We start from the raw sequence: 576,716 nt of genomic DNA, 5'->3' as shown, positions 1-576,716 counted from the left end.
TTAATATTAGAAAAAATATAAACATAATAGAGCACCTTAATTTAAAAAATAAAATTACAGGGCGGAGCCAAGATGGCGGAGTAGAAAGATGCACATACACATAGCTCCGAACCCACAACTCACAGAACGGCTAGAGGGGACCAACTCACTGTGAATTCTGCACCCAGAGGCCACGGAATATTGGAGCGAGGGAGATTTCTGTTCCAGAGAGACCTGCAAACCTCTCGCAGGGGATCCTTCGCGCTGTGGACTGGGCGCCGGGACTGGGAGCTGAGTACAGCCCTGCAGCGGCCGCGACACCGTGAGGAAAAGATCCGAGAGGGCTACGGGGACGGGATCTCCAGCGGCGGCACAAGCCCCCCCACCCACAGGTGACGAGGGTCAGTGAGAGAGTCTCTTTGGCAGGTCGAGAGGGGAGTGGGGTGCCCCCATGGCTCGGGCCCCCCCGGGAGATAGAAGCTGAGAGGCAGCTGCAGACAGGGGCTCCCCAAGCAGGCGGGAGCCTGGATCCATTGTGGAAGGTCTGTGCATAAACCGCCTGAGGGAACAGAGCCTGAGAGGCGGCCCTGCCCCGACCTGACCATCTGAACTTAATTCTCACACTGAACAGCAGCCCTGCCCCCGCCAAAAGCCCTAAGGCGGGAAGCAGCATTTGAATCTCAGTCCCCAAACGCTGGCTGGGAGGATCAGGAGGTGAGGTGGGTGTGAGGAGAATATTCAGAGATCAAGCCATTGGCTGGGGAGAATGCCCAGAAAAGGGAAAAGAAATAAAACTATTGAAGGGTACTTTCTCGGAGAAAAGACACTTCCTCCCTTCCTTTCTGACGAGGAAGAACAATGCTTACCATCAGGCAAAGACACAGAAATCAAGGATTCTGTGTCCCAGCCCACCCAATGGGCTCAGGCAATGGAAGAACTCAAAAAGAATTTTGAAAATCAAGTTAGAGAGGTGGAGGAAAAACTGGGAAGAGAAATGAGAGGGATGAAAGAGAAGCATGAAAGGCAGATCAGCTCCCTGCTAAAGGAGAACCAAAAAAATGTTGAAGAAATTAACACCTTGAAAACTAGCCTAACTCAATTGGCAAAAGAGGTTCAAAAGGCCAATGAGGAGAAGAATGCTTTCAAAAGCAGAATTAGCCAAATGGAAAAGGAGATTCAAAAGCTCACTGAAGAAAATAGATCTTTCAAAACTGGAATGGCACAGATGGACGCTAAGGACTTTATGAGAAAGACAGATATCACAGAACATAGCGTGAAGATTCGAAAAATGGAAGATAATGTGAAATATCTTATTGGAAAAACAACTGACCTGGAAAATAGAATCAGGAGAGACAATGTAAAAATTCTGGTACTACCTGAAAACCATGATCAAAAGAAGAGCCTAGACATCATCTTCCATGAAATTATCAAGGAAAACTGCCCTGAGATTCTAGAACCAGAGGGCAAAATAAATATTCAAGGAATCCACAGAACACCACATGAAAGAGATCCAAAAAGAGAAACTCCTAGGAGCATTGTGGCCAAATTCCAGAATTCCCAGGTGAAAGAGAAAATATTGCAAGCAGCTAGAAAGAAACAATTCAAGTATTGTGGAAATACAATCAGGATAACACAAGATCTAGCACCCTCTACATTAAGGGATCGAAGGGAATGGAATAGGATATTCCAGAAGTCAAAGGAACTAGGACTAAAACCAAGAATCACCTACCCAGCAAAACTGAGTATAATACTTCAGGAGAAAAAATGGTCTTTCAATGAAATAGAGGATTTTCAAGCATTCTTGATGAAAAGACCAGAGCTGAAAAGAAAATTTGACTTTCTAACACAAGAATGAAGAGAACCATGAAAAGGTGAACAGCAAAGAGAAGTCATAAGGGACTTACTAAAGTTGAACTGTTTACATTGCTACATGGAAAGACAATATTTGTAACTCTTGAAACATTTCAGTATCTGGGTACTGGGTGGGAGTACACATACACACACATGCACACACGCACACATACATAGAGACAGAGTGCACAGAGGGAACTGAAGAGGATGGGATCATATCTTAAAAAAAAAAAATGAAATCAAGCAGTAAGAGAGAAATATTGGGAGGAGAAAGGGAGAAGTTGAATGGGGCAAATTATCTCTCATAAAAGAGGCAAGCAAAAGACTTATTAGTGGAGGGATAAAGAGGGGAGGCAAGAGAAAAACATGAGGTCTACTCTCCTCACATTCCACCAAAGGAAAGAATAAAATGCACACTCATTTTGATAGGAAAACCTATCTCATAATACAGGAGAGTGGGGGACAGGGGCACAAGCAGGGTGGGGGGGAGGATGGAGGGGAGGGCATGGGGAGGAGAATGCAATCCGAGGTCGACACTCATGGGGAGGGAAAGGATCATAAGAGAATAGAAGTAATGGGGGACAGGATAGGATGGAGGGAAATATAGTTAGTCCTATACAACACAACTAGTATGGAAATCATTTGCAAAACTACACAGATTTGGCCTATATTGAATTGCTTGTCTTCCAAAGGGAAGGGGTGGAGAGGGAGGGAGCTAAAGATGTTGGAACTCAAACTGTTAGGATCAAATGTAATGTTCTTACCACTGGGAAATAAGATATACAGGTTAAGGGGTCAAGAGAGCTATATGGCCCTACAGGACAAAAGAGAAGACGGAGACAAGGGCAGGGAGGGAGGATAGAGGGGAGAGCAGATTGGTCACAGGGGCAATTAGAATGCTTGGGTTTGGGGGGGGAGGGGAGAAAAGGGGAGAAAATTTGTAACCCAAAATTTTGTGAAAATAAATGTTAAAAGTTAAATAAATAAAAAAAAAAGAAAAAAGAAAATTACATATCAGCAGCTGCAAAAAAACTTTTAACAAAATACACCATTTTATTTAAAAGCATAGGTCATTCCATAATAAGGCAAATAGTATCTATTCAAGATTAAGTATTATCTATAATGAAGAACAAAAGGTCTTTCCAATAAGATCAGAAGCAAATGGAGTCTATCCATTGTTACCTCAATTATATGATATAGTTGCAGAAATACTAGCTGTAGCAATAAGACAAAAATAAGAAATTGAGGTAATAAGCATAGGAAAGGAGGGGAAAAAATCATCACTTTTTTGACGTAATGGTTTACTTAGAGAACCCTGAAAAGTCAACCAAAATATTAATTGAAGCAATAGCAAGAAAAAAATAAAATATAAAAGTCATAGTCATAAAATCATTAACCTTTGTATATGTTACCAACAAAACTAAGCAAGAAGAAGAAAATAAATTATATTTGAAATAATATAGAATGGATACAATATCTGGGAATCAACCTACCAAGACATATAAATATGACACATATATATACACATATATATGAATGAATAAGACATATTTATATGAATATAACTAAAAAACACTTTTTATAGATATAAAGACAAACCCAAGCAATTGGAGAGAAATTAATGACCTAATGCTGATCTATGATAGCCAATATAATAAAAACACTACCTCAACTACAGTAACTACAGTTTCTCTTCACCACTTGTGTTTAATTTCTTATCACCTCTCATCTACATAATAATCTTGTAATAACTGTTCTCTGTGGCTCAAGACTCTGCCTACTCCAGTACATAGTGCTGACAAAGTGATTTTCCTAAAGGGCAGATCTGACTATGTCACTTCTTTACTCAACAAACTCCAGTTTGCCTCTGGGATAAAATATAAAGTACTCTATTTCTTTTTTAAAACATTTCATTACTTTGTTACAAACTCTCTTTCCAGCCTCAGTGTATATAACTTCCCTTCCAGAGTTCTATAATCCAACACAACTGGACTTCTCATTATTCTTCACACAAGACATCTGACCTCTGGTCTCTGGGCTTTTGATCTGCCGTCCTACATGTCTAAGATGCACTCCTTTCACACCGCTATCACATAGAACTTTCTCTTCCCTTCAAGACTCAGCACAAACACTACCTTCTATTTGAAGCTAATGCTGATCCCTCTCAACTGCCCATGCCTTGTATCAGTAAGCATCCCAAAATACACAGGAGGGGGGGGGACTGCCATCACAGATTCTTAAAGGAAAGGCAACTTTTGAGGAGTTAACAATCACTTTAATCAAGCACATGTATCAATCCTTTAACCAAGCACATATATCATTCACCTATTTCAGGGGAGTTAGCACCCCAATCTTCAAAGAAAATACAGAGAAATTAAAGATCAATGGACATGGCTTCCTCTGCTTGAATTTAACAGATAGTTGGATCCCAGCTATCTGACTATAATTGCCAGAGAGGGAAGCACAACATCTGGGTTTTCAAAGCTGGGAGGCTCCTTAGTGGCTTCCCAGAGTCCTCATCTGGCCAAACAAACACTTCCAGTCAGTAAGCCCCAAAGTAATCAACAGACAAAGACTTGGCTTCCTCTGCCTGGCCATAATTCAACAGACAAGTACAGCTGTCTGACCATAATTACCAAAGAAGAAAGCATGACATCTGGGTTCTCAAAGCCGAGCTCCTTAGTGGCTTCCCAGAGTCCTCATCTGGCACTCAAATCTTATTACAAAAACTAAGCCCCAAAGTAAAACTTCACCATCAGAGTCTTTATATACTTTTTTAGAAACAGAGGGCATCACATCCCTTGAGAATCAATGCCTCATTAACAAAAGATGTGGACCTTCTTACAAATCTTCCCATGACTTGTCCTCTGTCCCTTAAAAACTTTTACATAACTACTTCATTTTTATTTTCTTTACACATACATATACACACACTCTTGCATGTACACGCACATGCACACAGAGTCTCCCATTAGAATATGAACTCATAAGAGTGTGGATTATTTCATTCTTTGAATCTGTATCCTTAGTACCTAAGAGCCTTTACAAATCACCTGGCACTGTTAGGTGTCAGGGGAAGCTCAGGTGACACAGTGAATAGAGTGAGCACCTGGAGTTACAAATCTGGTCTCAGACACTTCCTGGTTGTGTGACCCTGAACAAGTCACTTAACCCCATATGCTTTAGATCTTCATCTTTTTTCTATTCTTTACATAAAGAAATGTGCAAATTTGTTGATGCTTGTCAAAGTCATATTGATGTTAAGATCATTATTGATGTCTGTCAGTAATAAAAAGGAAATTTTTATTTTAAATAGCAATGTGGAGGAGGTGAGAGTTGCATGGTCTCCAGGCATGAATGAATAGGCAAAGGCATAGAGATGGCATAGAGATGGGAGATAATATGCCCTGTGGGGAACCTTAAAACATCAAAAAAACAAACTATTTTGAAGAGTATATGTGTAATATCTACTCCATAGTGTTAAGATGAGTTTCTATGACTCTCATACATGAAATGGAATAAAGTACAATAAGACCGCAAAGATGGGTAAGAATCAAATTTTAAAAGGCTCCCTCCCAGCCTGATGTAATTATTTTCCTTTGCCTCATTAAAGGGGCCATCCCCTGACTACTTCTTAAACAGGCCTATTCACTGAATAGGCATTACCTCACCCTAAGTGAGTACCTGAATAAAAACCTTGGTCTAAAGGGGCCAAGGTCTCCCATTGCATCCTGGGCCATCTTCAGTCATCCTGATGAATATCTGGTCACTGGATTCAGATGACTCTGGAAGAGAAGTGAGGCTGGTGACCTGCACAGCCCCCTCTCACTCAAAACAAAGTCAAGTGCAAGTTATGTCATCACTTCTCTGATGGCATGGTATTCTTCAGCAACAAAGGATGAACAAAACAACAAAGGGCTCTAAAGGACAACTGGAGGAGTATTGATTCTAGGAAGCCACTGGAGCTTTATCTGCACAGGAATGACAATCAGATTTTAGAAATACAACTTTGGCAATTGTATAAAGGATAGGTGGGCTAAGGAAAGGGGTTTCAGAAAAGTAGAACCATTAGGAAGCTAAAGAGGGCATGAACTAGGGTAGTGGCCATATAAGTAAAGTAAAGAAAGTCAGTGAGTCAGTCCATAAGCATTAAATAACACCTACTAAGTGACAGGCACTGTATGGTGGAGACAAAAATGCAAAAGAGAAAGATAGTCCTGGCTCTCAAAGAGTTAACAATCTAATGGAGAAAGATAACATACACCAAAAGAAACCTGAAAAGGGGTGGCAGGGGAGAAGGGAGGAAAAAGTATATGCCACCTCCTGACTGAGAGATTTAAATACAGAAAAAGACATACCTTTATGGACATAACCAATGGGGGAATTTATCTTGCTGGATAATGCAGCTATGTATTGAGTGCTTTATTTTTTAGGTGTTTTTTTTTTAATCTGGGAGCAGAGAAGAGGTAATGTAAGAAACAAATTTTTTTTAAAAAGCCACAATATATTTATGCTATGGTATGCAACATGGTATTTCAACATAATATATTGATGTGCAACAGCATTGCTCTGAATTAAAACTCAGGTATTGAGACCCCTCAAAGACCTGAGTACAGGGACAGATTGCCTGGAATGAATTCTCAGACTGAAGCATTCTTAAAGTCAAGGTGGTAAAGATTTATTATTACGTTTTTCAACAGGCAAGAGTTCTTAGGGAACCTGTGATTCGAAAGGGGTGCAGGTAAAGTTTATATAGAAAATTCTATATCAAAACATGTGCCAAATACACTAACTAGGTGATTTAGGGAGGGATTAGGGAGTGGTTAAGCAGTGGTCAGTTCTTAAAGGAACATGAACTCCTAATATCTACTGTGCAGGTATTTTACCCAGACTTCATCAGGGAAATAACCTAAGTGGGGCAGGGGTGCTGCATGGAGGTACTGTTTCAGGCCTAACCACTAACTCAAGTAATGGTCAGGGCTGACTGAGAAATATTCAGGCTGCCCGCATCAATGTCTTATTAGACAAGATAAACATAAGGGAGTTTTATATATATGTCTAGGATACATAGTATCACTGAGTAGTAAATATCTTTGTGACCCAATATACACAGCCATTTCAGCCAGTACATAGCTGGTTCAAATTAATAATTTCTATAGATACAGCTGGCTACTGTATCAGGAAGAGAGATAAAAGTTTTGCTAGGGCAGGCTATTCTTGGGCTGGGGAGAAACTGCCAGGGATGTGTTTTGAGGCTAGGGAGAAATGTGATTTTTAGTGAGAATTGTAATTTTAGAATTGGGGTCCAAGCACAGACACCCAAGCACCCCATCAAAAATACAATTATTAAGTATTATTAATTTAAAGTTTTAATGTTAAATTTTATTAACTTGTTAATAAATGCTATTAACTATTAGATTATTATCAATTTAGTAATTATTGTTAAAACACACTATATAATTTTCCTACTAAAAAGTATTTCAAAGCACTGCCTTAACAGAGTAAGACTGCTATTGAAATCAGTTATTGAGAATGCATGAGAAGTATTCATTGAAAAAAATAAGCGCACAAGACTTCAAGTGGACATCATTTGTATTTTTAAAATCACTGCATTGCTAATACACACGCGGTGCATAATAAAAAAAATTGAAGAAAAACACAAATAAATGCCCAATGGATGTTTATTGTTTACTGAAGCTCAAAATCCCCCATGATCCTTCCAGTTCAGACGTACTGGGATCTACCTTTCCAGCTTCGGAGCCTTCCAGGCTGCCAAAGCCCCTCAGAAAGCTTTTCATCTCCAGAGAACTCTAGCTCTGGGTCCATAGCCTGTGCTTCTTATCCATGGCCGCTAGGTGGCACACTGGATAGATTGCTGGATCTGGAGTCAGAAAGACGGGAACTAGTGGGGCAAATCACGTAAATTTTTCCCCTCGGTAAAATGGGGGTGCTCATAGCACCTTATTCCCAGGGTTGTTTTAGGGGTAAAATGAGAGACTGGTAAAGTGCGTGGCAAGCCTTACAGTACCATATAAATGCTAGACGTTATTACTATTGTTATTACCGGGCGATCCTGAGACAAAGCCCTAAATCTAGTTCTTCATCTGTAAAGTGAGAAGGACGCGCCGCTGCGCTAGACGGAGATCGGACCGGATCGACGATTCCACTGACCCGGGGAGCTCCCGCGTGAGGAACAGGTACAGACCTTCTCTGAAACGTCGAGGCTTGGAAAAGGCCTGGACACTTAGGCCCTAGAATCCAAATACGTGACCAGATCAGGATTCGCTTCCCGGTTTTTGAGTTCAGCGGCCACGTCAAACCTCCCGAGGGAGAAGCCTGACTCCGCCCAGGGCTTTCCCCGATAGGCGGGGCTCCAATAAACCGGAAAGCCAGCCAAGAGAAGGCTCGAGTCGACCCCGCCCCTGTCTCCCCAGTCGAAGCCGAACTTCCTCCTTCTCCTCCAATCAGACCCTAGATTCTCCGTCTTCTTTTTCCCGCCCAGGCATTTAGCCTCTGCGCCTGCGCGCAGCCTTCCAGCCTTCGGTCCCCACCGGGATGGCTCTTAGGGGCCTTCGCTCCAGGGAGGAGGAAGCATTTCCGCTTCCTGCGTCATGGCCGACTGCTGTCCGGGGGATGTTTCCGCTGCTAAAGGCGGAAAGAGAGTGCAGTTTGGCACTCGGTTCTTGAACGATCCGGCCCGTGTTTTCCACCATAATGCCTGGTAACAGCCTCTCCCGCATCCAGCCCGCCCCCTTGCCTTCTCCTCCCTTTCCTCAACCCCCGTCCCTCCCCTAGCATCGCCATGGAGACGTCCTACGGGCAGCGGCAGGTCCCCTCCTGGCCGGAGGTCACGTGCTGCCGTCGGGGAGATCTCTTTCTTTCCTAGGCGGTGCCGCCACCCTGCAGGATGGCGTGGGGAGGGTCTGGCCCGCGGAGCCCTGACACACCGTATGCTTTTCTCCGACAGGGACAACGTGGAGTGGTCCGAGGAGCAGGAGGCGGCGGCGGAAAGGAGAGTCCGGGAGAACAGCGCCCAGCGGGTGCCGCCGGAAAAGCAAGGTGCTGCCCGGACCCCCGAGGGCGCTGTAACCTGAAAGGGTGGGGCGAGGGCCGGCCCGTAGCGTACGTGGGTCACGTTGGTCTGTAGGTGGGTCCGTGCCCCACGTCTGGAAACGCGGGCGTAACTTCCTTCCTTGGTTAATTATCCACATTTGTTCCTGTTAGCTATTTTTTTACCTTTATTTGCATTGTTGTCTTATTCCACCCCATCCCCTTGAATTAAAGGTTAAGGATTTTGTCTTTACTTATTTTTGTAGAATCTTAGATTTAGAGGTGAAAGGGACGTAGCGGACATTGAAAAACACACACACCCATTTTACAGATAAGGAAACTTAGACTTTGAGAGATACCCACTATTTTACTGTATTTTTCTTTATTTTGTTAAGTATTTTCAAATTACATTTTAATCTGGTTCAGGAACACTTGGGAGTATTGCATTGCAGCGTTGGATGCTTTTTCACTAAATTTGATGTTTCAGCACTAAGCCACGTTCGCTCTTCAGACCTCTACTACAGGCAAATCATTTGCTATACAAAAGGAACTTCAGTCAGCTTGCCATGTATATGTTATTTATTGTGTTTGTACTAAAAAAAATCCTTGATATTCTGAGCATCACATTTTGAGCATTTATCCCAATTGAGATACCTCTGTCAACAAGCATTTATTAAGCACTGTGCTGAACCCTAGGGATACAAAGACAGCTGCCATCTATGGCCCTCTCCTTAACCTTGTTTGTAGTTGAAACTTAATGTGATTTGACCGACTTGGTCACTTGAACAATATACTTTTGAAAATACATTTTCTCTGTGTGCCTGCCTGGATTACAAAGTGGGAGGTTACTCATCAGGTATTTATTTATTTTTTAAGCCTTCAGATCCCAGCTAATTAAGGGGAACAGGGTACATTTTATGTTTTTACTAAGTACTAGTCAGAAGATGTAGCAGTGTTCAAGTGTGAAATATCCTTAAAAAATAGGTTAAGAACATTTATTTTCTCTCCTTCCCAATCCCCTTCCTCCATAGAGCAGGAAGGGAGAAAACCCCTCTTAACAAATATGCGTAATCAAATGTCCCTGTCCAAAAATATTTTTCTCATTCTGTATTTTGAGACTATCACTTCTCTGGTAGCAAGGGGGTACTGTGCTTAGTTTTTAGTCATGGTTCGTCAGTGCATAGATCAGAGTTCTACAGTCTTTCAGAGTTGTTGGAAAATAGAATGTTGTGTTAGAACTGGCATTTACCATCAAATACTGGAAGGAAGTTGGGTCTAATTGCTTTTACCCAGAAAAGTTCTTCCAGACAGGTAAAAAAAGAATTCCAGTTCTAATATGGAGGTGAAACTTAAGTAAAGAAAGGAAGAGGAGAGTCTGATAAAGTAAAAATAGAATGTCAGTGTAATACCCTTTGTATAATATATTGGGTAATAGGGCAGAAAATCAAATGCCTGGACTACCCTAAAGAAAAAGCATCTTTTCTGCAGTCTGTGCTGTTTTGATTCTCTTCTGTCCTTTCATTCAGTAACTTTTTTTATTTCTCACAAGAACATATTTCCCTTTAGCTAAAGTTTCACTGTCTCTGCTTTTTAAAAAATCTGAAGTAATTTGAGGACCTATTAATTTGAAATAGTGTTGGGAAAAGCTTTTTATATCCATAAACAAATTAGTTCAATTAGATATCAAATATTTGGAAGATGGATTTTTATGACAGGTTTTGATTTGTAAAAGGGCTTTGTAAACCTTAAAGCACAATATATGTGAGTAATAATTATCTTTTTCTCTTTACAGTTGAATATGAAGTCAATGCACATGAATACTGGAATAACTTCTACAAAATCCATGAAAATGGTTTTTTCAAAGATAGACACTGGCTTTTTACCGAATTTCCTGAACTAACTCCTCGCTACAACCAAAGTAACCTAAAGAGCTTGCTATTAAAAGACAATGGCCATGAAATAACTGAACACAGAGGCTGTGGAGATGGGCTTGGATTAATAGTATCTAATACTCAAGAGCAGCTCAAGGCTTCTTCACACAACCTTGACCATAAGGAGCAGAAGCACCCTGTAGATGAAGCAACTCAGAAACTCGGTCATCTGGATATAAATACTGATGGTTTTCCTGGTTCCTCAGCCACCTATCGCATACTAGAGGTAACTCTCATGCATCAAACTTTAAAGTTAAATTTTAAAATTTAAATAATGAATTTATTGTACTTGGTACACTACAAATAACAGCAGGCTGAAGACTGCTGCTATTTGATGATGGCAGTGACAAAAATTAACCAGGCTTTTGCCTCTGGGTTGACACTCATATTACTCTCTTGTGTTTGGGATCTTTTAAAAGAAAAGTGGTCCAGACAGGACCAGACCAAAATTTTAGAGGTAATTCCACTTTGGAGTGGACTACCTTAAAATATATAGGGTTTCCCAAAAGTCTTAATACAGTTTTAAGCTATTAAAGCTTTAATAGCATAACTTTAAAACTATTCAACTTAACAAATTTAAGATTAAAACTCGTAGCCATCTCTAGGGTCGGGGGGAGAAAAAAAAGAAATTTCCGTGGTAGCTTTAGTATATGTTTAAAAGAAATAGCAAGTTTTACATAATAGGCCATTTCATATGCAGTTATCCAGAAATTAAAAGTAAAATAATTTTTTTTTTAATTATAATAAGATTTTTGGGATACCCTATAACCACCAAATGTCATTAACTAAAGTGATACTACAAAAAGGTTGTATGTTGTGTTATCTCTGTCATGTAAATGGTCCTAAGACAAGTGCTGTCCTGTAATGTTAAATCCTAAGGAGGTTTTACAAGCCTTGAAGTAATTTCTGCTCTCTACTGTTTATCATTCTAAGAACTCAAAAGCTATTATTAGGGTTTCCCAGGCATAAATAAAATCTTTTCAGTCTAAAATTGAACAATGAGTGAAGGGAGAGCTAGAATTGAGAAAGTGTCTATGTAGTATAATTCCCAGTACCAAACACTTCATAGGGATGGCCAGAAATACTTAGCAAAAAAAATGTTAATCCATTGTATTAGGGATTTTTCTGTGAGATTGTATTTCTGATTGTATAATGAAAGTTATTAGAAAAATAGTATTTATTTTAGAGCCAATTTTGTGAAATTCTTATCTGTTCTGTAAAGTGAAAGATAATTTCACTCTATTCTGTACCAGCTCTTTTTATCTAGAGAGTGTGTATTGTTGTCTTTTAGCCCTACTTCTTCTCAATGCCTAAGGTCAACTATTGTTTAGCTTTCAGAAATGGTGATTATATCAGTCTGAAGTCAGAGGATAGTGGTGGTGGGAGAGGAGTGAGGGGAACAAAATCTGCTTATTGCAAGCACATTATAACTGTAGTGGGTAAATAGTGGAATAATTGGAAACTTATGAATACAATTCTTCCCTCCGCAGGTTGGCTGTGGTGTGGGAAACACAGTCTTTCCAATTTTACATACTAACAAGTAAGTATTGCAAAACTTAAACATAACAGCAGAGAGATAGAAAATGAGTTTATTTTCAGCACCCTAATGTAATTTTAGCAAATCCAGAAATGATTATTTTATGTATTATTTTAACATGTGATACCTCTTAAGGCAGAGGTTCTTAACCTTAACCTTTATTGTGTAATGAGCTTTTTTGGCACCCTGGTGGGACCAATGGACTCCTTTTCAGAATCACACTTTTAAATGTGTAAAATAAGGTATGTAAGATTACAAAAGAAATTAGTTATATTGAAATATACTTGTCAGTTTTTTAAAAACACCTCTTTTCTGTAGCTTCCCAAATTAAGGCCATTTCTTACCCTAGACAACTAGCCTAAGGGTCCTCTACCTTAAGTGGAGGTGATAAAGATTGTTCCTTAATTTCCCCCTTCCCTATTTGCCACAAAGAGTGAGGATTCACCCTCCTTTCCTCTAGTCTTTTGCTCTCCATCCATTCTGGGTCTCATATATCACCTATGCTCCAGCCCCTAGAAGTAATTCTCTCTTTGCTATAATACCAAACATGCCTACATTTTACTAGCTAGATCTTCCTGATGTTTTTTGGTTGTTTTTTAATCATATTCACTATATATACATAATATAAGGTGACTAGCTGAACAAACAAAATTATATTCACTGCCCTCCAAGACATTATGAGATCATCAGATTGATAAACTGAGTTATTGTCACATTTCTAGGATAGAAGTTGTCTATCACACTCATTGAAGTTTTTGCAGGAAAAAAAGAGGATCTAGGGATAAGTGAGGAACAGATTGCCACACTATGAATTTACTAGGGAATGACCAAATAAAAGAGCAAGGAATCGTAATTTAGTTATGATTTGTAACATTTAAATACGTGCAGATCCTACAACGTTTAATTTGCTCTGCCTTTTAAGCATGAAGAGTAAATTGACTTTAGCTTGAACAGTTAGTGTTTTATAAATTTGAGTAAAATGGATTTTTGTTAATTTGAATGGCAACTGTTGTGAAGTGATAAAAAGGTAAATACTGTTTTAGAATGAACAGTAAATTATAGATATTTAATACAACAAACACCCTAAAGAGAATTGCTCTGCTTGTATTTCTGCTATACAAGGTAACTTGATGCTACAAGACAAAAGACTTTAGAGATTGCAAAGAAAAGTTTTAATCAGAATAGAACATAATATCACTGACAGCAACTAGTTTGTATCTGCTGCTATCACATGTATCAGTTCTAAAAACCCAAGAAAGGGAGAAAGAGCAAATAGAAATGTTGACCAGTTTATCTGCTTTTATGTCACTTTCCCTTCTCTAACTAATAATTGTATATTGGATAGAAATATAGTATCTTGCAATTGATGATTTAAAAAATGTCATTTATATTTCTTTTGCTTATTTTAGTGACCCAGGACTCTTTGTATATTGCTGTGACTTTTCTACCACAGCTGTAGATCTTGTCCAGGTAAGTAGAATATAATCTACCAGCAACTTTCACCTGAAGGAACTGTTGAGTAAACAGATAAATCTGTTAAATATCTCTTCATTAATTACCATATTCTCTTCATATTAAGGTTTAAAAGTAAAAAGTTTTTTGTTCTTTCTAAAATACAGGTCTGCTTGACTTTTTGCGTAAAGAAGGCCATATGTGGCCTCAAAGCCACAGGTTTCCCATCCCTGGTAGGTTAGAACCCCCATTTGCTAAAGACCAGGATGGTGTGTTGCCATAGAAAGAACATGAGTCTGTCTCTGCTATAAACTCTCTGTGTAGCTTTGATCAATTAGCAAACATTTATTAAGCATCTACTTTGTGCCAGGTACTGTGCTGGCCTTTCTGGGTCTCAGTTTCCATCTCTTAAAAAGGAGGGTAGACCAAATGCTCTATAAATAGCCTTCTCTAAAATGTTGTGATTCAGTTTTATTTAAGTTAATAAAATTCCATTAGAGTGCCTATTATGTTCACAATTCTTGAGAGAGATCACAAAACTAAGATATGACCCCTGTATTCAAGAGTCTACAATTAAATATTACAGTATAGTAGCAAAAGATGTCATAGTTTCTTTGATAACTAAACTGTATGTTTACTGTGTAAAAGCTGGTAAGAAAGGTGTCTTAGTTTCTTTAATAACTAAATAACTATGTAGAAGTTGATTTTCTTAATGAATGTTAGGGTTTTCTCTAATATTTTGCAGGCAGAAACATTTAAAAGACTAAGGACAGATCAATCTTTTTTAGCTTTGAACATTTTCATGTGTATTTTTAGTATCCTAAAGAAGCAGGTGTCTTCTTCCTTTTACTGTGCTGTCATCTTTTTTCCAGATCTCACTTCCTGTTGCACCAAGTGCAGCATTGGTTTAAATGATCAGACTAGGGAAATTAGTTTTGTAATTACCAATCCACTTAATTAAAAATGTTTTCCTTTACCCTCTTACTTAGCCCATATACCACTAAGTTCCCTAAATTACAAGCAGAGCACTTCTTCTAAGCATTAATGAGAGATAGCATGGCACAGTAGAGAGCCATCCTTAAAATTAAGAAGACTTGGATTCAAGTCCTGTCTTGCAAATGTATTTGCTTTGTGACCCTGGGCAAGTCACTTAACTTCTCAGTGTTGTCTCTAATACTGTATTTTGCAGAGAAAATGCTGACCTGCCTTAGAAGACAGTCTCCTCACCAAGGAATTGCCTTTATTAATGAAATCACAGGTCTGCTCCCTATCCATATAAGCATTAGAGCAATCATTTAGTGAGTTACCATTGCATTTCCTGCAAGGCGTGTTTCTCAAGATTATTGTTAACATTTCTACCCTTTTTGTCCTTATTGAAAATGTTGCTACAGACAAATTCAGAGTATGATCCTTCTCGGTGTTTTGCCTTCGTTCACGATCTATGTGATGAAGATAAGAGTTATCCAATGCCCAGGGAGAGTCTTGATATCATTATTCTCATCTTTGTCCTTTCATCAATTATCCCAGACAAGTAAGTCTTAGATCTTTCTGAAATTGGTCACAAAGACAAAACTCTGCTTGGTGATCATGTCTTCTATATAAAACTTAGCATATATGGTATAGGGACTCTCAGTTGAAAATAAATCAGGCAATGAGTATTTCTATATCTATAGAGACAATGAATATGTCTTAGCAATTGTTATTTCCACCTTCTAGCTACCCCTGGAACCATGGAAGAAACAACAAAATCCCTAAAGTGTATCTTCTTTACAATTCGGTTATTAAAATTTTGCCCTGTGTCATCAGATTAAGCAAATGAATGAAGCAATTTGTGAACTATAACGTGCTATTTAAATAGCATCAATTATAATATACCTTTGGAGACAGTGTAGCATAGTGATTATGTAGCCAGCCTTGGGAAGATCTGGGATTGAGTCCTTCCTATTGATGCATGAGAGTTGTATGATACTCAGACTAGGCAAATTACTTAATCTATCAGTGATCCAAACAACTCTGTTAAACTACAAATTGCAGAGTAGTTACTAGTCTACTAGTCCACTGGAGTGGACAATAAGGGTAGGTACAAGAGATGAGGTAGTTACGATGATTTGGCACCTGAGTGAATATGAGGGCTGAGGAATAAGGAAGAGACAAAAATAGTTGTAAGTTTGCTGATTTAGAAGACTGCAAAGTGCCTTCAACAGAATTAGAAAAGTTTAGAGAAGGAACAAATTTAGGAGGAAGTTAATAAATCCATTTAGACATATTGAGTGAGCTCCTGTTGAAACATCCAGGTAGCACTAGATATGTAAATTTAAGAGTCATTGGTGTAAAAATGGTTGTGGAACCCCTAAGAGAAAGAATAGAGAAGAGGACCAAGGACAGAACAAGGGGACAGGAGATGGAGGAGTATCCTGCATGGATACTTAGAATGAGCAGTCAAGTAGAAGAATTCTGAGCAGTGTCCATACAAGCCAGGAGAGGAAAGAATATCCTGAAGAGGGTGTGGTCAGTAGTGTTAAGAGATTCTTGGTACCTTAATATGCTTTTAAAATATTACAGTTGGCCATTTGAAGAGCTTTGGCATTTTGTTTTTTCTCTCCACAGAATTAAAAAATAAAAAAGGAAAAAGAGGTCTAGGACACTAGCTGGCAGGCAAGGTAGAATGTAGTGAAGCTGGGTTTTTTGTTTGTTTTTTTTAAGAATAGGAGACATGGACGTGTTTGTAGGCAGCAAGTAAGGAGCCAGCATATAGAGAGATTAAAGTTCATAGAGGGTGAATTACGGGAGGAACAATCTTATGGTGAAGATGAAACATGATGGGGCCAGAGGAGCATGAAGAAGGGATGTCTTTGACAAATAGAAGGGTTGTCTCATTAAAGACCAAGAGGAGATAGGGACAGTATTATGGGAAAGGTGAAATGAGAAGGAATTAAACAGGGAGCTCTCCGTGAATTGTCTCAGTTTCTTTTGGTGAAGGGTATGATGTGAGGTCCTCAGCAGAGGGTGTAGAGGAAGGAGTAGCATGGTGCTTGAAAACAGGTATCATGTCTTCCTTGAGTCTTCTCTAGACCAGATAACACCAGTTTCTTCACCCAATTCAAGGCCTTTCAATGTTGTTCCTAAACTTTGACACCCAGAACTGACTACTATATTCCACATACAGACTTGCATTCCTAAATGTACAGGTTATTTTCATTGATTGCATCATATATTGGCTACTTTCCAAAGCATAATGCTAATCTCATTTACATGCTTCCAAACTTTGCTATTGGATGAGTGCCTTTGGAGAGAATTTCGTGTAGGTAGCTCATCACATCCATGCTTTATGGATCTTGTAAATTTTAACCGGAAGGGTGACATTTTTAAACTCTGTTTCTTATCCCATTCTCCATCTTGGGGATCCACCTTAGTTTAGACTTCTGGCTTTCTCAATATTGGCTACAATAGTCAGTATTTGACTTTTGTGTTGTTTTGGTATAGGTAATGCAAGTTACAACAGTGTATGAAAAGAAATTCCTACAGCTAATAAATTCAGCCTGTCTTTTATATAATTATCACTGCCTTTAGGTTATGTACAGTTAGTTTTAGGTCCTCTCCAGTTGAACTTTAGATATTTTAAATTAATTTTGCCTCCTTATCAAAGCATTAATTTTGAATTGAATAATTGCTTAGATGGCATTTAAATTTTTTCTTTTGATCTCTGGAAAACAACAGTAGAACTCTGTTATGGCAAAGTTAGTAATTTCATTCATATAATAGGACAGTTCATGTTCTCTGAAACATCAATATGTGCCTCATGTAACTGCATATTTATAAGGCAGATGTTGTTCCTGTTTCTGATTGGACATGAGCTATCTAGGTATGATACGTTTGGAGCTAAGCCAAGAGTTGAGGATATTGGCTGCCAGAAGTCAAGAGTAAGTCAGTGGTTTAGAAACCCTTAAAACAAGACAGAGGCCAAGGAATTTGTAGTTAATGATGGTCATATGTATACCATTAATCTGAATGCCAAGTAATATAGGGTAGGGAGATTTGTCATTTTCTGTTGTTGGTGGCTAGTCAAAAGCTTAGGAGCAAGAGAGTTAGTCAAGACTATTTAAAACGAAGAAGCCTCAGGGATCAAGTTAAGAAATCAACAATTAAGAAGGTCACATAGTTCAAGACAATGACTTAAATACTCAGAAACACCAAAGTGAGCCTGATCCTAAGGGAAGGATCCAGTTATCCTCTAACTTCTTTTTATGTTTCCTGCTGGGTAACCTTGGCGCAACAGGTATATTTGGGAAGCATTTGCAACCAGAGAAATGCCTGTGCACCCTGATTCTGACCAGATCAGAGACAAAAACTAGAGCTAAAAAAATGGTTCCTATCATAAATGGATTCTACTGTATTTTTAAAGCATTGAATGAAGAAAATGCCCTGTCATTAGGGAGAATTTAATTTTCTTGCTTTTTTTAAAATTAATTTATTTATTTTTAGTTTTCAACATTCATTTCCACAAGATTTTGAGTTCCAATTTTCTCCCTATCTCTCCCCCCGCCGCAAGATACCATGCATTCTGATTACTCCTTCTCCTAATCTGACCTTTCTTCTATCACACCCCTCCCTTCCCTTATCTTCATCTTCTCTCTTTTCTTGTAGGGCAAGATAGATTTCTGTACCCCATTACCTGTATTTCTTATCTCCCAGTTGCATGCAAAAACAATTCTCAACATTCGTTCCTAAATTTTTGAGTTCTAGCTTCTCTCCCTTCCTCCCTCCCCACACATCCCCACTGTGAAGGCAAACAATTCAATATAGACTGTACATGTGTAGTGCAGAAGACTTCCATAATAGTCATGTTGTGAAAGACTAACTATGTTTTCTTCCATCCTATCCTGTCCCCCATTTATTGTATTCTCTCTTTTGTCCTTGTCCCTCCCCAAAAGTGTTTACATCTAATTACACCTTCCTCCCATTTGCCCTTCCTTCTATCATCTCCCCCACAGCCCACTTATCCCCTTCTCCCCTGCTTTCTTGTAGTGTAAGATGGATTTTCATACCAAATTGAGTGTGCATGTTATTCCCTCTTTAAGCCAAATGTGATGAGAGTAAGCTTCACTTTTTCCCCTCTCACCTCTCCCCTTTTTCCCTCCATTGAAAAAGCTTTTTCTTGCCTCTTTTATGAGATAATTTGCCCCATTTCATTTCTCCCTTTCTCCTCCCAATATATTCCTCTCTTACCCCTTAATTTTATTTTGTTTAGATACTATCCCTTCCTATTCAGCTCACCCTGTGCCCTCTGTCTAGCCAAATACTGAGAAATGTGTCAAGAATTACAAATATTGTCTTTCCATGTAGGAATGTAAACAGTTCAACTTTAGTAAGTCCCTTTTAATTTCTCTTTTCTGTTTATCTTTTCATGGTTCTCTTGATTCTTGTGTTTGATAATCAGATTATCTGTTCAGCCCTGGTCTTGTCATCAAGAGTGCTTGAAAGTCCTCTATTTCATTGAATGACCATTTTTTCCCCTGAAGTATTAGGTGATTCTTGGTTTTAATCCTAGTTCCTTTGATTTCTGGAATATCATATTCCAAGCCCTTTGATCCCTTAATGTAGAAGCTACTAGATCTTGTATTATCCTGATTGCATTTCCAGAATACTTGAATTGTTTCTTTCTGGATGCTTGCAATATTTTCTCCTTGACCTCGGAACTCTGGAATCTGGCTAAAATATTCCTAGGAGTTTTTCTTTTCAGATCTCTTTCAGGAGGTGATCAGTGGATTCTTTTAATATTTATTTTACCCTCTGGTTCTAGAATATCAGAACAGTTTTCCTTGATAATTTCATGAAAGATGATGTCTAGGCTCTTTTTTCATCATGGCTTTCAGGTAGCCCCGTAATTTTTAAATTGTCCTTCCTGGATCTATTTTCCAGGTCAGTTGTTTTTCCAATGAGATATTTCACATTGTCTTCTAAAAATTCTTTTGGTTTTGTTTTGTAATTTGTTGGTTTCTCATAAATTCATTAACTTCCATCTGCTCCATTCTAATTTTTAAAGAACTGTTTCCTTCAGTGAGCTTTTGAACCTCCCTTTCCATTTGGCTAATTCTGCTCTTTAAAGCATTTTTCTCCTCATTGGCTTTTTGGACCTCTTTTGCCATTTGGGTTAGTCTTATTTTTAAAGGTGTTATTTTCTTCAGCATTTTTTTGAGTCTCCTTTAGCACACTGTTGACTTTTCATGATTTTCTTTTATCATTCATTTCTCTTCCCAATTTTTCCTCCACCTCTCTTACTTGATTTTCAAAATCTCTTTTGAGCTCTTCCATGGCCTGAGACCATTGCAAATCTATTTTGGAGGTTTTAGATGAAGAAACCATGACTTTGATGTCTTCCTCTAATGGTATGCTTTGTTCTTCCTCATCCAAAAGGATGAAAGAAAATACATGTTCACCAAGAAAGTAACCTTCTATAGTCTTATTTTTTTCCCCTTTTTTGGGCATTTTCCCAGCCAGTTACTTGATTCCTTTGTCAAGTGGAGGTTATAATCTAGGGACCTGTAAGTTCTCAGTTCCTCCAAGGTGGCACAATCAAGGGAGAGGAATTTACTCCTCTCCTGACCTGCACTCTGCTCTGGGAGCAATCACAAGCATTTCTGTTCAGTATCTGTGAGTAGGGTTCTCTTTCTACAGCCACCTCTAACTCTACTATACTAGTGCTCCTCCTCACCCCAGGGCCACCACTCAGAGCTGAGATCCAGATCAGCAGCTCTATTCCCCCAGGGTCTTTTGGGCATAGGGCTCCAAAAATGAATGCTGCTGCTGGGGGGGCGGGGGGGTTGCAGGACTGTCTTCCCTTCTCACCCAGGTGAAAGAGCTTTCCCACTGACCTTTGAAGCTGTCTCTGGCATTTGTGGGTTGAGGAATCTGGGAACCACAGCTGCTACCCGGGATTCCTCACCCTGAAGCCTGCTCCAGTCCTGTCCCTGCCATGCCACGTGACCAAGGCTGGGCTGCACTCTGCTCTGAGCCCAGAGCAGTAGACCTTTCCTATCAGCCTTCCAGGCTGTCTTGGTCTGGAAATCTCTTTCACTCTGTCATTTTGTGGCTTCTGCTGCTCTAGAATTTGTTTAGTCATTTTTTACAGGTTTTTTATGGGCTATGAGAGGAGAGCTAAAGCAGGTCCATCCTTCTACTCCCAAACTTAATTTTCTTTATGGTCTTTTCCCCTTTTCTTCTTTCCCTTCCCCTCAAATAGGATGCAGAATGCCATCAACCGACTGAGCTGTCTTCTGAAACCTGGAGGTATGATTCTCTTGCGAGATTATGGCCGTTATGACATGGCTCAACTCCGATTTAAAACAGGTATTTCTGGACACTTAAGTTTTTTAAATTACATCTACTGATCTGTTCTGTTCTAGAGCCTACCTTGTCCATTGTAGGGGAAAAGATAGCAGGGATTTCAGAATACCCTGTGTAACTAAGAAAGAATGGTGTTCTCTGCCTAGAAAAAATATCTTCTTGCACAGTTACTGGTAATTGAGTATTTTCATATAAAAGAGAAACCTTAACCACATGACCTTTGCAACCTGTCAATCTCTTCTCTAGGTCGATGTTTGTCTGAAAATTTTTACGTAAGAGGTGATGGTACCAGAGTTTACTTCTTCACACAAGGTATGATGTATCTTCAATTTACTCTGTTGTACTTAAGATCCTTTTACTCCCATGGTTTAAACAGACCACAGACGCTCTGCAAATGTTACCCAAAGGAACACCTTTACTGTTAGAATTGTTGACTGAGCCAGGACCTCCAGGCACAAGGTGCAAATGAACATGCTGGCAGTTCTTTCCTAGTAGAATAACAGTAGAGAGCTGAAGTGAAGCATTCTGCCATTGCTAGCAGTGAAAGCCATCTTAAGTAGCTGTTGGTGCTATTCCCATCAGCAGCAGCTTATTTTTTTCTCTCTCCTCTTCCTCAGACTCCTCTTGTCTTATTTTCTGGTCTCTTCCCTTTCCTCAGCCCCTTCCTCCTATTCATTCATTTCTTCCCTTTTCCCTTCATGTCTCCTTCTCCTGCTCCCCCACACGTGTACACTGTTTTACCTCCAGATATTTCTCAGTTCTGCATTGGGCCCTGAGGTTGCTGGCTTTTCTTAATTTTAAATGATTTGTGGATTCCCATTATATTGAATAATATGCTATTCTATGTCCATAGGCATCCATTTTCTTTAAGTTATTAGGTGAGCAATAGTGAAGTTTCTCTATTTCACGACTATAAATTGTTTTAGGTTGGCATATTTCATGTTCCCCAGAACTTGGTTATAGTCGTGTAATGGGACGTGGAAATTTAACACCACCACCATTCTGAGAAATTTTGTTTCTGTTTCAACTTTCCGTCCCAGCTCCCTTCAACCAAATGTTTGATCAGTGTTCTAGATGCTCAGGATGGAGGGGGATACAAACAGCAGCTACCTCCCTCCTTTACCAGCCTCCTCTTGATACAAAGCTTGATAGCTCCTTCATCTCTCCCTCTCTTTACTTGAAGCTGCAGAATAATTAAAGGGACAAAGGACATGCACAGATAGCCTGTCAAGAGACATAATATAGTTAGAAGCTCTGTCCTTCAAATGACCAGAAAAAAGCTTTCCTCCTTCCATCTGCATTGACCTGTGACAATTTACATATCTATAAAACAAGATCTCCAAGGTCTCTTCCAGCTATTAAAAATGTGATTCTTCACAGAGACTCTTCTTTGTACTTTGACCTATCAGATTCCGATGGCCTCATAAATCATACTCTGCCTTATCTTTTCCCTACTTAAAAATAGAGGTAAACTTTTATAGAGACAGGCACACACATGCACACATATGTATAGTGAAACCATTTAAAGTACTTCCACAATGTAACATCCTTAAACAGGGGGTTCTCTATGTTTGCCACTGGTCTCTTCTGCCACAACCAACCAAGGAAACACAGAGAATTTTCTAAAAAACTTAAACCTCGGGATCAAAACCCAACCTCACATCCCCATTCCATGTGCCAGGTCCTCTATAGTATGTCTCTAGCACATTATAGCCCTCTTTCAGCCTTTTTAGATGTAAAACCTACTTTTACTGTAATGTGAAGAATTACACAATTAAAGCAAGACGTGGTTTTGTAAGTTACAGTCACAGATTCTGCTCAGCACTACATCTCATGAATCATTTGCTCATGTGCCACCTTTTATGAAAAGTCTTTCCTGATCCCCCTACAGAGCTCTAATCTCATCCAAATTAGGGTATACTTAGAGCAGTGGTCTCCAAAGTAGGGGCTAGAAATTAAAGAGTGGGACAGTGAGTAGCATTCCACTTGCCTCATGATAACAGATCATGGAGCTTGTTTCTAAGCTACATCTACCGTTTTCTCCTAACACTTCCCCTCTTTTGCCCTCTTCTGCTACTGTGAAGATCTGCTTACTTTGTGCTAAGTGCTGGAAATACAAATAGAAACACCAGGACAATCTCCATCCTCAAGAAATTTGTGTTTTAGTGGGGGAGATAAAACATGTAAGAAAATTTAGCTTCAGGGCAGAGGAAGGTTCAGAAGTTCTAAAGGTCCAGTGGTAAGATACATGCTAAGATTTAGAGGTCCTTAAAGTGCCTCAGCCAGGCATATGGAAATGCCTGTGAGTCCAGAGGACATCCAGCAAATCAGATGATAAGGTTTGATGATCCTCTGTTTCAGCAAAAGAATTGTCACTGGTGACTCATCATTGTGATGTAAGCAGTCATATTGCTCTTCCTTCCCAGCAACCCAGTGGGGCTGGGTGAACTGAAGTTGTAGGAGGAGTGAAGGAAAGATAAGGGAAGGAAGAGGGCCTTATACTGTCTGTGCCTTATACGTTGCTCTTCAAAACTTTCCCTAATAGCTTGATCAAGGGCACCACTATCCTTTTAGTCTTCCAGGTTCACAACCTAGGTGACTTGTTAAACTCATGACTCTGATTGCGCATATCATCACCTTCCAAATGTCATTTCTAGCTCCACATAGGACTATAGATAGCTAGTAGGAACCTAATAAGGTCCAGTCCCCTAATGTAGATGAGGGCACTGAGGCACACAGAGAGGTTAAGAGACTTTTCTAGTCACACAACTAGCGTTTGAGACAGATTTGGACCCAGGTCTTCCTTACTTCCAAGTCTAGTGCTCTGTTTACTACTCTTCTCTCTCATCTGTCCCCTTCTTGCTGTTCACGTAACCATCGCCCTGGTTTGGCTCTTACTACCTATCACTTTATCCTTTGCAGTAGCTTCATAATCATTTTCCCTGCCTCTGGTCTCTCCCCTCTCCAATCGATTGTCCACACAGCTACCAAAGTGATTTTCCTAAAGGGTCAGTCTGGTCATGTCATTCCCCCACTCCACAATCTCTCTGTTGCCATTAAAATCAAGCTTTATGTCATGTTTATCTCATTTTTGAAATTTTAAACTATTGTACTGCAATAGCATTGTACTACATTTAATTTGTAAATAAATGGGGGTTCATGATCCAGACTTTTGGAGACCACTGACTCAGCATGTTCAGATTTGTGGAAGGAAGAGCAAGCATTTCATCATAGGAAAATTATAAGTTTATGTTCATATGTGCTATGATGAACTGAATGTTTTTCTGTTGGACAAATAATTTTGCCAATGTTATTTTTCCTAAACCAGATGAACTAGATACACTCTTCACTGCTGCTGGATTGGAAAAAGTTCAGAACATGGTGGATCATCGGCTCCAAGTAAACCGGGGGAAACAACTGACAATGTATCGAGTTTGGATCCAGTGCAAATACCGCAAACCCTTTTCCCCAAACACAAGCTGAGCGGAAACAACTAATTATCTTGTTAGACATTGGAATGAGTATTGCACTCATAAGTGATAATATTTCTGTGCCTTTTTATAAAGAATAGAGGATTTTTATGATCACAGTATTTTGTGTCAACTTCTTGTGGAATATTTTAAGAATCTATAGATCAGCAAGCTTTCAATTTGAAAAATTACTTTTTATCTACAATTTTTATTTGAGCACTTCTTTTGACTTTGTATGTTTGCAAAGTGCTTTAGGACTGATTTTATTCTTTTCCTGCTTTCTTGACCTGATGTCTTAACATGTGCTATCCCTTAACACCTGAAGAACACTTATCTGTGGGAATCTTGAAATGTGTAAACTCCAAGGCGTTAATTTACAACAAACTTTCAACTTAGCCCTTGGCACCATATTTATTGTACTGTGTACTAGAGTTAAGATACTGGGCCAGATTTCCTATCATTAGTTTTTCGTTTGGTTTTTTAATAAAAATGAATGCATCAGAGTACAAACATAGATCATCTTTGAAACATCTTCTTGGTCTTACAGTTCAAGTTTTGTTGATGACTTAGTTTGGAGAAAAGATAAGGAAAGATAGATGAGAAAAGTCATTCCAATCTTGAGATTAGTTGACCAAAGAAGTTTTTGTTCTTTCATCACTTTAAATTTATACTGCATTTATGAAAGTTGGAGCTTGATACAGTGGAAGATCTTTGTACTTAGAATTAGTGTAGAACTGATTTTGAATCCTTAATTAGCCTTGTGGCCATGAGTTATTTAACCCTTTTGAACCCCTTATCTCACCTGTAAAATGGGACAATGCTACTTGAGATCCAGACATAAATTTCCTCCATGTCCTTGTATTGTAGAGTACAAATCCATTGGGGGACTTAGTATAGTATAATTTTGAGGCACCTCACATTTGCAAGACCCCCTGAAAAGATTCTCCATCTAGTATTCTGATTCTTGAATATCCTAATTTTGCCTTCAGTAATTCCCTAATGCAGAAATGTTTAACATGGAATCTGCAAACTTCATTTGTTTAAAAATATTTTGAGAACTACTTCAATATCATTGGTTTCCTTCATAATCCTATTTTTTTTAATGCATTTTAAAACGTTAGTCTGAGAAGAGGTCAATTAGTTTCACAACTGCTACAAGAGTCCATGACACAAAAAAGATTAAAAATTCCTGCAGTAGAGAAAAAAATTTATATTATAATTGAGTAGTCCTTTTTTCTGATGTACACTCAGCTCAGTTACTTTTGAGGTAACATTTTTTGTTTGAATGTTTAAGAACTAATATCTGTTGTATTACTACACTCATTTGATCAAGATTATCCACCTAGTTTGTTTCTTAATGCAGCTACCCTGAAAATGCTGGTGCTTAGCATTTCACTGAGAACATATTTATATCTTATAAAATGTGTTGGGTTTTTTTTTTTTTAATCGACCTAGCCATTTCTTTTCATGACATGAGTATAAACAGTTTGTCTAACATCTTTGTGGACTGTTGGTCTATAGGAAGTTTTCCTGCTATCCTACATATCCTAAGTAATCTTCCACATGAATTCCAGTCTTGAAACCCTACAGCTCTTTGAGGACTTTTCTGAATTTGTTTTCTTTTCAAGTTAACTTTTCCTAGTGAGTGCTAAGTAAGAGCTTGTTTGGATTCTCCTAATGTATTGTCAGGGATCCTTTGGTGTAATTTCAGGTGCTCTGTGAAATAGGGACCTAAAGGAAATTTGTCTGCACCTCCATTGAGTTGTGCCTAACTCACAATATCCCCTACAGACCTCACTGTCAGTTATCAATCAAAAAGTATTTACTAATGCATAACTATTTGGCAGGCCCTTTGCTAATCTCTGAGGGATACAAGGAAAAGCAAAACCAATCTCTTGATCAAGGACCTCACATCTTAAGGGAGAAGCAACATATATGAATATAGATATGTTATCCATCATCTCCTACATGAGAAGACATTTGTGCTGAGTCTTGAAGAGGCAAAGAACATTCAAGGCCTGAAAGACAACCAGTGCAAAGTCAAGAGATGCAAGAGATGTACTGTCACATAAATAGAACAAGTAGACCAGTATATCTGGGTCATCATGTGCAGGGGAGTAAAATAAGACTAGAGATGGGAAGGGGTCAGGCTGTGAAGAAGTTTAAATGTCCAACAAAGTATTTTTTAAGGATGAGGTGTGTTTGTAGCAGGCAAAGAGCTAGTAGCAAGAAAAAATATAATGATTAGATTAAAAGTGGGAATGGATGGTGCTACAATATGGAAAAGATATCAAAGGGACTATCCCATCAAACATGAGTAAGAGATAGTGGGTAAAATGTTAGAGGTTTGGGAGAGAAGAGGAGAAAAAACTGGCCTCAATTTTAGAGAGTGAGACTAGGCCTTAAGTTGTGAGAGTCTGGGGAAAGAGTACTATGAAAACCTTGATTAGAGAAGAGAAACCTAAATCTTTTTTTATTTAATTAGTGAGATGGAGAATCAGGGAGGAAGAAGATTGCTGTAGTGAGGAGCCAGTTGAGGTTACAAAAAAAATCTGTGATGGACCCAATCATGATTTTGAGACTTCCAACTTGCATTCTTTCACATTTGAGTAGCAGCGAATGAGGCAGAAGGTGGGACCCAAAGATGGGATTTGGTAAGACAAAATGGATCATGAAACAAAAAGGAAAGGGATTCAAGATTAAAATATAGTGTAGAGTTAAATTAATTCACCAAAGGGTCAAGATAAGGATGAGGAAAGAGCTTAGTCCAGGGGTGATTTCCTGGGAAACAACTGAGGGGTGCAAGAATTGGACGTCATGGACTAGAACCAAGCACAGAGGAGTGTAAGGTATGAAGAAAAGACAAAAATTAAAGATATTTCGATCAGATCAAAGAATGAACATGAAAGTGGAAATTTGTGTTCAAGATAACTAGTCACCAGATCAGGAGTATAACCATCTCTTGCATGTAGCTGAGGTGGAGTGGAGAAGTAGTAGGTCCTGGGAATTGATTAGATTGAAGAACTATGAAGTTGGGGTACTGAGGCAACATTAATATATGTATTGAAATCCACCAATATGAAAGCAAGAGTTGGGGTTGAGAGTTTAACTGAGCCAGTCACAGTACTAGCATTCTTTTGTTAGTGACCCATTTCTAATGTAGGTAAATGAGATATGTAGGTAAAACATAGGTTAAAAACTAGGTTTCATGTTAGGAACAGAATTTTGGACTCATACTTTTACTGTGAGACCTCAGTGAAGTAAGTGCATCCTCATCATTATCAAAAACTTCCTTACTAGAGACAGAATTATGAGAAATACATTGTGGGACTTGAGACCGTGTATCTATTAATACCTTTATATGCTTATGAAAATTCAGCATGAATGGAAAATAGTATCACATTAAAACTGGAAGGGATGTTGAGGACCATCTATTTCAATTCCCTTCTTTTGGAAGTGAGTAAACAGAGGACAAAGAGTGAAAGTGTCTGACTGTAGCCTACACAGGTAGTAATCCTAGATTCAAACTCAGAATCTTCTGACTCCAAATCCATTGCTTTTACTATACTTGACCGTTTGAAAAAAATCAAAAGATGGAATTTTTTGTCTATAACAAAAATCTTGGGCTACATAAGGAAATTCCACACTCACTTTCCAGAGAAGCAAGTTATGTTTCTCAGTTGAAAATGGGGAAAAGCTAGACATTTCTCATTTTTTCTCTTGGAATGGATACAGGGATGCCATGTATTTTCCTCATCACTGAATGGCCTGATGAAATAAGTAACACATCTAAAGAAGTTTAAAATAATTTGGGCTATTTTGTTTTATTAGAACTGGCCGCATTCTAATTTCCCCTATGACCAATTGCCCCTATGACCAATTATAGGGGCAATTGGTCATAGGGGAAATTAGAATGCTTGGTGTTTGGGGGGGGAGGGGATAAAAGGGGAGAAAATTTGTAACCCAAAATTTTGTGAAAATGAATGTTAAAAGTTAAATAAAAAAAAAAAAAAAGAACTGGCTGTCACTGCTAGGATTGAAAGACTTTTACCTGCCTTCTCACTCATAGATTTAGACCTGGAAGGGACCCTAGAGGGTCATATAGTCCAACCTACTCTCTTTACAGTTTATTGAAATTAAATGGAATGGGCAGCTAGGAGGCTCAGTGGTTGAAATCAGGAAAACTCATCTTCCTGAATTCAAATCTAGCCTCCGACACTTAGTAGCTGTGTTTCCCTGGGTAAGCCACTGAACCTGTTTACCTCAGTTCCTCATAAGTAAAATGAGCTGGAGAAGAACATGGCAAGCTTCCAGAATCTTTTCCAAGAAAACTCTGAATGGAATCAAAGAGTTGGATGTAAACTGAGAAATTACTGAACAAAACAAATGGACTGACATGTCCAACTTCACAAAGTTGACCAATTTGAACCCAGGTCTTCTGACAGAATCCAACACATTTCTTTTTGTTCTCCATAATCACTTTTTGATTTTTACGGATGTATTTTTATATAGTATTTCCCATTATATCCCTTCCCCCTGCTGTGTCATCCTCTCTAACAAAGAAAAACCAGCTCAGCAAAACCAAACACATCAACCAAGTTCAACCTTCAGTGCAGTATTCTGCACCCATAGTTTCCTATCTATGCACATCTCTTTGGTCATAGTAATTTGACAGCATTCAGTTTCAGATATGTTATTCCAGACTTCACACTAGTTTATCGTTATACTTTTGGCCTTTTTGTTTTAGTGGCCTTTAATTATGGATGCACTGGACTCATACAAATATCATCCCAGGCATTGATATGGTAACTTAGAAGTTGACATTTTTATATAGGAGTTTCAGTTCCAACTAATTTGTTATATTTTTAGTCTTCATAATAAACTGAAAACATAGATTTAGGCCAATTTGTGAGCATAAATATCTAATGTTTTATGTAAGTGAAAAACAACATGGTCCAAGTACGTTCTCAGGATGACACATTCAAGAAGGAGACTACCATCTTATAAACCCTTTATATCACTGTCAAATACTATTATTATCGTTTCTTTGGACTCATTACAGGATATAGAAGCAGCTCTCTGGGAGAATGCTGTGAATGTTAATTCCATCTCCAAAATAGGATTTATACTTGAGATGTGGGAGCCATTTAATTTCTGAAAGTCACATGCACATCATCCTGAGTAGTGTCTGGCTGAGAAGATGGTTGCAATGATGAGTACTGAGGAGGAGATCAATTAGAGTAAGATTACTTAGCGGGTGAAAGAAAAGTAGAACCTGTGTCATTGAAGCCTGCTGATACTGAGATGTTAAATGCAAAAAAACATTAGCTAGAGGATCCGTGGTGCTCTCTGACTCATGAAGCATTTAAGTGATTTCCGTGTGCTTCCTTGAGAGCCTCCGCTGGTACCAATGCTGTCAGAGCTAATGCATCTATTTGCATAAATGTTCTCCATTTCTCTACAATTAAATGCATCCCCTTCCAGCCTTTTGCTGCGAGGTTATATCTTTGTAAATGTCACAGGAAAAGAAAAAAAAATCTCATACCAATTCTCATCCTGTTTTGGAAGCATGTAATTTGGAAGGATGTAATTCCTTTGCTTGTTTGAAGATGATTTTACTCGTGGTGCTTTTTATCTGTGACTAAAAAGACCAACTTGGGACAAACAGTCTCTGTCACATTTATACTTACAAAAGCCTTTTCTTTCACTTGTGGCTGCAGCTGCCATTTCCAGAATCTCTGCACCAATGCATTGTAGACTCTTGCATGGTTAATTTGGTCTGCATGTTGTGACTTAGGTCCCTCTTCTCAGGTTCAGTGTGGGGGGATTTAGCCTATTTTGATAGTTCAGACATTCAAATAATGTATTGCAGCTTTCTCTGTGTATATTCTGTTGTATCATTTAGAAATAGTGTCATTGGGATTATTCGAATGATTCAGCTTCTGATCCTAATTTTATTCCATACCATAGCAAAATGGACAGGGTTAAAATATAACCTTTTCTTGAGGATTTATAAACAGGTACAGCCCAGACTCTTAGGGAAATAAACCTGACATGGTCTATATATTACTAGTAGTTATTATTACTATAGCTGACATTTCTATATCACTTTAAGGTTTGCAAAACATGGTACAAATGTTATCTCATTTGATCTGGAACTAGAAGCCTTTCTAAAGTAGGGTGAGTTTTTATTCCTTCTCAACCAATTTTGTGGGTTCTTATTAAAATATAAATTCTCCAAGGAGGAGTTATAGCTATAGCTTTTAGTATGTTAATTCAAATTAACAGGAATGAGATTCTGATAAAGATATTCTGGAGTTGTTAAAAATGCTCTCTGCAATCTTTCGTATGCATGCCATAGGTCACCAGCTCCTGCTCTATGTGCTTTATATAGTATTTCATGCTTTATATAGATTTAGATAATATAGGTTCATATGTGCTTACAAGTACAAAGCAGATGGTGATAATTTAAGGCTTTGCATAATCTGTCTACCTGTCCAACCTTATATCCTATTACATGGAAAAAATCAAAGAAGTCAAGTCAACAATTATTTTCTGAACACCTCTGTGCCAAGCATTGTAGGAAGCTTTGGGGATACAAAGAAAGGCAAAAACATACCCTGTCCTAAGGAACTCACAATCTATTTATGAAGACAACTTGGAAATAATATTTACAAATTACATATATATATGCTTATATATATATATATATATATATATATATACACACATGTATATGGGATAAATTGGAGATAATCTCAGAAGAAAGGCATTAGATTAAGGAGAACTTGGAAAGGCTTCTCACAGAAGGTGGATTGCAGCTAGGACTTCTGGGAAACCAGGAGGCTAGGATGAGGAAGAAGAGAGTTCTGTGCCTGGGAAAATTCTCAGAGTTGGAAGGTTTTGATAAATATCTGTTGACTGAGAAGTCTGGAAAACATGCCTTTTCCCCATCCATTTCTTTCAGAACAGGAGAATATCCATTTTTATTATTTTTGATCTCACATTTTCCTTTTAACATTACAATATAGGCATCATTTACATCATGTAGTAAGAAGACAGTCATATACAGGTATGTCAGATCTATCCACTTATATTCACTTTGTCATGTGACAGGTAGCCAGACTGATAACTTGGCAGCTAAATGGATAGAACTGTGGACCTAGAGTCCAAAAGACCTGAGGTTCAGATCCAGTCTCAGATACTTACTGCGTGACTCTGGACAAGTCATTAAACACCAGCCAGCCTCTGTTTCCTTTTCAGTAAAATGGGGGTGACAGCACCCACCTCCCAAGAGTTATTGTGAGGATAAAAATAAGATAATATTTTCTAAAGCTTTATATAAATGTTAGCTGTTAGTACTATTATATATGTCTGCTCAGGCATTGATTAAGATAGTTTCTAGTCACTAAATTGCCTCCCTGCAGTGTGGTGGAACACAAGATCTTCTTGGGGGAGTTTGAAGCAATGACCCAAATCATTGGGTCATTGCAACTCCCATGTAAACATCCAATGAAGACAAAATTTAAGTCAAAATCAACAAAAACAAAATCACAGCTAATTTTCTGCAGCTACTGAGTGGGGGAAGATGGAAAGAGAAATGTCATCTGCCATGGGCACAGGCAGGAGTGGATGTTTTGCTACCCCTTTGTGTTCTAAATGGCTCTGCAAGGAGACCCAGGTACCTTTCTCCTGTTCTTTGCCCTGCTTCAGCAATAAAGGGATAGAACCCTTTGCCAGAGGGAACATATTATGCACTATCCACTCCTGTATCCTCTGGAGAATGTGAGGCTGGAGCCCATGACATAGATAAAGGGGCTTGTAGAGGATCCTTGGCAATCTGGTTTGTTGGTCCTAGGTCTACCATCTTCCCACCCTAGGGCAATTTAGGTTCCCATGATCTCACTGGGGTGCCAAATTGGAAGGGTCCTGATTGAGTCTAGCATGGGAATAAAATGACACCCACATGCCCTTTCCATACCCTAAGCACCAAGCCTATCTCAGCACTGAAGTTGTTTTTAGACTGAGGGAGCCTCTCACCACCCTCAAGTTTCCCCCTTCACCCTTGGAAGGCAACCTGTTGCAGCAGAAAGATTGGAATTGAAAATAGAGGAGCATGATAAATTTTACCTGCAAGAAGGGAAGAATTTATGACCAAACAACAAATAGAAAGGATTATAGGATGTAAAACAGATACATCAAATCCAAAAGGTACACAAACAAAATCAGTACAGTCAAGATTAGAAAGAAAGCAGGAAATGGGGATGGGGGTATGTGGGAATTTTACATTAAGTTTCTCTGATAAAGGCCTCATTTCTCAAATATATAGATAACTGAGTCAAATGTATATAAATAAGAGCCATTCCCCAACTGATAAATGGTCAAAAGATATGAACAAGCACTTTTCAGATGAAGAAATCAAAAGACTACATCTAGTCACATGAAAAAATGCTCTAAATCTCTATTTTTTAGTTTTTTTAATTTAATATTATATTTCTCAATTATATGCAAAAATAATTTTTAACATTTTTTTCCACATTTTTCAAATTTTTTCAATTTCTCTCCTTCCTCCTTTCCACACTGAGAAAGCAAGCAGTCTGACAGAGATTATACATGTAGTCATATAGAGCACATTTCCATGTAAATTATGCTGTGAAAGAAAACACACGTCCCTATAAAGAAAAAGTATTTTCTTTTTCTTTTAATTTTTTTAAGAAAATGTATTTTCAATTTGCATTTAAGCTCCACCAATTCTTTCTCTGGAGACAGCACCTTTTCTCATAAATTCTTCAGACTTATCTTAGACCATTGTATTGCTAAGAACAGCTAAGTTATTCATAGTAGATAATCATACAATATTGTTGTTACTGTGTACAATGTTTTCTTGGCTCCACTCATTTCATTTGGCTTCAATTCATATAAATTTTTCCAGGTTTTTCTGAGAGCATCCTGCTTGTTACTTCTTATAGCATAATAGTATTCCGTCACAATCATATACAACAATTTGTTCAGCCATTCCACAATTGATGGACATCCCTTCAGTTTGCAATTCTTTGCCACCACAAAAAGAGCTGCTATAAATATTTTTGTGCATATTTTTGTTTTTTATCTCTTTGGATTACAGACCTAGTAGTGGTATTGCTGGATCAAAGGGCATGCATGGTTTTATACTCCTTTGGGCCTAGTTCCAAATTGCTCTCCAGAATGATTAGATCAGTATACAACTTCATCAGAAGTGTATTAGTGCTTTTTTAAATTTTTTTAAAATCTTAAAAATTGCAAGAGTAATTTTTAAGTACTTTAATTTTCCCACAACCCCTCCAACATTTATCATTTTCCCTTTTCTGTCTTATTAGCCAATCTGATAGGTGTGTAGTGATGGTACATAGTTGTTTTAATTTGCATTTCTCTAATCAATAGTGATTTAGAGCATTTTTTCATATGACTATAGATAGTTTTGATTACTTTCTCTGAAAACTGACTTCATATTCTTTGACTATTTATCAATTGATATTGATTATTTCTATGTATTTGTCTTGGGTTTCTATATGTTTGAGAAATAAGGTCTTTATCAGAAAAACTTGCTATAAATTTTTTTCACAGTAATGATTACTAACCATGTATTTCCCTCCATCCTATTTTCTCCATTTATCCTACCGCCTCTCTCTCTCCTTTCTCTCTTCATTCTAAAAGGTGTTTCACTTTTGACTTTTACCTCCCCCAATCTGCCCTTCCTTCTTTCAGCCCTATCCCCTTCTCTTATCCCTTTCCCCTTCTACTTTTCTGTTTGGTAAGATGGATTTCTGCACCCAAATGAGAGGGTTTTATTCCCTCTTTGAATCAATTCCAATGAGAGTAAGGTTCACATGCTCCCCGCCTCACTTCTCTCATCTTCCCTTCTATTATAAAATCTCTCATCACTATTGATTAGAGAAATGCAAATTAAAACAACTAAGGTGCCACTTCACACCTATCAGATTGACTAATGTGATAGAAAAGGCAAATGACAAATGTTAGAGGGATTGTGGGAAAAAGAGGGGCACTATAATATATTGGTGATGAAGTTGTGAACTGATCCACCCATCCATTCTGGAGTGCAATTTGGAACTATGCCCAAAGGGTTATAGAACTGTGCATACTTTGACCCAGCAATACCACTACTGGGTCTGTACCCCAAAGAGATCAAAGAAAGGAGAAGGACCTATGTGCACAAAAATATTTATAACTACTGTTTTTGTGATGGCAAAGAATTGGAAGCTGAAGGGATGATCATCAATTGGGGAATGACTAAGCAAGTTGTGGTATGTGATTGTGATGTAAAACTGTTATGCTATAAGAAATAATGAGCAGAATGTTTGAAGAAAAACTGGGGAAGAGGGTGAAGCCAAAATGGCAGAGTAGAAAGACTGACCTGCCCTAGCTCTCCCTCATAGCCCTCAAAATACTTGTAAAAAATGACTCTAAACAAATGCTAGAGAAACAGAAGCCACAAAATGACAGAGTGAAAGAGATTTCTAGACCAAGATAACCTGGAAGGCCAACAGGAATGGTCTATCACACTGGACTCAGAGCAGAGCACAGCCCAGCCTTGGGGTGCAGTACAGCATGCATAGGACTGAAGCAGGCTTCAGCACACAGAATCAGGGCTAGTAGCTGTGGTTCCCAGATCCCTTAACCCACAAATGCCAGAGACTGCTTCAAAGGTCAGTAAGAAAGCTCTTTCACCTGGGTGAGAGGCAAGTACTGTCTGGGTCTGGCACTAGGGAGGGGGCAGCCCCTGTGGCAGCAGCATCCACTTTTGGAGCCCTCAGCCTAAAGACCCTGGGGGAATAGAGCCCCTGATCTGGGTCTCAGTTCTAAATGGCGGTCCTGGGATGAGGAGGTGGTGTGTGGTGGAGCTGGTGGTGACTGTGGAGAGGGAATCCTACTCTCAAATCCAAGAAAAGAGTGCTTGTGGTTGCTCACAAACCGGAGCACAGGCAAGGAGAGGAGTAAACTCCTCTTTCTTGACTATAATACCTTGGAGGAACTGAGAATTTACAGGTCCCCAGAGTATACCCTCCACTTGACAAAGGACTCAAAAGTCAAGTAACTGGTTAGAAAAATACCCAAAAAGGGGGGAAAAAATAAGACTATAGAAGGTTACTTTCTTGGTGAACATGTATTTTCTTCAATCTTTTTGGATGAGGAAAAACAATGCATAACATCAGAGGAAGACATCAAAGTCAAGGCTTCTGCATCCAAAACCTCCAAAATAAATGTGCAATGGTCTCAGGCCATGGAAGAGCTCAAAAAGGATTTTGAAAATCAAGTAAGAGAGGTGGAGGAAAAATTGGGAAGAGAAATGAGAGTGATGCAAGAAAATCAAGAAAAGTAAGTCAACAGCTTGCTAAAGAAGACACAAAAAAATGCTGAAAAAAATAACACTTTTAAAAAGAGATTAACCAAATGGCAAAAGAGGTCCAAAATGCTTTAAAAAGCAGAATTAACCAAATGGAAAAAGAAGTCCAAAAGCTCACTTAAAAAAATATTTCTTTAAAAATTAGAATGGAGCAGATGGAAGCTAATGACTTTATGAGAAACTAAGAAATTACAAAACCAAACCAAAAGAACGAAAAGATTGAAGACAATGTGAAATATCTCATTGGAAAAACAACTGACCTGGAAAAGAGATCCAGGAGAGATAATTTTAAAATTATGGGGCTACCTGAAAACCATGATCAAAAAAAGAGCCTAGACATCTTTCATGAAATTATCAAGGAAAACTGCCAGAGAGTAAAATAGAAATGGAAAGAATTCACTGATCACCTCCTGAAGAAAATCTCTGAAGGAAAACTTCTAGGAATATTGTAGCCAAATTCCAGAGTTCCCAGGTCAAGGAGAAAATATTCCAAGTAGCCAGAAAGAAACATTTTGAGTATTGTGAAAATACAATCAGGATAACACAGGATTTAGCAACTTCTACACTAAAGAATTGAAAGGCTTGGAATATGATATCAAAGGAGATAGGATTAAAACCAAGAATCACCTCCCCAGCAAAACTGAGTATAATACTTCAGGGGAAAAAATGGAATTTCAATGAAATAGAGGACTTCCAAGCATTCTTGTTGAAAAGACCAGAGCTGAATAGAAAATTTGACTTTCAAATACAAAAATTAAGAGAAACATGAAAAGGTAAGCAGGAAATAGAAGCCTTAAGGAACTCATTGAAGTTGAATTGTTTATGTTCCTAGATGGCAAGATGTTATTTGTAACTCATGAGACCTTTTTCAGTATTATGGTAGTTAGAGGGAATATATATATATATGTAGGTGTGTTTGGGTATTTAAGTATATGTATATGTATATTATATATGTGTAGGTATGTATATGTACATGGGTGTATGAGTGTATACATATTTATATATATACATAGAGGGCACAGGGTGAGCTGAATATGAAGGGAGAATACCTAAAAAAAATAAAATTTACTGTTGAATGGAATGTACTAGAAATAAGAGAAAGGGAGAGGTAGAATGTAGCAAATCATTTCACATAAAAGAGGGAAGAAAGAACTTTTACAATGGAGGGGAAGAAGGGGGAGAAGAAAGGAAATAATTGAGACTTACTCTCATGGGATTTGGCTTAAGGAAGGAATAACACACACTCAATTGAATATGAAAATCTATTTTATCCTGCAGGAGGCAAGGGGGAAGGGGATAGGAGAGGGAAGATAATAGAAGGGACAGCAAATTGGGGAAAGGGATAATCAGAAGCAAACACTATATGCGAAGACAGGTCAAGGGAGAGAATGGAATAAATGAAGGGCAGGATAGGACAGAAGAAAATATGGATAGTCTTTTACAACATAAGTATTATGGAAGTGCTTTTCATTGTTACACATGTATGACTTATACTGAATTGCTTGTTTTCTCAATGAGGGTGAGTGGTGAGAGAGGGAGAGAATATGGAACTCAAAGGTTTAAGAATGAATGTTAAAAATTGTTTTAGCATGCAACTGGAAATTAAGCTATACAGGCAAGGGAGAATAGAAATATATTTTGCCCTACAGGAAAATAGAGAGGAAGGGGAATGGAAGAAGGATGGGTAATAGAAGGGAGGATGGACTGGAGGAAGGGAAGGATAGGGTACATGCTGTCCTAAGGTAGGGGTGGAGTGAGATGGGGAGAAAATTTTGAATTCAAATTCTTATGGAAGTGAATGTTAAGAACTGAAAAATACATAAATTATATATATGCATATGTATGTATACATATGCATATATATTAAAAAAAAGAAAAACTTGAGATTTACATGAACTAATACAAAATGAAGTGAGACAAGCCAGAACACTATACACAGTGACAGCAATATTTTATGAAGATCATTTGTAAATAACTTAGCTATTCTTAGAAATACAATGATCCAAAACAATTCCAAAGCACTTAATGATGAAAAATGCTATCCACCTCCAGAGAAAGAACTGAAGGAATCTGAATGCAATAGACTCATAATTATTTTTAAATTATTTTTCTTGGGGTGGGATTAGTCTGTGTTTTCTTTTGTAACAAGGCTAATATGAAAATATGTTTTGAATGACTACACGTGTATAATTTATATCAAATTGCTTGCTTTCTCAGGTAGTGGAAAGTGAGAGAGAGGAGAGAGAGAGTTTGGAACTCAATTTTTTAAAATGAATATTAAAATTGTTTTTACATGCAATTGGAAAAAAGTTAAATATGTTTTGAAATGTTATAAGGGAAAAATGAAGAACAGGATGGTTTCAAAGTAATTGGAAAGATTTATATGAACTGATGCAAAGTGAGCAAAACCAGGAGAACATTGTACACAATAACAACAGTTTTGTACAGTGATTAATTGTGAATGATTTAAATATTCTAATCAATATAATGATCCAAGACAATTCTGAAGGACTTATGGTGCAAAATACTATCTACCTCCAGAGAAAGAATGAATGAACTCTGGGTACAGATTAAAGCATATTTTTTCACTTTATTTTTCTTTTGGAAACTTGGCTAATATTAGAGGTATACTTTGTATTCTTTCATATGTATAATTGATATCACATATCTTGACTTCACAACAGGTGGGGGAGAGGTAGGAGGGAGAGAATTCAGAACTCCAAACTTTTAAAAAATGAATGTTAAAAATAAAAAATGAAAAAAAAAGATTGGAATTGAAGTAAAAAGATTAAAATTCTTGTTCTTCCCCTTATTACCTGTGTGACCTTGAAGAAGTCAGTTATCCTTCTTGGGTATCAATTTCTTCATCTGTAAAGTAAAAAGGTAACACTAGATAGACTCTGAAGTCCCATGGTCTCACATCAATAAATATCCAACAGAGTTTGTGTATTTAAATATGTATATTATAAAAGTATGATAAGTTATTTCTTTTTATTTGAGATAGAAACCAAGGAAATTATTTGGGTAGATTATTTTGTTAAAAGGGGCTGTCTGTGATCATTTTTGTTAAATGGAGGAAGTGGGGAATTGATACATATATTTTGAAAACCATTGATTTAAGATGTTAAAGCGAAGTATGTAAGAGGCTTGTAAGCTAAGGGTAAGAAGTATAGGGAAGCTTTGGATCATCATCTCTCAATATGGGAGAGTCAGAATCTGAGACCACTGGACCTTTGATAGATTTATATAAACTGAGTTTAGGTGAGAGAATAGAGGTCTGTCTCCAACAATCACTGTTTCATCCCTGCCCTGGCCTCAGATCTAATTTTTTGATAATGAGAATAAAATTCTGGGACTGACCTTTTCCCTGGGCTTCTTTCACTTTGTCTTTCTCTTTTTTAGCTAAAGGACTTTATTGTGACTATTGTGAGGAATAAGAAAGAACTCAGTTTTCTGATCATATCTATATCTTCTTAATGGGCCTTGTTCTTTCCCAAGACTGTATGACAACTCCCATAAAAATCAAATACTGTTCCTCCCTCATCCCCTTCCTCTTTACCTAGAACTAGGTCCATGGGCCCTATGGGATTTTAGAAGACCTGATAACTTGTTTTATGTAGAGAGACAGAGATTAGATAGATAGAAAGATAAGTATTTCAAAATAGAGTCCCTTTGTACTTTACATAAATATATATACATAAGTATATACATATGTAGATATCCCAATATTCTGGGAAAGGATCCAGAGGCTTCACCAGCCTGTAGACAAAGGTGTCTGAGACACACAAAAAAGATATAGAAGCCCCATGTCTCAGAGGAAGATGTTCTCTTGCTCTAGGTTGTAGCTGATGGGGCAATTGGGGCCTACGATTAGGGCAGTGGGGAAACACTCTCTGTGAATATACTGCTTTTTCAAATAAAATAAAAAATAAAACAAAAAATAAAATCTGATTCTTGGACCAAAAACAAACGGAAAACTGTGTTCACTATTGTAGCACAAAGCCTTTGGTACTAGGTGTGATTAACATTGAAAATTCCATCTGTGTATGTCCAAATAAACTAAGTGGATACTGAAGTTTTTAATTAACTAGTAAGAGTAACCTCCTGCAAAGACATCTTCTGGCAGGCTGGTAGGCTAACTGTTATTTAAAGTTTCCATGGCATTTCTCGCCTGTGAAAATTGTCTTTGCAGGATTCTGCATTTATGATTCCTTCCAGCATCCCTCCAGGGTACATTATGCTAGCCCCCCCCCCACCCAGTTTGCAGAGGAATAAATCAAAAGATCAGACAGTGTGTTGATTCATCAGTCCCTAAGAATCCTCAGCTTTGGATCTGCTAGGCTTACTGAATAACCTGCAGCATTGCTAGCCTTCTACCTTGGGCTTGTTCACACATTCACCTTTTAGTTGATGACACATGCTATTGTTTTACTCAGTCATGATTACTCTTACATTACCTTGGAAGTTTATCCTCTTCTAACCCTTTACACTAACATTACCACAAGCTAGGGAAAGAAAAATAATAAAGCTACTATTTATAGGTTTGTGCGTTATGGCTATTGGCTCCTAGCCTCATCATCTGATGAGGAAATCGGAGGTAATTTTGAAAGACTGCTGTAGTACCCTTTTGGGAAAGATGCCAAGCATATAGAAGGTACTCACCTAATAGGCTATGTGAGTCACTGTTCTAATGTCTTTGAGTCAGTTGGTTAGTCAATGAATGTGAACCAGGCTCTGTGTTAAGCTACCAAGTTTTAAGGCTGCTTAGGTGGTATCATAAGAGTTTTGGACATGGTATCAAAAGGACCAGATTTCTAACTCTGACTCAGATACTTATGTGCGACCTTTAAAAAGTAAGATGCTTAACTTCTCTGTGCCTTAGTTTCCTCATCTGTAAAATGAAGATAATCATACTTGCAATACCCATGTCAGGATGAGGACGATGTGAGGATGAGGAAAATGTCACACACACACACACACACACACACACACACGCACACACCCATTCAATAAATTTCCCCCCTTAATCTCCAGAATAAAACATAAAATCCTCTGGCTTTTTTAAAAATTTAATTTGTATTTTACTTTTTTCTCTTGCGCGCAAAAATTTTTAATATTCTTTTTTTTTTTTAGTTCTATATTCTTTTCTACACCTACCCCCCTCCTTGAGAAGGCTAGCATTTGGTACAGATTGTACACATACAGTCATGCAAAACACTTCCATATCAGCCATGTTGCAACAACAACAACAAAAAAGCAGACAAAAAAAACCCCAAGACCAAAAATAATAAAGTTTTTTAAAGTATGCTTCAATCTGCATTCAGACTCTATAAGCTATTTCTCTGGAGGTAGATAGCATTTTTCCTCATAAGTCCTTTGGAATTGCCTTGGATCATTGTAATCCTGAGAACAGCTAAAGTCATTCACAGTTCACCATCATGCAATATGCCGTTACTGTGTACAGTGCTCTCCTGATTCTGTTTGTCTCACTTTGCATCAGTTCATGTATGTCTTCCCAGGTTTTTCTGAAATCATACGACTCATCATTTCTTAGTATTACATCACAATCATATATCACAACTTGTTCAGCCATCCCAAAATGATGGTCATCCCTCCAATTTCCAATTCTTCACCACTACAAAAATAGCTTCTATAAATATATTTGTTCATATGGGTCCTTTTCCTTGTTCTTTGATCTCTTTTGGGGTACAGACTCAGTACTGCTAAGCCACCTTCCTTAGCATTTTTTTCATTGATTCTCTTGATATTTTTGGCCTTTTGTCCTTCTAGATGCATTTTATTATTTTTCTTAATTCTACAAAATAATTTTTAGTAGTTTGATTTGGCATGACACTGAATTTGTAAATTAATTTTGATAGAATTGTCATTTTATTATATTGGCTCAGCCTACGCGTGAGCAATTAATATTTCTCCAGTTTAGATACGATTTTATTTTATGAAAATGTTTTGTAATTGCCTTCATTGAGTTCTTGAGTTTGTCTTGGCAGGTAGACTCCTAAATGTTTTATATTGTCTGCAGTCATTTTAAATGGAATTTCTCTCTCTTCCTGCTGGACTTTGTTGGTAATATATAGAATTGTTAATGATTTTTGTGAAATTTTTCATATCCTGTGACTTTGTTGAAGTTGTTCATTATTTCAACTGGTTTTTTAGTTGATACTCTAGGATTCTCTAAGTATATCATCATATCATCTGCAAAGAGAGACCGTTTTATTTACTTATTGCCTATTCTAATTCCTTCGATTTCTTTTTCTTGTCATTGCTATAGCTTGAATTTCTAAAACAATATTGAAAAATAGTGATGATAATAAGCATCTTTGCTTCACCCCTGATCTTACTGGGAAGGCTTCTATTTTATCCCCATTACAAATAATTCTTGCTGGTGGTTTTAGATAGATACTTTTTGACATTTTAAGGAAAACTCCATCTATTCCCTCTGTTTGACTTTTCACCACCTGGCCTCTTCCTACCTTTCCAATCTTCTTATATTTTACTCTCTTCCATATATTCTGCAATCCAGCAATGCTGACCTTCTTGCTGTTCCTCATATATGACACTCCATCTCCCAACTCTGCCTTTTCACTGGTTGACCCCTATGTCTGGAATGCTACCTCAGCTTCCTTCAAAACTCATATCAAATTCTACTTTCTTCAAAAGATCTTTCCTAATCCTCTCCCCCTCCCTCCATTGCTAGTTCCTTCTTTGCTGAAATTATCATCCATTTATATTGTATATAACTTGTATTTATGTACATGGTTGTTTGTATATGCAAACACCGGAATATGTGCTTCTTGAACTGTTTGAGAGAGACCATATTTTTGCCTTTTTTTTAATACCCAGCACTTAGCATAGTGCTTTGATAAATGCTCATTGACTGACTGATAATAAAGTGCCAAATAGCAATGTGAATTATTATCCGAAGTTATTCCAAGACTTTTACTTCTCATTAGCCTGAATATGCTGTGTCAAGCCTGATTAGAGTTCATATATGACATAGTCAGCTAAGATATGTGGAAGCATGCATAATTAAAGCCTCAGTTGTATAATAAAATGTTAAATAATATAGTGACATTATCTTGGTCTAAAGTTTTTGGTCTCACTTAAAGCAAAGACTTAAGCAGAAGTATTTCCAGTTAAGATAGCTCTGTGAGCAGTGGCAGAGCAGCCTAAATGTCACACACGTACTCCAGCAAAAAATTGAAAATAGCCTTAGATCTAATAATATTTTGGGGCAGCTAGGTGGTGCAGTGGATACAGCACCAGTGCAGGAGTCAGAAGGACCTGAGTTCAAATCTCACCTCAGACACTTGACACTCACTAGCTGTCTCACTAGACTTGGGCAAGTCACTTAACCCCAATTGCCTCATCCTGGGTCATCTCCAGTCATCTAGACGTATATCTGGTCACTGGATTCAGATGACTCTGGAGGAGAAATGAGGCTGGTGATCTGCACAGCTCTCCCTCACTCAAAACAAAGTCAAGTGCAAGTCATGTCATTATTTCTCTGATGGCATTGTCTTCTTTGGCAATGAAGGATGAATACACACAATAATAATTTAGGCCTGGAGTGAGGATGACCTCAGTTCAAATTCTGCCTGAGACACTTAGTAGCTGTGTGACCCTGGGCCAATTAACTTCTGTTTGCCTCAGTTTACTCAACTATAAAATTTGGGTGATAATAATAGCACCTATCTTCCAGGGTTGTTGTAAGGATCAGATGAGATATTTGTAAAAAACCTCTTATCACAGTGCTTGGCACACTCTAGGCATTGTATAAGTGCTTATTTTCTTTCCTCCCTGCTTCAAGAAAGAGAATGTCCTTATTACCGAAAGTCCTTATACAGGGTCCTTATACAAGAAAGAACAGCAAGTGTCCTTATACAGTCTAGAGCAGCCCAAGAAGACAACCAAGAACTTGTAAGCCATTAGAAAAGGATTCCACCAGAAAAGTCAGCTTCAGTCCAGGAAAATAATATGGAAGCCTACCTGCATAAAGCAGAAGTGTTCCAAGAGTACTGAAAGCTTGCATCCGTCTATGGAAAAGGGCAGAACTAGAAGAGTCAAATGAGGAAGCTGCAAGTGGTTGAACCTCAGGCAAAGGTTGAGAGCCAGTAGCCCCCAGACCAAGATGGCAGACTTCACAAGAAGATGCCCCGGGGGGTTCTGAAGTCTACAGCTGAGACACTCTCCAGGAGCCAACATGTGAACTCCAACAAATCAAGGGGGCCTGAAACCTACCAGGACGGTGGGCAGTCACATCATATCAGGGAAAGTGGAAGTCAGCATCAGGAAACCAGGTAATTGAGGTCAAACAAAACGTGACCCTGTTGAAGAGGCTGCAGGGTATGACCCTGAAACAAAATGTCATTTCAGGAGCTGAGACTGAAGATATGAGTGAAGAAAAGAAGACACCAAACTTTATAAAGAAATGTTATGGATTCATAAGTACTGAAATGTCCCACTCAGAAGAAGAAAATAAGTCCACAACAACCTCAAATAAAAATGCAAAGGAAAAAAAACCGTTTGGACACAAAGATGACAAAAGTACTTGGAAGGGAAGGGAAAGGGAAAGAAAATAGATTTTTGTTCACTAAAAAAAGTTTCAATTTTTTAAAAAGAATATCTGGAAGAAATGAAGCAAGAGATAAATAATTGTAAGTGAAATATAATGAAATATAAGTTGTAGAGGAAATAATTGGAAAAACAATGAATAGCTGAGAACAGAAGGTAGAAAGTAATGAACCCAAGTAATGAACTTCCTGAAAATTATAATGCACCCAAGAGAAATCAGCGATTCCTTGCAATAAGAAGTATAACAAAGTCAAAAGACTAAATTTAAAAAAATTGAAGAGGTAAACCTTGCTATTTCTCACATTCTTTGTCCTTCATTCTTGAAGAGGGCCGATGACACCAGGAGGGTGATGTCTTGAATTGTAAGTGAACTGAATTTGAGTGAGGCAGGGCTGTTATTCTCTCCTCCAGAGTGATTGGATTCCAGTGGCAAGACACAGTTCAGGAGGATTGGTAATGGTCCCTATTATTTCTCATAATCTGGGTATGAAGAAAGAAGAATATACAAACACAGGAGGAAAGGGTCTAAGAATGTGTATCAACTAAATCTCACTCATCTGAAATGGGCAAAGGAGGGTTGGATTCACACACACACACACACAATCAGTTTAGTGTAGGCATACATCAGACGTAACAGGGAAATAGGAGGGAAAGGTGTTGCAGAAGAATATGATGTTTCAAGGATATCAGGGACAGAATTATCACAAGCAAAACATACTTCCTGATCTCAAAGACTGGGGTAAAATGGGGGATGGGAGTGAGGGGAAAAGAACCAGAATCTAATCTAGATTGCTTGTTAGACAATTGAGAAATGACTAAACAAACTGTAACATATGAATGCAATGGAATATTATTGCACTGGATGAACCGATTAGATAATTTCAGAGAATTCTGAGAATTGATGTAGAGCATAGTGAACAGACCCAGGAGAATAACTTCTGTTCTTGTCAGTCCTCTCTGGAGTTTCTTCAGGATTTCTGGCTTCCAGCTTCAAGATGGAAGATGCTAACTTCACTTCAAGTTGTGGAAGGTGAAGATCTTGAGAAGAAGCCAACATGACAGGAGCCATAAATCCCCTTCTTGCTACACTAGGGATTTAGGGGAACTTCCTCTTGGGTGAGATCTAGGGCTCTCTTGGTTGAACTTGGTTATCTCACTCCAAATGGGAGAATTCTTTTACATAGTCTGGTATATATTCTTTTATATACACTTCCACTGATTTTTGGATGTTTTTGCTCTGAACTTGGATAAATGAATTTATTTGCTGCTTCCTATGCATGTTCATTGTGGAACTGATATTTGGTGGAAAGAGAGTGAAGCCTTGGGGTCCTACTGCCCAGAAGCCCAAATTACACTAGCACTGAACAAGAAATGAAATGAATTCACTTATAACACTGGTGGGTCTTAATCTAAAGTAGGGATGCTAGTATTCCCTGTTGGATAGCTAGATGAGGCACTGGGAGGTTGGGGGGCAGGGCAGAGTGGAGGTGAATCTAAATCACTCATAGGCCTTTCCTATTTTCTCCTTGGGAAATGGTTTATGGTATGATTTCCACCCCCAGTAATCACCCTTTTCTCACTACCCCCTTTCTCTCTGGAAATCTAATCATATTCAGCCTTGGGTCAAGGATACAGGCTGTTTGAAAGGCATTTTCTTCCTTTACCAGCAATAAGGGCAAAGGCACAGACTAGGTTATGTGCCAGTTGCTGGGAAATGTTTCTAATGTTTTTGCTACTACTAGTGAGGCTTAAATTTTGTCTAATATGGTATGAATGTAATAAAAGACCACAGTAAGGTTTTATATAAGCCAGATTTGAGGGCAATGTGGAAGAGTAGAGCATCAGGGAGACCTGAGTTCAAGTTCTGTTGTTGACAGTCTAGGCAAGTCCTTGACCTCTCAGCAATCTAAGTCAGAGGTGTCAGATTTGCAGCCACTGGTTTGGGGGCCAAAGTAAATTAAAATGTAATTAGGAAATGTGATTTTCTAGGTCCATATGGTGGTTTCTCTGAGTTTGACACCACTGCTTTGTGCAACTCTCTAAAACTAAATTGCAAAGAAGGTGCTGACCAGCATTAGTAGAGGAAGTTGTTCAATGGAAGCCCCCTATGTCATACTATTATGACTAATGAAGTCATAGGTCCAGTGTCTATCACTATCTCTCTATCACAGTAGACAAGGAATATCTAATTCTTGTCATGGTGGTCATATCAGAATCAGCTGTTCCTGTGCAGTCAGATCAGGGATGGGCTAGTAAATGTTTAACAATCAATCCTCCAAAAAAAAAAAAGGGAAAGAAATGCATGACACACTTTTAAGTTTAATCTGCATTATTAACACTTTCTCCCTCACTTTCTTAAGTCTAGACAATCAACAAAATAATAAATCCACCCCTGGTTTGTAACATTTGTTGATTTCCAAAGTGTAAATGCTTACATTGAAAATTTAACAATCAACTCGCAGGAGCCAGTTTGAAGTACCTCCAACACACTTCTGAGTCATACCAACAGTTCCTTATAGTGTATGGGGGAGGATTCCAATTTAGGTCTTCCATGTTTCAAATCTAGTACACTGAGCCACCTAACTGCCACTTTTCTACGGTGAAGATCCTGGTTGTTTGGTGCTATTTAATATGATTTGGATAAAATATAGATACCACGTCTATCCAATTTGCTAATGACACAAAACCGGAAGGGAGAGCTAATATTCCAGATGATAGGGTCAGAATTAAAAATGGCCTTAACCACCTAGAATATCAGAATGAATCAAATAAGATGAAATTTAATAAAGATGCATGTAAAGTCTTACCTTTGCATTTAAAAAACAACACAAGTACAAGATGGGGAGGTGGGGTAATGGTCATGCAGCAGTTTTTCCGAAAAAGAATTTTGGGCTAGGGATAGGGTGGAGGAAGTTATTGAACTTAAAGGCAATCAGTTGATCTGTTGGATAGTGTTCTGGATTTGAAGTTAAAAAAATTTGAATTCCAGTACTGCCTCTGATGTTTACTAACTGTGTAACCTGGGCAAGTTAGCCTTAGCCTCGGGTTCCTCATCTATAAAGTAGAGAGAATGCTAGCATAATCCAATGAGATAATATGGGAAAAGTGCTTTGCAAACCTTAAAGTGGTACAGAAAATGCTAGCTAATTTATTTTTGTTCAGTTTTATCTGACTCTTTGTTATCCCATTTGGGTTTTTCTTGACAAAAGATCCTGGAGTGGTTGGCATTTCCTTCTCTAGCTCATTGCATAGGAAACTGAGGAACAACATGAGGAAAATGAGGCAAACAGGGTTACGTGACTTGCCCAGAGTCACACAGCTAGTAAGTGTCTGAGGCCAGATTTGAACTCAGGTCATCCTGACTTCAGGCCTGGTCTTCTATCCACTAAACCACCTGGCTGCCCCAGCTATAATAATAATTATTATTGGTCAATATGAGTCAGCACTGTGATATGACAGCTAAGAAAGCTAATGTAACCTTAGGTAGCCTGAAGAGATGCACAATATTCCAAGAATAAAGAGGAACAGGGTTCTATTCTGCCCTGGTCAGGCCACATTTGACATATTGTGATCAATTTTAGGAACCAGTTTTTAGCATAGCAACCTCCCTCTTTCACACATACACTTTTCCCCCAAAGTTATCTCAGTTTTAAGATACTTTACAGTTTAAATCTGCTAAAAAATTCTAGCCCTTAGCAATGTGTTTACATCTCTTAGTCACAGAACCTCTTGGTAACCCCTAATCCCTAGAGATGGGGAGCATGGAGAGGCAATGGCAAAGCTTTCACAGCTGAGGGGTGGAATAGTGGAAGAGGGTTGATGTGCAGGATGAATCTCCAGGATGGAGGCAGGATCCCTCCAAGGATCCAAATCTGCTTTCTGTGTGTAACTGACAATTCTGTATTGCTTATATCTATAATAGCCTTGATCTAGTCAAATCATCCCTCTGCTCTAACTTCTCTGGAACTTCTCTAAAAAAGGATTTGGACACAGATCAAGGGGTGAGAGCTGTCAATGGACAGGCAGTCCCCCTTTCTGGCACCTTCTAAGCTCCAAGATTATACCTGAGGTTAAACTACCCAGAACGTTATCGTTTGACCTTGATCCTGAAGGAGGTTGAACTCAATGGCCTTTAGGGTCTCTTTCAGCTCTAAATCTCTGATTTAATCAATGAGTGACTACTTTGTTTCCAATTCTTTGTTACCACAAAAAAAATTGCTGCTATAAATATTTTGGTGATTAGGAGGTCTTTCTGTTTGTCACTGAAATTCTTGGGGTACATGCCAGAAGTGGGAATCTCTGGGCCAAAAGATATGGATATTTTAGTCACTTTCTTTACATAATTCCAAGTTGCTTCCCTGAATGGTTGGGACCAATTCACAGCTACATCAACAGTGATATAGTATGTCTATCTTTCCACAATCCCTCCAACATTGACTATAACCATCTTTGGTAATCCTTCCCAATTTACAGTGCCTATAAGGTGAAACCTCAGGATTGTTTAATTTACATTTTTATTATTATTAGTGATTTAAGGCATTCTTTCATAAATAGTTTACAATTCTTTTTTTGAAAACAGTTTGTTTATATCTTGAAACACTTGTTCATTTGTATATTGAGGAATGACTTTGGACCTTACATATTTCTGTTGTGTTGGATTCAGAGCCTTATCAGAAAGATTAAATTCAAAGATTTTTCCCAGTTTCCTACTTCCCTTTCTATCCTAGTGGCATTAATTTTGTTTTTGCAAAGGATTTTCAATTTCATGTGTAACCCAGGTCCCAAAGCCCATTGGGACAGGACTCTCTACTCCTTGGTGGAGATTAGTACCCCATACCTGTGTGAAGGGTGGGGAGGAGATAATAAGAATCCAAGAACGGACAACTCTGGTCTCTTTGGGTTCTGTAGTCACTTTAGGTAGTTTTGACTTCTAGCTTCAAAAGAATAAATGGATGATGCCAACCCCACTTCAGATTGCAGAAGGAAAATGAGATTCTGTGAAGAAGATGACAAAAGAGAAGAGTTGGCAGGCCCCATCGTGTCCCTGCCTTGTAACTGACTTGTTACACTAGAGATTTCAGAGAACTTTTCCTTTGGTGAAGTCTGGGACTTTCTCTTGTTTGGGCTGAGTTATCTCACTCTCAGTGGGAGAGCTCCTACATTATAGGTTGTCTGTTATATAGTCTCCTATGTATACTTTCTCTGATTTCTGTTTTGCTGTCAACTTGGATAAATGGATTTCTTTGTTACTTACATTGTATGTTCACATTGTGCAACTAGTATTTCATGGGAAATAAGTGAAGCTTGGATAAAAAACTTGGAATCTTCCTTCTCCACTAAAGAAATAGTGATCAGAAATTTAACCTTAACCTTAAAACACATCCTCTTGACTAACAAGAAGAAAAGATAGATATCATTCTAGCCTGGTACCCCCTCTCTCTGAGGAGAGCCAAGTGGCCAAGTTTCTGACCCCAACCTCCTGCTTCCCCTTTAATTCCCAGGAATTAGAACTTCCCTTGAGAAGAGTGGAGAGAGAAAAGAAGGGATGTCAATTCAGCCTGTCTTCAAGCTACACAACAGTAACAGTCCCCTCCCCCCCATGCTACATGTGAGAGGACAGTCTCACTCCACATGTACTCAAAATTATCTATGTTTATCTTGTTATTGACTCTGTTCCTTGTTTAAGAAGTCATTTCCTTCCATAGCTGTGAAAGGTATCAGATCTACTTCTCTAATTTTTAATGATATGATCTTTAATATTCAGGTTGTTTATCCATTTTGAATTTATTATGGAATAAGATATAAGATGTTGGTCTGAACCTAATTAGCTCCAGATTGTTTCCTGGTTTTCTTAACAGTTATTGTCAAGTCAGGGATTTTTTCCTAGGTAATATATGTTTTCAGGTTTGTCTTGAATTTAATTATTTTTGATTCTTTTCTAGTATGTTCCATTGATGTACTTTCCAATTTTCTTTTTAACAGGTTACAAGTACCATTCCCTCTCTCCACACACACAATCCTGCCCTTTTCAATATTTCAATATTTCCCTTGATGGTCTAGATCTTTTGATATGCCTGATGGATTCTGTTATTGTTTTGTCTAGATTCGCAAAGTATCACTTTCATAGTTTGAGTGATATAATACTAAATCAGTATGTTAATTTTGGTATTGTCATTTTTTTTATATTGGCATATTTATATTGGCATAACCTAGAACACTGAATACTATTCAAACTATTTAAATTGTCCTTAATTTCTTTAAGGAACATTTTGTAACTGTAACTATAAAATAATGGAGTGTGCTTTGACAGTTTGCCAGATATTTTGTGCATTTTGTAAGTATTTTGAATGGGATTTCTCTTTCTATTATTGTCTCCTGAATTTTATTATCAAATTGCAATTCTATTGGTTTTTCTAGGTTTATTTTGTAGCCTGAAACTCTATTGAAGCTGTTACTTATCTCATTTAATTTATTTGCTGATTCTCTAGGATTTTCTAACTAAACAATCATTATCATCAACAAATGGCATAGTTTTATCTCTATTTATCTTTATGCTTTTAGCATTTTTCTCTTGCTTTATTGCTATTGCTAAAATTTCTGGAACTGTGTCAAATAATTGTGGAGAAAGAATGTTTACAACTGCACAGATTGAAATATTTTCTGAGTGTGTGTGTGTATTAAAATGTGGTGGTCATTTAAACCTGTGACAGTTCTACTTATCTGAATGCTAGCAGTGAGACTGGGAATTGAGAGAAGACAAAACCCTGACTGAGATAGAAGCAAATTTAAGGTATTGGTATGTGTAACTATACAGCCCTAGTTAATCCCACCAAAGTGAGATTTCAAGGTAGGAGTTCAAAGAACCAAGCATTAAAGGAGATTATAGTTCATCTGAGGGAGAAAGGAAATAACCCCTTGGACCTGACACCTCCAGCACATAGAAATCCAGTAGCCATGGGGAATGCAGCCACCCTCTTGCTCTGAAAATCCACAATGAGCTTGACAAGAATCTGAAAGAGAGGTGGAGCAAATTGGCCAAACACACTCAGGGGTTCTGGCCAAACAGTAGTGCAGCTGACCTCGTTCTTTGCTTTTCTGTACCACCTGGTGCTCATATCTAAGAGACATAACTCTATCCCTCATCCTCAATGAAGTGTGAATAGGATATCCACACCATTCAGTTTCCTTAAGAGGCAGAACAAGGGCCTCACTATTTAACCTCATTAAAGTCAAATCAATAAGCACTTATTAAACATCATCTATATGCCAAGCACTGTGTTAAGCACAGAGAAATGCAAAAACAGTCCCTATTTTTAAGTTTATAATCAAATGAAGGAGACAGCATTTTACCAGTCAACGATGTTTTCATGATTTTCCCCAGCCTTGTTTAGCAGCACATCATGAGGAGCAAAGGCCATGAATGCTGGGAGTAATCTAAGGCTGGAGGTTGGCAAGGAAAGACTGGCCATAATCTAAGAGGGTTAGTACTCAAGAGAAGAGGATATGGTAGACATAGTACATGAAGAAATAGAGAGTTGAATTAAGCATCAAGATAGGGAAGGAGACTGTAGCCAGTGCAGGAGTGATAGCTTGGGAAAGAAATGAGGAATTGAGGAATGGAGGGATTGGAAGTCATTGTGAGGATAAAGAAGTTTAGGGGTTGTAAGGTAGAGGGGGAAAATGTAGTGATAAAAGATTATAATCAAAAAATAAATTTCAGAGTTCATGAACATGAAGAATGAAACACTTCAAGCGTAGGATCATTAAAATCTCTGAGATGAAGTTGAGAATTAAGTACTTACCAATGATCTCAATAAGGAGAATAGGAAGATATCTTGAGGCTAATCCTGATAGCACTCTATATTTCTGTCTCCAGATCATACAAAATTCCTTGATGAGTTATAATTAACATCATGCAATGTAAAAAACAAACCAAGCATGTCTAGGAGAAAATCCTACCAGAGTCTAAATTGAAGGGGTTTTCCTTTTGGATGGTGAGGTCCTCCAGACACACCTATTTGGGTTTGATACTATCCTGATTATACCAAGACTAAGAATATTTTAGGATTTCTTCAATGAGATCTATGATTACTCAAAAGAGATCTATTAGTAATCCATATAGGAAAAGCTAAATGGACAAAAAATGTCCATTGTTAATACATATGTCTGAAACAAACCCTACAGATGGATAATAAATTGGGCCCAGAATCAAGTAAGAGGAAGAGGGCTAGTCTGCTTTTGGGTAACTATGAGGTGCTTCTAATGATTCCAAATTGCTTCCCAGCACAAAAGGACAGGGTGTGTTTGTATGTTTGTTCCTTTTGTTTGCTTTGCTAACAAAAATGTCTTCTCACTGATACTAGACTCACAACAAATCTTGGAATTTCAAAATATCTGAAGAATCAGAGTTGTGGGTAAAGTCTGGGCCTAGATATCATAATTTCAGTGATTATCTACATGTAAGAAGCAGTGTAAGGAATATTATCCAGTAAATGACTGATGATAAAAAAGTCATGAGTCCATCATGTGGCAAGAAGGATGGATTTTTCAAAAGAAGAAATGCAAACCATCAACAATAATGTGAAAGTATACTCTAAATCATCAATAATTAGAGAAATGCAAATCAAAACAACTCTGAAGTTCCGCATTACAATCATCAGATTGATAACAATAATAAAAATAAGCAACATTTATTAAGCACCTACCAGGGGCCAGGCACTGTACTAAGGCACTTTACAAATATTATCTCATCAAATATTATCGATACTAGGAGGCAGGTGCTAGTATTACCTTCATTTTACAGTTGAGAAATCTGAGACAGACAAGTTAAGCAGCTTGCTCAAGGTCACACAGCTAGTAAGTGCCTGTGACTGGATTTGACTCTGCAAATGACTTTGGAACATTTCAAACAGTCAGGTTTTCCTGATTCTAGGCCCAGTGGTCTATCCACTGTACCACTGGTTTATGGCTGCCTGGTAAGATGGCAAAAGATGAAAACAGCAAATGTTAAAAGGGCTCTGAGAGAACTGTTACAATACTGCAAGCCTGGTGGAAATGTGAGTTGATCCAACCATTTTGGCAAGCAGTTTGGAATTCCATCCAAAAGTCATTAAATTATGCATACCCTTTAATCCTCTAATACCATTACTAGTCATATTATCAAAGGAGGTCAAGACAGAGAGAAAAGATGCAAGTACACAAAAATATTGAAAACAAAACTTTTGTTGAAACAACTACAAACAAAATGGATGCTCATCAACTGAAGAATAGTTGGCTAGATTATGGTAAATAAATGCAATGGAATATTTTCGTACTCTAAGAAATTATGAACATGGAAAATTCAGAGAAACTTGAGAAGATTTGTATGAACTGATGCAAAATGAAGAGCAGAAGCAGAACAATTTACATGATTGCTATAATAACATAAAGAACAACAATTTTTTTAAATTTAATTTTATTATTTTTTAATGTTTTACAATCACTGCCATAAAATTAAGATTTTATTCCCCCCCCCCACACCTACCCCCTCACTACCCTCTCCCTCCCCATGACAGCATACAATTCTGTATAGGTTCTACATATACTTTCCTATTGAGTATATTTTCACTATAGTCATGCTATGCAGACAAACTAAAATAAGTGGAAGAAATCATATAACAAATCAAAACATGATACACAAAAACACACACACACACAAACATGATCTGCTACATTCTGCGAATGACTTCCATATTTCTTTCTCTGAGTGTGGAAGGCATTTTGCCTTAGAAAGCCACCATTGGGATTTTTTTTTTTAATAAGTTCTTGCGTTATTACGAAATTCCAAGTGTACCAGAAAAAACTTTCGCACACTGTGGTCATTGCTGTGCACATAGTTCTCCTGGTTCTGCTCCTTTCACTCAGCATCAGATCATATAAGTCCTTCCAGGCCTCTCTGAAGTCGAGAACAACAATTTTGAAAGATTTCAGAACTCTGATCATTAAAGCAACTAGTCATGGCTTCAGCTAATTAATGGAGTAATACAATTATGTATTAATTAGGTTAATACATAATTAATACAAGAAGCATGTCTTTTGCTTCTTGGCAGAAAGATGATAGAACAGAGGTATAGAATGAGACATTTTCAGAATGGCCAGAGTGTTAAAATAATAAGAATGGCATAAATGTGATAAATATAATAATTTTATACATATAATATAATATAAATATATAAATATAGTACTTTCAGGTTTGCAAAGTACTTTACGTATGTTTTCACATTTGATTGTCACAACAACCCTGTGAAGTAGATGCTATTATCTCCAGTTTGTAGAAGAGGAAACTGAGACTGAGAGAGGTTAAGTGACTTTCTCAGAGTCACACAGCTAGTAAGTATCTAAGGCATGATTCAAAATTAATCTTCCTGGCTCCAAGACAACATTCGGTCCATGTGCCTCCTTGTTATAAGTAGGAGCTTCTATAAGGACTTCTTTTTTTTTCAGTTAGGCAGGGTTTCCAGTTTTATTCTGAAAATGAAGACTCAAAATCTCAATACGGAGAAGTTACTACCCTTCTGTAATCTCTCTTTTCCTTGCTCCTCCCTCCCTCCATCTTTTTTCTTTCTTTTTAATTTTTTTCCTTTTAAAATTCATTTTAAATAAATACAAAATGAGAAAAAAAAGAACACTTCCATATACACAGCAGAATATAGAGGATTCAATATAAAACAAATTTACATTTCAAACTGTTTACTTTTTTTTAACTCTGTAATAAATACTACACATTATTTTCAAAGCTACCCAGCTTCTCTTTGCTTCCCTCTAAGTTTTCTTTTGTTCTCTGCTGTGCTCTTTTTATTTTTTGCCCTTCTTCCCCACTCCACCCTAAAGAAGGCTACAATTAAACATGAATATATATACATACATATCTACATACATACACACATGTAGACACACATATAAATAGAGTAAGACTACACTATGCATATTTCTACTTATTGGTTTTTTCTCTGAAGATGGATAGCATCTTCCTTCATAGGTCCAAGCCTTTCCATGTTTTTCTAAAATCAAGTAGCTCATTATTTCTTACATCACATTAATATTTCATCACAATCCTATACCACAACTTTTTTAGTCATTCCTCAGTTGAAGGATGTCTATTGTTTTACCCAGTGTGATAGATGTAAGATGATATCTCAAAGTTGTTTTAATTTGCATTCATCAGTAATGATTTGGAGCTGTTTTTCACATGGCTAAATATAGTTTTACTTTCTTCATTGAAAAACTGCTCATAGCCTTTGACCATTTTTCAATAAAGGAATGTCTTATATTCTTACAAATTTGATAAAAAATTCTATTTTGGGAAATGAGACCTTTATATGAGAGACTATGAAAGTTCTGCCCCCCCCCCCAATTTTCTGCTTTTTTTCTAATCTTGGCTACATTGGTTTTATTTGTAAATTTTAAAATTTAATATAATCAAAATTATCTATTTTATACCTCACAATGTTCTCTGTCACTTCTTTCTTCATAAATTGTTCTACAATCCATAAATCGGATAGGTAATATGTTCCAGGTTCTTCTAATTAATATCTCCCTTATGGTATGTATCCATTTTGATCTTATCTTAGTACATAGTTTCAGTTATTGTTCTATGCCCAATTTCTGCCAGATTGATTTCTTGTTTTCCCAATAATTTTTTTTGCCAAATAATGAATTCTTATCACTAAAATTTAAATCTTTGTATTTGTCAAACACAAGGTCCTTTACTACTATATGTTCTGTGTCTACTCTGCTCCACTGATTTACCTTTCTATTTCTTACCCAGTACCAGGTAGTTTTGATATTTACTGCCTTATGATATAGTTTGAGGTCTGGTATTGCTGATACTCCTTCCTTTACATTTTTTTCATTAGTTCCTTGAAATCCTTGACCTTTTAGTCTTTCATATGAATTTTATTATTTTTTCTAACTCAGTAAAATAAAATTTTAGTCATTTAATTGGGATGGCATTGAATAAATAGATTAGTTAGGTAAAATTGTCATTTTTATTATATTGACTTTGTCCACCCATAGATAATTAATATTTCTCCAATTATTTAAATCTGACTGTGTATAAAGAGCATTTTATAATTATGTTCATGTAGTTCCTAGGTCTGTTTTGGCAGGTATAATCTCAAGTATTTTATACTGTCTACAATTATTTTAAATGGTCTAAAACAATATTGAACAATATTAGTAATATTGTGTAGTTTCCCTGTTTACCTCTTAATTAAATATAATTTAGCTTTAACTTTAAGATCATCATCTCTACCCCTCCTTTTTTTTTAATATTAGTGGAAGCATAATAAATTCTACCTTAACCTTTTATTTGAACTCTGTTTATTTCATTTTTATTGTGTTTCTTGTAAGTAACATATAGTCAAATTTATATTTTTAATCCCTTCTGCTATCTGTTTCCCTTTTATGGGCAAATTCATTCCATTCATACTCAAAATTATAATTCTGGTTATGTATTTTCCTCCATCCTATCTTTCCTCACTATCCTTCTCAGCCTATTCATCCTCTTCCTCCTCACAAGTGTAATTTCCTTCTAATCATTAGATTGTAGTCTGTAGTATTTAAATTGGTTTTTTGTTTGTTTGTTTTTTTTGCTTATGATATTTTCTCCTTGACCTGGGAATTTTGAAAATTTTGCTGTGATATTCCTGTAAGTTTTCCTTCTGGGGTCTCCTTCAGGTGGTGATCAGTGGATTTTTTTTCCTCTTTCTGCTTTACCTTTTTGTTCTAGAACTTCAGGACAATTTTTCTTAATAATTTCTTGTAATATTGTATCCAGATTCTTTTTTTGATTGAAACTTTTTGGTAGTCCAACAATTATATTGTCTCTCTATCTGATCTCCAGATCAGTTATTTTTCTAATGAGGTGTTTCACATTTTTTCCTATTTTGTCATTCTTTTTTTTTTTTTTATTTCTTGGTGTCTTATAACATTATTAGCTTTCCCTTGCCCAATTCTAGTTTTCAAGGAGTAATTTTCTTCCTTAAGTTTTTGAATCTCTTTTTCCAATTGGCTGACTTTCTTTTGATAACTTTCTTGGATTGCTCTTCTTTTTTTTCTTTATTTTTCAACAAAACTTAATTTTCCCCCAATCTCTCTTATTTGATTTTTAAGTTCATCTAAGAACTCTTTTTGGCCTTCTGACCATTTCTCTTTGAAAAAGGAGTGACTTTTTTTTTAAACTTTACTATCTTCCTCTGAGTATGAGCCCAGATCTTCTCTATCCCAATAGTAGCTGTCTATGGTTGTTGGGTTCTTTCTCCTTTGCTTACTCATTTTTATTTTTATTTTATTTTTAGTAGCTTATTATTGTAATCAGGTTCTAAGTCCCAAAATGTGGGAAATGGTGCCCCAGGCTTCAAGTCCTTCTAACTATTGTTTTCTGAGCTCTATAAACCAATCTTAGGCACTCATATCCACTCTTAAGCCATGTGTAGGGCCCCTAGCTATACTGTCCAGCAAATGTTCTTGCTCCCTGTGATTCCTCTAGGGGCTGCAAAATTTAGCTCTCCCCTCCGTTCTGTAACTGAAACCAAGGATTTCCAGTCTTCTGCAAGTGCCCCCAGCCAGTAGGGTCCTGCCCCTCTTCTACCACACTCAACTGGGCATGTGCTTACTCCTTCTTGCCCACAGCTACAGCTTGGACCCAGTATCTGATCAGCATAACTGGGCCTAGCAGTGCACGATAGTAGAGAGTCCTTCAATCTTCCCTGTGCTCAGCTGTCTTACCCTGACACTGTCCATGAGGTAAAAGTTCTTGAGCTGCTCCTATCCAGCTGCTCCAAGAACTTTGTTGATTCAGCACAGTCTGCCAGGGGTTTTTTGTACTTCAGTCAAACAAACTTCTGTCCCAGGAGGTCGAGTCTTTCCTGGGGTCTTCTAAAGTTGTTTTAGGAGGGCAACTGCTTTATCTCAACTTTTGTTTATTTCTTTTCCTCCACTTTCACTTTGAGGTAATGTTGTGTCTTTTTTGTGGAGGAAATTTGGAGAGCTTGGAATTTTCTGACCTACTCTGCCATCTTCCCAGAATCCCTTCCCTAAAGGCTTTTTTCAAAAGAAGAAATGCAAACCATCAACAGTCATATGAAAGAACACTCCAAATAGTGGGAAATGACAGATATGAAAAAAAAGCATCAGTAAAGATATACAGAAGAAAACAATAAGAAGTTCAGAAGAGTACCCAACAGGCCACTTTTGTTACTACTATGTAAAATTTAAAATATATTTTAAAAAACCCTAAAAACTAACTGTAAATAATAGAAGTTATGTACAATCCTCTTTTTTATCCTTTTTATATTAGAATATTTCGTTTGTTGGTGATTGAGTTCATAACAGAGAAAAATAAATTTAAGTGAGGGATAACAAATGAACTGCCTGACTGCTGCATTGATTTCCATGAAATATGCAAAGAAGGCCTCCAGCACCTTGGGTAGATCATAGGAAGGAAAATATGGACAAGATTTGTATAGGATAAGGAGGTGTGGATGCATTGGAATCAGCACTATTGAAGAGTGCCCACATTAATAAGATTGAAGATTCACTGATTTACATGATGCTGATGCTAGTGGTGGTACTGGTGGTGTTGTTCCCCCTCACTGCAGATTTTTATATAAAGGTTAGAAGCTAGATGACCACTGATCAGTGATGTCAGAAAAGATATTTTTAGTCAAGTTCAAGTTGGACTAATTGGGTTCTGAAAACCCTTCAGATTCTATGACATCATTTGTGACACGCTGTCCAACAGATTAGCACCATCCCTAACTCTCACCTCCCTCTACCATCATATATACACTTCCCTTTGTTACTTTTCTTTGTTCTAGCTGTCCAAAGGTCAAGGCTTTGAGGGGCATAGTCAAACCTGCCCTGACCTTAATTCTCCCTGTCTCTGTGTTATATGTTGACCCACTCACTTTTTTGTGCCTCCTCAATTCTGATGATCCTTACAATGCCATCCTTGGCAACCATCTCCTTTGCTTTAATGCTCACTAAACCTTTGCCAAACTGGAATCTAAGTATATGTTGACTGCTGGGAGATCCCTCTGTTACTTTTGGTTCTTTCTTTCCTTTCTCTCCTAATACCCTGAAAAAGTTCTGTATGTAGTCAATATTTGCTTAAGGAATGAATGAATGATTCCACAGGGGAGAAATGTGGATTAACGAAGAATGGGAATAAATAGGTTCCTCTCTAAATGGAAAAACATAAACAATGCAGTTTAGATTAGAACAACTTTAGGAACAATACATGTTCACCAAGGTTCACCAATTTCATATAACATTCTTATAAATATTTTGGAGGAAGGAGAGCCCAATGAAACCTCTGCATTTGCAAATGACAATTAACTCCTCCATGCAGTGAAAAGCCAAGTTAATAGAGACAAACTGAAGGAAAAGCTTTTAAAAGTGAATGGGTGGGCAGGTGGCTTTTAATGTGATCAAATTTAAATTAAGATACTGAGAGAAAAAAATACTCAAATTGTCCTTATAGGAGTTGAAGTTGTTAGTTATAACACAGGAAGAGAACCTAAAAGTCACTGTTAACTAAAGATAGTTTCCTCCTCTGCAAAATAAGTTTGGATTAAATTGTAGTATTAGAACTGGAACAGGCCTTAGTCACCATCTAATCCAATCCCTTATTTATGGAGGAGGAAATTGGGACACAAGAGACATTAAGTGACTTGACTAAGATCACAAAGGTAATAAGCAGCAGAACTGGGATATAAATTTAGGCATTTGACTCCAAATTCAGAGCTCTTTAACCCACACATTCTACCTTCAAAGTTCTATGGACCACTCCATCTAAATCCTATGACAGCAATCTAATGTGCTGCTGTGGTTAAAAAAGCCAACAAAATGTTGGGCAATATGAAGATGATGCACTCAGCTCTAATACTTACTGACCACATGGCAACTTAATCTCACTAAAGTTCAATTTCCTCATGTATAAAATGCCCTTGACTACTTCACAGAGTTTTCATGAGGATAAAATTAGATAATGCCTATCAAAGTTTGTTTTCTATTATTTCCCAACCTTTTCCTCTCAAACTTCACCAATGAAGCATGAGAACAAAATTTTATGAAGTTTCAGTAACTTCACAGGAAAAGAAAGGCAAAGGTGGACATTTGTGGGGCTATGATCATTTAATAAGAGCTGACATATAGTACTTTAAGATTAACAAAGTTCTTTGCATACATTATCTTATTTTATTCTCATATTACGTCTGTAGGGTATTATTATTGCAGGGTAATATTAATATTTCCATTCTACAGATAACAAAACTGAGGCTTAGATAGGTTAGGTGAGTTTTTCATGGCAATGAAATGACTAGCCATGATATAATTATGACTAATAATTCTTATCAGAACAAGAAGAATAGAAGTAACCAAGACAAATTTAGTGAAGGAGAATGGGAATTAAGTAGCTTCCTATTATAATTAATTATTCTTGCTTACTAGGTAGTAAGTTCAATTGTTTCTAAACTACTGAAAGGATTTATGCGGTGTCCAGGGAGAAGTAGCACCTTTGGTGTGAGGACTTGCCAAGCCCTTTTCAGGGTCACTCATTCACCTTTGGTGTCTACCTTTTATCTAACTCTCTCACCTGTGACTCCAAGAACTTGTAGTATTCACAGTGGCCACACCCTGGTAAAACTCTCTCAGCAGACAGGCTAAACCAGGTTGAGGGTGACCAACAAGCCTCAAACTTGTTGGTGAGTTAGGGGAACATCTACCCAAAGCATGTGAAGACTTCCCCTCAGCAAAATAGAGAGATGAGAATAATTTTTTCCAATGGCCATGAAAGTGGCTGAACTGGGCACTGTGGAGAATTTAGTGCATGGTCAGACATTGAAGATGCCAAAGCTATCCACTGTATCCCAGGCTATTGTCAGTTGTTTTAAACTTTGTTGTGCCACTGGACTTTGATGACTCTGGAAGCGAGAGTGAGGCTGAAAACTTTGTGCATCTACCTCACTTAAATCCAATCATACCCATTAAGATATCACTCTATGATGTCTCTGGTCGTCTTCAAAAACAAAGGACAACAATAACAACTGAAGGATTACTTGTGTTAAGTTTGTATACTCTCTAAATTTTGGTGCTCTAGGGAAAAGTTCCATTGCTCTATCCTTGTTGCAATTCTATCCATGATCAATAACTATAGGAAGCAAGATTTGAATCCAAGTTTCTCCTGATTCCAACTCTAGAATACTTATTCACTGTATGATTCATGAGAAAGAGTCCTGGATTAAAGTGTATGGGTGCCTATGTTCCATCAGTGAAGTTTTCCCCTTTGCTAGATATGAGTAGGTATAAAACAAGTTTGTCTTCCATATCTAGACACAAAATATGTAGCTTCATAATATCAAGAAAATATAATGAAAATTGAAAATCAATTGTGTTGAATTTTTGGAACGCATTCACTCTTTTGATTGGTTGTTTCAGCATCATAGAAAAGAATCTTAATCTGAGGGTCATTGATAAATGAGGAGAGGACAACTGTCCACTTGGAAGTAGAAAATGACCCAGTAACACCATCTAGATCAATGGTTCCAAACTTTGTGAAGGTAGAATTATAATCACTGACATAACTTCCTGGTCACTTGAGTACAAAAGAACCCAGTCCAAGAAGCTCCAGCTCCTCTGGAGGCTTCTGATTGGCAGACCAACATGACCAACACTAGCACAGGGAATCTATGTTCAGCTGAGTCAATGCTGTATCCTTGCTAAATATCCTTCTCTTGCTATAGGTAAATAAACTTCCTTTTGCTAACTATTAGATAGATTGTGAGTATCTCATTTCACCCCAACATCAGACCTGAAGTATGAGTCTGGCCTCAGTCAGACCTGGCCCACTCCAGGTATGAAGGCTTTAGCAAGAGAGATTAATAAACCTTCCTACTTCCTTCTATCCCCACCCCAAACAGCTGCCTTCTCATTGTTGCAGCAATACTCTGCTTTCATACCTCCTCAAATCTTCCCCTCAGAATTGCTCACTTCTTGTCCCTTTAGATATTTCACCTCTCTCCTTTCCTTTAGGATGGAAGGGAAGGGAACATTTCTTTCAAATATAATTATAGCCTGTACTATATTTGAATCACAGCACATTGAGTGTTTCTGTCCTGACCTATAAATGTCCATCGTCAGCCACATTCCAACTTCTTGTCCAAACAGGTGCCACAAATAAATTTTGTTTTCACTTATCTTTGCTTGTGTTTTTTCCTCCAGGAGAACGTAAGCTTAAGGGCAGAGATAGTTTCCTTTTTTGCGTTCATATCACACAACTTCCCCTTTTGTCTCTTTTACAGCTTTCATTTTTGCCTTTGTATCCCCATGCCTTGTACGCAATAGGCACTTCAAAAATAATTACTGAATTGAATTAAAATTGAAGAGATTTAATGATTTTAGGGTTTCTCCACAATCTTTTGCAACATTGGTACTTTCATTTAAAATGATAAATATTTTTCATCTTGCAAAAATAGCTATACTACTGCATAATTCCATATTGTGGTGTTTTGAAATAATATTTTATTTGTTCCAATTGTATGTAAAAACATTTTTTTACATTTTTTTTTGAGTTTCAAATTCTCTCCTTTCCCCTCCTCCTATGGTAAGTAATTTGATATAGGTTATACATGTGCAATCATGCAAAAATATTTCCATATTAGTGTTGTAAAAGAAAACACAGACAAAAAAATTTAAAAATAAAGTAAAAAATAGTATGTTTTGAACTGCATTCAGACTCCAATGGTTCTTTCTCTGAAGGTGGATAGCATTTTTCATCATGAGTCCTTTGAAATTGTCTTGGACCATTGTATTGCTGAGAAAAGTTTAATCATTCTCAGTTTATTATTGTACAATATTGCTGTTACTATGTACAGTGTTCTCCTGTTTCTGCTCACTTCACTTTTCATCTGTTAATGTAAGTCTCTACAGGCTTTTCTGAAATCATGCCACTTGTCACTTCTTATAGCACAATAGTATTTCATTACAATCATATACCACAACTTGTTCAGCCATTTTCTAACTGATGGACATACCCTCAATTTTCAATTCTTTGCTACCACAAAAAAGAGGTGCTATAAATATTTTTGTATAAATAGGTCCTTTCCCTTTTTTTTTTTTTTTTGGATCTCTTTTTGGATAAAGACTTAGTACTTAACTGTTGTGTTTGTTGACTTGGCACTGAATTAAACTACATGTTGTCAATTCAAACCTACAGTAAACATACAAATTCTCCAGTAACTTGCACAGAACTATGAAGTATTCATGTTTAAATTTATATAGGAGGAATGATGAGAAAGACTGAAAGATAAGATGATCAGGACAACATCCATTTGCTGAGACTTTACATTCCATGGCCTCTTTAATGATCATCATGCGGATAGTTTTTAAAAGACTCAATGATTAATATTAGATTATTATTAGTTTTGTAGTGGAAAGAGCTCTGAACGAGGAAGCAGAAAAACTGAGTTCTAGTCCTAATTCTTCCAGGCTAACTGTGTAGCTAATCTCATCTGAAAAAAAAGGACTTGTGATCTTAGGCAAATCACTTAATATCTCTGACCTTTAGTTTCTTCATCTGTACAAATGAAGGAATGCTCTTGATTACCTCTAAGGCTCCTTCTAGCTCTAAATATATGATCCTATGATTCAGTATTTCCCAGATACTGACCTGTGGAACTATATGGATCTGTAGTAAATACTGACTGGTCCACAAAACTTTTACTACCAAAGTTCATTCCTTCTTAAACCTTATAAAATTAAAAACAAAGACAAAAAAACCAGCCACCTTGTAGCACCTGTCACCCTTCTACTTTCACATGTGGGGCCCTCAGAACAAGTGCCTGAGGTTCAAGGTGCCACATCCACTCAAAACTATAATGAGTTCTTACTGATGCTTATTTTTTTCTCTAGTCAATCAGGGGGCGCAAATTGGAAGAAAGAAAAGGCATTTAATAAAAAAGCACAGTAAAAAATGTTGCAAGAGAATATTTCTCCCAGACTTAGGATGTATGCTCCCACAAATACACACACCATGAATGGGGAGAGTAGGCATACATAGGAATCATACATGAAGGAACATGTCTCCAGGACATGCTTGTCGAAAAACAATGCATACTTTCAATTCTACAGGCAAGGTAAGGCAAGAAGCATTTATTAAGCATCAATTATGTGTCCTATACAAGCAAAAATGATACTTCCTGCACTCAGGGAGCTTGCAAGCTAACAGCACACAGAAAGTAATTAGAAAGTAGAGGTGGGGTGGTAGTGGTGAAGGTACCAAGCATGGAGGGCTTGGGGAGGGTGGGGCAACAAGGTTGGAGGCAGATGAAGTATGTTCCATGGGAGCTGTTTTGCAATCTGGAAAGTCAGAAGCCTAGCCAGGTGGGGAATAAAGATTAACTAGCTTGTACTCCTGTCCAAAATGGAGACCCTAGGAAAAACTCACTAGAGAAGGCCCCTCAGAAGAGAAGAATGTTTCAGGGTGAGAAGGCCACAGCTCATGGGTGTTGTAGGGTCAGTCTACAGATTGAGGCATAGTGATGAAATCTGGAAAGGCAGAAGCACATCTAGAGGGGAGAGTAGCACCATCCACATCTTCCAAAGGTATCATCATTTCTCTCTGGTCCTGCTCTCTGCTGGGAATAGCATCTCCACTGGGAGAGTTATTTGGCTATTCCCATTGGTCTTTTGGTGGTTGCCTGTAACTTCTAGATATTGATTCTAGGTATTGATTAAAGACTGAATACATACTTAGTAAATTCTTATTTAGCCAAAGCATTTCTTTTTCTTGCAGCTGCAAGAGAAGAGTGAGACTATGAACATGCAAAGATTCTTCAAGTAGGGTAAAATCTGAACATTTTACAGCCTTTCATACTAGATTGAGAAAACAAAAAGACAAATGAGGGTTTATAGAAATGTGAATGGTTAGAATACTCTGGGGACAAGTAAAAGACTTATAGGATATGGTTACAACAGGTTGAGCAAGGGCTTTCTATTGTTTTGCCTACAGACAAAGTTTCCCCACAAGGAAAGACAGTTTTCCATAATCCCTCAGGGTAGTAGTATCTATTCTACTCATAGCTTTTTTCAGTAAAGTCGAACTCTACAAGTAGTAGGGTTGGCCTCTGGTCAACTGGATTCTTTTTCCTCTATAGGCATTGCTCCACTGCTCTCAGCTGCTCTAGCTGACTGGTATTTGTTGGGTGCTTAGTCCCTATGCCTTTCTAGCTTTTGGGCTCACCTTTCCCAAATCACTTCCTGCCTGTCTTAACTACAGTGTGAAAGGAAGTCTGACTATTCTTTAATCATAGCCACATATGTAACAAAAGTTAGGTAGAGTACTCCAGGTAATCCCTTTTCCTGGGATTACTGCCATGTTATAAATAACTGAACCATTTAGGTTTAAGTATTTCCAAGATCCTCTATGATTTACCATGCAAATAAATCAGAACTTGAACAAAGGGTAAACTAAGGAGTCAAGTTCATTGTTCTCCATCCTTCTAGACCTCAGTCCTACCTTTGTTATGTATATATCTATTAGAAACAAAACCCACTTGAATTGGTACTCTTTTTTGGCCAATGAAAAACCTTGTTGTCTTCTCACAAAATGATTCTTCTTTATCTTCCTTCATAAGACTTCTTTGCTTACTCCCCCCTCCCAGTTCGTAGTCCTTACCATCTAAAATTCTAAACTACTGAGAAATCCTTTAAGCTGAGGTTGGAGAGGAAAAGACAGAAATAAAGAATATATTTTACTGGTCAGTAGGATGTTTCGGTTTGGGAAGTATGAATTAGCTGAAATACCATAGTGGAAACAGTTCCAGTTTTGGAGTCAGGGGACCTGAGCACAAATTTGAGGTCCACTTCTAGCTACCTTTGTAAATTTGGGCATGCTTCTTGCTTCTCTGGGTCTCAGTTGCCCCATCTATAAAATAAGGTACTCGTTCTATATAAAAGGGTTCTTGAGCTTTATTTCCCCCTGTGAACCTCTTTGCCAGTCTGGTGAAGCTTATTGTCAGTTTCTTAGAATAATGTTTTTAAGTGGATAAAATAGAATACACGTGATTACAAAAGAAATCAATTATATTGAAATAGTTATAAAATTTTTAAAAAAGTAAATGGACTGCAGATTAAGAACTGCTATTCTAGAAGATCTTTAAAGTCTCTTTCAGTTCTAAGTCCTAAGTCTCTTTCAGTTCTAAGTCCTCTGATTCTTCCAGGTGTAAAAATCTATAGTTTTATGCAGAGGTCAGGATCAGATGATCTCTTAGAAGTTCTTTCCAGTTCAATACTTCACTGAGTTGGAAATCCTCTATTAATGCTATAGCCACATATTGATAACTAAAGTCTGGGCACTCTCAAGGCAAGCCATCTATTTGACTGACCTATTCCTTCAGGCCTGGGGCTGTTAAGGGGCTGAGTTTAAGAAGGAAATGCAGTTCAGTATGTAACACAGGAGAAAAGTGGCGCCTGGCAACATTGCCGTTTTAAGGTCAATATTATTTTAACAAACTGGTCCACATAGCCAATGTCAAACTGAGTTATGAGTAGGTAACCATATAATAGCAAAAATGTTTGCTTTGAAAATATCTGCCTTGCTCCAGGAAATGGTGTACAACATTTCCTACGTCCTTCCTACTGCTGACATTTGTTATTTTCATCTATAAGATACTTATCACCCCAGTACCTGAGTCCTTTCCCTAATACAGCCTATCAAATTCTTAGGTGTGATCTTAGCTAGGGACATGGCTGTGATAAGGAACACACTCTGTCAGAGTCAGAAGGAAACGTTGAGGTCATCTATCCCAGTCTCCTTATTTTACAGAAGAATAATCCCAGTCTCTGAAAGAGGCTAGGGAAAAAAGATCTCCATGTTCCAAATTATTCCTTCAAAACAAAACCCTAGATTTATTTCAAGCTAGATATTCATGAACTGGTTTAGCCCTGAGGTTGATAACCGGGATGCTAAAAAGTTCTGAAAACCATGATGAACTAGAGATGTTAGCCTGGAGAAGAAACTTAGAGGAGACATATGCGGACTGTTGGGTCCAGAGAAAGAGATGTTGACTCAAATCCTGACTTTGCCACTTTTACTATTGTGTGACTGGACAGACCACTTCAATTTTTCAGGCCTTTGTTTCTTTATAAAATGAAGATGTTGAATTAGATGACATCTGAGTATCAAATATAAAATACTCTGTTTGGCTTTTGCAGCCCTTCATAACCTGCTTCCTTCCTACCTGTCTAATCTTCTTACATTTTACTCTTCTCTTTCTACTCTACAATCCAGTGACATAGCCTCCTTGCTATTCCTTTACCATCCAGTGACACTGTGGTCTTTGCTATTTCTGGCACAAGACACTTCCCCCTCCTGACCGTATTTTCACTGGCTGTCTCCCATGCTTGGAATGCTCTTCACTTTACCTCCACCTCCTAGCTTCCAGCAAATCAACTAATCCTTTATTTTTCAAGAAACTTTTCCTAGTCCTTCTTAATGCTAGTGCTTTCCCTCTGAGATTATTTCAAATTTATCCTAGGTACATATATATAAATATTTGTACATAGTTGTTTGCATAAGTTGCTTCCCACCCATTAGAATATGAATGAGCTTCTTGAAGAGGCTATCTTTACTTTTCTTTGTATCCCCAGAGCTTAGCACAGTGCCTGGCACATAATAAGTGCTTAATAATTGCTTGTTGAATGATTGATTCATCTAAGTTCCTGGCTAGTTCTAAATCTATTATAGTATTAGTCTATTTCAAGTATTTGAAAGGTTGTCATAAGGAACAATTAGATTTATCCTTTGTAGCTGAAAATTACAGAAAGAATTGAGAAGGAAACTGATTTCTGCTCATTATTATAAAGAACTATCTAAGGATGAGTGGTCTCAAAAATGGATTGGGCTGCCTTGTAAGCAGTGGAAGTAAGTTCTGTGTTATGGGAAGTACCCAAGATAAGGCTAATTTACCACTTATCAAGTATATTACTGTAGACACTCCCACTTTGAGTGGTAAGTTGAACTGGATGACTTCTAAAGTTCCTTTTAACATTGGGTTAGAACATGATTTGGGGATGCATTTAGAAAGTTTAGTGTTTTTAATAGTGCCAAGAGCAAGGATCTATTGTATGGAAGAGTTTAAAGGTTATTACAATGTAATTTTAATATAGCTCTTTGGTAGTCAGAAAATATTTCATTTCTTGGTAGAAGGTATTGTGCCTCATGTTAGTATTAAGTTCCGTTTCAATTCCTACTTCAGAGCCTTTTCAAAGCTGATGTAACACTGTAGGAAAGTTTCTTGGTTTAATGGAGAGGTGGAGTGGTATAATTGAAACTACCAGATCTGAGTCTGAATCCTCCTCTGCTGCTTACTACATCAGTGAACTTGGGCAAGTCCATGCCAGCCTCTGGGCCTCAGTTTCCTCATAAGTATGCCAAACAATGAAAAAAACATTAAATTGTTACTATTTCCAAGGCACAGAGCTAAGGGGTGGAGATACAAAGACTAAACAAAAGGAAACAGTCCTTGCCCTAAAGGAACTTAAATTCGACTGGAGGATACAAGGTGTACAGAGATAAACAAATACAAAGTTACTTCAAGGGAGGCCAGGGTGAGTACTCACGCTTTCGGGATTAGGAAAGGCTTGTTTAGGTCAGTGTACTAGACTAGGCAGCATTCTATCAATAATTCACTGATATTGTGATGATTCCTCTCTCCCCCTCCCCCCACGAACATGCCCTCAGGTTATAGAAGGTAGGAGAAGGAAGTCAAACTAATAAGGAGCTCGCTTCCGTGGCTCGTTCCCGCAGCCTATTTAAACGTCAGGAGTAAATGGTATAGAAGCTCCATTCAGAACTTTTCCATCTCTTCCAAAGTTCAGGCAGAGAACCTTTGAGTCTTCCAAAGAATGTCTGAATTTTACTCTTGGGATCCTCCACTACAGCAATCTGATGGAGGAAGGTGCCGAGGAAGAACAACCAGGACATTTTTATGGACGCTACTCTCCCAGCCCTGATCAGAACGTCTTTCTTTCTTCGGTCCTCGGTGACAAGAATGCCTACTATTATCACCCCGGTTCCCGAGCCCCCATTTTAAGTGTGGCCTACGACTGGCAGGCCAACTCCTCCTCCTTTCAACTTTCTTATTACACAATGGGAGGGGAAAGCTTCTCCGGGATGGGGGCAGGCCTGTTTACCCCATTCCCCTCCCCCTCTCCCCAGGCCCTGGGGGGGCCCCGCACAGTTCAGTGTTTTTACTAAAGTTGAGATGTAAGCTCTTCGCGGCACCCTTGGGGGGAAGAGCCTTTGCAGCGCCTAATCCCTCCTCCTCCCCCCAGCTTTCAGACGGCTGCGTAATTGGGGGTATGGGGGCGCGTTTGGACCCCAGGGAACCCTTTGTCCCTCAAGTGGGCTCGCTCCGACAGCGTTCCACGTGGAATTCATGGTTGCCAACTTTCCAAAGAGGGAAAGGGGTCGCCAGGCGGGGAGGAGGCTCAGCTCGGGGCTGGCGGTGGGTGGGAGGCTCGTGAGCAAGGTAGGCCGGATCCGTTACTAGGAATAATAACAATTTTTGAAAAATCTGACTACCCGGGTGGGGAGAGTTGGGGGATGCTCCGAAACCCTAACCCCTCCTCCCCGCCCCCGGCCTAATGACTGCCACTCTAGAACCCTGCGCTCGGCGAAGCAGCCCTCGCTCCCTTGGGATTAGAACCTGCGGAGCCCGGGGATTCCAAGAGAGAGCCCGCTGGACCCCCGGGATGGGGAGGAGGGGGAGTAGGGTTCAGCCCCGCTCCCTTCCCCCACCAGTCACTCCCCAGCGGTTTACGCGAGGAGGCATTTGCCGGTGACACAAAGACTTCGTGGGGAGGGAGGGCGCCCAGGACCCCCTCCTGAGCCTCTGTCCCGCGTAGCCGCAGCCACTGCGGCCAGAGGGCGCGCTCCAGGGTCCGGAACCTGCTTCCAGACTGGGTGGGAGGCCGCCGGCCCGCCCGCCAATCCGCTGCCCGGCTAGCCCACCTCCCTCTCGCAGCTGCTGTGCGAGGCAGCGGCCACTATGGCCTCCTCCGCCGGGGCGCCGCGTTAACCCCAGCCCGCCGGCCCAACCGGACTGCTGATTGGCTGAGGCGCGGTCCGGGCAGCGGGACGCCCCCTCCCCCACCTTTTTCCCTCCCCCTCCCCCACCGGCGGCTCTGTCACCCCCCCCCACCCCCCCTCTTCCACAACCACCACCAGCACCACCACCACCACCGGCACCACTACTGTCTCCCCCCCAACCCCCACCCCCGCCTCTCCGCCGTGCAAATCTCGCGAGGGAACACGCGGTTTCACTAGTGTGTTTACACCTATCACTACTAATCCGGACCGAACCGATCCGGATTAAGGGGCCGGAGGCGGGTCCTAGGCATCTGCGGTTCCGACCCTCCTCAGCCCAGCCCCCCCTTCCCCGGCATAGCCTCACCCGGGCATCCCCCCCGCCCCACCTCCGGGCCTGGCACCCCCACCCCCCACCCCCCGCGCCTTCCCCGGCCTTTGTCCGGCGCCAGGAGGCCGGTTCCGCGGCCCCCCACGGCCTCCCCGGCCCCAGCCCCCTTCGGGCGGCCGGCTCGGTACGCGAGCCCGGGGATCTGCGGCCTCCCCGCCCCCTCCCCCTCCCCGTCTCCCTCCCTCCCTCCCTCCTTCCCTCCCCCGCCCGCCCGCCCTCGCGTGGAGCCCGGCGCCGGCGGCGGCTGCCCGGGCGGGGGGTTGCGGCGCTCAGGAGAGGCCCCGGCTCCGCCCCGGGCCTGCCCAGGGGAAGAGCGGAGCGGCCCGGAGCCGGGTCGGGTTGGGTCGGGGCCCCTCCAGGGAGGAGCGGCGGCGGCGGCGGCGGCAGGTGAGAGCTCGGCCGAGCCAAGCCCGGGGCGGGGGCAGGCGCCGGGCCGGGGCCGGGGCCAGGGTTGAGGCCGAGGCTGGGCCGGGCGGGCCCGGGGCTCTCGTAACCGTCTCCGGGCCCCCCTGGCGCACATGGATCCGGGAGCTCGGTCCGAGGCTTTCCGGGCCAAGGCCCCGCAGCGGCCCCGGGTGGGAGCTGCTGGGAGAGCCGGGGCATCCCCAGACCGAGGAGCGCACCTCGACCCCCGGGAGCCCGGCCGCTCGCCCGCTCGGCCTCCTGTCCTGCCCTGCCTTGCCTGACAGGTGGGGCCGAAGTTGGGGAAAGTTTGCAGGCGGCTGGCAGAGGGCTCCGCGAGCAGGCCCCAGCCGGCGGCTGTGCTACGAGGCCCCGGGCAGGCGGGCGGGCGAGCGGCTAGGTCCCTGGTCCGACCCCAGGCTTCACCCGTAGCACAGGCTGGAGAGGGATGAGGAGCTTTTTCTTTTTCAAACGTGATTTGACATTAAACGTAGCAACTGCCGAGGCGTTATTTTGTAGGCCTGGGCTGGGGATGGGAGTTGGAAGAGATCCGATGGATCTCGTGGTTTGAGAAGGATGCAGCCTTTGCGACACCGGCCTCGGTTAATGGGAAGGGCGAGACTTCGAAGAGGGCCGGTTACTTGAGGGAAGCCCAAAGTCTTTTGTGGTATTTACCTCCCCTCCCGCCTAGGAGAATTCCGCTACACTTTAATGTGTTTATGTACGTGGGTCATGGGGGTAGGGGGAAGGTGCGGTGAAACTTTAAAATAGCTGCCCTTTATCTCCTATGGCCTAGCAAGGGAAGGGAAATGAAACTGGAAGGATATACAGATAGGTTGTTACTGGAAATTGTGGCTGTGTTAGCTTGCCAAGGAGAGGTTTGAATCATGATGGGTCCAGTGAACTTTAAAATGACCCAGTCATTGCTCCCCTATTGGCGACCTCCTAACTGGTTAGCTGGGTTTTCGAAGGTGTCAGCTGCAATAGGGGTGCATCTCTTCTGCAGGCCCCCCAGTTTGGTGTCAGGGATTTCCAGTGGGTCTTTGCAAGGGTTAGTCCGTGCACATACATGAAGAGGTTTGCTGAAAGTAGCTTGTACGTTATTTAATAATAAGAGCAATTTTAAACATGGTGTATGTACTCTTGCCCCTCCCTGTTTGGAAGGAGTGTTAAAAGACAGATGTGTAGAGTCTAGGGAAATAGAGTGCTGCAGGGAGTGGTCAGAGCGAGGGAATTAGAAAAAGGATGGTTTTATGTATGGATGTGTACACTCTACTTTCACTGAAGGATGACTTTCCCATCAGGGCCCTATTACATTAAAAATGAGCAAGACCTTGTCTCCTGAGACCTCTTCAGAGAAATCATAGTGTGATTTAGAGTTGTCTGTGGTTCTGATTCATTCTATAGTCTTATGGCATTGTCATTAATGATTCACATCTTTATCTCTTAGGGAAAGAAAAATCTAAAACCATCTACCCAGATTCATAGGCTTAGTATATCTTTTCTTTCGAGTTGCAGGGGGCAAGTCCTTATTTTCCATACCCTTTGCCTCTGCTTTTCACAACTTCAGAGAAGTTTTAAGAAAGGATTAAGGTGTTTAACAGCTAAAGTTTCTCAGATTTATGGGTGAATGAGATTCTTAAAGTTATAAAAGATAGCTTCTAAATGCTGTTTGTAGCATAATAAAATGGCTTAATATAATACTCTATTACTTTGAGGAGGAGAATTCACTTGACCATCGAATGATAAAATCACCCTTGAATTTTGTGAGACATAAAAATTTTTGACCATTTTCAGGGTTTTATATTCTCACAACTTTTTTTCCTTTTCTACTAGAAATGATGGAAGAATTGCATAGCTTGGACCCAAGGCGGCAAGAACTGTTAGAGGCCAGGTTTACTGGAGTAGGTGTTAGTAAGGTGAGTAAAAGTGATGCTAATGAACACATTTCCTAGTTTACACTGTTATTTGTATATACTTATATAGATGTATGTGTGTGTCTGAGTGTGAGTGAATCAGAATGGTTCACCTACTTGAGAAGAGTTAGACCATATTTTTGGTTCTTTCTGTCTCTACTAGTCACTGACATACTTTCTGTAAATGAGATTTTTGCACCATTGATTTTCTTTTTAAAAATATACACGCTTGTTGTCAGGTTTAACTTCATGTTTGTCAAGCTTTTCTGTTTTTCTTGGGTAAAGCACTATGAATTATATAGTAGTATCATTAAACTTTCTAGTTTGAGGCTTTTTGAATACTTTTACAATATAGTATTGGAGTTCTGCATGTCATAAGTCTGTAAAATCCTTATTCCACAATACAGCAGATTCCACCTAGTTGCCCATTTAGCCTGCTTTCTCTGTGATGTTTAACTTTCTTTAGGGGAGGTTTGGAGAATGGAATGAGATTAAGGACTGGCAGGTGTATTATTTTGAGTAATATACATTGCAGTACATTTTCATAAATTTAAAAGCCGTTAACAATTCAAAGTCCCAGATAACTTAGGTTCAAGAAGCGTAGATTGAATTTTTAACAAAATTTTCATATGTGAATCACCATGTGGTGGACTATTCTTTGTTTTAGTAAATTAGCTTTTGCTTGGGGATAGTACCAAGGACGGCTGTCATTGGACATGTATCATATCTGGTTGGTGAATTGATCGTGCAAAACACACCTATTTAAGATTAAACTTTGTGAGTTCTTATTAAGGTGGAAGATGTTCTTTAGAGTGCTTCTCCATACTTTCATGTGCATGTCTCTGAATCTCTGTTTACAAGTTGGGTTGCTGGTGGTAATGGTAAATGCTGGTGGTAAATTTGTTGGACTTAGTGGAAGCTTTGTAGCTCTCGTTCTCTTTAGGGATTATGGACATTTAAATCTACTTTTCTTGATTGTTGTAACAATCTGAGGAAGTTATATATTTGGACATTGTGTGGTCAGGTTTCATGTACTGATTGTTATTAGTAAATTATTAGTTATTAGTAAATGTGATTAATGTGTACCCTGTACCTTCAGCTAAGATATTCCATGAGAGATTTTTCTATTGGGAAAATATTATACTTTGGTTCATTTGATTATTCAAGATTTAGAAAACCACATACATGAAATTTCTTGCTTTAATGTCCTCATGGAGAATAAGGTTCCTAGATATTGTCTAGTGTAAGTCTATAGCCAAGTTGTTTGGGGCTTAAATTTATTGAACTTTGTTGTTATTGGTGTGGCTTGGAGTTTTGCATACTTAGATTACTTTTGCTGTTGGAAAGAGCTTGTCAGTTGAATGTTGTATGGATGGAGTTATACCAGAACAGGCCAAAGTGCCCTCCCCGGTCACCCCTGTTCCAGGTGTGTGGTCTGCCCTCTCCTAGAATGGGATCTCTTTGTTGTTTGAGACTGTCGCAGTTTTTTGTTTTTGCTTCTTCAGGGCTTACCAAACATTGTGTCTGTCCCTTAGTAACTGCTTTTTCATTCACTGATTCATTCTTAGCTGTATTGCCTATTACCTGGGCAACATTTTATTTGTCATTTAATTTCTTTGTGTCTTTAAAATGAGAAGATTGAAATATTGTGTGGTAGAAAAAACGTGATAGAAAACTACAAGTTCTGTTCTGGAGAAATAGGGAAGGATAGATGATTTATTAAGAGTGAATGTTGAATTGTGAGAGAGAAATGTGAAGTAATTGATACTAAATATTGGTGTGCATATTTATGTATATTAAAGGCATATATATTTGAGGCATTAAATTAGATGTAAAGTGCTTTGTAACCAGGTGTTAAACTGTAAAGCACTATATATGAATAAGAACTATTGTTATTCTTAGGTATTCTATACTACATGTATTACCGTTGGTAAGTGACTTCACTTTCCTGGGCCTCAGTTTCCTCATTTGTAAAATGACAGGGGTGGGTGGGGAAAGAGAGGGTGGATTAGAGGGCCTCTGAGGTCTCTTTCAGCTCTAATCTATTATGTTATGACTAGATGATGTTTGAGATCCCATTCAATTTTAGATTCCATGAGCTGTCCCTCACTGTTTAAATTTTTAAGATTAAAAATGACTGTATCTGTGTGCATGAGGGAGTGTGAGGGAGGAGATGGAGGAGGAGGACAGTTTCAGTGCACAAATTAAGATTATGGCAAAGTTTAGCTAGTGGAAAGAAATCTTAATGTAGTAGTGGCCTTCTGACTGCAAAATGAGAAGTTCTGCTTTGGTATCTCTGTGCAAAAGGAAAAAACTGAACCTATTTTTATACCATTCATTGTGTATAAGTTTATTATTTCCCAATAAGAAAACTATATTGATTGAATGTTCCATAAGGAGCAGGTAGAAGGGTTTGTGATATCAGGGAAACTGTGAAAGAAACTTTGTAGTAAATTATACCACAAATAGAATTTGAGGAAAACACTTGCATTTTTTGGTGGCTTTCAGGTTGTTTTACCTGTCATTAATAAGTCATTGTAGCTCTCACATGCCTTTATTTGAGGGGAAGGAAGGGAACTGGAGAAGAAGATGCTTTTTAGGGAAAGTTTTTTCCCCACCTTGAATTCCCTTACTGGGGTTCAGGATGTTCATAATAATGCTTTTAAAGAACCCATGACAGATTTCAGTTTGCAAAGGCCTGAGAGGTTTTACTTGCATTTTCAGAAAACAGAGTTACTTCCCTCTCTTAGTGCCATCTAGTGGGATTGGCACAACCTTTTGGACTATTTGTGTTTTTCTTAACTGTTTATGACAATTTATTACTTTTTGATGTCCATAGAAGGAAGAAAGTAAAGGTTCATGTCATGGACTCTTAACCACTAGGTAAGTGGCTCAGTAGTAGGCACAGTTTTAAAAATTACTAGCCACCATATAACTCTTCAGTCTTGACACTTACTTCTTTTTTGGCAATTCAATTAGATAGGCATTATAAAAGTTAGGTCTAAAGAGAATGATCAAGCATGTGTGATAGTCCATTGCTCTTAGTTGAGTTTTTTCATGATTCCTTAATTTCCATGGATACTTGGAACAATTATTCAGTTATTTGTGCCACAGTGCCTCTCATTATCACAACTAGTCTAAAATCTTTTATACTTGGTTTTGGGATGTACTACATGTACACTTATATATAAGAATAGAGACTGGACCTGTGATTTCATTGGTACAAAGAACTCCCTGGTGAGGAAGCTTCCAATGCCTGTTGGGTACCTGCTGTGCAACTATTAGTTTTAGAGAGTTGCCTAGAACACTGGGAGGCTAAAGGATTTGCCCAGAGTCACAGTGTCAGTATGTGTCAGAGATGGGACTTAAATTCAGATCCTTCTGACTTTAAAACAGAACTCTATTCATTTTTCTGTGCTGCATCTCTCTAAAGTACAGTATTTAATATAAATTTTCTGAATGGGGACTAGTTGATGGCAGTAGTGTGGATACTTTCTGAGTGGTCCAGGAACAACTCTGGGATTAAAATTTTTTTTTGTTAATTCTAGAAATGGGATAAGATGGGGCGGAATTCTGTTCTGTTTTTTAAGAGGGCCTGAAACCACTATTTTGAAAAGTAAATCAATTAAATTGGTTGGTTGATAAACTTCACACATGAGATATCCTACTTTTTTGTTAAGTATTGACTATAGGTAACTCATGAAGTATGTAATCTCTGTATAGATGATAGGAAGAATTTTACATTTTTATAGTGCTTTTAGTGAAGGTTTATGCGTCATAAACACAGTTTTCTTTGTATCTCCTTTCTATAATGAAAAGTACAGATAGTCTCTATTTTTAATTTTTGTTTTTTGGTGGGGAAATACTCTACCAAGGTACGTTAGGAAATGCTGTGCAATTAATAGTCTTAGAGGTTTCCTAGGGGCACTGAGAGGTTAAGGGGCTGATTAGGGTCACATAGTAAAAAAAAAGAAATGTTGTAGACAACATTTAAAATACGGAGAAACGCTTTTCGGGGTGAGGGGGATCCATTTGTCATTCAGTGGTCCAGTTATTTCTTGACATTTGCTCTCTTAGTGCAGTAAGGCACTCTTTTAAATGCCACATAGAAAAATAAAAAGATGTTAATAGTGAATAAAAGTCTGCAATGTATGGGAGTTAGTCGCATTAATTATACAGCTATAACTGTTTAACATGGAAGTACCGGTTACAATTTATAATAAATTGAGATGTAAAGTATATTCCACTTCATAAGTGATTATACAACGTTTTGTAGGTAAAAATTCTAAGTGATAGGAATTTGAATGTATAATAGTCTGTTCTGGTTCCAGTGATTTTTTTTTTTTTTAAGGAATTGTGCTCCTTCTTACTCTTAAGGCTTTAGATTCGTACTTTTTCAATGTTTGTTGCTTTGCTTTGTTTCTTGCTATCAGGACTTCACCTTTAGGGAGATTTGGTAACTCTAGGCCCTTGCTCCCCTTTTGGGGATGAACACTCCCATTCATAAGGTACTATGTTCATCTCTTCCTCTCCCAGTCTAGGTGATAACAGAATCTCCAGGTGCCTAAGCAAAATCCACTTCTGTCACCTGTTACTTTGTCCTATTTTTTTTCCCCTCATTCACTTTAGCCCTATCCCTCCCAAGTCCTAATACGGCTCTGCCCATTTATTTCACTATGTTCTCTGGAACCTCCATGTTCTATCATTACCACACTTTCCTTCTTCTTAGGGCTTTTCTTCTCATGTACTTTTCATCTTCTGGTACTTGTGGAGATATGGCCTCCTCCAGAGGACCTGCAGAACCTCTGGCAGTCCTCTAGCATCTTTTTCATTTTCTCCCTCCTCCTTATTACTCTCTATCCCAGAAGGTGGAGAAGGCATTCTCCTTGCTTGCCACTGTTCAGCTAGATCTTCACTGCTTCTTTTACTTAGCACCTTGTCTTCCTTTAAGGTACATTCCTTCTGGATTTGTCACTTAAACCAGATCCTGGTTGTGGTTACCTTATTAGCCTTCAGGTCAGCTCATAAAATTCACCCCAACCCTTGCCTTGTCTAGGGGATTTCAATATACCTGTTAATGCTCCCTTAAACAGTGTGGCTTACCAATTCATCAATTCCTTCAGCTCCCATTACCTATACCTATCTTCTACCGCAGCTACACATAGATCTTACCATCATCTACCAGTGTTCTGATTTAGTGATTAAGAAGTCAGAATTTCCTCCGTGGGACCTTACCCATTTATTATTGTCTCTCTCGGTATCTTATTGGTCTTAAATCTCTTTGGCTTCCTAGTGGCCTCTGCAGTTCCTCCATTGTTCAGTACTTTACCAAGGCAACACCTCCCTCCCTCCCCCAATTCCTTTCATTTACTGCCCTTTCCAGTTTAAAGAAAATTGTTCACATTTTATAGACAGTTTCAGTTTTACATCACTTTACATATCCCTCCCTACCCCGTAAGCCATCTCTTGATTTAAAAAGGAGGAAAAAAAGTAGTTCAGTAGAGCTAACACTTCAACAGAGTTTGAGACTATATGCAAATTCAGACCCTGACCTCTTCAAATAAGGGAGGAGGGTATATTTTCTCAATTCTTTTTCAGGGTCAAACATGGTCATTATAATTTTATGTTTAGCTTTTTTGTTCTTTCCTTTTACATTGTGTATTCATTCAGTGTATTCATTGTGTATGTTATTTTCCTGGTTTTACTTACTTCATTATCAGTTCATATAAATCTTCCCATTCTTCAGAATTCTTCTATTTGTTGTTTATTATGGTTCATTAAGATAGGGTACCCTTTAAGGTACTGTCTGAGATGTAGGAATATTAGGGAAGTACCATAGTGAGTAGCCTGCCTTAGAATCAGAAATATTTGGTTTTAGGTCTTCCCTTTGCTACATGTGGACTCTTTAGCATAGTGGATAGAAAGCTGTAACATACCTGGGAAAGTCATGGAACCTCTCAGTGCTCGGCAGCTCTCTTAAGTTTGTAAGTTGCAGAACAAGTGCTGATCTGCACTGGCAGAGGTAAGTCCTCATGGGGAGTTCTTTATACTAGTTAAACTTAAATAGAAATGTATTCTAATGGTCACATATTGACTTAGAAAACCACCCATTAACATTATCTATGTTGTATCGTATTTTTATTTTGCTAAGCATTTCCCAACTACATTGTAATCAGGTTGGGTAAGTATCTTTTGACACCTGCCTCACACTGAATTACAGTTGTGGTGCAAAACAAAAACAATACACGCGCCACAACTTGTTTACCCATTTCACAATTGATGGGCACCTACTTTATTTCCAGTTCTTTCACAGAAAGTGCTGCTGTGAGTATTTTTGTGTATAGGTGAGATTGTTGAATCAAAAAGGATACGGGCATATTAGTCACTTTTTCAAAGCATAATTTCAGTTTGTTTTCCATAATGGTTAAATCAGATCCTAGCTTCATCAGCAGTGTACTTGTCCCAATACCTCAGTCTTATAATTTTTGCTAATTTGTTGAATGTGAGATAAAATCTCTGGCTTATTTTTACATTTTTCTTATTATTAAAAGTAATGTTTCAGTAGTTTATAGACATTCTCTTAAGAACCCTTTCCAGTGTCCTTGGTATTGTATATTTGTTTCTTGCCTTTATGCCTTAAGTATCAGATGTACTGAAGTATTTAATGCAAACATGGTTTTCCTTATCCTAGCTGAACTGATTTTGTTTATGTAAAAGCTTTTCAATATCATATAATGCAAATAATTTTATTTTATCTTTTGTTATCTGTGTCCCTAGTTGGGTAGAGAATTTTTCTATGGTCCTAGTTGTGAAAGGTAATTTATCTCATTCTCGTCTAATTATTTTTATGGTGTGACTTCTTAATTGACATCACTATTCTAGTAAAGCTGCCGAAAGCTTTCTCTAAGGCTTCCTAAACCCCCCATGATTCTCTTTTCCACTCCCCCATCTGTTAGCAAAGGACTTCACCTTTCATTTGACTGAGGAAAATAGAAGCCATTCACAATGAGTTCCCTCTTCCCACTTTGCATCCCCCATCCTCTCTATTAAAGAGTGGTATAAAGGATAAGTGCCCTTCTTACTAAGGACAACCCTTCTACTTGTACTTTTGATCTGATCTCTTTTAGGATCCCTGTGATCACCTCTGTCTGTTCAAATTTTTGTCTCCTTCTTAGGTACTACTTTTTTCCTTGCTGCTTGTAAACATACCTAGGTGTCCGCCTGATGTTAAAAACCTTCACTTGACCGTTTCTTCAAGCTGCTGTCTATATCTCTTCTTCCTTCTATGATCAAATTCCTAAAAAAAAAATTGTCTGCATGTTTGTTGCCTTTACTTCTGTTCCTCTCACTCACTTGGTAGTCTGGCTTTTAGCTTCATCACTCACTTAAAATTGCTCTTTCCAAGATTATTAATGATCTCTTAATTGTTCACATGTTGGGCTTTTCTCAGTGCTCATTTTTTAAAAATAAGTTTTTGTTGATATCTTTTGTTTAAAATTATTTTCCCCTTGAACTGTGCCTTTTATTAAAGATCCATTTCTTATATTAAAACATTTTAGAAGTTCAGCAAAACTAATATCTTGAAAAGGCTAATGTCATATGTAGTGTTCCACATGTAGGTTCCCCAAACTCTATAGAGAAGGGGAAGGGGAAACCTGCCTTCTCATATTTCCTCTTTGGAGCTATACTTGGTCTTTGTAATTTCAAAATATTTACTTTTGATTTTTTTTGTGATTCATTCCATTTACATTTTTTGGAATCATTGGGTATATTGTTTTCTTGACTCTGCTTAATTCATTTTGCATCAATTCACGTTAGCCCATGTTACTCAATTTTTCTTACATCATAGTAATATTCCATTACATTTTAGCTATCCCCTAATCAATGAACATTTACTTTGTTTCCATTTACTTGCTAACACAAAAAGTGTTACCATAAATATTTTGTTGTTATGTGGGATCTTTTTGTCATTGACCTTTGCAGTATATGCCTAGAAGTGGGATCTTAAGGTCTAAAGGTATGAACATTTTAGCCACTCTGCATAATTCCAAATTCCTTTCCAGAATGGTTAGATCAATTTATAGCTCTACCAAAAATTCATCTTTCAATATTGACTATTCTTATCTTTTGTCATCTTTGCCCACTAGTTAGATGTGAGATAAAACCTCAGGGTAGTTTTGATTTGCATTTCTCTTATTAGTGATTTAGAATATACTTTATGTTAGTAGGTTGCAGTTCTTTTTGAAGACTGTTTATATTCTTTAACCATTTATCTATTTGGAAAATATTTTTGGTTTTATATAGATAGAGCTTAGATATCAGATCTATATCTGAGAGATTTGATACAAAGGATTTGCCCCTCACCTAATTGGTTCTCTTGTCCTAATTGCATTGATTTCTTCTTTTCAAAAGTTTTACAGTTTCATGTAATTGGAAATTATTTTTTATCTTTAATTGGTTAAGAATTTGCCCCCTACCCTTGTTTATGAAAGGTATCTGATTGGTTTCTCTTCTAGCTTTAATGATATCACCTTTAATATATAGGTAATATATCCATTTTAATTTATTGTGACATATGGTGTAAGATATTTGTCTAAACCTAATTTTTGCCAGACTTTTCTGATTTCCCCCACAATTCTTGTCAAATAAGGATTTTTTTCCTTGGTAACTTATGTTTTCTTGTCCAACACTGAGATATTGAATTCAATTACTTCTGACGCTTCCTTGTCTAATCTGTTCCATTGATCTGCTTCTGTTTTTTTAATTAGTGTTACGGAGTTTTAATGATTACTGCTTTGTAATATAGTTTGATATCTGCTGTGCTACTTTCCCCCCCCATTTTTACCTAGATATTCTAGATCCTTTTTTTTACTCTAAATGTATTTAGTTATTATGTTGTTTAGTTTTGTGAAGTATCTTTTTGGTAGTTTGGTCATATAATGCTAAATCTGTAAATTAGCTTGAGTATTATTGTAATACTGCCATATCCTATTCAAGAACTCTGCAGTGTTTGGCACTTTGTTGACCATGTCTCTTTCTGTGTACCTTGTTTTCTGGGTTTTTATGATACTGCACTGTCTTAGTTTTCTGGCCTGCCATTCCTTCTCAGCCTCTTGTTGGAGCATCATGTTCATCACCCCAACTGGTATATCTCGACGGTCTCCTGGTTCCTGTTGTCTCCTCTCTGTCTGTCTCTCTCTCTCTCATATCCTTTCTCTTAGTGATCTTATTAGTTCCCATATAGTCATTTATTATCTCTAAGCAGATGACTCCTTTTTATATGTATTCTTTTCTCTTTTGAGCTCATTTCTGCATCACCAACTGCCAATTAGGCATTTCCCACTGGTAAGCATCTCAGGTTAACATGTCCAAAGCAATTCATTTCCTCCATCTCTCTCCCTCTCTCCCCATTCTATATTTCTTTTAAGGCACCCCCATTTTTCTAATCACCTAGATTTGTAAGCTCCAAGAATTTCTCTCATATCTGTCCTTGCCACTCATATGCTTTACACTTAGTTCAGGCCTAGTCACCTCTTACCTGGGCTGTTACAACACTCTCCTAATTGGTTTCATCTCTTTAGTTTTCTCCACTCCACTTCATCTCCTACAAAGCCGCCAAAGTGACCTTGTCATTTCTCTGCTCAAAAATTTCCAGGAGCTGCCTGTTGCCTCTAGGATCAGAAAGAGGTTCTTTTGAGATTTATACACAGTTAGGCTCTAGCCCACTGTTCTCCTTTAAACACTCTATGCTCCTCATCAACAACATTCTGTCTCCATTCTCTATGCTTTTGCACCCCTTCTCACCTTCTCACCTCTGCTTCATACAGTACCTTGATCCCTTCACTGAAATGACATTTGCTCTCACCATTGGTGCCCCCTTCTGACAATTACTTTGTGTTTTATTTGTATTTACTTGTACTTGTACATGTTTTTTCCTTAATAGGGTGTCAGTTCCATGAGGGCAGTGACTGTTTCATTTTTGTGCCCCTGGTTCCCAGCACATCATAAGTGCCTGTTGATTGATAAACCTGTCTTGGCATGTTATCTTCATTGACATTACTATCTTGAAGAATTGTGATGCAAGGGAAAGAGAACTGGATTTATAGTCAAAGGAACTGTTTTCAAATCCAGGCTGGTGCCTGTGTCAAGTCACTTAACTTCTTTGGACCTCAGCTTACTTGTCTGTTAGATCATGGGTTGGACTAGAATCAAGGTTGGGGAACCTGTGGCTTTGAGGCCACATGTGACCCTCTAGGTCCTCAAGTACAGCCTTTTGTCTGAATATAAACTTCTCTGCAGCCAAAGGGCTGTACTTGAGGAGCTAGAAGGCCACAGGTTCCCTACCCATGGCTAGATGAACAATTTCTAAGGGCCCTTCCAGACTTTGTCATTTTTGTTGCTTTATCCCCAGTGCCTAGCCTGGTACATATTAAACTAGTTCTACTTTCTTCCTAATCACTTGAGTATATCGCTGGGTAATCTTTTTCAGTTAAAGAAATGTGTTTGTCACCAGTTAAAATTCCTGGAACATTTGTAGGAGTTAAAGGTGTGTCAGATGTTCCATTAGTCCCCAATTTCCATCGCAGAGATTGTATTCTTAAGGAGTTACTGTGTCAGAGGAGTTTTCTTCAGGAAATTGATCTGTTATTTCCCGATCAGGGAGACCCTTAGTATCATGTCCCTTGTTGGATGCTAGGTTTTAAAAAGGAGTCACAGATTAGCCTTATGTTTAAAGATGCTTCCCATCCAACAGAAATAACAGGAACATAGTTGTGGCAAGAGGAAGGAGGCCATGGCTCTGACAAGGTGGAGGAAGAAAATAATTCTGGTGGTGTTTGAAGGGCATTGTTAGTAGCAGCAGGAAGCTACTTCTGAAGTAGCATGTTCTTCCCAAATTTTCATAAGTTTGGGATGCCTTTCTATAGAAGGGTGTGTGTGTATGTGTGTAATTGGAATTTAGGAGTTTGGGAGTTGCATATATTCATAATTGTAGTAAGTAATTTTCTGTAATTTCTGTACTGCTTTAGACTTTGAAAGATAGTGGAGGATAGATTAGTCAGATACTTTTATTGAAGTGCAGAAATTTCTATTCCTTTTTTTCTAGTAGGTATGGCCTAGTGCTAATTTCATTTTAGATCAGTGAATCCAAGGTAATATTTATTAAACTTCTATAGATCCTCAAACAAAGCACTGATCTTAGAACCACAGCTTAACTCTTTTTAGTTACCTGAAAGTATTTGTAACTAAATGATAGGATGTTGTGGAAAAGAAACAATTTATTTCCACTAGTGTTTTTGCATAACAAATACATGCAAAGAAACCTTTCAGACCAATTTATAAGTGTTTTAAGTTGTTTTTTTTTCTTTCCACTCCTTTTTTGTTTCTGATTTCTTCTGTATAATTAGGATTCAGCATGCTTAATTCTTGAAATGGATTTGGCCACTGATTCTTATAGTTTAGTTAGGTTGGCATGCTTATTAAATTGCTAGAAATCCAAGCTGAGGATGGAAACCTGAAGAATTATGTCTACTTTTGGAAAGTTGGTAGGAGGGAATGCAATAGATATATGACAACTTTCATTGAGCTACACTTCCTCACTTCTGTTCTCTACAGAATGACATACCTTGGAATTGTAGTTTTATACTTTGGTCATAATCTTTATATATGTTGTAATTCACTTAATTAAACAAATATGTATCAATCACATACTATGTGAAGGAAGAATAATGTGTAAAGTGCTTGGTGGGGAGAGTGGACAGTTAACTAAGACATGATTCTACCTTTTTGGTCATATTCTGTTAAGGGGCTAAGACATTCCCAGTCAAGTTAACAAGCATTTATTAAGTGCCTTCAGTGTTCCAGGAAGTGTGCTTAGAGTTGGGGGATACAAAGAAAGACAAACACAGTTGCTATCTTCAAGGAGCTAACAATTTCATGAAGGAGACACATGCAAACAACTGTACAAACTATGTCAGTTGTTGTTCTTGGAGATCATCGAAGGTTTCATAGAAGAGATAGTACTTCAACTGGGCTGTCAAGGAATGATAGGAATCCAACAATCAAAGACAAGAAGGGAAGATTTTCTAGGCATAGGGAACAGAATGAGCAGAGACATGGAGACAAGGAAATTATGGGTGTTATCTGGGGAAAAGAGTATAATTGAGTTTAACTGAAGTTAAGAGTAAGTGTTAAGGAAGAATGAGATAAGACTGGAAAGGCAGGATGGTGCCATATTGTGGTGCCTTTGAATGTCAGGCAAAGGAGTTTGAATTTTACTTTGGAAACAATAGGGAAGCAGCTATAGAAAGGATAAATTGGAGATAATCACAGAGGGAAAGCACTAGAAAACAGCAATTTACAGTAGTTCATAATACATGTATTAGAGAAACGAAAAATAAAGTGCTGTGTGAGGTCCTCTTGTACTCTGCCAGACCACATCTGGGGTATTGTGCTCAGTTTGGGGCACTATATTTTGCAAAGAATGTTGGCAAACTGGAGTACTTCCAGAGGAGGGTGATCAGAATAGCAAGTTGAGGGTATATTATATGAGGAGAGGTTGAAGGAACTGGGTTTTTCACCTTTAGGAGAAAAGACTTAAGGGGGACATAATTGCTATCTCTTAATTATTTTAAGGGCTCTTGTATGGAAGAGGGATTAGACTGAACTGAACTAAGAACAGTATTGTCTTGTGAGAATGATGTTACAAAGACTGATGAAGGCTTGATGTAAGAAAAAACAGAACTATCTAAAAGTAGAATGGGTTGCCTCAGGAGATTATAATTACCATTATTATTCACATTTATACATAAGGTTTGCTAAGTATTTTCCTCCTGTGAAGTATGGTAGATACTCTTGCAATTTATAGATGAGGAAACCCAGATTCTATGATGCCAAGTGACTAAGGTCACATAGCTAGTAAATGTGTAAGTCATGATTTGGACTCATTTAATAACAGTAACAATAACTATAATTTCTATAGCACCTACTATGTGCCAGGCACTGTGCTAAGTGGTTTACAAATATTATTGCATTTGAATCCTGAAGAGAACCCTGGGAGGTATATTTTCCTGATTTCAAGCACCATCAAGCTCTCCCTACCTGGAGTGCTTGAGGCTTAGGCTAAAAGACCTCTTGTTAACTCTTGTGGTTCCCATTCACGTTAGAGGTTGGACTAGATTTTCTACTGCTAGGGTTCCTTCCAACTTTTTGAGATTCTGCCATTTTTTTGTGGGATGATGGGGTGGGAGATCATGGAACGTTTCATAAGAAGAGAAAATACTTAAGTTGGACTGTCAAGAATGGATAGAAATCTAGGAGACAAGAAGGAATCACTAAAGGTTTTTGAAGAGAGGAGTGACGAGTAGATCTATGTGTGAGGAAGATCTGGCAGTGGTATGAAGAATGGATTAGAGTGGAGAATGGAAAGAGACCTTTGAAAAGTTAATGTACAAGTAGGTAGCAGTAGAGAAATGAGGACTAAGGGAGATGTTGTGAAAACAGAATCAACAGGATTTTTTAACTGTGAGGAGAAAACAGAAGAGCCAAAGGTACAATGATACCCAGCATTTCATACCTGGGGAACAGTTAATAGTAGTACCGCTGACATTAAGAGTAGGGTCTGTAAGTAGCTGTGCCTTTCAACTTCTCTCAGGTGGTATAAAGACTGGATTTGGAGTCAGAAAGACTTCTTTTGAAAGGTCCTCAGACCCTTACTGGTTGTATGACCCTGGATAAGTCATTTGACCTCCCTCAACAATAGTTTCTTCATCTGTAGAATAGGGATAATAACAGCACTTACCTCGGGTTGTTGTGAGGGTCAAATGAGATATTTTAAGTAATGTATAAATACTAGTTATTATTATAACTCCTTGTGTGATGAAGTAACAATCTTTCAGTTCTGAGTAGATAAGAAAGTGGATTCTATGTAATGAAGTAGCATAGACCAAACTTCATTAGATTTAGTTTGTGTTTAGGAACTTATTTCCTAATTTAGGAGCCTAAATGTCCTGCCCTAGGCAAGGAGAGAACTTTTTGGAGAAATTGGGGTGGAGATATTTAATTTAGAGAGGAAAAGGGCTGGGGAGACCAGATGGCTTCTCCAAGTACTTGAAATGGCTAGTTTGTGGAGTAGAGATTAGACTGGTTCTTTTTGGTACCTCGGGGCAAAATTAGGAACAATGGAAAAAAGTTGTAAGAGTTGTCTAAAAATGAATGACTTACTGAAGGAAGTTATCATCTTTCTCACAGGGCCTTTTAAACTAATGTTGAATGACTACTTGTTAAGGCTTTATAGTTAGGATTCTTTTTTGAATATTATTAGTTGGACTAGATAAGGAGTTGGCAAACTTTTTGTGTAAAGGTCCAGATAGTACATATTCTAGGTTTTATGGGCTGAGGCAAAAAATGGAAAATATTATGTAAGTACTTATATAAGAGAAAAAAAGCAAATTTCCACAGATTTTTTATTGATAAAATTCAAAATATGATAATGTATAATTTTTTGTAATAGAGGTCTACTTATGAGAATGGGATTCTATTTTGGGTGATAACATTTCTCTTAAATGGGATTCAAAGTTAGTGTCATAAAAATTGATTGCAAATATTCGTCTGTTAATGCTGATCTAGAATGAAATTTTATGTATTTCATCGTTAAAAATCTTTTCACACAGATAAGTACTCTAAAAAAGTGTTATCATTCCATTAGCATATGCTTTTAATAGAGCATATTAATTGCTTAGAACGCATTTATAAAATTCTTACAGATTCTTTCCTAGATATTTGCCTTTTATCATGTCATTGTATAACCTATTAATCATTTCCATTTGAAGGTTAAGTAGAAGCTACTTAATTGCACAGTTAAACGAATTTTGAAAGATGGAAATTTCTTTTGCACTTGCATCAAGGTCTTGAAATGCTTCTATAACTGTAGTTTGAGCTTGGAAAGTAGGTATGGTGCATTTTTGTGTGGGAATGGCAATCTCACTTCATGTTTTAACTTTTGACATCACAGAAAGTGTACAGAGCAGCTTGATATTATTTATGATTCAAATGTTAGTTGTCAAAATACCTTTACCACATCATAAGTTTTTCATATAAGTGCTATTTTGCTTCCTAATTTTAGTTTGAATTTGTTAAGAAATATTATCAATTCTCCAGCACAAGCTAATTTCCAAAGCCATTCTGTGTTTGATAATAGTGGTTGAGAGTGGTTCTTTTTCAGAAAAATTTCAGTTTTGGCCCTGAGCCCAAAAAAGTTGTAAAAACACTTTTAATCTTTTCTTTTCTTTTTTTTTTTTTTACATGATGGGTATGCACTGGCGATTAAAAAAATATCCTTGTACAGAGATTCTCATGGCATTTGAAATACCATATACTTGAGATTCCCACATTCTTGAGAGTAATTGCATCACTGCAATTTGTAGTGAGTTGAGCAGTAGTGCAAGGCAGTGAGGATACCACTACATATGGTCTTTCCAACTCTGCTGCTGTAGTGTGAAAGCAACCATAGACAATATGTAAACGAATGACTGTGATTGTATTCAAGTAAAACTTTATTTAAAATGTAAAATCTGTACAAAAACAGTCAGCAGGCTGGATTTGGCCCATGGGACATAGTTTGTTGACCTCAAACTAGGTAGTTAGCTATCTAGATCTATTTTAAATGTGAAGTTCTCTTGATCTCTAGTTTTATGGGGAAAATATAAATAAGCTTGGTTTTGGAAATTTTGTACTGGAAATGACAGTGAAACTGTCAGATAGAGATGACCAGTAAACAGTCAAATTTATGCAGTCTGGATCTCAAATGAGAGGACAAGACTGAAGATGAAGTTTTGGGTAACCTCTGCATAGAGATAGTGGCTGAATCTGGGGAAATGACAAGATTACTTAGTTTGTGCTGAGAAATCTAAATTCAGCCAAGGACTAAGTTTGTGGTTATCTAACTAGTTAAGAATAGATCTAAGAACCCAACAACTTTTACTTCTGGCTTAATTCAACCTCTAAATCATAGTCATAGTAAACATGTATCATTTGGGCCAAATTCCACTCTGAGCTGCTTGTGACAGCATTTTTTTTTCTGAAGTCTATGGGAGTGGCAGCGAAAGGGCAGATCTGAGCCTATTGGGAAGACTTGCTGACTCAATTTTGTCAGGGTGTAATTTGATTTTAAGAGATAAGAGAGAATGAAGGCAGGATAATTGATTGTTATCCAATTCAGGAGTTATCATTTCATGTAAGTTGATTTTATTGTCGTTAAAAACTGGATAATTAGCTTTCGGGAAGGAATAGTAATAGTTTTTAACATTGAGGTTAGCAACAGTAACCTTTTTTGCAGTAGCCCCTGAATTGGTCAGTTAAATTTTGGAAATTCGCAATTTGACATTTATAGAATTGAAATGTTGGGAAACTAGAATTCATTCTGTTCAATCTCTATTTCCAGTGACCTACAAGTGTCTTTTTTGCTTTATAATAAAACAATATCTTGGAAATACTTAAGTAAAATGCTAACCGATCTTCTACCTGTCCACCATTAAAATAAATCTGGTTTGTATAAAACTCAAGTGAAGTATATAATTGTTATTTTTCAGGGTATACATATTTTTTTTCTTTCAAAGAGATCCCATTGAAACAGCTCAAAGGAAACAGGATCTGCAGGTTTAAAGAATTCACCCAAAATGTTCACATGGATTATTTGTGCCCTACCTGTGGTAGAGCATTCTGAGCTCATATTATTCTGATCAGCCCCAGTTGGTGGACACATTGAAACTTGACTCTAGCATAGTGATGTCATGTTGATCCTCTTCGAGAATGAAGAACAGTATATCAGGGGGAGTCTTAAATTCTGATAAAGTATGGGTAATTTTTTTTTTTTGAACTGATCTTGGCCATCTTTTCTTTGACATTTCTTCTGCTTGCAATGCTTTAATTATCTTCTGAGAGATAACTTCTAAATCTGTAAGTTCAACCTAGACTTAACTTTTCCTTGATTTTCTGATCTTGCATCTCATATTTCCAACTGTCTGCTGGCCATCTCTCTGTTGGCATGTCAGACAGCATTTCTGCATTTCTGAGACTGAACTTGAGCCATCTTCTGCCCTAAACCTATTGCTACTTCTGACTTCTCTTAATTAGACTGATGGGTTGCTTATGCTTGGACCCTGAACCTTTCAAACCACAACAGGATCATCATCAACTCTGATCCACCACATCCTCACATCCAATCACGTATGAGATCCTATCAGTTCACCTTTCCTTACCCTTTTTTGTTTCCAGTGTAATTTCCCTTGTAATTTACCTTTGGTCCTTTCTACCTGTAGTCCTTTTTCTTTTCAGTCTGTCCTTCATATGACAGTCTGGTTTGAATTTAAGACATGATGCTTAAGGAAAAAAAAAAAAACTTTCATCTATCAAAATTTACATTCCTTTGGGCTGAGCACCCACAGATAAGGATATTGATACCCTGTGTGGACAGAGGGAAAGGAAAGAAAGAACGAAAGAAAAAGAAAGACAGCTGTGTTGCCCAACCGGCCAATTCCAGTTGGGTCCCCAGTGGTACAGATCCTATTTCTACTCACAGAAGTTGTTGTTTATCCTTTGTTCTTGAAGAGGACCATGACTTCAGGGAGGTAATGCCATGACATGCAGGAATGTCCTACGCAAAGCCCCACTTGATCATTGTTTGGCTTTGATTGGCCCTGATTGGCTCAGAGTTGATAAGTACCAGTTGTTTCTGTTTTGACCAGAAACCCAGAGGGTCTTCCCCTCCCAGATTGATATTTATTTGTTTTTGACTAGATAAAGAGACATTTCTCTGTCTCATTTTTTACTTAGCCTTAATCACTGAATGGGTGTGGCCTCAGACCAAGTGAGATCTTAGCTTAAAAAGGCCTACATCCCCCACTGTGTCCAAGGTCATCTCTAGTCTTCCTGATCCATAACTCACCACTGGACCAAGTGAGACTGGTGACTTTGCACAGCCCTTTCTCACTTAAATCCAATTTACTTGCATCACCTTCATGATAACCATAGTCCTCTTCAGGAATGAAGGACAAACAACAACGTATGACTGACTGCCCGGTTAATGTTTCTGATGCACAGCTGTTAGTCTACTCAAAAATCCTCATTAATTCACTATATCCTATTTATCAAATTACATGTAAATTCCATAGCCTGGCAAAGTCTTTCATAGTCTGGATGTAGTTTAACATTTTCGACTTTCTATCTTGCTCATCCCCTTCATATACTTTGTATGTCATCCAAGTTGGAGTTACCATTCTTTGATAATTATCTTCCCTTGCCGACTTATCTTTTATCAACACTGTCCTTCACAACTAGAATATTCTCTCTTCCAATCTTTGCTTGTTGAAGTTTTTTCCTTCAAAGTCACATGCAAACGTTCTCTGATACTGTTCCTCACCACCCAGGCCACTAGAACCAATCAATCAACAAATATTTTTTAAGTGCCTGCTACACTTTGACTTGCTCAGAGTCACACAGCTATGAAATGTGTCTGAGCCCAAATTTGAACTCAGGTGAGTCTTCCTGACTCCAGTTCCTGCACCCTATCCACTGTGCCAGCTGGTTGCCCCATAGTGGAGCATAGTAGGTGCTTAATAAATGTTGTTTGATTGACTCATCAGTTTAGTCATAGGATGTTATAGTAGGAAGGAACCTTAGAATCCAGGGATACAAATAAAAGGAATGAAACCATCTGTACTCACAAGGAGCTTGCATTCTAACATCTCTCCTCTTTTGGATCTCTTAACAATACTGTTAGTCATGTCATATGTTTATATTCTACTTTGCATTAGTTATTTTTGTGTATGTCTTACCTCCTATACTTTAGACTGTGAGCTTCCTCAAGTGATACTACTGTGTCTTCATCTTTATGTCTCTAGAACCTAGCATAATGCCTTGTTGAGTCAGTACTTAATGTTAGTTGAATTTGATCGCAAATAGGTGTATAATGCAATTTGATTTACTTGTTATAAATCAGGTAAGTGGAGGAACACTTGTTATCAAGGTAACCTTGTTTGAAACTTTATGCTTTTGTTCTTTGTCATTTTGGACTTTGATAGTCTAGTTGTCTATCTTGTACCTGATAAAAGATTTCCAGAGGCAGGTGGTGGCACAGAGGATAGGGAGCTAGGCCTGGAATCAGGAAGAGCTGAGTTTAAATGCAAACCCTTATGCTTGCTAGCTGTGTGACCCTGTGAAAGTCACTTAACATCTGTTTGCTTTAATTTCCTCAAATGTAAAATGGGGATAATAATAACATCGACTTCCCAGGGTTGTTGTGAGGATTAAATGAGATATCTGTATACATTTATATATTTTTCAAAGTGCTTAGCACAGTGCTTGACACATAGTAGGTGTTATATACTTATCTCCTCTCCCTCCCCTTTTGTCTCTGACATCTGAACATTTATTTGTTTTTGTGTCTTACTGACTGCCTTACCCATGAGGTTGGAATGGAGTTTCTTGGATCTATATAGTAATTGGAAAGATAAAGTCTTCCCTCAAACTTCCCTCAAATCATTTAAAGTCCTATCATTTGCTCTCCTGTAAAGGAAAGCCTTTCCCAGCCCCTCTTAATTCTAGTGCCTTCTTTCTGTTAATTTTTTTTCCATTTATCCTATATATAGCTTGTTTATATGTATTTGTTTGCATGTTGTCTCCCCCATTAGAGTGTGAGCTCCTGGAAGACAAAACTGTCGTTTTTCTCTTTTTTATCCCCAGCATTTAGCACAGTGTTTGGAACATAATTATTATTGTTCAGTTGTGTTAGTTTTGGCCGACTCTGTGGCCCCATTTGAGGTTTTCTTGGTAAAGTTACTGGAGTGGTTTGCTATTTCCTTCTCCAGCTCATTTTGTAGATGAGGAAACTGAGGCAAACAGGGTTAAGTGTCTTGCCTAGGGTCCCACAGCTAGTCAGTGTCTGAGTCTGAATTTGAATTCAGGTCTTCCTGGCTCCAGGCCTCACCCTCTACCCATTGAGCCATCTAGCTGCCCCCTAGTGGAGCAGAGTAGGTGCCTGATAAATGTTGCTTAATTGACTTGTTAGTCTAGTTAGAGGATGGAAGGAACTTTAGAGATCATTTAGTCCAAGTATAATTATCTTCTTAGCTGTGGAAGCTGGATCTACACAGATAAAATTTTGTGTTTGTATACTTAAGTCCTCTTCAGTGAATTTTGTATTAAGAATTATTACTAAAAGAAGAAAATTTTGGCAACACTGGTACTCTTAAAGATTTCCTGGTGCTCTTTATTTTTAGTGTTAGGAGAAATCTAATGTAGTATTTTTGAAAAATACCTGATTCCTTAGCTGTCTCATATAAAGTGCAAAAGTGATGTCAGTAAAGGTCACCAGTGGCAAAATGTAACATATCTTTATTTCTTCTTCTCCGAATAGTCAATATGCAGGTTTTCTTTTGTCTAATTTTGTCAGGCATTTATTAGTTTATTTTTTTAATAATATTTTCACCCAGTTATATGTCAAGACAATTTTTAACATTCATTTTTTACAAGATTTTGAGTTTTAAATTTTTTTCCCTCTCCTCTATTCTTTTTAAAATGGTAAGCAATTTGATGAGTTTTATATGTGTATGTGTATGTATGTGTGTATATGTATGTGTGTACACATATATATATACACGCAATTATTACATAAAACATTTCTATAGTAGTCACAATTGTGAAAGAAGAAGCAGAACAAAGGGAAAAAAACCAAAAAAAGTGGGAAAAAAAAGTATGCTTTGATCTTCATTCATAGTCCATCAGTTTGTTTATCTGGATGTGGAGCGATTTCCCATCACGAGCCTTTGTACTTGTCTTGGATCATTGTGTTCCTGAGAGGAGCTAAGTTGTTCATAGTTGATTATCACATATTGTTGCTGATACTGTGTACAATGTTTTCCTGGTTCATATGGGTCTTTCCAGGCTTTTCTGAATTCTGTCTGCTCATCATTTTTTATTGCCCAATAGTATTCCAGTACATTCATATACCACAACTTGATCAGCCATTCCCCAATTGATGGGCACCCCCTTAATTTTCAATATTTTGAAAAGGCAGTTATTAGTAAGCATAGATTTTTGAGCTTTAGCAATGCACTTAAAGAAATTTTTACTTAGGTTTAGTCTTACCTCTGGGGCAAATCTTTTTATATAGAATGCCAAAAGACTCAGAATTTCTTGTGTTGTTTTGGAATTTTGTTATATTTGATCAGTGGTTAATATATCAATTATTTATTGTATTGTCTATTGTATGTTTATTGTATAATTGTTTATCAAGAAAGAGCTACCACATGTACCAAAATATTCTCTTTTTGTGATTACAAAAAACTGGAAACAAAGTAGATGTTCCATTGATTTAGAATTTGTGGTGTATGAATCAACTTAATGTAAATGAAAATCAGAATATATTATAACATATGTATTACATTATAATAATATAAGAAAATATGAATGTCAAAAATCCAGAGCATTGGGGGGAGACTTTTAAAGAACTGATGCAGAGCCAGGAGAATAGTGTACACAATGATTTCAGGAATATAAATATAATTAACACTTAGGAGAGCCTGTAGAAAGATAGTTAAATGAATACACTTGTTGGAGTTGTGAAGTAAAAAGTGACTAAAGTGACCATGCCCAGTGATCTCACAACTAAGGAGGTCAGAGACAGGGGATAATAAAGGTCCCACATAGAACAAAATATTCATAGCATTACTTGTAGCTGAGAATTGAAAACAGTAAATTTCCATTGATTGAAGATTGCGAAAACAAATTTTGGCACCAAAATATAATGGAATATTACCATAAGAATACACCATAAGAGATAATTGATATAAAGAATTCAGAGAAGCATGAGAATACATATGAATTGGTACAAAATGAAGTAAGCAGAAACAAGAAAACCATACAATAATGACTACATCAGTGTAAATGGAAAGAACAAAGAAAAAATAAATTGAATGCTGTGTAATTATAATCAAGTGGATAGAGAAGAAAATTGCATTTGTCCTTCTTTGCAGAAATGGAAAGCTTTTGGGGTGGAATAATGCATGTATTCTTAGAATGTTGATTATTGATTAGTTTTGTGAAATTGCGTTTTTCCCTCTTTAATTTTTTTTTTTTACAAGGGTTGGTTTACTGATTTGGGGTAGAGAAAGAGATCCCCTCAGAAATGAAAGTACCATAAAACTAATGGCTCAATGCAGAATTCTATAAAAGAAAATAAAATCAGAAGACAACCAAATTCAGATTAGTTGTAATGTCCAGTGCTGATTCAGAAAAATAGATGGTGTATACCTCCCTTCTCTTTAGAGAAACATTTGTTGGTTTCATTGGATTTGCCCATTTTCTTCTTATAAAGGGGTATTCTTAGCAAGGGAAGAGGGGAAGAGGCTATTGGAAAATGACAGAACTTTAAAATGATGGATCATTGGTTGGGGCTAGGAAATCTTGGGTTTAGGATTTTTCATAGTTAATTGATTTCAACAATTTAACCTTTAATCCTGACTATTTAGGGAAATTGTTCAGCTTTACAAGAGTAATGTTCTTAGAGACAGATGTGTGTGAATTGAAAACCTGATCCTGGATGGGAATAAAAATGTCTTAAATATATACATTGTTCTTGAGACCATCTTCACTCTTGGATTTAAAAAAGAAAGCAACATTAAGGAATTCTAGTTCATGTCTGTGTTGGAGGATTTAGAATTTAATTTTACTCAGTGAAATCTGTCAGCTTGAATTGGCTAACTATAGGATCATAGATCTATGACTGTAAGAGACCTCAAGTTCAGCTTCCTCATATTACGGGTGAGGAAACTGAGACCCAGGATTAAATGACAAGGTCACAGAGGGAATAAGCATCAGAAATGGGATTTAAATCCGGATTGTCTGCCTTAGAGCCAGTGATTTTTCTACTGTACCATGATGTCAATTTCTATTTTCTGGATGGATATAATAAATACAGAAAATCTGTGTTCCATTGTGGAATAACGAAATTAGTCCTTTTTTGGTAGCCAGTAAAAATATGATAGATTCTGACTTTTTGTTAAAATGTTTAATTTGAGAGAGTAATATGGTGGAGTAGTGGCTAGAATGTTGGATTTGGATTTGGAGTCAGGAGACCTGAATTCATATTGTTGCTTAGATATTTATTAGCTAAGTGACATGAACAAGTCACTTAACTTTTTTTTCTCATTTGTAAAATGGGGATAATCTTACCTTACTTAATAATAATCCCTACCTTATAGGGGTATTTTGAGAAAAGCCTTTTCACAGACCATAAAGCATTGTAGGAATATGAGAAATTGTTGTGTTGAACACCATATTCTTCTATTTATGGATTTTATACTGATTAGATGACTGGAATGAAGCAAAAGTTCAGTTATGTAAATGAAATATATAAATATTGGAAAGAGTTTTATCCAGCTTCCACACAGGAAAAACTAATTGAGTGAAGAAGGCCCACTGTCCAGACTATGACATGTAATTAGATGGATAGCCAGTCAATTCTGATCATTCAGTATAGTCATCTTAGACATTACAAAAGGACAGTGAACTGGGTTTGTAATAAAGCAATAGATAGAGTGATATTGCATTTGGAAAATTGCAGAGTGCTTTCAGAAAGAACCCTGAGCTTCTTTCTGAAACAGTATGCCATCTTTTTTTGATATCAGTATTGCTCCAAATCATGGAATAACTGCAGTCTACAAGGCATCAAAATTGAAGGTAACCCAAAGGGCAGCAGAGAGATTCATGGTAATGATAAAGTGCAGTGTATTATTAATGATGAATTGTACATATGAAGTGTAGAAGACATTGTCTGAGAGATGTGTAACTGGAAAATGATATGGGCCAGATGGAGCATGAGTAAGAGATAACACCTGGACATCCCCTATGCTAGATTTGTATCCTTGCAGTATCAAGGATTAGAGAAAAACCTTCAGTATGGTTGCTCTCCTTTGAATACGTGCGAGAGGATATAGACAACAAGAGTTGCACAGAATAAGAAAGAATGGATTTGCTTGTACCTTTGTAGGGAGTGTCCATGTTGACCAAATCACAGGTCCATCATAAAATGTTATACTGGGATTCTGTTGCAAAACTGGCAGAATAGGAGATGTTTATCTAGATTTTCAGTTATTCAGAAACTCTGATGTGTGTTAAGAACAATAGCATTAAAAGCATTAGGCCTAAGAGCTAAAGTCCTGCTGATAGGGAAACACACAGTTTTTCCCTTATAACTTTTTGCCATAAAAGATAAGAGAGGTCAGTACAATACAACGTTGAATGTTCTGAAGAACAAGCAAGTATTGGTGTGGAAAACACTATCGGTTTCAAGGACCATGTACTAGCAATATGCTGTAGAAAACATCAGAAAGAAAATGAGAAGAAAGGTGGAACTCTCCCTCCCTCCCTTTCTTCTTTCCTTCCTTACTCTCTTTTTTCCTCCCTCTCATTATCCCTCTTTCCTTCCTTTCTCCATTCCTCCACTCTTTCTTTCCTCCTATCCTTTCTTCCTCCCTCCTTTCATCCTTCATTCCTTCTTCCTTACATTCCTCCTTCCTTGCCTGGATTCTTTCTCCTATTGGTTTTTGTGACACTATTTTCTTCTAGTTCTTGTATCTATCTGACCTTTTTTTCCTCAGTATTCTTTGTTGCTTCATCATACACTTCACACCCCCTAACTCTGAATGTACCCCAAAACTATATGTTCTGGACCCTCTCTTCACACTCTCACTTAGTGAGCTTATCAGTTTCAGTGGGTTTAATTATCACTTCTCAGTAGATGATGCCCAGATCTACATAAATTCTGAGTATTTCCTTAGTGTTTGGACTCCAAACACTCTCCAACTGCCTATGAATATTTCAAACTGGATGTTCTGTAGGCATTTCAAACTCAGTATGTGTAAAAGTGAGCTCATTATTTTTTCCCCCTAAGCCACTCCCCTTTCAGGCTTTCCTATTTCATTTGAGGATACCACCATCTTTTCTGTCACCCAGGCTCATGACCTTCATATTTGGCTGTTTCCTTTTACTTTCTCCATAAATTCAGTCAGTTACCAAATCTTGATGTTTCTGCTCCTCCTGTATCTATCTTTTCCCTTTACTTTCAAGACCACCACTAGTTCAGTCAAGTCAAATCAGCAAGCATTAATTTAGCACTTACTATGTGTCAGGCATTGTGTTAAGTCCTAGTAGGGTAAGACAGAACATAAGAGGAAGCTGGAAAGGGAGAAGTGGTAGAGTTGAAAATATCCATGTGGAGAGCTTGATGGAGAGTCTTGCCCTTGGAGTTAGGACTGCAGCCTGGAGAGAACATGAAGACCTGTTTGGCCTATATTTCTTCCTTAAAATAGAGGTTGTGGGAGGAACCAGGCAATCGGAGGAAGAGGCCATGGGGTAGAAGATGCTACCAAGTGAGTAGTTTACAGATGGAGTGAGCTTCCAGGGATATTTATCATTATCATCATTTTGTAAATGTACTTATATACATGTTTCCCACCATGGAATGTAGATTTCTTGAGATCAGGAACAGTGCCTAGCACAAAGTAGATGCTTATTAAATACTTACTGATTGATTGCTATTAATTTGTTGCTTGAGCTTAATTGGATAACATGATAGGTAGAGCCTTTGTTTTTTTGAACCAAAACAGATTAATTCCCATTATAATGAACCTTATGCCATAGAATTTTCTGTGAAATAAGTGGATATTTGTGTTTTGGGAATTTTTGTTAAATTGAGATATTTGTTATGCCAATATTTGTTATAGTGGGATTTGACTTATATGTTATTAGTAAAGTATGTTTCTACAAAGGATTGAATTGGATTCAACCAGTATGGTGCAGACTGCTGCCACAATTAGTATTACTTTAGTTCCATTTTTGGATGATTTCAGAGGGATACTGAGGATTAATTGTTAGAAATGGAAAATGAAGGGCCAGCTCATCTCAAGGGATTTTACTTCCATGTCATTTATAATTTAATTCCCTTTCTCAACGGGTGAAGAAACTGAGCTTTCGAGAAGTTTTTGTTTTGTATAAGGTCACACAGGGTGGTAGTAAGTAGCAAAGCCATTTCTTGAACCTAGATTCTTACACTCCTGATAGAGCATTCTTTTCTCTGTACAGGTAGGTTGGAACTGAATTGTGGAGGGCCTTGATTCCCAAGGTCAGGAGTTAAGTTCATTCTTTAGTAATTGGTAATCACTCAAAGGTCTTTGATTAGAAGAGAGACATGACCATAGTGGCACATTTAGGAAATAACTTGGGTAGGCAGTATAGGTTGGAGAAATAATGAACCGGAGCTCAAATATATCACAGGAACTACTTTGAAGCCATTTAGGATTGGCTTTTATAATAGGCTGGTTGAGAAAAGATGAGGACTTCAGTTAGAATTGGTTTTGTGGAAGAGTATCAGGTGTGAGTAGTATTTCATACGTATCAGTGAGAGGACTTAGAAACTGATAAGGGTCATGGGGTGAGAGAGAGGAAAGAGTTGAAGATGAAGACTCCAAGGTTACAAGTGTGGTGACTAGGTATCACTTATAAAGACAGAGAAGTTAGTGGGAGGAGCAAGTTTAAAGGAGAATATGAGGAATTCCGTTTCAGCCATGCTGAATTTGATATCCTGATGGGCTCTCTGGGAACAGGTATCCAGCAGGTAGATAACAATACAGGACTGGCATTCTAGAGAGAGGTCGCATAGATTTGAGAGTCTTCTTCCAGGGTGAGAACCAAAGCAGAGAGTAGAGAAAGAGATAACCTAGTAGAGAACCTTGGGAAATACCCAAGTTTAGGTGAAGGAAGATGATAAGGAGCTGGCAAAAGAGGCAGAGAAGGGGAGTTACGGGAAAGAGGTAAGAAGGGAGCTGAATCAATAGAGTACATGTCACTATAACCAAAAGAGAAAAGGACATCCAGAAGGAGAAGGTGGTGTACAGTGACAAATGCTTTAGGAAGGTCAAAGAGTATAAGTGAGAGGAGATCGACCGTAAGATTTGTCATTTTGGAGTTGTCAAAAGTCACCTTGTCAAAAGCTATGTAATAATAGGAATGGAAGCCATATGAGGTGAGTAGAAAGTGCATGGAAAATAGGAATGTAAAATTTTTAAAGAGTTTGGCAGTGAAAAGGAAAAGAGAATCAAGATAATAATTTGAGAGGTTGCAGGGCTTAAGGGGGGATAAGCTTTTTCTTTTTCTCTCTTTTTTTTTAAAGAATATGGGCACTTTGAGCTTATTTGTAGTCTGTTGGGAGAGCACTGGAAGAGAGGATAATCTGTTTAAACAGTCTCCAAAATGGTATAATTTTTAAAAAAAATCTAGGACTTTTTGCATCACCTATTTAATAAAGGATTTAAGAGTTAGAAACGAAGTTATGGGTTTTTCCTTGTTTGACACAAACCTCAAAATAATGAGACTATTACGTCCCATTCAGTGCTTATTTCAAACAGTATTCATTCCACCAAATTGTAGTACAATAAAAATTTGAAGTTTCTTTAGTGGAACTTGACATGTATTTCCATTTTTATAGATGATAAAACCTAGGCAGAAAAGATGAAGCTACTTTCCCAGACTTAGACTGTGAGTGGCAAAACCAAGAATAGAATGATAGTCAATAGACAGTTGCTAGGTTCTTCTCTAATACCTATCCAACTTCTGTTTTAATGAGGTATACCTACTAGGGCTGGAAGTGGGGAGAAAAATGGGCAACATTTTTTTATTGTCAGTTTGATCACCACAAGTATTTAATAATGTAAATTTTTGAGCGTTGAAAAAGATGTTTGACACTAAGTTTTCAGGTCTTGTTGGGAGTTTTGTTTATTTTTGAATGCTATTTATCTGTCTGATATTAGGGTGTAAACTTCTCTTTTTGGATAGATTCTTGATGTTGTGATTTGCTGAATTGTCCGGCATTGGTATTTGCCAAAGCAGTTGAGCAGTAACTGTATTGCTCTTGCTCACCAGGCAGCTTAGTGCTTGCACTTAACTACTTAGTTGGTTAGATTTTGATATTTAAGGTTCAATTTTTATTTAGACCAGTTGGATAACAAACTTTTTCATAACCATGCCGCAGAACTAGCCAGTTGCCTTCCAGGAGTAGACACACAAAAGGTGTACTGAGTGTTGGGCAGGCTTTGTTTGAACTTATCACTGATAATTGAAAAAAGGACACTTCCTTTTTACAGTAAATTAGTAGTAATATTTTCATATACAGGATATCTGACTCCCCTTCCCTTTGCCTCCTTTTCTTTTTCAAGTATGGTATCCAGCACCCATTTCCATAGGTACCTGGTAGCCATTCTGTCAGTTGTGCAGTTGCAAGCCAGTGCATTGTGTTTAAAATTTTTTCTTATTTTCTTAAAGTGAAATTTTTTGGTGTTTTGTTTTTAAATCAGATTTGTTTCTAAATATATCCTTATCTCCTCCTCTATCCAGCAAATCATCCCTTGTAACAAATAATTAAAAAAGAAAAAATGGTTCAGTAAAATTAATCAACACAACTGTTTCTAACAGTTTTGTGGTTTAGCCTTGATGGTAAAATAGGCCAAGGCAAAATTTAGGGAAAGACTGTGACCTTGTTATAAAATATATTTCAGATCCTCACCGTTAGTTCCTTTCTTCAGTGAGTAAATGCAGATTAGTCATGTGATGATGAGTCATGCCTTTTGGAATTTAGTTTGTTTTCATGATTTATCTAGTTTTATATAGTTAACTATTTTTAGCTGTAGAATATCCTTTTCTTATCTTTCTCCATTTCTAAGGTAATTTAAAATGAATTATTTTAAACTGACTGCTTTTTTCTTCTCTCTCCCCTCATTATTTTTCTATGAGTACATTGACAAATATGAAAAAACTCAAGGAAATTTATTGCTTGTTTAGAATCCACTGCCATGACTATTACTGAAATTTAAAGAAAAATCTTATTGATGCCTTTTGTTTTTCTACTCCAGTAATTTCCTATTATGAACCTCCTTTATAATAAACAATTCAGCAAAATAGATTGATACAATAATTTCTTCCAACAGCTTACGCAATATTACACACACGGTCCCCCACTTGTCTACTAAGAGGGAGAGAAATGTGTTTCATTTTTCTTTCAGGACCAAGTTTGGTCTTTGTATTTAATAAATACTTGTTTAATCGTCTTGATTTTATCTACCCTTAGATTTGTTTTCTTTTACATTACATTACATTACTACATTACTATAACAGTTGTATGTGTATTATTCTCCCAGTTCTGTTTTCTTCATTCTTTGTTCAGGTAGGTTTTCTCATAGTTCTGTCACTTATGTTTGCCATTTCTTCTGTTTCTCTGGTTTACTCTGCCTTAGCTGCCATTTCTTATGTTGCAATAGTGGTTTTAAATTACATTTTCTTTTTAATTAAAAATTATTTTCTCTCCTTTTTACCCAGTTGAGGGAAAAAAGAAAAACAAAACCTTTGTTAATAAATACGTGTAGTCAAGCAAAACAAGATACTGCATTGGTCATGTATTTAAAAATATGTATCTTATTCTGTATCCTAAATCCATTGCCTTTCTCTCAGGTAACATGCTTCATCATCACTTCTCTGGAATTGTGTTTGGCATAGTTGATCATGGTTGATCAGAGTTCTTAAAGCTTTCATAGTTGTTTGTCTTTATGCTGTTGATATTGTATACATTTTAGTTCTGCTCACTTTACTCTGCATCAGTTCATATAATTCCGTAGGATTTCACTAAGATCATTCCTCTCATTCTTTTTTATGGTACCATAATATTACATTACATTAATTTACCACAGCTTGTTTAGCCATTCTTCAATTTATAGGCACCCTTTAGTTTTCAATTCTTTGCTACTATCAGTTTTTTAATTTTTGAGTCATTTTCTTCTTTCTTTAATCTCTTTTAGGTATTGGCGTAGTAGTAGTATAGCTGGGTCAAAAGTTATGCACTGTTCAGTAGGATTTTGGGCATAGTTCCAAATTACTTTCCAGAATTTCCATACCAATTCATAACCCCACCAACAGTGCCAGTTTTTCCATAACCCCTCCAACATTTGTCATTTTCCTTTTTTGTCAGCTTTAGCACTTTCATGGGTATATACTGGAATCTCAGTTGTTTTAATTTGCATTTTGGCTTAGGCTTCTTCCTTAGAAAACTTCATCACTTTTGACCATTTATTGATTGGAACTGGTTCTTAATAATTTGAATCAGTTTCTTACCTGTCTTGGAAATGAGGCCTTATCAATAAGATTTGCTGCAAAGATTCGCATCTCCTCCCCAGTCCCCCCAGTTATGTGTATCTTTTCTCATTTTAGCTGCATTGGTTTTGTTTTGTTTTGTTTAAAACTTTTAAAATATTATGAGTCAAAGTTGTCTTTTATTTTCTGTGATCCTTTCAATCCTCTATTTAGTTATCAGCTCTTCCTCTTCTTCTTTAATTTGTTTGATATTGAACTTCAAGTCTAAGTCACATACTCATTTGAATCTTAGCATATGGTGTGAGATGTTGGTCTATGTGTAATTTTTGCCAGACCTGCTTTCAGTTTTCCCAACAGTTTTTGTGTAATGATTTATTCTTCACCTAGTAGCCAAGTCTTTGGGTTTATAACATGGTAGGCTCCTAAGTTTGTTTCTTTCAATGCGTATATGCCTAATCTTTTCCACTGATTAGCAATAATATTCCATTGCATTCATCTGCCATAATTTATCCAATCATTCTCCAACTGATAGGCACCTAATTATTTCCAATTTCTTGCTATCATAAAAAGTACTGATATATACAAATATATGAATATTTGGGGGACCTTTATATGTGGGACATTTCTGTCTTTGATATCTTTGAGCTGTCTGTGCAGTAATAGGGTCACTGGGTCAAATAGTTAATGGTTAGTAGGGATTCTATTAAGTTGTTTTTCAAATTTCCCTGACACTCATTATGTGGGTTGCAGTCCTTGGAGAGTGTTTATTTTCATAGCTTTATCTACCATATATATACGTGTGTGTGTGTGTGTGTGTATACATATATATACACACATATATGTATGTATATATAAATAACTCCCATCTAGATAGAGGTGGTAACCATTCCTATACTTTAGATTCCCATCTCCCAACTGTATCAGTACTATATTTTGATGTCCTGCTTATACTTTAAATTTCATGCCCAAAATTTAGCTTGTGTTTATGTGTGTGTGTATGTGTATATGATCTTTCACTACTTCTGTCTTTGGTACTACCATTCAGCTAGTGTGCCGCCGGCCCCCCCTCCCCCCCCCCCCCCCCCCCCGCCATATTTGAATTTCTGATTATCTTTGATTCTTTCTTCTCTTTCAACCCTTGTATCCAATTAGTTATCAAGTCCTATTGATTGAAGCACAGAAACATTTCCTGGGCATGTAACACCACCCAGCAGGCATTTTCTTTTTCTTTTTTTTAATAATTTATTTTTAGTTTTTAACATTCACTTTGATAAGATTTTGAATTTTAAGTTTTCTCCGCTTTTTTCTTCTCACCTCTCCTCAAGGTGTCTTGCAGTCTGATATAGGCTCTATATACATTCATATTAAACATTTTCACATTAGTCATGATGTAAAGAAGAATTAGACCACAAAAAAAGAAGAAACAAAACGACAAAAGACAAGTAGAGCAAATAGTATACTTCCATCTGCACTCAGATTTCAGAATTCTTTCTCTGGATGTGGATAGCATTTTCTGTCGTGAGTTTTTTGGAGTTGTCTTAGACCTAGCAGGCATTTTTTTAAAAATTGAATTATTTTATTTGTTTTCAGAGTTCAACAATCACTTCCATATATCTTAGATTTTTTTCCCACTCCCTTTACCTTATTCCTCCCTCCTTCCCCACTCCCTGCCAGAGACAGTGTACAATCTTATAGGTTCAACACATCCATTCCTATTAAATGCATGTTGCATAGAAGAATTAAAATGAATGGGGGAAATCATAAAACAAAATATAACATAATACAAAAGAAGATGGTCTGTTTCTGTCTGCGATCTAATTCCATAGTTCTTTCTCTGGATGTGGAAGATGTTTTGCCTCAAGAGTCCATTGGAAATTTTTTAAGTCCATGCATTTTTAAAAAAATTTTCCTCTACTTGCCCTTTAACTAACAATGTGGCTCCGTTTTGCCCTTCAACATATCCTTTCATTGAGTTAAATGCAGACTGCTCTCAGACAGAATATTGTCTACACACAATATGCTTTTTTGCCTCCCTACCTTTGCTTACCCTGTTCCTATGAGTAGAATTCAACAAAGATTTCGTAGTCCCTCTTAAGCCTTTTCTACCTGTTGAATTCTTCTGCATCATTGAAAGCAAAGTACAGAGCCAAGAAAACAATGAGACACTATAATTGATACTCGTTTTTTGCAACAACATCGCATAATGTTGGAAGTTTTGTACATCTTTTCTCGTTTAAACTGTCTTTATTATGAATTAGATGAACATTAACAGACACGAAAGATTACCTATGCAAAAAAAAATAGGACTGCAAATAAAACTGTGTACCTCCACTTTCGTAGCTTTTTGGGGGAGTACATTTCAAATATATCGTGTTGGTTCCAGTACTGCCGTACTTATCTATGTTTCCTTCTAAACTTCCTTCTGCTCTCTTTTGATTATTGTCTAGTGATTCGTTGACACTGTTGTGTTCCTTTTAAAAGTTTTTGTCTTACTATACCTTCACTTCCACCATAATTCCTTATTCCTCTAGCCTTTCCTTGTTGCAAATGAGCAAATCAAATCTACATGTTGGTCTTGTCTGAAACTGTATGTCTCATTTTGTACCTTTAGTATTAATCACTTGTCTTTCAGCAGTCTTCTGGAGTTGTGATTGGTATTGCATTCATCATAGATTTTAAATCTCTTAATTGTTCTTTACGTTGTTATAGTTGTCATGTATATTGCTGTTGAATTTTGCTCATTTCACTCCTCAGCTGAGGATACAAGTCCTCTTAGGTTTCTATCTCTTTTGCCATTTCTTACAATGCAGTAGTTCTGCATCACGTTCATATACTGTGATATGTTCAGGCCTTCCTGGTTTGATAGGTACCTACTTTGTTTCTGGTTCTTTGCTGCAACAAAAAATGTTATTACAAAAATTTTTGTACATGTAAATTCTTTATCTCTTTGAGATCTTTGGGATATAAGCCTAGTACTGACATTGCTGGTTCCAAAGGTTGTATATAATTCAGTGGCCTTTTGGATATAGTTCCAAATTGTTTTCTATTAGGATTAGACTATTTGACAGCTCCTGCAATAGTGTTAATTAGTGTGCCTGTCTTCTCATATAGTTCTTTCAGCTATTATCATGGTTTATCATCTTTGCCAATCTGATGGATGAGAGGTAGAAACTCAGAATTGTAATAATTTGCAGTTTTCTTGTTAGTGATTTGGAGCATTTCTTCAAATGATTGTTGATAGTTTGCATTGTTTCTTTTTTTGGAGGGGAGTGTCATTTATTTATTTACTCAATTTATTGTTTTTAAGCATTCACTTTTGTAAGATATTGAGTTCTAAATTTTCTCCCTCTTTCCCCTCCTCAAGGTGGCATGCAGTCTAATATAGGCTATACATGTATAGTCATATTAAACATATTTCCACATTAGTCATGTTGTGAAAGAAGAATCAGAACAAAAGGGAAAACCCACGAGAAAGGAAAAAAAACAAAACCAGAAAATAATAGACTTAGATCTGTATTCAGACTCTTTAGTTCTTTTTCTGAATGTGGATAGTATTTTACAATCATGAATCTTTTGGAATTGGCTTATTGTATTGCTAAGAAGAGCTAAGTCTAGCAAAGTTGGTCATTATACAATGTTGCTGTTACTGTGTACAATGTTGTGGTTCCCTGCTCATTTCACTTAGCATCAGTTAATTGCATTGTTTCTTTTGAGAAATGACTTGGGTTCTTTTATTTTTGATTCCTATAAATCTTGTACACAATACCTTTATCAGAGAAATTAAAGATGTTTTTCCTCACTTCAGCGTTTTGATTTTGCTTTTGCAACTACTTTTCAATTTTATGTAATCAGAATTACCTATTTTATCTCTTGTGATCTTCGCTACGCCTTTGTTAGGTAAAGAACTCTCCCTGGCCTTAGTTGTGAAAGGTATCTTGTTCCTTGTTCCTTTGGTGTATTTATCACATCACCTTTATATCTCCTTGTTTCAATTTAGTGCTGATTATGGTATGTGATAAGAAATGTTGGCCTAAGTCTGATTTTTGCCATATTGCTTTCTAGCTTTTCCAGCAGTTTTTATTGAATAGTGAGCCCTTTCCCCGTTTGTTGTAGTTCTTGGGTTGATTAAATGCTCTGCTATTACTTTTTGATTCCTTCTAGACCTGGTACGCCTAGTGAGTTTCACCAATCAGCTTTTCTGTTTTTTACCCGATACTAAATAGGTTTCTTCCCCCCAATTTTTAAACGTTTTTATTTAAAGTTTTGAGCTCCATGGTTCATAATGAGTCCTTTAGAATTGTCTTGGACCATTGTATTGCTGAATAGCGAGTTTATTCACAGTTCTTCATAGGAAAATATTACTGTTTCTGTGTACAGTGTTCTCCTGATTCTGTTCTCTTCACTTTGTATTAGTTCATATAAGTCTTTCCATGTTTTTCTGAAATCATCCTGCTTGTCATTTCTTATAGCCCAATAATATTCCGTTACATTCATATACCACAGATTGTTTAGCCATTCCCCAATTGATGGGCATCTGTTTGATTTGCAGTTCTTAGCCACCACAAAAAGAGCTTCCATAAACATTTTTGTAAAATATGTCATTTCCTCTTTTTTTTGGATGTCTTTGGGATATCGACCTACCAGTGAATGCTGGATCAAATGGTGTGCAGTTTTATAGCCCTTTGGACATAGTTCAGAATTGCTTTCTGGAATGGTTGAATCAATTCACAACTCCACCAACAGTGCATCAGGGTCTCAGTTTTCTCACATCCCCTCCAATATTCAACATTTTCCTTTTTTTTGTCATGTTAACTACTCTGATAGGTGTGAGGTGAAATCTCATACTAAATAATTTTGAGGATCATTGCTTTGTAGTATTAAGGTCTGCTAATGCTAGGTGTACTTCTTTTCTGCTTTTCTTCATTATATCCCTTGAAATTATTGACCCCTTTTTTTTTTATATAGTTCTATAAAGTAACCCTTTGGTAGTTTAGTAAGGCACCGAATCTTTAGTAGGGCACCTAATCTTTAAATTGATTTAGTTAGTAATGCCATTTTTATGATTTTCATATGGCTCAACCATGGCAATTAATATTTCTTCAGTTATTTAGGTCTGTATTTTTGTGAAGAATGTTTTGTAGTATAACTCATGTTATAATTCCTTTCTGTCTCAGTAGCTAGACCAAGGTGGGGAATCTGCAGCGTAACGACCACATATGACCCTCTAAGTCCTCAAGTGCAGCCCTTTCATTGAACCCAAAATTCACAGAACAAATCCCCTTCATAAAAGGATTTGTTCTGTAAAACTTGAACTTGGTCAAAAGGCTGTACCCAAGAACCTAAAAGGTCACATGTGGACTTGAGGTTACAGGTTCTCTACCCTTGAGCTAGACTTGCAGATATTTTATAAATTTTGAAAGGAATTTTTTTTCTATCCTTTTTACATATTGTTTGTAATACAGAGCATCCCAAAAGTTTTATTTTGGGATATTTGAGATAGTATTGTGAGCAATATAGGACATCCCAAAAATTAGGGATGTCCTATATTGCTCACAATATTAAAGCTATTAAAGCTTGAATTGCACTGAGATTTTTGGAACTTTCTGTATGCAGAAAGTCTTATAATTTTTGTGGGTTTCTTTTTATAATCAGCTATATTTTGAAATTATTATTTCAATTCTTAGTTGAACCTTTTGCATCATATCATCTGCAAGAAGTGGTTATTATGTTTCCTGTTTGCTTTTATTCCATCAGTTTGTTTCCTTGTCTTATTACTATAAGATAGCCTTTCTAGCACTATATCATGTAATAGGGGTAGTAGTGGACACCTTCACTTTGCTCATAAACTTAAGTGAAAAGCCCACACTGTTTCTCCTTTAATCATTCAGCGAGTGTTTTTTTCGGCAACTACCATGTGTTAGACACTGAGGGTACAGGTATAGAGAATAAAACAATCCTTAGTTACAAGGAGCTTATATTCTATTGAGGGAAACAAGTACATCTATAAATAGGTACAGCATAAATATGAAATGAATAAGTTAGGGCACTAACAAATGGGGGGCATTAAATAAAAGCCTAAATGCAGAAGATGGTGCTTAATTTGTGTCTTAAAGCAGAGATTCTTACACTTTTTCCATTCACAACCTGTTTTTGCCCTTGAAATTTTTACACAACCATGAGTAGATAGCTTTATGAAACAGGAATACAAATCAAACATTTACTGGTAATCATAAATTTATTTTAAAACAGTTCTTTGGTTTGCATATAATTTTACCATTTATTAAAGACGAAGATAAATTGCATACTGATGAGATAGATCTACTTGTTTATTTTTACATACAGAGCTAAATCTTGGTGGAGTATCTGACATACTGCGGGATGTAGAGCATCTTCAATGTTTTTCAGAGTTGATTGATATTTTGATTTCGTAATCGTCAATGCTGAGAATGCTACTTTGCTTAAATACGTAGCACAAAATGGCATAAGTATATTTTAGGACCATTGTTGGAAATTCTGACCTAATTCCAAGCCAAAATTCATTTAATCATTTTTAGGAAACTGAAGTTTTAAACCAATGTTGCTTGATAACTTGGCCAATTCTTCTTGAATTTTTAATGGCAGATGACTGATGTTTTTGGTTTCAATTGAGTGTGGTTTATGAACCCAACTTAGTTTTTTAGAATAAAAATTTGATGGGAAGCATTTCTGAAATTGTCTCTAGGCACTTCAGATGATCAGTTATAACTCTTGCAATTAAATATTTGGGAAGATTATTTTAAATTATAAAATCATCTGTTGCTGTGAACTTTTCTAAAGAACCATTTTCCACTCTATTCTTTTTTATGTTTAAATGTTACAATTTTTTCCTTGAGGCAGCATGTTTAAATCACTGAGTTTTTCAAAAATATCTGACAATACAGTTTAGAAAGCCATAATTTATTGTGAAAAAATTAATCAAATCAGACTTCTATTCAGTAAAAAATGTAACAACTTCATCTTTCATTTTCAGGATTCTCTTTAAATTTCACCCTCTTGAGAGCCACCTTACCTCTGCATGTAGTAATAAGCTTTTGTAATAGTGTAGTCCATACCTTTCTAAAGGTTTGAAAACAAATGACTGTTAAGGGCATAACTTTTAATGAAATTAATGATGTTGATAATATCATGAAATATAGCATCCAACTGGTGATTTTTTTTGACTATTCCTGTCTTCTGTAATGCAGTGAATAAAAGTGATATGTTCATTGCCACCAGCTTTAACTTTTGTTTCATATCCAACATTTATGCCCATCATTGTTCTGATACTGTCTGTACAGACTCCAATACAGTTTTTCCCACTGTAAACCTTCCTTTGTGAAAAATTCGTTGATTTTAAGATATATTTATCTTCCCTTTTTGTGTGTCCTTTCACAGGGCAACAAAACAATAATTCCTCATGTATACTTCCTTCATAAACATATTTACTTAAAGTAACAACTGCACCATGTTAGAAATATCATCTAATTGGATTACAAACTTTGGGCTGTCCTTAAGCCTGCTAATAAGCTGCTGAAATTGATCATTACTAATTTCAGAAATTCTTTTGGAAGCAGTATCATTTGATAAAGGAATTTTATGAATTTCATCCCCATACATTTTCCCATGAACTATTTCTGACATTTTAATAACAGGTAACCTGAGATCTGCTCATATTGTATTAGTAAGGCTTTTTAGTTTTTACAATTAAATAAGAAGCTTCATAAAGTGAAAATAAATATTTTTTGTTGATGGTAACAAATTTCTCAAAGCATTGTTTTTCTTTATTTGAAAATTTTAAAAGTTGTTCAAAATAATCCTTTGGTTTATTGCAGTACACTGTATGCTTGGTATTAAGATGTTGTTTTAGTTTGGCTGGTTTCATGCTCTCCACAGCCATAACTTCATTACAATTTAAGCAAAGAGATTTTCCACACCATGATCATTATTAGAAGTAAATCCATATTGCAGAAATGATTCATTATATTTTCTTTTTCTTGTCAAATTAAGTGTATTACAACCTAGTAACGAAGACTATACCACGTCATCAATATTTTTACCTCTTCTGCCTAAATTTAGGAGTAGCCAAAAAATACTTTTGTCCTAAAATATAAACAAATATTGCTAATGATTTCTTAAATAAATACTAGCTTTAGTTTGTGGAATTACATTTGTTTTTGCTTAATTTAACAAATTGATGTTCACACTTTCATACACATGCATCAGTGATGGTGGAGAAATACTGTTAAAGGGCTTTTGTCTTTACTTGCTGCGGTTAAACACTTTTAATATTTCTATAAAAGGAGATAACCAAAATTTAAAAACTCAAGCGTTATAATACAATCCAAAAATATGCTAATTTGATACTTAACATACTGAGGAATGACAGCATAAAAATATTAAAGTCTAGTATGTTTCTGTCAAAGCAGAAAACAGTATGTACAGTAAAAAGACTGCAATTCATAATATATGATAATCTCGAATCTGAGCTGAGATGTTTTTGGCTGTGTTGTTTGACGTTGTGTGGTATGATGGCATGTGCAGTGTAAAGTGCACATGTGTGGTCAAAACCAAGACTCCAGTGAAGTTATGCAGTGCATCATGGGTAAGTGCTGCCAGAAACACCTCAGATTCATTATGTGTTTGATTTTGAATTAATTTTTGGTTCTTGTGCATTTAGAAACCTTTTTACTGTTGCCAAATTTTTTGCAACCCCCCCCACATTAGACTCCATAGGGAGGTTGCGACCCACAGTTTATGTGCGAAGCTTGGTCTTAAAGGAAAATAGACTCTGAGGCAGAGGTGAGGAATGAGTGACTTTCGGGCATGTTGAGAGAACCAGTGCAAAGATACCAAGACTGGAAGTGTAGTGTTCTACATCACAGAGGTCTTGTCTAGCTGAATCGCATAGTATGGGAGCCAGAGTAATATTTATTGAAGCTGGAAAGATAGGTTTGGGTTAGGTAGTAGAGGGTGCTAAATTGAGGAACTTATATTTTGTCCTAGTGTCAGTAGGAATCTGCTGGATTTGACTGAGAGGAGGGTGACGTAGTCAGATCTGAGCTTAAGAAAAATTACTTAGGCAACATAAAGATGGTCCATACTGTGGAATAGATTAGAATGGTAAGGAATGTGAAGCAGGGAGACTAATTAGAAAGGTTTTAAAATAATCTAGTAAAGAGGTGATGGGGCTTGATCTGATAGTTTTCCTATTTTTTGAACAATCTCTGCATTCCTGACATGAATCTCCTGTTCATACTGTTCATATCTTTGTGATAAATTGCTGTAATTTACTTACTAATATTTTATTTAACATTTTTGCCTTGATATTCTCTAAGAATTTTTGGCTTTGAGTTTCTTTCTCTGTTTTTAGGTATTAGCACCATATCTGTGTCATAAAAAGAATTTGATAGGACTTCTTTACTTAATTTTTTCAAATACTTTATATAGCATTGAGATCAATTAAATATTCAGTAGAATTCACATGTAAATCCATCTGGTCTCATAGATTGTTTCTTAGGTAGCTCATTTCTGACCCGTTCAGCTTCTTTTTCCTAAAATAGGGTTATTTAAATATTCTCTTTCCTCTTCTGTTAATTTGGGCAATTTATATTCTTCTAAATATTTGTCTATTTCACTTAGATTGTCAGTTTTTCCTGGCATATAGTTGGGCTAAATAACTTCTAATAATTTCTTTAATTTCATCTTTACTGGTAGTACATTCTTACTTTTCATTTTTGATACTGGAAATTTGATTTTCTTCACGTTTGAAATAAAATTAACCAGTGACATCTATTATTGATTTTTTTCATAAAACTAGCTCTACTTTTATTCTATATGATGGTTTTATAGTTTATTTTATGTAATTTTTTTACTTTTAGGTTTACTAATCTTTTGATTTTGAGAATTTTCATTTTGGTGTTTAATTGGGAACATTTAATCTGTTTTTCTACTTTTTAAAAATTACATGCACAGCTCATTGATCTGCTCTTTCTTCTATTGATATATGCATTTAAAGATAAAAAATTGTCCCCTAAGTACTGCTTTGGCCACATCCAACAGTTTGGGATGCTTTCTCATTGCTATAATTCTCTTTAATGAAATTATTGATTCTCTCATTTGTTCTCTGACCCACTTATTCTTTAGGATTAGATTAATTTCCAATTAATTTTTAATCTATACTTCCACAAGGGCAACTGAGTGGTGTAGACGATAAAGCACTGGGCCTAGGATCAGCAAAACGAGAGTTCAAATGAGCAAGTCATTTAACCTTGTTTGCTGCAGTTTCCTCATCCATAAAAATGAACTGGGATTGTACCTAATACATTGTCATTATTTTGTGCTGGTGCCATGTACAGGTGAGAAAAAAAATTCTCTAGTGGTCTGCTATATCTTTTCTAAAATTCTATTTATTTCCTTAACGTCTTGTTTATTTTTTGGTTAAATTTATCTAGTTCTGGGAGGGGAAAGTTGAGGTGTCCCCCATTTGTATTGTTTTACTGTCTGTTTCCTCCTGTAATTCATTTAACTTTTTCTTTAAGAATTTGGATGCTGTATCATTTGGTGCAAATAGCTGTGTGACCTTGGGCAAGTCACTTATCCCCAATTGCCTCATCCTGGGTCATCTCCAGTCATCTTGATGAATATCTGGTCATTGGATTCAGATGGTTCTGGAGGAGAAGTGAGGCTGGTGACCTGCACAGCCCTTCCTCACTCAAAAAACAAAGTCAAGTGCAAGTCATGTCATTATTTCTCTAATGGCATGGTCTTCTTCCGTAATGAAGGATGAACACAAAATGTTTAGTATTGATGTTATTTTATTATCTGTTATGTCTCAGCATAATATAGTTTTCCTGCTTATCTGTTTTAATTAGATCTATTTTTGCTTTTGCTTTGTCTAAGATCATGATTGTCACCCCTGCTTTTTTTACTTCAGCTGAATCATAGTAGATTATGCTCTAACCCTTTATTTTAGCTCTGTGTGTCTGTTTCAAGTGTGTTTCTTGTAGTCAGCATATTGTTGGATTCTGGTTTCTAATCCATTCTGCTATCTGCTTCTGTTTCATGGGTGAATTCATCCCATTCATATTCACAGTTATGATTTTATTAACTGTGCATTTCCCTCCATCCTACTTTCTTCTATTTATCCTCCTCTCTTTTTATTCTGTCACTCTTCAAAAGTCTGTTTTGTTTCTAACCACAGCCTCCCTTAATCTGCTCTCCTTTTTATCACTCACTCCTTCTCTTAATCCCCTTCCACCATCACACACACACACATACACATACCCACACATGTATGGTGTATGCATGTGTATGTGTTTATATAGTCTATTTGTATGTATGTGTATATATGTGTATATATGTGCTTGTGTATGTATGTGTGTGTATATATATTTATCTGTAGATAGAATGTATATGTATTTATGGGTATGTACACACACATGCATATGCACTTACACGCACTCATGTACACACTTACACGCACTTGTGTACACACACACACACACACACACTCTTTCCTCCTTGAACCAATAAACATGAGAGTGAAGTTAGTGTTGCCTGACCCCTTCCAGACTATTTTCCTCTTTTGTGCTGAAGTAATTTATGCTGAAGTTCTTTTATGTGAAGTAATTTTCCCATTTTTCTCCCTTCCCTCTTCTCCCAGTTCATCCCTCTTTATTTTCCTTTTTTTTTTTTTTGAGATTGTTTCACAGATAACAAATAGGAGGTACTGGAGATTTTGATCTCCAGCCTCTAACGGGTTCACTCTTGATCTGGTCAGACAGGCAGACAGCTTCGGAGGAGTTAATAATCAGCTTTATTCTAGTCTAGTCTTCTCAAATGGTTGCTGGGAGAATCAGCTCCTACAGCATTCCGTAATGACCTTTCTCAAATGGGCTGGCACAAAGGGGGCCAACTACCCCTATGTCTCAGTGGGGTCAGTTGAGACCAGCACACTTGTGCACTTCCCTAAGTCCCCTCAACCTCGATGGGGACAAGTTAAGGCACATACAGATTCTCCTATGGGTTCCCTGTGGTTTTTCCCCACTCACTGACCAATGCCCACCTGCTTTATAGGACAGTCAGACAAAGGAGGCATTTTGCCAACATTAAGCTCACAAGTTAACTTTAGCAATATCATCATTCTACTCAAGCGTAGTAAATATTACATTATGTCTCCTCTTATCACACAGCACAACCTCAGTAGAACTGTCTGTCACTACAGTTCTGGGAACTACTATCTGGAATCCTTGGGACTATTCTCAGTTATTATCTAATACCTGGAAACTAGATATTCCCACAGCCATGGATCCTGAGAAACTAAACTAAATAAAAACAATGACAGAACCCTCTTTATGTACTACAGAGATCATCCCATGATAATTGACTCACACCTGTGGCTTTTGTCTATGTAGAGAGTCCTAACTGCCCTTATAAATGAAAAAGTTCTTAGGTGTTACATGTGTCATCTTCCCATATAGGAACATAAATAGTTTAATCTTACTCAATACATTATGATTTCTCTTTTATGTTTACTTTTTTATGCTTCTCTTAAGTCTTGTGTTTGACAGATTTTCTATTCATCTGTGATCTTTTCATTTAGGAATGTTTGAAAGTCCTTTATTTCATTAAATATCCATCTTTTTCCCTTGGAAGGACTATACTCACTTTTGCTGGATAGATTGTAACCCTAACTCCTTTGCCTTCCAGAATATCTTATTCTAAGTCTTTTGCTTCTTTAAAATAGAAGCTGATAAATATCATGTGATCTTGACTGTTATTTAGTTGTTTTTCCTTTTATGTTCATCTCTTTGTGATCCTTTTTTGGGGGTTTGCTTGGAAAAGATAGTGAAATGATTTGCCATTTCCTTCTTCATCTCATTTTACAGATGAAGAAACTGAGGCAAACAGGATTAAGTGACTTGCCCAGGTAAATGTCTGAGGCCAGATTTGGATTCAGGAAGATTAGTTTTTTCTTACTCCAGGCCTGGCATTCTATCCATTGTGTCATCTAGGTGTCAGATGATCTTGACTATGACTTCATGGTATTTGGTTGGTTTATTTTTCATTCCTTGAAGTATGTTTTCTTTATCTTCAGAACTCTGGAATTTGGCCATAATATTCCTGGGAATTTTTATTTTGGGATCTCTTTCAGGTGGTAATCTGTAGATTGTTTCAATTTCTGTTTTACTCTCAGGTTTTAGGATATCAGGGAAGTTTTCCTTGGTAATTTCTTCAGTTATGTTGTTTAGTTAGGCTCTTTATTTGTGGCTTTCAGGTAGTCCAACGATTCTTAAATTCTCTCTCCTCCATCCTTTTTTTAGGTCAATTCTTTTTTCTGATGAGATTTTTTTTTCTATTTTTTCATTCTTTTGACATTGCTTTATTGTTTCTTTGATCTTTCACAGTCATTAAGCTTCTAGTTCCCCAATTCTAATTTTTAAGAAATTATTTTTTTAAGTGAACTTTTGTACCTCTTTTTCCATTTGCCCAGTTATGTGTTTTTAAGGAATTATTTTCATCAGTGATGTTTTGTACCACTTACCATTTAGCCAATTTTTTTTGTTATTGTCTTCAGTTTTTTTGGTGCCACTTTTACCAACGTGTTGACTTTTCATCTTTTTCTTGCAGTGTTCTCATTTCTTTTATTTTTTGTACATTTTATTTTTTCCCCAATTACTTGTTAAAACATTTTTAAAAACATTTTTAAAAAACCAGTTTTGAGTTCTAAATTTTAACTTCTTCCTCTCTGTCCTTCCCAAGATGATAAGCAGCCTGATATAAGTTATCCATGTGCAATATGTAAAACATTTTCATTTTTTCATTTTATATAAGAAGACAAAAAAAATGAAAGAAAGTGAAAAATAGTATGCTTCAGTCTGTATTCAAACTCTGGGGGTAGATAGTATGCTTCATCATGAGTCCTTTGGGATTGTTCTGGATCATTGTATTGCTGAGAATAGCTGACATCCACAATTCTTCATCATATGATTGGTTGGTCGTTGTCCTTCATTCTCAGAGAGGACCAAAATGACATCACCATGATAAAGTGAAGTTTCAGTGTGTACAGCTGTGACTGATCAGATCAGTATGAGCTCAGAATGCTCTACCACAGGTTGGGCACAGATAATCCATATGAACATTTGGGGTGGTTACTTCAAATTTGCTCATCCTCTGTCTCCTTTGTGCTGTTTCAATTCTGTTTTGCTTATAGAGCACAGCACCTTTTCTGATGTGGGCACACCATGCTGAGTGGTCCTGTACTAGTGTCGCTCATGTCCCACAATCAAATCCAAAGTTCTTGAGAGAGTGTGCTTGTATCACTTCTTCTGACCACCATGTGGTCACCTGCCCCATATGTGTTCTCCATAAAATAGTCTTTTTGGCAAGCGTACATTTTGCATTTGAACAACATGGCCAGCCCATCAGAGTTGCACTCTCTGAAATTGAATGCTTCACAGTTCAGCTAGAGCAAGGACTTCAGTGTCTGGTACCTTATCCTGCCAGGTGATCCCCAGAATCTTCCTAAGACTGTTCAAGTGGAAGTGATTCAGTTTCCTGGCATGGCGCTGGTAGACTGTCTGTGTTCCAAAGGCATACAACAATGATGTCAGCTCAGCTGCTCTGTAGACCTTCAGTTTGGTAGTCAGTCTAATACCTCTTCTCTCCCAAACTTTTCTTCCGAGCCTCCCAAACACTGAGCTAGCTCTGGCAATGTGTGTGTGTCAACCTCATTGGCAATGGGTACATTCCTGGAAAGTACCCTACCAAGGTAAGTGAACTTATCCACAGCATTCAAAACTTCTCCATTTGTTGTAACTGATGGTTCCATGTATGGATAGTGTGATGGTGGCTGATGGAACACCTGTGTTTTCTTGGTGTTGATTATTAGGCCAAAATTAGCACAGGCAGCAGAGAATTGATTCATACTTTGTTGCATCTCAGCTTCAGAGGCTGCATCGAGGGCACAATCATCTGCAAACAGAAAATCATGCACCAACACTCCCTTCACTTTGGTCTTGGCTTGTAGCCTTTTCAAATTGAGGAACTTACCATCAGTATGATAGTTGACCTTGATGCTATGTTCATCTTCATTGTGAAAGCATTTGTCAACATAGCAGAAAACATCATGCTAAAAAGCATGGGAGCAAGCACACAGCCCTGTTTCACTCCATTGGTGACTGGGAAGGTACGAGAGCATTGTCCGTTATCCAGAACCCAGGTGAGCATGCCCTCATTAAACTGATGTACAGTGCTGATGAACTTCTCCAGGCAACTAAATTTTGACATAATTTTCCATAAGCCCTCACAACTAACAGTATCAAAGGCCTTGGTCAGATCTGCAAATGTTTTGTACAGACCTCTGTTTTACTCCTGGAGTTATCGGGTAGTAAACACCACATCAACTGTTCCTTGGCCCTTTCTGAAACCACACTGACTCCCAGGTAGATGACTATCTTCCAAGTGAAGGATCAGTCTATTAAGGAGGATTCTAGCAAGAATCTTGCCAGCAATGACTCAGAGAGAGACACTGCCCTCCCCCCCCCCCCCCCGTGATTGTCGCAGGACAATCTATTCCCTTTACCTTTATAGAGATGGACAATGGAGGCATCCTTGAACTTCTGGGGGATAACCTCCTCTTGCCATATAACCTGGAAAATTTCAGTCAGCTTTTGTATGAGCAATGGTCCCCCTACCTTGTAAATCTTAGCTGGAATAGGATCAGCACCAGGTGCTTTGCCACATGAAAGGAGCCTAATGGCCCTCAAAACCTCTTCTTCAGTTGGAAGTTCAGCTAAGGAGGGATTGACTTCAACGTGAGGTGGCCTCAGCATTGCTGCTTAGGGCCCCTGACTGCAGGTACTTATTTCTGCCCTGGAATTGTGACCTGGAAGTGGTTTAGACAGTGGAATTGCTGGGAACTGCCTATGGTGCCCTGTCCTGTGCTCATGGTTAGCACAGGGATCCTTTGTAGTCTCTTTCTGACCAGTTGTTTGATCCCCTTACTGTTACTAACTAATTTGAGAGCTCCTACTGTTGCTACCTTCAAAATTCAAACCTGCTACTTATCCTTTGAGCCAATCCATACCTCAATATCATAGACTTCTCCTTCTGACCTCCTAGTTTGTCTTGTCTTGTCTCATTTTTACTTTTTGTTGGCTCTGCCACTCCAGAATTTGATTTGAGAGGCATTATTTTAAAATTGTTTGGGGGTGTGCGTTGGTCATAGTGCTTTCCCTACTCCACCATTTTGTAAGCAAATCCTTAACGTAGCTTGGACACAAATTCAACTAGAATTCCTTGAAGAGATGAAGCATATGTTTATGTTTTATATGTTTTTAAAAAAGATTTCATTTTGCAAATGAAATCACAATGTTAGAGGAGAAAATTGGAACAGCAGTGAGAATTGGAAAGGAAATAATTGGAAAGGAAATTAGTAGCTTGGTACAAGAGATTTAAAGTCTTGGCCAAGTAATAAACTCTGAAAATTAGAGTAGACCAAAGAGAAGTTGCTGACTTGTTGAGAAAACAAAAATTATTGAAATAAAATTTAAAAGACTGAAAAAAAAATGGATGAAAACATAAGGTAGCTCATAGTAAAAACAATTGGCCTGGAAAACAGGTTGATAAAAGAAAATTTAAGAATCGTGCTACTGCCTGAAAGCCAGGAACAAAAAAGTGCCTAGATATTTTATTTCAAGAAATCTTAAAAAAAGAAAAGTTCCGAGATCTCTTTGAATCATTTTATTAGAAAGAATCTATGTGTTACCTCCTAAAAGAAAGGCCAAAATGAAAATTCTCAGAAACAGCATAGCTTCAAGATCAGTGAAGAAATACTGCAAGCAAACAGAACTAAAAATTAAAGTACCAAGGAGCCACAGTCAGGATTGTACAAGATTTAGCAGCTGCCACTGTGATAGAGAGCAGAGAGGTTGGAATATGGTATTCCAGAAAGCAAAGTATTGTGATTTTAAAAATTGTTTTATGGTTGTTGGTCTTTCTGTTCATATTTTTATAGTTGTTGTGCATATTTTTTGCTATTTATATTTCACTATTTATGTGAGTACATGTTTTTCTGTATTTGACATTTTCACAGTTTCTTACAGCAGAGTAATATTGCATTATATTCATGTAACATAATTTGTTTAGCCATTTCCCATTGGATGGGGAGGTAGTTCATTTTCAGTTCTTTGTTACCATGAAAAATGCTGCTATAAATATTTTGATGTTACATGGAACTTATAAAAAAATCTATGACTATTTGGAGATATATGCTTAGTATTTAGTCACTTTATCTGCTTATTTCCAAATTGTTTTCCAAAATGGTTGCACTAATTTGTAACTCCACCAACAATATAGCAGTGTGCTTATCTTTCCATACTTCTTCCAATATTGACTATTCCCATCTTTTCTCATTTTTACCAGTTTGCTAGGTTTCAATACTGAAACCTCAGTATTGTTTTGATTTGTATTATTCTCACTAGTAGCTAATTTTCTAGGAAAAGATGAAAGCTCAGAATTGTTCTGATTTGTATTTTTCTAATTTTTTAAAAAATTTATTTTTAGTTTACAACATTCAGTTCCACAAGTTTTTGAGTTCCAAATTTTCTTCCTCCCCTCTTCCCTTCTCCCTCCCCTCTCCCTTCCCCAAGACAATATGCAATCTGATCTAGGCTCTCTATATACATTCACAATAAACATATTTTCATATTAGTCATGTTGCAAAGAAGAATTAGAACCAATGGAATGAACTGCTAGAAAGAAGAAACAAGACAGTATCAAACGGTCGATTACTATAGTCATTGACTACTGTGTCTTGTGTACCTATTTCACTGATCTACCACGCTTGGCACGCTTAGTGCCAAGTAGTGTATTATTTGGAGTATTTTTTTCACGACAAACTTTCACTAGTTTGCATTTCTTCTTTTGAGAAACTGTTTCTTTATTCTTAGCCACTTTCCTATTGGGGTATGGCTTTTAGTATTATGTATTTCTGTTGTCTCTATATCCAAGAGGATGGTCAGCTTTTATCTGAGAAATTAGAAGTGTTTTTTCCCCTCACTTTCCTTTTTATCCTAGATGTCTTAATTTTATTTCTGCAGATTTAAGTTTAAAATAATCAGAATTATCTGTTTTATCTTTTGTATTGCTCCTATCTCTTGTTTGATTAAGAAATATGCCTGTCCATAGAGCTACATGTGATCTGCTTCTCTTCTAATTTTTTATTGGTATACGATCTGTAATATCCAAGTAGCATATCCATTTTGAATTTATCATGTAATATGGCCAAGACTTAGTCTGATTTCTGCTAAATGTATTTCCATTTTTTCTTGAATTTTTTAAAAAAATCTTAATTTATGTTTTCTGCTAAAAGTATTTTATGTTTTGGGGTTCATCTGACAATGAATTGAATTATTATTTTTGATTCTATTCTATTTAGTCTGTTTAATTGATATATATCTCTTTCTTAACCAATACCAAGTGAATACTGCTCTGTCATATGGTTTGAGGTCTGGAAATACTGTTTTCTCTTTTTGCAGTCAGTCAGTAAGGGAGTAAACATTGACTTCCAATCTACTATTTGCCAGGCACTATGCTAAGTAGTAGTGATACAAAGGAAGGCAAAAGACAGCCTCTGTCCTTATTAAGAGTTCATGATTTTACTCTTTTTCATTATTTTCCTTGACAATCAAGATCTTTTCTTCCTTCAAATGAATTATGTTAATGAGTTCTGTGAAGTGTTCCTTTGTTAATTTGATTGATATAGTATTAAGAGTATAAATTCACTTTTGAGGTATTGTTATTATTATGTTGGCCTGGCCTACTCAATGCTGAATATTTCTCCACCTATTTAAGTTCTTTATTTCTTTCAGGAGCAATTTGTAATTGGATTTATGCAAGTATTTAATAAACTTTGGTAAATTGACTCCCAGATAGTTTATGAATTTTGCAATTATTTGAAATAAGATTCCCCTTTCCCTTATTGCCTATTCTTTTTTTTTTCAACTATTTTGTTATTACATAAAAAACGTTTGTAATAGAAACTTAGAAAATTGTAGTGTATAAGCGAATAAACTAATTGAGACAGTTAATAATACTTTCAGCAAAGTTGTGGGCTACAAAATAGTTTTTTACTTTATTTTTTTTTGACAACTGAGGAAACATAACTAAATATGACATTCAAGTTATGACATATTTAACTGGGAAGATATTGGTTCGCTTGTCACAGTTTAAACTTCAAAAAAACTAGATTAAATTATAAGGGAACGCAACAGTGATCTATTTTTTGTGTTAATCATTTTTTATTTCATTTTATTTTTCAAGTACTGAGCACTTTTTGAAGTCCTCATTTGAAAGAAAAAAAGAAAAGCGCTTATAATATGCATACTTAAGTAATACAGTTTCCATACTGACCATGTCCAAAAATATATATCTCTTTTTGCTTTTTGTTACTGTCACCTCTTTAAAGGTCAGGAGGTGGGTAATATACATCATCATTAGTAGTCTGGCACCACATCCGGTCATTATGATCTGATCCTAAGTTTTTTTAAGTTGTTTGCCTTTTTACATTGTTGCTTAAATCTATCTATTCCAACCCATACCCAAAAGGAATTCCTACTGTTAAATTCCTGATAAATGATTACCTCACTTCTGCTTGAAATCCTCTGTTAAGTGATAATCATCTAATTGATTCTGGTTGCATGCTTAATTATTCATCCTTGCTAATAAAAAATGATAGTGCAATTCAGACCTTATGTCTACAACATCACTAATCTTTTTTTTTTTGAAAATGAAAGTGAGTACCCATTGACTCAGATATACTATTTAGGCTTATACCTCAGAGAGGTTAAAAAGAAGAAAAATAAATTCTTTGTTGAGAAATCTTTATAAAAGCTTTTAGTGGTAGCCAAAACTTGGAAAGTAAGGGCATGCCCTTCTATTAGCCTGGCTAAACAAATCATGACTATGTGAATGTAATGGACTATTATTATGCCTTAATAAACAACAAAATAAAGTGTTTCAGAAGAAACTGGAAAGAGTAGCAGAGTGAAGTGAGCAGAACTAGGGAAATAATTTATTCATTCAGAATAATATTAAAAAAGAATCTTGGAAGACTTTAAAATATTAATCTATTCACTGATAAACCATAAGTTCACACTGCTCCCCCCCTGCTGGAGAGGTGATGAACTTAAAATGAAGAGACAGATTTTTTTTTTCTGCCATGGCCAATGTAGAAATTTGTTTTGCTGGTCTATGAATATTTATGATGAAGGTTTGATTTTTTTTTTCACTTTTCTTTTTTGGTATTTTGGTTTGTTTAGTTGCAAGGGATAGATTACGTACTAATGCATGTAAATAAATTTATTTAGGAAAATAATATGAGGGTATCAGGATTTGCTTTGTTTTAAAGTCATTACTATGGGGAAAGATTATTTCTGATAACTTTAAATGTAATTAAAGGACGGTGAGACTCCTTGGTGTATGGGACGGCAAGACCCCCTACTCAAATTGACTGCTCAGAGGCATCTCAAAGTGTCAATAGAAAGTTCCTTTATTCGATTCTCCAGAAGCAGGGCAATCCCTTCACCAGGTAGTCTGCAGGGAAGCCGAAGACAAAGGCAGAGCAGTGATATATATATATATAGACCCTAACGCAAAAAACCCCTCCCACCACTGACCATTATTCTCATTGGCTGAGAAATATGGTCTTACATTCCAGACGCGAATTCTAGCCAATCCCTTTGAAATTTGGTCCAAATTCCCTCCACCCTGTCCCTTACAAAGCCCGCGAAAATATACTTCCGCCTATGCAAATGAAGCATTGAGAGTACACAATGAGGCAGACCTGTTTGAGGACCACCGATTGCTCAGGCACATGCAAATTAGGCATTGAAAAGTTAGCGATTTTTATCCAATCATTGAGATCCTAATACACTACATAGCCTATATCCTTATATGGGAATTGCTCAACTCTGAAGGCATTGTAACCTGAGCCTCTTGGGTCTCCTTTTACCTCCTGGGAGAGGAATTCACATTCTGAGAAGTCTTCACTGAATCTATTCCACTCGTTGGTAAATAATATCTTTGAGCTTCTATTTATAAAACCTTGATTTTAAGCTTTCATGCTGAGTTGCTTAAGTTAGGTTTAAACTAATCTTTGTGAGTGGCAGGATCATTCTTTCTTCAAGAAAGTATGTGTTATTTTATTGTTGTTGCTGTTAAAAGTCAGTGTCTCCGTCCCTCATGTTTTTAGTCAATGAAATCTACTTCAGATTTAGAACAAACCTTTTATTCCTGTAAGTCAATTGAAATAAATATGGGGGAGGAAAATGGTCCAGTCCTTCTTTCTGGTATAACCTGTGCTAATCCTGCATTTCATAATAGCCCCTGAAGTTTGGCAAAGTAAGTCAAATAGAAACTTTCCGTCAGGTTGAGATAACTATATGCCTTTCAATGTAGTACTTGAAAAATAATATCAAAGAAACACATGTATGTTTTGGTGGCCACTTTTAAGTGTGTTATTTATTTCTGAAGATGGGTTCAAACTGAAGTGCTGCAGTTAGTTGTTATTGTGTTTGCCCTCCATTGCTGAAGAAGATCATGCCACCAGAGAAATGATGACCTGACTTGCACTTGACTTTGTTTTGAGTGAGGGAGGGCTGTGCAGGTCACCAGCCTCACTTCTCCTCCAGAGCCACCTGAATCCAGTGACCTGATATTCATCAGGATGACTGGAGATGGCCCAGGATGCACTGGGAGACCTTGGCCCCATGAGACCAAGGCCTGTTCCGTTCTCCCTTAGGGTGAGGTAATACGCCCATTCAGTGAATAGGCCTGTTTAAGAGGTAGTTGGAGGATGGCCCCTTTAATGAGACTGGGAGGGAAACAGCAGCAGTTACTGTTGATAATCACTCTTAAGCCAGGAGGGTCCAGAAAACAACCATTAAGTGGAAGTTGGGCAGGAGTCTAGTGAGGTACAATCTGTGGACTTTAGAGTGCAATAGGTTTAAGGTTTTGAGAAAGGAAAGGGAAGGGAAGTTGGAATTAGTAAGATTTTCTTGAATGAATTGAATCTCATTCACTCCTAGGGAACCTTAATTTTTTTCTTTTTTTTTTCTAGTAAGTATTATAATGGATGGCCTTTTTGGAAGTTTTAATTTTTTTTTTATGCGTTGACATTGAAAAAAGCATTTCCCATAGTGGACCAGAATACTTCCTGGCCCCATATATTGCATGTGGGAAAGCCCCTAGTACTTTCTCACCCTATTGAGCTTATTGTTGTTTCTTTTTTCTTTCTTGGCTCTTTTTAATATGAATTTAACAAACATGAACATCTGAATATACGGTGAACAGAAAAAGAGGATTGTACATGATACTGTGACCTTTATGTACTTTTATTTTTTCAAAAGCATATTTAACATGACAGTAACAAGAGTGCCCTTCATTTGCATTTACCTCCCAAAACCTTTTGCTCTTTATTGTTTAAGAAATTGTTTCATTGATACTTTTTTTGCATCATTCTCTATCTATTGACTCTTCTACCTCTAAGGCCATCACTTCTTGTACCAAATAAGTATGGTCAAGCAAAACAAACCACCACACTTGCAGGGTCTAAAAATGTCTGCTGTGTTCGTTTTCCTCAACCTGGAAGTTTCTTTCAAGCTTATTTCTTCAAAGCATTGTCATGAAGATGAATATAACTATTACACTGGGAATTATTTATAGACAGAAAGCACTCTATTCTGTTAGAAAGTGTTTTTCTAGAAAGCGATTAATACGATGAGAAATTTAAATGCTTCCTAGTCAGTGAATTGTTCTCACAGTTGAAAAGACTTTAAAATAGACTTGTTTGACTTTATTGAGATGCCAAAATAAGCAGGTTTTTCTGTTTCATTTTAAGTTGCAGTTTGCATTTACTACTTTTTCTTTCTAGGGTCCACTTAATAGTGAGTCTTCCAACCAGAGTTTATGCAGCGTGGGGTCTTTGAGTGACAAAGAATTAGAGGTAAGAAGATAACATTTTAAGACTGTCTTGGGTGAAAAGGGATTAGAAGTTACCTGGGTGTTTACCACTGTTACTATGTATATTTTTCTGGTATTTGTACAATTGCAGTATTCATTGCTCTTAAGGAAGAGCTGCATTGCATCCATGTTGAGTAGCATCAGTGAGTGTAATCATGACTTGTGTAGGTCTTTATATAGATGTACAGCTTGCCTGATTTTTTTTTTTAATTTGAAGGTACATTTTATTTGTCACTAAAGTCAAGTTTCTTATAAAGCACACAACTTGGTAGGGTGACTCTAAATCTATAGGAGTAAACTTTGAATTTTTATCAAATCTAAGAATTTAGAACTAGTTCATTGATTATCCAGACCCATTCATTAGTTAATACAGTGTAGGTTTCTTCTTTTAAAAAAGCTTTAAGAACAAATGATATCTGATGGTCTCTTAAATTTCAGAGAAAACTAATAGTTTAGAGAAGTTCTTTTTTGTTTGCTTGTCTCCTCCCCCCTTAAAAAATAAAACAAATACGTTATTTGATCTTCCCAACAACCCTGTGAAGTAGTTGGTACTATTATCCTAATTTTAAAGTTGAAGAAAATGAGAGAAACACAGATTAAGTGATTTGCCCAGCATCACATTGCTAGTAAGAAATACTTGCTGTTCTTAAATGCTTATTTGATCCTAGGTCTTCCCAACTGCAGACTTAGCAATCTAGATGCCTCTGAGAAATCTTGTGAATGTATTTCTTTGTGTTCTTTATCTATGAAATGCATGAAATTGCTGAAAGTGGTAAATGAGATGGTAAATAAGTAAATAAGATATCATTTGATTTTCTAAATGGTATTGAAAGGTGTTTAGGCTTCCAGACCCATAGGTAGCTTTAAGTTCTATTCTTAGGACTATTTCAGACTCCTTTTGCTTACATGTAGAAGCTTCTGGAAGAACTTCTTTTCATAAATTTGAATTTTAGCTACTTTAATTTAGAAGAATTGGAAGATTCTGCTTTGTTAGCTTCCTGAAACATGATGAACAGTAAATGTTTGAGAGACAGTTATTTCTTTCTCTGGAAAAAAATATTGTCTTCATGTTATTACGAATTTTAAAGTAGGCATAGTAAGATAGAGGCTACTTATCCTTTTCTTATTACGCACTTTCTCTTAGAACAGGATACTAAAACTAATTTAGGGTTTGACCATGCAGGTAGAGAATTGTATCTTCTCATGCATTTAGTATTTTCCTCTGTCCTTTTCACATGCATAAGTACCAAAATGCTAATTGTCACATTTGGTATAAAACAGACCCCTGAGAAAAAACAAAATGACCAGCGGAACCGGAAAAGGAAAGCAGAACCATATGAAACTAGCCAAGGTAATAATACCATGCTACTTATAATAATAATAATAGCCAGTTTTCTTTTGTACTTACACAGGATTTCCTCACTGTGGGTAATTGGTTTGTATGCAGAAATTCCTAACGAAGGAGACCTATTGTGCATCTCAAGGGAACATCAGGCAGCTTATTACCAACTTGCCATTTGATACACACCTGAAAAAACAGTGTTGTTCTTCGGGTTGCTTGTTTTCCCTATTGTAAGAACACATAGGCCTTTTGCCACAGTTTTTCCCTTAGGCTGAATATATAGTATGTAGAAAAGAAGACTTGCTGGAGTGTTAAATGACTGTTTTATATACTTAGTGGCTTGTTTATAATAGGCCTCTGGAAATTCATCACAATGCTGGGAGCCTTTCTAACTACTATTCTTCCGTGACAATCATTGTTTGGTTGAATAGTGGAGCCTATTTGAATAGCACTCTAGGAAGATAGTTATAATGGCAAATGACTTTAAGCAACTGATGAAATAATAAAGTGGTTTTATTGCTTGCTTTTCCTGGTTTTAAGAAATGATGGCTACAGTAGTGTTTTTGCAGTCTTTGCCAAAATCTGATTCATTATGAATCTTAGAGGAACAAATAATCTGTATAAGTCTAATAAGTTTGTTTTGAATTATTGTCTCTTCAGTAGTACTTACTTGTAGGGAGGGAAATGATTATAGGTGAGGTAGAGTTGAATATGTAATAAAAAACCTCCACAAAACCTTTAATTGTCTAAGGCCCAAAGGAAAGCAAACTATTAGAATTTCTTCCTTCCCTTTATTCAGCCTGTCTTCCTAAATAGAGAAAAAATTTCATTTCATTTTATGGAATTTTTGATTCAGTTGGCCATTATAGTCATGGTAACATTAGGGAAAAATTTAAACTTTTGGGACAGTAGCAATTATGTACAGAAGCTACTGAATACATAATAACATTTTCTTCAGGATGGTAATTATCATTTTAAAAAATTTGACCTATTTTGGTTTAATTTTCAGGGAAAGGCACTCCTAGGGGACATAAAATTAGTGATTACTTCGAGGTAAGTAACTTGTTGAAAAATTCCTGACAAAAATTTCTTACCCAAATTCCTCTTGAGTTTTATGATCTAATTTTATGGAAAACTCTTAGTTCCTTTCCCAGAATCAACATTTTTATTTGTTTAGCTAAGGAGTTTGAGAATTTGCAAGATCTATATATCTCTATTTATATACTATCACCGCAGAAATTACTGTCCACCAAAAATTCAAACCTGTGTATTCAGTATGATTGTCCAGTTCGTCAGAACCCAAATGAGCGTCTTTCTCTAGAGTGGATTTATGTCAGTAGGTTTTTTTGGAAAGGTCTGTATTTGGATGTGATTATCAGTGTACTTAATAAGTCAGTAGAGTACATGATTTTATAGTAACTAGTGGTTAGTGAAGCTGATTGCTTGTTTTTATTTCCACTAAACTGTGTATAACTCTTATGGTATATTTTTCACATAAGATTATTTATTTAGAATTGTTTTTACCTTTATCTTCTTAACCATTTTATCTGTTTGCTTTAGCTCACATTGAAATTCCACACAAAAATGTATTGTTATTTTTCAATTTTTTCACAACATGACATTCTTTTTCTGAGAAGAGTTGATTGCCTTGGTCAGGGAGATAGTTTTTTTGGGGGGGAGGGCCCTTTAGTGAAATGTCAGAAGCTGGGGTCTATTTTGTGGCACTGATCTTGCCTACTTGCCCTATCTGAAATATAGCATTGTTGTGAATTATTTATATCTATTTTTCTCTGAACAGTTTGCTGGGGGAACTGGACCAGGGACTAGCCCTGGTAGAAGTGTTCCACCTGTTGCACGATCCTCACCACAACATTCCTTATCTAATCCCTTACCAGTAAGTATTCACCTGTTAAAGGATTAAAAAAAGAAAATCTTTCCTTAGATTCTAGCATTCTTTCCCTTGGATTAATAATGGATGGAGACCAAGGAGGAGGAGTAAATGGAAGGGGAGGGGGGAAGGTCATAGTTTGGAGTACCATGAGATACTCTTAGTTGTATTTGATGAATCTGGATTCATCAATTTTTCATATATAATGGGCTGATGTGATGGAGGGGGAATGGGGTGGCACAAACATTTACAAATTGATTTTGAATGCAGCAACACTAAGCTCCATCACAGAAATTTTTATTAATCCAGGTAGTCAAAATTAGTATTCTTGCAAAGCGTTTGGTGTTTATAGTATTTTTTCTGGCTTTAATCAACGTGAGACAACTTAAATGTCCTTGACATAATCAGGGCTTTGATAATTTATCAATTTAATCACTTGTTAAGTCTTTATAACATCTCTCAAATATATCCCCTTTTCTCTAGTCACATGTCCACCACCCTAATTTGAGACTTCATTACTTCTGATCTAGGCTACTGTAGTAGTTTCCTAATTGGTTTCCCTGCCTCAAGGCTCTTTTCCCTTTCTAATCTATCTTCTATAGTGTTGCCCAAATGATAGTCCTAAAGCACAGGGGTGACCATGTCACTTCTGTTTAGAAAGCTCCAGTGGCTTCCCATCATTTCTAGGATATAATATAAACTCTCCTGTGTGATCTTCAAGAAGCTCTTAACAAAATGATTCCAGCTTCTCTTTCCAGATTCTTCATTCACTCTGGTCCAGACAAGCTACTGAGCTAGTTTTCGTTGTATGCAGTATAACATTTCAAGTCTCCGTGCCTTTGAATGGTTTGACCTCTGTGCCTGGAATGCACTATTTCTCACCTCTACATTTTAGAATTCCTAGTTTCCTTCAAAGCTCAGTTCAAGTATCCTCTCCTAAATGGATCTTTTCTGAATCTCCTACTGGCTGTGACTCCCTTCTGAAATCATCATATATTTATTTTATATTTTCTTACATGTATTGCATGTTGTTTTTGTGTATAAGAATGTAAGCTTAATGAGGGCAGGACTATTTTTGTCTTTGTATCCCTAATGCCTAGCATAGTACTTGGTATGTAGTAGATGCTTAAAATGACTGACAGTTTTATATAAGCAATTGATACTTCTTAAGCAGTTTAGTTTTGAAATTCTGATCCTCATTTGTATCTGTGGCATTTTTCTTAAAATATTGGAGAGAAATTGGATTAATCATGCTTTATTCCTTTGAATTGTTAATTTTGTTGTTATTTCTGTTGTTCCAGAACTGGGGGTGGGGGAATGGAGAAGGAGGGAGAAGGGAATTCTCAACAAGGAATTTCCCTTACCAATGAAAATGAAAACCAACAACTGTTCTTTAACTTTGTTGTGTTAGAGAGTTACTGGGGACTCAAATCCCGTTTTCCCTGTCTTGGAGACTGACCCTCCTTTGTATTAATACGATGCCAAATTAAGGGAGAAGCTAGCAGTCTCAGCAGCTGCTAGGTGGCTCTTTAGGAGCTTGAAAGGACAAAGAACTAGGTAGGGAGTCAGGACACTCAAGTTCTAATTCCACTTCTGGTGCTGATTTTGGAGGGGTAGGGTTAGACTGGTTAATCTTAAAGAAGTTGCTTATTTTTCCTAAGTTTATTTTGTAAATTGAGTAATATTGTGTCCCTTCACACACAGAACAAATGCAGTACTTCTGAAATATAACCTTTCAGAAAGCTTAAAGACAGCTAGTCTTTAAGTTAGTGCCTCCTTTCTACCTTGTCTGCTCCAGGCTAAACAACTTTAGTTTTTTCCCTTCTTCTGCCTTTCTCACTAGGAAGTATTTTAGGAAGTAGCATGCTTTTACTTCTTTGGAGAAAGAGAAAAAACTGCAGAATAGTCTTATGTCTGTTGTATTTTTAAGTACCAGGTAATATATTATAAATTTCACATCCATGGAGGTATCTATGCTTGTTAAACCACTGAGACTTAAGCAGATAAAAAGATTTAGCCATTATTTCGTAATGGCCTTGACATCAACATTCCTGTATTTTAATATGTATAACTGTCTTGGAAATATTTTTTGTCGTTCAAGTCTACATATTTTGATATTCTGAATTAGGTAGTAAGACTTGTGTTTCTTTTTGTAAGCTCCTGGACATAGATTTTAAAGTTCTTTAGAGTTAAGAAAGCTATGTGAGATTACAGAGTGAGAAGTTTTGGAGAAATATATTTTGTAGGCTTTCTTAGTGAAAACGAATGGTTCTCAACCTGTAAGTCATGGATCCCTGTGGTTCCAAAATCCATTCAGAAACTATAAATTAGCAAGCACTATCTATTGACTCATGACTTGAACATGTGGTTTTTTCAAATGTTTGTAGATTCTCTTGTGACTAAGGAAATACATAATAATAGCTACTGTGTGACTAAATGAATTTGCATTTTATTAATTAATGTATACTAATAGTACAGGTATCCTTTGGGACTTTATGAACCTTTTTTTTGATAAGTGAAGTTTCTCTTACTCAGAAGTTGGATTCAGTGGATAGGGAGGTTCATCTTTCTGTGTTCAGATTAGACTCATCCTTCCCTCAGACAACTACACTTGATGTCGGAGAGAGTTTTGTGCCATGTACTGACAGATGTAGTAACAATTCTAAATGCACATGTAGACCCCCCCAAGGGGAAACAAACTTTGGATTCTTTAATAGCCATGAAAGATTAGGAAATTCTCTTTACCCCTTATGGATAAGGAAACAAGTTTTTAAAAATTCAACCATATGTATCTTCTTCTCAATTTTTCTTTTTTAATATGAGTATTTGGCTCATTTTGCAGAAACAATGTCTCCTAATGCTGTTATAAAACAAGCTTCTTGAAGGCAAGGCTAGTAAGTGGCATATTAGTGCCCTGGACCGGGGGTTGTCAAACTGTGACTAGCAGGTCACATTTGGATGGGGCATACTTTTTGTATCTCTCTTGAGCTAAGAATTATTAAATACAGCTTAAAATACAACATAGCTTTATTTACAAATGTTAAAAACTATTCTTACCTTGGGACCCTAAGGCTCTTCAAAAACTGATTCCTCTCCTTTAAAGTCTAAAGTATTAGATACACTAGAAGTAAATAAATGCTTGCTTGAACTGTCTTAGTAATCATCGGTCCTTTGGTATGCAAACCAATAAGATGAAGCAGTGTTGGACAGCTTTCCCCACATTATTTTCAAGATTTTGTTCCTGCAGAAAGGGTATCTGCAATTGATGAGAGTTCTTCATAGAATTCACTTAGCATTTTGGAGCCAGAGATCACTGAAGACAAGAAGTGAGAATGTTACAGTTAATGGGTATCACAAAGTACTTTGGAGCTAACGATAACACTGATCTCCTTTTGGGGTCTATTTTTATAACACTCACTTAATCTGGCTAAGTTTCATTTGAATGGATCTAAGATAAACTTGCCTCACTGCATCCTGTTCTGTAGCAAACATGGTGAAGTCCTAGTGTATTTAATAGTATTGTTATTATTTTTCTAAATTAAGTGGAAATAGCTAAAGAGTGACTAAGCTCAGTCTTGAAAGTCTTCGGACAAGTTTGTTAGGTAATTACTCCTGTGTAGAGTATTTTGTGATTAACTTTGGAATTTTCAAATTACATAGAATTACATAGTGGATTCAAAGGGCCATATTCATAAAGACAGTATGGCATAGTTGAATTAATACTGGCTAGCTCTGTCAGAAAGATATTTACTAACGGGATTGGATCTAGCATCCTCTCATTAATAATGCAGACTAGCATTTCTTGTACAGCATAACGTCTTAGAAAGTTGCCCCCAGTACTGAGAGTTTAAGTGACTTGCCTAGAGTCACACAGCCAGCATGGGTCAGAGGCTGGACTTGAAACTGGCTCATATTCCGCTGTGGTAGGCTGTTTCTTAGAGGATCTGGTTTAAATCATGCCTTTGTTACTTATTACTGGTGTGGCCTTGAGTAGTTTATTTAATCTCACTGGGCCTTGGTTTTCTCATCTTGTGAAATAGTGGCTGGAAGTCTAGATAGCCTCTGAGGTGTCTTGTTGGGATTGATGGAAATGTTTACTATGTTTAAACACAAGTAGTAAGAATGTGTGACGTTCAGAGTCATTGTGTGTCTTGTTTTTTTGTTCATGAATTTTGGCTTTGCCTTTGATAGCTGTGTGTTCTTGACCCGACACCGATGCATGTTTTGGCAGAACCTGAGTTGTTCTTCATGTCTAAGGTGTATGTTTGCTTTAATGTGTGTTCCAGCGGCGAGTGGAGCAGCCGCTGTATGGTCTAGATGGCAGTGCTGCAAAGGAGGCACAGGAAGAACACTCGGCTCTGCCAACCCTGATGTCGGTGATGTTGGCAAAACCTCGGCTTGACACTGAGCAGCTGGCACAGCGGGGAGCCGGCCTCTGCTTCACTTTTGTCTCGGTGAGCAGTAAACCTGAGCTCATGTCTGTCCTTACAAGTTATAGTCTGCAAATTTATATATAATATGATAATAATTTATATATGTAAATATGCTAAATATATTGCTGTTGTTTTCTGAAGGAGTATTATTCATTCCCACTGTTTAACTTGGTGCATTTGTTTCTTTCAAATTTTTAAATACTTCCAAATTAAGTCCTAGTACCTCCTGAGAAGGGGAATATATTAAATTTTATTTTATTTTTTTTGGTAGGGGACCCTCATAAAGTGAATCAGTCAGAATGTTCACTATTACAGTGGACAATTTTTTATGCTTTTAAATATTTCTAAATCTCAACCTACTATTTCAAGCATATTAGGCAGAACACATCAATATAGTACAAATTTTTCTCCATGTATCAGTGTTTATGCGTGTACTATTTGTTAAGTGAATGAGGTAGAACTTCATTTACTACTTCTGAAAGGTTACTGGCTAGGCATCTAGGTGACAGAGTCCCTAGAGTACTGGATGTGGGAGTTAGGAAGACCGAGGTTTCAATCCTGCCTCAGACATTTACTAGCTATCTAACCCTAAGCAAGTGATTTAAAATCTCTCATCCTCAGTTTTCTCATCTGTAAGATGGTGATAATAATAGCACCTACCTCATAGGGTTGTTGTGAAGATCAAATGAGGGAAAAAACCAAAACTCCAATTTGTCCAATGGACAACTTTTCCAGTAGTCATTTGGGTTCTTAATTGTTGATTGAACTTCTTTATTTATAATAGGATTTGACCAGCAACTCTAGCTTTTCTTTATCTGTATGCTTTGAATGAAATCATTATTTAAAATGTTTCTAAGTTGTTACTTTCATTATCTAAAGCAATAAACATGTCTTTGGCCACTATCTTACAGAATCTTAGGTTTTTGGATTTGAAAGATCTTCGTTATCCTTTAGTCTAACCCCCCTAAGTTAGTGATCTTTATGCCATGGGGGAGTAGGGCTGATACTTATGGCAGGTGAGCTTCAGAGATCCATTCTACTTCTCTTCCTTGTCTCTCTTCCCACCCTCAGTCCAAGTACCTTCTTTGCAGTTCATCCAGCCCCTTTTCTCTCCTTTTCCCTATAGCTGGAATCTGGTGAATTCTGAGTTTGTTTCCCTCTCTAGGGCTTTAGGGAGGTCAGAAATACAGTGTGTGATGTGCTGGATTTGAAGTCAGTGGACGTGAATTCAGATCCTGGCTCTGCCACCTGTGTGATCTTGGGCAAAGTCTCTTAACTAGCGCTTTAAATGGGGTTATACTAGGTTATCTGAAGACATTTTCTGTTCTAAATCTTTGATTGTGCAAATCTTTGATCAGAGATGTTTTATAATCCCATCTATTACCAAATTCCAACCCTCTAAAAGTTTACCCAGTAGGAAAGTCCCTTAATTTCATTTATTCATGCACATGTATTTTCTACTATTGTGATACCTCCACTACCACCCAACTCCCACTCCCTTCTCCTCACTCCCACCCATGGCCAGGGGCAGGGATTATTTCATATTTATCTTAATTACTTTAGCATCAAGTACAGTTCTTTGTACAGAGTAGGTACTTAGTTACATTTTTTAACTGCATTGTCCCCCATCATGAAAAACTTGCTTCTTTTATTTCTGTTCTTCTCCTCTTTGCCCTCTGACAGCTCATAGTCTATTATTTTGTAAAAATAGTATTTTTTTCCCTATGACCTCCCCTCTTCTGAAAATGATAGGCATTTTGATGTAGTTTGTATATAGTCACACTTATGAAAGAAGAAACAGATCCAAAGGGGGGAAAAACATGAAAAAGAGTAAAGTAAATGAAAAAAAAATATGCTTCAGTCTGCATTCAGAGTCCTTCACTTCTTTATCTGGATATTGATAGCATTTTCCTTCCTGAGTAATTTGTATTTGTCTTGGATCAGCTCATGCTCTTTTAAATAACTAAACCTAATATTAGAATGATTATAGAAAGGACCATAGAAAGTATTTATGTTTATAATTTTGTTAACAAACCAACAATTTAAAAGTTCTTTATAAAGGGTAATAACATTATATTATTTCATTTTATAGAAGTAAGTTTCCTGGAGGGTAACCCTAGATTTTGTTGTTTGGGGAAAACATTTCTTAGGATGCAGCGTAAGGACTTTTGCAGACAATTGGGGCTAACAATAAGATGCAAGAACAAGCCCAGAGATCTGGAGAAAGGTGTAGCATTGAAGAAGGAAGTAATAGAAGACCGAAAAATACAGTTCTTTGCTTTCCATTGCTTTGGCTCCTCAAATCTTCTACATTTCCTGTTTCCTTTCTCTGTAGTTTGGGAGATTAATTTAAGAGTCTAAAGATTTTTCTTGAATGGACCCATTTTGTTTTTTACATAATAGACATTTCCTTTTAATTTTAATTTTATTTTTTTCTCAATTAAATGTAAACAAAAATTTGTGACATGTCTTGTAAAATTTTGAGTTTCAGATTTTCTTCTTCCTCTTCCCCCTCCTTAACGAGACCAGTAATTTGATACAGATTATATATGTGCAACCGTGCAAAACAATAATAGACAGTTCCTAATACACTTAAAAGCTTCCTCCACCTTCTTCCACCCCCACTCTTCCATTATAGTTTCGGGGGAGAAAAAATAGCATGTATAACCTTGTAGCACAAGGAAACTGCCATTTTGCTTGTCTTTTCCTACTTTAAACCCTCAAGTCACACTTCCAGTTCCTGGCACAAATTTGTCTATACTCTGACAAAACAATGTGAAACTGTCATTGAACCAAGAGAAACTTAAGAATAAGTTTCAGACATAAGAACATACTGATGGGAGACCAGCTGCCCAGAGAAAGAAGGTTGTTGTGGAGCACATCACAGGTTTTACTTTTCCCTTAAAGAAACTAGGAGTAAACTATATATTTTTGAAGAGTTAAATATGTTTACCAAACAGGGAATAGTGAGTTACCCATTTTAATAGCTACAGAATTCAGATCTCTGGCAGTGAACACTTTCAGTGTGATATGTCCTAATGGCACAAAACAGCTACAACTTAAAAAAAAAAAAAAACTTTTTGAAAATGTTCTGTTTATACATCTGAAGATTTGAAACAAAAGTTAATAACATTTTTCTCTAGTTAAAAAAAAAGAACAAAGAGAGAACTCTTTGGGTATAAGGCTGAGTTATCTGATTGCCAGCCACTCCTTGCAACATATACCTGCCAGTTCTATTTAGTCTTGCTGAGAACTAGAACTGAAATGAGCTGCATGATTTTTAATGCTTTTAATTGTTTTATGCTTTTCAACATACTTTCACTTGGTATTTCTTGGGTGAGTTTTTGCTGGCCCAGAGTAGTTTCTTTTGACTCTAAGCATCATGAATAGAGCTTTGGACTTTGAAGTCTGGAAGACTTGGTTTGATTATTGCCTCAGGCATTGGTATTTTAACTGTGGATGAGTGCTTTTAACTTCTGAGCAGGTTTCCTTTTCTTTAAAATCACAATAATAATGTGTTGTACCTTGTGGAAATGTGGTGATCAGGTATATAAAATGTATATATAAAGAGATAGGTGTAGAAAATATTTTGCACACTTTAAGGAGGCAGAATATAGTGTCAGGTGACTATTTAATAATCTCACTTTTTAATTATTCTCACTCCTGCTTTCTACCTCCCATACCTGGAATTTTCTTAGAAATATTTTTCATTGATACAGTGAACATTTTTCAAATGTCAGCAATACTGAGGACTGGAAGAGGAGTAAAATTCTCTGAGACGTTGGAATAAATTTCACAAAATTCCATGTACTTAGAAAGTTTATTGACTTATTTTTTAACAGTCCTAAAACAGTTGTAAAATCCTGAGTTACCTTTTATCCTGAGTAGCTTTTTCAAACTACATTAGATTAGAGAGGAGAGAAATAAGGCATTTATTGATGGTAGACAAGACAGGTTAACAACAAGGGATAGAAAAACTAATATTATAGCAGAGTTGATATTCTTAGTTTTGACCCAGAGTCATCAAGAAAAAGTAAAGCTGTATTTATTATACTCTGTCACAGTATGTGTATGTTTTATTTAAAATACCTAAAATAGAAGAAGTTTTAATATTCCTTACCCCACATCTCTGATGGGTTTATGCTATGTATGTGTGTGTGTGGAGGATTTTTTTCTTTAAATTTATTTATTTTTAGTTTTCAGCATTCACTTTTATAAGATTTTGAGTTCTAATTTTCCCCCCCCACCTTCTTTCCCCCTCCCCAAGATGGCATGCAATCTGATATAGGCTATAGATGTATGATTATAGTAAATATATTTCCACATTAGTCATGTTGTGAAAGAAGAATCAGAACAAATGGAAAAAACCACGAGAAAGAAAAAAGAGAGAAAATAGTATGCTTCAGTCTGCATTCAGATTCCATATTCTTTCTCTGGATGTGGGTAGCATTTTCCATCATGAGTTTTTCGGGATTGCCTTAGATCATTGCGCCACTCAGAAGAGCCAATTCTAACAAAGTCAGTCATCGAACAGTGTTGCTGCTACTACGTACGATATTCTCCTGCTACTGTTCACTTCACTCAGCATCAATTCATGCAAGTCTTTCCAGGTTTTTCTGAAATGTGCCTGCTCACCATTTCTTAAGGAATGAAAGTATTCCATTATATTCATATACCATAGCATGTTCAGCCATTCCCCAATTGATGAGCATCCCCTCAATTTCCAATTCTTTGCTACCACAAAAAGAGCTGCTGTAAATATTTTTGTATATGTGGATCCTTTCCCCTTTTTTTATGATCTCTTTGGAATATAGATCTGATAGTAGTATTGCTGGATCAAAGGGTATGCATAGTTTTATAGTCTTTTGGGCATAGTTCCAAATTATTCTCCAGAATGGTTGGATCAGTTCACAGTTCCACCAACAATGCATTGGTGTTCCAATTTTTCCACATCTTTTGAGAGATTTTTAAAGGGCATGTTGGGAGTTAAATGGATTGTATTTGTGCTTTAGTGATGAAGTTTTAAAACTGTTTCTTAAAGTGCTTTCTAAATCTTAAAAAGCGCATTAAATTGCATTAAATTGTATTAGAAGTACATCTGAATTTTTTGACAGCTGAGTGTTCATGGGTGATATTTACCCACTTAATGTGTTGATGATTAAGTTAAATGCCTCAGATTTAATTCATAAGATTTAGAACTGGACCTTACAAATTACTTTGTCTAGTTAAGGTTTTTCCTATGATGAATTATTTTTGTGATGATGGGAGAAAACACTGGAATAATTAAAATCCCATTCTGGCAACATATGATATATATTGTGTATTGATAATGAGTAAGTCCCAATTTACATTTAAAAAGTGTCATTCTTATTAGTCTTTGGAGGAAAATTAGAAATCTTCTGGTGACTGCTCTTGTGTCTTATTACAGGCTCAGCAAGGCAGCCCTTCTTCTACTGGATCTGGCAACACAGAGCATTCCTGCAGTTCCCAAAAACAGGTTTCCATCCAGCACAAACAGACACAGGTATAATACGTGTGATAAAGAGTTCAAGAAACAACTAACTTAGGAATGTATCATACCACAGATAAAACATGCCATTTCTCAGTTTTTGATACAAGCACTTTGTTTTCTGAGGGAAAACATACTATATTGTTCAATTTTTTCCTGTGTTTATTAACTTCATATTTTGTTAAGGAAGAAAATTGAGAGATTTTACCTTGTGTGTGAATTAGGTACTTTGGGAGCTATTTTAACTCTGAGGGTATTTGTCATTTTAGTACTTTGGAATAGACAATTTTATGCTACTTAATACCCAATGCTAAAAAATAGCAGAAGCACATTTTTGTATTCAGAATTCTCATACTTACCTAGCAGGACCTTTCATTTTTTGTTTAAAATATCAGTGAACCACTGTATTTATATTGCTTATTTAAACATGCCATAAGGAATTTTAATTCGGGTAGCTTTATATCTACTTTAAGTCCGGAGTTGGAAGGGAATTTCATAGGATTTTAAAATTTAGATGCTAGAAGGTCATCTAGTTCCACTCCTACGTTTCATGGTCACCTACATACAAAACTCTGTTGGGTGTATTTACTCCATTTTTCCGTGTTCTCTTGGCAGGGCAAGTGCAAGATAAGTGATTCTTTCAGTCTAATTTAGTGATGTTATTTTTAGGACAATGTACTTGGCATACTGGGAGTGTATGTAACATTTCAGAAGCCATGTTCTCCATAGAAATAGATCTCCCCCGCCATTTCTTTGAATAATTGTATAGCCTGTGCTTTAGGTCTGTTCTTCTGCTTGCTTCTTTGTTCCCACTAGGTGGCATGTGTGCGCTTTATTTCTTAGATGAAGTCCAGTTCTGATCAAGCTGGCTCAGTCCTGGAGTGTTGTATTTCTATATTTTTCACATACTCCATTGTCACATCATCCCTTGTTTCTCAGATGCCAAATGGTTTGTAAATTGATATATTATGAATCTAGGATTATCATTTTTAAAAATGCAGATCTTGAGTCTTATTGACCATACTTATGAGAAATAGTTAAAGGTTAAAGAATGGGCTAGTTGAAAGGTATATTAATTTCCTTAAGGCATAGGATTATGGCTCATTTATATATATTAATGCTATAAAATCTTAGGTTGTAAAGGCAAAAGATTAAAGCTATGTTCTGTATAGATGTGACGTTTTTAGAGTATAACTTCTTTTTGTTTTGTTTTTTCTCACTACAGTCTGACCTCACGATAGAAAAAATATCTGCATTAGAAAACAGTAAGAATTCTGATCTGGAGAAGAAGGAGGGGAGGATAGACGATCTATTGAGAGTGAGTGTTGAATTACATTTGTTTAAGAGAAAAACACAAATTCATAATAAACGTAGATTATGATATTTGGAGCACCTGAAGCATAGCATCAAATTATATAAGGGCTTCTTGACCTGTTTTGTGTTATAAATCCTTCTGGCAGTCTTTGGTGAAGCCTATGGACTCTTCAGAATGAAATTTTAAAATTTGTAAATGTAAGATAAATAAGATCACAGTGGAAACCAATTATACTGAAATGCTTTTATCAAAATATTTTTTTAAAAAGCTCATAGATCATAGGTTAGGTAACTCTGAATTAAATAACATAAGTAATATACTATCTAACTTCTCTGTAAATTTTAAAGTGCTCTATAAATGAGAACCACTGATTATTCTTCACAACATTTACTACCTGTGTGATCTTGGGCAAGTCACTTAAACTCCCTCCACCTCAGTTGTGAAACTGAGGGGCAGTTGGACCAGATGACCAGTGAGCTCTTTTCCAGCTCTAGATCTATCATCCTGAAGTCCTGTTCTGATACCTCATCATGATGTGAAAGTGATCTTGGACCCTTGAAGGCTGTGCAAGTGGAGTAGAAGCTCTGCTAGAGTCTACCGCATTGGAAAGGATTAAGAGCATAGATGTAGCAGTGAACTCTGTCATCTGAGGATCAGCCTAAGTTTAACTAGGCTTATCGGTAGGGGTTTGGTCAGCCACCAGATGTTAATTTTTTTTGGCCACAGAAACTTGTGAAAACCTGTACTAAAGCATAGACGGATTGTGACCTACATGGGTGAAGGGAATAGCCACGCCAGTGAAGCCACAAATCTTTTGAAATACTGAAGAATTGTGTGAGTTATATAAAAGTGAGCTAAAAAAATGTTTCGAGGAGCCAAATGACAAGATTTCTTAAAGGTTCTTTCCAGCTTCTATGACATATAGAAAGGTAAATAATTTGTATTTGGGTATTCTGTATTAGTCTGCTGTTGAATTTTGGAAATAGACAATTTATACAGTAGCATAAGTACTTTCTTCAGTTGCAGTGCCTTATATTTAATTTGATTCAGCAATGCCTTTATTCATGTGGTGATTTACTTTGATAACCACAGTTCATCTATGATTTCTTGTACCATAAGACTCTTGTCCATATTTTTCTGTAAATCTCTAGTGTTGAGCCTGTCTATACCCACTATGCTGGGGGGAAGAAAAGAGTCTTCTTTTAGTTTTCTTTTTATTACATAGATGTCATGGGAACAATGGGACTGTCTCTTTGTTATCCCTTAACATTTGACTGATTTTCCTTCTTTTCTGGACCTACATCTATCTGGTGACATCATTTGTACCCCTTGTCTGGAATAATACTTTGTTGGTACTGTATTGCTGCCTACATACACTTAATATACACTTCCTTCTCTATTGTCTTTGGGTGATTCACAATTTTAATTCTTCATAAAACTAAGGTTTTCCAATGCAGTATCATGAAAAAAAATGTTTATGTTGAAAAAGTAAGCCTTTGTTGTAGGTAGAAATTTATGGCCATTAAAAAGCAGTATGGTTTTCTAAAGACATTTCTTTTTCTGTTCTTTTTGCACCACTACATTTTTCAAGTGTGGCCAAATTCCTGTGAGTGATTATCAGTCTCATTTAGGAAACTTTACAGTGGCTTTGTGTAGCCAGTTATCTGCAGACAAAAGCATCAGTATCAGGAAGTCTTGTGTTCTCTATTCCTTTTGGTGTGATGGCAAAGATACGTTCTATTATAGAATGTGTAGAACCTACCTATTCCCTTATACCATCATCAGCGTGTTTTGGGGTCATGTATAGGTTATGTTTGTAAAAACATTTTGTAGAGATGGGAAAAGTAGATATGTTAATCTTTGGATCACTACAGACACAGAAAAAAACCTTAGAACTTGTTACCACAAAAATTTATGGTGAAGAGTTTATTATAAAAAACCTGTACAGAGGTCCATTTTTTTTTTGTTGTTGTTCTTCTGTTTTCTTCCTTAAATACTCTTGGAATGCCTTGGTTAAATTGGATCTCTGTGCCAAGCTTTCTTTAAACTTGTTTTATTTCCTCTACTGTTTCTTGATAGTTTAAAGTAATAATAAAGCTCATCATCTTTCACAATTCTCATCTTTTTTCATTCTCTGAAATGTTGCCATTGGTTACCATATCTCTCTTTGTTTCTCAAGGAAATTAAGTATTTTTGTTGACTGAATAAGTTTCTAAGGTCTTTTGGTCTCCTTGTTGTGGTGATTATGTTAATTCAAACTTTCTTTGACATCAACACCTTGTTTCACTGGATCAGAGTGAAGTTTGCTTAATTTCATGGCCTGTCTTCATTATTTTTTTCTTATAGTTTGATATTGGTTTTGACTTTTAACAAATCTGGCTGTGTGTAGGTAATTGATTTGGAAATGACACATTGCTAACTAGTCATTTCCTGTCATAATCAACTTAAATTTTCATGGTATTTGGTCATTGCCATCATTTTGTTGTAGTTTCTGATTCTCTTCTCAGAAACAATAGTCATGATAATAGGTATGAGACTGCTGTGTGGTTGATAGACCTTTTGGTTTTTACTCTCCTGCACTGTGTTTTCCAACATAATTTGTACCACCTTGCTCTGTGCTAACATTTGCCATTGATGTTACTAAGAGTTTTGAATTCATCATAAAAATTAATCTATCTTCATATTCTCTGCAGTAGATATTGGTATATAAATCCAATAATTTTCATTTTGATCTTTTTTTGCAAATGCTAATCTGAAGTAAATGATAACCAAATATTCCATTAAATTATATTTCTTCTTGTGTTTGGACAAAATAAAGGCAACTCTCAGTCTGCCTGTCTAAGAAAAACCTGAGGACTTACTTCCTCCTAGCTGCAACTTCCTTTGTGGTCGTGTTTCATTTACAGCAAGAATGTCAAAATTGATTTGATTCACTTCTTCCAATAAAGTATCTGTTCATTGGTCATTAGACAAAGATTTCTCATTTAGAGTATGAAGAACTGAATTACTGCTTCTAGATGATCTAAAAGTCATGACTGCTAACACTGTTTGCTCACATTTCTGTCACAATCACCACAGAAGTGGAATGCCTAATACAATGAAATTTCTGTGTTCAGAGTAGTACCAGAAAAGAAAACTTTGAAGTATCATTATAGCAGTAATAATTGAGATTGCATATAAAATAAATTTTCCTTTTGTATTCAAAAGAACTTAATTGTTAATATTCCTGTATTTTTCTAACAGCTTTACTGGGACTCTTTCCAGACCCAACTCTGCATTTTGAGCAATTTTAAAACTTCCATGCCTGATATATGTAGGCTTGCTATCTCTCAAACAATGCCAGAGGGGAAAAAAAAGACACAAAAAACTAGAAAGCTAGGAACGAAAAAGACATGTACTGCTGTTTTTAAGATATTTTAGAACAAATCAGTTTGAGATAACTACTTTTTTTAAGGTTAAAAAAAATAATAGCCCTCAAAACAAAAATATTCTCTAGTTCATAACTGTACTATAAATGTCATAAGGAAAGATTTTAGATGGACATATTGACACAGACAAGTAAGCTAGAAATACATTTCTAAGCCAGACTGAGAACATAAGCCAAGGTCATAATATCTATCTAAAATGTGTTTCAGAGACATTTCGGAAATTTTTTTTTGTTGCTTATCTTTATGACCAGGCACTCTAAACAGTCTAGAGTTAGAAATCTTGTTTATAGGCTTTTAGCCCCCACTGCCAGTTGAGAAGGATTTTGTTTTCAAAAAAAAATTTAGGTTATGTTAGTATTTGTCTAGTTGAATTTTGTGAAAGAATGCACACTTTAACATGAATGCGTTTGGATTTGTATAACCGTTTTGATCATGGATTTATAGGTCAACCTTTTCATCTCTATCCTAAAAAGTTAGATGAAGTTATATATATTCCAAATTTTAACTAAATCAAGATATGGTAGTGTAAGGGAAAAATAATAGGATAGCTAAATTTTTGGGGGCTGACGGAAATCTCTTTCTTATAGAAATGGAAACCTCTTTACGTGGGATCATTTGAAAATTAAACCAGTGGAAGCTTAGGTTATTCTGATAAGACATGTAGTACTTCATATTTTTCAGAGGACATTTACTTATACTATCATTTGATTTAGAAGGCTACCAATTTTGATATAATCCTATGATTTTGATTGTGGTAAAAGTTAGTACCCAGAAAGATCTCACTGTCAGAATTTCTGGCATTGTAAAATACCAGAATTGCTTTAGGTTTTGCCGATTGCTTCCTTTCTCTCTAGCATTAGGAGGCTTGAATTTTTTGGAATATTTGCTTCATTGCACAAGTTTTTACTCAGACAGAATAAATGTATTCTACCATTCATTCCTGAAACAAAGACCAAGGAAGTTGTGTGAATGTTGTACATTGATCCTTTTTAGTGGGGATCTCATAGTAGTAGAATGATTTGCTCATAGATATGCCTTACTGTTGTTTTAGGGCAATTAATTTAAATTCCCGTTGTGTTTTTTTGGAAATGAAAATGAAAGATAGAAATTATCATTGTCACACATTCTAAGGAATAGCTTTTTGAATCAATTACCTACTTTTGCCATTTGACAACTCTTCTAAAAATCTATGTTTTTGATGGCTTTTTAGGCTGAATAAATTTTAAAATATAAACTACAAACAAGAATTTTTCTGTGTTTTTTTTTAAATATTTAGGCAAATGAGATGAAATAGAAATTTTAGAGGTCAGATAGTATGGGGAGAAACAGGATTTGTTCTAATGACAGTTCATATTTAACCTATTTTCTATCAGTTTGACCTAAAGAGGTAAGTAAACTTATTTTATCTCCCCCTTTCAGACTTGTTTTTGATTTAGATTTTGATTCACTTAAAAGAATTAACTTTTAACTAATTAACTACATTTATTTGTTTTTCTCATTGAAGGCAAACTGTGATTTAAGACGGCAGATTGATGAACAGCAAAAGATGCTAGAGAAATACAAGGAACGGTTGAATAGATGTGTGACAATGAGTAAGAAACTCCTTATAGAAAAGGTTAGTAACTGGAGTTTGTATTTGAAGCCATTTAATAGAAAGTAGGGGATGGGGTGAGGGGAGGGCTCTTTGGGATTTGAGTTAGAATTTGTTCTCTGAGTAATGAGCCAGTGTGTCAATATCTACCCAGGAGATATACTTGCATTGTGCAAAAGGGACAAACTGTTGTGGCTGAATTTTTTTATAAGAGATTTTTAGGCATGTTACTTGTATTTTTATTACCTGCATTTCCACTTATATCCCCACTCCTAGATAACCATCCCTTACGATAATGAATTTTTTTTGTAGTCCCAACTGAATCTTTACCATTTTGATATATGCTCTGTTATTTTATGTGTAATCATTGTACAAAAGTTTTTGTTGGCTACTTTGTTCTCTGTGGCATAAGGAATAGTTTTTACATAAGTAATTTGTAAATAAAGTGATGTGTGCTTGTTTTTAATTCTAGAATACCTGGAATAGCAAAAGAAATGAAGTCCAATTTATACTAGTAGCTTTGGAAATGTAAAGTTAATAGTCTTTAGTGTTAGTTACCTAAAAGTTTGTTTTCCCATGAAGCTGTTGCAAGTAAACTAAAGAAAGTTCTGAAATAAATAAAGTGTTGGCATTGTTACTGATGCTTAACTAAATGATTTTTTAAAAAAGCTACTGTCAGTTGAGGGGATACTGATAAAAAACCATAAAGATGATGATTTTACCAGGGGGGGTGGGGAGCTAGGAGTAGGGTTGTCCAAAACTATTTTAGCCTTTTGTTCTAGTAAGACGTATGCTTCTTAAGGTCTATTTTGTGTTTTAATCTTTTTTGTTTTTGAATCTCTAGTGTCTAGCACAGTGCCTTATATGTAGTAATAAATGCTTATTGAAGGAATAAATGAGTTATAATTAGTTTTAAAGGGTAAACATAATACCTTGTCCAGAGGTCATGCAGTTACTCATTTATTTAGCATCTTATTTTTATGTGAGGGTGAAAATTTCAAGAAATTAAAAAATGTATTCTATCATGTAGCCCAAAGCCAGTTGAGAATTAACCTCCTTTTGTAGCACCAATGAGATACAGCCACGATGGATATTCATGCATCCAGCGTAAATTCACAAAATATAAACTCCCTTCCTCAAAGATGAAACCAAGAATATTTTTTCAGATACCAAAAAGCCAGTTACATCATAGTAACAAAAAAATCTATACACATTATCAGTGCAGGAGGAGCATGACCATCCTCAAGCCTACCTTCCCTCAGGCCTCCCCACAAATAAGCTCCCTTAAGCAAAATCACTCCTGTCACTCACGCCAGCTGCTCTGCTCTCTCAGCTCTGCCTCACTGTCTCTTCCTGCTGCACCCTGCCTGCTCCACCCATTTGGCAAGCTCCTCCCACCATCAGCTCCTTGTGACTCAAGCTGTGGGCTGGACCAAAGTTCAAAGAAGGTCACATGGGCCTGTTAAGGATCAGGGAAGATTTTCAAATTCCCTTACCAATACACCTGTCTATAGTTATTAGTTATTAACTGTATTAACCTATAATGTCATGATGGCTGATCATCATAAAGTTCTCTAACAGATGGGTCAACTCTTATGGAGGCAGGGCAATTGATAATACTTGAAGCAAATTTAAAAACCATTTTCTGCTATTATATGTTTAAGGTACACTGAGTTGGTTCCTGATGATGTGAAGAGATGACATATATGTGACATTAGTTGAGAATAGTCCTATTCCAGGATTATCAGTAACATCATGGCAGCTGGTCATCATAGTGTTCAAAGAAAGGCCATATTTTTTTTTCTTACTGGAGACAAATTTCAAAGTTTAAGCAAGTATTCAAACATATTTATGGTATTTAGACTGAGGCTTAGGGATGTGAGAAGATATAATGCATATTGATACATATATATGTATATATATATATGTGATACATATAATGCATATTGATATATATATTGATATATAATGCATATTGATATATATACCTGATATATATATAATGCATATTGATATATAATGCATATTGATATATATACCTGATACATATAATACATATTGATATATATATACCTGACAAAAAATAATTAATGTTGATAGATGTTATTAAGATATTATTATGTCAGTATAAAATATCAGCACCCAGAGACTTAATAGGCTAGCTAAGAAAGTAGTATGTATATGTGTGTATAGGAATATATATATCCGTAGACGAGAGTTATTCAAAATGGTATTGCAGGAACATAAATCTGGCAACCATGTTTAGGTAGATTGAAATAAAAAGAACTGTGAGCAAAGTGACAAGTTTGGCAATTATTGTAGTAATTTGGGTATCTGGTGAAAAAGACTAAGACTCAATGGTGAAAGTGAAAATAGAAAGGGAAAGACTTCCATCCAACTTGGCTGCCTAAGTGGAGGTAGACTGCCAAACTCCTACATACTTATTATAGCAAAAAATTGGACATTTTACCTGACTGAATAATAATTAAGAAATGAAAGAGTACATTAAGTGATTACATCTGCCACAGAGCTGCACAAAAATTAAGCCAGAAGCTCACCAGAAATAGGAAAGGGAGCCACCAAGAAAGCCACTACCAACATGGGAAAACAAAAATGGCAGCTTCCATGTGTGATTAGAGACATATTTACTCTCCAAGGTGCTATGTTGGAGGCAGTGGGAGTTGGAAGCTTCCACTAGAAAGACCTAGAGTGGACCAGAACTCATAGTGTCAGTCTTGGAAGCACCTGTGAGGACATAGCACTCCTCACTTTGGGACATCCCAGGGACCTTAGCACTCTGAATCTCAGAGATCTAAGAGGCCCTAATTCTAGAATGTGGAGGTAAGTATCAGAATTTTTGTGACTCTGGTTGGAATTAGGCAGAATGAAGTCCTCCACAAGGGGCAAAAGTGGCCCTGTCACAGTTTAGAAACTGAGGCTGGAAAGATGAATAAATTGAAAAAACAGAACCCTGATTACTGTAAGAGTTATTTGTTTCAGAAATCACCAAAATCTGACCCAGAAGGAGAGAACATTATTATAACAACTGTAAATAGAGACTCAGAGGGAAAAAAATTGATGTTCCGCAAGGACTAACTAGAAGAAATGAACCATGAGTTTAAAAAACAAAACAAATTTTGGAGGAGTTGAAAGTAGAATAAACAGCTTAGAAAGGAAAATACTAAATCATATTCAAAAAGTAGATCCCCTGGAAAACAGAATAAACCAAGAAGAAATCATTAACTCTGTGAAATAGAGTATTAGACTAAATTCAAAAGATTTAAAAATTATAGTTATATAATTAATATTTTAAAAATTCACTTAGAAAACAGATAAATCACTGGACTTTTAAAAAATTTCATGTGTTTTTTAAAATATTAAAACATTTATAGATGTTTACTACTCTGTGGGAGATATCTTTTAACAAAGTAAAGCCCACAATATAGAGATATGATCTGAAAAATTATGCAGTTCCACATCTTTATCATTTCTGCCTTCTTATTTAGAAAAAAAAAGAAAGCAAAAGCCTCTATTTTTTTCTTCTTCCCAACTCCATTAAAAAAAAAAATTCCTCAGAGACTTATTAGCTGTATGACCTCAGCAAGTCACTTAACCTCTGTAAGTTTTCTCAACTGTGGAATGGGGATCTTAATAGCACCTACTTCCTGGGGTGATTGTGAAGATCACCTGAGGTAATTATTTTATAAAAGTGCCCATCACATAGTAAATGTTTAATAAATGCTTGTTTCTTTACTCCATTCTTTTTCCTTCTTTTCATTATTTATCATTAGATTGTTTTTTCTCCATATGAATTTCATTGGTATACCTGAAAATCATGATTTAAAAATAGAACTGGCTACTTTGTTTCAAGAAATAATAGGTGAATATTGTTAAATATATTAGAATTATAGGGAGAATTAAAAATGGAATCTTCTGAGAAGAAAAATTATATGGATGTCCGCCAAAATCCCGAGTTCCCATGTTGAAAAAGAGATAATGTACAAGCATCCTGAAAGAAGCATTTCAGGATCCAAGAAACTGCAGTGTTGATCATAGACGACTTGGTAGTTTCTACTAAAAATGAGAGGAGATCATAGAATTCAATATTTCAAAAAGCTAAAAATATAGGAATAGAGAACCAAGAATAACAATTTACTGGATATAATTCTACAATGAAAAAAATGGTCCTTTGGTGGAATAGAAGACTTTAAAGCATTTCTGATTTAAAGACCAGAACTGCAGAGGTACTTTGAAAATTTGGAAAAGTAAATTTATTTGAGCATTTTGTTAAGGTTATAAAACAATATCCTAATGGAGAGAAGAAATAAGTGTCTCTGCAGGATCTTAATGTCTTCAAAGATATTAAAGTGCTTAAATAAGAAAAATGGAGCACCTGGAAGTACATTGGTTTTGTTCCAAGGGTTTTGAGGGGAAAAAGAAGAGAGGGTAAAAGCAATACACTAGCATAGAAAGGAAGTAGAAGAGATAGAACTTGCTATTTCTCATAATGGTGGTACATGAGAAAAAGGAATATATAAACATGGAGGGAGGGGTGGGGTGACCATGAATCAAATAAACTTCACTCCTAGCTGAAATGGACAACGGAAGGTTGAATATATTTGGCACTCACACATGCATTGTACATAATGAGTTTATTAAAAAAATATATCCAACATAACTGATAAATTGTAGAAGTTGATAAGCAGAGGAAAGAGGATAGTCACAAGCAAAATAAGCTTCCTGATCCTGAAAAGGTGAAAGGAAAGGGAAAAAAAACCACCAAAGAAATGAATGAGAGGTTGTAGTGCATTATCAGTTGGAGATTACTGAACAAATTGTAGCATTTTAATGTAATGAGATATTAATATGCTGTAGAAAAGTCAAAAGATGATTTCAAAGCATCTAAGGTAGCATGAGTTTTTGATGCACTGTGTGAACTGAGAAAAACCAGGAGAACAATTTTTACATGGAGATCAAGATTGTAAAGAAGAACAATTTTGAATAGCTTATGAACTCTGATCAAGGCAATGACCAGACCCATTTCCTAACACAGAGGTGATGGATTCAAAGTACAGAAACAGGTATAGTGGTCATGTACATGACCACTGTGTGTGATGGATTTGGTTTGCATTTTTTTTTAATAAGAGTTTTCTCCTCCCTTTATTTTTAGTAAGAATGGGGAGAAAGAGCATTAGCATTAATGTTGCCAAAAAAGAGGGCCATTAAGTTTTTTCAAATGCATGGAAGAGAACAGAAGGAAGCCCCAGACAAGTGGTGAAGTTTGGAAGTAACATGAAACTTATACACTTGTAAAAAAAAAAAAATGCTATGAGATTTATAGTTTTGTTTGTTAAAAGCCTTTTAATGTTGTGTGTATTGGAGATTATTTTTAATGTTTGGAATAAAAATAATAATAAAAATCCCAGGGATTAGATAATAAAACCTTCTACCTCAGAAAAAGTGGGGGACTACTGAGGAAATATGCTAGTTTTATTGTCAAGTTCAATCATTGTTTTTTGTGTGCTTATTTTGCTTTGTGACAAGGGAAGGTTTGAAAAGAGCTTGATTTAAAGACATCAATAAAATACATTTCTTAAAGAAAAGGAAGGATAAACATTATAAAGAAGGAATTGATTCTAAAAGGTGTGACTTCCATTTAGAAAATCAAGTTATGTAGAATATTTCATTCTCCTAGAAAACTAGGTATTAGTGTATATAGTATTACTGTAATATTATTTGTTACCATTCTTGTTAAGTACTTATTGATGATGACTATTTAAGGTGTTAAATAAGTTTTTAGATGGGCAGGCCTTTCATTACCCTTGTGAACTACAGGAATTCTTGTGTTTGTAAGAATGAGTGACTGATGATGGTTCCATATCATGTTTCCTGTTCTTTCATTCCCATTTTATCTTTTTTCTTTAGTCAAAGCAAGAGAAGATGGCATGCAGGGATAAAAGCATGCAAGATCGCTTAAGACTAGGTCACTTCACTACTGTTCGACATGGAGCCTCTTTCACTGAACAGTGGACAGATGGTTATGCTTTCCAGAATCTTATCAAGTAAGTTTATTTTTCTGAATTAGTTGATGAAAAATTTCGTATTTGCTAATTAACATTTTGTATCCTTTGTGTTTAGTAAACATTTTTAAAAATACTTTTTATACCCATTGACTTTTCATTTAGTTATGGTCATTATAAGTGAAAAGACATTATAGAGAAATTAGGTTTAGAAAAGAGTACTTGAAACAATGTCAAAGGAAAAACTATAGGAAAAGTTTTATTTTGTCTTTTAATTGTTAACTCTTAATCCTAAATAAAAGAAGGTTGATGGCCTGGCTTTAATGTTTTCAAGTATGTGGGGTGTTTTTACAAAAGACTTGCTCACTTTTTCTGTGTCCAAAGAAACATAAGAAGTAAACTGAAATTTAAAGTGGAGACTTAGACATATGGAAGAATTTTTTTACTTTTAAGGTAGAAAGTAGGATGGGATATGGGAGAAATGTTAGCAATCTCTATCACTAGAGCTACACAAATATGCAGTCTATAATAAATTTAGTTATAATTCCACTTGAGGGCAAGTGCTACAAATGATTGGGGATTATTAGCAGTACCATTTGTGTCTTCTTGTACCCATCTTTTTTCTAAACTGCCTTTTGAAATGATATTGTACTGAAGTCATAGTCATTGTCTACAGAAGAGAAATAAGACTTAGGTTCTGTTTTTGTTTTTTGAAAGGAAAATCTAGCTAGTACTTTTCAAATATTTTGAGATTTTGGAACCTTCAGAATTGTTCTTTAGACGGATGGTATTCAAAATATTTTGTCTGTACCCTATTTGAATGCAAAAGAATTGCATCCCACTTCACGTCACTAAAAGAACATTCCCAATGGATAACCCACCAGGATTTATTGAAATGATTTCTTTTCAAATTTTTTTAAAGAAGTTTTATCTGTTTTGTTATTACAGTATGCACATTTGCAAATTACTCCTACTACATGAAAAGCATTTTTGTAAACAAAGTGAAACTAATAATAATAGTGACTTTGTCTGAAAATGCATGCAGTATTTCACTTCTATAGTAACTCTCCATACTTAGTATTAACATTAACAGAAATCTGTTTTCTCTCCCTTCTATTCCACCACCCATTAGGGAAAAAAAGAAAAGGAAAGAAAAAATTTATTTTCATAACAAATACGTAAAAGTTAAGCAAAACAAATTTTTTCAATGTCTGTATGCAACACACGTGTATGTATATCTCATTCTATAAACTAAATTCACCACTTCTCAGTAATGGATGTTCATATATATCATCAGTTGACCTCTGGAACCTTGAATGATCATTGTATTGACCTACAGTTTTTACATGTAGCTTTAAAAATTATTTGCTTTTACATTGTTGTTATTATTGTATGAATTGTTCTCTAGGTTCTGCTAATTCTTCACCACTTTATGAAAATCATGGTCTTGAAATTGTTAATAATTAAAACAGTAAGGTTATAGTAGAAATTATTTTTTTGGTTCTTTGCTTTGCATCAGTTTGTTTATGTCTGTTTCTCAGAAATCATCTATTTCTTCATTTCTTACAGTTCAGTAATACTCCATTAATTCATATACCACAACTTATTCAACCATTCCTCAATTAATAGGCATCCCTTTAGTTTCCAGAGGTTTTTTGAGGCATATAATCCCAAATTCCCTTTCAGAATGGTTTCATTATTTTATTTTTGGGTGGAATGTTAGAATTGCTTTAGTTGGCTTTTTTCTAATTAGTAGTGATTTGGAGGCAGTTTTCATATGGCAGGTTTTCTTCTCTTACACTTTAGACCAGTTATCAATTGAGGAATAATTTTTGTTCTTACAAAATTTGATTCAGTCCCTTATATACCTTATAAATTGTGAGACCTTTCTTAGCGAACCTTACTATAGTGATTTTATCCCACTTTGTTTCCCTTTTATTAGATTTGATTATGTAAAATCTTTTAATGTTGTAGCTTCAAAATTAACATTTATATCTTTTGAGATTATCTTAATACCTCAGACTAGCTTGTGGTTTGTTTTATTGCTTTTTAAAAAAAACAACTCCTAGTTTTATTTATTAATTCATGGTTTTTATTTTAATTTTTCTTGTTACTCTTTAATATTTTACTTCGTTTCTTAATTAATTTTTTGAGTAATTTTAGTTGCATTAAGAAATGATTGATCTATTACTTTTTTGTTTTTGTTTTTCCTTAATAAAAGTTTTTACTTGTACTTTTTTCCCTAAGAATTATTTTGGTGATATTACCAAAAATTTGGAACATTGTCTCATTGTTCTCATCATTTTAAATGAAATTATATTTCATTTCTATGATTTTTATTCTTTGACCCATTCGTTCTTTAGGGTTTAGTCTGCAATTGATTTTTTTTAATACCCAATTATAGAAAACTTCATTACTTTTTAAAAATTAAATTTATATTCATAGATCAGCCTTTCCTCCCTTCTTATCTGCTCTGCCCTCCATTGAGAAAGCTAGAAAAACAAACCCCCTTTTAAAAATATTTATAGTCATATACAACAAATTTTGCATTTGCCATATCTTAAAAAAAAAAAATCTGAATATATACTTTGAATCCATCTCGTCTTTGACAGGAGTTGGACAGCACATTATACCATGAGCCCTAAAAAATTGTGCTTGCTCATTGCTTTGACCAGCACTCCCAAGTCTTCCTTCCTTTTTTCCTTCCTTCCTTTGTTTAAAATGTGTTTCTTATAAACAACATATTGTATCATTTTGCTTTCTAATCTGTTGTTTGACTAGATGGTGCAGTGAATAGAGAGATGGGCCTGGTCAGAAAGACCTAAGCTGACCTCAGACGATTACTAGCAATGTGACCTGGGCCAAGTCACTTAACCTGTGTTACCTTCAGTATCCTCATTTGTAAAAATGGGGATAATGTTACTTTACCTTCCAAGGTTATTGTGAAGCTCAAATGAAACTATTTGTAAAGTGTGTAGCATGGTGCCTGATGCTTAGTAGGCACTATATCTACTGTTATTTTTTTTAACCTCTTCCATTTTATTGATGAGTTCATCCCCTTTACAGTTATAATGTTAATTGTATATTTTCCTAGATCCCATTCTCTTATATTTTTTACTCTCTATATATTCTCCACTCTTGGTTTATTTCAAGTTTTACCCTTTATTATTTTCTTTTTATTCGTTTCTTTACTATACTCTCTTTAAGCTTATGGTGTTTTTTTTTTTTAAAAAGTTATAACTTCCTGAATCTATTCTCCCTATTAATCTTCCCCTATTTCTGTTCCTGCCTATCCCTGTTAAATTGAATATATTTCTACATCAAACTCTTGTGTGTGCCTTCTTCCCTCTTTTTACTCAGTTTAGATTCTCCTTACTCCTTCCAGGTTTATATAGTTTTATTTTTACACAACTCAATTGTGTTAACAAGTTCTACTACTTTTTCTTTTCATTTAATGTATCTTTTCCTTCTACACTTTCTGTTTTTCTTATATCTTTAAAACTTAAAAATAATAGTTCTTTTTTCTTATTTGACTGTATCTGTTACTCCTTGTAACAAAAGGATGCTAAAAGAAATCTTATAACATCCCCTTTCTTCATTAGAATATAAACAGTTTGTCCTTCCAAAGTCCTTTCTGATTATTTACTTGTAGCTGCTTTTTTATTCTCTTGACTTCTTTTGACTTGTGGTAAATTTGTTATATTTCATAATTCCTAATTTATAGTGTTTTTTTCTCATCTGGAATATTAGAAAATCCTCCATTTCATATGTAGGATGATGCTTAGTTTAGCTGAATAAGTTATTGGTTATAGACCTTTGTCTTTTACCTTTAGGAATATCCCATTCTGTGTCCTTTGCTCCTCAAAAGCCATAGCTGCTAAATTTTTCTAAAGTATTTCTGACTGTTGTTGCTCATTACTTGAAATGTTTTTGAGTTCATCTTGTTTGGTCTTAATTGCTGTCATAAAAATCCTTGATTGATTATTGTTCATTTTTGTTTCTTAAGCCTCAGCAGTTAAATTCTAGGTCTCCCTTACTCTTGGGATCAAATCAAATTGAGAGCCTTTCCTTTGCCTGTGTTGTCTTTCTTTAGATCTTCTCCTTCACCACAGATACCTGATAGTCTTCTGCCCTTTCATTTGGATTAGGAGAGGGGAAGGAGAGGTATTTTTTTAAATTATTAGTTAAATCTGAGGATATGAGAGACCTAGTTTAGGCTTTTTCCTTGATACCTGGTATATTTCAGTTTCATCATAGTTCCTCAGAGGATTTCTTTCGGCTCAGGCAGTGAAAGACCTTTAAAAAAAAATCCTCTAGTTAACCTAAGCTAAGATTTCCTTCTCTTCACCTTGAGGTTTTACTTTTTCCCTATTACTTAGAGGTTTTGTTTTGTTTTAATTTAAAGTCTGTAGTTTCACCTGTGTCCTTAGGGACTTAATCGTAAGTTGAGTATTTTAAGTGTCTTTCTTTTGCTTTGACTTTCTTCCTACTGGGGATTTCTTTTTAATACCACTGAGGTCTGAAATTCTTTACCTTTGTCCCTAAGAGAATCTAGATCACATTTACTGCTGGTTTTGCAGGAATGACTTGTTTAGTAATCCAGTTGTTTAGTAGTGGGATACAGTTGTGCTTTACTATTTCCTTCTACTCTGCCATCTTGGTACAGAATTTGCATTCTAAATTATCTTACTTTTGAAGTTACATCTGTGAAAGATACAAGAAAATTATTAATTTATGCTACTTACCTAGATATTTTCATATTTTCAACATTATTACTTTTAGAACCATTGTTTTAGACCACCAAATGGACCCAAACTTTCTAGTTTTAGGTGAATTTTACTTCAACAGTGCAGTTGTAATTATTCTTTAAATAAATGGATTGTTATTGATATTTTATGTTTTTATATCACCTACATTTCTCTATGTGCCCTCTCCCACCAACGCCTCTCTACGCTGTTAAAAATAATTTTGTAAGTAAGGAAGAAGAGAAAAATGTTTCAGCAAAATTAATAAGCACCTTGAACAGATACGATATATGAAGTGTTGTATGCCACTTCTCTTGTAGATCCCCACTTCTGCTAAATACTAGGGGAAAGTATCTTTTGTGTTTTCTTTGTGGTAAGCTTGTTCTTTGCATTTTTTTGAACATAGTTTTAATTTTTTAGTAGTTCCTTCCATTTACATTATTATAGTCATTGCATATTTTTTTTCCTAACTGCTTACTTCACTTTGCATCAGGAGGGAAAACATCGACAAACGTTTACAAGTGAAGTCTAGCAAAAATCTAAGAGTAATTCATTCTAATGTTGCAAATTGTTTACAAACATGGAGGAGGGGAAGACATCCTGTCAAGCTATTTCAGGCAGAAAAATATGATTTTAATAAGCCAGGGAGAGAAAGCAGTGAGAGAAACTTATGTATCAGTATTTATAACGAATATTAATGTAGAAAGATTGAATAGAATAATGCAAAGAGACTATATATAGCAGCATATTGAAAATTACTGTGATGAGACTGAATTTCTACCGGGATTTCAGGGTTGGTTCTTTGTTGGAACTGTATAAACAGAACAGAGTATAACAGATACAAAGATGGTATATCAGTAATGGGAATGAATATATTTCTTGTCGATATTTAAACTAAGAGCCAGCAGTTGAGAAACTCTAGAAAAGAGGTAAAGAAAGGATGTTCATTGTATACATATTATTATTTGATATAATTTTTGAAATGTTATTTATAGAAATAAGACAAGAAAAAACTGAAGCATGGGAAAAGGAGAAACAAAATTACTTTTTGTGAATGTTATAGTGATATGTTTGAATAATCCAAGAGTTTCAATTAAAAAGTAATTGAAACAGTTTCAGTAAAGTAGCAGGAGATAAGATCAACTCACAGAATCATCAGCCTTTCTGTGAATTATCACCAAAATCAGCAGGAAGAAAATCCATTCACTGTCATCGCAGAATATGGAAAACTCTCTTGGAGTCTTCTTGTTAAAACATGGACACAAAGGAAAAGTAATTAGCAAACATTTAGTAAGCACTAGCAACATGTCAGGCACAGTCTCTGCCAAAGGCACAAGGGAAAACCAGAAATCATCCTTATGTTCAAGGAGCTTCTATTTTAATAGGGAATCATCTAAATAGACACACTGGAGATGCATGCAACGTAGAACATGAGATTGAAGACTGAAAAGAAAACAAGCATCTGGTGGTACTTGGGAAGTCCTACAGTCCAAGATGATGTTCGATCTAAGTGTGGAAGGAAATGAAGACTTCTGAGAGTTAATGCAGAGGAATAGAGGCAGATCAGGGAATGTTTGTTATGTATGAGGAACAGACAGGAAGCCACGATGGCTGCTGGACTGCAGAGTTTACGGAGGGGAATAATGGGATTAAAGAATTGGAAGCTAGAAACAGGCAAGATTATAAAGAACTATATTATATGTAATATATAAACATAAATATATTTATAATATATAAATTTATAATTTGATCCTAAAAGTAATGGAAAATTACTAGAGCATATTGTATAGTGAGATTATTCTGCCAGCCATGCACTTTTAAGAAAATCACTTTGTCAGCTCTCTGGCGCATAGACTGAAATGAAGGGATACCTCAGACTGGGAGGCCAATTAGAAGACTTATAAATAATGCAAGTGAGAAGCGATTCAAGCCTCAAATAGCATGATGACTGTGTGAGTGGAAAGAATGAGATGTATTCAAGAGATGTGACAGAAAAAACAAGATTTGCTATGTGATTAGATATGTGGAATGAGTAAGAAAGAGGAATGAAATATGGTATTGAAGTTGTAAACCTAACTAGAATGATGGTAATGCCCTCAATAATAATAGGGAATTTGAGAAAGTGGGTAGATTTGGGACAAAAGGTAATGAGTTTTGGATATATTGCATTTGAGATGTTTCTGTGACATGTAGCATGAAATGTCCAGTAGACAGTTAATAATGTAGGACTGAAGCTCAGGGAAGAGACTTGGGCTGGATTTATACTTCTTAGTTGCTGCATAGAGATGATAAATATATAGAGAAAAGAGAAGTACATCTAGGACAGATCCTTGAGGGATCATCTATACTTAAAATAATAGGTGTGGTGTTGTTGGAGAGCAAAGGAGACTTAAAAGTAAATGAGACTAAAGGGAACTTAAATAGAAGCATTCTAGCAGGTAGAGGAACTAAAAGAGAAGTATTATAACAAAAATCCAGAATAACCAAATGAAACATGGAATATGAATATAGTGGAATATTATTATGCTACAAAAAATGATGAAAGGAATGTCTTATTATTAAAGGAATTATTGTCTTATTATTAAAGGAATTACTTATTACCTAAGTAATAATAGAGAAAACCAGAAAATGACAGAATGCAGGATAAAATGAACAGATTGAGCATTTTTGTTGACTCTAGAGCAAGATCATGGATTCACTCTCTGAGCTTATGCCAGGGGTAGGTCAGCTGTTCTGTTGTTCTGACCTTGAAACTGCATTTAACACTCTTAACTAGGGGTTTGCGACCAGGGTAAGAGCTACATGACCAAAGGTCATCCTATAGAAGTTAATAATTTTGTCGCTTAAACCCACACTGAGTCCCCAAGCCTATAAAACTCATTCTAGAAGGACAGCAGTCCAACTGTGTATCCTCAGGTTATGGCTTAAAGGTGTGCTGACTGTTTGCAGCCCCTTGGTGTGAGCCTTGCCTGAGATCCTTGAAGAACTTAGTACCCTGACAATGAAGAAGCTGGACCTCAGGTATTATATACCAGGAACATACAATGGCCTGGTATTTCCTCAGTAAGTACACAAAGCCTGGTCGTAACACAAAATCACAACAACAATTAAAAAAAAAATCTCTTCCATCCATTCCTGGAATGTTCAAGACAAAAACCCCAAAGAAGAGAATAACTCCAAAACGTTTATAAGCAGAGCTAATGTTAATAATAAAATAATAAGAATGTTAATAATAAAAGCATAATGCAATTTGGAAATTGCATTATTAAAAATAATAATAAAAGCATTTATATAAGGATTTAATATTTATAAAGAGCTTTAAATCTGCTCTCTTCTTTACTCTTCACAACAACATTCATTTTAGAGATGGAACTGAGTCTAGGAAAGGTTAAATGACTTACTCAGTGTTACAGAAGTAACCTGAGTAAGAATTTGAATGTAGAATTTCCTTAGTCCAAGACCATTTCTCTGTCCACTATACCACAATAAAAACAGAATTTGGCCATAAGGTCAACTAGAATTTTTGGATGAAATGAAGCAAGAATTTTTTAAAAGAGTTTAAAAGGTAACAAAGCACATGAAAAAATGCTCAAATCACTAATAAGAAAAATGCAAATTAAAACAAGTCTGAAGCTCTACCTCACATTCATCAAGAGATGAGAAAAAGGAAATGGCAGTTATTAGAAGGACTGTAGTAACATTGATATACTAATGTGCTTTTCATAGAACTGTGAATTGGTCTACTATTCAGCAAAGAAATTTGGAATCATACCCAAAAAGCCATCGAACTTTTCATATTTTTGGACCCAGGGATACCTCTTCCAGTCATATATCCCAAGGAGGTCAGTGTGATAAAAATTTGTCACATTTTGGCTAATGTCAGCAAGGTTGATGAACCTCCATAAATTTGTTAGCAAGACTGGTCTTAGATAGCAGTTGTAATCTGGCATTGCACCCATGTTCTGATTCCTTTTCACGTTTCTGAGAGTGGCTAGAAGTAATGAAGTCAGCAATCAAAAATGAAATTAGAGTCCTAAAGAAAAATTTAAGAATATAAATAGCAGTATAAACAGAGTAAAGAGTATAATATAGAATAACATAATATTGCGCAATATAATATGATATCATATAAAGAGCAAAAACAAAAGGTGGAAAGCCTTACCTAGGTAGTAAATTCCCTGAAAAATCTTGTAGCACAGTGATAACTCAGTGGTTCTGTAAGACAAAAAGAAATACTTAAGAGCATGATCAAAAGATCAAAAAAATAGAAGACAACGTAGTTCTCTTACCACCAGAAAAAACTGGCCTGAGAAAAAAGTCCACATGTGAAAATTTGTAATTTAAATTTAATTTAAAGAAATTAATTGCCCAATCCAAAAAACAAACCTAAATAAGCTAAATACTGAAAATTATAAAACTGCCCAGATTTTACGTCTGGTGTGCAAAGAAATCCACCAGTCTTTCTGAAAGAAATTTCAAGCTTAGAAAAACCCACAAAACCCTCAAACCAAAGAATGTAGGAATCAAAATCCAGAGCTTGCAAGTCAAATTAAAAACATTGCTAGCAGCCTGAGAGATTGAGTTGAAAGATTGAGGAACCATAGTTAAGAAAAATCATGGAAAACTATGTAGCTACCATAAAGGAGAGAAAAATATTGAAATAAATATTTCAAAATGATTGCAACCAGGGAAGGCGGAAGTTTCCACAGTTTTTACTGTGGAAAACTGAGTATATTCATGTTGGGAGATTGAGGAGGAAAGAGAGGATATGCCTATAAGAGAAGAGAGAACTTTTCAAGGATTCCTAATGAAAATATCAGAGGTGCATATAAAAACTTTGAGTTGAAAATACTAGATTAAAGACAAACCTTCAAAGGAAAATAAATTTAAGTAATTAGTCATAGTTAAATTGCTTGCATTCCTAGTAGGGGAAAAAGAAAAAATGTCCTTTCAGAAATTTCCTTTCTTTGCAGAACACAGAAGATGTTAAGTAAGACAAACACACAAGGCCTAGGGGTTATTTAATACAAATTAAAAAAAATAAAGGTTATATTAATTTTTAAAAATAATATTTTATTTTTCCCCAGTTACATGTAAAGATGATTTTTGACATTCATTAAAAAAAAATTTGAATTGTAAATTTTCTCTCCTGCTCCTGAACATACCCCCTCCCTGAGACAGTAAGCAGTTTGATGAAGGTTATACATGTTCAATCATGCAAAACATGTTATAGTAATTTTAAGAAGAGGGAAAGGAGAGAAAAAGGAATGCATAAGGGATTCTTCATGAGGATGAATGGAGGAAGGACTTATTTATTTCACATACTTGAATAGATTATATAAAAACATGGGGATGCTGGCACGACATGAACCTCATTCTTAACCTAAACTGGACAAAGAAGGGTTTCACAAGTGCACATGCATATATACATGCACACACACACATGCACACAATTGTTGATAAAATATATTAAACTCTATAGGAGATAGGGAGAAGATTTGATTGGGAGTAGAAATAGTAACAATTAAAACAAATCAACTTTGGAAATTGCATTATAAAGGAAAATAGTTAAATAATAGTAAAAGAACCAGAGATTGGGGTCTGACTTAGTGGAGAGTAAGAAGCTAATTCATTCGCAGATTATTAGTGATGATGAAGTTCCTTCTCTTCACTCCCCCTTCCCCTTTTAACAATGGGAGCAGGAGAAATAGGGTTATACATACATATATATATATATATATATATATATATATGTATATATATATATATATATATATATATATATATAGTTATGATGGAGAGCTATACCAGATTAACCAAAATTATTATGAACATGAATAGGATAAACTTATCCACAAAATAAAAGGGTATCAGAATGGATTAAAAAGCAGATTGCAATAGTATGATTAAGAGAAGTGCACTTAATATTCACCGTTTGTGAGAAACTAAAGCTGTATTTATTATGCTTCAGGTGAACTTAAAGCAGTCATGATCAGAAACAAATAAACAGTACAAATGGGCATGATTAAAAATAAGGAAACTACATTTTGCTTAAAAGTATTATAGATAATGAAAAAACATCAGTTCTTAATACATATAATCACACACACACACACACACATATATATATACACAAGTAGCATAACATGGAAATCTTCAAAAGAAAAATTTAATTGTAGTGAGAGACAGCCAAACTATTAAGTAATTAAGTGCCCCTTTTATAATCATGACAAATCTAACAGCAACAAAAACCATAATAGAGAATAATCCTAAAGATTGCTGGTTAAAAAAACACATCATAGAAACGTCAGATAATTTCATTAAACAAAAGACTGCAATGTGTTACGGGGCAGCTAGGTAGTACAATGGATAGAATACTGGGTCTGGAGTCAAAAAAAAAACCAGTTTAAATGTGACCTCAGACACGTAATGTGTGACCTTGAACAAGTCACTTAACTTCTCCCTAAATTTAAAAAGAAAGCCGGAGAAAAAATGTCAAACTACTCTAGTTTATTTGTCAAGAAAACCCTATGGTACAGTATTAAAATGCTGAAAGACATGACATTGGAATATGAGACCCTAAGGTTTGAGAGGCCTGATGTGTACATGGTTTCATGAAGACTTAAATGACTGAACAACAACCTTAAAATTAAGGTAAACTGAAAGGCAGAATTCTGAGCATGATCAGTTTGTTAGGCTAGTAGTAACCAATAAATTGGGTCAGCAGCCTTTCTCAGTGACCAAAGATGATGAGGTAGGCTTACTAGCTTTCATATAGTTTTAGGCAGTATAGGAAAACAAAGAAGAGGGAACATCACAGATGGAAAACAATATAATTGGTCTGACATCATCATGGGGACAGGAACATTATGATTAGATTTTCTGAAGAATGTGGGCTACTACTCTTATAGGTCTAGTGACCACTTCCCTCTGTTATTAAAGAATGCTGATTGATTTATGGGATCCCTCTGTATCGTGTAGTCTTTGCTAGTGGATCAGAGTCAGCATCTAGAAAGGTTTGTTATTGAGGTAATGGCTTTCGTTAATGGTGTAAGGACAATTAAGGATCAGTATATCTTTTAGAGCTGGCTTCAGAACTTAAAGATAACACCAGATATCTTAATATTTCCCCAAGGGCTAATAGCATAGAAGATGACAGTCCTTTGCTTTTAATTATAGTGACTTATGGTCAGGCTGACCTTTAAACTAACTTAGGGAAATCTGAATTCCTGAACTGTTGCTAAAGGTAATAGAAATGGAACTTAAGCAGATCATTACCATATGAAATCAATACAATATAGAATCAACTGCAAAATATTTTATGTTGTCTGCAGTTATTTTAAATAGAATTTCTCTATCTCTTGCTGCTGGCATTTGTTGGTTAATATATAGAAATATTAGGGATTTATGTGGATTTATTTTTATATCTTGCAACTTTTATGAAGTCCTTGATTATTTCAGCTAGTGTTTTTTAGTAGGTTCTCTAGGTATACCATCGTGTTGTCTGCAAAGAATGATAGTTTTGTTTGTCTATTCTAATTCCTTTAATATCTTTTTCTTCTCTTACTGCTACAGCTAGCATTTCTAGTAGAATATTGAATAATAATGATAATAATGTGCATCCTTGTTTCATTCATCCCTGATCTTATGGGAAGGCTTCTAGTGTATCCACCCATTATAGATAATGCTTGCTGATGGTTTTAGATAGATAGTACTTAGCATTTTAAGGAAAGCTCCATTTGTTTAGGTGTGTTTTTAGTAAGAATGAGTGTTGTATTTTGTCAAAAGCTTTTTTTTGCATCTATAGTTGTAATCATGATTTTTTTGTTTTTGTTATTGATGTGATTAATTATGCTGATAGTTTTCCTTTGAACCAAACCTGCATTTCTGGCATAAATTCAACCTGGTCATGATCTGTTTGATATGTAGTATTGGTGGTATTTTATTTGAAATTTTTGCATCAATATTCATTAGGGAATTGGTCTATAGTTTTCTTTATTTGTTTTTGCTTTTCCTGATTTAGGCATCATCACCATGTATGTGGTGAAATGAATTTCACTGGACTCCTTTATTTTTCCATATAGAGTTTATATGATATTGGAATTAATTGTTCTTTAAATGTTTGGGAGAATTCACGTGTGATTCCTTCTAGTCTTAGAAATTAACTTAACTTGTACAATTTCTTTTTCTAAGATAGGATTATTTAAATATTCCACTTCCATTTCTGTTTATGGACATTCATTTCACTTAGATTGTTAATCATTAGTATACAATTGGGCAAAATAGCTTCTAGGAATTATTTTAATTTTCTCTTCGTTGGTGGTGAATTCACTGTTTTTATTTTTGATTGTGGTAATTTGGTTTTCTTTCCTATTTTTAATCAAATTAACCAGTGGTTTATTTTATTATTACTATTTTAAATAAAACCAGCCCCTTCTTTTATTTATTAGTTCATTGGTTTTTTAATTTTATTGATCTTTCTTTGAATTTTTCAAAATTTCTAGTTTGGTATTTAGCTGGGTGTTTTTAATTTATTCTCTTTCTAGTTTTTTTAGTTGCATGCCCAATTTATTGATCTGCTCTTTCTCTGTTTTATTCATGTAAGTATATTTAAGTCCTCTAACTACTGTTTGGGTTCCATCTCATAAAGGTTACTATGTCATCTCTTTGTTGGCATTATCTTTAATGAAGTTATTTATTGTTAATAAGTTTTGTTTTTTTGACCCAGTCATTTTTTTAGGATTAGATTATTTAGTTTCCACTTAGTTTTCACTATGTTTCCATGTCACTTTATTGACTGTAATTTTTTATTGCATCATGATCTAAAGAGGATTTATTTAATATTTGTTTTTCTTCATTTGGTTGTGAGATTTTTATACCCATGTATTATGTGGTCAGTTTTTATATACATCCCATAAATCACTGAGGATGGGATATATTTTTTTATCCTCTCAGTTTTTTTATGCAGTCTATCATATGTAACTTTTCTGAAATTCTATTCATCTCTTTAACATCTTTTTACTTTTTGAGGCTTTTTGGTTAGATTTATCTAGTTCTGTGAAGGGAAAGTTGAGAGGCCCCCCATTAGTATAGTATTTTTTTTTCTTTCTGTTACTCATTTAACTTTTCCTTTAAGAATTTGGGTGTTAAACCATTTGGTTCATATATGTTTAGTATTGCTGTTACTTCATTATTTATGGTAACTTTTAGTAAAATGTAATTTTCCTGTTTTTTTCTTTTAATTAGATCTATTTTTGCTTTTGCTTTGTCTGGAATCATGATTACTACGTGTGCTTTTTTTTTTACGTCAGCTGAAGCATACTAGATTCTACTTCATCCCTTTTACCTTTATTCTCTGTGTGTCTCTACTTCCAGAATGTTTCTTGTAAACAATATATTGTTAGATTCTAGTTTTTAGTCCACTCTAATATCTGCTTCCATTTTATGGGTGAGTTTATCCCACCCACTTTCACATTTGTGAATACTGTTTGTCTATTTTCCTCCATCCTATTTCCCACCACCCCCAATTTTTTTCGATTTTTTTATTTGGTTCAGTTATTTTTTGAGGTCTCTTTAGCTTCCACTTTCTTGATTCTAATTTTTAAGAAATTTTCTTCAGTGAACTTTTGTATCTTCTTTTTCATTTGGTCAATTCTGCGTTTTGAGGAGTTGTTTTTCTTCAGTGTATTTTTTGTGCCTGTTTTACTAAGCTATTCACTCTCTTTTCATGATTTTCTTGTTTCACTCTCATTTCTTTTCCCAGTGTTTCCTCTCCCTCTTTTACTTGATTTTCAAAATCACTTTTGAGGTCTTCCAGGAATGCTTTTTGGACCCATTACCAATTCACATTTTCCTTTGAGCATGTAGCTGTTTTGGTTTCATTGTCTTCTGGTTTGTGTCATTGGTATTTGTGTGTGTGTGTGTCTGTGTGTGTCTGTGTGTTACTATATGTTCATTTTTCCAGTTGGGCTGTGCTTCCTTATTGGAGGAAGATGTTGTCCCAAGTTTCAAATTTTTCTTGCTACTATTTTCAGAATTAGTTCTTGGGGTCTATAAGTTATCAGTTCTTTCAAGGTGGTATGATGTAAAGAGACGTACAGTCACTGTTCTTCTGTCTAGGAGTGGTCCCAAGCACTCTTTTCTGCCCTAGAACTGTGACTAGAGTCCCTGCATCCCTAGGACTGCCAGCACTGGTGTAGTAGTGATCCTCCTTCCCCAAGACTATGACCTGTAACCATATATGGGCAATACAACAGAGTCCTGCTCCCAGTGCCAGCAAAGTGTCCCTGTAATCTCCTTCTGACCACTTGTTCCACCCACATGCCATCTGTGAACTAAGAGGTCTGAAAGCCTTGCTGTCAATGCACACGTTCTTGAGGCTTGCTGCTGGCTTGCTGGGACAAGGCCTGTCCTATACTGTGCTTCACTTTCACCCCAGTAAGACAGACCTTTTCTTCCAACCTTCTAAGTTGTCTTGGATTGGAAAATTGTTTCACCTCAGCCTTTTGTTGCTTCTGTCACTCCAGAATTGGTTTTGAGGCATTATTTTAAAGTTGTTTGGAGAAAACTTTGTAAGAGCTCACAGCTTTACTCTTACTCTGCTTCTACCTCCAAAAGTAGAAATTCTTAAAATATCAAATAAACTTTGTAACAACATAATTAAAATTAGAAACTATTTCTTTTTTCTTTTGAAGAAAAACTAATAAAAATAGACACATTTTAGGTGTTCTGATTAAAAAAGAGGAAATCAAATGTCAAAAAATGGTAAAGGAACATTCACAACAAAGGAGAAACTAAAGAAAAGTATTATAAAGTATTTTATCCAGCTGTGTTAAATTAAATGCAGTGAATGTTTAGAAAAAAATATAAAATGCCTAGATTAACAGAATAAGTAATGGCAAATTTAAATAACACAACCTCAGTATAGTAGGGCCTGCCAAGGCTTATAGTCTGTTGACATAGTTTTTAGGAATCCAGCATCACCAACATGGTATGATGAAACACCTAGTGTTTTTCATTTCAATCTCTATGTAAATGAAGCCTGCTAATGATTTTAAAAAATTATCCTTGTTTAAAAAGTAGTGTTTTTATGCCCACTTTTGATATAAAGTTGCACCTGGATTTTTTTTTTTATGACTCCAGAGAGCTTTCAGAATATTATGGGTTTTAAAATGGTTTTAAGAAGCGTAATATTGATCAATTTATGCACCATTTATTTTCTACATTTAATTCTCTTACTGTTCATTTGTGTTGCTCAAGATTTCTCCAAGGATCTTTTGGCAACTCAGTGCCTCATATTTCTGTTGCATTAACATGATACATATAATGTTTATCTTCTTACCCACTGAGTCATTTGAAAGAATTAAATATTAAAATTCTCACTGAAAGCAACTTGAGTCTAGTATTTTTTTACTAAGAAATTAGCTTTAACTTCTTCTTACTGATTAGAAAGTTATTTCTAAATTTATTAGTTGTATAATCATAGGAATTTGAGTATTAGTCCAATTGACCTCTTAGTTTATGGCTAATAATTTCTGTAAAAACTTTGATTTTTTTCTTTACTTTTCAATTTATATTCTCCCCATAATCCCTTCACTAGTTGTCATTTTCCCTTTTTGTCATCTTTAATGATCTGGTGGGTGTGAGGAGATTGTTTTAATTTTCATTACTCTAATTATAACTGATTTAAAACATTTTTCATTATGATTATTGGTTTTTTTCTGCTTTATTACCTCTTCATATTCCATAACTATTTGTCTATTGGTTAATGGGTTTTGTTCTTTTATATTAGTAATTTATATATCTTGGACATAAGATCCTGAAAAGCTCATTGAAAAGCTTTTCCCCTAGTTAATTGTTTACTTTCAAATTTTAATTGCATTGATTAATTGCAGTGATTTTTGTGCGGAGTTTTCTGTTTAATGTATTAAAAAGTGTCCTTTTAAAAATTTTGTGTAGTCAAGACATCTTCCTGGAAGTCAGGACTACAATTGGAGCTTTTAGTGGTATTATTTTAGTGGGTTTTGTATTTTTTTGTCTTTTCCTAGCAATTTAGTCAGTCCTTTTCTCAGTAGCTAGTATCCTTCAGTTTAATTGAGCACAACATTGTTATTGTGTTTGTTTGCTTTGGGATCTTGTGTACCTAATTTGTTATATTTTTCTATTTTTTAAACATAAATATTTTTGATGAATACCATTTGTAGTTTAGTTTTGAGATATGATACAAGCATTATTTCTACTGCTATTTACCACCATTTTTTATGTTTTCTGTTGAGATTCTTTATCTTATTCCTCCAGATGAATTTTGTTATTGTCTACTTGGACAAACTCATCTTTCAATCATTTGCTATGATACTGATTATCTAAGTTAATTTAAACAGCATTACAATTTAATTTATTAGCCTGAACAAATCATGACCAATTAATTTCTTACCAGTTTTTTTCTTCTTTTTTTTTTTAACTGTAAAGAGAGTTGTGTAGCTGTGGTCATATAATTTCTGTGAATATCTTAGTAACTGTTTTTCCAGATAATGTATACTTTCTACAGTTATGCTCACCATAATTTCTTTTTCTATTTCTAACTGCATAGCTTTGTTACTAATATGTAGAAAGGCTAACTGATGATTTATTGGGTTTGTTTTACTACTTATTACTTGCTTGTTAAGAGTTTCAGTTAATTATTAATTACCATTCTAGGGTTCTCTAAATTTCATGGTTTCATCATGCCATTTGCAGAAAAGTAATAATAAAATTACTTCCATTTTCTTGTCTTTTTTATAGTGGTGATTAAATAGATATTGTTGCTTTATCCCTGACCATATTTGAAAGGTTTCTAGAGTTTCTTCAAATCTCATAATGCTCATTCTTGATGTTTTATATATTGCAGATGATTTGATGGGTGGATCCATTTATGCCTATATTACTTGGTTTTGTTTTTTTTACATGATTTTGCATTTTGTCAAAAGCTGCATCTGTTGAAAACAATCATAGTTTTTAAACCATTTCTCTTACTGCTATATGGTATAGTTTTCTTTATGTTGAATGAACCTTGCACTCATTGCATAAATTCAACCTGGTCATCTTTTAAATATGTTGCAATCATTTCTTTTGCAGTATTTAATTTAGTATTTTAAAATCAATATATATGGGAAAAATATTGGTCTATGATTTTCCTTTTTTCATGTGTCTTTTCCTGGTATAGACATCTCTTCTTGTTTTAAATATTGGGAACATATTTATGCCAGAAGGATTATTGTAGGATGCCATCTTTCCATGTTCTTCTAAACAGTTTGCTTAAAATTAGATTTAATTGTGCTTTTAAAATGTGATTCTTGGCTTCTTCCCTATCCTTCATTTATGACCCATTCAAGGTATTTTTCTGAGATTAAATTATTTGAATTCTCTTCATTTAACATATTTTTGTAGGTATTTGTCCATTTATGTTTTGAGTTTTCTTGGCATAAAATTCTGTGAAATTATAATAGTTTTTAAAAAAAATTTCCACTTTATTTGTTATGAATTATTTTTTCTAATTTGGTTTCCTTTCTTTTGAAAAATATATTACGTAATTGTTCTTTCATATGAGATTGTTTTTAAGATAATCAGTTCTTAATCTTCCTTATCAGTTCAGCTTCATTTAAAATTTTGTTCATCTCCTTTGGTTTTCAGAAACTTTATTTTTGTATATTTTTGGATTTGTGATTGAGTGTTTTTTGTTGTTGTGTTGTTTTGTTTGTTTTTTGACTTTTCCACATTAAAGTATTTTAAGGTATAACTATTTTTCTCTAAGGAATGCGTTGGTTGAATCTCAATGTTTTGGCGTATAGTATCTGTGTTGTCATTTTTTTAAATGAAATTATATGTCTATGTTTTTTTCTTTTTTTCTTTGACCCAGCAATTAATTGATACATCACATTAATTTTTAATCTTTTCTTCATTGGTCCTTTATTTAATGGAGTTTGTGACCATTTAAAGATGTATTTAATATTTCTGCATTTGTTCATTAGGCTTTTAATGCTTTAGCATATGATCAGCCTTTGTAATGATGCTTTGTATAGCCCAGAAACATGTATATTCATTACCATTCCTATTCATTAGTTATTATTGATCTATCATTTCCAAGTTTTTTTAAGAAAAAATTCTGGTCCATTTTTCCTTCCTTCCTTCCTCCTTCCCTCCCTGTTCTCCCTCCCTTCTTCCTTTTCTTCCTTTCTCAAAAAGATTTGTCTAGGTGTGGAAAGAATATAGTATGGTCCTCAACAATTATAGTTTTATTCTATTTCTCCTTGTAATTCAGTTAGTTTTTCCTCATAGTACTTATATATGTACCCTATATCAAACAATAACAGGGATAGTGGGCATCCTTTATTCCACTGGGAAGGCTTCTAGTTTATCCTTACTTCATATGAGGTCATACAATTTAGTACATGATTTTAAATATTGGTATTTGTTATTTATGGATACTTTGAGCAAAATGTAATTTTCCCACTTATATCTTTTAGCTATGTCAATTTTTCCTGTTGCCTGTACTCATATCTTTGTAATCCTCTGCTTTTTTTGTATTTGCTTGAGCCATAATAAATTTTGGTCAATTTTTCATTTTAATCCAGTGTAAATCTTTATTTTTCTTTAAAGAGCTTCTCTCCCACCCCCACCCCCCCAAATATAGTGTTGGCTAACCTATTCTACTCTTCTCCATTTCATAAGTGAATTCATCCCATTCATATTTACAACTAGGACTGATAATTGTGTTTTCTCTTTGCCATTTGTTGTTCAATTTTGTTTCAGTTGTGTCTGGGTCTTTGTGACCTAATTGCGGTTTTCTTGGCAAAGATACTAGAGTGGTTTGCCACTTCCTTCTCCAGTTCATTTTATAGATGAGGAAACTGAGGCAAATAGGATTAAGTGACTTGCCCATGGTCACATAGGTAGTAAATGTCTGAGGCCAGATTTGAAGTCATGAAGATGACTCTTTTCTCATTCCAAGCCCAGTGTTCTATCCATATACCATCCAGCTGCCCATTAAGACATTGAGGGATCTTTCAAAATATCTGTTTGAAAGCAAAAGGATTTATTATATGCAATGATTATACACATGAATGTTTTCCAATAAATGTAATAGCAAAACAAGATTTCATACTCCTCTCTGTTATTAGATATAGTTCCAGAAATGCTGTAAAATGAAACAAAATAATTAAAAGTATCAGATAAAAAAAAGAGATGAAATCATCACTATTTGCTAATGGTATGATCATTTACTTGGAATGTCCTAGGGAGTCAACAAAGATTTCCTAAATCTTTACTGATTACAATCTGTATCTCTTGTTTTTCTAGGTATTGTTATAGTCCTTGTGCCCAAGTAATTCTTTTCTCTGAAGCTCTTGTTTGGTATTTCTCTTTTAGGAGAGTCAGTCCATATTTCCTCATTGAGTTTAGCGTTTTCTTTTATCTAGTTATGTCTGTAGTCTGTTTCCGGATAAGGACTAATTTCTTGGGTCATTCTCCCTTCCTCCTAATATTATTGAATGGTGTAGCTTTGACCCTGCTTAGTCCTATAAAACAGTGGCTAAAACTAGGTCCCACTTCCCACAGAATGCCTTAGTTGTGGACTCAGTTTCCTTGTGGCTCCATTTAGGCATTGTCTTTAGCTCTTGCTTTGTTTCCTTCCGTTACCCAATTCCAAACTTAAGAGTTAACTCTATCCTTCCTAACACCCTAACTAGCCCCAATCAGATTTTATCATTGGTGTTAGTAATAAGTCTATTAAAGACAGTAGCTTCAGCAAAATTATATACTACAAAATAAATCTGCATACATCAATAGCATTTCTATATAATAGCAACTTCCAAAAGATAATAATAAAAAAGGCAAATTCCATTCAGATTGAATACAGAATACTTCAACTGTTAAGCACAGAAAATAACTTCATAGATTCAGTTACAAAATATATTTTAATGCAAGAAGGAACAACTTGAATAACTAGAGAAAACATTCAGTGCTTGTTGTTGGGCCATGCTAATATACTAAAAATGAAAATACTACCAAAGTTAACTTGCAATTTTAATATTCATAGTTTCTTTAAGTAGAATAATTACATTCATGTATTGTAGTTTATTTAGCTATTCCCTACTTTATGAACATTTACTTTTTTTAAATAGTTCTTTATTAAAGTGTTGGTATACATTTTTTGGTGTTTGTGAAGTCCTCTTGTCAGTGATCTACTTGAGCTATATGTCTAGCCAGGGAATCGCTGTGTTAAAAGGTTTGGATATTTTAACCTCCCTCACTGCTTATTTGAATCAGTTCCAGAAATCTTAGCTAAAGGAAGAGCTAAGAGAAAAACATTAAGGCTTTAAAGTTAGCCAAAGGAAAAATAAAACTATATTTGCTGGTGACATTATAATTTATTTACAAAATCCTAAGGAATCAACAAAAAAAGCTAATGAAGACCATGAATAGCTTTGACAAAGTTGTAGGTTACAAAACAAATCCTCAAAAATCAGTGGCATCTATATATTAAAAGATAAATCCAGGAGCCAGTTATTGAAAGGCAAATACCACTTAAAGTTACTACAAAATGCTTAAATTATTTGGAATTCTATCAGTCAAAGTATACTCAGTACTCATGTAAATTAAGTTACAAAATGTTCTGTAAAGACACAAGAACAACTTAAATAGTAGAAGAAATAGTCAATGCTTATTGTTGGTCTATGCCAATATAATAAAAATGACAATGCAAAGATAATTTTAATGCCATACCAAACAACCAAGGAGTTATTTTATAGAACTAGATACAATAATAAAATATATTTGGAGCAAAAACAAAATCTATGATATCGAAGAGAAATAATGAAAAAGAGTAGGAATGAGAAGGGAATGGCATTTTCAGACCTCAGACTTTACTATACAACAATAATCATCAAAACCATTTGGAACTGGCTAGTTAGTAAATAAAAAAGCATATTTTCAATGATTCAGACTAGACAAGGGATGATTCAAAGCAGTGAACTCAACCTGAAAACATAAATGACTTAGGAAATCACTCCCTCTCTCTTTGATAAGAATTGCTTTGAAAAGTGAAAAACAGACCCACCATCAATCAGTATCTTTGCCAATATTTGGTTTGAGCTTTTTTAGGGATTTAGGAAAGGATAAAGTGAATTCTAGGTTTGGGATTTTGTAAAGGAAGGAAACAGAGAAAGAGCTGAGGCCAAAGCTTAAATGGAGCCACAATGAAACTGAGCCCACAGACAAGAATTCTGTGGGAGGTGGGACTTAGTTTTAGCCACAACTTACTAAAGCAGGGTCACTCTACGCCACCCAAAAGTTTGAGGAGAGGGAGAGGATAGTCTGACCCAAGCATATAATCCTTATCTAGAAACAGGCCAGAGGTGTGACCAGACAGAAGAAATTGACAAACTCACCCAAAGGCTAAATCCAGAATAAGGAGAAAGTCCAACTAGAGCTTCAGAGAAAAGAATTACTTTGGCAGAAGTACTACAATAATACCTAGATGAACAAGAGCGACAAAATATGATTTTAAATGAAATTAGAGCTAAGATCAAACGACTGGAAAGGAGAGATCGCAGCTTATATCATAAGATGACAGAAGTTTACCCAAGAATTGTACTCCTTCAGAATTATAATGGGCCTCTCAGAAAGTATTGACTTCATGAGATGAAAGAAATATTAAAATAAAATCAAAAGATTGGAAAAAAAAACCGAAGACAATGGCAAGTGTTCTAGGAGAGATAGTCCAAGAGTCATCCTTCTACCTGAAAATCGTGATCAAAAACGACCCTTGAGAACATGCTTCATAGAAAACTGCCTAGATAGATCTCTTAGAACTAGTGGGCAAAGTGAAAATAGAAAAAGTCCACTATTTGCTTCCTGAAAGAAACCTCCAAGTGGGAACTCCTAGGAACATCTTGACCAAAATTGATACTTACAGGTCAAAAAATTAGTACTTCAAGTAGCCAGAAAGAAAGAAAAAAACCTAACATATCAAAAAATGAATATCAAGATCACACACAGTTTTAGATCTACCACCATAAAGGAATAGATAGCTTAGGATATGATATTGAAATAGACAATAAAAGCTTGTAACTAAAAAACAAATTAGCCTCCAATACTGAGTATAATCTTACTGTGAAAAAAAATGCAATTTTAATGAAATAGAGGACTTTAATGCATTTCTAATAAAAAGATTAGAGCAGCATAGAAATTTTGAAACACAGGTAGAGAATTCAGGAGAAAACTACAAAAAAACTGAGTACTGGAGAAGCTTATATTCAAATAGATTAGGAAAAAAAAAATCCAACTTCCCTTACATGTCTTCCAGCATTGTAAAGGGAATTAAATAAGAGTAACAGGGTCCTGGGCATGGTTTTGTTCTGTTTTCAGGATCTTAATATAAGAAAGGAAAGTAAGTATATTAGGGAGGGAAGTAAGAGGAAGGGGAAGAATATTACTTTCTCACATAATAGTGGTATACTAGATGGAAAAATGAAAAATATATTGTGGTGGGGTATTGAGAAGAAAAGGCACCATGTGAACCTCTTTCTTCTGAACTAAACTGAGATTCAACACAGTTTGGCATAGCAATGTGTGAAACTCAGTTGTGAAATAGACGGTGACACAGGGAGGCTGAGATTGCTGAGGGATTAGTCATATGAAAAACATACTCTAAGGGCAAAGGATAGAGACTGAGGAGGAAAAAGAACAAAATCCTGTCATATTGGGTGACACGAGGAAAAGTGAAGAGGGACAGCAGTGCAGAAAGAGATCACTTAAGTTATCTGTGTTAAGCAGAGTCCTTTTTCACCGCCACCTTTTCTATAAAGGTGACGATGGGGAAAAAAAGAGATAAAAGTACGTGAAGAAAGATTGGAGGAAAATACATAGTTAATTCTCATAACTGTGAACATGAATTTGATCAACTATGTATATGGAAGACAATTTCAGAATCTAACGAAACACTGGAAATCAAAGGTTTTGTACAGAGTTTAAAGAAGTGACTGGAATAAACTATTAAGCTTTAGAACTCTTGAGAACAGTGGTAACTATCATGGTCTCAGTCTGCTTCCTGTTTAAGGCTTCTTCAGACAGATTTCTTGACCAGAAATTACCTGAAATTTTTTTTTTTTTTTTTTAGAAAAGTTAGAAATAATATCTCATGATTACTAAATAGGAGCATAAAGGGTGTGTATTTTTCAATTGTACGTTTAGCATCTTGACAAAAATCGACCATAGATTAGGGCATAAAAACCTCATAAAAATGTGGAAAGGGAGAAATATTCAATATATTCTTATTGGTTGATACAATAAAAGTTTATTTAATAAAGGAATTTGCAGAAAAATTGAAAATTAATTGGGAGACTGTATACTTTGTTGCTAAGGAGTTGGTGGGTCAAAGACTGAATAATAGAAGCAATGTAATTTTTTTTTTTTTTTTTTTTTTAGAAAATTGCAAAAGTGAGACAGAGCATACCAAAACTTTTCAGATTTAGCTAAAGAATTTAGGGAGAAATATATGTCTTTAACCATTCTTATCACCCGAAGAGAGAAAGAAAATATGCATAAATTGGGTATGCAACTCAAAAAAAACCTGAAAAAAGCAACTAATAAAGTAGCAAAAGAAGAAAAACCCAATAAGCACTAAATTAGAAATTTTGAAAATCAGAGATTAACAAAATTACAAGCAAAAACTACTAATTGAGTTGATAAAGCTAGAATCAGATTTTGAGGTAATAAAATAAAATTGAATTGTCTAATAAAAAAAGAAGAAACCATCTTTAAAGCATCAAAAAAGAAAATTCATATCAATTGAATACAAAGGGAACAATTGATAGTTATTTTACCCAAATATGTGCCTATAAAATGAATCACTTAGATTAAATAGATTAAAACGTAAAATACCACAATTAAAGAACAAGAAGTAAATTTCTTTAGTAATTTTTTTTTTATCAGAAAAGTACCAGCCATAAATAATATTAATAATCGCTGTTCAGTCCTTTACGTTGTGTCTGACTCTTCGTGACCCCATTTGGGATTTTCTTGGCAAAGACACTGGAATGGTTTGCCATTTCCTTCAGCTCATTTTACAGATGAGGAAACTGACACAAACAGGGTTAAGTGACTTGCCCAGGGTAATGCAGCTAATAAGTGTCTGAGTCCAGATTTGTAACTCAGGAAGATGAGTCTTCTTGACTATAGGCCCAGTGCTCTATTCATTGAGCCACCTAGCTGTCCATTAATAATAACAGGTAAGTTTTATGCAGCGCTAGGTTTGGAAGGCATTTATATATGTGTAAAATGGAGTGTGTATGCTATTATTCTGTTTTGAACCCTGAAAGATATAAAGCCAGAACTAGTTGAATTAGCAAATTGATGTTATGAAACCTTCAAAGAACATTGGATTACATACAGTATTATGTAAACTATAGGAAAAATAGAAGTTATATTTTCTAAACTCATAATACAATTCTCTCCTTGTTCATCTCCCAATGAGAGACAAATCAGTAAAAAACAAAAAAACCCCAAACTCTGAACTAGTGTGTAACTAATGGTTATTGAATAAAAATATTAAAATACTGTGAAAGAGGTGCAAAATGTGTTTAAAAAATAGTATATACTATGGTCAAATAGAATTTACAGTAGGAATATAAAATTGATTCATTCTATAGAAACTAAACATAATAGTCTGTATTAAAACAAAAACTACATGATTATATCCTTAGATGTTTTAAAAGAACTTTTCACAATATGGTGTTTCTGTTTAAAAATGCTAAAGAAAAAAAGCATTGGGATAAATGAAATTTTCCCTGATTTGATAAATTGTAGCTATCAGAATTCAAAAGCTAATGTTACATTTGATGGAGAAAGTCTACATACATTTCCAGTAACATCAAGGGTAAAAAAAAAAATATGTCTTTCATAGCCATTATTATTTGATGTAGTGCTAGAAAGACTAGCTATACCAAAAAGACAAGAAAAAAATTGAGAGCATGAGCATGTTTATTGAGCGGAGAAAAACTATTGCTTTTTACCGATGAGGTGATGGTCAATCCAAAGAATCCTAGAGTCAGCCACAGTTCATTGAAGAAGCTAATTTTAGCACTGTTGCAGGAGATAAAATAAACCCACAGATATCTTTTTTTGGTATATGTTACTAACAAAACTCAGCAGGAGGAGAATGAGAAATTGCATTCAGAATATCCAATGTATAAAATACTGAGTTGTCTACTTAACATGCTATATCCAAGTACTCCATGAGTACAACTACAAAACATTCTTTTTTTAAACATTAATTTAGTCAACATTCATTTCCCACAAGATTTTGAATTCCAAATTTTCTACCTATCTCTCCCTTCCACCCCACCCCGAGAAGGCTTACATTCTGATTACACCTTTCCCAAGTCTGCCCTCCCCTCTATCACCTCACTTGTCTCCTATCTCTCTCTCCCTCACTTTCTTATAGGGCATGATAGATTTCTATACCCCATTTCCTGTACATCTTATTTTCTCACTTGCATGTCAGAACAATTTTTAACATTTGTTTTCAAAACTTTAGGTTCCAAATTCTCTCCCTTCCTTCCCCACCCACCCTAATTGAGAAGACAAGCAAATTCAATATAGGTTATTTATGTGTAGTCGTGCAAAGCACATAATAGTCGTGTTGTAAAAGACTAACTATATTTTTTTCCATTCTATCCCATCCCCTATTTATTCTTTTCTGTTCTTTGACCCTGTTCCTTTTCAAAAGTGTTTCCTTATAACTACCCCCTACCCCAGTATGTTCTCCCTTCTATCATCCCCCCTTGTCTCCTTCCCCTTACTTTCTTGTAAGATACTCAGTTGAGTGTGTATTTTATTCCTTCCTTAAGCCAAATCAGATGAGAATAAGGTTTACTCATTCTCTCGCAACTCCATTGTAAAAGCTTTTGCTTGCCTCTTTTATGTGAGATAATTTACCCCATTCTCTCTCCCTTTCTCTTTCTCCCAATATTTTCCTCTCTCACCCCTTAATTTTATTTTTTAGATGTCATCCCTTCATATTCAACTAACCCTGTGTTGTCTGTCTATATATGTGTCTGTGTCTATATATGCATATTTCCTTTAAGTACTCTTAATACTGAGAAAGGTCTCATGAGTATAAATAATCATTTTTCCTATGTGAAATGTGAACACTTCAACTTTAATAATGGTTTCTCTTTCCTGTTTACTTTTTCATGATTCTCTTGGTTCTTGGATTTGAAAGTCAGATTTTCTATTTGTAAAGCTCTGATCTTTCCAACAAGAATGCTTGGAAGTCCTCTATTTCATTGAATGTCCATTTTTTCTCTTGAAGGATTTTACTCAGTTTTGCTGGGTAGGTGATTCTTGGTTTTAATCCTAACTCCTTTTACCTCCAGAATATCATATTCCAAGTCATATGATCCTTTAATGTAGAAGGTACTAGACCTTGTGTTATCCTGATTGTGTTTCCACAGTGCTTGAATTGTTTCTTTCTGGCTACTTGTAATATTTTTTCCTTGACCTGGGAGCTCGTATTCCTATGAGTTTTCCTTTTGAGATCTCTTTCAGGAGACGATTGGTAGATTCTTTCAATTTCTATTTTACCCTCTGCTTCTGGAATATCAGGACAGTTTTCCTTGATAATTTCTTGAAAGATGGTGTGTAGGCTCTTTTTTTGATCATGGTTTTCAAGAAGATTAATAATTTCTATATTGTCTCTCCTGGACAATATTTACCAGGTCAGTTGTTTTTCCAATGAGATATTTGACACTGTCTTCTATTTTTCGTATTCTTTTGGTTCTGTTTTATACTTTCTTGATTTCTCATAAAGTCATTAGCTTCCGTTTATTCCATTCTAATTTTTAAAGAATTAAATGTCAGTGAACTTTTGGACTTTCTTATCCATATGGCCAGTTCTGCTTTTTAAGGTATCTTCTCCTCATTGGTTTTTTGCACCCCTTTTACTATTTGTGTTAGTCCATTTTTAAAGGTGTTATTTTCTTAAGTTTTTTTGTGTCTCCTTTAGCAAACCGTTGACTTATTTTTCATGATTTTCTTGCTTCACTCTCATTTCTCTTCCCAGTTTTTCCTCTACTTCTTTTACTTGATTTTTCAGTATTGTTTTGAGCACCTTTGTGGCCTGTAACTAATCCATGTGTTTCTTGGAGGCTTTAGATGTGGGAGCTTTGACTTTGTTGTTTTCTTTTGGTTGTATGTTTTGATCTTCTTTGTCACCAAAGTAAGATTCTATAGTCTGCGTTTTTTATGCTGTCTGCTCATGTTCCTAGCCAAATGCTTGACTTTCTAACTCTTTGTTAAGATAGGACTCTGCTTCCTTTGGGGAAGGTGTGGTGTACTGTACTGTCCCAAACTTCAGGGGTTTTGTGCAGCTGTTTTCACAGCTACTTCTAGGGGCCTGTAAATTTTCGGTTCTTCCAAGGTGGTATGATCAAAGGAGAGGTGTTTACTCCTTTTCTGGCCTGTGCTCTGGTCTATTAGTGACTATAAGCACTCTTTTCTGCCTTGGAACAATGTGGAGAATTCCCTCCCCACTGTACCACAAGGTCCACCACAGTAGCACTCCTCCTTTTCTTAGGACTGTGTCCTATTTGTCCCAGATCCAAGTAGGGCAAAGCTAGAGAATCCTGCCTCAGTGCCAGCAAAGAGATCCTTATAATTGGCCTTTGATCAGCAGTTCAATCACCACACTGTCTGTGGGCCAGAAGCTCCGGAGGCAGCTGTTGCTACCACGACCACCACCACCACCTCCATCAGTTGTGTAGCCAGACCGTGCGTCTCCCCCACTCAGGTCGAGCAGAGTTTTCCCACTGACCTTCTATGCTGTCTTTGGCATTTGTGGGCGGAAAAGTCTGGGAACTGCCACAGCTGCCAATCAATCATTCATGCCCTTGAAGCCTGCTCCATCCTGTCTGTGCCAGCATGGCCCATGCTAGACTGAACTCTGCTTCCAGCCGGGTGCAATAGAATCTTCCTGTTGACTTTCCAGGCTGTCTTGGGCTAGAGACTTTTTTCACTTCATCTTTTTGTGGGTTTTGCAGCTCTAGAATTTGTTTAGAGTCATTTTTTACAGGAATTTGGAGGGATTTGGGGGAGAGCTCAAGCAAGTCTATGCTTTTACTCTGCCATCTTGGCTCCTCCCCCAAAGCATTCTTTATTGAAGACAAAACTCAATAATTGAAGAAATATGAATTATTCATGGTTAAGCTTTGCCAGTTAAAATGATACTGCTACTTAATTTTTTTAGTGTTATACCATTCATATTACCAAAAGATTACTTTTTAAAGCTAGAAAAAAAAATAAAAATTTATTTGAAGGAAAATAATGAAAACAAAACAGAAAGGGGAAGCATGAGGACCTAACAATACCAGAACACAAATTATTGCAGAGCATTTTGTCTCTACTTTTGTCTTCAAGCTTAGTTTCTGGATTCCAGCTACATTAGGGAATTCCTTCCATAGTCTTAAATAGGGTGGTCAGGCCCTGTTTGGTTTTGTCCCTACTATAGTCAGGGTGCCATTTTCTTGCTGTTCTAAATATAATGGGTGAAACAAAGCCCTAGCCTCTATGGCTTGAGCAGTCCTGAAAATAGAATTTACCCTGTCCATTGCTGTGTTCCAGACAGGTTCCAACTAGAGGTAATCCCTTGAATTAATAGCAAGCATCCTGCAAGAGTCAAGGTTTTTTATTAACCCTTTCTCTTGGTCTTATTTCAACACTGGCTGCATGGACACTTGTCTCCTTCCTGTTATGGCGGGCTTTATTTTGTCTCTGACTCCTGCTGTGTCTCTGGCAGAGGGCTGTTAAGTTCTCCCTTTGATTGTCTCTACTCAGAGCATCCAAAGGCTTATATGTCAATCTTGTGCAATCCTGGAACAAACAGAGATACTTGGTACCATTCTACTTTGTGGTTTGTTTGTTTTTTAAATCACTGTTGCTTCTTGTGCATATTTGGAACTTTATTTGAATGTTTATGAAAGATCTGGTCTCTTTGGAGTTGTCAGTCAATGAACAATCACTTAATAAGTGCCTGCTGTGTGCCAGGCACTGACCTAAGCAGTGGGAAATTGAAGGAAAGCAAAAACATGGTCTGTGCCCTCAAGGAACTCACATTCTACTGGGAGAGATAGTATGCAAACAACTCCAGACATACAAGATATAGACAAAATAAATTGGACATAATTTCAGTAGATAGGCACTTAAGTTCAAAGGAATGGTGAAAGGTTTCCTGCAGAAAGTGGATTTGACCTAAGTCTTTAAGGAAACCAGGAAGAAGAAAAAAACCAGCCAGCTGTGGATTTGGGAGTTGTTTCCTATGTGAAGAACAGCAGGCATGTAGGCCAGTGCCCCCAGATGGATGGGTAGAGTACACAGAGGGGAGTATACTATAAGAAGAATAGAAAGTGGGAAAGCCCTAGGTTGTGAAGAGACTTAAAAGTTAGAAGACTTTATATTTTATCCTGAAGGTTATAGCCACTGGTTTTGATTGAGTAGAAGAGAGTGACATGGTCAGACCCATATTGACCATGATCATTTTGGCAGTTGGGTGAAATATGGACTGGAATAGGGAGAAACTTGAAGCAGAGTGACAAATCAGCAGGATATTGTAGTAGTCCAGGTATGAGGGGATGAAAGTCTGACCCAGAGTTGTGGTTGTGAGTAAAAAAAAAAAGTGATTCATATGAGAGATGTTGTAAAGGTAGGAGCTACATGACTTAGCATTGTATTGGATATATAAACCTGAGGGAAGAGGAGTTGACAGTGGGTAATGGAAGAGATTGTGGTACCTTTCAAAAATAATGGAGTAGTTAGAAAGGAGGATTTGGTTTAATGAATTCTGTTTTGGACAAATCGAGTTTGAGATGATTATGTTATAACCACTTTGAGATGTCCAAAGGGAAATTTTTGATGCAAAACTACAGCTCAGAAAAGAGATTATGAATAGATTTATAGAACTGGGAAGTATCTGTATAAAAAGAATAAGTGAATCACTATGAAGTGATGTGATCACTGAGCAAAATAGTATAGAGAGAAAAGAAAAGAGGGCCCATGACTGAACCTTGGGAGATACTCTTGGTTTGTGGATGTCACTTGCATGAAGAACAAGCAAAGGAAGATTTAGAAGAATCAGACAGGAAGGAGAAAAATTGAAAGATAGCCATTTTGTGAAAACTTGAAGAGAAAAGTAACCAGAAGAGATTGAATGACACTGTCAGTGGCTCTTCAAGGTAAAGAAGGATAAAAATTCCCAAAAGGCTATTAGATTTGGAGATTAAGAGATCAGTAGTGATACTGGATGAAACAGTTTCAGTTTAATGATGAGATTGGAAATCAGATTGTAATGAGTTTAGAATCAATGGACAGGAAACGACTTTTTCTCAGTCCTCATTGTCTTTGATCTTTCTGCAGCCTTTGACTCTATTGATCACTTTTTCTTGATTCATACTCTCTTCTCTCTTGGTATTCAAGACCCCAATTTTTCTTGATTCTTTTCATGCCTGTCCGATTGTTCTTTCCCAATCTCTTCTGCTAGATCTTCATGCAGATCCTGCCCTCTAACTGTAGGTGTCTTATAGAATTCTGTCCTCGACTCTTTTCCTCCAAAACTACTTCACTTAGTGATATCATTAGCTCCCATGGATATAATTACTGTCTCTATGTTGACTATTCTCAGATCTACTTATCCTGCCTTTACCTTTTCTGACCTTCAATCTTGAATCTCCAGCTACCTTTCAGACATCTCAAACTGGATGTTCAGTAGACATCTTTAACTAAACATGTCCAAAACAGAATTCATTTTCTTTCTTTCCTAAACTCTCTCCCCTTCTAACTTCCCTGTTATCATAGAGGGCAGCATCCTCTGTCTGTCATGCTCACAGCCTAGGAGTCATCTCACCCACCATATCTGATCTGTCCATTTCATTTTTGCAAATCTTTCAACTACACTCTTGTTTTTCCATTAACACTACCACCACTTTGGGCCTCCTCATCTCACTTCTGGACTATCTCAGCAATCTACTGGGTAGGTCAGCCTGCCTCAAGTCTCTTGCCACTGCAGTCCTTCTTCCAGTCAGCCACTAAAGTGTTTTCCTAAAGCATAGATCTGACCTTGTCAGCCCCTATTCGGTAAACTCTAGTGACTCCCTATTGCCTCCAGTTCAAATACAAAATCCTAAGTTTAGGATTCAAAACCCTTTATAACTTAGCTCCCTGCTGCTTACTGTACACTACAGGCTGTCTCCTTTCCATTGACACTTGACTCCTTGCTATTCCACAAACAAGATGCTCTTTCAACTCAGGGCATTTTGTCTGACTGTCCTCCATGCCTGGAAGGTTCTCACTCCTTGTCTCCACCAATGGGCTTCCTTTTCTTCTTTTAAGTTCCAACTAAAATCCCATCTTTTATAGAAGTTCTGTACAACTTGTGTCCTGCTAAAGGATTTCAGGTCATTTGCGAAAAATGTAAAGAAAAATATCCTCTACATCTTTCACAGACCTGAAATCCTTTGGCATACCTTTTCTATCTTCTCTTAATTTTTGTGCTTCCCTCCTTTTAATTTCTTGCTACTTATTCTATATATTGCTTGTTTGTATATATTTGCTTGTTATCTTATGAACTCTTTGAAGACAGAGACTATCTTTTGCTTCTTTTTGTGTCCCTATCACTTGGCACATTGCCTGGCACATAGAAAGCACTTAATAAATATTTATTGACTGAGTGACTGACTTACAGAAGAGGAAATAGAGTCACCAGTTGTAGATGGCTTTCTCAAGAAGTTTAGCTGAGAAGAGGAGGAAGAGATAAGATGATAGCTATCAGATACGATAAGATTAACTGTGATTTTTTTTTGAAGTATGGAAGATATTAGAGTGCTTGTAATCAACCAGTAGGTAGGGAGAAATGAAAGATTTAAGGAGTGTAACAGAGGAAGAAATCTGTTGTAGCAATGGTGAAAGCAAAGATTAATATTGAGGGATTTGTCTTGGCAAGAAAGGTCACCTCTTCATGAGGGACAGGGATGACAGAAGAGATAGTGAGGGAAGGTGTCTGAATGTTGTGACATGAAGAAGAAAGAAGAGGGGACTCTTGTTGAATGACCTCAGTTATTTTTGGTGAAATATGACAGGGTCATCAACTGAGAGACTAGGAGGAAGGAGGCTTTGGGACACTTGAGCAGAGATGAAAAGATTTGGAATATCCATTTTGATGAGTGGGAAATGAAAATACAAACATGTAAAAGGATTACCTTGCTCCAGTGAGAGCCTTGTTAAGATTATGTAATATAAATTTGTAGTGTACCCAGTTACGCAATGGTTCAATAACTTTAAAGTTCAGTAACTTTGTCCAGCTCTAGGCATGTAAATAGGGGAGTGAAGGTCATGGATGCTGGGAGTAATCCAAGGTTTGGGTTTGTTAAAGTACAATTGGTGATGGGTCATAGAGCAAGGAGTTTGAGTATAGATGATAGTATAGAATTGAACTGATTCACCAAAACAAGGTAGGGAAGGGAGAATACCATTACTTGCGGGAGTGATGGATAACCTTATAAAGAACTGGGAAGGTGGAGGAATTAGAGGTTACAGTGGAGGACAAAGAACAGTATTAAAGATGATAAGACACAGGTAAAGGTATAATGATGGACAATTATGATTATAGACAATTCTTGTTTTCCATAAATTCACATTGCACAGATTTTACTATGTAAAGAATCCCACGCTCTAAAAAGTCATGTGTGTTAAATTCATTGTACAGTGACATGTTAGTGATTTTGATTTGCACCACTCTTTTTACACAGTTGTTAATGGCTTGTGAATATTCTTTTGAGAATATTTGTTTGTTATGTTTGTTCATGTTCTTTGGTCATTTGGTAATCAGGCAATGGTTTTTGTTAAAAATGTTCATTTCGAAACAGTGTATTTCCTACATTTGACCACAAAAGCAATTTTTTATCCTGTTACAAAGTACTTAGAGTCTCATAATTATCTTGCCATTCAAATGAATTATTTCAAATAATTTGTACATTTTGATAAATATGGCAGAGTATTTTTTAGAAGTAGACCTTAATCCAAATTTACTGTATGATAACATGCTGCCTCTCGATGGGATCATTACCTCCTTAAATATATGCTTGCTAGAATTAATTTCTTACTTTGAATGTCATAAAGCAGGTCTCATTTTTTCTTTTAAATGCATTAAATCGTTGTTTTCACTATATTTGAACTAAAAGATTTTCTGCTGTAAGTGACTTAAGTTTTTAAAGAGATGTTAAACATCATATCTGTATTTTATTTATGAGTTTTCCCCCTTACAATCTAGAAGGAATATGATTTCTGGTTCATAGATTTGTCAGTGAAACTTAAACATTTTTATTTGTATTTCCAGGCAACAAGAAAGGATAAACTCGCAGAGGGAAGAGATAGAGAGACAGAGAAAAATGTTAGCAAAACGAAAACCTCCTGCAATGGGACAGACCCCTCCAGCAAATAATGAGCAAAAACAACGCAAAAGCAAGACCAATGGAGCTGAAAATGAAACGTATGTTGAATGTTTATGAATTGTGTGCCTTCAGAGCTAAAATACTTTAATTCATACTGTCTTTGGGGAAATTTTATAAATGATGAAACTTCATTACTAGCACAATGGAGAATTAGAATAGAAGCTTTTGGTTTTTTTTTAAATTTAATTTAAATTTAATTAAGTTAACCTGTTTTTAATTTTCTACAATCACTTCCATATATTTTAGATTTTTTTCCTTCCTCCCTCCCTCACCTTCCCCCTTCCCTCTCTGAGACAGCTTGCAATCTTATATAGGTCCTACACATACATTCTTATTAAATGCATTTTAAACTTAGTCATGTTGCATAGAAGAATTAAAATAAATGGGAGAAACCATGAAAACAAAACAACTCAAGAGAAAATGGTCTGCTTCATTGTGCGATCCAGTTCCATAGTTCTTTTTCTGGATGTGGAAGGCATTTTGCCTAAAGAGTCCATTGGGAATTTTTTAGGTTCTTGCATTGCTGTGAAGGGCTAAGTGTATGAGAAAAATTCCTCTTACACTGTGGTTGTTGCTGTGCACAAAGTTCTCCTGGTTCTGCTCCTTGCACTCAGCATCAATTCATATAAGTCCTTCCAGGCCTCTCTAAAGTCTTCCTGTTTCTTATAGTACAATAGTATCCTACATTCATATACCACAACTTCTTCGGCTGTTCCCCAATTGATGGGCATCCCCTTGATTTTCAGTTCTTGTTCACCACAAAGAGAGCTGCTATAAATATTTTTGTACATGTAGGATCCTTTCCCTTTTTATTATCTCTTTGGGATACAGTCCTAGAAGTGATATTGCTGGGTCAAAGGGCATGTACATTTTTGTAGCCCTTTGGGCATAGTTCCACATTGGTCTCCAGAATGGTTGGATCAGCTCACAGCCCCACCAACAATGAATTAGTGTTCCAACTCTCCTTTATCACAGACACTAGTTGCAAAAATTCTTTCCCAGTTTTCTGCTTCCCTCCTAATCTTGGTTGCATTGGGTTTGTTTGTGCAAAAACTTTTCAATTTAATGTAATTAAAATGATCCATTTTACACTTTGTAATGTTCTCTATCTCTTATTTAGTCAAAAATTTATCCATTCTCTATAAATCTGACAAATACACTATTCCTTGCTCCCATAAATTGTTTATAGTATCAACCTTTATACCTAGATCATGTATCCATTTGGACTTTATTCTTGTGTATGGTATCAGGCATTGTTCTATGCCCAATTTCCAGCACATTGTTATCCTGTTTTCCTAACAATTTTTGTCAGACAGTGAGTTCTTATCCGAGAAGCTGGGCTTCTTGGGTTTATCAAACAGTAGATTGGTATATTCATTGAATACTGTGTCTTGAGTACCTAACCTATTCCACTGGTCTACCCTTCTGTTTCTTAGTCAGTACCAAGTGGTTTTGGTGATTGCTGCTTTTTATAATACAATTTGAGATCTGTTAGGGCTAGGCCACCTTCCCTAGCATTTCTTTTCATTAGTTCTCTTGATATTCTGGACCTTTTGTTCTTCCAGATGAATTTTGTTATTTTTTCTAGTTCTAGAAAATAATTATCTGGTGGTTTGATTGGTATGGCACTGAATAAGTGAATTAATTTAGGTAGGATTTTCATTTTTATTATATTAGCTCAGCCTTCCCACAAGCAATTGATGTTTTTCCACTTACTTAGATCTGACTTTATTTGTGCAAAAAGTTTTTTGTAATTGTGTTCATATTGTCCCTAGGTTTGTTTTGGTAGACTTTCTTTTCTTCTTGATTGGCTGAACTAAATGTGAAAATTTACGTTCATTAAGATGGTTGTGTCAAAAGGTAATATGTATGTTTGTATCTTGTCAATGATTTTTTATCATGAGTGACTTGTCAGTCACTTTTATGAAGTATAGGTATATTACAAAATATATATGAATCAAATACAAAAAAAACATTGGAAGGGAAGGTATTCATCTTGAAGTTTTTGCAAGACAGATGGACATGGCGTGATCTAGAACTGAAGTTCAGAACTAAATTTGAAGTTGGGGGGGATACATAGGCTCTTTAAAGGAAAGATAGTGGAGGACTAAGGACTGAGCCTTGGGTTGGGGTACACTCATATTTAGGTGGTCAAGAGGAAGCAATAGAACCATAGAAACGGCAGCTCAAGAAATGGAAGGACAGTTAAAAGAATGGTTATTATTATGTCTTTCTTCTTAATAGGAAATTGGGAAATTGGATGTGACCAGTTATTTTATGATACAGAGAAATCAGTACTAGGACAGAGAAAATTTTTTATTGAATAAACAGTTGAAGTTATTGTTGGTCTTGAAGTAGAGTGAGCAGTGTATTTAGATTTCTAGAGGTTGAATCTTAATCCTTCCTCCTCTTTGTTACATTTGACATAGTTGATCATTCTCTCCTCTTAAGTTTTTGTGACCCTACTCTTTTCCTGATTCTCATACTGTTTACTATGTCTTTCTCCTTTGCTGTCTTGTCTTTCATATCTTATCTCCTACCTATGCTTGACCTCTTAAGTCTCTGACCTGGGTCTGTTTTTCTGTCTACACACTTTTTCAGCAACCTTATTAGCTCCTATCATCTCTGCATACAATTACCAGGTTTCTGTATCCATCCCCAGGCTCTCCAGTCTTGCATCACTAAGCTGCCTATTGGACAATTCAAACTGGACGTCCCAGAGACAGTTCAAATTCACTATGTCCAAAATAGATCTCATTGTCTTTACCTTCCAAACAATTTCCTCTGCAGAACTTCCCTTTTTCTGTTAAAGGCACCACCATTCTTCCCATCTCTCAGATTCATGACTTCTGTGTTCCTCAAGTACTTCTCTGCTCACATACCCCATCTGTTTTCACATCTTATTTCTACCTCCATATCGTCTCTCACATCTGGCTCCTTTCCTCTCTGCACATAACCATCACAGTAGTTCAGGTCTTGATCTCCTCTCTCCTGGATATTATAGTTGTTTCCTAAAGTTTCTCCCCTCCCCAGTCCATATCTCTTTGAGATACAGATGTATTATTGATAGAACTGAGTCAAAAGGTCTGCACAGGTTTTTAGCCCTTTGGGCATAGTTCCAAATTACTCTCCAGAGTGATTGGATTAGTATATACCTTCAAGCGTGTATTGGTGTACCTATTTTTCCATATCCCCTCCAGCATTTGTGTTTTTCCTTTGCTGTCATAATACCCAGTATGATAGTTGTTGGGTGGTACCTCAGAGTTTTTTAAATTTGCATTTCTCTAATCAATAGTGATTTAGGGCATTTTTATAAGATTATAAATAGCTTTGATACTTTATCTGATAATTGCCTGTCCTCATATCATTTTCCCATTTATGAAATTGAGGATTGGCTTTTTTTTTTAATAAAATTGATTCATATCTCCATGTTTTTAAAGAAATGAAGTCTTTATCAGAGAAAATTGTACTGTAAAGTTTTTTTCATAGTTATGATTATTAGCTGTGTGTCCCTCCATCCTGTCTCTCCCTCATTTCCATCCCCATCCCTGCCTCTCAACCCCACCCACCCCCCGGCCATTTATCCTTCTCTCTTCTTTCACCCTGCCCATCCTTGAAAGTGTTTTACTTCTCTCTTTTACCTACCCCAGTTTCAGGCTTGTTTCTATCATCACCCCCTTCTCTTTTCTCCTCCTACTTTCTTGTCAGGTAATACAGATTTCTATGCTCAACTGAGTGCGTATATTGTTCCTTCTTTGATGAGAGTAAGTTGCAAGTCCCCTTCTCACCCTTACCTCCCTCATCTTCCTGTTCACTGTAAAAGCTGCTCTGTATCTCTTTTATGTGAGATAATTTACCCTATTCTACTTTCCTTTTCCCCTTCTCCCAGTGCTTTCCTCTTTCTCATCCCTTAATTTTATTATTTTTTTTTAGATATTCATACCATCATATTAAACTAACACCTGTATCTTCTGTCTGTGTATTCTTCTTCTAACTACCCTGATAATGAGAAAGGTTTTAGAAGTTATACATATCATTTTCCTATGTAGAAATGCAAACAGTTTAAACATAATTGAAACCCTTATGATTTTATTTTCCTGTTTACCTTTTTATGCTTCTTTTCCTTGAGTCTTGTATTTGAAAGTCAGATTTTCCATTTACCTCTGGTCTTTTCACTAGGAATGCTTGAAAGTTTTCTGTTTCATTGAATATCCATTCTTCCCCTGAAGATTATCCTCAGTTTTTCTCGGTAGGTGATTCTTGGTTGTAATCTTAGCTCTTTTGCCTTCCAAAATATCATATTCAAAGCCCTCTGATCCTTTAATGTAGAAGCTGCTAAATCTGTGTTACCCAGACTGTGGCTCCATGACTTGTTTTTTTCTGGCCACTTGCAATATTTTCACTTTGATCTGGGAGCTCTGGAATTTGGCTCTAATAGTCCTGGGAGTTTTATTTTGAGATGTCTTTCAGGAGGTCATCAGTAAATTCTTTCAATTTCTGTTTTACCCTCTGGTTCTATAATATCTGGACAATTTTCCTTGATAATTTCTTGAAAGTGCTGTCTAGGTCATTTTTTTTGATCTTGGCTTTCAGGTAGTTCATTAATTTTACATCAACTCTCTTGGATCTATTTTTCATTTCAGTTGTTATTTCTCACAAGATATTTTCACATTTTCTTCTATTTTTTCATTTTTTCAAAATTTTGTTCAGTTATTTCTTGATGTCTCATGTTGATTCATATAACTTATTGAATTGACTCAATAAAGTCTCATAAAGTCGTTAGCTTCCACTTGTCTGATTCTAATTTTTAAATAGTTATTTTCTTCAGTGAGCTTTTCTGCCTCTTTCTCCATTTAGCCAATTCTACTTTTTAAGGAGTTCTTTTCTTCAGTGAATTTTTGTACCTTCCATTTGTCCACTTCTGCTTTTCAAGGCATTCTTTCTGTTGGATCTGTACCTGTTTTATCCTTTCGTGTGTTTGGTTTTCTTCACTGATTTTTTTGTGCCTCCTTTACCAAGCTGTTGACACTTTTTGCATGAATTTCTTGCATCACTGTCATTTCTCTTCCTAATTTTTCCTCTACCTCCAACTGAATTCCCATCATTGTTATCCTTCCCTTGTTTTTATACCTGTGGCGAAGAAATCCTTACTTATTTTTCAGTTTTGCCCTTTTACCAGCATAAACTTCACTTATAATTGTATATCTTATTAGCTTGATTGAAATTATTTGTGCTTTTTGTAGTCTCTTGTTATTTTTTTACATTGTAAATTATCATTAATTTATTTTTCTCTCCTTCCCATCTCCAACCTTCTCCACATTGAACAGAGCTAAAAAGGAAAGTAAGACTTTCATAACAAATATGTATAGTCTAGCAAAACAAATTCTCATATTGACCATGCCCAAAAATGTATGTCTTATTCTGTAATATTAGTTCACCAAACCTCTGTTAGGAGGTGAGTAGCGCCCTTTATCCTTGGTCCTCTGAAATCGTCATTTGTCAAGTGCATTGATTAGAGTTCTCACATCTTTCAGATTTGCTTTTCTGTACGATACTGTTATTCTGTACGATATTTATAGTTTTCCTAGTCCTCTTCACATACCCTTCATCACTTCATATTGGCCTTTCCAGTTTCCCCTCAAACCTTCTCATTTTTAATAGATGCAGTAAAAATATTCCATTAGATTCACGTGCTATAATTTATTTAACTTTCTGAACCAGGGGTCTCTGTTTGCCACATTGGTATTACTTTTTTCATTGGTGACTTCTCTGTTGTGTAAAGTAGAATCTCTCCCAAATATTTTATTTTCAGTATTTTACATTGTTAAATGTTGATTCATAGAACTTATTGAATTGCCTCAAGACTAGTACAGGAAACAAACTGTTTTCCTTGTTACAGGACATTAATTGAAATTCAGCTCATGCTGCCATTGTGAGGAATTTTGTTTCCTTTTGTTTCCAGTTGACAAAAAGAGCTGCTTTAAATATTTTTTTTTGCATATAAATCCTTTTCCTATTTCTTTTATTTCTTTGGGGGCATAGACCTAATACTGGTAGTATCTTAGACCAAAACATATCTAGAATTGACCAAATTGCTTTCCAGAGTAACTGGACCAACACACAGCTTCACCAACAGTGCATTAGTATTCCTTCTTTTTTCCTGACACCCCAACTGACATTTATCTTTTTTTTTTTTTTTTTGGCATTTTTGTTGGTTTGATATGTATGAGATAGATCTTCTTAGTTGATTTAATTTGCACTATCTTTTCAGGAAATATTTTTATAAATTTTAATAAATTACTTATATTTCTTGGACATGTGATTTTGATTAGAGAAACTTGCTATAAAAATTTTCCCCCAGTTACCTAATTCCTTTGTAACTTTGACTATATTGATTTTATTTGTGCAGATTTTTTTTTTAATATGTATAATTGGGGCAACTAGGTGACATAGTGACTAGAGCACTGGCCTTGGAGTCGGGAGAACCTGAGTTCAAATCTTGCCCCAGATACTTGACACTTACTGGATGTGTGACCTTGGGCAAGTCTCTTAAACCCAATTGCCTTGCCTTCTCCCCTCCCCCCTCAAAAAAAATTAAAATAAAGTGAATATAATCAAAGTTACTATTTTATTTTCTGTGATCCTTTCTTGGTTCATGATCAAAAATCTTTCCATAAATTTGATAGGGGATTTCTTTTTGTGTTCTAATTTGTTTGTGATGTTTCCCTTTATCTGAGTCACATGTCTGTTGATGCTTATCTTGTATGGTGTGATATGTTGTGATCTAAAACTGCCAAACTTCTTTACAGTTTTCTCAATAGTTTTTGCCTTACATGTTCTTCTATTTTTTAAAAAGTATTTGACATTTTAATATTACTGTTTGTCTCATGGAGTCATTGGTTTCTATTTTGTTCATTCTAATTTTTGGGAAGTTGATTGCTTGGATATAGTTTGTACCTCTTGTACTAAGAATGTTGATTGCTTTTTTAATTCTTCGATAGCTCTCATTTCTTTTACATTTTTTTCTATAAGCACTCATTTTATTTTCTTCTTCTGAGTTTGTGTCTTTTAGGTTTCCTGACATCATAATTGCTTTTTATAACGAAATTATTTTTATTTTTGCTCTTTCTTCCAGCCCATTTCCTAACTTTGGAATTGATATGTTAGGGTTAGTCCCTGATGTACTTTTTGGAGAGAGTGTCTGTTTTGGGTTGGTCCTGTTGCTACTTTTATGGAGCATTGAGTGTTGTGTTATTCCAGGATCTCAAGAACAGGTTGAGGACCTATAAGTTTTCAGTGCTTCTAGAGCAAAATAAAGGGCAGAATCTTAATTCATCCCTTTCCCTCTTCCCAATCAGGGATTTAGGTCTGAGCAACAGTGGAGTGCTGCTGATCTCATCTTGGTTCAGAGTGAAAGAATTGTGGACTCCCTTTTTGCCTGGTTATTCTTTTATTATCTGTGCCCCAGTTATTTCTTTGCAAGCTGAGCTTGATGCTGGGACTAAGACCTTGCTCTGCCCCTGGGAATGATCCATTTCACTACTACTTGCTTCTGAAGTTTCTCCTTTTTTGCTACACCTCCCTGTCCCAAGCTTCTCTATTTGGGAATGCCACCCCTGGGTGCAGGTCCCCTTCTTAGACTGCCCTTAATCTGTGACCTAGAACTTCCAGGTGGGTAACAAAGCTACTAGCTTCATTTCCTACCTAGTTGTAAACTTTGAATTCTTTTGGTTTTTGAACTTCTCCAGTCCCTGAGCTGGTTACCTTTCCTCCCCATTACCACTTTTCACCTTTTTGTGTATTGTCTTTCCCCATTAGATTCTAAGTTCTCCTCAAGGACAGAGACTGCCTTTCTTTTTCACCATATTTGCATTTGTATCCCCAGTGCTTAGCATAATGCCTAGCATATTATAGGTGCTTAATAAATGTTTAATGATTGACAGGTTGGCACCATTTTCTGAAATGCCATGGGTGTAGTGGTGTCTGGGTGCAGGGACCTCTTCTTCTTGCCTTAGTGCTTAGCCTCTCCCTGGGAATTCAGTGCTCTGAGCACAGCCTGCTCCTGACCTGACTTTATCTCCACTACCAGTATCTGTGCAGACTATGCTATCTCCTTCTGCTGACCTGGGCTGGATAAACGACACACTGTCTTTTTCTGAATTTCAACATCAAATTTTGGTCTGGTGCATTTTCTAGGTTTGTTTGGAGTTTTGTGGAGGGAAGTTCAGCTGTACTGTTTCCTGCTTCTCTGCTGTCTTGGCTCTGTCTCCTGCCCTGCATTACTTTAGGTTTTGTGTGAATGAATAGAGAAATGTTATTGTTGTCTTTTAATTTATTCACTCCTATAACATGAAAGTTTGCCATATGAGAGTATGACTAAAAAGTCAGGTGTGTACCACTTTGGTTTTCGGTGGGAGTATGTATTCCTAAAGCATAGAAAGTGAATTTAATGAGGAATTAGGTTTAATTCAGGTTAGGAGTGGTAATAATCCTTTAGGATATTTTATATGTAGTACCAAGGTAGAGAGTGGCTGAAGATCTTCAAAACTTTTGGAACATTATTGTTCATATTGAAAATTTTTTAGACTTTTAATATCTGAAAGTTGCATATTTGATATCTTTTCATAGGTTTAAAAAGTGGCATAAGAGACACAGGACTGATATTATAGAACTGTGATTCAAGATATCCAAGATAATCCAAGATTAAAAAATCCACATAATTTTCATATACAATAAAATTAGACTTTTTACTTGAAAATTAAACCTCCAGATTATAAATTTTCTTCCCTAGGCTATTTGAACTGCATAATAATTCTTCCTCTGATTATATTTTATTCACAACTGAGTATGTTTTGTCAGGTAAACAGGCACAATTTTTTATAATTATAAGCGACCAACTGACTTGAAACTTTTTTCTTATTTTCCTAGGTTAACATTAGCTGAATACCATGAACAAGAAGAAATCTTCAAACTCAGACTGGGACATCTTAAAAAGGTAAGGATTATCTTGTGCTTTGTGTTCATTAATAGTTTGACAGAACACTAAAGATATTATTTTTAGAAGCTTTAAAAATGCCTTCTCCACCTTTTGTCTTCTGATGAATTCATTTTAGTCTTTGAGTTTCCTAGCCTCAGTCCCATTTGAGAACTAATCTAAAGTTTAGTGGTTGTCAGGAAATGTGTTAATTTAATGAAAACTCTATCCATTGCCATTAGAGTTCCCTAAGATAAAAATCAAGTTATTCAGCAAAGCACATTGGTTTTAAAATTGTGTTAAAATTCTTTCATTGTTTCAAAAAATAGCAGCACTCATAGAGTTTTTTGAGCAAATAAGACTAGGAAATGGATTTCATATCATTCCCAGAATATGACAGGTTCTGTGTATTTATTCTACTGGTGACTTATGTGAGTGTTTAGAAAATACTAATAATTCATCTTTGTTATCTAGTAACTAGCTCTTCATAGAGTCTTTAAAATAGTGTGTTTTGTTGTCTGCTCTTGTTTATAATGAAAGTAAATTTCTAATTTAATATTTTGGTTTCCACTTTTTTTGTCATTGGACCTTTGATAGAAGTGACATCAAATAAGATCCTAACGTCTAACCCCATTGGCTGAATTTCTGTCTGTGGTGTTTATAAAAACCTCCTTTTTTTCCCTCATGGTTTAGTCTGGCTCATTAAATAATTCTTTTCTTTGTACCAACCAGATTGTTGTCTTATATAAATGAAATAAATTTCTGTGGCTGCTTATTTTAAAAGGCTGTGAAAACTAAAATACCTACAGTTCTAAGTTATCTTTCCTTTTAATTTAATTTCAGGAGGAAGCGGAAATCCAGGCAGAACTGGAAAGGCTAGAGAGAGTTAGAAATCTACATATCAGGGAATTAAAAAGGATACATAATGAAGATAATTCACAGTAAGCACTTTTTAGGAACATTTTTACACATGCTGGCATTGAGTTGACTTTTCTAAAATGTAACTGTCGGCTTTGACAACTTGATTAAAGAGCTACTGGTGGATAAGAAGTGGCCATATTTATATACTTACTTATGGGGTGAGGAGAGCATCTTTGCTAGTAAGCATAGAAAATTTACTTTGCACATAAGTGATTTTGAGAATAACCTGATCATGAGCAGCTTTTCAGACTCAGCTTACTCTAGCAGAAAGAGCACTCAACTCGCAATCAGGAGATCTGAGTATATGGACCAGGCTTTGCCCTTTACTTGAGTGCCTGGCCTCTGTTTTCCTTACTTGTAAAATGAAGTTCTTTAGCTATGATCATGGGATCTCAGAGACCGTCTAGTCCAATCTCATCATTTTATGAATGAGGAAATTGAGTGTCAAAGAAGTTCATGAGAAGTTATTGTTGTATTGGAGGTGGGATGCAGATCTTTTGACTCAAAAGCTAGTGGTACCATGCTGCATTCATAATGTGCTCAACTCTAAGTTTTTGTGGTTTTGTAAACAGAGTAAAAGTGTCCTTGAATACTCAGCACTCCAGTATCATTGTTGGCAAATACTTAACTTTCTTTTTAGAGAAATCCAAAGTCTGAAATTGTCAAGTAGTGTAGGTCTGATAGAATTAAATAGCTTCTACTTAAAATTTGTTCTTTTCTCTCATTTTTTTTCTAATTCTAAACCATGAGTTTTATGACAATTACTGGTTCATGCATCTCTGCTTTACCAGTAAATCAGATAATTTTTGAATAAGGAAGGCATTTGGGGCAATCCACTTTCCAAGTGTTCCAAGATAAAAAGTAGTAAGTAGAAGCTTTTCTTGTTTTTTCTTGGCCAGTGACTTGTTACTTTTTTTTAAAGACAGATTATTTTATTAAAGACACAGTTTTAATAGCATTCCATGTATAATGGAGAGTAACTGACATATATGACTTTAAGGTTCACAGAGTGCTCTTTTTAAAAATTTTAAAATATAATTTCATTGATACACTTTTTGTCATAGTAACTTCTGAAACGCTCTCAGTCAACTTAAAAGGATTACATGTAGGTATTTGCTAGTCCTTTGAATCTGTTTTAAAAAAATTGAGTTTTGTGCTAAATGTTAAGGTGCTTTCAAAAGATGCTTAATATTTACAACCCCTTCTATATTATATTTTTTGAGAGTTTTGCAAAGCATGGAGATTATGTAGTTCTTGCCCTCAAGAAGTAACAGTCTTTTTGTTTTTATAGATTTAAAGATCATCCAACGCTAAATGACAGATATTTGTTGTTACATCTATTGGGTAGAGGTGGTTTCAGTGAAGTTTACAAGGTAAGTGTCAGGAACTTGGCTACTGTAAATGATAGCTAAACTAAAATAAATGTCCTACCTACTTGGAGAATTTTTTAAATAGTTAAGTCTGACAGTTAATATAAGGTTTTTGATACAGAAACTTCAAGAATGCATCATAGGCAGTCCTGATCTAATAGCCAAGTTCTTTATTTTGACCATATCTTTCTGAATATATTTAATCTTTCCGAATCGCACTGCTCATTAAACCTCATATTTATTGTAAATGTCCGGATGTGAAGCAGTTCAACTGGGCTACTCTCGTCACAAGAGTGCCTATAGATAAATTATTAAATACTTGATTTGACCAAAGGTTCATAATGGGTCATTAGCCAAGCACTGTTCAAATTTCTTGAAGAATCAAAGCACCTGTGAGCATCATGCATACTACATAGATATTACTTAATAATGTATTAAAATGGTGTTTGACTCCAAAACAGACTGGCTAGCATTGAAAATAGGGAAATCTAAGAAAATCCTCAATCAGATAGTCTTTCCCCTCCAAGTCTTCACTAATAAATCTAGGTATTATAGAAGGAAAGGCATTATTAATATTTGATCTTACCAAATAATTGTGAAATTGGAACTAGTTCTTTGATTTTTTTCTTCTGCCTTTCAAGATCATCAAAGACAAATTTTCAGTGCTTCACAAATGCTTTCTAATAACTGTAGTTAATTTTTGTGTGTATGATGGTGTATATTCCTGATGCCTAGCTATATGGAAGGACTTGGTAGAGTATGGGAAGCATTCATACTAAAGAACTCATTGAACCTTAAAATGGTTAACTTTTGATATTTGCATTATCAATGGCCAGAACCAACATTTTAAGACAACTAATTGATGTTTTCTTGGTTTTAAATTGATCTGCAAATGGGCATTAATAAAGTCAGGTGACTAACTTATGAAGTCTCAAAAAAAAACCGACTTACTGCTATGTTACTTTATAACATTATATACATATATGTATATACATATATATAAAACTTTCTAGCATTAGTATTATAATGATAAAAATATATGTAACAGTATAATATAGGCATTATATAAGTTAGTGTGAAGGTTTCAAAGTAGGTTTTTTAAAAAAATTGATTTATCAAAAATTTTTTATTTACGGGTAGTATCTTCATTTTCCCCTTGTAAGACATTTGAAATGGATCAATATAAGGTGATAAGCATTTCACATTTGCAGTTTTCATCTATCTGGACATTGACAAGAGCCACTACATGGGCAGTTAAAAGATGGTGCTAATACTTGTATAGACCATTACTCACTAGGTAGTACAGAGTGCAAAGTACCAAAAAGCAAAGTGGCAGAAGGTAAGGATTGCTGGTATGCAGTTACTTACTACATATACAACACTTCTGAGAGTTTTACGTATGTCCTCTTTAGAGAAAACCCATTATGTTAAATCTGAATTTGCATAACAAACACTAATGAATTATTATTGATACTTCATAAGGATTATTGTAGGATTTCCTACTTGTAGGACAGAGAACTTCCCTTGTGCTGGTGACTTCAGATTTCTAAAGTGTTATTTCCAGGATCACATCTCTTAAGATAGTGAGAAGTTACATATACTTCTCACTTTATGATGTGTAAAACCTTCTTAATTTTAAGCTCATCAGTAGGGCTTTTTGTTGGTGGAAATAGGCTTTTCCTATCTTAGCAGTCCTAGAGAAGAGCCATAGTACTAATAGCTCCTAGACAATATTTGAGTCAAACTTCACTTGTAGTTTAAGGTTTTTAAAGAGGCTTCTTTAGTCTTTATGATGTGACCCAAGGGATAAGGTTGATTTCTGTCCTCTCTATTGCTTACCTCAATAACGGTTAACAAATTGTAGAATCATTTTCCAAATCTTACCTCAAGAAACTATGCTGAGAGAGGACTTTTAATGATTGAGTATTCTATTCTGTTTGTTGCCTAATGGGCAGTATTTTTCATTCCCCAGCTTCCTAAGAGTGATAAAGGAATAACTGTTTGAGCACTTGACATACCAGTTTTGGCTTTCTAATAAGAAAACCAAATGGTTATTTGACAATAACCATTTGATTATGAGTTGTCCATTCGTGGTTTATGTGATATTTGTGTTTTCTAGATGATTTGATGCCATTATGTTTGGATATTTCTGAATTATCAGATCATAAATTTCAAGTAGTTGGTAGCCCTTCTGAAATAAATGGATATTATAATGAGATGCCATCTGCTGCCAGAGTCATTTAAATATTTTGGACTTTTAATTATATTGAACTGAAAAACAGGAGCTTCATGTTAGTTGCCTATACCTGCAGTTTTGGTTGGAATTTCTCTTGAGTATGATCTAAATTTCCTTCTCTTTGTAGGCATTTGATTTAACAGAACAGAGATATGTAGCTGTGAAAATTCACCAGTTAAATAAAAACTGGAGAGATGAAAAAAAGGAGAATTACCACAAGTAAGTGAACTTTCTAGGGACAGATTTTTTTAAAGTCATTCAATGATCAGAAGCTCCAGTAAGTCAGCAAACATTGCCTAAGGTATGCTACCCAATGTACTTATAATAAGCATAGGAGGATATAAAGAAAGACAAAAAATAATCCTTGCTCTAAAGGATCTCACGTGCTAATGAAGGATACAGTGTATAAATAACTCTATACATTCAAAGTAGATGGGAGGTGCCACTCTGCTGTCCAAAAGCAAGTAAATGGGACCCGGAGGAAGCAGGGATATACAGAGAAGCTATCTGATAGGAGCTGTGCCTTTAATACCGTGAAAGTAATGAGTTTGAAGCAGCTACTTACCTTCATTGTCCATAATCCTGTGATTCTGTATAATGACACACTATGCAGTAGATTGAATGCTTTATGTTGGCCACTTAGTGAAAGTTTGTATCCTGTTCATCTTTATATTCTGCTCAGAAGGGAGTATACCACACTAAGATGGGGGCTTGGGGGAGTGGGGTTAGATTGATTTTTCAAGTTAGTTAGTCATATGACTAAATATATATTTATCAGTGGATACTAAGGATAAATCAGAGACTAGAACCATGTATTCTTCTGACCAGTTATGAGTGAGACCACATACCATTCTAAGATTCCACAGTGCCTGAGGGTATCAGAACAGATTTTCATTGGCATCTACTTTTGTGATCCATTTTCTTTTGTATTCTTTGGGTGATGATTTGTATCATTTACTTACGTTGGTCATTCTCAGTCAGTTGACTCTGGGGCCCAACACTCAGAAATTTAACACTTAAGAGTTTAGTCAAAGAAAGTCTCAGCATCTGTGGTATCTTGCAGGAGAAATAAGTGTAATTGTTACTCTTAGCTCCTGGATTTATGACGGGATGGAACAGCAGGCCCCTTGAATCAAGCTCTTCAAAGCAAAACTGCAAGCAGTTTTTCCATTCTTTTTGAGTAACTTTTCACTCCAGTTTGTAACTAAGATGAAAGAAGGAAAACATGCAAGCAGAAACACTCAGGTGTGCTCATTCCCAGTTAGTTAGACATAGCCAAAGAGTGAAGAGTCAGGAAAAACTAGGGTCTTGAGTAGCTGCTACATATTCCAGAGTGTTCTAATCCCTGTTATAACAGGAAACTTGAACAAACTTAGTGATTCTTCTAAAATCCTACTTTCCTGTCTCTCTCAGGAACATTGTTGTGCTTTGTTATAACATGCTAAGTGATATCCAGGTAATCTTCATGAAATCTTAAATTATAATGCCTTCCAAAATTCAGTTTTTCTTTACCAAAAGTCTCAGCAAAATAATAAAAGCTGCCTTGAACTCTGAAAGAGAGCCGTAGTAGACATTTTGCCATAGTCTCTATAGAATGCTTGTGAAAGACCTCTTAATAATTGTGTAAAGTATCTGTTATGATAGTGTTGTCATCATTTGATGATAATAAGAAAAATACTTTGAAAAATGATTCACATGTAATAGGACCATTATTGACTTACTTTGTAGGGCATGGGCTTTGAATTATTTTTCCCTAAATTCCTAAAATTCCCTAATTTATAAAATCAAGCTTTTTTCTAGTGCTGTTTGTACCAGTGTAACAAATTTGTCAGGCATCTGACCTAGATGGAGTAGCATTGAGCATAGAAATGTGAAGCCTGGGATTGGAGTAGAGAAGAGAGAACATTTGGGAAGGGTTAGAGTTTATCCTGAGAATGCTTTTTTAGAGAATTATTAAAATAAACTTAGAATTAGGAATACAGAAAAAAATTATTTATAGATTGGTACCCATTACATACCAAAAATAATTTTAAAAACCGTACAGTTAAGGAAGTTTGTTAATAAAAGCACAGTAATATCTTCTCAATTAAAGGTATGCCTTATCCAAAGACCCTGTTAAAAACAGTTCGTTTGGGTTTTTTTTTGAGACTCTAAATATATTTCCCCTTAGAAATAGAGAATAAAGCAAAAATTAAAAACAGGAAGAATGTTGTCAGCCAACTTATTTTTATACTCATCCTTGGGATCCAAGATTCAAAGTTAGAAATATGATTGAGAGTGGGAATGTTCTTAGATTTGACTGGCTTATAGACTAAGCAGTACAATTAGATTTGAAGTCTGAGGTTATTTTCAAATAATGCAAAGCATCTTCAAGTGGTGCTTCTAGAAATATAATTTGAGATGCTGCCAGACATTTCTCTCGTTTAACAAAGTAGCAAGGACTTTGTGTGACACAGCCTCTGAATCTTCTGCCCCTTGTCTGAACCATATGAAATTGGCTTATGTTTAGAAATATTTCTACCAAATCAAGGACTAAACTTACATGAAAAATGCCTCTTGTTAGCAAACTTCAGCTTTCAGTTCTTGAGGCTGACAAAATAAGACATAAGAAACTTTCCAAACTACTGGGAGTGGCATTTCAGAAAGTAAGCCTGATTTAGACAAAATTCCATATAGCATACATTCATCTTAAAGTCTCTTTGAAGAGAGTTTTCCCATTCTTCTCTGTGTCCATACTGCAAGAGCCAGATATATGAAGTCAGAGGATTAAAGGAGCAGGTGCAAACAGAGGGGGTAAATGAGTGATTTATTTTGGTTTTGGTTGATTAAGTGATATGCTTGGAAAATAGTCCTGAAATACAAGCAAAAAGACATAACGTGTCAATTCTCTGTTTCATTTGTAGGCATGCATGCAGGGAATACCGAATTCACAAAGAACTGGATCATCCTCGGATAGTTAAGCTATATGACTACTTTTCACTTGATACTGACTCGTAAGTACTATCCCAGATATCTAGACAGTCTCCATAATTTTCAGGGACTGTGCCATAAGCATTGCTAGAGTTGAGGTTCAGTCCTAGGAAGACCATTACAGCCCAGTAACCCTCAAAACTAAACCTATTAATATTATGGGGAAGTGATTCCATACTAAAATTCATTGCACACTTTGGGGTCAAGAAACCTATGTCAGTGAATATATTTGCTCATCTTGGACTCAGCCTTAAAAAACTCTGAATAAACTCTATTGCTTCTCAAGCCAATGAACTTGAATTCACTTCCTGGGGAAATTCTAGAATAGATCATTAAGCAGATCATTGGTGAATATGTAGAAAAGGAAGTAGTATTACAAAGAGCCATCATCAACTTCAAGAAGAACAGGTCATTCCAAACTAACCTTATTTCCTTTTTTGATAGGATTATTAAATTAGTAGATGAGAGGAATGCTGTGTATAATTTACCTAGATTTTATCAAAGCTTTTGATAATGTATTTCATATTATTTTTGTGGAGTGTATGGCAAGACATTCATTATATGATAATACAAATTAGATGGACTCAAAATTGATTGGATGACTAGATAGACTCAAAGTTATTCATGGTTTAGTGCTGATTTAGTTAGTTCTCCAGTGGAATGCCTCAGGGTTTTCTGCCTTGGCCTGTGTTCTTTAATATTTTTATTGGTGACTTGGATAAAGGCACAACTGGCACATCATATTTGAAAACAACACAGAACTGGGAGGAATAGTTAACAGATGGGATTACAGTCAGCTTCCAGAAAGAATCCAATAAGATAGAGTATCTAATACTTGGTTACCAAAAATCATCTTTACCATTACGATGGACTTAGGGAGCTGGGTTAGAGAACAAATTGTTTTGAAAAATTTCTAAGGGTTTTAGTAGACTGCAAGCTCAATGTTAGTCAATAGTATGATGTGACAGCCCAAAAAGTTAACATATTCTTGCACTACATTTAAGAGAAACAGCTTCTAGGTATAGAGAGGAAAGTCCCATTATATTCTGCCTTTGTCAGACTTCACCTGGAGTATTGTTTTCAGTTCTGCGCATCGTAGCCCAGACATTGATAGACTGGGGGATGTCTAGTTGAGTGGTAAGGGGCCTTGAATGTATGTGCAGCAGTTTAAGGAACTGGGGATGCTTAGCTCAGAGAGGAGAAACCTGAGGGGTAGAAGGGAAAGGGGAACAAATGATAACTTCCTTCATGTATTTGAAGGATTGTCATGTAGAACAGTAATTAAGAGTTGTTCTATTAGGTTCTAGAGAATAGAACCAGTATTAGTGGGTTAAAGTTCCAGAGAGGCAAATTTTGGCTCAGTATAAGGGAAAACTTCCTTACAATTGGAACTATGCAAAAATGGAACAGGTTACCTCAAGAGTTGGTGAGTTACCTCTCCCTAGAGATCTTTAAGTAGAGACTAGATATTGGGCATATTACAGTATTGCAAATATTGCAATTTTTTTTTTTTACTTGTGGGTTAGATGGTCATTGACATCCCTTACGACTTTGAAGTTCTGTAATTCTAGGACTATATCAGGGTGGGAGTTTGCACTTTGGCAGTGAACATCAGTATAGCACAAATGAAAAAGGCATGTCTGGTAATTGTCATGTCAGCGTTGTATATTGGTTTAGGGAATTTTCAAAAATCTTTGGACATTGCCGTGATAATTCTGACCTGGACCAGACTACTACATAATAGAGACCCTAGACCTGACAGGATCCTTACAAGTGATCCTTAAACTTTGAAAAAACCCCACCTGCTAAGGAATCTGCTTCTGTTCATGTACGCTGCCAAGGTCACACAATCACAGAGATTTGGAGTTGGAAAGGACCTAAAGGACACATTAATCCTGTATTTGAAGTCACCATCTTCCTAGCCTGATATTCACTTCACAAATCAGTTTTTCTTTTTTTTCCCCACAATCTTTGGCAATACATTTTGGTTCCTATCTGTGCTTCATGAATCACAAAAGAGGATAGTAGTTATCCATTTTAATGGGATTTAAAAGGTTCTGTTTTGTCTTAGGTACCTGCCCCACGAAAACAAGTAGACCTTTCTGTTGTTTTCATGTCAATACATACATTTCTTCAGTGTCCCTTAAATAGGAAATCACCAACCACCATCATCATCCTTTGCTTCCTCTTACACTTACTAGGTTATCTCTCACTATATGGCTCTGTAAGATTATTATATAATTCCTTAGAGGAGCACAGGCTGCTACATCTTCCTCAGAGCATTCAACTTCCTCCTTTTTAGGAATAACTTCAATTTTTTTTAGTTCTAAATGTACAACTCTCCTTTTCTTTCCCTTCATCATGTGACAGACAATTCCATTCTCTACATTCCATACAAGTCAAGTTTTCCCCTCTTCTACCTCTGACTTCTTTTTTTCTCCTCATTGAAGCCCTGTTTCTCTTTCCTTTGGAAATGCTTCATTACTCTTAACACACTGGAGTGTGCAGTGATGTTCCTAGAGTCCCTTCACCTCTTCTGGGATGCAGATGGATAACATTCAGTTGGTTGTGGCAGAAGCACAAACATTTAACACCCAGTGCAAGCTCTGTTGTCCATCTTGATTGAGATTTTCATTATTGGGTAGTTGTTGATGTTTTTGTGTTATTTGTGATTTTTATGTCTCACTCCTGGCTCAATCTTTTAAAGCCATTTTCCACTTCTTAATAGTTTAACAGTCTCAGCTGTTTTCCTTTTTTTTTTTTTAATATCAGCAACTCCAAAGCTACAACACCCCAACTCTCCCTGACTCACTACCAACCCCTTGTCTGTTTCACTAGTTTGCTCCAACTCTCATTCCACTCTGCTAATTTGCTTAACCCTCCAGTTTGTTCCATTTACATGTTCTTTTTACTTGTCTTGCCAATTACCTTCTTCTTTTTCTTTTCCTTCTTCTTGAGCCTTTGTCTTTAGGTCATTATTCCTTGATCCTACTATTCTTCCTTCAGCCTTCTTTTACTAAAGCCAGAGGTCATATCTGGACTTCAAGATTATTCATTTTCATGTTCTCAATTTTTCCATATGTTCTACCTTCCCAAATTCAGTTGTCTTTATTAGTCGAAACACCTTCAAGTCATATATGTAACTTTTTTCTTGTTATTCCTCTCAAGTCATTCTTCTCTGAGTCTCTCTGTAGAAACTGAAAGTAGTTTTCCCAAGGGGTCTTCAGGACTGTCCTGTGACTGTAAGGAACAAAACAGAATTATCCTGTGCCCTGCAACCCAGAATCCAGCTGTGTAGATAAGATACTCCACCATGTCTCCAGGAATGTTTGAGAGTAGTCATGTCTTAACCCTGTCACAGAGTAGTCTTCTCCCATCGTTAAATCAGTTGCAGAGAGATGTAGGGTTAGGAAGGTATAAATTTGTGGAACCTGAATTATATCCCCTTTCTTCTTCTGTAGAGTGTCTGTGGCACACTGTAACATATTTAAAGCAAAGCTCTAGAACATCAAGTTCTTCCACATTAAAATTTAAGTGAAAAATAAATTCCAGGGCCAGATGTAAATTTTGGATTATCACTTTTGGGGTATATGTATATATCTTTTCTCCTTTTAATGTAAAAAATTGAATTGATTCTCTGTGTCTGTGGGGTCATTTTGCTCCTGGATTGTGTTCATGAGAAATTTTCCCTTAGAAAAACAAACATGTAAGAACATAAATTTTAAAAAAATTTTGCATTTATAGAAATTAAAAGAGAATCTTTTTTTTGCAGCGTGTGTTTTAGGTCAGAATTGTGTTAAAATCTGAGTTTCTTATGTTTTGTTGAGTGATTATGTCAGTTATTGTTTATGAAAGTTTGAATGCCTGGCTTCCAATACGTACTGTACTTTTATAACCTAGCATAGAAAAAAATTGAGGACATCCATCTACAAGTTCCATCTTATCCCCAAGTCCACATTTGAAATCACCTCAGAAGAAAAGGGTAGTCCTCCTTGCTAACGCCAATTGCTTTACTGGCATCCTTGATCCTGTCTTCAGGTATCTGCCCCTTCAATTATCCCCTTTGTCCTTAAGTGTCAACTTCTTCCCTGATATCTTCAAACCTGCCTCATTCTTACCAATCCTTTTAAAACAACATCAGCCACGAAAACCTTCACTTGACCTACATGTCGTCTTCCTTTCACAGGCCAAACTCCTAGAAAAAGCTGTCTATGCTCTTTTCCTCCACTTTCTCACTTCCCACTCACTTTTCAACTCTTTACAGTCTCTCCTACACAACTGAAACTGCCTTCTACAACAATACCAGTGATTTCTTTATTGTTACATTCAGTAGCCTTTTCTCAGTTCATATTTTTTGTGACTTCAGTGTTTGACAATGTTAATCCTTTCTAAATATTCTTTCCAGTTATGAGCTTTCATGATACTGCTCTGCCATGGTGGGTTTTCCCCCGTACCTATCAAGTAAGGGTTAAATCTCCTTTGCAAGTTCTTCATCTATATCTTGCTCCATAAGTGTGTATTTACTTCTCTTGGTGGATTTTATCAGCTCCTGTGGTTCAAATATCATTTCTATTCAGATGACTCCCAAATCTACATATCCACTTTTCCCTCCTTGTCATTTCTACCAGGATGTGTTTTCATAGGTATCTCAAATTTAATATATACCAAACTCAAATCCATTATTTCCCTCTAAATCTTTTCTCCTGATTTCTCTTACATTTATCAAGTAGACCACCATTATTACATTTACTATGAATTCCAGACTAGCAACCTAGGTGTCATCCTCAAGTTTTCACTCTCTCCTACTCCCTGAATCCATTCAGTTGTTAGAGCTTCAACATCTCTCAGATCCACCATTCCCTTTTCTGTTCATACAGCTTCCCTAATATTGGCCTTTGCTCCCTGGACTATTAAAATTCTTTCCCTTTCCCCATCCCCCAAGTGGTCTCTGACTCCATTTTCTTCTTTTTCAAATTCATTTTTCACACAGTGACCACATTAATATTTCTCAAGAATAGGTCTGACTATGTCACTATTCAAGTAGCTTTTGTGGCTACCCATTCATTGCCCTCATAGTTAAAATATACCTTTTGGCACTGAACATCCTTCACATACTGACTTCATATTATTTATCTGCACTCTTCCACATTATTCCCCTTCATGCAGGGTACATTTGTACTGGCTTTTTCACCATGCCTGAAATGCTCTTCTTCCTCATATCTACTTAGATCCTTTCAAAGCTCAGCTCAGCTGCCACATTCTTCAAGAGGGCTTTCTTGGTTCTACCTTTGGTTAGTGACCACTTCCATCTACTTTTCCGTAATTGCCTGTCTCCCATATCCCTATATTTACTTGTCTTCTTCCCACTGAAGAATTTACTCTCCTTAAGGACAGAGATTGTCTCACTTTTTTATTTGTACCCTCATTGAATAATCCAGTGTCTAGCCTATAGTAGGTGTTTAATAAGTGTTTGATGGATAAGCTATGTGATAGGGAAATGAAGAGAATTATAGTAATAATAGATTTCAGGATAGATACTTTCAAGTTTATATACATCATCTCATTTGTAACAACCAAAGTGAGATACTTTTGAATACTTACATAATAAATCTTTAACTGATCATAGTCTTGCTCTAGTCATGTCCTGTGATTTTAAAAATAGCTCCTTAGGATATAGATTCATTTTAGATTGGTTTGTTGTAGATACTAGATACCCTTCATGTATTCCAGGAGTTTTCTGAAATAATACTACATTGTGTAAATTGTGAAGTGAAAAATGCCTAAGCTTTGATTATACCATGTTAGAAGTATCAATAAGATATGTCTTTTACTTATTATGCTGCAATCCTGTTACCTTTCTTTGTGGCTGTTGTTTTAGACATAGATTATTGGGACTGATAGAGATTTAAAGTTTATATACTCTAACTCCCCTCGACCCCTCATTTTATAAACAAGGAAACTGGGACCTGACATGACTTATTCAGTGTCACATAGTCATGTTATTGTCTGAATTAGGTACCTGGTTCCTAATCTAATACCTTTTCTGCTTAATCAAATTCACCATCAGTGTTATTTATTAAAGATAAAAATCAGGTTCTTCTAAACAGTGAGAGATGCATGTACTGCCATATTTATGCTCTGAAATTTCCTGTATCTGTGAAATAACCTCTTCCAAATAATGTCTTGTTCATAGGCATTAAAGTTCTTGAGTTCAGGGAATGTTAACATTCCTAAACTCTGTTCAGAAGAGGTAGGCCTAGGCAAAATTTCTTGCAAAGAAGTCCTCAGAGCAATATCAGAGTCCACTATCTTTGATTGTGGTCATTCTTGATCGGAGGATTCTATAAGTTGGTCTTCTTATAAATGAATAGGTGGCCTGTGGTTTGTGATGAGCAAATAAATGGCAAGGAAAGGGAGGAAGTGGAAAAAGGAGTGAGAAGCCATTTTTTTGAATTGTAGAGAAGTCTTAATAGATGATTTTACCTTGCTACTAATCATTTAATATTTGTTGTGTTGAATTAAAATGTTGAATATTTATAAATGTTTTCCTTTTATTTCTTTACCTTTTAGGTTTTGTACAGTATTAGAGTACTGTGAGGGAAATGATCTGGACTTCTACCTTAAACAGCACAAGTTAATGTCAGAAAAAGAGGCCCGATCCATTATTATGCAGATTGTGAATGCTTTAAAGTACCTAAATGAAATCAAACCTCCCATCATTCACTATGATCTCAAACCAGGTAGGTTTCACTACTAGATAGAAGAACTGTTGGATTTTCTTATTGTTCTTGGGATTATAATAAATTACCTGTGTTTTATATTTTGTCAAGAGCCAAAGAATCCTTTAAATTCCTGACTGGAGATGTAGCATTGGGAAAGAAGTCTATGTGTGCACTGCTAAGTATGAGTGATGCAAGTGTTCTTAGGTAATCTGAAACTAAGTACTTACATGTAGGGCCAGGGGAAGTTGAATATGGAAGTATACTTCAGGAACTTAGGCTGACTCCAATTTTTCTTCTTCCTGTTATTCTCTAGAAGGATTTTCTACCCATTTTAGATCTTCTTGGGGAATGTCCAAATGGTAGTGCTTTTTCTGAGCATTCCTAGTTTGATTCAGCTTAAAACACACTGACTTCAATAGTCATTACAAAAGGGCAGAGATGATTTGTTATACGATTTCTTTCATTTATCTTAGTCTGACTACACAGCATGACTATAGTGAAAATATACTCAATAGGAAAGTATATGTAAAATCTATACAGAATTGTATGCAGTCGTGGGGAGGGAGGGGGGGAGTGGGGGGTAGGTGAGGGGGATAAAATCACAATTGTATGGCAGTGATTGTTAAACATTACAAAATAAAAAGTTCATTGAAAAAAAAAAAAAGGGCAGAGACATTACATTAATCACCATAGAGAAATAGAATGCATGCATCTTAAATATATTTCCCTCTATCCTATGGTATACCTTTTTTTCCCTGTTCCTATTTCCTTTAGAAATCTTCATTTGGCTCCCTATATATCCCAATAGCTATTTTGTTTGGCTTTCATAGCACAGTTCCCATTCACCTCCTTTCCTGAGCCAAAACGACAACTTTTTCTTAATTTCTGGTCTTTTTCCTAATATCTTCATCCTTGATCACATACATCAGTGTCAGAACATGATATAGAGGACACAAGGTAGGATTGTAATTAAGTGACTTTTTCCTTTAGTTGTCCTAGGATTTTTTTTTCTAGCATCATATTCATCGTATTTCTCAAACTTCTCATAGGAGCTCTAGATGTCACTGTTGCACTAGCTTTGATTCCATTTTGTGTGTTTCCTTAATCTTCTTCCAAGCAATTGTTTGGTTTAAAGAGATTTGTTGAAAGTTCCTATTTTGATCACCTTCTGACCAAATTTATAATTTTACTTTGCTTTGGCAGGGAAATGATAAATCTATAGATAGATAGTTTGTTTATTCATTTACCTGGAAATTAAAAATCTGCCACCAGGCATTTAACTCTCTTAATAGCTTTGTTCAAGGGAGTCTCATTTTCACTTTTGTACGAATTTTGGTATAATTATCCCCTTGTCACTAGTGTGAACTTTTCTTTTAATCTGTGTCACTTCTTACTCATAATGTTTTTGTTCTATTTAGGTAATATTCTTCTAGTAAATGGTACAGCATGTGGAGAAATAAAAATCACAGATTTTGGTCTTTCTAAGATTATGGATGATGATAGTTACAATTCAGTTGATGGTATGGAGCTAACGTCACAGGGTGCTGGTACTTACTGGTAAGTATCATGCTTGTGCTGAAGTGGGCTTTAAAATACATGGGAGCATTAATTTGTTTAAAGCATTTGTAAATAGTAATTGGCAAAAGAAAAGCCCACGTCAAGCAAATGTCTTGTGTTCATATGTGTGTGTGTGTTTGTGTGTGTGTGTGTATGAAATATAATTTGATCTTTTTCTGCGTCTAGAAATTTGCCTTATTTTCTTCCCTACTTTAGTAGGTATTTTGATAAAATATGTTTTCTATAGTATCATGTCAGATAATTTACTTATGTCATATTTTTTGGGCTGGCATTAATTAAGTAGAAGAATTCTGTTGTTTATATGATGTAATTTGAGAGACACTAAGAGCACCATATAGACAAAAATATCTCCTTTACTCAGTTGTCACAGTGCTTGAAATTCTACCATTAGGGAGTTGTTCCTTTGGAGTAAATATTGCAGAGAAAGAGACAGAGCATCCGTTCCATTGTCGGGGCATTTATTTTAAAATTCAGTATAGTTCCCGACTCTGAACCTAAGAAACAGGAAGATAAGAAGTGAATTTCGGGCCCCATGTACCCTTGAGAAGGAGAGACAGTATAGTTGGATATAAAGTTAGAGATTGTATGCCTCTGCCTTTTCATGGGGTGCAAGGCACATTGATTGTTCTTTGGGCATAGGCTTTTGTCAGTCTCTTTTTTTCTTTTTTTACTTTAAAAAAATTTATTTCTCTTTTTAAAACTATCATCGTCTTTTCACAGTTACTTCTCTTACCTAACACCAATAGTCTTCCCTTGTAACAAATACAGTTAAGCAAAATAGACACATATTGTCATGTATGAAAAAATATAGCTCCTTCTGTACTTGTCCACCACCTTTCTGCCAAGATACAAGAGACATGAAGCAGTTAGGTGGCATAGTGGGTAGGGCACTGGCTTGCAGTCGGGAAGACCTGAGTTGAAATCTGGCCTCAGACACTTTATTAGCTGTGTGACTCTAGGCAAGTTACTCCATCCTATTTGCCTCAGTTTCCTCATCTGTAAAATGAGCTGGAGAAGAAAATGGCAAACCACTCTGATATCTTTGCCAAGAAAAACCCAAATGGGCTCATGTAGAGTCATATATGACTGAAACACCTGATCAAAAACAGCACGAGACATACTTAATCATCAGCCCATCATTGGTCAGAATCATGAAGACTTTTAGTATTTTCCCTGACAATATTTTGGTCATGATGTAAATTGTTTTCCTGGTTCTGTTTATTTCCCTTTGCATAAATTCTCCATATCAATTCATACAAATCTTGCCTTATTTTTCAGAATTACTTATATTCATCTTTTCTTATAACAGAGCCATTCTTATATGTGATTGTTACACATAAATCTAGGTTTTCAAAGAGGCTGTGAATATCTTGTCTTCCTCTTCCCTTCCCTTCCCCATCTCCCCCATTGCTGTGGTTTTCTAAAAATGTATTTATTTTGAACTTAATGAGCATAAACATATGGACATTTCATTCTACCAAAACAAACAAAACCCAAATCAGAAAAGAGGATTATATGTGAAATGTGAACAATTATGTAATTTTCTTAAAATGTATGTTATGTTAATATTATGGTGACAGACATCTCTCTGACCTTTTCTGAACTTCCTCTCTCTTCTGTGTATTTTTGTAATGTTCATTTGGCATGCTTTTCTTTTTTTCCTCTTTTATCACTGTCACTGCCAATCATCTCCTAAGCCCCCTAAATAGAAGCAGTTCCTTGGAACAAATAAATACAGTCAAGTAAAACAATTTAGTACATTAGACATCCCTGAAAATCTGTGCCTCACTGTGCACATAGTCAGTCACCTTTCTGTGAAGAGATGGGAAGCAAGTTTCATCAGTTTTCTGAAATCATTCAGTGAATAAGCATCAGGAGCCTTGTGTGTGCCAGGCACTGTGCTAGGCTTGAGGACACAAGGACAAAGGATGACAGTCTTTACTTGCCAGGTGCTTATGAACTAATGGAAGAAAGAACAAATACCTAAATATATATGGCACAAATACAAAGTGAATAATTACAAAGCAGTTATGTATAAAATAGTTTGTTAAGGAAGTTGCTACCATTATGGGGCATTAAGAATGGCTTCATGTATATTCTTACAGGGGTTTCCAAAGTGGGTGATACCGCCCCCTACGGGGCACTGGAATGCTCCAGGGAAGCACGAATAGCCTCCTGTGTGACTGGAGGTGGGCATTGAATAAAAATAAGGGGGCAGTAGAAGCATAAGGAAAGAAGAGAAGAAAATTTTGAAAAGCCGTTCATACGTTTCGTCTCTTATGTAACAGAATTAAAGTTATAGCAGCTAATTACATTATTTTCCAAATAAACACACAAAAAACCACACCATCAATGGTCGTTTGCCAAGCAGGTGTTGGCAGGTGAGCATGTCACACATGTCAGGAAGTTTAGCATGCATCTGCAGGAGTATATGCATGTAATAATGACTTGTTTACAATACAATACAGTATGCTTCCAGGATGCATTATTGCATCATCAAAATTTCAAATTTACAATAAATTATTAAATTTAAGATATGTATTTTATATTTTTTGAAATGATGCAGATTTCAAAAAAAGACATGAAAAGGGCTAAAGAAAGTAGATTTCCGGGGGGAGATGCTGAGCGTGTGTGTGTGTGTGTGTGTGTGTGTGTGTGTGTGTGTATGTATAATCTATTTGTTTAGTTATTTATTTTGGTAAAAGGAGACAGTAGGCTAAATAAGTTTGGGAATCTCTGATACAGAAGGATGGAACCTAAAATGAGTCTTCAAGGAGGAGAGGTACATTTTTGAGGCAAAGGTAAAGAGGAAGTGTTATGAATGAAGAACAAAGAGAGAATTCCAGTGTGGTTCCAGGTTACGTAGTACTTTAAAACTAGATAAAGGAGTCTCTATGTTATCGTAGAGGTAAATGGGTAGCCAGGAGAGTTGATCGAGTAGGAGAGTGACATAATAATTTGATTTTTTTTTCTCTAACAACGTTGAATTTTTAAAATAAAGCTATTATTAATTTTATGAATTCAGCTTTTTAAAAATCCTGGGTTTTTTTTTAGAATTTCTTTGTGTATGTTTGCGTTGGCTTTCTCTTTAAAAACCTTTTTAATTGCAGGCCCAATTTATTCATCTTTTTTTTTTTTTTTGCTTTTTGTAATTAGATTTTGGTTCTGCTTACATAGATTCATATAGATCTTGCCAGTTTTCTCTGAAACCATGTATTTCATTATTTCTTTTGGTTCTGTAATATTAATTTACATTCATATAGCATGATTTATTTAGTTATTTCCCAATAGATCAGCACCCCCTTAGTTTCTAGGTTTTTTGGTGCCGCAAAAGTAGCCGCTATAAATTTCTTTGTATATATGGGTGATTTTCCTATTTAATCTCTTTGGTCACCATTCTGAGTTCAAATCTGTTTTGCAAATTCCCTTTATTGATTAAAGTTTTTGTTGTGTTGTGGTCAGTAAAAGGTATGTTCAATATTTCTGCCTTTCTGAATTTGTTTATTAAGGTTTTTTTGCCCCAACATATGGTTAATTTTGTAAAAGTGTCATGCAGAGATAAATAATATGTGTAATCCTTGTGATTCTGATTCATTTAGCTAGAGCTCTGTCTTAGCTTAACTTTCCTTATCTAACAAAAAGGAATTCAGGTCGTAAGCTTTTTTAGAAAAATCTTTTCTTTGACCTGGAAGCTCTGAATTTGAGCTATATAATATTGTGTCTCTGGGTATATTCAGTTTAGGATTTCTAGTGGTTCTGTGTAGTTTTCTGAATGCCGAAAATATAGTGTCCATGCTTTTTACTTGGCCGTAGTTTTTAAAGAGTCCAATGATTGTTAAATTATCTTTCCTTGACCTCTTTTCTTACTTGTTTTTAGTGGCAGATAGATTAATTCACATGTTCTTCCATTTTTTCAGTAAACTTTTGGCTTTTAATATTTCTTGTCTCATGAAATCATTGATTTATATTTGCTCCTTTCCTTTTTTTTCAAGAAGTCTGCTGCTTAGGTCATATTTTCAGCATTCTGCTCTAAACTATTTATTCCATTTTTTTTTCCCCAAAAGAGCTTTAATTTCATTTTTTTATCTCTTGCTTCATTTCTTACATCCACTTTGGAGTCTTTGGGTAAGCCATTCTTTTTTTTTTCTGGAGAGTCTACTTATATTTCTTTTGCAATGTCTTATTGTTTTCTGCTTAGGATCTCCATTTCTTAGTGTCATCCAATTCTTATGTATTGGTATTTTGTTTCAAGGGCAGGTTTGGCCCTCTGTTAGACTCTGGTCCTATCCCTTCTGTTATATACTTGTCACTGCTGCCATTATACCATAGTTCCGTGTGGGGTTGCTGGTTTCTAGTCTTTCTTGCTTCCATTATCCACCACCCTGGCTTGTAACAGGGAGCTGGGATCAGTCTCTAGCTTCTACCTCACTCTGCTTTTTGCCTCCTTGTTAGAAGACCCAGTGGGGGTGCTAACCTTGGCCTTATCTCCGTTTCCTTTTTCTTGTTCATTCACTATTCAGGAGTTGACTTTCTTTCTGAACTATTACTCCAAACTAGGCTTTATTATTTTTTTTCATTAATTTGCTCAAGTGTGTATGGATAGAGAACCTACAGTAAAAATTTGTTATTAAATAAGATTGCAAAATGCCAGGTCAAAATTAGAAGCAGCATTTTAAATATGTTTATTCACTGTGGTGGTTTTTATGGGTGGTGTTTTTTGCCATTGTTAGTTGAGTTTGCTAAAAAATATCTTCTCAGTTAATTCTAGGCCTTGGATTGGAGTTTCTTTTGGAGTAATTTGAATTATGAGAAAAGACAATGAATGTTAATGCTTAGACCAGTAATTCTACAGATGTAATGCTATGTGAAGAGAGATAAATATTATTCAACCTTAATGATAATTTTTGTAAGGATTAAGAATTACAAGTATTAATAATTGCTTTGGATAGGTTATGACAGTGTCTTACTAGGTAGTCACTTAACTTTCCTATTTCTCAACTTCCTCTGTAAAGTGAGGGACTTGGACTTGAAGCCTGTAAATGAACATATGCTCCCATAAATATTATTTTAAGCTAGTAAGTTATGTGTCCACAACAAATAGTGGGAAGTCTTTTTGTTATCTGGAGTTAAATAGCTCACAATGTGCTACAATAGTCTAGAAAGTATTTTTGTTTTTAAGCAATAGCCTTGCAAGATTGTATTATTGATCATTTTTATTACCTTATTTTACATTTAAAGAAGTTGAAGCTCAGAATGGTTAAGTGACTTGTCCACTTCTGAAAACCAGTAGAACTGGGATGTAAACCCAGGACTTCTGACTCAAAGTCTAGTGTGCTTTCCACTGTAACAGCCAAGATATTTTTTTTAGAGTTTGTCAGTGTCTGTGGATTTGTATTTAAATAGATTCATTCTTCTTCTTCTCTTTTAGATACTTTGTAAGTTAAGTAAATTAGGTATTAGAAGATAAATTAAAGGTGAAATAGTACTTTAAAAAATATTTTATTTAGACTTTTCATTGATTCCATCTTGCTTTCCCTTCATCTTGAAATATATCCTTCCTCATTGTCCAACCAGCCAAGTGATATCTTGTAACAAAAAATAGCAGTGGGGACTGGAGAAGTAGTTCAGTAAAGCTAACACCAAATCTCACAAAAGCATTCCATACTGATAGACCCCTAGCGAAGAAGAAAAGGAGGTATATTTTCCTCTTTTTCAGGAATAGTCTTGGTCATTGGTACACATTTTTCTTCTTTTTTTAAGAGAACTATATTTCTGCTCTTTTCTGCTTTTTGTTTTCTGTTCTTTCTGCCTTTTTCCTCTTTTACTTCTTTCTATCTCTTAGATTCTACAGTGTTTGTTGTGAAATCATAAATATTGTAAGGTAATTAAAGGTCTTAGAGGGGAAAATTGATTTTAAGAAAGAAGATTCTCCTCCTGAATATCTGAAACTTACTTTTTTAATATAAGAAAAATCAAGCTAGACATTACAGATCTGGAAATGACTTTGTTTAGGATTTTACAGTAGTGCAATAGTTGGGAGTGTTGAGTGTCTCCAACTTAGTGTAGGAATTTTTGAAATTTGTTTAGATTTGTCCTTTATCTTCTAAATTCCAAATTCCAGCTGCAGTTTGGATCAAGCCTCTCAGAAATGAATGAACCTTTGTTTGTTTGGTCTTTGAATTGCCAATGAGCACTTACCTTCCACACCATATAATTTGGTGTGGTTAGCTGTCTAGTCTCTGTAGTGGCCAGTGTTAGGAATTGAAACCAAAGTTGAGTTGCATTGTACTACTTGTGGTGGCCTACATTTTATTGTTTGTCTCTAACTTACTTCACTGGCCTTCTGTTAAAGTGCCAGTTCACCTTAAAGTGGAAAAATGTAAGGCACTCTGTGACAGTGGGCTTTAGAAATCTTTGTGATTGTGGTTCCACTGTTTCAACCAAAGAAGCATGATTTGAAATGGCATCAGGTAAGAACACAAGGGATTACATTTAGGAGATACAGGTGAGAACTTAATATTTTCTCATTGCTTCACACTCTGTTGCCCTTGAGTTGGTAATCTTGGGTAGGTCACATCTCTTTTATGGGTCTTGGTTTCCTCATGAATAAAATAAGGACTTTGAATTAAACAGTTGAATCTGTTTCTAATTCAAACAGTTTGTGAATCTGTGAGTCATGATAGTAGACCTGAACAGAAGGTATGGATTGACCTCAGGGCTCAAACCTTTGAAATTCCAGAGGAAAAAGAGACAGTACAACCAAAGCTGAAGAATAGTGCTACAAATTAAGGCCATCCCAAAATTCCTTGAGGCTTTCTGCTCCCTGGATATTTGTTATTGATTAAAAATGTGGTAACCATTTCTTATCATGTGACTCCTAAAGTAAAATTTATCAAAGTTGGAGACAGTGAGTGAGAATACTAATGCAGCATGCATTTCCAGCAGCAATGGTGAGACGTGAGCCAGAAGGAGTTTAATAGGTGAGAGAAAAAGAGGTCTTGATTGCCTGGAATCTTCCAAATCTCTGGCTAGCTGACATACTATGTACCTTACAATTAGTAGACACGTAATACATGATGGTCATCTAAATGAATAAATAAGGTGACTGCTTGCAGTTTAGATGACTACATGAACAATGACAGAAGATCCTAGCTCTCACAAATGTCCTGGAAAAGATCTAAAAAGAGCACCAAGCTTAATAATCATCAAGAAATCCAAAAAGAAAGGTTCAGGAAGCACTTTTCCCACCCATTAGTGCAGAAAAAGACATCCAGAAACCTGTGGGAATTGGAAAAGATACTTCTAGAAAAGTCAGCATAGGCCCAGATAAAGAAAAGACAGAAAAGCCCACCCATGTTAACCAGAGACAGTCCCGGATAATTGAAATCTATGTTCTTCTCCACCTGGAACAGAAAAATTGGAGAGAATAGTCAAGGACACCCTAGTGAGGCTAGGGAAACCCTTAGTGCCCCTCCTACAGATACGGGGCTAGAGCATCTCAGGGATGACAAATGTTCACAGTACCAAACCCAGAGAGTCCAGAAGAAGTAGAAATCAGAATCCTGGATCCAGGACCGAACAAGGCTCCAACCACCCCAATCAAAAGTATGGAGAGGGCTGAACCTAACTTCGCTTCAAAGTCCCAAATCCATTATTTGAAGTTGGGTATAAGAGAAAACAAAAAACTCTGAAAATTTTGAAGAACTTTTTTGGGTCTATAGACACCCAGGAAACAGTTCCACAGTAGGTATACACAGAACCACAAAGGGGGTAAAAAAGGCTTGGCCATAAGGATTACAAGAGTACTTGGAAGAGAATGAAGTAGGAGATAAAGAGCAAAATTGTAAGTGAAATAGACAGCTGTCATGGAAGGAAAATAAATAGTTTAGAAGAAAAGGTAGAAAAACATCCTAGCAACATATTCTCTAAAAATTAGAATGAACAAAACAAAAATTAATGATGATGAAACAAGAAATCTAACAAGAAAATCCAAAGATTGAAATAAAAAAAAATATTTGCTAACAAAAGCACCTGGTTGTACTGTGGATAGAACACTGGTCCTGTAGACAGGAGTCCCTGAGTTCAAATCCAAATACTTAGTAGCTTTGCGACCCTGGGCAAGTCACATTGCCTTCTCTCCCCTATCTCCAGCACTTCCCCCAAAAGCAACTGATGGGAAAAGCAAGTCGGTCCAGGAAAGGGAACTGCCATCCTCCCAAGTGAGACACACAAAACACACACACACACACACACACAGACACACACACACACACACTCACTCACTCACTCACTCCCCAATCACTTGTTGTCTTGTTTTTTTCCACCTTTATATGTTTCTTCTGTATTACCCCTCTGCTCTCCTTTGATGTTGCATCTACTTTGATGAAGGCTCTCATCACCTCAATTGGATTTTTGTAATAGCTTGCTGGTTGGTCTACCAGCTTCAAGTGTCTTCTTCCAGTCCCATTCAGTCCCACCCACTCCGCTGTCAGATTGATCACGTGCAAATCCAACTGTGTTATCTCTCTATTCACTAAACCCCATGGCTCTTTAAGACCTCCAGAACCAAATATTAAAATTTTTATCTGTCTTTTAGTGCCTTTCTATCTTTTCAGCATTTTGATCCTTCTCTCTGCATACTCTGTAATCTGGGGATATTCATCTCCTTGCTGCTCTGTACCCAAATCACTCCATCTCCAAACTTTAGGCATTTTTACTGGCTATCTCCTATACCTTCAACATTGCCTTCTTATTTCTTCCTCTCTGGCTTCCTTCGAGTCTCAGCTAAAATCCCACCTTCTACAGGAAGCCATTTGCAGTCCCTCTTAATTCTAATGCCTTGTTTTTTTTAAGACTCAGGAATTGTTTCTTCACCCCAACATCAACTGCTAGTATTTTCCCTCTCAAATCACCTTCTACTTTGTACATATTTGTATTTATTAACTTTATATTTAGTCTGATTATCCGCCTTTAAAATGCAAGCTCATTGTGAGTAGGAATTTTCATTTTTTGTACTTGTGTCCCATGTCTGACACTTAGTAGGTGTTTGAATAAATATTTGTTGATTGATTGGTTGTTAATAGAGCATCCTAACTTCCCACCTTTTCTTAAAAAAATAAAAGGTGTCTTCTTGTTGAATGTCTTAGTTTGGCACAATTATTTTTTAAGCATTTCTCTTATTTTTTTCTTATCAGGTATTTGCCACCAGAGTGCTTTGTGGTTGGGAAGGAACCACCAAAGATCTCCAATAAAGTTGATGTCTGGTCAGTTGGGGTGATCTTCTACCAGTGTCTTTATGGAAGGAAGGTAAGGAACATGAATATTCATCTGCATTTGAGAGACATGTGCACAGTATGGACTTTAGTTGCTAGTACCATTCAGCCCTTATCTCTTGCCTGAATTCTCTGTAGCAGGATGATTTGAAGACCATCAGTTTTCACGAGGTAGAATCCATAGAAGAGAAAACTAGACTGTTTTAAAATTGCTTTCTGAATAATCAAGGAAAGGGCAGTGATCCTCTAGCTTAAGGTACCTGGTAAATATAATTGACCAGCCATTTTTGTATTTGTTTATTCACTTAATATTCCTGTTGTATATATTTATGTACTTATCTTCCCCATTCGACTTGTAAACTTCTTTAGAGAAGACATTGTTTAACTCTTTTTATTCATATCCTCAGAGTCTTCAGTGGTTGTCAGGTACATATTAAGTATGTACTTAATAAATAAAGGGTTTAATAAATACTTGTTGATTGATTAGTTGACTTTTAAGTCAGATGACAAGGTGACCCCAGTCTATTTCCCTAGCCTTATTTCACATGATTCTTAACCATCCTCCATCCTCAGGTGTTTTAGCATTCAGTCCCAGCTGAACTACTAGTTATTTCTCTGAAGTAGGCATTCCAGTCTCTATTGCTGAGCACATATTTGACACTTAATAAATGCTTGACTGACCAACTGCCTCTGAGCACTCACACAAGCTGTCCTCTATACCTAGAATTCCTTTCTTCCTCATCTCCTCCTTAGTCTTCCTTCAAGGCTTGTTTCTGGTTCATTTCAACCATGGATCCTTCCTTGATTATCCCCCATTGTTCATGTGCTTTCTCTCTTCAAATTATTTTATATTTATTTATATGTTGTATGCCTCCAGAAAAATGTAAATTTCTGGAGGGCAGGAACTATTTTGTTTGTATTCCTGTTGCTTTGTCCTGTGTCTTATTATCTCATTGGATAGGAGGCCCTTGATAAATGTAGTTTTCAGTTGAATTGAATTCTACATTTACAAATTGAGTTTGTATCCTAGGGTTTAGATTCCTCTCTGATTAGTCTGTACAATTTCCTAAATAGTTTCACATATTGTGTGCTGTTTTTAAGTTTAATTGATTCCTTCTTTAAAAAAGAGAGGTGATATGTAATTCTCCAAAATCAATAATTGCAGATTGATAGAATCTATATAAATCAGTCACAATGTACCTCAAAATTGAGGAAGAGAATATGCACACATTATACTTTTCTTCCCTTGTTTCCTCAAACCATGTCATCAAAAATTGGTTGTTTCCAAGTTGAGAGAGTAGACTGTGGACTTTTTAATTGCATGTGCTTCAGGTCACTAAATACTGGCAGCTCCTTCTACCTTCTGGTCCTAAGAAACTTCACTGAAGGAACTAGAACTCTTATATGTATTTCTGTAAATTTTATTTTATTTTAAAATTTTTTATTATTATCAACTTGTCAAACATTAATAAACACCGTCATTTCCATTTGCAAAGAAGAATAGAAAGGGCTGCTCATGAAAGATTGTTTTTTTCAAGTATATAATAAATTTAATATTATAGTTAGAGTGGGAGCTTTTTATATCCCCAGAGTTTACCCATGCCAAACCAGTAAAGACTATTTTCATGATTGAAAGCCATAATAAATAAATATATTACAAGTTTCCATAGCAGAGAACCTGACTCAGAACACACTTTCATCTTCATCATACCTCTGTGCCTTTGATCAAGGCAAAGAGCTCTAATTAAACCAGTAATTAACCTTGGGAATAGAAATACAAACAGAAATACAATCACTGTATTTGCTGACTGTTCTTCCCTGTTATAGATAACATTGATTTTTTAAGAAGACTTTTATGATGTAACACACACACGCACACACACACACATAGAGTCATAGAATGTCCCAATGAAAATGAGACACAAAAAGTTGAAGTGATTTGCTCAAGGTTCTAGATCTACTTAGCAGGACTTAGCAGGAAGCCAAGCTTTGTAGCTCCCACCCTGTTTGTTTGGTTCATTAGACCATGGCATCTTTTAGACTAGGAGCTGGAGAGCAGCAGCCTGTTTATGTAGTTCTTTTTTTATGACATATCCCATTAATCTCTTTATGCCTTTTTTTAATGATAATGATGAAATCCAGCACTTAATTAAGATTCTGTCATCCTCTTTAACTTCCAAACTTTCCTTTTATTTCTTTGTCCTTCTGTAAAATGGGAAGAATACCCAGGAACAGTGAGTCTTACTGTTTCCCTTCTCAAGAAACATAGCAGTGCTGCTGTTGGTGCAGGGCTTATAAGGAAAGAACCATTTGTTAATGTTTTGCTTTCACAGGAGGAATGCTATGAAGCTAAATTCAGGCTTACATTTATATTTTAGAATATTGTATAACAACTCAACAACCTGGTAGTACTGAAGATGTTGAGCAACACCTGGGGCCATTCATTTTTGAATGTTATTTCTTTAATTCCTCTTGCCTTCCTGCTCACTACTTCTGTTTTCTTTTTATCTTTCTATCTTTTTTCTGAACTCTTTGGGGTTTTGTTCAGGTCCATGTTTATTGCCCAGAACTAGAGAGTTTGCTAATACCCATTTTAAATCTTTGGATTTGTACTCCAGACTTTTGCCAGCCTCTGAGAAGCTCTTTTTTTCTTTTTCTTTTGAGCAGCTCTTTTTTAAAGAGGTTACTTTCCTCCTCTCTTCACTTGAACTTTTTCATTAAATGAATGGTCATGTTTTAAACTGATGATCTTAACAGTCATTCTTTTTTCTTTTTAAATAAATATAACAGCCTTTTGGCCATAACCAATCACAGCAAGACATTCTGCAAGAGAATACTATTCTTAAAGCTACTGAGGTGCAGTTCCCTCCAAAGCCAGTTGTGACACCTGAAGCAAAGGTAAGTTTGACATATCCTAAGAGTAGAATGTTCACTTTGCCCTCTGAGGCGCTCCTTCTGTGGCAGCAGATATATAAGTTGATTATTTTTCCATAAGTTATTTAAATATTAGGTCAGTAATGAATTATTATTGATGGCAACAGACACATGAATGTTACTACTATTCCTTCCCCACTCACTTTATTCCCATATGAGTAATGTTAAATCGGTCTGTGACTGGCTGACCAATCTGAAGGCCCCTCAGGGATGGAAAAGAAAGAAAAGTTTTGTTTTGTTTTGTTCATTCATTCAGCAGATGATTTCCTGCTGTTCTACTCAGGTGCTACCTTGAAAGGATCACAGTCAAATAGGAGAAACCAGAAAATGAAATCTGAAAAAGCCTGGACTTCAGTACTGGCTTTGGGGAAATCATTTCATCTCTTAGAACTTCCATTTTTCATCATCTGTAAAATAAGAAATACAATCACTGTATTTGTTGACTGTTCTTCCCTGCTGTACATTTTCAGATGTATACATAAAGCCTAGATGGCCTTTAAGGCAGATCTCAATCAAATAGTCCCAAGGTATGAGAAAAGTTAAATAACCATATTGGACACCTTAAATGACTAATGAGGAGTACAGAGTGCTTTAGGAGTTCAGAAGCATCATTGTGGGCTGGGGTAATGAGCAAAGACTCTGTAGAAGAAGCTGGAAGAACTAGACAGGACTTGGCTTAGTGATCTTGCCAATTTGTTTTGGTTGTTTTGCTATGACTATTTAAAACAGTAGTGTCAAACTCAGATATAAACAAGGGCCACTAAACTATACATAAGAATCCCTGTAGGCACATAGTGACCTACAAAAGCACATAGTAACATTATCTGTTTTGTTGTGTTTTTATTTATTTTGTTAAATAGTTTCTAGTTAAATTTTAATCTGGTTCGGGCCTCACTTGAGAATGTTGTGGGCCACGTGTGACCCACAAGCCATGTGCTTGACAGCTCTGGTTTAGAGTGAAGACTGTCTACTCCCCTTAGTCTTAATAGCAGTTGATTCAGTAGGCATATTTTCAAGTACATCTGAGAACTTGTGATATCCTACAAGTGCTATGGGACAAAAGGACTTACAAAATGACCTGGCAGGTATGGATGATACTATTGATCCCTTGATTATCCTCATGTGAATCATCTGCAGTGTATTTTTAATCTTTGCATATGAACTTATACTACCATACAGCTTCCCCTCATGCCTCCCAAACTGTTATGTATATCTTGAATGCATCAGCTAATTCTAGTCTAAGTCAAATGTAATTAATAAGGGATATCTGCAGGGAAGACACATGTTGTGCATTACACTTTGCTCCAAAGCCAAATGTAAAAGACAGATTCCATATTCCAGAGTTGACTGTATGCATTCCCTGTTCGCAAGATTCACTCAAGATTGACCACAGACAGACACTTTAACTCTCTTTATCTGACCAGACTTCCCAAGGTACTTCTTTTTGCCCATCTCTATTCCTTTTTGCCTGGTGTCTGTGTTGATAGAAATTGCCACACATAGTAAATAAAAGGTCTTCAGGTCTTCCTACAACCCATTCTTCTTGCCCACTCCTGCCAAGAATGAAAGATTATAGACAGTTTTTTAAAAAAATATGGCCAATATCCAACCAAGATTAAAGGACACGAGTAATCTCCTTAATTCAAGATAGCTCCCCAGGAAACTTGCATGCTAAATTCAGGGATAATTCTCTGTATTTAGTTTCCTAATGCATTCATCAAGTGGAAATAAAATTTTTAAAACTGAAATGGACATTTATAATTTTATTTTTTGAAAATGTTTATGAGCAATTAGAAAAATGAAGTTTGTTTTCATGTTCACTAATGTGGAGAGTAAATCTTTTATTAATAATTAAAAATCAATCACACTAAAAAGCTTTGGTTTAATAAAGTATTTCAATAATGCAAAGAAGAAAAATAAGGAAACATGAAAACTTACTTAGATTTTTTTCAAGTCTCAAAGTTGAGAACTGCTATAGTCTTTGAAACCTAATGTCAAGGAGATTTTTAATTCCAACATTGAATCCAGGTATTCTTCATCCCTCCCGTCCCATTTATTTATTCTGTAAATTCCCTTTACTTGGGGTACAATGTATCTACCTACCACTAAGATCTTTCATGCAATTAACAATAATAACTTTGTAAATTAATGACATCGCAATAGAAACAATTATATGCAAGAACTATAGTGTCATCATGCCTAAATTTTAGATGAGCAGATCCCATTTGCTCCACAGGTATAGTACAAAAGTCAGTATTGCCACTTCCTCCCTTCTCCTCTCCTGCCCCCTCCCCCCCTTCCCCCACTTAGGTAGGGGATGTGAACAGTGGTCCCCATCTGAATCTTTCTTATCTGTACCCTTTCTCCATCTGTGACACAGCAACCAAGATTGCTCATCAGGTTCCTTCCTAGACATGGTGAATTTCCCTCATTCCACATAAAAAACCTGTATCCAGACCCTCATTTTTTGTCTTCCCCAAAGATCTTTTATAACCTGTCTTTTTTTTAAATATTTTTTTCCAATTAAATGTAAAGACAATTTTCAGCATGAATTTTTTGAAAAATTTTGAGTTTCAAATTTTTCTCCCTCCCCTCCCCACTCCACAAGATGGCAGACAGTCTGATATAGGTTATGTATTACAATAAAATTCTTATTTTCCCATCTCTGTTCATGCTAATCTAAGTGCTTTTTCTAGTGCCCTTTCCTTTGTTATTTTGTCCCCTGGAAGCCCCACTTCTCATGCTTTTATTTAGGAGCTCTTTTAGTCAATCAAGCATTTATTAAGTGCTTACTTTACTGTGTGCCAGGTACTGTGCTAAGCTCTCAGCATAAAACAAGAAAGTAAATATGGTCCCTGCTCTCAAGAAGCTTGTATTCTAATGGAAAAAACAATATACCCATAAATCAGTACATGTCCTTTATGGTTTTGAGTTATTTCTCTGAAGTATCCTTTACCACTTCATCTTCTCCTGGAGGTTTGCCTGGTATTGGGTCTCTTGGAGGAAACTCCAAGGATGGCTCAAATTCTGCATTACTACATTTGTTATCAATTCCGTAGTGGGACTATCTATCCCCATCTGCAGTAGACACCCCAATATAAAGGGCCCAAAGTGGAGTAAGGCCATTTGTGACTATTTTAATGCAAGTTGATCAGGGTAGGGGTAGGGTGTAGGGAAGGGAGGAGGTGTATTGTTAACATTAGCTACATTTCTCCCTCTAGCCTCCTTTGTTCTGTGGAGGGAGAAAGAAGCAGGTAATGGCCTGTACCTTTTTCTGTATCTCAGCTTTAACATCTAGTGATTTTATTTGAAAAAAGATTTCTAGCCCCATTCTTTGAAGAATTTCCCCTTCTGACTACAAGTTGCTGCTCAACCTCAGACTAGTGATCTTGGGATCTCCTGTAGGAACAGGCTTCCTCAAAGCTGTTTTTCCTTTCTAGGCATTTATCCGGCGCTGCCTGGCTTACCGAAAAGAGGATCGCATTGATGTCCAGCAGCTGGCATGTGACCCCTATTTACTTCCTCACATCCGAAAATCAGTTTCCACAAGCAGCCCTGCTGGAGCTGCAATTGCATCAACTTCTGGGGCGTCCAATAACAGCTCTTCAAACTGAGACAGACTCCTAGGCCAAAGACTGTGCAACACAAGCAGACAAGTGGCATTCAGCAGTGGATTCGGAGAATAGCGAATCTGAATGGATTTCATGAAACCTGTACCAGGTGCTTTTGTTTTTCTTGCTTTTTTCCCATCCATAGAGCATGACAGCATCAGTTCTCATTGAGAAGAAACCTTGGGCAGTGCCAGCCAGGCCCTGCAGGAAAAAGCCCTGAGGTTCCCACGTCACTGGCCGCCGTGTGTGGCTGCTCTGAGTGAGGGGAAAAAACAAAAACTGACTGGATCCATGTACTGTGAACATGCAAACATGCAGACTCGGGGGGTCCCTGATGCAGCGCTTCTGATGAAGAATGTGGACTTTGAAAATACAGACTGGGCTAGTCCAGTGTCTATATTTAAACTTGTTCTTTTCTTTTAATAAAGTTTAGGTAACATCTCCTGAAAAGCTCACAGCACAAAGGCTCAGCTGGGGATGGTGTTTGACTTCAAAGGAAAAAAAAAGTTGCTATTGCCCATTGATGGCACTAGAGTTAGTGTTCTCTCCCTCCCCCCAAATAATTTCAGTTTTTAAAGACCTACAGCTTCCCTAGTCCCCTTTTTTATTTTTGGAAAAAAAAACAAACAACATTTGGTCACAAAGTGAAACCCGTATTAGCAGGTACGTGGAAATGTCCATTCCAATCAGATGCAGCTTTCTCCTCTTCCATCTGGCCTCCTGTTAACAATTGTTTTCCTCATCTCAGTAGGGAAACACTTGAATGGGAGAATAGAGTTGTGTGGCTTTTTGCCATTAGACAAGGAGTAAGGCTAGAAGACTGCAACTAGGAGTCTCTCTAGGTTTTTAGCTGTTTCTTCACAATTTAAACACTTGACGGTTGTCCCTTTTAATTTATTTGAAGTGCTATTTTTTTAAAATAAAGGTTTGTCTGCCCACGCGATCCTCTTGGATTCTCTGAATATAGTATCTGTTGAATCTGTTAAAAGAAAAAAAAAAGACAGAAAATAGTCTGGGAAGCCAAATGCAGCGACAGGGATCAGTAGCTTCCTTCACATGATCTTTGTGCTCACTAACAATTTTATGTTTCTGGTTAATTACATGAAAATTTAAACAGTATATAAGTTTTCCTCTACTAGACCATTTGGCAGAAAACTCCCCTATTCTTTTTCCATTATTGTCCCCTCCAAACTGGTGTGCATGCGTTCCAACACACTGCGGTTGTAGTTGACTTGTTTAGACTCATCAGATGGATTTTTGAGAGATCTCAAGGGGAATTAGAGATGTCAAATCTTAACATTCTTTTTGATCTGGCTTTTTAGTCGTGTTGTCACTGAGGTGTGTGTTCAACTGGAAAGGAAACTGAAATGGGAGCTGCGTGGCCCCTCTCTGCCCTCCAGACACCAGAGTGCTGAACCCAAAGAGGGGGAAGGAGGCCAGAGCCCAAACATGTGGCAGCCAGCTTGGAATGTTACTACCATGTGCCAGGAGGGCTCAGCCAGAAATATTTAAAGATGCAGCATTCAGGAGGGGGAGGGTCCCCAAGGCCAGAAGGGTGAGAAGAGAGTTGTAAGCACACTCAGATAACTCATCACCCCCATGTTTCTTTTATGTAGGGGTTGGGCAGGGGGAGAAATGGGAAGAGGCCACTTCTAACAGGTTCTCTAAGCTACAGGGCCCACTTTGTTTCCCTCACTGTGGAGGATCACCATGGGGTGATCACAGCCAGTCCTTGAGGTAGAACTGTTTTGTGAAGCCAGTGGGACTTTTAATGGGAGTCATTCTTAGAGGCTTCATTAGTGCCTGTCCCTACAGCTTTCCTTTTTTTTTCTAGCCTTGGTTTTTCAGCAGGTACCTGATAAACACTAAAAACCGTCAAGGAAGGAGGCCCTCCAGGGGTCTGAAAGACTGAGAGCACCCTGCTAAAAACCATTGGTAGCTACTTATGCACTGACATGGAAGAAACATCAATCTTTAAAAAAATTATTCCAATTATTGAATCCCACTTGATTGGATCCTGAATTCTACTTTAAAACATTTTAAATTTTGTTTTCATTTGGGGGAAAAATGCTGCATCTTTAAGTCTTCCTTCTAACTTCCTGCCCGCTTCAACCTCAGAGAAAATTAACTCCTTTCAGGACCAGTTAGTCTGCATATTCAGGCTCCTGGAATTGTTAGGTTTTCTTTGAAGTGAAACTACAGTAACTCCACTGTGACTATTGAGCTTTATCTTCTACCTTTTCTACCTCCACTCTGAAGGGAGGAGCAGAAAGATAGATTCCCCACCCTCAGCCTTATTGTATATCTGGGACAAAAATGGTGCTGGCTCAGGTCAGCTTGTATTGAGATGAGACCTTTGCCCTTGGATGAGCTTAACCCCACTCCAGAGACAAGCAGCCACCTCAGTCCTTTTCTGGTGTGGATCAGGTCATTAGTGAAGAACCCAGTGGGACTCTAGTTTTGACGTGCTTTGTTAATATGGGTTTCACTTTCTCCAAGGATGGCCCCTTATTGCCACAATGTTCATTTACTTTACCAAAAAAAAATTTTTTTTAAACAAATGTATTAATTTGTAACTTAAACCTGGCCAGACTGTTTTGGCTTTACCCAACAGATGAAAGACATGAATATTAAAATAAGTTTTAAGAAATGCATTTCCCAGACTCTTGATTTTACTCCAGTTGGGCAGCTGCAAAAAGAGTCACTTCTAGGCTGGGGATATTGAACTTGAGAACAATCCATTGATCACAGGTGGGAACTGCGAGCTGTGTAGCATGAATATGGAGGGCTGCTGAGGGGTCTAGAGTAGAAAAAAATCTCTGCCATAAATGAAACATGCTTCACTATGGTAGCAAGGTCTAGCATACTTTCTGTCCCTGACCTGGTCTATTATGGGATAAGAACACTTGCCTCCTATACTTATTCCCTCTCAGTTTAGCCCAGGAGCTATTGCAAATTCTGGGCCACACTCTTTGACCAAGGTTAATTAAAGCCCTGCTACACCGTAGTAGACTTCATGTTTTTCTGTAACTGAAAACATTAATTGCCCAGAGCTCAGCCTTCTCATGATGAGTGTTTCCAAGTTTAGCTAGGCAGGTACTAAGTTGACAGATAGTCATTTGCTTGGTAGGCTCTGCCAGAGCTTGTGCCCTTCTGGTATAATCTTGGAGAATCCAGGGGTCACCTTCATGACTCAAGACATCAAAGTATAGCACTTCTAAGTGGAGGAATTTCATAGATGTCTCTGTAGGTACTATATCACAGACAGGGGACATAGCCCTTTGGTCCAGATCCCTTCTTTCACATAGGAAAATATGAAAACCATGTTGGGCTAATGGTGGGTTATCTTCCTGAAGATAATCCAGGGGCAGATAACATCTGCTCATTCATTCTCATGTTTGATTGCCCTAATGGGGCTGGTATCTTCATGCTGCTATAGCTTATACACCACACTGTTTTCAGATGAAATATCTTTCCTGATCCATGACTAATAACACAGGCATCTAGGTCCAGTGAGCTCTCTTTGGTTTGGAATAAATGCCAAAGGTCAGCTGAGTAGGATCATTGGAAGAGGAGCATTAACATTTTTCCCGAAAGTGATTAGATAGTCAAGGGTTGATTGAGAACTCCAGCATCATTATGAAGGCCGATTGGGAATGATCTCTTCTCCTGGAGCCTTAAAAAGCATTTAAAGAAGTGGTGGAATCGAGAAAGGTGACCAGGAAGTAATCCAGCCCCGGGGTGAATAGTCATATGTTGGTAAGTCAAGGGTAGAGGGCAGGGAATGAGGGAGGTTCGGGTGGTGGGTGCTGTTGTCCTTTTCAACATTTATTCCATGACAAACCACCTGAGATCAGTGAGGTTCACTTCTACTCTCAATCAATTATTCTTTAGCAGGCTCAGGATGTGCAGAACACAGAAACCTCCACCAAAACCTCACAGCCTAAAAACAGCTACAAACAGAAGAGGCAGAATGTATAGCTATGTTGGCCACATAACCTATTTTCAACATGGGAAGCTTCTCTAGTCACTACACCATTGCTGCACCAACTAAGGATGTAGAGGCACTGGAGGGCTTCTTGCTGTGGCTTGAAATTCATGAGTTTTGCCATTGGCACACACAACTGCTCCACCTTGTCCCCAAAAAGGGAGACTTCCTGGGTCTGTCAGGGTGGAGCAACCTGTAGACTGCTTGCTTGTGGCTTGGATTGTAAGAAGTGTATTCTTAGATCTGGCCAAGCAGGCATCTTTATCTCAGCAAATAGTAGCTTTGTGACAGCTAGAAGCCCAAGGAGTTTACAGCATCCTCACATTTACTCTGTGAAAATGATCTAGCTGCCCTTTGTTCCCTCCAACAAATCATGAGATCTAATAGGGGTGGGGGCCATTAAGGGAACTGCTATCTTCTGAATTACACCGCCTTATTAATCCAATGTGATGGAAAATGTAGGGGAAACCTGGGTTTTAGTCTTGACTTTGCAAGTCTCTTCTCTGGATGTGGGTTTCCTGAGGTGGACCTTAGCTATGACAATAGCAATTCAGGAAGGAAAAAAGGGCATTTTGATCCTGTAGTAGCACAGACCTAGCCCCTTAGAAGCTCTATCAAGACGAGTGTGTCTGAACACCCCACCATTTTCCAGCCCTTCTTGCCTTGGGTCCCCATATCCCTCTTCTTTTTTCTCCCTGCCCCCTACCTCCAAGCTTTTGTAGAAGTCAGAAGAACAGAAAAGACTATAGCTTGTCCCAAAAGGCAGCTACCTAATTTTCTAAAATCACTGAACTGCTCCATATTGAACCAGCTCAGTTATCATTGCGCTTACAAAAGGATGGTCCCAGGAAACAACCTATCTCTAGCAAAGCATTAACGGGTCAGACCAGAGGAAACCTTGAAAGCCCCAAAGGGCTCACATGTAGCTACTCATCTTCAGACATCATACAAACCCTGTGAAGAAGATACCGGCAGTCCAAACATCCTTCCGTCTCAGGAGTATGATCCTGCCACAGAGAATCACTTTTTAGAAATGCCACTTGACTTTAACAAGGACTCAGGCTATTTTTCTCCTTTAGAAGTGGAAAGAGCCAACAGAACTGTGTGTTGCTTACAAGGCCCTAGGTGATGACAAAAATAATAGAATTTTAGGCAATAGAAGATTGAAGATTTGATTGAAAAGGTACTTAAAGTTTCTGATGGTTGGCAATGAAAGGTTGAGGAGAGAAAATAACTTGCAACTCCGCTGAACCAGAGTTGGATGTGCGCTTTATAGAAAAATTTGAATTAGGGAGCCCACTGCCACATTCAGAAAGTGTTCCAAACTCTCCTCCACTTGGCAGTCTTTTGCAGCAAATGTAAGGAAAGTCAAGGATATTCCTATACCCAGTCTTCCCTCCTTGGACTTTCCATCCCTCTATCTTCCTCTCGTGGAACTCTCCAAGGATATTCTGAAAGGACTTTAAATAGAAGGTGTTTGTTCTTTGTTTTTGAAGAGGATTATGACATCATAGGGTGATGTCTCGACTCATTCATGAATTGGATTTAAATGAGGTAAGGTTGCACAAAGTCGTCAGCCTCACTCTTCTAGTCATCAAAATCTAGTGGCAAGACAAAAGTCAAGATGACTCAGGATAAAGTAGATGACCTTGACATCTTTGATGTCTGACCAAACTGCATGCTCCACAGCACCGCTTTAGCTGCCTTTATGACCATCGGAACAAGTTGTTTTCATCTGCCCGTACCACCAGGGGATGTCTTTGCAGCCTTGGGGATAGACAGCCCCCTAACTCATTGACAGTTTTGAGGCCCATAAGTTTAGCCCATCTACCAAGACAGCTTACCACAGTTCCTTGGAGACACAGGTGGACACCAAAGGTGAATGAGCAGTTCTGAAAAAAGTTCATCAAGCCCTCACATCAGAGGTGCTAGTTTTCCTTGAACACTTTATACATCCCCAAAGTAGAGGATTAAGAGGATGACAGAAGAAATAATACATTTAATTCAGTAAAAAAGGGAAACTCACCATAGAAGGGACAGTCTGAGAGGAAATTCATCTGACAATATTATACAGGCAACTTGACCTTGAATTAAAATAGTCACCCTGAAACCTAAAGTTGAATGGTCAAATTAATTGGCTAGCAGGAAAGTGCTGAGTTATTATACTGACTCTAACTTTCAATACTAAACTCTTGGATATTCTATTTCTCCTCATTCAAGACAAGTGACTACCTGGAATAATTTTTTCCAGCAATAGTTGTTTTCCTTCTCTAACTCCAAGATTATGTAATTCATCAATACTGGCACAAAGGATAATGCAAAACTTAATTGAATTAATCTTAATTTAATTGTGGCTTGTGAGTAGCCTCAATATTGGAAAAATGCTTTCTGTTTTTCATGTATTGACTGAATTTTGTTATGCATAATATATTAATTTAAATAAGGTGTGTCTATTACACACCCCTCTAGATAATCTTGCATATCCCCACACTTGGCTAATCCTAACATGATGATAACCTCAAGATCTCAAGGAGAAATGTTTTAATTTGCACTTCATAAAGGAATCAAATGATTCCACTTTTTAAAAAAATGAACAGTTTATCTAATTAGGGTGCTTTGTAAATTGTAACTTTTTGTTTACTGGATAAAAATGTGTATCATTTTTAAAACAGCCTAGAAGTTAATATTTTATTTGAAGTGGTGCAAAAGTAATCCTAGTTGGCAGTATTTGTAAACATCAGCAAATTATATTTTTAAAAAATAAAATTAATAAACTGAAATTAATCATTTCCAAGTTCTCTTCAAGCTGTGACAACATGGGCTTTCAAGATTTAGATCTAGAAAGAACATTGAAGATCATATAATCCAAACTTGTCATTTTACAGATGAGAAAATTTTACAGTCAAAAGTCAGTTAATAAACATATTTTAAGCACTTGCTATGTTCCAGAATCCAGGCTAATAAGCACTGAGCCTACAAAGAAAGGTAAAAATATAGCCCATACCTCAAAGAGCTCACACTCTGTTGACTGGGAAGAGGGGCACAACATGAAAACAACAATGAACACAGGAAATATGTAGTGTGAATGGGAGTGTTACTCTTCCATTCTTGAGGAGGACCAATGCCATCATGAAGGGGTTGTCTTGACTTGCAAGTGAATTGGATTTAAGCAAGGCAGAGCTGTGCAAAATCATCCAGCCTCACTATCTCCTCCAGAGTCATTGGAGTCAAGTGGCAAGATGTAATAGGTCAAGACAACTGGTGATGGCTCCCAGATGCAGTGGGAGACCTTGACCTTTTTCCCCAGGTCTCAGTTTGTCTGAGGCAAAGCCATTCAGTAATTAAAGGCAAAGTAAGAATTGAGGCAAAAAATGGCCTACGCTGCCTCCATAAAAAGAATCAATCTAGGAGGGGAATCTCGGAGTTTCTCGCTGGAACAAAAATAATTGCTATGTACCATGGGAGGTAATTTCAGAGAGAAAGCACGAGGGTTATGAGGGAAACCAGGAAAGGGCATTTGCGGAAGGTGGGACTTGTACAGAGTCTCGATGGAAGTCAGGGAAACCTTCCCATCAGTATCCCAGCAGCATCCAACTGATCAGTTGTCAGCAGTGCCTGTATGGGGAGCCAAGAACAGACTGGATTCACGTCTCCACAAAGAGCCCAGCAAAAGAAGCAGTACCATGACTCAAGGAAGCACCTTGAGAATGCCATTAATGAAAAAAGCATCACAGCAACCAAGTGATGCGAGTTTCTCCCCTTTTGCCACATGTACTCTCTCTAATCTTGAACTCACTTTCTCCTGGAATCTGTGTACTTGTGGAGAGAGTGTGACATAGTTGGGGGGCGGAGGAAGAGGAGTAAGGCATGATATTTTGTACCAGTTCATATTGTAACTACCCCTTTTTGAAAACTTTAAAAATTTGCTTGTTTGTTTTTAAAAAAATAAATTAGGCATTATAGACATTGGCTAATTGCCTGGGAAAAGGCACTAAGTCAAGAGCTGAAATGTCATCTACAAGACCTGCAAGAAGACCAGTTATTGGATTGTAGCGTGCAGGGATGTAAAGTATAAGAAGCCTTGGCCACAAAGATGTTCTTTTAGAAGACAGCTGATAGGTGTACATGCTGTCATTCAAGAACCTTGCCCAAGAAAAAGAGAAGGTAAGAATCAGAGCCAGGATTTGAAAATGGGTCCTCTGGCTCCAATCTTGGCCTGCTTTCCACACTATTATACTGTCTTCCTTGTAAGGTATGCACTGCCAGGGAAGGACTCTACAAGAATTGGATGGTTGTGCCAGGTGAGGCAAGGGGAGCTCCATTAGATTATATCTTAGGTTTTCCTTGTGAGTAGGAAGGCATATATGGATTAGGATTTGGGCAGCAAAGTCCTCCCTCCCCCCTTATCTTCTTCATAAATCCTAAAACTCCATAGCTTAGAGCAGGGGCTCTTAACCTGGGGACTGTGAGCTTCTTAAGAATACCTTGATAATTATTTCACTATGTTTGTTTTCCTTTCTACTCCTGCATATTTGATTTTATGCATTTAAAAACATTTTCTGAGAGGAGGTTCATAGGATTCACCAGATTTTAAAAGGGGTCCATAAAGAGTAGATAAGGGAAAGAAATGAGCATTCATGAAGTGCCTCCTGTGTGTTAGGCACTGGGCTAAGTGCTTTGCAAATACTTGATTTGATTTTCACAACAACCCTGGGAAGTAGGTGCTATTACTATTCAATTTTACATTTGAGAAAACTGAGGCAGCCACTAGTCAAGTGACTTGCCCAAAGTCACACAGCTAAGGAAGTATTTAAGGCTGGCTTTGATTTCAGTGATTCCTGACTCCAAGCCCAGCAGTACATCCACTGTGTCACTCAGCTGAATCTGATTTTTGATTTTGGTTTTGTTTTTTTTTTGACACACAAAACAATAGAGATTCATTCATGTAGTGTGTAATGACACACATTCAATTTATTTCTATGCCATACATTCCAAAAATGCAAACAGCCCCTGGGAGGGTTAGCACATGTCGTTATTAACACCCTAATGATTAAAGAATTCTCTTCCTGGACAGAGCAGATCCAGAACAGCACTCCAGTACCAGTGGGGTTGGTGAGGAACCTGAAATTTCTTGCCCTGCTTTGAGATCTGGGTCTGCCTGTGAAATCAACCCAGTCTGGCAGTCGTCTTGAATTTAGGGCAATAGGAGTCCAGGGCTAAGGGGTGGATATGTAAGGGGGTGGGGATTAGGAAGTTGGGGTGAGGTCTCTTGTAACTTTTGAGCTGTGGGTGGGTTTGGGGCCATGAAAGGAGGCAGCCAGAAGCTGAGCAAACAAATAGGCCTGGGGAGCAGGTCTGGAGCCTGGTGAAGGAAGGGAACACAAGGGTCCTTTTGTTCTGGGGAGCTCCACAGGGAGTGGGGCCAGGCTGGAGTCAGAAGGGCTGTGCAATGGAAGTTATTGGGCAAGAGGACCCCTCTGGTGTGAAAGGTCAGAGAGCAGCCAACTCACTGATTCAGCCTCATCCTCACTACAGGATTAGATCTCTGAGGCAGTGAAGCACTGGGTATGGTCTGGCTAAGAGGGCTGTTGAGATAGCCCACCTTCAAAGGGGATGGGGAACGTCTCAGCCTGCTCCTGCTTGGAAGGAGAGAGCCTTGGGACTGCCATAGTCTTCATTGGTCCTGAACTCACCTTCCTAATGTGAGTTTAATTTTTATTGCAGTTTTCTATTCCTCCTCTTGGCCTTCTCTTTATCCCTACTGATTTTTCTTAGCCTTATACCTGGATGAGATATTTGTGTGTAGAAAGATTAAATCCTTTTATCTATATAGCTAAATGAAGCTATCTCTGTAGCTCTCTATCTCTCTGTTTCTCTCTGTCTCTGTCTGTCTGTCTCTCCCTATTCCTCCCCTCTCCCATCTCTATCTCTGTCTCTGCTTTACAAAGCACTTTTTGCAACTATTGTCTTTAAACAATAGCTCTATTTGGTATGTGTATTAATATTCCTATTTGATAGCTGAGGAAACTGAGACGCAGAGAAGTTTAACGAGATGCTCACAATGCTAATTAGTAGCAGAGATAGCGTCTTGAAACCAGGCTTCCTGCCTCACAATCTAGCGTTCTTTCCCCTATGTCATTGCTGTAGGGAACTTTTCGCAAGTATAATCTCTTTCAAGGGAGATATCTGTCTTATACATCCCCTGATCCCAGGCCACACACATGATGCAATAGAAAGATCCCTGGATTGGGAGTCAGGGGACATGGTTCTCAGTTCTACCAATAACCTTGGACCAGTTATTTACCTTCTTACTTTACTTATCAGGAAAATGAGGTCATTGGACCCTAAGATTCCTTGCGGTTCTGACGTACACTTCTGTCCTCTCCTCTGTCCAGGCCACTTTTCAAGTTGGCATGGGATAATCACAAGTAGTTGCTCAAAGCATGTAAGCTTCAGGAATGATGCATTCGTTCAATTGAATAAGCCTCCATTCAATGTCCATTATGTTCCATGTACTGCGCTAAGTGTTAGGAATAATTAAATATTGAAATGCATTTGTAATCTCACCATTTTTTCTCTCTGACATAGATCACAACCTATCCATCCCTGTGTATCCTGTGCAACTCCTATACAGGTCTTCCTATATGGGGTTTACCCAATGCTGGAGGCACTTCTTTTTCCTGGCATCTCAAGGATACTGCTAGAATTCTCAAGCTGTCTACCTTTCATTCCCTACCCTTGACATGAGTTTGGCCTGTTCTTTCTAGCATATATTTCCCTGATTACATCTTTTACTCCCGTTCCTGGGAGTTCTTCTTTGGTTAGATGTTACATCATGTGCATTACCATTGCCCTCTGTGTGACATTTATTTTCAGTTGTTTAGAGACTATAGCTGTCTGTCCTGCTCTCATAAAACAACACTGCTAGAATGTTGGTATTCAATATATGAGTCTTTTTATTGGAAGGGAAATGGGAGAAGAAATCTTGAGGTCATTAAAGATGCTTTTCAATTTCCCAAAGGTAGTCCAGCCCACTTTTCTGTTTAACTCTGAGTCCAACTTGTCCATCTGCACTATCTGTCCCAAATATGCATACTGATGGACAAATTCTATAAACATTTTTCATTACACTTTCCTGTGTGGTTAGTCAGACCAAACACTTTATCTCTTTCAAGAAATTTTGTAGTGCTCCAGGTCTTGATGAAACCAGCATAATATCTGCAAACAGGAGCCAGATAAGAAAATACAACTCATTTTAGAAATGAGTTTTTATTACAAACCAGGGTTGCTTTTGTTCATTATTTCTCCCTCATTGGCTGGTAAGCATTGAGAATGTAGACAGAAACAGAAATGGTCTCTTTCTTCAAGGCATTTACATTCATTTGGAGGGGGAAGCTAACGTGTGTATGTGTGTGTATATATATATATATATATGTAATACAAAGTCCATAGGAAGTAATTTCCCTAGGGTGAGGGCATTACGAATTATGATTATTGAATTATTTAATTGAAGAACTAATAGGGATGCCTCGAGTGAGTAGAATTGAGAGTGAAGCTTGATGTTAGACATCATCCAAATCAGACCTTTCCTCCTACGAGAGCCCAAAGAGGTTAAATAACTTGCCTATAAGTAATAGGTCGTAGGATCTCATGCCAGGTCACCAGGCGAGAAGAGCAGCATGGCCTCCGTGGGTGGGCTGGGATTCACTGTCTGTAATCCTTCCAGGAAGATTCCATGAAGGACCACCAGGCCTTACCAAACTCCCCTACTGCCATCTGAGGGTCCTTGTTTTGATTAAAGGGGCCATCTCTTGAGAAACTTCTTATAGAAGCCTATTCATTGAATGGATGTATCTCACTCAAAATAAAAATGTGATGAGACTTTAGCCTTAAAGGGCCAGGGTCTCCCATTGTATCCTGGGCCATCTCCAGTCATCCTGATGAATATCAGGCCACTGGCCCCAGATGTCTCAGGAGCAGAAAGTGAGGCTGGTGACCTTGCGCAGCCCTCCCTCCCTCAAAACAAAATCAGCTGTAAGTCATGTCATCATCTTGATGTCACAGTCCTCTTCAAGAACGAAGGACAAACACAACTGCCATCTGACCTAAGTGCCCCCTGGACTTTGTCATCTACCCCACCACTATATCTTTTTCAAGAACTTAAAAGCATCTCCATCTGCCCTGAGATTAAGTGACATGCCCAAGTTTACACAGCTATTAAATGTGTGTGGCTGACTTGGTAGACCCTAGAAAGACATAGAAAGTATCTTATATCTGATGTCTCCACCAATTACAGCATGAGCTCCTTGAGTGTATAAGCTGTGTCATTTTTTCTCATTGTATGCTCAGCACTTAGCTCTTGGCACATGGTAAGTACATAATAAATTTTTTTTATTTATCCATTCTCATTTGCTCCTTTCCCCTATTCTGAGCTTGTGAGTTTTTTTTGACAAAAATATAGAATTTTGTTTTCATTCCCCATTAAAAATTTATTCCTATTAAATATTCCAATATTTCTTATTTTTAGATTCACCTTATTGTGATAGGCTGTCAATGTTTTCAGTTTCAGATTCTGTCATCTAATATATTAACTATCCCTCCCAACCTTTTATTTCCTGAAAATGTGATTAGTATGCAATCTGGGCCTTTATTAAGGTAATCTCTTCTCAACTACTCGATGTGGATATTTCCTACATGATGCAAATTGCATCTCATCCATGTCAACCTGTACGGGGTTACTGTTGTTCATGTTTTCCCACAGTTTGTCACAGAAGGCCCCCCCAATGTGCTGAGGCTGCTGGGTGGGACACTGGGTAGAGTGCTGAGCCCAGAATCAGGAAGACTTGAGTTCAAAGCCAGCCACAGACACTCAATAGCTGTATGACCTTGGGCAAATCACTTGATCTTTGTCTACCTCAGTTTCCTCAACTGTAAAATAGGAGAAATAATAGCACTTCTCTCCCAGGACTGTTGTGAGGATCAAATTAGAGAATATTTGTAGAATGCTTAGATCAGTGCCTGGCAGATAGTTGTTCATTCTTCGTACTTGAAGAAGACCAATGACATCGCAACATTGGGGGTCAAGGCACAATGTGTTTGATTATGACCAATTCAGTCCAATACGAGCTTGGAAGGCTCTACCATAGAGGTTGGGCACCAGTTCTAACAGTAGAATATTTGGGATGGAGATGGGTCTGAATTTGTGTGTCTCACATTTCTCTTGTGCTTTGCTCATGGAGCACAGTGCCTTCTTTGATGTGGGTGGTGCTGACACATAGTAGGCACTTAACAAATGCTTATTCCCTTCCCCCTTATTCTTGCTCAGCATTGCAGAGACAGCAATGCAGCACCTGAATTTTCCATTGTTCGTTCCTCCCTCTTGCCATGTGACCAGTTTATCCTCTTCAGCCATACATCTTTTTGATAATATCTTTTACACCATTTCTCCTTCATAATTCCTTGCTTATAATGTGTGACAGACTGTTCATGACTACTCCGTGCATGTCTTCATTACCATTTGAGTAAAACCTCAATTCTGATTCTTCAGTCACTATAGTATTCCAAAATTTGAAGTTGTATAACACCACCAGAAGAATATTGGTATTAAAAAGATGGGTATTTTTTAAGGGAGAAGCTTGGGGATCATCCAATGATCTTAATAATTTTCCAAAATAAAGCTAAGCTGCTCTTCTTCTTCTTCAGTTTTTGAGCCTTATTCATTATCCATTTGCAATGTCTGTTCAAGATAACCATGTGTCTCTAAAGTCTAGTCAACCTAGCCTTCTTGGTGTTACTCAGTTACAGCATTTCATCTATCATCCCCTTGATTTGTAGAAGCTGTTCCCCCTACTTGAAATGTGTTCCCCCAATCCCTTTAGAAACACTATTTTCCTTTAAAGATCAACTTGATCACTACCTTTTACATCAGGCTTTTTCTGATCCCACCAACTACTAGCTCCTTCTCCTGAAATGAGATAATATTTGTAAAGCTATGTTCCTGGTATATAGTTGGCACTTAATAAATATAAATGCAATGTAGACTTTCAGGATGATTCTACATAACTCCCTCTTGAGAACTCCAATGTCTGCTAATCAATAATCAATCAGTAAACATTTATCAACTGCCTACCCTGTGCCAGGCACCATGCTAAATGTTAAGATACAAAAAGAGGCAAAAGACAACCCCTGCCTTCAAGGAACTTAAAAGCTAATGATTGCTAAGGTTTAGTTACACATATTTCTCTTATAGTACATGGAGTCTTTGCTGAATTAGGCAAAACAGTAATCTTCAGGAGCCAGGTCCTTGTAGATAGTACATTGGACTAGGGAAAGAGGAAGGATGTTGGGACTGTAACCTGTCTTTAGCCTGTGGCAGAATGGTTACGTATTCATGAAACCTGTCAGCATTCTACCAACTACCAAGATCCACAACCCTGCCCACCACTCTGCTGGTGCCGGCTGCACTGTCAAGCATCAGATGTAACTTGTTCTGGATGGCATCTGGAACAGCTTCTACAAATCAAGGGAATGATAGATGAAATGCTGTAACTGAGTAACACCAAGAAGGCTAGGTTGACTAGACTTTAGAGACACATGGTTATCTTGAACAGACATTGCAAATGGATAATGAATAAGGCTCAAAAACTGAAGAATGCCACTCTATTCTCCCAAACTTCACTAATCTGACTGGATCCTGGTTTTATTAGTGTTGATTTCCTATCCCTTGTCCACCATATGGATTACTATCTGAGCTGGGGCCTCTGCTACTAAGGCCTCATCTAGACTGGTTAAGGTACAACATCAATGTAGTAGTAGACATCAGTGCCCTAAGGAAGCAGGATCCTGTTCAAGTCTCAGCCCACCAGTCTATGGCAGTTATAGGGGGAGTTTAAGATCTTTTGAACTCCTTCCCAGTACAAGTGAATGGCTCCTGATTAGTCTCAGCCATAGGAATAAAGAGGCACTAATGAAGTGGACAAGCTCCTGTCACTTACCTGGTCCTCCAAATTGTTGAAGCCTGGACAAGCCTCGGGATTAGTATGGTCATTTTGTTCGTTGGCCTCCCTCACTTGCCCCTCCAGACGGAGGAAACCTGGGCTCCTTCAACTCACCATGGAGGAAATATTTTCTTTTTTCAAATAGCTATTCTGACTTGTATCTGTAACCCCAGTCCTTAGCAGTGTCTGGGATATTTAGGCACAAAATGCTTTTTGCATTCTTTGTTCATTCTAGTTGTCCCCAGTGCTCCTCTTCTCCCAAATTCCCCCTTCGGGGTTACAGAAGTAAAGAATACTTCTCACATGTTTGTGATGGTGAGTCTTTAATGAACACAGTCTGTTTCTGTATTATCTCCAGCCCTTTGTTTGAGGTACTAGTCTCTGACCTACAGCGAGCTGAATTGGCACCTACACCTCATTTTGGCAAACAGCTTCTAGAAACAAGAACCATTCTTCCAAGAGAAACAAAGGTCCTTCCCAGGACCCGGCTCAGCCCTACCTAATCAAATGCCTCATCAGAAGTTCTTACAACCTCACACATTGAAACTAAGCATCTCCATTCAGAGAGACACAGAGGACCTGGTTCAGTTCCAGTCTACTTTCACACTCCATCCTTGTGGAATAATGTTGTAGAACTGGGTCTTCAGTTCCCATGTAGGTCTTTGGCCCCAACATTTTTCTCACAAGTAACAGTCCCATTGAGACAAAGGGACAACCTTAGCTAGGTAGATAGAAGCTTCCTCTGGGAGTCTCTGGGAAAGGACACTGGGATGGTGGAAGGGAGAAATGCTTATACCTTTCAACCAGGAAAACAGTTCATGGTTTCTCTGCCTTCTCAATCCCCATGATACTTTTTTTTTCCAGTTCTCTGGTCCAAAGAAATGGCTTTTAAAAAGTCCTTTACTCTCTTAGGCTCTTGTCGCTGCTCCAGCAGTCTTGCTGTTTACTCAGGCACGATTCAGATGAGGCTAAATGATTGTCCTTAATGCCCCTTGCCTTCTAGGATGAGACCAGGCTCCAACACAGTCCTGTTCTCATTTCTCACCTCCATCTACATTTGTACATCAGGACTCAGTACCCTTCTTCTGGTCCTTGTCCTTGGGAAAATTATTGGCTTGTTCTTCAGGCATGAATCAAAACCCCCCTCAGTCTTTCAAGATTAAGAATGTGTATATACATATACCCTTTGAGGTTCCCGTTTTTCCACATTCTGTGTTTGTATACATTTGTTTTTGTTGTTCAATCTTTTCAGTCATGTTGAACTCTTTGTGACCCCATTTTGGGTTTTCTTGGCAAAGATATTGGAATGGTTTTCCATTTCCTTCTCCATATCCAGATGAGGAAACTGAGGTAAACAGGGTTATGTGACTTGCCCAGAGTCACACCTCTAGTAAGTATCTGAGACCACATTTGAACTTAGGAAGAGGAGTCATCCAACCTCCAGATTTGGTGCTCTGTCCACTGTGCTACCTAGTTCCACATCCCCCTCTGGTCTGGTAAATACTTTTTTTTAATGGACTGGAAGGAAATTGAGTTTGGGAATCATTATATCCCTTCTAGTGGAATCCTGTACTTCAATATAGAATAGGAGTGAGTACTAGCCATTGAAGTCAGGATATTAGCCCAGATGCCTCGTAGACATCTAGTGTCATTTGATTTCTCTGATCCCCAGATTCTTCATCTACAAAATAGGAATTATGTGTAAACTCTTATACATATGTGAACTATTATTCCTCAGAACTCTGCTGGCTGAACGACTTTCAGACCTTGGTATGCCCCTCTCTCTGCATCCTCCATCTGACTATGAGGCGACACACTCACTGGCATCCTATGTGAACTGTGACTCCTAGTTTCTGGCATTCTGCTGGCAACCCCTTCCTTTGGTTCCCCCAGCTAGTCTTTCCGGGCTAGGACATAGTTGTACTTCTCATCTGAAGTCCTCAGGTCTCCCAATTTCTTTACCTTCCCAGAAGACAATGAGTTCTTGCTAAGTTCCTTTTGATACCTCCCTCCCCCTGCCAATTCTTATGTTTCTTGAATAGTTTACCTGATATCAAGAGAATCATTGATCCCTTGAGAGAGGAGCACAAAAGTATGAGATGGGTCCTGAAAACCCATTGCTTCAGACTTTGTAGAAAAAAGAGGCATTGTAATGTGGGGTCCCAGGAGAGCATCCTCAATTGATTAGCCTTGTCTCTTCAATGCATCCTGATAAATGCACCCTTGTCTTATTACTTCAAAAAAGGCCTTACAAACCCTGAAGTGTGGAACTTCTGTTGTATTTCTCCTACTTCCCTTACCTTAATGGTAATAGAAGAAAAGACTTTATGCTTTTTAATTAAGTATGTTTTATTTTGAACTAATGTTTCTTCTGGTAAATCTGGCAAAAGAAAATATTGGTTGGGCCTTGGGCACTGTGATTTTTAAGTGGATGCTGACCCAAGTTGTGCCTTGAACCTAGAGGAACTTTTAGGGGAACCAGGCCACACATGTAGACATATTCTAACTATGTGAGACAATGATTAAGTGCGTGAATGGTCTTAGAGCAGAGGTGGGGAACCTGCGGTCTTGAGGCCACATGTGACCTTCTAGGGATATGTTCTGTGAAGTTTGGATTCACCACACTTGAAGACCTAGAGAGCAACATGTGGCCTTGAGGTCGCAGGTTCCCAACCCATGAATCAGAGGTTCAAGGAAGGTGAAATCACTTACTTCTGGAGTGTTAAGGGAAGATATCATGGAGACAGTGGAGGTATAACATCATTAATATAGCCTAACCAAACAGTGACTATTTGGCATTTCACCCAAGATGCAAGTAATAATGATAGACTTTAAGGTCTGCAGAGCATTTTACATTTGGTATTTAATTTGATCCTTATAATTTGATCCCTATGGTATAAGTGCCATTATTATCTTATGACAGATGAAGAAACAGGTTAAGTGATTTGGCCATGGTCTCATAGCTAGTAAATGTCTGAGCTGGGCATTTAAATCATCTGATTTTAAGTCCAACATTCTGCCACTGGGTCACAGTTACCTATTATATTATGGTTCCTTTGAAACACCTCCTGGGGAAAAAGCACTGGGACAGAGTGCTGGATTCTCATCTGTCTCTGTCAGTGACTAGTTGTGTGACTAAACACATTGCTTTCTCTCTCTGAGGCTCAGTTTTTGCTTCTATCAAATGAGAAGACTGAACTGGGTAATTCCAACCCTTCCAGCTCTTTGTCACTCCCTTCTAGGGGACAGGATTTAGAGACACAGGGCAAGTTGTTCATGGGTACAGTTATTGGCTATTAGGTATTTTTACTATCTCTTACTTGTGTTCCCCTATGGGAAGTCAGGCTAATCTGTGTTGAATTTGGGTTCTTTAAATGAAACATGGAAGGTCAGGTGGCCAGTAGTGGGTGTGCTGGTGGAAGGGAGGTAAGAAGGAATCCATGACTTAAGGGTTAAGAGGAAGGGTAGAATAAGGGAAGGGCTAGTAATAGAAAAGACAAACTCCATCTTTGGAGGATGGATCATGAATGTGGATTTAAAAGATAGAAAGGGTATAAACTTGTGTTTGAACTCTTGGTGAGGAGAAGAGAGGGGGCGACAAGAAGAAGCATTTAGTATCAAACACAATCTCTCTGCCTTCTTTTTCTTTGTAAAGATGGGGTTGGAGGTAAGGAGTTAAAAGGGTACATCAGGATGGACAGAGAGAAATTGAATTAACAATTACAATCATCAACATGAATGGCATGACCTTACCTATAAAATGGATGAGATAGTAGAATATCCAAGAAAACAGAATGTTGTTTAAAAGAAATATACTGAAACATAAAAATTCATGGAATTAAAAATGAATTAAAAAAAAAAGAGGTAGCAATCATGATGTCAGACAAAGCAGAAACAAAATACCCACTATTAAAAGAGACAAACGGGAACCATTTATTTAAAGGTACCATAGACAATGAATTAATATCAATACTTAATATATATGCACTGAATTACATATTACAAACAAGTACTTAAAAGAAAAGTTAAATGAAGTATAGAGAGAAATAGAAAACAAAACTATATTTTGGTGGCTCAATATACTTTATTGAAACATGGACAAATCTAACCAAAAGGTAACCAAGAAAGAAGTTAAAGACTTGAATAGGATTTTAGAAAAGTTAGATATGATAGATCTCTGACAATTATTGAATGATCTATTGAATAGATAGGGAATATAAATATACATATTCTCAGCTTTATATAGCAAGTTTACAAAAATTGACTTTGTACCAGGGCAATGTTTTGGTATTCTGTCTCATTGTCAAACTCAATTAGAAATGGAGGCATAAGTACATAAGAATCCCTGCAGGTCTGATATTTAGAAATTTGGATTTAGAAAACCCTATGTTAATATTATCTATATTTTATTGTATTTCTTATTTATTTTGTTAAATATTTCCCAATTATATTTTAATCTGGTTCAGACTATACTTGCGAATGTTGTGGGCAAGTCAACCTGAATTTACCTCATCTGTAAATTGGAGAGGGAGACACAGACAGAGGTTGTATACCTCTGTAATAGGGCATAAAAACCTCACAAATACAGAAAAATAGAAATGTTAAACATATCCTTTATTGACCACAACTCAGTAAAAATTATAGTCAATATATTCCTAGTCAATATAAAACCTTTAAAGAAATGGTTACAATGAATTTGAGACCAATTTAATCCCAAAGAATTGGTGAATTAAAGAACAGATAGAAATAATAGATGATTTTTTTCAAAGAAAATGACAACAATAAGACAACATATCAAAACTTTTGGGAGACAGTATTAGGGGAAAATTTGTATTACTAAGCTTCATCAATGAAAGAAAAACAGTGATGAATTGAGTATATAACTAAAAAAAATCTAGAAAAACAACTTTTCATAAAAAATTGCCAAATTAGAAATTATAAAAATCAAAGAAAAAATTTTAAAAACTGAAAGCAAAAAGTGTTATTGATTATGAATTGAGAAATAAGAGCAGTTTTTAAAAAATTAATAAAATGGTGAGCTAATCTTATTTTTAAAATAAAATGAAAAGCCAAAATGAAAGTACCAAAAATTAAAAAGGAAAAATAATAACAAATGTGAAGATGAAATAAAGGAAATTATCAGAAATTATTTTGTCTAATTGTAGGTCAATAAAATTAGAGGAAATGGATGAGTACTTACAAAAATAGAAAATATACAGATTAATGTAGCAGGAGAATTAAAATGACTTAATTTCAGGAAGACATAAAACAAACCTTAAATGAACTGACAAACAAAAAAGTCTCAGGATCAGTGAACAACCATTCAAAGAGTAATTAATTTTAATATTATATAAACTATTTGCAGAGAAGAAGAAAAGATCTTACCAAACTCCTTGTAGAATACAAATATAATTTTGATAGCTAAACCAAAGACAGACAAAACAGAGAAATAAAACTATAGACCAGTTTTGCTAATGGATACTGATGCAAAAGTATTAAACAAAATATTAGCATGGCAACTACAATAAAATATTAAAAATAATACATTATGACCAGCTTGAATTTATATCAGAAATGCAGGGGAAACATACAACAGCAATAAAAATCTCATGATTAAATGAAGTGTTGTTCAGTCATTTTCAGTTTTGTCTGACTCTTTGTGATCCCATTTTGGGGTTTTCTTGGCAAAGATACTGGAGTGGTTTGCCATTTCCTTCTCCAGTTTATTTGACAGAGAAGGAAACTGAGGCAAACAGGGTGAAGTGACTCGCCCAGGATCACACAGCTAGTAAGTGTCTGAGGTCGGATTTGAACTCAGGAAGATGTCTTCTTAACTCCAGACCAGTATTCTAACCACTACCCCAACTAGCTCACCTTATTTCTTCTTGCTGTCATCAGAAGAGAAAGATCACATTCTAATTAGGGAGACAGCATGTCAATAGCTAGATACATTTGAGATACATACATAGTAAATGTAAGTTAATCTCAGATAGAAAGGCACAGCTGGAGGAAAAGACCACAATCAATTTACCTGTGCTCCTTAAGTGGGATAGGACAGAGTACACAGGGTCACAAGATTCAGAGAGGGAAACTTCTTACCTACCTTGGGTGGAAAGTGTCAGGACCCTGGGATGGGGAGAGAGGCAAAGGGCAGCTTAATGTGAAATGGGGTCTCCAGATGGCAACTTGAAGAAGTAGGTTCCTGAAGGCTATTCAGGATAGAATCCATCCTCAGCTTCCTCATTCCCTGGCCTTCCAAGTTTGGGAGCAAACAAGGTCATGGGCTGGGACGATTGGCTGTAACTCAGCCACTGCAGTGCTTCCAGGCAAGACTGGGAGAGGCCCCAGTTGGCCAGCAGGTTGCTTCTGCTTATTAGGCTGCTCTGTGTGCCTGTGTGTGTGTGTGTGTGTGTGTGTGTGTGTGTGTGTGTGTGTGTGTGTGTGTGTGTGTGTGTGTGAAAGAGACGCACAGAGAGACAGAGAGAGACAGAGACATAGAGAGAGGCACAGAGAGGGAGACAGAGATGAGGTGGGAGCCAGACACTGGTAAACTAGAGTTCTTGGAATAGAAACAATGTCCTGAGCCCTGTACCCTAGTTCTGATGAAGGAAGGGGGTGGTTAAGGTGAAGATATAAAGTTAAAATTACTGAAGTCAAAGGCATTTCTGAGCCTCTTGAGATAGATCATGCAATGGATAGAGACTTAAGTCCAAATTCAGCCTCTGATACTTTGTGTCACCCTGGGCAAATCAACCTGTATTTGCCTCTGTAAACTGGAGATTATTATATAACAACTTATTTGTTAATATATGCGTGCTATATTATAAATGTGTTAATATATGTGTTCTACATTATCAATTATATAACATATATAATAGTTATGAGGATTCAATGAGATATTTGTAAAACCCCAGGCACATAGTAGACATTGCAAATGCTCATCTCCTCCTCCTTTTCTCAGATGTCTTCATTTAGGATAGTCAGTGTGTATAGGTTAGGGATATACATGGAGGTTCAAGGTCCCCATCCTGTTGTTCCCCTTTTTCCTTGGTAACTGGCTCTGCATCACTGAAGATCATAGGATTATAGGTTTAGAACTGTAAGGGACTTCACAGATCATCTGTCCCAGGGGTTTATAACCTTTTCTGGTTGATGGATCCCTTGGGCAGTCTGGGGAAGCCTATGGAGTCTTTCTCAGAATCATGTTTTTAGATGTATTAAAATAAAACACATAGGATGACTAAGGAAACCAATTATATTCCCAAACATCATAAATTTTTTAAATATATAAGTTCCTATAATATGGAAAGATGTTTTATACAATTTCACATGTACAACCTATATCAGATTCCTTATTGTCTCTGGGAGAGTTTGAAACTCAAAAAAAAAAAATGATAAAACTTGTTTTTACCTGTAATTGGAGGAAAAATAAAATATTATTTAAAAAATTTTTTAAAATACTACTTTATAAATTTTTATAGGCAGGTGACTTTTAAATTTTTCAGAGAAGAAAACTGAGGTCCAAGGTCATAGAAATAGGTTGCAAACTTGGACTTGAACCCAGGCCCTCTGCTCCCAAATGTAAGGCCCTTTCTACTAGGCCATTCTGAACCATGCTTTTCTCCTTCCTTCAACCCTTTTTTGTGGTTGCTCCATTGCTTCAGTTGTGTCTGACTCTTCATGACCCCATTTGGGAGTCAAATACTGTAGTGGTTTGCCATTTTTTCTCTAGTTCATTTTCCAGATGAGAAAATTGAGGCAAACAGGGTTAAGTGACTTGCCCAGGGTCACACTGCTAGTAAGTATCTGAGGCCAGATTTGAATTCAGTTTTTCCTGACTCCAAGTCCAGCACTCTATGCTCTGTGCCATCTAGCTACCCCTGGCACATAGTAGGTACTTAATAATACTTACTGATTGATTGATTGATCATGTCTCTGGTCACTCCCTACTCTCTGACCATCCTCTCTTTGGAATGCTGCAGCCCTGGGCCCCCTGTAGTCCTGATTGGTAATTGCTTTGACTTGTTCCACTATTTCAAGCAGACCCTACTCCCAATTCACATTACTCCATACTCCCCCGTATTCTTCTTGACTCACAATCAGTGACCATGCTTTGAACCAGACCTTTTCATCTCCCAGACCAAAGATATGCTCCTTCTCCCCACTCCATCCTCCTACTCTCCTTTCAGCTCAAATCAGATCAAATCAGCTTTTACTGTTGCTTTTGCCAAAGAGTATATCAGTCTATTCCCATTTACCATCCCTAAAACTTTCTGAACTAAAGTACTGCTACCTGGTTACTACTCTTCAATTCCCACCTTCTACGTGCCTTTGGATTCCCTCATGATGCCCAGGAATCTCATCATCCAGCAAGAGCACATCAGTCCTGGAACTCAACTCTCATCAGCACCATCTATATATTCCTGGGGTCTCCTGATTAGAGGGTAGATGGATTTAAATAGGGTGCCTAGATCCATCCTCACTTCATTTCCCACCCAGCAGCAAGCCTTTAGATTTCTCCATCATGGTACCTCCCTCCATCATTTTCAGCTTTCTTTTATGCATTGTCTTTCCCCCACTCAATTATAAACCTAAGAACAAGGACTATTGTTTTTTTCTCATTTGTATTTCCAGAACTTAAAACAGTACCTGGTACATAGTAAGTATTTGTCATTGCTGTTCAGTCATGTCTGCCTCTTTGTGACCCCATTTGAGGTTTTCTTGTCAGAGATACTGGAGGGGTTTGCCATTTCCTTCTCCAGTTCACTTAACAGATGAAGAAACTTGAGGCAAACAGCATGAAGTGACTTGCCCAGGGTCACTCAGCTAGTAAGTGTCTGAGACCAGATTTGAACACAGTAAGATGAGTCTTCTTGACTCCACCCTGGCGCTCTATCCACTGCAGGGCTACCTAGCAGCCCCATAGAAGGTATTTAATAAATGTTTATTGACTGACCCACTCTTCTATAAGTGTTGTCTTCCTCTATGAGAAGGTAAGCTCTTTGAAGGCAGAGACTGTCTTTGCTTTTGTATTTGTATCACCAGTGTCTTACACAGTGCTGGGCATTTGATAAATAAATATTTTTTTCACTTATTCATTCATTCACTCTGAAGGGGTCTCTATCTGTAGCAGGACCAGTACCAGTCAGGGATTCTGTTCTCTTAGCTAACCTAACCCACCTCCAGCACCTCATACTTTTCATTTTCTTTAATGTCTCTTCAATTTCCCTATATTAGTGTGTTACAAACCTGAGGAGGTTGTTGAGCCTTGGAGGAAGAGATGAGAAAAAAGAAGGATGATGGGAAGAAAGGCTAGGAAGAGAAAGAGAAAAGGAGAGAAAAGAGATAGAGAAGAAATGAGCTTATACACTGGGAGCTGGGGGAATGGGAGAAGATGTTTCCCAGGTTCATTGAAAACCCAGGTGCCATAAGTAGCCTACACTTCCTATTGCTAGGCAGAAGCAAAGGGATGAGATTAGGTATAGGTAAACTGGTTACATGGAATAATTTACAGGTAAATTATTTGACAAAAAAATGTAATATTAAGACAACTAAAGGTAAGATGAGTAGTGGTACTTAATACTGAGTCATATATGGCATTAATCAGACAGTACTGGGAAGGTGACTGTGATGCTGTCGATTAACAAAAGACAGTTAGATGCCAAACCTCTTCTAATCTGCAGGTTCCTGCAGATCTGTGGGCACTTAGAACCCTGGAGAAAAGGAAGAGGAATGGGGAGAAAAAAGGCAGATTCATAGAAACCAGGAGATAGAAATTCAAAGAAAGTGACCATCTGTAAAAGAAAAAATTGCTGGGTAATAAAAATTTGGTGAGACTTGGAGAGAGAGAGAGAGACAGAGGTGGAGCCAAGATGACAAAGTAGAAAGACACATGTACTCTAACGTTTCCCCTACAGCCCACAAAATACCTGTAAAAAATGACTCAACAAATTCTAGAGAAAGAGAGAGACAGAGAGACATTGAGAAGAAAGGAGAGTAGAAGAGGGAAAGAGGAGGGGAGAGGAAAAAGTGTGGAGGAGGGTGGAAGAAGTGAGGAGAGATTAATGGTGATGAACATGTAGATGGATGTCAATCCATTTCTTTCGATTTAATTCAACAAAATCTATTAACAACGACTGAAGGCAGACCATTGTTCTAAGCGCTGAGGGAGATATAAAGTTTAGATAATCAACCAACAAGTATTTATTAAGTGGCCTACTATGTGCCACACACTGGGGATACAAAAACAAAACCAAGCAGAAACCAGTTCTTACCCTCAAGGAACTTATACTCTGTCTGGAAAAAACAATATGCATACATATAAATACATGTAAATATTTATATACACACGACTATATATGTACATATATTCATATAGATGTTTTAAGCTACAGTGAGTCTCATTCTCTGTCTGTCCAAGTAGACATTTATTCTAGATTATATATACACTAATTCATGCTTCCAACACTGACCCAACTTGCTATTAAAAAAAATTTTTAAAGGTAGCTAAACACCTCAGTATTACCAGGGCAAGATTAACGTTTTTGATGAGATGAATAATGTCTGTTTTTAAACCATAAGTTTTATTGATATATCTTGTTCCCTTCTTTTAACCCCTCTCAGAAAGCCATTCCTTAGAATATAGATTTTTTTTGAAAGAGTAAAGAGAAAGCTTCTACAAGAATCAAAAAAGTTCAGTGTTATATGTGATGTTCAAAACTCATGGTCCCCAACTCTGCAAAGAAGTTGGAAGTGGGAGTAGGAGATATCTTCTCATAACTCTTCTTTCAGAGCAAAGCTTGGTCTTTATAATCTACAGCATTTAGGTTTGATAGTTTTTTTTTATTACTGTGGTTGTCTGCTTTCTATCACTGTAGTCATTGTGTACACTGTTTTCCTGTTTCTACATATTTAACTCTATATCTATTTATGTTGTCTTCCCATGTTTCTCTGTGTTCATTATGTTCATCATTTCTTACAGCACTATAATACTGCATTATGTTCACATACTACAACTTGTTCAGACATTCCACAATCTATGGGCATCTAATTATCAGTTTCCAGTTCTGTGTTACCACAGCAAAAACTATTTCCTTTTTACTTAGGGAAATACAAAACATTAATCACATTTAAATTAAGACAGGCACCCCTAAATGTATTCATTAAGGTCAGTAAATTCTGATGAGTGTGTTTCAATTCTGTATTGTGGCCAGGAAGGGGAGAAAAAGGTGGAGCAGAGGAAAAGGGAAAACTAGAAACAAAGAAGAGAGGAAGAGAGGATAAGAGTGTGGAGAGCCTGGGGAAAATATCAGATGGTTTTTGAGTTGTAAGAGGCTAAATGGAGGAGTTGAACTGGGGATGTGTCCTCTACATATCTATTGAAATCCAAGTTAGAGGATACATTCCTTGTCTGTCCGACACTGATTTCTTTAGAAGACTCCCCTTTTTCCTTATGATCAGAATTGTTTTTTAGTTTCTTCATAATTTCATTCTTAAAATTCAGCCCTCCTTGGTTGTCTTCCAACTATGTAGAATTTTAGACCATGAGATACTATCTTGCTTCTTTTTTTAAAAAAGAATTTATTTTGAAAGGGATCCAAGATGGCAGAGTTGAAGAAAGAAGTAGCGTGAGCTCCCACCTCATACCCCATCCCACAAACCCTTCCAAACAGATCTAGAAAACTCAATAGACCAAGATAAAATTCACAGTGAGTCTTTTTTCTTTTCAGTCCAGGTTAACAGAGGAACTCAGACAGAGTTCCTCTCTGTTGAGGACTGTCGACACAGGGAACAGGGTCTGGCTAGGAGTTTCTAGTGCATTCTAGTGCAGGGAGACTCTGTACATCAAGGGAAGAAGAAGTTCCAGATCTAGCACAGAGGGACCTAAATTTGTATGGGATGCAAGGAACAGCACTGTCACTCACTTCACAAGTTTAGGTCATAGATCTAGAATGTACAAAGGAGGGAGCTTGCACCCAAGGCATGATGTTCCAGATAAGGAATAGTTGCCAGCCATAGGCTATGTACTCTTCAAGGAACAAGTTCAGAAGCAAATGGAGTAGACTGTGGCCCAAAGAGGAGTTTGGAGTCTTATTTCCAGCTTCTAGCCCAGTATGATGCCTATAGTAAAATAACCAGGGAAGGAATCTCAGACCAAAGGGGAACCTGCTGTTCTGCCAAACTGAAACACCAGAGCTTTCTAACTGGTTAATAGCAGCTGTCAAGCAGCAGTCTATTGGAACTCCAAATACTATGACCCCACAGGTCTGTTGCTCAGACCCAGGTCAGGAATTTGCAGAATTGAGAACAGGGGGACAGTAATCAAATTTTGCCCTAGATCAGACCACTGTAGGAGCACTTGCAGGTCCACAGTTTGAGCTGCCCTAAAATCCTTGAATAATACAAAAATCAATACCTCCAAAAAGCAACAACAGGGTCAGGTCAGACTTTCTCTGCAGAATTGAGGTAAGCCCAGTCATAATATAAAGTCAGAAATCCAAAAATAGACTGGAATAATACACAAAAGAATGCTATTATAGTAACATAAAATGCTATTATAATAACAAGGACATTCAAGACACAAACCCAGAAAAGAATTACTCTAAAACATGTACAATCAAAGCCTTAAAGAAAACCACAGCTTGGGCACAACCTCAACTAGAAGTCTTCAGAAGATATGAATCAAGAGTTAAAAAAAAAAGTTTTTGTAAATGAAATGAAAGTGCTTGAGGAAAAAAATTGGAAAAGAGATGAGAGTTATTAAAGAAAGAATTGAAAAGAGAATTAACAGTTTGGCACAGGAGGCACAAAACCTTGCCCAACCAATAAACTCCATAAAAATCAGAGTAGATCAAATAGAAGCCATTGGTTCCACAAGACAACAAGAAAACTAAGTTAAAAGATTTTTTTAAAAAATAGAAAATGTAAGGTATCTCAGCAAAATCAACTGAGTTGGAAAACAGATCAAGAAAATGTAAGAATCATTGGACTACCTGAAAGCTATAACTAAAAAGAAAGAACAAGCCTAGACAACATATTTCAAGATATTTTGAAAGAAAATTGCCCAGATTTCTTAGGACTAGAAGGCAAAGTTGCAAAAGAAAGAATCCACTGGTCACTTCCTGAAAGGAAAGACAAAATGAAAACTCCTGGGAACATTATAGCTAAAATCCAGAGCTTCCAGGTCAGAGAAAAAATACTGCAAAAGCCAGAAAGAAAAATTAAACTACTAAGGAGCCATAGTCTGGATCACATGAGTTTAACCAGTCACTACAATGATAAAGGTGCCGAGGGCTTGGAATATGCTATTCCAGAAGACAAAGGCTTACAGCTAAGAACACTCAGAAAAGCTCAGTATAATCTTAAAGGGGAAAAGATAGATCTTTAATCAAACAGAGGACTTTTAACATTCCTGATAAAAAAAAAAAAACCAGAGCTGTATTCAAACACAAAAGTTAAGAGAAATATAAAAAAGTAAACAAATGAACAATTGTGAGGAACTAAACAAGGATAAACTGCTTACGTTATAATATGAGGAGATTGTCCATGCGTACTCTGGGATTCATATAATCATCCGAGGTCATAGAGGAAACCTACTTATATAGAAGGCCTGAGAGGGGTTCTGTTATGTCTTGATGATCTTAAAAGAATAGTGGAAAGAGAGGGAAATAGAAATATACTGGAGGGAGGGGAAGGGAAAAGTAGGTCAGGGAAAATTCTCCTGCATAATTAGGATGTGCAAGTAGAAGTCCATACAAACAAGGAGGACAGTTGACATTTAAACTTCACTCTCATCTGAACTGGTACACACACACACACATGCACACACACACGCACACGCACACACACATACAATTGGGTATAGAAATACACTTCAATCAATAGGGAAATGAGAAAGAAAGGAGAGAAGGAAAAAGTGGGAATTAAAGAGAGGGTAGATTAAGGCAGGGATTGTTGCTAAGCAAGACAAATTCTAAGGATATATGAAAAATAACTTTCTGATGTAGAGAAGAATGGGATTCTGAGGGAGTGTTCATCAGCTGGGGCACAGTTGAACAACTTACGATATATAAATATGATAGAATACTATTGTACTATGTACTATTTTAACACTATGGAATTGATCTATATCGATTAGAAATGCACATGAAAGAACCCTAAGTGTCTTAGTTAACAAATTCAGTATGTCTGTAGTGTGGTGAAAAAGATATGTAGTCATAGGCTGCATTATTAGAACGATGGTGTTTACAGAATGTTGGAACTCTAGGGAGCTTAGAGATCATTTTACAGATGAGCAAACAGAGGCCCAGAGAAGAATGGCTTGTTTCATGTCACACATCTAATGACTGGTAGGGTCAGAGCTCCTACCTAGCTCTTCTCATTATTCCAAGTTTGGCTTTCTTTTTTCTACATAAAACTCAGAACCCCATTGTATAGCTATTGTCCTACTTTTCTTCTTCCCTTCTCCTTTACATGTCTTGAAAAAAAAAATTCTGTCTGATGCCTCCACTTCTTTGCCCCATTCCTTACCCCTACATTCTAGTTTCTGCTTTAAGTACTATACTGAAACTGCTCTCTTAAAAATCACTAGTGATATCATAATTGGTAAATCTAATGGCCTTTCTTTAGTCATCATCATCATCATCATCATCCTTGACTTCTCTGCGATTTTTTAGACTGTTGCCCAACCCTTCCTACTAGACACCTCCTTCTACTTGAAATAGCACATTTGCCTCATTCTTTTTCTACCTCTCTAATTTCTCCCTTAGTATTTCACAAGGGAGGAATCTTTTCTTTATCTAAATTCTTATGGTTCTTTTTTTAAAGAGAATCTTTTAATACACAAAACATCCCACTAATCACACACATTGATCTGGCCCCTTACAACTAGATAAAATGGTTTTCCAGAAAAGGACAAATTTTCTTCAAAGGACACTCTTCATTATCTACCACAGGATTCATTGTACAGTAGACATTAAACAAATACTTCCAGAATGAATTATAAGCAGCTCTGGATAGACTACATTTAATGTGTGATCAGTTCTGAGTTGCACATTGGTGGGGGGGGGGGAATTTTTAAACTTGAGTACTTTTAGAAGGATGTGGTTGGGATGACAAGAAATCAGAAATCCTTATCAAATGAGTATTTGAAGGAATTAAAGATGTTTGAACCTGGAGAAGAGAAAACACTAGGGAATATGGTAACTATCTTTGAATATTTGAAGGGCTGTCATATAGAAAATGGTATTGTACTATAAGAATTAATGAAGGGGATAGTTTAAGAGAAACCTGAGAAGACTGGTATGAACCAATGCAGAGTAAAGTAAGGAGAACCAGAACAATTTATATAATGACAATAATGTTATAAAGATCAGCATAATGAACAACCATAATTCCAGAGAACTAATGATTACTCATTCTATTATGCTACTCACTCCCTGATAGAGAGGTGAAAGACTTAGAGTGTAGAATGAGACATATATATGTATATGTGTGTATGTGTATTACATAATATATATATATTGCCACATCATCAGTGCCTATGCTCTGATGAAGTCAAAGAAAAATTTTATGAAGACCTAGAGACCATTATCATCAATGTACCAAAAGAGGACAAGCTTATAATTCTGGGAGACTTTAATGCTAGAGTAGGTTCAGACTACCAGATTTGGCAGGGAGTCCTAGGGAGGAATGGAGTTGGACACAGCAACAGCAATGGTCATTTACTGCTGAAGACTTGCACATTGCATGGCCTTCTCATCACCAACATTGTTTTCTGCTTACCCAAATGCAATAAAACTTCCTGGATGTACTCTCACAGCAAACATTGGCATCTAATAGACTATGTGATTGTAAGGAGAAGAGACAGACAAGATGTGAGAGTGGCAAAGGCAATGTGTGGTGCAGAGTGCTGGACTGATCATAGACTTATCCTTTTCAAGCTAAATATTTGCATTCATCAAAAGTGCCGCCTCCAAGACAAAATGACTACCAGAAGAATTAATGTCAACAAATCAGAGCTCTTCTCTGAGCATGAACAGTTTTTTGCAGACTTGGAAGGAAAGTTGAGCCAACACACAGTTGGCAACAGTGGAGCAGAAAAGGAGAGGGCAGCTTTCAGAGACTTGGTATACAGCACTGCATTTGCTCATCTGGATCAGAACACTTGCAAACACCAAGACTGGTTTGATGAAAATGATGGGGAAATTCAGAAGCTGCCAAATGAAAAACAAGAACTCCAAAGGATTTACCAGCAGGATAGTTCATCCACCTCTAAGAAGGCAGCATTTAATTCTGTCAAAAGCAAAGTACAAGCAAAACTTAGAAAGATGCATGATTCCTGGCTCAGTAAAAGGCAGATGAAATTCAGTTTCATGCTGATAGTAGCAATCCAAAGCACTTTTATGATTCCCTGAAAGCTATTTATGGACCAAAAACCTAAGGTACATCACAACTCCTCAGTGCTGATGGAGCCACATTGCTTAGTGATAAGGACATGATCCTAGAGAGATGGGCTGAACACTTCCATAGTGTTCTCAACAGACCATCATCAATCAATGCTGAGGCCATTGACTGTTTACCTCAGGTTGAAGTCAATCCCTCCTTAGCTGAACTTCCAAATGAAGAAGAGATTTTGAGGGCCATAAGGCTCCTTTCATGTTGCAAAGCACCAGGTGCTGATCCTATTCTACCTGAGATTTACAAGGTAGGGGAACCATTGCTCATACAAAAGCTGACTGAAATTTTCCAGGTTATATGGCAAGAGGAGGTTATCCCCCAGAAGTTCAAGGATGCCTCCATTGTCCATCTCTATAAAGGTAAAGGGAATAGATTGTCCTGCGACAATCACGGGGGGGGGGGGAGAGGGCAGTGTCTCTCTCTGAGTCATTGCTGGCAAGATTCTTGCTAGAATCCTCCTTAATAGACTGATCCTTCACTTGGAAGATAGTCATCTACCTGGGAGTCAGTGTGGTTTCAGAAAGGGCCAAGGAACAGTTGATGTGGTGTTTACTACCCGATAACTCCAGGAGTAAAACAGAGGTCTGTACAAAACATTTGCAGATCTGACCAAGGCCTTTGATACTGTTAGTTCTGAGGGCTTATGGAAAATTATGTCAAAATTTAGTTGCCTGGAGAAGTTCATCAGCACTGTACATCAGTTTAATGAGGGCATGCTCACCTGGGTTCTGGATAACGGACAATGCTCTCGTACCTTCCCAGTCACCAATGGAGTGAAACAGGGCTGTGTGCTTGCTCCCATGCTTTTTCAACTATGTTGACAAATGCTTTCAATGAGGATGAACATGGCATCAAGAACAACTACCATACTGATGGTAAGTTCTTCAATTTGAAAAGGCTGATTGCCAAGGCCAAAGTGGAGGGAGTGTTGGTGCATGATTTTCTGTTTGCAGATGACTGTGCACTCAATGCAGCCTCTGAAGCTGATATGCAACAAAGTATGGATCAGTTGTCTGTTGCCTGTGCTCATTTTGGCCTAATAATTAACACCAAGAAAATACAGGTGCTCCATCAGCCACCACCACACCATCCACATGTGGAAGCATCGGTTACAACAAATGAAGAAGTTTTGAATGCTGTGGATAAATTCACTTACCTTGGTAGTGTACTTTCCAGGGACGTACACAATGACAATGAGGTTGACACACGCATTGCCAGAGTTAGCTCAGTGTTTGGGAGGCTTCGAAGAAAAGTTAGAGAGAGAAGAGGTATTAGACTGACTACCAAACTGAAGGTCTACAGAGCCATTGTGCTGACCTCATTGTTATATGCTTGCGAAACATGGGCAGTCTACCAGCACCATGCCAGGAAACTGAATCGCTTCCATTTGAACTATCTTAGGAAAATTCTAAAGATCACATGGCAGGATAAGGTACCAGACAGTGAGGTCCTTGCTTTATCTGAACTGCCAAGTATTCAAACTATGCTTCAGAGAGCGCAACTTTGATGTGCTGGCCATGTTGTTCTAATGCAAAATGTATGCTTGCCAAAAAGACTATTTTCTGGAGAACTTGTATGGGGCAGGCGATCACATGGTGGTTAGAAGAAACAATACAAGGACACTCTCTAGGTCTCTCTCAACAACTTTGGATTTGACTGTGCAACATGGGAGACAGTGGCATAGGACCACTCAGTATGGCATGCCCACATCAGAAAGGGTACTGCACTCTATGACAAAGCAGAATTGAGAAAGCACAAAGTAAACGCAGGACATGCAAATTTGAGATATCCACCCCAAATATTCACATGGACTCTCTGTGCCCAACCTGTGGTAGAGCATTCTGAGCTCATATTGGTCTGATCAGCCACAATTGGACACACTGAAATTTCACTTTATCATGGTGATGTCATTTTCCATAGTTCTTTCTCTGGATGTGGAAGGTGTTTTGCCTTGAGTCCACTGGAAATTTTCTGTGTCCATGCATTTCAATGAAGTACTGAGTCTACCAGAAAAATTCCTTGCACACTGTGGTTGTTGCTGTGTACAAAGTTCTCCTGGTTCTGCTCCTTTCACTCGGCATCAGTTCATATACATCTTTCCAGGCTTCTCTGAAGTCTTCCTGTTCATCGTTTCTCATAGCACAATAGTATTCCATTACATTCATATACCACAACTTGTTCAGCCATTCCCCAGTTGATGGGCATCCCCTTGATTTCCAGTTTTTGGCCACCACAAAGAGAGTTGTTGTAAATATTTTTGTACATGTGGGGCCCTATCCCATTTCTATGTTCTCTTTGGGATAGAGTCCCAGTAGTGATATTGCTGAGTCAAAGGGTATGCACATTTTTGTAGCCCTTTGGGCATAGTTCCAAAAGTTAGGTACATTCTTATACGTAACTCTTGATGTTGCATCAAACATTATAATCGTATACTAAGCTTGGATATAATCATTTCTCAGACCACCAATTTCCCTTGGCTAGTTGTACTTCATATATTAAATTTAATAGAATCTCTCTTAGTATGAAACACAAGGAGATGGACCTCAGCATCCAAAGTGGTTACATACTTTTTTTCAAATTCACCATTCAAAGGACAGTTTAGAAATATTTTTTCCCATACCTCCATCATACAAATTTGAAATGAATTTGGGATTTTCCTTGTGTAGTCATTATGATGACCCTTTCAGAATCATCTCCATCACCATCTGAATGTGTTACCATTTTTGCTGGCATATAATTGGTCAAAATAGTTTCCAATAAAATTTATTTATTTTCTCTTGTGGGTTCTTTTTCATTTTTGCTATTGGCAAATTGATTTTCATTTCTTATTATTCATCATCTATGGTAACTTTCAGCATAATAGTCTATTTGTTTATCTCTTTTAACATCTATTTTTACTGTTGCTTTGAATTAGGTCATGATCACTGCCCTTGTTTTTCTTTTGCTAATTTTCCTGAAGCATAATAAATTCTGCTCCAACACCTCATTTTAAGTATTTGTGAATCTTTATGTTTCAATGTATTCTTAGATAATGCTTTCTCATCCTCTCTGCTACTCTCCTCCACTTTATGAGTAAATTCATCCTCTTTACATGCATAGTCATGACTGGTAATTGTATGTTTTTTTCCATCATATCTTCTTATACCTAATTCTCTTATTCCTTCCTCACCACCTTTACATAGAAGAAATGGTGAAAGAAAGGGAATGTGGTCAACTGAGAAATCTATAAGGTGGTCTAGTCCCTTTCCTCTCTTCTTTGTTTCTTTGCCTATTTCCTGCACTTTATTTCTCTCCCTTTGATTCTTCTGTATGATACATCCTCTGAATTTGAAAGTTGTTTTACTTTTTACTATTTCTTTGCTGATTCTACCTTCCTTCTTAAATACACTAGCCTTCCCAATCACTGCATGGTACTGTCATCATCATTTAGCCCCTTCTATTCCTCAAGTGCACTTATCCTTCTCGGTTTCTCTTGTCTCCTATCTTGGCATTAAAAAGATTGTGCAAAGCTCTGGTCTTTTAAAAGTGCACTGTGCTGTTAAAGGTCCATTTTTGTTGCCCTATAGAACACTGTGCAGTTTTTCAGGGTAAGTTATTCATGATCATAAGCCTTTACCTTTTCCTTTTGGAATTGTTCATCTATCTTTGATAGTAGATACAAGTTGAGGTATATGATTGTAATGGAATACTACTGTGCTATGAGAAATAATGAGCTCAATGGTCTTAGAAAAATGTGGAAAGACTTGCATAAAATAATGAAGAGAAAAATGAACAGAAACAAGAGAATACTCTACACAGTAACAGCAATATTGTTTTAAGAATGACATTGAATAAGTCATTTTGACTATTATAAATATCCAATTAACTATAAAGGACATATGAAGAAAGATGTTGTCTGAATACAGAGAAAGAACTGATAAATACAGATTTGTATCGAATAATTTTATGTCTGTATATGTACGTATATGTGTGTAGATATATATGTATGTATGTATATTTATGTCTGATGGTAGCTACCTCTAGAATGAGAGGGGGGGGAAAGAAAGGAAGGGGAAAAAAGAAAAAGAGAAATTTACATAACCTTATTATATTTTTAAAAGAAATAGAAAATTATACATAATAAATTTATAGTTTCATGTGTAATCATGTTTTTTATTATACTATGTTATGGAAATGCTGTATTTATTCCATAAATTAAAAAAAAATAAATAAATGTGGTAGTAGATACTATATATTTTCTTTAATGTTTTCAGTCTTTTGACTTTGTTCAAATATTTCTTATCTCATAAAAATTAAGATCTGTTTGTTCCATTATGTTTTTTGAGGTAAGTCCCTTTTCTAAGAAATTTATTTTCTTTACGACTTTTTTCCCCTGAGGGGATCTAATTTAATTTATAATCCACTTTTTATATTTTGCTTTATTTCTTCTCAATACTCTCATAATTCTTGTGGACAAGCCATTCTTGGAGTCTCTGTTTGTATTTCCTGAAGAAGAGCTGTAGAAGAGAGTTATTCTTTTTTTTCTTGGATTTACCACATGGGTGTCTCTTAACCCACAGTATTTCTTCATTGTGTTTTATGTTTTTTTCTGTTTATCTGAGAGGAGACCAGATGTGAGAGATTCTGTGGAGGAAGAAATGGTAAGATTTGACAATTGAAAGCATGTGTGGAGTGAGGAAGAGAGAGAAATGAAGGTAACACTAAAGTTATGGAATTTGGGAGAATGGTAGAGCCCTTAAAGGAAATAGAGAAATTCAGGGATGGGGTGGGTTTTAGGGAAAATAAAATGAGCTCTGTTTTGACTACATTGAAGTTGAGATGTTTACTCATCATTTTGAAATATTCCAAAGGTGCCTGGGATATAGGACTGGAGGTCAAGTTTGCATCACCTCTCCATACCGCTCCCCACATCATTTACCTTCTTTCCTCCTATTAATGGCCACATCCAAAAATGACTCATTGAGCATCTTGAATCTCTCACTTCCTTTCAAGAGTTTGGTAGCATTCTTCAACCTTGGTCCTCTGCAATCTGTGCCAGTCAAGCTGTCAAGTCAACAAGCAGTTATTAAATTCTTATTATGTGCATGACATGGTGCTAAGCACTGGAAATACAAATAAAAGCAAAAAGAGCGATAGTGTCTGTCCAAAAGGGACTTTCATCCTAATAGGGGAAGACAAGACATAAAAGGAGGTGGAGAATGGGACCTGTAAGGGAGCTTGGCGGAGAAAGAATTCCAAAGAATCAGGAGCAGGACCCAGATGGAAATAAAGGAATAAACCTGTCTGTGCCTGGTGCTTCTTAAAATGGAGGTTCTGGGACTAACATTGAAAACCCTTATAACCCTTTTTGAGGGACCCTAGAAACAAGTCATTCTTAAGCTATATGTAATTTCCCTTGAATTTCCAGGATGAGGCATAAAAAGCTGGAGACTCTTCTTTGAGTCAGGCTCCCGTAGACCATGAACTGGCCATATATGAGATGAGAAATAGGGTCCCTTTGTGGAAGTGGGCCATATATTCTCTCTGAGCCATGATCACAGCTCTCTAATACGTTCCCCTCAGCACGGTATCGGACAACAAGCATTTATTAAGTACATATTGGACTGAGATAACTAGATGAGATAGTGGAGAGAGTACGGGGCTTAGAGTCAGGAAGACTCATCTTTGTGAGTTCAGATCTAATGCTCTGGGAAGTGACTTCCGCTGTTTGTCTCAGTTCCTCATCTGTAAAATGAGCTGAAGAAGGAAATGGCAAACCACTCCAGTCCCATTGCCAAGCAAATCCCCAATATGGTCACAGGGAGTCAAACATGACTGAAACAACTGAACAACAGACGTCTTAGACATTGATCTGGGGATACAGATAAAGGCAGAGATATGTAAGTAAATAGTTACAATATAAATAAATGGATACATATATGATACAAAGAACATGGAAGGTAACAGAGGGGGAGGACTCCTCCAAGCTGCTGGGATCAGGAAAGGCTTTCATGTACAAAGTAGTGTTTAAAATGAGTCTTGAAAAAAGCCAAGGATTCTAAGAGGTAGGGAGGAGGAGGAAGGGCATTTAAGGCATGGGAGATAGCACACGAGAAGACATATTGATGGGAAATCAAGTATTATATGCAGCAACTAGGACAATTTGGATGGGACATAGAGTGCATGGAGGGTAGAAAGGTATATGAAGACTGGAACTGTAAGAAATGAACCAGGTTGTGAAGAGCTTTAAATGCCTAACAAAATGCTTTATATTTGACCCTGGAGGTACTGGCATGACATTGGAGTCTAATGAGTGCATGCAGAAAGGTGTGGTGGGGAATAGGGGTTGGGAAGGGGGCAAGACAGGTCAGACCTGTGCTCAATTAGGTGATTATGTGGAGAAGAAATTGGAGTGGGGAGAAATGAGGTAGGAAGACCGATTAAAAGGCTCTGGCAATAGTCTAGGTGAAAATTAATGAAGCCCTGAACAAGGATTAAAACAGAGGAAAAGACACACATATGAAGCATGTTATCAAGGTGAATATGACCAAGACTTGACAACTGATTGTGGTATGAGGAAGGAGGGGAGAATGACAGTGAGGTTGCTAATTGGCATGACTGAGAGGATAGAGGTGCCCTTAATAGTAACAGAAAGTTTGGAGGAGGAGTAGGTTTGGGGGAAAAGATGAATAGCTCTATTTTGGATATGTTGAATTTGAGATGCCTATAGAGAAACCAGTTGGAAATATCCATTAGGTAATTGGGTAATACAAGACCAGAGCTCAGGGGAAAAACAAGCCACATACATGAAACATACACACATATACTTATATATGCACACACATACAAATTTGAATATATGTATATGTGTATGTGTATGTCTGTATCTATCACACACGTGTGTATATCTGCGCAAAGATGATAAGCCATACTGTATCTTCTCTCTTTTCAGCTTCCAACTCCTTCCCTCCCCTTAGTCCCCTATACTTCCCCCTAGCCCTCTGGAACTAGAGTCAACTTTACACCTCAGGGCCATTACAAAGGAAAGACTGAAGGGCAGAGATGAGCTTTTCAATATTTCCAGAGTTCTATCTCCCAACCAATTAAATGAGGGACTGGAGAAGAGAGAGACCGGAAGCAGGAAGACCAATTAGGAAGATATCACAGTAATCTAGGTAAGAGGTGAGCAGGAGCTTGAACTGAAATGGCATCATGGACTAGAAGCAGTAAGAAGATATCTGAGCATGCTCTGAAGTGAGGATTGGGGATGGCAGGGAAGGGCCTCTCTATATGAATTCCCAGTGGGATGCTACACTCAAACAACATCTATTTGTTTCCCTGCTCCCCTAAAGCTCTTGTTCTAAATTACATCTTCCTTTTATAGCCAAGCCCCAAAAGAATCATGTATTCTTACTGCTTCCATTTCCTTGCCACCTATCCACCATTCCACTTCTACAAAATGACTTCCAGTCCCATCACTTTTGCTGGAACTGTGCTCTAATAAATTAATAACAGCTGACATTTTTGTACCTTTAAGGTTTACAATGTGCTTTACAGATATAATCTTACTTTATCCTCATAATAACCTGGGAGATTCAATTATTACCCTTATTTTACAGATAAGGAAACTGAGGCTGAAGGAAATTGCATGATTTGCTCAGGGTCTCACAACTAGCCAGTGTATGAGGTTGGATTTGAACTCAGGTCTTCCTGACTAACTCCAATGCTTTATCAACTGGCTGCCTTTAGTTACTCAGAAATTATCCTTTAACCACTAAATCCAATAACTTTCTCAGTCTTTTTGTTCCTTGATTCTCTACAGTTTTTGACACCGTTGACCACCTCCCCATCTCCCCCAACCTCCAACAATCTTCTTTACTGGCTTTTCTGACCCAAATCACTCCTGATTCTTTCTACTGGTCTGACTGCTTCTTCCCATTTTCCTTTGTTATTGCCTTCCCCAAGGTTCTGTCCTGGATCTGTTTCTCTTTTCTCTCTCCGTTAGTGACTTTATTAATACATATAAGGTTCAATGATCATCTCTATATAGATGATTCCCAAATCCATGTATCTAGTCCTGAACTTGCCTGAATTTTAGCTCCACTTTACCAGCTGCCTGCTGGACACCTCTACCTGGATGGCCAGTCATTACCATGAACTCAGCATATCCAAAATAGAACTCAGGATTTTTTCCCCTAAACTCAATTTCCTTTCTGCTATGGAGGGCACTACCATCTTCTCAATCACCTAATTTCATAACCTTGGAGTAATACATTCCTCTTCCCTCTTCCTCTACATTAAGACTAATGACTAATTTTTGTCACTTCTCCCTGTACAGCATCTCTTGTACCCATCCCTTCTCTACTCATAGACATAATTCTAGTTCAAGCTCCCACTCATCTCTTACCTAGATTATTGCAATATCTTCCTAACTGGTTTTCCTGCTTCCCATCTTTTTCCTCTCCAACCCCTGATCTACATATTTGTGAAAATCATATTCCTAAGGAACATCAGTCTTTTTACTCAAAAACCTGCGGTGCCATAAGGGTAAAATAGAAACACAGACTGATTGGAGCCACAATCTAGCTCCAACCTGCATTTCTAGCTTTATTACATATCACTCTCTTTCAAGTACTCAACATTCCAATCAAACGGGACCATTAGCTGTTTTCCAAACTTGAACTTGCATCTCCCACCTTTGTTAATTCACACAGGCTGTTCATACCTCATATGCATTTCCAGTTCACCTTTGACTCTCAGAATCCACATCTTTCTCAAACTTGGTTCCTCTGTGAAGCCTTTCCCTGATCTATGAAATCATTACTGTTCTCTCCTCCCTCAAATTTCTTTGTATTTACTTATCTATTTATATGCTGTATTTCCCCCATTTCATGAGATCAGGGACTGCTTCAGATCACCAGGAACCCAAACTGCAGAGCTATTTGGTAATTTGAGGGAAATAACTATTATTTGGTTTACATTTTAGCTTTCAGAGATTAAAATGGGAAGGTATATGGAAGTTTGCTCACCATGAGCTATAGCGGGGTGATTTCATTGACTAAGAAGTTGACTTCAAAGAAAATACTAAGCCCTAGAACATAAGATAACTGAGAAAACCCTGTTCTTTGTGGGATCAAAAAAGAATTTTCTACTGGAGATTCTTTTCTTTGTGGAAAGAGCCCTGGCTCCAAACTCAGAGGTTGTTGTTGAGTTTTTTCAGTTGTGTCCCACTTTTTGTGACTCTACTTGGGGTTTTCTTGGCAAAGATACCGGAATGGTTTGTCATTTCCTTCTCTAGCTCATTTTGCAGATGAAGAAACTGAGGCAAATAGGGTTAAATTACTTGCCCAGAGTCATACAGTTAGTCAGCATCTAAGGCCGAATTTGAACTTGTGAAACTGACTTCCTGACTCCAAGCCCAGTGCTCTGTCACTGTACCATCTCTGTCACTACAGTCACTACATGCATGACTGTAAGCCAGTCACATGACCTCTCTGGATCTCAGTTTCCTTACCTATAAAAGGAGAGAGTTGAGCTACACGTTATCTAAGCTCCTATTCAGCTTTTACTCTATCATTCAATGGTTAAGAGGTAAAAGAGTTCCTAGCCAAAACACTGAGGAATAACACAAGAGAACCTGAGAAGAAGGATTTTGCTTGCTCTAGGCCAGGATTTCTGACTTTTGATTTTAAAAATAACTGTTGTTTTTTTCTCTCTCTCCCTGTCCTCCCCATCATATTCCTATCCTTTTTCCTACACAGTGAGCCATTCCCTATAACAAAGAGCACAAAATAATCTAGCTTTTTCCTAAAAAAACTGTAACAAGAAAAAGCCTACAAATGTTAAGCTAAAAGAACAAGGCATTACCCATTCTTCCCTTGAGGAAGAGCTGGCCAAAGGTTTTGGTTGAGTCAGAAGCTAGAGGTGGTAGAACAGCTTCTAACACAACAGTCTTCTGTGGAGTAACATCTGGCAGAGACCACAGCAGCTCAGTATCCACCACAGACCATGAAACCAGCAGGAAAAAGGTCCCACAAGATCTGGGCCATGACATCACTAGGAGACATCAGGGACCATCAGTGAAGCACCAGGGAGAGGATTTCCCCCTCTGTTATATCTGATTCTTCAAGACCCATTTGGGTTTTTCTTGGCAAAGATACTGGAGTGCTTTGCCATTTCCTTCTTCAGATCATTTTATAGATTAGGAAACTGAGGCAAATAGGGTGAAGTGACTTGCACAGGGTCACACAACTAGTAAGTATCTTAGGCTGGATTTGGAGTTAGGTCCTCCTGACTCCAGGGCTAGCATTCTATCCACTGCACCACCTAACCACTCTACTCCTCTATATATGTGCCTTGGCTACGTGTCCCTTACATATAAGTCCCTCCACATGTATCCACTTTTCCTCTTGATATGTGCATTTGTTGTGAGTGGTCCTCCAGCTTTATAAGGGGAATATTTTGTTGCTTCTTTTCTCATTCTGTCTGTTTTTCACTTAAAGTGTTTTTACCTTAACTTATTTGTGTCTTCTTGCTGACCATTAAAAGTAAACACATTGGTAGGATTTTGTGAGCTATGGTTTTGTGGGGGGATATGGACAGCTAAGCTACCTTAAATGGGGGCAGCCATTCTGGAGAGGTAGGTTGTGCCCTTTGAGTTGGAAGAGGTGTTGCATGCCACTCACTGTGTCCACTGTCTGGGTTTTGCATGAGTTGGAGTCCTAAGAAACTCCTTGTTTCTCTTTTAATAAAACTTTCCAAGTGTTCTTGTAAATATTACTCATATTTGTGACCAGAGTGCGTTCACCTGACCCAGGAAGGACCTGGGTATGAATATGGATGGAGGTGGAGGTTCTAAGAGTCTAGTAAGTACTCTGCAGTGAACACCTATAGGGGAGGCCACCCCCCAGGTTTCATCATTTTTTGGAGCCAGCTGCTTGCAAGGAGATGTTAGTAGCAGCCTAAGGGTGTCTGCTGCAGAGTTTTCCAGGTTTCTGGTTAGGAGAGGGACTCAATAGAAATCGATATCCCTGAGGGATATGGGAACACATTTGTGCCATCTTGGACCCAGTTTGTATAATAAGAGTTACAAAAATATCAAATCAAGACACAAATGGCCAACTGAAAAGGAGGGAAAAAAAGCCCAGTTTAGGGTCCCCTACTTTTTCTGCCTTCATGCTCAACAGGGGACAGGCACGGTGGCAGATCTGGAGTCAGGAAGACTTATCTACCTGAGTTCAAATGCTTCAGGCATTAGCTGTGTGACCCAGGATAAGTCACTTAACTCTGTTTGCCTCAGTTTCCTCATGGGTAAAACGAGCTAGAGAAGGAATGGCAAACCATTCCAGGATCTTTGCCAAGAAAACCCCAAAAGGGGTCATGAAGAGTCAGCCAGGATTGTAAAACAATTACACAACAAAAGATCCAACACCTTGGTCAGATCACTGGAGGAGAACCGTTAATGCCCCCTCGCCTTTTCCGCATTCCAAGAGATGGGGCGGTGGGCGGGCTAGAAGAGTGAATGAAGTCCACCTTGGAGAAAGAGATCTGGGGAGACGATTCCCGAGGACGTAGCAAGGAGGCTGGCTGTCCACGTGGGAATGGAGGAGTGAGCAAAGGCGGTTTTGGACACGACCAGCACCCGCGGTTCCCGGGAAGTCGTGCCTTTAGACTGCGCTTGACCGGGTCGCGTCAGTCCCAGTTTCCCTGCCGTCTGGGCCTCACTGCCCCGTCACCATCACCCGGTGAAGTGTGCACAAAGTTTTGCAGCCGTTTTCCCCGCCAGCGCCAGCCCAGCCGTCCGTGACGCAGTGTCTGGGGCTCCAGGCCCGGACTGCGAAGGAAGGAGGGAAGAGGGGGGAGAGGGAGGGAGGAAGGGAAGGGGGGAGAGAGGGAGAGAGGGAGAGAAGGAGGGAGAGAGGGAGAGAGGGAGAGAGAGAGAGAGAGAGAGAGGGAGGGAGGGAGAGAGAGAGAGAGAGAGAGAGGAGGGGGGAAAGGGGGGGAAGGCGGGAGAAAGAGGAGAGAGGCAGAGGGAGCTCATTGTCACCTCTCTACACACCCCTTCCCTGCTCTCCAGTGCCTAACACGCATACACCCCCATTGCGCTCTTCTCCCTTTCTACTTTTCACCATCACCCATACTTCTCCCTCGCCTCCTCCTCTTTCTCTGGCCCACTCCCTTCATCTCGCACTCTCTCCCTCTTTCCATCGGTTGCATTCTCCTCCTCTCCTCCTCTCTTCCACTTTCTCGATCTCTCTTTTCTTTGCTCCCCCTCCCACTTCCCCCTCGTTTCTTTGCTACCCCTCAAACCCTCCTCCCTGGATCCTCCCCTCCTCCTCCAACCCCTCCCAGCCTCCCTATCCCTCCTCTCCCCTTAATTCTCCTCCCTTCCCTTTCAATCCCCTCCCCTCCCTTCTCCTTCCCTTCCCTGGGAGGCATCACTCCGTCCTGGCCCGGGGAAGGACGCAAAGCATCTCCTACCCAGCTCCGGGGCCCTCAGTTCACGCTTTTCCAGCTCCTCGCCCTCAGTGCATCCATCCATCCCTTTCTTGTCTCAGTGCCCGGAACCTCGGCGGAGTCAACCCCCGGAATGTGGCTCCCCTGGCTGGCTCCTGCTCCCTGGCGTCACCTGCTGCGCTGTGCCCTGTTTCTCGGGAGTGTGGTGTTCAGCCCCTCGGGCTCCTGGATTAGCCCCGCGGGGGCAGCCACAGTCGCCACCCCTGCTGTGCCCACCGTCGCCCCCACCGGTAAGGCGCTGCCAGCCAGCATCGGGGGACTGCTGACTGCTCCTCCGGGATCTGGGAAAGGAGTTGGAGAAGGGTCGATGAAGAAAGAAAGGGTTTCTTTTTTTTTTAATCCCCTCTCATTCTTTAGCAGAGGTGCGTGCGTTAGGGGGTGAGGTGGGAGTGTTGAAACAAAATTGTCTCCATTTCTCGAGAGGAAGGAGGAGGAGGTAAGAAAGAGGAGATAAGTGAGGAAAGGAGGGAGAGAGAGAGAGAGAGAGAGAGAGAGAGAGAGAGAGAGAGAGAGAGAGAGAGAGAGAGAGAGAGAGAGAGAGAGAGAGAGAGAGGATGCAGAGGAGATTTGAGTGAAACCAGATGTGGTGGGTCGACTGGTGGAAGTAGGGGGAGGGGAAGGAAGGGGTCTGTACCAGACTAGGAAAAAGTTTGGAGAACTCCTTGAGAAAAGTTCTCCCAGCTTCCTGTCTAATCGGTCTTAAAGACCACCACCAAAGCCAGCTTTCCTTGAAGTTCCAGTGGTCTCTCTTCAAAAATTCTTCCAGTTGTAAAAGATCAAAGGAATCCAGAAATGTCCCCAGTGCAACTTTCTGACCCAAACTTTGCCTCAGGAGGAAGGATTTCTTCTCTTTCCTCACATCTTTGGTGTGTTTGTTGCTTCCTTTTCCTCATTTGTCTTTGAAGGGCAGAGTGTAGAACGTGGCATTCCCATTTCTGGAGTGGATAGCCTATCAGGGCTGTTTTGGACCACGAAGAATCAAAGTCAGATTTGGGGGGTGGGGGTTGGCAAATGGTATTTGTCCCCTCAGTCTGGAAATATTTTGGACTAATTCTAGATAGCACTGATCTTTCAGGAGAAACAAGGTATAGGGTAAGGATTAGGGGCCCTACCCTAAGAAAATTCAAAAGTTGGCTTTTGGTAGTCAAAGTGAAAAAGACAATGCTATGCCCACTGGTCACTCCCAAGTTATCAGTGTGATAAAAACAAGACTCTTTCATCAGTCAGAATGGCAGGAGGCTTAGATATTACTTCTCAGAATGAGGGGGTGGCCCCGAATGTGAGTTTAACTAGGGAGTGGACTTGACATGCAGACATCACCACTTGGCAGCTGGGAGCTGTCCTTGCCTTGTGTGTGACCCAGGCAGTTGGGACATGAATTTACCCCAGATTGTGCAATACTGGAGGGTTTGTTGGAGGAGGTAGGGATGAAAGTGTGGTGGTGAGGAGTGGGGGAGGTGGAGAGAGCGGGAGAACAAAATTGCTCACATTCACCCAAAGCAGTTCCAACTTTATCTCTGGTCCCGTTGAGCTGTAGTGTCGTCAGCCAATGCAAGCAGATTTTAGGATCTGGTTTGGGGGGGGGGGGCAGCCCTTTATCCCTCAAATAAGGGCAGAATGCAGGAGGAGAGGCTCCTTTTGCTACACACTTTGGGTGTGTGGTATCTTTTTTTCTTTTGGCAGCTTTGTGCTCTGACCTCTCTGAGGTAGGGGGAGTGAAGGGGAGGGGGGTGGTGGTGGGGGAAGATGGCCAATCCTAGAGGCCCTGGAGCAGCAGTTTAAAGCGCCAGTCCCTGGGAGGGGCCCATGGGCAAAATGCTGACTCTTGCTTTTTCCCATTGCAAGCATTTGCTGGATCTTCTGAGGAAGCAAAAAAAAAAAACAAAAAGAAAAAAAAGGGATATTTTGTCCTCCCTCTCCAGCAATGTTAGCTGATGGTTATGGAGCACTTTAACTAACTTTGGCAGAGTTTAACATTTTTAACATCTCCCAGGATCTGTCCATTCCCCCCTCTCCTTTTTATGTATATACATCATTTCAAGATACAGGGAGTACAGTAATGCCAGAGATGCCCACGGGAGCACAACCCTGCAAGAAAGGGAACCCAGCCTCTCCCAGCCCAGGTTTTTCATCATCCTTCACACTAGCCTCTCCATCTCCATCTAGGTCTGTGTGGTGATGCCCATATAAGAATTCCTCCCAGGAAGGGTTGGATAGTATCTTTTCTCCTGTGTTCTCTGAAATCCTCTTATCTAATAGAGTGATTTATGCAGAGAGGATGCTTGCATTCAGTCCAACTGGACCTAGGAAAACTTCTGGGGATAAAGGTGGTACAGTGGATGGAAGGAGCATTGAGACAGCTAAACACAAATGACCCCTTACCAGCTGTGTGACCCTGGTCAAGTTAATTCAACTGAGTTTCAGTTTCATCTCTGAATGACAACAGAAATACTCTAGAAGTATTAGAAATCATCTAGTCCAGCTTCCTGGGCAGCTAGGTGGCACAGTGGGCAGAGCGCTGAGCCTGAAGTGAAAGACACTCATCTTCTTGAGTTCAAATATGGCTTCAGAAACTGTGTGACCCTGGGAAAGTCACTTCACTCTGTTTGCCTCAGTTTCCTCATCTGTAAAATGAGCTGGAGAAGGAAATGACAACTGCCCCAGTATCTTTGCCAAGAAAACTCACAAAGAATCGAACATGACTGAAAAATGATTAAACAACAACAGTTTAGTATTCTAGTTTTACTAGATAGGGAAACCGAGACCCGGAGAGATGAGGTGACTTGATCAAGGTCAAACAAGTATTAAGTAGCCAAACTGGCATTTATTATAGATCACCGAATCACAGATCTACAGCTGCAGAGAACCTCAGTGGCCATCTGGTCTAGTCCCCTGGGAGCCAGGTATAATAGATAGAGTACTGGTCTTGGAATCAAAAAGTCTTGAGTTCAAATCTAGCCTCAGACACTAGCTGTGTGATCCTAAGCAACTCACTTAATCTCCTTCAGCCTCAGTTCCCTCAACTGTAAAATGGGGATAATAATAGCACCTTAGAGTTGTTTCAAAGATCAAGTGAAATATTTATAAAGTTGGTAACAAAGTGCCTGGCACATAGTAAGTGCTTAATAAATGCTTACCCCCTCTTCCATGAAGTGACTTGACCAAGTTTACATAGAAAGTAAACCCCAGAGTTAGTATTTAAATTCCAGCACCTAGTTTAAGCAATCTTGTAGTCTCTTTCCTTTGAATGTAAATTCCCTGAAGGCAGGGATGGGGTTTTTGCCTTTCTTGGTTTCTTCAATGCTTAGCACGGTACCTGCCACATAGTAGGTACTGCCACATAGTAGGTGTTTAATAAATACTTGTTAATTAGTGTAAGTGGTAGAACCAGATTCTAAGTCAGGTGTTTTGATTCCAAATCTAGTTTTCTTTCTTTTATTATTATTTATTATTGTTTCTTTGATTAACCAAAGACTCTGTACAACATAACAGCTGATTCTCCAATAGCATTTAAAGGTTCCCAAACCAGCCTATGGACATTATCTCATTTGTTCTTCCAACAGGGAAAGAGTTGCCTGTGGTTACTCAATTACCAAGAATTAAGGTGGGATGTAAAACCAGAACTCTAAGTCTCCAGTTTCTACTGCTGTGCACTAACTGATTACAGATCCCAACAAGGCAACAGTCAGAAAACTTAGGATGTGAACTTCAGCATAAGGGATCATTTTGTTATTGCTGGAAGTTGAGTCGTTTCAGTGGTGTCCGACTCTGTGAACCTTTTGGGGGTTTTCTTGGCAGAGATACTGGAGTGGTTTGAGATTTCTTTCTCCAGATCTTTTATGATGAGGAAACTGAGGCAAACAGAGTGAAGTGACTGACCCAGGTCACACAACTAGTACTTGTCTGAGGCCAGATTTGAGCTGAAGAAGGCGAGTCTTCTTGACTCCAGGCTGGGCACTCTATCCACTACAATACCTCAGTGCCCCTTAATGGATCACAGGAGCATAGATTCAGAGCTAAAAGTGACCATTCTGCCTCTGGGCCATCTAATTCAGCCTCTCCTTTTACAGATGCCAGAATCAGGGCTTAGAGAGTTTAAGTAATTGTGACTTGCCCAGATTTAAGGATAGAGACCTAAGGGTTGGGAGGTTCCCTAAGATCTGATGGTGGTAGGGGACTCAGTAGAGCTAAGGTCTACCTAACCTCCTGCCCCAAACTCCCAGCCCCCACCTCAGATATCCCTATGTTAACTCCTCCCTCCTCTCACCTCCTAACCTTCCCCATCTCATCTCTAAATCTAGTGAGCTCTTTCTATTGAGCCTCATGGATTCTGTGTTATAGGCTTTGAATTACAAGCAGTCAGCCTTGGTTCCGAAGGGGATGAGGGAGGTTCTAGCCCCCACCTCACTGGTAGCTGTCAAGTTATGTGTGACGCTAGTTTCAATAGGTGTGCCATGAAATGCTGGATGTTATTACTGCAGAGATTTGTGAATAATTTTATGTAATATAAATTCTAATTACACAGCACTTGTAGTATGGTAAACAACACTCAAAAACATAAATAGAGCTTGACTATTATTCATACACATGAGACTCAAAATATTTCAGACCTTGAACTTGCAAACAACTTAACAAAAAAAGGCTGCTCCTTTATGGAAGAGCAACTGCACATGTGTGAGTGTCTCCGCTCCGCCACTGTGCTGCCAGCTCATATGTTCAATATGTTGATGCCTTGCAGAATATAGTACGATGAGTTTGAGAACCACTGGTTCTCACTGAGTGACATCAGGGAGGGCCAAAGCAGTCTAGGTAGCTTCATGGAAGGGGTGGGTCGTTAGCTGAGCTGTAATAAGATTGAGAGTGAAGGAGGGGGAAATGGGAAGGCATTTTAAGTGGAGGAATCAGCATGGGCAAAGGCCTGGAAGCCAACATGAGTCCTATATTCTGGAGACCAGGACACCAGCACCATTGTAGTTCTAAAGGCCAGCACTTGTGAAGGAAAATGAGGTTGACTAGGTAGGGTACAGCTCAATTCGGGAGGCCCTTGAGGGCCAAGCTGGGGAGTTTCTTACTTAATCAATGTTGCTGACTGACAAGGACATATGGTAAGTTTTTACAGTGAGACTTGAGGGGGAGGGAGTCTCATTTTTTTTTCATAGTTTGGACAAGGGCAGATCTCAGAACTCCCACAGAGCACAGATTCCTAGCTGGGCTTCTGTCAGTTGGCAGAAGGCACTTGGGTGACTAAAAGTAGAGGGTGGGGGTGGTAAATTCTTTTTAAAAGGCATCAGGTATTTGCTGCTGCCAGAGCTAGCTGGGTCTTGTGTCTGGTTCAGGAGGGTTAATCCCATGCTTCCTCTCCTTGCTCCTTGTGAGTCATATGAGTTCAATGTCTACTTAATTTTTTTTTTATTTACAAAAATAGTCTTCTTTACCCTGGCCTGGCTAACAGGCTTGGTTCCAGTAACCGAGTGACCAGGCATTGTCCAGCTGAGGTATCCTTGTTTGTGGTAACTGTGGAGATTCACTACCTTTCTCTCCTCACTGGTATGTGGCGAGAAGAGGAAGAGGTAGGATTTTTCATCCATTAAGATGAAAAAGAACACATTTTATCTGTTATTTATTCATTTCAGAGCTATGACTGTTCAATCTCGCTTTTCAGATATCCATGGGGTAACTTCACCAAAAAATCATTCACCAATTATGCTACATGCTGAACATACAAAGACAAAAACAGAAGTCCAGGGAGTTTATAGTCTAATGGAAGGGATAGAACAAGTATTGCTTAAACTTCTACTAGGTGATTAAGGCCTGAAGTCAGAAAGATTCCAGTTCAAATCCACCCTCAGACACTTACTAGCTATGCAGCCCTGGGCAAGTCACTCCATCCTGTTTGCCTCCCTTTCCTCAATTGTAAAATGAGCTGGAGAAGGAAATGGCAAACCACTCCACTATCTTTGCCAAGAAAACCCCAAATGGGGTCATGAAGAGTTGGACACCACTGAAATGACTGAACAACAAAATGTGTTTTGTTAACAACAAAACATCCTAGGTATTGTGCTGAGAAGTGTTTAAGTATGATACAAAGTAAACTGGGAGAGCACTACCTTGGGGAAAATCAAGGAAAATTCACAAAAGAAGTGGTAACTGAGCTGAGAAGGAAGATAAGGATAAAATGAAATGGGAGTGAGGGAGTGCATTCCAGACATGGCTGATGGATAACTTACGAAATCTCAGAGAAACAGAAGGCAGAGTCTGGAGGAAAATGAGAAGGTTCAGGCTGGCTGGAATTCAATGGAATAGTTTGAAACAAGTTTGAGAAGGTAGACTAGAGCCAGATGGTGGAAGACTTTAAATGCCACATTAAGGAGTTGATACTTATTTCAATGGGGAGCCAATGGAAGTTTTTAAGTAGTGGAGTAATATGGTCACATCAGTGTCTTAGGAAGATGATTTTGGCAGCCATGTGGGGCATAGATAGAAGAAGCAGTCAAGTTTTTCAAAGAATAAGGACACTGGGCCCAGAGTGAGGAAAACCTGAGTTCAAATATGAATCCAGATACTTACTAGTTGCATGACCCTGGACAAAGCACTTAATACCTATCTCAGTTTCCTCAGCTGTAAAATGAGGGTAATAGCACCTACCTCCTTGGGTTGTTTTGAGAATTAAATCTAATTTGTAAATATTTTGCAAAACTTAAAGTGCTATATAAATGTTATAATTGCTATTATTAAGAGAAGAGATAGGGAGACATAAATAAGGAGACTGTGGTAGCAGTCTAAACAAGAAATGCGGATGGCCTCAGCAAGGGTCAAGAGAAAGGAATGAGTATGAGACAATCTAAAAGTCAGGAAATTCCCTCAATAAAGTTTCCCCTAAAAAGTTGGTTTTGAATTTTAAAATAGAAAGACTATCATGTTTTTAGGGAAACCCAACAAACTCCATTTGATAGTAGTTCCTCCCCACTAGAATCTCCATATAGCTTTCAATATATAGAAATTCTTCCAATCTTCCTATTTCCCCCTCATCCCTAGGTCCTCCTAGAAGGGCACAGAAGAAGAAAAGGAAAGTGAGATGTGTCCTATGCAGGTTTTATGTAAGAAATGAGATATTGGATCCGATGGTAAACCTAGGTTTAATCTGGGTCAGGAATCTCTGATTCATCTCTGCCTCCCTTGAAGCCTCAATACTCTACATGTCTTCCACATATGGTAGATACCAGATAGAGCTGTGTTGAGTGAATGCCTGAAAGGACAGAGCAAGTTGACATTAGACTCTCCTGAAATTAAGAAAGTTGGCCCCCTGCCTCATTCCATTTCTCCTTTCCATGCACAACACTCTAATGAGCCGAGGACTCACGAGGGCTCAGACTTTTTGTCCTTTCTATCTTCCCCTTAACACTCTGGGGGGTTTTCCTGGAAGGATGTGGTATGAAGGGACTTATCTCTGTCTAATGGAGACATCCTCTTGTTAAAACCCTAAACAGCTATTGTCTTCTAATGTGGTTACCATTCTTGACTTTGGAGGGGAGGTCTCTCTCTTTCTCTCTCTCTCTCTCTCTCTCTCTCTCTCCCTCCCTCCCTCCCTCTCTCTCTCTCTCTCTCTCTCTCTCTCTCTCTCTCTCTCTCTCTCTCTCTCTCTCTCTCTCTCTCTCTCTCTCTCCTTTTCTCTCTCCCTCTCTCTCTCCTTCTCTCTCTTTCCCTCTCCTTCTCTCCCTCTCTCTCTCTCCTGCCCTCTCTCTCCCGCCCTCTCCCTCCTGCCCTCTCCCTCCCTCTCTCTCCCTCTCTTTCTCCCTCTTCCTCTCTCTCTTCTTCTCTCTCTCTGTCTCTCCCTGCTCCCACCCTGTCAGCTTCTGACTCCCCAGTACCTGCTTTGAAGACCTCTTTGTCAATGTCCTGCTGCAGATGGCAAGGTGTTAGAGAGCAGGGACACAACTAGGCAGATTTTGAGGAAGGGAGGAGGGTAGACACCAGTGATTACAATGTAATCCCCAATTCAAACCCTCTCCTTTGCTGGAATGGCATCTCTTCATTTACTGTGGCTGTGATCATAGCTTCTTCCTAAAGGTGGGGATGCCATCTTCTGTTTATAGAATAAATATTTGGTGGGGAGCTTAGAAGCCATTTACTTCCACCTTCATCAGAACCAGGCAGGAGGTGCTTGATCAATGCTGTTGACTGATAGGAGTATGGTGATTTTTATTAGTCTCTTGTAGGTGGTGAGTTGTTATTTTCCCATGGTTTGGTTCTACGACCACCATCAAAGTCTTCCTTTTATGCCTCACTCATGCATAGAGTAGAACCTGGGTTCTCAAGGGCCTTGCCAGCAGAGGACAAGTTCTAGCAAGTCTTCCCAAGTTGGAAGGGATTTCAATCTGGGCCTGGTGTCAGCCAAAATGTTTGTCATGCAAGGAGATCAGGGATCAGGGTTCAGATCTGCTAAGTGCTGAGAGCCTCCTTACCAGGTTGGCAACAGATGTTGGATTTTTCTACCACAATTGACTCTTTAACACCTACCAAATTTTTAAAAAGAGTTTTTATCTGAATTTGGTAGAAGAAGCTCCCATGCTAATGACATTGAAGAAATATTGCTTTGGGGCAAGGGTAGGGAGATTGGAGCTAGGATTCAATTTGGCGAGCACTTAGAAGAGGTACTAGGGATACAAAGATCAAAACAAAACTGTCCCTTATGTACTGGACACTGAAATTCTTCCTTTCTTCTGGGGAATATATAAATATACATTGAGAAGTTGAATAATGGCCCCATAAATGTTGGTACTCATGGTCAAGAGGACCAGCTTGGAGATGATTTGTGTTAAAAAGGAGGGGAAAAAGAACACTGGGAAGAAAAACAGTCAAGTTGGCCACCGTTCTTGTAACCCCAGCTCTAGATCCTCCCAGGAAGTCAGAGGCCTGTGTGCAGCTGCTCTTTGGGTGTGTGGGGGTGGGGTGGGGCTAGTGCAGTCCTTTAAGGATAGGGAAGTCATCTTCTTTAACAATAGCTAATGTTCACTATTAGATAGTAGCTAACATTAGTGCTTTAGCATTTACAAAGCAACTTACATTTATTATCTCATTTGTTTCTCACAACAGTTCTGTGAGGCAGCTTTAGAGATATCTTGGAGAGTGTCGAGGGGTCTAATGCAGGGCTTTAGAACTTTTTGGTGTCATGGACCCCTTTGGCAATCTACTGACACTTATCAGTCCCCATTTCAAAATAATGTTTATTTTAAATGTATAAGATAAAATATGTGGGATCACAAAGGAAACCAAATATATATGCATATGTATTACATATACATGTGTGTATGTATTGTATATATACATATACTATACAGATATATACATATACATGCATGCATACATACGCACACACATACATGGCAACTGGGTGGTGTCATAGTGCACAGATTGCTGGTAATTGAATCAGGAAGACTAATTTTCCTGAGTTTAAATCTGGCCTCAGATACTTCCTAACTGTGTGACTCTGGTCAAGTTACTTCACACTGTTTACCTCAGTTTCTTCATCTGTAAAATGAACTGGAGAAGAAAATAGCAAACCACTCTAGTATCTCTACCAAGAAAACTCCAAATGGGGTAATGGAGAGTTAGACACAACTGAAAACTGACTTAATAACAACAACAAATATAGATAGTGCATAGGTATATATGTGTATATATACTTACACATACAGGTGTGTATATATACATACATATCTACATCTATATTTATATCTATATCTACTATATCTATTTCTATATTCAATGCACTCTCTGAAACCTTTCCACAGAAGTCTTGGAAGGGAGTCCATGGATCTCAGGTTAAGAAAATCTGGTTTAGAAAGTTAATCATTTGCTTAAAGTCAAAGGGATTATTTTTTCCCTTCCCTACCCTGAAGTTAGGATGACTATGTTAACTAATGAAGGAAAGAATGGCGTGAAGTTTCAGAGGTTTCCCTTGGAGACTGAAAGACCTGAGCCCAAGTTTTGTTTCTGTTGACACAAATTGTATGACTTAGCCTCAGGTCACTCTCTGTAAGTTACAGGTAGCTACTAATCTGCATCCTTGGAGAGAATTTAGGTACCAAGAGTTCTTACGAAATTACAAGTTTGGACAGCTCCCCTCAACCCCCATCCCTGGAAAATGTTATAGACAAATTTCATTCTTGTATCCTGGGAAACCAAGTCCTCCTTTGGCCCTATCTCCCTTACCTTCTCCTCTAACCTAGCATTGGAGATTGAGCAGACTCAATTTTAGGGAACATTGTAGGACACATTTGGGGACTGGAGATGGAGGAAGAAGATTTGGAGTCATGGTTAGGAGTAAGTGGAGGACCTGGAAGGCTTAGGGAGGGATTTACTGTCTGAGCCAGAGAAGAGATAGGTGAATTGAAAGAACTGAAGGACCAATAAAGAAGGCTACATGGTACCAGCTGCAAAACTCCTCTGGAAAGAGGACTTTGGTTTATGACAGTTACAAGAACTGTGGTTGATGATAAAAATATGGCTGTCATTGACTAAATATAGCTTCAGAGTCGGAAGGGACCATTGAGACCGTCTAACTCAACCCCTTCATTTTCTTGAAAGAAGGAAGGAAATATATATATATAGTTCTTTGTATATTGTTTCCCCCATCAGAATGTGAGTTACAAGGACTGTGTTTTTGCCTGGCACATAGTAAACACTTATAAAATATATGTTGACTCTGATTGAAGTCATTCTTGACTTCATGCAAGTCAAGACCTGCCCAACTTCATACAGTGAGTTAGTGATAGAGCTGGGTCTAGAATCTGGGGAAGAAGAGGTAGGAGGGAAGAAAAAAGTGAGAAGGTCTCAGGAAGGGTCAGTTAAGAACATTTTGTCTGGCATGCTGTCAGGAGGGACAGGAAGTTGACATCCAGGCCAGGCTGGCTGAATACCTTAACATTAACTAGTATAGGGTGACCTCACTATCCCAGCTGGAGGGGACAGGAGCCATTCCTTTCCATGTGACACTTTCCTTCCATTAAGCTGGAGGGAACAGGGATGTAGGGAAGCAAATGGGGACCAAGTCCAGTGGCATAAAGCACAATCTTGCCAGCATCAGACTTCCTCTTATATGGAGTATGATGGTGCTAGAAGCAGTTACCTTCCTTTCCTGCATTCTGGAGTCCTTATGGAAAAGATCTAGAGGATTCTGACCTCTTCCTTTTGTCTCAGTTCAAATCTGAATGTTGCTAAATCATCACCAGTCAGGGTCTGGTTACTTAAGAAATAATTTATATGTGTATCTCATTTTACGTAGCAGACATATTACATTTTTTAAAGAGGCACAGATCTAGAATTGTAAAGGACCTCTATCTGAAAATCACCTTGTCCAATGCCTTATTTTCCTCATGGAGACGAAGTAACTTGCCTAAGGTCACAGTAGGTAGCAAGTATCAGAGGTGAGATTTGAATTCAGATCTTCCCATTGTATCATACTCTCTCGGGAGGTTTATGGGGTGTTCAGGGAGGACTGGCGCCTCTGGTATGAGAACTGTTATCTATCTTTGGTGTCCACCTGGTTCATCCAGCTCTCACCTGTGGCTCTAAGAAGTTGTGGCATGTATAGTGGTCACATCCCTATAAAACCATCTCAGCAGAGAGGCCTCAAACCCATCAATGAGTTAAGGGGACATCTACCCTAAATGTGTGACGACTTTCCCTGGTGGAATGAGTAGATGAGAACAGTTTGTTCCAATGACCACAGCTGAAGCAGGTGCTGTGGAGCACTTAGAGCTTGGTCAGACATCATAGACACCAAGGTCACCACTGCATCCCGGGCTATCACTAGTTATCTTGACTTTTGTTCACCATTGGACTTTGATGACTCAGGAAGAGAGAGGGAGGCTAATGATTTTGTGCAGCTCTGCCTCACTTAAATCCAATTCACACACAAGTCAAGACTTCCCCCATGATATCATTAGTCCTCTCAAAGATGAATGACAAACAACAACTCCCTTCTGATGTGAATCTTCCATTTTTAAAAAATAGAATCCTTGTCTTTTGTTGACCTCTTATAATCTCAGAAATAAAGGATAAAGGAGATGAAGATTTAAGTCTAGTTACTCTGAACTCTATAGCATGTACTGAATTTAGAGTCTGAGGACCTGGGTTTGAATCATGGCTATGCCACTAATTAGTTAAGTGACTTTTTAGGGCCTCAATTTCCCCATGTGAAAAATGAGTGAGTTAGATTAGATGAAGGGTTCTGAAGTCCATGAACTTATTTTTAAAAAATATTTTAATGACTGCATTTCAATATGATTAATTTCCATTTTAATCCTTTGTGTTTCATTCTATTCATTTAAGAGCATTATTCTGATGGGTTTCACCAGGCTGTCAAAGAATCATTGGATTGGATGGTATAAAAATTATCTTCCAGTTCCAAATTTATGATCCTATGAATAAGGAAGATGTTTCTTCTTCCTTATTCTTTAACCTTTCCATCAATTTGCAAATGAACATTTAAATATAGCTTGGAATTCCTTTGTCAAATGAAGAAAAATTTCCTATAGAAGAGAACATTTTTTATATTTATTATATTTATGCAAACATATACTTTTTAAGGCGTGAGTATGAACTTGTTTCTGTATGCCATACATGTCAGTTTTTTTAATCCCTTGTCCACATCATAGGTTCAAAGATCCAAAATTAGAAAGGGTCTTGTTCCTGCTCCAAAATTCCAAAAACTTTATTATCAGAAACATTTTTTTCTGATAGCCATTATACATGGAGCCAGATATATAAATACCAATCCACAAAAATGGTCCATGTGCTACCTTTTAGAAAACAGCAGTATATAGAAATGCTACTCATGCCTTCCCATTCATAGAGGGGGTATTTCTCCAGAAATAGCAATGGCTTCGTGCTGATCTACTCACTCTTTTACCCAGGTACTCCTGTGAGCAGTGCCACAAATCTGTAAGACAACTGGATGAGGTTAGGGGTTGAGTCAAAGTTCAACGCTAAGAATTTGAGGCTTGTAAAATGTTTGGGAGTCAACTGGATCATTTTTAAACTGTGTTTCCTCCTCCAATGATACTAGTGTGCTTCCAGTGTTTTCTCTGGGGCCAGTAACTAGCTCTTCTTCCCCAAAGCCTTAGGACACATCCTCATTTGTGAAAAACAGTTGTGGCTTGAGATGTGGCCATCTTGAAATCAAGCCAGACTTCTTGGCTGTTAGGAGATCAAATGCTGAAATGAGTGTTTGGGGAGTGGGGATAGGGTGTAACATATGTAGCCCTGGAGAGTCAAGGAGAGAATATATGGCCATTTCTCTGATATAAACCATCAATTAATCAAGAAGCATTTATTAAACACCTACTACGTGCTAGGCACTATGACAGGCACTGAGGATACAAAAACAAAAAATGAGGTAAAATGCATATAAGGATCTTCAGAATAAATACCCAGAGATGATCTGAGATTTCCTTGGTATAGGGAACTAATGGAGGTCACCAGGAGCTCTGTAACTTACAGTATCTACAGTACTATATATGCCTAGAATACTAGAGTACCTAGAGTACTAGAAGGTTAAGTGACTTACCTAGAGTCACATAAGATGTTTCAGGGGCAGGGTTGTAACCCAAATCTTCATAGCCTTTAGGCCATCTCTCTATTCACCATGCCAAGGTAGTTACATTCAAGATGGTAAGTGAAGCAGGGGAATTGAGGGGATTAGAAAAGACTTCATGTAGAGGGATTCTTAAACCTCATGCTAAAGGAAAAGCAAAGCTCTATGAGGTAGAGATTAGAAGAGAGTGTATTCCAGGCATGAGGCACAATCAATGCAAGAACATTAAAATAGGAGGTGGAATTACCATTTTGAGGAAAAGAAAGAAAGCCAATTTGGTTAGATTGCAAAGTGTGAGAAGGGGAATATAATATAATGAAGTTAGAAAGATAGTTTCTGCAGGGCTTTAAAAAAATAAATATGAGTTCATATTTTATCCTAGAGACAAAAGGGAACCAATGAAATTTATTGGGTAGTGGCCGGACATGATCAGATCTTCACTTAAGGAAAATCACTCTGGCAACTATATGGAAGATGGATTGGTTTAGGAAGGAACTTGAGGCAGAGACCAATTAGGAAGCTTTTGCCATTACAAGATAAGAGCCTGAAACTAAGATGGTGGTCGTGTGAGTAGAGAGAAAGGATGGGATGTAAGAGATGTTTTGAAAGCAGAAATGGAAAGACTGGACAACTGATTGTATATATGGGATAAGAGAGAGTGATGAGTCAAAGATAATTCAGAGGTTATGACTCTGGGTGGTGCCTTTGACGGACATAAGAGATTTATTAGAGTGCTAGATTTTGGAAGAAATATGATAAATTTTATTTTGAGAACATTGTTGAGTTTGAGAAGTTTTTAAGATATTCAGTTTGAAATGTTCAATAGGCTTTTGGTGATGTAGTTTGGAAGCTCAGGGGAGAGATTAGAGATCATATCTAGATCTGGGATCATGTGCATAGAAATGATCATTAAACTCCTAGGAGTTGGTGAGGTTATCATAAGAAAATGTAGAAAGAACAGAGAAGGTCCAGGACAGAAGAATGTTGGTATATCCATCGTTGGATGTAATATGAATTATGAACTAGCAAGGGATCTTAGAAGGAGAGGTCAAAAGACAATTCCAAAAGATTCATGATAGAAAATGCCGTCCAGAGAAAGAACTGATGTGGAGTCTGAATGCAGATTGAAGCACACTATTTTCATTTTTTTGTGTATGTGTGGTTTTTTCCTTTTGTTTGCCTCTTCTTTCACAACATGACTAATGTGGAAATGTTTTACATTATTGCACATGAATAACATATCAGATGTCTTGGGGGGGGTTGGTGGGGAGGGAGGGTAAAAAAATGTGGAACTCAAAATCTTTCAAAACATGAATGTTGAAAATTGTCTTTACATGTAATTGAAAAAAATACTATTAGAAACAGGGGTCTCTCCCCTGTTATCTATCTATCTAGTTATCATCTATCTATCTATCTATCTGTCTGTCTGTCTGTCTGTCTGTCTGTCTGTCTATCTATCTATCTATCTATCTATCTATCTATCTATCTATCTATCTATCTCTCTATCTCTCTATCTATCATCTCTCTCTCTCTCTCTCTGTCTCTGTCTGCCTGACTATCTATCTGTCTATCTTTCTATCTAGTTACTGATGGACTTCACTTTTCTCTTCTTCCAGTGTTGATTTGTACTAACATTTACCTTTTCTTAACCTATTTTATAAGGTTAAAGGTTAGCATAGGGTCAAGTTTGAGAGCAGAAAAAAGTGAAGTCAATCAATTAACAAGCAATTCTTAAGCATTTATTTTATGCCAGATACTGGACTAAGTGTTAGGAATACCAAGAAAGGTAAACACAGTCCCTTTTCTTTTTCTTTTTTAAAAATGGAATTATTTTATTTGTTTTCAGTGTTCTACAATCACTTCCATATATCTTAGGTTTTTTTTTACCTCCCTCCCCCTCTCTCTCCCCTCTCTCCCCATTCCTTCCCTGAGAGGGCATACAGTTTTATATAGGTTCTACATATGCATTCTTATTAAATACATTTTCACCTTACAGATATTGCATAGAAGGATTAAAATGAATGGGAGAAATCATAAAACAAAACGTAATACAAAAGAAAGTGGTCTGCTTCATTCTGCATAGTTTCTTTTCTTAAAAAGCTTACATTTCATTTCAAAAACAAATATGTATTGTGGTCTTTTGTTTTCATATAGCCTAACTACCTCCCTCTATCCTTTCCTGTCCCTATCAGGGAGTGATCACGTCTAACAATTTTTTAAAAAAAATTTAAATTAATTTTTTTATTTAAAATTTAAAAAAAATTTCATTTAAAAAAATAGAAGAGAAAGAGAAAAAAATCAGCACAATTGATTAATACCTTGAAAAACATCTGAAAAAATCTATACGATTTTCCATATCCATGAATATCTACCTCTGTGGAATGGGAAGAGGTGTATTCTTAGATCTCTTCTTTGGGTTAAGCTTGTTCTTTGGAAGGACTTACATACAGTGACACAAAGTGAAGTAAGCAGAGCCAAGAAAGTACATGCAAAGACTACATCAGTGATGAAAATGGAAATAAGTGACCATGACACACTAACAAATGAATATTGCACAATTACAAAGAATCTTAGATTCTAGTGGGGGAGACAATATTCAGATAGATGGGTACATGCAAGATATACACAGAAAATATGAGAGGCAACCTGAGAGGAAAGAAATGGCCTGAGAAAGTACTGTGATCTTAAGGGATAGGAGGTCAAAGGACATTTGTGGGTAATGGTGGGATCCAGTGCGTGACCATTTCTGTCTGTGGCTGAGGTGGAATGAAGGAGTAGTTCATAGGATTTAAAGATAGTGAGACATCAGGAGGCCTGAAGGAGTGTCCACATGATGTTCAAAGTCTTCCAGGGACTTTAGGGTAAAGGCAGGAGTTGGGGCGAAGGGGAAGTCAATGAGCCAGGTGCCGCTATTCAACTTCAACAGGGCCTTCAATGCAAAAAAGCAGTAGATGGGTGGGTTGCATAAATTTTGAGACATTTAGAGATGGTTGAGTGACTTTTTCTAGCTTCATTCAACAGTTTGAAACTCTTCTATTCTTCCCTAACTGATTGATTCTGATCCTAACTGTGGAGGTTTCCCAAGGTTTCGTCCTAGGCTTTTTTCATTTCTTCTTTTATGTAATCTCTCAGTGACCTAGGTGGTACAGACCTAGAATCAGGAAGATTCATCTTCCTGAGTTCAAATCCATCCTCAGACACTTACTAGACACTTACTTACCCTTGTTTGCCTCAGTTTCCTCATCTGTAAGATGAGCTGGAGAAGGAAATGGCAAACCACTCCAGTATCTTTGCCAAGAACACTCTAAAATGGGGTCATGAAGAGTCAGACATGACCAAAACAACTGAAAAACAATAACCTCACTCCTAGATCTGTATGTTCACTCTCAGTTTCTCCCCTGAACTTCAGTCCTGCATCACCATTACCTTTTGCATATTTCAAACTAGATGTACCAGAGACATCTCAAATTCTGCATCACCCAAACTCAACTTGTTATTTTTCCCCATAAACCCTTCTCTCTTCCAAATATATTTTTGTCAAAGGCACTACCATTGCTTCTAGTCTCCCATTAGCCTAGACTCATCACTCTCCCTTGCCTCCTTTAGCCAATCAATTGCTGAATCTTGCTCTTTCTACCTCTACAGCATCTCTTAGATTTGACCCCTTCTCTTCATTCTTACAGTTACCAACTTCATTCTGGCATTCATCACCTTTTGACTTGATAATGGACACAACCTCCTAATCATTAACCCTGCCTCATTTCTTTCACCACTGCTGTCAGATAAATTTTCCTTAATTGCAAATCTGTCAGTGTGAGTCCCCTACTTACTCGACTCCAATTGGCGAGGCAATCTTAACGTCACCAGTTCCTGTTGCTTCTGGGATAAAACATCAGCCCCTTATTTTGGCTTTTAAAACTCTTTACAGCTTGGCCCCAACCTATCTTTCCATCCTCGCTGGACATTACTGCCCCTTCTGTACTCTGTGATCTATCCAAATTGGCCTAGTCTCCATTTCTCACACGTGATAAGGCATCTCTCACCTTGATGCCATTGGTCTGGTTATCCCACACACCTGTGAAATCCACTTCCTCCTTATCTCCACCACATATAATCCTTCTTTTACTTTAAGACAAAGCTCAAGCACTGGATCAAGTGAATGTTCTGGATCAAGTCTTTCCCGAACTCTCCAGCTGCTAGTGTTGGTCTTCCCAAATTATCTTATGTTGAAGCGCTTTGTATTTACTTGTATTTATTCACTTTACATGTATGCTATTTATAGTTATGTATGTGCTTGTTGTTATACTTGTAACATGTGCTCATTGTCTCCCTCATTAGAATGTAAGTGCCTTCCCTTATGAATTATTTCATTCTTGTATTCCTAGCTGTACTTGACACATAGTAGGTGCTTAATAAATGCTTGTTGATTGATTGATTGATTTGAAAAGTTGTTTAGATGAAACCAGGTATGAGAGCAAGTAGATGGAAAGAGTTTGAGAGGAAGAGGTCCTGATTGTCTTTATGGACTTGGGATTTCCAAAGAGCCCAGTGGAAGAAATGGGTAGCATTGGAGTGGTACATGGTAGGTGGGGTAGGGTTGAGGAAGATGAGAGAATAGAAGGTGAATTAGTGTTGGTGATGGTTTGCTCCTAGGTAATTAGTGATTGAAGGATACAGAGATAGGGAGAGTTACAGGTAGTGGGAGCTTGCTGACCATAGAGGTAATAGGGGCTTCTGAATTATATTGTTTTGTAGTCTTGAGTAGCACTAAAGAGAAATTCCAGTGAGAGTCACTGGGAAACAGAACAAAGGGAAAGTAAGTAGTTGACAGAACAAAGAGGGTAGGAAGGTGCAAAGATTGAAGAAGAGGTTTTATATAAAGGGATGACAGAGAATCTCTCTGGGACTTTTTATAGGAGGAAGAACATTCCTGAGTGGGCAACAGATGGTGGAGACGGAATGTCACTTTCAGGGAACTAATGGTCATCTAGTTTAGCTGGCATACAGGGTTCATGAAAGGAGGTAATGCTGAAATCAGACTAGAAAAGTAGGTGTAAGCCTAATTGTGGAGAACTTTAAGTGCCAGGCTACTAAGCTTGAGTTTTATCCAATCTGCCCCAATTGATAAATGGTCAAAGGATATGAACAGGTGGTTTTCAGAGAAAAAAATTAAAGATATCTATAGTCATATGAAAAAATGCTCTAAATCACTATTGATTAGAGAGATGAAAATCAAAACAACCCTGAGATACCAGATCACACCTATCAGATTGGCTAACACGACAAAACAGGAAGATGATAAATACTGGAGAAGATGTGAGAGAGTTGGAACACTAATTCATTGTTGGTGGAGCTGTGAGCTCATCCAACCATTCTGGAGAGCAATTCGGAACTATGCCCAAAGGGCAACAAAAATGTGCATACCCTTTGACCCAGCAATATCACTTCTAGGATTGTACCTAGAGATTATAAAAATGGGAAAGGGTCCCCCATGTACAAAAATATTTATAGCAGCTCTCTTTATGGTGGCCAAAAACTGGAAATCAAGGGGATTCTCATCAATTGGAGAATGGTTGAATAAATTATGGTACATGAATGTAATGGAATACTATTGTGCTGTAAGAAATGATGAACAGGAAGACTTCAGAGAGGCCTGGACTTATATGTTCTGAGGCTGAGTGAAAGGAGCAGAACCAGGAGAACTTTGTACACAGCAACAACCACAGTGTGAGAGGATTTTTTCTGATAGACTTAGAACTTCATTGCAATGCAAGGGCTTAAAACAGTCCCAATGGTCTTTTAAGGCAAAATACCTTTCATATGCAGTGAAAGAACTATGGAATTCAATTGCAGAATGTAGCAGATAATTTTCTTTTGTATTATGTTTTGGTTTGTTATATGATTTCTCCCATTCATTTTAATTCTTCTGTACAACATGACTGTGGTGAAAATGTATTTAATAGGAATGTATGTGTAGAACCTATATAAAATTGTATGCTGTCTTGGGGAGGCGGGGGAAGGAGGGTAAGGGAGGGAAAAAAATCTAAATTATAAGGTAGTGATTGTAGAACACTGAAAATAAATTTTAAAAAAAGAAAAAAAGAGGAACCAATGAAGGTTTTTCAGTGAGGAGACTTTATGAATCCTTTGAAGTGTCTAGTACAGAACCTTGTCCTCTGTGGGTACACAACAGAGTCACAATTAGGAATTTTTGCACCCAAGGCAAATACCACAAGGGCAAAAAGCAAGGGGAGTAGTGAGGAGGACATTAGAGAGAAAGGTGCCAGGACACCAGGCTGTTGCTGGAGAGGCTGCCATACACAATGGAAGAAGGAAAGTGTTCATTTCAGCCATCTGGTAGCTTCCCACTTTAAGTCATTATTTTTTAAAATCTTTTACTGATATTTTTTACACTGTTGCCCCTTCCTGATGAGTGGTGGGAGGCAGCCTTTGCCATCAGTTCTCTTATGTCATCACAGTGATCTACGTTGATTGGAGTCTTGAAGTATTTGAATTTTAATTCGCTATAATTTGTTAACTGGGTGCTCACCTCTATTACTCTAACCTGCTGTCAGCTGATCTCTGATTTCTCCACTCTGGGAGAAGTCCAGATTGCCCTGGCTCTGCTACTCAATAAGTCTGGTAGGTGTGTGGGAAGAAAACATCTATGAAACTGAAAGAAGAATGTGTTCTTTTTCCTTTCCTTTCCTTTCCTTTCCTTTCCTTTCCTTTCCTTTCCTTTCCTTTCCTTTCCTTTCCTTTCCTTTCCTTTCCTTTCCTTTCCTTTCCTTTCCTTTCCTTTCCTTTCCTTTCCTTTCCTTTCCTTTCCTTTCCTTTCCTTCCCTTCCCTTCCCTTCCCTTCCCTTCCCTTCCCTTCCCTTTCTTTTCTCTTTTCTTCTCTCTCTCTCTCTCTCTGTCTCTCTGTCTCTCTTGAATTGTTTCAGCATTTGACCCTTATAGACTGTGGTATTCTAGGCTATAGTATTGTATGTAGTCATATATTCAGTCCTTTTATTGTTCCCCAGATTGAAGGTTTCTGAGCAATCAGAAATCTTTATTACTGTCCCAGGAGCTGTGTGTCCTTGTTGTTTCTGCATTAGTTTGACTCCTTAGAGTACAGTGCTCATGGAAGCAAAGCCATGGGTTTAATGACTGAAATAACTTCACTCTCTTCTGTGACTACTGAGCAGATCCCTAACTCCAGCCAACAGGGCAATAGGGATCCTAAGTGGAAAAGTGGGAAGATGGTTTGGAACTTCCAAAGGGATAAAGCTGAGCTATGTAATTCATGTGCCCTGGTGAAGGGGCAGCAGCATCTAGTGCCAGCATGGAAAGTTTGAACAGAACTCCTTTTGCCCAGCCTAGCTCCCATCACACTGTGGTCCCCTGTAGAAGCTCTGTGGTTACAGACCCTTCTTCAAAACCCCCATGGCAGAGTTCTAGAATATTTTCTTTGTCCTCATAAACAGCTGAGTAGTTTGGTCATTTGGGGGACATTTAGCCAAGTGAAAGTGTCTTTGAATATTGTCTCACATCAGTATGTGGAGACAGGAGACTGAAATGGAAAAATAGGTGAAATGAGATAGCAGTGTCAGAACTGTAAAACATGCCTGAGTGCACTGGCCAGAATTCTAGTTTTTCATTTCATTCTATCTTGGGTGAGTTGGTAATGGTTGTGGGAGTGGTTTTCCTAGTAGGGGTGAGTGGGTGAAGTGAGGAGGGAAGCGGAAAGACGAGTGAGAGGGTGGGGTAGGGGTGGAGGCTGAAGAGTTGGCTTTTGGATCATGGCCCTGTGGACATAGCCAAATTTACCAACTGGATTGCACAATGTTTCCCATCATAAATTTAGAGCTTTAGGGATTTAGAGCAAAAATGGACCTTAGAACGTAGAATGTTGGAATATAGAATATTTGAGCTGGAGGGGGTCTTTAGAGGTCATTCAGTCTTGCCCTTTCATTTTATAGGTGGAGAAACTGAGGCATAGAAGTTAAGTGACTGGTCTATGGTCACACAAGTGGTAGAACTGGGATTTGAACCTAGTCCCCCAACTTCTAATTTAAAACTCTTTTTATTACATTGACTTATCTTTTGCTTCATGAATGATCTCTAAGCACTTTGGATGTATTTGATATTCCATCTTACTCTAGAAGTTGAGAGGATTAGCATTTTTACATTACTTTTATTAATAATGACATCATTATCATTATTAATATAGTGTTAGCTGGTACATCTGTACATAGATTTTGGACTCAGAACTGAACAGGAAGTGGTATACTCTTTGGGAAATTACAAAATTCAACTGGGTCTTGATAATGCAAATAATGCATTCTGTGAAGTCATAGCACATATTTAAATTTGCACTATTCAATCTTGTAATTGTACAAAATATGGTAATGTGCTCTAAACCAATATAAATATGCAGTGTTAATTCACATAATGTGACGATCTAGTGGAATTCATTATCTGCACCAAGTGGAACTTAGCTGTTTTTTAAATGATCCCAAAATCCTCTCTGAAAATAGGACCATTTTTAAACAACAACAAAAAAAATTCAGTAAAGCTATATGGTCACAGATCATGGAATATCACAGTGTCCAAAGAAATAGTTTGAGGGTTACCCAAAGAGCAGTAGAGATGCACTTGGTGGGTGTGAATAGACTGTAACATGTTACCAACGAAGAACTGGTCAAGAATGGTGACCTAAAGGATGTCCTTAGAAAAATATATGCCCAGAAAAGAAAATGTATGAGAACCTGAAAAAGGCCCCAAACATATTGGGTGCACCATCAATGGATGTTTTATGGGAAGGTAAGGGTAAGAGTTGTGCAGGATGAGAAGGTGTTGGATGGGTTGAGAGAACTGTTAGAGAGAATGCCCTTAATGAGATCACAGCTCCATCAAAGTGTTGAAATATTAATAATAATGCCATAATATGTATAATGCTTTATAATTTTCAAAGCCTAGGTAACTCTGGATTCGCAAAGATTCCACTAGTGGAGCAGAAACTTTTTTTTGTCAATTTTTTGTCCAGATCTACAATGTCATCAGAATAGAGGACTGCATAGGAAGCAGAGTAGGGCCAACTTGCATTCTATAGGCCACAAGAGGCATGGCCTATCCTCAGTGAACCAGCCACTAAGAGTTCCCTGTGTCCTTTCAGTTGCTTTCATCTCATGGCCAATGTCCCATAAATCTGATGAATTTCTTTAATTTGATCAGTGACCAATGATGATTCATGCCCTATTTTATTCTCTCATTGTCTAGTTGTTTTGTTGTTGTTCAGGTGTTTTCAGTTGTGTCCAACTCTTCATGACTCTATTTGGGGTTTTGTTGGCAAAGATACTGAAATGGTTTGACATTTCCTTCTCCAGTTCATTTTATAGATGAAGGAAACTGAGGCAAACAGGGTTAAGTGTCTTGCCCAGAGTCATACAGCCACTAAGTGTGTTGAGGTCACATGTGAACTCATTTCTTCCTGAGTCTAATCTCAGCATCCATTATATCACCTAGCTGCCTCACTACAACTTTTAGGGGAGTTAGGAATCTAGTGCCCCCAAAACTGGAAAATATGTGTAAAATTTTTTGGCTCTCCCTTTGTACCAGAAAAGAAGTCTGAATTATCATGGTATTAAAAGATAAAATATGTTGATATTATACAATTAAATATATACATATCTTATGCATTTCTTAGTTTCTAAACTTTTTCTACATTTTCTGCTGACTTCTGTGTCTTGTCTACAGATTCTGCAAAACTTCCCCAAAATTCTCATTTAATTGCTTATGCTGACCCACAATATATTGAAACTGAGATGGGGAAATCACAACGTGGAAGGGATAACTGTATTGGCCTTTTCTTTCCATCTTTGACTTCCTTGAGAGATAGGCCTATCTCTGGCTTAAAGGGTATGGACGTAATTCCAAACTATTTTCCAGAAGAGTTGGATCAATTCATAGGTCCACCAAGAGAGGAGAAGTGTTCCTGTCTTTCCATAGATCCTCCAATGTTTACTTCCCATATTTTGTCATATTAGTAATTTTCTCATCTTCAAAGACACTATAATTTGCATCTCTTATTTGTAATTTGGAGTAATTTTTCATATGGTTGTTTTTATTTTGCAATTATTTTTTTGAGAACTGTTTTGACATATCCTTTTATCAGTTATCCATTGGAGAACGAATGAGTTTTGATAAAAAGTTTACTTATAAATTGAATTTTTGTCATTTAAATTTTTTTATCCCCTTGTCTTACATTATCATCTCAGCAAGTTGAGTCTACATGTCTAATTGGTCTTTAAGAGAAGTTAATAACACCTGACACTTTGAAGTTTCCCTTTACACTGCTCTTCCACACACACTCCCTTAAGTGCTTAATGATCTGGAAGCAAGTAGCATACCAGGGGAACTCTCTGGGAAGATTCTTCTTGTCAACCTATCATAACCTAATTTATCTGTTTCCTAAGTCTGGATTTAAAAAATATCTCATTGATGCTTTTTGTTGGGTTTTTTTTTTACGTCATAATCATTTCTAATATGTCTTCTACCACACTGGACCCTCTCTTGTAACAGAAAAATGTACAATGAAATAGCAAATAAATCATTCTGGACCTGCATTTCTCCATTAGAATGTGAATTCCTTACAACAAGGATTATTATTTTTTTTTTTATAATTAAATTTATTTATTAAACTTTTAACATTCATTTTCACAAAATTTTGGGTTACAAATTTTCTCCCCTTTTATCCCCTCCCCCCCAAACACCAAGCATTCTAATTGCCCCTATGACCAATCTGCTCTCTCTTCTATCATCCCTCTCTGCCCTTGTCTCCGTCTTCTCTTTTGTCCTGTAGGGCCAGATAGCTTTCTATACCACTTTACCTGTATTTCTTATTTCCTAGTGGCAAGAACATTACAGTTGATCCTAACACTTTGAGTTCCAACTTCTTTACCACCCTCCCTCTCCACCCCTTCCCTTTGGAAGGCAAGCAATTCAATATAGGCCAAATCTGTGTAGTTTTGCAAATGACTTCCATAATAGTTGTGTTGTATAGGACTAACTATATTTCCCTCCATCCTATCCTGTCCCCCATGACTTCTATTCTCTTTTGATCCTATCCCTCCCCATGAGTGTCGACTTCGAATTGCACTCTCCTCCCCATGCCCTCCTTTCTATCATCCCCCCCACCCTGCTTGTCCCCTTATCCCCCACTTTCCTGTATTGTGAGATAGGTTTTCCTACCAAAATGAGTGTGCATTTTATTCTTTCCTTTAGTGGAATGTGATGAGAGTAGACTTCATGTTTTTCTCTCACCTCCCCTCTTTATCCCTCTACTAATGAGTCTTTTGCTTGCCTCTTTTATGGGAGATAATTTGCCCCATTCAATTTCTCCCTTTCTCCTCCCAATATCTTTCTTTCTCACTGCTTGATTTCATTTTTTTTTTTAAGATATGATCCCATCCTCTTCAATTCACTCTGTGTACTCTGTCTCTATGTATGTGTGCGTGTGTGCATGTGTGTGTGTGTAATCCCACCTAGTACCCAGATACTGAAATGTTTCAAGAGTTACAAATATTGTCTTTCCATGTAGGAATGTAAACAGTTCAACTTGAGTAAGTCCCTTATGACTTCTCTTTGCTGTTCACCTTTTCATGGTTCTCTTCATTCTTGTGTTTGAAAGTCAAATTTTCTTTTCAGCTCTGGTCTTTTCATCAAGAATGCTTGAAAATCCTCTATTTCATTGAAAGACCATTTTTTCCCCTGAAGTATTATACTCAGTTTTGCTGGGTAGGTGATTCTTGGTTTTAGTCCTAGTTCCTTTGACTTCTGGAATATCCTATTCCATGCCCTTCGATCCCTTAATGTAGAGGCTGCTAGATCTTGTGTTATCCTGATTGTATTTCCACAATACTTGAATTGTTTTTTTCTAGCTGCTTGCAATATTTTCTCCTTGACCTGGGAACTCTGGAATTTGGCCACAATGTTCCTAGGAGTTTCTCTTTTTGGATCTCTTTCAGGCGGTGATCTGTGGATTCCTTGAATATTTATTTTGCCCTCTGGTTCTAGAATCTCAGGGCAGTTTTCCTTGATAATTTCATGGAAGATGATGTCTAGGCTCTTCTTTTGATCATGGCTTTCAGGTAGTCCCAAAATTTTTAAATTGTCTCTCCTGGATCTATTTTCCAGGTCAGTTGTTTTTCCAATGAGATATTTCACATTATCTTCCATTTTTCCATTCTTCTGGCTTTGTTCTGTGATTTCTTGCTTTCTCATAAAGTCCTTAGCCTCCATCTGTGCCATTCTAATTTTGAAAGAACTATTTTCTTCAGTGAGCTTTTGAATCTCCTTTTCCATTTGGCTAATTCTGCTTTTGAAAGCATTCTTCTCCTCATTGGCTTTTTGAACCTCTTTTGCCAATTGAGTTAGGCTAGTTTTCAAGGTGTTATTTTCTTCAACATTTTTTTGGGTCTCCTTTAGCAAGGAGCTGATCTGCTGTTCATGCTTTGACTTCATGTCTCTCATTTCTCTTCCTAGCTTTTCCTCCACCTCTCTAACTTGATTTTCAAAATTCTTTTTGAGCTCTTCCATGGCCTGAGCCCATTGGGTGGGCTGGGACACAGAAGCCTTGATTTTTGTGTCTTTGCCTGATGGTAAGCATTGTTCTTCCTCCTCAGAAAGGAAGGGAGGAAATGCCTGTTCACCAAGAAAGTAGCCTTCTATAGTCTTATTTCTTTTCCCTTTTCTGGGCATTTTTCCAGCCAGTGACTTGACCTCTGAATATTCTCCTCACCCCCACCTCGCCTCCTGATCCTCCCAGCCAGTGTTTGGGGTCTGAGATTCAAATGCTGCTTCTAGCCTTAGGGCTTTTGGTGGGGGCAGGGCTGCTATTCAGTGTGAGATTAAGTTCAGGTGGTCAGGGCAGGGCTGCCTCTCAGGCTCAGTTCCCTCAGGGGGTTTATGCACAGATCTTCCACAAAGGATTCAGGCTCCCGCCCGCTTGGGGAGCCCTGGTCTGCAGCTGCCTCTCAGCTTCTACCTCCCGGGGGAGCCTGAATTATGGGGGCACCCCACTCCCCTCTCGACCCGCCAAAGAGACTCTCTCACCGACCCCCATCACCTGTCGGTGGAGGGACTTGTGTCGCCGCTGGAGATCCCGTCCCTGAAGCCCGCTCGGATCTTTTCCTCTTGGTGCCACGGCCGGGCTGCACTCAGGTCCCAGTCCCGGCGCCCAGTCTGCAGCGCGAAGGACCCCCTGCGAGAGGTTTGCAGGTCTCTCCGGAACAGAAATCTCCCTCGCTCCAATGTTCCGTGGCCTCTGGGTGCAGAATTCGCCGTGAGTTACTTCCCTGTAGCCATTCTATGGGTTGTGGGTTCGGAGCTATGTGTATGTGCGTCTTTCTACTTCGCCATCTTGGCTCCGCCAACAAGGATTATTTTATGTCTTTGTTTGTATCCCCAAAGCCTGGCACAGTGCTTGGCACATAGTAGGAGCTTTCTCATTTATTTAATTGAACAACAAGCATTTAGTAGGTATCTACTTTGTGCCAAGGACTGTACTAGGCAATGAAGCTATAAAAACAAACAAAATAGAATCTTCCCTCAAGGAGTTTACATTTTATCAAGGAAAAAAGTATGCTTTAAATAGATTCAAGCAGGGAAGCAGTTTTTGAGTGTTGGTCTCCATTAGAATTTTTGTGTTTGTTTTAATTTTTGATTTTTTGTTTTTACATAATGTTTATTTCTCTCTCTCTCTCTTCCCCTTCTCAGAGAGCCATGCTTTGTAACAAATAATAAAAAAAGAGAGGAAAAAAGCAAGTTACTGAAACTAAGCGACAAGCCAGTGAAGATTAATCTGGTCATCAGTGTCAGATACCTATCTAGTTTCTCATCTCTTAAAAAAAGGAAACTGTATTTTTTGACCTCTTCTTTAGGACTAAGCTTGATCAGTATAATTAATTACATAGCATCCAATTTAATTTCTTTTTGTTTTTTTAATTTACATTGTTGTAGTAATGTATGTGTTTTGCCCGGAACTGTTTTTTTTCACTTTGCATCACTTCATATGTCTTCTGATGCTTCTCTGAATCCTTTACATTGTTTCTTATGGTGCATAATATTGCTTAACTATGTTTACCACAGTTTACTTATCCATCCCTTAGTTGGTGAACATCTATTTATTTCTAAGGTTTTTTCTACTACAAAAGTGCTGCTATGAATATTTTTGCACACATAGATCTTATCTTTCTATTTTTCTTATCTTCTTGGGGTATGAGCCTGGCAGTAGAATCTCTGGACCAAAGGGTATAGATAATTTAATCCCCACCCTTTTTTAAAAAAGCATAATTCCAAATTGTTTTCCAGAATGGTGGGAATAATTCACAGAGTATTAATGTGTCTGACTTTCTATAATCTTTCTACTATCAACGTTTCCTATCTTTTGCCACTCTTGCCAATTTGCTGAGTTTGAAATGTATTTCTTATTTTTAGTAGTCTGGGGCTATTGTTTAAAAGGTTGTTTATGGTTTGTACTTCTTTAGAGAACTGGTTATTCATATCCTTGGACTACTTAGGTTTGGATTATAAGTTTAAAAATTTTCTTTTTTATTATTATGAACTTGATAAACATCAGCAAATATGAACATTTCCTTTTATGATGAACAGAAAAGAGGATTGTATATGTTTCTGTGAAATTTTATTAAAGAAGCATATATTTAATTTGACATGATAGTTTGAACACTGCTTGTCTGTATCCCCTTCTGAATGCCCTTCTGCTCACTTCTAAGCATTTTTAAAGGTTTCATTAATAACTCTGTTTTACTTTTTTTTTTTGGTATAAGTATCACTCCTTCTCACTCCCTTCTATAAATAACTATGAATGAAAACCCTCCCTTGTAACAAATTGTGTTGTCAAGCAAGACAAATCTATATGTTTGCTTTGAATTAGAGTGCACATTTCATTCACCTGTGGTCCATCACTTCTCTGCCAAGAGAATCTTTTAACGTTGTGATTAGTCATTTCATTGATCGCTAAGTCTTTCATAATTATTTTCCCTTACAATGTTGCAGTCTTTTTTCTTATAGTTCTCTGTTTACTTTGGATCAGTTCATTCACATTCTCTCAGATTTCTCTGAATCTGTCCTTTCATTTTTCAGGTACAATAATATTTCATTCTGTTCATATAACTAATATGTAATATAATTTGTTAAGCTATTCTGTAATTGACAGGTACCTATTTTGTATCCAGTTCATGCTAAAATAAAAAGTATTGTTATAAATATTTTTGTTCATATGGGTCTTTTGCCTCTTACTTTGCTCCCTTTGAGATATAAGCCTAGCTTTGGTATCCCTGTGTCAGAGATTTCATATATATGTATACACACGCACACACACACGCACACACACGCACACACACATGCGCACGCACACACACACACACACACACACACACTTCAGCAAGTTTGGGAATATAGTTCCAAATCACTTTCCAGAATTGTTAGACCACTTCAAAGCTTAATCAACAATGCTTTAGTGTGCATGTCTTCTTATAGCCCCTCCAACAACTGTTATTTTCCGTTTTTTGTCATTTTTTTCAATCTGATGGGTGTAAATTAGACCTTTAAAATTGTTTTAATTTGCATTTTCTTATTAAAGAATTGGAGCATTTTATTTTATTTTACTTTTTATTTAACTTTTAACATTCATTTTCACAAAATTTTGGGTTCCAAATTTTCTCCCCTTTTGTCCCCTCCCCCCACACAAAACACTGAGCATTCTAATTGCCCCTATCACCAATCTGCCCTCTCTTCCATCATCCCTCCCTGCCCTTGTCTCCATCTTCTCTTTTGTCCTGTAGGGCCAAATAACTTTCTTTACCCCTTTACCTGTATTTCTTACTTCCTAGTGGCAAGAACAGTACTCGACAGTTGTTCCTAAAACTTTGAATTCCAACTTCTCTTCATCCCTCCCTCCCCACCCCTTCCCTTTGGAAGGCAAGCAATTCAATGTAGGCCATATCTGTGTAGTTTTGCAAATGACTTTCATAATAGTTGTGTTGTATAAGGCTAACTATATTTCCCTTCATGCTATCCTGTCCCCCATTACTTCTATTCTCTCTTTTGATCCTGTCCCTCCCCATGAGTGTTGACCTCAAATTCTCCCTCCTCCCCATGCCCTCCCTTCCATCTTCCCCCCCACCCTGCTTATCCCCTTATCCCCCACTTTCCTGTATTGTAAGATAGGTTTTCATACCAAAATGAGTGTGCATTTTATTCCTTCCTTTAGTGGAATGTGATGAGAGTAAACTTCATGTTTTTCTCTCACCTCCCCTCTTTTTCCCTCCACTAAAAAGTCTTTTACTTGCCTCTTTTTTGAGAGATAATTTGCCCCATTCCATTTCTCCCTTTCTCCTCCCAATATATTTCTCTCTGCTTGATTTCATGTTTTTAAGATATGATCCCCTCCTCTTCAATTCACTCTGTACACTCTCTCTATGTGTGTGTACGTGTGTGCATGTGTGTGTGTGTAATCCCACCCAGTACCCAGATACTGAAAAGTTTCAAGAGTTACAAATATTGTCTTTCCATGAAGGAATGTAAACAGTTCAACGTTAGTAAGTCCCTTATGACTTCTCTTTGCTGTTTACCTTTTCATGGTTCTCTTCATTCTTGTGCTTGAAAGTCAAATTTTCTTTTCAGCTCTGGTCTTTTCATCAAGAATGCTTGAAAGTCCTCTATTTCATTGAAAGACCAATTTTTCCCCTGAAGTATTATACTCAGTTTTGCTGGGTAGGTGATTCTTGATTTTAGTCCTAGTTCCTTTGACTTCTGGAATATCATATTTCAAGCCCTTCAATCCGTTAATGTAGAAGCTGCTAGATCTTGTGTTATCCTGATTGTATTTCCATAATACTTGAATTGTTTCTTTCTAGCTGCCTGCAATATTTTCTCCTTGACCAGGGAACTCTGGAATTTGGCCACAATGTTCCTAGGAGTTTCTCTTTTTGGATCTCTTTCAGGCGGTGATCTGTGGATTCCTTGAATATTTATTTTGCCCTCTGGTTCTAGAATCTCAGGGCAGTTTTCCTTGATAATTTCATGAAAGATGATGTCTAGGCTCTTTTTTTTGATCATGGCTTTCAGGTAGTCCCATAATTTTTAAATTGTCTCTCCTGGATCTATTTTCCAGGTCAGTTGTTTTTCCAATGAGATATTTCACATTATCTTCCATTTTTTCATTCTTTTGGTTTTGTTTTGTGATTTCTTGCTTTCTCATAAAGTCATTGGCCTCCATCTGTTCCATTCTAATTTTGAAAGAACTATTTTCTTCAGTGAGCTTTTGAACCTCCTTTTCCATTTGGCTAATTCTGCTTTTGAAAGCATTCTTCTCCTCATTGGCTTTTTGAACCTCTTTTGCCAGTTGAGTTAGCCTATTTTTCAAGGTGTTATTTTCTTCAGCATTTTTTTGGGTCTCATTTAGCAGGGTGTTGACCTGCTTTTCGTGGTTTACTTGCATCTCTCTCATTTCTCTTCCCAGTTTTTCCTCCACCTCTCTAACTTGATTTTCAAAATCTTTTTTGAGCTCTTCCATGTCCTGAGCCCATTGGGTGGGCTGGGATACCGAAGCCTTGACTTCTGTGTCTTTCCCTGATGGTAAGCATTGTTCTTCCTCATCCGAAAGGAAGGGAGGAAATACCTGTTCACCAAGAAAGTAACCTTTTATAGTCTAATTTTTTTTCCCTTTTCTGGGCATTTTCCCAGCCAGTGACTTGACTTCTGAGTATTCTCTTTACACCCACTTCGCCTCCAGATCCTCCCAGCCAGTGCTTGGGGTCTGAGATTCAAATGCTGCTTCCCAGCCTCAGGGCTTTGGGTGGGGGCAGGGCTGCTATTCAGTGTGAGATTAAGTTCAGGTGCTCAGGTGGGGGCAGGGCCGCTTCACAGGCTCAGTTCCCTCAGGGGGTTTATGCAGAGACTTTCAACAATGGATCAGGGCTCCTGCCTGCTTTGGGAGCCCTGGTCTGCTCCCGCCTCCGCCGCTGCCTTCCCAGGGGGCTTGAGTTATGGGGGCACCCCACCCTCCTTTCGGCAAGCCGAGAAGACCCTCTCACCAACATTTGGGGCCTGTGGGTGGAGGGACCCATGCAGCCACTGGAGATTCTGTCCCTGAAGCCTGCTCGGATCTGCTTCTCTTGGTGCCACGCAGCCAAGGCAGGGCTAGGCTCTGCTTTGGGTCCAGGGCGTGATGGATCTTTTGCGAGAGGTTTTCAGGGCTCTCTGGAAGAGAAATCTCCTCTGCTCCATTTTTCTGTGGCTTCTGCTGCTCCAGAATTTGTTGGGAGTTCTTCTTTACAGATATTTTGTGGGCTGTGGTTTCAGAGCTAGTGTATGTGTGTCTTTCTACTCCACCATCTTGGCTCCCTCTGGAGCATTTTTAAAATATGATTGTTGATAACTTATCTTTCTTCTTTTGACAACTGCCTATTTATATATTATGATCACTTATCTATTGGGAATGACTCTGGTTCATATATATATTTGTGTCAGTTCCCTATATATCTTGGCTATCAGACCTTTATCAGGGAAATTTTCAATGAAGATTTTTTTTCTTGTTAATTTTTCCTTTTAATTATATAGTCATGTTGCTTTTGTTTGAACAAAACCAATTTGATTTTATGTGATCAAAACTTTCAATTTTATTTCTTTCAACACTCTCTAATCCTTGTTTGGTCAAGAATTCTTCCCTCATTTATAGAGTGAAAGTTATCTCTATCCTTGGCTTTCTAATTTGCTTATGATATAATTTTTACTATCTAGGTCATATATCTATTTGTAGCTTATTGTGATATTTGGTGAGATGCGGGGATGAACCTAATTTTTCTAAGACTACTTTCCAGCTTTCTCAGCAGTTTTTGTTAATTTGAGAGTTTTTGTCTCTGGAATAGAGAGTCGCTGGGTTTGTGGAACACTACTATACCATTGGTATTCCATGGCTTCTGGGTCTAGTGTACCTAATCTGTACCAGTGATTAGCCTTTCTGTTTTAAAATGATGCCAAAAAACTTAAATGGTTTTTGTTTGGTAATATACTTTGAGGTCTAATACTCTTAAGTCCTACTTCCTTCCTACTTTTTTTTCATTATTTCCCTTGAGATTTTTGACCTTTTCTTCCTCCTCTTGAATTTTATTACTTTTTAAAAAAACTTTATAAATGTTTTTCAGTTGTCAACATTTTTTTCCTCTTATTTTTCTTTCTCCCTACCACTTAAAAAATTAACCTTTCTATCATGTAAGCAGTCAAACAAAATAAATTCATATGTTTACCAAATGAAAAAATATGTTTCTCATTCTCCATATTGTCCATTACCTCTCTGTCATGACTTGGGCAACATTCTTCATCATTAGTTTTCTGGAGTCATGATCATTTATTACATTGATTAGAATTCTGAAATTTTCAGAATTGTTTGTTTTTAATAATGCTGATATTATAGCATAGAACAGAAGCTTCTCCTGTTTCTGTTTGCTTCATTTTGCATCGCTTCTTCTTAGGTATTTCTGAAAACATGTGTTTTCTCATTTCTAACAGTATAATAGTATTACAGTGCATTGACATATCATAATTTGTTTAGCTGTTCTCCAGTATGAGCACTTCCTTAATATCCAGTCCTTTACTGCTCCAACAAGAGCTGCTTTTAAAATTTTTTGTGCATCAACAACCTTTTCCTCTTTCTTTGATCTTTTTGGAGTATAGACCCAATAGTGTTATCACTGGGTCAAAGGATATGCCCAGTTTAGTAACTTTGGGACTGTAATCCCATATTGTTTTCCGGACTAACTTGAACAATTCACAACTCCACCAAAATATATCATTGTGCTTGTTTTCCCATGGTTCCTCCAACAGATGTCAATTTCTTTTTCTTTTTTGTCAGCTTTCCCAATCTGATGGATATGAAATGGAACCTAAGAGTTGCTTTAATTTGAATTTCTCTAATCAGTGATTTGAAGCATTTTTCCATATGGCAATAGATAACTTAGTTTCCTTCTTTTTTTCTTGTAATTTTATGTAATCAAAATAGTCCATTTTGTGATCTCCTATATCTCTCATTTGGCCATAAACTCTTCCTCTATCCATAACTCTGTATCCCAGAAAATTTGGCAAGCTGTTTCATCTTTACTTCTACATATTAATCATTTCTATGATTTGTCCCACTATTATTTAGCATTTCATTGTTATGGCTCCATGTAGGTCTTTATCATTTGTTTGTAGTTACTGAACCGATTTCTATTTTTTTTTTGCATTATGATCTATAAAGGATATATTAACTATTTCTGCCTGTTTTACATGTATTTGCAATATATCTGTACCCTCATACCTAGTCAATTTTTGTAAAAGTTCCATGTGGTGCTGAGAAATATGTACATTCTTTTGCTATCTCATTTAGAAGATGCCATAAATCTTTTAACCTCTAGTTTTTCCAGCAATTTGTTCATTCCATATTTTCCATTTTGTTTATCTTTCCTGTTGACTTATCCAGAACTGAGAGAGAGATCCTGAAATATGTTACTATTGTGTTACTCTCTGCATTTTCTTGTAGCTCTTATAATATTTCCTTTATGAATGTGCATACTAGGGAAATCTGTAGCATATAAGCTCATTAATATATTGGTTAATTATCTACATTTCCATTCAACATAATATAGTTTTCTTGTTTAATCGCTTTTTATTTGTTGAATGTTTGTTTTTGCTTTGTCAGATGGCATGATTGCTATTTCTGCTTCTTTGGATTTGCTTGATGTACAGTTAGTTTTTTCCATCCCCTCAGTTTTATTTTGTTTATGTATTTGTTTTCTAAGTGTGTTTCTTGTGAGCAATAGATTGTAGGGCTTTATTTTCTTATCCAATCTGTCACTCTTTTATATTTGATTGGATTGTTTAATGCCTTCATATTTAAAGTTATGAGACTAAAGTTTATATTTTCTTCTTTTATCTTTTTTTGGACTTTTTTCAAGTTATGGTCCTGTCACTCCCTTTTCGAGGTCCTATTCTCACTGATTATTTTCCCCTCATTCTTGATTTCTCCCTTTTTGTTTGTTATCTAGTTCCTTTTTCTCTCTCTCACTTTTATGTGGTTATATAATTATCCTTTTCCTTCCCCCACCTCAGTTAGTCAAGTAGTTTCCCCCTTTTTCTCCTCTCCTTCTACAAGTCCTATTCATTAGTTTTTAAAATTTCATATTTTTGCCCCTTTCGAAAAAAAACCAACTTTTTTCAGTCTCTTCATTATCTCTCCTCTCTTTCTGTCCATTTTAGACATTCAGTCTCTGATTTAACCATCATGTGTCTTGCAATTTTCAGCCTTGGGGTTTTTTTTCTTGGAGGCACTCTGAGAACTCTTTCAATTACTATTTCATTTTCCATGTTCAGAACTTCTGGGCAGTTCTTTTGTATTATTTTCTTCATCATGGTGTTAAGGATTTTGACTTGCCATGTTCTTAGTGATCTATGATCCTTAAGTTGCTTCTATGCATACTATCTTCAAGGTCAGTATATTTTATTTACATAGTAAGCATTTTCTTAAAAAATTTGTTTTTTTGCTTTTTCTTCTAGATTGTCCTTTATTTCTGTGTTTTTACATTCACAACCTATTGTTCTCTCATTTGTTTCTTTGGTGAGGTTTGTCGTTACAGATTTTAGTTTTCTGTTCTTTCTATTATTTTTGCCATGCAGGCCATAAATTTTGCTCTCCTAACTCTCATCTCTCTTTTGAACCATTCAGGAGCAGCATGTTGTGTTTCCATGTTCTCTTCACATTCCACAGGATCCTCTATTTCATCGAGTTGAATAATTTTCCTTTGTTTTGCAGTATTTATTCATAAATGCCTGAACTTCTTTACTAGTTCTGAAGGTCATTTTTTCCTTCTGTTATTTCTGGTTTTTTCCCTGTTAATTTAACTGTTTATGTTCAAGGTCTTTTCTTTGTCATGAAATTTTTGGTAATTTCAGTCTTTGTCCCCCTCTTTTCCCTACCATGTTACACCCTCTGCTCTGGTTGTGGTTTCCTTGGGGCTGAATCTCAAAGAGTCTCAACTTCCTCCCACACACAGCAATTCATAGTTCTCCAGCCTCGATCTTTGCCCCAAGTGACTTTCAGGTGGTCAGAACTAGTCCCAGCTGGATGCTGGATGCTCTTTCCCTCAGGCTTAGTGGAATGCTGCACAGCCCTGCTTCCCCTCCCTAAACCTCACCCCTATAACCCATACACATAGTGTCCTGTCCTGGCATCCTGGCTTGTTCCCTCTATTCCTTAGTTCTTTGGTGGGGCCCTTTGGTTCAGAGCTTTATAGAGCTGGTGCCATAGGGTTGTCCACCCTTGCGCTAACTTTGTTGGAGTTAAGAGTTGTCTGCCCTGGTACTAGCAGTTTAAAGCTTTGCAGTGTTAGGGTTTCAGAGTTATGGCCTCTGGTGGACTTTTGCTCCTGAGGAACTGTACCGCCCTGACTATGTGTGGAGACCAGAGCAAATTTCCACAGCCTGGAACTAGGATTTTCATGCAACTAGAAAGAGGGAGAGAGGACCAGAGTGTAGGGATAGGTTTTGTTGTAAGCCTGTGTTATATCCTCCAATTTGCTGATGTCTCACTGCTGTTAGTACAGGAGGTGGGAGAGGAGTACAGAGTGAGTTCATAGGGTTGGGGTTTTTTTTAACCTTTTTTTGGATTCTGGGTGTACAAAACCATGATGACAGGTGAAGTTGTTTTTTTCATTAGCACATAATTTCTGTGCTGGAGAGATTTGAGAGGTTCTGGAGTCAGACAAAATGTCTTGGCTTCCATCTTACTGCTCCTTCTTTCTCTCCTTGTCCCTCCCTTCCCCTCACGTCCTCTCCTTTCTTTTCTCCTCTTCCCCTTTCTCCTCTTCTCTCCTCTCCATCCACATGAGGTATCATGCCCTTACCTACAGATCTCTGTCCCTTCCAGGTTGGGTTTTTTTTTTTTTTTTGATTAGTTAAAGGGTTCATTCCTTCGTTCACTTCTTAACTAGCCTTAATCACCACATGGCATTGACTCAAAGTGAGAACTGGGAAAAACCTTAGCTTAAAAGAGCCAAGGTCTCCTACTGCATCCAGGGCCATCTCCAGTCATCCTGACTATATCTTGGCACTGGACCCAGATGGCTTGGGAGGATAAAGTGAGGCTGGTGACCTTGTGCAGCCCTCCCTCAGTTAAATCCACTTAACTTGCAAGTCATGGCATCATCATCCTGATGTCATGGTCCTCTTTGAGAACAAAGGACAAACAACATGAACGATCTTTGTTTGTATACTTCTAGAATATCCCAGTTTTGAGGAATAGTAAAGTTTCTCCCTCCATGTTCTTACTTCTCTTAATATCAACAGAGTCGAACAAAACCACACCCTGTTCTGGTATTTACATGTTACTTAATTCCCTTTGTGACCCTTGAAGATGGTAGGATTCTGAAGCTACACATTTCTTCTCTATTTAGAATATAAACACTTTATAATTGTTTGACCTCTTGTAATTGATGAAATGTAATTAACATTCTAGGTTTCTTCTGACTCCTGTATTTTCATTTTAAGTTTTTACTCAGCTCTGATTTTTTTCAAGAAATGCTTAAAAGTTCTCTACTCTGTTAAAGATAAATTTTCCCCCTATAAGATTACACTTGGGTTTTTTTTTTTTTAGTGGTAAGTTATTCTTGGTTGCAAGTCTTTATCTTTTGTCTTTTTGAATATCATTTTCTGAGGTTTTTCTTTCCTCTATTGTAGTTGCAGCATAGTCTTGTGTAATGCTGACTGGTTCCTTGGTATTGAATTTTTTTCTGTCTCCTTGCAATATTTTTCCTTTGACTTGGAAGTTCTAGAATTTGGCTATGAGTTTCCTAAGTATTTTGGATTGTTTTTCTTTTGGGCAGTGCATTTCTTCCTTCAGTGTTTCTTTCTCTTTTCCCTCTCTCCCTCCCTCCCTCCCTCCCTCCCTCCCTCCCTTCCTTCCTTCCTTCCTTCCTTCCTTCCTTCCTTCCTTCCTTCCTTCCTTCCTTCCTTCCTTCCTTCCTTCCTTCCTTCTTTCCTTCCTTCCTTCCTTCCCTTCCTCTCTTCCCTTTCTTTTCCTTTCTCTCTCTTTTTGCTTTGCTCTCTCATTCTATTAGATCCAGGCAGTTTTATTTTATGATCCATGTTTTTGTTTTGTCATGGTCTTTATAAAATCCAATGATTTCTAAATTCCTTTTCCTCAATCTGTTTCTCACATTAATTGTTTTTGAGAATAGATAACTTGCATAATCTTTTTTTCAGTTTTTTGCCTTTATTCTAATATTTCTTGTTTATTATAGTCTTTAAGAAAATAAAGTTTTATTAATATCTTTTGTTTTCACATTGCCAAAATTCTCCCCTGTATATCTCTTCCTCCTCTATTAAAAGCCATCCCATTTGGCAAAGTATATTGTCATTTAATTCTGATTGCTGCATTCTGTTTTTCAGGGAGTCCATTACTTGGATGAGGTTTTCTACTTTTTATTCTGGGTTGTTTATTCAGCTTTCTTTTTTTTCTTCATTCTGAAGTCTTATTTCAATTTTAATTTCATTTTAAAAAATCCCTTTAATTCATAAAAAAAAAATCAAAATTAAAAAAATCTCATTTTATTTTATTCCACCATTCTTGAGGTCTTCATGGTCAAACTATTCTTTCTCTCTAAGGTTCTATTTTTATCTTTTTTTATATTAGATTACCTTTTTGGTTTCTCTTAGTAGTTCTTCATTATGCTTGACATTTTCTTCCATTTACTAATATTTTCCTGGGTTTGATTCCTTTTCTAGAATTTGCAGGCTTTAGATCTGTTTTTTGGGACTTGCACTGGCTTCCCTAGTGGTAACCCTCTCCTAGCCTTTAGAAGTTTTGTTCACTTTTTGTATAGTTCTGTACTGCATAAGAAATCTTACTTTCACTGTTCTTTATTTTCCTTGTGCTATTGTGTTTATGGGAGAGAGTTGGGACTCTCTACATAGTGGGAGTGTAAGATGAATTGACTTGTTAACAATTTTCCCCAGAGAGTGTTTCAGAGCAAAGACCTGGGATGCTGGCTGAGTGATGGTTTTCTGAGTTTCCAAGCTGGGTGGTATCAGGGTAGGTTTTGTGTGTGTGTGTGTGTGTGTGTGTGTGTGTGTGTGTGTGTGTGTAGGACAACAGAAAAATGTAGGAAATCACAGTGCTTTGTTTGGTTTGTTGGTGATTGTTATGGATTGACTTAAGACTTAGTGAAAGCAGGAAATGGTCAGGCTTCCCTATAGATGTTTCTGGCCCTTGGGGATGGGCTGTCTAGTTGGGGACCCAAAGATACTTCTGGATGATGGGGGCAAGAACAGAAGGTGGGGAGCACTGGAATTACTTCTAGTTCCTAGGTGAACTTTGTATTATTTCTTAAATAATTCATCTATATTTGAGTATAATGAGATGACTCCTAAATATCCTTATTTCTCCTTTGAATCTATTCCTGTATCTTTCTTTTTTTTTTGGTTCCACAAACAAGACCACACTCTAGTTAGCAGTCAGGTTGTTCAAAGTTTATTTCTCACAATCCTACAGCGGAGGAAAATCAACTCTCTTTTCAGAACAATGGATTCCAAAATGCCACTGAACGTAGTGTTATACTGATATGATTTATATATAGAAATAAGAGAATTGCATTAGGTTCTGTAAGTGTGAACGGACTTCAGTGAGGTCAGGAGAAGGGCAAGGAGAGGGGTTTCAAAGACAATTGACAATCAAATCAGGGTGCATATTTCTGGGAAATTGGGGAAGAGGAGAGGGATTCAGGCAAGATAAGGAACTATCCTACCCATACAGGACTACTAGCACAGGGAACAGTTTGGGGAGACAGTTATTTCTTTCCAAAAAAGAGAGAGCCCTATCTCTTGGCAAAAACTTATTAGGAGGCTAAGGAAGAGATAGTCTTGGGTAGCTTACAAAACCAGTTCTTCAAGTTTTTCAAGTTTATGACTAACAATAGATTTCTTTTCCTTCAATATAAAACAAGTTAAATAGGTCCTTCTTGTTTTTATTAAAGGAAAGCATTTTTTAAGTATTAAGTTAGATAAGGGTCAATGTATAGAATTTTTGTTTTTGTTGTTGTGTCATTTCAGTTGCGTCTGACTCTCTGTAATCCCATTTAGGGTGTTCTTGGCCAAGATACTATTGGAGTGATTTGCCATTTTCTTCTCCAGCTCATTTTATAGATGAGGAACTGAGGCAAACAGGGTTAGGTGACTTGCCCAGGGTCATAGTTAATAAATGTCTGAGGCTGGATTTGAATTCAAGAAGATGAGTCTTCCTGATTCCAAGGGCAGTGCTCTGTCCATTGCATCATCTAGCTGCCACATAGAATATAGTGCAATACAATAAATGGGAAAGGAAGTAAAGCAGATTTAGGATATAAATAAATATATTTTTTTTCCAGTACAATCTCCAACTGCTATCCTACCAAGCCTTTAAACTTATGTCCAAAATTGAGTTTATTATCTTTCTTCCTAAATGTGCTCTTCCCTATTTCTCTCTATGGAATCAGTCTGCCACCTTGAAATCTCAAAGTGTTATGTGACCCTTTCCTCTCCTCTACTTCTCTTATCTAATCAACCCCCAAGGGCTATGGAATCTATCTCCAAAACCATGTATGTGTATAGAGTGTGGACAAAATGTACCGGCCCTCCTCTAATGCTGGGAGATTCCCAACATTAGGCTTACCACCAGTGTTTAACACAATGCCTGACACACAGAAGGTGATTAATAGATGCTTGTTGCCTTCCTTCTTATGATTAAAAGGCCTGAACTTAAAGCCAAGAGTTTTAATACTTGTTCTCCCACTTCTGCCAACAAGCTGCTATGTGATCCAGGGAAAGTTGCTTCCTTTCTCTAGGTCTCAGTTTCCTTGTCTGTCAGTTGAAAGGCCTGGGCTAGATGACCTCAAAGTTCCCTCCCAGGCTTAGCCACACCTTAAGCTAAGCCTTCAACACTGTCTGATTCTAAACTTAGTCACCCTTTCTTCATTGTTCGGAGGTCTAAAGCCTAGCTCGTGTCAGAATTATTATGAGCACTTCATTGGTGGAATACATATTAACATGTTCCTGCGACATTAGGTAAAGAAACAGTGTGTCTGTCTTCCTGGTCATCAACCTGAGAGTACCCTTCACAGGGATGGAAGTAGGCACCACCAGTATTTATTTTGGTTTCCACCTTCCTGACTATGTTGGGATGAGGAGGGTGAACATTTGTCATTTTAAGAGCTTGGAAAAAAAGGCAAGAACAGATTTTCTAGACCTTCAAGGATACTGAACTCAGTATCCTTGACCATTGTTTGTTAAGGGGCCAGCTGTTCTGATTGGGGCTACCCTTCATGATACTGGTTTCAGTGTTGGACCTGAAATATAGTTCTGCTACGGGGCTGGGGGTGGGAGAATCTTTGGGTTGGAATGTCAGCCTTCTAAAGGGGTATGCTATGTCTCTCAGCTTCTCTTCCACCTCTTTAGGCTTTGTGACAGTGAGGAAGTGCAGAGCTTCTGTAGAGGAAAAAAGGTCAGTTCTGGCTGTACTGAGCTTGGAGTAGCTGATGAGCATAGGGAGACTGATGAGCTGATGAAAGTGCAAAGAGCAACAAGGCCAATGTGGCTCTCACTGTGCAAGGAGATGGGGAAAAAGAGTGGTACAAAATGAGAGAGGATAAAGCAGGATTAAGGATGGGAACGAGATCCAGTGGAGAACAAAACAAGTCAGTGAGAAATGGTACAATATTAGATTTAGATCTGGAGGGACCTTAGAGACTATCTAGTCCCGTCCTTTCATTTTACAGAGCATGAACTCAGAGGCTCAGAGATGTTAAGGGACTTGCCCATAATAGCAATAAATAATATTGACCATACTTACTGTATGTCAGGCACTGGGTTGAGTGCTTTACAAACATTAGTTCACTTGATCTTTGCAACAACAACCCTGTAAGGTAGGTATTATCCCTCTTTTACAGTTGAGGAAATTGAGGCAAATAGTGGTTAAGTGATTTGCCCAATATTACATAGAGAGTATCTGAGGCTGGATTTGAACTCAGGTCTTTCTTCCTCCAAGTCCATGGCTCTTATTTACTGTGCTACCTAGTTGCCTAGGGAAGTGCCTTTCTAATAGGAAGGGAGGGAGGTGAATTTTCTTGCTTGCACCTCTTCTTTGGGGATAAGCGTATTGATTACCTTGATGCACATCACCATATTTATCCATTTTGAGGGGTTGTTGTTCTTAACATTTACGTTGTTGTAGCTATTTTTCCGGGTTCTGTTGACTTTACTCTGCAGCAGTTCATAGAAGTCATCTATTCCTGTCTGAATTCTTCATGCATCATTTCTTATGGCACAGGATTATTTCTCTATATTCATTTACTGCATTTTGTTCAACTATTGGCCAGTCTATTTTGTTTCCATTTCTTTGCTACTACAAAAAAGTGATGCCATGAATATTTTGTCAGAGGGATAAAATATTGGAGGGATTTGCCCTCTTGGGGGGAGGGTCATGCTTCCTTCTCAGGAGACTCCTCTGGCCTGATGTTCCCATTCCAGGTGATGCAATTGATTGTATAACAACCCTGCACCCTTCCTTGGTCTCTGGACACTTCCCTCTGGATAACCTAGCCATCACACTTCCACCTTCTTCCACTGTCCAATCCTGAGCTTCTACTTGCTGCCTCCCCCTCCCTTTCTTCCTTCTAAATAATTGACCATCAGAAGCCATCAGCTTTGCAGTGGGGCCGCAGATCATATTCTTTCTAGCTAGACAATGGGGAGAATAGGATCAAGGAATTTACACTCTAGTTGGGGACACTACATATATATGAAATGCCTAGAGAACACTTAAAAAAATTACCAGGTACATCTTTGGAGTAATTCAAGGTTTACATAGAATTTTCACCTACAACAATCTGTCATGAGTTTTATCATTGCCATTATACAGAGGAGAAAATTGAGGCCTGGAGATGTGAAGTCATTTGCACAAGGTTATCCAATTAATAAGGGACAGAGTAAAGACTCAAAGCAAGGTCTGTTGATTCTAAAATTGGTGTTCTTTCTACCATAGAAGAACCAAATCTCTCCAGTTTTGTTTTTGGTCCTGACCTGTAATTTCATCTCTATAAGGACCTTCTGACGATGGAAACTTTTTCCACCAATGCAGATTTTCAACTCATCTACAACTTACAGTCTTATGGCGTTGCTTTGGAAACTTGACAGTTACTACGTAATATATGAAGATGGACAAGATAATACACATATTTGGACAAATTTTATAGCATAAAATACACACATCAAGGATTAAAGGGACATGGTATATGAAAGAGATAAATGTAAGGTAGGATTAGTTGGGACTACTAGGGAGTAAGGTGGGTAAAGTGCTGAATTTAGAGAGACCAAAGTTCAAATCATGCCTCAGATACTCACTGTGTGACCCTGGACAAGTCACATAACTTCTCTCAGACTCATTAAGTGTTGCTTTGAGACTAAAATGAAATAATATATGTAAAATACTATGTAAATGCTAACTCTTAGTAATTAATATAGATCTGTTGAAGGTATAGTGGCAAGAGTGTTGGGACTGTAGTTTAGGACCTAGATTAAATCCCAGACTTCCAGTTGACTATCTGTGTGACTTTGGGACCATCCTTTCATCTTTGCCTCTGAGCCGATTTTGTTGTTGTTCAGTCATTTCAGTCATGTCTGATTCTTCGGACTCCATTTGGGTTTTTTTTAGCAAGATACTGGAGTGACTACCATTTCTTTCTCCAGTTCATTTTACAGATGAGGAAACTGAGGCAAATAGGATTAAGTGACTTTAACAGGGTCACACAGCTAGTAAGTGCCAGAGGCTAGATTTGAACTCAGGAAAATTAGTCTTTCTAACTCCAGGCCCAGCACTCTATGCAGTGTACCACCTAGCTGCCCTCTGGGCCAATACCTCATTCCTGTGTTTGTCCTTCATTCTCCAAGAGGACCATGGCATCAGGGAGATGATGACATGACTTGCAGTTGACTTTGATTTGAGTGGGGGAGAGCTGTCCAAGGTCACCAGTCTCACTTTCTTCTCCAGAGTCTTCTGGGTTCAGTGACCAGATATTCATCAAGATGACCAGAGATGGCCCAGGATGCAACAGGAGAGTTTGGTCCTTTTAGGCTAGGGTCTTTTCAAGTTCTCATTTTGAATGAAATAAGACCCATTTAGTGAACAGGTCTCTGTAAGTAGTTTCTCAAGGGATGGCCCCTTTAAAAAAAAAAATCAAAGTGGGAGGGTAAGACTCTCAGAGCTCCTGGCCAAAAGAGAAATAGTTAAGTGAGTTACAGGAAGAAATAGCTAAACTATACTATTGGGGGGACCTCAACTTCCCTTCTCAGAATTAGGTAAATCTAACCACAAAATAAACAAGAAGGAAGTTAAGGAAGTGGATAGAATTTTAAAAAAGTTAGATATGATAAATCTCTGGAGAAAACTGAATGGGGATTGAAAGGAATATATCTTTTTCTCAGTGGTACATGACACCTACACAAATATTGACCATGTATTAGAACATAAAAACCTCAATTCAAATGTAGAAAGGCAGAAAAATTAAATACATCCTTTTAAGATCATGATGCAATAAAAATTACATGTAATAAAGGGTCATGGAAAGAGAGATTAAAAATTAATTGGAAACTAAATAATCAAATCCTAAAAAATGAGTGGGTCAAAAACACATCATAGAAACAATCTATTTCATCAAAGAGAATGACAACCAACATACCAAAATTTATGCCAAAGCAGTATTTAGAGGAAATTTTATATCTCTAAATACTTACATGAATAAAATTCACATAATTGCCTCATATGTAAAATAGATTGGAAGATATGATCTCTGAGGTCTCTTCTAGCAGATGGCAATCAACTCTGATAGATTGGCAATTAATGAAAGGGGGACTTTACAAATAAAACTGAGCTCACTCCAATGAAGGGCTAAAGAGTAACGTCCCATCCCTCTTGGACAGAGAGACTAACCCTATACTCAGACAAGCCCCAGCCTTGGGCAATCAAGACAAAGGATATGTACCTCTACCCAAGCTTGATTGAGTACAATTCACCTTAGATTGGAGACTCCTTGTAAAGTTAGGTGCGCCGCCGCCGCCCCCCCCCCCCCCCCCCCCCCCCCCCCCCCCCCCCCCCCCCCGCCATGAGGCAGTAACTGTTGTTGTTTCCCACCCATCCTGATGTCTTTGGTTTTCTTGACCTCATTAAAAGGGCCGTACCCTGGTGACTTCTTAAACAGGCCTATTCAATGAATGGGTGTTGCCTCACCCTAAGTGAGTACCTGCAAAGACCTTGACCTAAAGGGCCCAAGGTCTCCCAGTGCAGTCAGAGTCATATCTAGTCATCCTGAGGAATATCAGGTCACTGGATTCAGATAACTCTGGAGGAGAAGTGATGCTGGTGACCTGCACAGCCCTCCCTCACTCAAAACAAAGTCAAGTGCAAGTCATGTCATCATTTCTCTGATGGCATGGTCTTCTTCGGCAATGAAGGATGAAGGTGGGATCTGATAGAAAAAAAGTTCAATCTTCAGAGGCTGAGTTTTTAAAATGAGGGCTTTAAAAAAAAGGGAACACTCTGGATCTTCCCAAATTATTACTTATTAATAATCATTTTTCTCAAGGGGTAGGAGTGCCCTGAGGATGGAGGAGAGCTATTCCTCAAGGGTGCCTCATTCAGAATTGATGCCTTTCAACAGGGTTGGGCCTGGCTGAGTTGTTTCTGCTGATTCAGAGCCATTTTCAAGAGTTGGCCCAGGGATAAGATTGTCTCATTGAAAGCAGCTGTTCCCCTTGGCTTTGGTCCCAGCTGGCGGGCCAGCCACCTCTCCCCAGAATGACCCCTCATATCTGCATGCCCCAAGAGACTCAGCTCCTCAAGGACTCACTCTTTCCCCTCCCAGATCAAACCACAGTCTAGTGTCTAAAGCTCTCCATCAATTGTTTCCCAGATCTCCAACTTTCCAGCCTTATCTTTCATATTTTTTTAAACATGGTCCCTCTCTCCTTCAACAAACCACTCTGCTTGCTGCCTCTCACATGTCTTTTCTCATAATCCAGTCTCTGTACCTTTACCCTTGCCATTTCTGCCCCCTCCTAACTGTTCTTCCCCCCTCTTTGATTCTCTGCCTGCTACTTCCTTCAAGGCTCAGCTCAAAATTCCTCTTCCTTGAGAAACTTTCTTGGATGCTTTCACTTGTATATTCTTTATTCCTTTAGTAATTATATTGTAGTACACTTAATATTCCTCTTATCCAGAAGTCTGACTTCCAGCAAACTCAATTATCTGGAACAGAGCCAGAAATCTGGAATCATACGATGAAGGCCTCTGAACCACAGATAGCAGCCACAAAACACAGACATTTTTTTCCATAGAACCTTGGCCTTCTTTCCCCAAGACAACTGTATGTATAAGTGAATATCCTTCATCTCTACTTCTCCATCTTCAAAGGACATGGTGACAGCAGAAGTGATACTTAACCAGGAGGCAAGAGACAAAAATATCTATAAACAGCAGACAAAAAATAGAGGAAGGCTATAATCAGGGACCACTTAGTGCAGCACCAGACAGTCCTACTTACTGTAGAGTAATTGATGTCCGGAAGTCAGTTGACAAATATTTATTAAATATCTGCTGTGTGTCAGGCACTGTTTGTCAATGATGATCTTCAGTAATCATTCAATCTATCTAGAAGGACTTATTAAGTGCTATGATATTCCAGACTAACTGGGCTAGACACTGGGGATACAAGTACATCAATGAAATAACTCCTATTTGGAAGGAACTTATGTTCTATTAGGAGACTCTACACGCACATAGATGCACATAAATATGTGTTTGTGTGTGTGTATACAAATACACACACACACACACACACACACACACACATATATGCACACACAAATCCATACTAACATTTGGGGGATCAGATCTCTTTCATTATATTCTAAATAAAAAGGCAAGAATATATGCCATTCATCTTAGAAAGATTTCTGTTCAAAATAGGTAAAATTTGTTGGCATTTAAAGGGATAAATTTCATCATCCTTAACTACATGTTGTATGTAATATTTCTCCAGTAGCTTCATGCTTGAGTTGTCAGTCTCTCCAACTAATAATAGCTGATATTTTGTAGATAGAGGTTCTCAACCTGGTTTCTATGAACTTTTATTTTTTGGGACTAGGACTCCCTATCTCACCCAGGGTGGAAGTACAATGGTCACTCACGGTCCTCTCTGATTACTGATTGGCACAGGAGATTTAATCTGCTCTGTTTTTCTGGCCTGGGCTGGGTTTTTAAGTCTTATTGATGTGGTTTTTTTTTACATTATAAACACTTATAGATTACTCCCACTCTTGTAAGAAAGTAAAACTAATAATGCAGTGACCTGATCTGAAAGAGCACACCACATTTCACATCTGTAGCACCATTCCCCCTCCCTGCTTCTCTATTTAAAAAAATTTAACAGAAATCTTATTTTTTCTGTTTCCCACTGGGACAAAAAAAAAGAAAAATAAATTTCTTGCAACAAATACACATAATCAAGCAAAACAAATTCTTTCAATGATTGCATATATAAATGTATAATTTCTTATTCCATACCTTAAATTCATCACTTTTATCTAATGGATAGCATATTTCACCATCTGTCCTCTGGAATTATGAATGGGCATTGTATGGATAACAGTTCTTACAGGTATTAAAATTGTGTGTTTTTTACAGTGTTGGTGTTATAGTAAAAATTGTTTTCCTGGTTTTGCTCATTTCATTCTTTATCAGTTTGTAGAAGTACTCAAAATTGCTGGGTTTTTTATAGTATTTTACAGTATTATTGTTATAGCTTAGGCTAGCTATTGTTATAGCCTGGGCACATAGGCTCTTAATAAATGTTTATCGATTGATTTGTTATTGATTGATAGTATAAATTGTTCTCCTGGTTCTGTTTGCTTCAGGTGATGGGCATTCTCTTAGTTTCCAGTTGTTTTTGCCACCACAAAAAGAATTGCTATAAATATTTTATACATATAGGACATTTTCTTCCTTTTCTCATCATTTCTGAGTAGAGACCTAACAGTAGTCTAGTTGGTTCAAAGAGCATTTGCCACTGAGTAACTTTTCTGTAGAATTCTAAATCACTTTGCAGAAGGGTCATAGCCGTTTATAGGTCTACCACCTACACATTAATGTGCCTGTTTTCCTATAGCCCTTCAACATTTAGCATTTTCCTTTTTTTTTTAAGTCATCTTTGCCATTCTGATGGATGTGAGATGGAATCTCAGGATTGGCTTAATTTGCATTTCTCCAATTAGTAGGGATTTGGAACATTTCTCATATGACTCTAGACAGCCAAAGTTTCTTCCCTGGAGAAGTGCCTGCTTATATCCTTCCTATGTTAGTTGGGGAATGACTTTTTTCTTATAAGTTTGAATCAGTTCCTTACATATCTTGGAAATGAAATCTTTTTCAGGGAAACGATGCAAAGATTTAGTCCCAGTTGTTTTCCATTAAATCTTAACTTTATTAGATTTTTTTGTGCAAAAACTTTTAAATTTCATATAATCAAAATTATTCATTTTATCCTTTGTGATCCTCTATTCCTTGTTTAGCCCTACTTAGGCAGCTTGGTGTTCCTTTGCCAAGGAATGGAGAGAAGGGCCCTCATTATCCTAGTGCTAAACTCAGTTTGACCACCCAACTGACTAACTTTATTGCAGCTCAGAACTCCTGAGTTCAAGAGATTCACAAGCCTCAGCTTCTCCCAATAGTAGCAGGGATTACAGGTATATGTCCTCATCCTTGGCTGCATACAGTATCATGAGATAGGATTCACCAGATTGCCATAAGTGTTTGTAACTCCCAGATAAGGTTAAGAATCCCTGCTGTAACCTCTTGAGGTTTTCTCAATGCTTTCTTCACAACAGCCCTTTGAGGTATGGATTGCAAATGTTATTAGCTATCCATTCCACATTGCAGGGGTTAGGGACATGGTACCCCTGTGATCTGGAAAATCCTTGTAAAAATTTTTGGCCTTCCCTTTGTACCAGAGAAGACGTCTACATTATGATATTAAAAGATAAAATATATTGATACCTACACTTGTCAAAAAGACCATTTTATGGAGGACTCATACAGGACAAACAGTCACATGGTCAGAAAAAAGAGACATAAGGACACTCTCAAGGTCTCTTTTTAGAACTTTGGAATTGATTCTGTGACATGGGAGACACTGGCACAGGACCACTCAGCATGGCACGCCTGTATCAGAGAAGGTACTGTGTTCTATGAGCAAAATAGAATTGAAGTAGCTCAAAAGAAATGTGAGATGTACAAATTTAGAGAACCCACTTTAAATGTTCACGTGGATTATTTGTACTCAACCCATGGTAGAGCACACTGAGCTCATATTGATCTGATCAGTATCAGATCGGTATCAGTTGGACACACTGCACCTTGACTCTAACATAGTAATGTCATTTTGGTCCTCTTCAAGAATGAAAGACAATAACCAACCAACCAATATTAACATTATACAGTACTATACATATATTTTATGTGTTTCTTAAGTTTCTAAATTTTTTTCATGTTGTCTGCTGGCCTTTGCGTGTCATTTGTTGCTTCTGCAAAAACTCAAAAAATTCCCCTTTAATTTATTTTGTTGATCCACAATACATCAAAACCACATTGTGGAAAGTCATGATGTAGAAAAGATAACTGTATTCCCATTTTGCAGATGGTGAAAAAGAGGCTGGGGATGGGAATGGTGAGTGACTTGCCCATGGTCACAAAGCTAGGAAGTGTCAGAGCTGGAATTAGAATCCAGGTCTCCCATTCTCTAACACCACATTCTCCAACCCCAGCACCACAGGAAATGCTTAGTAAATGTTCATGAACAAACTTGCTGCGATCTCGAGAGGAAATTCTGGAGCAGGAGGGTGAAGGGTTGTCCTCCTGGATCCTTCTTCTGAGACAATCTCTCTCTCTATGACCACTAAGCATCAGTCCCACGTACCTCAGTGCCTTTTCTCCCTAGGATTTAGCAGATTGTTGTGTAGAGTAAGAACTTAAATATTGTACCTCCGATTTAATCCTGTCCTAGTCCTGACTTTTCCTTATCGCAGTCTTTAGGGGAAGTCTTTGCGCTTGTGGTGGTTTCTTCTTCCTTAGATTACCTTGCACATGCTTATTTACATGTTGGTATCTTCCAACAGAATATTGGTTTCATGAGGGCAGGAACTGTTTCTCCTTTTGTCTTTGTATCCTACATGCTTAGCTCCATGCCGTGCACATTGTAGATATGTAATAAATGCTCATGTTTGTAATGTCCTTCTCATTAGTATGAATTTGACAAACATCAGCAAATGTGAACATTTCCCTCTACAAAGTACAGGAAAAAACCCTGAAACTTTAAATCTCTGATGTCATAACTTCGTCTTCTTCTTCTCCTCCTTCCTCTTCTTTCTTCTTCTTCCTCCTCATATTCTTTTCTTTGTTCTTCTTCTTGTTCTTGTTCTTCCTCTTCTTCTTCTTCTTGTTCTCATTTTTCTTATTGTTCTTCTTCCTCTTTTCTTCTTCTTGTTCTTTTTCTTCGTCTTCTTTTTCTTTTTCCTTTTCCTCCTCCTCTTCTTTTCCTCCTCCTTCTTCCTCTTCTTCTTTTTCTCCCCCTCCTTCTCCTTCCTCTTCTTTTCTTCTTCTTCTTCATCTCCTCCTCCTCCTCCTTTTCTTCAATATTCTCAATTTAGCATGGTAGTTCCAGTACTTTGATACTTTCTGGGTTCCTTTTTGATCTTTTTTCTCTCCTGTTTTTTTTTTAAAGTTATTTATTAATGTTCTTTTCTTCCCTTTTTAGTTTCCCTCTCATTTCCTCAATTTTCTCCACCCCAACATCCCCCTCAAAGCCCTCCCTTGGAACAAATAATCATAGACAAGAGAAGCAAACCCACACATTGACCAAGTCTGAAAATATACATTTCATTCTGTGCCTTTAAATCCACTGCCTCTCCACCAAGAGGTTAGCAGCATGTTCCAACATCAATTTTGTGGAGCTTTGACTGGTTGTTGTGTTGACCATAGATCTTAAGTCTCTCAAAATTGTTTTCCTTTACAGTGTAGTAATCTCATAAATTATTCTTATAAATTGTCTCTGCATCAGCTTATATAAATCCTCTCAGATTTTTCTACATCCTTCTCTTTCATAAATTTTTAGCACAATAATACCCCAGTACATTTACATATAAAAATTAGTTCAACCATCTAATTGATGGGGACCCATTTTGTTTTCAGTTTTTTGCTACAATAAAAAGTGGTGCTATAAATACATGTATGTCCAGCCTAATTGCCATGGGCTGCCTGGGTCCTCTTACCTATATCAGGTCTTTGGTGGCCAGCCAGATAAACATATGAGAGAAGAGACCTCCAGAGTCAAACAGAGGTGTAGGCTTTATTCCAGATACAAACTACATGTCAGCATGCAGGGCTAGTGCTCCCCGTGGGAGCCCCCTGCGGGAGCCCCCTTCTCCCTCCCAAGGAGCAAGGAAGAACCCAACCCCCTCTCAGGCTTTCCTGTCCCCCTTTAAGCTCTCCCCCTGCTAGTCCACTCGTGGACACCGTGCATGCTCTCAGCCCCTTAGCTAATTAACAACAGGTGTGCTCAGACCACGGACCAATGTCAAGGATGGGATGCTCTCCCCAGCAAGTTTCCACTGAGAAGAGGTGGAAAATGAGATAACTTGTGTCTCACTCCTCAATTCCCAGCTGTTCTCTGGGGGTCCTCGTATCTGACCTGAGACCATTCACGTGAGAACTGAGCTTACCTTAACACATGTATTCTTTCCCTCTTTCTTTGTATAAGCCTAGTAGTTGTATCTCTGGGTTGAAGGCTATGCACAGTATAGTCACCTTTGGGGTATTGTTCCAAATTGCTTTCTAGATTGGCTGTACCAATTCACAGCTCCACCAACAATGTGACAGTACACCTGTTGTCCCTGAAACACTTGTAATCTTCCCTTTTTGTCATCTTTACCAATCTGATGAGTGTTTAGTAAAACTTCAGAGCTGTTTTGTTTCCATTTCTCTTACTATTAAGTATTTGGAGCATTTTTTCATAATCTTATGAACTCGACAAACATCAGCAAACATGAACATTTATCATCTCTATGCTGATGATTCTTAAAGCTATCTAACTTGCTTTAACTTCTTTGCTGACTTCTAGTCTCACATCTCCAACAAGTCAAATGGTAGAGAGAGGTCAAGAAGTATGGAGATTGAGAATAGGTCAATGGATTTAGCAATTAAGAGATCACTGGTAACTTTGGTGAAAGCAATTTCAGTGGAGGAGAGAAAGTAGAGGCATCTGTTATTGATGACCTTTCCAAAGAATTTATCCACAAAGGACAGAAAAGATATAGGAAAGTAATTATCAAGATAGAAGAACAAGTGAGGATTTTTTTGAGACATGGGTATGGTCTGTAGGCAGCAAGGAAGTAGACAGGGAGAGATAGAGTAGGGATGTCAGAGGGTGCAATTTGTTGGAGGAAATGGGACGGAATGGTAAAGGTATAGGTGTAAACCTTAGTAAGGCTGCCTGTTTGTGTGAGATAGAGAAGAAGGAGGAGATAGTGGCAAAAAGTACAAAGATGTGCCGGGACTGTGCTAAGTGCTTTACAATCATTATCTCATAACAACTTTGAGAGAAAGGTGCTATTATTACCCCCAATTTACAGATGAAGAAACTGAGGCAAACAGAAGTTAAGTGACTTGGCCAGGGTCACGTAGCTAGTATGTGTCTGAGGTAAAATTTGAACTCAGGTCTTCCTGACTCCAAGCCTTGCACTCCATGCCACCTATCTACATCTGAGTGATGTGAAATGAGGAAGAGGGGAGAAGAGGGTGTTCATAGCAAATGGCCTTCATCTTTTTCTGTAAAATATGAGGCAAGATTTTCGTCTGAGAGGGTGGCAAATGGTGGGAGTGATCTACGGCTGAGCCTTGATGGGTGCAATTGGTGATGTGATAGCAGGGCAAGGGACTCAAGGTAATAAATAAGATAGCGTAAAGTTGAGCTGGTTCACCAAGGGATTAAGAAGGGGCAAAAGAGGAGAGTGGGCAGTGCAGGAAAGAAGGCCCTGAAGAGAATTGAGGGAATCAAGGGACTGGAGGTCATGGCGTAGATGAAGAATGAGGTTTGGTAAAGGAAGGCAGAGAGAGAGGTGGAGAGTCAATAGATTATGGTTAGATAAGGAGGTTTGGAAATTCTTGAACATGGAGGTGGTGCATCTGTGGATGATTGCAACATCAAACATATGATCCTCTTTGTGTGTGGCTGAGGTGGAGTGGAGGAATAAGCCATGGGAAGTAAGTAGACTGAAGAACTTGAATGATTAAAGTCTTTGAGGAAGAGTCACTACGTATGTTGAAATCCCCTAGTATTACAACAGGAGTTGGGGAGAAGAGAAAAACTGTGAGCCTAGAATCAAACTCATTGAGGAAGGAAGGGCACTAATTTAAAGAAAACAGCTACCAGATTTTCATTGGATGGTAGATAATGAATTTCAGGGCAACTAGGTCGCAGAGTGGATAGTGTAGACCCTTAAGTCAGGAAGACTCATCTTACTGAGTTCAAATCTGGCCTTAGACACTTACTAGCTGTGTGACCCTGGGCAAGTCCCTTAACCCTGTTTGTCTCAGTTTCTTCATCTGTATAATGAGCTGGAGAAAGAAATGCCAAACTATTCCAGTGCCTTTGATAAGAAAATCCCAAATCAGGTCATGAAGAGTTGGACATGACTGAAATAAGTGAACAACAACATTTAAGATGTGAATTTCATAAATGTAGAAGGAGGAGAAATTACAGAAGTGGGGGATGGGGAACTTGGAAGTGGCAGTGGGGAGCAAAGAATATTCCAACTCCCTTTCCTCAGCCAGGGAGCCCAGAAGAATGAGTGAAAGGTGCAGCAGGTACTGCAAAGAGTGTCCTGGGAGTCTCTGTCACTAGGGAGAAGCCAGGTTTCAGTGACTGCTAAACAATGGAAGGAGCGGGAGAGGAAAAGATTTAGAATGAAGGGAAGTTTGTTGCCTATGGAACAGGCATTCCAGATATATCTAGGTCAGGTATCTTTTTTGGAGTTTATTGTAGCATATGGTGTGAGATGTTGGACTAAACTTAATTTCTCCTAGACTGCTTTCCAAATTTCCCAGCTGTTTTTGTGGAATGGTTCTTGGATTTATTTAATACTATGCTTTTCTATTCAATTGCTTCTGGGTCTTGTGTCCCTAATCTGTTTCACGGATCAACATTTTTATTTTTTAACCAGTACCAAAGATTTATGATGATTACTGCTTTTTAGTATAGTTTGAAATCTTGGACTACTAGGTCTCTTCTGATTTTTTTCATTATTTTCCTTGAGACTTTTGAACCTTTGTTTCCAGTTTAATTTTATTATTTTTTCTGGTTCAACAAAGGAACCCTCTGGTAGTTTGATTGGTACGGAACTGAATATATAAGTTAATTTAGATAGTGTTTTCATTTTTATTATATCTGCATAGCCTAACCATGAGCAATTAAAATCTGTAATTATTTAAATCTCTATTTCTGTAATGAGTGCTCTGTAGTTGAATAGCTTGTATAATTCCCGAGTATGACTTGCTAGCTGGACTCCCAGATATTTTATACATTCTATAATGGAATAAATGAAATTTATTTCTTTATCTCTTTCTAAAGGGCTTTGTTGGTAATACACAAGAAACTTGATAATCACTACAAAAAGGTATTAGCAAAGATGCTGCGACTATTGTGAGATTGTATTTTTTTGCTGTTGTTTTTTGGTCATGTTTAATATTGGTTCTTTTTTAATTGGCCCTTTATTTGAGGAGGCTTTGCCTCCTTTTGTTTTTTCATTAGATTAGCAAATGGTCTGTCAGTTTTATTAGATTTTTTTCTTAAAAAAAAAAAATCCAGTTCTTGGTTTTATTTATAAATTCAGTGCTTTTTGTTTTAAATTTTGTTATCTCTTCTTTGATTTCAAAACTTTTGTTTTTATATTTTGGTTTTTTGATTTGTTGCTTTTCTAATTATCTTAATTTATGACCAATTCATTGATTTATATTTTTCTCTCTTCTGTTGATGAAAGTGTTTATAGATATGGAATTTTTCTGGCTGAAATACAAAAGTTTTAATATATTGTCTCATTGTTGTTTTCTTTGAGGAAATCAGATATTTTTGTGTGATTTATCCTTTCATTCACCAATTCTTTAGGATTAAATTGTCTCCATTTAAGTTTGAATCCTTTTTTCAGATGCTATTTACTGAGTATATATTTTTTGTATTGTGACTAGTAAAGGATTTGTTTAATATTTTCCCTTTTTTATACTGTTTATGAGGAGTTTTTGCCTCGGCACATGATCAATTGTGTAAAAATGTCATGCTTCTTATCTAGTTTTTTAAAAATCACCTAGTACATAAATTCTGCTCTCAGCCCTCAGTTTAACTCTATGTGAATCTTTGTGTTTCAAATGTGTTTCTTGCAAACAACATATTGTTGGGTTCTATTTCTAATCCATTTGCTACTACCATCTATTTTGTGGCTAAGTCTATCCCATTTAGCATCATTATTAGGAATATAAATTGTGCATTATCCTTTATCTTAAATCTTTTCTGCATTTGCTCCTGACCCCCCAACCCCTTAGAAGAAGGAGAAAGAGAATTTACTTGAGTGTATGTGTATGTGTGTGTGTGTGTATGCATGTGTGTACAACCTTCCTTTGTCTGGTTCAGATAACAGTGAAGGTCATTAGATGCCTTCTCCTCTCATTTTACCACTAATATTTGTATACTCTTTTAATGAACTCATTTTATATGCTTTTAAAAATCCTTTTCAGATATTTTATGGAGTTTATATGGGCAGTGGAGCTTCTTTATGACTTTTCTTGTTGCTATCTTAACCAGAAGTCAATTGTTTTCTCAGTTGAATATTGTCATACTCAAAATCTCACATTTATATTTTATCACATAGGGCGGTCAGATTGGAGTCATACATATTTTTGGGAGGAGGGGAGAAGTGGTTTTGATGCTGGCCTCTTTGGAGCCCCAGTCTAACATGTCCAGTTTTATTTCTGGGAAGGCTTTTTAGAAGCAGCTGGTATTTTTCCCTTTCTCTGGTCTCAGGCCCTTTCCCTACCCCCTGCAGAGGGACATTTTCCATTAACCCGTCACTGACCTTGAAGGAACTTTTGACTTCAAAACATTAAATCCCTGGAGGAGGCCTTGGGCAGCCCTGGTGAGTTCAGTTGTGGTATGTGGGATGAGACAAGAGAAGGAATGAGAGAAAAGAATAGATTGAGAGGTCAAAGTACAGCCAGGACAAGCCAGGCTGGCTACTGAGGTCACTCCCTTAAGTAGTCTGCTTTGTCCTGTCCAATGTATATTGCTTGGGGATTGAAGAAAAGGACACTAGAGTTATAGTCACCAACACCCTGACTTCCATACTGGTGCCAAAGACTCACAGGAGGGATGATCACATACCACAGAATATCAGAGCTGAAAGGGGCCTAGAGATCATCCAGGATAAACCATGTTCCCTTCCCTACCCCCACTCCCATTCAGTTCAATTTTTTCAACTGGTCAGTTTCTTGAACTGATCATCTCATCAATTACCTTCCTATATACCACCCTATTAAACAAAGAAACAAAAACATTTAAACAAAACTGACAGAGCAACCATTGTTGATCGTGTAAACAATATTCTGAATCTCTTTAGGGATATGTGTTTTGTCCTGTTTTCTAGGAGACTGTTCAATCTGAGTCCAGCTGCCTTCTTAGTTGTTTTCATGTATATTCTTGAAGTCATTGTATATATTGTTTTCTTCGTTCAGTATCACTTCATACAAGTCTTCTCATGCCTCTCTGAATTCTTCACGTTCTTCATCTCTTATGGTGCAGTAATATTCCATTATACGCAGAGGCTACACTTTGTTCAAACCCTCTCATCTTACAGATAAGGAAGATAAATGACTTTCCCAAAGTCACACTGTTTTGTGTACGGCACAACCACTATTTTTACTCAGGCCTCCTTACCCTGATTCTAGCTTTCTTCCAATGACATCACTGTGGGATTTGGAGCCAGAGAGTGTCTTGGTGAAAACAGTGAAAGCAGAAAAAGACTTTTGCATTATATCTGTTGACAATGTGTAAGGTGGGGTAGGGAAGGGAGAGGGAGAAGAGGCTGAGAGGTCAACTAAAGAGTTATTGTATAGATTAGAGATGAAGTCATAGAATGATGTCAGTGGGGATCAATGAACAGGAGAGACATTTTTAATGCCTCCTTACTTGCCTTCTTTTCCAGAGCCCAACGTTTTCCTGATCTTCGCTCATGGGCTACAAGGCTGTCTCGAGGCCCAAGAAGGACAGGTTAAGGCCACATCAGTCTGCAATACCAGCCTACCTGCCCAGCAATGGAAGTGGGTCTCCCGCAACCGGCTCTTCAACCTGGGCACTATGCAGTGTCTGGGCCTGGGCACAGCCTGGCCTGGTGCCAATGCAACCATGGTCCCATCCCTGGGCACCTATGAGTGTGACCGAGAGGCCCTGAGCCTGCGCTGGTACTGCCAGACCCTGGGGGACCAGCTGTCTTTGTATCTGGGGGGCCATACAGGGAACGCCTCAAAGACTGTCCTCTCTGATCGTGGAGACCAGACAAGGGGCAACCAATGGCGCATCTATGGAAGTGATGAGGATCTGTGCTCTGTACCTTACTATGGTGAGGGGGTCAGGGAAGGATAGCACTTCCCAAAGAGAGTATGGGGAGAAGTGAGAGTAGGGCCCCAGGGCAGGAGCTGGCCAAAAGTAGCCAATGTCAAGAGCCTTTGGAAGGAGAATTATTCCCTCTTGCTGTTCTGTCCCCTACCATTTCACTCTTCTAATAATAAAATTTTCCTAAGTAGCACTTTACAACCATTTCCCAAGTAATAATAGTTCACATTTATACAGCACTCTGTGGTTGGCAAAGCTTTTTCCATGTTATCTCATTTGATCCTCACAACAATCCTGTATTGTTTTTGATAGTCGTTTCAGTCACGTCCAACTCTTTGTGACCCATTTGGAGTTTTCTTGGCAAAGATACTGTAGTAGCTTGCCATTTCCTTTTCCAGCTCATTTTACAGATGAGGAAACTGAGGCAAACAGCATTAAGTGACTTGCCCAGGGTCACACAGCTAGTGTTGGAGGGTGGATCTGAACTCAGGTCCTCTGACTCCAGGTCTGGCGCTCCGTCCACTGACACTGTAGGTACTATTGCTGTCCCATTTTTTAGTTGAGGGAATCGAGGCTTAGAGAGGAAAAGCAATTAGCTCAGGATCACACAGATAATATCTTCAATTGGGAACTAATCCCAATTTCAGCATTATTCCTGCTGTACTATGCTGCTTTTCCAAAGTGTTTTTATATCTATGTCATTTTATTCTTTCCTATGAAGCTAAATAAAGCAAGTTTCATTTCCACTTTACAGATGAATAAATGGAGATCCAGGATTGTTAGGTAACACAGTGAGTTAGTGGCAGAGCTGAATCTGGACTTCCTGAGCACCAGAACTCTCCCCACTAGGCAATCCTCCTCCTCATTCCTTTCTTAGAAGGCTACCTGGGTTCTGAAATAGATGCCCTGCCTGGCAAAGCTGGGGGAAGAGTGTGGCAAAAGAAAATGTGCCCGCTGGGCAGCAAGGCTTGAAAGGGGTTACCTTTCCACCATCTCTCATCTTGACCCCTTCCTCATATCCACACCTGGCAGTCTGTATGTAGGAAGGGAGTCCCTATACACACTAGCTAGGTAGGAGCTGCTCTGGTTCTAGAGGGAACTGAACTTGTGAGTGGTGAGAATTCTTTGTTTCTGAAGGTTCCTGAGCTGGATCTATGGAATAAACAGGAAAGAGGGTGGGTTGGGCCTTAGAAACTCAGGGACCTCTAGCCACATAACCACATTTTCATAACCATAACTACATAGTAAGAAAGGTACAGGAAGCTAAATGTGGAAGCCCTCTGGGGAAAACAGGGTCAGATCCATTCTGTTCCTTCCCTGACTGCTATATCTGCAAAGACATAGAAAAAGAGGAGAAAAGACTGGTAAAAGCAGATCTTTCTTCCCTTCCTCCCCTCCCCCCCAAATTTCCTTCCCATCATCCTGTTGCTATCACATTTGTGATGTGATAGCAATCTAGGGGCAATGGGTTGGTCACTGATGCCCCTACTCCATTTGACTGTATAGGGAGCGTAGGAAATTATTTTGGTGCCGTAATAATGAGAGCTGTGGTCCTTCCCCACCTTCTCCCTTCCCCTACAGAGATTTACACAATACAAGGAAACTCTCACGGGAAGCCCTGTACCATCCCCTTCAAATATGACAATCAATGGTTCCATGGGTGCACCAGCACTGGCAGAGAAGATGGGCACCTCTGGTGCGCCACCACCCAGGATTATGGCAAGGATGAGCGATGGGGCTTTTGTCCCATTAAGAGTGAGTGTTTTCTCTGCCACCTCCACCCCTATCCCCAGTGTAAGGCACCAGGAAGTGGGGAAGGGACATGGGGGGTAGGAAAAGGAATGGAGGGAAGTGATTGATAAACTTGCAGATGAAGCCTGGAAAGGTTAGAAGGAGTCTGGGAGTATGTTAGGGAGTGGGGTGAAGTAAAAATGTTGAGGTTCCAGGAAACCAGTAATGGAGAAAGATTTATCTGGTGGAATTTGAGGGACCTGTATGAGATGTGACTCTGTCTCGTCAACTCCCATCCCTACCATCTATCCAGGCAGTACCTCTTGACTTTGGAGATAGAATACAACAGCGATTCTTAATTTCTTTTTTTTTGACCATGGACTCCTTTGACAATCTGATAAATTTATGGCCTCGAAGAGGAAGATAATGTCATGAACTCACTCAAAGTGAGAATGCAGAAGACCTTAGCTTAAAAAGGCTAAGGTCTCCCACTGCATCCTGGGCCATCTCCAGTCCTACTGATCTATGTCTGACCACTGGACTCAGATGACTCTGGAGGAGAAAGTGAGGCTGGTGACTTTACACAGCTTGTCCTTACTTAAATCCAATTCAATTGCAAGTCATGACATCATCTTCCTGATGTGTTGGTCCTCTTTGAGAACAAAGGACACACTACAAAGTCTATGGAGTAATTACTTTCAGAGTAATATTTTTAAATATGTAAAGTAAAATACATAGGCTTACAAAGCATAATAATTATATTGAATGAAATATGGTCATCAATATTTATCAACTTGGAAAAAAATGTTCAGAACTTCTAGAATAGGAGGTTGAAGGTTAATACATAGCACCAGGGGTATTCATAGCATGGTCACTTGTGGGGTCAGTCACTAGGCTGTGTCTACTTGGAGCTCCCTCCACTCTCTCCCTACTGCTATTCCAGGTAATGATTGTGAGACTTTTTGGGATAAGGACCAGCTGACGAACAGCTGCTACCAGTTTAACTTCCAGTCTACACTGTCCTGGAGGGAGGCCTGGGCCAGCTGTGAGCAACAGGGAGCTGACCTGCTGAGCATCACTGAGATCCATGAGCAAACGTACATCAATGGTGAGTGAAGCCAGGAGGGGGAAGCCTGGTGTTTCCAATCTAGTGAATCCAACTCTTGATAGGTCCTCCCCTTTCCTATAATCAACCTAGTACTGCATATGGGGTCAACAGCAAACAGGTATATCCAGGAGGACTTTTGGTGGGCAAGAACTAAACTATAGTGGGGAGAAGTGCATTTGGGGTCTTTCAAGAGCTCCAGACAAGGGCACACTGGCAAATGTTTGGCCACCAGCTCTCTAGCCTTCCATTACTTTTGTTTAATCTTCATTATTAACTTTTTCTCCATCACTTTCTGAAGTCTAGATAACCAACTAAACCATAATGTTTGCATATTTCTGGGGTGTAAATGCTCTTGCACAAAACTTATCAATGGGCTCTCTCAATCCAGTAAGAGATGGCTTGGAGCACACTTTCCTTTATTTGTGCATGTGTAGAAGGATAAAAGAACTCCTGGGCTGTTGAGGGCAAACTGGTAGAGGAGAGAAGGGTGAGGTCCTCAGAGCCAGGGCTACTGTCATGTATTTATTTTAAATAAATATTTTTAATTATACACTTCATGCATCAGGGGCTGTGATTTCAATGGTGTGTTAGCCCCTTCTATCAATCGCAAATTGTAACCTGTCTATAATAGTCATAACAGGGGATTGTACCTATGATTTCATTGGCATAGGGCAGTGGTTCTCACAGTTGTTTGGGGATTTCTGGGGTCTCCAAGATCCTTTCAGGGGGGTCTGTGAGGCCAATGCCATTTTCATAATATTATTAAGTTGTTCTAATTTCTAATATGGTAAAAATCAATAGGCATAACCCATATAAACAAAGGTTGTTTGGTGTAAGGGTATAAAGTGATCCTCAAAAAAAAGATGTTAAGAGTGTAAGGGAATCTTGAGACCAAAATATTTGAAAACTGCTATTAGAAAGAATGTGACAGCTAGGTGGCGTAGTGGATAGAGCACCTAGAGTCAGGAAGTTCATCTCCCTGAGTTCAAATCTGGCCTCAGGTACTTATTAGGCTGTGTGATCCTGGGCAAGTCATTTAACCCTGTTTGCCTCCATTTCCTCATTTGTAAAATGAGCTGGAGAAGGAAATGGCAGTGCTCCTATATCTTTGCCAAGAAAATTCCAAATAGGGTCATGAGGAGTTGGACATGATTGAAAAATGACTCAACCACAAGAAGTATAGGTAATTTCCACTTTGTGGTGTAGGTTAGTACCTTCTCTTCAGCTTATAGAGTTTTAGAGGGTTGCCTAGAACACTGAGGGTTGCCTAGTATCCTACAGCCATGTCAGAGACAAGACTTGAACCCAGGTCTTCTTGGCTCCAAGGTCAGTTCTCTATCCATTTACTTTGTGCCTCTCTAATAATTATGGCAGCCAGCATTTACATAGTGTTTTCAGGTTTGCAAAGTTCTTTGCCTATGTTATCTCATTTGATCCTTGAGGTTAGTATTTTAGCTTACTAGAGAAGTCGTAGGGAATCGTTTGAGGCTGAGAGGTTGTGCTCAAAGTCCAGTAAGTGTCAGAGGTGAGAATGGACCTCAGGCTTTCCTGATTCTAAGATGCAGCCTCACCCTCTTTACTGATAATCCACACAAAAAGAAACAATGAAATAAGCAGAAGAAAGAAGGAAATCAGAAAACTATAGCCCAAGTTTTGCAGTTTGCCAAAAGAAACGTGCCAGTAGGTTGGCAAGCTTTAGCAATCATGTGACAGTGTAGGTGTTAGTAGCAACAGTATGGAGAGGTAGCCTGACATAGTGGATAGGGTTGGCTGTGTGACCCTGGGTGAGTCACTTGGCCTCTCAATTCTCCCCAATAACTCTCTAAGGGCCTAAATGGAAGAACTGATACAGAATGATGCCTGTGGGCATCGGTAGGAGGAGTTGCCCACATCAATGAAATCATAAGCCTGGACCCACAAAGACCAGAAGTAATACTAACAATATACATGACGTTGGCGATGATAAAGGTGGTAATATTGCTTGGGATTCCTTTTGAATTTTTCTTCCACTTTTGAACTTGGATTTTTTTTTGGGGGGGTGCTCTTTCCTTCTCAAACGGATAAATCTTTTGTGTGATTCAAATAGTCTTTGAATTTGAGACTTGTACATAGTAGGAACCTTTGTTGACATTAATTCCTGTTTCTTTTCCCCTACCCTCCTTTTCTTCTCTCTTCCCACCTCCTTCTCCTTTTTTCTGGCCTTGTGCCCAGGGCTGCTCACTGGCTATAGCTCTACCCTCTGGATTGGACTCAATGACCTAGACACCAATGGCGGCTGGCAGTGGTCTGACAACTCTCCCCTCAAGTATCTTAACTGGGAAAGTGGTAAGGCTTCAGACTTCCACATCCATCAGGCATGTAGGGTCCCCTGAATACCAGAGAAAGTACCATCTCTTCCTTTCCTGTAAGGTAGAGTATTCTACCCTCTCTTCCATATAGTCAATAATCTAAGGGCATATAGGTATGGATGGGCACTTAGGTGGTATGGTGGATAGAGAGCTGGACCAGGAGTCAGGAAGAACTAAGTTCAGATCCAGACACCTTTTAACTGTGCGACCCTGGGACAAGTTACTTAAATGCTATCTGCCTTGGTATCCTCATCTGTAAAGTGGGAATTAGTAGCACCTGCTACACCAGATAAAATGAGGTAATATTTGTAAATTACTTTGCAAACCTTAAATCATTATATAAATATTAGCTATTATTGGGGCTGTCCAAGGAGAGGAGGTGAAACATGTGGTCCAGCCCTGTTATCAGAGGAGAAGAAATCGGGCAGGAGGACACCCCTTCCCCCCCGCCTTTCCCATCTCTTGCTCTCCCACCCCCAAATCTTTCCACTGTGGTTTCAGTCAGGTCTCCTGAATCTCAGCTCAGAGTTCTACCTTCTAGGTAACTCTTCTGACTCCTTTCCTGGGCACTTAGATGGGTAGCTGATTAGCAAAGAGAATGGGTTTTTGGAAAGCTTTGCCCCTACAGCCGTCTCTCTACCTGGTGCTTCTTTTTTTACTCGCCTGCCCACCTGTGATGTTCTGGGGTAGGGAGATACTGGTGAAGAGCCATAGCAAATGTTCTCCCCATAGTGCCAACTAAGACACGGACTCGTTTCTTCTCCTGCTATTCTAGTTCAGTTAACATCTGGACCTTGTTTGCTGGTGGCCACGTCTGCAGGCTGTCCCACCAAGCCTTCTCTAATCTCCAAAATGAAGTTCAGTGCCTCACCCTTCCTGTCGTATGTGACATGGTCTGACTCACGGGATCATAGTTTTAGAGCAGGAAAGGACAAGAGAGGTCATTGAGCCTAATTCCAAATGAATTTTGAGAAGATAACAATTTAACAATTTGTTTATATAGCCCCTTAAGGTCATGGGATCATAGAACTAGAGGTGGACAAGACCTTAGAGGTCATCCAGTCCAAAACCCTCATTTTAAAGAAGAGGAACCGAGACCATGAAAAGATCATGTAGGGAGTGTCAGAGACAGGTCTTGAATTTAGGTCCTTTAAATCCAAAGCTTCTTGACATGGGGCTCACTATACCCTTGGCCTGCTCATGCCCTCAGTCTCAACCTCCAACATGGGGCAAGGTCTGGGCAACCTTCAATCACCACCCTGGAGGAGGAGTTGGCAAGGGGAACAGTGTGGATTCTTTGGGGTTGGTTGAGGGTACAAGAGGATGCCCTGAGAGGCCACTGAATCTAGTAGCTGTACTCTCCAGAACTCAGGAGTAGGTGGGCACAAGTTGTCTTGGGGAGAATTATCACTCTCCCTTCTATTTCTTAATTTGGAGATATGGAGTTGGATGGTGATAGAATTGGTGGGGAGGTGGGTGAGAAGGGGAGGATCTTTTGGATTTAGGGCCCGAGATATGAGCTCTTCCCTTCCTGGGGATCTCTCTCTTCCTCCTTCTTCCTCCCCCTCTCTCTCCCTTTCTCCTCTTCTCTCCCTCCTTCTTTCTCTCCTCTCCTCTCCTGTCCTTTCCTCTCTCCTCTTCCCTATCCCCCTCCTTCCTTCCCTCCCTCTCCTCTCTGTCTCTGTCTCTTTGTGTCATTCTCTCTCTCTCACAGATCAGCCAGACAATCCCAGTGAGGAGAACTGTGGGGTGATCCGGACAGAATCATCTGGCGGCTGGCAGAATCGGGACTGCAGTATCGCTCTGCCCTATGTATGTAAAAAAAAGCCCAATGCTACAGTGGAGACCTCCCTTCAGCCTGGTGAGTAGGGACTTAAGAGGAAGGAAAGAGCTGGGGCAGCAATGGCACCTCCAGGGGATGGTCGAGGTGGTAATGGGCCAATGTCCACAGCTTATCTCTGCCTTCCCTAGACTCTGGGTCTATCTGTGCCCTTCCTTCTTGGGGCTCTGGAGCTTGGCCTATCATACTGACACTGACATACCCGGCCCCTATGGGCAGCACTGAATAAATGAATGAATTAAAAAGCATTCTGTGCATGTCTGAAGGGTGGAAAAATCCATTATTAACTTGGTTCAACTGGCAATGGAATTTTTCCAAAAGAACTTTCATACTAGAAAACAAAGGAGGAAAAATCCACACACACACACACACACACACACACACACACACACACACACACACACACACACACACACACAAGCAAAGAAGTTAGTATATTTTCTAAAGAACAGATTTCCCATCCTACATTAATCTACAAGTCTCATGTCTTTCTCCTGATCACTGTCCCATCATATCAGCCCTTAATGCCTGCTCTGAAACAGCAAGTACAGAGGTGGCAATATCAGCGTCCATATTCCTCTTGATCCTCTTTCCTATTCTCATTCAGTGCTTCTTGCTCCTTTCCCGTGACTGGAATTTCCCTCCTGTGATCTCCTATCTCCTTCCCCTCTCAGGCTCTTTCTCCCTAATTTAGTGGCTAGTCAAAGATTGAGTTGGCCAACACTGGGTAAGAGACTCCTGGTCCCTGGTTTCCTTTCTTCTCTCCCAACTCTCTTTGGGGGCAGACCTGAGATAGACTTGGGTTTTTTCCCATTCCTTCTCTTCTAAGAACACCCATCCTCTCAGTATGTGTTTCCAAATCTTGTTTCACTTGGCTTCTGCAGCTGTCCTTCCCTGGCTGCGTGGATGAGGAAGTTACTTCTCTGCGGGTATCTTAAGGACTCTTCCCCCACAGATGATGTAGGTGCCATCACTACTTCTCCAGGAACCCTGCAAGTCATGCCCTTATCCTTGTTCCATTCTCTCAGTTTTTTCCTTGTGTTCTAACCCAGTGTCTGGGACCCAGGAATTGCAGTTGTCATCATCATCTTCAGCACTGCTTACCTTTCTAGTGGAGGTTTTCAAAGCACTTTATGTACAGCATCTCATTCCTGCACCTCTCTCTCTCTTTCTCTTTTCATACACATACACAAACATACACACACACACACACACATACCACACATATATGTATATATACTTTAAGGTTTAGAAAGTGTTTTCCTTGAAATAGCCCTGGAAGGTCTGTAGTACAGTGGAAAGAGCACAGATACTAAAAGAAGAGGTCCTGGGTTCAAATCCCCTCTCCGTCTCTTACTACTACTGTGACACTGGGCAAGTCACTTATCTTGCCTGGGTCTGACTTTCCTTACCTGTAAAAAGAGGGAGCTGGACGAGATGTTTTCCGAAAGCGCTTCCAGCAATAGATTATGAGCTGTAAGTTACAGAGTCGGAAGCTGAGGCTTCGGGAAGGTGATTATCTGTTCATTGGCCTCAGTTTATCCCGTATATAGTTAGTTTGTTTATAGTTGTTTGCATGTGGTGTCCCTCATTAGACTGTGATTTCTCGGAGATCAGGGACTGTCTTTTGCCTTTCTTCGTATCCACAGCACTTAGGACAGGGCCTGGCACATAGTAGGCATTTAATAAAAGTTTAATGACTGTCTGTCTGGAAGTTAAATAATTTATCTGTAGTTGCAAGGTTAATCCTGTCAGAGCCAGGATTCAAATCCAGTTGTCAGTAGAAATAAGAAAAAATGCAAACAAACCAAGTTCTTAATAATTAGAGTTGTCTAAAATGTGGAATGGGATGCCTGGGGGTTGTTGTTGGGGTGGGGGTAATGAGTTACCCTTTATTGATACCAAAACTAGGGGCAACTAGGGGCATTGTGTATAGAGGGCCAGGCCTGGAGTCAGAAAGACTCATCTTCCTGAGTTCAAATCTGGCCTCAGACCCTTCCTAGCCATGTGACCTTGGGCAAGTCACTTAAGCTCAGTTTCCTTATCTGTAAAATGGGGCCAGAGAAGGAAATGGCAAACTACTTTTAGTGTCTTTGCCTAGAAAACTCCAAGTGGGGTTATGAAGAGAAGGACATCATTGAAAATGACTGAACGACAACGACAAAGAATCCTGACTCCATCTGGGCTCCCAGCCCTGCTGAATTTTGCCCCAGACAAATAGTGGAGGAGACTTTGTGAAATCCTATTTCCTCATCCTCCCTTCACATTCCGTCTTTCTTATCACTCTTTGCTATTCATTTGGCTTCTTCCTGCCTTCTCTCCTCCTTCTTTCTTTCAATCAAGGTGTCTTATGCTTCAGGAGACCTGCCTCCTTGTGAGTCCCTCACATCCCTGAGTCCTGCCCATTGAATTTTCAAACAGACTGAAAAGAAAAAAAATCAGGAGGAAGGAATGACCTAGTCAGGAATAAGTGTGTGTGTGTGTGTGTGTGTGTGTGTGTGTGTGTGTGTGTGTGTGTGTGTGTGTGTAGGAGGAGCCTGATTAAGGTGGAAAGATGACATCATAGCTGGCCAATCAGAAAATCTCCCCAGCCCCCAACCCCATATGACAAAGTTATTCTGTCAGGAGGATACACCCAGGATACAGGATACAGCCTGTACAATCTTGAGCTACCTTTTTTCTGTGCGTAGGGGGTGGGGTGGACTGGGAAAAGGGTAAAGTAGGGGGTTGCCTCTGTTTCTAGCTGGGACTGTGTTCTATCTTTCTCAATCTCCCTGCCTCACTATAACCAGGCCCATCCACTGCCTCCCTCCTTTCAACTTAAGCCTCATTAAAATTTATGCTCCTTTATCTTCCCACCCTGCTCTGACAGAGACCACTTAAAATCAATTTTAAATGTCTCAATTTCCCAATTTCAGTGAACCTTAAAGTCAGGAGAGGGGTGTGTGTGTGTGTGTGTGTGTGTGTGTGTGTGTGTGTGTGTGTGTGTGTGCGCGTTTGTGTGTATACACACATGCATATGCACACACACATTAGAAAGTAGAAGATATTATATTAAGCAATTAGAGTGGGTTGAAATTAATCTAGAATTTAGAATTAAGCTTCCTGGAGGGGGTGGGATTGGGGTTGGGGGAGGGGAGGGAATAACTTAACATGGTTCAAAGTACTGAGTAAATTCTCTACTTTGACCCTGGCAAGTCAAATAACATGTGTTTGCCTCAGTTTCCTCATCTGTAAAATAGGGCTAATAATAGCACCTACCTCCCAAGGTCATTGTGAAGATAAAATGAGATGATATTTGAAAGGGCTTAGCATAGTCCCTGGCACGTAATAAGGTGCTTAACAAAAATCCTTTCTCCCTCATTCTCCTGGGCCTTCTGCTTTCTTTTCACACTCATTCTTGACCATCTTACCAGCTGCATTGCATTCAGTTATCATCTCAATCAATCAACAAGCATTTATTAAGCTCTTCCTGTATGCCTGGCACCACAGGGACCAAGTGGTGGGGGCACAAAGAGAAGAGCCACATAGTCTCTGCCCTCAAGGAGATGACATTCTGATAGAAGAGGCTGAGATGAGAGAAGATATGCACATAGAGGCACATGCAAGACACATAGGAAGCAGACATAAGCTTTCCTTGAATGAGACTACTGAGTCTTGTTGATTCCACTTGTACACCATCTCTTGTGCCTTTTCCCTTCTTTCCACTCTCACAACCATCATCCCAGTCTGGGCTCTCACCACATCTTGTTTATACTTATTGCAGTAACCTTTGAATTGGTCTTCCCTAAGTCTCTTCCTTTTCCAATCCATCCTGTAGGTGGCTGTCAAAGTGAGAGTCCTGTAGCTCAAGTCTGACTGTATTACGCTTTTACTCATTAAACCCCAGTGACTCCTATTTACTTTGGATCAGATACATATTTCTGTTCAGCATTTGAAAGCCTTCACAATCTGTCTCCATCTTATCTTCTGAGTTTTATTAAACATTACTGCCCTTCATGCACCCTATTGTCCAGACCGCCAAAGGTGGTCCATGACACAAAAAAAAGGCTAAGAACCTTTGCTCTATGTAGAATATATATAAATACATACAAAGTAAATTTGGGGGGATGGGGAATAGGGCACTATCACTGGGGATTAGTAAAGGCTTCATGGAGAAGATATTCTTTGAGCATAGGTTTGAAGGGATTTTAGGAGGATTTTAGAAGGGATTTTTAGGAGACCTGGGGGCCAGTTAGTACAAAGCTATTATTTCCCCTATATTCTGCTGCCTACCATCCTTGGCTTTGAAGATTCATTCATTCATTTATCCAATAAACATTTATGAAGCATCTACCATGTGTCAGGCATTGTACTAAGAGCTGCCTTCAGGATAAGTTTCGGGTTTTCTTGATTAAGTGATAAGCAGATCTTGGCAATCCTTCTCCAGGAGTGGGATGAGGAGGGTTAGTACATGTGTATACATACATGCTTCCCTATCCTTTGTCCTTGCAGACTCCTGGACTGGTGTGAAGGTCGAGTGTGAGCCCAGTTGGCGGCCCTTCCAATCCCATTGCTACCGCCTGTTACAAGAGAAACGGAGCTGGCATGAGTCCAAGAAAGCATGTCTGAGGGGAGGAGGGGATCTGCTGAGTATCCACAGTCTGGCAGAGCTTGAGTTCATCACCAAGCAGATAAAACAAGGTGAGTAGCCTATCACCTTCCCCCTCCCTCCACCAGCCAACTTATCTCAAATAACCCAGAATTACTAAATACAACCTGCATCCTAATGCTTGCCCCTTTACCCACCAGTCCACTTATCCTGAATGTCCCAAGATTACTGAACACATCCTGGTCCCTGCCTCCCATACCCCCATCGGCCCACTTACCCTGAATTTATTATACACATTTTAGACCTACTTCTAACCTCCCTTCCCTTCTTTTGGCAAAGTGGGTCCTGGAGGGGAGTGAGAGACAGGAGATCTTACAGAACAGGTATTCTTAACCTTGTATTCATGGGATATCTAATAGATTTCATGGGGTCCGCAAATTTATTTTTAATTTTTAGTAACCATATTTCAATATAATTGATTTCCTTTATAATCTTATTTTTTTTTTTATGCATTTAAAAATGTTTCTGAGAAAGGGTCTGTAGGCTTCACCAGACTGCCACAGGGGCCCATGACAGAAAAAAGGTTGCAAATCTCTGCTGTAGTTACCAGATCTTCTGGCCCAACCCAGGAAGAACCACAGACTTGAAAAACCATAGAATGTCAGAGACGGATCTCAGACCAACTCTCTCTGAGTTATAGAAGAGGAGCCTGAAACTCAAGAGAGAGGATATAACATGCCAAAGGTCACATAGGTGGTCAGTAGCACAGCCAAGACTAGCATTCAAGTTTCCTGACTCTCAGGCCTGGGCCCATCCTTTATTCCATTGGCACTTACTTCAGATCAATTTCCACTGAGGTCCATGGGGGTCCTATTTGGCCTTTGCCTCTTCCACACTCTTTCAGAGTGACCTGTCCCTGAGAGGGCTAACCACTCTTCTCACCCTCTTTGTCCACCACCCATCCATCCCCCATTGCTCCTTTGTTCCTTCCCCGTCTCATTTCTTCCCATTGGAGCAGAGGTGGAAGAGCTATGGATTGGTCTGAATGACCTGAAGCTGCAGATGAACTTTGAGTGGTCAGATGGGAGTCTGGTACAGTTCACCCATTGGCACCCCTTTGAACCGAACAACTTCCGAGACAGCCTAGAGGACTGTGTCACCATCTGGGGACCGGTAAGACTTCTCCCATCCAACACGTATCTCTCTTAGAATTATGAACTGGGGCCACACCATAAGTGGCAGAGTCAGAATCAAACCCAGGTTTGATTTCTAGTTCTAAGCTCTTATATAAGTAGTGAAAAGAATACAGTGAGTTCTACTAATACTGACCACTGGGAAATGGCCTTTAGATATAGGAGGTGATAAAGGTATACACATAGTACTCTTAAATACAGTGGGATACACAGGTGAGTCAGTGGCAGTCAGGCCTAAACCAAGAGTCTCTCGGGGAATGTGAGAGCCTGGGTTGGGTTTATGGGGAATGATGGGTCATCATTTCGGGGCTTGCTCTTACCTTGGAGGAGGTGTGGAGGATTGGACTGAGCAGCTTGCTCTCTCCCACTATCTTCTAGGAGGGACGCTGGAATGATAGCCCCTGCAACCAATCATTGCCATCCATTTGCAAGAAGGCAGGCCAGGTTAGCTTGGGGACGGCAGAGGAAGATCATGGATGCCGCAAGGTGAGGATGGTACTGGAGTAGCCTCTGAGAACGAACCTAGGTCAGGAAAGATCTTTGAAGGGAGGGGCTTCAGGGGAAGGGGAAAAAAAGAATCTTGTAGCATTTCACTAGATTATCCCTACTTTCTGATCACCTCTAAGGCATAAGGGGTCATTATTACAAGGGTAAGAAGGGCAGAGGTTGTATCCCCTGGTGTTACAGGCTTTCCTTCATTTCTCTGTTTTCTTTCCAGACAGCACCCACTCAGGTGCAAGTCACTATCTCCAGGGGGACTGAAGGGTGATAGCCTAACTTCTGTGGACACCCTTTCTTCCTTTCACACTGGGGGAAGGCAGAGAGAATGAAGAAGGGGATGGGTGGAAGAACATGCAACTGAGGGGGCCAATACCCTCTCATTAGGGAGACACATAAAGGCCCTGCCAATGCCATCTGAATTCAGACTGATGATTTGGACTTTTCAGCACTTTTGCCCATCCCCAGTCTCTGCTCCTCCAGGCTCCTCCCTCCCCCACCACCATGGGTGGGTCCAGCCAAGCGGGGAGGAGTAAGGGAGGGTGGGATGTGGAGGGAGGGAGAGGCAGCCAAGGCTCTGGGGCCTCTTATAAAGAAAACTTTGTGGGGTTTTGGCCACAGGAGGCTCCATCTGCCGGAACTAGAGGCCACATTCCTCCCCAGCTGGCTCCCCAGTGCCAGCTTGGCTGCTTACTCTGTTTTTCTTTGCATTGAGAGAGAGAGAGAGAGACAGAGAGAGACAGAGACAGAGACAGAGACAGAGAGAGAGACAGAGAGACAGAGAGAGAGAGAGAAACAGAGAGAGAGAGACAGAGAGAGAGACAGAGAGAAAGAGACAGAGAGAGAGAGACAGAGAGAGAAAGAGACAGAGAGAGAGACAGAGAGAGAAAGAGACAGAGAGACAGAGAGAGAGAGAGACAGAGAGAGAGAAAGAGAGAGAGAGAGACAGAGAGAGAGAGACAGACAGAGACAGAGAGACAGAGACAGAGACAGACAGAGACAGAGACAGAGAAAGACAGAGAGAGAGAGAGAGAGAGAGAGAGAGAATTCCTTCCCCTATTCCAGGCTCTTCTACTTCACCCAAAATTATAGCCAAAGAACAGGTTCTGACTTGGTATAGTGAGAAGTGGAACAGAGGGGTATAGTGTTGGGGGTGTTAGGAATAAGGGGAAGTGGGCCACAGGAGTGAGGAGGAACACTCTAGCCATGGTCTCTCCCACCCACAGTCTAGCCCCAGTAGCCTTACTCCAGGGGTAGGGGTGGGGGGTTGGGGGTGAGATTTAACTCTCATCTTGCTAAACTTTTACAGCCAGATTGTCTTGGCCATAAAACAGTCCTGGAATTGGGGGTATAGACTCATTTTTCATGTCTGTGCAGTGAGGACATTAACCCTTCTCATTCAGGGTTCTTTAAGGCAGTAATAGGGAGTTGAGTGTTCTGATTCTACCCCTCACCTCAAAGAACTTAGCAGATACCCAGCTGGTCCACATAGCTTCCCCTCCCACCAGGGCACCCTGCAGCATCAGGTCCCCTCTTTCTTCACTCATACTCCATCATGTAACAGATCATCTATTAAGTTTTGTGATTTCCCTACTTGCCCTGGTCCCTCTCAAGGTCCCATAATAGCCCCCAGTGCTACCCCTGAAACAGCAAGGAGAGAGAAGGTAGTATTCCTGTTGTTGATCAGTCATGTCCAACTCTTCTATGACTCCATTTGGGGTTTTCTTGGCAAAGATCCTGGAGTGGTTTGCCATTTCCTTCTTCAGCTCATTTGATAGATGAGGAAATTGAGGCAAATAAGGTTAAGTGACTTTCCTAGGGTCACGCAGCTAGTAGGATCTACGAGGCTGGTTTTGAACTCAGGAAGAAGAGTCTTCCTGACTTCAGGCCTGGCAGTCTATGCACTGTGCCACCTTCCTATTCTCTTTTTTCCCTGTTTCTCACTCTTGCCTACTGATTGCCCTGTGGCCTCCCATCTCCTTCACCTCATGACCCTCTCTCCCTAGAATGTTTGTTTATCTAACATTTGGTTTTATTCAGAGTTCTGTTTTCCTTCTTCTGTTCTCCCTCATGGCAGTGTACTGGGCCAGGAGAAGATATTATGGGACCCAGACTCTCCTTCCCTGTACACTTGGGCCCCATAAATGGAAGGTACTTCCTTAGATCTAGTTTTCTTCCCTTTTCCCTCTTTCTCATTAGGGTTGGACCTGGCATAGCCCATCTTGCTATTGGCTGGGAGAAGATTATGTGACCTACAATGAAGCTCGCCGGATGTGCATGGACCAAGGTGCCACCTTGGTCACCATCACCAACAGGTGTGGGGCATAATGAGATGGAAGGAGAACTTTGGTACTTCCTTACTTGTTCAATCATTTCAGTTGTGTCTGACTCTTTGTGACCCCATCTGGGGTTTTCTTGCAGAGATACTGGAGTGGTTTGCCATTTCCTTCTCTAGCTCATTTTGCAGATGAGGAAACCAAGGCATACAGGGTTAAATGACTTGCCTAGGGTCACACAGCTAGGAAGTATCTGAGGCCAGATTTGAATTCACAAAGATGAGTCTTCCTGACTCCAGGCCTGGCATTCTATCCACTGTGCCACATCACTGTGCAATTTCTTACTGTCCTGTCCACAGCTCCTCCTAGACGTTCTCCTGGTGTCATTAAATAGGAACAGATCCCTGCCAAGACCCAGGCTTCTACTGAGTGGAAACAAAAGTAGAGGCATGTTTGGCCTCGGGCCCATCCCATGCCATTCCATCTCAGTGTCCTGGGAAGGGTGCATGCATTTCATGACACATAGGGTCACAAAATTGATGAAATGTTTATTTTAATAGCCTCCCTGCCTATGTTCCTTCCAGCTCATGTCTGAGGCTTCAAGGGGCTGTGCTTGGTTTCTCCATTACTGTCATAAATTTGAGAGCACGAAGAAACTTCAAGAGAGAATCTGAATATCTATCCCTTCCCACCCACTCCACCCCATCCCACCCCACTCCACCGCAAGGTGGATTGGCCCCCTTCAAGTCTGAGAAGATGAGGGAAACTGCCTAGGACAAAGAATGTGTTTTGAATTATTTTCCCTTCCTCTCAGCCTGGATGAGAGAAGATGTGGAATCATCTATTAATTCATTAATGATTATCATTCCTATTAATGTTAGAACCCAGAAACCTTTTTCTCTCTTCCTTTTTGAGGCAAGTGGGGTTAAGTGATTTGCCCAGGGTCACACAGCTAGTAGGTGTCTAAGGTCAGATTTGAACACAGGTCCTTCTGACTCCAGGGCCAGTGCTTTATCCACTGTGCCACCTAGCTGCCCCTCTCTTCCTTTTTTTCAATTCAGATGGAGTATACTTCTGGGGCTGGGGAGGAGAATTCTTTTTTTCTTCTTTTCTTTTTTTTTAAATTTATTTATTTAACTTTTAACATTCATTTTCAGAAAATTTTGGGTTCCAAATTTTCTCCCCATTTGTCCCCTCCCCCACCGAGCATTCTGATTGCCCCTATCACCAATCTGCCCTCTCTTCTATCATCCCTCCCTTCCCTTGTCCCCATCTTCTCTTTTGTCCTGTAGGGCCAGATAACTTTCTATACCCCATTACCTGTATTTCTTATTTCCTAGTAACAAGAACAGTACTTGACAGTTGTTCCTATAACTTTGAGTTCCAACTTCTTTTCATCCCTCCCTCCCCACCCATTCCCTTTGGAAGGCAAGCAATTCAATATAGGCCAAATCTGTGTAGTTTTGCAAATGACTTCCATAATAGTCGTGTTGTGTAAGACTAACTATATTTCCCTCCATCCTATCCTGTCCCCCATTGCTTCTGGGGAGGAGAATTCTGAACCGAGGGGACATAGGGAGGGGTCCCTGAGCTCTGAGTTTGATGAGAGGGGGCTTCTGAGTCTTTTATCATCTTCTTTTCTTGCCTCTGTGTTCTTTTTCCTCCCCAACACCCAGGTTTGAACAAGCCTATGTCAGCAGCCTTATTTACAGCTGGGATGGGAAATATTTCTGGACAGCCCTGCAGGACATCAATGGGACAGGCTCCTTTCACTGGCTTAGTGGGGATGAGGTCATGTATACCCACTGGAACCGGGACCAGCCCGGTAAGTTCCCTTTCTTTTCCTCCCACCTCTGTGCCTTACTCTGCCAGCCTTTCTTTGCTCTCCTAGGAACTGTAGGGAAGGAAGGTAGCCTTTTCCCTTGCAAGGTGGACACCTCCACTTGTTCCTGCATGTAGCATCACTGCAGCAGTGAGAGGACTGCCCATCCTTCAGCCCTGGGGACCTGGTGGGGAGGGAGGGGCAGTTAACCCTAGAAGGTTTTCTGTGTTTTCTCTCCTCCCCTTCCCAGGTTATAGTCGAGGAGGTTGTGTGGCCTTGGCCACTGGCAGCGCCGTGGGTCTGTGGGAGGTGAAGAATTGTACCACATTCCGGGCGCGGTACATCTGTCGCCAGAACCTGGGTACCCCAGTGACGCCTGAGCTGCCTGGCCCTGACCCCACACCGAGCCTCACTGGCTCCTGCCCCCAGGGCTGGGCCTCTGACCTCAAGCTCCGACACTGCTATAAGGTAGGGGAAGTTGAGGGAGGGTCGGTGAGGGGGAAATATGTCTAATGGACGATCTAGACCAGTGCCCCATAGTTGGGCAGAATCTTTCTACCCTACTCCCATCTCTGACATTCAATGAATACAGTCTGCATTGGTCATGTCTTTGGCAAAGATTTGATTTTGGTTAGTACTTTCATAAAGTCTGAAGTCAAAGAGAGACCAAGCTTAGTAGTTAAGGACGCTGGGTCAAAAAAGGATGGAAAGTTAAAACTTAGGACTGTCCAGTGCAATATTTCTTTGATGTTAGGGATAATGTAGTGAGAGTGATCCCATGGAACATATGTCCTGACTCCCTGGAGATGGACATGCTCTTGCCAAGACAGGTGTTTCCCTCTGCTGAGATGATAGTGCTTTCTAATTGGTCCTCATGTGTCTCTGCTTTAGCTTTCCCCTGCCTTGGACTCCTAGGGACCAAACTCAGTCCTGGGGACGCTGAACCTAAAGAGACAGGGATGATCACGCTCTTGCACCCTTACTGGTCATGCCTCTCCTTCCTCCTCAGCTCCCCTTTCCCTTCTTCAAATCACAAAGCAAATTTCTAAAACAAAGCTGAGGTATGACTCATTTCTAGGAGCTCTCCTAAAAGAGATGAATGAGTTCCACCTTCTATTTCTTAATATTTCATTTTTTCCCAATCATATGTAAAAATAATTTTTAACATTCAGTTCTAAAAAATTTTGAGTTGCAAATTCTCTTCTTTCCTCCTTCCCCTCCCTGCATATTAGAAGGCAAACAATTTGACACAGGTTACACATATGCATTCAAGCAAAACACATTTCCATATTAATCCCATTGTGAAAGAAAACAAAGAAAAAAACAAAACCAAGAGAAATAAAGAAAAAATTTAAAAGTATGCTTCAATCTGCATCCAGTTCTTTCTCTGGAGATGGACAGTACAAGTTCCCCCTTGTAGAAAATGTACTCAGTGCACAAAGTAGATATCAGGTATAGGACAGGTATTTATTTTTCTCATCATAAAAGAAATGATTGAGACACACAAGACTCATAACAACACCATTAACCAATGCTTAATACAAAAAACAACATCCATATTATCTTATCCTGGAAGATTAAGGCAACTCTGTGGAACTTCTGCACAGATATTTCACATTCACCTCATAACTGCTCTGTCCAAGCAACGCACAGGATCCAGGTCTTCCGGCTGGCAAGGCATGGCCATTCAGTCCCGTCAAGTTCAGGATGATGTCACCTATGCTTGTTTTCTCTCCTGAGAAGTGCTTCTTCTGAGCTGCCAACGTAGACTCAGGAACTCTTGACCTCTCAAACCCACAAAGTTACCACTGGGGCTGGAAACATCCATTTCTCTAGATGTTTGTTCAGTTACCTGAGAGGAGAGAAAGAAACACAAAATAGAAGAAGCTGCCAGGGACTTAAGGTCCAGGCTCAGACTCACCTAAGTAAACAAATGTTCTCACTAGCATGTACTTAAATTGTAGCAACTATTGCTCTGGGGGGAGAGTAGTGAAATACTCAACCCTTAATAGCTGAAAGTCTAAGGGAGAGCTGGTGCTGGACTTGACCCAAGAGAAGCTGGCCAAAGAGAGAGTGCGGAGCCTTTCTACAGCTCTTATAGCATACTGTCCCCCATGATGCTCAGTGGTCAATTGATACAACCTTCAGGAGGACCAATCAGTAGATGCTGTGTCCTCTTAACAAACTGTAGCACCTGTGATTTTTTTTTTGGAAAGAGGCCTATGGGCATGTCCATCCTCTCCTCCTGCCCTAATAAGTACTAATGATAACTGACATTTTAAAACAGCACCTGAGATTTACAAAACTCTTTATATACGCTAAAACATCAATCAACAAATATTTATTAAATACCTACTATGTGCCAACAACCAGTTAACAAGAATTTAAGTACCCACCATGTTCTAAGTGATGGGGATACAAAGAGAGCCTAAACAAACAAATCAGTTGTTGCTCTCAAATAACTCACTATGGAACAACTGTGTGCAAATAATCTACATGCAGGAATAATTAGAGATAATCAACCAAGCGAAATCACTAGTATTAAGGGGGATTAGGAAAAACTCCTATAAGATTTTAGCTAGGCATTGCAGAAAGCCAGGGAGGTCAGGAGATAACAGATCCAAGGAAGGAGAGGTTTTCAGACATGGTGGACAGCTGGTGAAAATGCTTGGAGGCAGGAAACAGAGCTTTACAAACAACCCTGTGAAAGAGGTGTTATTACTATTATCCCCATTTCATAGAAAAGGAAACTGAGTGTTAGAGAGGTTAAATGCCCATGGACCAAGGGCAGAGATAGCTCTCTTCTGGGGAATGGAAAAGTAGCTATCTAAGAAAGCATGTGGGGGTCATCACCAACCCCATACCTGGTTACTTTGCCAAAGACCCAATCTCTTTGGGTCTGAAGAATGAGAATGGCATAGAATTATAGAAGAGTTGAACAGCTAGTCTGCATTAAGTAAAGAGATGGGGACCGGACCTGTGATTATACTGGTATAGGGAGCTCTCAAATTAGGAAATGGTCTCTCCTAATGGCGCATTCTATGCAATTTATAATCTCCAGAGTCACCTAGATTTTAGGCAACTCTTTAAAGCTCTAGGCCCTAGAGCATTGAGGGAGAGAGAGAAGTGAAGTGAATTCCACAGAGTCACATAGGCTTAGAGGTGCCACCTCTCAAAGGAGAAAACTGAGGCTCAGAGAGGGAAGGGATTTCCTCAAGGTCAAATAGTTACTGGCAGAATCAGGACAGCAACCTAGTTCTCCCCAGTGGTCCACAGCAGCTAGGAGGTATTCTCATGGGATTCAGGGATCAGTCAGTCTGGGTGTCAGGTTCTACCTCTTCATATCCTTTTCCCCTGAGGGGAATGATCACACATCCCCACCCTTGACTTGGCCATAGTGTCCCATTGGTTCAGTTGGGATTTCAGGCAGTTAGTTGTCTTACCCTAGGAGTCAGGCCTGGGAATGAGGGAGAAATGAGACTAGTGGGATAGTTGGGTTATTGGAAGAGGTGAGAAGAGGCCCACCAAGCTTTCTCCCCTCCCCCCTCCACACACACCTTCTGTCTCCCCAACAAGGTATTCAGCTCAGAGAAAATACAAGATAAGAAGAATTGGCTCTTGGCCCAGAGCGCATGCCAGGAGATGGGAGCCCAGCTGCTCAGCCTGGCCAGCTATGAGGAGGAACACTTTGTATCCAACATGCTCAACAAAATCTTTGGGTATTGAACCTGGGGGCAGAGAGGAGATGCTTTGTGGGTCTGAGGGCATGTAGGCTTGGTTACATGCATGTCCATGCAAGAAGAATCCCTGGAAACTCTTTACCTCCCAGGGTAGCCCATTCCCCTCATGGATAGTTCAACTGCTAAAGTCCAGGTCTCACCCTGGTGCTCCCCTGCTCAGAAAGTACCAGTGGTTTCCCATTTCCTCTGAGGTCAAAAACAAATTTTTCTTTTTGGCTAGATATGGGCACCCTGGTTGACAGTTAAGGAGTGTGGTGGTGGTGCTAGTAAGGTATATGTGGAGTGTTGGAGGTGAAGAGGATATGGCAGGTGTATGTGACCTGAGTGGAGTGTGCTAATAAGGAACATGCCCACATGTATTTTACATGCTCATATACACATGCCTTTGTGAGGGTGAGCAGGGGATAGGGGAAAATGTTTGGGAATGAACAGGAACATCCCAAAGGGTTATCCTTTGGTTAGAGGGAAGGGGGTCTCCTGGGGTCCTTCACTCTCTCCCACCATATTTGACCTGGAGTCGGGGGGTGTCTGTGTGAGCAGTGAGTCAGAACCTGAGATACAGGAGCAGCACTGGTTTTGGATTGGTCTGAATCGACGAGACCCCCGAGCTGAACGAAGCTGGCGCTGGAGTGATGGCCTAGGGGTGAGTGAGGGGGGGAAGCAAAGAGTGAACAGGGGTGGAGGGATGTGAATAGATGAAAGTATAGGGCGAGGAGAATAGACAGGTGGTGGCATGCAGTGGGGTGCAGGGTACGTGGTATAAGACTAAGGAAGCATCGATAGGGTCCAAGGCTACCTGGAGAAAGAAAATTAAGAAGTCTACCAGTGGTGGGAATATGTTAGTATATATGCATATAAGTGTATATATGTATGTGCATATATATGTTTGTATGTGTATACATGTGTATTTGTATGTAGCATCAAGACCCTTTCTCCTTAGGAGACAAGGTTAAAGAAACCTGTAGCTAGAATGTTTCCTGATCTGTAAAGTGAAAGGTTTGAACTCTGAATCATAGAATCTTAGAATTTGAAGGGACCCCTACAGCCATCTAGCCAAACCTATAATCAAAAAAGGAATTCCCCCTACAATATATCCAACAAATTGTTGTCTAGCCTCTATCTGACTACCTGCAGACAGACCTCCAATAGGAAGGAATGCCCTGCCTTCCAGGGTTTCCTTCTACTTATGGAGATTTAAACTTCTGTTCCTGTACCCAGGTCTCACCATGCCCCTCCCTTGCTCAAAAGGTGTCAGTGGTTTCCTATTCCCCTTGGGAGAAAATACAAATTTTTGTTTGGTATTCAAAGTTCTTCATCACAGTCTGGCTGCAGCCTAAATCTTATCTTTCCAGGCTTATTATATGCTTTTTTATAACATACATAATATAATAAGTTATAATTATATATTTTATATAGTAGGTAACATATCATTATATGTAACACACATTATTATACGACTTATTATAACTCCCCCATATGCATTCTATATTCCAGTCAAACCATCTTTTTTTGCTATTTCTTGTACACAACATTCCATTTCTTGTCTCCAAGTCTTTGCAATGGCTGTTCCCCATGCCTGGGAGACCATCCCTTCATCTGCACCTCTTAAAATCCCTTTTGCCCCTCAGTTCAAGGGCCATCTGCTACATGAGGTGGTTCTGTCCCGTACTGCTTCCTTCCCAAATTACCTTGTATTTGCATGTTTATTAGTAATTATATATTTGGTATATTTTGGTATTTATAGAATTTTATATGTTTTATAAATTCTATATATAACCATATATTCTATATTATACATTTTATAGTTGTGTATTTATACACTTCTGTATTATAAATGACTTGACATGTGTTCATATCTGTTCCCTATAATGCATTTATATATTATAAGCAATATTTTATATATTTATTTCATATAGTATATGCTTTATATATTTATTACAAATAATATATAATACAAATAATTACAAACATTTACATATTACAAATAAGTTACAAATCATACAAATTATATATTTACTTTTACATAGTATATGTTTTAATATGTACATATGCACAGGGACCCTTCTGTGTGTACATGTTATTTCCCTCCCCTCTTTGAGGGCACAGACTATCTCCCCTTGCAAAGCACAGAGCTTGGACTCATGGTAGGCACTTAAAAAGGCTGATTGATTGATTGACCAAGGAGGTGTGTGTGTGTGTGTGTGTGTGTGTGTGTGTGTATAGGACAGGGGTCAGAGGGAGCATGGCAACCACATGATTACAAAGATTTCCCTGTCATCAAGTGTCAGTTTTTCCCTTTGCAGCTTACACCCCTTGCTTCTGATTTTGCAAGTCTAATGCTTCTCCCCCTAGAGAGCCTTTCCGATACCTAAGCACAGCTCTTCTCTTGTCCTTCTCCCCATCCCCTTCTTCTCTCCAGGCTAAACACCCCCAGTTCCTTCAAACAATTCTTAAGTGCTATGGATTGGAGACCTCTCAACCATCCTTGTTTCCCTGCTCTGAATGCCCTCTGTATAACCTCTAAGGTGCTTCCCAGCTCCTAATCCGTGATGCTGAGGGATTGATTCACTGGGAGAACACTTAATGAATCAGGTCTAAAACACAGGCATCCTTCACCTTAGTTTAAGCATTGCCCACCCAGAGAATTGTGTCAACAGAGAGCATCACAGAAGGGAGGAGGGAGACAGACCCAGGGTTGTCCCCTGGGTACTTCTCCTGTCAGACTTTTCCTCCCATCACTTTCCCCAGTACTCCTATCACAATTTTGACCGTAGTCGCCATGACGATGATGACATCCGGAGCTGTGCAGTGCTTGACCTGGCCTCCCTGCAGTGGGTGGCCATGCAGTGTGAGACACAGCTCGACTGGATCTGCAAGATTCCCAAAGGTTACCATTGGGAGGGGCCCTGGAAGGATGGCTGGGGAGCAGGGTGTTGACTGAAGGTGGGTTCCTGGAGGTCTCTCTCTCTCTCTCTCCTACTGCCCCTCTACAGCCTCTCCTTCTCTGTTCCAACAGGAGTCGATGTAAAGGAACCTGATGTCAGCCCACAAGGTAGACTCACCCCCTCACTACCAGCTAAAGATGGAAGATATAGAACAAGGGTGGGCGAGGGATTGAGGGTGACTGGGAAGATGGGATGGAGTGAGGAACCAAGGCTTGGGCAGGTGATAGAGGCAACAAGGGAAATTCAGGATACTTGGCTCAGTGGAGGGTGTAGCTCCCAAAATTCACTTCATGATGCTCTCCAGCTAGCCTAGTCTGTCCCTGACTTTGGTCTGTTCCCTTCTTCTGTCTCTCCATCATCTCCTTTTCTTCAACCCTGCCCCTGGGGGAACTGGAGGTCCTGCCAAAGGGATTGCTTAAGATACTGAAAACAAATAGGTTTTCATATACACATCTTTGCCCCACCTTGCAACAATTCACAGAACAGCCTGATACAGACATGCCCCATTCCTATACCCTTGCTCTGTCTGGCAAGCCTAAGCAGATTCCCTGGTACCCCACTATGCCCACTTTTTATAGCCCTGCCTGACCTGTCCTTCCCTGCCCCTCCCTACCTTCCTTAGTGCTCACTCTCCCCCACACACCCAGTACTTCCTTACAGGCCGGAAAGAGTGGATTCGCTTCCAGGAGGCTGAGTATAAATTCTTTGAGCATCATTCTACATGGGGGCAGGCCCAGCGTATTTGCACATGGTTCCAGGCTGAGTTGGTGTCGGTGCACAGCCAAGCAGAACTGGATTTCCTGGGACACAGCCTGCAGAAGGTGGTGGTCAAGTCTCTGAGAAGGGAAGGAAGGAGGGCAGAGGGAAGGCTTCTGGTTTCTTTTGATTTGCTGACCAAAGTCATGGAAAACCCCTGGTCTTGCAGACAAAAATCCTGAGTTCAAACCTCAGCTCCTGTACCTGCTGATTGTCTGATTTGGAACAGAGCCCTTAACCCCTCTGGGGCTCAGTTTCCTCATTAAAGATGTGGGGGTTGTGCCAGGAACAGAGCAGGTCCTTCTGGTCTGCAGTGACCTTCTGCCAAGGAGCCAGTTGACCCTCCAGACAGATAGGCTGCTTTGGGCACTTCATGTTGGCTGACTGAGCAGAGAACAGAGAATGGTCAGCCAGCTTCCTTCAAGGTCTCTGTAAACCTGAAGAAGCTGAAGTGGGATCCATAAGCCCTTCAGCCTCTGGTCCTCCCTGGTCTTGATGACAATGTCCCTGGGGGAGGGGATGACATGTAAAATGGAGGTCATGAGAGTTCTCCTTAGCCCCTTAAGTTATTGGGAGGAAAGGGATTTGTAAACCTTGAAGTGCTACAGACATGTCCTATATTGTTAATATTCCAGGGTAGGGAGAGGATAGGAAGGCAGACTTGGGGGAGACATCCCAACTTGCCCCCTTCCTTCTTTTCCTCCCTACCCTGATTTGCTGCCCTTTGCCTTGTTCAGTTCTCCCGAGGGCAGGAGCAGCACTGGTGGATTGGCCTGCACACTTCTGAGAATGACGGGAGATTCAGGTGGGAGTGCTGGCCCTAGAGGTGATTTGTATGGGTGCCCAAGGGGTAGCTAGGTGGCGCAGAAGACAGAGTGCCAGGCCTGAAGTCAGGAAGACCTGAGTTCAAATCTGTACTTAGATACTTAACCCTGTTTGCTTCAGTTTCCTCATCTATAAAATGAGCTGGAGAAGGAACTGGCAAACCACTCAGGATCTTTGCCAAGAGAACTCCAAGTCAGATAAAACTTAACAACAACACAAAATTGGTGTCTAAGTCTTGTGTGTCTTGGTATGTGTTGACCTGTGAGGTATGTGACTCTCGCATGCTCTAGGCCCTGTTCTCTAAGGGCTTATAGCCTAATGGGGCTTAAGACCACATTATCATACATTTAGAGCTAGAAGCAAATGTACAGATCATTTAGTACAACTCCCTGATTTTGCAGATATGGAAACGGAGGCTCAGAAAGTGTAAACTAAACTTACCTAAGTTTAGTATATAGTATATAGTATATATCCCTGGGTCTTTCACTCCAAAACAGCATGCTTTTTATAGCTCCATTCTGCTTCCAAGAAAAATGAGGTCGAGTGAATCATCCAGCTAACATCTTGAGGAGCATGAGGAAGAAATAATGGCATTATACAGATATCCTCTTGGCTCCCTTGGATGGCCTTTCCATTCGCCTCTCTAGCAATATTACCCTTCTTTTCCATTCAGAGAAATAAAGGTCCAGAGGACTAGTCAGTCTACTGTGCCTGGAGACATAGAGGACATTGATTGAGACTCTAGAGTTACTATCCCCTCCTCGTATCTGGCACTGGTTCCTCTCTCCATCATCCTGTCCCCTAATGATAGCACATAGGATAATTTATCTTGTTTTCTCTCTTCCTGGGAAGAGGAATGTGTCTCTTCTGAGGCCAGCTCTGACCTTCTGGTGCTGTTTCAGATGGACAGACAAATCCATTGTAAATTTCATCTCCTGGGCACCAGGGAAACCACGGCCCATTGGCAAAGACAAGAAATGTGTCTATGTAACAGCCAGTCGAGGTGAGAGCTGAAGGGGGTGGGGATGTTGAAATTTGAGGGAGGGATGGAAAAGGCTAGAGTTTAGGGGGTGGGTGGAAAGGAGGTAGCCAGCCACTTGGTTCTTATAGTTCTAGGGACAGAACAGGAAGGAACCTGCCCCACTGTCACAAAACAACTTAGAACTGAAAGCTCACAACTGAACACAGGAGACTGGATCCCCAGTGACAATCCTCATCTTACTCTGAGAAGGATACTAATTAGTTCTGGATTATTAATTTAGTTATTAGTTTAGTTACTATCTCTTCCTGAAGGTGACAACCCCTGCCCTCTCCACAGAGGACTGGGGAGACCAGAGGTGTCTGACAGCCTTGCCATACATCTGTAAGCGCAGCAATAATACCGATGGGAAGCCGCCCCTGGACCCGTCTCTGTCTCTCCTCCCTGGTGGCTGTCCTACTGGCTGGAGCCAGTTCATCAACATGGTAGGAAGAAAGCATGGGGATATGTGAGGGGTTGTGGGAGGGAGGAAAAGATGAAGGGAGTGGTGACTAATGAGATAAAATATGGAAGTGTATATGATCTACGTCTAGTGACAATGTTGTATCTCCAAGTCTCATTCTGTATTCTCCTTAACAGCTTAGCTGCTTGTCCTGAATATAGGTGTCTCCCTTCAAAGTCCCCACAGAGTAACACCTCATTTATTCTTGAGCATCAGGGCAAATCCACCTAAGCTTCATACAATGGATTTCTAGAGCTGGAAGAGACCATATGCTCCAGTCCTCTCATTTTGGCTACTACACAGATAGAAAAAGCATTTATCAATTGCTTACTTACTGAGGCCAGAGTGGGGAACCTGTGGCCTTGAGGCCACATGTGGTCCTCTAGGTCCTCAAGGATGGCCCTTTGATTGAATCCAAACTTCACAGAACAAATCCTTTTATTAAGGGAATTTGTGCCTAGAATCTAGTGCTGGAGACATAAGCAAGCAAGATAATGCTTGCTCTCCAAGAGCTTATACTCTAATGGGGGAAGATAACACAGAAGGGAAAGCTGGACAAAGTGGGGAATTGAAGTGTATACATGTGATGGCGCTGTTTGGGACTGGTGACCAGCAAAGTGGGAGAGAGTTTGAGTCTGGGCAAAAGAAAGCCAAAACTCACCTATCAGGGTCTGAGGTACATCCAGGGGCAGGGTCCGAGGTCCCTGTGATGTCCAGAACAGAGAGAACATGTTTTAGAGCTGGTGGCCAGAAAATGACTGAAGAAATTGAGGTTAAATCGGGAAATTAATTTGCTCAAAGGCACACAGTGAGCCATTGTCAAAGCTAGGATTTGAAGCTGTGCCTTCTGACTCTTAGAGATCCCACTGTATCTTGTGGTCCTCCCTTTAGTTTATAAGGAAAAAAAGACAGTTTCGATAAGTGTAAAAACGAAATATTTTAGTTGTCCTTTTGATGGTATCTTTCCAATATGTATTACATACTTCTTTGGGCTCTTAAACAGAATAATGAATATAATTCAACTTTTATTTACAGTCTTGGGGTGAGTAACATGAATTTCAGTCATGATTCACCTCCAGTAAGTTTTGAGGCCTGGAAGGCTGATTGCCCCCAAACTAAATGGCCCCATTCTCTTAAAATCTGACAGTTCTTGTTTCTCCCCCACCCTTCAGTCAGGATATCTGTGCCAATTTTCATCTATGGCTTTATTTTTCATACAAGTGGACTGAGTGAAAGTCTCAAGGTGGCTCCAGGCCTCTCATGCAGAGGAAAGTGTGCAAAGCCTTTTGAGACTTGAAAGATTCAGAGACTGCTTTCATTTTCTTCTGGGTTTACAGCTATTTTTTATATGTGACCTCTAGGTACATTTAGGCATATACAAATCTGAGGCTATGAAACAGATGATTTCAGGGGCAATCAGTCACTTTACAGAAGGGGTTCTCTGCTTTAGGAGAGAATGTTCCCTGTAGTTTTCCTTTAAATAGCAAGACCCTCTCTTCTCCTAGAATACTGAAGTATTTGTTTATAGATAGGACAGGTTTGTCTCCCTTCAAAATAACCTAACAGGACATTTCCCGTGAATAGAAAAGAATTTCAGAGCTGAAAGTAATCTCAGAGACCTTGACCAATTCCACCTAATGTTAGAGGGGAAGAAATTGAGACCAGAAAAGGGAAGTGACTTGCTCAAAGTCACATGGATAATCAATAGCAGATAGAGCTAGGATTTAAACCCAGGCCTTCTTTTTTCTAAATCCAGCGTTACGATGAAAATCCCCTGGGACATTAGGATTATAATGTATGGTTTCCCAAAGAAGCCTCAGAGATACATAATAAATGATAAAGAAATGATACCAACTCAACAAGTTATTAAGTGCCTACTATGTGCTAGGTGTGCAGCTAGGTGATGCATTAGATAGAGAGCCAGACCTGGGGTCTGGAATACCTGAATTCAAATCTGGTCTCAGACACTTACTAACTGTGTGACCCTGGGCAAGTCACTTAACCCTATTTCCCTCAGTGTCCTCATCAATAAAATGAGATGGAGAAGAAAATGACAAAACATTGCAGTATCTTTGCCAAGAAAACCCCAAATGGGATCATGAAGAGTCAAACATGACTGAAATGACTGAACAACAATATGTACTAGGTACTGTGCTAAGAGACAGGGTTCCTTGTAGAAAGGCAAAAATAGTTCCTTCCTTCAAGGAGGTCATAGTCTAGTGAGGGACACAATCTGAAAGCAACTATGTACAAATAAAAAAGAGAGAATAAATTGGAGATAATCTGAGGGGGGAGGCATTCGGGGGATCAACCCTGCAGAGGGTTGAGATTTGAAAGGAGCCAGGAAGTGTGTGCTTTTTAAAGTCACTCTCCATTTTATTTCCAGGTGAACTGGGCCAATTTCATTAGTGACTTTCCTTAAAAGAAATGACATGTAAGGTAGGATGCAGTTTTCCCTCAAGAAACAGAAAAGCAACAGAGAGACAATAGTGCCATGGAAATAGAGTGATCAGGAATGAACAGGGTTTCTCCATCTCCCATGCTCTGGTCCCTTACCTATACTCAGTACCAAACCCTCTGAACCACACTCATTTGCTGCTTGACAGATCTGGGTACAGGGATGGAGAGAGATAGATGAAAGGGTCAAGAACTGCCGCCTGCAGAAAACTCATCTGAAACAGACAGGATTGGATATCCTAAAGAAAAACACTAGTGGAAGTCTGAGGACCTATGTTCAAATTTCAGTTCTGTCCCTTACCTTAGAAAAGATAATAGCAATTAATAATAAACTTCCATTTCTATGATGATTTAAGGTTTGCAAACAATTTCCAAACAGTAGTCCTATGTGGAAGACAATGTAAGTGTGATTATACCCATTTTACAGATAAGAAAACTGAGCCTAGGAGAAGTTAAGCAACTAGTCCACGATCATACAGCTGGTCAGTATCTGAAGTGGGATTCCAACCTAGATCTCTATACTCCAGAGACCTTTGGGCTGCACTTTCTACTGTAGCTTATGTTTTGAAATAATACTTGTAAAGACTTAGCACAGTGCCAAGCACATAGTAGGTGCTATATGAATGTTTCCTCTCCCTTCTCTTCCCATCATTCACCCTTCTTGGCAAGCTGCTTCACAGAAGCCACATTCCTTCTCTTGGTCTCAGTTTTCTTGCATGTAAAATAAAGAGATTGGACTCTATCTCTAAGGTCTTCCTTCCAGCTCTATATGCTATGACTCATTGAACTTAGACATGATTTTTCTAGGAACACATTTGCTGTGGAAAAGGGGGCAGATATGTTCTTAGTTATCTAGTTCTTAGCCCTTCATGTAGGGGTAAAGATAGTCCATCTCCAACTCAGGCATTTTCACTGACCATCTCCCATGTCTGGAAATTATTTCCTTCTCATCACCACCTCCTAACTTTCTCAAATTTTCAGTTCCAGTCTCGACTTCTGCAAGACCCCAATCCTGGTCCTCCTTGATCTTAGTGCCTTCCCTCTGATATTGTCTATACACAGTTGTTTTCTTATTGCCTCTCCCATTAGCTTCTTGACTGCAGTGACTGTTTTTTGCCTTTCTTTATAGCTTGAGTTCTTAGCACATAGTAGGCACTTAATAAATGTGTGTTGACTTGACTTATAGAGGCCACTATAAGGGGCTTCCAGAAGTCATCAGGAGGTCCAAAGAAATCTTTAATCTCATTAAAAAAGCTATTGTGTGTGTGTCTATGTATGTGTGTCTGTGCATCTGTGTGTGTGTATTCTTCACAGCCTTCCAGTGGTAGGCAAAAGAGATTCATGTCTTAATTTCCAAGTGTTTCATTCCTTATCTAAGATACCTTTTTCCCTAGTTGTAAAAACAAAAGCAAAAAACTTGTCCTTTGATTCACAGCTGGATGATGGGCTGAGCCATTGCAGAATCTCAATAGGGTGGGGTAAATATATTTGTAGATTGGACTTTTATGTTGGAATTTAGAGCAGCAGTCTAAGACTTGACCATTCTGTCCCAAGTGCTTCCGAATCCAAGGCCATGACCCAGCAGAACGAGTGAAGTGGTCAGAGGCCCAGCATATGTGTGAACAACAGGGAGCCCAGCTGGCCACTATAGCTAATCCCCTGGAACAAGGTAAAGACTGGTTAAATACATCTGTCCATCCCACTGTATTCTAAAACAAACTGCTATTTTTTTTAACTAATAAATGTTTATTTTCTCTCAAAACCTTTGTAACATCATAATCAAGTAAAGCAAATTCCCATAATGGCTAGGTCCAAAAATGGATGTCTGGTTCTGCATGTTGAGTCTATTGCCTCTGTCTGTCAGTGGGAAGTGTTCTTCATTGGTTCTCTGAAATTGTGCTTGGTCATTGAGTTGATCAGAATTCTTTAGTCTTTCCTAAGTGTTCATTTTTACAAGTTTTTGGAATAAATTGTTCTACTGCTCCTACTCACTTTATTCTGTATCAAGTTTAATAGCATAGCCCCTTACAGGATAATACTATTTCATGACATTCATATATAATATTTTGTTCAGTCATTTCCTAGTTGATGAGCATCCTTTAGTTTCCAGTTCTTTGCCACTACAAAAAGAGTGACTATACATGTTTTTGTATATATGGGTCTTTTCCCTCATTTTAAAAAAATCTTTTGTATACTGGGTCAAAGGGTATAATAATTTCAAATTGATTTTTAGACTCATTCACAGCTCCACCAATAGTACCTCTTTTTCCATAGCCTTTCCAGCATTTGCCATTTTTCATTTTTGTGAACTTTGCCAACCTGATGGGTATGAGGTAGAACCTCGGAATTTCTTCAGTTTGCATTTCTCTAATTATTAGTGATTTGCAACATATTTTTTTCATATGGCTGTTGATTCCATACCACTGCAACTTCAGTGCCATTCCCTCCATCAGCCTTGGACACCACGTCTGTCATTGTTGCTGGCATCATCTCTCATGCTGCTTTTTTTCGTATTACTGTTAGATAATCCCTGGACTTCATAGCTGTATCATCTGCCCCTGTCTGGAAAGGGTGTGGGTATAGTGGTATTCATAATGGAATGGAAATGGTGGTGGTGGTGGGCCTTCCTATCTCCAGTAGGGGACCCATAGGGTCACATGGAGGAAGGCTGGAGATGACCAAGGAGGGGAAATCACTTCTGATTGCTTCCCGATTACTACTCCATGCCCATCTCTTCCATTCACTGCCTGTGCTCCTTGTTTCTGCAGCCTTCATCACTGCCAGCCTGCTCAATGTGACCTTCGATATCTGGATTGGCCTCCATGCTACCCAGAAAGAGTTTCAGTGGGTGGGGCAAGAACCTATGCTCTATGGGAACTGGGCACCTGGGGAGCCCTCAGGGCACAGCGACTCTACTAGTGGTGACAAACCAGTAAGAACTGCTTCACTTCCTGTCAAAAATACATTCATCAATGAGATTTCCTTTCCCTTCTCTTCTCCATGACCCTACTCCTACCCCACCTTCAGCTCTGATTGCAGCCTTTGGAAAAACATTGGCACAGGGATATAGAGGGGACCACTTTAGCCCGGGGCCATGGGTAGGGCACCTCCTGAGCTCCCTGACCTTCCTTTCCCCCCATGTCCAGACCAACTGTGTTGTCATCGGACACAGCTCCTCTCCCCACTTCACTGGCCGCTGGGATGATAGGAATTGCCTAGAGGAGACACATGGTTTCATCTGCCAGAGGGGCACAGGTAACTTTAGTCAATTTATTTTTTTAATGAAAAAAATTTTTTATTTTAAACTTAAAAAACATCAATGGAAAAAAGAGAGTTGTGCTTGAAACCTCCTATCTTTATTATGCATGACTGGTTTTACTTTTAAAGTACATAATAAATTAAACCTCTAGCTTTCAAAACTGCTGTGCTTTTTTAATGCTTTTTCCTGGACTTTTGTTTTCTGCATTTAAAAAAAAATGTGTCTCAATGACCTTCTTTTTTCTTTTCCTTCCCCTCTCTTCCTCTTCTTTCTCCTCTCCTTCCTTTCCCTTCCCCATATTCATATCTCCACTCACCGTTCCTCCTCTCCATTGAAAAAGGAAAAACCAAGCCTTTGTAACATATATGCTTAGTCAAGCAAAACAAATTCCCACGTTGCCTGCATCCAGAAATGTCTTATTCTGATCTTGAGTCCATCACCCCTCTGTCAAGAGGTGGGTGCCAGATTTCATTATCAGTCCTCTGGAATCATAGTTAGTCATTGCATTGAGGTCAAAATTCTCTTCTAATAACACAGAATTTTATAGGAAACCTGCTGAGTGTTCAGTACTGTGCAGTGATGTATCCTTGCCCTCACAGAACTTACTTAGTTGGAGAAGTAGGACACACACACACACTCACACACACACACACACACGTTCTTCTCCACCTTCTGAGCCATCAGACTGGTATCATCTGGATATCTGAGATTGTTGATATTTCTGCTGAGAAGCTTAATTATGGCTTTTGACTCATCCAGCCTGGCATTTTGCATGATGTACTCTGCATATAAGTTAAATAAATAAGGTGATAATTCACAGGTTTGTTGTACTTCTTTCCCAATCCTGAATCAATTAGTTGTTCCATATTTGGTTCTAATTATTGCTTCCTGACCCTCATGCAAGTTCCTCAGGAGACAAATAAGATGATCTGGTATTCTCATCTCTTTGAGGACTTGTCACAATTTGTTGTGATGCACACAAAGGCTTTAGTGTAGCCAGGGAAGCAGAAGTAGATGTTTTTCTGGAACTCCCTTGCTTTCTCCATATCCAGTTAATTTTGGCAATTTGGTCTTTTCAAAAACCCCCCTGCTCTTCTAGTAATTCTTGGGTCACATATTACTGAAGCCTACCTTGCAGAATCTTAAGCATAACCTTGTTGACATGTGAAATGAATGCAATTGCTTGGTCATTTGAATATTCCTAGGCATCATCCTTCTTTAGGATTGGGATGTAAACTGATCGTTTCCAATCCAGTAGCCACTGCTGAGTTCTCCAAATTTACTAGCATAGTGAGTGCAGCACTTTAACGGTGTCATCTTTTAGGATGTTAAATAGCTCAGCTGGAATTCTCTCATCACCTCCACTAGCATTATTGTTAGCTGGTTGACTTAATCCTCCAGGATGTCTGACTCTCGGTAGGTAATTGTGCCATGGTGGTTATCAGGGATGGTAAGATCTTTCCTGTGTAGTTCTTTTGTGTATTCTTGCCACCTATTCTTAATCTCTTCCACTTCTGTTAAGTTCCTACATTTTTGTCTTTTATATGATAAAAAATATAATGTTTCATTTTTGCATGAAACATTCCTTTGATATCTCTCATTTTCCTGAAGACGTCTCTTGTCTTTCCTGGTCTGTTGTTTTCTTCTATTTCCTTTCATTGTTCATTTAAGAAAACAGTAAACAATCAGTACCAGATGATGGAGACAGAAGCCCACTGGAGCTTAGGAGGAGAAAGAGATTGCCTTGTGGTCACAGGAGAAGGGGTTCTCCTGGACTACCTTTCCCAGTGTCTAACATAGTGCTTGCTTGATAAATGTTTATGGAATGAATGAATGAATGAAGATGAATATCTTCATGGAGGAGATGGAGTTTAAACTAATGCAAGGGTCCAGTGACTTTCCTTTGAAAAAAGTCAGTGGCTCTGTCTTGCCTATAGGGTTAAATACAAACTCTAGAGCCTGAAACTCAGGGTCCTCAATGATCTGACCCAGGATCACCTTTCTGGCTTCATATTTCTTCCCTTCAGACACATGCAACTACACTTCTCCCTTCACCCCCTTGAGAGTAGGGTCTATCTTATTTTTCAACTTCACATCCTCAAGTCTTAGCATTGTGCCTTGCATACAGTAGCCACTTAATGAATGTTTGCTGAATTCAGGTGAGTCTCAAAAAATGGGGAGGATTTAAAAGGGGGGAGAGGAAAGAGAATGTTTCAAGAGCAGGAATGATGTGCACCATTGATGTCAAACTCAAAAAGAAATGGTCCTATCTAAGGATCCCTGCAGGGGAAAACCACATATTAGCATTATCTATGTTTTGTTTCATTTTAATTTATTTTTATTACTTATTTTTAAATTACATTTTAATCTGGTTTGGGTAGCACTCAGGAGCGTTAGGTACCCCATACAGTGGGCTGTGTTTGACACCTCTGATGTGGACAAAAGTACAGAGGTAGGAGAACCCTTTAGTCAGACCTTTCCCACAGGGGATCGTTCTGTTCTGTCAAGGGGAGAACCTTCTCGCTGGGAATAGGGCTGCAGCCCGTGAGAATCCCTCTGACAGCACCCTCTGTAGCCCCAGCCCAGGATGGGCCTGGTTCACCTAGAGCAGACTATACTGAGCCTCTTTCTTCTTGCAGATTCTTCACTGACCCCCTCTCCAGATGCCTTACCCCCTGCTCCAGGCACTGAGATCTCCTACCACAACAGTGTCTTCCGGATACTGCAGAAGCCTCTTCGCTGGCATGATGCCCTCCTGCTCTGTGAGAGCCTAAACACCAGCCTAGCTGAAGTGGACAACCCCTACACCCAGGCCTTCTTGACCCAGGCTGCCCGTAGCCTGCACACTCCACTCTGGATTGGGCTGTCAGATGAGGAGGTAGGGGATTCCTATGTCCCCCATCCTAAAGGGGACATAGTAATTCCTGATCTACGACCTACTTCACCATCCCCTTCCTTTGCCTCTTTGTCATCTCTCTCTCTGCATTGCTCTATGTAGGGCTCCCGACGTTACTCATGGGTGCTGGATGAGCTCAGCTATGCAAATTGGAAGGATGGAGAGCCCCAGCTGCCTGGGGGTTGTGGCTACTTGGATGTGGATGGGACCTGGAGAACAACCAGCTGTGACACCAAACTTCAAGGGGCTGTGTGTGGGGTCAGGCAAGGTCTGTATAAGGACAGGACAAAGGAGGGGAGAGGCCAGGGGGAGGGCAGAAGAGAAAAATAGACATATCCCTAGGCAAGGTATTCCCTGGGCAATAGGGTATCCTTGCGACCCACAGACACTTTGAAACTCAGACCCTCTTTACTCTCTTTCTCCCAACTCCCATCTGTGTCCCCATGGGCAGAATTCCAACTCCCTCGAAGGGTGAGCCACTGTCCCCATGCCCTGGCTGACTCGGCATGGATTCCCTTTCGGGAACACTGCTACTCTTTCCACATGGAGCTGATGTTGGGCCACAAGGAGGCGCTTCAGCGCTGTCAGAAAGGTGAGTCAGCTCCACCTCCCTATGGAAACTCAAAGTCAGAAATGTCACCATTTTCCTCAGCCTCACTCCATCTAAGAATCCCCTCCACAGTCACCTAGCCTTTATCTGAAGACTTCCAATGATGGAAACTCACCACACCTCCTCAGGATGTCTGTTTCATTGGAAATGGATCCAACTGATGATCCCCAAACCTTCTATTTTTCAAGATAAATAACCCCAGTTCCCTCAGCTGTTACTTGTATGATCTTGTTTCAAGATCCCACACCATCTTCTGGACACTGTAGCCTGTCAGACAGAGAACCCAGGACTCAGTCCTCCATATGTTGTCTGATGAGGGGAGGACTTCCCTTCCTCCGGGTACTACATTTATTAATAATGCAGCCAACAATACTTACATTTTTAGTAGCCACATCAAACCATTAGCTTATATTGATTGAATTGTGGTCCACTAAGGCCCTTTAGTCTTAATGTCAATCATCTGATTTGGTTCTCTTCACACACCTGGGAGGAAGGCAAAACAAATCAGACAAGTGATTCAGTAGAAAAGCAGAGAAAGGTTCTGGGGTAGAGGACAAGGGAAGCTTCACTTGAATTCCAAGGAATTGAGATCAAATCTCAGCTCCTCTGCTTACTTCCTATGTGACCTTCTATAGCTATCTCTTTCACTGGGCTCCATTTAGCTCATCCTACTGAGAAGGTGCTTTAGGTGAAGGGCTCTTAACTTGGAGTCAATGAATTCGTTCATTTTGATAACTATTTCAATACAACTGGTTTCCTTTGTAATTCTATGTATTTTATTTTACGCACAACCAGGCCCCTATTAGGGCAAATAAAGAATCCAAGGGAATTAGAACTGCATATTTCCACAGGGCCAGAACCAATCACCACAGTTTACAAAATTATAACTTTCAAAGTGTGAATTCATATACATGCAACCACTTCGCAGCCATGTTTGCACTAATTGCAACTTATAAAACATTTTTCTAAGGAGCTGTCCATAGGCTTCACCAGACTGCCTTGTAAAATGAGTCAATGACATTGAAAAAATGGTTAAGAATCTTGGGACTAGCTGGTCTCTAAGATTTCTTCTAGTTCTTTAATATACTGTGATTCTGATTAGGACCCATGTCTCCTATCTCTCAGTCCAATGCTATGTACCATACCCACATACCCACATCACACTGCCTGCCTCCTCCTCCTCCTTTCTCAGCCCTAAACCTTCAAACAGCCACTGGAAATCTTTCTCATCTTTCACTGGTAATCCCCCAGTGACCTTAGCCAAAATGACCACCCTTCTCAAGTCAGTCTTCATCTGAGGACGAGACTTTGGGGTTGGGGTTGGGGATACAGGAAGCCCTTGGTGGGTACTAGAAGTTTGCTTAGTAGAGATGTCATGTAGTAACTGCCTTCATGTACTTCCCCAGTGGGTGGGACCATCTTGTCGATCATGGATGAGATGGAGAATGTTTTTGTCTGGGAACACATGCAAAGTACAGAAGGACAAAGTGGAGGAGCCTGGCTAGGCATGAACTTTAACCCCAAAGGTGAGTGAGGCACAGGGGAGGCCACTGTTGTTGGGAGTAGAGAAGGAAGACAAGGATAATGCTTTAGTCATGAAAGGGAAAAACCAAAAGACTATGGATCTCCTTCAACCCTCAGAAAACTAAGTACAGGCAGCAAGGGAGATGGCAGGCACTAAGGGGAATTTTTCTAAGATAACTCCTAGGCTGTTCTTGTAATTATATTTTGTGATATCTAGTTCAGGAGTCATCAGGCCATTGTTGGGGTGTTATGGGGACATATGAAGGGTCCAAGGGCCAAATCCCAGTTCCTTTCCATTCTATTTTTACTGTATTTATTATATTATATTACATTATATTATTATCTAATAAAATAGGATAGGATATATTATATTAGGATAATTGTACTGGAATATATTAAATAATAGGATCTATTATATCACATTTAATGTATTATATCTTAACATTATCTTATATTATGCTATAGTTATAACTAAGCCCACAGCTCAGATTTCAGTCTCCCCTCCTCCCCTCTCCAATTCTAAGTTACCAATGGTTTCATTTGGTCTTTCTACATAGGGGGTACTTTGGTCTGGCATGACAACACAGCAGTCAACTACTCAAACTGGGGTCCCCCAGGCTTGGGACCCAGCATGCTAAGTCACAACAGCTGCTACTGGATTCAGAGCAGTAGTGGTCTTTGGCGTCCTGGAGGGTGTACCAACATCACCATGGGTGTTGTCTGCAAGCTCCCCCAGGGTGAGTGATCTCCTTTCTCTCCCCACTCTCAACAGAGACACCTCTCCTACATACATTGCAGCCACTGGAAGTGCAGGAAAGTGTGTGTGTGTGTGTGTGTGTGTGTGTGTGTGTAAATGCTCCACAATCTGCAGATGGACACTACGGCTGGAGACCCCAGGGAGAGAGTGGAGACAGCCAGGGCTGCTGGGATCTATTGACATGATCTCCCCATTTTATGGTTCTTCCTCTGCCCCACTTCCCATCTCTCTTCTGAAGCCCAGCAGCATTTCACGAGAGGAAGCCACTGGCAATCTAGCCTAACTCAGACCTTAAAGAGAGTCTTGTTTGATATGTGTACGATACCTCCTTGTTATCAGTAGGAGTATGTTCATGCCCCGTTCCTTCCACCAGGCTGGAAGCCCCTTGAGAAAATCAACTGAGTCTTATTCTTTATATTCTCCATAGTGCCCAGTACAGGCAGGGCCTTGTCTTAGGTGGCCAGGGGCTCCGCATTTGTTGATTGATTTGCTGTGTCTTTCTCTTTTTTCCTCTCACCTTTGTAGTTAAAGAGGGCAGCTTCTCCTCCTCAGGTAAGCAGAGTCTAGACGGTAAGGCTTCTTCTCCTGGCCCAGGAGAGGAAAAACTCTGTGAGCCATGGGGGCATGGGAAGAACTGAGGAGCCCTCAGCACAGAATAGGCTGAAGGGGCCCAAGGTTTCTAAGGAAGGGAGGAGGAAGGGGTCTGAGACTCAAGGGTTGAGTGGCTTATCCCCTCTCTGGGCAGCACTGCAGGAGAACCCAACAGCCTTGGTGGTGGTGGTGCTGGCAGCCTTGGCGCTCATGGGCCTCTTGGCTGTGGCTGCCCTCTTGTACAAGCGCCGGCGCAATCCTGACCGAGGGGCCTTTGAGAGTGCCCGCTACAGTCGCAGCTCCTCTGGCCCTGGGGAGGTGGCCGAGAAGAACATACTGGTGTCTGACATGGAGATGAATGAGCAGCAAGACTAGAGCTTGGGGGCCGTGTCGGGAGGGGGGGGCTGGGCGGGGGGCAGGGCAGGGCCAGGGGAGGAGGCTGAGTGGGAGACTGCCCAGTCTGTCCAGCTGTGTGATTGGAGAGCTGAGCAGGGACTCTGGGCAAGCGCAGTGCAGAGTGGAGAGCTGGGCTGAGGGCGGCTGCTGATTTTGCTGGACACAGCATCATGGGGCTCCCCTTTTCAGAGGGCTGTGGCATCCTGAGGGGTGTGAACCTCCATCCTGAGGGAAGCAAGAAAGGGAACAGGGGTAGATGCTGCTCAGAGCCGGGGGCTTTGCCTATCCTTTGTGCCTGTTTCCCCCTTAGTCTCAGTCTTACCCACTATCACCTCTTTGGTCTGTAATGTCTTTGGCACCTTCTTCCCAGTTCCTCAGGCAGCTCTCAGTGACCTCCATCCCTCCAGGCTCCCTGTTCCTTCCTAGTCTCCTTCCCTACCACAAACCCACTATCACCCTCTAGCTATATCAAGTTTCAGGGGAGAGGGAGGCCTCCATCTCTGTCTGGCCAGTCACTGCTGGATTTTCTGTAGGTCTGATCCCCAGAAATGCTGGAGCCACTTCTCTTGCCCTCCCTCATTTGTTTAGAGAATCCTGGGGAGAAGTACAGAAGAAAGCCTTCTGGCCAGAGGTGCACTGACCCCTAGAACACAGGCCTCTGCACAACCCAGGTTTAGAATGATGGATGGGGTAGCAGTGGATTGAGCTGTCTGGCCATGAGGCTCAGCCCCTATAACCAAGCAGCAGTCCAAGGCAGTGATTTCTACCTACTGGGAGGGGTCTACATTGGGGTAAGGGTTTGGGGAGAGAGTTGCTGAGAGACCGACTGAAGGGACTGCTGCACTGGGCACCTTGATCAGCTCCACGCTCACAGAGCTGGGCTGAACTAAACTGGAGGCAGCTCCTGCAGGTCGGGGGACGGCCTCACTCTAGGGAACCAGTCCCCCATGGGGACTGAAGTAAGCTCTTTATCTTCTCCAACCCTGGTTCTCATGGCAGGTTTGGGGGTGGGGTGGGGGTAGAGCAACAATTCCACTAGTCCTGGGGGAGGGACTGGCTGGGAATATCAGAGAGGGGAAGAGCTGGTTTTCTGTGAGGTTGAAGGTTCTAGGATGAGAGCCCTGGACCCACGTATGGTGCCTGACATATGCTGTCCAGTGGAACAGAGAGAAATGGTTCCAGAACTTTCTCAAGAGATGCTGGGGCCAGTTCAGCTCAGCTCAGGAGATTCCATCCAGCTATCTTTCAAAGTATCAATTGCAAGTGACAAGAATCCCAGGAAGGCTCAAGCTGGGCCTGGTTACTACAGGCACAGGACAATGTGAACATGGACTCAAGGACACGGTCACTTTTTTGTAGTTTTTAATTTTTTAAAAAAGACATTTCATTGTTTCTTAAAAAAAATAAAAGACCTTCAAGAGACTTGAAAAATGAACTTCCTTGTTTCTGTCATGATAAGGGTTTCCTGTGGAACCAGGTCCTTTCCAATCAGTTTCTTAAATGAGGCCAACTGCCTGATTATCACATTAAATGAGATAGCATTTCTAAAGCACCTTATAAACCTTAATGTGTATATGCTAGCTATTATCATCATCAGGCTTTAAAACACCACCTTTTTGGAGCTCATATGAACTCTGGAGCTATTTGCTTCTCTTTTCTGCTTTCTAGAACTCTTGAGAATGCAAAATCATTCTTGCCTCCTTCCCATGGGGATGCCCTTTTCTGGGACTGCTCAACTACAAGGAGGTTGGGCTAGAATGCCTTTGAAGATTCCTTCCTGCTCTCAGTTATGCCATAAAGGCAGCTGGGGGAATCATATACAGGGTTATGCTGCCTCATTCTGGGCCTGTATAAGTCCTCATTCTTCATTTTCTACTTTGTACATCATTTTTGGGAGATGAACAGTTGAAAAGATCTTGCCACAGGTTTTAACTTGATCAGTTGAGACATAAAAGGTAAAACCTGCCTGGCGCTGTGGGGCAGAAAATGAAGGTTCTCTCTGCAGCCTTCCTTAGGAAGTGACTGCTTATGAGCTGCTACTGTGAACTCTATCCCTTCACCATAAGACATAGCTGCCATATTGTTCCTGAGGTTGGAGGTGCTAGCTGGGTCAAAGAGGCTAAGGTTCCTGCTTTCCCGGTGGTCTACCTTCCACCCCATACCTTGCCATGGCAAGAGCTACTATACCTTGAGTGAGGTCCTCAAGAAGAAGGAAAGGAAAGGAAGGAAAGAAGAAAGGAGGCCAGAGGGGAGGAGATTAGCTCAAAACTAAAATGATCACATGTCCTTGATTTGTCTGAATAGTCCTAGTTTTCACCTTTGTGCCCTGACTTCCCAGAAGAAAAGTTACATTAGTTCCTACCAGTAGCAGCACATCTTTGGACAAAGGACTTCTCTTCCTGAAAAGAGGAAGGAAGGAAGGAAGAAGAGAAAAAGGAAGGGAAAGGAAAGAGGAAAGGAAGATGGATGAGTGAAGCATCAAACATTTACTCTATTTTGAGGTAGACGGACATTTTTAAAAATTCAGAAAATTATAGTCAATTCTCTTAGTTTTCACAATTGGGCACTTTCCCCCACTTCTGTTCCCTGATGCTGTCACTCTTAGGGAGCAGCTACCAAAGACATGACAAGGGCCCCTTGCCTCTTTCATCTGACAGCTTAACTTCTCCCAAATTCTGGCAATGTGAATTAAAAGACTCGCTCTGACTGCCCTTTAGTGAACAATGCTGGTTTTTTCTTTTTTTTAAAAACATCAAATAATGGGAAACTGTGTAAGGGACATTTGTGACACTGTGATGTATAATTCATAGCAATGATACATATTTGAAGTAATTCTGCTGTGCGGTTTTTCCCCTGCTGAGACCAGAACAGCTGAAAAGACGGTGTTTCTGGATGCCCAGGATGCCTGAGAAGGCATCTTTCTCCACTTTTCTGTAGAAAAAAAAGTTCCAAAATTCCCACAAAAGGCCATGGGACCATGTGGTGGGTATTTCCAACTAAATGGCCTAAATCCTGGAACAAAGTGCTGAAGGACTCAGCGGTCAGAATACCTTTGCATACCTTTTCAAATTCTGATGAAATTTATAGAATCCCATCTTAAATGCCCAGAGGTTTTGTTTGTTTTCCTTTCTACTGCTTGGGCACTTAAGTACTTTGTCTCTAGCTGGAGTCAGAGGACCCAGGTTCAAATCCCACTTCTGATGCTGACTAGCGGTGTGACCTTAGGCAAGTCACATCTTCCCTAAATCTGTTTCCTCATCTGCAAAATAAGATTCAACAGATAATAGCCTCAGAAGTCCTTTCCAGTTCTAAAGATCCTATGAGTCTAAGTTTATTTTCAAAATAAAAGCTTATTTTCCCATGGCATTCCAAAGGTCTCATGTTGTGTGCAAAACAATCAACCTGAGATTTTCAGAATTCCTTTTACAACCTAATGAAGTTTTCAACCTCCATCATGCCTATTCTAGGAGGCTAACAGGTTGTATCAATATTCAAAAGATGTCACTTTGTTTTTATGTGTTCTCAGGGAGAATAGACTGTCTGGCTGAAAGAAGATCATTTTTTAAAGTTTTATCTTCTTTGTAATTAACTGTATGACAGGCCTTGTTCTGTCATTCAGATGACAGAACAAATGAGGTTGATTGTGGAATAATTTTAACTAGAATCCTCCTAAATAAATTTTCATAAGTTCCTTTTGGCCCCACAATTTAGTCTGAGCACCTTTTAAAAATAAAAGCCTGTACTCTAAGCAGAAGTGGGGAGAGGTAATAAAGGGGTTGCCATGGCAGCAGGTAGCAGTCGGGGCTGAAAGTCCAAACGGTCAGTGTGGGGATGAGGGAACTTGGGAGAAAGCACCCTCTGAGTCTGGGTCTTGGCCAGATGTGCAGGAGACTCTTCTCCTCCACCCTCCTCCCCACATTATTATCTCCATTTAATCTTTCTCCTCCCTCCCTTTTCTTTCCCGTTTCTTCTCCTTTGCTCCACACTCTCTCTCCCCACAGCACACACAAACACTCTTCTGTTTCTCCCCCACTTTACTTTCTGTGGCTTTTCCTTATCCTAGGCTATGTCTTCAGGCCCACAATCATAAAATTATGATTCTGGGAAATGAGAATTCTTAGTGCTTCCTCCTAATGCCTAGCATCCATTCAATGGCCTTTTCTCAATCCTCATACTTCCTGACCTCTCTGCAACAGTTGACACTGTCACCTCCCCTCTCCTCCTAGACATTCTTTTCTGCATTTTAGTGAGACTTTTCTTTCCTTTTACTTAATCAGCTTCAATATGCCTACTAAGTATGGCTGTTTCCCAAGGATCTGTCCTGGGCCCTCTCTTCTCTTTGTATACTTTTATTTGGTGATCTCATCAATTCCCAAAGGTTCAATTATCAACCCTAGGAATGTAACTCACAGATCTGAATATCCATCTCCAAGTATCTCTCCTGACTTCGTTGCACATCACCAACTGCCTACTGGACATTAGAATGGGCTACTTTACAGAGATCTCAAACTCTTCCAGACTTCCCAGTCTCACAGGTTCAAAACTCTGGGGCCATCCTCAATTCCTCACTCTCACACTCCATGTCTACTAATTTGCCAAATCTTATTTCCATCTCCACAATCAGTATCTCTCACACATCTTACTCCTTCTACTAACCACTCACCCATTGAGGTCCTCATCACCTCAACAGGACTACTGCAATAGTGGTCTACATACTAACTTTTCCACTGCTTCAAACCCGTCCTCGCTATAACCCCTCCTCCACACAGCCACCAGTGTATCTGACCATGTCAACCCCCCATCTAAAGAAAACCTAGTGGCTCCCCTCCTGTTTGACATTTAAAGGTCTTCACCACCTGGTCCTTTCCTAGTTTTCCAATCTCTCATAGTATGTCTCCATGCACACTATGGTTCCCCCTAACACACAATGCTCCATCTCTGTACTTTTGCACTGGCTGTTTCCTATGCCTGGAATGCTCTCCCTCCTTAGCCTGATTCTTGGCCTCCTTGGCTTCCTTCAAGATTCGGCTCAAGCATAGCCTTCTACAGGAGACCTTTTTTGGTCTCCACTGTTTCTGCTTTCCCATCCAAGTTTACCTTGCACCTGCTTTATGTGTCTTGCATGTAGTTATATATGTTACCGTTGTCTCCCCTGATAGAATGTAAGATTTCTGAAGACAGAGACTTTCACTTTTGAGTTTAGCCATCATCCTTCCTCTCTGCCCAGTGCTTAGCACAGTGGCTGGTACAGAGAAGCCCTTAATAAATATGTTGATAGAACTGTGGTGATAGCAGATCTCAAGGAAGGCCAATCCCAGAGACAGGGCTGCCAGAGACTATGGATGCATCTGGTGATGTCCCCATGTACTGAGGTCAGGGCAGAGCATGGATAAAACTTCCCCTGCCCATCACCCTTCCCTAGAAAAGAGGACACTGTAACTTGGGCTACTAGGCCAGTCAGTGCCCAGGCATCTCTAGCAGACCATTGTCAGAGATAAGTAGTCTCTCCTCAGTCCTACTGTCTGTTTTGGCTCCTTGTACTCTCTTTTGCTAGGGAGCTTCTTGAAATGTGGTTCAAACCTAGGGATCTCAAGGAGTTCTCTACTCAGGACCTTTTACACCATAGGGAGCAAAGGTTTAGGGGATAAGGATAAAAAAAAACTCTAGAGTGAACAGAACCTTAATGGGACCTCTAAGAAACTTGGGGAATGGCCACCAGCTGTGGTGGCTATCTCAGGGTTAAGATTGTTCCAGGTCACTGACCTTATAGATGCTTGTCTCTTAGGAGGTACGATGAAGCAGAAGAGGAGGGTAACTTGTGCCACCCTCTTGGGCCCTGAGCATATTTCTATGGAGACTGAAAGAAGAACTAAAATAAAGTGGGTGAATAAACTCAGTTTACTGAATGCTTGTGCCACTGCTAGATTTCCATTCAGTGTGGAGTGGAGACCTGAACAGGCTCCTTTCTGGATGGGCAGTGCCCAGGAGAGGATCCCAATATCCCACTGTGCCCACCAGGGTAGCTAAGTGTCTTCTAAGAGAGCCCACCTTCTAAGGCAAGGAAGTAGGTGACCCTGGGCAGCAGCTTCTGAGCTTAGAGATGGCAGCAAAGCCGCCAGTAGTGTTCTGGGCCGTCCCCACTGTATGTGGCGTGTTGTTGGGAGGGACTGACTGGGCAGGAGGAGGAGATAATAGGTAGGTAGCTCACTACTAGCTGTTCTGCACCATGGTATTCCAAAGCCAGTGTCAGTTGGTGTTTCTGTTTTAAAATACTCAAGCCAGACCCCAGAAAGAGACGGGTGTAAAGTACAAATGTGAACTGCATACTCATTGGTTTCTGTTTCAGTAAAAAGGAGGAAAGAAGGCACACGTGGGGAGCACAGAGAAGATAGCTGGGCAGAGGGGACCCCCACTGACATTGAGCTCCATGACCACCCTCCTTGTTAGACGAGCCGGCTGTTGCTTTGGAATACACTGTTTTCATTACCGTCTCCTGAATCCGAATCTAGAAAGCAAAGAAGATCCTCTTAGACAGTTCTGGCCACATCTACCACATAGACTAAGTGGTCTGTAGTCAGTTAACTAGCATTTACTTGCTAGCATGTACTCTGTGCCAGGCACTGCGCTGGCACTGGAAGGACTCAGTCACTAAGGCTTGTCAGTCAGATGACAAAGAGGATGTCCATCTAAACACTCATTACCCTCTGGCCCGTCCCTCCTCAGCAGCCACATTGTTATTCCATAAAGGAGCTGAGGATTGTGGAAAAGCAGCACTAGTCATTCCTACAAGTGGGCCTTATTCAGAGAACTTTCTGCTGAAGTTAGAGAGACCGGGTTCTTTTCCCTGAGGCCATACTCACCTGGTTATCTCTTGCCTTGGAGGCAGGTTTTTTGTTTTTTAAATCTTGAAATGCTGTAGACTTTGAGAACGAAAAGGTCAAGGGGACTCTTTCCAGACATTCAGATTCTAGCCAATAGCTTCCTTAGACCAGGGAAACCAGGCAATGACCAAGAGGCAATAGCGGTTAAGGACAAATGGGGTGATGGGAGGTGAAGTGGAAGGTGGGATGTGGGGATGAATGAGCTCCTGGGACAGACTGTTTTGAGCTCACTTTATTCTGTGGGGAATTCGGGGGTCTTATCCTAGTCCCATTCTCATATCCTAGTCCCCACACATGTGCTTCTAGCCTGGCTAGAAATCATTTCTACTTGTTGAAAGGAATTGACCTATTGGTCATCTTCAATTTAGCTTTTAGGCTAGACCATGGGCTCTTGGAAAGAGAGTTGAACACAGGTGGGAAACCCCAAGCTTCTAAGTCCTGTGGAGTTGTTTCATTGTCTCTGGCTCCCAGACTCAAGTGCCTGGAGCCATTTGCCCTATAGGATTTGCTGCTTCTGAGTTAACACAACTATGACATGCTGAGGAGGACCTGTCCTGGCTCTCAGCCACCCCAGATCTGCCTGAGGGGATTGCAGATTTGCGGGAGAATAATTGTTTCCTCTCCGAAGCACTCAGGGCTTGACTGTCACTGAAAATCATCTTGTACCCAGCTGGAAGGCATTGGTCAGTGACCTCACCAGAACGGATTAGTAGCTGAACATGAAGGTTGTCAAATCCGGGTACATACATTGCTCCCTCCCCACGAATAACAATTTTACAGTTGTGTTTGGAGCGAAACCACTTGGCTGTGGGTGGAGGTGAGGCACTTCAGTCTAACACCATCAACTAGAAGGAGTAAGAGACGAAGGGCAGTCTTATTGGCACTACCCAGTGAGAAGGACTCATCAGGCAGCCCGAGAGTGCCACAAAGGCTAGGGAGCCTTATATCCCACCTGGTTTGCTCATATCCCTGTATGAATTGGGCTAGAATGGACGGGTTATTGTGTTGACTGAACTCAAGTCTACTGACCTTAATGCAGAGCTAGCAGTCAAGTCAGTCATTCCTGGCACTTATAGCTGGAGAGAACTGAAAGCATATGGTTTAGCTACAGGCTGTACTGATCATTTGGCTCCAGGCAAGAAGCCAGAGATGAGCTCTGTCTATTCAGAGGGGCAGCCCACATCCCCTGTTGTGGCACCAGAACTCTCCCTTTTCTTTGCTGAGTTCACCAGTGTTTGTGGCACTTACAATGCCTTAGTAGTAACTGGAGTGTGATGAAAGGTGGCATGCTGTTGAGGGTTGGGAGGGGGTTTTTCTCCACTCCCACCAATGTTTACAGAATTTCATGGTATTTATAGAGAAGAAAAACAGGCTTTAGCTTCAAATTTTGGCTAATGTTTAGTGTGGCCAAACTGACTCAGTTCTCTGAGAGTAGGCACAACCCCCTTCTCCCCTCCAAACAGCCTCTGAGAAAGACTCCATAGCAATGGAAGCAACATTAGAGAGTGTGGATGAAGACCCAGCTGCCCTCGGTTCCCTCCTTCCCATCTTCAAGGATGGAAATTCTAATGACATTTCATTTCTGAGGACAGCCCAAACCTTCAGGGGACAGCTATGCCCTAGATAAACTGTTTCCAGTGGGCACCATGACCATGGGACATTCTAGTCTAACCCCCTGATTTTCAGTGCTTGGGTCACGATAGCCTCTGAGAAATGAGAGTGTCTGATTTCCATGGTTAAGGAAGGAGGGACAGGGCAGGAATAGATTTGGCATCCATCCTCACCCCAGGATTCTAAAGTATAATCATCTTTGATGACCCACAGTAGACACTAGGGGTCATTATAGCCCTGTCTAGCTAAACCTAACCAATTGGCCTTGGACAAAATAAATAAAGAAATTGCAGCTGGGGGTTTCATAAGATTTGACAAAGTAGGGAATGAAACTCTGGTGGGAGGGGTCAGAGTCTGAGTATGGTAGTTTGATCAGCACATCCAGTCACCCTGGTGCAGAGAGGGAGCCGTAGGTGACTAGATTATTATCCTAAAGAGACAGCCTCAAAGACCAGCGTGCAAACTCCGAGCTGGTTTCACTTTGCAGGCATTCCTGCGGGAGAGCCCAGACAAGCTGTTTGTCCAGAAAGAGTTTAATTCAAAGTGCCATGACTGGCAAAGCTGAATGAGCTCATTTGAGCAGAGTAACTCTATGGATGTGTAGAGGGTTTAAAAAAATGACTAAGAATTATGTGTGTGCGTGTAGAGAAATGTAAGTGAAATGCCTATCTTGTGCGTTCACTTCCCTGCACTGCTTCGTTTCTGCCAAGAAGCAAAGAAAAGCTGAGGGAAACAATGCTGGGGGTTTGGGGGAGGGCCCGTCCACAGGAATGTTTCTCCCCTAACCTTTTCCTTCTCGGTTAGCTAGGGAACTGGGGAGGAAGGACATTTCATTTGGTTACATTAGAGGCATGTCCCAAAGAAATGATCATGACGACTTTGCCCTAGAGTACTAGCGACAAGTCCATTCAGGACATAAGTACAAGGCCTTGTCCTTCTTAATAAAACATGTGAATGAAGGGAGGCATCCTGCCCTATATTCTCTAAAAACTGGGCAGGTGGTTCCTGAATCATAGGCAGGGACTTTAGTTACTGTTATAAACGCATCCATCTTCTTCAGGTTAATGAATGAGCTGGAGAATGCCCTCACTGATAAACCCAGTCCAGCCCCCGCCTTTAGGGACAGATCGTTGTTTCTGCTTGGAGATCTCTGGACCCTGCCCGCAACCTATTCTAATATTTGTTCTCCTGGTAGTCAAGAAGTCCCTCCTTATTTCCCATTGAAATATTTTCCTTCTGCTTTAAGTCTAGCTTCCCTTGCTTGATTTGTTCATAGAGAACTAGCAAAAAAATGGGTGTAGGAAAAAGGTCCTATCATCATGTTGGTCACTTCTTGAGCGCACAAGCTAGAGCCACTTTCTTGTAGGCAAGAACAGTGACTTGACCAACACAAATGGAAAAAGAGAAACTCAGCTTGTGAGAGTCTTGTGAGAGAGCTTAACCAGCCTTCATTCCAGGACCTGAAACCCACCCCTGCAACCCAGAGGCCTCTCCAGGCAGTAAATAATCAAGAAGGCCCAGCATGCAATGAATACAGAGGGCAGGAAAAAAGATGTCAAGGGATGGGCAGCAAGTCATCCTCTGTGCCCCAGCAGCCTCTTCCCCTGGATGGGTTCCTTGTTTTCAGCATTAAGTAAAATTCTTATCTGTTCTGCATTCAGTGCACTTGGACTTGCCTTCCTGATTATTTTCTTTAGATCTAATTTCCCAAGCTTTGTTTGGTTATTTTTGCCTCTGGGTGGTGTTCATGACTTCCTTCCATGGCATCAGGCCCAACACAGAGACAGAGAAACATTCAATAGGCAAAGCAGTGCTGACCCCCAAACCTACTTTCACTTTCTTCCGGTCTGGGCTGTGGGTAATTTCTTGACAACTATGAGAGAGAAGATAAGAAGAAATGAATTCTTTTCCAGCATACTAGCGAAGAGCCCCAAGAACGTGTCTTACACCACCTCCAAGGGGACAAGGTAAATAAGGCGAGACTATTACAGTAGTTCTGAGATTCAGCCTAAACTAGGATCTGCCCAATGCCACACATACAGATATAAGCACTCCTAACTCTGAGCTTATTTGCTGTTCAAACTTTTTAAATTTGGCAATGTGAAAAGGAAACTTATCTCAACCCCTAGAGCCAGGTTTGGACAATCAGAAAAGCTTAAATAGGCTATAGGAGTGAAGGGTGCGTTAATTGCTAAGGGCCTGGGCTCTGAATTTTTAAAGAATCAGTGCATTCTCCTCCTGGCAGGAAGCAGCAGGCTGTGGGGGTTCCCAGGCTTGCTGGGGCTTTGTTCTAAGTTTATAACACGTCCACACTACAATCAGGGACAGAGTCTCCAGCGCAGCCTCAGCAGGAGCCCATTATGCCACTGGGCAAGGATCTGGTCTCCCTGTGTGCACTGGCTGGTGTCCTGTACCTTCAATGAGATCAGATTTGTAACGGGGACAGTAAAACTTCCTAGAAGAAATGAGACAAGGATGGGCCCCAAAGAGCCTTGTGCAATCAGGGCAACAATGAGGTCCTGCTGGACAGGCCTCTTGGAGGTGATTCTTGGGATTCCTTTTGCCTCAAAAGGAAAATGGGAAGGAAAAACAGTAAAAATCTCCCATTCCCTAAAAGGTCTGCCTTAGAATCAGAGGATGGGAAGGAAAAGCATTTCATCCTAAGTAAGTAGCACTTTGCATAATTAGTTGGTAAATTGTAAATTAAGCCTGGGTCTAATCACTTTCTCCATTTTTCTGCTCCAATGGGGCTGTGAGATGACCTGAAATTGCTTTTAGTCTCTTGAGCTTACAGAAAGAACTGTAACTGGGGCTAAGTTGCCACAGGTTAGCTGTCAAACCAACTGAGAACTAACTGAGGAGACTTCCAGCAAGCTGGTTCTCACATACATTCCACTAGGAAGTTTCCACAGGAAGGTCAGTGAACTACTTTTTCCTACTGGATCGTGGCTGGGGATTCCTGAGCTTAGAATTAAAAGGACCACAGAGGTCACTTGGTCCTCCCAGTTTAGCAGTCTCATTTCTAGCATCCCTAAAGAGTCGCCACGTGGTCCCTATGTGAACACCTCCAGTGTCAGAAGAATCATCCTTTATAAGGCAGCATATTCCATTTGGGGGCAGCTCAAATTGTCAGGAAGTTCATCCTTGAGCCCAAATATGTTTTTCTGTAACCTTCACTCACTAGACCTAGTACAAATAAAGTTAAATGGAACAAACATAACATGACAGTCCTTTAAGTACTGAAAAACAGTGAGCATGTCCCTCCTAAGTCTTCCTCTCCAGGCTAAGTATATCTAGTAGTGTCTTCATCCTCCTATGCCCTGATTCACTATCTTGACCAACTTTTTCTGAATCTGTTATAGTTTGTCAACGTCTTTTTTTAAAATGTTATGTTCAAAACCAACTCTCATTAGAGTACAGTGGGACAGTCACCTCCCTGGTTCTGTACATGATATTTCTGTTGTCAACTGCATTCCGCTTCTAAGTAAAGCATCAAGTCATTTAAAAGTCCTTGGTTTGTTTGTTTTTCCACATGAACTATCACTTAGCCACTTGTGAATTGTTGCTTCTACAGTTGATTATTTAAGCCCAAGAGCAGAACTTCATTGCTGTGGGATTTCATCTCTTCAGTTTGGGACCAGTGTCCCAGCCTAAGGAAATGTAGCTCTTGTGAAAACCATTTTCCCCACCTTGGTTACCACTTCTTGTTACCTTGTAAGTGCCTGTAAAACCTGTTTTAAGGGCCTATCTACCCCTAAAAAGTCAATTTCAAAAAGCCTGGCATGAAGTTGCTCTTTTCTCCTACCTGGTGTGAAATGATTAACTGACATACAAGGTTTAACTAATGAGGAATTTAGATACAGGGAAGAACTAAGTTTCATAGGGGTGAAAGAACCTGACAGAACTGGGCACTAAGCCATGGTTTAAAGATGGCCTTGGATGATATGGATGCTAAAAAGGCTGAGAATAAGACTGAAGACAAACTGCTTACGTTGTTGTTTTGTCTCGGGTCAGCTGTGTGCACATTTATGGATTGTGCACAAGCACCCCGTTAAACCCCAAATAGGGTCAGACAGCTCAAGGACTTGTAAGAAAAGCTTGTAATCTTTGAAGATGTTTATGCTTAAGACACTAGAAGTTGAATAATACCAGCTTCACAACTAGGTACTAGGAGTCAAAAGCACTCAAATCTGTACATCAGTCATGGCCCCTTCTCCAGGTCTGTCCCACAAACTCATTCCATATCATTCCATTCCCTTCTAGTTCATGCCTGCCAGAAGGCAGGCTTCTAGACCTCTTGAATAGGACACTACAACATGGCAGAATGGACAGTTGAAAATGCCATCAAAACCTGGAAGGACAACCTTGAACCATCTAATTACCTGGCTTCATCAGCAGACCTCACTGATATATACTGTGCTGGGACTTATTCCTCAATGGTTAGCATGTCTCATACCCTCTTACTCTCCTAATCTCTGTGACACTGAATCCCAGATTGCTAAAAAACAACTTCTCCACCCCCAAGCTATCTGTTCCTTCATTCCTAACCACCGCAACCCTAACCAAATCTTCCTGCTCCTTCCACTGTACCCTCTGGAATATCTGTTCCATAATTAATAGACTTTCACCTTACACCATTTCCTCCCTTGCACCCTCCATTTTCCAGCAACCACTGAGATATGGCTCTTCCTATGACACTGCATGCATGGCCACATTTCTTTCCAATGTACTGAGTGTACTTTCACTCATCACTACATTGGTGTATACACAAACACACTTACTGATCAAAGTGGGAGTAGTCAGCACTCCTTGCTCCCCATTGTTACTTCTAGACTCCTCCTCTACTGCCATCACCCAGCAACCTCTATGAGATGCATGCAATCCCTATTCATCACCCAATCCAGATTCTTTTTTAGCCATTATCTACTGAAACCCCTCCCCAGGAGATTTCCCCTCCTTTGTCAGTAAGTTCAGTGCCTAGCTGAGTCTTCCCTTACATTCTAAGTTTTACCCTCATTCTAGGGCACTTCAGCATACATGTTGATATCCTCTCAGATTCCCTAAGTTCCAGTTCCTTATTATAGATTCTCATGACCTATTCCTCCAACTCCACCCCAGCTCCACACAGAGGATGATTAATTTTGCCATCATCCACAAGTATTATACTTCCATATTCAAGAACTCTAATATTCTTTTATCTTTCCATCTTTTTCCATGCTTTATTTCTCTTAAACCAGCTCTTATCCTCCTAGTAATCTCCAAACCCTCCAACCTTCTATACTATGCCAGACTATCATCCTCGCTCCCTGGTTACATGCTCCTCCTTTCCCTATTCTTGTTGAGGTTTACAACCCAGGTGTCATCCTTGCCATCTTCACTCTTCACTCTTGCCAATCTTGCTACTCTTGCCAATCAGTTACTAAATTTTGTAATTTCTTCTTTTACAGTCTTTCCTATACATCTGCTCCTCTCCATTCACATGACACAACCCTAGTTCAGTCCCTGATCACCTCCCACCTAGATCTCTGTAGTAGTCTCTTACTTGGACTCCTCCCTCAAGGCTTTCCTATTTCCAATCCACCCTTCACACAGATGCCACGTGATATCCCTAAAGTACAGGTCTGCCCAAGTAACTGTGTGGTTCAATAAAGTACCTCCTTTAAAAAAAATCAAACATAGTCTCGTAGGTTTGGACATGTAAAACTCCTTTACAACCTGTAGATCTTTCTAGCTTTATTATATGTTACCCACCATAACCCAGTCTAGGATCCAGCCAAACTGGCATTCTCAGGGTTTCTTACAACACCCATCTCCCTTCTCCATCCATGCCTCTGCACATGTCGCCCTTATTCCTGGAAAGCGGTCCCCTGTAAGTGCCACCTTTCAGAATCCCTGGCTCCTAAAATGCAACTTACAATGCCTTTGGGAAGCTTTCTTTGTCCCTTCAGCCACTATTGCCTTCCCCTCTGAGGTTATCTTGTGTCTGTTTTGTGTGTATCTTCCATATACTTATTTGTGTTCCCATAATTACCCCCACATGAATGTCAGCTTCCTGGGGACAAGATCTGTTTTTACTTTTTTTCTTTGCAACCTCAGCTTTTAAGCACAATGCCTGGAAAAGAATAGCTGTTCAGTCATTTTTCAGTCATGTCTGACTCTTCATCGACTTCACTGGGGTTTTCTTGACAAAAATATGCGTGGTTCTCCAGCTCATTTTACCGAACTGAGATATACAGGGTTAAGTGACTTTCCAGGGTCACACAGCTAGTAAGTGTCAGAGGCTGGATTTGAACTTGGGAAGATGGGATTCCTGACTCTAGGCCAAGTACTCTATCCACTGTGCCACTTAGCAGCCCCAAAGATGTAAATGAGTTAGCACTTAATAAATGCTGAATAATTACTGTGTCTCCTTGCTGAAAAACAAGATAAAAACTCAACTTGGATGATTTCTCTAGTTTCTGGTGGATGAGGAGGAATAAAATGGAATTTTTACTCTCTTTAATGCCTCTTTGTTTTCTTCCTCAAGTTGGGAGTATTTTTCTAAGAGGAAATGGAGAGAATCAATTCAAGTCATATTGTGAACTTGACAAAAACAATTTGACATCATATTTCCATTTTCCTGTCTCACAGAGGGATGGTTGGGCATTTGCAGTCATTACTGAGGGACTTTCTAAATGAATTTCAAGTAGGAATGGAAGAGGATTATATAATCCTGTCTCCTTAAGATTCCTTGGAGAAAGAAGCCAATGAATCTAGACGTCATGTTCAGTTCTTTTGGTCTGTACAGTTTGTAAATGCTTTTCCCATATTTGCTTTATTGGCTAATATTGCTTCCGTTAGCATTCTGATGATTGGGCCATCTGTAACCTATATCAACCTGAAGTCTTCGAAGTTCAACAGGCAGTAAAACATTCATCTAAAAGATAGGGAATGATGAAAATGAAGCTGCAGAAAAGCCAGCAAAAGACTGTTTCCTGGTTCATGTATTGTCTGTTTTTGGAAACACTGTCACAGTGAAAATCAAGGAGTGGTTAAGCATAGATAAGAATAGATCAGACAAAGGAAAAGATTCTGGGGTTGATACTGTGACATAACACATTTTCTTTATTGGGAGCTAGAAGTACCTCTGGGGAAGACTTTAGCTTAAAAACACAGGAAAATTGAGGAAAAGTATAGTAGTGGGGAGGTGAGAGTCCAATCACGCTATCACAGATACTTTCAGTCCAATGTTTCAAATAAAAGCTGCAGAGGAATCTGGAGAATCCAGCCATCACCCAGGTCCTGACAGAATTTAAAACATTCTTCCCACTGTTCAGTTATATTGCCTCAGACTACAAAAAATGATGCTACTTGATAGGCTTTAGGCATCAGGGTGAAAACAAAAGGGAAGGAAAGGCATGCCTATGGTTTGGGGGACCCTGTAGGTCATCACTGACAATGCATCTCATACACAAGCCCTTCTCTACACTCACCTGGCGACCACCTCTGTGCGGCCCTCACCATCTCACCTTGACTACACCAATAGCCTTCTAGTGGTTTCCCTGCCTCAGACTTCTCCCCCTCAGTGAACACCTCAGAGGGAGAATATCGCCGTCAGCTCAGCAAGCTCCAGGATCAAATAGAAAACACTCTCTTTGGTATTTAAAGTCCATTGGGCCATTCCTAGCTTTCCAGTTTTCTTCTGCCTTATTCCCTTTCATGTATTCTATGACTCAGTTACACCGGCCTCACTGCAGTCTCTGAACAAGAAGAAATACGATGACAATAACTAACACTTACACAGCACTGATGTGCCAGGCACCGTGCTAAGTGCTTTACAATGATCATCTCATTGATCCCCAACCATCCCGGGAGCTAGGTGCTGTTATTACCCCATTTTAAAGGTGAGGAAACCGAGGCAAATAGAAATGAACTGACTTGCCAGAGTCTCACAGCTCGTAAGTGACTAAGGCTGGATTTGAACTCAGGACTTCCTGACTCCAGGCCCAGCTGTGTGCACCATGGCAGTACCTCGTGTCCCCAGACTCCCTCTCCTGCCCTGGTGCCTTCGGACCAGCTGTCCCCCATGCCTGGCATGTTCTGCTCTTCACTTCTACCTCTTAGTTTCCTCAGCTTCCTTCAGGACTCAGCGTAAATCTCACCTTCTGTACCAGGCCTTTCTTCATCCCCCCAGTTGCTAATGCCGTCCCCTTTCAGACCCACTCCCATCTGCTTGTATATATTTATGTACATATGTATATATCTAGCTTATACTTACATATTTAGCTATTTGCATGTTTTCTCCCCCATTAGAATGTAAGAGCTTCCAGAGGGCCAAGACTAAGCTTTTTGCCTTTCTTTGTATTCCCTGGCACATTGTAAGGACTTAATAAATTTCTACTGACTGAGCCACTGACCCACATCTCATGCCACTGACAATCAATGCCACAGGCTACCCATCCCATGCTAGATGTTCTCCTAATACATGACTACTTGAGACCAGTGCTGATCAACTTTCTCAAGGCCTCAGGGGAACAGGATTCTGGAAATTTGAAAATTAGGTAGATCTTTGAATATCGTCACTCTATGTACTCCAAGAAAGGGTATTTTTTTTTTTTGTCTAGGGACAAACTCAATTTGTCTTTCACATTCCTAGTGCAGTATCATCAGCGGGGAGATAGTTTATGAAGTTTCAAATGGTGCTTAAGACCCCTGTGCCCCTCCACAATTGCTGGGACAATGGTAGCATCCAAATGGTATGTTGAGATGATGGCTTTATAGAATCTTAAGAGTTGGACAGGCTTGCTTTCTTACAGCACTGCCAGTACTAAGCTGGATGCTCGCTTAATCACTAAACTTATGAATCATTCTTTTCCCTAATGCCAGCCATGGCATTTTCCTTGGACAATAACAAATTTTTCCTCTAAAGAGAAATAGCAGCTGAAATAGTGGGAAGAACAACAGACAAAGAACCCCACGACCTGTCAGTCAATCAACAAGCATTTATTAAACATTTATTGTGTGCCCCTAACACCTTGCTAGACAATGGATCTGGGTGACACTACCTAGGCATGTGACCTCAAAATGGACTATTGGATTTGCAAGGTTCCATATATGCAGACATTCACACACACACACACACACACACACACCTACACAAGGATAATGAGTCTCAAAGCATTTATAGAAAGAGATGATGCCTGTCTCCCACTAGACTACAAGATATACACGGTGGTCTTCAATTTTCCTACTTAATTTTCTGTTTGTGAAAATTTAGATAACACAGAAACATAGATGCCAATCCTAGCCTCTTCCTTGGGACCTTTGCTTGTAACAAGCCTTGAAATGGGAGCTTTCCCTTAAGAGTCATTTATATTAATGCCACTGATGACCATTTAGTTACTAGGCATTTGCCATGCATTTATGGGATTACCATTGGCTTTTCAACTACAGTGTAGATTGTCAAGGACAGCTGGGTGGTGTCATCATGCACAGAGCACTGGGCCTGGAGTCAGGAAGACTCTGAGTTCAAATCTGGATTCAGACACTTACTAGTTGTATGACCCTGGGCAAGTCACTTCACCCCATTTGACTCGGTTTCCTCATTTGTAAAATGAGCTGGGGGAGGAAATGACAAGGCACTCCAGTATCTTTGCCAAGAAAACCCCAAATAGGGTCACAGAATTTCAAACAACTGAACAACAACAACGGTTACCCAGATGTTGGAACAACCAAGTCTAATTATCCAGAAACAGACTCAGCATCTCTTATTAAGTGATAGACACACCTCTGAAACAATTACCAAAATGATGATGCTGTATTATACATCATTGACCTTTCTACTTACCCTTTCTCTTGCCAATCGATTATAGTTTAGTCTCATGAGTTCAGTAAACCTCTGTTCATAAAGGTGAAGCAGAAGGACCAGGTACAGACCTGAGTTCATCAGCTCATTCTGCGCCTAAAAATAAAATGGAGAATTATTAAATTGATCTTAAATGTTAATCAATAAAATAAACACTGGGTAAGCACCTACTACGTGCTGGGCACTATACTAAGTTCTGGGGATAAAAAAAGAGGCAAGAGACAGTCCCTGCCCTCAAGGAACTTACAACTTAACGGGGGAAACAACAAACAAAGGAATATATAGAAAGCAAGCTCTATACAGGATAAACTGGAAATAATTAACAGAAGGCAGGCACTAGAATTAAGGAGGGTTGGGGAAAGCTGTTGTACGAAGTTGTAGGAGGTGCGATTTTATTTAGGACTTACAGGAAGCCAGGGAGGTCAGTAGTCAGAGCAGAGGAGGGAGAGCATTTCAGGCATGGAGAACAGCCAGAGAAAATGCCAGGAGCTTAGAGAGAGTGTCTTATTTGTGGAAGAGTAAGGAGGCCAGTGTCACTGAATCAAAGAGTACATGTTGGGGACTAAGGTGTAAGAAGACCTAAGGTATAAGGTAGGAGAGGGCTAGGTTATGAAGGACTTTGAAAGTCAAACAGAGCATTTTGTATTTTATCCTGGAGTCAATAGGAAGACACTGGCATTTACTGAGTGGGAAGGTGACAAGATCAGATTTATGCTTTAGGAAAATCACTTTAATAGCTGAATGGAGAATGGATTGGAGTGGGGAAAAACCTGAGGCAGGCAGACTCACCAGGAGGCTGTTAACAATAGTCCAGGTGTGAAGTGATGAGGGCCTGCCCTATAGTGATGGCAGCGTCAGAAGAGAGAAGGGTATGTATTTGAGAGATGTTACACAGGTAACATTGTCAGGTCTTGATAACAGATCAGATATGTGGGGGGTGAGAGATGGTAAGGAATCCAGAATGACTCCTAGATTGTGAGCCTGAGGGCCTGCCACAAGAGAGGGGAAGATTTAGGGGAAAGGATAGTGAGTTCCATTTTGGATATATCGAGTTTAGATGTCTACTGACCATCCATTTTGAGAAGTATGAAAGGTAGTTGGAGAGGTCAGAAGAGATCAGCAGAGAGACTGGGGCCAGTAAAAGGAGATCTGAGAATCATTAACATAGAGATGGTAATTAAATCCCTGAGAGCTGATGAGATCACCCAGTAAAGTAATACAGAGGGAGAAAAGAAGAGGGCCCAGGACAGAATCTCTGAGACACCTATGGCTTAGGGAGTGGTCTAGAGGAAGATCCAGTAGTGATGCTTATTGATTGGCTGACAGACTGAAATATATTATTGATCACTATAGGTAAGCGATGTGTGAGTAGCTCCTAATCATGGAGGGAACACAATTGGTGTGGATGTCAATAGAGAAAGACACCCCAACCTTGCAGGGTTATCCCCAGAAACCCTGCAGAGCAGATGTAGCAGCATGGCTCCTGGAGAGGGAGAGCCAGAGCATGCTCAATACACAAGAGCAGCTGTTAGGGGCCAGGCACATCCTATTTTTCTTCTGTGCCATTCATCCTTATCATCATCATCAACTGGTACTTAATAATCACCTACTATCAGGCACTAAGCGAAAACAGTCCCTGTTCTCAAGAAGCTTATAGTCTATTGGTGCAGATAAACATTTATATATACATAGGTATATTAAAACAGATACAGAAAATAGATATGTATGCTCATGCATGAGTGTCCATATGGGTTATCTAAATGCAAATTTGTGATCTGCAGGTGATTTGGATACATATTTCTAAAATATGGACCACTTCTATAGAGAGGAGGTGTAGGGGCCATACCTGTAGTGCCAGCAAGCTAGTTAGGGTGGCCTGGGGCAGGCAGGCCCCAAGAGTACTATGAGGCTGGGTATTCTTTTCTCCAAGAGGAACTAGAATTATCTCTATCTGCCTCTCTGAAATATATTTTTCTATGGGTATAATTCAGGGGTTCAGAAGGAAAGCTACTTTCACGGTTGCGCTTACAGGGAACAGTAGTCCTTAGCTTATACCCACCATCTTAGCACTTTGCTGCCATCAGTTACACAAAAGATCACATTAATTTCAAATAGTGAGTAAACCCACTTATCCAAGCAAAACAGCAATCAGAAATTAGAGGAATTATACACATTAGAACATACCAGGAAACATACAAGAGTGAATGAGCTCTTCTGCTAGGATCAAGATAAAATCTCATCTCAAACCAAGAGAAAGGCCCGAATCTTACCCAAGGGGAAATTTTCTCTCAACAAAGTCTCTATGGAGGCAAGATGAAAAGTCAGGCACATGTTTAAATTGCATTACTGCAATTTCCAAAGTCATTTTATCTCTCTCCTCTTTAAAGGGTTCTTTGTCCCTCAAGAGTCTCTGAAACCACAAGTTTCTCTCCTAAGAAGCTCTGGCACTAAATCTACCCCTTACACAGAAACACTGCATTGACTCAGTATTCTCTCCACCATTTAGGAGTCATGTCGCTTTCTGTATACCAGAAGCAAAACACCTCAGGCTTGGTTAGAAGACCAGTTACAGATGAAAGGTAATTTTCTGGAGGATGTAAGGGCAGATTCACTAACAGTTGAGGGGGATGCAGAAAAATTCTCACTCAGAAGACTCTTAAGCTGTTTTGGAGGAAAACAGGGATTCTAAGAGTCAATTTCAAGAATGACAGTCATCAGTAGAGGCGTGGAGATAGAGCTGGAATGCCATGTATGAGTAAGAGTAAAAAGGCCAGCTCAGTTTGACTGTAGTTTTACTGTATGAAGGGAGTAACATAAAGCTGGAAAGGTAATCTGGGCCAAATTATGAAGAGCTGTGAATGCCAAATGCAGAAGTTTATATTTGATACTGGAAGCAACAGGGAATCACTGGAGTTTACTCAGTAGTGAAAATCACTTCAGCATCTATGTGGAGGACTAAGTGGCCTGGAGAAAGACTTAAGGCAGGGAGACTTCCCTTCCACTAGTTCATAATCATTATATCCTAGAAGATGTGCCATAGAATCTACTTCCTCCAGAATACCTCTTTAGATTCAATGTAACCCACTCTGATGACTCATATCCCCCAAGCACTTAGGTGTTCATTTGACATTACAGTACCCTGTATATCAGGGGTTGCTTTGTAATTTTCTAATGTTAATGTATGCTAGATCAGGGCGTCTTAAACTTTTCCTACTCATGACCCTTTTTGCCCGAGAAAGTTTTACATAACCCCAGGTATGTAAAAATAGGTACACAAATCAAACATTTACTGATAATAAATTATAAAGAAATTTATTTTAAAACAATTCTTTGGTATACATATAATTTTACCATTTATTAAAGATGAAAGTAAATTTGCATACTAATAAGATGGATGTGCTTGTTTATTTTTACATAAAGAATTAAATCTTGGCAGAATGTTTGATATGTAGGATGGATGTATGTATATGTATCTTCAACATTTTTCAGAACTGATTGATATTTTGATTTTGTAATCATCAATGCTGTGTTCCAGGCTGCAGTGAAGTCACACAATGTAACACAGGCAAGCACTGCCAGAAACACCTCGCGTTCATTACACATTGGATTTTGAGTTAAGTTTTGGTCATTGCACATTCAGAAACTTTTTACTGTTTTCAAATTTTTACTGTTTTCAACCCCCCACATTCAGCTACATGACCCCATATGGGGTTTAAAAAGTGCTGTGCTAGATGATAAGCTCCTTGCAGGCAGGGACTATTATTTCTATCTTCTTCTTCTCTCTCTTTCCAATGAATCATGAGGGTGGCTAGGTGGTGCAGTGGATAGAGCACCAGTGCAGGAGTCAGGAGGACCTGAGTTCAAATCTTACCTCAGACACTTGACATTCACTAGCTGTGTGACCTTGAGCAAGTCACTTAACCCCAATTGCCTCATCCTGGGTCATCTCCAGTCATCCTGAGGAATATTAGGTCACTGGATTCAGATGGCTCAGGAGGAGAAGTGAGGCTGGTGACCTGCACAGCTCTCCCTCACCCAAAACAAAGTCAAGTGCAAGTCATGTCATTATTTCTCTGATGGCATGGTCTTCTTCGGCAATGAAGGGTGAACACACACAAAATGAATCACGACCTGCAGGTAACCAGGTCCTACCAACATGTGAGGGTTACGAGTACAGATCTGACAGCTGATGATTTATGTTATTTGAGGCCTGTGTTTTGAAGAGGCTCATTGACATCATCATCATCACTGACAGGTGATGAATTTTCAACAGCAGGCAATTCATGAGAACAGCTCAGAGAAGCTCTGATCTCTCTGACAGAGGGAGTATCCACACTGATGAAATCGCAGATCTTTGGAAGTCATGAAGTTTTTGGATAATTAGAATTCCTGAAGGTTGATTATCCACTGATAAGGACCCCAAAACCCCATAAAACATCTTCAATTCACTTCTCTCTAGGGAAGGAAAGCCAAATTTATTATTTATACTATTGCTACTTACTTAACAAGGACATTAGCAATGGACTCTTTTTCTTCCTTCAGGTTTAGTCTGTTTGGTTTAATTCCATTAATCACCGTCAAACTTGTTCACATTCCAAATTCCCAGGGTACCCCAGGTAGGCAGCCTTACAGAAGTAACCTAGTCCTGGGCAATTGGAGTTTCCAAGAAAGGACATGATCTTTCTTCTCTGGAGCCCTACAGAGACATCTTAACTTTGGGAGCCTCTTTGGAGCTCTCAGTGAGGCTTTGGTAATTGCAGGCTGGTCTACCTTGAGAAGAGTAATAGTGGGAGCAGGGCACCCTTCTCAAGAGAGAAAATAAACAGGCCCCTTTGTCCCCATAACAGCAATGTGCAAAGTACTAAGATCAAAACCATTCACCAGAAGGCAGGATTATTATAACTGGAGTCACACTACCTTAGAGAGCGATTACATTCTCTAAGAACCCTTGAGTAGAGTCAGCACTTTGAATCTCTTTCTGTTAGCTCATTTATGGAACAAAGTGGATATGCCTCCCTAATCTGGGAGATACAGGACTGTTCTGCTTCAGTGTTTCCATTCCCAAACAGAAGGAATGCATGAGTTCATACAGGATGCACAAAGATTACATGAAGAACACTCTTGGCCTGTTTTTCACCTCCTCCCCATGAGTGGTGAGCCAACAGAACCCCTGCCACCCTTTCCCAGTCTGTCCTCTCTCTCTCTCTCTCTCTCTCTCTCTCTCTCTCTCTCTCTCTCTCTCTCTTTCTCTCTCTCTCTCTCCCTCTCTCCATTAGGTTGGAGAGCGAGCTCAAACATAGGTCTACTCTACATCCACAATAAATAATTGTTCCAGGACAAAATTATGTCAGAAATATTGAGGTGCATAATGAGGGATCACCTTTCTTTTCCCTCACAGTTAGTAGTAAGCCTAAAATTCTGCCTGGGGAGCTGGCTCATCAAAGTCCACATCCCTGGCAGAGCTCAGTGTCTTCAAAGCATTTGCCTTGTGAGCAAAATGTGACCCTGCCTTGAGATGGAAGACTACCTCAGTCTTAGTGGTGACAGAATTCACAAAACATTTCAGGAGATGCTAATGGCTTTCCCATCGCTTATTGCTCTTTTATGCCCTTTTAAGTGGAGATTAAAATCCTCCAACCAGAATGAGCTTGGGAAAAAAAATGTATCTTTGCCTAAAGGGAAGAGGCAGGGGGTTGGACTTGGTCTGTTTTATCTTTTCCAGATAACCAAGTCTTGTGGCAAGCTTTCTCTCCCCTTTAGCTATGACTTCCTGCTGTAGGCTGCCAGTGGCTTTCTTTCTAGACAGTCTCTTCACGAGTAAACCTTTATGCTCCTATATACTTTAAGGCATAATGGCAAATCAATCAGCTAGAAAATAACTTGTTAGTATCGGGTTTGTCAAAGCATTCAGGAAAATAATTTACTTTTATGACTCAATAAGGCCCGGAGGCATGCAGATGGGAAAATATCCAGTAATGTTTTCTGCAGATAGTTTGAAAAAGTCACTTCTAGAAGACTGTGTCTGTTCTCCAGTCTGTGGGAGGGAATCTGTCACACAGCACTATAAATCTGATTTGCTGAATTCTTTTATGGTAGCCCTTCATGTGTATTATGTATGAGTCTGCAAAGCCCTATTATTCTTGACAAAGGGGCTCTGTGGACCAATCAGAATATTAATTTGATATTCAGCTCTGAGTCATCTCTTCCAGCAAGCTCCAAGTTAGGGATGGGGGTTGTTATCTAAAAAAGTTCCCAAGTATTTGTTTTGCAATTGCAAAACGAGTTAGGCTGATTTTCTAGTTATTTGGGAAATATCGTTTCTGAGATCTATTCGCAGCCATCAGCCCCTCCATGCTGTTTACAGCCTTGACTATATCCATTCTGACTCTTTGTTCCCTCTGGAGAAGCAGGTTAAGAGGTTGGGAGAGGAGAAGTTGGAGACTAGTGATCAAAAGCTATTGAGAATACCTTTCTTGGAAAAGGTAATTTTAGCTTTTCTCTGCTTTTCTCTTGTAAATATATTTCCTTTGTAGCAGGATATATACAGAGCTGCCCTGTTTACTTCTAGTCAGCCATGTATGTTAGCTCAGCACTTGGGGCTCTTTGGGTAGAAGAGGCTTTCACCTAGTCATGAGCAACTTTATTGTGCATTTATGGACTTTCAAGTGCTTGAAAGATGATAAGGCAGTCAGTCCCTTTACTGCTATCTGTGCAGGAGGTGCTACTGACTTAGAGACTTCTTAAAAGTAAGGAAACTTTGCTGCCCCTCTTTCAGCCAACCAGCTCATCAACTGCTTCTGTATAGCAGTCTCAGCTAGATGAACTTGAACCCAGGTCTCTTGCTGCCTCCGCTGCATTGTGAAAGAACATCAGACTTGAGATGGAACTATCTAGGCTTGGAGGTAACTTTGTGAAGAGTATGAAAGACTCAGAGATCCTGAGTCCTCAGTAATGGTTAAACTTGTGGAGAAATACTAGGCAACTACTACCACACAGCTTGGGATAGATGATCATCATTAAGAGGACCCCTGAGCCTTGGATTGTCTTGCCACAAGACTTTGACAATGCAGAGCCAAGGTGAAATGGGACAATAGCTATTCAGTAAGCCTAATAATGGCTTGAAGTTTTGTTCATTAATGTTCACTAAACCTCAGCCTTCTGGCTGAGTAGTATTACGGTTGTTTGTTTAGCTTTTCAGCAAATTTTTCTATCAGTTTGTGCTTGTGAGAACTTTTTATGTTAAGCATTTCTTTTCTGTAGAATAAATACCTGTCTCACATGTGATTCATATTGTACACTAAATACCTTTCTACTCTCTGCTTTTGGAATAAATGAGATATGAGCACAAATTTAAGCTTTATGTAATTTTTCCCCTGGGGTTCTGGGGTATGTGTGTGTGTGTGTGTGTGTGTGTGTGTGTGTGTGTGTGTGTGTGTGTGTGTGTGTAAAGAATATGAAAAAAGGAACTTAATCTATTCTTATTAGAGTTTATTATTTATTATCTTATTAGAGCTCCTCAAGGGCTGAAGCCTATCATAACATAGGTAGGCCTAGGCCAGAGGGGCCTCTTATCAGAGAGAGGGTTCAGAGTCTCAACCTCCCTCATCTCAGCAGCTCTTATTAAATGCTACACATTTTTGTCAACATATTCACTTGAATTCATCATATCATCATACCACAAACCTCCCTATCCAAACTCTAAACACAATCCATCAGAAATAGTTTGACAACTTACGGGACTGTTGCTGCTGAGTCAGCAGTAATATCTGGCAGAAATATTTCCAGGTTTGGTGAGGGGAAGCATCAAAGGGATTTATACTTTGCTGAAGTGGACAAAAAAATCAGCTGCAAGACTCATAGTAATAACAATCAGGGACACTCTACTGCCCTCTCCCTCCTCCCCCCACTTTATTTATTTTTTTACAGTGGGTAACTGTGGCTATCAAATGTTCCATCACAGGGGGCGGGAAACAAGAGCATACATTGCAAAAATTTTAAAATGATACATGATCTAAAGTAAAAAGAGTTCAGGCTTAGGAGCCAGAGGAATTAGGGCCAGCTCTGTTATTAAGAAGCCATGTGACTTCAGGCAAAATAAGACATTGAAAAACTTGAGGCTATTCCTCCACAGCTCCCTCTCTTTCCCCCTTTCAGTTACCTGGGAACGCATGCCCCAGTGTCTCCTTTTTTTTCCAGTTTCAGAGCATGAGGTGACATTTCTCCTTGCCAAAGCTAACCCTTCTCTTTGCACCTTGATCTGTTCCCTTCTTATCTCCTGGCAGACTTCCTCTTCAATCATCCTCTGTCCCTAATTTTCAACTTCTCTTTAGCCACTGCTCCTTCCTTCCTATCTTCAAATATACACAGATCTCTCTCGTCCTTAAAAACCCTTCACTTGACCTGCCATCTCCAGACATCTTTCCTCCCTTTCACAGCCAAACTCCTAGAAAAAGCTATCTATATTTATTACCTTCAATTTCTTACCTCCCACTCATTTTTCAGGGCCTCATAATTTGGCTTCTGCCCCACTATTTGACTAAAACTGCTTTCTCCAAGGTCACCAATGATATCTTTTATTGATAAATCAACTGGCTTCATCCTTCTTGAACTCAGTTCTCATGTCTCTGCCTAGTTTGATATTGCTGCCCCTCCTTCTTTTGGATGCTCTGCTCAGCCACTCTTCCTACTCTTTGGACCGACCCTTTTCCCCCTCCTTTGCAGGATCATCATCCATTTCATGCCCTCTGTGCTTGAATACACCACAGAGTTTTGTCTCGGACCTCTCTTCTTTTTCTCTTGGAGATCTTATTAACTCCCATGAATTCAACCATAATCTTGATGCAAATGACTCCCAAAGCTACGTATGCAGCCCTCATTTCTCTCCCAGCACACAGTCTTATTCTTCAGAGGCCTGTCAAACATCTTTCTTGAGGTCCCGTGGGCATCTCAATCTGAACCTATTCCAAACAAGACTCATAATCATTTATCCTAAATTACCCATCTCCTCCTGATTTTCTTACTCCTGTTAAGGGCCCTACTATTCATCCAGTCACCAAAGTTGGCAACCTAGGGGTCATTTTACCTCTCCAATTTGCCTGTCATTTTAGAATCATGAACCATGATCTAATCAACTGTCACTGTTCCTCGGTGGGACATATCAATCTCCTCTCCATGGCCCCACTCATTATCACAGACCTCCCTGGACAATACTCTTGATAGTACTTGAGGAACATACATAAGGTATGTTGTTTCCCTCATTAGAATAGAGTCACTGAAGCCAAGGACCATCTTTACTTGTGTATTTTTATCTACAATACTTGGTACATAGTAAACCCTTAAAAGTTTCTTTTTTTTTCATTTATTCATTCATTCTCAAGGAGCTTATATTCTTTGGGGGAAAGAACATTTCATATCTAAATATATACTGGAAAAAAATTATATATATGTATAAGAAATATACATATATATCAAAAAATACAAGTTAGTGTGGAATCAAGCTAAGCCTACATTATTTTGTTGTGTTTCTAGAGAGAATGCTATCACTACAAAGGCCTGTAAGTATACTAGGTATTGCTAATATGAAGAAACTATGGTATAAATAGCAAACCTTGATTTTCCTTCCTAAAATAAGAAGATCAAGAAGAAGAAACTATGGGGGAATGTATTCCTAAGAGAAAAAATGATGTCTCCATAGTTAGAACAATGGAAACCACCTGTTCAACTTGTATTACTTTGTTCTTAGAAATCTTCCCATCACAACTTAGTTATTGTATCATATTCCCCATCAAGGTCATAACTTTATACTTCCCTCTACCAGCATTGTATCATATCTATTCATCTTCCATCTTTCTACCATCCCCAATTTATTATCTTTTCAACCCAGTTTTAAGACTATAAATTAGCCAGCTCTACTACACTTGGTTGAAGAACATGATATGAGACTCCATGGTTGGGGGATTTATTAAGAGAGAAATCAACTTCACAGTCAGTGGAGAAATTTCCTTCATAGCCAAGGAATTTTCAGAAAGTACTGCTACCAAGATTGCTAACCAGTTCATATTGAGTAGTTTGGGAGGGGTGGGGATGGAGAAAATGAAACACCTGTCCCTTTCCAAAGAATACTTTGGAAATGTCATCTATTTGCCCTTTTTATTTCCCCCAAATTTAGGCAGCATGAGCAAAAGTCCAACAATTGCCATGCCTTTACTCAGATTTCTGAAGGTATCATTGAGGGAAGACTTTCCATGAGATTTACTAGAGACCAAAAGCAATACTGTATCTGAGTCAGCATTAATATTATTAAAGAATTAATTCAGTACTCCGCATTTCCCCAGCTTAACCAAGCATTTTTATCACTTCTATACACAACTGGGGAACTGGACCATGAACTTAGAAAGACTTATATAAACTCATGCAAAATAAAGGAACAGAACCAGGAGAACAGAGAGCAAAGTAACAGCAATAGTGTGATGATGATCAACAGTGAGACGGGAGGCTACTCTGATCACAACAATGATCTAAGACAAATTCAAAGGACCCAGGATGAAAAATGCTATCTATCCACCTCCAGCAGGAGGACAGAGGAACTTTGAATGCAGATTAAAGCTGACTTTTAAAAACTTTCTTCATTTTTTTCTTGTTTGTGTGTGTGTGTGTATGTGTGTGTGTATTTTCTGGTACAATACAGCTAACATGGAAATGTTTTGCATGACTTCATATGTATACATGTATACAAAATTGATTGCTTTCTTAAGGAGGGAAGAGGGGTAGAAGGGAGGGAAGGAATTTAAAACTTAAAAATTTTAAAAATTAATGTTAAAATTTTTACATGTAATTGGGAAATAAATAAAAATATATTTTAAAAATAAACTCAATTTAAGTAAAAACCTTTCCTCCTAGTAACTATTGCTAGTTAGTGAAAGAGGAAATATTTTTTGAAAATTAATGTTTCATTTTTAGTGGGAAAAGTTCCAACTATCCTCTGGTGCCAGGCATCAGAATAAATGATTTGGTTGAATTCAATTGTTTGGCAAAATGAAGAAATTTTAGACAGTTCTAACTGTACTTACCTAAACATCTAAGGAGTTAGGCAAGGGAAAAAAAATTTAAATAAAATAAAACCTATTAAGGCCAATACACAGAGAGTATGCTAAATTGGAGGGATAGAAACACTGGAGAAAGGAAAACTAGAACTAGCAATATAAACACATGAAATTGGAATCAGAAAAATTTAATGGTAAAAAATTCAAAAAATAATGTGCTAAAAGGAAGTATGATAATAGGCATATAATGAGTAATACAGTAACATAATGAAGTGTGAATTGAAAGACTTTTGCAAGCTACAGAGACTGAGAAAACTGAATTTAAAAATTCATTTACATGCGTCTTCTTAATGATAACTGAGATAGGAGAACTTTGCTAAAAAGATAAATCCTCATTTCCAGTTAACGTATACTACAGCAAATACATCTATAGGGAACAGCGGAATCTGTAATGATCAAGAACACCAAAGAGAAACAGTAGTAAGTTGTTCATCTAGTACAGGACTACACAAGAAGTCAGCAAGAAGCCTGTGAGTGCCTAGAGAAGAAAAACTCATGAGAGGAGAGATGGAAGCCTCCCCTAAGTAGACAGCCTGAAGACTTTGGTCGCTCCGAGGGGTGATGGCCCAGAGGACCTGAAAACCAGCCCGATCTCCCAGCTCTAGAAGTCTGTTGTAGCAGAAACAATATCCTAATCCCTGTCCCATGAAAGTTAAGATGGTTTTTCCTCAAAAGGTACTGAGACTATCCTCAAGACTTAGTTGGCTCAGGGGACCAAAGGCATCACTTCCTGGTCACCCGAATATAAAGTAGCCACGAAGAGATCCAGGAACTCTCTCTGGTGCTTGACTGGTGGATCACAGTGGGCCAAGCAAAGTACCTTCTTTCCTGTGTTTGTTGATGATTCTTCTTCCACCATGGCTAAGTAAATTTCCTCTTGTTAACTGTTCAATGACCCACAAATGTCTCATTTTGTTCCAGTATTGAACCTAAACTCCCAGGTGATTGGCCCAGAATAATTGGTGATCTCGCAGAACTGGAACATAAAACCTTTGGGGATTGGCAGTGCAGAGGAAGGTGGGCCCAGATTAACCTTCATGCTTCTAGAAGACAGTGAAGCTTCTAGATGTGGGGGTAGCTCACCGTGGGGTGCTTCCTTTTCCTCCCACTCCTGAAACTAAACTGCTTATGGCCATTCAGCAAGAGGAGACGATCCTCTCTGTCCTTAAAGAAGTAGACCATGAAAACACTTATGGTAAATATCTTTTAGGTCCCTGGTAATTTAAGCCTCCTCCAGTTTCTACTAAGGGGTTTTCTTAGCTCTGCCACAGTATGATTAGATGCCTTGGTACTGCTAATGGCCATCACTATTTATTTACCTTGGTGGGGAGGCAGTCTACAGAAAGAAGGCCACACCTAACTAAGGGAGACATATTTTGTTTTGTATGACCTCATATGTATAATGGGTATCATACTGATTGCCTTCTCAATGGTGGGGGGGAACTGGAGGAAGAGAATTTGAAACGCAAATTTTCAGAGTTAAAAAAATAAAAATAAACTGGGAAAAAAAGGTAGCCATATTCAAGTATGAATGAGGAAAGAATTAATTGGTTTTGAAAGGTTTTTTTTGGGAAATGACAGTCCATCTGAGAAAGCAGTCCTAAGTGCATATGGACATAGCCAGCTTGCTGAGGGGTAGTATAAGGGATCCAACAGTAAGAGAATGCAAATCAATGCAGAGCCTTGAATGTAAAGACTGTCTAACAACTGTGCTAAAGGAACTGATTCATTCATTCATTCTCTCTCTCTCTTTCTCTGTTTTGCTTTGTAGAGCTCTGGCCTCTAGTAGCAGCAGACCAGGGACTGGCTCCTAGTAGCAGTGACACAACAGGAAGTCCTGGAATGCACAGTGGCAAAAAGCAGGCCCTCTGTACTCCATTGCTTCCTGTAAGGTACAGCTGATAGGCCCCTCCACCTTGCTGCCAGTACAACACTCACTGAGGGCTTCAGGAACTGTTGGGAGGTGGCTTGCTTTCTAGCAATAATAGTCAGTTGAATATGTCAAATCAGCCCCCACAGAAGAAACAGGACAGTTTCTCTTGGGGAAAGATTTTGCATCTCACCTCCCATGGGGGACCCAGGGAAAGGGAGGTGACTATCCAAAGAGTACTAAGTAGATGGTGATACAAGGCAATTTTTCCTATGTGATGAGTATTGTGATTATGCAGAAAGTATCATCAACTTTGTTGTAGCCCCGATGTTTTGGGGGCTGCTCCTGCTTATGGTCATTGTTTTTTATATTCAGAAATCTACTATGAATGTTTTAGATTTAGTATGGCCTATCATAAGCAAATTAGGGGAGCATGAAATAATTTATCTGTCAGATCTATGGATGAGGGAAAAATATTTGACCAAACGAGATACAAAGCATTATTGGATGCAAAATGGATAATTTTGATTATATCAAATTTAAAAGGTTTTGCACAAACAAAACCAATGCACACAAGATTAGAAGGGAAGCAGGAAACTGGGGAAATTTTTTTTATAGCAAGTGTCTCTAACAAAGGCCTCATGGTGACCAGGAAGTGATGACGGCCCTCAACCTTCAGTCCCTAGAGCCAACTGAGTCTTGAGGATGCCCTTGCATCCTCAAAGGTAAAACTAGTTTGATTTTCATGGGGTCAGGAATTAGTACATTGTTTCTCCCCTTATCTCTTCAACCTTTGGTGGCAAGCCCTTAAGGTCTTCTTGAGGGTCTCGCAGAAGATCATTGAAGTGACTTTTGGACTATTTTGGTTAACCCTAACCCCTGATATATAAGAAGTGGATATGGCAGCCCTGAAACAGAAAAATCAACTTCTTCAATGCTACTCTTTGTCAAATATTCATCTCTTGCTATGGGCACGTAAATTTTTGTTAATCGTTAAATGAACCCCAAGTGTCTCATTTTGTTCCAGTATTGAACCTAAACTACCAGAGTATTGGCCTTAGGTCCAGCCCAGAACACCTGTGGGTGCTCTGAATTAGGGGGATACAGCAGGAAGCTTGTTGTCAGCTTAATCTTATAGGCAATCTTAGCAGAGTTGCACCAGGGTAGGTGGAAACCAAAGTGAGTTCCCATAACTGGGGCCTGAAACCAGAAGGATCTAGATCCTGGCTTGTTAGAAAAGCAGCAGGGAATAAAGCCAGTCCCAAAGAGATTACTGCACAGGGAAACAGGGTTGTACACATCACAGAGCCATACCGAGAGTCACTTTAATGGCCAGGTATATGCCATGTGCTGGGGAAGGGGAGGCTTTCAGGATACTTGACACTAGTGGGATCATTACTATCTGATTGGGACCTGACAGCACCATGCTAGGAAATTGAATTGTTTATATTTGCATTGTCCTTGGAAGATTCTGAAGATCATCTAGCAAGTTAAGGTACCAGACACTGAAGTTCTTTCTGGAGCTAAACTGCAAACCATTCAAAGGCTACTGCAAAGAGCACAATTCCAATGGTCTAGCCACTTTGTTCAAATATCAAACATACATTTGCCCAAAAGACTTTTATAGAGAACTAACATAAGGCAAGCACTCACAGAGGTCAGAAGAAGTGATACAAGGACACTCTCAACGTCTCTTTGAAGAATTTTGGAATCAATTTTCAGACATGTGAGACACTGACACAGGACTGTCCAGCATGGCATGCCTCCATCAAAGAAGGCATTGTGTTCTATGAGCAAAGCAGAATTGCAGTGGCTCAAAAGAAACATGAGATGGGCCAATTTAGAGATATATCTATTGCAAATGTTCATATGGACTATTTTTGCCTGACCTGTGGTAGAGCCTTCTGAATTTGTAGTGGTCTGATCAGCCACAGTCAGACACATTGTACATTGACCTCAACATAGTGAGGTCATTTTGATTCTCTCTGAGTACAAAGGACAACAGTTGACAGCAGAGAATTCAGGAGAAAACAGAAAAAGGCAAAGGTCAACAGTCACATTGTGTCACAAGGAAGAGTCCGAAATCAGGGATTGTAGCAGAAGGTGGGGTCTGATCCCAGAAAAGAGCAGCAGCAGCAGCATTGAGGTTACAGAAAAGACAAGTCCAAATACGACCTGTCCATTCCATCCAAGAGCATGGGGCATGGACTGGGCCTAGCACAGGATCTCAATTCAGAAACTGAGGCTAGAGGGAAGAGCAAGCATCAAGCACAATGAAGAAGTACTACTGAGTTAAGAGAAGCTGAAAGTTAAGCCAGAAGAACATAAGCTCTTCATAAGTAAAAACAGAGCCTCAGGGGAACACACAGTTTGGCCATGCAGACTCCAGGAGTGGCTGGAAGAAATGATGCAAAAGGCAAAAAATGGAATTAGAGCTTCTCTCCTAGTAGGAGAAGAAAAGACACTTCTTTGTAAAGAAGACAATATGATGGAAGAAAATACACAGCAAACAATCATAATTGAACTCAGCTATAAGATGAAGAAAATAGTGGAATGGATTAGAAAGCAGAATACAATAATATGTTATTTACAAGAAACATACTTGTAACATAAAAATCCACAAAGAGTTAAAATAAGCATCAGTATAAGAGGCTGGAGTACAATTTATTATGCTTCAGGTAAATTGAAAAAAAAAGCAGGGGTGACAATTGATCTCAGACTAGTAAAATAGATATGGGTTAAAAGAGATAAAAAAGAAAATCTATATTAAACTGAGGAGCACCAAAGAAAACAAAATACCATCAATATTTACTATATATACATGCACTGAAAGGCATCATATCTAAGTAGTTAAAGGAAAAACTAATCAAATTTATGGAGAATACAGTAAAACTGTAATAGTTGGAGACCTAACTATGTACCTTTCAGATCTGAATAAATCTTTAAAAAGATAAGCACAAAATCTTTAAAAAGATAAGGACATAAACAGAATTTTAGAAAAATTGAGAGTGCTGGTGATTATTTTAATATTTCTTGGCTGCGTATAGAACCTTTACAAAAACTGACTATGTCCTCCAGGGTATACTCAGAAACAAACACAGAGCTATGAAAATATGTTCTTTACCGACCACAGCACAATTTTTTTTTATTGGGGTAAATTGTATCTCTCTAAGACAAACAGAACTTTCTCTGGAATGGAGGAAAGACAAGAAGCCTTTCCTTATCATGGATGTCCATCATTATCACCACTTTTTTATCTGGTTCTAGAAATGCCAGCTATAGTAATAAGACCATTAAAAGAAATTAAGGGAATAAGAATGGGCAAAAAGGAAACAAAATGATTACTTTTTATCAATGATATGATGATTTGCTCAGAAAACACTATTCATCTAAAAATAACTGAAATAATTATATTAATAAAGCAGCAAAGTATAAAATAAACCAACAAAATCATGAGCCTTTTGGCATATTACCAACAAAACGCAGCAGGAAGCAAGCAACAGAAAACTAATTCCATTAAAAACAACTAGGGAATGTGTAAAATATTGAAGTCTAGCTGACAAGACAAAAGAATCATATGAATATAACTATAAAACCCTCTCTACAGAAATATGTAAATAACTGGAGATATAATAATTCTTCTTGGTTACATTATGATAATAAAATGGCAAAAGTATCTAAATTAACAAACACATTCAGTGCCATACCTCAAATTTCCAAAGGATTACTTTACAGAATTCAAAAAAAATAATAATTCATATGGAGGAACAAAAAGTCAAGAATCTCAAGGGAAATGATGAAAAAAAAAGAGGCTAGGCTGTGCCCTCACAGTACCAGATCTTAAACTACATTACAAGCAGTAAGTAATGGTTAAAAAATAGAAAAGTTACTTAATAGAAAAGATTAGGTATACAAGATCTGGAAGCAACTGAATATATTAGCAGAGTGCTTAATAAACTCAAAGATTCCAACTACTGGGACCAATAACTTCTGTGAAAACTTGGGAAGTGGTCTGTGAGAAATTAGGTTTAGACTGACATCTCACACCATTTACCACAATAAGTTCAAATTGAATACGTAAATAGAGATAGAAAAGCGCATATAAACAAATTACAGGAGAAAGGAAGGAGACATCTTTTATAGCTATGTATAGGGGGAAAGTTCTTGGTCAAGCAAAGGATAGCAAGGGAAAATAGACAATTTTCATTACATAAAACAGCACAGATAGGCTACAGGGCTCATTCTCTCAATCTCCAACTCCATTGGCATGACAGGTCCCAAGAGCCAGGGTACTGTTCCCCTCTTCCACCTCAGGTTCCAGAGGGATTCCCTATAATGCTATTGCTCAAAAACTCTCATCCATAATTAGTCTTTTTGGCAAACTTACATTTTGCATTTGAACAATATGGCCAGCCCATGGGAGGTGTGCTCTCTGTAGTGGGGTGTGAATGCTTGACAGTTTAGTTTGAGAAAGGACCTCAATGTCTGCTATCTTATCCTGCCAGGTGATCTTCAGAATCTTCCTAAGACAGTTCAAATGGAAGTGATTCAATTTCCTGGCAGGGTGTTGGTATACTGTCAACGTTTCACAGGCATACAACAATGAGGTCAACACAATGGTTCTGTAGACCTTCAGTTTGGTAGTCAGTCTAATACCTCTTCTCTCCCACACTCACAAACACTGAGCTAGCTCTGGCAATATGTATGTCAACCTCATTATCAATGTGTACATTTTTGGAAAGTACCCTACCAAGGTAAGTGAACTTATCCAAAACATTCAAAACTCCATTTTCTGTAACTGATGGGTCCATGTATGGGTATGGTGGTGGTTGATGAACACCTGTATTTTCTTGGTGTTAGTTGTTAGGCCAAAATTAGCACAAGTAGCAGGAAGTCGATCCATACTTTGTTGTATCTCAGCTTCAGAGGCTGCATTGAGTGCACAATCATCTGCAAACAGAAAATCATGTATTAACACTTCCTCCACTTTGATCTTGGGCCTGCAGCCTTTTCAAGTGGAAGAACTTACCATCAGTATGACAGCTGACCTTGAAGCTGTATTCATCCTCATTGACAACATGGCTGAAAACATTATGCTAGCAAGCATGGGAGCAAGCACACAGCCTTGTTTCACTCCACTGCTTACTAGGAGAGCACGAGAACATTGTCCATTATTCAGAACCCAGGCAAGCATGCCATTGTGAAGTTGATGTACAATGTTGATGAACTTTGGGCCATCAGATTTTGACATAATTTTTCATAAGCCCTCACGACTCATGGTATCGAAGACCTTGGTCAGGTCTACAAACACTGTGTACAGACTTCTGTTCTGCTCTTGGCATTTCTCCTCGAGTTGTTGGGCAACAAACACCATATTGACCATTCTTCAGCCCTTTTTGAAGCCACACTGGCTGTCAGGTAGGTGACCATTTTCCAGGTGAAGGATCAATCTATTGAGGAGGACTGGCAAGAATCTTACCAGCAATGAGTGAGAGGGAGACCCCTCTGTGATTGTCACAGGACAATTTATTTTCTTTAACTTTATAGAGATGGACAATAGAGGCATCTTTGAACTCCTAGGGGATAGCTTCCTTTTGCCATATAATCGGGAATATTTCAGTCAGCTTTTGTATGAGCTACGGACCCCATACCTTTTAAGTTTCAGCTGGAATAGAATCAATACCAAATGCTTTACCATACAAAAGGAGCCTAATGGCATTCAAAACCTCTTCTTCAGTTGGAACTTCAGCTAGGGAAGGACTGACTTCAACCTGAGGTAAATGGTCAATGGCTTCAACAGACTGATGGTGGTCCGTTGAGAACACTATGGAAGTGTTCAGCCCATCTCTCTGGGATCATGTCCTTATCCCTAATTAATGAGGCTCCACTGACTAGTTGAGATGCACCATAGGTCTTTGGCTCATAAATAGTCTTCAGGGCATCATAAAAATGCTTTGGACCCCCAGCATAAAACCAAATTTCATCTGCCTTCTTACTGAGCCAAGAATACTGAATCTTTATAAGTTTTGCTTGTACTTTACTTTTGATGGAATTAAATGCTGCCTTCTTAGAGATGGATGAATTGTCCTGCTGGTAAACCCTTCTGAATTTTCCCATCATTTTCATCAAATGAGTCTTGATGTTTGTGAATGCTCTGACCCAGATGAGCAAATGCAGAGCTATGTATACCAAATTTTTGAAAGCTGCCCACTCCTTTTCTGTTCCACTGTTGCCAACTGTGCATTTCCCCTCGAAGAAGAGCTCTAATTTCTTGACCTTCTGGTAGTCATTTTGCCTGTGGCCAACACTTTTGTTGGATGTGAATATTTAGCCTGGAGAGGATAAATCTATGATCAGTCCAGTCCTCTGCACTACACATTGTCTTCATCACTCTCACACCCTGTCTCTTCTCCTTACAATTGCATAGTCTATTAACTGCCAATATTTGCTGTGAGGGTGCATCCACCAAGTTTTATTGCATTTAGGTAAATAGAAGACAGAGTTGGTGATGAGAAGGTCATGAGATGCACAAGTCTTCAGAACCACTGCAATGGTTCCAACTCTATTCTTCCCTAGAACTCCCTGCCAAGTCTGACAGTCTGAATCTACTCTAGCATTAAAGTCACCCAGAATTATTAGCTTGTCCTCTTTTTGGCACATTGATGGCAATGGTCTTCAGGTCTTCATAAAATTTTCCTTGACCTCATCAGAGTTCAACATGGTAGGGGCATAGGCACTGATGATGGTGACATGATGTTTTCCTGCAAGTGTTAATTGCATTGTCATGAGCCTGTCGTTTACTCTTTTGGTAAGCATATCAGCTTGTTGAGTAGATTAGTTTTGATTCCAAAACCTACACCAGCTTCATGGTGCTCTCCTTCACTGCAGTCACTCCAGAAAAACGTATTCAGTTCCAAATTCAGTAAGCTGGTCTTTATTTGCCAGCCTTATTTCACTCAGGACTGCTATTTGAGCAGTGATACCTGCTGAGTTCTCTTGCAACAAGAGCTTTTCTTCTTTCAGGTCTACTGGATTTTGCGTGCCTATAAGTGTGTGCACATTCCATATATTGATGGTGAATGGAATCATCTTTGCAGGCATTTTTGTATTTTTGTATGTGTTTTGACCATAGGATGGGATCCCCACCTGATGTGGCAATCAGGACAGGGTTGTGTAAGCAGATAATTTTTAAGGCACCTTTTCTAGCCCCTTTCTCACACCAGGAGGTAAGCAGTGTGATCCTTAACAGGCTGCTCAGACACCCAGGGGCTGCCAAATTTCACTGCTGCATTCAGTAAGATGATCCTATGGTTTGTGTGCAGGGATGTGACTATAGCTCCTCGTGTATCTGCATTTGCTGCTTTGTCACTTGCATACTGCCATAAGACTTTGAGATTGGTAAAAAATGGTAAAATGTTATGAATGATGTCTTTTGATTTGTGCATAAATTAGATTTAAGTGAGGCATAGTTGTATGAAGTTCAGTGGCAGGACAGAATTAAAATGACTAGTGGTGATTCAAGATGCAGCCGATGATCTTCATGTCTTTGATGTCTAACCAAGCTCTAAGCACTCCACAGCACCTGCTTCAGTTGCCTTCATGCTTGTTGAAACAGAAAGTTCTCATCTGCCTATTCTACCAGGTAAAGTCGTCACATGCTTGGGGTAGGGACCCCTCCTCCCCAACTTGTTGTCATTAGAACTTTGGTCCAAGCATTCTGAAACGTAATTTGGAACTATCTAAATTAGGTAACAAAAATTTCCATATCCTTTGGTCCAGGGACTTCACTATCAGGCATATAACCCAAAGAAGTCATTGATAAAAAAAGAAAGGCCCCCTAGGTAGCAAAATATTTTTGTGGTAGTGGAAAACTGGAAACAAAACAGAGGCGAATCAATTGGATAATAGCTAAGCAAATTGTGGCACATGAATGTAACAGAATATTGCTAGGTTGCAGAACGGATTAACAGGTTGGATAGAGAAAACCATGAAAATATCTATATGAACTGATGCAATGTAAAGTAAGCAAAGTCAAGAAAAAAATAAACATAATGACTATAACAAATGGAAAGAAGCACTACCACAAAACAATCAAAACTGAATATTTTGACATTACAAAGTACATCAGTGGCCTCAAAGAGGAGTTATGAGAAGACACTCCTTTGCAGAAGTGGGAGCTCCACATATTTTCAAATTTATTTAAAAATGTTGCTAATTGTTTTTTCTTTTTTCTTTAAAAAATTCTTTGCAATATGGGATGGCTCTATGGAAGGGGGAAATTTAGGTGATGTAGAAACAAAAGGTATCACTAAAATTTTATTTAAAAAATTTTTTACTGTCCTTGACAAATCAATTGGGACACATTTTGAACTTATTGACATTATCCCCAATCCAGAAGAGTCTGCTGGCATGCTAGGGAGATACATAAATTGTTCTTTCACTTGTTTCCACAGTACCATACCAGAAAGTGTCTTTAAACAATCAAACGTATGCCAAAAACCAAGAAAAAAACAAGAATAATAACTGCCTCCCAACACAGTTATACAGATTCAATATTCAATAAAGAATATTTTAATCTACCGTATTCAACAAGGTCTTATTTTGATGTTCTTAATGATGGGGTGCTTGGATGCTTGTGCTTGGACCCCAATTCCAAGATCACATTTCTCCCTATCTTCAAAACACAATCCCTGACAGTTTTCTCACCAGTCCAAGAACACTATGCCTAGCAACAACTCATGAGTGGGCCCCAGTAAAACAAGCTACTTTTCTTCATCACAAGAACAAGCTGATTTCTGAAGAAATTAATTTGTAAAAACAGGACTATCTTATAACCACAGAATTATCATGTATTGATTCCCAAAGTTATCATATTCAACCCAGAGGTCAAGCTCTCAAAGCTATCTTGTTAGATAGGTGTCATTCAGTAGTGAATGATACCTGTGACCACGGTTGTAAGTTATCACCTAATTAGCATATTTGCTAGATAATCTGCTACTTTTACTCTATAAGTTCTAGGATCATTCCTGTTAAGTTGTAAGTTCCTTAGGGAATGCAAGTTCCCTAAGGAGCTTTGCCCGCTATATTGGCAGTACAATAAACCTTTGCCAACTTGACTTGAAGAATGCTTGAGTCTGTGAATTCATTCCAGATGACCCTCTCCTGTACTCTAGTCCCTGGGGATGGGGGTCCCTGAACCTCTCAAACAGCATCATTAATGGCCTTTCCTAACCCAAATATAATCGAGGCAAAGCTATTTTGTTTTGAAGTTTCCAGTCTCAGAAGGAAACCTAATCTCTTTCTGAACCATATGGAACTCCCTTTAAAGGGATTTGGGATTTAGAACCTATGGTCTATGGCAATAATACATTTATCCTTAGATGAGAAACCAAACAATATGGCTTGATGCTTCTGCAGCTATACTCAGTCAAGTACCAAGTGCTACAAAAACCCAGCACTGAGTTGCCTGTTAACTGGATGAATCATGTAAAATGCTGGTGTCCAGAATACCCACAGCATGACCAGGAACCTTTGAAGTAATTTACAGGGACTAAAACGTTTTTCATTTAGGGGAGGATATCAGAGGGGTTGCAAGAGTGAGACTTCAGCAAAAGCTGGAGTACTAGAGGTTAAAGAGAGAGATATAATGAGAAAGGCTTTCAGATGCAAAATAAACATTTCTCCACCCTAAGAAAGGTGTGCCTATGAAGAAGCAAAAGAAGCAATGAATTTGCTTCCAGAGTACAGACTACATACATATTTTTCTCCCTTGCCACTCATCTATAAAAGAACTGAATCTAAATAGGCTATCCTAAGTCACCTGAGTCACAATGGAGTGTCTTACTGAGGGAAGAGACTTTAGAGCTAGAAAGGACTGAAGGATAAAATAGGCAAGGCCTCTCTAGCATCTAACCTGGAGTGGTGAACAACTCAGAGCTGAGACTCCAAGGCAAGAGGCTCTTGTCAACCCTAAAATAAGAATCAATAACCTCCATGAAAGAGCAGCACTCCAGGTGAAAAGAGTACAGTGCTACTCAGCTAAGCCAGTGGCTGAAGAATCATCAAACAGTATGCCAGGGAGACTAGCATATTGATCTATCTAGCAGAAAAATCATGTCCTCTGATGTGCTCCATGACTAAGCAATTTGCAGTTTAGTTTGACAGCAGCTACTCATGAAGGACACATCTTCCCAGCACTGTCTGGCATGCCACAACACAGCTGAGTTTGGTGAGGAGTCAACACAGCCATCAAGTAATTTGCTAGACTCAGCCTAGCTGCATATTGCTCACCCAGCCAAGATAGTATGTCCTATGAGTAGCAAGTCCAGCTGAACTGCCCATTTAGCTGAGACACTGGGTCCTGCAAACAGCCAGCTCCACTGAGCAACAGAATGACTCATCCATCACTGGTGCCTCTTCTTTCGGTGAATTTTCATTTTCATTTCCCTTCAGAGAAGGAAAGGACATTGAGATCAGACAGTTCATTATTTGTGAGTTGCCCTGGCCATGTGTGTTAACTACTAATGTAAACTGTACATTAAGTTTATGTTTCTCCCCTCCTCTAGATCTGCTGCGTATTAGAACAGTGTATGTAAATGCTTTGTAACTCTTCTTCTTAACTAACTGAATCTACTGGCTGATTAAGGGGAAACACATTGGTAGGGGCTTGTGAGCTAGCATTAGGACAGTACACACAGGGTTACCCCTAGAACCCTGAACAGTAGCCATCTTTCTGGGGATTCAACTTGCCAGTGCCAATACAAGTTGGGGGAATGAATTCCAAAGGTGAGCATTACATACAATAGAAAATTGTGTACAAAAAAATGCAATTTAAATTAGAAGGGAAACAATTAACTGATGGAAAAAATCTTTGTATCAAATTTCTCTGTAAAGGTATCATATTTAAAGTCTATAGGGATTTGATACAAATATATTCAAATAAGAGGCATTTCCTAATAGATAAATGATCAAAAGATATGAATAAGTACTTCCCAGAAGCAAACTATCAGCAACGATAGGAAACAATGTTTCAAATCATTGATAATTAAAGATGTAATAATTAAAACAACTTCAAGGTTTCAACTCACACTCATCAGATTGGCAAAGATGATAAAAATGGAAAATGGCAATTTTTGGAGGGTTTTTGGGAGGGTATACACACTACTGCACTGAGGTTGAGAGTTATGAATTGAGTCAACCATTCTGGAAAGTAATTTAGAATTATATCTTTAAAAAACAATCACTAAGCTGTGCTACCCTTTGATAGTGATTCAAAAAAGTGTCAATGAAACATTTAAAAAATAGGCAAAAGAGAACAGAAAGAAGTTCATAAGGACAGATACACAATCAAGAGAGTGTTTATACTACCGTACTGCATTTATTATATATTTGAAAAAACCCAAACTGTACATAATAGAGATCCACAGTGTCATATGCTGTCATCATATTTCTGTTCTTTGTATATATAAATGCTGATGTTAATGCTTATCATACTCATTTTTTTAAAAAGAGAATTCTTCTCTAGGGGTTTGGAGGAAGAGGACTTTAAATGATTTTCCAGCCTAATTTCACAGCAACTTAAATCACAGGGCAACTTTAGAACTGAGAAATTTAGGGTACATATTTGGCTAGGTTATGGACTGATGAAGAATGGTGCTACAACTTTGTAGCTGTGAAATACTCATTGCTGCTGTTTTGCATGTAACCAGAATAGAATGCCAAAAATGAGAGATGCATGCATGTAGTTTGTTGGGTTGGTTTTTTTTTCCAGGTCAATGATTTAGGGACGAATTAAGGTTATATGATTGACGGCAGTAAGTTCTGTTATTTTACCTTAGTTACGTTAGCTTATTTTTTGTTAATGCTATGTCTATGAGTTTTGAGCACTGTATTGTGAGAAGTATTATAAAATTATGCAATTAACACTTGAGAATGACATCTACAATCTGATGCACATATAACATTTGACTTGGATCCTGCTTTATCTGAGTGCTTACAATGCAGAAACTTCTGTCTGTGGGACATGGTGCTTTGATGGCTACTGATAATCCAAATATTTAAAATATGTACACTCTGTTATGGTTGGGGACAGGATAGATATTGGATATGTGGTTTCACTGACATAAGGAACTCCCAGATAAGGAAACTGTCCACCAATTCTGGACGGCTCCTTTGCTACAACAATCTAGTCTTAGAAAATTATACAGAATCATACAGCTGGTAAATATTAGAGGCAGGAATTGAAACCAGGTCTTTCTGCCTTTAATGCTAGTCCTTTCTGCCTGTTATGCTCTTGCAAAACAAGAATCAATTTGATTTTGGAAAAAGGTACAAAAACATTTGAAAAAAAATTAAAGGTGCAATTACAATTAAAGTAGCAAGCAATTATCTTTATAGTTAACATACAGTTAACATGAGCTTATCTATTAAAATTTAAATATATTTGAGTCCCATCCCTCCCTCTGTCCTTCCCTTTTCATCATTTGGCAAGATGTTACGTTTACAGACGACTTTTTTTAAGTAGCCTGTTTGATACCATAAATAGGCAGTGCTCCTTTAAGTACATCAAGATAGTGTGGTTTATAAAAACTGGGAAAATTCAGAAGGTTATCAAAAGGTTATCAAGCTGCCTACACTACTTAAATAATGAATTAGCAAATTTTACCTTGGAAACCTAAACCCTAATGCTCATCATGTATCGTGTAGGTTACAACTGAAAACAAATCCCAATATGTCAACTTTAAGGATAATTGTACAATGCTTTAATTGTAAGCACCAGAACCTACTGCACTTACTAATTATCTTTCTTTGATCCTGCTAAAAGTATCTATGTTAACAAATTATCAATTCCCCACATAAGGGAAATTGGCAAATGTTAGGTAGTACCTGTCTGAGTTCCAAGTGAATAGTGTTATGAATAGAAGGTTTCCTACCTGCCAGACCACAAGCCTTGAGATTATACCCCTTGTACGAGGTAAAATTATGATGCATAAATCAGTGGTTTCAAAAAGAGTTGTAACTTTTACCCAGGATCAGAGTTAAGGAAAGCTTGTCTCTACATACTCCTAAGGAAGGCTAGAGTCTGTGATTTTTAGCCCCAGACCTCATGGAAGTTACAACAATGTCCTTTCTCCCTTTTTAGAATAAAATCCTCTGACCAATGAAGGAGGATCAAGTTCACTACCACTATGCATCTCTGAAATCCCAATGATGTGGGTACAGGGATGGAATAACTTTTCTTCTAAACATCCAAGGGATGGTCCTGGCCAACCCCCCATGACTTGCCTCATGAGATGAGCCCATCAGTTAAGGAATATGTCCTTCTGCACTACAGGCCACACTTTTCCACCCTAGGACAATATTATTCCCTATGTGAATTCTTGGGGATGTTGCTATCCTTCAATATCAAGCCCTAGAAACTGAGAAAAATATTGGGAGATTGATGTATCTTTTACCTTGAGCATCTTCTGTACGTAGTTGTGCCTGAGGTATTAGAATTATATGTTGCTCACATCTACCAAAGCAAAGCACATATGAGCATATGGTGGACTCCACTACGGTGGAGAGGTAGAAAAATTGACTTGCTCCATCTTTTTCCTAATGGCTAAACATTAGTACATGAGCTGCCCTATTTGGCAAGCCCATAATGTGGGAAAACTTTAAAGAATGAAAAGAACAGCTCACTACCAGTATGGCAGCCTTTTACAAATACACACATTGATTTAAGTGCCTAAACATTGCTACTATAGAGTAGGGTGGCTATGTAGGTATGCCAGATGTATGGAAGCCTATCTCTTTGTGAATGCAGATTTCTGTTACAGACACCATTAGAGAATGAATTCCTAGATTTATTACCCTTTTCTCTATAAGCAACAGCAAAAGTGTCCACTTTACAGGACAAATTGTAAAAGAAATCAGAAAGACAAGCAAATCCAACAACATTTTTATTGACCATATTGCCTTGAGCTTCCAAGAACAATAGGAATATATAAGAAAAATTTAATAAGACAGCTAAAATTTGTACTGAAAATGGCCTTAAATGGCTGAATGTTTTTTATTCATAGTTATCACAAGTATAACATTTACCACCCAAAGAAAAACTGAATTTATTCCATGTAAAATGTTAGCAAGCAGTCCTCTCTCTGATCTTATTAGTTGCTTTTGACATTGTCTTGAATTATTGCAAGGCACTAATGAAATGACAAAGTCTTCCATGTTTCTGGTATGAGATGCATTGCCCAGAGAACCAAAGGAACTTGGTCATCTCATTCAACCTGGTGACTTGGTCCAGGTCAAAGTCTGTTAGCACAAGATTTCCTTGCTATCCTGTAGGAAGGCCTATGGAAGATTCTCCTCACTAGCAAAACTGCATTGAACTATCAAGGCCTTCCCACGGAATTCACACCTCCTGCTTCAATGCTGTCCCATTTCTTTCTTTCTTTTTTAGTTTTCAACATTCATTTCCACAAGACTTTGAGTTACAAATTTTCTCTCCATCTCTCCCCTCCCCCCACCCTAAGACACCATATATTCTGATTACCCCTTCCCCTAATCTGGCCTCATGTCTATCACACCCTTCCCTTCCCTTCCCCTCATCTTCTCTCTTTTCTTGTGGGGCAAGATAGATTTCTATACCCCCTTACCTATATTTCTTATTTACCAGTTGCATACAAAAACAATTCTCAACATTCATTCCTAAAACTTTGAGTTCCACCTTCTCTCCCTCCCTCTCCACTCATCCCCATTGAGAATGTAAGCCACTCAATATAGGCTACACATGTGTAGTTATGCAAAAGATTTTCATAATAGTCATGTTGTGATAGACTATATTTCTCTCCATCCTCCCCTGCCCCCCATTTATTCTATTCTCTCTTTTGACCTTGATCTTCCTCAAAAGTCTTTACTTCTAGTTACTCCCTCCTCCCATTTGCTATCCCGTCTATCATCCTCCCCATACCCCACTTATCCCCTTCTCCCCTACTTTCCTATAGTGTAAGATAGAGTTTCATACCAAATTGAGTATGCATGTTATTTCCTCCTTAAGCTAAATGTGATGAGAGTAAACTTCACTTTTTCCCTCTAATCTCTCTTCTTTTCCCCTCTATTGAAAAAGCTTCTTGCCTCTTTTATGAGATAATTTGCCCCATTCCATTTCTCCCTTTCTCCTTCCAATATATTCCTCTCTCATCCCTTAATTTTATTTTTTTAGATATCATCCTTTCCTATTCAAATCACCCTGTGTCCTCTGTCTATATGTATACAATCCCTCCAACTACCCAAATGCTGAGAAAAGTCTTAAGAGTTACAAATATTATCTTTCCATGTAGGAATGTAAACAGATCAACTTTAGTAAATCCCTTATGATTTGTTTCCTGTTTACCTTTTCTTGCTTCTCTCGATTCTTGTGTTTGAAAATCAAATTTTCTATTCAGCTCTGGTCTTTTCATCAAGAATGCTTGAAAGTCCTCTATTTCATTGAATGATCACTTTTCCCCTTGAAGTATTATACTCAGTTTTGCTAGGTAGGTGATTCTTAGTTTTAATCCTAGTTCCTTTGACTTCTGGAATATCATATTCGGAGCCCTTCAGTCCTTGAATGTAAAAGCTGCTAGATCTTGTGTTATCCTGATTGTATTTCCACAATACTCAAATTATTTCTTTCTAGCTGCTTGCAACATTTTCTCCTTAACCTGGGAACTCTGGAATTTGGCTACAATATTTCTAGGAGTTTTCCTTTGGGGATCTCTTTCAGGAGGTGATCAGTGGATTCTTTCAATATTTATTTTACCCCCTGGTTCTAGAATATCAGGGAAGTTTTCCTTGATAATTTCATGAAAGATGATGTGAAGGCTCTTTTTCTGATCATGGCTTTTGGATAGCCCTATAATTTTTAAATTGTCTCTCCTGAATCTATTTTCCAGGTCTGTTGTTTTTCCAATGAAATATTTCACAGTCTTCCATTTTTTCATTCTTTTGGTTTTGTTTTGTAATTTCTTGGTTTCTTATAAAGTCATTAGCTTCTATCTGTTCCATTCTAATTTTTAAAGAACTACTTTCTTCAGTGAACTTTTGAACCTCCTTTTCCATTTGGCTAAGTTTGCTTTTTAAAGCATTCTTCTCCTCATTGGCTTTCTGGATCTCTTTTGTCAAGTGAGTTAGTCTATTTTTAAAGGTGTTATTTTCTTCAGTGTTTTTTGGGTCTCCTTTAACAAGCTGTTGACTTGCTTTTCAAGATTTTCTTGCATCACTCTCATTCCTCTTCCCAATTTTTCCTCCACCTCTCTTACTTGGTTTTCAAAATCCCTTTTGAGCTCTTTCATGGCCTGAGACCCATGCATACTTATTTTGGAGGTTTTGGATGTAGAAGCCTTGACTTTTATGTCTTTCTCTGATGATATGTATTGTTCTTCCTCATCCAAAAGGATGGAAGAAAATGCCTGTTCACCAAGAAAGTAATCTTCTATAGTCTTATGTTTTTTTCCCCTTTTTTTGGGTATTTTCCTAGCCTGTTACTTGATTTTTCAGTCCTTTGTCAGGTGGAGGGTATACTTTAGGGACCTGTAAGTTCTCGGTTCCTACAAGGTAGCACAATCAAGGGAGAGGAGTTACTCCTCTTCTGGCCTGCGCTCTGGTCTGGGAGCAACCACAAGTTTTTCTGTCCTGGATCTGCAAGTAGAATTCCCCCTCCAGAATCTCCAGTAGCTCCACCAGCCAGTGTTCCTCCTCACCCCAGGACCACCACTCAGGGCTGAGATCCAGATCAGCTAAGCGATTTCCCCAGGGTCTTTACGCTGAGGGCTCCTAAAATGGATGCTGTGCCTCAGCAGCTGCTGCCCTGGGCCACTGAGGCCAGACCGTGTTCCCTTCTCACCCAGGTGAAAGAGCTTTCTCACTGATCCTTGAAGCTGCCTTTGGCATTTGTTGGTTGAGTAATGTGAGAACCACAGCTGCTGCCAGGGATTCCATGCCCTGAGACCTGCTCCAGTCCTGTCCTCGCCACGTGGCCAAGGCTAGGCTGCAATCCAAGGGCTGCGCTCCACTCTGAGCCCAGTGTGATATGCCTTTCCTATTGACCTTCCACCTGTCTTGGGCTGGAAATCTCTTTCATTCTGTCATGTTGTGGTTTCTACTGCCCTAGAATTTGTTTAGGGTCATTTTTTACAGGTATTTTATGGGCTATGTGGGGACAGCAAGAGTAGGTATGTCTTTCTACTCTGCCATCTTGGCTCTGCCCTCTCTGCTGTCCCATTTCTAAGAAGCCATTTGCCCTGTCATCACCTTTGCCTGAGTCTTTTTAACCTTTGATTGCACAATTTCAGAGGGGAGTGAATCACCTGCTAGTGAAAAGACATTGTCACTCTAGAGCAAGGAAGATGCCCAAGATTGCTTTCTAGCCACAAGACAACTTTGGGATCTTGAACTAAGAATATATTTGTTGCTTCCACTCACCAACTTGTCAAAGACCTGTATCTGACCAAATGATGGGCAGGGACCTTGAACACAGATAGGACCATTCCATTTGTTCTCTACCTATGAATGTTACACAGATTGGACAGATTGTGTCCTAACTGAGGACAGAGGGCTGTGCCCTAATAGGGCAGTATCATTGTACCTACACTCTTGATTCCTCTGGCAACCTGAATGATGGCATTAGTTGAGCACAAATACAGTTGATGGGTTGCATGATTATTCTGTAATAGATATCTACAAATCTACAACTGTTGCTGTGAAAACTGGACAGTCCACCAGCACCATGCCAGGAAACTGAACTGCTTCCATTTGAATTGTCTTAGGAAGATTCTAAAGATTACCTGGCAGGATAAATTACCAGACACTGAGGTCCTTACTTGAACTAAAGTACCAAGCATTCAAACTATGCTTCAGAGAGCAGAACTCTGATGGGCTGGCCACATTGTTTGAATGCAAAATGCATGCTTGCCAAAAAGACTGTTTTATGGAGAATTCACACAGGGCAAGCATTCACATGGTGGTTAGAAGAAGTGATACAAGGACACTCTTGTGATTTTTTTTGAAAGAAGAATCTTTTATTATGGTCCTTGCAAGAAGAGGGCACATTCCCTATTATAAGAAGTGCTCCCCTTAAAACAAAGAGCAATACTTGTTGTAAAATAAGAAAACTTTCATTAACTTTTATGTTCGTTCCCCCTGAATGAATGGGTAACTCCTAGGGGAGTACAACAATTATTAAGACCAATGCAAACTTTCTTACACTGTTCCAAAATTCAAATATTTTGCCTCACTATCTGTTGGCTAGAAGGAGCCTCCTGAACACCTCACTTCATGTTCTCCTCTCTGATAGGCTTCCCCTCAAACAGCTCAAGTCTGCACACAAGTTTCTGATCTTTTATCTGACCATGCTAGGTCACAGCTCTGATTAACTGCTGTCATTTAAAGCTGGGAAGAATTTTAACCCTGTGGGAACAAAATTCCTTTTTTCTTTCCCACAACTCCCCTCCTTTTTAATGAAAATTTTTGTTTCCACACCTAAATACAATTAATACCTCCTCGCTTTCTTTCCCATATGAATTGTTTCCCTCATTTATCTCCCCTTTAAGTAAATATGGGAAAGGAGTGAAATTGATCCACCCATTGACAAATTACAAGGGGGCAGTCTTCTTGTTATAAGGTCTCTCTTAAGAACTTTGGAATTGATTGTATGATATGGGAGACATTGGCACAGGGCCGCTCAGTATGATGTGCCCACATCAGAGAAGGTGCTGTGCTCCATGAGTGAAGCAGAATTGAAACAGTTCAAAGGAAAAGCAGCATTCGCAAATTTAGAGTATGCACCCCAAATTTTCACGTGGACTATTTGTGCCCAAACTGTGGTAGAACATTCTGAGCTCCTATTGGTCTGATCAGCCACAGCTGGACACATTGACATTTTACTCTAGCATAGTGATGTCACTTTGGTCCTCTTTGAGAAGGAAGGACAACAACAACATGGCATGGGCAACCTCCAGGTCAGGTAAATTTTACCTGAGCATATGTCTTCCTGTTTTATGTCTCACTTCATAGTAATAATCAGAGGTTCATTAAGTTACTCAAAAATTTTGGTTGATTTGAATTTTTAATTGAGATGCTTAATGCGCTAGCATCATGGTAATTTTCCAAAGTCTATTTTGAAGAAGCAGTCCCAGTGGACATGGCAAGGTAGAGAAAATACTATCAGTTAGGAAGACCTGGATTTAAAACCCACCTCTGACATTTACTAGTTATGTGGTCATTGGAAAGTCATTCAATATTTCCAAGCCTCAGTATCCTCATGTAGAAAATAGGCTTGATAATAATGCCTGTAGTAACTACTTCACAGAATTGTGAGGAACAATCATAAAGTACTTTGTAAACTTAAATACATTCTATAAACTTCAGTTATTGTAATAATTCAGAAGGCTGATGATAATATTTATAAGCCTGAGGATTTTCTAAAAAATCCAACTCCCAAAGTTACATGTCATTCTAACTCTTAATTACTTTTATTAATTTTTTTCCATTGAAAGTCACTGATATAAAATTTGAAATGACTGCTTCATAAGCTATTCCAATTAACATTGAAATTGTATTTTTGTTACTTATAATTATTTTGTGATGGAGGTCAGTGCTAAATAATGACGACACTGGAGATTGTTCATGTTCATTGAGTTCACAGAGTTGCTTGATGTCTCATAGTATAGTGCATTAACTATATGCTGGGAGTAAATCATTCACATAATGAAGATGAATTAATCTTCAGAGTTGCCATTAAAGTACTCCAGAACTGTTAATTCAGTCACTGGTTCCTTATTGCCCAAAGAGTTAATTCATTTCCAAAATGAGAACTATCTACTTTTAGGACCTGATCTCTTTTGCTTCTATTGCCACTAGCACAGTGCCTGGTACGCAGTAGTAGGTTAATAAATGCTCATTGAGGGAGGTGGGGTCAAGATGGCAGAGCAAAGGCAGGGACTTGACTGAGTTCTACCCCAGACTCCTCCAAATACTCTAAACAAATTCTATTACAACAGAACCCACAAAAAGATGGAGTGAAACAAATTTCCAGCCCAAGACAACTTGGAAGGTGTGAGAGGTGCAGGCCAGCACAGGCCACACCACCACTGACTAGGCTCTAGTAAACTAGCAGTTGGCCTGGGGAGACTGAATCAGTGGCCACAGTTGTGGTTTCTAGAGCTCTCATCCCACAGACACCAAAGACAACTTAGGTCAGAAGGAAAGTTCTGTCACACCTGGGTAAGAGTGGAGTGCAGTCCAACACAAGCTGGGCCAGCACAACCCTGGCCCCAGCAAACCAGGAGCAGGCCTGGGGAGCCACTGAATCAGCAGTATCAGTGGCAATGTCAGCAGCTGCTTCCAGAGCTCTCAGCCCATAGATGATAAGGGGGTTGAACAACTGATCTGAAAGAGATTACAGGTGTCTTTTGGCTAACACTGGGGTAGGACTCTGTTGCTTTACCCATTCTTAGATCCAGCTCATGGTCATGGATGGCAGTCCCAGGGCATAGAGGAACACTAGCACATCAGAGGTTGTGGCCACAATGGAGGCGGGACCCTCCTCACAGTTCCAGGAAAGAAAAGAGTGCATCACAGACCACAGCACAGGCCAGGAGAGTAGTAAACATCTCTCCTTAGATCATACCACCACCACCTTGAAAGAACTGAAAACATACAGGTTCCTAGAAGTATCTCCAAAAATAGCTGCATAAAACTCCTGAAGTTTGGGACAGTGTGCCCTCCACGCTGGAAGCAGAGTACTACCTTAACAAAGTGTTAAAAAATCAAGTAATATGCTGGGTCCCAGCCACTGGGGAAATGAATGAACAACAGAAAAACTCTGACTATAGAAAGTTACTATGGTGACAAGGAAGAGCAAAAACACACTCAGAAGAAGACAACAAAGTCAAAGCTCCTGTATCCAGGAAAGAAAAATATGAATTGGTCTCAGGCCATGAAAAGCTCAGAAAGGATTTTGAAAATTAAGTAAGAGAAGTAGAGGAAAAATTGGGAAGAAAAATGAGAGTGATGCAAGAAAATCATGAAAAATGAGTCAACAGTTTGGAAAAACAAACACAAAAAAATACTGAAGAAAATAACGCCTTAAAAACCAGAGTAGGCCAATTGGTAAAAGAGGTCCAAAAAGTCAATGAGGAGAAGAACGCCTTAAAAAGAACTGGCCATATGGAAGAGGTCCAAAAACTTACTTCCCTAAAAATTAGAATGGAGCAAATGGAAACAAATGACTTTATAAAAAATCAACAAATGATAAAACAAAGCCAAAAGAATGAAAAAATAGAAGATAATGTGAACTATCTCACTGGGAAAACAACTGACCTGGAAAACAGATCCAGGAGAGATAATTTAAGAATTATTGGACTACCTGAAAGCCATCATGAAAAAACTGCTTAGTCATCATCTTTCAAGAAATTGTCAAGGAAATCTACCCTGATGTTCTAGAACCAGAAGGTAAAATATAAATTGAGAGAATTCATGGATCACCTCCTGAAAGAGATCCCAAATGAAAACTCCTAGGAATATTATAGCCAAATTCTAGAGTTCCCAGGTAAAGGAGAAGATATTGCAAGCAGCCAGAAAGAAACAATTCAAGTATTGTGGAGCCATAATCAGGATAACACAAGATTTAACACCTTCTACATTAAAGGGTCAGAGGGCTTACAATATGATATTTTAGAGGTCAAAGGAGCTAGGGGTAAAACCAAGAATCACCTACCCAGCAAAACTGAGTATATAATCCATGAGGGGAAAAAATGGTCATTCAGTGAGATGGAGGAATTTCAAGCATTCTTGAGAAAATATCAGAGCTGAACAGAAAATCTGACTTTTAAATACAAGACTCAAGAGAAGCATAAAAAAGTAAATGGGAAAGAGAAGTCATAAGGGACTTATTAAAGTTAAACTATTTACATTTTTACATGGGAAGATATTTGTAACTCAAAAGCCCTTTCTCATTACTAGGGTAGTTTGTAGTAGCACATATAAGACAGAGGGCACAGGTGTGAATCTGATTATGAAGGGATGATATCTAAAAAATAAAATTAAGGGGTGAGAGAGAGGAATGTACTAGGAGAAAAGGGAAGCGGGAGATAGAATGAGGTAAATTATCTCACATAAAAGGGGCAAGAAAAAGCTTCTACAAGGGAAGAGAAGAAGGAGGTGGTGAGGGGGACTGAGTGAACCTTACTCTCACTGAAACTGGCTCAAAGAGGGATAACATATACACTCAACTGGGTATAGAAATCTATCTTCACCAACAGGAAAGTAGAGGGAAAAAGGGTGAGAAGGGGGGAATGATAGAAGTGAGAGCAGATTTGGGGAGGGAGTAGTCAGAAGCAAAATACTTCTGAGGAGGGACAGGGTGAAAGGTGAGAAAGAATAGAATAGGAACAGGATGGAGGGAAATAGTTAGAAATAGTAACTGTGAAAAACATTTTGAAGCAAGTTTCTCTGATAAAGGCCTCATTTCTCAAACATATAAAGAACAGAACCAAAGTTATAAAAATGAGAGCCATCCCCAGTTGATAGATGATCAAAAGATATGATCAGTTTTCAGATGAAGTAATCAAAATCTTATGAAAAAATACTCTAACTCACTACTGATTAGAGAAATGTAAATTAAAACAATTTTGAGGTACTACCTAATACCTATTAGACTGGCTAACAGGACAGCAAAGCTAAATGGCAAATGTTGGAAGATAGGAAAAATGAGACATTAATGCATTGTTGGTGGAGTTGTGAACTGATTCAACTATTCTGTAGATCAATTTGGAACTATGCCCAAAAAGGCTATAAAACCGTGCATACCGTTTGAGCTAGCAATGCCACTACTAGGTCTGTATCCCAAAAGAGATTTAAAAAACAAACAAAAAGGAAAAGGACCTTTATATACAAAAATATTTATAGCAGTTCTTTTCTGGTGGCAAAGAATTAGAAATTGAGGAGATGCTCATCAATTGAGGAATGGCTGAACAAATTGTGGTATGTGATTATGATGGAATTATGATGTACTATAGGAGATGATAAGCAGAATGTTTTCAGAGAAACCTGAAAAGACTTATATGAGCTGGTGCAAAGTGAAATGTACTGTGTACAAAGTAATAACAATATTGCAGGATAATCAGGTGCGAATGACAGCTATTCTTAGCAATACAATGATCCAAGACAATTCTGAAGGACTTATGATGAAAAATACTGTCCATCCCCATATAAAGACTGAATGCAGGTTAAAGCATACTTTTTTAAACTTTAAACTTTATTTTACTTGTTTCTATGTTTTCTTCCACAATATGACTCTTATGGAAGTGTTTCATATGACTACACATGCATAACCTATGTTAAACTGCTTGCCTTCTCAATAGGGGTTGGGGGGTGGGGAGGGAGGGAGAGAATTTAGAACTTGAAAGTTTTAAAAATGAATGCTAAAATGTACCTAGGGAAAAATAAATTACTAAATTAATGCTCACTGACTGGGCAACTGACTACCTTACCTTTTTAGCATTTTCTGTAAGAAGCTGGGGTGCATTCTACAGCTCGGGTAATCCTCTTGGAATCTCTGCATGTCAAGCAAGACAGGTTTCTTCTTTACTACATTTTAATTTGGAGAGATGAGATGAATGCCAGCACCCTATCTCCAGGCTAACTGCTTCAATGAGCAAAGATGTGAGAAGAACTGAAATTCTCAGACTCCTATCATGGACAGGCCTTTGGGGTTTCTTGGGATCTGGGCATGTCAGCAGGTATCAGTCTTGACATTCAGTTGGTTTCAGTGTGTGGTGACAGGCAATTTACATGTAAAGATGTCATATGCCTACAGATCCACAACAGAATGACAGGTCATGAGGGGACCAGTGTGCATATCTTACCCGAGACTGTTGATGCTTTCTGTAGTAGTCATTCACATTAAAATCATCCAGGTCAACTATCAGGCCCTGCTTACACATTTCACAGGTCTTCACTGCCCCCAGTTCAGCGCCTGAAGTTAGATAAATAATCACATGTTACCAGTGACTGTGCTTAGGTTTATGTGTGCACTTGATTTGGGCGAATGATATTTAGAAGGACATGTATGTTATTATTTGGTGCTATAGTGAAACTTTAAAGCTAATTTCTAAACAGGTTTGATAATGTTGAACTGAAATCTACTTACCTCCTTTGTAATGAGAGTGATTATTACAAGTTTAAGTTTGGGTTTCAAATAAACTTTTTAAAAAGTCAGTACAGGACTAAGGAAGGAGTGGCTTTTCATCGCCAAAAGGGTATATACTCAGTCATGGATACCACAGGTTCACAAGGATCTGAGCTGGTAAGTGATATACATACATATATATATATATCTATATACATACACACATACAAAAACATACACACATATAGACATGAATACATACACACATGTCACTTTCAGGTCTTAGATGGATGGCCTACTCACTACATTCACCCTACCTAGCTAGACCAATTGTATCTGTTCAGTCCTAACTGTGTCTGCACTCTTGTTTTGACCCATTCTGGCCAGCCAGGTCTCATTATTGCCCATAATCTTCTGTGACACTTTACTAATGTGACCTATTTGTGTTTTCATATTTACATATCATGTAACTATATCTACAAATGAATGCACATATCTCTAAAAATATATATTTAAGGGCTACTTTAATAGCCAAGTATTCTATTTGTGTAAATTATCCTTCCTGTATTGATTTATAACTCATATAATAATTCTACATGAAGTTTGTGGGCCCTACTTGTTAAAATAAGGGATAGAACAAAATAAATTTTAGAACTTAGAATTTTGGTGTTTAGTCATTTTTTCAGTCATGCCTGACTTTTTGTGACCCCATTTGGAGTTTGCTTAGCAAAGATCCTGGGGCAGTTTGCCATTTTCTTCTCTAGTTCATTTTACAGATGAGGAAACTGAAACAAACAGGGTTAAGTGACTTGCCCAGAGTCACAAAGCTAATAATAAGTATCTGAGATTTGAACTCAAGAAGATGAGTCTGACTCCAGACCCAGCACTTTATCCATTATGCCACTTACCTGCCCCAAAGTTAGAACAGAATCTTGGAAAAGAAGGTGTTTTTACAGTGGGTGGCCCTAGATGCCCCTTCCCCTCTTCCATGTGGTCCTTCACCATCCTCAATGGAGGTAATTGAATAATGGAGCCTCTAGTGACTGGGAATCCTGTCCCTATTTTGGCAGTCCATTCTATCTCTGGATATCTTGGGGTTGCTGTCTATCTGACACTAATCAGTAAAGATAGGTGCTAGAAGCATCACTTGATTCCAAAACTTAAGAAGTCCCACTTTCCTCATAAGTTTGGTAAAGAATGCATGTATTTGGAATATTCTGCTATGTATCTTTGTCAGTATTCTAAGCAAAGGAAAACAGGACTCTACCATTACTTGCCCAAATGCCCGCATGGCAAGTAAAGAATAAGCTTACTTACAAGACTTGTCTATCAAGCAGTGTGATGGGATCTTCCTGCCTTCATCTTATGTTGTTGCTGGGCATTGGCTGCTCTGCCTCTTACACTTACCTGATGTAATCTTCACCTTCAGCCACTTTTTCAGGCAATCCTGGTGGACAAATTGCAGGCTTCCCACGCAGCCACAGGGCTCCAACAGCGGGTTGGTCGGGGAACCCCCAGCTATCTGACAGATGCGACACAAGTCTCCCTCCTCCTCCGAATCCTCCTCCAGAAGACTAAATGGAAAACAAGCCCCATGTGACCAGGCAGCTACACTCTCCAAACTGCCCATTTCCACAAATACTAGTTTCTGGGGTGTGAATGATAACGAGAATAGGTTCTCTGCTGCTCTTGACTTCATGTTAACCAGTTTCCAGTCTTTACCATCAAAGGCTCATATTCTGATGTTTTGAATATTGTTGCCTTAAACTTTTGTAGTTAAGTATAATATGATTAAGGATTCTCAAACAGTGTTCCTCGCAGTTCTAGACAGATAGGTATAAGGCTCAACTGCGATACCTCTCCTACAAGGAGCTCAGTGTGCAGGTGAGAAACATAAGAGAGCTCTTTGCTTCCTGTTTTTTAAAATTAAAACAGAAAAACTGAACCTTATGTCATGTAGGGAGGGCATTAAATTAGGTGCTACCTATGTAAATCACATGATGAGTATGAGTCTACAGAGAAGAAACAGGATTGAGGAAGACAAAGATAAGGAGACTCTACCCCCAAAGAAACAAACTCATGGGATCTAAAAATAGAATACCAATTTACTGACAGAGAATCTATAATGTCAATGTATGTCAATATAGTAAGAATAGTAGAATCTATAGAAAGGATCAGATCAAAGAATAATCAAATAACTACCTCTTTGGGGGAAAAAAACTACATGGATTCTGAAATAGGAAAATTATGCCTGAATTATCTTTGAGGGAATAAATATGCATATCAATAAAATGGAACCAATGAGGCTGAATGCATCTAGGTTTTCAAAAAAATCTTTGAGAAAAATATCTTGTCAAGGGTTATATGTATGGTAAACACATGACTTTTAATTCCTATGTGTCAGAGGTTTGTAACTTTTTTTGTGTCATGGGACCCTTTTAGCAATCTGACAAAGCTTACAGACCCCTTCTCAGATGAATGTTTTTAAATATGTAAAATAAAATACATAGGATTACAAAGGAAACCAATTTTTTGCTGAAAATTCTAAAATTATTTTTAAAAGACCCACGAATTCATGTACCTCAAGTTCAGAATCCTTGCTGCAGATGGTTAAATTTGACAATCTCCTTAGTATTACTCCAGAGCCATGGGCCATTCCCAGTGGGCTGATCTGAGGATCTCACTGAACCATGCAACGGGTAGAAGCCACAGACAAAGGTGTGCGTACAAAGGGAAAGGATACAAAAAGACAGCAACAACACAACTGATTGTGATTGCTATAGGAAGCTTTGTATAGCTCTGTGTGAGAACAGAAAAGTGGCAGATGATGTTTCACTGTGAATAAGTACAAGGTAACATAGTGAGCGAAAATAACCATAGGATGATGGAGTTATTAGTTGCAACCTGGAACCAGACACTGATGTATGTTGCTGTAACCCCATACTGTCTCTCCATTTCCCTTACCCCCCACATTTTCTCTTCCCCCAGTCTTTTCCCTTACCCCAATATTAAGGACATTATCAGTAAGTATAAACAAAATTACTATCCTCTTCTTATATAAATGCATCCTTCACTGAAGTACTCCAGTGTCTTATCAAGTCATGCAAGGCAACTTTAGGTTATCAAAGATGACCCTACTATGCTGGAAAGGCTTTGAATATGGGTACTGCACTAGACTGCTTTGGCATCTGAGGATGTATTTTGAGGTAAGATTGAAGAGACATGAGCCAGAAATCTGGTCACTAGGTGATGATTTTTTAATTTTTGATACAAAAATCTCACCAAACCATCCATTAAAAGATGAAGGAATGGGGATCCACCTTGGTGGAGATCATGCTCACATGCATATGTAAGGTAATAAGGGGAACTCTTAGTTTACTGGACTGGGGCACCTCTCATGGAGCTGGGTATATGCTGTGGCCCCTTGCTGGAAAGATACAAATTCCTAATTAGTTCCCAGGGATTGGTGGGTTTCATTGAAGAAAACTGGCTATTGAGGAGAGGGATGTTCAGGGCGAATAAGAATTCTATAAAGGGATCTCCTCCATCTATAGTCTGTAAGAAAATTTGTAATAATAATAAAAAAAACAAACAAACCAGCTCCTCTCTTATTTTCTGGAATTTTGTCCCAAAACTTTCTCTCTTCTTGGACTTTCAGCAAGACAGGAGAAGGGATTTCTCTTTTCTCTTCCCCTCTAACCCAAAAGGCAATAAGGGCTTGCAGGAGAGACACAGGTTTGCTTTGGTGAGTCTGAAGCAGGTCTCTGGCTGTATTCTCTTGCCTTCCTGTGAAGTACCACTTTCAGGAAGTACCTATAGCAGGACGACTAAAGAAAGGCAGACCCTGACAGGCTGAGAAATCTGGGTTTTATGTTACTTGGTTTTGCATATATGAGGTGAATATAAAGGGTCAAGTGATTCCACAAAGGGACTATGGGGGAGGAGAGGATACAATGAGTATAAAGGGTTTTTGTGGGAGAAAAGTTCTATATTTCATGTTAATGTATGTATTAATGCACTCCTGTGAGCAGTGATGTGCTTCTTCTCTGAGAATCATGCTGTTATGGAAATTGCCATCTGCTGGGCAGCCGGCACCCAACACAGGAATTCAGGCACTCTTAGACTCATGGGAGGGTCACCAAAGCTGGAAGCCACCATTTCTTAGGATCATTAGTCTCTGACCTGTGCTAAGGGAGGAAAACAGAAAAGCAGAAGAAGGCAATCAGAGACTTGAGGCCTGCCAAGCCAGGTATATATGCCTCTGCTGCAGGCCACTGTGGGGGAGGGAAGAAAGAAATCCCTTCTCCTCCGTGCTCGAAGTTCAAGGGAGAGAAAGTTCTGGAATAGAGACTCAAAAGAGAAGGGAGGAGTCATTTTTACAAGTCTTTTCACAGATGGAGTGAGGTGGAGTGAGATGGGCTTTTGGGGGGGAGGGGCAGGAATGTTATTACAGAAGAGTCCTTCCCTCTGATATTGAATTGCCAGTTTTCTTCAACAAAACCCATCAATCACTAAGGAGCAATTAGGAATTTCTGTGTAATCTCATCAAGGTATATGTACCTTAGCCAGGGACCAGAGCACATGTACCAGCTCCATGGCAGGTACTGGGTGTAGTATATCAGTCCAGAAAATCAGGGCTTTCTCTGATTATATCTACAATTATATACTAAGGATATATAAATATAAACATATGAAAATATATAAAATTATGGTGCATCTGTGTGTGCTTTTGACTGTTGTCCCTGAAGAAAGATAATGAAACTAGACAAAGTCCACAGAGAGGAAATTAAAGGAATTAGTGGAGATAGTTGTAAAAATTGACTAAGAAGATTAAGACTTTTCCCTGAAAAGATGAAAATTAAGAGGTCCATAAAATCATTAAATATAGGGCCAAGAGGATGATAAATTGGCTTAATTAATAAATCCTGGCTGACTACATTTAGGGGTTATTCCCTTGAAGCTAGAAAAATAAGTTTGGCACAGAGTATTATATTGTAGAAGGGTAAAAGGTCATTACCCTAATACACACACATATACATACATACAAATACACATATGTATATGTGTATATATATGCACGTGTATGTTTTAGGCTGAGAGGGAAAGGATGGAAGAACAAGCATTTTTATATAGGATCCATTATGTGACAGGCACTGTGGTAAGTGATTTTTTAAAAAAACAAATATCTCATTTGATTTTCACAATAACTCTGTGAGGAAAGGTGAGATTTTTATCCACATTTTACTGAAAAGAAAACTGAGGCAAACAGAATTTAAGTGACTTGTCTAGAGTCATAACCTAATGTTTGGGGCCAGGTTTGGCCTCAGATCTCTTGACTCCAGGCTTAGTACTCTATCTACAATACTATTAACTGCCTCTCAGAATGTTAATACCTTCAAAAAAGTTCAGAAAAATTAATGGAGTGTGGATCCATAAATCTTGGTGAATTATTATAGGAAACCCATCTCATTTTTTCTTAAATCCCTACTTTCCACTCCTTTCTTCAGAACTGAACCCTCCCTTATAACAAAGAAAACCAGTTAAGCAAAACATCTGAAGGAATATCAGCATCTCAGGGTGTACACAGCATTATTGCCTAGTGGTCTCTTATCCCTCTCTGCTAAGAGAAAAGACATAAGTATTATTATCTGTTCTGCAGGATCATCAGTGGTTTTCTTGGTTCTCAGACTATATTTCCCTTGTAATGATATGTCCACGTAGATTGTTTCAGTTATTATCAATCACATTCTTTAGGTTCTGCTTATTTTATTCTGCATCAGTTGATACAAACCTTCCCATGTTTCCCCTCTTTGATTCTTCCTGCCGGTTGTTTCTCACAGCATAATATTATTCTGCCACATTTACATACCACAATTTATTTGGCCATTCCCAGTTAATGGGCATCAACTCTGCTCCCAGTTCTTTGCTACCACAACAAGAGTACTGTTTTGACTAACATGCTCCCTATAGGCTTTTTCCCCTCCGTGGGGGATGTGTCCAGAAGGGAGATCTCTGAGTCAAAGGTGATGGCCAGTTTAGTCACTTCTCTCACATAATTTCAATATTATTTCTAGAACAGTTAGGCCAATTCATAGCTCTACTAATAGCATATTAATGTGTGTATCTTGCCATATCCTCCCCCAACACTGACTATTATCACTTTGGTGATTTTTGCAAATTTGGAGGTTGTGAGATGAAACCTCATCGATGTTTTAATTTGCATTACTCTTAATTCTTAGTGACTGGGAACACATCATATGGTCATACATAACAAATGATTTTTCTTTTGAAAGCTGTTTATTTCTAACTTTGGAAGCTGAACCAACAAGGCCCTTCCATAATACTTCCCTTTGCATCACTGCTAAAGTGAATACTGAGCTAGATGGAGTCACAACCCTGTCACTATGTTTGTGCATTGAGCCTACTCCAGATTAGGTGTTAGTAATATACATTCAGTAATATAATCATAAACTCAAATCCATTTCTTAATCTTGTAAGGAAACTTGAAACATTAAGTGATGATATTGGGCAGGGAAGATCTGTTCTACTTTCTAAGCACCTTTCTCTCTTTTTTTCTTTTTTTTTTTTTTTTTTGGTAACTTGCCAATCTCTCATTCCAAAATATTTTAAAAAGAGAAAACACTTCTAAACAGTACCAAGATCCAATTGTGAAGTGTTTGGTTCCTTCTCAGCCACTTCTTTCTGCTTCCTTCCTCCATGAACCCCAATACTTGTCTGTCCAAGGACTGCTATCCCCAAGCTGCCTCACAATCCACAGTTACTTCCCTCTTCTTTTTTTCTGTACCTCATTAAAACTCTCATTTCTTTATTTTCTTGATCTCACATGTCAGGAAGAAAATAGCTTTAGAAACTAATTCATATTGAGATTTCCCATGATGGTAGCTTACCATGTCACCTCTCCAACAAGTATATGTACATTTTAAAAGAAAACATTGCTTATAATCAAGGAATGAATCCTTCATGGTAGTATTTCAGATGGCATAGTAGTTGGAGAAGGTATTTTTGAACAGGGGGTGCTTTGAGTCTCTTAGGAATGGATAGTCTTTCATGTAATTTAATTTAAAATGGGAAAAATGCTATTAACTATAATGGTTCCTGTTCTATACTTAGTTATCAAAAACAGGGGAGAGCCCTTATGAATGTGGAGAAAGCAAACATTTTGGCATGGACTATTACTGATATTAAAAGACTGACACCAATCAAAACTGACTGAGGAGCAAATGTGAATGTAAATTCTTTTGGGTTGCTCCTTCCTTATTCTCTTAGTTCTGGTCTATCATTACTGAATTTCCCTATTCACAAACAAATTTTTGTCTGTCTGGATATAAATGGCTGATAGGTATGTACTACATAAAGATAGGAGAAAAGGGGAGGGGTACTATAATTTTTACTAATTAAAAGTAAGGTACAGGTAATGACTATTTGGGAGGGCCTATCTCAAACCTTTTCCTCCATCCTCACTGATTGCAAATTTATCAGAGCCTTTGCCACTGGAAAATATGCCAGTTGAAAACATTTCTTTTTGTAGGAATATGCTACCAAAATTCCTGAATTAAAATGGATTTACCATATAGCCATGTGATAGATACATTAAAATTATGCCAATTAGCTATTTAATCTAGTTCACAATTTTGCTAATATAGATATGATTAAAGAATTCATATAATTTAAAATTCTTATTATTTATTTATTTTTAACATTGTTTTCTTTTCAAATGTTGAGTTCCAAATGCTCTCCCTCCCATTTTCCCCTTCCCCACTGAGAAGGCAAGCAATATATCAATTATACATGTGAAATCATGCAATACATACATCAGTCATATTTTTTTAAAAGCAAGAAAAATAAAGAGAAAATTACATTTCAATTTACACTCAGAGTTCATCACTTCTCTCTCTGCAGAAGGATAGTATTTGTTCATCATGAGTCCTTTGGAATGGTCTTGGATCACTGTATTGATCAGAGTAGTCAAGTGTCTCACAGTTAATCATCATTACAATGTTGTTACCGTGGCACAATGATCTCCTGATTATTCTTACTTCATTTTTTATCAGTTCAGGTAGGTCTTGCCGTATCTTTCTCAACCCCATCTCCTGCTTCATCATTTCCCATAGCACAATAGTACTCCATCACAATCATATGGCATAACTTGTTCAGCCATTTCCCAATTGATGAGTATACCTCAATTTCCAATTCTTTGCCATCACAAAAAGAGCTGCTATAAATTGTTTCTCCTTTTTCTTTGATCTCTTTGGAAGAGAACTAGTAGAGGCATTGTTGAGTCAAAGGGTATACACAGTTTGATAGCCCTTTAGGCATAGTTCCAAATTGTTCTCCAGAATGGCTGGCTCAGTTCACTACTCCACCAACAATTCATTTTTCCCTCATCCCCTCTGGCATTTATCATTTCTGATACGTGTAAGGTAGTACTTTAGAGTTGTTTTCATTTGCCGTTCTCTAATCAATAGTGATTTAGAGCATTTTTTCATATGACTATAAGCACCTTTGATTTCTTCTGAAAATTGTCTGCTTATCAATTAAGGAATGTCTCTTATTTTTATAAATTTGACTCAGTTTTATAATCAGTATATATTTGAGAGATAAGCCCTTTATAGTAGAAACTTGCTGTAAAAATTTTTGATATTAGTTCATTGTCTGTAGTACTTTTTAGTAAAATGTAGTTTTACTTTTAATTAAATCTGTTTTTGCTTTTGCTTTGTCTGAAGTCATGATTATTAACCCTGCCTTTTTTCAGTTCAGGTGAAGCATATCAGATTTTGTTACAGCACTATATTCTGAGTGTGTCTTTCTGTTTCAGGTATGTCTCTTGTAAATCACATATTGCTGGATTCTGATTTCTAATTCATTCTGCTATCTGCTTCTGTTAAATGAGTTTATCCCATTCACATTCACAGTTACAACTAATATGTATTTCCCTGCATCCCATTTTCTTCTGTTTCTTCTATTTTTTTGTCCTGTCCCTCTCTAAAAGTCTATTTTGCTTCTAACCACTGCCTCCCTTAATCTGCCCTCCATTTTATCATCTCTCCCTTCTCCCCCCTCACCCTTTGTTTTATCCCTCTCCCCTCCAATTCCCCTGTTGGTTAAGTTACATGTTTATACACAAAGGAGTGTGTGTGTATATGTTCTTCTCTCTTTGACCCAATGAACCAATTCTGATAAAAGTGAAGTTCAAGCATTGCTTACCCACCTTCATTTTCCCTTCTACTGTAAAAGCTCTTCCTTGTACTCCTCTTTTTTGTGAGAAAAATTTCCCTGTTCCCCTTCCCCCTTCTCTCAGGGTACTCCTTTTTCTCACTGCTTAATTTTTGGGGGGAGATCATTCCAACAGAATCAGCTCATATCCATGCCATCTGTCTATGAAAATTTCTTTTAATGGAACTAACAATGATGAAGTTCTTAGGAGTTATATGTACCATCTTCCTATTCAGAAATGTAAACAGTTTAATTTTATTTAGTCCCTTTTGAATACATGCTTATGTTTACCTTTTTTATGCTTCTCTTCAGTCTTGTGTTTAAAAGTAAAATTTTCTGTTTAGCTCTGGTCTTTTTATCAGGAATGCTTAAAAGTCTTCTATTTCATTAAATAACCATTATTCCCCTTAAAGATCATACTCAGTTTTGCTGGGTAGGGTGATTCTTGGTTGTAATCCTAGCTCCTTTGCCCTTCAAAATACCATATTCCATGCTCATGCCTGTCACTCCTTTAATGTGGAAGCTGTTAAATCTTGTCTAATCCTGATGATGGCACCATGGTATTTAAATTTTTTCTTTCTGGCTACCTGAAGTATTTTCTCTTTGGCTATAATTTGGCTATAATATTCCTGGGAATTTTCATTTTAGGATCTCTTTTAGGAGGTGATCAGTAGATCATTTTCATTTCAATTTTACCTTATGGATCTAAGATATCAGAGAAGTTTCTCTTGATAATTTCTTGAAAGACGATGTGTAAGGCTCTTTCTTTGACCACGGCTTTCAGGTAGTGCAATAATTCTTAAATTATCTCTTCTTGATCTATTTTCCAGGTCATTTCCAAATGATATAATTCATATTTTTCTTCTATTTTTCATTCTTTTGACTTTGTTATGTTGTTTCTTGATGTATTATGGAGTCATTAGCTACCATTTGCCCAATTCTAATTTTTATGGATTTATATTCTTCAGTGATATTTTGGACCTCTTTGACCATTAAGCCCATTTTGTTTTTTAAGGTACTATTTTCTTCAGTATTTTTATGCTTCTTTTACTTAACTACAAATTCTCTTGTCATAATTTTCTTGCATCATTTCTATTTCCATTTTTTCCCTCTACCACTCTTATCTCTTTAACTTTTCCAGGAATTCTTGTTGGGCTTGGGTTCAATTAGTATTTTTCTTTAAGATTTTGTTTGTAGTTGTTTTCACATTGTTGCCTTCTTCTGAGTTTATGACTGTATATACGCTGCAACTTCCAAAAGGCAACTGAGTGAAAGGTTATGTGTGAGCCCAATTTCACCTCATCACCTCAAAAAAGTTAGAAATTCACACCAAATGAATGTTTAAAAGTCACAAGGAGTGAATGAAAAAACTCCTCACCAAAAAATGACAACAACAGCAGAGACACTGAGGTAGGAAGCAAACAACGAAAACTCTTAAAAATACAATGAAGTGCTGTTGCCTTAAGAGAATGGCAGTTTAAAACTCCAGAAAAAGCAACTAATTTTATGATAACTACAACTACAACTCCAGATGAAGAGAACAGACTGGCCACAAGAGCCCTCAGTGGCTGGAAAGTCTAAAAAAAAAAAGAACTGAAGGGAAAAATAAATAATTAAATTATAGCTCTTAATGAAAAACTCAAAAGAAGAACTAATCATATACAATGAAAGCTGGGAAAACAACATCAGATAATGAACACCTTGAAACAAAGACTAGAGAAGATAGAGTCCAAAATTCAGTAATAGGAATAAAGATTATTAGAACAAAATCAAAAGCTAGCAAAACTGAAAGTATATGAAAGAAAACAAGCTGAAGAAGAGAGAAAATATAAGAATTGCTGACTTCTCAGAAAAAGAAAACTATAGATCAAATCTGAATAAGTCATAAAAGAATTTGCCAAAAGGGCAAATTAAGATCAAATGAATCCAAAGCATACTATGAAAGAAGAATCCCCAGTTTAACCCATGCATAAATGTGTCTGCTAAAATACCAGAACTTCCAGGTCACAGAAAAGTATTACAAGTAGCTAGGAAAAGACAGAATAGGCAACAAGGAACTCTTATATAAGAACTATCTACCACTGCTCATCATTGATCAGAAATTAAAGACTGGATATTTCATGCTAAAAAATGAAACAAAACAATAAGAAATACCTTATACCTAAAAACAACAGGACAATTTTGAAAGGAAGATGTAAAATTTATTATATACTAAAAGGCAAGCATTATAAGAATGGTAATACACAGTTTCAGATAAATTCTTTTTAGGTTCAGCTGTGTGTTCAGAGATGCTCTCTTTTGGCATTTAAATTCAGAGTAATTTTTTTTATAAAAAGATCAATATCAGTATGTCAGTCTGTTAACTAGAATGTAGAGTATAGTGAAGAAAGGAAATAATGGGAAGATAGGTTTGAGCTAAACTGCGTAGGGTTTTAAATGTCAGAGAGAAAAGATCTGCATTTGATTCTAGAAGTAATAGTGAGCCAGTGGAGTCTAGTGAGCAGGAAAGTAACACAGTCAGACCTAAGCTTTAGGAATGTAGCTTTGGCACTACTGTAATAGAACTCTATTTTTCTGTATTTCATATATCTTTATAAAATGTGGGGTAAAAATTTCATAAATAAAAAAATAAATATAAATTTTATGAACTAATAAACAAATGATATTGCATATATCATTTATGGAACAGAATCTAATAAAAACTGCAATAAAAAAGGTAACTATGAACAAAGGACACAGACTTAAATGGAAACAAAATAATGTTGTCTATCCCAAAATAGGCCTAGCTCAGGATCTTACAGTTCACAGTATATCACATTCCAAATAAACAGTCAAATATAAAATGCAATACTATCAAAAAGTTTGAGAAGAACAGAAAGTAATTATGGATAAGAGGAGAGCTGATAGCAAAACTTGAGGAAGAAAAATTTCAGAAGATATATTAGAGAGTCTTCAGAATATAGTATTAAAAACTTTTACACTAATAAAATCAGAACGAAAACTAGATTGAGGAAAAAAGTATTTGAATTAAATACAATAAAAGCTGGAAATTCACAATTTATATATGGTCTTTGACACAAATATGAGATTAAAAGCCACATCACAAGTACCAACATTTTTCAAAAGAATACAAACTATCAACAGCCAACCGAAATACTGTTCAGAATTAATGATAATCAGAAAAATGAAAATGTAATCAAATCTAAAGTATCCTTTCACATCTCTTAAGCTAGCAATGATGCTAAAAGTAAAAAAAAAAAAGCTGAGGAAAAATTTGCTGAAGGGGGTAGGTGAAGATTTTTTTTTTAATCTCATTTTCTGATTTTATCAGGGTAGCAAGCAAGCCCTGAGTGAGGAATTCTCCCTATCATTGTGGAATGGCATCCTGTCAATTTATAGCCTTAGAAAGTAGCTATTCAATAATTTGCCCATGATCACACAGGTAGGATGTATTACGGGTGGGCCTTGAAACCGTGTTCCTGACTCTAAGTTCCGCTCTGTATCCTCTAACATCCACCTTATAAGCCTACGTGAAGATTGGGGCACTAATTCACTGTTGGGGCAATTGAGAATTGGTTCTCTCATTCTGGAAAACAATTTGGACTTGTGCAAGAATAAATTGTTTATTCCCTTTACCCACTAATCCCACTACTGGGAATACAATCCAAGGATATTATCAACAGTAAGATCCACAAGTACAAAGGTTTCCATTTCTACATTATTTGTGACAATCAATAGTTAGCAACAAAGGTATGTGCTCAGCAAATGAAGAATGCTGCAAAAAATATGAAATATGAATAACGGATAGTTAATAGTAATAGCTAAGATTATAGCCCTTTGGGGTTTGCAAAGAGCTTTACATATACTGTCTTATTTGAAAGTAATGTATTTTACTGTATCATAAAGGATGACATTATTTTAAGAACTTGCACAAACACAGCAAGACTTGTATGAAGTAATTCAGAGTGAAAGAAGTAGATCCAAGATATTTATAAATATGTATATATATAATGACTTTAATAATGTAAATAAAATCAGCATTAAAAGACAGAAAACTGGACAAAAACAAGGTTGATGTCGTATCAAACTGTGTAACTTAAAGGGACCTCCCTCCTTGAGGTTACTAAACAACAAACTCTTGGCCATTGTAGTTTTGAGTATTCATTGGGAAATGTCTGTTCAAAACAAAATTTGTTAAAACTTTTTTGAAAAGGAAAAATAGGAGTCAATTTCTAAACTGAGAACATTTAAACATGCTAGTAGCCTATTTAATTGAAGATACCTTAAAATTTGCCCATAAGACCAACAAAAAGTTCTTATAATGATCTTACCCTCTTTTCCCAATGCTTGAGAAAAAACGCACATGAAAATAGAAGCGATTAAAACAGTATGAGGCACTTTAAAATGTTGAGATAACTGTGGTAACATTTTGGGAAATTTCTGCTTATTTGGAAGGTTCAAATTCTAGAGCAACCAACTGGCTGGGTCTGAGTTTAATCCTATGGGGAAATCCTCAGAAGTTATGAGCTGAATGGCTCCTAGTCTTAGGGAAAGCAGCTTTTTCAATAAAAAAATCTTAATCCCTAAATGTTTAAATCCCTTGAGAGAGTAGTTTATCAGGTAGAGACAATAGTCAGGAACCCCTTAGTCCAGATACTTTGTCTTTTTCAGAACATTTGAAAAATAATCGTTTTAGGAACACTGAAAAAATAGCAAGCTGAACTACTAAAAGTGCTGATTTAAATAATTTTCCCTCATGAATCCAAGATTTAAAAAAAATGAAATCAATATTCTTATAACAAAGAATCATTTAAGTGTCAAGGAAGCTCTATAAATCATTGTAATTTCCATAGAACTCTCCAGTTAAAAAAATACTTCACAGCCCTGGTAAAGCTAGGACAAAACTGCATGTATATAATTATGAAAACTCACCTCTCCTGCAGTTTCTTCAGTTTGTCTGGGTTTGCTTTTGTCTGCTGACTCTCCTTTGCATTTATGGAATTAGAAGCTGCCGTTCTATTTCCAGCTTCAATTTGGTTTGTTAAATCAGACACTGCAAAGAAAGTAAAAGGTATTTCCTCTTGTATTGGCTCTGACAGATGACCTCTGAAGTTCATTCTTAATTGAGGAGAGCTCGGAGGATCCACTGAGGATGAGCCATCTTGTGAATTCTGCGAGACATCTTCAGTATTTAGTAGCGTATCAGATGGTGGACTTGTTAAGTTCTTCTCTTCTATTTCCTTGACATAAAATTCAGATGCGTTGGCTATTGGTGATGAAGTATCCTGATTTTCAGAAGTGGCAGATGGATTTCGACTTCTAATAGGTGATAAAGGTCGGCGAACATTAAACCTTGAGTTTCCTTCTGCATCTGAGCCCTGAAGGGCAACAGGGGTCAAGGACAAGCTTGCTTGGACTTCAGCTCGCTGTGCAGAATGGAGTAATGATCTTGGGGTGTTATAAGATGAACTGAGTAATGGTCTATGAGCTGCTGACCTATTAGGAGGAAAGCAATCAAAAGAATTCCTGGTACTATTTCCATAGGCTTGCCTGTCTCTATTATAAGTATGGTTCCCAGGCCTAGTTTCTACAAAACTAGAATCACTGGGTAAAGTCTCTATAGTAAAATAGCTGTCTTGTCTGTTTTCACCTTTTATACCCCATGAATTAAATGAGGTTTTCTCACCTTCATCGTCAACACAGTCATTTTTCTTAGTAGAATCGCTGTCAGGAATTTTATGATCTCGAGGCATCTTTTGTCCTAACGAGGACTGTTCAAGAGCTGACTCCATCAAACTACTTTTTCTCAATGAGCGATGAGCACTTTCATTTCTTTTTAATGGACTAGGTCTGCTATTGTCAAGGTCCTCTTCAGAGTTCTGATTTTCAACCTGAGTTCCTAATATCCTGCCAAATCCAATATTCTTGTTATTAAAAGGAGAACATGGTGGTTGTATACCAGCAAGCAGAAATTCTTCTTCTAAATTAGTAATATCCTCAGTGTCTTCATTTCCTCCTATAATATTAACTGTGTTTAATTCTAAAAAGGAGTAAAAGTCTTCATCTCTGAACCTAATTGATGCCCTTCTTGGTTGCACTGTGTTAGTAGATGTAAGAGATAGTACACTGGATTCACCCAGTGCCTGGGAACTATTTGCTCCTTGGAAAGATGGTGATAGAGGTAAAGATGACTGAGCTGGGGAAAGAGCAGTCCAGTCTTTGGAGACTTTTTCAGGTGTTTTTTGATCTGCATTTAGCTGTGAAGATGGAACTAAGTTTCTTCTCTCTCGAGTTTGCCTCTTCATCTTAGAATCATTTGACCACACATCTTGTTGCACTACTGAATCTGTAATGGAAGAAAGATCAAATTCATATCTTGTCAAAGTTGATTTTCAGTGAATGACCATTTTTTTAAAAGAAAAAGAAGCAAAAGACTTTTGTATTTTCATATGCTCCTTGAAAAATAAATGCCTGAAGAGAATACACGTAGTAAAAATGGAATTGGGGAGACAGGTCTATTAAATGGTTGTTTGACCATGTTATAGATGCTATGATGTTTCTGTAATTTTGAAGGATGGGGTAATGTAATCTTTGGGTCCTCTTGAAGTCTTCACAGAATTGTGAAGGGACAAAAAGAAGCAGGCAGCCTACTCCCTGTCTTCCAGAAGTTCCCAATCAAGATGGGATATCCATGCAAAATATAAGAAACAGCTACACAATAAAAATCAATTGTAGACAGTAAATACAAATCAAACTTAAGTACTATGAAATATAGCCAGAGTCTGCATGTGGGGAAGCTACTGAAAACAATAAAAACCTTCTGGAAGTCTGTGTTCTAAGGTTCTGATAATTTTGGAATGTTGGATACAAATGAAAATCATTTTAAAACTCCACAGTGGTAAACAATAATATTAATAATGACAATAACTCACATTTATATAGCATTTTATAGCCTACAAAGTTGCTCCCTTGCAGCAAATAGTTCATGTATTAGCACATACATTTTACACATAATGCTTGATTTCTAGAAACACTGAACTCTGACTCTGGAGCCCCTTGTTTTTCCTAGGTTATTTTGAGCAATCAGTTTTACAGAGCATAGCCCAAATCCTTAGCAATGAAAATCTTTATTTATAGTACATACAAAGCACAAGTCCAATAAACAAAGCATTTAATTAGGACATAAAGCAAGATAAATATAGGGAAATAAAATCATTTTCTGTTCTCCTACACTAGTAGATGTAATTCCTTTATAGGTTATATGGGGGTTATGATCTAATACCTCCAATGTCTCTAGCCTTCCAACATAGAAGAAAAGGAGCAGGGTCGCTTCAGAACCCACAGCCCTATTGTAAAAAACTTAGGGTTCAGTACTATCTGACTCAGAAACTGTGGGTCAGCAGAAACCTCTTCTGACAGACTAGAATTTGCTGAAACCTCTCAGGTTCCCATGACATCAGGATTCCACTGGGACTCCTAGATTCCCTAGACTCTAGTGGCAACAGCACCCTGGGTGTTCCCCCTTCTATCTCTTTAACCTGACCACAGCTCTCAGCTTGCTTCTCTGTTTCTACTGACCCCCTTAGTTCTGACAGTCCTATATTTTTATTTCTATCTCCCTTCCACATGGCAAGCTCTCTTATATTTTTTTCTAAGTTCATACCTTGTCATAAAATCCTTCATTTTGGCAAAGCCTCGCAGGATTCTGATATCCTGAAGCTTCCCCCAATAAAAAAATAGTTCTTTTGCTACACCTATTATAGGTGGTGGTGATGGTAGTAGCAGTAGTAGTAGATAATAGCCTTTACATAGCATTTTAAGGTTTATAAAATTTTTTACATATGATATTTCATTTGATCTTCAAAACAACCTTATTAAGTAGGTGATGTTATTATTCCCCTTTTAAAGATGAGGAAATTGCGGCTGAGAAGTTGAGTGACTTACACAGGATCACACAGATAGTGTCTGAGGAAGGATTTGAACTCAGGTCTTTCTGACTTCAAGTCCAACAGTGTTGAAACTGTGCTGAAGAGCTCCATGAAAAACACAACACTTGCCCCAATTACATAAAAAAAGACAATTGTGTTTCTGAGAGTTCTGCCCAAGACTGTGAACAAAGTCTAAGTGTTAGAGCCAATATTTAAATTTAATGTTTCTGAATTACAAGAATTACAAACACTAGAATTTCTACCATACCATGCTGCCTCTCTGAATAAAAAAATACATATGAATGACTATATAAAACAAAAATGCAAATATTTCATCATATAATTATTAGTTTATTTGCAACTCTGACCTACAAGAAAATGACATGGAAGGAAATGATACAGAATTAGAAGGAAAAAAAATGATACATAATTAGAAAGAAAAGATAGACAGAGGACAGAAGTAAAATGGTCCACTTGGTAAAAGCCTGCAAAGATTTTGAGGATCAGGATTTCTACTGGCAAAGACACTTGGACAAAATCTACCCTAGTTATAAAAATTTACCCTGGCTAGCACCTTAATTTCATTGTGAAAACAGAATACTTTTATCATTGAAGTCTCTCACTGTGGATGAAAAATATGAAGCACTTTTGCCCCTCCTTCCTCCACGTCCTGCTCTCTGCTTTCTTTAAATCTTCTATCTCCCTCCTTCCTTTCTTCTCCATGCATGCAGTGCAACATGTGATTATGGTGCTTTTTTTCACCTGCACTTACTTCACTGCACATTTACTAATGTGGCTCAGCTGGTAACAAGTGAACAAGTCTGTAAACTAAACTGAAAAGCACTCTGATATGATAAAAAGTTAAGCCTGATGAAATCCCTAAAGTTCAAATCAATATTGTGTTACTTTACATGATGCAGGAGGCCCAGAGAGCACTGAGATGGGTATCTAATATCCTCATATTTGCCACGTTTCTTTTACTGTTAAATGCACAGGACACACTCAGCAACGTGGCATGGGCCTCTGTTCCTCTAGGAATTGATTATGCTTTTTATCTGGTTACTTATGAGGACTTAAGAATTAAATTCACACATCACATTCAAGGGTACATTAGCAATTTCAGGAATGCAATTAGCACTTGGTGGTCCATAAACTGGAGGACAAGCTGATCTCTTTTCTAGAAACAAATGCTTCTGCTTAACCAATACGCATCTTTCAATGATTCTTTTGAATAAGAAGTTGATGAGGGAATCAAGAAAGCACATCAAGTTTATTTGTATTTTAAAATGTCTTGGAAAGAGATTATCAACAGTATTGGAACTCAGATCTTCTACTTATCCCCTGAAAACATACAGCAAGGCTAATGAAGGGAAAGAGTATCAGGTATAATAGCTTCTGAAATATAGCAGCTGGAGACTCAACCAAAACCATATGGTCACTTCCCAATGGCCACTGAGCTGTCCAGAGGAAAATGACTCAGATAGGAGGAACCTCAGCCTGAACTACAGCTGAGAAGATGAAATAATCTGTTTCTCCCTGTTGTCTAAACTACTCAGGCAGCTTTCCCACCACCTAAAGCAACTTTGTCGCTTTCTCAGAAGTATTGGTTTATTACTTTCATGGTTTAAAAAGGAACAGAATTATCCTCCCTATTATACTCACATGTTTTAAAGGCACAATTTCTATACTCTGATCCTCAGATCCATAACTATGGAAACCAAATATTAGTAGATCCTAGAATAAGGATTATATGATATCGCCCCTGATCTAAACCAAACTATGTGTTATATACATAGTGGGAATTCAGAATATGCTTAGCAAGTGATCGATCGATCCTCTGCAAGTCTATAAAGAGCCTACCTGCATTAGAAGGCAAGCTTGTTGTTGAGTAGTTTCAGTCATGTCCATGACCCCATTTGGGGCTTTCTTGGCAAATACACGGGAGTGTATATATTTCCTTCTCCAGCTCATTTTACAGATGAGGAACTAAGGCAAACAGTGTGAAGTGACTTGCCCAGGGTCACCTATCTAGTGAGTTGTGGAGGTTAAATTTGAACTCAGGTCCTCCTGACTCCAGGGCCAGCACTACAATCCACTGTGTCAACTAGCTGCACTTGGTGATTATTTCATTCTTAGTATTTGTAGCTTCAGTGCCTGACAAGAGTTCCAGGAACATAGTAGGCACTTAATAAATAAGAGTAGATTGTTTGATTATATTCTCAGGTACTGAAAGAACTAGCAGGTCTGACTGCTGTGCCACTGACAGAAATATTTAAAATGTCATGAAAAGCAGGAGCTATTCCACAAGATAAGACACGGGAAAATGTATTAATTTTTTTTAAATGGAAGAAGAAATTCTGTAAATGACAGGCCAGTGATCCGATTTTAATTCCTGGTAGTAAAGAGAAGTAAGAACAAGTCATTCCAGACAAACTTTAAATTTCTCTCATTCAAGGAGCTTCAGGATATGTTGAAGACTCCTTTCATCTGGGATCCTTCATTTGTTTTATCAATTGTCCTCTTGCATTCACACACTTTTTTTTCTTTTATAGTTTAATCTCACATATGTATTCCTCACCTCAGTCAAATGGATTCCCAATTTCATTGGGTCATTTAAAGGTCTAAAAGGAGGAATCAAGGTGGGGACAGTGGGGAGCTGAGTAGTATAGGTAAGGAACCCTGGAGGATATCAGAGGGAACAAAAAGGGATCAAAGGATCTTGGAGGGCAAAGGGAAGAGTAAATGAGACCTTTGCAGGGATGGGGGGGATCTAGGAAAGAGTTACATTCTCTGAAAGTAAGCATTCATTTAAGGTTCATAGAAGACTAAGAGGGTCATAGTGGGAATTCTGAATTATATAGATTTTTATATGTCCAGATTGTCCCCAAATCCAAATAAATGGTCTATTCAATTGTAATATTTAAAACTTAACATGGGGCACATGTGCTTCAAAACCAATGTTATGTTGTGTGTCTACAGCTCTACCAAGCAGGATGACCTGTATACTGGAAATGAACAAAAATGTCTAAAAGAGAGTTAGTAACCAAATCAGTAATGAATTAGAGAAAACATCTAGTTGCTCTCAGAGGAATTCAGGTTACCTGATACAGATACAAACTCAAATGAGGGCCACTAATGTGTACATCAGGATTCCTGCAGATCACATATGGAATTCAGTTTTAAAATATGATATTATTCATATTTTATTTTTATTGATTTTTGTTAAATATTTCCCAATAACATTTTACTCTGGTTTGGGCTGTGTTCAGGAGTATTGCCGGCCGAGTGTTCTGACACCTCTGAACTATATTCTCAGGTACTGAAAAAACTAGTGGGTGTTACTGCTGTGCCACTGAGAGAAATATTTAAAATGTCATGAAAAACAGGAGCTATACCACAAGATAAGATATGGGAAAATGTATTAATTTTTTTAAATGGAAGAAGAAATTCTGTAAATGATAGGCCAGTGATCTCATTTTAATTCCTGGTAGTAAAGGGAAGTAAGAACAAGTCATTCTAGACAAACCTTATTTCCTTTTTTGAAAACGTTATGAAATTGGCAGATCAGGAGAACCCTGTAAATATAGTTTACTTAGATTTTTGGCAAAAAAGTGATTAAAAATCCCATTGCCATTCTAATGGAGGAGATGGGGAGACGTGGATGAGACAACCATAAATTATATAAGATTCAAACCAGATTGAATAGTTGGACTCAAAGATTAGTTGTGAATGGTTCAGCATCGATACGTCTGTAGTAGGATGTCCCAAGGGTTTGTGCTTGACCCTGTACTGTTTACCATTTTAAACAATGACTTGGTAAAGACACAGCTGGAATACTCATCATATCTGTAGATGACACTAAAAGGAAAGGATGGCTTAAACCCTGGATGACAGAGTGAGGATCCCAAAAGATCTGCACAGGGTAGGACATCTGACTGAATTTAAGATGAAATTCAAAAGAGATGAATGAAAATTCTTATGCTTGGGTAGAAAGAAAAACCAACTTTACAAGTATAGTATGGAGTTTGTCTGGGGGTTTTAATGGACTGCGAACTCATTATGAGCCATTGGCATGATATCTAATCCCCCAAAACTAATGGAATCTTGGGCTGCATTGAAAGGCATAATTTCCAAGAATAAGTTCATCCACACCTTGCCCTAGTCATACCACATCTGGAGAACATCATATTCAATTCTGGGTGCCACAGTTTTAAAAAGGCATTAGCAAGATGGAGAGTATCCAGAGATATGTGGTCAAGATGATGAAGGGCCCTGAGACCATGACATATGAGGATCAGTGGAAGGAATAGGGGATTGTTTAGTCTGAAGAAGAAAAGACTTAGGGGAGAGAGGACATGAAGCACTTGATGTGCTATCATGTAAAAGAGGTTTAGATTTGTTCTCCTCGGCCATGGAGGGTAAAACCAGGAGCAATGGGTAGAAGTCAGAGAGAAGAGAATTTAGGCTTGTTGTCAGGAAAAAAATTTCTAATAATATGAAGTGGACTACTTCTAATTGGAGATATCCAAGGAGAGGCTGGATGACTATTTCTCTTGTATGTTATACTGGGGATTCTTTTCAATTATAGGTTGGACTAGAGGCCAACTGAGCCCCTCCCATCCATCAAGTTATGGTATTCTTAGGACTAGAACTAAGAAACTCAAGATAGCCACCTCAGCGGTATTTTACATTTTATTTTTAAGTACAGCTAGTGATAGAATTTGTTCATTTTGATGTCTAGTCTCATGAATTAAAATCAGGATACTGATGGTTTTATTATTTGGATAGAAAGGAGGGAGAATAATTTCAAGGAGCCAGGAATATTCTCTTATTCAGAGAAAAACTTAATACACCTGCTATATACATCATTTTGGGGAACATAGTAGTAGTTTTAGACAAATGAGAAAGCACCATCACCATGTTCCCACTGGTGTTCCAAATGGTAATCTTGTACTTCTCTCTGGGCTGCTCACTGTACTTCCTATATGTATATACCCAAAGCTATGCTAGACCATGAGTTGTATGGTGTTTATTAAGTACTTAATAAGTGCCAAGCACTATGTGATTGAGGATACATATACAAGTAAAAAGAAAGACAGCCCCTGCCCTCAAGCAGCTTATATTCTAAGGGGGGAAGACATTCCACAAAAGGGAGATGAAAAGTATGTAGGAAGGAAGGCATCCATGTTGGGGGCCATAAGCATAGCTGGAGGGGGATGCACATACAGTTCTTGTCCTCTCCTCAGGAAACATGTTACTTTATCTCCTCCATTCCCACTAACCTCACACAGAGTGGAAAGCCTTATCTTGGAGTTGCAGCTATTAACATGAAACATGTAAAAGGTTCTAAAGATGTGCTATCCCTTACTTAACACTCAGGGATCTAAAAATAAGAAGAATTTTCAGCACAGCCTCACTGCAGCTAAACTGCCACCAATCAAAGGCAGATCCAGGGAAAGTTGCTTTGCCTGAGCATCTGTTTCTCTCTCTGCAAGAAGAGAGAGTCGGGGTAGGTGATCCTCGAGGTCTTGGACAATGTGATTGTGTTAACAGAGTAACGTGGTTACCTGATCCTCTGGGAGTTTGCTCTTTTCCCTGCAGCGACGAGTTCTGCCTGTTTCTATCTCCAGATGGTCTTCTACTCTGCATTTCTGGGCTTACTGTCAATCTCCCCAGGTTGGGCCTCTTCTTCCTTGATAATATCTGTGCCTGTGCTGCTGATAAGTGCAAAATCTTTTCAATAATTAAACCATTTTCCCTCCCCAAGAAAACATCTCCCATTTAAAAAAATCATGCTCAGTAGACCTCCTGAATAAGCCCTGTACGACACAATGATCCCCACAAACCATCAAAACCAAATTCTCAATGTGATAGGAATTTTCTAATATTCACTTAATAAGTGCTCATGGAAATTCATTTTGCTGACATCATAAAGAACTGCATACAATTCATACTTCAAGTGGCACAGTTCCCTTGGTGTGTCCTCCAAGTTTGAATGAGTTTTGCTTTGAGTTTGACAGAATGAACATTTCTTATATTTAACATCAATTTGTGCTTTCAAGGTGGTCAAATCGGCCTTACCAAGAGATTTCCAAACATTTTTACATGCCTATAACCTGTCAACCACATCTTCTTGATAAGGTGATAAAAAAACACAATACTGGTGGCCATGGGTTTTATTTTCAACTATTGTTTTTTCTTACATTTCTATGGCCTAATTTCTTTTGGGTTTGCCTTTAGGATTAGTTTGCTAATTGATGCAGGCCATTTTGTTTTGAGGGTGGAAAATACATTTCACCACATGCATTTATCAATTTTAATCAATTTTTCTTTAAAATTTGAGATCATTTTCATGCACTTCTTCCAGAGTTCTTGAATTCATGAGGCAACAAATTTTGACAGTCTGGGCCAAAGTCCACAAGAATATGCACAAACATTTTCTATTGGGTGGCTATGGTTTAACACAAAACCAAGACATAAATGAAAGGCAAACTGCAATTATTTTTTGGGGGGGAACTATTAATAAATTCTCATGGTACCTGGAAACTAACTGCAGTCATATTTGAGAAGGTGTGTGGTATGATTTGCATGTACAATTTTCACCTACAATTCGGAAAAGGAATAAAAATGCTGAAGAAAAGTTTGCTTAGAATCCTAGAATACTTCATTTAGTTAAGTGATGTAATATCACCTACATAAATACAGGGCTCAAGGAATACTACTGCTTTCTGGTCGAAGGTAAGTAAGTGGTTGAATCTATGCCAAAAAGGGATGAGGGCAGGTCCATCTAAATATGCATTAGCAGAATTAGGATTGTCAGTATTGTCAGGCCTAGCCTAAAAAAAAAAAGTGGAGTTAAGATATGGAGGTGACCAGGGAGTAGAAGAGAATGACATTTTACTAGAAAGTATGAAATATTCTGAGGCTATATTAATGAGTAAGTAGGATTCTTATTGAGCAAGAAAAGAGAAGGAAATAGTGGATTAAATTAAGAGGAAAAAGTATTAGTGGGAGATATTTTTGAGAGCTTTTTCGGGAAGAAAAAGAAGTTGAAATCCTTTAAAATCTAGAGGATATTTTGTTCCAGTACAATTAAATAAAGCTTTTCTAGTTATTTCTATCTCCTGAACACTCTGAATACATAAATAAATTGCCTCTTTTGTTTCTTTTTGACAGTCATATGAGGAAGCAGTAGTATCCTCTTTTCAGAAAGACAACATGAAGGCACTAAACAGGAAATATCCCAGGATGAAACCAGGCCAAAGTCAAGATTTGGATCCCATCTCTTTCAGGAAGCCCAATGGAACGCTGAACACCAACATTGCCAGCATTCTCCAGACCAATCAGGAAAATTTCCTCTCAGTCCTACACATAGATGATATTAATTTCTGCCTCTGTGTCTTTTTTCTTCCCAGAGGCAAAGCTTCCTTTCTACTGTTTTTTTGGCTTCCCTTAATTCTATTCATCCATCAAGGTCCAGTTTATGACCCACCTCACTCAATGAAGGCTTCCTCGACTTTCTTAGCACATACTGTTCATTCATTTTATAAATATTATTATATTTGTAAATATTATCAGATACATTACTGTAAACATAGTGCAGAATCTGGGACTTAATCGTTCTCCAATTGTTTCATGTGCCTTCCCAGCCAGATTATTAATTCCTTCACAATAGGATTCATTTCTTGCACTTAGGATCATAGATTTAGAACTTGAAGGATACAATCTAGGTACAGTTAAGACTGGTAGTTGCCTAGTTCAACCTCCTTCTTTTACAGATTATAAAAAACAGACCTAGAGCTATTAAGTGATTTCCCCAGGTTCACAATGGTAGAAAGCAGTAGAGTCAAGATTTGAACACAGGTCCCCTGACTCCAACTCCAGTATTCTTTCCACTTCTTTTGTATTCTCCAAATTGCCTAGCACAATGTTCAGCAAATAGGAGACACTTAAACAACTGTTTGATTGAGAGAATAGAAAAATATATTCACAGTAATAGTATTTCAGAGATGGAAGGAATTTTGTAATCTAACCTAATCAACTCCTGTTATAGATCAGAAAATGGAGGCCCAGAGAGGTTCAATATATAACTTGCTCAAGGTGAAGTTGTAAAGCAATGACTACTAGAATTTGGGTCATTGGACTTCAAGATCCAGTGCTGTCACCACACTGCCTTTTATATCCCTAGACATTTTTACTTTTAAAAATTGTTTCAAATAATGTTTTTGAAGCTACTAATGAATAAATGCTACTTAAGGTCAACTTTTTCAAAAGTTATATTTTCAATAATTAAGCTGGAATTACCTGGGATTCTACCACTAGAATCTCATTATGCAAAGCACCTGAAATTTAAAATCATCTTATTTCTTGTTCTAAAATTTAAAAAAAGGAAAGCAAAAACAACCCCAAGAAAACACAAACAAACTAACAACTTCCTCAACATGGTAGGTCTCTTCCTCTAACAACTTCCTCAACATACAAACCCCTAACAGTGAAAGAATGACAGTCATCATTTCCATTATGTACTTTAATCAGGCTTTCACCAAATTACTAAGGTAAAACTAAATGATTAGAGATTTTTGCCATGACTTCGAAGCAAAGAAGTTGTTGCCATTAGTGACAGAATCCTATGAAGAGATTTAGACCAGACTGTATGTAGTCATCTGTGACAAGCACCATCATGGAAAAGGTAAATTTAATTAGAACATCATTGTCATTTTTGTGCTTATAGATTGAAGGAATTTCAGTATCTTTTACCCTTCTGTATTTCCCATTGTGACTTCCTTTCAGTTGTCCTCCATGATAACAATAACAGCTGACATTTACAGTGTTTGCTATGTGGCCAGGAACTGTGCCAAGAGCTTTACAATTATTATCTCATCTGATCTTCACAACAACCCTGGGGTATAAGAGCTGTTATTATTATCATCCCCATTTTACTGAGAGGAAACAGAGACAAACAGAGGTTAAGTGACTTGCCCAGGGTCATACAGCTAGCAAGTGTCTGAGGCTAGATTTGAATTCACATCTTGCTGACTTTAAGCCCAATGTACCACTAAGCTGTCTTATGACTGGTTCCATTACCAAGTACTAAACATAAAGATAATAATTGCTTTTGTTGGTTTTAATTCACTCAACAAATCTTAATTAAGCACATTTTAAATACAAGGCATTGTGTTAGTTGTGTTATGAGAGACACAGGGACATATAATACAGGGATCATCTGAGCTCTGAAACAGCTTACAATCTAATTTGTTTGTCTGGTTCATTTGATTTCATAATATCATGACTAATCTGTGAAAAGCAGGCAACCTTATTCAAAATACCAGCACCTTTTTCAGATTCAATAAAGGTCTATAGTTTCAATTATCATCTCCATGTAGATGTCTGTCAAAGTTCTCTCTCCACCCCTAATCACTCTGAAGAACTCAGTCCTCTGTTTCCAACTGCTTGCAAACTCAAACATATTCAAGATGAATTCATCATCTTGCCTACCCCTTCTTCATTTCTATTGATAGTACTGTCTTCTTCCCAGTCATTTGGACTTGTAGTCCTGGGAGTCACATTTGAGTCTTCTCTCTCAATTCATTTGCATAATTGTCGAGTCCTGTTGAGTCTACCCTCATCTCTTCCTTGGCCTTTGTAATAGTCTCTTAACTGGTCTTCCTGTACCTCATTCCCTCTCTGATCTACTTAGGTCAGAGAGCTTGACGTCTATTCCTGACAAAATTCTAGAGCTATTATTAAAGGGGTGATTAGTAAGGATTTAGAAAAGGAAAAGAGAGATCACATAATCAACATGACTTCATCAATAATTGGTTTTTCCTCTTTGCATAATTACTTAGAATACATTAAAGGAGTGCTATAGATACAGTTTAGCTACTTTTAGATATGTGATAAGTATTTGATAAAGTTTCTCCTACCTTTCCTGAAGAGAAGTGAACTAAATTACAGAACAATTAGGCAGATGCAGACCTGGTTGGATAGCCTGACTACTTTGATGCGCACTGGGACAAGGCTGCCAGCAGAGTGTCCAAGGGATCTGTGCTTGCCCCTGTGCTGACATTTTTATTAACGACTTAGATAAGGGCTTATCAAGTTTGCAGAGGACATAGATGGGAAGAAGAGGTACAATAGAGTCAAGATGCAAAGAAGATCTTGACAGACTAGAAAATTTGGTTGAATTGATTAAGATAGTCTTACGTATGGTTTTTAAAAAAATCAACATTACAAGCAGAAGATAAAGCACAGTTAGACAACAGGTCTAAAAAAGGCTAGGGACCTGTCATGAATCAAAAAGTAATGTGGCAGCTCTCTAAAACAAATGCAGTCTTAAAGCTGTATTCTTGTTCTCATTTCCATTTTGTCTCATTTTGTTCACATTGCCTTGGATAATACCCAGGAAGTGATGCTCCTGGGGTACTCTGCCCTGGTCAGATCACATCTGGGGTAGTGTGTTCAGTTTTAGTTCCACATTTCAAGAAGTACATTGATAATCTAGAAAAGTTTCAGAAGGCAACTAGCATAGTGAAGAACCTTGTGTTCATGCCACAGGAGTTCCATGAAAAGCACTAGGGATGCAGAATATTGGGGCAGAGGTGGACGAGATTAGGGAAGACAATTGTTTCAAGTATTTGAAGGGCTGGCACATGGAAGAGGGAAGAGACTTATTTTGTTTGGTCCCAGAAGATAGAACTTAGAGCAATTGATGGAAGTTTCAAAGAAGTAAACTAAGATGTGATGTCACGCAAGACTTTCTAACAGGGAAAATAGTTCAAAAGTAGAATGGTCTTCCTCAGGAGGTCCTCAAGCCAAGTCTAGATAACCACTTGTCAGGCATACTGTAGAAAGGATACTCTTTTAAGGAGGGAATGGTATAGAATGCTACTGAGTTCCCCTTCTACCTTTTAAATTTTGTAATGCCCTTCATAGCTTTGCCTGATGTTCCCAATATACTGCTCTGATCATGTCATTTTTTCCACCTAACAATCTTCAGGGGTTCCTTGTTTCCTCTTATGTAAGATAGAACTTCCCTGTTGTGGCATTCAAGGCTTTCCACAGCCTGCCTTTAATGTACCTTGCCAACCATATTTCATACACAACATTCACATACTTGACATAATTCCAACCACACTAGACTTCTTTGTTCTCCACTCCTGTGCTACATGTTTCTGTTCACATGGTCTCTTCTTGGAATGCCCTGCCTCCATCTCTGTCTTTCTGAAGTTCTTCCCTTTCTTTGAGGTTCATCTCATGTGCTCCCTCCTCCATGAAGATCTCCTTGACTCTTACCTTCACCCTTACTCCTATCAGGAGAAAGTGATCTCTCCTTCATAAAACTTTGCCTGGACTTCTGCCTTTGCAACTATTTCATTATTTCTTGAAGTATACCACATATGTGTGTATATGCATGTGTTTTCCCCTTCTAAGACTGTAAGCTCTTTGTACTAGCATCAAGCACAGTGCCTGCACAGAGTGCTTAATGAGCGTTTGTTGAATGAATAAGTATTATATGTGTATCTCATATATTCATCTCCTACATGAAACTTTCTCTGACCTTCCCCCTCCACACTGACCCCTGTTCTTGGTGTAAGAATAGGGAGCTTTCTCTACCTATTTGCTATAGACATGGTTTAAATGTTAAAGGATATCAAACTTATATCAGACTCCTTTCCTTGCTACCTCAGGTTCTACATCACTTGCCACACATGCAGCAACCAAATCTTGGGAGTCTTGAGGTCTGCTAAGTGTAAAACTTGATTATATGATGTCACTGTACATTTAATAGACTAGGAAGATCAAGTAATTCATGTTCTAAGTTAAAATGTCTTATCATCCTGTTAACGTATCACAACAAATCTTGAATCTGACACTTCAGTCAATAGTTTATATGTAGGAATTAAATGGCCTAGATCTGACTATGGTCTTTCTTGGTCTTAAAAGAAATTGTTAAAAGAAATGTTCAGTCAGATTTTTCAAGGAGGTTCAGGAATCCTGTCTGACAGGTAAAAGAAAAACTTCCAAAGCACCCTTCTAAGGTCAGATCTCACCAACAAAACATTGAAACAACTGTACAAAGACCTGAAGGGAATTCCTGCTCTCTGGGGAAATCTGACAAAAGTGTAACTGCGCAAATTATCTGAAAGCAAAGCAAGGTAAAGCAAAACAGAAATATATAGTCCAGAAAAATCCCTTCCTTCTGAGGACCATTGAAGTTAGGGGGCCTAAATTATCTTGATTTACTCTCTATATTAATCATTCTACCCTATAATATTTTATTTCTTATCTCATTTTGCTCAAACACAGATTAAGACAGCTCCTAGAAACTGCAGGAAACAGAAGAGTAAGAAGACAATGAGATCTCTGAAATATTTATTCTCTGGGATATGAGGAACTGGACTGTCAAGAGAAGCCAAGATTCAGTCCAAGAGATTATAAAAAGAAATAGTCTACTATGTCCTCAGGGTTATGGAAAGTTACCATATAATCTGAGCTACAGACACTGACTCATTTTCAGAGACAAGCTTCCCTGTTCTTTCATAAGTAATGGACCAAGTCTATTTGACTAGTGAAATGAATTGCCAATGTTTGTTGTTCTCCACACCCAGAAGAGATGCTAAGGCTTAATTATTCACTATAAACATTTTAAAAATAATTTTTAGCATAAGAGGCAGGACTGGGGAATTTAGGAACTGTGTCTAATGAACAAGCATGAGTGGAATGCCCACAATGACCACGCTCTTGAATGTGTCCCAGCTTTCACGTGGTTCTGAATTGATCTGGAGCTTCAGGATCCACTTTCAGAAAGACCTGTTACCTGTGACAACATTACAGAGGAAAACTTGGTCCACACCCATTCATGCACCAAAGTATGATAAAACAATATGGAATTTTAGTGACTACATTATAAAATGTGACAGAAACAGTAGTAGTCAAATGAGTCTCATGAGATGATGGGGATTTTATTTACAACCTTCCTTTTAAGTGCCAGACAGAGATGAGGAGGCAGAGAGCACATGGCTTCCAAGTCATCCACTTGAAGTGGTGGTGGCAGGTACTCCTTTCTGCTTCCCTGCACATTTCCTCTTCTTTCTTGCAGGCCAGCCTATTAACATCCCTTCCACCTGCTCTCTGGTCTCCCCCTCCTTCCGAGAAGCTCCCACTGTGGTGCGTGCTTTGCCAGGGGAAACTTACCATATTAGGTAAATTTTATTTGTTGTTCTGTAGCTGGGCAGACACTGCACAGGTGTCTCAGTTTGAGTGGGGGGAGAGATGGGGAAGCAACAGAATGCTGAGGGCGAGGGAGGCACAGGGGAGGGAGTAAGAGAAGCAGAAGAAGAAAGAGGGACAATAGGAGGGAGAGACACGTAAGGGGTTTGGTCATCTGGTAGCAGAGGAGAGGTGAGGGGAAGGAGAAAGCAGTATAAATCAGAGTTGGGGATCTGAGTAGGTGACAGAGCAAAGACAGTATAGAAAGGAGAACATTCAACACAATATAGGGAGTGTTCGCTTCTGCCACCTGTACAAAAGAAAAAGAGCAATCAGGATGCAGCATCCACTGTCCAGACAGAAAATAAAATTTGTGAATGAATCCAAGATCAAAATGTGATTCCTTGTGGGGGGGGGGGGTCTGGAACAACTGGGTAGAGGGACCTGCTCCTGGTTAAGAGGACACAGAGTTCATTCACTTAGCACATCCTTGTAGCCCCAAGAGCTAGCCCCAGCATTCCTAGGGTTGATACCTGCAAAATCTTTCCTAAACAGAAGAGAAGGTCCATCATACTTTTCTTGGGCCACAAATGTTCCCTCAGCCTTGTCTCCCTCCTCCTGCAATTTACTGGACCGGATTCCCTAGGGGCATCAGCAGAGTGAAAATGCTTAACATTTTCTTTTTCTCCACAGGTCTAGCTGGCCCTTTTGTCAGCGACATAAGGCAGCCTTCAAAAGTTCCTTCTGAATGGAGTTTTGTATTCCCCCTCAAAACACTGAGAAGCTGTCTAGTAGAAGAAGGGGGTCCCTAAAATCTGACTTTACCTTTATTGTACAAAGGGTAAGTTTGTGACTATATTAAGTGAAAATGGAGAAATCTCTGCAGGAATTGTAAGGAAGAAGAAGGAACATAGTAATAACAAGTGGAGGAAAAAAAGTGTTATCATATGAAGCAAATGAATCCCTACTAAATAATCCCACATCTATATTGTCAAATTTCCTTACTAAACCAACCTTATTTAAAAATTAGTAAATTGACAATAGTTTTTGAAAAGTATCAACAATTCTGAGAAAATGTGGAGGTGTATAACAGTCACTGCCTAGGAGACATTAAGGTAAATGGAAAGTGAACTAGATCTTGGAGGAGTCAGAAGAAACAGATTCTAATCCTGCTACTGTTAACAACTGGCTCTCTCTTCTTGGTTAAGTCACCTAACCACTCTGGGCCTGAGCTGCTTCAGTTGTAAAATGACTGAGTTTGGACTACATCAGGCACTCTTAACCTTCCTTTTGTCTTATAGCCCTTGGGCAGTCTGAGGAAGCCTAGGAACCCATGTCAGAAAAATGTTTTTAAATGCAGAATATAAAATGCATAGGATCACAAAGGAACCCAATTATATTGAAATACAGTTATGAAGATATTTAAAAAACAAGTTCACAGACCCTAGGTTAAGAATCCTTAGACTATACAGTAGAGAACATTCCATGTAGCTCTAATAATGCTTTATCTTTTAAAGCACTTTAAAGTGTACAATGCATTTTACATATGTTCTCATTTCATAAACACAACTACCCTGTGAAAGAGGTAATATAATTATCTTAACCACTTTACAGATTGATATGAGTCTCAAAGAGATGAAATTATTTGCCCAAGATCACTAAATGACACAGCTTGGATTCAAACACATGTCTTCTGTCTCCAGATTCAGCTTGCTACCCTACCAGCTTATGATTCTAACCACCAAACTGGAAAACATTACCCTTTGAAAATATTCATTTGTCTTCAAAGCAAGTACTCAAAGACTATAATGTAATCAATGTATACTAGATGGATAGATGGATATTAATTATATCAAAAAAACATTTGAAAGCATTTGTAGTTAGGCCTTACAACGTCTCTTATCTCAAACTAAAGCTTCCTTAGTCAAGTAGTCCTCTCACAGAAAAACTTGGATTGGCTTAAAGGAGTTATCTGTGGACAATCCATGGTGCTGTTTATGGACAAATTCCTTGTTATCATTTGAAGTTCTGAAAGTGAAGGCACTATGCAATAATTGGCGTTGGATGTGCATCATTTTTTACATATGGTAATGTGCATTTTTATTTGGTCATATAGTTTGGAAGGCTATTCACCAAAGAAATTGGACAATGATATACAAGGGTAGCAGTTAGGTTAAGAGTGACTTGCCTGTGAACTCATTAATCTCAGTCTTTAAGAGAAAACCTTCAATTGAATTCACTTGCAGTATGAGTGATGGAGATTTGAGGTTTACCCTCAAACTTCTGTTCCAGTTTATTCTTTCAATAAATACTTCTTTCCAGAAAAGTAAAACTTTGATCTTCTATATCTTTATATGCTTTGTGATTACTCAATCTGGTTTTTTCTCCCTTAGTTTTAGAAGTATACATCACTGTCCTGAAGACCTGAAAGTCCATGTCAAAAATGGCTAAACATCATATCTAGGACTATCTCTCTGGTTTGTATCCATCTAATTATATATCTGTCAAAAAAAAAAAAAAGACAAGAAAGAAAAGTTCCTTGAGGACAGGATTGAATTTTTCTTTCGTTTTCTTATCCCTAGACTTATCTGTATAGTGTCTATTACTCAGTAGGCTGTTGATAAACTGAACTGAATTTTGGAACTGGATTATTCTCTGTTCTGGCACTATGTTAACTTATGGTCATGATGGAGGATTAGAAATAGGTTTTACATGTGGTACAGCTGAACTCCATTTCACTGGTGAATTTCTCAGGTCATTGTGTGAGTGCTGGGATTTTGTGGCTTTGTTTGAAACACTTTGTGATTTTTCCATGTGGTGAGGACTTTATATCTAAGAGTGTATGTGTTAGGCACTTTATAAAAGAAATATTCTGAATGAGGAAAAAGAAAAAAAAAACTAGGACACCTTTCTGATGGGAACCACAAGGAGAAGTCCCTGACTGAATGTAGTCATTACTTTATAAAAAGAAACCTAAAAAAAATTTACCTGAAAACTTACCTAGAAAAGTATCTAAGACATCTATAAATTTAATTGATGATACAGGAAGCCACCCTTTTAATCAATAAACTTAATTATATTGATAGCACCAGTTGTTCCTAAATTTTATAGGGAGAATATGACATACGGTTTCTAGATGGAAGTTGCACATACAACAGAACTAGACTATAAGATGGTTTGTAATTATACAGATTTTGATATCATCTGAATAAAATTATGATTTCCTAAACATAATCATCTCATATAGGAAAATTCTGTCATATTATAGTACAACTTACTGTATGGCAGGTGGTCTGGGTACCACATCATTGCTATGTGGATTCCAGGGTACTTGGTCTTGAAATCAGGCAGTAACTTCAAAGAAATGTGGCTCTGAGCTTTCACAGATACAGGTAATTTACAGGTTATACAACCACCTCTTGCCTCCTCCCAGGTCATATCTTCAGCAGTTTTTCTAGGCTTCCTAAGGGTGGAGCCATACTACAGATAGGCCTTTTGCCTCTCTTTGCCTCAAGGCCAGGGCTTCTGGACACATCAAGTCCTAACTCCTCTCCAGGCTAGGAGAGCCCTAGGACCACAACACCACCAGATCCTACTATTGCTTATTTCCCAACCAGAGAACTCATCATCTCCTGCCCCAGTCGGTCTCACAGGCAGGCTTCCTGCCACTCCTAGAACATAGCAACATTGCCTAAGTCTGGGCAGCTGAGCATTTTGTGAAGCCTTCAAGAGTTGACCTTGAACCTTCTAATCGCCTTCGAATCATTTTCATCAGAAGACCTTTCCCCTCCACTGGTATCTTAATGGGATTTATTCCCCAATAGTGAGCAAACTCTTCACTCCTTACTCTTCCCCTATCCCAATGATAATGAACTCCTAGCTGTCTAAGAGCAAAACCTCCCTTCCCTGCCATCCCAGCTGTCTCATCCCTCACTGTCTTTCATCTCAGTCCTATTCTCCCAATGACCCATTCTTCCAACTGTGTCCCCTGGAACTACCACACTATAATCAATAAACTTCCCCTCATTGTGGGCATCTTCCTTTGGACAGACTGTGAGTTCCTTGGGAGCAGAGAATGTTTTTAGCCTTTCTTTGTAACTCCAGAGTTTAGCACAAAGCCTGGTGCCTAGTGCATAATGGGTACTTAATAAACACTTGTTGATTTGACCTTTTCTTGATTAGGTTTGGAACAACCAACATGGTAAGTGGGTCCAAAAAAACAACAACTAAAAAACAGAAGGATTGCCTTGTTGCAGTAAGGGCCCAACTGAAATCGGATAAAATAAATTCCTAAGGGACTCAGTCTTTCCATCTCCTGGCACTCACTGAGATATGGCTTCCCCTGAATAGCACTGCATCCCACCCCATCCCTTCCTTGTTATGCCTTCTTTCATTTCCCTTAACCCAAAGGGAAAGTCAGAATACATCATTAGCTCTTCCAGACCCCTTGTCCTCATCTCATATCCCTCTAACACAATTGCCTACAACCTACTCTTTACTCTAGTCTCTAATGAAGAGGTGGCTCTTATCCTTGCCAAAGACAGTTCCGAAATTCCACCTAATGGCTATATGCTGGGCCCCTCTATGACTTAGAGTGAATGTTAATGGTAACTGTTTCTCTTTGGAACAGCAACCCTGAGGGTCTTGCTTTTTTTCTTTTTTTTCTAATTAAAGAGGGCCATCCCTTGACTCACTTCTTAAAGAAGCCTATTCCCTGAATGGGTGTTATCTCACTCTAAGTGAATACCTGAAAAGGCCTTAGCTTAAAAGGGCCAGGGTCTCCCATTTTGTCCTGGGCCATCTCCAGTCATTCTGATGAATATCTGGTCACCGGATCCAGATGGCTCTGGAGGAGAAAGTGAGGCTGGTGACCTTGCACAGTCATCCCTTACTCAAATCAAAGTCATGGCATGTCATCATTTCCATGATGTCATGGTCCTCTTTGAAAACGAAGGACAAAAATGACCTGTGAGTAGACTGAGCTGCCTGAATGGGCACCAGTTAGTTGGGTAACTCACCTCATCCTCTTCCTTTCCTTCTCCTCCCCAAAGGAAAGTAAATTTTGATGGCCAGAAGCTGCCCAGTTAACTTGGGGTTTACTGGCTAGGTTTCTTTCTCTCTTTCTTTCTTTCCTTTCTTTCTTTCTTTCTTTCTTTCTTTCTTTCTTTCTTTCTTTCTTTCTTTCTTTCTTTCTTTCTTTCTTTCTTTCTTCCTTCCTTCCTTCCTTCCTTCCTTCCTTCCTTCCTTCCTTCCTCCCTCCCTCCCTCCCTTCCTTCCTTCCTCCCTCCCTCCCTTCCTTCCTTTCTTCTTTCTTTCTTTTTCCTTTCACAAAACCTTAAACCCAGTTCACTCTGAAGTTCATAGACTGGACCATATTGGTGGTCCACTTAATGCTTAGAGTAAATGTGGATGGTAACTATTTCTCTCTGAAATAGCAACCCTGAGGGTCTTCTCCTCCCAGCTTGAGTTTTTTTCTTTTTTTCTAATTAAAGGGACCATCTCTTGACTCACTTCTTAAAGAGGCCTATTCACTGAATGGGTGTTACCTCACTATAAGTGAGTACCTGAAAAGGTCTTATGAGGCCTAAGAGGGCCAGGATTTCCCACTGCAATCTAGATCATCTCCAGTCATCCTGATGAATATCTGGTTACCGGATCCAGATAGCTCTGGAGGAGAAAGTGAAGCTGGTGACCTTGCACAGCCATCCGTTACTCAAATCAAAGTCAACTGCAAGTCATGTCATCATTTCCCTGATGTCATGGTCAAAAATGAAGGACAAACATAACCCTTTACAAATACCTTTTATTTTCTCTTCTCTAGCAAATTGCCTCTACTGTCATACCTTCCTCTAATATTCCCTTCTTGTCTATTTATTCCTTCCCTGCTGCCTACAAATTGATCCAAGTCTTCCTCATCCTTAAAATACTCTCACTATATCCTATCAGCCTCACTAGCTACATCCTATCTCTTCTCCCCTTCTCAGTTAAACTTCTTAAAAAAAAATCTTGTTAATACTTTGTGCCTCCATTGTATTTCCTCTCACTGTCTTCTAAATTTGGATTCTGATTTTCTCAAAAGTAACCAGTGATCTACTGATTGCCCAATCTAATGGCCTTTTCTCATTCCTCATCCTTCTTAACCTTCCTGCAGCATTTGGCATGTCAGCTCCTCTTCCTCCTCCCCGGGTATTTTTTTTTTTTTTGTCACATTGCTTTCTCTTGGTTCTCCTTTCTACTTATGTGACTACTTCTCAGTCACCTTTGCTGAATTTCCATACATGTCACACTAACTGTGAATGTCCCTCAAGGCTCTTTTGTAGGCTTTCTTCTCTCTATAGTCCCAACCCCATTCCTGCTCTAGGTAGATTTGGGTGGTTCCCTGAAGGATAGCCCTTAGGATAGTCCAATTTAGCATATGGAGGGTGATTTGACTCCTATTTAACGGGGGGATTTTGGAGAAAAGAGAGAAGTCAAGTTTGAGAAAGATATATTGAGAAAAAAAGGATGAAAAATTTTCAGCCATTTACTATTGTGTATCCTATTGCCTACATTAACCTGTATAATTTCTCTGGTTTTGGTTTTACTATTTTGTTTGGATAAGTGTTTTATGTGATTGTCTTTTGTTTAATAAATGTTGGTTGAGAGGGAACTAAGCTGACTGAAAATAAGTTAACTATTACCATCCAGGTCTGGGGCAGGAGCTTTTATTCTAAACTTCCAAAAGAGCCCTGTAAATCCTATAAACTGCAAACACCTGATGTATGATGTAGATAAGACTGAATTCCAGTCTGTTCTGGGAGACAGAAGAGTAAAGAAGCGATCAGCCAGTGACAGCCATCCCTGTACTCTTCATAAACTGCAGTCTTCTTGGAAGACATTTTGGACATTTCCCAGATCTCAGATGGTAACTCTGGCTCAATCCACATTACATTCATTTACTAGGTGATCTTATCAGTTCACATGGATTGTTATCATCATTATGCAAATGTTTCTTAAATCTATACATTCATTCCTAGGCTTTCTCTGGAGCTCCAGTGCTATACCACAAACTATTATACATCTCAAACCGTATATTCCATAAGTATCTTAATCTCAACTGTTCAAAATTGACTTCATTATCTTTCCTCCAAAACCCACTCCTATTCTGTACTTCCCTATTAGTGTTGAGGGTGCCACCATCCTTCCAGGCACCCAGATTCACAATCCAGGTGCACTCACTATGCACTTCTACTCAGCTGCCAAATCTTGTTATTTCCTTCTTTAAAACATTTTCTTGATATGTTCCCTTCTTTTTATCCAAACAGTCACCACCCATGCACAGGCCTTCATTATCTCTTACCCGGATTATTGCAACAGGCTTCAGTTGGTCTACCTTCCTCAAGTCTCTTCCCATTACAATTCTTCTTTCACACAGCTGCCAAAATGATTTTCCTAAAATGTTAAATCTAGCCATATCACTTCCCTACAAAATAAACATTAAAAACTCCTATCACCTCAAGGAGCAAATTAAAATTTATCTGTTTGGCATTTTACAGCTCATTACAATCTTTTCCCTTGCTATTTCTCCAATATGCTTAGACAGTATTCCCCTGCACACACTCTATGATCAATCCTATTGGTCAGCTTGCTCCTCAAACACACCTGTCACTATCTCCTTAAGCTGTGCTTTTTCACTGTCTATCATCTGGAACAATTTCCCTACTACTTACTCCTAAGCCATTAGTTCATTTGCCTGTAAGAGAGTTTCCATATACTCTGTATATATCTTCTATAAAACTATTTTTGTACATTTTATCTCTCCTCCATTAGAATATAAGCTCTTTGAAGGAAGAAGCTGTTTCTTCTTGTATTTAGATCCCCAGTGCTTACTTACATGGTGCACAATGAATCCTGAATAAATGCTCAATGACTGACTAACTGATGGATTTACTGTCATTATCATTCATGGAGGGGAAAGGTACATCCAAGCCTAAAAGTGCTAGTTTTATTCTGATCTCTCTCTAGAATTTTGTTTGCAAAGATAAAGTGAAGAAAGGAATTGGATAATTATCTGGTAAAGTTCAATGTCATGATACAGCTGGATGAAAAAAGTCAAGCCTCCGTCTTCCCTATCTTTTAACAGCAAGGTATTTACTTGAATTATCTGAGCTGTCACAACTTTACTATGCCTGAGCAGATCCAACCTAAATCACCATCACATTTCTTAGCTATGGCTAATTAAAGAATTCTTAAGGAATGCCTAAACAAGGAATGCCTAAACAATAGATTTGAGAATACCAATGCCTTCACGTTGGAAGGATTTCATCATCGAGGGGAACAATATCATACATTCCTCAGCTGCTGCAGGAAGGGTGTTTGATGTGGTAGGAAGAAAACTGAAAAAGGAATTCTATTTCTAACTGCTACTAACTGTGGGACCCTGAGCAAATTTGCTTTAGCTCTCTGGGCCTAAGTCTCCCCATCTGTAGAATGAAAGCTTTGGAATAAATGATCTTTACAGTCCTTTCCAGCTCCAAGATTCTCTGATTTGATGAGGCATTCCTACCTAGTTCACCTACTGTGTGACTTCTAAAAGGTGATGCTAAGCACCAGTTATAAGAGAACAAAATTGCTTACATTTAAAAATTCCTACTATAGTTTTCTCCCATCTTACAAAGCTGTTTCAGTCAAGCTGACTCAATTACATAACTAGAGAAAATGAAGTTTTTGAAGCACTACAGTAGATCAATGAAGAGGTGTTCCATACTTTGTGTAATAAATGTTCTAGTAAACACAGATGCAAATTTTTGTAAAGCAAATTCTACTTCCCTATTGATTTTCTTTACAAAACTGGAAATTCCCATACACAGAAGGAATAATTATCCCTCAGTAGACTGGTTTGAAAACTTTTGGTAAGAAAGGAATTAAAAGGAGCCTAGCTTCATGACAGCATAAGAGACCAAGGGGGTATTGCTGCAGACTGGACACTGTTCTCTGTTCCAGGCCTTTCTAAATCTCCCCTGGTCCAGGGCCTCTGACATTCTGTAACTTCTCTTGAACTTCCCTGCCCTTTCCACCCTTACAATCCTAGGCCATAAAAATTTTCTCCATGCTTAGGGATGCCCTGACAGCTCCCAGAACCTTGATCTCTTCCCCTACTATTTTTCTGAATTTTTACAATGTTCTACAGAAGTGGACTATGATAACATATTTTGGCTAAGCTTGTAACATGATACACTGTCCTTAAAAATTCCTTACATTTGGTGTTTTATATAAATTAAAACAAATTAGTTTCCTTCTTTGTCAATGCTAAGTTCTAAAATCTTTACATATGATTATTTATAGCATGAGAGATACACAGTTCTACTTCCATACAGAGATGGACCTGCAAGTTGCTATCATGCGATGAACTAGTTCTAAGACATCACTCAACTACTGCATATTATACTCACATTAGGTAAAAAAAAATCTGTGAAATCTTCATGGCTATACATGGAATTAAATGAAATTACATGGATAAAACAGTTTTTATTTTTTTCTCTTTAGAATATCCAAAGACACTTGTTTACACTGAGTAAACATATGTAGAACATCATTTAGAATACTAAATGAAACACTAAAATATGAAAAAAATAGCTCACTGAATTGAGATTTTGGAATTTGGGGGTTTTGTCCTAGTCCTGGCTTGTGCAATAACTAGTTGTGTGACCTTGGCCATGAAGCCTTAAAGCTCTCTGGGTCTTCATTTCCACGTGTGTAAAATGAGGTAGTTAGACAAGATCATGTCTAAGGTCCCTTGCAGTTATAAAATCCTATTGCTTAAAATTTTTAGCATTAAAAATAACTTCCTCAATTTAGTAATTAGTATTTTTCATATTTTAACCAAAAAATGAAGTCTTTTTGTTTATTTAATATTATCTGCTTATATTTCAGGGAGAAGTGGCTGAGTTAGAGCAACTAGTCCTTACTGAAAGTCTTAACTATGATGGTAGGACTGGTTCTTATTCTTTCTTTTCTGATGAACAAAGAGATAGGATTCAGTCTAAATGGTTCAGAATAAAAACTACTTTCCCTGGTCACTTTTGGTGGGAAGTAGTCCTGCCCCAGTCTATCTCCTATTTCCCAAAACAATTGTATTTTGGTTTCATTAAAGCAGTGCAATATATGTTTACTGTGAGTGAAATTTGCCATGTTCTCAGATTTTCTTTTGATGTATTGCTTGATTTTTAAAAATATTTTTAAGAAAATTCTTTGTTACAAGGGATGAGTCTTAGGGAATAAGATGGAAAAGGGGAAAGGAAAGAAAAAACAAAGTGTTATGGAAAGAACATTGGATCTGGAGGTGGAGAACCTAACTCTGTAACTCTCTATCTGTATAACTAACTATAGGCAAGTCACATAACCTTTCTGGGTCTCGGTTTCCTCATTTATGAAGTTAAACTGGACTACATGATTTCTAAAGTCTCCTTTAAGTCTAAATTCTGTACTTATACAGAAAATAAAGAGGAATGGCTTGGAAATCTAGAGGATACAAAAACAAAAGCTATCTTTAAAAATCTATTTTAGAAGGGAAATTGCATAAGAGAAGCTTAGAGATTAAAAAGTATTTTTTATTGGGACTTAAATGAACGACACACTATTTATGAATTTGCCAGAACATCCCTCTATTCACAGATTAAAATGAAGACCTAACTCAACAATTTTCCTGCTTCATCTCCAGTGCTGGTTTCCAGAGAAATTTGGCTGATGCCACAGAAGATGCTTTGACTAGTAGAAGAAGCCAGAGGGATTCTTCAAATTCTCAGTGAAGTTCATTTCCCTTTTGGATATGTTAAATCCCTGCTTCCTTGAACAGGGAACTCTTCAGGTTTCAAAGATACTTAATGAAGAGTAAATGATCTACTAAATTACACAAAAGAAAAAGACCTTTCTCCCCACCAAGGGAAGACGAAAGGACTTTATTACTTTCTTCACTTGGCTATAAATTACATCCTTCAGATGCTTTCTCTTGATGCTCTCAGTGAGGCATAAAACTCTACACCCAGAGTCAAGAGCCTTTAACCCCAACGAAGGGTAAGAAAGATAAAAGTCAGCAACTTGACATTATCTGACATTATTATTACTGGCTAGGTCTCCACAGTTAAAGCAAATCTGTAAGAACTGTGGGTAGTATAGGCAGCTAAGGTAAATAATTAAGGCCTCCTAAATCCACTAACACATACCATAGTCCTCCAACCCTGTACTGGACTCTCACATCTGCCTTTTGTGTATAATCACTGCACCTTAAATAGAATACTGTCTTGGAATCAGCCACTTGGAGAACTCCTGGTTTAACCAAAGCCACCATTTTCAATGCCATTGGCATTATAATTCTATGAATCTCAGAACAACTCACGTGGAGACGGTTTGCTGGTGCCACCCACATTTTTCTCGGGTTTCTTTGAACATGTGGTAACTTTCTGTTTCTGCTTGACTGATGTTTGGTCTATGGCTGGAAGCTTTGATTCAGATTTTGTTACAGAAACTTTGCTTGTTAACCTTTGTTCAGGTCCCAAATCCTCCTCAACTGAGTTCTAGAAAAGTAAAAGATATGTATCATTGACATAACATGCTTCTCTTACTAGATATAGGCAAAGAAGTGGTAAATGCAGCAAATGTTCTAGTGATAACAGGGGAGCACATTTCCATATTAAGAAAATTAATTATGTAATTTAGAATTTTGTTCACCAGGCTGTGAGTCAAAAATAACAGAAATTTTGGAAGGCACATTTTATAAAATTATAGGGGGAAAAATCCAATCTGTGAAAGAGGCAACACAGTGTAGAGGAATGAACGTTGAATTTGGAGTTGGAGAACCTGGCTCTTTCACTCTCTGTATATCTGTAGGCAAGTCACACAACTTCTCTGTAAAACTCATCAGTAAAATGTAGCTTGACTACATGATTTCTAAAGGTTCCTCTAAGTCTAAATTCTATAGTTATTCAGAAAATAAAGAAGTATGAGAGTGGCGGAGAACAGGTGCTTTTAGATGAGTAATTGCAGAATGGCTTGATCTCATGCAGAAAACAGTCCATTTAGAAATTCAACAAGTAGTTGTTGATAGAACAGTGTATGTACAACTGTATACTAGGAATCCTGGAGAGTACAAAGGAAAAAAAGAGATGATTCCTGCAGCAAACCCTTTCTTGCTAGCATCCAACTGTGCTATTTAGGTATCATCTTTGGAACATACACTTAATAAATGTTCAACTGTTTCTAGTTATAGAACTATAACTGTTTCTAGTATTTTCAGCTATTTCAATACTGTTTCTAGTATTTTCAGCTATTTCAACTACTGCTCTTAAACTTTAATTGAAGATAAATTTCCTTTACCTTAATAATCTATACAACAACAATTTAGGTGGTGGAAATGGGAAGAAAAGGACTGAAAATTTTAAGCCATAGTTTCTATGGTAACAGAATTTCCTAACATAGTCTTGCAGATTCATTCAAAAATCTGCAAGGATATTCCATTTTGGGCATTTCCATACTTACCAATATCAGGGAAGTGATAAATCGGATGTAAATGACAATCAGAAACATTTTTTTTAATGGACTGCAGTATAAAACTATTAGCAGCTTCACTTACGCACAATATGACTTATTTTAGGCATAGCCCAACTGTTTGAGGCCCTGGGCTTGTGAGTTAGCAATACTATAATTTGCCAGACTACTTTAACTAAAGTGGGAACAAGGATGGGGCAAGCAAGATTTGTATCCGGGCATTCAAATTTAGAAAGACACTGCTTTCTCTCCCAGTGGATAGTCACAGACAATTTAGTTACAGTCATGTACATATAGAACATCAAAGGCATTATCCTATTTCTCAAGCTACTTCTCTTATGGGCGGCCTTCCTTCTGCTTCTCCCTAACCTCTGCTTTGAATACCCTGAGGACTATTTACTCTACTGTTCTGTTCTAACAGCACATTTCAAAAGCATTCCTATTGAGGCAAACAGGGCAATTTCATTATTATCATTAATATGTATGTTTTAAAAACAACAAATAAATAAATAAAAAGAATTTCGGTTTCATATTCTCTACTCTCTATTTCTCCATTCTTAATATACTGAAATGTTCATATTTATCAAATTATTGAAAAGCTAATAATATAAAAATATTTCCATTTATACATAAACCTTACAGAAAAGCTTTTTGGAAGTAAAACCTCAGCAAACTTATTTTATGATAGAGACTCATTTACACATTGAAAGAATGAAGAAAAGTATTTATTGAGTGCATAGTCTATCCCAAGTACTGAGCTAAGTGCTGGGGATACAAATAGAAAGAACAGCAGTCTCTGCAATCAGGGAGCTCACATTTTAATGGAGGATGATTCAGCTACAGGCTGGAAAGGCCTGGTGGTCCTTAGGGTTCAGTAGTACAAAGGTAGTTTGAAGCTGCGGGGACCTAGAAAGCTAAGTCACTCCGTTTGTCACTCCACAGTCTCAATCCCTTCAGTTCCCTGTCTTTCAGATCTGCTCCCTCATGTTCTTAGGGAAATCTTCCCTGCCCCTTTCCAAGGGCATCTAGTCTAATCCCTCTCATTTTACATATGAAGAAACACAGGTATTAAGTGGCAAAACTGGGATTTGAACTCAGGTCTTCTGACTCCTTTTTTTCTCTGTACCAAGCTGCCTCCAAACGATGTACCTGTGTTTCACTGACGCTAGCTTCTGGGATTCAAATCTCTTCTATCTTGAGAATTATTCTGAAGTGTCAATGAATAATAAATATTAGATAGGTTCAAGTTTCAGAATATGGGAAACCTTGCAAGTAGAGTTTTGTGTTATGCTTAAGACTTAAAGTGGATTGTGTTTTAGCTTGATCCTAGGTGTTTACAAAATTTTAGAGCTGGAAGGTGAATTATGTAGTTCAAATTCCCTTGATGAAAACATCAGATCTCAGGGAAGAAAACTGACTTGACTAAGGTCACACAAGCAGTAAGTACATGGAAGATGTGGGATTACAATCCAGTTCTGATTCAGAATCAAGAGCTCTTCTATTACAATATTTTTTGTTAAAGATACAATGTCAGATTAGTGAAAATAATTCCTACTTATTTACGGCACTTGACAAAATACTGCCCAAACAAATCTGCGAGGTAAGAGGAAATATAATTGCCTCCTTACAAATGAGCTATGCAAAAACTGAGACTCAGGGAGATGGTCACATATCTATTAAGTGGAGGATCAGTTCTTCAAACCGAGGTCTCCTTCTCTATAGACAGGTTTCTTTCTACTACTCCATGTGGCTACAAGTGGGTATAGATTTGCTTCCTTTCACAACTGCCTCTAAATTATCCAGTGGAATGATAAGCAAAATAGCAGAAAAGATTCAGATCCTGTGAAAGGGAAGAAAAGAAAAAGTGAGTAGCAGTGTGTGGTTAAAATCGCTCATATTCTCTTCTTTCTCAGCAAGGAGAGGGTCAAGGAAGATGTAACACCCAGGGGGAGTTGAGGAGGAAATACATGTTCATAACAATGAGTCAACTCTTACAACCTCTACTAAGATTCTTTGTTTGCCCGCTAGCAGTTATGTACATAACATCAGCAAAATAGAAGGAGGTAGGATTGACCACAGAGACAAACCAGGTATTCTATATGCAATTCTAATTTCAACCTGTACCATATAAGAACTGTGAGTGTACCTGTACCATATAAGAACTGAGAGTGACTTCTAGGACAGTTAAATTGTGGAAATTGTGGGTTCCACCATACCCTTATTCTAGTTTTGGGGATTATCATCAGGTGATGGTTCCTGATAATGAGATTCTGAAAGAATTGACTAGATGTATGTAATTTTTTTATTTGCTTCTACAAGTCATCATAAGGAAACCATAATCTTCATAAATATGCTACGAGATTCCTCTTTCTCTTTGACTTACTGAATGTTCTGTGTTTTCATTTAAATTGTGCCCATATCCTGCCTGCAATTGTTGTTTCAAAAAATCCAGTTTTAGCTTTCCTCTGGCCTTTAAGAACCACCAAGAAATATCTAGTAGGATGGAGTAAGTATTTTGTTTTTTGGTGCTAATTTATATGTAAAGGAGGACAGCCCAGTCTTTAAGAGTATGGTTTGGATCTGTCCTTCCTGGTGGGTTATACAAAGCATGTGCAATATGACCTATCTGTTTCCAATGCTGTATGTGGAAGCTTAGCCATGAGTGATGAAGGGGCTGGTATTTGGTGACAAGAGTCTTCTGATTGATTAAGGAGCTGAAAAAAATAATGACTGAGTAGAAGCTGAGCCAGAACTGATTGAGCATGAAAAACATTCAAGTGAATGACCATCTGATTTCTTCAAGTGAAAAGTATTGCTTTGAGCCACCAAGAGGAAGCTGGATGAGCAGGCTTTCTTATTTACAATCCAGCCACCACACATCCCTGAGCGCACCAGTGCCTCTGGTTCTGTTGTGTTTTTTCTTTTCTGATCTTTGATGAATGAATATCCAGAGGTGAAATGGATGAGATTACAACCTTGTGAATTTTGCACAAAGAGGCAGCAGAAGTCTCCTCAGTAACCAAGTCGAGAGCAGAGACTACTGGAGCTCAGTCTAGTGAGAAGTAATCCCTGAGGAGTGACTTGTCTCACTCAGTTCTGAAGAGTAACCCATTTGACTCATCTAAACTATGGAGATAAAAAAACAAAAGTAAAAGAAGAAGAGGAGGAGGAGAGAGAGGAAAAGGGAAGGGAGGAGATGGGAGGACAGGGGAGGGTTGGAAGGGATGATTGGGAAAAGAAAGAACAGCATTCTAATAACAGGATGGAGTTAGGAGTGAAGGGATTTCAAGAAGATGCCAGATGGTGGACTGTTTGAAATGAGGTTCCAATGAGGCCAGAGGAGAGGTAAGACATAAAGGAGGAATGGCTAAATGCTAGAGGAATTTGTATTTCATTGGCAGAAGTTTAATGACTAAATTATCCAGCACTTGTTCTGTGTGTTCAAATCAACCAGCAATATAAACTGCATCCCCAGAATCTTTATACTGAATGACATCATAGCCATATTTTCTTTTGTACAAAGTAAAAAGAGTAGGTATTTCTACTTCAACCAGTTTGGAGGGACACATTTGTATTTCTGTCCTTAATATATCTTTTTGGTAAATAACCTCTTGTAAAACTTAATTGATACCAACTGGAATATTGATATTATGAGAGAACATCAAATGGGAGTTTGTAAAATATAATATTAGAAACCCTAGCAACCCCTCAGATATATATATATGTATATATACATACATACATACATACAGATAGATAGATAGATAGATAGATAGATAGATAGATAGATAGATAGATAGACAGATAGATTCATAGATAGATATAGTCAGTTACCCTAGCGACTCAACCTGACAATGTGAGTAGGGGTTGAAAGAGGGAGCCCTGGGGGTACTACATATAATTTCTATTCACCTCTTACATTTTTCACAAGTTGTCATCACATGGTATGGAGTAAGGTTTACTTGTTTGATTACATTAGTACTCCTTTGAGTGAATAAACCAATACTGTCTTTCAAAATCCAAGTCTGATACATCTAAAATATCTCTACCAGCTACAGAAATCCATTTTATTATTCCTTGTTGGGAATTTTCTGGGAAAGTCCTATAATTACTAGAGAAAATACAATGTTAGGTAGAGGAAACTGTTGTTTGTAATATACCACAATTCAAATGAGTCAATATGCTCTATATTGATTTTTTTTTTGTATTTGACATTTCCTAAAAACCCAAAATTTGCTAGCAATATGCAGACTACAGTAGAGAGTCACATCTCCAATGGAATCACAACATGGCAAAAGGTATACACACTGTGAAAGGGAGGGAAATGTATTTTAATAAAACTTTTTGAGTACTGATTAATTTTATTCTCAGAATTGTTTTTAAATATTATGTAGGATACAGAAGGAGTATACACCAGGGCCATGCTCTTAGGAGCTTATTGTCTACTTGGATAGTTGAGTGAACAACACAAGATGTCCTAGAAACTTATGATTTTAGCGGTGGAGCCAAGATGGCAGAGTAAAAAGCAGGACCTTCCCTAAGCTCTCCCCCAAAGCCCTCCAAATACTTGTAAAAAATGACTAAACAAATTCAAGAGCTACAGAACCCACAAAATGACAGAGTGAAATAAATTCCTAGCCCAAGACAACACAGAAAATCAACAGGAAGATTCTATCACTCCAGGTAGGGAGCAGAACAGATGCTGGTGTGGGCCACACCAGCACAGACAGGTCTACAGCCCTCAAGAGACTGAATCATTGGCAGCTGTGGCAGTTTTCAGACTTCTCAACCCACAAACACCAAAAAGGTGAGTGAGAAAACTCTGTGGGACCTGGGTGAAAGAGGAGCACACAGTCTGGCCCCAACCCCAGGGTGGTGGGAGTGGTGGCAGTGGCGTGATGGTAGCAGCCACAGCAGCATCATCAGTGGCTGCTTCCAGAGCTCTGGGCCACAGACAGTGGGGGACTGAGTGATACAAAATCCCTAAAGCTGACACAAAGTCCCTAAAGTTTAGGACAGTACCCCCACCCCTACCCCACCCCCACTGGATGCAGAGTCCTACCTTGACAAAGAGTTAGAAAGTCAAGTATTGCTCTGGGAGGATGAGTAAACCTTATAAAAGAACTCAGACTATAGAATCTTGCATTGGTGACAAAGAAGACCAAAAGATACAATCAGAAGAATATGAAGTCAAAGCTCCTACATCCAAAGCCTCCAAGAAAAATATGAATTGGTCTCAGGCCATGGAAGAGCTCAAAAAGAATTTTTGAAAATCAAGTAAGAGAAGCAGAGCAAAAATTGGGAAGAGAAATGAGAGTGATGCAAGAAAATCATGAAAAACAAGTCAACTGCTTACTAAAGAGGACCTAAAAAAATAACACCTTAAAAATAGTCTAACCCAAATGACAAAAGAAATTCAAAAAGTCAATGAGAAGAAATCCTTGAAAAGCAGAATTGGCCAAATGGAAAAGGAGGTCCAGAAGCTCACTGAAGAAAATAATTCCTTCAAAATTAGAATGGAGCAAATGGAAGCTAATGACCTTGTAAGAAAGCAAGAAATTATAAAACAGAATCAAAAGAATGAAAAAAATATAGAAGACAATGTGAAATATCTCATTGGAAAAACCACTTACCTGGAAAATAGATCCAGGAGACATAATTTAAAAATTATTAAACTACCTGAAAGCCATGATCAAAAAAAAAAAAAGAGCCTAGACACCATCTTTCAAGAAATTAACAAGGAACAGTACCATGTATTCTAGAACCAGATGATAAAACAGAAATTGAAAGAATCTACCAATCACCTCTAGAAAGAGGTCCCAAAAGGAAAACTCCTAGGAATATTGTAGCCAAATCCCAAAGTTCCCAAGTCAAGTAGAGAATATTGCAAGCAGCCAGAAAGAAACATTTTGAGTACTGTGGAAATACAAGCAGGATAACACAAAATCTAGCAGCTTCTACATTAAGGGATCAAAGGACTTGGAATATGATATTCTGGAGGAATATTCAGAGGAACTAGGATTAAAACCAAGAATCACCTACTCAGCAAAATTGAGTATAATCCCTCAGGAGAAAAAATTGACATTCAGTGAAATAGAGAACTTTCAAGTATTCTTGATTAAAAGATCAGAGCTGAATAGAACTTTTGGCTTTCGAATGAAGAGAAGCATGAAAAGGTAAACCGAAAAGAAAAATCATAAGAGACTCATTAAAGTTAAAATGTTTATAATCCTACATGAAAAGATGATATTTGTAACTCATGAGATCTTTTCTCAGTATTAGGGTAGACAGAGGAAATAGATAGAGACAGACAGACAGACAGAGTCCACAAGATGAGCTAAATATGAAGAGATGATTGCTAAAAATAAATTAAGGGGAGAGAGAGGAATATATTGGGAGCAGGAGAGAGGAAGAGAGAGAATGGGGTAAATTATCTCACATAAAAGAGGCAAGAAAAAGGTTTCACAATGGAGGGGAAGAGGGGAGAGGTGAGAAGGAATGAGAGAACTTTACTCTCATTGGATTTGACTTAAGGAGGGAATAACATACACACTCAATTGGGTAATTTACCCTACAGGAAAGTAGGGGGAAGAGGATAAGTGAGGGGGAATGACAGAAGGGAGGGCAGACTGGGGGAGGGGTAGTCAGAAGCAAACACTTTTGAAAAGGGTCAGGGTCAAAGGAGCAAACAGAATAAGTGGGGGACAGGACAGGATGGAGGGAAATATAGTTAGTCTTTTACAACATGACTATTATGGAAGTGTTTTTCATAACTACACATGTATAATGTATATTGAATTACTTGCCTTCTCAAAGAGGGTGGGTGGGAAGGGAAAAAGGGAGAGAATTTGGAATTCAAAGTTTTAAAAACAAATGTTTAAAATTGTTTTTATATGCAACTGGAAAATAACATATACAGGCAATAGGGTATAGAAATATATTTTGTCCTTCAAGAAAGCAAAGGGGAAGGGGATAAGAAGGGGGGATGATAAAAGGGAGAGCAGATTGGGGGAAGGGGTAATTAGAATGCATGCCACCTTAGGGTGGAGAGGGGAAGGATGGGGAGAAAATTTGTAACTCAAAATCTTGTAGAAATGAATGTTGAAAACTAAAAATAATTAATTAACAAAAAAAGAAAAAAAGAAACATGATTTTGTTGGCATAAGGAATTCCTAGAGAGGAAATTCCCTCTACCAACCAAGCAATCTTTTAAGAACCTGCTAAACTATAGGGCTACAAGGACAAAAGTGAAATAGCCCCTGTCCTCAAGGAGCTTACATCAAAATGGGGAAGACAACATGCACAAAACATAGGTATACACAGGGTATATATACATAAAATAGAAGGAAATCATAGAGAGAAAAGCAAAGAAGGAAAGGAAAAGCTTAGGAGGCCAGGAAGAACTTCAGGCAGAAGCACTTGAGTCACATCTTGAAAGAAACAAGGAACTCCAGGAGGCAGGAAAACCTTACTTCATGGAGAAAGGTCATGGAACATCATTTGAGGAACAGCAAGGTTGCTAGTATGGCTCAGCTGAGGAATACATAGAGGGAGAAATGTTTAAGAAGACTGAAAACAGAGAAAGGATTAAGGCTGTGAAGAGTTTTAAATGCAAAAAAGAAAAAAGAAGAGCTTTGTTTTTTATCCTAGAACTAACAGGAAGCATTTGGGTGGGACGGGTATAACATGGTCAGACATTTGCTTTAGGAAAATCACTCTGGTAATTGTGCATAGGATGGGATGGAGGGGCACTTGAGGCAGAGAAGTCAATTAGGAGACGATTATAACAGTCCAGTGAAGAAGTAATGAGGGCCAAAACTGGACTGGTGGCTGTGTGAATAGAAACAAGATCTATGATCTCTTGGCAGAAATAAAAATGACAAGATCTGACAATTAACTGGATATTCAGGGTGAATAAGAGTGAGGAGTCAAGGATGATCCTGAGGTTTTGAACCTAAATGACTGAAAGAATGGAAGTGCCTTCAACAGTGACAGGGAAGTTCAGAAAAGGAGAATGCTGAAGAAAAAGATAATGAATCTATTATGGACATACTCATTTTGATGCCTACTGGAAACTCAGTTTGAAATATCTAACAGGCAGTTCATAACTCTGACTGGAACTCAGGTAAGAGCTTTATCTGTAAGATCATAGGATCATAGACTTACAGCAAGAAGGGACCTTGGAAACCACTGAGTACAACACACTCATTTTACAGATGAGGAAACTGAGGCTTAGAGAAGTTAAAGAGACTTGGCTAGTGTCACACACCTAATCTGTCTGAGGCAGGATTTGAATCTAGTTTTTCTTGACTCTAAATCTAATGCACTATCCACTGAGCCAGGAATTCTCAACCTGGGATCTGTGAATTTGGTTGTCAAAATTATTTTGATAATTATGTTTCAACAGAATTGGCTAAGAATCCCTTGCATCACACTATATTGCCATTTTGGACCCAAGAATTGTCTGCAAAGAAATAAAAACTGAATCCATGGGATCTGATGATATCAGCAAGAAGGGTATAAAAGGAAAAAAAGAAAGTTTTAGGACAGAGTCTTGGGTACACCCAATATTAATGGGCCTGACATGGATAATGATTCTGCAAAGGAAAGTGAGAAAGAGTAAGCAATTAGTCAGGAAAATTAGATTAGACAAGAAAAGCAGTGTTACAAAAACCAAGAGAGGCAAGAGTACTCAGGAGGAGATATTGGTCATAATGTTAGATGTTACAGAAAACAGGAAGGAAGAAGATTGAGAAAAGACCATTAGATTTGACAATAAAAACATGATTGTTGACTTTTGAGAGAGCAATTTCGGTTAAGTGGTAAGGTCAGAAATCAGACTGCAGAAGATTAAGAAGAGAATGGGGGGGGAAGAAATAGAAGTATCAAGTGTAGATGTCTTTCTTGCAGAATTTGGCTAAGAAATCAAGGAAAGATCTTGTGGGCAGAGTGGGATCTAGAGAGTTTTTCTTTTTTAAGATGAGGAAAATAGACATTTTTGTAGGTTGAAGAGAAGGAATCAGTAGGAAGATATTAAGATTAGTGGTGGGGGAATGACAGTGGAAGCTATGCGCTAAACAAGATAGGAAGGGATGGAATCAAGTATGTATGTATAGGGGATGGCCTTGGCAAGAAGAGCCACTTCTTCATCAAAAACTGCAGTAAAGGAGATTAAGTCAAGGGGTTGTAAGGTGTGGAGAACTAGGGAAGTAAAAGCTCTTGGCAAATGATCTCCATTTTCTCTACAGAATAGGAGGAGAAGGTCCTTAGCTAAGACAGCAGAGGAGAGGATGATGTTAAAGGCTTTTTAAGAGAAGAGGTAAAGACTGAGTCTGGCATTGAATTCATTGAGAAAGGAGGGAGAACGTTGTGGGATTCTGTGAATAATATCTACAAGTATCTGGACTGAAGGATTCATTTGGAGAGAGTGAAGCTCAAAGGAGAGAGTGTTAAGTGATGTACGAAGTCAGGTCTGGAAAGTGGTAATGGGGAACAAGGAGTGCCTGGAAAATCTCTCTCCAGGATTAGGGCATATAAGAGAAAGTACAACCAGAAAGGGGTAGTCAAAGATGCAGTACCCTCAGAGGGTGACAAATCTCACTGAATGCCAGAAGGAAGGAGTAAGAGGGGAAGAGGTCCAAAACGAAAAAAGTTTGCTGATTACAAAATGGTAGTTTCAGAGGCTTTTTGTGGGGGCAGAATCAGAGTCAGGTAATCAGGAAGCAGAAGTATGGTGAAGATGAAATAAAAGACAATAGGATGTTAGAAAGAGGGCTCTGCTTTTAAGAAACATCTCAGGAATTAAGCATCTTCTGGATTGAGAAAGTAAGAGAGGCAGATGTTCTCTACCCACTGGGGAATAAGTCTAGTCATAGCATCAGTGATTGGGCACTCTGCTGAAGAAGTCAGGTGAGTAAAAATGCTGGTATTAAGGTGAAGAATTCTACTGTTTCAGTTCCCAAAGGAGTTTAATGTGGAATTTAGTCAATGTAGATATCAACTGTTCTTCAGTTCAAAATCTTAGAGAGTTGACAGGACATTACCACATCTTTCCCTTTGCTTATGTTGTACTTCCTTCCCCTCTACTGATCCAAATCTTATCCATCCTCAGAGATCCAGTTCAAGGTCCACTTTTTTTGATAAGTTCTTCCTTGACTACTCAACCTCATCAATGGAATTCCCATAGTACACTGGGTGGGGTGAGGAACACTGTGGCAGAGTGGATGGAGCTGATCTCTGCATTAGGAAAGCCTGAGTTCAAGGCCTGCCTCTTGACCCAGAATGCACAGGAAAGATGTGTTAATGAATGTGATAAGTTCATGAAACAGATGTGGATAACAACCTAAAAAAAGAAAGGGTACCTGTTGAGGAGTATTAGAAAAGAAGTTTGGATAATTGGGTGCTAAAAAGTTCTCTAATATCAAGATCCAGAGTTTGGAAGATACCTGTGAAGGGTTTTGAGAAGAATAATGATAAAAGTAGTATTTAAAGAATTATGAGAGGGAGTATGTCCCACAGAGTCTTAATCTAATTATCATTATGCGTGGAGCTCCCAAAGGCTAGGCCAAAAGAGCAGAAGTTCTGGCTGGTTCAACCATGTTGGAAAGGCTCTGAATTTGTTGCCGGCAACAGATTAGTCTGCTTTTCACAGAAAAGCCTAGCTAAAAGAGAGGCTTGTAACCAATGGACTAGGCACTTACTGATGAATTCTTTGACCATGGCAACTCATAAAACAAAGGATAAAAATTTTAATCCATGCCCTCAAGTCAGTGTATTAGCCTTCTGTTTCTGCAGTGAAAGTGACAGTGTGTCAGAAAAGGGGACAGAAGTTGTTAAGAATTATACAATTTCAAAACTGTCCATAAACTTTAACTTAGATCTTGTGATCCTGGGCAAATTACTCAACTGTAGCTTCTATTTCCTCATCTGTAAAATGGGGATAATGATAACAGGACTGTCACAAAGATCAAATGAAATAATGCATACAAAAAGCATTTGCACATTTTAAAGGGCTATATAAAAGTGAACTACTATATTATCATCTTATTCTCATTTTCTAATAAAGTTCATATAGAGATGGTCTTAAATCATTCTCCTGGTATCATCCTGTTATATTTAATGTTCTATGAACTACTGTGCAGATGGACAAAATGACATTGTTGTTCTTCTTGTTACTGTTATCCCATTCTTCTCATCTTTTTTGATGGGGTTCAGAAAGAAATTATCTAAGGATAAGGCTCTATCCTGCTCTTCTTTTATACTTAATGTCCTAAGGACTACTCTGCAGAAAAAATGATGGGTTTTTGTAATTTAGTAACAGTTTTGGGATATCTCTGGGACAGCTGCAAAGGAGTAAAAAGGGTAACAGGGATGATATGACACTCATCCAGTTCCCATACAGTTTTAACTCCTCTCACTAGGTCTCCATATTTTGACAGCTTTTCATTCAATATAACTTGGAGAGTATAAGATTTGGTGGCTTTATACTCTACGTTGATGATCCCTAATTATGGTAGTAATGGTTGTGATAAAAATAGAAAAATTATTCTTCTGATTTGATAAAGTTCAGATAGAAATTGTCCTGGGACAAGTCATTATCCTATTCTTATTTTACTTAATTTTCTTCAGACTACTACACAGGTGGAAAAAATAACTGCTTTTTGTAGTTGAATAAAAAGTATTAGGATATAAATTAATCTTCTGTGGGTTCACTAAGAAAATTCTCAGTATCTAGTTCTAGGAGCAGGTAGAATAATGGGGAGGATATCAATATCTCTTATCCTGTTCCCCACATGCTTTTGATTTCTTCTACTAGGCGTTCGTATTTTGAAAGTCTTTCATTGAACTCAGGTTGGAGATTGAGTATTTTTGGTAGGACGACAGCTATTAAAATGCTTTTTAAAAGTTTTTATGGATCAATATTATGTCTGGGTGATTGTGGACAACAGTTCAGTCTGTGAAGTACAGATCCAATGTAGGCTTGTGGTTGGTTTTTCAAGAATAATATTCAGAGGTCTGTATTTGGAAGATGAGGATTAGTCATCTGACAATTCAGTGAAAAATAGTGGACTTCTGATCTCTTATTCTAGCTACCAGGTCAAGTATTATTATCTTATTTGTCTCATCTTTTTAACTTGGGTTCAGATAGAAAGGTTCTGGGACAAATCACTATCCTGCTATTTATTCCTTTATATTTAGTGTTCTATGGACTATTGTAGAGATATATAAAATAGCTGTTTTGTAGTTGAATAAAACACCAAGATGTAAGCTCAAGCTCTGTAGACTCTAAAAGTATCCTCAGTCTGAGTGATTGTGGGAAACCCTAGTAGCAGACAGAACAATGGGGATGATATTCACCTCACCCTATTCCCACATGATTTTGATCTCTTCTGTTAGGTCTTTATTTTGAAAGCTTTTTGTTCTAGCCAGCTTGGAGATGACAAGAATTTGATAGTGTGACATCTATTTTAAAAACTTGTTCTTTAAGTTTTTATGGATCAATGTCATATCTGGATAATTTTAGGTTACAATTCAGTCTGTGATGATAGTTGGGTTCCAAATCAGTTAATTAGTTGAGTTTTCTAAGATTATTTTAAAGTTCATATCTGCAGTATGGGGATTTGTCATCTATCAATCTATGAAACATGATGACCTCCTTCTGATGTCCAATTCTAACCAGCAGGTCATGTCTTGCTAGATAGTCTATAACTGCTAAATTTTTATAGCCTGAAGTGATGTGTTACACAGTTTCTACCATTTCCTTGCATAATCTACTTCACCTCTAAGTCCAGTTTCCTTTGAGGATAACTCTTCTGTAATTCCTGATGGCAATGACATGGTCCTGAATGGCCATGATAAACCCTTCCATTTCCACAAACAAATCTACCTTAGCTCAGTCATTTGTTGGCTGAATTCATGCAGACAATCTTGAATGGGGCAGCCTTTGGATTCCATGTGTAGTTCCCAGCTCTTTTGTTAACTTCATTAAAGTCAACCCATTTGCAGTTACATTTGACCAATTCAGTGGTGTGTACCTGTGATCAGTTTTAATTGCTGCTTAGTAAAGTAATGCTGATTTGTCTCCCAAGTATTTCTGTAGTATTTCTGTTTTAACCTGATCGTCATGGGCTCTAAGAATGTCAAGAATGATTTGATTTGACTTTTCAACTACACACTGGTTATTATACAAGGACCTCACATACAGAGTGCCAATTGTCAAAATTAAAGTTTATTGACAGTTTAGAAACTGATTTCCTAGCACCTGTGTCCCTTTTCTCTGATATTCTACCTCCTTCACTGCAGAAGTATAACAGAGCACAAGACTAAGAGCCATTTTTTCCTCATGGGTTTCTATGATCAAATTTTAAAAACAATCTAAAGCACTAGAAGGCAGTCCACTGATGATGTAGTAAAGCAGTTGGCTGAATTTGTCCTCAAAAAATGTGATTAATTTCTAAGTCTACATCAAGGTCAGAGTTTATGCTCTGTTGACTTAACTTTCAAGAAACCAGGGTGCTCTACTGACTTAACTTTGAAGAAACCACCTCTACACTACAATGAGGAATCATAGTAGGACTTTGTTGGAGATATCAGAAATGACAGTGATATTGATATATAATTTTGACCAGAAGTTTTAACCACTGCAAATTAATTGCTACAAAAAAAAGGGATCAAAAGAGTCCAAGAAGCAACTTTATAAACAAAAAGGAGATAATTGGTTGCCACAAGAAAAACATCAGGTTAAAACGCAAACTTCTTTGTAAAATCTTATGAAGACAGAAGATGGACAATTATGCGCAGTATTGTATATGAGGGTAGGGAGAAAAAATGGAGGGTAAAATCAACTGAAAGAATGGTTGGCAAGATAGAAACACTAAGCAAAATCATTCCAAGGAGATTCAAGAGTGAAATTGGAAGAAGTGGTATAAACAGAAGAAAAATTATATATGTTTGCAAAAATCTTTATAAGAAAATGTTTTCTTCACCAAGAACAGTAGAACCATACTTGGATCCTAACATCATAATCCCAGACATGCTTGTAGCAGAGGTAAAAATGGCACTAAAGAGAATAACAAAGTAGAAAGCAGCCAGATTGGCCCAATGTATAGAAAGGAGATCAGTACTAGCGAGGCTTTAAGTGACTATCAAAGGCAACAGAAGAAGAAGATACTAAAGGCATGGAAACAATTTCAGTTATTATTAATAGGGGAAAAAAGATAACTGATAGGACATCAATAACTAGTGACATATATATCTACTCTTACACCTGTACAAAACAAAAGAGTCATCTATATGACATTCTGAATGAAGGTATAAGTAACAAACAAGTAGGTTTTCATAAACTATTTCAACAATGGATTATACTTTCTATATTTCGCAATTAACTGAAAGGCTTAGAGAATATGATATCCTATTGTGCTCACTGTTGAATATTTTTTAAAAACTTGATTTAGTAGAATAAAATTCTGTATTATACAGGCTTTTTTTACTCCAATAAAATGCTTCCTATCCACACGTAAAAAAAAAATCATTCAATGTTCCCAGGAAGATATAATAAGAGAAATAAGTCTATTTAATAACACTTTGGTAATAAACATCAGATGAATCATAAAATAGAGAGATATATACTTGCCAAAGATATTCCCCACTGTGATAGAAGAGATCTAGGGCAGAATTCAGGTTGAGGAGGGATTATTTGTGGGTATTGAGGTCTTCTAGATGTTCGTGTTTGCAGATAACATTGTGATAGTTGCATCAGGTTACAGAAAACTGCAGAGCCTGATGGAAAAGATCTTTAATAATTCAAAGGAGTTTGGCCTGTCTATCTATACAGAAAAGAGCAAGTGGATGAAGAATGTCAATTGACCATATTTCAACATCCATTTATTTGGATGGACACCATATACAGCATATCTATAAGTATACATATACATACATACACATATGTACAGATAAATATTTATGTTGAATATATGTATATACGTGGAACACATAGTACAACTGGATGATGAATTGGCCCCAGAATGGAATAGGATAAGAAGAAAAGGTTGGACTGCTTTCAAGACATTTTCAAGCTCCTTTATTGACTCCAAGTTTCTCATGGCAGTGAAACATGGAATACAGCTGCCTCTGAAGAATTAAAAATCAGTCAATGAAGATGTCAACATATATATAGCCAATAATGAACTTCAAAGAACAGGAGTAAAATAAATTAACGAATTATGTGTTAGAAAAAGAATATGGGCTGGTTATATGTCAAAAAAGAGGGAGAATCAGAATTCTCCACTGGCACCTTTCAAATCTCAGAAGAAAATGAGGAAAGCTTGCAGCACCCTGGGCAGACTTCCTGTGACAAGTTTATAGAAGAACATAGATAAGTCTCAGAGAATGAACAGGTACAGATGGGTTTGCAATCTGAATCACTGGAGGGAACTCTTGAACCAATGTGATTACAGAACCATTTGAATATTAAGAGTACTGATAACTGTTGTGTGACTTGGACCTGAGGGCAGCATTGAGAAAAAGCAGTCTGAAGCCTTGCCTATAAGTGGTAAGATCAGTTTCCAGTTTGATTATGTCTTCAATCCATTTCATTCACTCTCACAGTCTTCTGCTTTAATAGTGCTATCTGTATTCAGGCATTTCTAGCAGGTGGCATATTAATATTTTTCATTTGTCCCAATGTATCTTGCTTTCTTACAGTATCAGAACATGAGGGGACATCATTTGCTCCACTGTCCTCCACATCAAGCTGATCATCACAACAGTTTAGAATAGAGCCAGACTGTAATCATATGCTACACTATCTATTTTTTAGATTGATAGGAGCCACCTCATCATATTGTCTGGAGTAACTGGCCAGTATTCGAGGGTTCCCGTCAGTCTTAAGATATCAAAATCCACACAGTATGTTACCCTGGCTGTCGTTCCTTTGCTGTGTCATTCTCCCTGCCCCAACTCAAAACAGAGCTGATGGTTTGGGCTTTGAGGAGGTGACTGTTGTACTATCATTACTCTTTCCCAACGACCAAGAGGTAGAAATAATACCAGAGGAAATGTCAATCTGAACATTTTCACTAGCAATGAAACCAGAAAAACATAAGAACATTTCAGTTAAATGGAAGGAAAGATCCCAAGTTGGCATCATTAGCTTTATCACATGGCTAAAGCAACAAGAAATGGCATTTCATGTTCATACTATATTGCAGGGTTCATGATTAATGTATTTGGAAAAAATAAGACCATTGAAATAACTACAGCTCACACACCAACATCATTTGCAGAGAATGAAGAAGTAGGAACATTCTACAAAGCACATGATGATTCTCTAAGTTAAATCAAAATGTCTAGGTAGTTAATGAGATTTTTAATGACTTCAGTGCAAAGGAGGAATAAGTGAAGACAGTAAAAATGGTTGGGAAATATTGATCAGAAATAAGGAATATGAGACAATAAAGGCCTATAAACTACACAGAAGAAATGGAAATGATCTGCAAAGATTATTATAACCTTTTTTTCTCAATTTACTTATTTATTTTTAGTTTTCAACATTCATTTCGACAAGATTTTGAGTTTCGAACTTTCTCCCCATCTCTCCCCTCCCCCAACCCCAAAACACCTGATTACCCCTTCCCCCAATCTACCCTCCCTTCTATCATATAACCTTTTTGTAAAAGTATTAAGGAAAATGCAACTATAATACTTGAACTGAAATCACAGTCCCAGATATAGAAATAGTATTAAAGAGAAGCTAGATGGGGAAAACAGTCAAATTAGACATCCAGGATAACCATTCTAGAAGAGACACAACTGTAAAAGAATTGAGGGGTTAATATTTAAGGTATCTTAAGAAGCAAAAGATACCGTGTGGCATAGAAAAAAATCTTGGACCACATTATACTGAAAAAAAAAGTAACTGAGAGAATAGCTTCTTCCAGTATGTCTACTTTCCTATCTATATAAAAATTTTATGAGAATTAATCTATGTATGGATGGATGGCAATCTTGGTGAGATTTCTGGGTAGAGAAAAGGCACGCTTTGGTATGTGACATTCTACAGTAGACCACATCTTTATCATCATGCAGTTCACGCAAGATGAAGCAAATAGTGTTTATTGTTTGTTGATTATAAAAAAGGATTTGATTAAGTAGATCAAAACATCACCTTGAAGACTTTTCTCCAAGTGTCTTCTGTTCATCCATCCAAACTGTTCAAGTTTCCTTGAAAGATGGATCAGAGAGAATCTTGTCTGATGACCTTCTGACCATAAGTATCAGGAGAGGCACAAAAACAGGGAGATGTATGCTCACCAAAGGCATTTGCCACAGTGATGAAGGAGATCCAGCATAGTATCCAAGTTGAAGGAGGATTCCCTATGGATGGTGAGGTCTTCAGATGGTCCTGTTCACAGATGACATTGTGTTGGTTGCATCAAGCCCTGGAACATTGCAGAGCCTATTGAATGAGATCCGTAATCATTCAAAAGAGTTTGGCCTATCTGCTTATGAAAAAATAAAAGCAGATAAAGAATGCTCATTGCCCAGGTTATGGAATGCAGTTGGATGGACAACCTATAGGGCTCATCAATCAGTATAAATAACTCAGACAGATATGACAAATGGACACAGAATAAAAAAAGAAAGAGCAAAACAGGCTGGATTGCTTCCAGGAAATACAAACCTCCCAGAAACAAACCCATCTTTTTAATGCCAAAATTATTTTGGCAAGGTTATATAATTATGAATCACGGAACTCCATAATCCCCAAAGAATTAAAAATGGTTGACACTCAGAGGGCAGTGGAGAAGTACATGGCAGATAAGAGCAGGCTGCCACATATTTTAAATAAGGAACTACCAAAGCAGAACTGAAGTAAAGATGCCATCAAAGAAAAGTCTGACACAAAAAGTGGTGCTGGTATTATGGCGATAGTGCGGTATAGCTTGATAGCTGAGGTGCTCCACTGATGTATGTGGGAAGTCAGAAGAAAATGATGAAAGTCAAAGCATGTTGGATATGCTTCCTATGGCAAAATTATAAGAAGACATGGACAATAGTCACATAGAATGAGAAGGCAGGAATTGGTTATCTGCATTATTACAGCAAAAATTCACAATGATGAGATAAAGATCTGCTTGAGGGGAAGGCTACTGAAGAAATGTCCTGTATCCTCACAGCCACCTTCACATGAAAAATATGTTCTAGCACTGAAGATATCTTCTTATATAAGGTAGAGACATCTCCAATAACACCGCATTTAATGATGTTCTTCTAAATCTAAACTAGAATATGCAAGAAATTCCAAAAATGAGGACCATTCATGGAAAATGTACTATAGTCCCTTGTGAACTGAAGTAGGGAGCTGTCAAAAGCATTGCCCCACCTAATCTCAAGTACTGTGACGTGACATGTAAGAAAGGCAATCTCTACAGGGATCAAACAATTTTTCATTTTAAATACCACTTATCACTTTATACTACAACAGAAGCAAACAGGTAGCCCATGAAAAATGTAGAATCCCCTTTGACACTCAGTGCACTAGCCCCAGTGTTCTGTACCAGTTATAACTTGTGGATAGTCTTAGAAAAGAGATCACTTAGTTTAAATTGTTAAAATTTAGCCTAGAGATTAAAAAAAAGTTATGGATGGGATGGCGAGATCCACTTGTAAGACAAGAAGCTCCAACTTTCATGAACAGAAAAAGTCACAGGAAGTTAGCTGAGATTCTACAAACCACCGTGGAAATGGCAAACTTCAGTGGTTCCTCAGTAAGGACCTCGAATAGAAACCACACATCTCCAGCTAATTTCTTACTTCCCAACTTCTCATATTTAGTCTTCATAGACTTTAAAATTCTCTACTCTCTTGGCTTCTGTTGTACTCTCCTGACCTAAACAGTTTCCTCTCTGTCTTTTCCTCCCCGGAATTCCTTACACCTTTGTCTTCATACAGTTCCTAATTTGCTATTTTCTTCATACGTATTTTCAATGTGGCTCCACATATTGATTCAGCTGTTATGTGCTATCATTCTTATCTCCCCAAAGTTTCTCCTATCTGTGCCTTCCATTACCACTGCCATGAACTCAGCTCAGGGCTCCATTACTGTCCACCTGGAACAACTGTTTGTCCTGCCTCCAATTTCTTCATTCTTCAATCCATTGTACACATCATGGACAGTATAATCTCTCCAGTAACTCAGACAATGTCATTTCCATGATCAAAACCCTGTGAAAGCCTTTTGTTGCCTTCTAAATAACACCCAAATTCTATCTGATAAACAAAACTTTGCAATGCAGCTTTAACCCACCTTTCCAGCTTTGCCATTCCCCATATAAGTCCTAGGATTTCCTGCTTCTGCACTATTGCTCATGCTGTTCCCTCTATCTAGAATGCTCCCCTTCATGTATATACTATCAAAATCTAACCTCCTTCATGAAGCTTTTCTTGACCACCCTAAGCTAACAATAATCTGTAACTCCTATGAACTTTTCCTGATGAAATGTATCATATACTTCTTTTTATTATGATCATTTGTGTCTTTTATCTAGTTGAGAAGGATCAGCTGTTATTTATGAATTATATTCAATTAAATTCAATTAAACATACATTAACTACCTACTATGTATAAAGAACTATGTTAGGTAAAAAGTAAAAAAAAAAGTCTCTGTCCTCAAGAAGCTTACATTCTTACAGGGGAAAGCAACACATAAATAAGCACAACACATATACAACATAATTTCAAAAAGGAGAAAACACTAACAACTGGTGATGGAAGCTGGGGAACAGGAAAGTCTTCATGCTGAAGATAGCACTTGATCTATACTTCAAAAGAATATAGAGACTCTAACAGGCAAAGGTGATGAGGGAATACATTTCATATATGAAGGACCACTTATGCAAAGGCACAGAGATAGAAGATGGAATATCAGGTACTAGGAATAGCTAGTAGGTCAGTTTGTCTGGAAGTTGATATCCTCTATCATAATGCTTCACATACAATAGATATTCAGTAAATAGTGGGTGAATGACAGAATGAACAAATGCAATATAAAAGATGACGTTTTAACACTTTGTAATTCTAAAAGAAAAACTACTGTGTACCCTTTTCCCCAATTAAAATTTTAAAAAATTATCTAAATTACTGAATTATTAATTTTCAAATTATTATTTTAAATGTTTTAAAGTTATTTTACATTATAAAATTATTTTGGAAACTATTATGAACTTGACAAACACTGGCAAATATAAGCATTTCCATAAACAAAGGAAAAGAGGACTGGTACATGAATAAAACTGCAAATCACCAACATGTACAGTTTGTTTATTTGTTCTAAAAGCATATACTAGTTACATATACTAGTCAGCATATTAGTTACAAAGCTGTCCTGGTTGTGACTTCCTCTTAATCTCCTTCCACTCTTTTTTCAATGCTTTATTGATGTTGTTCTTATCATTCTTTTTTGCATTATAATTAGTCCAGCTAAATTGGTCTTCTTACTGTTCCTTGCACATGATAGACCACCTCCCACCTCTGTGTCCTTTGCAAAAGTTGCTTCCCATCCCTAGAATATCATCCCAGAATCATAGAATTTGAGAATTGGATTTAATCCAACCTATATTTGGAAGAAATCCCCTCAATAATGTACCTGACACATGTGCAAAGTGCTTAAAAGCTTCCAAGAAGACAAAATCCACTATCTCTCAGGGCAGCACATTCCATTTTAGATAACTCTAATCATTAAGAAAATTGTCCTGACATCAAGCCAAAATTTTCCTCTTTGCAGCTTTTACCTATTGCTCCTAGTTCTGTCCTCTGTGGTAAAAAACAGGACAGCTCTGATCTCTCCACTATAAGATATCCTTTTAAATATCTGAAAACAACTACCATGCACTCGCTGAGCTTCTCTTCTCCATGCTTAACATTATCAACTCCTTCAATTGATTATCATATAGCATGGCCCTCATCATCCTGGTTGCCCTCTACTGGAATCTCAGCAGCTTATCAATATCTTTCTTAAATCATGGTGCCCAGAACTGAAAATAACACTCCAGATAAGATCTGATGAATGAAGAGTACAGAAGAACTATCACCTCCTAATTCTTGAAAGCTATACTTCTCCAACTGCAGCCCAAGATGGCACCAGCTTTTTTTGACAGCCATATTTACACAACGACTCACATTGAGCTTGTAGTTCACTAAACCCTAAGGATCTGCTTCCCCCCAAACAAACTGCTAACCATGCCTTCCTTATCTTGTACTTGTGAAGTTGGTCTTTTTTATACTTAAGTATAAGATGTTACATTTATTTCTACTGAATTTCCTCATATTAGATTCAACACAATGTTCTATCATGTCAAGATCTTTTTAGAATCCTTACTGTCATCTGGTTAGGTATCCCTTCTAACTTTGTGTCATCTACAAATCTGATGAATATGCTCTCTATTCCTTTATCTAAGTCACTGATAAAAGTGTTAAATAACACAAATCCCTGGAGTACTCCACTGGAAATCTCTTGCCATCGTGTCATGGTACTAACAACTACTCTCAAATCTGGTCATCCAACAAGGTCTAAATCCATCTAACTATTATTATCTAGGCCATAATCTCTACATCTTCTACTTAATATTAGTAGAAGATTCTTTATCAAAAGCTTTGCTAAAATCTAGGTAAACAATATTCATAGGCTTCTTGTCATGTACTAGTCTAGTAATCCTGTCATAAAAGAGGAATTAGTCTGTCATAGCCTATTCTTGAAGAAGTGATGCTGATTCTTTGTAGTCACTGTTCCCCTTTTAAAATTTTCACCAATTATCTCATGAATCCATACTATAATTTTTTCCAGGAACCAAAGTAAAGATCATGAACCTATAGTTGGCAGACTATTCTCTTCTCATTTTACGAAAATCACAAGATTTGCCCTTTTCCAGTCTTGTGATAGCATCTCTTTTGTTTTCCATGATCTCTCAAATATTTTTGAAGTGGCTCAACAGTCCCATCTGCTAGCTCTTTCAATACCTGAGATTGTTGCTTATACTTCATTCTTGAAGAGGACCATAACATCAGAAAGGTGGTGCCATGACTTGCAAGTGAATTAGATTTAAGTGAGGGAGGGCAATGCAAAGTCACCAGCCTCACTTTCTCCTCCAGAGCCATGGGGTTCAGTGACAAGATGCAGATCAAGACAACTGGAACCTGAGAATGACCAGGTTTATTTGTGCCAGATGACCTGAATTCGAAGGGCAATCAGATGTTTTCTTACTATCTCATTATTTATTTTAGATATCAACTCTCCATTAGATATTTTTGTTGTCATTTCCAGTATATAGGTCATTCATTCTCCTTGGTAAAGAAAAAAGAAGCAGAACAAGAACTCAGCAACTTTGTCTTCTTTCTGTTGTCAATTATCATCATCCCTTCCACCTCAAGCAAAAGTCCTAATCCTTATTTGATTCCTGTTCTCTCAACAGAGTCAAGAAAAAAAAAAACACTTTTCTTTAGTATCTCCGAATAGCATCACTTCATTCTGAACTTAGTACTCTGGCATTCTTTTTGTAAGACCATCTTAATAATGACAGCTGACACTATTAGAAAACCTTATACTTTATAAAGCCCTTTACATATATTAACTCTTCTATCATCATCTGTCACCTGGCTTTGCTTGCTTCTTCTAGACTTATCTTTTTCAAATCTAAGTAGATGAGTTTCTTTGTACATTCATGAATCTCTTCAGACAAAATCCAGTTTTTCATCCTCATTGCAAATGTCCACACTTCCCCACACTTGCAATTCCTAGAACCCCTAATTTCTTCCTGATCCCCGGAATCTCTAGTGTCTTGCTCTAATTGCCTTGAACTTATTTTGTATAGAATTTATATATACTTAATATACATACATGTTGCCTCTCCAATGGGAGCTCCCTGAAAGTAGGGAATATATCATTTATGCATTTGAATTCCACCCAGTGCCTGACATACAATGGATGCTTCATTTGCTTGTTGTACATCAGGCATTTGCTTATTGACTAATTTACTGATAAATGCAATAAAACACTAATAAATAATGTTAACAATTAAATAATAATTCAGGGAAAAGTGAAGTTTTGTATGAAATGATGATATAAACAGAACTAGAAGAAAAATATTCACAATGATAAGAAGCCAAACTATGCAATGACTGACCTTGGTCCCCCAAAACAATAAAATATACTTTCTCTTAGTAGAAAGATAGGAGACTATGTTGGTAAAGATTTTATATGGTGTCAGAAAGTCATTTCATCATTTGGTTGGACTAAAATTTTTTTAATTATCAAAAGAAGTTTAATGGAAGATGCGGTATACCCAGAAATGTGTGAGGCACAAGGGAGAAGAAAGTATAATTTTTAAAAAGACAGTACATGGTATGTATCATTAATTGTATATTCTATTATTATATTTTAAACCATTACACATTTAAATTTTTTTAAAAATTATGAATTTTTAACCATAAAAAATCAAATCAACATAAAAAACAAGGGGTAAAAAAGGTTTGTCACAAAATTTTATCCTTTAAAAAGATAGTCAAACGAATAAATGGAAAGAAATACTCTTGTTCTTCTGTATTCCCTTTGTGATACACCTGAAATTTCACCACCTCTAACCCAGTTTTCTTTCCTTCCTTTCTTAAAAAAAAAAAAATTATAACAGAGGTAAATCAGATAGCATCTTGTCCAGCCTCACTGCTCATAATCCAAATTAAGGATGCATGAGGTTCAAATTCTGCCTTGATACTTAGCTGTGTGACCCAAGGGCAAGTTATTTGACTTCTCTCAAATTCATTTTCTTTATCTGTAAAATGGGGATAAGAACAGCATTTACCAGAGGTTTTTTTTTTTAGAGTCATATGAAATAATATATATAAAGTGCCTTGCAAAGCCAAAGAGCTACACAAAAGTTAGCTCTTTGCATTTATTGTACAACTAGAAGGCACAATTGATGGAATGCTGAAATCAGAAAGGCATGAATTCATATACTGCCTCAGTCATTTCCTGGATGTGTTACACTGGGTAAAATCACTTACCCTTTCTTACCCTCAGCTTCCCCATTTGTAAAACGGGGATAACATAACAGCACTTATATCACCATTTTGTTGTGAGATTTGGATAAATATGAAAAGCAATTTGCAAACCTTAAATTGTGATATTATTATAAGGAAGCCCAAGGAGATCAGAATCCTATGAGACTTTGGGGTGCATGAGAAGGAATAGGTTAAAGACAGTAGCTACAGGAAAGAGACATGACAATGTGATCTCAAACAGTTCAGCTTCTGCTGATGAAAGCAGAGAGCTAGAGCAGTCTTATATCACAGAAATGCTAGGGTTAGAGCATGAATTTGGTCCTCATAGAGTGTGGAGAAAGACAGACCAAGAGACTGACGTCACGCAGAGGGAACTAGTAGATTAGTGCTAGAGCCAAGAGGCTACAGGAAAGCTCAACAGCAGCACTGAAATTTAAGACTCAGCATGTTAGTTTCCCTGGGACTGGGCAATTTCCTATTGAAGGTTAGAGCTATTTTCTGTATGGCTACGGAGCACTCAGAATGATTCTGTGGGGTACTTAGTTTGTCTTAATGAAGGCATCTTTTATTACTATAGTTTAAAGTATTTGTAGTAGCTAGCCAACCATGCTTTGGTTAACTATCTGCCATCAAATTGTACTTTAATAAACTATCTGTTTAATTATTCATGCTATAGCATCAGTCTTTATTGACCACACTGATACGTTAAGATGTATGATGATTATACCAGTAGCAGTAAATTATACTGCTTAAGTCGTTTGTGCTAGTAGCATTGGGACTCTTTTTTTTCTTAGTCTCCAGGTTGCAATTTGACAGAGATTTTTCCAGTACAAGCTCCAATGCCAGGCAAGTTGATTCAGGTAACAATTGTTAGCACTGTATACTGAAGTGTTATTACATATTTTATGGAAGTGTTACTGCATACCTTTCTGAAGTAACATTGTTGAACTGTCATCGCACAATGTATATTTGTGTGCTAGGAAGAAAAGTCACCATGATTACTTAGGTATTAAAGAAATTATCCTTATTGGTAAGACCAGGCCATCATTAAGGATATGGATTTGAGTAACACTCACTGAATGTAAAAATGAGGCTATGGTAAGGATTTTATGCCTTGCTATGGACCTTCTGCTGCACTATGCAAAACACATGGGAAGAGGAGATAGTCAAACCATTGCCTGGAAGTGGGGTACTCTCAGATCCCCAAAGATATAAATGGCAAGGTAGCATCTGGAAATACTTACCATACATACATATTATTGAAAAGAAATCAGTGAATGAGTTTAACACTCTCATTTAATTACGGGATTATGTAAAAAGATCTACTGAGGACAGAGGCAGCCAACAGAGTGCTAGGCCTGAAGTCTGGAAGACTCATCTTTCTGAGTTCAGATCTTGCCTCAGACACACACCAGCTGTGTGACCCTCAGCAAGTCATTTAACCCTGTTTGCTTTAGTTTCCTCATCTGTAAATGAGAAGAAAATGGCAAACCATACCAGTATCTTTGCAAAAGACCCCAAAAACTCCAAATGGGGTAACAAATAGTCAGATACAACTGAAACGACTGACCACCACCACCAACTACTGAAGATGAGGATTCGGTAACCTTGTGTCAATGACACAAAGCCAACACCATCCTCAGTAAACTCTTTACCCAATGATGCACACTCCCCTTCATAAGGCATAACCCAGGACTAATGATGATAAAGATTAGTCCTGTGGGCATTGCTAGCCAACTATTATACTATGCCATACTAAGTTATAAGGCTCTTAAAATAAAAATAACAATAACTTGTTTGGTATTAACTTAGACATGCCATAGATATTTTTGCAGAAATGGTCAAAGATTGATGCAAAAAAACATAGGAAACAAATATATAGCCTCAGGGATCTGCCTTTATCCTGATACACTTGAAAACACATTGCCCTCACATCATAATAGCCAGATGTTTGCAGATGCAGAAATGAATGAAAAAGCATCTATGAAGTTCGAACTTGCACAAATCATTTTACTTAGCACTAGGAATACAAACAGAAAAACCAGAGACTTTTTGTTCTCAAGGAGCTCACATTCTAATAGGAAGCAAAGACACATATAGGAAATTCGAGCTGCAAGTCAGATAGAAAGGCTCAATAGATCTTAGGGTGCAACAACAGCAAAACAAATGATAATGCACCTTCTTCAATGTCTTTTCATTTGATAAAGGTATATTTCTTTCTGACCTTGAACCATTTGACAGAGCCAAGGACTTTGGTCTCAAGAAGTTTCTTTTTTGGACCTTCAGTAGCTATGGTCACTGAAGAGGTAAAGGCCATAACATCTAGAGACAACTGCCAGGTTTTGTTTCTACAAGAATTGCTACCCATCTCTTAATAGGTGTGGAGGTTGGTGATTGTGGTGATGGGAATAACAGGCCCCTTCTCTGCAAAGATGCCTGCCCTTTACCATGGTTGTAGGGAACAGGATGGAAGCAGTATTAGTGGACAAGGGAGCACTGCTACTCCCAAGGCTTGGGGGCTCTGCGGCCTGGACTGTTTTAAACATGGTCCAAGTACTTATATAAAATTCTTTAATGCCTTCCAAGAGGAAAAGAAAAAAGGCTTCTTATCCTGTAGTCAAAGGGGCAGTTTCTGGAAAGCATGAACCACATGAGACTGACTTAAGTGATCAGAGTTTAAGGTTTAAGATCAGGTTTAAGACAAAATTTTACAGATGCAATTAGTGATACATGTGTGCCAAAGCCATGTCCTCAGTTACTCAGAGATGATAATGTTGGTCAGAGAAAGAGAGAAAACAAAAATGGACAGTGAGAGTGAGCAGAACTGACTAAAGTCAGACCCATGTTCTTCTCAGATATACTACCAAAGAAGTCAAAAGAGAAGCCAAGCTTTTAGCTCTTCTCCAAAACTCAGTGTTAGGGTTCACAGCTATAGCCAAATAGCGGAGACAACATGATGGAGGTTGGAGTCATTGAATTTGGCCATACTGGGCACCTAGTAGCCAGGAGTACATTTACCCCAGGAAGGATGGATGTTATGGCTATCAATGATCCCCTTCATTGACCTCAAAACTACATTGTTTATATGTTCCAATACGAGTCCACCTATGGCAAGACCGAGAACAGAAAGCTATTGATGAATAGAAAAGATTATTACTATTATCCAGATGCATGTTCTCACCAAGGAGGAGATCCTGGGGCTGACTATGTAGTAGAATCCACTGGTGTCTTTACCACCTTTGAAAAGGCCCCTATTCCTAATTTATTTCCCTATACTCAGGATCTTATGCCCTACACATTGTCCTTGCCTCAAGGCATCCTTATAGTAGGGGGGAGAAGAACAGAGTTATATATTGTGTACCACCAATAAAGTTGCCATATTCAGGGCAAACAAGAGACAGAGATAGAGACAATGAGAGAAAGACAGAGAGACAGAGAGGCCAACTCAGATTAACCAGATTTCACTAAAAAACAATGGAATCTGCTCAAAGACAGATGAGTAAGTAGAGATACGCTCCCCAGGAAGATAAAGGAAATTGGCTTCAGAGGTTGAGAAAATCTACTTCAAAAATACTTCCTGAATACCACCAGAATGTAGACAAGGAGACTAAGCTGTTTTTGGTAACAACCATAAACAAGATGGATGCAAGGCATACAAGAGGAGAGTGTACTATGAATCTAACAGAAGTTGAAAGCCACTAGATACAAATTCAGGGATGGAGGCTGACCCACCATTAACTTAACCCCTGTCCTACCAATTTACATCATTCCTTTCTACCTACAGACCACTACTGGACCCTAAGCATAAGAAACTTGAAGATGTAGAATATCTTGATAGTCATAGTTCATTTTATGAAAGACACCTCGGGTATGTTAATATGAACTTCTTAAGGGTAGGGACTATTTTTACCTTTCTTTATAACTCCAGAGCTTAGTATAGTGCCTGGTATTGAAGAGCAAGCTTAATAAATGCTTGTTGACTGACTGACCCCATAGTCTCTACGAGGCTGGGACTTTGTAGACTGAATGAGGACTAGCTATATTTGGGTTAGGTTAAAATAAGCTTAGCCTTTCCTAAGGAAATTGTGAAAAGTTAAACACCATAGAATATGGAATAAGGAACACTTCTGGAATTTTCAGTGTTGATTGGGACCAACACTTGCCTGTGTACTGGCAAAATATTGCAGGCAGTAAACTGAGGCTCAATACCTGGACAACTTAGCTACTCATGCTTCCTGTGAAGAAGCTTCTAGGAAGAGGATAACACAGCTGAAAGATAGATTCAGGGAAGCTCGATGTTGGAGACTCCAGTACCTGGGAAATAGAAGGATAGTTTAAGGAAGAAATGTTATATGGCACTCTCACTGTATGAGTGATTAAGGACCAACATACATAGTCCACTTCAATTATCCCAACCTTTTTGAGAACAGTCTCAGTAAACTGCCCTCTTAGAAGGTCAAAGCTAGAAAGAAAGGTCCAATATAGGCCAAAATACTTACTGCTCAACTTTTTATACTGACAAAGAACTAGAAGGTACCCTTCAAAGGGTGAATGACAATGAATTAAAGTATATGAATATAATGGAATATTAATGTACTTTAAGAAACAGCAAATATGAAGAATTCAGAGAAACTTGGAAAGGCTTGAATGAACTGATGCAGGGTGAAGAACCAAGTGAAATAAGTGAACAATTTACATGATATTATTATATCATTAATCACATATAATATCAACACTGAAAGACTCAGAACTTTGATCCCTGTGTGACCTATCGTCAAATGACTGTGAAGCACCTCTCTTGTCTTTCAGCAAAGAAGCAGTAAACTAGAAGTACGGAATGTGGTATATGTTTTCAGATATGGTCAACATTTCATTTTGTTTTCCTCAACTCTACTTTTTTTGTTATTCAAGAGAAACCTATAGAAGAAGAATCATTGGAAAGTGGCAACAATGTTTAAAAAACACAATATCAATGAAGTGCTTTAAAAAATTGCTCTATTAAAAATGTAGGACTTCAGGAATGCCTCATCTGTTTTGGTGGTACAGATTTAAATGTGTGTAATCCATCAGATTTCTAATAAGACATCATACATCATCCAAAAAGTACACAATGCCCTAGACTGACTGCTGGTCAACCAATGCTTTTCACAACTAGATTAGCACAGTGGGTATTATCAGAACTCCATGGCATAAAATAAGGCCTTCATCTATCTAGTATAATTCTACCAATTTAAGCATAAGTCCTCAGGGATTTCTAGGACCCAGTCACTTCTCATCAGCTCGTGGAAAAAGTAGCTGATGACACAGAGTACATGAAGAAGCTGACATATCTAGATAGCATCACTGTACTACATTTCCCTACAGTACTAATACTAATAATAAAAATCAGGAAGACAGGGCAATAAGAAGACACCTAGATGACAGAATATCTTTTCATAATTACCTTGAATAGGATTTCTCACACTGGATTTTCTGCCTAGTTTTTGTTACAAATGTAAATGATTTTTTTGTGAATCTATTTTATATCCTACTTCTTACAGAACTAGTTTCTTTGCTGATTCTCATCAATTTTCTGAGTATACTATCTGCAAACAGGGATAATTTTGCTTCTTCTATAGTTTTGTCCTTTTTTATTGCTTTAACAAACATTTTGAGAACTATGTCAAATAGCAGCAGCAAAAGGGAATGTTCTTCTTATTCCCAGAACACTGGGAAAGATCCTAGTGTTTGCCCACTGCAAATATCACTGGCTCTTGATTGTAAGCATGCCTTTTGGAGCTATAAAAGAAGAGACTTTTCAGTTTATGCTTTTTAGAGTTTTTAACAGAAAAGACAGCTGTGCTTGTTAAAGCCTATTTTTGCATCAATTCAAATAATTAGGTGTTTTCTTGTTTTTTTATGTTTTCACAATTGTTTGAATCATTTTCCTAATGTTCAACCATCCTTATTTATGCTGAGTTCAAATTGGACACAGTAAATCATTTTCTGGATTATACTGATCTTGCTTCCTTGCAAAGGTTTCATTTAAAACTTTATTTTTGGAGGCAATTGAGGTTGAGTGATTTGCCCAGGATCACAAAGCTAGTAAATATCTGAGGGCAGATTTGAACTCAGGTCCTCCTGACTCCAGGGCCAGTGCTCTATCCACTGTGCCACCTAGCTGCTCCTATTTAAAACTTTTATAATACCCTTTATTAGCAAAGTTGGTCTATAGCATTCTCTTTCTCTGATTTTTCTCTCTCTGTTTGGAGAACAGGACTATATTTGTTGTAAAAATAGTCTGGTAGAGTGACTTCTTTCTTGACTTTTGAGAATAACTTTTGTAGCACAGGTATAAATTGTTCTTTATGTGTTTATAGAACTTGCATAGAAACCCATCTGGTACAGGTTTTTTTTTTCCTCCTTTGGCATTCATGGCTTGCTTGATTTCTTTTTCTGAAATTAGTTTAAGATATTTATTAACTTGTTTTATCTGAATATTTGATGAGTCTTATACTTAGCCACTTCCTTTAAGTTCTCAAGTTTATTATCATATAAGCATGTAAAATAGGTTCTACTAATTTTCTTCATTTCTTCTCTGTTATAAATATATCTCATTCATTTTTATTTTGGCAATTTGATTTTCCTCTCTTTTTTCTTGATGAAGCTAACTTAATGTTTTATTGACTTAACCCTTTTCAAAATACTATCTCTAAGCTTCCATTAGCTTTTATTTTTCAAGTTTCTTTTCTCCTCCCCAAAATTTCAAGATTTCTCCCTTTGTGCTTGTTTTAGAGTTGTTAATTGTTTTTTGTTACCAGGTCCTTTTAATTGCATGTTCAGTTTGGAGGATTAACTTATGAAGACACATGCAAGATATTCTAAAATAATGTTTATAGATATAAAGGAAGGCATAAGTAAAGAGATATTTACTTCTCATGATTAGGCTGTGCCAGTATAATAAGAGTAAGGACATCATCTAAATTAATTTGCAGATTTAGAGCTAAATCAATTAAACTGCCAAAGGAATATTTTGTTGAACTAAGCAAAACATTAACAAAATTAAGTTGGAATAACAAAAAGTCTAGACTCTCAAGAGAAATAATGAAAAAAGTAGGAATGAGGGGACATAGCATTATCAGACCTGAGACTACATTAAAAAGCAATAATCATCAAACATATTTGGTGTTTGTTAAAAAATGTAAAAGCATAATAGTGGAATTAACTAAATAACCAAGAACTTAAAGCATTAAGATGAACAGACAATTGTTTGTTAAACATAAGAATATAAATTACTGAGAGAAAAAATCTCCATTTAATAAGAACTGCTGGAAAAACTTGGAAGCAATTTAGCAAAAATTAGATGACAAATCAGCATCTCATAAGATACGACATCATAAGCTCAAAACGGATGTACAACCTAAGTATAAAAGTTCACAATGCTTTTTTTTAAAGTGGAGGAAAGGAATAAATTATATTTTACTGTGTTTATGGAGAGAACTCTTTTTTTAATATATTCATTTTATTTATTTTTAATGCTCTACAATCACTACCATAAAACTTGGATTTTTTCCCCCTACCTACCCCCCCACCCCCTTCCCTCCCCAAGATGGCATACAATTCCATATAGGATCTACACATACGTTCCTATTGAATACATTTTCACTATAGTCATGCTGTGTAGAAGAACTAAAATAAATGGGAGAAATCATATAATAAACCAAAACATAATACATACACACACACACACACAAATGATCTGCTACATTCTGCGATTGAATTCCATAGTTCTTTCTCTGAATGTGGAAGGCATTTTGCCTTAGAAGGTCATTGGGAATTTTTTTTTTAATGTCCTTGCACTGCTATGAAGATCCAAGTCTACCAGAAAAAACTCTCGCACACTGTGGTCGTCACTGTGCACAAAGTTCTCCTGGTTCTGCTCCTTTTGTTCAGCATCAGATCATATAAGTCTTTCCAGGCCTCTCCGAAGTCTTCTTGTTCATCATTTCTTATAGTGCAATAGTATTCCATTACATTCATATACCATAATTTATTCAGCCATTCCCCAATTGATGGGCATCCCCTTGATTCCAGTTTTTGGTCACTACAAAGAGTGCTGCTATAAATATTTTTGTACATGTGGGACCCTTTCCCATTTTTATGATCTCTTGGGGATATAGTCCTAGTAGCAATATTGCTGGATATGCACATTTTTGTAGCCCTTTGGGCATAGTTCCAAACTGCTCTCCAGAATGGTTGGATCAGCTCACAGCTCCACCAAGGAATTAGTGTTCCAACTCTCCCACATCTTCTCCAACATTTATCATCTAACTGTTCTGTCATGTTTGCCAGTCTGATAAGTGTGATGTGGTACCTCAGAGTTGTTTTGATTTTCCTCTCTCTACTCAAAAGTGATTTAGAGCATTTTTTCATATGATTACAGATATCTTTAATTTCTTCCTCTGAAAACTGCCTGTTCCTATCCTTTGACCATTTATCAGTTGGGGTATGGAGAGAATTCTTAACTGAGTAAGAGGCTGCTATTGTTCCAGTGTTTGACTTTTTGTGACCTTGTGGACCATACTGTCCATGGGGTTTTCTTGGCAAAGACACTGGAGTGGTTTCCCATTTGTTCTATCCATTCAGCCACTAGTTGCCTCCAAGGCAAATGGGTTAAGTGACTTGCTCGAGGTCACATAGTAAGTGTCTGAGGCTGGATTTGAATTCAGATCTACCTGATTCTAGGTCTAGTGTTCTATTCACTGAGTCATTTAGCTGCCCCATAATAAGAGGTAGAAGTGATTTTAAAAAAAAACAAAAGAAAATTTATATTAAATTTAAAAGTTTTTGAATGAACAAAATAAATGATAACTGAATAAGAAAAAAGATTGTAGAGTTTGAAAAATATTTGCCTCAGGTCTCACTGATAAAAGTTTGACATGGAAAATATATAGAAAGTGGAATTACATGTGTATGTATATGTGTATAGATATATATACATATATACACATACAAACATATACATACATACACACACTCCTTCCATAATATACAAGTGGTTAAAGAATACAAATAATTTTCAAAAGAACTGAAAACTATAAATAACTACATGGAATATGCAAATCACTAATAGTAAGAAAATGGAAATGGAAACAACTCTGAGGCTTCACCTCACACACCTCACAAATAGCAAAAATAATAAAAAATAAGAACAGGCAACGTGGTAGAACTATAGAAAGAAGGGCACACTAATCATTTAACAGAATTACACACTGATCTAAATATCAGTTCACAATGATGCAAGAAAATTGACAAAACTGGTCATACCCTTTGGCCCAGCGATCTCATTACTGGGTATATTCCCCAAGGAAGTCAAAGACAGAAACAAAGGTCTCATATATACCAATTGAGGAGGTTAAGTGACTTATCCTGGGTCATACAATCAGTATGTGTCAGAGGCAGGGCTCAGACTCAACTCCCTAAACACACTATACACACTGCCTCTTAGTAGATGAATTTATTAAAATATTATTATGCAGTAAAGAAGGCTGAAGATGAGGAATTCAGAGAAATACAGGAAAATCTGTATGAAATGATATTGATTAAAGCAAGCAAAATTTAAAAGAGAATTTTTTTTAAAAAAAAGGCACAGTAAATGAAAAGAAAATGAAAAGAAAGCTGAACTTTGAGAAACTAAAAGAAAAAGTAATGATCCAATAGAATGAATAATGAAATGCACCATGTCAGACAGGTGCAAGACTACCAAAGCAGACTGATTGTTGGTACCTCATCAGGTATAGTTTCCTGATAGGATTACGATGCAACAGCAAAAAAGGTAAGGGGACAAGGAGACAAGAGCTTATCACTTGACTATATTTGAAGAATTAGCAAAACCTAAAGACTTTTCTAGGATTCAGTGACTTCAATTGGAAATGTGTGAAGAATCATACCACTCAAGTTCAAATCTGGTCTCAGATAACTTACTAGCTGTGTGACCCTAGGCAAGTCACTTAACCTCTGCAACAGTTTCCTCATCAGTAAAATGGGGATAATAATACTACCTACTTCCCAAGGTTTTTGTGCAGATCAAATGAGATAATAATTACAAAGTGCTTAGCCCAGTGCTTGGTGCATAGTAGGCACTATACAAATGTTAACTACATATACCATCATTGTAGATTCTCAATGACCTCACCCATAAGATCATGAATGAAAAATGCTAAAAGCAGAAAGGCAAAAGGCACAATCTGACTTGGATACTAAAGCACCATTTTGACATCACTGGCATGAGAAATATGAGATATGGGCTAAAGCCTTTGAGGACCTCCACAACTGTTCTACGTGTGCACCAGTGTTGGTTTTTGCCAATTAAAACAAGCCCTTTGTGTTGCACGCTGAAACCAGTCTAAAGGACCCAGAAAGTAATTTTATACCAAGAGAATGAGAGCCACCACAATCCTGTTATATCTTCCAGTAGAAACTTTATATCCCAATTCACAAATTGTAGTTCTTGGCTTTGAAGTAGATTGTCACTGCTAAATTCCAAGACAACACGTATGGAGTTCAACAACAACAACAACCCACTGCAGACTTTCTTCTGGCAAGTGCTAAATTGGATATTGTTGGTCATAAATATATAATGGACCTGGTTAGCTATGAGTTCAGCATGTATTACCAAGGCAGAGAAGAACTTCATACTTAGCCCCTAGATGTAAACACTGGATCACTGGATCAATTGTCTCTGCCTCAATTACTTGGATGACTGACAGTGAAAGTAGCTATAATAGGATGAAGTTCTCTGAAAAGTAATATGGGTTAAAGAAAAGGAGAGTGACTCAGAATCTCAAGCTTAGCTCTCTAGAGGACTTCCTGCTGCAGAGAGACTGGTAGAAGTTGGAGCAACGAAATGGAACACTGTATCAGGCCATAACTAATTTGACATGAGGCATAAGAATACAAATGGTGCTATCAAAAAATGCCATTCTGTGGATATGAAAACAATCTACAATAATTTTGGACACTTGGGCAAACAGGAGCTGGTGTGGAACAATCATACTAGTCCAAGATGGCTGCACGTGTATGGAAGAAGTATGGTAAGAAACCTATGCATATGTGTTCAAAACCGAGTGCTACTAACTTTTACTGATGACTTGATGAGAATACAGACCACCAAGTCTTTGGAGTTTGTGTGTATAAACTTCTTCTCCATGGAAACAGCTAGCAACATCCTAGAGGTAACATAATTTATAATCTAGTATACATAGGCCTATCCAACCAGGAACCAGGAAGCTTCTTTCATGGTCAAATTGTCATGAGAGAAATATTTCTCAATATGTGGCTTTCTTGCCAGGAGTCACTATGGTCAAGGCTAAATTTCTGAGAATAAACTAATGAAGGAGTGTTAGTCTTGAAAGGAGGGAAGGAAGGAAGGAAGGAAGGAGATAAGCATTTATTAAATGCATACTATGTGCCAGGCACTGTGCTAAGCACTTTACAGATATTATCTCATTTAATCCTCCAAACAACCCTGAAAGGTAAGTGCCATCATTACCCCCATTTTACTATCAGGGGAAGTGAGGCTGAGAGAAGTTAAGAGAGTTGCTCAAGGTCACACAGCTCTACTAAGGGTCCAAGGCCAAATTTGAACCCAGGGCTTCCTGTCTCCATATCCAACACTCTATCTTATGCCTCAGAATTAGGGTTAGAAGAAATCAAGATGTCTAGAACTTCTTAGCATTCTCAAGGAGAGCCACAGGCCATGGATTTTAATCTATGTGCTGAAAATAGCAGGGACCATGAGGCCTGAGCAGAAGGCTGAGTGTAGTAAGTACATTGTCTTCCTGGAGCAGGCACATAATGCCACCAGGACATGTAATGTTATTTGAGGAGAGATCAATTAAACAAATCCTATCACTTAGCTATGGCCTTATCCCAGAAGAGCTTAGAAAGAAACAAGTGACAGACAGTATGATACTTAAGTTCTCTACTGGGAACTCCAGCTAAAGCATAGAGTCTTGCTATGAAATCTTGATGTCTAGTAAAAGCACAAGGTAACAGATCGGCAAAGAACCACTTCACATCAAGCAGCAGAAAGACTGGGCAATCTTAGTAATCTGCAAAATAGTCCTAGCTCTACAAAAATAATACATCCAAACCACTTGCTGCACATAAAGGAATTAATTAGACTCCCTGGCCAGTATGAGAATGGAACATATCGAGCGTAAGGAAGCAGGCTTTGAGAAGGGCCCACCCACCAGAAACAGATGGACAGTTGGCAAAAATAGAAAAACTCTGGACTATGATTTTAACAAAGAGAAAAACTACATATTGGCACCCTTGAGACTCAGGGAAGTCTGCCAAGACTGCCCCAAACAGAGGAAGAACTCTGCTTACAAAGAAGTGGCATCAAGAAGCCAACCCTTTCCTATTAATCCAGATTTGGAGACCCCAAGAAAACTGAGGCCACTTATAGGACTAGAGACAGTGACAATCAGCCAAGGTCATCCACCAGACTACAGGCCAATGGGGCTGAAGATGCCAAGAGTACAGAAATAACAATGGGGTACTGAAGAAATGCCAGGATAATCTGGACAATGACCAGGCTGACATATGATACTCCAATGGTAGCAGGCGAAGAAGTTAAACACTAGTTAGTGCCCGTAAGTGAGCACAAGTGTAGGTAATGTGTACTTTTCATGAAACTACAATATGTTACTGGTTCATTTAATCTATGTATTTGATCTATTCTACTACCTCCAAACTCAACTTTTACATGCATCAAAGATGATTGCTTATGACTGTACAATATGAAAATGAATAGATGTTTTATGACATATATGCCTATGTACATGGAACTATATATATATATGTACATATATATGTACATATATATATATATATATATATAATCTTCAAGGATAGTTAATCTTTTAATGAAGGGAAGATTTCACTGGGGCATGTCAAACTGCATTTCATCCAACCTCATTGTCCACAATTAATGGTTGACTTCTACCCCATCTCACTGTATCAAAAGGCATGGGACAAGTTGAAGAAAGAAGCAGGGGGGAGGAAGCTGATACAGATCCAGCAATTCAGCTTTCTTGTCCACTACAGAGTGGTGAAGACAGTGGAAAGTTGGAACAGTCTGATGCCATGGAATATAGTTTTCTGAGTAGGAGATTCCAGTACTATAGCCTAACCTCCCTCTATTCCAGCTCCAGAGACTGTAGAGGAGGGGAATTTAGGCAATTGACTCCATGTAAAAGGATATGACAGCCTGTTGCTAGAGACAAGATGAATTCCAGCATCCAGAAGGCTTTCAGAGATCTTAATGCCAGCACAGAAATCTATTTTTTCATCTGAGTTTCCCAAGGAATTAGTTACTTTCCTACTGGTACCTATATTTGTGCATAGGGGAAGGAGGGCGGAGAATTTTTTTACTGGCCTATTTATTTTCATGTTTGAATTACCTTGTGTTTCTGCCTTAATTACTTTGTTTTTTGATTTGTGGCTGCACAGATTATGAATAGAGTATGTAATGGGATGGGAATTTGAGCCATATTTACATAATTAAAATTATTCAAAACACTCCATGCTGAACATGAGGTAATGAAGGGTTCTAAAGTTGAGTGGGGTGGGCCCTAGTTAAATCTGTATAGTCAGTCATTGAAAATACAATTAAGGTTCTGCTAACTTGACTTTGCATTTCTTCATATAGTTCTTTCCATATTTCCTGGAATGCTTCGTACTTATCATTTTACATCAATGTAATATCCCAAATGTCACAATTTATGATCATTATCTAATTATTGGGCATATTTACAATAGAATAGCTATAACCAACTATTTTTGTATAAATAGCCCTTTCCCCCCCTTTTTATGATTTTTAGGGGAATAAAGTTGTGGCAGTAAAATGTCTAGGTTGAAAAACCTGATCACTACATATTATCATACTGCTCTCCAAAATGCACCAATCTGAAGTACCTAACATATAAAATTTTCTTCCATATAGTCTTGACAACATTGCATATGCATATATATATACGTATATATATATATCAAATTAATGCTAATATTCATTTTCAAGAAAGTTGCTTATAAATAAGGTGTATGTGCTACACAAATCTGTGAACTTTTAGGAAAGAAAATAATTATAAGCATTTTCAAATGAAGAAAATTTAAAATAACTTAGTTGACTGAACGCACCATAACACCAAATTAGGAAAAGTCATGCAATTTTTAAGCTGTGACACTAAGTAACACAGGAATTTCTACACGTCAGGTGCCATCAATTCTCTTCAATTACAATTTCACCAAATAGGCCCATCATTTGGTGTTTGCTTCATCAAAACTAAATCACAAGATTATAGAGCTGGCATATCCCTTCAGATGTCAACTTGCCCAACAAAATGAAATCTCAAATCTTCAGATAAAGGAAGAATAGTATTCAGATAAAAGTTAAAATTTTAACATAATGTGATCTCATTATGTTACGAGTCATCTTTTCTTCTTACCTCAAAGATATTTTAGACAAAACTCAACATGATCCTTTGAAGTTGTGAATTGAACACTCCCAATATCTTTGTTTTACTATAAGGAGTTTGCACCCCATATATACTCTTATTTAGTTTGCCTTTTAAATAATAAATAGAAGACAAGATATCTTAGCTGAAGAGCAAGGCACCCTGAAGGAGAGACAGGAGATGGCATGTGACAGATCATTACCATCATCTTGACCACTACCTCCTTTCAGACCCCAGTGGAAATAGTTCAGGATTCTAAACCCCAGAGCCTTGGGAATAGCAGTGCCCCCCAGATGGGCCTACTTCTAGCCCAGGCCTCATGGTCATCAGTGAAGGAATCAATCAGTGCAGAAAAGGGTACTCTTGTCCTAATCACCAGCAATACCCTCTGTTGACCAAATGCCACCAACTGGTAGATGAACCTAAGAGCTCTGGAATTGGCAGCACCACAATGATCACTGATACTGCTTCTAGCTCAGCCTCTCCAACTTCCATCCCGAGAAGCAAGACAGTGGTGGAGAGGAAGTCTGGCAAATACGTCTGCAAGCACTGAAGCCACAGCTACTAAAGACCCACAAAAAGAAAGCATTCACCACCAAAGTCCTTGCTATGGTCAAATCGTTCAGTATCAGAAACTAATATGACTTAATCAGTGGAAATGACATTGAAGAAGATGTATTTACTCTATGCTATGCCATTGTCTGAGAAAGCCTCCATCTGACTTGCAGTTGAAATCTTCTGTATGTGCTATTTCCCCCATTATGATATGAGTTCCTTGAGAGCAAAGGCTATCTTTCCAATTTCTGTCTTCAGCATTTAGCACAGTGCTTTGTATATAAGCTCTCAAATGCTTTTTCACTCACTCTCTCACTCTACTTATTCATCCCCTCACTCACTGATAATCAAATAAATGAGAACTATTCATTTCAGTCTGATATGAAAGGACACCCAAGACAATGAAATTATAGCTATTAAAAATACAAAATTAGAGTAAGTTATAGCACCAAGGAAAAACCAGGGACTATTTTGGAACATTTCAAGTTTTCCTTTGCATAGAACTGCAAGTTTAGTTATGTTTCCATCTGAAATATCAGAATCCTCACTCACTGTTAATTTTTTAATCCTTGTGAAGTGCCATCTATCACTCTGCCAAGAATGACAGATATTGGGAGAAAGAAATTCTTTCCGAGACTACTCTGGGTCAGACTCTAAGTCAGTCAGTTGGACTAGCTCAGTCTTTGAGCTTGATCTGGTTGACTGGGGTTATCTGATCCCTGGTAACTCACATAAATACTCTTGTCATGGCTCTCAAGTAGTTCTAGCTAGCAGAGATTCTTCTCTTACATCTGATGATTCCTTCTCTCTACTCACACTTCCAACCTAATCTACTGCACTTGCCTTTTGTTGGTCTTTCTACCTCCCATCTTTCCTCTCTCCAATCTCTCCTCCACATACCAGCCAAACTGACTTTCCTAAAGCACAGGTCTGACCCTTCCTCACCTCAATAAACTCTAGAGATTACCTCTAAGACAAGGGATCCACTGTCTCCCTAACAGGTTCATGGAGAGAATTCAAGGAATTCATGAACTTGCATGAGAAAAACAAATTATATCTTTATATTTTTATTTTCACTGACCTCTAACTAAAATTTAGCATTTGCTTATGTTATGAATTTTTTAAAAATCTTAACATTATTTGGAGAAGGGGTCCATGCCACAAGAATGATTAAGAACTCCTGCTCTAAACTCAAATAGCATTTGAAGCTCTTCAAAACCTGGCCCCCACCTACATTTCCAGTCTTACTATGCAGTGTTCATCTTCCTTTACTCTATGATCTGGCTGCCTTGATGCTCCTCACACATCTCCATACCTTGCACTGGTTGTCCTTCAAGCCCAAATTGGCTCATTTCTGCATCTTAGAATCCCTCATTTCCTTTAAGACCCTGCTCAAGTGCAGTGCCTGGCACTTAGTAGGCATTTAAGAAAAGCTCATTTATTGAATAACTACTAATATGGTTCTAGGAGTATCAAGTAAAGAGTGCCTCTCTTTCTCCCCTTTCCTGAGTTTGTACTCTTACCTCTAGTGAACTTATCATTTTATGGTGAAGATTACCTTTTCCAAAAGATTCAGCATCCTGGAATTAGCTGTTGCCTTCTGAAGCTATTCTTTTCTCTTTTCACACACATGTAGGCCCCTCAAACACTATTGAAAATGTACAAATGAACTGAATATTGTAAACTAAAATCAAATAAATAAATTTAATTAAAAAAAAAGAAAACATACAAATGAACACAAAACCAGAAACTAGATGAAATAATACTCCAACAAAAATTATATGGTGAGTGGCCCAGAGCAAACAAAATCTATACATCAGAGCCTTAGCTGAAAATTTCTCCACTAAGTATAGTCTAGACTAGATAATATATCATATGTGGAAGCCATTCCCTGTGGTCTTTGGTTTCCATTCTTGCCTTGAGAGTTGATAATCCATTCTAAAGAGGATATATTGTGACACACAATATACCCAGTATTAAAAGGGATTTTAACTCCAAGGGTTAAAATTCCTTGCAAACAAAAAGCATAAAATTAATTTAGCATAGGTCTAGAGTATTAAAGAACCAAGACACAAAAGAAATTCAGTATTGGACAAGAAAAGGCCAAAATAAAAAAGAAATATGATGTTCAGACCTAATTTTGTATGTATTTAAGACTTGTGACCATTTTTACACAACAATAAAAAGAGGACTGTCAATGAAAGATGATTTTCCTCAAAGCTCTAAGAAACTATATTCATCCTTGAATCAAGGGCTATCACTGAAGATTTAACGGGGGAACAAGAAGATAAAAGAACAGAAAATGGTGGTTTCCCAGGCAGCACAGTGTAGACAGTCATACAAACCACATAGGGCATATAAAAACACAATGCAAAACACATCAGCTTTCACAAGCAACCATTTATTGAGTCATCACTATGTGTAGGGTAATATATTATATATCATAAAATAATTATGGGTCAAGGGCTGGGAAATGTAACAACTTCCCTCCACAAAGTCATTTTGGTTCTGATCACATTCCCAACTTTTCCCAACCTTTGCTACTCTTGCACATATCATTTTTGTACTTTAACTAGTTCCAGATGACTTTTTCAAGTTATTTGGTTAAAGGCACATACAAGTAAAATAATGCTGTCCTTCTTCATCCCCCAAATTTGTTTGGGCTATTTATGGACACAAATAATGAAAATTCTTATTTTTCACTAAGAGCTCATACTAAGCTTACCTTTCCTTTAGCAGTGATTCAGGCAGTCTTATTAATTGGAGCCAGATTTGGAGCAAGGCCAGACGCTTCTTGGAGCCACATAGTAAATTACATCTTTTTCAGCTGTGTAGTTGAGTACTTCCAATCTGAATTATCAATTCTTGATTGCTTAGTCACTGCTAATGAATTATCCTACCTCTGGTTGAGTAGTAGAGTGTTTTTGCAAAAAAGAATGAGAAGTCTCTACTTTTTCAGTTCAGGGAAGACTGTGGTAATATCTTCTATGAGTTATAGGATCTTGCAGACAGACCATGATCACCCTTTCAGCAAAGAACATGCTCTCTTAAAAGATCCTAAAAGAAGTGGGAGTGGCATCATTCTCTTTTCTGATATGCTGGGCTATAAGGAAGCTTTAGCTGCTCATTTTGTTAGATCTAAGGAGTTGGAAAAACTCCTGCCTCTTCTTTCTGCTAATACAAAAATCTGGGTGAGATATCAAGATAGTGCCACTTGATCCTAGATATGAGTGTCTAACTTTATAATTTCCTAGCTAATTCCCTGTGATAAGCTCTCCTGATCAAATTATGTTCCAAACTCCTTTACAGTTTAAATGTGCTGTCTTGCTTCTCTCTGATCTTGTAACAAGAAACTATTTTCCTTTTCACTTTATTTAAATGGTCACTGAGAGGTATGAAGAAACTCTAGTCTTTTTCACTTGGCTGTTTAAATGTTAAATTCTAATCTGATTTCCAAATATTTCATAGGAAGATCTGCAACTATAAAGAAAGTCTAATAGTTCAATTCAACAAGAATTTATAGAGGCAGCACAGTGAATAAAGGGTTGGCTTCAGAGTCATGAAGATAGAGGTTCAAATCTTGTCTCTGACAATACTAGCTATGTGACCTTGGGCAAGCCATTTACCATTTCTGTGCTCTACGTAACTCTCTAAAACGATAAATTTCAGAGAAGATTCTAAGTACATCAATAGAGGCAGTTTCCTCATCCAGGAATTCCCTAACATGTCCGATTCCTATTCCTCATGTGCCACATACTGATACTGTGCAAGGCACTAAGGAGCTTAAACTATACTAAACTTTGGCTAGTTTTTGATAGAGAATGCTTATTATCCATTCAATCATAGGCAGTTGGATGGATAACGTCATCCAATATATCATCCACTAAGTACATAAACACATATATAGGTATGTATATGTAGGTGTGCATTTATGTGTGTATGTACATATTATATTTAATGTATTATTATTATGCCCACACTGAATCCAGGAATAAATAGGAAAAAAGCGAGGGTACTGGACTACCTTCGGGTAATTACAAAATTTCTTTAATAACAGGATCATAAGATCAAAGATTAGAGCTAGAAGGGGCCTCAGAGATCATTCAGTCCAACACTTTCATTTTACAGATGAGGAAACTGAGGGACAGAGAGATTAACTGACGTGCACAAATTCACAGACAGTTAAGTGCCAGGGCTAACTTTCACCTAAGTTATTTGATTCCAAATTCAGGGTTTTTTCCAATAGTATAATACTTGTCTTCAAGCTAGTCCCTGAAACAAAGGCCCATGTTTTTAATACCAATAATCTTCCAGTGAAGTTGTATATCTTGAGTCATGGGACAATATAATCAGTAAAGGAATGAAATTGAAAAAGATGTCATCAAAAAAGATGATAGGTCATGAAGCAAGAGCAAGGAGTAAACAAGGGAAGTTTGTGCACTGCATGGTATGCTCATAATGTCAAAGCCCTCTGCACACTAGATAAACACCCCAAGGTGAACTGAAGGAAGGACACAGAGGAGAGTCACAGAAGGTGGACAGGCATGGGAGACAGGGAGTTGCATCACTGCATGTAATTCCTACATTGATGAGATCACAGGTTCATTGAAGTATTGTAAATTTAGCCTATAAACTAAAGACACAGGATGTTTAGCTACCTGCTACCCTTCACTAATAGCTGAAGGAGCAATTATTCACAGAGCTATAGAACATCAGAGATGGAAGAGACCTTAGAGATACCTAATCCAAGTTTTCTTAACCTTTTTTGTGTCATAGACCCTCTTTGTCATCCTGGTGAAGCTTATGGAGCCCTTTTCAGAATAATGTTTTTAAAAGTATAAAATACATGGGATTACAAGGGAAATGAATTATATTGAAATAAAATTATCAACATATTAAAAAAAATTAATAAGCCCCAGGTCAGAACTTCAGAACTAATCTATCCCTTGCATGTTATACAGGAGAAAACTGGGGCCAAGAAAGACTAAGTGACTTGTTATTTAACAACAACAACAATAACACATCTGTTTAATATCTGCATTACGTCCTTCATACCATTTGATACTCAAGACAATTCTGTGATAAAGGCAGGTCAGGCATTGTTATTCCCATTTTATTGATGAAAAAACTAGTCTCAGAAAGTGATTTTGCCACTATCACACAGCCTGTTAGTGGCAGAGATGGTATTGAAGATTTCTGCTTTCCAGACAAGTACTCCACATCAGAGGTGTCAAACACATTTCCCGTCAGCTGCATATGGACCACAACAGTCCTGAGTGAAGTTTAAACCAGATTAAACTGCAATTGATAAATATTTAACCAAGTAAATAAAAATGCAATAAAACATAGATAATATTTTCGTTTTAAAACTAAGTCAAAATGCAGCCCACAGGGATCAATATGAATGGATTAGTAGCCCCCTCAAGTAGAAATTACTTGAGTTTGACACCAATGTCTCTCACCGCTGATAATTCATTTTAAAATATATTAGAGGATTTCATTACTTACAAATATGTGCAGGCCTTGTGGCTTCCACTATTTTAATTTATTCTCAGCTTTATCTTGAACACTCCCTCTCATAAGTATGCTATTCCTTTCAGGGACAGCAATGAACATGTATCAGCATCATTAAACAGGATGAAAAGGATACGCAGGGACAGTGATGGTCAGCACAATATTCAATACTCCAGAGCCTCCCACACTCATGGTACAGTTGAAGAAGTAATTGCTTCCAAACACTTCACATCCACTGAAGTTTTTGGAAGTGATGTTCTGACAATGACACTGACATAATGTCTGTATTACTTGCCTAAGTTGTCCTGCAGTTATTAGGACAATTGCTATGATTTGTGGGAGGATGATAAAACTTGTCAAAAAAAATCAAGATATCTGTTATCACAACTCCCCTTTGTCGTGGCATGCCACTCAAATCATTGTCACATGACAAAAGTTCTGTATCTGATGAAGCAATTCACCAGAGAACTGAATTTTATTCTAATTACCTACGTAGTTACAGGTTGAACTTGCCTCCAGAAAACACAACTAGAATTTTTACCTAGAATTTTTAGAACTGAAATCAAAAAGGGGACAAAAATATTTCAGGATAGCTAAATCTAGATAGTCAAGATAGGTTCCAGCTGGATTACTCAGTTATAGAAGGCAATACCTTTTCTAACTATCTTAATACTCACATAATTCCTTACTACCCTAGTGACTGACACAGACAGTCCCAATGCATTAGTATTAATGAATTGTGCTAAATGCTAAACCAATTCCAGCTCTAATTTCCTTTCAGATTAATGTTAATCTGGCCTAAGGTATTCCTAGGAGTCAGTGGCACTTATATACAGGATTCCTTTAAATTAAGATTGGTCCCCAGATATTACTGACCCTCTGGACCTCATCAGGATTCTAGTCATTGATGGGCAAACCCAGAAGGTCCCATAACAGTTAGACTGAGATTTCTGAGTACTAATTAGCATAAATTAAAGAAGCAAGGAAGAAATTATCTTTCAGATAGGGAAAGAGTTCATGACCAAACAAGGGACAGAGAGGACCACAGAAGATAAAATGCAACAATTTTGATTTTGAAAAAATGATAAAGTTTTTAAAACAAACAGAATCAATGCAGCTAAAATTAGAAGGAAAAAATACCTAGGAGAGAGTCTTTGTAGGAAACTTCACTGATAAAGGTCTCATTTCTAGGAAATATCTGGGACTTATTCAAATGTATAGAGTTAAGAGCCACTCTTCAACAGAAAACTGATTAAAGGAAATGAGTAGGCAATTTTCAAAGGAAGAAATCATGTTATCAGTAGTTATATGAAAAAATCATCCAAATCACTAAAAAAAACTAGAGAAATGTAACTCTGGGATTACACTTCATCTATCAAATTGGCAGTTGACAAAAAAAGAAAATGACAAATACTGAAGGGACTTGAAGAAAAACAAGCACATTAATATACATTAGTAGAGTTGGGAGTTGGTTGGTACAGCCATTCTGGGAAACAATTTGGAACTGTGCCCCAAAAGTTATTAAACTGTGCCCATGTCCCTTTGACCCAAAGATATACCAGTACTAGGCCTATTCCACCCACGAAAGAGATCAAAAGAAAGAGGGAAAGGACCCATATGTATGGAAATTTTTATAGTAGTAAAGAAGGAAACAAGGGAGGGGGATGCCCATCAAATGGGGAATAGGTTACTACTGTGCCATAAGAAATGATGAAAAGGACAGTTTTAGGAAAGAAAAAAACCCAAACAGCTGGGAAAACTTGTCAAAGTAAAGTGAGAAGAGCCAGGAAAACAATTTTAAGAACAACACTTTAAAAGCAAAATGATCTTCAAAGACCTCAGAACCCTGATCAACACAATGACCAACCATGATTTCAAAAAACCCGTAATGAAGCATTTTTACCCTGACAAAGAATTGACAAATTTATGGTGCAAAATAAGAAATATATTTTCGGACACAACCAACATAGGAATTTGTTTTGTCTGACTGTGCATGTTTATAACAAGGGTTTTGTTTGATAGAAAGGTAAGAGAGAAAATCTATTTTCACTAATTTAATTTAATGAATTAAAACTAATTTATTAAAATTTAAATGAAAATATCTGTCTCCATCTGCTCATCTGTTTAGTGATTCCACATATAAGGATGCTCTCCTGAACCTCAGTCCTGAATCACTAACTGCCTATTGGACATTTTCAACTGGCTATCCAGCCAAACACAAACATGTATAAAACAGAACTTCTCTTTCCCAAAAAACCTACTCCTCTTCTGAGCTTCTCTATTTCTGTAGAGGGCATCACAATGCCCTCACCCAAGTTCAAAATCATTCTCAAATCCTCATTGTCTCCTTACCCCATATATCTAATCAGTTACCATGGTCATGTTGATTTTCCACATTTCTCATACCTGTCCACTCTCTCCACTCACACAAGTCAACAAGCACTTATTAAGTGCTTGGTATGTTTGAAGCCCTGCAGAAATAAAGAATGGCAATAGTCCTTTCCCTCAAGGAACTCACATTCTAATGCAAGAAACTACATATAAACAAGATATAAACAGGGTAAATTTAAAGTAATCTTGGGGGAAGGCACTAGCATTTAGAAGGACTGGGAAAACTTTGCAAGGGGTGGAATCTTCTTGTTTATCCTTTGTTTTTGAAGAGGAGTGAGAGTTTTTTAAGTGAGAGTTGAAGGAAGCCTAGGGAAGCCAGACAGCAGAGATGAGAAGGGAGAATATTCCATGTATGGAGGATAGCCAATGAAAATTCCTAGTCAGGAGATGGAATGTCTTGTGGAAGGGACAGAAAGAAGGCCAGGGTCACTGGATCATAGAATTACATGGAAAGGAGAAATAAAATATAAGGTTGGAATGATAGGAAAGGGCCAGGTTGTAAAGGACTTTACAAATCAAGTAGAGGATTTAATATTTAATTTTAAGAGATAATAGGGAGCAACTAGAGTTTAACGAGTAGGGGTAGTAACAGGGTCAGACCTGTACTTTAGGAAAATCTCTATGGCAGCTATCTTGATCAGACCTCCTAACCCATACACTATTCCTTAACTTCTATTAACCCCTTTTAATGTGCCCTTTGGAATTCCTTTTTCTGTTGAATAAATTGTCCTACAGCCTCTGTTTTTCCAATCACCACTCCTTCTAGCTCTCTTCATCTTATCTCAAAAAACCTAGTTTTACCATGAAAATACTACTTTCTTCATAACTCTCCAATAGAAGGTTGTAACTTCCCATTCCCTTTCTTATAAGACAAAGTAGAAGAGTGACATACTATTTACTCCTCCATTACCCCTTGCATATCATTGTCCTTCAGTCATCTTCTAACACCTCAAATTCAACATGTCCAAAACCAAACTAATCAAATCATCCCACTGCAAAACAAAGGCAAAAACAAGACCCTGTATGTAGTTCCTCCCAGCTTCCCTATTTCTACTGATGATACCATCTTCTCAGTCATTCAGGCTTGGAACCTTAGTTACCTTTTAATTTTCTTTTTCCTTCACCCCACCAATGAATCAATCAATAAACATTTAACAGGCTCCCATTATGTGCCAGGCACTGTGCTAAGTGCCAAGGATACAAGAGGTAAAAAAAAGTTCATGTCCATGAGAAGCTCACAATCACACACAACCCACATCTAATCAGTTGCTAAGTACTGTTGACATGGCCTCCACAAAGTCTCTCATGTCTGACTTCTCCTTTTGAATCATACTACCATCAGGTCTTACTACAAGTCTTCACCAATATTCACCTAGATTCTTCCACTGATCTCCTAACTTGTCTCCTTGCCTCTAGACTCTTCCTTCTCCAAAACATCCTTCATATAGCTGCCAAAAAAAATCTTACTAATCCACAGGTCTGACGACATCACTTCCCCTGGATCTCAACTGCCTATCACATAAAACACAAATTGCTTAGTCTTTTACTTAAGGGCCTCTGGTTATTTCATATGACTCTCCTTCATACCTTGATGCTTTAGCCCAGTCCTTCTACTTTCTGCCTTCTACCTTTATACATTTGTACAAAATCCCTTTGCCTTTCTTATTGCCACCTGTTTAAATCCTACTCTTCCTTGAAGGCCTAGCTCATAAGCACTTCCTCCATAGAGCCTTCTCCAACCCCATCCCACTACCAAATGACAATGAGCTCTTTCTCCTTATATTTTCTTAGGATATCTTGTATATGTATATATTTATATATGTGTATATATGTATGTATGTATATATATATATATGTATGTACGTATATCTCATCCCTTTTCTTTTGTTCACTTTTCTTTCTTCCTTTTTTCCCCCTAGATTGGTGGGGGGAGATGAGGGATAAGCAGACCAGACTGGCAACGGATAGGGGAAAGAAATTCCTTCTACCAATGCAAGTCAGCAAATATTCTACAAGTGGGGCACTGAGAAGTTAATTCAGAGTCATATAGCCACTATGTCTTAAAGGCAGAAATTGAGTCTAGACCTTCCCAACAGCAGAGGTTGGCTATCCATCATGCCACTATTTTTGCCCACATCATATCTTTAATTATACTTATTTGTGTATGTGTTGTATCCTATCCTTCCTTCGACCATTGCCTATAAACTCCTTGGGGCTAGGTGCCACTTTGAATTTCTGGTATCCAGTATGTATTTTCCTATTTATTTGTTGAACTTCTCCTTTTGTATCCTATTCTATCCGGTTATGTCATACTCTTCCTAACCACATAAGCATCATCTACTTACCTCCAGAATATTATTCTACCTTCTTCAATCACTTCGTGATCAATTTCACAATCTTCCAAAGCCTTTCTCATGCTAACACTTTTAGAGATTTCACATTTAATATTTATGACCTTTTCAAAATCCTAACTTTCAGTCCCTTTATTGCCTCCTTAACTCTAATTACCTCCATTCCACTTCTGTCACTTGTAAATATAACTATATTTTTGGATCTCTTCATCACTGGAATTACTCCACTTTTAAGATCTTAAATTTTGAAATCCCATTTTCTGACTACAATTTTCATTTCTTATAGCTCTTCCATTTTCTTATTCCTAAATAATAAAAAGGAAGCCATTATTTTAGCCTTCTTTACTTCCAGTTCCACAATTCTTCCTTATTCTCCCATTCTATATGATCATTTATGGCTTCATTTAGCTCCTAACCCTGCCAGTCATCCATTTCATCAACTACATTATTAATACTCTAAATTCCCTAGCCCCCTTAAGCCCACATTACAAATCTCCAACCCAGGATGAACTCTATTATCTGCTGTCTCTGCTCCAGAATCTGCTGCTGAAAACTATTGGAGAGATTCATCAAACTGAGCCAAATGAATCACAAAATGACTGAATCATGAAAGAATTAAAAAATGTGTAGATTCAAGGAAGAGGTCTAAAGAACAGGTAAAGAAGTAGCAACTAGAGAACTAATGACATTGCAGAAAATTCAGAAAACCAAAATAATATAAACTATATTCTAACTAATCATTCTAGAAAGTTTTTCAGAATTAAAAAAGTAAAAATATAAAAGAGAAAAATGCATATGCATTCAATAAGATAATACTCCAAAACCAACTCTCTTAGATGTATTAGAATAAAAATTTTAATGTTTTTATAATATGGGAAGAATCTTAGAAGCTGCACAAAAATGGAAGTAAAATACCAAGGAACATCAATCATAATCATAGAGAATTTCTTAAGGAATACAGTGGATGATCAGAGTTATTGGAATATAATATATACATATCTATAAGAAACATGAACAAGGAACCCAGAATTATCTACCCAGCAAAACTTATAGTAAGTTAGTAAGGGCAAAAAGTGGAACTTAAGAAGCATTAATGAAAAGTTTGTAGACTATGCACTTTAAGTATATCCTTAAACAACCACCAAGCCTACAGTACAATGCGTAAGGATTTAAAACAATTTATATTCTCAAATCAAGATAATCTAGTACTGTAAAAATGTGGGAACGCTCAGAGTACTCTGTTAGCCAAATCAATAAATGCTGAAGAAGGAAATCCTGGACAAATAGGGAAAAAATAAGCATGGGAAAGGGATGCAAATAGGATAATCCCAAAGCAAAGAAACTATCTTAGATAAAGTGAAATTCCAAGTCAAAGAAAACCATATAATTATAAATATGAGTAATGCAGAAATATTGTTAAGAGTGGTCTTACTAGTTTGAATTGATAATGGTAATAATATGAATTAGAAGTACTTATTCTCAAATAACAATACAAAAAAGAAGAAAAAATACTAATATGATGCTAAATATAAATGGGCTAAATTTTCAAATAAAAAACAAAGTGTAGAATGGATTTTTAAAACAGTAACTAATAATATGTTGCTTACAAGACAAATACATTAACCCAGAAAGAGTTCAATAGATTAAAGCTGAAAGAAAGGCATAAAATTTACCTTAATACCACATGAAACTATGAAAATCAGCAGCACTACTAATATTTTCAAAGTAAAAATCAAACCTGAAAGTTTTAAAAGAGGTAAAGATATTACATCACATTGTAATGATACATCAAAATGATTACTTTCATATACTGTACTTTGTATTTATTTAACTTGTATACATTACATATGTCCCAGGCCTTCTTGTTTCTTTACAGAATGTAAATCCTTTGAGTTCAGAAACTGTTTTGCTTTTTCCTTATCATCTACCACAACGCCTTATATATAGTAAGCATATGCTATAAATGTTTGTTGAAGTATAGATTTTATAAATCTACATATAGATTTTAAAAACTTCAAAAAAGAATAAAACCATCCACCAATATAAATAAGAAAAAGAGAGCTAACCAAGATCAGAGAAGAGAGTAGTACAATTGAAAATTTTAAAAACTGAAATGATACATAAGTCCAAGAGCTAGTATTTTGAAAAGACCAAACAAATTGATAAACAATTAACCAATCTATTTTGAAAAAAAGAAAGCAAGCCCAAATGATCAAATTCAAAATAAGAAGAGATCACTATGAAAACAAAAGACATATTAAAAATTATTAGAGATCATTAATTACACACAAACTCTATTCTAAGAAATATGAGAGCCAAGATGAAATATAAGATTATTTTTAAAATAAAAATAACAAATTAAGAAGGTTAATTACCTAAACGGACAAATCTCAAAAGAAGAAATCAGATAAGCCACTAATAACTGGACTTACAAAAATCACCAGGTCCAGACAGATTTACAAGAGAATTCTAATAAACTCTTAAGGAACAAGGAAATACTAGAAAGACTGATCTAAAAGAGAGAAAAATGGGGGAGGGGGACCAAGATGGCAGAGCAGAGAGATGGACCTGCTGTAGCCCATAGCCCATAAAACACTTATAAAAAATTACTCTAAACAAATTCGAGATCAGCAGAAGCCACAAAATGGAAGAGTGAAAGAGATTTCCCACCCGCGACAGTCTAGAAGGCTGACAGGAAAGTTCTATAATACTGGGCTCAGAGTGGAGCACAGCCCAGTCTTGCTCAGATAGGACTGGAGCAGGCTTCAGGGCATGGAATCATGGGTAGCAGCTGCGGTTCCCAGATTTCTCAACCCACAAACTCCAAGACATCTTCCAAGGCCAGTGAAAAAGGTCTTTCATCTGGGTGAAAAGGTAGCAGGGTCTAGCCCTAGCCCTGGCCCCAGGCAGTGGCAGTATACATTTTTGAAGGCCTCAGCCTATAGACGCTGGGGGAATTGAGCCTCTGATCTGAATCTCAGCCCTGAGTGGCAGTCCTAGAGTGAGGAGGGGCACTGGCTGGTGGAAGTGGTGGAGGCTCTAGACAGGGAATCCTACTCACAGATCTTGGGCAGAAGAGTGCGTGTGGTTGCTCCCAGACCAGAGCGCAGGCCAGGAGAGGAATAAACTTCTCTCCCTTGATTGTGCCACCTTAGAGGAACTGAGAATTTATAGGTCCCCAGAGTATATCCTCCACTTGACAAAGGACTCAAAAGTCAAGTAACTGGCTGGGAAAATGCCCCCCAAAAGGGGAAAAAAATAAGACTATAGAAGGTTACTTCCTTGGTGAACAGTATTTTCTTCCATCCTTTTGGATGAGGAAGATGAAGACATAATAGTCAAGGCTTCTGCATTGAAAACCTCCAAAAAAATATGCAATGGTCTTAGGCCATGGAAGAACTCAAAAAGGATTCTGAAAATCAAGTAAGAGAGGTAGAGAGAAAATTGGGAAGAGAAATGAGAGTGATGCAAGGAAATCATGAAAAGAGACTCAATAGCCTGCTAAAGGAGACCCAAAAATAATGCTGAAGAAAATAACACCTTTAAAAACAGACTAACTCAAATGGCAAAAGAGGTCCAAAAAGCCAATGAGGAGAATGCTTTAAAAAACAGAATTAGTCAAATGGAAAAGGAAGTTCAGAAACTCACTGAAGAAAATAGTTCTTTAAAAGTTAGAATGGACCAGATGGAAGCTAATGATTTTATGAGAAATCAAGAAATCACAAAACAAAACCAAAGGAATGAAAAAATGGAAGATAATGTGAAATATCTTATTGGAAAAACAACTGACCTGGAAAATAGATCCAGGAGAGACAATTTGAAAATTACAGGACTACCTGAAAGCCATGATCAAAAAAAGAGTTTAGACACCATCTTTCATGAAATTATCAAGGAAAACTGCCCTGATATTCTAGAACCAGAGGGCAAAATAAATATTGAAAGAATCCACTGATCACCTCCAGAAAGAGATCCAAAAAGAGAAACTCCTAGGAATATTGTGGCCAAATTCCAGAGTTCTCAGGTCAAGTAGAAAATATTGCAAGCAGCTAGAAAGAAACAGTTCAAGTATTGTGGAAATACAATTAGGATAACACAAGATCAAGCAGCTTCTACATTAAGGGATTGAAGGGCTTGGAACATGATATTCCAGAAGTCATAGTAACTAGGATTAAAACCAAGAATCATCTACTCAGCAAAACTGACTATAATTCTTCAGGGGAAAAAATGGTCATTCAATGAAATAGAGGACTTTCAAGTATTCTTGATGAAAAGACCAGAACTGAATAGAAAATCTGACTTTCAAACACAAGAATCAAGGGAAGCATGAAAAGGTAAACAGGAAAGAGAAATCATAAGGGCCTTACTAAAGTTGAACTTTTTACATTCCTACATGGGAAGATAATATTTGTCACTCTTGAAACTTTTCTCGTATTTGGATAGTTGGAGGGATTATATATACATATGTTATATATATATATTACATATATACATATATGCACACAGAGGGCACACGGTAAGGTGAATAGGAAAGGATGGTATCTAAAAACTAAAATTAAGGGGTGAGAGAGGAATATATTGGAAAGAGAAAGGGAGGAATGGAATGGGGCAAATTATCTCTCATAAGCAAGAAAAAGCTTTTTTTAATAGAGAGGAAAAGGAAGGAGGTGAGAGAAAAAGTGAAGCTTACTCTCATCACATTTGGCTTAAGGAGGGAATAACATGCACACTCAATTTGGTATGAAAATCTATCTTACACTACAGAAAAGTAGAGGAGAAGGGGAAAGTGAAGTGTGGGGCGGGATGATAGAAGTGAGGGTAAATGGGAGGAGAGAGTAATTAGAAGTAAATACTTTTGGGGAGGGACAAAGTCAAAAGAGACAACAGAATAAATGGGGGACAGGACAGGATGGAGGAAAATATAGTTAGCCTTTCACAACATGACTATTATAGAAGTCTTTGGCATTACTACACATGTATGGCCTATATCGAATTGCTTGCCTTCTCAGTGGGGATGGGTGGGGAGGGAGGAAGGGAGAGAAGTTGGAACTCAAAGTTTTAGGAAGAATGTTGAGAATCGTTTTTGCATGCAACTGGGAAATAAGAAATACAGATAATGGGGTACAGAAAACTATCTTGCCCTACAAGAGAAGAGAGAAGATAGGGATAAGGGAAGGGAGGGGAGGGGTGTGATAGAAGGGAGGGTAGATTGGGAGAAGGGGTAATCAGAATGCATGGTGTCTTGGGGTGGGGGAAGGGGAGAGATGGGAAGAAAATTTGGAACTCAAAATCTTGTGGAAATGAATGTTGAAAACTAAAAATAAATTAATTAAATTTAAAAAATAAAGTATTTCAATAAATAAAAGAGAAAAAAGAAAAAAATGGTAGGCTAGTAAAATATTTCTTTGAGGTAAATATAATATTGGCCTCTGAACTAAACAAGTCTGAGAAAGTAAATGGCATACCAACATCACTAATGAATATTAATGCAAAAATATTTTTTTAAAAAAATACTCAGGGTGACGCAGAACCAAGATGGCAGGGAGAAGCCAGGAGGTTGCCTGAACTCTCTTCAGTTTCCCTTGGAAGCAATGTTAAATCAAGATTCCAAACCAGGGGTGAGGAACCAGTGGCCTCGAGGCCACACATGGCCTTCTAGGTCCTTGAATGTGGCCTTTTCACTGAGTCCAAGTTTACAGAACAAATTCTTTTATTGAGGGGAAATGTTCTGTAAAGTTTGGATTCAGTCAAAGGGCTGTACTTGAGGACCTAGAGGGCCACATGTGGCCTTGAGGTCACAAGTTTCCCACCTCTGCAGAGTCTAAATGGATTGTGAAGCAACAGAACCTACAAAATGACGGAGTGAAATAATTTTCTAGCTTAAGATAACTTAGAAGGACTCCAGGAAAGGTCTGTCTCACTTGGGTAAAAAAGAGTACAGCCCAGCACAGAAGGTGTCTGGGCAAGCCAGCAAGAAGCTTTTACCCACAGCAGAGATCAGTAACTGAGATCCCTTGGTCCTGGCTCAGCAGGGTAGTGGCACAGCAGGCCAGGTGTGAGGCCTTCAACCCTACCACAGAAGGCAAAATGCCAGTCTGGGAACTCCTGGCATAGCAGGCTTGACTAGGCTAGGCCACCCCAACACAGTGGGCAAGCTACCAACACCTGAGGCCACTGCTCAGAAAGCCAGTGACCAGGCCCCTGGCCTCCTAGCTCAAGAAGCTTAGGACAGTGACTTCTGTGCCCCTGAGCATAGTCCAACTTTAAAAGTCACAAAGTAGGCTAAAAAAATGAGGAAAAAAATAGAAAAGAGCCCTGACCACAGAAAGCTGTTATGGTGACAAAGAAGATCAAAACAAAAGTTGCAAGAAGGACAACAATGTCAAAATGCCTACATGTGAAGCCTCAAAATGGAAGATGAATTGGTCTCAAGACCAAAAAGCTTTCCTGGAAGAGCTCAAAAAGGATTTTAAAAATCAAGTAAGAGAGGCAGAAGAAAAATTGGGAAAAGAAATGAGAGTTATGCAAGAGAAAGTCAACATTGGAAAAGGAAGGACAAAAACTGACTGAATAAAACAATTCCCCAAAGAATACAATTAGCCAAATTGGGGGGAGGGGTGGAAATTCACTGATGAAACGCCTTAAAAAGTAGAATTGGCCAAATGGAAAAGGAAGTACAAAGGCTAAAATCAAGAAAAATAATTCCTTAAAAATTAGAACTGGGCAAGTGGAAACTAATGACTCGATGAAACCTCAAGAATCAGTCAAATGAAATCAAAAGACTGAAATAAATAAAAGAAAATGTAAAATACTTCACTTTTTGGGAAAACAACTGATCTGGAAAACAGATCCAGGAGAGATGATTTAAGAATTATTGGACTACCTGAAAGCCATCATCAAAAAAAAAAAAAAAAAAAAAAAAAAAAAAGAACTTGCACAGCATCTTTCAAGAAATTATCAAAGAAAACTAACCTTTGATCCTAGAACCAGAGGGTAAAATAGTAACTGAAAGAATATACTGATCACCTCCTGAAAGAGATCCCAAAATGAAAACTCCAAGGAATATTGCAGCCAAATTCCAAAATTATCAGGTCAAGGAGAAAATACTGTAAACATCCAGAAAGAAACAATTCAAATATCAAGGAGTCACAGTCAAGATTACACAAGACTTAGCTGGTAGGATCAGTGGGCTTGAATAAGATATTCTGGAAGGCAAAGGAGCTTGGATTACAACCAAGAATCAACTACCCAGAAAAACTAAGCATGACCTTTAAGAGGGGAACAATGGACATTCAATGGCATAGATGATTTTCAATCATTCCTGATGGAAAAAAACCAGAACTGAACAGAAAATTCAATCTTCAAGTACAAGACTGGAGAAGTAGAAAAACGTAAACAGGAAAGAAACAAGCCATGTGATTCAATAAGGTTAAACTGTTTACATCCTTAAGAACTGTATCTCTATTAGGCCAGTTAGAAGAAATATACATAGAGGGTATGAGTATAGACAGAGGTACATTGATGTGATGAAATTAAAAAAAAAAAACAAGGGGTATCAAAAGGATTGTCTTGGGAGAAGAGTAAAGGGAGAGGCAGAATAGGGTAAATTACATCACATGAAGACGTGGGTGCAAAAGTCCTATTACAGTAGAGGGAAAGAAAGAGGGGTAAGCATTGTTTGAACCTTACTCTCATTGAATTTAGCTCAAAGAGGGAATAACATATACACTCAGTTGGCTATAGAAATTTATTTTACCCTATAGGGAAGTAAGAGGGAAAAGGAGAAAAAGGGGTGGGGCTCTTAGAAGGGAGGCAGATTGAGGGTCTCAGTGGTCAAAAGCAAAACATTAGTGAGGAGGGAGAGAGTGAAAGGAAAGAGAAAAGCATAAAAAAGGGGGAAAAACAGGAGGGAGGGAAATACACAGTGAAATCTCCCATAAAGTGGAAGTAGATAGCAGAGTGAATTAAAAACCAGAATCCTAATGTTGCTGAGTGAAATGAGCAGAACTAGAGAACATTATACACAGTAACAGCCACAGTGTGCGAAGACTGTTTATAATAGATTTATCCCTTCATAGAAATGCAAGGACTTCAAACATTTCCAAAGGACTCTTGAAGCAAAATGCCATCCACATCCAGAGAAAGTACTATAGAGTGGGAACTCAGAATGAAGCAGACTGTTTTCTATTCTGATATTTTTTGTTTTGGTTTGGTTTTTCTCATGGTTTGTCCCAGTTGCTTTAATTCTTCTATGCAACATGACTAGTGTGAAAATATGTTTAATAAGAATATATGTGTAGAACCCATATAAGATTGCATGCCATCATGGGAAGGGAGGAGAGAGAAAGAGGGAGAAAAATTTAAAACTTATGGAAGTGATTGTTGAAATCTGAAAACAAATTAAGTATTAACAAAAAAAAACCCAACTTAAGAGTAAGCACTAAAATAAATCTGAATGTGTTTCAGAAGAATATAATCAGTTTTAAAAAACCCACCAGAATCCTACAATATGTTGCTTACAAGAAGCAGAGATATACACAGAGCAAAGGTAAAAGGCTGGAGCAGAATATATTATGCTTCAGCTGAAACTAAAAAAGCAGGGATAGTGATCCTGTTCTCAGACAAAGCAAAGCAAAAATAGATCTAATTAAAAGATAAGGAAGGAAACTACATCATGCTAAAAGGTACCACAGACAATGAAGTAATATCAATATTAAACATATGTGTACTAAGTGGTATAGCATCCAAATTCTTAGAGAAGTTAAGTGAGTTATAGGAAGAAATAGAGAGCAAAACTATATAAGTGGGGGACCTCAATATCCCCCTGTCAGAACTAAATAAATCTAACCACAAAATAAACAATAAAATTGAGGAGGTGAATGTGATTTTAGAAAAGTTAGATATGATAGATCTCTGGAGAAAACTGAATGAGGATAGAAAGGAATATACCTTTTTCTCAGTAGTACATGGCCCCTACACAAAAACTGACCATGTGTTAGGGCATAAAAACCTCACAGCCAAATGCACAAAGGCAGAAATATGAAATGCATCCTTTTCAGATCAAGATGCAATAAAAATTACACATAACCAAAGGCCATGGAAAGAGACTCAAAATTAATTGGAAACTAAATAATCTAATCCTAATGAATGAATGAGTCAAACAACAAATCACGGAAACAATCAATAATTTCATCAAAGAAAACAATAATGAGACAACATACCAAATTTTGTGGGATACAGTCAAAGCAGTTCTTAGGGGAAATTTTATACCTCTAATTCCTGACATGGATAAAATAAAGTGCACATCAATAAATTGGGCATGCAACTGAAAAAGCTAGAAAAAGAATAAATTAAAAATCCCCAACTAACTATCAAATTAAAAAATCTGAAAATCAAGAGAGAGATTAATGAAACTGAAAGTAAGAAAACTATTGATAAATAAAACTAACGCTGGTTATATGAAAAAAATCAATAAGAGATAAACCTTTGGTTAATTTGAAAAAAAAAGAAGAAAACCAAATTACCAGTATCAAAAATGAAAAGGGTGAAATCACCACTGATGCAGAGGAAACTAAAGCAATAAATAGGAGCTATTTTTTCCAACTATATGCAAATTAATCTAAGTGAAATGGATGAACATTTGCAAAAATATAAATTGCCCAGATTAACAGAACAAGATAAAATAACACCATTTTAGAAAAAGAAATTGAACAAGCAATGAACTTCCTAAGAAGAATCTCCAGGGTCAGATGGATTTGCAAGTGAATTCTACCAAACATTTAAAGAATAAATTCCAATACTATATAAGTTATTTAGAAAAATAGGCAAAGGAGTCCCAACAAATTCCTTTTACAACACAAATAGGTACTAATACCTAGATCAGAAAGAACCAAAACAGAGAAAGAAAATTACAGACCAATTTTCCTAATGAATATTGATGCAAAAATTTTAAATAAAGTATTAGCAAAGAGTCTGCAGCAATTTATCATGAGGATCACACACTATGACCAGATGAGATTTATACCACAAATGCAGAGCTGGTCCAATATTAGCAAAACTATCAGCAAAACTGACCGTATCAATAATAAAATTAACAGAAATAATGTTTATCTCAATAGAAACAGAAAAAGCTTTTGACAAAATACAGTACCCATCCCTATAAAAAACACTAGAGACCACAGGAATATATGGGGTTTTCCTTAAAACAATAAGTAGTATCTATCTAAATATCAGCAATTATACATAATGCAGATAAGCTAGAAGTTTCCCAATAAGATCAACACTTTTGTTTAATATTTTAATAGAAATGTTAGCTTTAGCAATATGAGAAGAAATTGAAGGAATTAGAATAGGCAATGAGGAAACAAAACTATCACTCTTCCTAGATGATATGATGGTATACTTAGAGAATCCTAGAGAATCAATTTAAAACTACATGAAATAATTAACAACTTTAGCAAAGTTGCAGGATACAAAATAAACCCATATAAATCATCAGCATTTCTATATATTACCAAAAAAGCCCAGCGGCAAGAGATAGAAAGAAAAATTCCATTTAAAATAACTATAGACAATATAGAACATTTGGGAGTCAACTTGCCAAGACAAACCCAGGAACTATATGTACCCAATGATAAAACATTTTTCACACAAATAAAGTCAGATCCAAATAACTGAAAGAATATTAATTGCTCATGGGTAGGCTGAGCTAATATAACAAAAATGACAATTCTACCTAAATTCATTTACTTATTCAGTGCCATACCAACTAAACTACCAAAATATTATTTTACAGAGCTAGAAAAAATAATAACAAAATTCATCTGGAAAAACAAAAGGTCTAGAATATCAAGGTAATTAATGAAAAAATGCAAAGGAAGATGGCCTAACCATACCAGATCTAAAACTATATTATAAAATGGCAATCATCAAAACTTTTTGGTACTAGCTAAGAAACAGAGTGGTGTGGATCAGTAGAACAAGTTAGGGTACACAAGACACAGTAGTAATCTACTATTTAATAAACCCAAAGACTCCAGTTTCTGGGATAAGAACTCACTATTTGACAACAACTGCTGGGAAAACCGGAAAATAGTGTAGGAGAAACTAGGCATAGACCAACATCTTACACAGTATAGCAAGGTAAGGTCAAAAGGGTACATGATTTAGACATAAAGATGATACCATAAACAAATTAGGAGAGCCAGGAATAGTTTACCTGTCAGATCTATGGAGAAGGAAAGAATTTATGGCCAAACAAGAGACAGAACATTGTGAAATGCAAAATGGATAATTTTGATTATATTAAATTTTAAAGATTTCATAGAATGCAACCAAGATTAGAAGGAAAGGAGAAAGCTGGGAAACAATTTATATAACCACTGTTTCTGATAAGGGTCTCATTTCTCAACTATATATAGACAACTGAGTCAAATTTTCAATTGATAAATGGTCAAAGAATATGAACAGGCAGTTTTCAGATGAAAAAATTAACACTATCTGTAGTCATATGAAAAAATGCTCTAAATCACTATTGATTAGAAACCACTATAAGGTACCACATCACACTTGTCAGATCGGCTGATATTACAGAAAAGGAAAATGATAAATGTTGGAGAAGATGTGGGAAAACTGGAACACTAATGTCTGGAGAACAATTTGGAACTATGCTCGAAGGGCTATAAAACTGTGCATACTCTCAAATCCAGCAATACCTCCACTAGGTTTGTATTCCAAAGCAATCATAAAACACTGAAAAGTACATGTACAAAAATATTTATAACAGCTCTTTTTGTGGTGGCCAAGAATTAGAAATTGCGGGGATGCCCATCAACTGGGGAATGGCTGAACAAGTTGTAGCATAGCAATGTGATGGAATACTATTGCGCTATATATGAGATGATGAGCAGACAGATTTCAGAAAAACCTGGGAAGACTTATGTGAACTGATGCTGGGTGAAGTGAGCAGAACCAGATCACTGCACACAATAACAGCAACATTCTGTGATGATCAAATATGATAGACATAGCTCTTCTCAGCAATATAATGACCTAAGACAATTCCAAAAGACTCAAAATGGAAAATGCTATCCAAATCCAGAGAAAGAACTATGGAGTATGCATGTAGATCAAAGCATAGCATTTTCACTTTTTTTGTTTTTTGTATTTTTCTTTCTTGTGGTTTCCCTTTTGTTCTGATTCTTCTTTTACAACATGACTAATGTGGAAATATATTTAACATGATTGTACATGTATAACCAAAAACAGATTGCTTGCTGTCTTAGGGAAGGGGGAAAGAGGGAAGGAGAAAAATTTGGAACTTAAAATTTTATAAAAATGAAAACTATTTTTACATGACATTGGAAAAAATAAAATACTAAGTGGGGGGAAAAAGAAAAATATTCAAAATCAGAAAACAGCAATACATAAAAAATTCATCACAACTATGTAAGATATATAATGGATATAATTTAACACTAGGAAAAAATCAGTAGAACAAATCATATCAGTGAAAGGAAAAATACAGAATATATGACCATATCACTGGATACAGAGAAAACCTTTAATAAAATAGAGAGTTCCTTTATGTTAACAACATTAATAAATATGGATCAAAGAATATTTCCTTAATGTAATTTAAAAATACATATTCAAAATTACAAGTTGATTTTATATGTGTGTGTGTAAGTGTATGTATGAGAAACAACAACATTAGAAACAGTCCCAATAACAACAGGTACAACAGGTATAAAACAAGGCTGTCCACCTGGCCATTTCTATCTGGCATAGGAACTTAGATTTAAAGCTAGAAGGTCACCTAGTCCAAACCTCTCATTTTACAGATAAAGAGTACAAGTTAGCAATAAGCCATGAAAAATATGTTAATATGTCTGTATTGGTAGCACTGGGATTCTTAACCTATGGTCAATGAATTAAAAAAAAAAAACAACTTGATCATTGTATTTCTTTATTTTCCCCCCCTTTCCCCTTCTTCCTTATCTCCTCCATTGAATAAGATTTTTCTTATCTCTTTTATGAGTTACAGCCTGCCCCATTCCATTACTCCCTTTCTCTTCCCGGAATTTTCCTCCTTCACCCCTTAATTTTTATTTTTTTATTTGTGTGTGTGTGTGTGTGTGTGTGTGTGTGTGTGTGTGTGTGTGTGTGTGTGTGTCTGGATATCATCTCTTCTGATATAACACACCCTGTACTCTCTATCTATGTGTATGTGTGTGTGTGGGTCTGTCTGTATGTACAATCTCTCCAACTACCCAAATACTGAGAAAAGATTCAAGAGTTAAAAATATTTTCTTTCCATGTAGTAATGTAAACAGTTTAGCTTCAGAGAGTCTTTTATGATTTTTCTTTTCTGTTTACCTTTTCATGCTTCCTTGATTCTTCTCTTGGGAAGTCGAATTTTTAAATACAGATCTAGTCTTTTCCTCAACATGAAATCTTCAAATTCGACTATATCACTGAATGACCATTTTTTCCCTTGAAGTATTATATTCAGATTTGCTGGGTAGGTGATTCTTGGCTTCAATCCCAGTTCCTTTGTCTTCTGAAATATCCCACTCCAAGCCCTTCGATCCCTTAATGTCAAAGCTGCCAGATCCTGTGTTATCCTAATTGTATTTACACAGTACTCAAATTTTCTTTCTAGCTGCTTGCAGTATTTTCTCCTTGATCTGGGAACTCTAAAATTTGGCCACAATATTCCTAGGAGCTTCTCTGTTCAGGTTTCTTTCAGGAGGTGATCAATGAATTCTTTCAATATCTATTTTGCCCTCTGATTCAATAACATCAGGGCAGTTTTCCTTGATAATTTCATGGAAGATAATGTCTAGGCTCTTTTTTTGAATATAGCTTTCAGGTAGTCCAATAATTTTTAAATTATTTCTCCTGGATCTATTTTCCAGGTCAGTTGTTTTTTCAGTGAGTTGCTTCACATTATCTTCTTGGTTTAACTCATAGTTATTCATTTCCCTGAACTCAATTCTCTCTTTCAACAAATTATTTTGTTCAGTGAGCTTTTGAACCTTCTCCTCCATTTGGCTAATTCTGCTTTCTAAAACTTCCTTCTCCTTATTGGTTTTTTGGACCTCTTTTTCCAATTGAGTTAGCCTCTTTTAAAGGTGTTACTTTCCTCAGCATTTTTTTGGTTCTCCTTTAGTAAGCTGTTAACTTGTTTTTTTAAGGTCTTCTATTGCCTGAACCCATTTTAAGTCCCTTTGGGGGCAGAGGTCTTGACTTCCTCTGACAGTATGCCTTGTTCTTTCTCATCCGAAAGGATGGGGGGAGACACCTGTTGCCCAAGAAGGTAACCTTCTATGGTCTTATTGTTTTCCCCTTTTTGGGGCATTTTCCCAGCCAGTTACTTGATTTCTGAGTTTCCTCTCCACAACCACCTCGCCTCCAGATCCAGCCAGCCAGCGCATGGGGGCTGAGATTCAAATGCACTGCTCTCAAGTCTCAGGGCTTTCAGCAGGGGCGGGGCTGCTATTCAGTGTGAGATAAAGTTCATCTGCTCAGGTGGGGGCAGGTCTGCCACACAGGGCTCAGTTCCCTCAGGAGTTTACGAAGAGACCTTCAACAATGGATCTGATGCTCCTGCCTGCTTTGGGAGCCCTTGTCTGCTGCTGCCTCCACTGCTGCCTCCTGAGGGGGTCTGAGTCATGGGGACAACCTGTTCCCCTCTCAGACAGCCGAAAAGACCCTCTCACTGATCTTTGGCGCCTATGGGTTGAGGGACCTGTGCTGCCGCTAGAGATTCTGTCCTTGAAGCCTTCTCGGATCTGCTCCTCTCGGTGCCAAGTGACCGACCTAGGCAGGGCTAGGCTCTGCTCTGGGTCCAGTGCGCAAAAGACCTTTCCTGTCAGTTTTTCAGGTCTCTCTGGAACAGAAATCTCCTCCACTCTGTTGTTCTGTGGCTTCTGCTGCTCTAGAATTTGTTAGAGTTCTTCTTTACAGGTATTTTATGGGCTGTAGGGTAAGGGGTAAGCATATGTGTATCTTTCTACTCCCCCATCTTCTTGATTATTGTATTTCAGTATAATTGGTTTCCTTTCCTATGACTTTTATTTTATGCATTTAAAAAAAAATTTATTCTAAGAGGGAATTCATAGGCTTCATCAAACTACCAAAGGGTGAAACAGGATAAAAAAATAGTTAAGAACGCCTATTATAAAGAACATGAGTATATATCTAGAAAAACAAAGGCAATTAACCAAAATTAATCATAATCACAATCAAATCATAATAATTTATTGAGATAATAAACTAGTAAAGTAATTGAATATAAAATAAACCCACTTATGTAAGATTTTATTCCTTATATTAACTGCAAACTGTTTTATTGGTGGTTAAGTTTATACAAACAAATAAAAACAGAAACAAAGTATACCAGAAAACGTGCTCAATTTCAAGTCTGAGCTCTTGAGTTCACTTAGTACTAGTATGACCTTGGGCAAGTTACTCCATATCTCTACACTTAATTTTTTCACCTTTAAAACAAGAGAGAGGGAAGTATTTAAAAATACATTCTGTAATCCTATGACAATAAACCCACAGAAATCTGCAAACTAATAAGAATCAAGGGAAACTGATAAAAAGAAAGCTTCCCTCTACAATAATAAAATAATTTACCAGATATTTGGAAATTATATTATCAAGACATGAGACTCATTTCAAAATTATTTTAACAAAAATAAAGGAAAAATTGAATAAATGAAAAGATTAAATGGTTAGGTTAAGCAAATACAGTAAAAAAAATTTTTTTTTAATTTTTTTATTTAAATATTTCCCCCAAGTTCATTTTGGATTTATTTGGCTTCTCCAAATGCCCCCAGTTAACTTCACTAGGAAATCTCATAATCTTGCAAGATCCATTCAGCCTTGTTACTCATACCTCACTGGTACTCTCTGACCTTCTGATTAGAGGGTGGAATCATAAAATCCTCCATTTAAAGAAGAGGGGACAGGACTGACATCTACTAGGTATCTCATTTCCCATCTACTTCGAACTTTTTTGGCTTCTCCACCACCTTCATCCTCCACCTATATCCTCTCTCCCTCTCATTTTTATCCTTTTCAACTTGTCTTTGTGTATGGTCTTCTCTAAAAAAAAACAACTGAGGAATGCAATCACCATTCAATAAAAAGCTATTGGAAAAACTGGATAGCTATGTGGCAAAAGAATAATAATAATATTATTATTGTTATTATTTTATATCTCAAACCATACAATAAACTCTAATTGGATTTAGGCACATAAATATATTTTGAAATAAATTTTAATGGAAAAAAATAACATATCTGTCTCAACTACAAAGAACAAGAATATTTTTATCAAATAAAACAAATTACCACAGACAAAATCACCAGGTTTGAGTATATAAAGATAAATTTCTGCAAGATGAAAACCACTGTCTTTTAAATTAAAGGAAAAGAAACAGATTAGGAATAAAATATTTGCAACAAATATATAAAACAAAGGTCCAACATCCAGAGTCAAGATGCTTATGCAATACATGGGAGCAATAGTCAATGAGAATGAATAGATCAGGGGTGGGGAATTTGCAGCCTTAAGGCCACATGTGGCCTTCTAAATCCTTAAGTGCAAACTTTTGACTGAATCAAAATTTCACAGAGCTAATTAGATTCAGTCAAAAGATTACACTTAAGAATTTAGAAGGCCGGGGGCGGAGCCAAGATGGTGGAGTAGAAAGATGCACATACACATAGCTCCGAACCCACAACCCATAGAACATCTGTAAAAAGGAACCCACGGCGAATTCTGGAGCAGCAGAAGCCACAGGACAGTGGAGCAAAGGAGATTTCTGTTCCAGAGGGACCTGCAAACCTCTCACAAAAGGTCCTTGGCACCGCTGACTGGGAGCCGAGCACAGCCCTGCTGCAGCCGCGGCACCGAGAGGAGCAGATCCCAGCGGGCTTCAGGGACGGAATCTCCAGCAGCCGCGCGGGTCCCTCCACCCACAGGTGATGGGGGTCGGTGAGAGGGTCTCTTTGGCAGGTCAAGAGGGGAATGGGGTGCCCCCATAACTCAGGCCCCCTCAAGAGGAACAGCGGAGGTGGGAGCAAACCAGGGCTCCCCAAGCAGGCAGGAGCTCAGATCCATTGTTGAAGCTCGCTGCATAAGCCCCCTGAGGGAACTGAGCCAGTGAGGCAGCCCTGCCCTTACCTGAGCACCTGAACTTAATCTCACACTGAATAGCAGCCCTGTCCCCACCCCAAGCCCTGAGGCTGGGAAGCAGCATTTGAATCTCAGACCCCAAGCTCTGGCTGGGAGGATCAGGAGGCAAAGTAGGTGTGAAGAGAATATTCAGAAGTCAAGTTACTGGCTGGGAAAATGCCCAGAAAAGGGAAAAAAACCAAGACTATAGAGGGTTACTTTTTTGGTGAACAGGTTTCTCCTCCCCTCCTTTCTGATGAGGAAGAGCGGTGCTCACCATCAGGGAAAGACATGGAAGTCAGGGCTTCTACATCCCAGCCCACTCAATGCGCTCAGACCATGGAAAAGCTCAAAAAGGGGTCAGAAAATTTTGAAAATTATGTTAGAGGTCTGGAGGAAAAACTGGGAAGAGCAATTAAAGACATGCAAGCAAAGTATGAACAGCAGATCAGCACCCTGCTAAAGGAGACCCAAAAAAATGCTGAAGAAAATAACACCTTGAAAAATAGGCTAACTCAATTGGCAAAGGAGGTTCAAGAAGCCAATGAGGAGAAGAATGCCTTCCAAAGCAGAATTAGCCAAATGGAAAAGGAGGTTCAAAAGCTCACTGAAGAAAATAGTTCTTTGAAAATTAGAATGGAACAGGTGGAGGCTAATGGCTTTATGAGAAAGCAAGAAATCACAAAACAAAACCAAAAGAATGAAAAAATGGAAGATAATGTGAAATATCTCATTGGAAAAACAACTGACCTGGAAAATAGATCCAGAAGAGACAATTTAAAAATTATGGGCCTACCTGAAAGCCATGATCAAAAGAAGAGCCTAGACATCATCTTCCATGAAATTATCAAGGAAAACTGCCCTGAGATTCTAGAACCAGAGGGCAAAATAAATATTGAAAGAATCCACTGATAACCACCTGAAAAAGATCCAAAAAGAGAAACTCCTAGGAACATTGTGGCCAAATTCCAGAGTTCCCAGGTCAAGGAGAAAATATTGCAAGCAGCTAGAAAGAAACAATTCAAGTATTGTGGAAATACAATCAGGATAACACAAGATCTAGCAGCTTCTACATTAAGGGATCGAAGGGCATGGAATAGGATATTCCAGAAGTCAAAGGAACTAGGACTAAAACCAAGAATCACCTACCCAGCAAAACTGAGTATAATACTTCAGGGGAAAAATTGGTCTTTCAATGAAATAGAGGATTTTCAAGCATTCTTGATGAAAAGACCAGAGCTGAAAAGAAAATCTGACTTTCAAACACAAGAATGAAGAGAACCATGAAAAGGTGAACAGCAAAGAGAAGTCACAAGGGACTTACTAAAGTTGAACTGTTTACATTCCTACATGGAAAGACAATATTTGTAACTCTTGAAACATTTCAGTATCTGGGTACTGGGTGGGATTACACACACACTCATGCACATGCACACGCACACACACATAGAGACAGAATGCACAGAGTGAATTGAAGAGGATGGGATCATATCTTAAAAAAATGAAATTAAGCAGTGAGAGAAATATATTGGGAGGAGAAAGGGAGAAAGGGAATGGGGCAAATTATCTCTCATAAAAGAGGCAAGCAAAAGACTCATTAGTGGAGGGATAAAGAGGGGAGATGAGAGAAAAACATGAAGTCTACTCTCATCACACTCCACTAAAGGAAGGAATAAAATGCACACTCATTTTGGTAGGAAAACCTATCTTACAATACAGGAAAGTGGGGGACAAGGGGATAAGCAGGGTGGGGGGGATGATGGAAGGGAGGGCATGGGGAGGAGGGAGCAATGTGAGGTCAACACTCAGGGGAGGGTCAGGATCAAAAGACAGAATAGAAGTAATGGGGGACAGGACAGGATGGAGGGAAATATAGTTAGTCCTATACAACACAACTATTATGGAAGTCATTGGCAAAACTACACAGATTTGGCCTATATTGAATTGCTTGCCTTCCAAAGGGAAGGGGTGGAGAGGGAGGGAGGTAAAGAAGTTGGAACTCAAAGTGTTAGGATCAACTGTCGAGTAATGTTCTTGCCACTAGGAAATAAGAAATACAGGTAAAGGGGTATAGAAAGCTATCTGGCCCTACAGGACAAAAGAGAAGATGGAGACAAGGGCAGAGAGGGATGATAGAAGAGAGAGCAGATTGGTCATAGGGGCAATTAGAATGCTTGGTGTTTGGGGGGGGGAGTAGAGAAAAGGGGAGAAAATTTGTAACCTAAAATTTTGTGAAAATGAATGTTAAAAGTTAAATAAATAAATTTAATTATAAAAAAAAATAAATTATGGTATATAATATTCATGAAACCTTATCATGGCATAGAAGTAAACCTGGATGCTTGAAGGCCATGCCAGCAGAATGCCTGCTCTGCAAGGTTCTGAAAATGCTCTGAATACAGGTCCCATATAATGGGTCTGGATATTTAGTTCAAGGACCATCCCAGCTAAACTTGGAAAGGCTCATCATTAGGTTGGCCTCAAGATAATTGATTTTTTGGTCACAGTAACTCTTGAAAACCATCTGATAAATCAGACAGACTGTGGTCTGTAACCACACTAATTAAATTACAGGTCCTTTAAGTATGAAAACACAGGAAGGTCATGGAATAGTAGTATGACAACATAAAACTATAAGCATAAAAAATACAAGGAAATACTTATTTTGAAGTATTACAAAATTAAGGCAGCAGAAACATAACAATGTATACGATGGCTTTTAAAAGGAAAACAAAATTAAAGATGATGGAGCTGAAGAAGGACCCAAATGTGAAGACAGAGCAAACATCTTTAGTTTATTAATATTTGGTTCTGAACTTTGTTAATGTGTTCTCAGAACACCTGATCCTAAAAATCCTTCCCTAGATTCTATGGTTACCTCAAGTTACTTACTACCCTTTCTTTCTTCTTTCTTTCACCATAAAACTTTTTGGAAGAACTATCTTCACTTTCTTCACCTGTTTTTCTCACCCCCTCTGTAGTTCCTAACCCTTTGCATTCGGACTTCTACTCACTTCTCTACTGTCATGGCCTCTTCAAAGAACATCTAATCACCAAACTGACTGGCCTTTTCTCAGACATCCTCTTCCATAACTTCTCTGAATTACTTGACACTGCAGACCATCTCCCTAGTTCCAAGATGGCCTTACTCATCTTTGGTTTCTGTGAAACTACATTTTTCCTAGCTTCCCTTCCTATCTCTCTAAACTACTACTTTCATTTCTCTCATGACTCTCTCATTCCTCTCACCTCATTTGTTACATTCATTTAATGGCTTCTCTTCTTTTTCTTGCTCCCTCCATGCTGATTAACCCAGGGTTCTGTTCCAGGTCCTCTTTTCTTTCCTCCCTATACACTCTCTCCATTTGCAATGTCATCTGTTCACCATTTCAAGAATTACTCTCAAATTTGTTAATCAATCCTTGATTTTTCTTCCAAATTCCAGACAAGAATTTCCAAATGTCTCCTGAGTATCTCTACCTGTATACTGTGGTAGTGCCTCAAACACCATGTGTCCAAAGTCAAACTCTTCTTTCATACCTATTCTTCCTTATAACTCCCTATTTTTTGCTAATCTTGCCATTATTCTTCTAATTATACACTTAAAAATTCAGCATTATCTTTGATGACTGTTTTTTGTCCCCATCTAATCAATCTACCATTTCTGCTGCTACATTTTTTTATTCATCATTTCTTCTATATTACTGATTCTAGTTCCTGTTACTTCTAGACTGAAAGTACTATAATCACCTCCTAAATGGTTTTCTGGCCTTTGATCTTTCATTGTTCCAATCCATTTTACACACTGCTGCAAGATTAATCTTCCTAAAGCACGATCTAATCACACTTTATCCCTTCCCCATGACTTTAAAACCACCAGTGACTCCCCTATCAAACAGAATAAAAATTCCTTGGCTTGCCACCACAAGTCCTCAATGATTTGGCTCCAACCTACTGCCTTAGCAGTCTTATCTTCCAATACTTCCATTCAAATACACAGACAGAATACTCACCATTCCTAAATACACCTGGTCCCTTTCTCCCTCTTTGCACATTTTGTTCTTCTTGAAATTTCTTCCCTCAATTTCTGTCTAATCGATTCTTAGCTTTCCTTTGCTGTCCAACTTACATGCTACCTCTTTCATAAGACTTTCTCTAATTGTTACCACCAATCAGCGGTACTAGATATATCCTTTGAACTACCATAGCACTTTGTTCCTATTACAGCACTTGCATATTCTGTATTTGTATAAGAGTTATTTGTATGCCCTTATCTCCACCAACAGACAAGGTAACAGAGGTCCATAAGGGAAAAAACCATGTTTAATTATACTTTATATTCTCCAGAGTTAGCACACAATGAGTACTAAATAAAAGTCTGTTGGATAAATGGATGTTGAATGAGTAAACAAGTATCATTTGAACATCGTTCATAGTGCTCAGATCTTACCTAGGATGGATAAAACTCTTCTCAGATAAGGTTTAAATACAAGTTAACTAATAGGTAGATAGATTTAATCTAGAACTAAATAATGATATGACTATTAGTCATTAAGAGACAAATTCTCGTTCCAATTTACAAGTTTTCATTATATAAAATTATAAGGAATGAAAATGTAGTGATTTCAATGATATAGTCACTAATAAGATGCAATGCCTCCAACTTTCAGAATCATAGATTTTTCAAGCTGAAAGGTCCTTTGGAGTTCATTTTGTTCAAGACATTATTTTATAGATGAGGAAATGGACAGTGGGTGCTGATATAGCTAGTTGGTATAAAAGCCAAGAGTAAAATTGAGGTCTCAGAGTTCCTTATCCACTGCTCTAGCCACTCTACCATATTTGAGAATTTTCCAGTATCTATTATTCACAAAAGATACCAGCATTTTCTGGAATGATATCCACATAAAACAACAAGATAATCTCCTTAAAAAAGACAAAAATTAAAAACAAAACCAAAAACCTCTAAGTTACCTGTCTGGAAGATGATATACTTGAAGGTCGGGGTCTCTCAAAACTTGACTCTTGCCTACAAAATTGATCTCGTTTCTTCTCCTGTCTTCTCAGGCAAGCCTAAAGAATAAAAAAGTTACTGTCTTAGGTTTTTATTTGGTTCCACAGTTGCACCTTGGAAAACTGATTTTTTTTTTTAATTAGACCTGTGATTTCTCAGTAAGGGACTACTTTACCAGTGTAGATCAGTATATTCTCTGCAGCATATAGCCCTTGGGTGTGTGTGTGTTTATCTCCTGATGCCAAAGAAGACCATGCCATCAGAGAAATGATGACATGACTTGCACTTGACTTTGTTTTTTTTGGTTTTTTTTTTGTGAGTGAGGGAGGGCTGTGCAGGTCACCAGCCTTACTTCTCCTCCAGAGCCATCTGAATCCAGTGACCAGAGAGTCATCAGAATGACTGGAGATGACCCAGGATGAGGCAATTGGGGTTAAGTGACTTGCCCAAGGTCACACAGCTAGTGAGTGTCAAATGTCTTAGGTGAGATTTGAACTTGGGTCCTCCTGACTCCTGTACTGGTGCTCTATCCACTGTACCACCTAGCTGCCCTTCCTTTGGGTATTTAGAAATTAATTAATTTGCCAGGGATCACACAGACACAGTACATATCAACCAAATCCAGGTTCTCTTGACTTCAAGGCCAGTTCTCAATAAAACAAGTAACATGCATTTTAAGTATCTGCTGTATGTTAACTGGAGATACAAAGAATGAAACAATACCTCCTTCTCAAGGAGCTAATATTCTATTGCAAGAAAAAGCAAGAACACATATATGACAAATACATATAAAAAGAATACAAGGTAGTTGGGGGAAGGACACTAGTACTTTGGGGGATCATGAAACACTTCATGCAGAAGGTGGTGCTTGAGTGGCATCTTGAAGGAAGAGAGGGATTCTCTGGAGAAAGTAAGGAAGGAGTACATCACAGCTATGGGGGACAGTGTGCAAAAGCACACAGACAGGAGATGGAGTGCCACATGTGAGTAATAGAAAGGTCAGTTTGGCTGGATTATAGGATGTGGAAAGGGGAGTATATATAATAAAGATAAAGAGCTAAGATGAGTTCAGGTTGTGAAGGGCTTTTATCCTAAAGGCAATAGGGAGCCCCTAGAGTTAACTGAGTAGGAGAAAAACATGGTCAGATCTGAATTTAGTTACTTTGACAACTGTATAGCAGCAAGGAAAGACTTGAGGCAAGGAGACCAACTAGGAAGTATTGTAATAGTGTAGGCAGGGTAATGAGAGCCTGAATGGAGGTGACAGTGTATGAGTAGGGAGAAAGGGCTAGATCATCAGAGATGTTGTGGATGTTCAAACAGTAAGATTTGGCAAACGATTTGATATTTGAGGAAAAGTGAGAAGTCAAGGAATACACTGAAATTGTGAACCTAGGAGATTGAAAGAATGGTTGGGCCTTGAACAGAAACAGGAAAGTTTGGAAGAGGAATATTTTTTTCAGGGAGGGAGATAATAAGCTCTGTTTTGAACATGTTGAATATGAGAGGTTTCCGGGACATCTTCTTTGAAATGTCCAATAAGTAACTGGTGATATAGAACTAAAGGTGAGGGGAAAAACTGGGCCTGATTATATCAGTCTCTGAATCATCAGCAAAGAGATGATAATTAAACCCAGGGAATGGGTGAAATCAACAACAGGGAGAATGTAAAAAGAAAAGAAAGCCTAGGATAGAGCCTTAAGACACAGTTAAGGGGCATGATGTGGATGATGAGCCAGCAAAAGGCACAGAGAAGACATGATCATATAGGTAGGAGAAGAACCAGGAGAGACTAGTTTTACAAAACCCTAGAGAGAACAGAGTACCCAGGAGCACAGGATGCCTGACATTATGAAAGGCAGCATAGAATTTAGAAGGACAAGGATTGAAAGAAGACCATCAATGATGCCACATTGCCTTGGGGGTTACATATCCCCAAATCTTCTTTTAACATTGGTCATTCAATACAACCGAACCCTTTTCAAAACTCTCTCCTTAACTCTTTTCTCTTCTGACCCAGAGAGCTAGATCAAAAGAATTGTTTTTGATGAAGTTATTGTTCTAATAAATATAAACTGTTTATCACTTTGCTAAATTATGTATCTAAATAACAACTTCCTTTACCCAAATTAATGTCTGAGTAAAATCCATATATTTCTTATGAGATCAAGGTTGTTTTATATCATAAACAAAGTCAATCCCCAAATACAAAATATTATTAATAAAAGATGAGCTTTCTTTGTTATTAAGAAATCCACTGTGAAAATATTCTTCATAGTATTATTTCAGAAACAGGCTATCTGCTGTGAGTGAAGAAACCTTATTTGAAAATATAGAAACCACTAAAAAAAAGCCTTCTCCATTAAATCTGACATTTTATAAAACCTAGCAGAATTGATTTAAGAAGGTTAAGATACCATTCTTAGGAGACGCCATGTTGCAAAGTACTTTGAGCCTTTGAAGCCTTTGTTTCCAGGTTTCCAATCTTCCTTCTGATACTTACTGGCTACATGGCCAGACGAATGTCTTAACCTCTGTGGTCCTTAAAGCAACTTGCAAAACTGCACATACTTTTCTTGCATTTTCATTCTCTGTTAGCAGAAGCAGTCTCATAATGGAATTTTGAACCACTAGGGGAATGCTGTATTGTTGTTCAATTGTTTGGTGGATTCTTGATTCTTCATGACCCCATTTAGAGTTTTCTTGTCCAAGATATTGGGAGTAGTTTGCCATTTCCTTCTTCAGCTTATTTAACAGATAAGGACACTGAGACAAACAGTGTTAAGTGACTTGCTCAGGGTCACACAGAGTCTAAAGGCCAGATGTGAACTCAAGAGGATGAATCTTCCTGACTCCAAGGCTGACACTCTATCTATTGTGCCACCTAGCTTCCCCAAAGAGATAGATAAGATAAAAAATTAACACAACATCCTAGGACTTAAAATTCAGCACATGTAGCCACACATGTTAAACACCTGTAACTTTACTATGTCAGGATCATTCACACCATCAATATGGAAGAAATTTTGCCTCTTAAGTAAAATTATGAATTCCCAAGATAGAGATGCAAGACTATATGCTGCCTTGGTTGTCAAGACATAGGTGTAAGAGACTCTGTCCATAAAGGAAAAGCTAATTCTCTTTTGCTCCAAAATTAAGCCTCTTTTCATAAAAAAAAAAAAAAGTAAAATGCACGTTTTGTCACATTTCATGTCACCGAATCTATAAGAAACCTGGATAAGCCTAAAAGAAATTGGGCAGTGAACTTAATGAAATTCAGCTAATTATGGGCTAGCTCTTCTTTCTGTTCCCTTTTTTGTTTATTTTTTAATTGGTATCTGTATCTATAGGGAGCACTGAGTGTATAGTTATTTGCTCAAGACAGATGCTCACGTTCTCTTAATTTACTGTTAAGAGAAGCAAAAGAAGAAAATGCAGATGAATAGGAAGAGGGAGGAGATGGCATCAATAAATGCAGGAAAGGCCAATCCAAGTTTGTAGAAATGAATAGAATTTTTGTGGACTAAGTGCCTTTTGAAAACTATCTCTTAGAATATATGTGGTTTCAATAGTTCTTTGCCAAAAAGGGGAGGAGGGGGAGACAGATTAACTCGCACACTGAACAAAGTCAAAGAGATGATTCCAGACTCCTCCTGTTCCTTTTCTTTCTAGCTCCTCATATCATTCTATGAGTAGGAGGACAAAACAGTGGAAAGCCAGATATTTTCTAATTCTTTCTAACCGTTTTTACAGCCATGCAACTTTTCAAGTGTTATTTAAACACTGATCCTTCCTCTTTTTGCATTTAAAGCTCTCCTAAACAGTAGGAAAATAAATATGACAATAAAGCCAGGCTTATGGAATTGTAGAAATGTTCCCCAAATTCTTTAGTTTTCTATTTATGGTGAATTTGTACAGCTTTTTTGTTTTTGACTTAGAACTATCTACTGGTTATCTACACCAAGACAGCCTACTGACACTTCAAATTTTATGGGTAAAAAAAAACACTGCTTCTCTAAACTTCTCTTTCTCTTGATATTATCATCTTCACAGTAACCTAGGCTCACAACTTCGGAGTCACGTTTGCTTCCTCCTTCTTCACCCAACAAATCTAGTCATGAATCAAAATCCTTTTGACTCTCCTTAAAAAATTTGTTTCTTGATTGGTCCTCTCCACACCCTCCTCCTCATTCAGAGGCCCTTGCATTATCCCGTGTAGGTGTTTGTAACAGCGTCTTAACCAGTCTTCCTTATTCAAGTCTAATTATAGCCAATCTATCCTTCACATTTTAGCCTAAGAAAGAGTGCTCTAATCATGTCACTCTTCCATTTCAGTGGTTCTTTATTGTTACTAATAATGTATAAGTTCTTCATCCAGTCATTCAAAGCCCAAGATAATCTTACTTTGATCCTATCAAGTGGTGTTGTTAGCCACTCAACTAAATTCATTCAACAAAAAAGTTTTGGGCCCTATGGAGTCCCATGATCAACCTGGGAAGATTGTACATGCTCTATCAGGCAAAGTCCTGATGAGTAAGTGCTATAATCTCTGTATTTCTCAGGTGAAAGAAAGGGAATAAATATTTTTTAAGTATCTACCATATACTAGGCACTGTGGTAAAGTTAACTTCTTCGATCTTCACAATAACTCTGTGAGGTAGATGCTATTATTAATCCCCATTTTACAGTTGAAGAAATTGAGTCAAATAGAGACTAAGTAACTTACCCAAACAGCTACCTTTTAAACCTCAGCTCTGTCTCCCTCTGGGGAGACAGCACCAACTCACTGTCAAACAGTGTATTGATTTACCCATTCAGAAATCAGTTCTGACCCACCCTCATTCCCTACAAAGAAAAGAGTCTTATATGACCATATATCATACAATACCCTCTTCATACAGTCTATGTTCTGGCAAAACTGAACTATTTTTCCCTTCACACTTGGCTTGCTCTGATTTCTATGCTTTTGTTTCTTATTTTTGTTTTATACCACTCTCCACATTTGAAATGGACTCTTGTCTCTCTTGTCTATTGAAGTGCCTCATTTTGTTCAAAGTCTAATTACAATGCTACCTTCTCCATAAAGTTTTACCTGACTCCCCTGCAGCCCCCCACTTCATACCTCTTCCAGGTAAAAGTGGAATCAGTCTCCTCAAATTCATCATGGCACTTTGTCAGGTGAATCTTCTGCACTTATCTCACTTTTGCTTGTATCACAGTTATTTGTGTACATGGCTTTCTCCAAGAAACAAAAAGACCTAAATGAAAGCCTGCATGGGTTGCAGTCAGTAAATCTATACAATCAGAGATCCATTGAGAACAGAAGTAAATCTTCTCCTCACAGAGAGTAAACTTCCTGAGAATAGTCATCAAAGACTAGCATAGGGCCTTGGACAAGAAGGTATTTAAAAAATAAAATTTTTGTTGAATTAAGTGAAAAGGGGGGGAAAGAAGGCAACAGATATAAGATCAGTAATTGTAGGTGGCTATACTTAAATTCCATTAAGAGGAAATGGTCAGTTGGGGCCTTTTAAATATATACCTTTTATTTATAATAATTAATACCTAGATTGTTTTAACTATCATCTGCCCATGTGACAAAAACAGGTTTGGCCCTTAGTGGTTTATTTATTAATATCTTTTGTTTTTATATCACTTCCATTTCAAATAAAATTCTTTCCTACTTAGAACACCATGCTTTATCACAAAGAATAAAAAGGAAGAAAAATAAACAACTCAGCATAATTAATGAACACTACAACAAAGGCTGACATTCTCCCCATTGTTCCACATGCACTGACCCCCATATCTTGGCAGAGAAGGGAGGGAGAAAGCTTTTCTCATCTCTTCTTCAGGAACAAGAGCAGTCATTAGAATTACACAGCACTGGAGTTTTGCTTCTCTCTATTTATATTATGTAGCCATTGTGCATATCGTCATCCTGGTCATCATTTAGGTCACTTTGAATGATTTATATAAATCTTCCCACATCTCTCTGAATTATTCAGATTTCATCCACTGCTTAGTGTACAGCAACATTACATTAATGTACCATAATTTGTTTAACCATTCCCCAATCAATGAGCATTTACTCTGTTTCTAGTTTTTTGTTACTATATAAAGTGTTGCTATAAATATTTTCATGTTTCTATCTTTGACCTCTTGATGTGTTTAAAATGGCAGTGGGATCTCTAAGTCAAAGAAGTATGGGCATATTTGTCTTTTTTTTTTTTTTTAGCATAATCCTAAATTACTTCCCAGAATGGATACACCAATTCACAGTGCATTAGTATTCCTGTAAAAATTCTTTCAGCATTGACTATTATTCCCCTCTTGTCATCTCTACCAGTTTTCTGAATATGAGTGAAACTTCAGAATTGTTTTGCTTGCATTTTTTTATTATTAGTGATTTGGAACAATCTTCTTTTTTTAATGAACTTGTGTAGGAGCATTTGCAAATGAGTACTTTCTCTGCAATTTATAGTCTTAAGAAGATGCCTAGACTAGAGCACTGAGAAGTTAACCGACTTGTCTAGGGTGACACAGCCAGTATGTGTCAGAAAGCAGACCTGAACTCATCTTTCTCATTTCAGAGATCAGTTCTTTATCAATAGTAGTAATAGTAGATAACATCTATATAGCACCTACTACGTGCCAGACACTGTTAAGTGTTTTGTAAATATTATCTTATTTTGATTCTTACAACATTTGATCTACCTGAGGTGAAAAGGCTGTTATAATCCCCATTTTACAGTTAAGGAAATTGAGGCAGACAGCACTGAAGTGACTTGCCCAGGGTCACACTTCCATTAAGTTTCTGAGGCCAGATTTGAACTCAGATCTTCCTGATTCTAGGCCCAGTGCTTTATACTATCCACTACACCACCTAGCTTCCCCCACCATGCCATACAGTTTCATATGTGTTTGTTAACATTTTGCCATTCATCTTTTTAGAGGAATTTTTAAAAGTCTCATTGGACAATGAAAGGGTCATTGAACAAAGTTCAGTTGCATTTATTAAGGAATCTCTATGATCTAACACATACATAAAAGACTCTTTGTTGGAGCAGAGCTTTTATTTAAGGCTGTATTTTACTCTACTGAGTAAAATGCCTTTTTGTAACCAACAAACAACAAACAGCAGGAGCATGTATTCTCTGTACTTTTCAGGCAATTAAGTTACTGTAAATGTGGTCTGTTGTAGAGAATTAGTTACCAAATTCAGCCAGTTCCCTTCTCATATTATCATCAAGGAAACCCCAACATGCATATAAATCAATCTCATCAGAACTTTAAAAAATTAAAAAAATAAGCATGTGGATCAGTAGCCTTTTTTATGGATATTAACATCATCCATATGATTTTTTCCTTTTTTTTGGCATCTTTCCTCCCATAAAATGGTCACTCAGTGCTCTGTACTAAACTGGGCCTGGATTTCTTCAGACCATATCTGATCTGGTCCAAAAGTTATGTCTTGACTTCACTTCTTAATCATTTCTACTTCTTCAAATAGAAAATTGGGGTTTGAGGGTTAAGGTACAAATGTGGTAGTTTCTCTGTCAATGACAATAAAAATGATCAAACTACATAAAGATTGTTAATTCTTATTGATGTGACTCCCACATCAATAAGCTGCTATTTTATGCCTATTACATAAAAGTGTATTTCATTTTGATGGTGATATTTTTTCAGGGTTCACCAATTCCAGCAACTTCTCCCAGTCTTCCAGAATAAAGAAAATTATATTGGTCAATTTCCGAAGAGTTAATCAATCAACAACTCAACATTTTTAAAGTACTTGCTTGTGCCAAGCCCTACTTACTGTGCTGGGCTCTGGAGATAGTAACATAAAAACCAAAACAGTTCCTGTTCTCAAAAAGAAATTACTGGTATCTTTTGTTTTTACATTATCTTAATTTCTGAATATATCCCTTCCCGCTTCTCCTACATAGAAAGCAATTTGTTATAGCAAAGAATAAAAAGGAGTTTGGAGGAAGAACATATGAAGTGTCTAATCAAATAACAAGCATTTTTAAGCACTATGTTCTAGGCACTGTGATAGGTGCTAAGGGGGCAAAGACAAAAATGAAACAATTCCCATCCTCAGAGAAAGACAACATGTATACTCTAAGTATGTACAAAATGAATAAAAATAAACGTAAGGTAGAAGGCACAAGAAATGGGGTAATAAGGAAAGGTTTCATGTAAAAGGTGCCACTTGAGTTGATTTCTGGAGCAAAGAGGGATTCTAAGGCATGGGTAAGACAAGAGCACATTCCAAGAAGTGGGGACAGCCAGTTCAAAGGCATGGAGAAAGGAAAGGGAGTGTTGTGAAGAAGCCTGTCTGTGATATGACACAGAGCAAAGTAGAAGGAAAGAGACAAGGAAATACAAGGTAACTGGGGGGGAGGGGGGGGACAGAAGGGGGAACAGAAAACAATAGCAACTTAAAGAATGAGAAGGAAGGTGGAAAGAAAGAAGCATTTATTAATCACCTAATATATGCGAGGCACCGTACTAAGTGCTTTATTAATATTGTCTCATTTGTTCCTCACAATAACCCTGGGAGGTGGTTATTATTATGATCCCTATTTTATGGCTGAGGAAACTGAGACAGACAGAGATTAAGTACTTTCTCAGGATCACTAGTAAGTATCTGAGGCTGGATTTGAACTCAGGTCTTCCTGACTCTAGGCCCAGCACTGTGTTACCACCATTCTACCACCTCTGAGGTTTCATGTGGGAAGTAACACTTCAGCCAAACTTTGAAGGATGTTAGGGAGAGTAGGTAAGTATTAAGGACACAGACAGCCTCTAAAGGTACTGTGCTGGGAAGAGGAATGTTGTATGTAAGAAATAGCAAAAAGGTTATTTTGGCTGGACTGTAGTATGCATGAAGAGGCATGATGTTCAATAAGGCTGGAAAGACAGGATGGAGACAGATTATGAAAGTCTTCAAATGTTGAACAGAAATATGTATCTGATCCAAAGTAATTAGGAGTCATTGGGGTTTAATGAATAAAAGTGTAATACAGTCAGACTTGAGCTACAGGACTCTCACTTTGACAGCCACCTACAGGATGGACTGGAAAAGGAAGAGACTTAATTGGTCAAAGTGACCAATTCAAAGGTCACTGCAATAAGTATAAGCAAGATGTGGTGAGAGCCCAGACTGGGATGATGGTTGTGAGAGTGGAAAGAAGGGGAAAGGCACAAGAGATGGTGTACAAGTGGAATCAACAAGACTCAGCAGTCTCATTCAAGGAAAGCTTATATCTGCTTCCTATGTGTCTTGCATGTGCCTCTATGTGCATATCTTCTCTCATCTCAGCCTTTTCTATCAGAATGTCATCTCCTTGAGGATAGAGACTATGTGGCTCTTCTCTTTGTGTCCCCACCACTTGGTCCCTGTGGTGCCTGGCATACAGGAAGCACTTAATAAATGCCTGTTGGTTGATTGAGATGATAACTGAATGCATTAAAACCAATGAGATCATCAAGAGTTGAGTGTATCCAGGAAAATAAGGAAAAAAAGAATTTCTGTTAAGCACCTTATTACATGCCAGGGACTATACTAAGCCCTTTCAAATATTACCTCATTTTATCCTCACAACAACCCTGAGAGGAAGGTGTTATTATTATCCCCATTTTACAGATGAAGAAACTGAGGCAAACAGAGGGGAAGGGACTTGCCCTAACTCGAACTCTGGTGCTTTATCCACCTTTCTGTAACTTAAGAGTCCTGATGAGTTGCCTAGAACGCTAAGAAGTTGAGAGACTTGCTCAAGGTCACAGAGCTAGTATGTATGAGAAGTGGGACTTGAACCCAGGTCTTCTGGTCCCAAAGTTGGCTTGCTATCCATTAGGCCATTTTGCCTCTCAAAACAACTCTAATATATGAATGTAATATAATATTACTGGGTCCTAAGAAATGACAAATATGAGAAATTAAGAAAAAATTAAGAAAAAACATGAGAAAACATGAAATGATGCAGTATCAAGAAAGCAGAAGCAAAAAAACAAAATACACTGACTACAAAAATTTAAATGATAAAACATTAAAAAACAGTAAAACTATAATAACTGTCAAGAAGAATCTTGATCCTGAAGAACTAATAAGGAAACATACCTTCCTTTCAGTAAAAAGAAAAAGGGGATGAAGGATAGAGAATATGATATAAGCTGCTGTCAAATTCAGTTACTGGATGACAACTGATCTTGTTTAAATGCTTTCTTTGTTATAATGAAAGGGTTCAAGTGGGGTGGGGAGAAGGGAAATTACTGTAATGTAAATATGTAAGGAAACAATAAAACTTTAAGTTAAAAAAAAATAAAAAAGAAACTTCCCCGGTGTTTCTGCCACCACTATTGAGAGCCAGAGCCTGGGTCCTACTGTCCTCCAACATGGGAGAGGGAATTTAAGTAACGCAAATTTACAGAGGGTGAGAATTGTCTGTATAGGTATAAATCTTTCACATAATCTAAAAGTCATTACACTCATTCATTTCCCAAGTCTAGGCTACATTTTTCACTCTTTACTTTCCCCTCTCCTCACCAACAATGTCCACCTGTACATTGAAGCCAATGAGTATCAAAGTATACGTTGACTTGCTTTGGAGAATCTTATTAAGGTCTTCTCAGAATTACTCCATTTTCATTCTCAGCAACAGATGCTGGCACATGAGTTGCAATTATCTTAGTAGCTGTCATGGGATCATAGTTTGCTCATGCTGAAATCATGAGCATTACAAGGTGAAACCTCTGGTGTCCTCTGAAATTACTTCTTGCTGCCTTTTGTGACTCAATGAAATCAATTCTGCCAACTCTTCTGTTTGTCTCTTGGAAGGATATGAGCCATCTTTCCATTTGTTGCAATTTCCTTTTGTCTTTTGCCTTTGTTTATCTTGAAAATACCAATAATGATGTGGTTTATTTTTTCTGATAGAATGTCAATTTGTGGATAAGACAAGATCTCACATTTAGAGTACCTATAATTAAGTTAATGTTTCTAGAGTCTAAAAATGTGGAGTTCTTAGCACCCTACTTTCCAACTCTCTTTCACTATCATCATGGTGGAAGCATAGAACTGAGGGATGGTTTTAATTTTTGTTTCCCATCTATCAAGCTCACAATCTAAAGGGTCATTTTCTGACTCCTTACTCCCTTTCACCACCCCCTATCCAATTAGCTGCTATGTCTGCTGATTTTCCCTAAAAACTCTCACATAAACCCCTTTTCTCTTCTGACACTTCCACCACCCTTGAACAAGGCCTTATCCCATCATGCCTGCACAATTATAAGAGCCTGCTGATTGGTCTCCTAGCCTCAAGTCTCTTCACTCTAATCCATCCTCTCCTCTGTTGTCATACTGATCTTTCTAAAGCACAAATCTGACCCATTCCCCTATTCAATAAACTCCAGTGGTTCCCAACCACCTAAAGGATCAAATATAAAATCTTCTGATTGCTATTCAAAGATCTTCATAATATAGCCACCTCCTACCTTTCTCTTCTTGAGATTGTTATGATCAAAGAAGTCATCACATAGTGACTAACCTATTAGCTTCACGAATAACCTCTTCCAAGTGTCATTACCCAGGGTTTCCAAACTCCAGTTCTAATCACCATACCTCATCTTAGTATTCAAATACCATAATACCAAGCACGAGACTTAAATTATTATTATTATTATTATTAAAGTTAATTATTAAAGTTAATAATATTGATGACTAAAATGTGGCAGCTAGATGGTGTAATGAATAGAACACTAGGCCTGGAGTCAGGAAGACCTGGGGTTAAATCCAGCCTCAGGCACTTACTAACTGTGTAACCCTGGGCAAGTCATTTAACCCTGTTTGCCTCACTTTCCTCATCTGTAAAATTATTTGGGGAAGGAACTGGCAAACCACTCTAGTATCTTTGCTAAGACAACCTCAAATGGAATCACAAAGAGTTGGCTATGACTGAAACAACTGAACAACAACAAAAAGAAATCAAAAGGATGAGAGTTTTTTTAAAAAATATTCTGTCATTTTTCTAGCCTCATTGTCTTACTATAAACATTAACAAGAATTCCAATTTAACATTTTATTACTCCTGTCAATCAATAACTCAGCAGTATTTATGATGACTCTATCTTGTGCCAAATACTGAGCTAGGTTTGGGGGACACAAAGGCAAAAGTGTCCTTGTTCTAGACAAGTTTACACTCTAAGGGCAGCATGTACATAGTATCTACTGATTGAACAAAATAAGATACCAGTGCCTGACATATAGATGCTTCATAAATGTTAGGTGACTGATTAACTCTTACAAGACAAGTTTGAGATGAAGGAATCAGTGCTGGGGAGATCAGGAAAAGCTTGATATACAAGGTGGTGCTTGGCCTGGACTTTGAAGAAAACTAGGTACTCTACAAGGGCAGAGGTAAAGAAGTGCATTTCAGACATAAAGGAACCTGTGCAAAGACAGTGAGGTGGTGGAGATGATAGAGCGCTGGGCCAGGAGTCAGGAAGACCTGAATTTAAATCCAACCTCAGACACTTACTACCTTAGGCAAATCACTTAAACTCTTGTCTCCCACAGTTTTCCTCAATTGCAAAATGGGATCCTAACAGTACCTACCTCCCAGGATTTGGGGGCGAATCAAATGAATCATATTTTTAAAGTGTCTAGCACAGTACCTGGCACATCATATAAATGCTAAATATTATTATCATATATGAGAAAGGTGAAAAGACTAGTTTGTCTGAATTATAGCATGTACAAACAGGTCTAATATGTAATAGGGCTCAAAAGGTAGATAGAGAAGGACTATAAATGACACATAAAAGAGTTTATATTTGATTCTAGAGTTAACAGTTTATATTTCATCCTGGAGACAAAAGGTAGCCCTAGAATTTATTGAGTAGGGGATTGATATGATCAGAACCGTATTTCAGAAAAATCACTTTGGTAGCACTGTGGAGGATTGAAAAGAAAAAAAAATGTTTGAGTCAGGAGAATGATTAGGTTATTATAGTAGTGCACATTAGAGGTGATAATGACTTGACCTAGAGTGGCAGTTGTGTAACTGGAGAGAAAGAGGTATATGAGAGAGATGTTAATGGATGTAGAAATCAAGAAGCTTTGGCAACTGATTAGGTATGGAGGATGAGAGAGAATAAGGAGGTGAATATGAAAATGAGATTTCGAGCATAAGCAACTGGAAAAACGGTGGTGTCCTTACTGAACATCAGTATAAGGCATGGTTCTGGGGAGAAAAATAATGTATTCTCTATGTTAAATTTCAGATGCCTATGGACATCCAGCTAAAATGTCCAAAAGAATGTTTGAGATGTTAGAATGGAGCTCGAGAGAGAGGAGTTCTAGGAGACATCAGCATAGATGATAATGAAACCCATAAGAGCTGATGATATCAACAAGACAGAATGCAGAAAGGGAAGAATTCTCAGGACAGTGTCTTGGGGTACCCCTAAGTTAAGGAATGTATAATTGATGAAAATCCAGCAAAGAACACTGAGGAGTTGTCAAGTAGAAGGAAAACTAAGAAAGGACAGTGTCATGAAAACCTTGAAGAAGAGATTTAGAACGAAAGGGTAGTCAAGTGTGTCAAATACCAAAAGAGGTCAATTGAGATGCGGACTGGAAAAAGGTGTCCAGATATGATAATAAAGAAATCATTGAAAACTTTGGAAAAAGCAATTACAGTTTAATGACATCAAAAGTAAGTCTGAAAAGGGTTGAGAAGTGAGCAAGGGGAGAGAAACTGGAAGCAACAAGTATAGGAGTTTTACAAAGGGAGGGAGGAGGAATATAGGACAATAACTTGAAGGCATGGTTGGACCTACTGAAGATTTATTAATTTTAGAGGAGAACTGAACATATATGTTGGCAACAAGGAAAGAGTAAGTAGATAGGGAGAGACTGAAGACTGGTGGCAGGGATGATTGTGCAGAAAAATATCTGGAAAAGACAGGAAAGGATGGGATCAAAGATAAAGAGAAGAACTTCTTTATCCAATATCAGAGTAAAGAAAAGAAAATGGGAGGATGGTATCAAGGGGTTGTGAAATAGGGGAGTGGAACAGAAGACAGAGTTCATGGTAAATGGATTCTTATTTTCTCAGTGCTGTTGTTCAAAATCCACATATATTTTGGGAAGGAACAGCCTACTGTTCATAATCTAACATTCTTAATACACACATTCTCTACTCTTCTTATATTTTTTACTCTCTTGCCGCCTATACTCCGTGATCTAGCGTCATTGGCTTTCTTACTGTTCCTCAAATGAGAAACTCTCTCAACGCTGGGCATTTTCACTGACTGGCTCCCATGCCTGGAATACTCTGCTTCCTCATCCAGCTTCCCTGGCCTCCTTCAAGTCCCAGTTTAAATCTTACCTTCTACAGGAAGACTTTCTTGATCTCCATTAATTCTAGTGATTTCCATCTAATTATTTTCAATTTATTTTGTATGTAGCTTGTATATAATACATACATAATTGTTTGCCTGTTATCTCCCCCATTAGACTGCGAGCTCTTGAGAGCAGGCATTATCTTTTGCCTTTCTTTTTATGTCAGCACTTGGCATAGTGCTTGTAGCATAGCAGACACTTAAATAATAATGATAAATTACTATGGTTGTTGTTTGCTCTTGCTATACTTGCATGTAACATGTTATCTATTCTGGGCTTTAAATAAGAAATGATATTATTAAAGTGAGTAATCCTGTGGGAGAAGCAGCTAAGATTCTCCCACTCTAGTGTAAAGCATTCTACAACTTCCCTATCTGGGTTTTTATCTTCCTGGTCTTTGATTTGTAGTCATGGAACTGGGCTGATAAATGACCTATGTAAGGGAGTAGCTAATACTTTTAGGTATCTAACCACTCCAAATATATTGGGAGAAAAGAGAATTTATTAAGTGCTTACTAGGTAAGCACTTAGTGATAAGTGGTGGTTGTCCTTCATTGTGGAAGAGCACCAAAATGATATCACCATGAAAAAATGAAATTTCAGTGTGACCGACTGTTGGCTGATCAGACCAATACAAACTCAGAATGCTCTACCACAGGTTGGGCACAGATAGTCCTTATGAATTTTGGGGGTGGATACTCCAAATTGGCACATTCTGTGTTTACTTTGTGCTGTCTCAATTCTGCTTTGCTCAAAGAGCACAGCACCTTTCTGATGTGGGGATGCCACGCTGAGCAGTCCTGTGCCAATGTCTCCCATGTCACACAGTCAAATCTAAAGTTCCTGAGACAGACCTTGACAGTGTCCTTGTATCGCTTCTTCTGACCACCACATGATCGCCTGCCCCATGTGAGTTCTTCGTAAATCAGGTTTTTTTTGGCAAGTGTACATTTTGCATGCGAACAATGTGGCCAGCCCACTGGAGTTGCACACTCTGAAGCATAGTTTGAATGCTTGGCAGTTTAGCTGGAACAAGGACTTCAGTGTCTGGTACCTTATCATGCCAGGTGATCCTCAGAATCTTCTTAAGACAGTTCAAATGGAAGTGATTCAGTTTCCTGGCATGGCATTGGTAGACTGTCCATGTTTCACAGGCATACAACAATGAGGTCAGCACAATGGCTCTGTAGACCTTCAGTTTGGTAGTCAGTCTAATACCTTTTTTTCTCCCAAACTTTTCTTCAGAGCCTCCCAAACACTGAGTTAACTCCGATAATGCACGTATCAACCTCAATGTCAATGTGTACATCCCTGGAAAGTACACTACCAAGGTAAGTGAACTTATCCACAGCATTTGAAACTTCTCCACTTGTTGTAACCAATGGTTCCACGTATGAATGGTGCGGTAGTGACTGACAGAGCACCTGTGCTTTCTTGATGTTAATGATTAGGCCAAAATTAGTACAGGCAGCAGAGAACTGATCCATACTTTGTTGCCTCTCAGCTTCAGAGGCTGCACTGAGTACGATGGTAAGTTGCTCAATGCCATGTTCATCCTCGTTGAAAGCATTTGACAAGATGGCTGAAAACATCATGCTAAAAAGCATGGGAGCAAGAACACAGTCCTGTTTCACTCCACTGGTGACTGGGAAGGCACGAGAGCATTGTCCACTATCCAGAACCTGGGCAAACATGCCATCATGAAACTAACATACAATATTGATGAACTTCTCCTGGTAACCAAATTTTAACATAATTTTCCATAATCCCTCACAACTAACAATATCAAAGGCCTTAGTCAGATCTACAAACATTGTGTACAGACCTCTGTTCTGCTCCTGGCATTTCTCCTGGAGTTGTCAGGCAGCAAACACCATATCAACTATTCCTCAGCCCTTTCTGAAGCCACACTGGTTCTCAGGTATATGACCATCTTTCAGGTGAAGGCTCAGTCTATTAAGGAGGACTCTAGCAAGAATTCTGCCAGCAATCACTAACAGAAAGACTCCCCTGTGATTGTCGCAGGACAATCTATTCCCTGTATCTTCAGAGAGATGGACAATGGAGGCATCCTTGAACTCCTGGGGAAAACCTCCTCTTGCCATATAACCTGGAAAATTTCAGTCAGCTTTTATGTGAGCAATGGTCTCCCTACCTTGTAAATCTCAGCTGGAATAGAATCAGCACCAGGTGCTTTGTCACATGAAAGGAGTCTAATGGCCCTCAAAATCTCTTCTTCAGTTGGAAGTTCAGCTAAGGAGGGATTGATTTCAACCTGAGGTAAACAGTCAATGGCCTCAGCATTGACTGGTGATGATCTGCTGAGAACACTATGGAAGTGTTTAGTCCTCTCTCTAGGATCATGTCCTTATCACTAATCAATGTGGTTCCATCAGCACTGAATAGCTGTGATGCACCATAGGTTTTTGGTCCATTACTAGCTTACAGGGAATCACAAAAGTGCTTTGGATTGCTACTATCAGCATAAAACTGAATTTCATTTGCCTTCTTATTGAGCTAGGAATCCTGCATTTCTCTAAGCTTTGTTTCTACTTTGCTTTTGATGGAATTAAATGTTGCCTTTTTAGAGGTGACGAACTATCCTGCTGGTATATCCTTTGGAGTTCTTGTTTTTTGTTTAGCAGCTTTTGAATTTCCCCATCATTTTCATCAAACCAGTTGGTGTTTGTGAGTGTTCTGACCCAGATGAGCAAATGCAGGGCTGTACACCAAATCTCTGAAAGCTGCCCACTTCTTTTCTGCTCTACTGTTGCTAACTATGTGTTGACTCAACATTCTCTCCAAGTTAGCAACAAACTGTTCATGCTCAGAGAAGAGTTCTAATTTGTTGACATTAATTCTTCTGGTAGTCATTTTGTCTTGGGGGTGACACTTTTGATAAATGTGAATATTTAGCTTGGAAAGGATAAGCCTATAATTAGTCTAGCACTCTGCACCACACATTGCCTTTGTCACTCTCACATCTTGACCATCTCTTCTCCTTACAATCACAAAGTCTTTTAGGTGCCAGTGTTTGCTGTGAGGGTGCATCCATGAAGCTTTATTGCATTTATGTTAACAGAAAACAGTGTTGGTGATGAGAAGGTCAGGCAATGCACAAGTCTTCAGTAGTAAGTGACCACTGCTGTTGTTGTTTCCAACTCCATTCCTCCCTAGGACTCCTTGCCACACCTGGCAGTCTGAACCTACTCTAGCATTAAAGTCACCCAGAATTATAAGCTTGTCTTCTTTTGGCATATTGATGATAAGGGTCTCTAGGTCTTCATAAAATTTTTCTTTGACTTCATCAGGGTTTGTCATGATGGGAGCATAGGCACTGATGATGGTGGCATGGCATTTTCCCGTGAGTGGCAATTGCATTGTCATGAGCCTGTTATTCACTCTTTCTGGCAGGCATATCAACTTGCTGATTATATTGATTTTGATTATAAAACCCACATCAGCTTCACAGCGCTCCCCTTAACTGTGCCCACTCCAGAAAACTGTGTATCCAGCTCCAATTTCAGTAAGCTGGCCTTCATTTACCAACCTTGTTTCACTCAGGGCTACTTTTTGGATGCAATACGTATTGAGTTCTCTTGCAATAAGAGCAGTACGTCTTTCAGATCTACTGGATTTTGAGTTGTCTATTACTGTGTGCACGTTCCATGTGCTGATGGTGAGTGGAATCATCTTTGCAGATGTTTTTGTACATTTTGTACATTTTTCATGTTTTGACCACATAGTGGGATTCCCTGGCTGCCATGGTAATCAGGCCAGGGTTGGGTAATCAGACAATGCTTAGGGCACCTTTTTTAGCCCCCTTACTCACAGCAAGAGGTGAGCAGTGTGATCCTTAAAAGGCAGCCCAGACACCCAGGGGGCTGGGCTGCCTAGTCCCACTGCTGCTTCCCCTATGGCCTGGGCCACCTGTGTGTAGCATTGTGACTACAGCTCCCAGTATATCCACACCTGCTGCTTCATCACTTACCTGTCGCCACAAGACTTTGAGGCATAATAGTAAGATGGTATGGGTGATGTCTTTTGATTTATGCATAAATTGGATTTAAGTGAGGTAGAGTTGCATTAAGTTGTCAGCCTCACTCTCTCCTCCAGAGTCATCATAGTTCAGTGGCAGGATAGAGTCAAGATGGCTGGCGATGGCTCAGGGTACAGTGGATGACCTTGGTGTGTTCAATGTCTAACCAAGCTCTAAGAGCTCCGCATCGCCTGCTTCAACTGCTTTCATGGCCGTTGAAACAAATTGTTCTCATCTGCTCATTCCACCAGAGAAAGTCTTCACATGCTTGGGGTAGATACCCCCTTAACTCACCAATGGGTTTGAGAACCCTTGGTTCCCCTCAACCTGGTTTGACCCATGTGCCGAAACAGCACCTGGGTGTGGCCGCTCTGCATGCCACAGCTTCTTGGAGCCATAGGTGAGAGATGGGTGGAACAGGTGGACACCAAAGGTGGGAAGAGCCCCCAAAAAGGCTCAGTAGCCATCACACCAAAGGTACTGCTCCTCCCTGAACACACTCTACACCCCTAATGCTAAGCACAGGGGATATAAATACTCTCAAGGAGCTTATATTCCAGTGATGAAAGACAATAAACAAAAGGAGGCTTGAAAAAAGGCATTTTGGAGGTGACAAGCTATGGAGATGGCTGAGAGGTGGTACAGGGACCTGGTTCTGGACAAGATATGGCCAAAGTTTACTTCTCAGAGTCCAGGGCCCCAGGGGCAGAGTCCAAGTTTCCAGTGAGGAAGAGATGGTAATGGTGACTAGAATAGAGGCAGCATCATGTAGAGAAGTCTGGAAAATGTCAAAGAGGCCTGTTTCCAGACAAGATAATCTGAAAGTTCACCTATCAGGGCACTGTGTCCCAGGAAATTTTGATAGGTAATGAAAAAATAATCCTGAAGCATTAGGTACAACTTTTCTTCGAGTTTTGTAGAGAACATTAATGGCTAAAATTCCACTTCAAGTTACACTAACATGTTGGGGAGAAAAACACAACAAAAAAAAAGGCAGTAAGACTACAAGAGCAACTTAGAGTACTATAACTAAATTCTAAGATGACACATAATTATATACTATTTGCCAGATTCTGAAATAGCATGTAACATGCCATTAAATGTTTATTTCCTCTTGTTTTTCCTAAACAGTCCCACCCAGTCACCAAAAGGGAAAGTCTCAATATAACATGAGATTGGTTTTGCTTTTCCCTCTGGTTATTAACATGTAGACCTGGAAAAACACTGCTACCACTTTAACTTATTTTAAGAAATAGCAGGAATCATTTATGCACAAGATTCAGAAGGACTATTTTTGCCCAGCTCATTAACAAGTCAAGTGTGGATATGCTAGGGCCAACTAAACTATACATTTGGTAAGGTCTGGTTTAAAGTCCCTATGACCTTTATATAATGTATGGGGACATTGTGCTATTATAATTCTTTAAACTGTAAGTGCTGTCCTCCTTCCTCTGTAAATGTATATGAATTAATACTGCATGGACTGCTTTAATTTTGTCTCTGTAACCCCAGCACCCGGCACAATATGTGACACATAGCAACCACTTAATATATGCTTGTTGACCATTTGCCAAATAATATGTACAAGTCTATACACATCTTTACATAATTATATTTGAAAAGATCATGTCCTTTCTCATTAATATTAGCGTAACACATGTTCTAGGGTTACTCTCCCAACCCCCATTCACACTAGCGGGTCCGGTCATCAGAGCTTAGATGGCTGCTGCATCTCTTTGAGGTTCGAGTGTTAATATAGTAGGATTAATGGCTATCAGAGCCATAGCAAATAGCAAGTGCTTAATAAATGCTTGCTGTTGTGCCTTCCTATAACTCACATAAGCATTCAAACAAAAGTTCTGACAAAGAAACTGGTCTAACTTTTAAAAAAACACATAAGAAGAAAGGCAAAAATGGAATGGGGCAAATTATCTCTCATAAAAGAGGCAAGAAAAAGCTTTTTCAATGGAGGGGGGGAAAAGGAGGGAGGTGACAGGGAAAAAGTGAAGCTTACTCTCATCACATTTGGCTTAAGGAGGGAATAACATGCTCGCACAATTTGGTCTGAAAATCTCTCTTTCGCTATAGGAAAGTAGGGAAGAAGAAGATAAGTGGGGTGGGGGGATGATAGAAGGGAGGGCAATTGGGAGGAGGGAGCAATTAGAAGTAAACACTTTTGGGGAGGGACAAGGTCAAAAGAGAGAACAGAATAAATAGGGGGAAGGACAGGAAGGAGGGAAATATAGTTAGTGTTTCATAACATGACTATTATGGAAGTCTTTTGCATAACAACACAGGTACAACCTATTTTGAATTGCTCGACTTCTCAGTGGGGATGGGTGGGGAGGGAGGAAGGGAGAGAAGGTGGAACTCAAAGTTTTAGAAACAAATGTTGAGAACTGTTTTTGCATGCAACTGGGAAATAAGAAATACAGGTAAAGCGGTACAGAAATCTATCTTGTCCTACAAGAAAAGAGAGAAGATGAGGATAAGTGAAGGGAGGGGTATTACAGAAGGGAGGGCAGATTGAGGGAAGGGGTAATCAGAATGCACAGTGTCTTGGGTGGGGGGAGGGGAGAGATAGGAAGAAAATTTGTAACTCAAAGTCTTGTGGAAATGAATGTTGAAAACTAAAAATAAATAAATAAATTTTTAAAAAAAGAAAAAAAAAACACATGAGAAAATTCTCTACTATATAACTGCAATCTTTACAAGAGAGAAAAAAATTCTGAAAACAAGGCTATCCAATAACAAAAGACCCAAGTAGAAAAGTTCTATGGTGGGTTCCTGCAAATCAAAAGAGCCTAATGTTTATCTTGAACTAGCCCCACCCACATGTCTATTCTCCCAACCCCCACCAGCATGGTCAGGTCAGGTCCCTAGTGCTTGTTATTGTTGGTTCTTCATTCTTGAGGAGACCAATGACACCAGGAGAGATGACATCTTAGTATGCAAGTGAAATGAATTTAAGTGAGGCAGTTACGCAAAGTCATCAGCCTCACTCTCTCCTCCAGAGTCATCAAAGTCCAATGGCAAGGCATAGCTTAGGATTGGCAACAGTCCTGGTCCCCGATGCAGTGGGAGACCTTGGCCTTTAAAAGCTAAAGTCTTTCCCAGGTCTCAGTTTGTCTGAGGCATGCCCATTCAGAAAGTGAAGTCTAGGTCAGAATTGAGGCAAAAGATGGCCTGTTTGCCTTCACAAAACAATCAGTCTGGGAGGGAAGACCCTCAGGGTTTCTGACCAGAACAGAAACAGTTGCTAGCTTAGGTAGTCATTAAATACCCTCTGGAGTCTGGTGTTAGTCTTAAGGCCTGGCAGTCAAGGAAGGAAGAGGGAAGGCGTGGAGCACCTTTCTCATGCTATAGCTTATGAATCTGAACTGGTTTGTTTCCCTGCATGATTATCTTTTGATATCAGTTGGTCATCTCATTAGCCTTTAGAAAAGGGTATTTCTTGAAATACTCCATATAAGTACATACAGGTTATGAAGGGATAGAAACTAGAATTGTATCATTAGTATTGGGAACCCGTAGGTGAAAACACTTCTGCTGACTGGCACCTCTTCTGCAAGGTATAGTGTTAGAAAGTTGAACATAGCATGATGTTGAATTACTTGCCATGAGTCACCCCACTTTTTTGTGTTAGAGGAGGTAACACCTGAACTCAGGTTTTCCTGATGCCCCCCTTCTCTTTCTGTGTGTGTGTGTCTCTCTCTCTGTGTCTGTATCTGTGTGTCTCACTCTGTCTCTCCTTATGTGCGTGTGTGTGTGTGTGCACATGTGGGCATGCACCAGCGTGTGTCTCTGTCTCTCTCTTTCCCCACACCAAAAGTATCAGGCATGGCCAGCAATACTCCTGAATAAGGCCTGAACTAGATTAAATGTAATTGGGAAATACTTAGCAAAATAAAAACAAAAATAAATTTTAAAAAAGAAAAAAAGTATTTATTTACTAAGACAGTATAATAAAAACAGGCATTTCCATAAAAGTCTGTGACACATTCACTTACCAGTTTATTTAGAGAGCACATGTGGAAAAGGGAATAGCTTGCATCTCCTGATCTTAAAGAGCTTTTCTCATCTTTGTGGAGAACCCCATGAAGCTCCCCTTGGGTTTTTGTAGTTTTTCTTTTGGGCTCTTCGAAGAACCTTGAATCTGCCTTTCCTCATCTCGTTTTCTTGGTTCTTGATGCTGACACCACAACCACAGAGATGAGGTTGGGGCACTGAAGAATTCAAATCCAGGTTCTTTAACTTTAAATCCCAGGTCCTTTCTCCACTGTGCCAACACTGCATCCTTCATACCCCTTCATACCTTAACTCCTTCATACCTTTCTCACAGTCTAGTACATCTAGTTACACCCCACCATGCTAGAAAAGTTACTTTATGACATTCAATCACACATTAACATTACATTATTATTACAAAAAGGGCATATGCAGTGACTTGCTTTATTCATGTACCTGGTACTCGGAGTCCACCTTGTGTTGCATATCCCGTAGATATTGAGCATCACTGACGAATTTCTGCCTGTCCCTTGCTTCGTGCATCATGAAAATCTAACCCCAACCTGCACACAAAAAGTAAGTAAATAAATGCTTTAAAATATGATACTTGATTATTTTGGCATCCTTAATTTCTTACTATAATTGCTTTTATTTAAAAAAAAGGACTTGATCTAATTACTACTGTTTGCAAGTTAGGGAAGCAGAATGGTATAGCAGAAAGAATTTGGGGTTAGAGGTTTTGAATCCTGCCTCACTGAGGGATTGACCCTGAGCAAATCACTTCATTTCTCTATACCTTAGTTTCCTCCTCTGTAAAATTAAGGGGTTGGGCTCTAATGACCTCTGAGGTCCCTTCTAGCTCTAAATCTAGGATCCTAAAGAAGAACGGATGCTTTATAATGACAACCTTATGTTTTACCTTTCCAACTATGAATACTACAGGTATACTAATCAGCTAGCTCCAATGAACTTGTCTAATTATTAGATAGAAAAGAAATCTATTAATAAATAATACAGAGGGAGAAAAAAGAGAAACCTAGAAAAGGTAAATAACTAACCAAGTTACAAAATTCTAACTACTTAAAGATCACAGGAAGTTTTGTTTAGCTGCTCATTCTGTTGTCATGTAATTTAGACAAATAACTAACATGTCCAATTATCAAAGAGCTTTTCACGCATAAAGATATAGCTATAGAAATGCAAAAGATGTCTGCCAGACATGTATTCAAGTAAACCTCTACTTTGTTTCATTTAATCTAAGTTAATTATATTAATGTCATTCTTATTCTGCCATTCCCAAGTAAAACTTTTATACAAAACTAGCCATAAAGGGGGTGGAGCCAAGATGGCGGAGTAGAAAGACGCACATACACATAGCTCCGAACCCACAACCCATAGAACAACTACAAAGAAGTAACTCACGGCGAATTCTGCACACAGAGGCCACGGAACATTGGAGCGAGGGAGATTTCTATTCCGGAGAGACCTGCAAACCTCTCGCGGGGGGGTCCTTCGAGCTGCGGACTGGGCGCCGGGACTGGGAGCTGAGTGCAGCCCTGCCGCGGCCGCGGCACCGAGAGGAAAAGATCCGAGCGGCCTTCAGGGACGGGATCTCCAGCGGCCACGTGGGTCCCTCCACCCACTGAGGGACCTGCAAACCTCTCGCAAAAGGTCTGTCGTGCTGCAGACACGGAGCCCAGCCCAGACCTGCCGCGGCCACGGCCGTGGCACCGAGAGGAACAGATCTGAGCTGGCTTCAGGGACGGGATCTCCAGCGGCCGCACAAGTCCCTCCACCCACAGGTGACGGGGGTCGGTGAGAGAGTCTCTTTGGCGGGTCGAGAGGGGAGTGGGGTGCCCCCATAACTTGGGCCCCCCCGGGAGGTAGAAGCTGAGAGGCGGCTGCAGACAGGGGCTCTCCAAGCAGGCGGGAGCCTGGATCCATTGTTGAAGGTCTGTGCATAAACCCCCTGAGGGAACTGAGCCTGAGAGGCGGCCCTGCCCTGACCTGAGCACCTGAACTTAATCTCACACTGAATGGCAGCCCTGCCCTCGCCAAAAGCCCTAAGGCGGGAAGCAGCATTTGAATCTCAGACCCCAAACGCTGGCTGGGAGGATCAGGAGGCGAGGTGGGTGTGAGGAGAATATTCAGAGGTCAAGTCACTGGCTGGGAAAATGCCCAGAAAAGGGAAAAGAAATAAGACTATAGAAGGTTACTTTCTTGGTGAACAGGCATTTCCTCCCTTCCTTTCTGATGAGGAAGAACAATGCTTACCATCAGGCAAAGACACAGAAATCAAGGCTTCTGTGTCCCAGCCCACCCAATGGGCTCAGGCCATGGAAGAGCTCAAAAAGAATTTTGAAAATCAAGTTAGAGAGGTAGAGGAAAATCTGGGAAGAGAAATGAGAGACATGAAGTCAAAGCATGAACAGCAGATCAGCTCCCTGCTAAAGGAGAACCAAAAAAATGTTGAAGAAAATAACACCTTGAAAACTAGCCTAACTCAATTGGCAAAAGAGGTTCAAAAAGCCAATGAGGAGAAGAATGCTTTCAAAAGCAGAATTAGCCAAATGGAAAAGGAGATTCAAAAGCTCACTGAAGAAAATAGTTCTTTCAAAATTAGAATGGAACAGATGGAGGCTAAGGACTTTATGAGAAAGCAAGAAATCACAGAACAAAGCGAGAAGAATGGAAAAATGGAAGATAATGTGAAATATCTCATTGGAAAAACAACTGACCTGGAAAATAGATCCAGAAGAGACAATTTAAAAATTATGGGACTACCTGAAAGCCATGATCAAAAGAAGAGCCTAGACATCATCTTTCATGAAATTATCAAGGAAAACTGCCCTGAGATTCTAGAACCAGAGGGCAAAATAAATATTCAAGGAATCCACAGAACACCGCCTGAAAGAGATCCAAAAAGAGAAACTCCTAGGAACATTGTGGCCAAATTCCAGAGTTCCCAGGTCAAGGAGAAAATATTGCAAGCAGCTAGAAAGAAACAATTCAAGTATTGTGGAAATACAATCAGGATAACACAAGATCTAGCAGCCTCTACATTAAGGGATTGAAGGGCATGGAATAGGATATTCCAGAAGTCAAAGGAACTAGGACTAAAACCAAGAATCACCTACCCAGCAAAACTGAGTATAATACTTCAGGGGAAAAATTGGTCTTTCAATGAAATAGAGGATTTTCAAGCATTCTTGATGAAAAGACCAGAGCTGAAAAGAAAATTTGACTTTCAAACACAAGAATGAAGAGAACCATGAAAAGGTGAACAGCAAAGAGAAGTCATAATGGACTTACTAAAGTTGAACTGTTTACATTCCTACATGGAAAGACAATATTTCTAACTCTTGAAACATTTCAGTATCTGGGTACTGGGTGGGATTACACACACACACATGCACACACGCACACATACAGAGAGACAGAGTGCACAGAGTGAATTGAAGAGGATGGGATCATATCTTAAAAAAAAATGAAATTAAGCAGTGAGAGAGAAATATATTGGGAGGAGAAAGGGAGAAATTGAATGGGGCAAATTATCTCTCATAAAAGAGGCAAGCAAAAGACTCATTAGTGGAGGGATAAAGAGGGGAGGGGAGAGAAAAACATGAAGTCTACTCTCATCACATTCCACTAAAGGAAAGAATAAAATGCACACTCATTTTGGTAGGAAAACCTATCTCACAATACAGGAAAGTGGGGGATAAGGGGACAAGCAGGGTTGGGGGTATGATAGAAGGGAGGGCATGGGGAGGAGAGTGCAATTTGAGGTCGACACTCATGGGGAGGGATAGGATCAAAAGAGAATAGAAGTAATGGGGGACAGGATAGGATGGAGGGAAATATAGTTAGTCCTATACAACACAACTATTATGGAAGTCATTGGCAAAACTACACAGATTTGGCCTATATTGAATTGCTTGCCTTCCAAAGGGAAGGGGTGGAGAGGGAGGGAGGTAAAGAAGTTGGAACTCAAAGTGTTAGGATCAACTGTCGAGTAATGTTCTTGCCACTAGGAAATAAGAAATACAGGTAAAGGGATATAGAAAGCTATCTGGCCCTACAGGACAAAAGAGAAGATGGAGACAAGGGCAGAGAGGGATGATAGAAGAGAGGGCAGATTGGTCATAGGGGCAATTAGAATGCTTGGTGTTTGGGGGGGGGAGTGGATAAAAGGGGAGAAAATTTGTAACCCAAAATTTTGTGAAAATGAATGTTAAAAGTTAAATAAATACATTTAATTAAAAAAAAACTAGCCATAAAGAAAACTCTTTAATCTTCCTTATCTTTCTCCCAATGACCTGTACGTAGTAAGAGCTTAATAAACACTTCTCCTATTCCACAGCTGGCTGAGACAGTGACTTAAGAAAGCATAACTGGTAGTCATATAATGTATATAATCACTCAACAACATCCTTTCTTCCTTTACCAAACTACTACCACCACCACACATTACAGAGGAATAGAATTGCTCTTTCTCTCCTTCCCCAGGTCTTTTCCTCTGGTTTCCCTTTTAACAACATCTTTTTGCCTTTACGACTACAGATGTTCAGTTTAACTCGATTTTATCTGTATAACAACACTGGATCACAGTAGAAGAAACATGAACACATAGTGAATATTTTCCCCAGACTGCACCTTCTAAGGTCACAGAATTACATAATTTGACAGTTGGAAGGGATCTGGGAAGTGCAACCCAAGATATTACCACTAAAACATACCTAGGAAGTGACCAATTAACTGCTGCCTCAAGTTATCCAATAAGGGGAAAACCAATACCTCTTACTCTTAGCCCACTCCACGTTGGGATAGCTCTAATTATTGGGAAGTTTTTTCCTGACAAGCCTAAATTTGCTTCTTTACAGCTTCCACCCACTAGTCCTTGGTTCTGCCCTCCAGGGCTAGAAAGAACAAACAGAAGTTCTATATGTAAGCTTTTCAAATATTATAAGATAACTACCTCTTTCTCTCAGAAACTTCTCCAGGTTAAATATGTTCGCTACCCAACTGACCTTGTCTAGAACCTTCCTAAATTATCGATGACTTTATATAGTGGTACCGAGGACTAAATGCTTTTTTTAAAATTCCAGATCTGGTTTGATCACGGAAAAATGCAAAAGTTTTGACTCTGTTAATGCAGCTCAGGTTGTATTAACTTTTTTGACTGTTGCATCACACATCCCACTTATATTGGGTATTCAGTTTACTAAGACCTCCAGAGCGTTTTTAAACAAGCTGCAGGCCTTCCCCATCATGCACTTGTGAATTTTTTTTAAACTCAAGGGTAAAACTTGGGTGTCTTCTTATTGAGCTTCATCTTCTTAGATGTAATGTTGTACACAGTTTGTCAGGATCTTTTTGGATCCTAACTATCATTCATGGTGTTAGTTCTCCCTCCCAGTTTTGTGTTATTTCCAATTCTGATGAGCATTCCATCTATACCTTGCTATAAGTCATTGATAAAAATGTTAACTAGCATAAGAAAAGGCTAAGTACTGAATCCTGGGACAGGACACCAGAAACCTCCTGCCACAATGACAATGAACCACTAACGATTTATTTTTAATTAGCCCCATCTGGACTATAAGGAAAAAGGAAAAGGTTTTCTCTTATTCCTATAGTCATTTCTTCTTCCCAGGCCTGGCTGGCTGATTGCAGACAACATGGAAGAAGAGGTCATATGTTAACCATCCATACTGATTCTCTCTCCCATGCTTGGAAAGCACTCTTCACCTTACCTCCTATCCCCATCCCCAAACACCCCTTTTAGAATCTCAGGCTTTCTGACTTGGCATAAACCATCTTCTGGAGGAAGTCTTTCTCAGTTTCCCCAGTTGATTTCCCCTCTTAAAGTTACCTAGTATTTATTTTGTATGCATGTATATGCCAACATACATACATGCTACATCTCTCACTAGACTATAAGCTTCTCAAGGGAATAGCTCCTCGAAGGTAGAAACTGTTTTCACATTTTTCTTTGTAACCTCAGGGATCAGAACAGCATTTGGTAAGTATTAAGTGCTTAATAAATGCTTGTTGAATGAGTGAGCAGACCTCAGGATTTTCTATTCAGTGGTTTAACTCTAAATCTGAATCCACCAAGCAAAAATTTCATCTTATCCTTTGTTAACTACAAAATAAATATCTCTCCAATCCCCTTTGCAATTCAGGAGCATTTTGGATAGAACTATGCCTCTACAAGAAAAAAGAGGCAGATAAAAATACCCAAGCTATTATGGGAAATCCTAGGGGTATGGAGCAGCTATTTGCATTGCATATCTAGTCTCCCAGTGCCCTAAAAAACTGAAGTGTCACCTGGATTGAGTCACCTATGCCTAAAGGTGTTAGAGTTCAAACTTAATTTAAAATGTGTTTCATTCTGATTTTCTTTTTGCAGTTAAACATAATTTCCTTTTTATTGGAGGGCAGATAGGGGAACAACAATCTTGCATTTTCCTGAAATTATCCAAGTTTTACTTCATATAGAGTTTACATTGTGGGGAACAGTTTGTAAAGAAAATAATTTAATTATGACTTCATGAAAAGATAACTTCAGCAACCAAAAAATGACAAATTTGAAACTTCAAATTTTGAAACTATCATTCTAAAGAGGCATAGTACAAATGTTTGCTTAGCTACAGAATTTGTTATTCATTAATTTGTTCTCTGATATTACATGTTATAATACATAGTTATAATAATTATAATATATAAACATATGCATAGTCTATAATTATACATACATAAAGCATACATATACAATATTTGTGTATTGCGATATACAAAATTATATGTTATGTGTTATATTACATATATTTATTCTGAAAATATTCATATTTAAAAGCTTGTTATATGGCACTCCCTTGTCTTATACTATATTCATGAAGTTCATATTTACCATGATTGATTGCACAAGATGCCCAAATCTCATGCAATATTTCAACTGTAGTTAAATTTGCAGAAAACTCAGTCACTGCTGTCATTTCAATGTGGAAAGTTCAAAGAATGGTGACAATGCTATGCTATGTAAGTAGGGCAGAAGGACAGTATAAAAACGCCCTTGAATAGAGGACTTCTTGAAAGGGAATAAAGGAAATAAAATGGGAAAATGGTTTCTGGAAGCAATTTTCCTAAGAGTTTTTTCCTCTAAAAACATGAGAAAGTATAAAGAATGACAATCATTCAAGCCCCTCTCCCCCATCGTTAAATTAAAATGCCTTTCCCTCTCTTCTCAGTCTATCTGAATACCACTCATTGTTTAGGGCTCAGTTCAAACATTACCTCCTCCATAAAGACATCCTTGACCACCCCAACCGATAATGACCACTCCTTCCATTAAACTTCTATACCGAATAGTCTGGGTACCATTAAATTTGGTATTTATATATTGACTCATATCATCATGTGACTTTTCTACCCAAATGAATTATACATTTCTTGAAGGCAGAGACTCTAGCTGTACTATCTTCCATGGCATCCAGCACAGTCCTTCCTCCTATATTGTACAAATTCAATAAACATTTGCTTACTAATTAAATTTAAGGGTAAAATATTCCAAGTGAGAAGCAGTATGAAGCACTGGATTTGGAGTCTGGAGACCTGAGTTCAAAACCAGATTTAGACAATCAACTATGTGACCTTGGGCAAATCACTTAACCTATGTTAGCCTACTTCCTCCCCTGCAAAATGGGAATAAAACCTGTACTACCCTGCCTCATAGGCTTGCCTTTTCCCACTGTTGATTCAAAAACTGCATTGCAAATAAAATAGTGTGAACAGAACCAGTAATGGTCAAGATTTTCCCATGGAGTAAAGTGGTGAAGGAAGGGACTTATCTCTGTTAAAATCTATAGGGGAAGAAGTGCCCAGGGCAGGGGCTAGGAGAGATGGGACAGCACAAACCAGGAGGAGCAGTCAGAAGCCCACCTTTAGACAACCTTAGGTAAGGAAAGTCCCCAGGGGGATAAAGATTCAACAAGGAGTAGACTGGGGTAGAGAAGGAAGAACATCAGGGGATAAGATCCCCAAGGCTAGAAACTGATCTGGGTGGAGGAAGTAGTGCTCCACCAAGGTGCTGTTAGTAGCCTCTAAAGCATTTACTGCCCCACCCTGCTTAGGGTTCTGGCTGCGAAGACCTCATTTTAGCTAGAATATTTCTGCTTATATGCTAGCACTTGTCTGAGTTGCCATCTTCCTCTCGGCTCTAACTTAGACTATTTTGTTGGAAACTTGTTACAGTTCCAAATATTACATACCTCCAGCATGTTGGAAACAAAACTGAGTGGTACCAGCTTTGTCGATCTGAATGGTGAGTTTCCATGGTTATTCTACTGATGAAGCCAGAATCCAATAAGAATTATAATTTTCTCCAAAGAATTATAACTAAGCACAGTAGGGAGAAAGCTGAACTGATCCTTGAGACAGTCTTCCTTACAGAATGCTAGCTGTGATCTACCTAGCCATAAACCTTTGCTGATTAGAAGGTTGGCCTTTTGAGATTCCTCACTAGAAACATCAATCTAAGCAAATTTAAATCGATCTAAGTAAATAAATACTTTGACAGCCTATTTTGATTCCATTTTAATGAGGTTTTTTATTCTATTCTTCTTAACATGGCTGTAAACCTGTATAGAAGGAGGTTTTCATGCTTCTCCCCCTTTGCCAAACCTATGCATTTTGGCATGTAGCAGAAATGTAGTCACAAAGCAGTGACGCCACTCTTGGAGAACTCTGTCACTGAAAAGTAATCAAGCAGAAGAGTTAAGGAATCCCATGGAAATATGCTAATAGTCACTGAGGAGAGCCAGAGCCTAAAATCCAGAAACATAGAAAAATTACTCTGCCCCTTGATCTATGTGTGACCTTCCTAATATGGAAGGAGAGACTTCTACAGGAAGAGTGGTACAGTAACTTTTTTCAATGAGGAAATAAATCACATTATTCAAATCATCTGTAGTGATCTCTGACTTCACAATCATCTACCAAATAAAGGGCTCTGCACAAGTGCCTACAAAAGTCTTTTTTTCTCCCATCAACCTCATTCAATCACATTTTACTACAAAATATTTAGAATTACAATAATACTATAAGTAGTTTTTCACATATGTGTATGTATACAGATAAATCTATGGATACACATATACACATACATGTATGTATTTAAATTTAAACAGACTTGTCATGTCATTGGATCAGGGAGCTCTGGATGTGGAATGTCCCAAAGAAAATCCATCTGTACCTGCTCTGCAATCTGAGAGAACTTCCTGGGGCCTGGGTCAGGGCACAACTCTTCCTTAGAGGCCAGTCTCAAATCACTATGTCCAGCCACTTCTCTATTTAAATACACACACACACACACACACACACACACACACACACACACTACATACTCATAAAAATTAGTCTTGTGGCTTCATCACTGTAGGGAGCTCCCACAGAAGAGCTTCTTCTCCCAAGATACAATCTCTGCAATTTTTTATCTTAGAAAGTTAACTGCCTGAGTTACCAAGAGGATTTGTGTAGGGCCACACAGTCAGTAACCCTAAGAGATGACACTTGAACTCAGGTCTACCAGGGTCAGCTCTCCATCTTCTACACCACAGCTTCCTCCGTGAGGATATATGTACATACACATATATTTTGTAAGATTAAACTACTCCAGACAACAATAGATATGAAGTTAGGAAGTCATTATAGCTTAAGGAACATTTCCTTATCGATGTTTCTACAATGCCATCAGAATCTCACGTTCCATGTACAAGTTTGAATAATTTACTCAGTAGGAACAATAAACCAAAACGACTGCTGGGAAATGTATTCATAGAAGATAAATGTGTAAACTTACTGATCTCAGCTCTTCTCATCTTATTCAACCAAAAGGCCATCTGAAGTCATCCTGAGCAAAGTGGAAGGATAGGGAAATAAAAAGTTGATAAGATGCAGAAGAGGTCTATATTTCCAGAAGAGCAGTCCTGTATCTACTCCTCACTTTTCAACTGTTTTTCAACTGAAAAATCTCCTCACTGCAGTAGGCACAGTCGTTTCCAACTCCTGATGACACTATTGAGCTAGAAGTGATCAACTTCATGCTAAATAGGAAAGGGAAAGGGAAGGGGAGGGGAGAAAGGAAAGGGAGTTCTTCCTTAACTGAAAGAGGGAGCATATGACTGTTCCTATCCTCAATATTCTACACAACTATGCAATTTCAATAAAGATGATTCTAAGAACTTTATGACATACGTAACCCTCTCTAGTGCTCAATTCCCTATGCTCTGAATAAAAATAGAGAATCTGCCCAACAAAGTGTCCTTCAGTTCTCCATATTCTTTTTGATCGTATTCTGTGCTTGTCTGTGGGTCAGAAGAAATGATGAAGGCATTAAAAAAAAAGTTTTTATCTTCTGCTTTTCTACTATGTTCTCATCTATAAAACAACACTCCTAAAGGAAGTATAAGTCTAAGTAAGTCCCTTAAAACCAGAGGTTCCTTTTGAAACAAAATCAAAGTAACCATTTCAAAATGCCCCTAATCAGATTTTTTGTTCCCTCTTTTCTGTAATTAATCCATAGTTGTATAAAGATAACAGGAAAATTTGATGGCTATCATATACTTTTACATATACACAATGCCTATTATACAAAGGAAATATTCTCCTGACTTGGGGCACAAAGTCATATCCCTCTTTCTACAGCTCTATCTGGTGAATGCTGAGTGTCCAGGATTTTCAGATGAAGAAATGAAAATATATTGGGGAAGGGAGGAAGAGTACACTTGAAAACCGGGTCATATGACTTTTCCAGTAAAATTAAATTTTTACAAATAATGTGCCCATTAGAAAGTTTACACTAACACATCTCAAACAGCCCATAGTCATTTCCTGGTGACTCTGCCGGCCTTTTATTGGTAGAACTCCTGGAGAAGGAGGCTTCCTCCCAAGAGCCCACAAACCTGCGTATGATTGTGAAATTAAGTATGCCCTAAGCTGCCAAGTAACATAAGGGTGTTAAACCTGCTGAGGACGAGGATGGTAAGGGCAGAGCGCTCAAAGCTGTAGGAGAGGGCGGCCCACGTCCCAAGGCAGGGCCGCTGTGACACGTCCCACCTCCATGGAGGTCAGGGAGAAGGCAAAGTGTTACAGAAAGGGGAAGGCCGCCGGGGAGGAGCACACGGACAGAGAGCGCTTCGCACCCACCGAGGGTCATCACAGGGGAGGACACTGAGGCTCCCAGACTAAGGTATAAGGGTTGTTTCCAGTCCAGTTCCCACTCGAATTCGGGGGCTCTTTACACGCCACCATGCCAGAAGTCGAGGAGCCAGAGGAGAAGCTGGGGGTAGGGGTGGGGGTGGGGGGGCAAGCACGGGTCGGCCCGGATTTGGAGGCTAGTTCCGCCCCAGCGGCTCCGGAGGGACCTTTATACTTCCCCGACCCCCCGAGGGTCTAAGGCTCCAAAGCGGCCCCAGCTTGGGTCATGAGCCACCCTCTCCTGTACTTAAGTCCTCAGTGTCGCGCCATCCTCCTCATCCACATTCTTAACAGGTTTAACAACCACCCTACCGGCCCGGGGACCTTGGCAAGGCCTGGGCCTCGAGGGCCTCTTCTGGACAATGGAGGGGTGGACGCGAGCCGAGCTCAGGACCTAGGCTACCAGCTCTCGTTCCCATGATTCCAAGCGAAGCCTCCGATTCCCCTCAGAGGGCGGAGGGACCGCCCACCCACCGCCAAAGCCTAAGGGAAGCGATACTGATTGGCTGAGAGAAGTCGGGAGCCCTCCCCCCCACCCCAACGCCGTCCCTGGCCCCGGCGGAGGAGAAAACGGCCCGGCCCCATCTAAAACCGACCGCCCCGTTCTCGCCTGGCAACAAACAAACTGTGAACCACCACTTAACGGGCCCGGGATCACCTTGGGGCTGGGACCGGCAGGTCAAACCGAAAAGCCGGGAGACCAGTTCTGGCCTCCCAGCCGAGGCGGGTGGTTACCTGGGCGATGCTGCGCTTTCTCCACTCGGGGGGGCTAAGGGGCGGGGGCGGGGCGGGGTGGGCTCGGGCGTGTCGGGGGTGGGGGTCCACAGCACATCAATCGCAGGGGGGAGGGGACGGTCCCTCTCCTCCTCCTCCTCCTCCCTTTTCTTCTCCTACTTCTCCTTTTCCACCTCCTCCTGCCCGCTTAGGGCTGCTTGCAAACGGCGGCGACTACCGGGCCTTCTCGGAGGCCGAGGCGGAGGCGGCAGCCGGGGCTGCGAAGCGTCCTCCCGTTTCCTTAGCAACCACCCCTCCTCCTTCCGCGAACTGGGGCTGCTGGGCCTGCACTGTAGGTCGCGAGTTCAGGAGTGATCCCAGTGCGGCTGCGCGATTCTCGAGAGGGTGGGGAGGGGGCAGAGGGAAAGGGTGAGGAAGGGGAGCGCCTAGCTCACACCCATCCTAGATCCCTGGCCCAGGGTAAACCCCTGCTGTGCCAGGACTGTGGCCCCCGGGCTAAGGCCGGGGTAGGGCGCTCTCGCTGTTGCCATGGGAACCGATTGAGGAAGGGGGTGGGGCTGGGAGATTGTGGGTTGTCTTGCAATTTACTTACTACCTACTGCGCATCTTTGGAAAGCAAGCGCTTTGTAAACTGTGAAGCGCTATGGACATGTGATATATATTCTTATTACTGTTATTGTTGCTACCCATCCCTCTAGAGTGAAACTGTCAAGGTTTTTTTTTTGTTGTTTATTAATAAAGAATGAGAAAAAAATGAGCCTGTAAGTTTTAAGTTGACAATGCCTAAGAAAGACAGAAATACCTGTGCTTTCCCAAGTGAACCTGAGACGGAACCTCAAGTTCTTGGCTAACTTTTAACTTTTTTCTCCTCTCCTGAGGCCAGATCACTGAACATTGATTCCTAAAAAATGAACTTTGACAGCCCTAGTAGTAAGGTCCATAGTTTGGGAGTACTTGAGTTGGTGTTGGCTGTCCAGAGCAAGGTTCTTCCTGAACCCATACCTCTTCTCAAATGAGAAGACCAAGAGAATGCTCCTGAACCTGAAGGGACTAAAAAGACACATCTGGCTGACCAGAAAGATAGAAATTTTGTAAGTTGTTTTGTTTGGATAGTATGAATCTGAAGTATATGTGAAATATGTATTCTACAGTCCTACAAAATTCTTTGCCCTCAGTTTTAAGTTTTTGTTAGCTCACATTTATGAGTCTTTTGCATTTTGTAATGAGAGAAATAAATATTTATCCTATACCTGATATCTGCTTTGTATATTGGATACCTTTTGTAGATGGAAACCTTTTAGAGAAGATTCTAGATGTGAACCATACCTAAACTTTGTTCTTAGAGAATTTTTACAGAGTACTACTCCAGCATTAGGATACAAGCCAGAGAGTTTGAGGAAACATCTGATAACCTTTCTTTGGGGTCAGACCTCTAAGGACTAAACCTCTAATCTGTGTGAGTCCAAAGCCAGAGACCCCAGTGAACCTCAGGCCATGTAAGATAAAATGGATGCAAAGACATTTGGAGGGTCCTGACAACACTTTACTAAAGGCTTGCCTACCGAATACACCTTTACTCCCATGTTGCTAATGCCACCAACATTTTCCACTTTATACTTTCAGGAGCATAGAAACCTCAGGATACCCCAGGGCATGCTTATTCGTACCCCAAAACCCTGTGGCCCTAGTCCTACCCCCACCCCAACTTCTTCCCACCATCAATCAGTCAATCTTTCTTCAATGTAGAAACCTGATGTGTCCAAGGTGTTCCCTTCCTATCCCCCTGGTTGTAACACTTGCCTCAAGTTAAAATGTTACTACTTACAATTTTGAGCGTTGGGGTTATAAGCAGTTACAAGCAGTAACTGACTACATAGCTCTAGAAATGGAATACAGACTCACCTCAACCCCCATTTTACCATTTGTTGGAAATAACTTTAAGGACAGGAAATATGTACTCTATTTCTTTTGCATTTTTCATAGTACCTACTACGTTGTTCTGCACAAAGGAATCAGTAAATACTATCACCTTACTGGAAATTTGAGCATTCCTGATTGAGTGGCCAATGGGAGTGACTTTTTAAGAACTGGGTTCTGCAGATTGGAAGAGGGTATGAGGAAGGCAGGGAATAAGAACAGAGTTCTTTTGAGAATACAGTACACAGAAATGCCTAGATGTCTCTGGTCTCATGCATGTTTCTGTGCTGTGCCTAGCATATTAATTAAGAAAGCTCCAGTCACTCCATCAGTCCCTGCTGGAAGCTTCTAGAGGAATCCTCTCTCCTCTTGCCAGCCCCTAGGGTAGATTTTTCTGTCAGTCAGTTGTGTTGGCAGAGTTCCCCAGATATCCTTGGAGCAGCCATTATTTCTTACTAACATAACAACCAATGACTGCAAAACAGAGGCAGGTGGCCCCATTGCCAACTACCATAGAGAAAAAGGGGGAAAAGAAGGATTAGCCAGAATGCAATTTAATTGAACTCTCAATTAACTTGAATTTTGTTTGTTTATTCATTTTTTCTAGACTTTTAGGAAGAAGGTGAAACACAAGAAAATAAGATCATATCTGGAATTTGCTTTTAAAAAGGATGCAAAGAAATAACCATCTAGAGTATTTTCTGGGCAACATTGGTTCTGGGCAAAACTAGGGAGGTATTTTATCTTTTGGGTCTCCTTATTCCCTCAATCTCACCCAGGCAAAGGGAAAGATGGTCCTCTATCAGCCCTTCCTCTTTTTCTAAGCACTTCTCTTCATCCTCTTCAGTGTCAATTGATATCCAAAATTTGTAGGCACTCCCTTCACTATCCTCGTGTCCTGTACAGTAAGCCTTGTCCTCTCCTAAATTCTCAGCAATTGGTCTTTCTTTAGCTCTCTTGTCATTGCAGGAATGTCACTGGAGAACATAGGTTATCACCTTGCTCTAGTCTCATGATGAGATTACTTTATTTTCCAGTCACATGTCTCTCTTATGACATTCTTTACACTTCTCTTACCACTCACGAACCTGACCCTACTGTTGATTAGCATGGAAATTTTGACTTGCTCCATTTCCAACTTGGGCTGCTTCACCCCCTCCTTAGGCAACCTAGTGTCCCCCTAATCTCCAGGGCTCACTATATTAATGTTGGACTTAAGGCAGACACCTTTCCTCCTCTTCCCCTCTCCAGTCTCCTTTCCCTAGCATGCCAACTTTTCAACTCTACCACTTCAGGAGGAATCCCAGAGCTCCCACTCCATCTTAACCCTCTACCATTCCCTCTTTTCCAACAGTCATGGGTTTCGGGGCAGATGTGGCTCATACTGTGAGCCTTACTGTGTCACTCATACAATTGTCAATGAGCTGGGAATCCCAGCCCCTCTGGTTCTTACCAGCTGCCATGCCTGTCAGTTCTCTAGCCCCCTGGGGACTACCAACTACTTTGCATCCTAAGGGCTCCTCGGCCTTGCATTCTACCATGTTACTGCACCCTTAAAGACCAGCAAGACTCTATATCCACTCTATCCCTGAATCTTCCCAGAGCTTGGCACATAGTAGGTGCTTAATAAATGTCTATTGGTTGATTGATATTTATTGTCTCTCCCAATTAGGACAGGAGCAAAGTCTAGGCAAAAGGTCATGAGAAAATTGAGAAAAGAGCAGTCAACTTTTATTGGGAAGAGGTGGATGGTCAAGAAAGTCTTCCAAGAGGGTGGTGGCAATTCAGTTAATAATTTACCATTAAACTGCTACTTCTGTCAATGAAGTTACTACTTTCAGATATTAATTGGGATGTGGCTGCAGGGTCATGGTGTAAGGAGGGAAAGTAAGAACACTCTGAGATTTCTGTTTTGCTGAGAGTGTAGCTGAAGAGAGGAAGAAGCTATTACTGTCAGTCTCTTAGATCCTAAAAAACAGTGTCTTTTTTTTGTTTGTGTCCTCAGAATATAGCACAGTACTTAGCACATAGTAAGTACCTAATAAATTATTTTTCTTCTGTTCATTCAATCCCCCATAGCCCTTTAAGTGATCCAAATCCAGAAAATAATACCTGTTAAACCATTAACTGAGTTGGTGCTTTATCTTTGAGTCCTTTCTTGACCATTCCCAAGCCCCATTCAGAATATTTTTTTTCCTTTTTCAAATTTCTCAAAGCATTTTTTTCCTGGACCTCTCCTTTGTACTGATCATACTCTATCATATCATAGTTATTTACATATGTAATCCATGACTCAACACCCTAAACTCTAGGGTTTTTATAGTCTAGTTTGAATCTTGGGGGTCATTCCCAATTCACT

The 576,716-nt window shown here is 38.3% G+C and overlaps 4 protein-coding genes and 1 long non-coding RNA gene across 23 annotated transcripts; 3 read left to right on the top strand and 2 right to left on the bottom strand.

Annotated features, from left to right (window-relative positions):
- Positions 1–8,331: 8,331 nt before the first annotated feature.
- Positions 8,332–25,128, top strand: METTL2A (methyltransferase 2A, tRNA N3-cytidine). The gene is made up of 9 exons (XM_072645902.1): positions 8,332–8,551; positions 8,798–8,889; positions 10,673–11,037; positions 12,302–12,351; positions 13,758–13,818; positions 15,192–15,331; positions 21,041–21,147; positions 21,391–21,456; positions 24,473–25,128. The coding sequence occupies exons 1-9, from the start codon at positions 8,442–8,444 to the stop codon at positions 24,625–24,627; spliced, it is 1,146 nt and encodes a 381-aa protein (XP_072502003.1). The 5' UTR covers positions 8,332–8,441; the 3' UTR covers positions 24,628–25,128.
- A 44,052-nt stretch (positions 25,129–69,180) lies between these two features.
- TLK2 (tousled like kinase 2) lies at positions 69,181–229,713 on the top strand. Of its 7 annotated transcripts, none has more exons than XM_072645896.1 (22): positions 69,181–69,255; positions 73,365–73,447; positions 126,585–126,656; positions 127,955–128,024; positions 129,025–129,068; positions 129,814–129,909; positions 134,190–134,357; positions 139,765–139,860; positions 141,071–141,163; positions 146,093–146,203; positions 152,105–152,241; positions 186,361–186,513; positions 195,404–195,470; positions 196,293–196,390; positions 197,662–197,743; positions 200,104–200,195; positions 202,880–202,969; positions 209,517–209,686; positions 211,087–211,225; positions 220,441–220,552; positions 223,309–223,416; positions 226,893–229,713. In XM_072645896.1, the coding sequence occupies exons 2-22, from the start codon at positions 73,367–73,369 to the stop codon at positions 227,064–227,066; spliced, it is 2,253 nt and encodes a 750-aa protein (XP_072501997.1). In that variant the 5' UTR covers positions 69,181–69,255; positions 73,365–73,366; the 3' UTR covers positions 227,067–229,713. The 7 variants fall into 7 exon arrangements, with proteins under 7 accessions (XP_072501997.1, XP_072501998.1, XP_072501999.1 ...); XM_072645897.1 differs by lacking the exon at positions 69,181–69,255 and adding an exon at positions 71,382–71,513; XM_072645895.1 differs by lacking the exon at positions 69,181–69,255 and adding an exon at positions 71,797–71,815.
- A 17,657-nt stretch (positions 229,714–247,370) lies between these two features.
- LOC140528234 (uncharacterized) lies at positions 247,371–271,101 on the bottom strand. Of its 3 annotated transcripts, none has more exons than XR_011975115.1 (5): positions 270,966–271,101; positions 268,353–270,318; positions 263,425–263,549; positions 259,663–259,746; positions 247,371–258,341 (listed from the first exon to the last, which is right to left on the bottom strand). It is a non-coding gene; the product is annotated as an uncharacterized lncRNA (long non-coding RNA). The 3 variants fall into 3 exon arrangements; XR_011975114.1 differs by having other exon boundaries at positions 269,917–270,318; XR_011975116.1 differs by having other exon boundaries at positions 247,371–247,936; positions 269,917–270,318.
- MRC2 (mannose receptor C-type 2) lies at positions 270,425–368,067 on the top strand. Its single transcript, XM_072645883.1, has 30 exons — positions 270,425–271,231; positions 328,018–328,431; positions 330,006–330,179; positions 331,099–331,263; positions 333,475–333,588; positions 335,326–335,472; positions 339,946–340,134; positions 341,061–341,215; positions 341,614–341,721; positions 343,933–344,048; positions 345,686–345,834; positions 346,082–346,299; positions 349,408–349,550; positions 350,112–350,214; positions 352,320–352,458; positions 352,588–352,623; positions 353,177–353,337; positions 354,010–354,077; positions 355,000–355,100; positions 355,416–355,561; positions 359,590–359,704; positions 360,804–360,967; positions 361,182–361,290; positions 363,934–364,172; positions 364,293–364,458; positions 364,642–364,782; positions 366,207–366,326; positions 366,882–367,061; positions 367,607–367,633; positions 367,827–368,067. Exons 1-30 carry the CDS (start codon positions 271,075–271,077, stop codon positions 368,045–368,047), a joined length of 4,485 nt encoding a protein of 1,494 aa, XP_072501984.1. The 5' UTR covers positions 270,425–271,074; the 3' UTR covers positions 368,048–368,067.
- A 1,057-nt stretch (positions 368,068–369,124) lies between these two features.
- Positions 369,125–573,683, bottom strand: MARCHF10 (membrane associated ring-CH-type finger 10). 11 transcript variants are annotated; one of them, XM_072645890.1, is made up of 12 exons: positions 572,364–572,449; positions 570,309–570,359; positions 560,906–561,012; positions 537,950–538,048; positions 483,734–483,878; positions 465,276–465,453; positions 446,260–446,409; positions 437,697–439,110; positions 424,938–425,104; positions 423,268–423,377; positions 386,387–386,500; positions 369,125–374,573 (listed from the first exon to the last, which is right to left on the bottom strand). In XM_072645890.1, exons 5-12 carry the CDS (start codon positions 483,740–483,742, stop codon positions 374,163–374,165), a joined length of 2,553 nt encoding a protein of 850 aa, XP_072501991.1. In that variant the 5' UTR covers positions 483,743–483,878; positions 537,950–538,048; positions 560,906–561,012; positions 570,309–570,359; positions 572,364–572,449; the 3' UTR covers positions 369,125–374,162. The 11 variants fall into 11 exon arrangements, 9 of the variants coding, with proteins under 9 accessions (XP_072501991.1, XP_072501987.1, XP_072501992.1 ...); XM_072645886.1 differs by lacking the exon at positions 483,734–483,878 and having other exon boundaries at positions 446,260–446,406; XM_072645891.1 differs by lacking the exons at positions 483,734–483,878; positions 572,364–572,449 and adding an exon at positions 378,391–378,433 and having other exon boundaries at positions 570,309–570,643.
- Between the last annotated feature and the right edge of the window lie 3,033 nt (positions 573,684–576,716).

The sequence above is a fragment of the Notamacropus eugenii genome, chromosome 2, assembly GCF_028372415.1.
Source record: "Notamacropus eugenii isolate mMacEug1 chromosome 2, mMacEug1.pri_v2, whole genome shotgun sequence".
In the NCBI taxonomy this organism is placed as follows: Eukaryota; Metazoa; Chordata; class Mammalia; order Diprotodontia; family Macropodidae; genus Notamacropus; species Notamacropus eugenii.
The sequence above is the reverse complement of the archived record's forward strand: the minus strand, read 5'-3'. Positions and strand labels throughout refer to the sequence as shown.

Coding starts and splice junctions, on each gene's coding strand:
- METTL2A (XM_072645902.1), top strand. CDS start 8,442: ATGGCCGACTGCTGTCCGGGGGATGTTTCCGCTGCTAAAGGCGGAAAG. Junction 21,148..21,390: donor TCAACTCCGATTTAAAACAG/GTATTTCTGGAC, acceptor TCTCTTCTCTAG/GTCGATGTTTGTCTGAAAAT. Junction 21,457..24,472: donor AGTTTACTTCTTCACACAAG/GTATGATGTATC, acceptor TTCCTAAACCAG/ATGAACTAGATACACTCTTC.
- TLK2 (XM_072645896.1), top strand. CDS start 73,367: ATGATGGAAGAATTGCATAGCTTGGACCCAAGGCGGCAAGAACTGTTA. Junction 195,471..196,292: donor GACTGGGACATCTTAAAAAG/GTAAGGATTATC, acceptor ATTTAATTTCAG/GAGGAAGCGGAAATCCAGGC. Junction 196,391..197,661: donor CATAATGAAGATAATTCACA/GTAAGCACTTTT, acceptor TTGTTTTTATAG/ATTTAAAGATCATCCAACGC.
- MRC2 (XM_072645883.1), top strand. CDS start 271,075: ATGTGGCTCCCCTGGCTGGCTCCTGCTCCCTGGCGTCACCTGCTGCGC. Junction 355,562..359,589: donor GGAGCCAGTTCATCAACATG/GTAGGAAGAAAG, acceptor TTCTGTCCCAAG/TGCTTCCGAATCCAAGGCCA. Junction 364,459..364,641: donor TGTGTGTGGGGTCAGGCAAG/GTCTGTATAAGG, acceptor CCCCATGGGCAG/AATTCCAACTCCCTCGAAGG.
- MARCHF10 (XM_072645887.1), bottom strand. CDS start 560,995: ATGATGCACGAAGCAAGGGACAGGCAGAAATTCGTCAGTGATGCTCAA. Junction 386,501..423,267: donor GAAAGCATCAACAGTCTCGG/GTAAGATATGCA, acceptor TTTTATTTTTAG/GCGCAGAATGAGCTGATGAA. Junction 374,574..386,386: donor ATCGATTGGCAAGAGAAAGG/GTAAGTAGAAAG, acceptor TTTGCTTTCTAG/ATTCGGATTCAGGAGACGGT.